At 37.6% G+C, this 576,716-nt stretch overlaps 2 protein-coding genes, 1 non-coding gene and 1 pseudogene across 7 annotated transcripts; 2 read left to right on the top strand and 2 right to left on the bottom strand.

The window, feature by feature from the left end:
• Positions 1-279,348: 279,348 nt before the first annotated feature.
• LOC144333309 (uncharacterized) lies at positions 279,349-542,994 on the bottom strand. Of its 4 annotated transcripts, none has more exons than XR_013401866.1 (2): positions 542,253-542,375; positions 279,349-279,669 (listed from the first exon to the last, which is right to left on the bottom strand). XR_013401866.1 is itself a non-coding variant. In XM_077956552.1 (2 exons), exons 1-2 carry the CDS (start codon positions 542,587-542,589, stop codon positions 279,631-279,633), a joined length of 321 nt encoding a protein of 106 aa, XP_077812678.1. In that variant the 5' UTR covers positions 542,590-542,994; the 3' UTR covers positions 279,349-279,630. The 4 variants fall into 4 exon arrangements, 2 of the variants coding, with proteins under 2 accessions (XP_077812678.1, XP_077812677.1); XM_077956552.1 differs by having other exon boundaries at positions 542,308-542,994; XR_013401867.1 differs by lacking the exon at positions 279,349-279,669 and adding an exon at positions 471,094-471,306 and having other exon boundaries at positions 542,308-542,994.
• LOC693898 (L-lactate dehydrogenase A chain pseudogene) lies at positions 308,540-309,681 on the bottom strand (annotated as a pseudogene).
• On the top strand, positions 519,111-519,217 carry LOC114671564 (U6 spliceosomal RNA). Its single transcript, XR_003721604.1, has one exon. It is a non-coding gene; the product is annotated as a U6 spliceosomal RNA (small nuclear RNA).
• Positions 542,402-560,422, top strand: MMADHC (metabolism of cobalamin associated D). 2 transcript variants are annotated; one of them, XM_015110081.3, is made up of 8 exons: positions 542,402-542,479; positions 542,992-543,052; positions 547,808-547,952; positions 550,445-550,662; positions 553,581-553,686; positions 554,275-554,405; positions 558,687-558,773; positions 559,714-560,422. In XM_015110081.3, the coding sequence occupies exons 2-8, from the start codon at positions 543,044-543,046 to the stop codon at positions 559,906-559,908; spliced, it is 891 nt and encodes a 296-aa protein (XP_014965567.1). In that variant the 5' UTR covers positions 542,402-542,479; positions 542,992-543,043; the 3' UTR covers positions 559,909-560,422.
• Positions 560,423-576,716: the final 16,294 nt, after the last annotated feature.

Raw genomic sequence — 576,716 nt, 5'->3', positions numbered from 1 at the left:
TCTTGTATGATAACTATTTATATTGCTTTCTGTAAATTGCCACTTCACATTCTTTTGCCATTTTTTCTACTAGGTTGTAAGTCATTTTTCTTTTGGGTGATTTGAATAAGCTGTCTCTAAAAAAATCTATATATATGGCAAAGATGTTTGTCCCTGATCTTTTGATAATGTTCATGTTTTGGTAGGTTTATAAATTTTCTGTTAAGGGGGGAAAAAAAACCCTTAACTATATAACTATGTACTTTCCAAGGAGTATTTTTATTTTCCTCCTTAAAGTTATGTCTCACTATGAAGGTAGAGATTCTTCTTTCATTCAAAGAAAAGCTCAGTATTCTTTTATCAGAGAGAAGGGAAGAAGAGAGAGCCATTTCCGCTCTCTACGTGCAGGCTGCCCAGGTAAATAGCTTGGCCAAGAGTGTTTGGCTGTCTCCTTGTGGTTGGATGAAGCATTTTTAATTTTTTTATTTTTCCCTGCTTCCCAATTAATTTGGGGCAAAAGAAACCTGAAATAAGCACTAAGAGAAATATTGTTCTTGTGTTGCTTTCAGATTTAGAATGTATTCCGTAGATAACATTAAACAGACTTTAAAATTCTAGATTCTAAACTTTTGACACCATTTATATTGTATATGTGTTTAAAACACAAGTAACTCTATGAGTTTTCCCCATTTAAGCCAGCTTTAGTTTGGGGCATTTTTGTTTAGATGACACTTTTATCTTTTCTACTTTAAGAAGCTGTAAGTTGCAGAGAGAAGTTAATCTTAGAAACTCTTTAATTAAAAAAAAAAAAACTATTAAGATTTCCAGACTTTATTTGCTTCCTCTTGGCCATAGTTGTGATATAAGACCATGCCAAAATTTTTTTAGATATTGAAAGAACTTTAGAGACAACCGAAGTGAGATTTTTAATAGGGTCATTGCCGGAAGTGAAGATTATTGTTTTTCACAAGAGAGCAGAGAAATCTTTTGAGACCCAAGATTGCTTTCCAGCTGGCCATCTCCTAGGCATTCACATGCCTAGGCTTGCTGGGAAGTCCTCAGGGCTCTGGCAGTGCTTCCAATCTTTTCTCACAAGGTGTCTTGCTGTTGGACTCCTGAGTCATGAGGCACCAACAGTTTGACCAGGCTCTCTACCCAGCTTGGAGCCTAGTGAGCAGCTTTACTCCTCCTCCTCTTAGGATGGAGGAGTCAATCTGCAATTACAACTTTCCAGGGGCCTGCAAAATCTGCAGTTTGCCTATGGTGAGCAGTCAATTGACCCACCTTAGAGAAAAGTTAGGCTTGGTGGTTTCACTCTTCCTCTTATAAACCCTCAGAACTAAGCAAAAGAAACAAAGCAGGCAACCTGTCATAGGATCTGGCTATTTTATATGAGCTCTGGGGTGACTTAGAAATGGTTGTGATTTTCGTAGCCGTTAGCGTCTTCAAAAGAGCTGGCTCGGCATAATTTCCAGGGAAGCAAAATGTTCCTTTGGATTTTTCCCATTTTTCCTTCTGATTTATACCCTATGGTTTCCTATGTCCCCGGTTTCCCTCTGACTGGATAAAGTCTCTAATCAGATGTGCTTTCCATGCTCAGAAGTGTTCTACAGTCAAAAATCACCTTCCTCCTTCTTTTTCCTTCAGAAAACAACATGAGCAAGGATAGCTTGGAGGTTAGAAGCAAGATGACGTTGCCCGGGTCAGATCTCTTTCACTGTCTCAGTTATAATTTTTCAGTGGTGGTTTCACTCATCCATAGAAATTGTGGGAGATAATATATGATTATTGCTGTTTCAAGTTATTACCTTTTGGGAAGATTTGTTATGGCACAATTTAGAGATCAATCATTTCACAAATATATTTGTGAGTCATATTTAGGAGTCATGCAACTGAATGATATAAGATTCTGACCATCCCCAGATGGCTCCTGGGGATTAACATCACCAATGTAAAACCTAAGAACAGTACTTGAGATATTTTGCAGACTCTGCACTTGATGGATCAACTGGCATCATCCAGATCGATAAAATGGTTCATTTGATCTTGTGGCCCTCACCCAGGAACTGACCCAGCACAAGAAGAAGACAGCTTCAACTCCCTATAATTTCATGTCTGACCTAGTCAATCAGCACTCCTGACTCACTGCCCCACCCCACTCCCATCAAATTATCCTTAAAAATCCTGAACCTCAAATGTTTGGGGAGACTGATTTGAGTAGTAATAGAACTTGGGTCTCCCACACAGCCAGCTCTGTGTGAATTACTTTCTCTATTGCAATTCCCATGTCTTGGTAAATTGGCTGTCCCTAGGCAGCAGGCAAGGTGAACCCCTTGAGCAGTTACATTAGGGTGTGGCTTGACCTATGACTGGTTTTGACTAAGTCTCTTGTGAGGTTGAAGTCATGAAATTGAAACCACCGTTGCATAAATTTTATTAGTGATAAAATTATGGTAGTAAGGGAGAGCTGATCTAGCCAATCCCCATCCTGCCTTTAGCCTTCAATCTGCCCTTAATTATTCTTAGGCTTAAGTCAAACTAATCTTGGGAGACACTTAGTTTCTAGTTTAAATGATGATAGCCCTTCCCCAAAACTCAACTGCCTTTGCAAAGCTAATGAAAGAGCACTAGGCTAGGAGGATAGAGGAGACTGAATTCTACTAAGGTGTAGACATAAAGAATTGCCAGCCATTATTCCTCGGGTCACAAGATATGCAAGTTCCCCAATTACTCCTGCAGATAACATCACTATTGTAGAACCTAAGATTGGCCTTCTGAGACAACCTTTTCAGGTGCTTTGCATGTCTGACTACTGATGACTCTACCTGGACCAGCCAACCATCCCTGTGGTCCCACCCAGAAGTGACCCAGCACATAGGAGAAACATTTCCCACACCCCTATAACTGCAGCCCCAACCAATCAGCAAGCACCCATTGCCTAGCAACCTCCATCTCTTCCCCCAAAATACCTTTGAAAAAATCCCTAGCCTCTGAGCCTTTGAAGAGACTGATTTGAGTAATAATAAAATTCTAGTCTCCCATCATCTGGCTCTATGTGTATTAAACTCTTTCTCTATTGTGATTCCCCTGCCTTGATAAATAGGGTCTACCCAGGCAGTGGACAAAAAGAACCCATTGGATGGTTACAGTATCAGCTAATGTTTACCAGGGACTTTTGGCTAGAACATCCACTTATGGCCTCTCCATGTGTCCTGGGCTTCCTCATAACATGGTGGCTAAAGGGCAGTATTGAGAGAGAGAGAAAGAGATAGGTAGAATATGTCCTGCTTTTAATGACTTCGTTTTGAAGTCATGCAGCACCACTTCTATGTCATTATATTGACCAAAGGATTTACAAAGATCCCCTCAAGCTCAAGACGAAGAAACAAAGACCCCATATCTTGATGGAGGAATGCTAACATCACATCGTAAGAAAAGCATGTGGAATGGAATATAAATACGTACGGATGTGACCACTTTTAGATAAAGCAATCTGCCACAGGGTATGACTCCAGTCGCAGCATGCACACAAGAACACACACATACAAATCTTCCCCCAAGCCCTGACAATAGTGGGATTGAGGCTAACTAGGGCTCAGGAGTTTAGATTTCAATTAGCAAAGAAATATGGGGGTTCTTCTGAAAGGTTCACCTATAGGGATGAGAATTGCTTTGTGCAACCTCTTGCAAAGCATTCTTTGAATTGCAGTCTGACACTCATTTGAAGGGTGTTTAAAGAAAAAGAAGTCTAGGAGTCAAAATTGAAAGTGCAAATTGCAAATGCTTCCCTTCTAGAGTGATAGGGCTATAAATACCGAGGCTGTTTCTGTTAAACAACAAATGGAAATGCTCCAGAATCAATGAGAGGTGTTAGCACCAGGGAAAAACAGCATCTTAAATCCTTACGTTAACAATTAAATCAGACACTTTTGACACTTTCTCAGAGACACTCCTGGCAGTACTTTATTCTTCATGGCATGATTCAGAAACTCACAGCAGGTGACAAGCATATTTTGGAGGATCATCAGTTCAGCTTTCCCAGCACTCTTCCCAAACATAATTCAATATATTATATTCGAGCCAGTTTCAGGTTTTTTTGAAAAAAGGTGATGAGTAAAGGTAAGTAGGCTTCCAGAAATGTGCTCCATGGCCTTAAGAAGCTAATGGCTGCAGAGAGAGAATTGACCTTCTCAATAAGAGTTGAATATTAGAATATTAACACACTCAGAAAAAGAAAGTGATTTATTCATAAGATCCCAAGGACCCTGTGTTACAGTCCCTATGAATCATGAGTAATCTTGTGTTCTGGGAGAGCGTGAAGACTTAGAGATTACTCACCCTACTATACATGGTCCTTATTCAATAAAATTGAAAGTATTTTTCTTGTGATCATTATAACTGAGCTATTTTTATAAGACATCTAGCTGCTAAAGGAATAATAAAATAGAAACAATAACACTTTAGAATTTTAAGAATCTTATTTTTCTATAGTGTTCTAAATGCTTTGAGTCTGTCCAATTAAAAGTCCTAGCTTGACTGAGACTCTTGCCATAATTGAAACATGAGGCAGGTTGCTGGGATATTAACACTAGGAACAGCCACTCTTCATAGCTTCTAGAAGCCTCGCTGCCAGTTACTGAACCGAGCAGCTGATAATGCGGCTGCCACAAAGGCAGAGGCTATGTGACAGAGCTCTAAGGAGCTGGCGGTAGAGTCAGACAGAGCAACATTTGAATCCTGACTTACCTATTAGCTGTGTGACTTTGGTGGGTTCCTAGTCCTGTCTGAATCTCAGTTTTAACATTCCCAAAATGGGGATGATAGTACCTGCCACATGTGTTTGGGACCTAGCAGTGTTAGCTCAAAGTAAGTAAGTGGCCTGAGACAGTGTTACTGGCAGTCTCTGGTCCTCTCTGCCTTTCCATCTGCAGTTGCCCAGAAAGAGTCCAAAGACCTAAAGTGAGGGCTAGAGCAAATTACAGAAGTCCTAAAACTAACTTCACCAGGAATCTGAGGGCATTGCCCAAGGAAATATAGACCATGAGTAAACACTGGTCAGCATGCAAATAAACTTAACAATCAGCACACCCTTCATGCAACTGCCTTTGTTCCAATCAGCAGATGACAAGCACCCAGGCTTGTCTCTGGAATTTTGGGAAGACAAGAGCAAATCTATTGCGCATGACTGTGCATTCTTGTGCTCACTTCTGGACAGGGTTACGAATGTGCTTTCAGCAGTGCATTTGTCAGAAAGCTTGATGGGCTTTCGTGTGACCCCAAGGGAGGGGAAGGTGAGATTTTAGATCTAAGTAGTTCTTTGTCCATCTAGATGAGAGGAAGGAAAAGACAAATCCCAGACCCACATACACTGTTCTCCACACTCTCCTCTTTGCTATCTTTGCTGTCTGGCTATAACTTGAACTTGTTTGAGGAAGGGAATGGCAAGACCAGAATACTGGGAACTCTCTGTGTCTGTAGTAATTGTCTGGGAGTAGAGAGTAACAATCTCAATCCTAAATCTTATCTCTTGATCTCTGTGCTCTCTGCAGCCATTACAATGAAAGTCTCCAATCTCCCATTTTCTGCCCTTAGGATAAAAGACGTCTTTGGTGTTTGAACAACTCCCAGGATCCCTGGCTTCTCTTTGTTTTTGATACCCATAGTCTTCTTGCTTTCATGCTGCTTCAAAAGGTTTTTTGTTTTGTTTTGTTTTTAAATTATCCACAATTTTAGTTGACTTTATCAAGAGGTTCGTTAAAAGTGTTCAAAATGAGCACTTCATTTGCATTAATTTATATGTATGATCTGTATTAATTTATATGGTTTCCAAACTAAATACACTCCATCATGATGCAAACATTTAGACATCTTGAAGAATGCAACTCTTGAGCAGAATCCAGCTACTACTGACTCACAAAGCACCTGTCTCCTGTTTCCCAGCTGTCCCATGTCCTTTGTGTTACTGACCTCCTTCATTTGGCATCTTTTCTCAGACTGGAAAAGAATGAGATTATTTTCATACTTCTTTCCACAGGAATCAGCTACAAATACCTAATGCGAGTTGTCTGGAAAAGTTCTAAGAAAGCAACTCTCTAATCAGATGACCTCTGAATGACTCACAATGTCATGAATTAATGCAATAGAATGGTGAACATCAAAGTGAAACAGAGCTTAGGAATGTTGCATCCTCTTTTGGTCCTCTTGAACAATGCTTTCCTTTTGGGCCACCCAACTTTTCCACGTGTTAAGTATTATGATCACATATATCAGTAAGATTGTGAAGCGCCACTCTTAGTTCCTTGTGCAAATGCTAATTCTACAGCCTTATGGCCACATTTCCAATAGAGTTTCTGAACACTTATTGTTTTTTCAATATCTCATCAGCCCTAAATCTAGATGGGCTTAATTTTCTAGAATGTATTATATTACAACTGCCTCTTGCATAAGCCAGAATTTGTTGAACATAATGTTTAAGAACACAGACTTGGACCCCAGACCTATATTGAAATGAAGACCTATCATTTAAGAGCTGTGTCATCTTGAGTGAAACATACTTTCCTTATATGTAAAATGGGAATAGTTATGGTACAACTCATCAGATTTTGAGGTTAAGAAGGTAATGCCTATAAAATGCTTAACTCATGACCTATACATACTACGTGTTCAAAGGATGAAGAATGTTTCTATTATGAATCATTTTTCTTTCTATGATATTGCTATAACAATGCATATAATGTTTGCCAATGCTTTTATCCTGACTATTCTTTATCATCCCTGAGTACAGAGTAATTTTTTTGTGTTTCTTGTGGGATTTAGAGCAGTTTCAGAAACTAGGAGGGCAGCTTCAGGTGGGCAGAGAATTTTGTCTGCTTTGTTCTCTTCTACAATTTACATTCCACTGCAGTGCCTTACATAGAGCAGATAATAAATATATCTGCTGAACTAATGAATGAATGAATTATATGTGGTCAAAAAATATAAATGGACTATGACATTAGACATAAAATAACAGAAAATCAAGGATGATGGTCTTACTTCGTGTGATCAAACTCCATTTCAAAAATAAATGTATCATATTTTGGGAATTTTACATAACAAAATATTAATTTAATCTAACAATTACCACTTTTACAATTTAAAGTACCAAGTGAATACAATGTTTAAATAAAATATTTTCTTGTAGCAATCGATATTCATTCACTTCTTCTTAGAATTATGCTTTGCAATGTTCATTTGTAAGAAATTTCTAAAGTGTGGTTTTGATGTTGATCTATATAATAGCAAGCATTTATGATATTCTGAAATAGACAAATGATTGTGAACGGAAACTTTTTGATATTCTGACAATATGAAATGTTAGTTCCAGATTGAGACAATAGGGACGCATTTTACAATTTGATTTCTACTTATGTTTCTGTATTTTTTGCGTCATGTAAGAGTACGTTTTACAGGACTAAAAATTGTCATTTTCTATTACAAACTAGATTCATTATTGGTAAAATTCTTCAATCATAAAATCTGACATCATTTAAACTTTTAAAGCTAGGGCAGGAAGCATCATGACATGAGTCAGTTACAGTTAGATAAGCAATCATCCTATGGGGAATATGAGCAAAAAATAGCCATAAAATGACATAATGGGCCATAGATGCATCGCATTTCCTCTCTGTGTGGGGAACCACCAACGGAAGTCTTTAATACAATGAAAAATAGAATTTTGTTTTTAATTCATGAAAACAGTAAGTGATAGGGCTTAAGCATGAGAAAATACACTGGAAAATCTTGGTTTACTTTTTCTATGATTCCACTGTTAAGGGCTGAAAAATTGAAAGACATTCTAGAGAGTTTTTAAACGTTGTGAAAATGTGACTGAGAAGAGAGAGTGTTTACTGAGCATGCATTGCTTGTCAGGCAGCACAGCCTGGCACCTGCCTACTTCTTACCTACCTACTCTTCCTAGGATCCAAATATCTGCCAGGAAATTTATTGTAAGAGCCTGAGGGCAGGGGCCTAGTTTTATTGTGCATTGTACTCCCACACGTAGCCTAGTACATAATTTGTAAAAACACTCTTGTACTAAATATTTGCGTATCTCTAGAATGTTAGCTTCTGATTGAGACAGCAAAGACACTGCCGCTGCCGGAGTTCCTCCAAGTTCATTGAACAAAAAGAGAGAATAAGATTGTCTGAGGTATGGTCACCTTTGTTTTTTACTAGAAAATGAGGCAAGTAAGGATGTGAACAAACTTTCATAAATTACTTCTTGCCTTCTTGTGAAACATGAAATAAGCGCATGAGAATAATGATTAGAGGAAAACGTCTTATTGAGCTAACTGTTTCATCATCTGCAAATCACAGTAGCTAACATTTATTAAGAGCTTACTTATTTAACAAGCATTGTCAGTGGTTTAACAAGAATTAACTCATTTAATCCTCAAGATAACCTCATGAGAAAGGTCCATTATTATTTCTATTTTACATACCAGGAAATGAAGGCACAGAGACTTGCCATGGTTTTCCCACAGCTAGAAAATTAGGAAGAGGTTGAGCCTGGATTCGTTCCGCAGCAGTCTCTCACTCCAGCCAGATCGCCGGCTCTTCCTACATGGTACTAGCTTTTTGTGTAGCCACTAATATTAACTTGTTCATCTTTCTCCCACAAATAAACTGAATCTGGAATTTTTTTTTTATTTTTTATTTATTTATTTATTTATTTTTGCTGCTTTTAGTTTAGTTCTAATTCTTAGAACATTAACAGTTATTTAGAATGTAGAACGTAGATGTTGATTACCTCTGTAATCTGTAACTCAATTATCACTTTACCATTGCAAACCCTGGTCCATGCCTCCTTCTATTCTAAGCGCTGAATAGCTACATTATTTTTGCCTCCTTCCCTAAAAGAGTCTGGACTGAATTTTTAAGGCGTGCTCACAACATAAGTACACGTCAAGAAATAACTGTCACGTGGGCTGTATGGTGCCATATGGCTGTTGCATCTTTTCCCGTTGCATTTGGGCCCTCCAGGCTTTCTGTATTTTCTATCAGTGGTTTCTGGTTTGCTCCCCTGGGTGTCTTGCTTAGCACTAGTGCCTACTAAATCAAACTTGCTTTTGACAGACAATTTGTATAATTTATTGGGATGTAGGAGTCTCAAAAATGTTTTTGTATCTCCAGTGACTTGGTGTAAACTGGCTGGTGATGGTCCAGAAAATTATCCTCCCAGCCCCGCAGAAATTACTGTGTGACTCCCGCCATGATTAACTTGGAGGCAGCTTAAATGTTGTGTTTGACTTTCAATGCAGTTTGCTGTCAACCCATTCTGAAATAATTATAATGAACCTTCAAATTGGACGTGTACTCTATTCAGTGGGTGGCAGATCTGCTTCTAAACATATTTCTTCATGGAGCAGATTCCTAGTAGGGTTTATATTTCTTAACTATTGTTTATAGTAAACATCACCCCATAACAGTTGCATTTGCATGTCAGTAGCAAAGGTTCTGTGTGTGCGTGCGTGTGTGTGTGTATATGAGAATGGGTAGAACACAAGTGTACATATCTACTTTTATTTTTGTTTTCATTGTATCATCCGAGATTCATTTGTCTCAAAATAAAAAAGGATCAAGGAGGCAGAGTAATATATAATGAAGACACTAAGTGATTTAGTCAATTTCAGAGAAAATGGTTATCTAATGTATTTATAAGAATAAAAAATATGGTAATTTTGTTTTGATTACCTGGATAATTGCAATTCCTCTTGTTATAACTCCAAGTCCAGGAAAAAGAGTGTGACTTTGGGAGATGTGGGTGCAGATATATTGTCACTGATTGCTAACTAGTATATACTAAATTAACAAAGTCAACATGTGTAACTTACCATACCCTTTAGGTATTAAAATGCTTGATTGGAATCTTCCTTTTTGATTACTTTTTCCAAAAGTCTGGCAGGCATAGATGCCTGTATTTTGTCTAATCACTTCAAAAGCATCCACATAAGCAGTTGTATAGCAGTTCTGTGAAAGATTTTGAACAATAATAAAATCTAGGCCAATCATGATTTTTAGGAAATAATTTTGATGGATATTTTCTCTGCTGCCAGAACTTCAGAAATATTCCACAGAGTGAATGCCCAATAGTGCTTCTGGTTACCATCAGACCTTTGGAATTTCAATAGAAACGAAAGACGGTCTGTGTAAAAACTTCTTAAGATTTTATGAGCCTGTTTAACTTCCTACAATTTGTTTTTTCAGAAGATGTGTTTATTATTTCCTATCTGATTTCCCTCAGAATGGAGCAGTAAATTCTGAAAATGAGAAAGGTCCATGATATTTATCCCCAGGTCGCTCCTCTCAGTCCCAGATGCATAAACACAGCTGACCAAGTGGCATGTCTACTTGGGTGACACTCAGGGACCTCAGTGCCCACACACCAAAATGGGTCACTTGATTCCTTGCCCTCACCTCCTCCCTTAGGCTTTCCCAACTGAGAAAAAGGCACTGATACCCACACGGTTGACAAGCCAGAAAGTTTATTTAAACATTTTTATTCCTGTGTTGTATAGCCTACAGAGCAAAAAGAGCATAAGGCACACGTATCTGATGCGTACAGTTCAACCTTCTACTTATGAATACGCCATGTAACTACCAATTGGATCACTTCCAAGATGCCAGAAGGTTCTCTTGTGACCCTCTGGGAGTCATTGATTTCTTGCTTTCCACTCTTGCTATTCTTCCATAATTTATCCCAAGCCTTTTCACTTTTCTTCATTTTCTCTGCTTTCACCATGATTACCTTTCACCTGGACCACTCCAATAATGATCTCCCCACTTTTACTTTCACGAATTCATTATCTCTACAGAGTCGTTTTTTTAAAAAACTACAACACTGATCATTTCATCCCCTTCATCCTTAATCTTGCCTTTACACTTAAAATAAGAGGGCAATGCAGTGCATTATTAGGGCTTACAATGAATGCCTTTAAAAAGTGGTCCCTGGCCACCCTCCAATCTCATCTCCGCTCTCTGCATCACTGCTTCCACGTGTCTGAGTTTGTTGTCGGCTGGTTTTGGTTGTTGTTGCTGCTGCTTCTTTGAGCTCCCATGTAAAATGCCCTTAAGGCCTTTTGCACACAGCGTTTCTTTGATATGAATGTTTTTCATCTTCTTTTTCTCTCCTCCCACCCCACAGTCGTGCCCATACTTATATATTGTCTTCACTTGGCTAGTTCCTTCTCATCCTTCTTTCTCAGTGTAAACATCACCTCTCCATAAAGTGTTTTCTTGCCCCCAACCTAAAAGACAGTTTTCAATGACTCTCAGAAAGTCATGTCCTTTTTCTTTACGGCACTGAGCACAGTTTGCAATTTTTATATTTAAGGGTTGCTTCCAGTTGTGTATCACCTACCGTCTGCCAACTGAGGTCCTTAGGGAGGAACCAAAGATGTTATTTCCATTCCTGTGTCCTTAACAACTAGCACTGCACCCAGTCTACAAGAAGTACTTAGTAAATAATTACTGAATGAATAAATAAGTGAATGGCTGTGTGCTTGTCTCTGAGAAGAGTGCAAACAGGAAAAACTGAGCAGAAACAGAGGATGATGTAGACAGTGCTTTTGATAAAAGGTTTACCATGAGAAACATTTTTTTTTTTTCCTCAACTGCATGTATTTCAGAAATGGACCCTGGAAGATGTCCGTTTTCCTGAGCCCAGCATTACTCTGAGACAAGCATGTCCTCCTAGGATATCCCTGGAGAAGAATTCAGCTGTCATAAGTCAGTTTCTCTCCTGGTTAACTCACGTGTCCATTAATCACCACAGTCCACCTCATTCCATTGGGTTGGGGCACCACCTGGGGCAAGATGCTTGCAGACACCTCTCTTGTTTTTTTCTGTAATTCCTATAGACTTGGCAGATGACCTGACTCCTGGAACGTGGTACAAGCTAAAAGCAGGGGATGGGGTGGAGTGAGGAGACTTAAAAGAGAGATGGTAGGAAATCTTTTGGGGGAAGAATATTCAGTTGGATTCTCTGTGAGTAGTGAATTTTTAATTTTGTTTTGTTTTCTTTTTTTTTGCATTGCAGTTCACCTCAGATCATCTCAAGCCATAGTAAAATGTCGTTGAAAACCATAACCTGGTGTTTGTTGTACTTTGGAAATTTCAAAGTGGATACTGGTTCAATGTTTGGTGCCTAGCCATATAAGGCAGAATGGCAGCAACCCAGGGCAGAGTTATGATGTGGAAAGAGGTATCCAACAAAGATGTTCAGAGCAGCAGATCACAACAAGAGCTGACAAATCGCTACAGGATGGATTTGTCTAACATGTCAGCATTCCTTAGGATTTACAGAAATACAAGGGAGAGAGAGCTGACTTCCCATGGCTGTACAAGATAGGACACATTCCATGTCAGTTGGTATTAACAAGATGAGTGATCCCTGAAGCCTAGAAAACTTGGGGACATTTGGGTTACCCTCCTTAAGTCACATGGCTTAAAATTCTCTCCTTTAGAAATTGCTACCTCAACGTATACTACAACTCAGAAAAAATCTACTATATTTGGGGCTTTAAATCTTTTTTAAAAAAGTAAAAACACTGGGTTGAATTAACTGGGCCATCCATCTGGTACATTTTGGATTGAATCAGCACAATTTTCTTTCTCAAAACTCCTAAAGTGATCAGCCAACTTAGGAAATGGGAAATTTAATGGACGTGCAAGGAGGTAGTGTAGAGAAAGGTCATTTTTGCCCCTGGTGGCCTGTCAGAGTGTATATGGGAGTGACCGAGTTAGGCTTTTAGGAATCCTAGTTACAAAAGGAAACAATGCTTAGGGTGTGGAGCAGTGAGAGAAGACTGGAGTATGAGAAGTGAGACACTGTCAAAGGGATATTCCGCTGACTTGTAGTTTTGCTTCTGCTATATTCAATCATCTTTAAATGAGTCAGCAATGTAATTGGATGCAGTTGCTAAAATAGCCAAATAAAATAATCAGCCCTGTCCATTTGAATATTTTGGTGGGGTGAGAGAGAAAGAGAGAACATTTGTAATAGGTAGCTTTACTCCCCACACCACTGCTCAACCAATTTCACTCAAATTCTGAATAATAAAGATGGGATTGTTTTACTGGCTTCGTGGGATAATTGGCTCAAGCTATCTGTGTATTTCATGGAATATTATGCCTTGATCTAAGAGCAAATACTTCAAATATTTATTTTCAAGTAGAGATGTGTGTCATTCCTGGTTGAAACATGAATGCAGCAAAAACAGGCCGTAACTCTATATTCATGATTTAGGATAGAGGCTGACATTCATCGGGGACTTACTTTGTGCCAAGCCCTGTGCTAAGAACTCTGTCTGTATATTCCATGTCATCCCAGCAAGAATCCTTTGAGATTGATACCACAATGATCCCCTATTCCGCATATGAGGAAAGAGATGCTCCAAGAAGTTCCCTAACCTACCCAAGTCCTCACTGCTAGGAAGGAGTCAGAGCAGAAGCTGGGCAGCTCTGTTTGAGTCCAGAACCCATGATCTGCCCACTATGCCATACTACTGCAGCCAATCAGTAGCAGCAGCCATCACTGCTTTATTTCCTATTGATGCAGAGTAAAATGAATGAAAGCACAATAGGGTCTCTAGTGTTGGAAATACTAGTCAAGAGATTTGTAGTTCATTCACATATTGTCAACCCCAATTTTGGTATCCAATTATAGCAGAGGTGTGGAACAGTGGCTGAAACCAGGAGTCAGCATCCATGGTGCTGGCCTTGGCTCCTGCTATGAGTCCTTGGAAAAATCATTTAGGCTACCTGGATCCAAGTCTGCGATATGAAGGGGTTAAATGGTCTTCTAAGTAATAAAGCTTTTCCAGCTCTAACATTCCAAGAGTCTAAAAGTCATGAGAATATGAATCTTCCCCCACCCTCCCAGCAAATGGGATTAATTTTCAACATGTTCTGTGGCACACTCTAATGTTACCTGCCCAATGACATAAACCAAGATCAATGTAGGTCTTGTAAATGGACTTTGGCCAAAGGAAAAGAAAATCGTACCAGCTGGTCACTTGGCAGCAGACGAAAATTTGCAAAAAGGTGGGCAAGAAAACATTTTGCTACCATTGCTCCAGCATGTTTTCGTGCAATGTATTTTCTCTCACAGATTGTCTCAGCCTCCAAGATTTCTAGATGGAATTTTCATCATGGCTGGTTACAGCTCTTCCAGTGGCCTGTCTTCTGGACTTAGCAATTCCCTCAAGTAGGAAAGTTTGTTAAGAAGTGGAAGAGTGATTTGCACATATATGTGTTTGTTTTTCACAAATACTTTTATAAATGCTGAGATATACGGTTTGATGCTCTCCTAAATTGGGTTGCCTGATGAAACACAGGGTTGAAATTAAATTTAAATGTCAGGTAAATTAGGAATTACACGGGCTATCCTTATATTAAAAAATTATTCCCTATCTGAATTTTTATTTGATAAATATGGCAGCCTTACTCATGGAAGAAATAATATTTTATTTAGCTTTTTGAGTGGGATTTAGGTCAAAGGTTTCATAAGCTGGAACACTGACAGTTTGGACTTGCATCTATTACTTTGCCCGTTTCAGTGCTCTAGTGTTAAACATCAGCCATGCTATCGATGTGCTTTCAGTGGGTGTGTTTGTGTTTACATTTCTGAGGTTACAAGTTTCTTCTTTTTAAAGGAACACACACACATACATGCGCGCGTGCACACACACCATGAAACTCATTCATAAAATCAAAGAGATCTTATGCATTGATATGAGGATTTCTAAAGAATGTAGCATATTTTGGCTGACATCTGAGACTGTGTTCTTTGAACTAATTGGGAAATATTGCATGCTGGCAGGCTTTAATCGAGAAATATGTTTTCTCTTAAGGGTGATTTGTTTAATTGGCTGTAGAAATGCTTTCTCTCTGCTTCAGAAAACTTTTTGCCCATTTGCTAATGGTTCAGCTTCCCCACCCTTCCACCACTCCAAAGCTGATGTTACACAGGGTTCACTGAACTCTGTTCGGAATTCTGTCGTTAAGCCGCACAAGGTTTCAGACCTGAATCAACTTGAAACAAGGCATTTCACCTTTCTGCTTGCAATGACCTCCTTTAGACAAGGTGTTGGAAGAGATGATCTCTGAAATTCCTTAGTCTACCATTTCTGATACAAAGCAGGGAAAGGCCTGGGAAATGGGAGGAGGATAAATCAAATAAGTACAAAATAGGGTGTTAGTTACAGTTTTATTTCAAAGCTCTCCCAGCCTAGGCCCTTTGGCTACAGTGAGACTAGGTTTCCCCAAAAATCTGTATTTAAAAAAAAACAACTTCTGTCTGTTTCTTAAATGCCTTCTAGATTCCAAAGAATTTAACATTTTGCTATAAAAACATAAAATTCAGCTATAATATTAGAGACTTCAAAAATTTTGTCTGTATCGTCCTAAACGTCAAGGTTTTGAATGCATCTTAATGTGTGAGGAAAATTTTCAGGTTGATGCTTGGCAAAGGAAAGGTGAAAACCTGGAGGTCACACACATGAACAGAGAAGCTGGTTCAGGTGACTGTTTTAATGTGGAGAGCCAGACAATTGGCTAGGTCCGGAAGCCAAGTGAGTCATACTGACTCATACTTTCATACCACTGCAAGGACAATGCCTATGGAAGGACTGCGTGATCTGTTCTCAGACTAGATTCATTTCTAGTTTCATAACCTTCATTGCCCTTAATACGGCAGACAGGACACTGATGTCATCGGCAGGATGCTGCAGAAAACAGGTGAAAATAAACATTGATGCCCTTCCTCCGCCAAACAGTCAAACCCTGAAGAAAAGAGAAGGTGCGAGCCTCATTATTTCCTTTCAAAGGGTAAAAATCAAGGTTACTTTTTGCAAACATTCATTTTGGTGAGAAAATTGGTTTGATTTCTAACTCAGAGACTCATGTTTGATGTTACTGCAAAATAGTTAAAGGTATAGAATACCTCCTAGAAAGAAAGATTCCACACTGCTACCCATACGGGAATGATTTCTAACTCATGTTTCATCTAAAAACTCGGCTTTTTATTATTATTTATTTATGGACTAAAAAGTGCGTGGCTGAACTATCCATTTAGGATGTAAACCTTTATCACAATAACTGTTCTTCCACCTAGTGAAATCTCAAATATTCCTTTTTTTGGAAAAGTGCAGGCCGGGCACGGTGGCTCACACCTGTAATCCCAGCTCTTTGGGAGGCCGAGGAGGGCAGATCATGAGGTCAGGAGCTAGAGACCAGCCTGACCAACATGGTGAAACCCCATCTCTACTAAAAGTACAAAAAAATTAGCCGGGCGTGGTGGCACATGCCTGTAGTCCCAGCTACTCAGGAGGCTGAGGCAGGAGAATCGCTTGAACCTAGCAGGCAGAGGTGGCAGTGAGCTGAGATCGTACCATTGCACTCTAGCCTGGGCGACAGAGCAAAATTCTGTCTCAAAAAAAAAAAGTGTGTAGAGTATATTTGACTCAGTCCTCTCCTGAGGAATGGAGAAAAAACAAAATTCATGGCAAAGGATGCTTCTTGGTAGAGGGGACATGAATTGGACAGATTTACTATTGGGAGAAGTAGCTTTGAGAGGCTAAAATGTCATCCCTACAGGGCCCTGCCAGGTGTTTGAAATCCCTTCTGATTGAGATTTGTCTAATTTTTCATGACCCCTCTCTTCCCTTTTCTTCACTGAAAATAACAGCAAGTTGTTTAAAAGGCATAAAACTTGCCACTTCAGGAGGAAAAAATGTCTCTGGTTCATTCCAATGATCATTTATTAATTACTACATGAGTGGTTTGTTATTGGGATGGTCTTAGTTTAGTCTTCTGTATCTCTGGTAATTTCCTTTAGAGAGTCAAGCTAAAATTTTTAAAAAAGCAAATGGCTGATTTCCAAATAAGTGTGTTCCTATGAACTTTTTCTGTTTCATTAGTGTTCAGAAGATGTATCTAATGTAGTTTTTAAAAATTTAATAAACATACGTTTCTGATATCTGATTTGTGCTGAATTTTTCTCTTTCTTTTAAAGATAATCCCCTATCATATCCCCCACAATTTAAACCGAATCAACCTAAGGAAAAAGAAAAGAAAAAAAAAATAGCATTGCATTTGCCTTATGCATCTTTTCAGGTACTTATGACAGGGGTCAGAACTCGATGAGGAAGCCATGTTTTCTTATCTCTGTCACCAGTTAACTTTGTTTGATGAATGAAATTAGAAACAATGTGAACACAGTTTTTCTAATAGTTCATAAATTCTTGAAGAAACAACGACGATTTCAAAGGATTTTTATTTGAATGTTTTAAGCTGGCATGGTATTGAACTTTTAAAGTATAGACTGGCATATTCTTTATCAGCTAAACCAGTCATGACCATATAATTGTAAAACCCCAAAACATTCAGGATGAACCCAATAGGAAGAAAAACAAAACACAGCAGCATTAAACTTTGTCTTTATTGCATTTATTTATTATTACCAGATACCGTGGTATTTGGTGATACAATTATGAGACTATGCCTAAGGAGAACAATGCAATAACTTGATAAATAAGAGATTATTGAAATTAAGTAAATCTAAAAAGCATTTAAATGATGATATTAATATTTTAAAACAAAAGATAGCCAAACCAGCAAGAGATTTAGAGTTATAAATAGATATCTGTTTTACATGTATCTTTGTCCTGGAAAATAGGGATTATTGCTAAAAAGTTTCTTGGAAAATAAGTATATCAGTCAGATACCAACAAGGTAAAGTGGAAAACCAAACTAGTTACTGACTTGAATAAAGCCATTCTATCTTCTACCTCCAAGAATAAAAACAAAAGCATATAAACATAAGCATAAAAACAAAAGCATATAAATGCAAATACCAAATTTACATCTCAATCATCAAACATTTCCAGAAGACAGACATTTTTGAGGGGTTAGTGTTTATATTTACTTAAATAGGAAAATAAATGGCCTTTGAAATAAAAATGAAGTGTTTTATTTCTTATAAAAAAACATTCTTGTGATGACCAGAAGAAAGCTAGTGACTAAGTTCAACAAAGATTCAAATATTTCATGACACTTCTAGGTCACATTCACACATATTTTCATTTGCTTTTCTACAATAAGTAAATATGGAGTCGGCATGAAAGCCTGATGAGAAACTAGGTTTTCAGCTTTATATTGCTTTACGTACTTTCTTCTCTTGATGAATGAAAATTCCCTTTTGCAATTTACATTGCAAATCTATTAACAGAATACAAACTGCTATACCTACATTATTATTATGTGCTCTCTTTCCTACCCAAGAACTCTAGCTTCCATAAATTTCTCACATTCTTCTGAAGAAAAAGAGTCAGCACTAACTATGAGGGAGAAACGATAATTTTTGTTTTTACCTCATCGACTTGAATAAATTTTCTGAATAAATAATTAGCAAATTAGAAATTCAGTTTGAATGATCATGGTTTCTACCTTAGGGTCATCCTCTGAAACACGCACTACCTGTACTTTATTCTCCCTTTGGTCTCTGTCTCTGTCCTTCATTCTGATAATTTCAGTAATGCACATAATGAAGACGCAATCCTCTCCCTCTCTTCTCATCTTGTTAATTTTCAGACCTTAGAAGTCTGCCATATTGACTTTAGTAAGTCCTAGCTTTGTATGCAGTTTGATCTCATTCTGGCTTCAAGCTATGTTAAACATCCTAGAGACACCCAGTTCTTGTCTCTCTGGAAGCCCTGGGTATAATACAATGCCTCAAGTCTCTTCTCACGTATCCCTGCTTTTCTATTTCTGCCTCCACCCCCCAAAATCAGAGAAATTCTAAACAAGATTAGAATTTTTGAACTAGCATTGGCTTATTCCTACAAATTCCCTTCTTTTCTTTTCTTCAGACGTTAGCATTCTCTGTGTTTATTATGCTCCAGTGTTACGTCCCTCCCAATTTATTTACAACCCATTAAAAGCCAAACATTTGGAAGCAAATCCAGTGTAAATATTGGAAGGATTCCTGGTTCTAATTGAGATATATTGACTTAGTCTTCACATACTCAAAGCATGCATTTTAGCATTTTTCTTTTCATTTACCCTGTGGATTCTATCTTAACTGCACACACACACACACACACACACACACACTCAATTTTAAAAAATAGGTCTGTGCTCAAGCAGGAATTGTCAAAATAAAAGTAGACTAAGGTCTTTGAAGAGAGGCCTTAAGAGCACACTGCTCCCCAGTGTCATTGGTTTCAGAATGGCTTTACTAGACTGAAAAGTAAAGTTTCTTCTTTCCGATTACAAAAGTAATAAATGACTGTGAAGAGGATTTTGAAAATACAAGGGAAACATATCAAGCAAAAGATAATTTTATGTACAATCTCGCCACTAGAGAAAACCACCGTTTACACATTACTATATTTCCCACATATGTTATGGCAATAAAAAAATGTAATCGCTCTAGATAATTTATATCCAGCTTATATTTTTCCTCTTAGTACTTCATAATGAGCATTACATTTACATGCTCTAAAAACATATGTAAACCATGGCATATATGTATTGGCATTCATTTAGCCTTGCTAGGAACTTCAAAAATCTATTCTTCTGCCTAAGAAAATAATTTCTTACGTGTTTGTAGTTCTCAAAGGGCTTTCAGATACTTTAAAAAACTTAGACCCTCAACAGACACGGAAATATATTATTGTCATCTCCATTTCACAGATGAGGAACTGAGTCCTGGAAGATTTGTACCTGGAGGCCAAGATGAGAGGGATCTGGGCCAGGGACCATGGGTATCTGCTTCACCATTGCTGGTGGTGTTAGAGACAGAGGAAAGCTGATGATGACAAAACCTGAGGGTTACAAACTGATCTGAGGACCATGCACAATCTCTCTCTTCATGTTCCCTGCTTCGGTTAACAGTGCCTCCTAGGATCTAAAGTTGAGTGTCCTCTTTAAGAAATCCCCCTTCTTTATGCTAATATTGAATGGCAGGAAAAGTAAGTCTCTCTGGCTCCTGGAAAAATTCTAAACTCTGTGACCTGAAATTAAAGCTGTCTGTGGTCCAGACCCTGCCACCTCTCCTACATCCACCACTGTACACTTGATGCAAGTTTTTCTCCAAGTATGAACTGTATTCCCTTCACAACAGAATCACTTGTGATGATGGTTCATGACAGGTTCTGGGGCTGCATTCAGACCCACTGAAATATAATTTCTGGAGGTGGACATGAGAACCTTCCATTTTAAATAGTTTACAATTCTTAAGTACGAGAAAGGAGCTATGTTCCAGGCAAACTGAACCACTCTCTTTCTTAGTATGCCCATATTCCCCACCCTCTGTGCTTTTCTCAAATGGTTCCTCCCTTCTCCTTCTATATGTTCAACTCTTGCTCATATAGGTTTGGCTGTGTCCCCACTCAAATCTCATCTTGAATTGTAGCTCCCATAGTCCCCACATGTTGTGGGAGGGACCTGGTGGGAGGTAATTGAATTGTGGGGGTGGGTTTTTCCATTGCTGTTCTTGTGATAGCGAATAAGTCTCATGAGATCTGACGGTTTTAAAAAGGACAGTTCTCCTGTACACTCTCTTGCCTGCCACCATGTAAGACATGCCTTTGCTCCTCCTTCGTCTTCTGCCATGATTGTGAGGCCTCCTCAGCCATGTAGAACTGTAAGTTCATTAAAACTCTTTTCCTTTACAAATTACCTCATCTCAGGTATGCCTTTATTAGTAGCATCAAAATGGACTAATATACTCACTCCTCAAAGCCCAGCTGAAATGCCACCTCTATGAACAGCACTACCTCGGTGACACCATCTCTAAATGACATCTCCTTTTTCTGAGCTCCTATGCACTCCCAACTTTTTGAAGGAACCCACATTACTCAGTCTCCTACTGTATTTTAGAAACTGCATTTACTGAGTAACTCTGTCACATATCTTTACATTAGTTACGAAACTTATGGCAACATTTTTTATCTGGAGGAATTATGATGCCTCTACTTGCTTTCAAGAGTCTTAATTTGCACACCTTTGGTCATTCTCTTTGCATACACAGATATTCAGCTGGAACCTGAGTCAAGAGTCTTCATGAAGAAGGAATGGCTCTACATCACTTCTTCTCAAAGACTACTCATGGATGTTTTAAGAAAATCCAGGCCAGTTATCATGGGCAGCAGGGGAAGTGATTCATAAAAGTAAACTGTGCGACTTGAAGTGGAGCTCACAAGTTCAAGTTTATGTAGCAGCGAGGCAGATAATGTAAGTGAATGAAGGAGATTCGGAGCAAGGTGCTAAATAGCTTCAGATATTAGACTTTATATTGGGGCACGGTGGAGGCCATGGTGGTCTAGGGGAGCCTGCCCTGTGCAGAGTCAATAGATTCCAGCTAATCATCACCAGTCACGACTGCAGGCCCAGTGTTGCCAGATACTCTACATTTTTAAGAGAATCCATAAATTGATTTTTATGAGACAGCTCCTGATTTTTTAATATTGACAACTAATTCAAATTGAAAACACCAGGTAGGCAGTGCAGGCCAACACATTTACAGGTAATTTATTTCATGCAGCACAGTGCCATAAACCAGGATTTTACAGCTTTCTCTTTTCCTGAATCACTGTTTGAGTCAGCGCCTTCTATCTTGGGAGTCTGAGGGGAAGGTAGAAATGATTTCAATCCAGTTTTCCTTCCAGTCAAAAAAAAAAAAAAAGTTTGGCAGGCCTTAGATTTGGATATTCCAGAAATTCTGAGGAAGAACTAAGCCAAGTATAGATGCTGTAAATGGGCCCTGACTCCAGGCTCAGAGTCCCTGAGAGGGAGAGATGGGGTACAGTGTTGGGGGGTAGTGGGGATTAGGGTAGAGCAGGCTGCATATGTGACCTAGTAATATCTCACTCTCACGAGGTGTGAGTAATTAAGGAACTGCATGCTGCTTCTACTATCGGAAGCACAGGCTCCTGAGAACCAGTTTGAAGCAGGCTGGGGTAAACTAAGGTGGCTCTGACACTTTCTGATTTCAAGCTGTGGCCTTAGGACCTTGACTATAATTTTTGGCTTTGATGAAAAAAATGTCAGTCGTGGCAGTGACTAGTTAGGGCATTGTTATTTTATAATTTATAAAATTATTATATAATTTGATTGACATACTTACAAACAACATCAGTGTAAGTGATGCGCATTTGCTATTGCATTGGTGACATTTGTGAAAGGAAATGTTTTGTGGGCCTTTTAAGCCCAGGGAATCTCAGGAAAGCAGGGGGAGGAATTGCTTTCAGTTTGTTTGATGTCTGTAATTAGAGGTCATTAGAGGAGTTCCTGTTCTCTTAAGGGTTGTCACCTCTGTTTTCCGTGGCCACATACAGAGGCAGTTATAATTTGCACAAGGTCAGTGAGACCTGTCCCCTAAGTGACAGTGGTAATAAGTGATGTGTGTAGTGAGTGCAGTTAAGTTTGTGTGTGGTGCCATTACTATGGGAGCCCTTCCTTCTACAATATCTGACCTCCTCAGAACACAGCTCACCTACGCTCAAGCGCCCCTTTCAGGTCACTAGGCTCAGCCTCGCACATTGTCTTTCAGGTTAGAAGGGGTCCAGGGCAGCACAGTGCAGTTTTGGCGGGCTCAGGATCTCACAGGAGCCTCGGCACTAAATCTCATACCCGAGTTAAGCAAGCCTCAGCTTCCTTATTCCATTTTTAAACCGTGTGCCCCACATGACATGCCAGGGAAACATGGCACATAGCTAAATTAAGCTGAGTAGCCAACCAAATCCTATGTGCTTTCCTATGCTGAAGAGAGAGGCCCTTTATTGTTCTACCTCATAAACCTGGGACCAGCCCCATGAACCAAGGGGCAGGAACAGGGGAACCTTGACAATTGCCTGGTAGTTGCCGTAACCTGACTTGCATTTTGAGCGCTTGACTCATCCTGACGTTAGTTGAACAACTGTCTGTTTCCTTTGTGGTTGCCTGGACGATTCAGATGCCCATTATTTTTAATAAAATAAAATAAATATACATATTTTAATACAATAAACATAATGATAAATTTACATTTTAATAAAATGCAATTAAATAAAATATTCTTTTTGATAAAATAAAATGTATTAAAAAATCTTATTTTCCATTATATCAGAACTTTTCTGGGAAATTCTTCTGTATCAACTCTGTTCTCTGCAGAGCATCTAGTTAAGTGGCAGCATGAACCCGTTTATTAAGGAGCACCACAGGACAAGGAACCTGTGTCTGGCAGGAGTAACCTCAGTCTGCTCCTCTCACCTTTGAGAGAGAAGACTGGCCAGTTTTGCTTATTTTTTTGGTCTCATAAGCGAACGTGCTGCATATTTCACAGACGGCAGAAAAGAGGAAGCTCATATTCCTCTGGACACTACGAGGCGCCAGGGCTTAGAGTCCACATGTCACTGTGGGTGAGAGGGGCGATTCAAAGCCTCTGTCTTCCTAGTGGTTAACAAATGTCCTCTCTCCCAGGAGAGAGAGTGTGAAACAATAAGGGCGTGTGAGAAATAGCTCTTAGCTGGCCCGGGGAGCTCAAGCCCAGGTGCACATCAAAACGAGTACCACAGACACTTCAATGCCAAGCTTGCTGTTCTGAGACATCCAAATGCCCGGCTGCTGAGGTGAACAGCGGCCAAATGGATTCCAGAAATCTCGTGGGAACAGTATCTGCTGCTGCGGCTTCTCTGTGGCTCATTCGAACCTCTGGTACATAAAGACGATTAGAAAAGATAACTTTTCAACCACCAGGGCAAGATGTTTACAAAGGCCTGGGCTAACCATTCAGGCCACATGTTTTTATTGTGTTCTACTCCACCCCACCCCCACCCCTACAATATCTGTGAGTGTAAAGAGCTCCACCCTTTCACGACATTCCCTCATTCTTTCATCAAATGTTCTGAAGCCCTTCGTATCCCAGCAAAACTGGCATGTGGCTGCTGAAGTCGGCGGCTACTGCAAATTAGTAAATAGTGCTTCAATAGTCGGCCTACGAAGTGTCTGTTCTGACCACACGTTTCAACTACCCAGAGTGACAAGGGTAAACACAACAGACTGGGCATTAAGCCTGGGTTAGTGGTTTTCCATGAAGCCCTACAGAAGAGTGACAGGGCCGCCATAGGGAATTGGGTAGAGAGGCAGAGTTTTGGAACCCCCACGCCCACTTTAATCAGAACAACCCCGCTTAGCGCTTTCAAAATTGTTGCTATGAGTATTGTTTTAATATATATTGGACTTAGGTGTACGTTATCATTGAAAGAAAAAGAAAGCCTAAACAATACCTGAGTATTAAAAAGAAGTTATAACTTCTTTCTGCCACCTTCCAAGTCCCACCTTCTACAATATGGAGACAGCAAAGACACTTTGGAATTAATCATGGTTACTTGGAATTATTTGTAGTTTCTGAGTCATCACCTATATGCTAACTACTAAAAAGTACTATTTTTGGCCCCAATACAATTCTCTCAACACATTCGAGTAGTTACTATATACGAGACACTCTGCTACGTGCTGGGAATAGAAGTAACACACCCGCTTGGTATCAGCTGCCTAGGGACAATTCAACTTCTGTTGCCTTAGATGGTTTAAACCAAACTTAGCATCTTTTTCACCTTTCTTTTTTACTGCTCCAGCTACAGTCATCCAACATACACCAAGTTGGCTTTCCCTATTTATTGAAGTGTCAATTTATATGATCATTTTTCATACTTTGTCTTCTTTTGTTGCATGAATCACTTCTTTCAGATTGACTTCAATTCCTTGTCCTGATATAGTACTTTAATAGTTTATACCTGGATTACAATCCTCAGTAGATGTTTCTTCAGAGAAGACATCCGTGGAATAGCTGTAATGGCATTAAGGTTGAGGGGAGGGGAAGAGTATGCAGCCCTCCTGAAAGACTGCCATTCACTAACTCAGAGTCAGAGGAAAGGAGCCCAACGTCCCCTGAGTGGTAGGAGAGGAGAGTCAAGATCCCCTGTGGGATATGTGGGACCAGGAGACCAACCTCCTCCCGTTCCGTGGTGGTAACCCCTCCAGGGGCCAGGAGGAATTTGATGAGAATTTGGTGTCTCAGCACTGTTCTTGGTAGGAAGTGATCCAGAGAAACAACTATTCTGGCATTTTGACCCAAGTCCTTAATAGTACCCCTCTAGTGCCATCCTTCATCATCTCATCCTTCAAAGCTCTGTTGAAGCTCTATTTCCTCCCCAGAAACGCCCCTGTAATGTTGCCATTTCCTGACTTCTTTCCCACTCGATAACTGCATTTGCCAAGTAGCTTCCCCTTCACACTGCTCTAGCCTTTCATTTCTTTGGCATTTTGTTATAGGTATTCAGTGCAGGCTTTTTACTAATTGCTTAATTGTCTTTCAAGGATATCAGGCAGCAAACAAGGCCTGCCTTTCCTTTTTTTTTCCTTCTGTGCTAGAGATATCCAAGAAATATGAGTTGCTGGATTAATTTGTGCTCAACCCATTAATTTAGGGGGAATAGTGTATAGAGAATCTGGTCTTTGCCATGTATTGACTAAACCCATGTGCATATTCAGAAATACTGAAAAGCTTTTCTATAAGTGAGGGACTAGCCATCAGCAATAAAATCTACTTAAAGATTCTTTGTGATCATGCTCTGATGATTAGAGTTTGCTTAGAAATATTTACTAGTCGTGTGTATGTGTGGGTGTCACTGCTTCTTGAAGAGTTTCTTACAAGAGTAAAAGTCTCAGAATTATTTATGTTGTCTGAGAAGTAACCCAATACATTCATTCCTTTTCTTTCATTTATGTTTAGATATTGCATGCAGCAAACTGAATATGAAACTCCTGTCACTGCAGAAATAATAGAAACATCTTTCCATAGCTTTGACTTTCTTCCAGGGGATGACTGGGACATCACAACAGAGGAACACAGTCATGACCTTTAATGTTCCTCTTTAATGGGGTGGATGGTAGGAGGAATTTCAGGGAATGATATGCCAAGTGACTCCCACTGAGCACTCTGAACTCATGAGTTTTGTAGTCTTTCAAGTTAGATGACTCTATTTTGTTGACTACAAAATAATATATTTATTTATTGCAAAAAAAAGTCCTTTATGAGAAATGTGACTGGGGATTTAATCTGCAGTCTAATGCTGATAGAAGAAAACTTTAATGAGGATTTTGTGGTCCAATTGTTTCTTCCACTACTTCAGAATGTTTTCGGTCACACAGGGTTAAGATAATGGCCATCAGGCCATTTCATTCTTCACATTTCTGGTCACAGATAAATGAGAATACGCTTCCCTGCTGTGCAAACATCCTTTTTATTAATACTGGGTGAACAAGAATGTAAGCACATTTGGCTGCAGAGAAAACTAACAGAATTGGAAATGCAGAGTATTAAAGCTCAGAGTCTAAGATCAGGCTTTCAAAGTATAGGTGAGCAAAAAAAAAAAGTATCACAGAATGAGCAGCAAAGCTGAAATGAAAATGGCTCAGCATAATAAACCTGTAGTGTGACACCAATGGGTTTCACTGGTATATCCAAGGGACCAGCACATGTTTCACTCTTGTAGAAAATAGTTATCAGGCTGGACACAGTGGCTCAATTCTGTAATCCCAGCACTTTGGGAGGCCGAGGTGGGCGGATCAAGAGGTCAGGAGTTCAAGACCAGCCTAACCAATATGGTGAAACCCCATCTCTACTAAAAATACAAAAAATTAGCCAGGCGTGGTGGCGGGTGCCTGCAATCCCAGCTGCTCGGGAGGCTGAGGCAGGAGAATTGCTTGAACCCGGGAGGCAGAGGTTGTGGTGAGCTGAGATCACACCACTGCACTCCAGCCTGGGCAACAGAGCAAGACTCTGTCTCTCCAAAAAAAAAAAAAAAACCTCAGAAATGAGGACAGCTCACACTGTCTCTGAGATACAATAGTTAATGGGTGCTCACACCATTCATCTGATCTGATCTTATAACACTCATTACTTATGCAGATATTTGACAATGAACCCCTAGGTGTCTTGTGACACATATTCTCATATATCATAACTTAGCTCTTAAATCACCGTTTTATTTTATCCTATTCATGGCATATCTTCCCGTATAGAGTCTAAACAATTTAAAGTCAAGGATCTTGCCTGCTTTATTGGTCTGGGGGAAAGAAAAGTCCTTAAACCTTAAACACAGTGCAGCTGCCTTTGAATAAATGCTCTTTGGATTCTAAACTAGTGAGAAAAGACATACATATTTCTACTTCTGTTCATGAGCATAGATGTAGGCTAGATGTGCAAGGTAGTCTCTGCCTATGCATTCTATACCAACCAAATACACGAAACAACCGCCAACCAGTCAGGCAAAGGACCAAGCCTAAGAGAGTTGCTCAAATTTTGAAACAGTTGTCCTTTCCATGTAAAAAAAAAAAAAAAAAAATACATGTAGCTAGCTTCTACATTACTAGGCTAGCCTCCCTGCCCTAAAGATCAGCTTGAACTGAGTGGAAACTAGATTGAATATAGATTCAGTGGTATAAATACTGCACCTGGGCAGAAATGACAACATACAGGTTTCCAAATAGGAGAATTCAGCCCATTTTTCACTTAACGATTCTTCGAAGCTTCAGACATTTCATTTCATCAGTGGGAAATGAGAAGAATTCTATGGATTCATAAAAACATGTAGTTCCTATTAAGTCATATTAACCATGTTCTTTTTGAAAGATAGCTCACGTTGAAACTACAAATGCCCACCTGTAACCACGAATTTCAGTGATAAAATCATTAATGGCCATTGACTTTGTAGGAATAAAGCAATGTGTTCAAAGTAGACCTTATAATTAGGAGAATGTGCTGTAATCAAGGGTCCATATCCAGACAACTGAAGGAAAAAAGGACCATTTGGTGGAGAAAGGGCCTTGACTCTTTTGATTTTGCAGGACTTCAATAATGTTGGCTCAGTTTGACTTCTCAAGGCTGGAATATGACCAATATATTAGCAATGCTGATTGGCTTTGATGAGAGGTTTCTGAAAAGAAATACATGCATAGAAGTAAATGAAAACCTTAAGCAAAATTTGGTTTCATAGGTCAGCTATCTGGATTTGAAAACATAATCCTACCTGATCATTCTCTTTGTTCATTTGTGTTTTCTTTGTTCTCTTTCTCCCTCCTGCTTTCTCTCTCATCTCTTTATTTTATTCTTCCTTTTTGTAATATGCTTCTCTTAGAATAAGATTTTCATCTTCAAATGCTGCATTTTCAAGAAAATGTTGAATTTTTAAAATACAATAAGCTGATTTGCAATCAGTGAATGTACACGGGTGCAGGATAGGCTTTGAATTGTGCTGACATCCCACTGATGTGAATGGGGACATGCAGGAGCCCCGTCTTTGTAGACTTCTGGCAGTACAAGGATAAGTAACAAAATAAAGAAAGACTCTCTATGAGCAGTGTGATCTGCGAAGATGAGACAGAGACCCTGGGATCTGAGTGACTGTGAAATACCCCTAATGAACTCTCTGGCTCCCTTCCCTCTGAGCTCCCTTCCAGAGTAGGGAAGCCTACTCAGCAAGCCATCACGCTTGAAAGTGCGGCAGTTGGAAGAAGAAAGACAAAAGTCTGAGGCTGAAGGGAGATTCTGAATTAGTGATGAGCTGCTGCATCCCACATGCAGAGGCTTCTTTCAATTCCTGGGGAAAGTGTTTTATTAAACACACCACACTCCTTTGCAGTGTCCTTCGTTAACTTTCTTTTTTGCTAATATGGTAGCTGGAAATAAGCAGATTGAGTTTTCTATTTATCTACGAGCTATGTAAACAGCTACTACAGCCCAGTGAGGCAAGCAGCAGGGTGATATTTGAAGAGTCTTGTTATATTTATATTGAATCTGGCAAAACACTCATTGGCCACATTCAGGGGCTGTGGAAGCTACTTACAAAAGATGTGTCCTGGAGGAAATTTGGACCTGGAACACATTCGGTGCAAATTTGATTTTATCTTTTTTATCTTTCCACTATCCACACTTGATTTCCTCCCCCCCTCCCCTTTCTCTGTCTCTCTCTCTCTCTCTCTCTCTCTCTCTCTCTCTCTCTCTCGCCTGTGCTTCTGATTTTATTTTGATTTCTCCCAAGCGGTTCTTATACAAAGATAACATAATTAATTAATTGGATCAGTTCAGAATGAAAATGCTTAAATTGATTATTTAGACGTATGGAACAAAAAGCAAAACAAAACACCAACACAACAACAATCCTGGCATTTCACTGGGTTTTCTCTCTTGATAGTTGTGTCCCATGGTCCTGGGAAACAGCCCTTTTTCAAATGTAAATTTTCAACCTCAGAAATGATTGATCTGGACCCACCTTCCTGGAGCAGCCCATTCAGACAGTCAGGCTCTTGCACATAATAAGCCACCCTCTGGGCAGCAAGAGCAGACCCAGGACTGGGGACCAGGGGTGAATTACCCACTGGAGATAATACAGTAGCTAGTATTCCGCCTGCAGAGATCAAGTGTCTGATGGTGGAGATCTGACAAATATCACAGGGACAATACCGTTTTGTTTTTACAGCACACAGGTATACACACACACATACACACACACGTATGGTAATTTAGAAAATAGATTGTTCTTGATAATTGAATATTCTGCCCAGCGAAATTTGTCCATTCTCAGATTCTCAATAAATTAAATACTATAGAGCTTCAATATCCAATACTACAATGCTATGAAAATAATTTGGTCTCTCTGAGGATTCTATTGTTTATGGAATTTTGTAGCATTTATTAGCTAAGTCCAGGAATAATTAAGGGAAAGGCAAGATGGGGAGTGGGTTAACTCAGATTTCTTTTACTGTTGTAATTTTCTCACCAACGTAATTTTTGCAAAGGGCGTTTCAACTGGTGAAGTTAACATTGATCACTGATTAAGGTAGTGTCTTCCTGATTTCCTCAGCATGAAGTTACTGTTTCCCCTTTTAATACTGTCTTCTTAGTAAGGAAGTCACTAAGTCCAGCTTAAATTTAAGGAGAGAACAATTATGCTCCACATTCTAGAGTTTTTTGTTTTTGAAATATTTTTTGAAATTCTTTTGTAAGGAAGATTTGTCACTTTCTCCCTATTTGTGTATTTATTTATTCAATGACTTATTTATATCAGTATAGATGCATATATGTAAATGCATATATTTTATACTTTGGGTTATAATCTAATACTAACTTATTTTGTTACTCAAATTGTTCTAGCCTTGGCCTTGGGAAAAAATAGTGTTGATGTGTACAATTGCAACAACTCTAAGACTGTCTTTTGTAGCATGGCTCCAATAATTGTAGTAACTGAAGTGAAGTGAAAGCAAATTTTGAGCAAATTTCTATAAGAGAAACTCCTAGAGTGCAGCCAGGATGCTGCACAATAGGTACCACTCAGTGGTGGAGCAGCAGTTTGTGGTGACGGTTACATGCCTTAATGAAGGTAATAAAAAGTAAGATATGCAATGGAGAGCTGATGTTGCATCTGATCACATTGGAAGGAAGCTTTGTACCAACTGATGACAAGTTTGTGTTTTAGACTATACTGCTTTGAAGATGATGCCTACCTAAATGGATGAGAAATATTAACACAAAGAATATATAACATAAATTTCAATTTTACTGTTACTTATTGCAATATATTGAGAATGAAAATTTCTATCATTGGAACAATGAACACACTAACCTGTAACTTACAGTCCTACACGTGAACTACGAACTGTCACATAGTGAGCTAATCAAGTATGAAAATTAGGTCTTGTAAACAACATGGGTACTTGGTTTTTATGAGAGAGGGAAAAAGAAGAAATGGAAATAGTAGCATGGTTTTTGGCAGAAAAAATATTGCATTAAAGAAATGTTACCTGGGGAGATGAAAGTTAGTTACCAAAATCAGCCTAATTTTCATACAAAACGTAACAGAACATTATCATATATACTGGATATACACAATTTTTAGAATTGATTCCTATAAAATATGTTCCTCCACTTCCCTTTATTTCACAGGTCCTTTGTTATTTTGGAACATCTTAATGCAGCCATGTCTGGGAAGGTTCTTAAAATGTTCACACTCAAGAAAAGTATGTGCTCTATTTTTGTGTTTTAGGAAATCAAGAGCTTTCATGACTCAAACATGTTTACCCATGCTATGCCTCTGTCTAAAAAGTTTTCACACACACACACACACACACACTCACTCACTGGCCCCTGTTCATCATTCAGGACTCAGCTCAACCCTCAATTCTCAACAAGTGTTTCCTTGGCTCACTCTTATATTGGTCATCACACTTACTCTCTCTTAAACTCTGTCAAGAAGGAAAACTTTTTTCTCTCCCTCTTATGTTTAGTCCCTGGGGGCATGCAAATTAAAATTTTTGTTAATATTTACATGCATGGCAGTTTACAGAAATTCAAATAAATAGACTTAGAGGCTTATATACCCTTTTAAAAAAGGAAAGAAGGTTTGGACTTCAAGAGACCATAAATTATGCGGAAGTGACTAGGATATATGTGAAGGAACTAATTGAAGGTAAGGGCTATTTTAGTAAGGTCTATTTATGCATACTCGTCTTGGTATTGACTCCCTGTCTTTGATGATAAGAGTATTTCTTCTCTGGGTGATGTCGTGGGAGGAAGGAGGAGTAGTTCAACAATTTATTCTGTGGTTTCAGGCAAATATGGGAGGGCAGAGAACTCTTCCAGCCTCTGTTGATTCTTGATTGCCTTTAGCTCAAAATCATCCTATGCCAAGTGGCATATTTTAGGGTAGCATAGTCTGATCCTCCAATACCCTGTTCTTGACCTTGGTGGCATGTCTCACAATTTTTCAAATTTGTGTAATATTGGTCTCCCCTACTAGACTGCAATCTCACTGAAGGTGAGAGCCTTTTCTACTATTTACTTCTATACACACAACACTGACATAGGTCCTGGCCTCATATATTTATTGAAAAATATATAATTGTGTGAATGAGATAGCACTTAAGCAAAAAATGCTTTTTGATTCGTTAAAATACTTTGGGAGGCCGAGATGGGCAGATCACGAGGTCAGGAGATCGAGACCATCCTAGCTAACACGGTGAAACCTCGTCTCTACTAAAAAAAAATACAAAAAACTAGCCGGGCAAGGTGGCGGGCGCCTGTAGTCCCAGCTACTCGGGAGGCTGAGGCAGGAGAATGGCGTAAACCCGGGAGGCGGAGCTTGCAGTGAGCTGAGATCACGCCACTGCACTCCAGCCTGGGCGAAAGAGCGAGACTCCGTCTCTAAATAAATAAATAAATAAATAAATAAATAAATAAATAATAAATAAATAGCCTCTTTCTTTTATGAGGTTTTAGAACATAATTGACATACTTTGTTGGGAGAAATGCTGATACGCTTTAAATTGTTTATGCCAATAAAACTGCTTATGTAGGAGACTTTAATAAGATGCTTTGTAAATTGTAAGTACTTTTCTATATACAAGTTCAACCTGCCCTAAATTTCTCTAAAGTAGTACCTTCAGTTCTCGAAAAAGGAAACTGAATGAGATGTCAAAAGGTGAAATGGATTAGCTGAACAATAAAATACTTGTGAGAACAGTGAGAAAATGAGCACTGCCTTCTGGTTAGACAGTGAGCAACCTCCAAGGGGCAGCTGGCATCTCACATGACTGATAAGGATGAGGCATCATGAGTGTCATCCCATAGTGTGTAGGTCTGTTGTTTATATTTTCTGGTGTATTGTTTTAGTTTTGCCCCTAAAGTCAGAGACACACTCCACAAGGTCATGCTAACGGTCCCAAGCAGCAAGAATTTTCCTAAATTAGATTTAATCCTCCTTCCTTTCTATGGTCTTAGAGTATGTTATAATGACTGCTATAAGAAATTAGTTTATTACCTTCTAGTAATTTTTTTTTTTTGCTTATATATGAGTTTCACAAACTCATAAGAAATAGTAGTTCTTGCTGTCTTTTAAAGGTATCTAAATTTCATTTCAATCCCCATCTGACCCAGCCAGTGTCAAGTTCTATCTCATTCCCCAGTGAAAAATCCTCCTTGCCTGTTACTGTATAGAAATCCCTGTGTCCTGTCCCTCTGAAGATGTAAAATGGGTTCTCTGGACCCTGGTTACCTCCCTGTGATTAATGTCCTGCCTACTGCTTGAGGTAGAAAGACTCTGCTGTTCCCATGCTGTGGTGAAGCTGGGAGCCTCACCGGGGGCAGCACAAAACCATTTGCTCTGGGATCTGCCACCTCCCTGGGGTGCTGCCAAAGAGAGGGCAAGATTGCCACTCCTCCAGGGAACCCCGCCCCAGGCACACACTTCCTCCCAGCTGTAGGAGTCTCTCTTCCTCTTGTGTCTTGTTTCCTCAGAGAAACACCCTCTCTAACTTCCCCTCTGGGACGCTCAACATCCCTTCCATGAGTTTCGGTCTTAGAAAAGGCAAAAAGAAACATTAACATCTGCTTCTTCTGTTTTCCACCCTGAAAAAGTCCACAAAGCAGAAAAAGGATAAGGAATGACTAAGCTATGTGAAACAGGCGAAGGAAAATTATGAGGAGGACAAACACTCTATTTTTAACATAACATCCTACTATAGCTCTCTCTGCCCTGCTAGACCCGGAGCATCTTGATAGTGGTAAATACATCTTTAAAATTGTTGATATGAAGGTGCCTCGTGTTGTCTTTCGCATAACAGATCCTTCTATGTTGTGGAAAAAAAGGAAGGACAAAAAGAAGGGGTAAAAGAAGGAATGAAGAGAGAGGCAAAAAAGAAAAAAGGTGGGAAAGAAGGTGAGAGAAATATTATACATATCAATGCAATATGCATTGAATATAGAAAATATGCCAATCATGCTGCTAAATACTACTGATAATATAAAAATGCATTAGTTCCCCAGGAGCTTAAAAATCGGAAGAGGAGATGTGTATATAAAAATCTCTAAAACACAACTACTGTGGAGTCATAGTATATACAATACTAGGTATCTACCACATGCACAGTTCCTCTTAGAGACCACCCTGAGGCAGACATACTTTGTCATCGTGATTCCAAACATCTAGCCTGAGATAACTGCATTAGAAGAGGCGTTTGACCCAAAGGCATTTCTTCTGAGATGTAGCCTTTTGTGCAAAGATGAGTTGAGCCAGTCAGTCTCTCTAAAGGATGAAGTGGCTAGCATGGGGAGCTGAGGCTGACAGGACATTACAGCCAGAGACTGGGCAGGTCTCCTGGATCGGGAGGAAACTGCAGTTATGAAAAGCAGAAATTAAGAGGAAGTACAGGTTCCCACATATACCAAAAAGAAACCCCAAAACTGAGCAGATAAAGAATGAAGAAGCATTTCCATAGAGAATGGAGAGAAAAAGAGACATGCCACTGTGTGCATGGTTTTTTGAGAGAGATTTATAGAAACAGAGCAAGCATGTGGCTCAGGATAATGGAGGAACTTGTAGATGGCCTCCGGAGTGGCCTCATCTTGTGACAGTTCCAGCTCTGGCACATATGTATCCTTATTATCAACTCCCTTTCTTAATAAGGTATCAGGTACAAGGCTTTCTGTCCTTTAACTGAAGATACAGGCGAAAACAAGACCCCTGAAGAGAAAAGAGAGTAGAGTCCAGCAGTTCTTGCCCTTCCTCAAAAAAGACGACAGCAACAATCCCTTGCCAAGGGTCCTCACCTCTGGCCAACCCTCAGGGTTACTTGTCCTGGTGCAACTTTAAAATACACTGAGGTCTGGAAATTCTGATGAGTTTAAAAATCAGCAGATCTAAGGTGGAGTCCAAACATTCACTTTTTTTTTTTTTTTTAAACGGGATCAGAGGAATTCTCAGCATAGCCAGAGGTGAGAAGAATGCAGTAGCTATGTCTTTGTATATGAAGCAACTGTGAACGTCTTTAGCCTTTGTGAAAACTCCGTTTTTTGCTCTATTTTGTGAGCCTGGAAAGCTTCAGAGTCTCACTCTTTCTTCCAAGTTAAAAAATATGTCACGATGTCAGTTGTTGTGGTGTTTATCCTGTGATTAGGTATCTGAACAGCCCAACTTAGGAGCCACCATTGTTTTTAATCATCTGCTTTTCTCAGTATTCCATTCTCTCTCTCTCCCTCCCTCCCTCCCTCCCTCCCTTCCTTCCTTCCTTTCTCTCTCTCTTTCTCTCTTTCTTTCTTCCTTTTCTTTCTATTAACTGAATGTCTACTATATTAAAGGAATTGAGCTTGCAGCCTAGCTATTGGGATGAAGACACACCCACATATATACATAATTACAAGCTAAAGTTGTAGGTGACATACGTTATAAGCATAATGTCAACTTCAAGTTAATTATCCGGAAGTTACAAAATAATGTTTGGTAAAATGCCTGATTTCAAGATTGCTTCATCTGTTCACATGGCTCTCAATTTGTAACTTTCCCTTTAAATTCTCTCCTCTTTCCTGAACTGCTGCTTTCTGACCTCAACACCAGTTTGGTGATGTATGGACAATTTTTGCCACTCCCAAATACTTTCCAAATGATTCTGTCATCAAAATATTTACCTCTAGTTAGTGTAAGTTGAATAACAAAGGACAATAATATGCATCAGCATGTGTACCCAGCCCAAAAGACAGGTATATGTAAAAATCACACACTGAGGCGGAAAGACAACCCCAGAAATCAGTAATATAGTCATACTATGTCCTGATTTAATTTGGTAAATATCATCTGGCTACTGGGAAATCATGAGACATGTTGTAGCAACAGAGTAGCATGTCTCCTACAAAAACCCTTTTATTTATTTAATCCAGTTCATTAATAAAGATCTTCTTTTCATTTTCCTGATGTACAAATACTCCAAAACCACGAGCTCACATTTTGACAGCTAATTTTGCAGGATACAATATTTCCTGCTTAACCCAAGAGGAAAAAGAGATGGATGATTGAGATTAATCATTTGTAAAATTATAATTCTGTCACAGATAATAATTTGCAAGAGCTTTCCCTTTTCTGAAATCCCCAGAATGCACTGTAAATTGTCACACTTTGTAACAGAATGTGTAACACATTAGGGGACTCCTAATAAAGCAAGTCTACAAGAAAAACAAACCAATTGCCTTATAATTGGCATATTCTCCCACATGACTATTCTCCTGTGAAGGAACATTGTGCCTTGGGTAAAGAAGGGTTTAAAAATTATTATTCAAGAGGTGGTTATTTCCATCTCTTATTACCATTTGAGCTGTAATGTATGGTATTTCTTTGCCTTGTGTAATTCTGTTAGAATGTACAACTGTGTGCCCAGAAGGTGAACTGATCCCTGTGGACAAATGAGCAAATTCAGAAAATCTTAATTATTTTCCAATTTAAGAAAGACCATCAAAATGGACATCTAAAATTGACTTTTTGAGAATGGCTATATGAGTCCATGATGGACAGGGCTTGCTGTTTTACAAGTAGAACTCTCTGTGAACTTTACCTTATTTTAAAAATCAGTTTTATAGGCACTTATACTGTTTCAACAACAAAAGCAAAGAAACTGTAAGGATTTTATCTAAGGTTGGCAGATAATTCTAAGGTTATATAGGATTTGATGAAGGAAGGTCTATGAGCCTCTATAGTTTCTTGGCCCATGTTTAGCTAAATTGATTAGGGCAGTAAGTATTAAGATCAAGGTTATGAGTTCAATTCCTGTGTGGGTCAGCTAGCTTTGCTACGTCCACATCTGCAGACTATACTCAAATCCAACAGTCTCAGGAATATATCCCAAAGGGGTGCAGTGAAGAGAGAGTTTAAATGAATTAAAATGCTGCCTAATTCTTAAGAAATATTACTCAAAAGGTCTGCTCTCCCAAGAGCTGAACATTCTCACCAACCCCACCGCCACCACTTTAGTTTGAGTCATTATTATTTCCTGCCAAGATTATTGCAATAGCTTCCAGCTCTTCTCCCTGCTACATCCCTTGCCTTCTTCAGACTATTTGCAACAAAGCAGCAGAGTGATCCTGTTAAAATGAAAGTCAGAACATACTACTCTTCTGCCCAAAACTCTCTGATGGCTTCCCAACCAACTCCAAGTAAGAGCCAAAGTCCATACTCTAGGCCATTTGCATTCCTCTTCATCTAGTCTTTCCAGTCTTTCCTGAACCCAATGGCAATCTCTCCTCCCACTCCCTCAGTGACATCTGGCATAAGCTCCACAGTAAACTTCAGCTTTCACAACATCTTAGGAAAAGGCTGTTTATCAGCAGAATTTGCTACATAACCTAGTACCTGAGAAAAGGAGGGCAAAAGACCTGGCTTCCTTCTTGAAATCAGGAGTGAGAGAAAAATGAGGACAAAAACATAAATAGATCCCATTGTTGATGAGCCATAAAAGCTCACAAATATACACAACATAATATTTTAATATTTCATAAATACAAATTATCCCACTATGCATAAACAGAAGTCCCTGATTGCCTCAAAGAAAGAAAGAACTTCCCTAAATCTTTTGTAAGCACACAGCCCAAGGCAGTAGTGTGTGACACAATTTAAAGCAGGAGGTGGTTTAGGAAGTTTTGCTCTGAGCCTCCATAAAGTAGGGTAAAAATACACAAGACCAGAAATAAGGTGCTTAGAAATATTGGAAGAAAATGATAAAAAATTTCTTTGACTATGCATTAGCGAACTTAGTGAGGGCAGTCACCTAAGATAATTTTTTTTAGCAGTTAACTCTCTAAGCGAAAATACAATTGAGAGGTGAAGCTGGCTGAGCTTCTGGGTCCGGTGGAGACTTGGAGAACTTTTCTGTCCGGCTAAAGGATTGTAAACGCACCAATCAGCACTCTGTATCTAGCTAAAGGTTTGTAAATGCACCAATCAGTGCTCCGTGTCTAGCTAAAGGTTTGTAAACACACCAATCAGCACTCTGTAAAGGACCAATCAACACTCTGTAAAATGGACCAATCAGCGCTCTGTAAAATGGACCAATCAGCAGGACATGGGCGAGGCCAAGTAAGGGAATAAAAGCTGGCCACCTGGGACAGCAGCACTAACCCAGTTGGGTCTCTTTCTATGCTGTGGGAGGTGTGTTCTTTAACTCTTCACAATAAATCTTGCTGCTGATTACTCCCTGAGTCTGTGCCACCTTTAAGAGCTGTAATACTCACTGTGAAGGTTTGCAGCTTCACCCCTGAAGTCAGTGAGACCATGAACCCACTGGGAGGATCAAACAACTCTGTAGGTGCCATACTGAAGAGCTGTAACACTCACTGGGAAGGTCTGCGGCTTCACTCCTGAAGTAAGCGAGACCACGAACCCATCGGAAGGAAGAAACTATGGACACATCTGAACATCTGAAGGAACAAATTCCAGACACACCATCTTTAAGAGCTGTAACACTCATCATGAGGGTCGGCAGCTTTATTCTTGAAGTCAGCGAGACTAAGAATCCATCCGAAGGAACCAATTGCGCTAACACAATGATTTACGTTTACAAACTCATATAATCTCACTCGAGCATGTGATGTGCATATGGCATTCATGCATTCACAAAATATTTAATGAGTACCTACTATGAGTGAGGCATGGTTCTAGATGCTGGTTTGTAAACTAATGAACAAAGTAGAGAAGAACCCTGCTTTCATGGGGACTACACTCCAGTGGAAGGGAACTATTAAAGACAGTAAGTCTGTTGTATTCTCTGTTAGAAATTGGCACGTGCTATGGTTTAAACAAAAATGTGGACTTCCACAAGGGACACCAAGGATCCTGGGGGTAAGGTTGGCACTGGACGTGTGTAGCTATATGTTGTCCATATTTCAGAATAGCAAGGAGAACATTATTATCCCCATCCTATACATCTTGGAATTCTTAGCTGTTGGCTAGCAGAGATGTGCCTGCAGCTCAGCATTTTTTGTTGTTTGTTTTGTTTTAAAGATTCTTTAATATTCTTTAGTTTATACCTTACTGATCCCTTAATGAAATAACATCATGTTGACAGGAAGTCCTTTCCCTCTTACTGAATGCCTTACTTTAAAAGCATTTTTGCGTGCCAAGCACTTGGGGCCAAGCCTAACCCCACACACTAGGGTTTGGTTTCTGTGTAGCCAGGAACTATCTACATACCCCCACGCTCCCATGCCTGCAGAAGCGGCAAGCATGGGCGGAGGGCCTCATGTTCTGTTGACACCAGGACATGGTCAGCTCAGTCTTTATGGACACGTGGTTTATATAAGATTTCTTTAAGACAAAAAAATGAAAAATATGATAAATATATGGCAATATTTTATTAAAATGAAACATTTTTCAAAGATGTCCTTGGGATTTCTCACTCACTACCAACATTTCTCGGTAGCAAGTATTGTGACTGTCTCTAGAAAATGTGTATTCAAAGGTTGTTTCCAAGTTTAAATTGGTAAGTAAAAATGAAAAAAATAAAAATGAAAAGAAAGGAAGACCAGCATCTCAGAAATTTTTAATCTTTATGTTGATTTTTTTTTTTTTTTTTTTTTTTTGTGATGGCATTCTCACTCTGTTGCCCAGGCTAGAGTGCAGTGGTGCGATCTCAGCTCACTGCAAGCTCCACCTCCCAGGTTCCCGCCATTCTCCTGCCTCAGTCTCCTGAGCAGGAGTAGCTGGGACTACAGGTGTCTGCCACCACTCCTGGCTAATTTTTTTTTTTTTTTTTTTTTTGTATTTTTAGTAGAGATGGGGTTTCACTGTGTTAGCCAGAATGGTCTCGATCTCCTGACTATGATCTGCCCACCTCAGCCTCCCAAAGTGCTGGGATTACAGGCGTGAGCCACCGCAGTAAGGGAAAACTGCGGGGTGGGGGGTGGGGGGAAAGGCCTGGAGAATGGCTGAGAGTCTTGACTTTCTATAATATACAAAGGCGATTTGTGTTTACCCTGTAAATGACTATTTTCTGTAGCCTTTTTTTTTTTTTTTTTTGCCTATTGCTTTTGGTGTCTCCCCTGTTATAAGAATATGAAATACTCCTGTATCTTTAAAATCAGTGATATTCCTAAACATCTGGATTTCTTGGACATCTGCCTTAGACTACTCACCACTCACGAGAAACAGGAGATCACCATTACCACAAATAACATCTAGCCCTGCTAGGAGTTAACTGATATACTGAGCTATGAAATTCATCCTGGGTTCAAGAGACATGAGCCTGAAGAGAATCAGATGGTGGGTCTAATGGAAACATTAACGAACTCTGCCATTCTTGTCTATATCTTCTTCATTTGGACTGTATGCAAGCCGCCGCGCTTCTAAACTAACAAAAGAGGCTATGCCTACACACGATCAAAACAGCTAGCGGAAAACTGGAAAATCCAATCCGCCACGTGTTTTGCCTGCATAATCTCTTATGGCCAGTTTGACTAATTGTTTTCACTATGTTGAATCTTTTCATTTTAATACCTGCTTTTTTCTCTATAGGATAATGTATATTCACTGCGGAAAATATACACAATTTAGTACAAATGTGTTTTTTTAATCCAGAATTCCCATACTGTTAACATTTTTGTATATCTCTTTCAAGCCTTTAAATAAATGCCATATCTTTCTCTATGTGTATATGTATGTTTGTGTGTTTGTAGTTTTACATATATTCTCTCCATACTATTTTATAACCTATTTCTCTTGGCTAAAAATAAATTATAATTATTTTCCTAGGTTATTAAATATTATTTTCCAGCATGAATTTAATTATTGAATAGCACCATAATTTTGAACAATCACCTGTTGTTGTATAGCTAAACTGCTTCAAATTTTCAAAGCTATAAATACCTAAAATACTGATGAACAATCTTACACGTAAATTTTGTCCATGTCCTTATTTTAATTTTGTCCAGTTCGTGGCTACACAGAAACCAAACCCTAGTGTATGGGGTTAGGCTTGGCCCCAAGTGCTTGGCATGGAAAAATGCTTTTAAAGTAAGGTGTTCAGTATGAGTGAAGGGACTTCCTGTCAACATGATGTTATTTGATTAACTAAGGGGTTATTATACATTTTTATTATAATCCAAATGAATTTTTGCTGGAATTATATTGATAAAATTGACTAGGAATTGGGCTTGACACGAAAGAGCCTAGGTAAATTTGTTTAATAAATACTTGCTTTCTTTTAGTCTCATGGGATAAAAACCAGCAGAATAATACTATTTTAAAATTCAATACTGATGTATTCAGTGAAGTGCTTTTACATACATAAGCTCATTTTGATAGCAAAACTTACATCATCTCTGCGTGCTTGCTGGGAAAAAAGGAAGAGAGCCAACACTTCCTGGCCTGTGCTAGTCTTTGCATATGTTATCTCATTATGGTGGGATTTAAACAGGTGGCTGAGACTTGATTAACGTATTGCTATTACTCAGGGTATTAGATGCATAGTGATCAGCAGCAATTCAGAGACAGGAGTGTTTGAAGCTCTGTCTTCTATTGAATGTAAGTCTAAAAGGAGATCTGCTATTAGACTTCCTGTCTGGGAAGTTAACTGCCTCTAAAGTAGAAGCATCGACATTAGTTGGGTGGATCTTTTTAAAAAATTGTCATTTGTTTCTTTTTTAATTAACATTTTTATTTCTATAATTATTTATTTATGTATTTATTTTAGAGATTTGGTCTCACTATGTTGCCCAGTCATGCTGGAGTACAATGGGCACTCGCAGGTGTAGTCATAGCACGCTGCAGCCTCAAACTCCTGGGTTAAAGTGATCCTCCTACCTCAGCCTCTCGAGTGGCTGTGACCACAGGTGTACACCACCACAGCTGGCTGGTGGGCCTTTTATCAGATTATTACAAAGGCATCAGAATTTGTGTAGATCTTAAAGAAGAAAATTTCTTTGGGTTCTGTACCAGCCACTGTGCATGCCTCAAACCCTTTTGGTCATAACACACGAATCAAGAGGCACTTCTCCAGGTCATTGCCCTCAAGCACATATGGCAGCATGGGGCTTTCTGAAGGTCTCTGGGGTCTATCTGAGCTGGATTTCTAGAACATCATCCATTTGGGCATAGTTACTAGATGTCTCCTGGGTTCTAGCTGAAATCGAGCCCAGAAGGACCCAAGTCCCAAGGACTTCAGTCAATTTTTCTTTTCCTAATTGTTTCTCATAGTTCCATTACTTCTGATGAAGGCTATTATTTCCCAAGGCTGAAGTTACAATGTGACTTCTCCAGATTCTCTCTGGCCTTCTGCACTACACAGAACTTGAAATGTAAGACTTTTCTACTTGGTGGGAAGCAAGTTAGCTTTTAGCATACTTTAGCCTCTTTGCAGAAGTCTAGAGGAAATTGGGTTTGTACTAGCAGTCCTTTGTGGAGAGGACTGCACGTGGAGAACAGCCAAGGATTTCCAATATATGTTCCTATAAAACAAATAATGTGCTTGGACATTATCTGTTGGTGGAGACTAGACTGTATGCAAACACAGTCTGCTATGGAAGACAACAACTGTTTTATTAACTATAGAAGATAATCAGTAAATTGAATCAAATGTCTATATACATTCTAAATCAGTACTAAATACTATAAAAACAGGGTAAAAGAGTGTGTTCAAAATTACCCAAGTTTACGTAATATGTTTCTATGAACATGGCAGAATATTCAATGTTATTCACTAGCATTTTGAGGAGTAAAGATCTCAAAGAAATAGTTTTTTTATGCTTCAGATCGGGATTGTTTGGACTATTGCATGGAGAAAGAAAGGCTCAATATTTTGAGCTTTTTAAGGGCCAAGACATGTGAAGCATGCAAAGTAAGAAAATAACTCAAGTTTCTTTTCAAGTTTCTGCATAAATCTAAATGGCTCATTAGTAATTAAAGTGTACCCTAATTGCTCTGAGGCCATCCAACTGGAATAAACCCTGGCAGCCTTGTTCACTTGCTGTGGGAAAGAATCAGCTCCACCCCAGTGAGAGGGAAATCAAGAAAACCCATGAGGAGGCCTTTGCCTAGTAGCACAATGCGTTCACTCCTTCACATCCACCGACGCAGGCCACCGGGTGATTCAACAAGCCATTCTTGTTCAAAGAAGTGGAGATGTGAAACGGGTACAGATAAGCACAGCCACGATGCATTGTTCAAGTGAATAAAAAGTAAAACATTTCTTTGACTTGTTTCATGGTTTCTAACTTTCAATTTTATGCAGGAAGAACTGGCAATGGCTAGAGAATGAATATAAAAAACTAAAAATGTGCTATTGGATTTATGGAATAATCTCATATACAACATCCCAACTTTGGCAAAGAGTTAAGTTCCGCTGGAAAAGTCATGTTGCCCAATTGCTACCTTTAAAAGTGGCAGTTCACTTACTTTCAAATAACTTTTACAATTGTTATTTATTTATTCATACAAATACTGTTACGTTTGTATGCCTTAACTTGTCAGCACATCTCTGCTTGTATACCAATAGCTACAGTTGTTTTGTTTCACTGGTTTGGTCTGGGAGTCTTAGGATTTTATTGCATTTGCTGTTAAAACCAAAACCAAAACAAAAAAAAAAAATCAAACAAATAAAAATCTTAGTATTGCTTTAAGGGACACTGGCTGACATATAAAACCACTGCTCTGAGTATAATAAAAGACTGCACCATTTTAGCATCAGGTTTAGAAATTACATGTGTGCCATTTTAATTAAACCAATTAATATACTCTTAGTGCCCTTTAGAAGCTATACAACCAGGAAGCCCAAAATCTATTACACTCTCCTAGGAAGGATGATATCATACCTCGAAAGTAGCTTATCGTATATTGATTTGATGTTTACAATCTCCAGGAGTGTTACCCTTTGTTCCAAAAAGCTGAGGCAGATTGGGTCATACTTCAGTTGTGGATAGTATTAATTTGGAACAAATAGAATGAAACAATCTTATCTAACACTATTTAAGAAGTTAATTAAAGAAAGGAAGATCATAGATTTGGAAATTAAGTACACTCAATAACAAGGCAAATATCTCCTAGCGATTAGTGTAATACTTGTAAATGATGGTCACTGAATGGGTGATCTAAATACATTTATGCCTAGGAAATTATACCTTTACTATGATGTATCTGAGTCAAACAGTCCAAAACAAAAATGTGTTAGACTTTTAAGAATACTGTATCAGGGGCCGGGTGTGGTGGCTCACGCCTGTAATCTCACCTCTTGGGAGGCTGAGGTGGGTGGATCACCTGAGGTCAAGAGTTTGAGACCAGCCTGGACAATATGGTAAAACCCTGTCTCTCCTAAAAACACAAAAATTAGCTGAGCATGGTGGCAGGTGCCTGTAATCCCAGCTACTCAGGAGGTCACTGAGGAGCAGAATTGCTTGAACTGAGGAGGTGGAGGTTGCAGTGAGCTGAGATCACACCATTGCACTCCAGCCTGGGTGATAAGAGCAAAATTCTGTTTCAATTAAAAAAAAGAATAATACTATATCCATCTATCCTCAATCAATAAAAATGCTTTATGTGAGTTATATAAAATATAAAATATTCATCAAAATATTTATATCTTGCTCTCTCATGAGGAACGTAAATGTAGATAATTGGTTATACTTCTGTTAAAAAGGAGAGGAAGTCCTCATTTCAGGTCTTATGTAAGAAATAAGAGATAGGATTGGATATCATCATTGACACAGAAAAGGGATATGGGTTATCCGATCCCTAAGGAATTGGGACCAGAGGGACCTGTGTCATATTTATTTAGTGCTTTAACCTTTTTGATATAATTTAAAGAAGGCTTCCAACAGAAAGACGATTGAGACTCCAAAGTGAGAAATATGTGAATAATACTTAATATTATCTAGTGCAGAAACTAAAAGGACTTGAAAAATATCCCTTTTGTCTCATCCTGGAGTTCTGAATGTTTCCCTCAATGCTTAGAAATAATTAATTAACGTAGGGCCTGGCAAAGAGATTAATTAACGTAGATTAATTAATGTAGGGCCTGGCAAAGAGAAGGGAATTTCCCCTGACCTTTAGCCAAGAATGTTCCTCAGACACTTCCCAACAAGCTAGCAAGGTAGGCATTATTTCATCATCATTTTACAAACAAGAAAATTGAGTCTTAGCAAGATCAGACAACTCTTTCAATATCACCCTGACGAAGACAGCAAAGCAGGAGGCCCTGTGTGCTGACTCTATCAAATGCTTTTTCAAATAGAAGAATGGAAATGGCTAGGGAGGTGAAAAATGTGAGCATAAAGAAGGCATTGATTAAGCAAAATAGATGATTTGGAAACTGGAAGAAAAGTGACTCACATGTCACTGCTATAAACCTCAGCCCTTCTGAAGACAGAGAGGAGGCACTGGTCTCATCAGAAGAGGGAAGAGAACTTTTTCAGATTAGAGGTGAAGATCGTGGAGTTGTTTCCCTACCCTTCTGTAAGTTAAGGTGGTGATACTTCCTGAGAATAAGCTTATCTCATGGCAAATTCCTGTCTGTATTGCTGAAATAAATACAAAGTTGCTTAGTTTCCTGAATTTGAACTTGTTTGAGTTCCAAGAGCCAAGTTCTTTCTGACTGTGCAAACTTGCTGTCAGGCTTTGATAAGCCTTTAATCATTGATGCTAACAAAGGTCTGCATATTTTAGGAACCTTTCTTTGGAATCAGCCTTAGGAATATTTGCGGAGCCAGACAACATAATTACTCTCATTATTTTTTAACCAACCACACCTGATTACTGAACAACAACAACAACAAAAATGTTATTAGTCACATTGCAAATCTCTGTACATCCCAGAGTTTCAAATTATGTATATCTAGCAAAAACTTAGGACATCTTCAAAGAACAAATATCTGCCCTGTATGCATATTCAAAATTAAATCCCATAATGTAGGAAGATCATTTCTAAAACGAAAATCCAACAATTAGAGAGCAATGTCAGCATAATTTGAACCGTGGCCTCCAAATTCACTGCTTTAAGTGACTTTGTTCATTTGGATGCTTGGGTCCAGAAACATTTATATAATTTAAGGATTATTCTCATAGTAGACCAAGCACGGCGGCTCACGCCTATAATCTCAGCACTTTGGAAGGCCTAGGCGGGCAGATCGCCTGAAGTCAGGAGTTAGAGACCAGCCTGGCTAACATGGTGAAACCCTGTCTCTACTAAAAATACAAAAATTAGCCGGGCATGGTAATGTGCACCTGTAATCCCAGCTGCTCGGGAGGCTGAGGCATGAGGTGGAGGTTGCAGTGAGCCGAGATTGCTCTGTTGCACTCTAGCCTGGGCAACAGAGTGAGACTCTGTCAAAAAAAAAATTCTTATACTAGAACTTCCTTAGAATGCATTAATGGTTTGATGCGTCATTAATTTCAGTAGTAATAGCAATTTCACACTTTGTGTATTATTAGAGTCCACCACTGCAATTTATTTTATTTTATTTTGAGACAGAGTCTCTACGTATCACCTAGGCCAGTGTGTAGTGGCACAGTTTTAACTCACTGTAACCTCTGCATCCCGAGTTCAAGCAATTGTTCCATCTCAGCCTTCCAAGTAGCTGGAACTATGGTGCATGACACCAGGCCTGGCTAATTTTTTTATTTTTTTTTGAGATGGATTCTTGCTCGGTCACCCAGGCAGGAGTGCAGTGGTGCAATCTCGGCTCACTGCAAGCTCCATCTCCTGGGTTCATGCCATTCTCCTGCCTCAGCCTCCCAAGTAGCTGGGACTACAGGCGCCCACCACCATGCCCGGCTAATTTTTTGTTTTTTTAGTTGAGATGAGTTTCACTGTGTTAGCCAGGATGGTCTCGAACTCCTGACCTCGTGATTCACCCGCATCGGCCTCCCAAAGTGCTGAGATTACAGGCGTGAGCCACCACGCCTGGCCAATTTTTGTATTTTTTGTAGAGACAGGGGCTCACTATGTTGTCCAGGTTGGTCTCCATGCTGGGCTCAGGCGATCTGCACACCTTGGCCTCCCAAAGTGTTGGGATTCCAGGTGTGAGCTACTGCACCCTGCTCACTGTGTTTTTTTTTTTATTTCAAATAGAAGCATGCCTTACAATAAAGGACACACATTATACATGTACAGCAAGAACAATGTTAACATATGCATGTATACTCCTGTGTAATCAATACCAAGATCAAGATATAGAACATTTCAAGCACCTCACAAGCCCCCTATGTTTCTTACCAACCAGTATCTTGGCCACAGGATCACCACTGATCTAACCTCTAATCACAAGAAATTAGTTTACCCTACTTTCAAATTTCATATCAATGGAATCATAGATTGTACTGTTTCGTATCTGACTTCTTTCACTTAACAACACATCAACAAGACTCATATATTTTGTTGTATGTAACGGTGTTCTGTTCCTTATGTTACTTTGAATATTCTGTTCTTAACTATACCTCAATTCATTGACCCATTCTACTGATGATGTATGTTTGCGTTATTTACAGTTTGGGGCTGTTACAATACCTGCATTATTGTATATGCATCTGGGGTGTGTTGCCAGGAGTAGAATTCCTGGGCCATGCATATGTTTAGCTTTCATAAGCTCTACCAAAATGTTTTCTAATGTGTTTGTACCAAATTACGCTTCTGTGTTTCTTAAATGACATAAAAGGTAAGATCATCTGAGTAATTTACTATCCTATATTTATCATTAAAGTATTTCTTTACATGAAATTTTTAATGGAAGCTTTGACTTTGAGATTAAAACAAAATTACTGCCATTTTATTTTCCTCTTTGCTTTCTTGGACTACTTCTAGTCCTTTGGAGTTAGAGAGGCTCCATCTTTGTTCTTGCTATTTTCTCCACAGATACAAGATGATTCCTTTATGGCACTTCACTGTTGGCAATTCGTGTGTCTTGTATGTGCACTGGGGGTGAATTGCTGGCAAGAGTGTGCGCTACGCTCCTCTCTCTCCTACTGCGTGTGTGGATAAGACCCTGACCAGCATCAGAGAGGGAGGGCCATGACTTACCCTATGTGTGAGCAGACATGAGACCCAGGAGGCTTGATGAAGGCGGTGTGATGTCTTCAACAGCATCTCATAAAACTCAGAGATGTGCAGCAACAAACTCAGTTCCAAATTCCATGGTCACCAGTACCTGGGCCTTCACATTGTCACCTCTCCTCAGGATTTCATCATTAAATTTGCCCAGATAATTACCCGTGGATGAGGTCAAAGTTCTGATTCTTAGTCAAGAAAACAAAATGTCACTGGCAGCTCTGCCCAGCTGTATGTTTTAGCGATTCCAGATGTTCAAATCAAAGAAATAACTGGCAACAATGTGCTGTCCAAACAAAAAGGAAATGAAATGTGCAGACTGTTTTCCAAACATTTCAAAGACCCTGGAAATGTAGCCAGCACCAAAATCAATATTTGTATTTTAGTCTCTGCTTAATTTGAACTATTAGAGCCTGCATCAAAGATAAAAGCCATCTGAAGCTGAATTTGTTTTTTTTTCTCCATTATTATTTTTGTCCTTATTACTTTTTTAAAAAAAAACACTTTGGAGGAAGCAGATATTTTATTTAAGTGTTTTATTTTCAAAATAAATATCCTTTTTTTAAAACTGGGAACATATATTGGAAGTTCTGTTCAAAATATATCATCTTATTATTTGTGGTTTAACAGTCTTAATTTTTTTAATGTGATGAACCTAAACCAAAGGCAACTGGTACAAATTTGTACTAATTTGGTACTAATTTCATATATTTGTATGAATGTATATCCTTGAATAACAAAATAAAGCTATAATGCTTAGCAAAATGCTATAAGAGACAAGGTTTTACTTTTTTGACCTCATTAAAAACTAACAGTAAAAAACAATAAGAAGTTATATCATGTGATCATAACAATAGTCCATGTTAATTTATAACTTGGCTCTCCGATTATTTCACCCAACCAGAATGTAAAAGAAAGTGGGAAATTAAGGGGAAATAAGTGGACACTGTGTAGACTAAATAGACATCTCGAAAGTCATAACATGTGCTTTTAAGGATCATTTCAGGATTTCACTCAGAGCTGATTTACTCTTAATTTATGTGTAATCCTAACTAATTTGCTTTAGAATGCATGGTGGAAGAGAAAGACCCTTAGGGGGAGTTAGAAATAGTGCCATAGGAAAGCATGTGAATAGCGGTGAGAAATGATATCTAACAGCAAAAATGTTACAAAAACTATAAAAGCAATAGTAATGAAAATAGCATACCTGCATGGGGCACATCTTGTATCCTGCCTGTTTTTTTGTTTTGTTTTGTTTTGTTTTTTTTGAGACGGAGTCTCGCTCTGTCGCCCAGGCTGGAGTGCAGTGACGCGATCTCGGCTCACTGCAAGCTCCACCTCCTGGGTTCACGCCATTCTCCTGCCTCAGCCTCCCGAGTAGCTGGGACTTGTGGGTGCCCACCACCACGCCCAGCTAATTTTTTTCTTGTTTTGTATTTTTAGTAGAGACAGGGTTTCACCATGTTAGCCAGGATGGTCTGGATCTCCTGACCTCATGATCCGCCCGCCTCGGCCTCCCAAAGTGCTGGAATTATAGGCGTGAGCCACCGCGCCCGGCCGTGCCCTGCCTTTTTACTCTAGTAGTAGGCGTAGTGACTAGCTGCAGGCAGGTATCACCTGAAAGCTCCTTACCTGGGTTGTACTATATGGATCTCTCTTTCTACTCCAAGTCTTCTCTGGTGTTATTACCACATTGGATGCCAAAAGGAGCCTGCTTGGCCATTCTCATATGTGAGCAAATCTGGATTTAACAACATACCTGGAGGCCACCCTTGACCCATGTGGCAGGAGCCAGTGGATATAACATTCCCTGTTCTGTTCCTTGGACAGAAGTTCAAATATTAAACAATATTGAAGTTCATCCTGAGAGGGCCCCTTGCCAAAATCATACCTACTTGCCCACTGTGGGGAGTAGCTTGAGAATGACCCGTGGGCTGCCTTTCTCTACTTCCCAGTTTCATTCTTTTCAGACTTCAACCTTCGTTTTCTAGGATTGCTTCCCAAAATTCACATCTACTACAAAGCTATGGTAATCAAAATAGCATGGTACTGTCACAAAAACAGGCATCTAGACCAATGGGACAGAATAAAGCGCCCGGAAATAAATTCATGCATCTATACGCAACCGATTTTCAACAAAGTTCCCAAGAATATATAATGGGAAAAATAACAGTTTCTTTAATTAATGGTGCTGGGAAAATTGGACCTTCATATACAAAAGAATGAAATTGGACCCTCATCTTATCCCATATACAAAATTCAACTAAAAACGGATTAAAGATTGAAACATAAGAGAAAACATAAGGGGAAAACTTCTTGAACTTGGCCTGGGAAATTTTTTTTTTTTTTTTTTTTTTTTTAGATATAACCCCCAAATCACAGGCAACACAAACAAGAATATATAAATGAGCCTTCATCAAACTAAAACTCTTATGCACAGCAAAAGAAACAATCAACAGAGTGAAGAGACAACTTACAGAATGGGAAAAAAAAATGCAAGTCATACATCTGTTAACAGGTTAATACGAAAAATATATAAGGAACCCAACTTAAGAGCAAGAAAATAAATAACTCAATTAAAAAATGGCAAATAACCTGAAAAGACATTTCTCAGAAGGCATGCAAGCCACCAACAGGTATATATATGAAAAATGCTCACTCTCTCTAGTCAGCAGAAAGCAAGCAAACTATAATCATTAGATATAACCGCACACCTGTTAGCATGGCTACCGGTCTCTTATCTCTTGCTACCAAAGAGATAAGAGATAAGAGTTGGTAAAGATGTGGAGAAACAGGAACTCTCTACAATGTTGGTGGCAATGTAAATTAGTGCAGCCATATGGAAAGCAGTATGAAGCTTCCTCAGAAAATTACAAATAGAACCACCATGTGATCCAGCAATTCCACGACTGGGTGTATATCCAAAGGAAGTGAAATCAGTGTGTCAAGGAGATATCTGCACTCCCATGTTTATTGCAGCACTATTCACAATAGGCAAAATATAGAATTAACATAAGTGTCCATCAACAGATAAATGGATAAAGTAAATGTCGTACCTATCACAATGGAACACTATTCTGCCTTCAAACAATGAAATCTTGCATTTGTGACAATGTGGATGAACCTAGAAGATGTTGAATGAAGTAAATAACCTAGGCACAGAAAGACAAATACTGTATGATCTCACTTACATGTGGGATCTAAAAAAGTGAAACTGCTAAGAACAGAGAGTAAATGGTGGTTACCAGAAACTGGAGAGTGGGTGGCAACTGGCAAGATATTGTCCAGTAGACACTACAGTTCAGTCAGATATGAAGAATGAGTTCAGGAGATCTGTTGTATAACACGATGACTATAATTAATGACAATGTTTTGTATACTGAAAAATTGCTAAGAGAGTAGATTTTCAATGTTCTCACCACAAAATAAAATTGATAAGTACATGAGGTAATAGATATGCTAATTAGCTTGATTTAGCCATTCCACAATGTACACATATTTCCAAAGATCATGTTTGACATCATAAATATGTACAATGTTTATGTCTCAAAAAAAAAAAAGAGAATACCTAGCGTACAAGCCCTTGTTTCAGACTCTGTTTTTCCAGAAAAGCTGTACTAAGACAGTTGATACCTAGAAATGACCCTATAGCACAGCCTCTCAGCATGGGGATTCAACAATCAGGTCACTTGACTTCTAGCCGCAGTACAATTGCCCTGTCACTCAGCTCACAAGATTCAGCACATCTATTGGTATTAGAGGTTTCCATGGTGATGGGATGCCCGCCTCAATAAAAGAATTGTGACAGAAGCAAATAGCAATTTAGAGCAAGGCTGGTCCTTGCGTGACAGAAAACTGCTCATTGTTGGCAAAGGAACTCCTTGCCTATTAGAGACTGGACTTCTGATGATGGGATATCAATTAACTATATAACCTGAGTCTACATGATCCCATCAGATCTCCCAAGTCACAAGGTTAGGCAGACTCCCAGCAATCCGTCGTTTGGTAGAAATGGCACCTATGCACATTGGACCCTGAAAGATCTGGAGGACACAAGTAAGTTGAAGAGCAGGTGATCCTTCTCTTATGCCACTTCCCTGTGTTGTATTACTGCCTCCCTCTCACCTCACACCTCTGGCGTCATAGAGGTTCACAGCACCCAACTAACAGGGGAGGAAAGAAATGTGGGCCTGCAACAGAAAAGGGTCAGTTTTTGTCTAGGTGCTAGCTAGAAATAGCTGGTAGCTGCCTTACAGCCCCACTTAAGAATGGCCCGAAAAGGTGGTGAAGGTAAATCCTCCCTAGGGAAACTCAGTTGCTAATGAGGAGTATGGATTGGGGTGGACAACCAGCAGTCTTTATCAATTCCCCTCTCTGCCTCCCATCCCCAAGTTATTTGATACTGACTAAGGGAAAGGCATTATTCTAAGTAATTTTTATAGTCATCTCTGCAAATTAGGTATCATTCTGATAGGAATTTTTTTTAAAGTGACTAGGATAGGTTATTTTCTTAAGATCACACAGCTGTTAAGGGGGCTGCATGCCATGGACTCTACACCTCATCCTTTTTCTACTGTATTGTATTAATTATCTAGTATTGTAACATATATTACAGTTTCCAAAATGTTAAACTACAATAACATATATTATAGTTTAAGCCAAAAAGATTAAAATGTATTTAACACACCATTTAAGGGCATTAGGAAACATATATTTTACTTTACAAAGATTTTAACCCAATCTAACCCAAGAGGTCAAAATTAAAAGCTTGGTGTTTATAAATATGGGTCCCCTCAAATCAAGAAAAACTCCAACTGTTAGGAGTTTTAATTACTCATGGATTCAAGAGGATATGGATCTAGCAAGAGAGCTAAAAATAACACAGGGAACCTGAGAACACAAAATTAAATTTGGGTTTCATCTTGACCAGTGAGTAGCAAATTATGTTCTGTGGAGCTCCAGGATTATATAATTTTTACCTCAAAGTATATCATTGGGTCACAGGCTGTCTTAACATTTGGGCTTACTTATCTCCTTTAATAGAAATCCCACTTTTCTATTCTAAATGTGGAGATTCTACCTAAATTACAGCTCGAAAACAGATTTACTTCTATGAAAATAAAATTTATAAGGCACAGTTGGAGAACTTCACATATACCATAGGAGTATATCAAAATACTGGGTTCCCCCATGCTTTAGAATAATTCATGAATTAGTACTCTGAAACACCAATGATTTCTAGTCCAACTAGAAGTTATTATTAGTTACCTGGCTAGTAGGATCCCTGCAGTTATATAAGCTACAATATTATAATAATCTTCTTTTCTAGTAATATGAACATAAATTTATCGGGGGCAACTTTATACCTAAGTCGTGACTTGGCTCTGACTTTCTGTGGTTGTGGGAGTGAAAAGAATCAGACAAATAATATTTAAAATTGGCATTAGCAGAGTCCCATCTGCCCTTCTCTGCCTGCAGTAAGAAGTGCTTTGCAGTTACGTCTGTGACATTAGACTCTGCTAGACAGATGGAATTTGATTGGCCCACAGGCCTAAAGCGCTTAGAAAATGTTTCGGCAAGTAGAGATAGGAAGGCCTTTGATGTTGAGGGTGGTTATTTGGATAGAGAAGGTGATACACGGCAGAGTGTGTCTGAGCATCAAAGTGAGAGCTCAGAAGCAGCAAGGGCTGCCTACAAAATGAAGATCATTTTTCTAAGTCACATAGCGGCCTAAAGCATCCATTTGAATGCTGAGTAGCTTGAATAGCCATAAGAGTTGTTAGAAGACAGTCTTTAAGGTCATATTGAGTTACAGCAGACTTTAGGCTTATTTATTCTTTGGAAACATTACAAGAGCCGTAGCTTAACAATAGTGTGAACAAGCAAAGTTTTCAGGTGTTATCAGTGGCAGATTTTTTCCAAGGTCATTTTTCTGCATTTCTTTCCTCTCTTTCTGTTTAGGTTATAGTTTTTCTCTAAACCAGGTGAGCCTCTATTGAGTAATGTATCCTCTAATAAGATCAATTTATCTTGCACTGACTTCTGCAACCATTTATGCTATTTTTAAAAGCTTCCAAAGTTAAAAATTTTCAAGATCTGCTGTGAGCCTCAAGAGATAAATCCTTTCATTAAATAAAATCTTGTCTTGTAAAAAAAAAAAAAAAAAAAGAGAGAATTTCTACCTAAAACACAATATGAGCACACAAATTTTTCAAAATATCCCACCCCTCTTCCTGGATAACTCACCCCTACCCGACAACTGCTGAGGAAAGTGAGCAATGCCAAGTAGGCAGTGTCTGCTCTACGCACCCCAAGCCCTCTGTCCGCATGGTCCTAAGTGTTATGGAGATGGGGTCATCAAGGGTTTGGTGTGGGGAAATCCCAGAAATGAGAAGAAGTTAATTTGGACTACTATGATTTACTTCTAAAACGGGGAAAGTAAATTGCTAAGAGAAAATGTCACGATAGGCAGCATGTGAGAAATCGTTTGAAAGTAAGAAAGGAGAGGGACTAGAGAGTAGCTGTGCCCCTTGAACCTGGCAAGTTAGGGAGGGAGGGGACTGAAGAACGGGAAGAGAGGAAAGTTCAGCCAATGCATGAGGGTCTAGGCTGAAGAAGTTGCCACCTTTCATCTGAACCCTTATCTCCCAGGCCCCATTCCCCATGCTCGTGCTTCTCAAAGGCTGAGGCTTATTATAATGCAGATTCCAATTCCACAGGTCTGGAGTGGGTGGGACCTGGGTGTCTGCATTGCTTACACACTTACACTTGATGCTGCCCTGCTGGAACCAAACTTTAAGTAACAGATTTACACAAGCACTATTATCACACTCCAGAATGTCCTTCCAGAGACAGATGGTGACTACATAATTGTGACATGTTCAAGTTTTGTTAAAACGTACAATAACATACTATATCAATGTTCTCCAGAGAAACCAAATTGATAGGAGATATCTCCCTATATAGAAAGATACTCTCTATATATATATAAAAACTTATTATATACTATTTATATATAAAGTTATATAGATATATAAGTATATATTTATAAATAAATATTATATATATAAAAATGTGTCACCAGGAATGTGCAGAAACAGAAATTCTTACCCGTTGTTACTGGCTGCATAAATCAGCAAGTTTATGTTTAGCATAATTTGTCAATTTCTATGAAAAGTAAAAATTTACATACCCCTTGACCAATATTTTCAGATCTAAGTATTTATACTACAGATATATGGATACATTGTCTTTGCAGTTCAATACTCTTTTCTCAAGAATGCTTACTGCAGCATTTTTGTAAGAGCAACGAAGTGCTAAATATCCAATAAGAGAAAAGAGAGAGAGAGAGAGAAAGAGAGAGATAGGAGATAGCTATCTACATAGAGAGATCTTCTATAGAGTTTCTCTCTCTATATAGATAGACATCTTCTATCCTCAACTCCCTCCACCTCTCCCTCTCTTATTATTATTTCTCTTATTATTGGATATTTAGCGCTTCTTTGCTCTTACAAAAACACGGGTGTGAGCCACCGCGTCCAGCCTGAAACATTTTCAAGTAAGATTAGATTTCTTATTTCTTACAGATTTTATAGATTCAACTGTAAAAAATGTCTGAACTAAGTACTTTTGTTTTCGATGTTCTCCTGACAACTTTTTCATTTTAACTTCATATTTTTACCAGGATATATTTTGGCAATTTGTTCCTTTGAACTTAGGTTTCAAATATTTTTCTACAGAGTGGAGCAAAGTAAAGTTTCTTAGTATCTGTGCCTATTTTCTCTATTCTAATAGAAAATTTTGTACATTCATGTTTTTTTCTTTCTTTGTACACCATACCTTTTTTTTTTAAATTGGGTTAGCCAACCGTTTGCTCTCTCTCTCTCTCTCTTCCCTCCACCTTTTGCTCACTATTCCTCTATCTCTTTCTCTCTGTTCCTCTCGTTTTTGCTCTCATGATGTGTCTCTGTTTTTTCCCTCCAGAAATCAAATCGTGGACTCAATTAATAGTTTTATCCTTTTCTTTCTGTTTTCTAATTTACTTATTTCTACTATTTTATTTTTCTTTCTTCCTTTTTTTTAAACATTTATTTTGTTGTCCTTTTCTCAACTTTAAAACTTTTATGCTTTATTCACTTTTTTATGGAAAAAATGGAAAAATAGTTTTATTTTTGTAGAAAAAGAGGGTTGTAAAAATACGGTATGAAGTAGATTTTCTACAGTGTCCTTTGAGGTTTTTAAGTAAGGATTCAGAATATTTTATTTATTCCTGTTTGATGAACTGCTCTCATTTCAATGTACCACGTAGCAAAATCAGACAGCGTGGGTTGATTAGGGTTTTTAGCATTATTCAAATTGACTCTAAGAAAATTATACTTTCTTCAACACGTATTGATATTTCAAAAAGAATATATAGTTAGGTGATCTCACAAGTCTCCTAACCAAATAGACCTTTCTTTCCAATCATTGCAGGTCACTTGACCCTTACCTCTGGCTGTGGGGTGGTAAGTGTACTTGGTTGGGGATATTAAGAAACTTTAATTCAATTCTTAGGGTATGCAGTAAGAAGTCCTCCTTGCCCTGCTGCCACCTTACAACCCCATTCTAATGTGACATCTCTTGCCATGCTACATTCTTACGTTGTTCCTCAGACCTGCAAGCAGATCATTTTTAATGCCTGGACTCTAGTACTTCTGGTTTTTTTTTTTTTGAGATGGAGTCTCGCTCTGTCACTCAGACTGGAGTACAGTGGCGCAATCTCGGCTCACTGCAACCTCTGCCTCCCGGGTTGAAGCTGTTCTCCTGCCTCAGCCTCCTCATTAGCTGGGACTACACACACGCACCACCACACCCAGCTAATTTTTGTATTTTTAGTAGAGACGGGGTTTCACCATGTTGGCCAGGATGGTCTCGATTTCCTGACCTCGTGATCCGCCTGCCTCAGCCTCTCAAAGTTCTGGGGTTACAGGCATGAGCCACCGTGCCTGGCCACTTCTCTTGATCCCATGTCTACTATCACTCTCCACTGAAGGTCAATCTGCTTTGATCTCCATGGCCTTCTCCAAACTGCCCAGCAGATAAGAGACTTCTGCTCTTAACCCCATCCTGAAAGGCTGGGCCTTGTTATTTATTGACAGATTTTCATATGTTCATTTATGCACATTACTCATTCATCAGGCATGTATAAAGTACCTATTTCGAGTCAAATAGTGTGCTAGAAAGCAGAGATAAAAAAAAAAAAAAAACCCAAAAAACCAAAAAAAAAAAACGAGCAGAATATGGTTCCTTCCTTTTAGTGACATACAATGTAGTGGAAGGTGACCCACTGACATGGACCTGCAATGACTGAATCTAGATTCTTGGGTGCTGAGTTCTTATATGGCATCCTGAAACTTCTTGATGGTTTTGCTAATTGCTTACCTTCGTGGTCACGTGTAGGATATTTCCATGATCTCCTAATTTTACTTTCCCTCTTGTTTAACTTGATCTGTCCCCCCGTTTTTGTTGTTGTTGTTTTTTCAACGCCTGCCTCTTTCCTGTCAGGTCTTGGTTTCTCATACATTGCTCCTTCTGCTGCAGTTCCCCCTATACCTGATTATACCACAGGCCATGTCTAGCCCTTTAACATATTAATTTTGTATGTGTTTTGCTCGTGCAGAAAAACCAGATCAGGAGCAAAGATAGCATATGCATATCTATTATTCATTAAATATATACCAAAGCTGCCCTGAAGTGGTTTTTTTTTTCCTTGCTTTATTTTATTTGAAGCATTGAACTTGAATTTACAATCATGCTTTAAAAAAAAAAAAAAAAAAAGATCAAGAAAGACTTCCAGGAATCAAAAGAGTTATATCCTAAGATACCTGGAAATTTTCCAAATTTGAAATACTGTTAGTAAAGTTAATTTTCCCTAAGAAGAAAAAAAAACAACAATCAGAGAACAAAACTGTGGCACCAAGATGGGAACAAAGGGCACTCAAATATGTATCACAACAAAAATGACAAGTGATCATCCACTGTGCTCCCATGGGTAATTAGCAAGTAGCAGAAACTGTGACAGTGAAATCCAAGGATGCCCAGCGTCTCCTGCACATTAGAATCTCATTGTAATGTGACAAAGTAAGGCCCAGGATGATTTCTAAAGTGGGCCAGTGGTTTAGGTTTATGAGGGATTTACTGTTGTGAATGAACATCAGAAGGAATTTATCCTGCTCTTTCCTCTATAACGTGGTTCCCAGCATGCATCCTAGGGGTGGCATTTGAGTGAGACTCTAGGGTATTATTATAAAGTGGAGAGGAAGTAACACACTAACTGGACTCGCTTTTTAAAACTTCTCAGAGTAAAACCTTGACACAATGCCAGACAGCCAGATGAAAACTGAAGAAAAACAAAAACAATCCTCCAGATGTTTTCCCTAAGTAAATGAATAGTGATTACTGTTCTTATTCTTTCTTTTGGGGATTAACTCACGCAGCGTAAGAGGAAAAGAACCAGATGAAATGTCAGTGTCAACAAAGGCCAAGTTGTCCCTTTAACAGGAAGACAATATGGGTGATATCTGGGTTACCCGGACAGTGTAAAATAATGAATCACCAAAACCTCACCTTAGTAAGTATGGTAAATTACATTTTTAGCCCAAATGTCTTACCTCCCTCTACATCCATACCTTTAACCATTTAACTCATATAACCTTGTATTTCCTCCTACTATAGACAGAGTATATTTCCGATTCTTTTTTGTTGTTGTTGTTGTTTTTGAGACGGAGTCTCGATCTGCCGCCCAGGCTGGAGTGCAGTGGTGCGATCTCGACTCACTGCAACCTCCGCCTCCCAGGTTCACGCCATTCTCCTGCCGAGTAGCTGGGACTACAGGCACCTGCCACAATGCCCGGCTAATTTTTTGTATTTTTGGTAGAGATGGGGTTTCACCATGTTAGCCAGGATGGTCTTGATCTCCTGACCTCTTGATCCGCCCGCCTTGGCCTCCTAAAGCGCTGGGATTACAGGTGAGTCACTGCGCCCGGCCACTTCCCTGATTCTTGACTCAGAGCACACCATGTGACTTGCTTTGGCCAAGCAATGAGACATTAGCAGACATTATTTATGCAGAGGCTTGAAATGTGCTTCAGTAATTGGACTTACCCACTTGCACTTTCACATGGCCATGAGAGGAACTACCAAGGTAGCTGACTGGTCCATGAAAGAAGAAAAACTCATGGAAGAAACCTCGCCCTGACTTGAAGCTTAGAGCCTAGACCAGTCCAGAGCAGTTGGTTTCCAGTCAACTTGCAGATGTGTGAGAGAGAATAAATAATTGTGTTTTAAGCCACTGAGTTTTTGATTGGTTTGTTAAACAGAATTATTGTGGAAATAGTTGACCTCTACTGTAAAGCCAAATCAGATTGGAGTTGAATAGATGTCTGAAAGAATCAACACGAAGAATCAAGTCTCCACAAAGATACAGATCTAAACTTACCTGTCTCTCCAGCTTCACTGCCTAATAAGCTGCATTTAGGTTTTTGAGTCTGTCATAATATCCTACCTCTAGTTTTTGGATATCTCAAGCACTTCCATACATCAAGGTCAAAAAAGCATATACAAAAAGCATATGCTTAAAAAAACGTATCTCTGAAACAACTTACTTCCCATTCCCCTCCATTTATTGAATGTCTTAACATAGCCATTACCTTCTCAGCTAATGGAATACCTTGGTCCTTACAGGGTGCCTCCAGTGGCATTAAGGGGAAACTCAAAATCTTTGGGCCTATAGATCAATAAAAAATATTCTATCAATGACAACACAATTCCCGCAATTTCCTGTAAATTTAAACAGGTTGTAAATGAACATATATACAACAGCAAGTTTCTTGGTAAAAATACTCAGAAATACAATAAAACATTATTTTTTCTAGTAGCATTTTTTTTTTTTTTTTTTTTTTGAGATGGAGTTTCGCTCTTGTTGCCTAGGCTGGAGTGCGATGGCGTGATCTCGGCTCACCGCAACCTCCGTCTCCCAGGTTCAAGCAATTCTCCTGCCTCAGCCTCCCGAGTAGCTGGGATTACAGGCATGTACCACCATGCCCAGCTAATTTTGTATTTTTAGCAGAGACAGAGTTTCTCCATGTTGAGGCTGGTCTTGAACTCCGGACCTTAGGTGATCCGCCTGCCTTGGCCTCCCAAAGTGCTGGGATTACAGGCGTGAGCCACCACACCCGGCCTTCTAGTAGTATTTTTTATTGAAACAAATATTTGTACATGTTAATGGGATACATATGGATACATACATGATATTTTGCTCTATACAGAGACTGTGTGAAGATCAAGTCAGAGTGTTTGGGATGTCCATCACCTTGAGGATTTACCATTTCTTTGTGCTGAGGTCATTTCAAGTCCTTTCTTCCGGCTATTTTGAAATATACAATGTATTGTTAACTATAGTCAACCAGCTCTGCTTTTGAACATTAGAATTTATTCCTTCTAACACTATGTTTGTACCTGTTAACCAACCTCTTTTTATTCCTCCCTGCCTTCCTCTGCCCTCACCCACACATACCCTTCCAGCCTCTGGTGTCTATCATCCTATTCTCTACCTCCATGAAATCAACGTTTTTATCTGTCTCATAAGTGAGAACATGTGATGTTTGTTTTTCTGTCCCTGGCTTATTTCACTTAACAAAATGACCTCCAGTTCCATCTATATTGATGCAAATAATATGATTTCATTTTTTGTTGTGACCAAATAGTATTCTATTGTGTATATATACCTTATTTTCTTTATCCATTCATCCATTGATAGATATTTGTATTGATTCCATATCTGGGCTGTCGTGAATAGTGCTGTGATAAACATGTGAATGCAGGTATTCCTTTGATATACTGATTTCTTTTCCTTTGGATAAATACCCAGTAGTGGAATTGCTGAGTCATATGTTACTTCTACTTTTAGTTTGTTAAAAAATCTCCATACTGTTTTCCATAGTAGCTATACTAATTTACATTCCCACTGACAATGTACAAGAGTTCCCCTTTCTCCACATCCTCAGCAGGATCCGTTATTTATTTTGTCTTTTACATAATAGCCTCTCACAGGACTAAGATAATATCTCATTGTGGTTTTGATTTGCATTTCTCTGATGATTAGTGATGTGAAGAATTTATTCATATATGGCCATTTGTATGTCTTCTTTTGAGGAATGTCTATTCATGTCTTTTACCCACTTCCTTTTTTTTTTTTTTTCTTTTTTTTTTTTGAGACAGAGTCTTGCTCTGTCATCCAGGCTGGAGTGCAATGGTGTGATCTCAGCTCACTGCAACCTCTGCCTCCTGGGTTCATGCTATTCTCATGTCTCAGCCACCCAAGTAGCTAGAATTACAGGTGCTTGCCACTACGCCCAGCTAATTTTTGCATTTTTAGTAGAGATTGGGTTTTGCCATGTTGGTCAGGTTGGTCTCGAACTCCTGACCTCAAGTGATCCATCCGCCTCGGCCTCCCAAAGTGCTGGGATTACAGGCTTTGCCCACTTTTAATGGGATTTTTTTTTTCTGTTGAATTGTTCGAGTTACTTGCATATTCTAGATATTAGTCCCTTGTTGTACGAAAAGTTTATAGGTATTTTCTACTATTCTGTAGGTTGTCTCTTTACTCTGTTGATTTTTTTCTTTGCTGTGAAGAAGCTTTTTAATTTATTATAGCCCCATTTGTCTTTTCCTTATTTTTGTTGCCTGTGCTTTTAAGATCTTAGTCATAAAATCTTTGCCTAGACCAATGTCCTAAAGTGTTTCCCTTATGTTTTCTTCTAATAGTTTTATATATTTGGGTTTTATATTTAAGTCTTTAATCCAAACTGAGTTGATCTTTATGTATGGTGAAAGATAGGGGTCCAACTTTATTTTTCTGCATATGGATGTCCAATTTTCCCAAAACCATTTATTGAAGAGGATGTCATTTCCTCAAGGTATGATCTTACCTCCTTTATTGAAAATCATTTGATTGTAAATACATGGATTTAGATTTATTTCTGGACTCTTTATTCTGTTTCATTGATATCTGGGTCTATTTTTATACCAATACTATGCTGTTTTGGTTACTAGAGACTTAAAATATATTTTGAAGTCAGATAGTGTGATGACTCAAGTTTTGTTTTGTGTTTGATTGCTTTTGTTATTTGGTCTCTGTTTTGGTTATATATAAATTTTAGGATTTTTCTTCTGTGAAAAATGACAGTATTTTGATAGAGATTGCATTGAATTTGTAGATTGCTTTGGGAAGTATGGTCATTTAAATGATATAACTTCTTGTGATCCATGAGCAGAGGATGTTTTTTCATTTATTATATTCTCTTTAATTTCTTTCATCCATGTTTTATCATTTTTCTTACAGATGTCTTTAACCTATTTGGTTAAATTTATTCTTAGGCATTTTATTTTATTTTTTAGCTTCTGATATTATAAATTGAATCGCCATCTTGATTTCTTTTAAAGCCAGTTCATTATTGGTACATAGAAACACTACTGATTTTTTGTATGTTGATTTAGTATCCTGCCATGTTACTGAATGTAAACATTTATTAGAATTAGTAGATATAAAATCATGTCATCTGCAAAGAGGGACAATTTGACTTCTTTTTCTTCAGTTTGAATGCATTTAAAATAATAATAATCTAATCTCCAGGACTTTAAATTGACCAAATTTCTTTTGATGTTCCATAGTGAGTGATAAGAGGCAAATTACTAAAAATTAAATAACTAGAGTTTATTAAAATAGAACATTAATTTCTGAATAAGGCCTGAATTCTCATATTTAAGCTTTCTAGTACTATCCATGTATAGAAAATACTATGAATTACTTTATATATTATATATATTATATATATCTCTTCCTTACACCATATACAAAAATTAACTGAAGATGGATTAAAGACTTAAATGTAAGCCCTAACACCATAAAAACCCTAAAAGAAAACCTAGGAAATACCATTCAGGACATAGGCATGGGCAAAGACTTCATGACTAAAACCCCAAAAGCAATGGCAACAAAAGCCAAAATAGACAAATGGGATCTAATTAAACAAAAGAGTTTCTGCACAGCAAAATAAACTATCATCAGAGTGAACAGGCAACCTACAGAATGGGAGAAAATCTTTGCAATCTACCCATCTGACAAACGGCTAATATCCAGAATCTACAAATAACTTAAACAAATTTACAAAAAACAAACAACCCCACCAAAAAGTGGTCAAAGGATATGAACAGACACTTCTCAAAAGAAGACATTTATGCAGCCAACAGATGTATGAAAAGGCTCATCATCACTGGTCCTTAGAGAAATGCAAATCAAAACCACAATGAGATACCACCTCATGCCAATTAGAATGGCAATCATTAAAAAGTCAGGAAACAACAGATGCTGGAGAGGATGTGGAGAAATAGGAACACTTTTACACTGTTGGTGGGAGTGTAAATTAGTTTAACCATTGTGGAAGACAGTATGGCGATTCCTCAAGGATCTAGAACTAGAAATAGCATTTGACCCAGTGGTTCCATTACTGGGTATAAACAAAGGATTATAAATCATGCTACTACAAAGACACATGCACACATGTGTTTACTGTGGCACTATTTATGATAGCAAAGACATGGAACCAACTCGAATGTCTATCAATCATAGACTGCATTAAAAAAATGTGGCACATATAGACCATGGAATTCTACACAGCCATGAAAAAGGATGAGTTCACCTCCTTTGCAGGGACATGGATGAGGCTGGAAACCATCATTCTAAGCAAACTATCACAAGGACAGAAAAACCAAACACTACATGTTCTCACTCACAGGTGGGAGCTGAACAGTGAGAACACATGGACACAGGGTGGGGAACAGCACATACTGGGGCCTGTTGGGGGATGGGGGGCTGAGGGAGAGATAGCGGTAAAAGAAATACCTAATGTAAATAATAAGTTGATGGGTGCAGGAAATCAACATGGCACATGTATACCTATGTAACAAAACCTGCACATTGTGCACATGTATCCTAGTACTAAAAGTATAATTAAGAAAAAAAGATGTGCTATAAATGTAGAATACATACCAATTTGAAAATTTAGTATGAAAAATCTAAAATACCTGTGATCACATTTTAAGACAATTACATATTTAAATGATAATATTTTGGATAGTTTGGGTTAAATATATTATTAAAATTGAAAAAATATATGAATTATTTAAAAATTCTAAAGCAACACCCAAACATTTAAAGAAGATATGTTTTTGTTATTTAGACTTCACATCCTTAAGCAGAATAATGAGCTATAATTTATAACAATTTTATACAGTTAGTACAAACAAAAGTGAACTTTATATATATATATATATATCTTTATACTAAAAAATTTCTGTAATGTTATTAACTTGCGTTTTGATTGTAGGCTAGTGATGCTGGGTGTGCGTGTGTGTGTGTTTGTGTGTGTGTGTGCACTCATGTGCAAAAATAAGGATTCATATTTGGGGCAAATAAGGATTAGTATCTTATTTTTACCAGAAAATTTGCTGAGCAATTTGCAGACATTATCTCATTTGACTCTTAACTTTGCAAGATATCAAAAAAATAAATTAAAAAAAAAGCTTGTCAATGTATGTAGTAAACATGCTTATTTGGGCATGAGCAGTTTATACACAGCACTCCAAGACAGTGGGTCTCAGTGGTGACTGCATAGTAGAGCCATTTTGGAATTTGCAATAATCTCTCTATCCAGGCCCCACTCCAGGATATTTAAATTGGAAGGTGCCAGAGAAGAATGCAGGCATCAGTATTTTTTAAGCTCCCTGCGTAATTCCAATAAGCAGCTAAGTAAATTTGTGAATCGGTGGATTTATAATACCAATGATAAGTTGAGAAGCTGAACACTCCGTGATGTATCTGTTTGGTCTTAAACAGGGCTGCACTTTTTCTACACTGAGAGAGAAATTAACAACACAGTCGTCATCTGCAACCATGTCAGAGTGAAAAGATCATCTGCTGTGCTTGCTTTAAGTAATTCAGACTTAGACTGTTTCCCTCAGGAGATCACTAACATAAAGATACTTGGACACATGTTTTTATGATATCCTGAGAACAGAACAAATCCTATATCTCTTAAACCCGCTATCCCAGTTAGCATTTGCCCTAAGTAAGCAGAAGAAATGCTAGTCTGTGTTTTATATTATCTATGTATTAGACAGTGGCATAATGTCAAGGCTGAATCACTTTACCAAAGACGATGTGTAGTTTCAGAGTTAGAACAAATACATTTAAAACATTCAGTCACTGCTGCGAGGGTGCTGTTCATCCGCTGAGTCATCTGAACGGCTTCCTTGACCATTCTGGGGATCTAGTACTTTCTATGAACAACTCTGGCTTCTGTGTTGCTCTCAGAAGCAGGCATGGATGACCCTGGCCACAGTGACCCTGGCCTTCCTGCTGCCTGCAACAGTCATCAACGGAGGAAGGGGAAAGGAAAATCCAGAGAACTGGTTGTGGTTAAGTTTATGTGTCAACTTGACTGGGCCACGGGATGCCCAGACATCTTATTGAACATTATTTCTGGCTGTGTCTGTGATAGTGTTTTCAGAAGAGATTGACATTTGAATTGGTAGACCCCCAATTAGTGGACATCATCTCATTCCTTCAGGATTCAAATAGAATAAAAAGGTAGAAGGTGGAAGAAGGGTGAATTTGTTCTCCCTGCTTGAGATGGGACACCAATCTTCTCCTTCCCTTAGACTGCTGGTTCTTAGGCTTTTGGCCTTGGGCTTAGTCTGTATCTCCAGCTTTCCTGGACTTCCTGTTTATGGAAGGCAGATCATGAGATTTCTCAATGTCCGTAACTGAGTGAGTTAATCCTTCATAATAAATCTCTTACAGTATATCTCTATCCTTTAGCATCTATTCTATCTCTCTATCCTTTATCCTCTAATCTTTAGCATTCACTGCACTGCCTTCAGCTGAATGTGTATTTGCTAAGAAATGCCATTACATAAGGTCCCAAAGTCTGAGTTGTGAGGTCATTAGTTTTTAGATCCTGAATAATTTATGACAACTCTAAACAGGTTTTCTGTTTTGTTTTGTTTTTTTCCTTTTTAGTTTGGGGAAAAACTTGTCAACATAGTGATTAAAAACATAGGCTGTATATCTGGACTCTTGAATCCCAGTTTTCTCATTTGTAAAATGAAGGCACTTACATGTGTTTCTTATTTAATTTACAAATAAAAATGGTATGTATTTATGGTGTAAAACATGATGTTTGATATATGTGTACATTGCTAATGGCTAAATTGCACTAATTAACATGCTTTTATCTCACATACTTGTGGTGAGAAAATTTAAAATATATTTTCATAGCAATTTTAAACATGCAATATATTATTATTAACTATAATATCTATGATTTACAAAGATCTCTTGAACTTCTTCTTCCTAGCTAACTAAAATGTGTCCTCTGACCAACATCTCCTCAAGCGTCCACCCAATAACCTCTGGTATCCACTATTCTACTATCTGTTTTAGGAGTGAAACTTTTTTAGATTTCACATACACATAAGATCATGAGATAGTTGTCTTTCACCACCTGGTTTATTTCAATAGGCATAACATCATCCAAGTTCATCCACTTTGTCATAAATGGTACAATTTCATTTGGTTTTAAGGCTGAGTAGTATATCATTCTGTCTATATGCCACATTTTCCTTTTTTTTTTTTTTTTTTTTTTTTTTTTGAGACGGAGTCTCGCTCTGTAGCCCAGGCTGGAGTGCAGTGGCCGGATCTCAGCTCACTGCAAGCTCCGCCTCCCCGGGTTCACGCTATTCTCCAGCCTCAGCCTCCCGAGTAGCTGGGACTACAGGCGCCCGCCACCTCGCCCGGCTATTTTTTGTATTTCTTAGTAGAGACGGGGTTTCACCGTGTTAGCCAGGATGGTCTCGATCTCCTGACCTCGTGATCTGCCCATCTCGGCCTCCCAAAGTGCTGGGATTACAGGCTTGAGCCACCGCGCCCGGCCCACATTTTCATTATTCATTAATCTGTTGATGGATACTTAAGTCGATTCCATATTCTAGCTATAATAAATAATGCTGCAATAAACATAAGAGTACAGATATCTCTTTGATAGGCAGATTTTATTTCCTTCAGCTATATGCCCAGTAGTAAGATTGCTTGATCAAATGGTGGTTTTATTTGTAATCTTTTTGAGGAATGTCCAACTAGTTTCCATAATGACGATTTGAATTTACATTTCGACCAAAGTGTTCAATGGTCTTCTTTTTTCCCATATCTTTGCCAACACTTGTAATCTCTTGTCTTTTTGACAGTAGCCATTTTAACAGGTATAAAGTACCTCATTGTGATTTTGTGATTTTGATCTCATTGTGATTTTGATTTGCATTTCTCTGATAATTAGTGATGTTGAGCACTTTTTCAAATACCTGTGGCCATTTGCATGTATTCTTCTGGGAAAGACTATTCAGGTCTTTGTTCCGATTGTAATCCTGTCACACAGGTAGTGAGCTTAGTACCCAATAGTTTTTCAATCCTTGCCACTCTTCTTCCCTCACCTTCTAGCAGTCCCCAGTGTCTACTGTTGCCATGTTTATGTCCATAAGTAGTAAATGCTTAGTTCCCACTTATAAGTGGTAACGTGGTATTTGGTTTTCTGTTCCTGCATTAATTTGATTAGGATAATAGCCTTCAGTTGCATCCATGTAGCTTCTAAAGACACGATTTCTTTCTTTTTTATGGTTGTATAGTATTTCATAGTGTACATGTACCACATTTTCTTTATTCAATCCACTGTTGATGAACACCTAGGTTGATTGCATATCTTTGCTATTGTGAATAGCATTGTGATGAATATATGAGTGCTTGTGTGTTTTTGGTGGAATAATTTATTTTCTTTTGGATATATACCCAGTAATGGGATTGCTTAGTTAAGTGGTAGTTCTATTTAAGTTCATTGAGAAATCTCCAAACTGCTTTCCACTGTGACTGAACTACTTTACATTCCCACCAGCATTGTATGAGCATCCCCCTTTCCGTGTAGCCTCACCAGCATCTGTTGTTTCTTGACTTTTTTGTAATAGCCATTCTGACTCTTGTGAGATGCTATTTCATTGTGATTTTGATTTGCATTTCTCTGATAATTAGTGATGTTAACCATTTTTTCATGTTTGTTGTATGCTTGTATGTCTTCTTTTGCAAAGGGTCTGCTCATGTACTTTCTCCACTTTTCAATGGGGTTGTTTGTTTTTTCCTTGTTAATTTGTTGAAGTTCCTTATGGATTCTGGATATTAGACCTTTATTGGATGCTTAGTTTGCAAATATTTTCTTCCATTCTGTAGGTTGTCTGTTTACTCTGTTGATAGTTTCTTTTGCTGTGCAGAGGCTCTTTAGTTTAATTTGGTCCCACTTGTCAATTTTTGTTTTTGTTGCAATTGCTTTTGAGAACTTAGTCATAAATTCTTTCCCAAGGCCAATGTCCAGAATGGTGTTTCCTAAGATTTCTTCTATGATTCTTATAGTTTGAGGTCTCATATTTGAATCTTTAATCAATCTTAAATAAAGTTTTGTATATGGTGAAATGTAGGGGTTCAGTTTCATTCTTTTTCACATGACTAGCCAAATATCCCAGAACTATTTTGAATAGAAAATCTTTCCCTCGTTGCTTATTTTTGTCAATTTTGTTAAAAATCAGTTAGTTCTAGGTGTGTGGCTTTATTTCTGGGGTTCTCTATTCTGTTCCATTTATTGATGTCTCTATTTTTGTACTAATACCATGCCAATTTGCTTACTCTAGCTTTGTAATATAGTTTGAAGCTGGGTAGTGGGATGCCTCTGGCTTTGTTTATTTTGCTTAGGACTTCTTTGGCTGTTCGGGCTGTTTTTTGGCTGTTCATGAGTTTTGGAATAGTGTTTCCTAATTCTGTGAAGAATGGCATTGGTAGTTTGGTAGGAATAGCATTAAATCTGTAGATTGCTGTGGGCAGTATGGCCATTTTAATGATGTTGATTCATCTAATCCATGAATATGGAATGTTTTTTCATTTGTTTGTGTCATCTATGATTTCTCTTAGCAATTTTTTGTGGTTCTCCTTATGGAGATCTTTCACTTTCTTGGTTAGATATATTCCTAGGTTTTTGTTTGTTTGTTTGTTTTGTTTTGTTTTGTTTTTGTTTTCATTTTTGTTTTTTTGCAACTATTGCAAATGAAATTGTGTTCTTGATTTGGCTCTCAGCATGAAAGTTATTGCTGTATGGAAATACTACAGATTTTTGAACATCGATTTTGTATCCTGAAACTTTACTGAAGTTGTTTGTAAGTTCCTGGAGCCTTTTGTGAAGTCTTTAGGGGTTTTCTACTATAGAATCATAACATCAATGAACAGAGACAGTTTGACATCTTCTTTTTCTATTTGGATGTCTTTTATTTCTTTCAGTTGCCTGGCTGCTCTCGGTAGAACTTCTGGCACTATGTTGAATAGGAGTGAAAAGAGTAGGCACCCTTGTCTTGTTCTAGTCCTCAAGAGGAATGCTTCTAGGTTCTGCCTGTTCAGTGTGATGTTATCTATGGGTTTGTCATAGATGGCTTTTATTACTTTAAGGTATGTCCCTTCGATGCATAGTTTGTTGAGGGTTTTGATTGTGAAAGGGTGTTGGATTTCATTGAAGGCTTTTCCCATATCTATTTAAATAATCATATGGTTTTTGCTTTTAATTGTGTTTATTTGGTGAATTACATTTGTTGATTTACACACATCCTGAACCAACTGTGTATACAGGAATGAAACCACTTGACTGTAGTGAATTGTTAACTTTTTCATGTGCTGCTGGATTTAGTTTTATAGTATTTTGTTGATTTTTATACCTATGTTCATTGGGATACTTGCCTGTAGTTTTCTTTTTTTATTGTGTCTTTGCCTCGTTTTGGTATCAGGTTGATGCTGACCTTGTAGAATGAGATAGGGAGAGTCAATGATAGCATTAGACAGATCATCAAGGCAGAAAACTAACAAATATATTCAGGACAAAGCTGAAGGACACCTTTGCCAAGTAAAGTGTTCTAATTTGGTAATTTTTTTTTCTTTAGTGCTTCAAATATATTATTTCCTTCTCTCCTGGCCTATGAAATTTATGCTTAGAAATCTACTGCTAACCTTATCAGAACTTGCTTTTATGTGATACACTTTTTCTCTCTTGCTGCTTTCTTGATTTCCTTTTTTTAAAATTTTTGACTGTTTGCTTGTAATATACCTTGGAATAGTCTTGTTTGGATTGAATCTGATTGGATAGTGTTGACCTTTGTGTGCCTGGATATTTATTTATTCTCCAGTGGTTATTTATTTAAATTAGTTATCTGTCACTTTGTCTCTTTCCACCTCATCATTCAAATGTTTGCTCTCTTGATGCTATCCCATGCATTCCTCATACTTTCTTCATTCCTTTTAATTTACTTCTTTATTTTCTCCGACTCTACATCTTCAGATAACCTCAAGCCTGTAGCTTTTGTTATTCTACTTTATCAGTTTAGCTGTTGGTGCCATCTATGGCATTTTAAAATTTGATTTATTGTATTTTCTTATTATTTATTGTATATCTTATTTTGTTCATTACTGTTTTCTTGATTTTGTTTAATTTTCTTTTGTATTTTCTTCAAGTTTGTTGAGCTTCCTTGAAACAATCATTTTGAATTTTTGTCAGGTGGTTCATATATCTTCAGCTCTTTGGAGTCAGCAACTGAGCAATTATTGTGTTCTTTTGTTGGTAATATGCTTCCTTGTTTTTTTTTTTTTTTTGTTTCTTGTTACCTTGTACTGATATCTGAACATTTGATGCAGCAATTATCTTTTCCTGATTTTACAGGTGAGTTTCAGCATGGAAAGACTTTTCTCTGGGAAGAAAAGCAGGGTTGCAAAGATGTTCACTGTGTGGAGGGCAACATCTCTGGCACCAGTCAGAATGCAATTATGTGGTTTCCATGCCATTCTGTCAACTAAAGCCAGTGTTAATAAAGATTTTAAGGAATCTTGGTGGTCATCAATGTAGATGGCCACAGTGATGTTGAGTGTTGTTGGGGTCTTTGATGACAATAGCTTCTAAGTTTCTCCCAATCTCTACCACCAAGGAAATTGTGGTTAAAGGAATCCCCCTAGGGTTTGGATCTCATTTGTGGATCCACTTGCAGTATCAATGGCACTAGTGTTTAATGAGTAGCACTCCTGGGGTAGTCACACGTCCAAGGTCTGAAGCACAAGCATGCCTGGAGAGTTCTAAGGTTCTGAGTTCTGGGATGATGATGGCAATGGTGTCTGGGATACAAGAATCCCAATTTCCTTGTTGGTAATGGAGTGTAAGGCACCTATGCTTATGAGGCAGCCAAGAAGCCATAACAAGAACACAAGTGTGTGCAGAGTTACAGTAGCTTCAGGATCATAGCAGAGGTTAGCTCTCTGTGGCAGCTGAGCTGGTACCTGGGGTGCAAACACGCTTAGAGAAACCTTGGATCTGGGATCCAGAGTGCAAACTAGCTTGATACGGTGTTGGCCCCAGTTTTTTGAGACACAGGAAAGCATAGTACAGCCAGAAAACCCAGGTATAGAGTGTCAGCACTTGTGAGGTGGGCATGGCTTAGGGATCAGGGCATGTGCAGAGTTGGGAGAAGTGGTGGTTCCAGATCTGAAGCATTTCAACAATGGCTGCTGCTTGAGCCAGGGGAAGTACATAGCCATGTCTCTCTTGCTCTCTTTCTCTCTCTCTCTCTCTCTGAGTTTCCCCAGTGAAAATAACTGCCGATTATCTCACTGGCAAAAGATGCTGACATCTTCTGCAAAGCAGGCTACTGGGAACCACAGTGGTGTCTGCCACGTAGCTGATACCAATATCCTCCAGCTATCTTCTTTGTTCCCAGCCATCGCAGCATTTTATATCTCACTGGTGGTCCTTTCTGTGAGAATAATCTCCATTTTTTTGCTCCACTGTGTTGATGTAGATTATTTAATAGACTCTTAAGCCCTCTCAGGACTGTTTTGGTTTATGAATAGTAGTCTATATTTGCTTTTTGTTGGGGGATGAAGGCTGGTATCTCTTACTCCATCTTGGTCGAAGTGTATCTATTTTTTTTTCCATTTTATTTTATTTTATTTTTTATTTTTTATTTTTTTTAAATTTATTTATTATTATTATTATACTTTAAGTTCTAGGGTACATGTGCATAACGTGCAGGTTTGTTACATATGTATACTTGTGCCATGTTGGTGTGCTGCACCCATCAACTCGTCATTTACATCAGGTATAACTCCCAATGCAATCCCTCCCCCCTCCCTCCTCCCCCCTCCCCATGATAGGCCCCGGTGTGTGATGTTCCCCTTCCCGAGTCAAAGTGATCTCATTGTTCAGTTCCCACCTATAAGTGAGAACATGCGGTGTTTGGTTTTCTGTTCTTGTGGTAGTTTGCTGAGAATGATGGTTTCCAGCTGCATCCATGTCCCTACAAAGGACACGAACTCATCCTTTTATATGGCTGCATAGTATTCCATGGTGTATATGTGCCACATTTTCTTAATCCAGTCTGTCACTGATGGACATTTGGGTTGATTCGAAGTCTTTGCTATTGTGAATAGTGCCGCAATAAACATACGTGTGCATGTGTTTTTATAGCAGCATGATTTATAATTCTTTGGGTATATACCCAGTAATGGGATGGCTGGGTCATACGGTACATCTAGTTCTAGATCCTTGAGGAATCGCCATACTGTTTTCCATAATGGTTGAACTAGTTCACAATCCCACCAACAGTGTAAACGTGTTCCTATATCTCCACATCCTCTCCAGCACCTGTTGTTTCCTGACTTTTTAATGATTGCCATTCTAACTGGTGTGAGATGGTATCTCATTGTGGTTTTGATTTGCATTTCTCTGATGGCCAGTGATGATGAGCATTTTTTCATGTGTCTGTTGGCTGTATGAATGTCTTCTTTTGAGAAATGTCTGTTCATATCCTTTGCTCACTTTTTGATGGGTTTGTTTGTTTTTTTCTTGTAAATTTGTTTGAGTTCTTTGTAGGTTCTGGATATTAGCCCTTTGTCAGATGAGTAGATTGCAAAAATTTTCTCCCATTCTGTAGGCTGCCTGTTCACTCTGATGGTAGTTTCTTTTGCTGTGCAGAAGCTCTTTAGTTTAATGAGATCCCATTTGTCAATTTTGGCTTTTGCTGCCGTTGCTTTTGGTGTTTTAGACATGAAGTCTTTGCCCATGCCTATGTCCTGAATGGTACTACCTAGGTTTTCTTCTAGGATTTTTATGGTATTAGGTCTAACATTTAAGTCTCTAATCCATCTTGAATTAATTTTCATATAAGGAGTAAGGAAAGGATCCAGTTTCAGCTTTCTACTTACGGCTAGCCAATTTTCCCAACACCACTGATTAAATAGGGAATCCTTTCCCCATTTCTTGTTTCTCTCAGGTTTGTCAAAGATCAGATGGCTGTAGATGTGTGGTATTATTTCTGAGGACTCTGTTCTGTTCCATTGGTCTGTATCTCTGCTTTGGTACCAGTACCATGCTGTTTTGGTTACTGTAGCCTTGTAGTATAGTTTGAAGTCAGGTAGCGTGATGCCTCCAGCTTTGTTCTTTTTGCTTAGGATTGTCTTGACAATGTGGGGTCTTTTTTGGTTCCATATGAACTTTAAAGCAGTCTTTTCCAATTCTGTGAAGAAAGTCATTGGTAGCTTGATGGGGATGGCATTCAATCTATAAATTACCTTGGGCAGTATGGCCATTTTCATGATATTGATTCTTCCTATCCATGAGCATGGTATGTCCTTCCATTTGTTTGTGTCCTCTTTTATTTCACTGAGCAGTGGTTTGTAGTTCTCCTTGAAGAGGTACTTCACATCCCTTGTAAGTTGGATTCCTAGGTATTTTATTCTCTTTGAAGCAATTGTGAATGGAAGTTCATTCATGATTTGGCTCTCTGTTTGTCTGTTACTGGTGTATAAGAATGCTTGTGATTTTTGCACATTAATTTTGTATCCTGAGACTTTGCTGAAATTGCTTATCAGCTTAAGGAGATTTTGGGCTGAGATGATGGGGTTTTCTAAATATACAATCATGTCATCTGCAAAGAGGGACAATTTGACTTCTTCTTTTCCTAACTGAATACTCTTGATTTCTTTCTCTTGCCTGATTGCCCTAGCCAGAACTTCCAACACTATGTTGAATAGGAGTGGTGAGAGAGGGCATCCCTGTCTTGTGCCAGTTTTCAAAGGGAATTTTTCCAGTTTTTGCCCATTCAGTATGATATTGGCTGTGAGTTTGTCATAAATAGCTCTTATTATTTTGAGGTACATTCCATCAATACCAAATTTATTGAGAGTTTTTAGCATGAAGGGATGTTGAATTTTGTCAAAAGCCTTTTCTGCATCTATTGAGATAATCATGTGGTTCTTGTCTTTGGCTCTGTTTATATGCTGGATTATGTTTATTGATTTGCGAATGTTGAACCAGCCTTGCATCCCAGGGATGAAGCCCACTTGATCGTGGTGGATAAGCTTTTCGATGTGCTGCTGAATCCGGTTTGCCAGTGTTTTATTGAGGATTTTTGCATCGATGTTCATCAGGGATATTGGTCTTAATTTCGCTTTTTTTGTTGTGTCTCTGCCAGGCTTTGGTATCAGGATGATGTTGGCCTCATAAAATGAGTTAGGGAGGATTCCCTTTTTTTCTATTGATTGGAATAGTTTCAGAAGGAATGGTACCAGCTCCTCCTTGTACCTCTGGTAGAATTCAGCTGTGAATCCATCTGGTCCTGGACTTTTTTTGGTTGGTAGGCTATTAATAATTGCCTCAATTTCAGAGCCTGCTATTGGTCTATTCAGGGATTCAACTTCTTCCTGGTTTAGTCTTGGAAGAGTGTAAGTGTCCAGAAAATTATCCATTTCTTCTATATTTTCTAGTTTATTTGCGTAGAGATGTTTATAGTATTCTCTGATGGTAGTTTGTATTTCTGTGGGGTCGGTGGTGATATCCCCTTTATCATTTTTTATTGCGTCTATTTGATTCTTCTCTCTTTTCTTCTTTATTAGTCTTGCTAGCGGGCTGTCAATTTTGTTGATCTTTTCAAAAAACCAACTCCTGGATTCATTGATTTTTTGGAGGGATTTTTGTGTCTCTATCTCCTTCGGTTCTGCTCTGATCTTAGTTATTTCTTGCCTTCTGCTAGCTTTTGAATGTGTTTGCTCTTGCTTCTCTAGTTCTTTTAATTGTGATGTTAGAGTGTCATTTTTAGATCTTTCTAGCTTTCTCTTGTGGGCATTTAGTGCTATAAATTTCCCTCTACACACTGCTTTAAATGTGTCCCAGAGATTCTGGTATATTGTATCTTTGTTCTCATTGGTTTCAAAGAACATCTTTATTTCTGCCTTCATTTCATTATGTACCCAGTAGTCATTCAGGAGCAGGTTGTTCAGGTTCCATGTAGTTGAGCAGTTTTGATTGAGTTTCTTAGTCCTGAGTTTTAGTTTGATTGCACTGTGGTCTGAGAGACAGTTTGTTATACTTTCTGTTCTTGTACATTTGCTGAGGAGTGCTTTACTTCCAATTATGTGGTCGATTTTGGAATAAGTGCGATGTGGTGCCAAGAAGAATGTATATTCTGTTGATTTGGGGTGGAGAGTTCTATAGATGTCTATTAGGTCTGCTTGCTGCAGAGATGAGTTCAATTCCTGGATATCCTTGTTAACTTTCTGTCTCGTTGATCTGTCTAATGTTGACAGTGGAGTGTTGAAGTCTCCCATTATTATTGTATGGGAGTCTAAGTCTCTTTGTAAGTCTCTAAGGACTTGCTTTATGAATCTGGGTGCTCCTGTGTTGGGTGCATATATATTTAGGATAGTTAGCTCTTCCTGTTGAATTGATCCCTTTACCATTATGTAATGGCCTTCTTTGTCTCTTTTGATCTTTGATGGTTTAAAGTCTGTTTTATCAGAGACTAGTATTGCAACCCCTGCTTTTTTTTGTTCTCCATTTGCTTGGTAGATCTTCCTCCATCCCTTTATTTTGAGCCTATGTATGTCTCTGCATGTGAGATGGGTCTCCTGAATACAGCAGACTGATGGGTCTTGACTCTTTATCCAGTTTGCCAGTCTGTGTCTTTTAATTGGAGCATTTAGTGCATTTACATTTAAGGTTAAGATTGTTATGTGTGAACTTGATCCTGCCATTATGATATTAACTGGTTATTTTGCTCGTTAGTTGATGCAGTTTCTTCCTAGCCTCGATGGTCTTTACATTTTGGCATGTTTTTGCAATGGCTGGTACCGGTTGTTCCTTTCCATGTTGAGTGCTTCCTTCAGGGTCTCTTGTAGGCAGGCCTGGTGGTGACAAAATCTCTAAGCATTTGCTTATCTGTAAAGGATTTTATTTCTCCTTCACTTATGAAACTTAGTTTGGCTGGATATGAAATTCTGGGTTTAAAATTCTTTTCTTTAAGAGTGTTGAATATTGGCCCCCACTCTCTTCTGGCTTGTAGAGTTTCTGCCAAGAGATCTGCTGTTAGTCTGATGGGCTTCCCTTTGTGGGTAACCCGACCTTTCTCTCTGGCTGCCCTTAAGATTTTTTCCTTCATTTCAACTTTGGTGAATCTGGCAATTATGTGTCTTGGAGTTGCTCTTCTCGAGGAGTATCTTTGTGGTGTTCTCTGTATTTCCTGAATTTGAATGTTGGCCTGCCCTATTAGGTTGGGGAAGTTCTCCTGGATGATATCCTGAAGAGTGTTTTCCAACTTGGTTCCATTTTCCCCCTCACTTTCAGGCACCCCAATCAGATGTAGATTTGGTCTTTTTACATAATCCCATACTTCTTGCAGGCTTTGTTCATTTCTTTTTCTTCTTTTTTCTTTTGGTTTCTCTTCTCACTTCATTTCGTTCATTTGATCCTCAATCGCTGATACTCTTTCTTCCAGTTGATCGAGTCGGTTACTGAAGCTTGTGCATTTGTCACGTATTTCTCATGTCATGGTTTTCATCTCTGTCATTTCGTTTATGACCTTCTCTGCATTAATTACTCTAGCTATCAATTCTTCCACTCTTTTTTCAAGATTTTTAGTTTCTTTGCCCTGGGTACGTAATTCCTCCTTTAGCTCTAAGCAGTTTGATGGACTGAAGCCTTCTTCTCTCATCTCATCAAAGTCATTCTCCGTCCAGCTTTGATCCATTGCTGGCGATGAGCTGCACTCCTTTGCAGGGGAAGATGCACTTTTATTTTTTGAATTTCCAGCTTTTCTGCCCTGCTTTTTCCCCATCTTTGTGGTTTTATCTGCCTCTGGTCTTTGATGATGGTGACGTACTGATGGGGTTTTGGTGTAGGTGTCCTTCCTGTTTGATAGTTTTCCTTCTAACAGTCAGGACCCTCAGCTGTAGGTCTGTTGGAGATTGCTTGAGGTCCACTCCAGACCCTGTTTGCCTGGGTATCAGCAGCAGAGGCAGCAGAAGATAGAATATTGCTGAACAGTGAGTGTACCTGTCTGATTCTTACTTTGGAAGCTTCCTCTCAGGGGTGTACTCCACCCTGTGAGGTGTGGGGTGTCAGACTGCCCCTAGTGGGGGATGTCTCCCAGTTAGGCTACTCAGGGGTCAGGGACCCACTTGAGCAGGCAGTCTGTCCCTTCTCAGATCTCAACCTCCATGTTGGGAGATCCACTACTCTCTTCAAAGCTGTCAGACAGAGTCGTTTGCATCTGCAGAGGTTTCTGCTGCTTTTTGTTGTTGTTGTTTAGCTGTGCCCTGTCCCCAGAGGTGGAGTCTACAGAGACAGGCAGGTTTCCTTGAGCTGCTGTGAGCTCCACCCAGTTCGAGCTTCCCAGTGGCTTTGTTTACCTACTTAAGCCTCAGCAATGGTGGGTGCCCCTCCCCCAGTCTCGCTGCTGCCTTGTGGTTAGATGGCAGACTGCTGTGCTAGCAATGAGGGAGGCTCCCTCGGCGTGGGACCCTCCCGACCAGGTGTGGGATACAATCTCCTGGTGTGCCTGTTTGCTTAAAGCGCAGTATTGGAGTGGGAGTTACCCGATTTTCCAGGTGTTGTGTGTCTCAGTTCCCCTGTCTAGGAAAAGGGATTCCCTTCCCCCTTGTGCTTCCCAGGTGAGGCGATGCCTCGCCCTGCTTCAGCTCTCGCTGGTCGGGCTGCAGCAGCTGACCAGCACCGATTGTCCGGCACTCCCTAGTGAGATGAACCCAGTACCTCAGTTGAAAATGCAGAAATCACCGGTCTTCTGTGTCGCTCGTGCTGGAAGTTGGAGACTGGAGCTGTTCCTATTCGGCCATCTTGCTCCGATGTGTATCTATTTTTTGACATATGATTTATGTGAGTAAATAGATAAAAAGTGTTTAGATTAATATCTCCACATATTAAGAATATGTAACTGTTAACTCTTATTATTTCTGTATTATTTTATCCATGCAATTGTTTATGTACTTCTTTTGCTAAGTTATTTAGAAGGTTCTACTACGTGTCTGACACTATATTAAACTCTGATAACACAATAGAGAATAAGATTAATAGCATCCGTGAACTCTCGGAAGAAGAGAAAAAAATTGACATAAAAATTATCTAGCATTATGTAAGGTGTTTAGTAGTCACTATAAGTAAAACATACTTTGGAGGCTCAGAGAAGGAGTTCCTGCAATCATTACTTCTCAGGTTCCCATGAGAACAAACTGATCCTTATCTTACAATTCCCTTATATATATGATGATGGACAATGGTTTATTCTTCAGATTGTTCACTTAGAACTTAGTCTGGAACAATAAGGTAGAATTATCTTCTCTTTATTGTGCAAATGATAATGATTCCAGTCATACCCTTTATCTGTTTGGCTTAGGAAAATCACTGGCCTCTTTTTCCATCAGTATTTTCCACTGTAAAATGGAAGCAGTGCCACCTGCCTAGCAAAGTTGTTGCAAGATTGGTAGCTATCATATGTGAAAACCTACAGCTCTTTTTATATTTTCAGCTTCCACCAGTTTGAAGTAATTACCCAGAGTCATCTAACCTGGAACTCACAGTGTCTTTTCTCAGGAAACTGCTACATGGATATTTACAGAGTGAAAAATTCTCAGACCAAGGCCTGCATTGGAAAGGATCTCCTTCTCTCCTCTACTTCCTGTTTTGCTGTCCCTGAGATTATCTTACCTTACTTACACCAGGACCTATAGGTTGAAAATAGTGATGCATGTTTTATTGGTGCTCTGTAACATGAAAGATTGATTCAACCCCTTCTCTGCTGGAGATTTATAGGATGACTAGGGCAATATATGATCTCTCCATTAACATCACTTCATTGTCATGGACTAGTAGGAAAATCAATTTAAGATAGTCTAGAATTATGTTTTAATGTGTGCTACTATTAGATACACAGATCACCATAACTATTTGACTCTTTTATCAAGGCTGAAATGTGAACATTTTTGTCCTTTGTAGTATGTCTATGTATTGATGTCCTTTGCTAGGATGTTATGTATATAATCCAAAGAAAGAGAAAGTTGAACATAGGCCTACCTCAGCATTTACCAAGGTATTTAAAAAGATTGTTTTATTGTTGTCAACTGTAATTGGAAAATTTGTGATTAAATATAAATGAATACTTGTTAAAAATCAACTACAAGATTATACTAATAAAAAAGTGGAGCTTGGTGCTATGGCTCATACCTGTGATATCACCACTTTGGGATGCTAATGCAGGACCATAGCTTGAGCCCAGGAACTTGAGACCAGTCTGGACAACATAGCTAAACCCAGTCTCTACGAAAACATTAAAAACAAAAAAAACCAAGTACAGTGGTGTCCTAGCTACTTGAGAGGCTAAAGCAGGGGAATCCCTTGAGCCCAGGAAATCAATGCTACAGTGAACCATGACTGTGCCTCTGCACGCCAGCCTAGGCAACAGAGTAAACACCATCTCTAATAAATAAATAAATATGTAAAATAAAATAAAATAAAATAATAAAAAGTGAAAAGACAACTCATACAAAGATAAAATACTTGCAAGCCATATATTTGCTGAATGTCTAGTATCTACTACCTATAATATATAAAGAACTCTTATAATTCAGAATAAAAAAGACAACCCAATTTAAAAATGAACAAAGGATTTGAATAAATATTTCTGCAAAGAAGATATACAAATGTCCACTAAGCACATATAAAGGTGCTCAACATCATCAGCCTTCTGGGAAATGCAAATCAAAGCCACAGTTATATACCAATTTATATCTACCAGAATAAATGTGTGTTGGAGAGGATGTGGAGAAATTGGAACCCTCATACATTACTGGTAAGAATGTAAAATGGTACAGCTGCCAGGAAAAAGTTTCCAGTTCTTTAAAAGTTAAACAGTTACTATGTCATCCAAAAATTTCGCTCTTAGGTAGAAACTCAAGAGAACTGAAAATATGTATTCACGCAAAACTTAGACGTTCATAGCAGCATTATTCATAGTAGCCCAAAGGTGGAAACAACCCAAATCTCCATCAAATGATGAATGGCCAAACAAAATGTGATATATCCATGCAATGGAATATTATTCAGCCATAAAAAGGAATATATTATAATACTAATACATGCTACAACATGAATGAATTTCAAAAATATTATGCTATGTGGAAGAAGTTATACATGAAAAGTCACATATTGTATGGTTGTATTTATATGAAATTTCTAGAATAGACAAGTCAATGGAAAGGGAAAGTAGATTAGTATTTTCCATGGGATGGGGGAAAGGGATGAATGGGGAGGGATGGCTAAAGTGTGCAGATTTGTGAGGTGATGAAAATATTCTGAAATTAGATAGTAATGATGGTTACAACCTTGGGAGTATATTAAAATACACTGAATTGTATACTTAATAATGGTATGTTGATAGTATATGAGTTATATCTCAATGTTTAAAAATTTCAGGATCGCTTTAATGAGTTCTTTGGCTAATGTGCATTGTAAATTACTAAGATACAGATACAGAATTTTATAATTTCCATCTTATTTAACAATAAAATATTTTTCATCGGGTAGCTCTATGGGAACTGCTATAAGAAATTATTGCTCTAGTGAATTCACTCCAAATAAATATTCATGTAAGAGCATTCAGTACCTAGAGTAGATGGTTTGGCTTAAATGATTCATCACTGTTGATTCTAGGTCATTGCCATTTCTCCATTTCGTTTTGGCTCTATTGACGGTATTCTTCATTATATATTAAGATTTTGTTGCCTTGCTTTTAGTTGCTCCTGTTGTGAGAAATGTGAATTCAAAAGCCTCTTTTAAAGATAAGGTAATATCCTAAAAGGTGAGCACAAGGTAACTAAGATGATTCTACTTTAATAGGGTATATGGAGCTTTAGATACACAGAGCATTTTTTTATCCAGCTAAGGCTATAATGCACAAAGCATGACATTTTAAGTCCATTAAGTAATTCCAACAAGATTAGTCTTCAGGTTAGGTGCATTTCTCTGTAGACTATTATCACAATGTCATGGAGATATTTATGAAAATGGATCTTATGGGCACATACTGTTACAAACTGTTGTCTATATCACACTAATCAGAACCTCAAGAAAAACCATACATGTTGTAAGTCACACTTACAAACAAGCAATATTGATCCGTGTTCTCTCTTTCTTAGTTATGAAATAAATACATGCACCAAGATTAAACAAATGACAGGTAACTAACACACTGTAAACTCAGATTGCAACATTGTTATCTATGATGGCTTTGCAAAATGCAAAAATGTTGAATGACAAAAACAATAGAAGAAAAAGTGAGGAAAAGCAGCAAAAGAAAATATACAAAAAGGGAGAATGAAAGTTGAGGGGAAGAGGAAACAGCAGCACAACAACAAAAACATCAAAGTTCAGTATTTTTGCTTCATTATATGATGCTATCATGAGCATTAGTTTGATTATGTGAACAACTCAGATATTTGGGGACAAATATAATTTCTAACTGTGTGTTACTCATTATTTTGTCTTCTATTTGCTAGTAGCCATAACTGGTTTTATTTTTAGTAGGTTTGGATTCCAAACATATTGTATAACAGAAAAAAAAAAAAACAACCTTTTTTTTCTAATGGTGTGGAAAGCAAAGCCTGGTATCATATAAACCAGATGTACTCGTTTGGATGGAGTACAAGAAAACCTGTGAAGATTAACAGTAAATCTTTTTTCTGTGCTCACAAACTGTTAAGAAAAAAATGGAATAAAATGTGCTACTACTAAATAAGTAATGTATGCATATCTTGCTGACTACATATGTGTGAATGACCAAGCTAATATATGCTTTTTAGTAAAAAGAGACTTACAGCCAAGGGTATATATCGCATCCCAAAGCATGCCTTCCATTTTCCTCAGAATGTAAATTACTCTTAGATAGAAATTAGCTGGTTCAGGTGGAGCTACCCTGCCCCCACCCCCTCCAGAACATTCCCTAACAGGCGTTATGTAATAATCTAGAAACAAAGAGATTTCTTTTTTCTGATCTCTTGTCATGACTATTAAGTGTCCAGTCAGAAATTAATTTCATGTAGTATGTGTTTTAATGCGTTGTGTTTAATAATGTTCTTCTTGTTATGAGTGTTCAACATTTCATAGCTGTATGTCCTGCTTTCCAACTAGACTCTAATTTCTTTGAGAGCAGAGTCCGTTTTGTATGTCTCCCTACACATCCACAACAACAAAGAAAAATATAATAAACGCTTTAATTCAGAGAGGCTTTTACTCTCAGAGAATGTATAGTAAAATATTGGAGAAGTATTGATGACTCCATTATTTAGTAATCAAATATCCATATAATTCTTACTAGGTGTCAACCACTAATGTGTTAATATATTTGAAAAATAGACTAACTCATATAATCTTTGTATGAATCTAATTAGATAAATTCTATTACTAACATTCTTATTTTACAGAAGAAGAAACTGAGGCACGAAGAAGTATTATTGTTAACAGATAACAAATAACAGATCCCGGATTCAGACCCAGGAAATCTGGCTCTAGAATCTGTACTTGTTTCAACCACTACACTCTGTTTTGTCAGATGGCCATGCCATGATGACTGCGATAGTCTTGGTGACTGTCAGTGTCATGTCATATATACTTTTATCTATGGAATTGATTGTGAGATGTCTTAGATCAGTCTGTTTCTCATTCAATATGGAACATACTTGCAAAAGCGTTTCAAATGATATCTTACCACCTGTCATGACAACTTCTTGCTATATATCCCATTGTTGCTTTGATTCTGCTAAACTATTACAGTGCAACTTACATCAATACTACCTACCTTCTTCTTTTTAAATTATTGTTTAGTCATTGAAGGTAAACACTCTTATTCCTATTTATTTTCCTCTGCCTGGCTACATGTACAGCATTGATGCCATTTGACGGAAAATAGAACACCAGGAACTTCTATCTTGGCATCAGTTTTAGGCCCCATAAAAACAAACCTGCATCAGGCTTTCCCCGTCTCTACATTACAGCCAAGACGGGAAATCATCATCATATCCTCAATCTGCTCCCAGAAGCTTCTCAGCAGCTCCAGCCAAGCTGTCCTGAAATAGGAGTTCACCCTGAGAATCTGCATCTATTTAGAGCAGTCTTTTAAAGTCTCTTCTACGCTAATTGACAAAGGTCCATTGTAAAGACATTTGCACTCGAAGCAGAGGCACAGCATCCTATGTAAATGCTGCCATCTCATTCTCCTAGGCCTGCCCACCAGCCACAGGACATCTTTCTCTGCCTCCGATTGCCAGAGCATCTGTATAATTCAAGTAGATTTGATGCGAGCCACAGAGGAAAGGGGCCAGGGGATGGGAGAGCCATTGTGAAGAAAACCTTTTAGTGTGTACCCCCTGTTGAGGGTGGAAGAGAGAAATGATCAAACAAGTCTCCTCTAAGAGAACATGTAAAGAGCAAAGATTGCTATATTGAAATATCTAAGCAACTCTGAATGCAGCGTGGAGAAACAGAAGACTAGCACAATGCCTCATTTATGCAGGCCAGCCTACTTTGTTTAACAGTGTTACATATGCATTTAAGGTCAACCAGTCATTCTCGCCATCATCCCAAAGCCTATTTGGAGGAATCATAGAATACATGTGAAGCTCTTGCCCAGGCAAACCCTATTTTTGGTAGCCCTTTAAGGCAGTGAGAACACTTTTCAGAAATCTCATGTTGCTGAAAATTCTTAACGACAATTTATCGTCTTAACTTGAAGTCTCTCTGCTGTCTACTATGTGCACAAGACATGAAGTTGAGAATAGACATGACAACACATCCTATTCACTCTACAAACATTTCCTGAGCCCAGACAATGGTTGGTAAGGGAGTAAGTCATAGGCTATGTGGTCAAGAATCATCTGTCACCATCTAGTAAACAAGACAAGAAGCATAAGCATAAGTCACAATGCAGTGTTAAAAATGGTGTCTCTTATAGAAAGATATATTCCCAGAGTATTATGGACAAATAGAGAAAGAGTGTGCATCTAAGTCTTAGAAGAGGTAGGGAGATGAGGGTGAGCTTTATGAAAGAGTCAACGTCTATCAGTTTACTGTTAGCGGATATATATTTATCACGGATTCCCTGCCTGGAGAAATTATGTTACTGATAGTGTGACATGTTTAACATTGAGCCCTTGCTACCTCCTTTGCTTTTCTGATTCTGTGACTGGCAATGCTCTTCTGTTGCCAAATCTCGTTGGAACTATTGCCATCAAAACCTCAGTTATAAAAAGGTTAAAAATGGGCCAACTTCGTGACACCAATTTTCCAATGAGAAATATTCAGGTCACATCTGTTTATCTTCCCCCGTCCTCAATACTTACTTTGCCTGGCTGTCTCACCTTACTTCTGTTTTTATGTTTATTTCTTTTTGTAAAAACTTTTCTTCCTCCTACCTCTCTCTTCTCTCTCTCTCTCTCTCTCTCTCTCTGCCACACCACACACACGCACACACACGTGCATGCACACACACACACACATATATTGCATCTGGGTAATTATATCTAAAGCATTTTCTACTCTTCTTTTGAACAGTTGTTAAACATAAAAAGGTAAGTTAGAAAAAAGAGTAAAGTCAATAGGGTTATTTTAATTTGGAAAAAAAAATAGTTCTGGAGACAGAAATGACAGCTGCATTTGTATTCCAAATCCCAAAAGTTTTTGGCTGCTGTGTTTATAAAAAACCCAAGCTGTGGTTTCCACTGTTGTCCCTGGTGAAATGAAGACATCAACTTGAAACAGAAACTAAGGACACTAGGGCCAGTCCAGGAAACAGAGGAGAGGTATAGTTCATGATCCAAAAAAAGCACTGTTCACAGTAGTAGTCCTTTACGTACATTTCATCCTCACAACTGCCTTATGAGATAAATACTATCATGATCATCTTCATTTTGCAGATGATAAAATGGAGGCATAGAAAGATCAGGACATATGCTTGAGGCCAGGCAGCAAGGAATTGGCAGTGCCAGGACAGATAGGAGCCAGGCAGGCTCTGGGATCTGAGGAGGTGAATACGGCACCCAGTGGTCAGTGTGGCAAGCCATCTAGGGGCACTGATAGAACTTCACACCACAGGTTTTTGTAGGGGACCCCAGAACCTTGGTTCAGGAAGTGAATCTAGATCAGAAATGAGGGGGAAAAAATGTATATTCTGATTTCAGGAGTTTCAAAGAATTCTACCAAGGGCTTTTCTCCTCACTGGGGGCCATTTTTGTTACTTGAATCTACTTTAGTTTGCTTATGCTATTAGATTTCACCTTACTATTAACCTTATTATTATAATGATACTGCTAGGCTTTGACACACACTTCATTGTAAAATCAACTGTATAGCAAGTAGGATGAAAAAAGAGAGAGAAAAAGGACAACCTCTGAAGGTGGAGGAATTTGCTATAATTGCAAACTTAAAAACAGGGATCTTTAATCATCTACATTTTTACAGAAACACCCTAACCTGCTTTGTGAAAATTGGCTTAGCGCTCAGAGAGTCAAAGTAATACTTCTGCATATCACCCCATCTTACAGTTTGTATAAAATTTAAGGAGTTTTTTTATTGTCTTCCTCAAAGTTAGGTGGAGTTATTTCTGAAGATAATTTATTTACTTTCTGGACATTTAGAATAATTAGAAAACTTATGCCTATATTGAATAAACTCTAATAGTGCACTTAGAAGAGCAGCTGGTACATTATAAGACTCAATATGTTCACTTTATTTCTATTATTACTAATTATGTACAGTTTTGATTAGACGACATCATATAAACATACCTTACGTTTTCTAGGGGAAAAAATGGTGTATTTCTTAATCTCTTGATTGTTGACACACTCTTGTATTAACCAGCTTTTATACCATAAGGAAAATTATCTGAACAACACACAGAAAAAAATTGTTTGCTGTTGAGTGACAGATGCTGCAATAAAGTTTCTTCTAATTAACTAATATCAAAATCCACTCATTCATAAACTGTCGTTATCACCAGCAGGACAAATATGTTTCTCAAGCATAATGTTGACAATATGCCAGTCAACAGTACTGGCATAACATGACCTTACCTTGATCAAACAGCCTCTGCTCAATTCAGAGCAGATGGAACTGGAATTGCACCCATCAGGGCCATTGGGATCCCAGACCAGGATCCAGAGCTATAGAATACACAACATCCCTCAGGGTTTTAGAGAAGAAAAGATAATATCTTGCAAAGGAATTTGGCATTCTTCAAAAAAGGAAGCTACTTGGAGAAGAAAAAGAATGACTGGAGTTGACTAGAGTACAATTGCAGGATTACTGCCTGATGATCCCACAGAAATAACCCAGGAATCTGAATTATTTATCACCAGCCCCTCTGTGCCCCAGCACATCCCTACCAGCTTTGTTATGCAATGATAGTTATTGTGTTGGTTGCTAGAGAATCAGACAAACAAGCTTCTATTCTTAAAACTAGTCTGGAAAATATTCATTTCAGTTTAGGGAAGGCCTTTAAATGGCTGTCAGAAATGCGTTTGAAGTGGAACTAAAGGATAAATTGAATAGAGCTTCAATTTTCACAGTTTCCTATCGGGATAGGGAAAACAAAGGAAAACATTGTTTTCTAGAAAACATTATTTCATTGTCATTGTAATGAGCAATTCTGGCCCTTTTTTTTGTTCTGCCTGGGGCCACCGTTTGTCACAGTACATTTTGCATATTAAATAGGAAAAAACTAATCTTACATTAATAACTGTACAAAAGGATATGTTTTTGATAGGAAAGGAGCTTTCATGCTTAGAATTGATCATGCATTGAAAATGGATATTTAACATTTACATCTAAAGCTTTTCTCTTTTAAAAAATCACCTAGTTCCTTATTCTTTTCCCTTACTTCCAAATTGAATTGCAAAGGAATCTATATATACAGGACAGACATGCAGAAGTATAGATCCATTATAACTAGTGGCATTTGAGGAAAGCACACATCACTGTAATAAAACTGAAATGTTGCTGGCAAGATCTCACTAAATATTTACCTTGTTGCCAGAAATGTCGCAATTTAGTGATTATTATTTAGGGCCTTTAATTAATGTATTTATTTTAGCATTTGCTGTTAATTTTTATTTCTATTTATTTTATTTTTTTTTTCAGATGAAATCTTGCTCTGTCACCAGGCTGGAGTGCAGTGGCACAATCTCAGCTCACTACAACGTCTGCCTCCGGGGTTCAAATGATTCTCTTGTCTCAGCATCCCAAATAGCTGGGATTACAGGCACCTGCCACCATGTCTAGCTAATTTTTGTATTTTTAGTAGAGACGAGTTTTATCATGTTGGGCAGGCTGGTCTCGAACTCCTGACCTCGTGATCTGCCCACCTCGGCCTCCCAAAGTGTTGGGATTACAGGAGTGAGCCACTGTGCCCATTCACATTTGCTGTTATTAATAATTATAACAAATGCCATTTATTGGGCACTTACTCTGGGTCAGGCACCAAGATAGACTTTTCACACGTTTAATAATCATGATAGTTGACAAAATAGGTGTTATTAATCCTCACTTAAGAGTTGAGGAAAATAAAGCTCAGAGAGGTTATATAAGCAGCATAAGGCCATAGAGCAAGTTAACTTTGGGGCTAGAATTGACACACCTACCTTGATGTTTGTCTAACTGATGCCACGTCACTGCATCCCTATCTCTTCTGCCCTCCGAAACAGTCTGGCAACGCTGTGCCTTCTGTGAAAATGGAAATGTTCTAAAGCTGCACCAGCCAATGTTGGGTACTCATCGCGTGTGATTATTGAGCATTTGAAATGAGGCTAGCGCAACTGAGGAAACAAAGTTTTACTTTTATTTAATTTTAGTTAATTTAGATGTAAATGGACACACACTTGGCTAGTCAATACTGTATTAGTCAATACTGTATTAGACAATATGACTCTAAAACAAAAAAGAATTAGAAATCAGAGGAAACCTACCACAGTATACTTAACAAAGATGGCACTTGGACTGAATGATTTTTGATGGGTATCATCTTTTATTCTTTTCTGATGAAATTCACTCGTGGTTGGCTGTGAGGCTCAGACCCAAGTGCCTTTCAAGTTTGAAGAGTGAGTGTACTGGAGGGTGCCTGCCCTCCCCTAAGTCTGCAGTAGACCTGGTTTACTTTGCAGCATTCTCCACCAGTACTCACGCTCATTTGTGGAACAATCTTTTCTCCTGTCCACCACAATATTGTATATACATAAAATTAAATATCTTTACTCACACACATCATTGGTTTTCCAAATACTAAGGAAAGACACATCAGAATTCCTTCTCTAAAAAATTATCATGTTTTCTTTGAAGCGTTATTAAATATTATCTACTAATACCAGCTTAACATCAGCATTCAGACTTTAGAACCTCATAATGAGAGTAACACCCATTTCTCAATGTCTGCACTCTGTGTCAAACTTCCATCTCATTTCATTATCACCGCAGTCCTATTAGGTAAATATTAATATACCCCCATTTTACAAATGAGGTACTTGACTGGTTCCCTTCAAGGTCGTCAGCTCTTTCTACCTCTGTACCCTGTCATTAGCTTCTAAACCTGTCATTGCCTCCTACCTATGCTGCATATTCATCTTGTTTATGGGGCACATATATAGTACATAAAAAGTAGCAATTAAATAATATCAATACAAAAGAAGCCTTGTAGGAGGCCCTGGTAGAATCCTAATCATCTCTAGATCAATGTTGGCAGAACAAGAAAAATGTATAAAAGTTAAAACCCAATTGAACTTATTTGGATTATAAATGAAACCTGATTACGGCTACAGATAAACTGCTGAGACCACATCTATAACAATAAAATTAGATTAATGAAAAGATGAGATTTGATTAAACACTTAGGATCATCCATCAAGATTTCGTGCATTAAACTCCATTCTATTAGGTAAGAAAAAAAAAAAACACCAACCTAGTATAAAATTATGCTCTTAATACGCTTCCTTGTAGTACAACTTTTGTTGAACACTCTCAATTAAACCTAAAGGTCCAGAAAAATGCTGTCTCAAAAGACCTACAAGAAAAGAAAGAAAACCAAAACAACATCACACCAAACCACCGTATAGTTCTCAAATTTATCTATCTGAAGCTGGATATTTGAACTTTGCCAGGGGCAAACTTGCATTTGCATTTGGATTGATATCTAAGATTTCCAAGTTCTTTTAAAGAGAAAGATATCAAGAAAATATATCTCCATCTTCAGAATTTCCATGTCTTCATGAGAAAGTTGAGGACAGAAGCAATTAGTTTCTGGGGTTTGTTAAGTACTAGTAGATCTGAAGATGCTTTTCCATAATTGATGTTTTACCTACACAATATTATTTAATGTGAAGTGTGTGTGTTTGTGTGAAAACCTTTTGTTCTAACTGCCGCCCTCCTTCTCCCTAAAAACTGACATGTTTGCAACTATGAACAGGAACTACATTTTAAAAAAATTAACAGGCAAATAGTAAGAGATCATTCTGTCTTGATCATCCTTGCATAATTTTTCCTTATGACATTTTTAAAATGAGTATAAAATTACATTGTTTCTCAGTCTTTTAGATTACATTTCCAAAGTGTAAGACTGCTTCTCTTGATCCTAATTTACTGAATATTGATAGGAAGGCATTTCCAAGTATTACTGTCCTATTTTCTCTCAACACTTGTGACATTGATTTCCCTACATACTAACTAATCTTATTTTTCCCCAAAGACTGGATTTAACTACATGGTTTCAGCTAGTCGTTGCTTTGTACCCTTCTACAAATATAAAGGCTCTGTCTCTAGGAGTGCTCAGCATCTGTCCAGGGAGCTATTGCAAATGAAGATAAATTGACACTGTGCCTTGGGAACTCTGGTCAGAAATGCAATTTTCAAGAAGGTGGTGACTAGCCTCCAAAAGTATTCATATCAATGAAACATGACAGGTGTCACCAGAAACAGAGATCCCAGGCAACAGGAAATTAGAGCTTCTCATGTCCTTACTCATCTGTGGTTTTCTAATTGCAATTGTTGGCATTAATTGATGCTGGTGCCATTTTTGATCATGTGAGGCTGTCTTGAGTGCCTTGCATTTCCAAAGGGCTTGACATTCTGAGAGCCACAGCATGTTTGAGTCAAATTTGCTTTCAATATGCCATGTTCAAGGATCTTCTTCCTGAAGGCCATTAGTGAAATCAGCCTAGAAAATCCATCACCCCTTGAAATTATACATGCCACTGAGGACTCCATTAATGGCCTATCTTTCCTATACCTGTAAGAGTTGCAGGGAGTGTAATAATTTACCAGTATGGCTGTGAAGTTGTGTAATCACACCTATATATTTAATAGCAATTTCTCTCCCAAATGATATTAAAATACTCTTCTTTAGGTATGCTCCAGGGGGCAATTGCATTTAATAAATGTTTTTATTGGCTTGAATGAGAAAAAAGTATTTGGAGTTCAAAATAAGATTTCTTATTTAAGGGCAGAGTAAGTCTATGGTTTTTTTAGATGCAGCATACAAGTTTGTCATAAAGAAAAAAAGGAAGCCCACCTAGCTTTTTCTATTGGTCTCTGATGTGTTTAAGCAAAGGAATTTATCCTCAAATGCACTTGTTTTTCAGGAAACATATAAATGCAGATCTCATGAAATACGCAGCTCCACTAATGATGGGTGACCTCCTATTGGGTCTATTGAAACTTATACAGTTCACAGGACTCAGGGCAGTGGCTTACTTTCTTCTGTCTGAACCAAGAGCTTATGGATTAACATTGTTTCAGCACTGAATGCTGCATAATGCAAATAAAAAGTTGGGGTCCTGGGTTACAATTGTATGTTCTCCTTGCCAGTGGCTCTGCATTTCTGATCTGTTATATCTGCCATTTAAGATAATAAAGAATAACAGCTACATCCATCAGTAGCAGTGAAATTAATTACCAATGTACTTTTACTACCATTATCATCATTATATTATTACCAGCATCATTATATAAAATATTACATATCTTTAACACATTTCATTTAGTTTAATTGGAAATGTAATTAATACAAACATAACATATCTTGTGACACTTTGATTTGAACTCAGCTGAGATTTTAGTTGTGTGAGCAGTCACGTTAACACAAGTTTTAATATATCTTTATGTCAGAATAACTAGGTGTTTTAGCAAATCTGCTCTTTTAGGACTGTACTTGTCCATTCTTGCACTGCTGTAAAGACATACCTGAGACTGGGTCATTTATAAAGAAAAGAGGTTTAATCAGCTGATGGCTCTGCAGGCTGTATGGGCTTCTGCTTCTGGGGAGGCCTTAGGAAACTTACAATCACGGCAGAAGGTGAAGGGGAAACAAGCCCGTCTTACACTACCAGAGAAGGAGGGGGGGTGGGAGCTGCTATACACTTTCAAACAACCAGATCTTGTGAGAATTCTGTCACGAGAACAGCAACGGGGAAGTCCACCCCCATCATTCAATCACTTCCCACTAGGCCCCATCAATAACACTAGGGATTACAATTCAACATGAGATTTGGGTGGGGACAGAGAGCCAAACCACATCAAGGGCAAATTATATATTTCATGAATATATACAGCAACAAAGATTTAGTATATACATAATTTAAAAGAGTACAAATACAGAATACTGTTCTCCTGGAAGAACAGATAGAAACTGTGAATAGATAGTTCAGTAGTGATATGGTTTGACTGTGTCCCCACCCAAATCTTATCTTTAATTGTAGCTCCCATAATTCCCACATGTCGTGGGGGAAACCTGTTGGGAGGTAATCGAATCATGGGAGTGGGTCTTTCCTATGCTTTTCTCATGGTAGTGAGTAAGTCTCATGACATCTGATGGTTTTATAAAGGGGAGTTAGTTCCCTTGCACAAGCTCTCTTGCCTGCCACCATGTAAGATATGACTTTGCTCCTCATTCACCTTTGCCATGATTATGAGGCTTTCACAGCCATGTGGAACTGTGAGTCAATTAAACCTCTTTCTTCATAAATTAGCCACTCTTGGGTATGTCTTTATTAGCAGCATGAGAACAGACTACAACAAGTATGAAGAACCAATTCTCCTAGAAAGAACAATCTGGCTGACATGGTATCAATTACATCTCCTTTATAATTAAATCTATAATTTTTTTGAATACCCTCTAGGTCCCATCCTTCACCACCATGGATGCATTTATGTCTAATATTAGTGATTGTTTCAACAGAATTTCAGCCCTTTTTCCTGATCTCTCTTCCTCCCCAGCAGTAGTTGCTCTTGAGGATTTCCTCCATCCTTTTCTTCCTTGAGGAACTGAGCTGGAACTTGTAAATTCTCTCCAGGAAGAGGTTTCCAAGAGACAATGGAAAAGCTGAGTGGCATATGTGAAAAAAAAAATAGTGACAATTTTACAGGTACCATTGATTAGGGAAATTAGACTCTCAAAACATTAATAAAATTTAGAATAGAGATATTGGGAAAATGTAAAATTGTGTACCTCTCCAAACTCTTTCCATTGTCCCCTCTGCCCTGAGATAAGGCAAAAATACAGCACACGAAAGTAGTTAAGGTATATCTTTGTTTCAAAACTGACCAGGAAGAGAGGAAACTTTCAGGCAGTAAATGCCATCAAAGGAATAACCTCATCACTCAACCCTGTGGAGCCAAATGAGTTTTCAGATGAGGCAGCAAGTGCACACCTGGGTCTACCAGATGTACTTGCCAACCCTTTTCTATCATAATATAGGAAGCCCATACGTTTTGAATGTCCTTGTTTACACAAGATGTCCTTTACTGGCGTTACGTTTTTACATTTTAAAACATATATGCACAAAAGTGAGTTGTAAAAAGGTGAGGTAAAGATAAATAGAAACTCATCTTTTACTGCTGCAACTAGATGTATCATCTGATGCAACTCGGGGACACGTACATCCCACGTACTTTGGAGCGTGGATTCCTAAATGTTTCTATGCCCATGGCACCAACTTTAACTTTGAATAGTTCTTGTTGCGCTATTACTGTTTTAGTCTGTAGGCAATACTAGATGTACAATGATTGCTGGCACCTGATCTTATGATTGTTTGTTTCTTCCAAATGGTTTGGAAGCACAGGCTCAACCATGAATCTTTTACTCTCTCCTAGTGATAACAAGACTCCATAATGTAACTTATATAAGAAACACTGTAGTTCTTCCTCTTGCAGAAAGATATAAAACTAAATGTCTGGGAGTAGAATACAAAGACTCTGACCTTTGCAGTCTGGAAGGAGCCTCTGGTGAGTTATGATAACTCTCAGAGAGCTTCATTTCCCACCCACTACAGGATAGTTACCCTTAGAAATGTCCTTGACAAGACAGGAGTAGCAAAGTCAAAGCAGGTACCAAACTGTATCAATGCATTTTTATTACCATAATCATAATTTTATTATTACCAGCATCATGATATAAAATATTACATATTTTAACACATTTCATTTAGTTTAACCGGAAATGTAATTCATACAAACATGGTATATCTTGTGAGAACTTTGACTCAAACATGCTGTGGCTCTCAGAATGTTGAGCTCTTTGGAAATGCAAGGCACTCAAGACAGCCCCATATGATCAAAAATGGTACCAGCATCAATTAATGCCAACAATTGCAATTAGGAAACCACAGGGTAATGCATGAGGGAACTCAGGTGAGTAAACAGAGGCCTCAATTGACTTTGCCAAGCCTGAGTAAGGGTGAGCACATAAAACACTGTGTGACATACACATGATATTCTGGCTGGCCGAGTCAGTGCAAAGGAAAAATCAAGTTGTGGTGACAGAATCACAACAGTGACAATCTGAGGGGGTGATGACTTGGAAGAGACACAAAGGAATTTTCCCTCTTAATAGAGCTGTTCTATTTATTGATTAGGTTGGTGGTTAGATGGGTATATGAATTTGTCAAAATGTGTTGGACAGTACACTTAAAATACATGCATGTTATTTTATGTAAATTATGCCTCAATGAAAAGTTTAGCCAAAGCAAGCAAACAAAACAGGCAAGTAAAGATGGAAAAAAAAAAATACAAGATACAGGAATTAGGAAGTAAAAGTGGGTGGATCCAGATGAAATTTTTTAGGCATCATTTTGCTGTGGTAAAATTTGTCCTTTGCTCTCATGAACAAATAGCGTCTGGTTTTAGGGCTGAGTGTTCGGCATTTTAAAGAGACTGTGTTAACACAGCAGGAAGACTGTTATTAGGATATTAGTGCTTTTTCAGTATTTTGTGAAATGCTCAATGCTCCAAGATATGTGGGATGTGTGTATCCTTAAGTTGCATAAAATGATGCACCTAGTTGCAGCAGTAAAACTTCAGAGCTTCTATCTTTCTTTATCTTTTATATCATCCTTTTACAACTCACTTTTGTATTATAATTTATATGCTTTTAAATATTTATTATAGGTGTTCTTATTGTAATTGTGAAAATTATTAACTATGAAAAAAACAACTGAAATATGAGTGCAAAAAACAGGTAGCTTTTGTTCTTTCTGTCAAAAACACATCAGTTGCTTTGTTAGAGCCTCTATCCAGGTAAACCACTTAGATGCTGTGTCTGTGTATATCAATAAGAATCAATATGACTCAATGAGAAAAGACAGAAAACTAATTAAAAATGTGTGACATTATTGGGCATTTAACAAAAAGAGAATAAAAATATGAAAAGGTACTCAACCACATTAATTATCAGGGAAATATGAATTCAAACCACAATGCTATACCACTACATATGTATCTGAATGACTAAAATAAAAATGACTGACAATACATAGAGCCAGTGATGGTGGATACAGGGTAGCTAGAACTCTCACGTGCTGTGGAAGTAGAAATTAATGCAACTACTTTTGAAAACGGACAGCATTACTGGTCATGAAAATTATATACTCTGTGATCCAACAATTCAACTTCCAGGTATGTAGCCAAGACAAAGATACCGTGTGTTTACTAGCAGACACATACTGGAATTTATATAGTAGAACTATGATAATAGCAAAAAATTAGAAGCAACCTAAATGTCTATTAGAAGTCAAATGAAATGGTGGGTTAGTTATACAATAGCATAGTTCAGAGCAATAACAATGAGCACATGATGTTGACACCTAACCACCTGGATGAATCTCACAAACAGAAAGTTGAGCAAAAGAAGCAAGACACAAAAGAGTACGTTCAATACAATTTCATTTAAGTAAAGGATCAAAAACAGATTATCTCTGATGACAGAAGTCGGAATATTGATTAAATTGGGGGTGGATGGTAGGAAAGTGACTGGGAGGGGCTTTGGGGATGTTGACAGTGTTTTATTTCTTCATCTAGGTAGCAGTCACAAAGGTGTGTTCACTTGCAGAAAATGTATTCGAAAAATTATACTCACACTTAAATTGAGTATAGTCTATCCACGTATTCAATTAAAAGGCTTACTTAAAAAGAATTACTTTCACATAAGTTTTGTGGAAAACCACCACCAAGAAAAGAACAAGCAGAAAATATGAACATAGATGGTTGCAACACTCAGATTGTTAAGCAAGTATCTGTATCTTCTCACTCCACTTTAAAGCCACTGAAACTGAAAAGTAATGTATTATGAATAAAATTTGTGTATAAAAGGAGGCTATGAAACCAATCCGAACTCAAAGAAAAGGCTATGATGCCACCTCAGAATATTGTCAAATGCATATGCAGGTATATATTTTACATTAATATAAAATAATTAAGTGACTTAAAGCACATATGGCACACATCTATTTATATCTCATGCTTTATAAATATGCATTAGTATTGACCAATTAGCTACCAGACCAAAAGCAGGGTATAAAATCTTTTCTGGTATTGACAAACAGAAACCTATAACCTCTAGCTTCTCAGAAATACTGACTCTCTAGGTTTCTCACCAATTAGACACTAAACACCTTCATAGATTCAATTGTTCTCTTTTAACGAGGGGGAAGTGGATCTTTGCTTTGGCCTGGAAAATGACTAGGTATACTAGTAACTTAAAATTACCAGAGTCTTGGCATCTTCCTTTCCTTCCACATCAAGTTGACATCTGCTAGCTTTCATATTTCTTAAAATGGTAATCTATCTCTTGGAAATTTACCCAGAAAAAAAAGTTAATAATGACCTAAGACTTTATTAATAAGCATGAAGTATGATAGAATTCTCAATAACATATTTTGTAGTGTAGGGATGGAGAGAAGACTTCCGTTCTACCTTATTTGAAGATCCCTTAAAATGAATGATGATACTCAAATTAACAGGAAAAAAAAACATAACAAATGTATTAATGTGAATATGAACATGGAAGTCACTCAAATGTGAGACTCCAAACAGGCCAGATGGTTGGGGCTTAAATACCTTCTTCAAGGAAGAGGGAAATGGTGGGGGGTTGCAGGGTAGGGGGGCACTGTAGGCAATTTTTAGAGGGCTAGTAAATAATTTTTAGAGGGAACGAATGGATCCAGAAGACCAGACAGTGCTTTGTAAATGATTCTCTTTGGAATCGGAATGGGACTTACAAGTTATGCGAAGGTGAGGAGAGGAACTGCATTGTGAACAAAGGTTGTCTTATTATGCAGATAATGTCTCCCAGGCGATCTCTCAGAGCTGCCCTCGGAAGAATAGATGGAAAGTCTGTCTGGGTATGGTGATGACTTTTAGTTTGTTCTCTTTTCTGTAGTTAACCCTCTTCCTGTTTGCCCTGAGAATACTTGCCGGCAGCCCTTGCAGCTGCAGCATTTATCCCGACATAACTTTGCCATGAAATATCTCACTTTTTTTTATTTTTGCATTGCTGTAGTGTATTGACTTAAAACAAAAGACATCATACTATTTATAGTATTCTGTTTTTAGTAGTGGTATTTCCATTTACAAAATATAGTAATTCTCGATTGCTGAAAATGTCAAATCCTAGAAAATGTAGCATGCCCACGTGTGATGTTAACATTGTTCTCCAACAGTTGTTGGCCAAAGATTCAGTCGATGGATCCAATTTTTCTGAAATAGATGATTCTGATGGTTCAGATGATGCTGATGTTAGTTCTGTTTAGAAATAACTCCAAGAACAGTTTTTGTATTTTATTTTCACTTTGAAAATCAGTCAGATTTGCTTCTGCCTCAAAGAGCGTGTTTATGTAAAATTAAATGAGTACTGGCAGCGAGCTGCACTTTGTTTTTCTAAATGAGAAAAGGGTTAATCTTTCCCGGTTATTTAATACGATTCTCAGGGAAAGAGTCTTAAGACAGTTGCTTTCTTTTTTGGGAAGAAATTATCTTGGTCAGGAAATAAAACTCCAGAGAGAATCCCTGTGAATCTCTCTCTGAAAAAGAAAGAGGATTCAGAAAGACAGGGGCTGGTAGACTTTGGTTTTGGGATGAATTTCTGAGTCCTTCCAATTTCTTTCAATTTCAAGTGCTCAGCATACCAGTGCACCATAGCTTGGAGTATCATTCTCTCTATGGCATCCCTGCCTACAGCTCCAATCCCATGTCTACAAAAAGCTTTCTCAGAATGTGAATTTCTGAGGCATATTTTGTGACAATCATCTCTCTCTCATTTCTGCCTCCCCCATTCTCTTAATCTTACCTCTGCAGCTATTCTCTTTTGTGTAATACAAACTGGTGGAAGAGGCTCCTTTCCTAATTTTCCCTAAAACACACTTTAAAAAGTCTGTTCATAACCTTAAACATCCAACTCTTGGCTCTCAGACATTCCCAACTCAGAGTATTTCTCACTGGCAGGTTTTTCTACTAAAGCCTCCGATTCTCCAGCAGTGTGACTTCTCCTACATCTCCCCAAGTTGGCTTCATGTCTATCACTCTGGTATTGCTCCAAAACTACTCACTTCCCAGAGAGAAAAGTTCAACTTTCCATTTCACCACCTCTTCCCCCAAAACTCATTTCAGCATTGTCCAGAGAGCTTTAAGTAAGAAACTGAATTCACCCTTTAATGTGTTCTTAAGCTGACAATTTACTTCCTGAAAGTCTGTTGATAGCTCTGAAAGTTAAACTTCTAATAAAAAAAAAATAGGGATGATATTATCTTTGCAATTGTTCTATAGTGCCTTAGTTCCATCAATTCTCAGGACTCATTTATTTTCACCAGCTGTTCACAAAGTGGTCGGCTGTCTCTGCTGACCTTCCACATCTCCCATCTCCGTTCTCCCTCTTGCCTGTCTCTCTCTCCACCCACTCCCCATCAAGCAAAGGCCTGACATTTTCTTCATTAGTTTAGCTGTTTAGTTGCTTGATCAAAAAGAAATATAATTTGCATATCTTCCAGACAAAGGTTAAAAGTGTCCTGTACCTGGGCTTCTTCCTGTCTGTGCCCCAGGCTTTACCTGACTGCTCTGCTCATAGGGGAAGGCATGAGAGATGGATGCACCACTGCCCAGTTCTAAACTCTGACAGAAAGGAAACTAGCTGTTGAGTGTCTGATAGTAAAGTGATATATCAAAATAAGAGATAATCTAAATTCTAAAAATCCAGATATGAAAATGGACTTTGCCAAGTAGGAAATTCTACTTAATTCAGGCATTTAGATTCAGATTACTCAAAACGGCATTTCATATAATAATCATCTTCAGCATTATTAGCTTATCTGGAGACAGAGTGATTTGGGGATAGCACATTAATGGAATGTCTATGGAAACCCGAAGGGGTTTTACACAGAGGGACATTACATAGAGACCAGAAAGTCTCTGGTCCCAAGAGACTTTCAAATCTTTCAATTATTTTCTCTGAGGTTAAGGCTGTATCACCACTATGAATTCTCTGAGCAGTAAATCTTTGCATCATACTGGTAATTCATCACCTTTTTGGTTCATCTTGGAAGTTCAGAAATCGTTTTCCTTCAGCTTTGTCATCAGTTACAGTTGCAGTTTTGCTGTTTTGCAATTATATGTTATCATCTGTTCATCATGTCACCCCATCTTCTGAACTGACTTCCAAGCCCCATACTGAAAGCCACGTGATGTTTTCTGGTCCACTGGTATGCCTTGTTTATGCCCTCCTACTTCCTAGTTCCTAGTTCCCTTCAAATAAGGCTGAAAGCAGGCAGCTATAGTATCATTGCTCAGAAAACTACCATCACTGATAACCAATCACAATGTTACAAGCCAGATCTCCTAAGCTTCCCCATCTGCCTCACAGCCACACACAAAAAAACCTTGATGCGCAGAAGCAAAGCAATTACTTAAAATGTAACAAGGCACATTCCCAAACTAAAATCATGACTCACTCTGCCCAGGCAATATTGATACTTTATATTTTATATATTTGAACTGAGGTTGCAGTTTATTTTCCAAACGCAAACATGTGTTTAATTAGAACAAAATGTGCATCTCTGTAACACTGAATTTTAAGTACCAAGTTCCAAAGTTTATTGATTGATGATTATTGTGGGGAAACATGAGCTCTTATGCATAAATCTTTTGACAGGAGCTGTCTGTCAAAAATAATGATCCTTTTAAAACTCATGAATAAATAATGATGCAGGTCCACTTTACATAAAAATACATACTCATTTACACTCTGTCCACTGAAATGAAATATGGTGATTTAAAATAATGACTCTGTGATGGGTGAGTAATGAAACATTATTAATTCAATACACATAGTATTTTATACTCATTCTCAAATTACATGCATCTATTTTCAATATTAACACATTAGGCTGTTTTTTAAAGACCTTTAACAAAATGTCTGGTACAGAAAATCCTTTCATGGATGAGATTGTGAATTTTAGTTCTGCCACACTAGGGTCTCATTTTGGTCACAAGCTGGAAAGTAATAACCCGGCTGTCACTGTGGTGATGTTTTATTGTCTGCCTAGACTTAGAGCATCCAGAAGAAACCACCTCCTTTTTCTCCCATAGGAAAAGGTATGAATAGTTGAGAGGGAGAGCCCGAATGCCATTTGCCTTTCTCCATTCTTTCCCATCTGGAATTTGATTCTGTTAATCTGCCTTTTCTCTCTTCTTCTCTACCTTTATCCTGCCCTGATTTTCCATCTGCAAGCTGTGTAAAAGGATCATAATATCTGGGACGTCTCCGAGTGCTTTCACCAGTAACTCAGGAGCAGACGGTTAGGAAATTAGGACAATCATGTTCCACTTTTTCTATTAGGAGATTTAGTTTCACTCTTTGCTGTTGGATTTTTCCGTTATTTCTTCCGGCTTTCCTTTTTTTTCCAGTCATGGTCCAACCTCAGAAGTGGAAATTATGGGAAAGGGGATCTGGTCGGGAATGGGTGTGCTCAAGCTTGGAAACATGGGAAAAGAGACATAACAGCTCAGTTTCATTTTTCTTTATACCTCCAAGCCCCACCATTTACTTTGGAATCCTTAGCTGGTTTTCAAAAGCCTAGGTTTAGGAATTCGAGGAATGCTCACGGCAGTGTCTGCGACCATCTCATAGATGAGGAAATTGAAACACAGTGAAATGATGTGCAGTATACACACCTACACGGGGCACTCCCACAGGGAGGCAGATACACTTTTTGTTAAAAAACACAACGCACATACAAATGGCCTGCTTTCCAAGGCCGGTACTGGTGTCTTCCTAAGCACTGTTCCTTGACGCCACTGTTCTTGTCATACCAAGATAGGTTCCGCTGCCTCAGTCACAAGCCATTTTCCAAAATGGGCAATGCCCATGAGTGAAAAAGAAAAGTCTTCGTTCCATATTTTAAATCAACTTGTTTAAGTAACTCAGTGCTGTGCAGCCTAATTAAAAGTTTTCACATTCAGAAGATAAAGTATTGACTTTTTCCAAATTCAAATCAATCTGGATTTTAAATTTTGTGAAACCCTTGTGATAATTTTAGATCTCCTGTCATGTTTGAGTAGAAAGTCTGGACATTCTGAGGTCACCATGGGAGCTTCAAAGACAAATAGCAAGTGAAATTAATTTTAAATCTTTGGTTAAAGTCAACCACCTCTTAAAATGGATTTGAAAATCTTACCTTAAATGCCTTTCAAATGAATGTTTCATACAGAAGAGTGATTCAAAGTGATTCATAAAAATATACATTTGAAAACTTCATGTTTAAATATGGCTTTCACATAATTACAATGTGTCAACTTAGACATTACACAGACATGGTATGTGGGAAGGGTTAACTTCAACTAGCAAACAATTTTCTTTTTAATAATCTTTCACATGTGGCCTCTGAGCTGAGAATTGGAAATGATATTGTTTCTATATGTGTCCTTTTTCACTTGCTTATATATCTTACGGGGGTGGCTGTTTTTTTAGATATCAGCCAATTGCATGCTAAAGTTACGCTTTTCTACATTTTATGCATGTGATACATGTTTGTTCCTTTTCGAGTTCTAAATTTTTATTTGGAAAAAGGACCTATAGATTTGTATGGGCCTTTGCTAAATTTATTCCCCTAAACTTGAGTTGTTAGATATAGAGAGAACACAATTTTTATTGCATTTTATTATGCAATATAATGCCTATGAAATTAATTTAAGTCAATTAGTAATAACAATTTGTAGTTCATGCTAAGTGCAGCATTACATTAGACCAGATAAAAATAAAGAGCATTATAAAAACTAATCACAGACCTAAAAAACAGCATTGCAGGACATCATGTTGACTAATTTCCCCAAACAGGAAATAGAAACGCTAGGGAAAATGGAACATTATTAATTCAAACATTTTTCTTTAAGAATTTTAGGGATTTCTAAATATGTATGCCATTTTGGGATACTTCTTTTTCATAAATAAATCTGTTTTATTTATAGACACAACTAACTTCTGTTACTGATTTTAGGTTGTCTCCAAAATAATATATTATCAATAGTCACTAAAGAAAAATAACATAACTTTCAGGCCAAGACCAAGGGTTGGGGGCATTCAGCTGGTGAGTGAGCACAGGGATTTAGCTGGCCAACCTCCACGCCTCTAGTGAAGGCGTACTTAATCTCTGATGCAAAGGACCACGGCATTAGTATTCTGGAGTCAATCCACTAATTTTTTTGTTTGTTTTTTCAGCCATTTTTACTTCCACATTGATCATCACACATCTATGCAAAGATGAGAATTATTAAAGTTATCTATTCATAGAGATAGGTTAACCTTCTGAGAATTGGCCAATTAGGTACAATTAATTTTGTGGAGGCATAGAGGAAATAAAAATAAAGTTATTTTTCAAAACAATAACTTATTTATATCTGGACTACACATGAGATAAAGCAGACAAAATTTGACACTGCAGCTACTCATTTTGCATATAATAAATTATTTACTTAGATGCTTAATTTTATTGTTTTTTATATCTTTATTTCTTTGTTGAGTCATATAGTTGAAACATCTTTTAAGATGAAAATGTGTTAAAGTCTTTCTTATGGAGCAAAAACTTTCTAAAAGAGCTAGTGAGAATTGTTTTACTCCAAAGATGAAGACCTGTGGCTTCTTGTATTCCTTGCTTGGTCATTATTTGTGTGACCGTCACATCCTGGGTGTCATTATTTTTTTAAAAAGTTAAAATAATTCAGACACGAAGTAGAACAAGGGTGCATACTGTATTTATATAAAATACAAAGGCAATGCTGTTAGAAGTAGGACAGCAACTATCTTTGGGAGGGTGGGGAATGTGGTGATTGAAAAAGGGTAAGAGAGTTACTGGTTTCTGGAAATAATCTTTCTTTCTTTAATCTGGATGCTGATTGCAATACGCATGGTGTGTTTTTTTTAACGTAGTGAGCTATACACTTTAATTTGATAGTTTTTTGCATGAATATTATATTTCATTAAAAAGTTAGAAAAAAGGAAAGGAGGTTAAAGTAAATTTTTCTAACAGTCCCTTTTTTAAAACCAAATTCTACTATTCTGTGAAAACTGCCTTTTTATAAGAGGATGCCCACCATCGATCAAACATGTTTAAGCAACTCAGGGACATCGTTTTGAGCATTTATGAATAGACCATGCAGTAATAGCTTTCTCATCCTCACTTCTCATTTTCTCCTAATCTGCTGGAGGCTGGAAAAAAGACAAATAATCACATTTATTAATCAAGGGTTTGGTAAGCTTGATTATTTGTTACTGTCAAATTTTGCAGTAAAATCCACTAAATATCTGAATGACTGCATTTGAAAGCTTAAAGTTGCCAGAAACCTGAATTTTAGCTAAATGAGGCTGCTCTGTACCTAGTTTCAAAGACGTTCACCTCAGAAAGGATATCAGATTTCTTTAATAGCCCTCCTTTTGTACAGGGAATTTTTTTTCTTTTTTTCTTTTTTTTGGCAGGATCCTCAGAAGATTTTGCTGTTGCTGATGTGGTCTCTTCTGAATATTTCCAAAGCTTTGCTAAAACAACTTTGTTGCCAACCTAGATCTTCTATTGTGGAGTATTTGTTAACAATATTATGTATTATTTTTAAAGCTTATATCCATTCCGCTACAATTTGTACACATTGATCTTAAGACTTTCAATTACAAAAACAGATTAGGTCTACATCAGTGGTTCTCAATGCTGATTTTGCATTAGAGTCATCTGGTGTGTTTGCTTCGTGCAAACACACAGCTCCAAGTATCATCCTGAGAGTTTCGACAGGTCTGGAGTGGCCTGAGGACGCAGTATTTTTGCATAGCTCCGATAGGGGACATGGCTACACAGTCAGGTTTGAGATATATGACTACATCTTCTCCTCCATGGAAGATGACCATTTTGTTCCCCCTCCTTTCCAAGGCACACAGCTCTGGCTTCTTCAACTGACTGTGGGGTTATTTTACACATCTGTTATTACTCTGGTCACCATCCCTGAACTTAACTTTCTTAATGTGTTGTTTAAATGTGGCTACTGGGTGTGGAACTCAATGCTGCAGATGTGATATGACTAAAGTGGATGGAAACTTTTTTCTCCCTCATTATCTAGATTGTAAGCTTCTATTGCTGCAGTCTAGCAATATGTTTGCTTGTTACATAATCATATTCTACTGTTGTCTTATGGCAAAGGTATGGCTAGTCATAAATCCTAGGGCTTTTTATCTGGATTTTCCGTCCTGCCTTTCTGCCTGAAAGCATTGTCTTCTTCCATCAAGAATCACAGAGTGTTACTTGGGGTTTGGCCCTAGAAATCCAGCAGGAAACATGTCAGACCCCGTCCCTGCCTTACCTGCCTTGGGGTTCAGACAAGCAAAGCCACAGTTATACTTTTAGACTAGTTCTAACCTAGGCTGTTCCAGCATAATGAATGATTTAGGAATACCCCTAACTTGATCCAGAAATGATTTGGGGCTGTGGACAGGATTCTTGAAGGTGTACAGCTGAACTCATCTTGCTCACCTGGAGTGCAGGAATCTTGCCTGTGTTAATGGGGTAGGTTCTGATATTTATATTTAACACCATCTGGAAGGGTTCTGTAAGTTGGAATGTTACAGGTATAGCAATAGGATTTGATGCGAATGACTGGACTTTGGCTATGTAGTGAGATCTATAACCATTTCATTATATGGTCTTATACTCTGCAGTCAGGATTTCAGAGTGGTGGAGGTAACCACTTCTCTTCTGGTTTCTCTGAATCCTCTTTCGTTTGCTTCCTTTCCCCCATGACTGTAATGAGGTGTCTGGGATGTGATTCAGCATATATGACTGTTCTCAGTGAGCTGTTATTCATGCAGCTGCTTAAAGAACCATTCTGCAGTGCTGAGCCGTGCTTTCCTCCCAAGCTCGGGTTGTCTGTTTGGTCAGATAGTGGGAAGAAGTGTGGGCTGCTGCTGCTGCTTTTTCTTTTTAGGTTTTGAAGACCGTGTTTTGTCTGTTTCCTTTGCTGACCCTGTCTGTTGTATGTGCTCCTGCATTTGGGTGGGTTTTAAAAATTCCTTTTGGATGCCAAGAGCCATTGTTCAATGGCATCCCAAAGCTAGGCCAACTCATGGAGCTCTGACTGACATTCTCACGGGGACCTTGTGAAACATTTCTTGGCAGCGGGAGCCCTGGGGCCTCTCTGCCTAACCCCCTGACAGCCAGTGTTTGGTATGCTCTGCGTATATTATCCCTGATACATTTCCTTTTGTTGATTGGGGGCTAGAATTAAAAGTCCATCAAGACCATTTTAAATCTCAGTTCTGTCATCTGTCTCAGCTATAAACGATCTGAAAATTTCATAGTCGTGGCTCCTTCAATATCATATAAATCCTGAATCAAAACACTGACAGATTCAAATTAACACAGAAAATTGAGAAACTTTCAGACACCTCTAAGTGACTATCAGTACACTAAGTAGTTCTGTTTTGTAGTGACCATTCAGCTAGTCCGTATGTTTTGATTGTTGTTTTTAGCATCTTATATTGTAAAATATAAAATATATAAAAAGGTGCCCCAAACAAAAACAAACAGCTTCATAAATTTTCACAAATAAACTGTATAGTTTCTACCCTCCTCGGGAAATAGAAACTCTTCTTCTGACAGAACTTAGTCATTACTCTTCTTCCTCTCACACCAGATTTTTATGCATGTCACTGTTTTTGCTTTATAGTTTTAACCCTTAGGTACAAGAGTTTAATTTTGCTTGTTTTTTGAAATCTATGTAGATGAAATCATTATCATGTCTTCTTACTACTCCTGGTGGTCTCTTCTGGAAAACAGAAGTTCTTTATTTTCATATAGTTTAATTTATCATTCTTTCTTACATGCCCCTCTTACGTAAGGAACATTCTTTCTCTACCCAGATCATGAAGATCATCTCCTATTTTTTCTTTTAGAAACTTTACCTAGCTTCGTTTTTCACTCACAACTTTCCAATGAATCTGAATTATCTTTTGCATGGTGTAATGTAGGGGACCAAGATTCATTTTATCACTACGGAGAACCAGTATCCCCAGAACTGTCTATTGGGAAGTTCTGCTTTCTCAGTGCTTTGTATTTGCCCTTTGTTGTTAATGAAGCATCCGTGTATGAGGGTATTGCTTTTGATTTCTCTGGTCTGTTATACTAGTCTACTTATCTTTGTACTAAGATTACAGTGTCATAGTTACTACAACTTTACAGACTCGACACTTGAGACAACAAAACTCCCCACCTTTGTCTTCTTCTTCAAGAGCAACTTGCCTACCCTTGATCATCTGCATCGACATACACATTTTAGAATCAGTTTTTCAAAACAACAGTGTTTAAAAAAAATACAAATATGCAAACAAAATTATGTTGGAATTTTATTTAGTATTGTGTCGAATCAACATAGGTGCATTAATATCTTTAAAATATTGAGTCTTTCAAACCATGAATGTGGCATATCACTTTATTTAGAACATCTTTGATTTCTCTTATTAATATTTTATGGTTTTCCATGTTGGAAGTTGCACACAGGTTGTTAAATTTATTTCAAGATATTTGCACACTCTTTTGGGGGTGCAAGTAATATATTTTTCTAACTTTTGTTTCTTTCTTGTATATAGAAATGCAATTGATTTTTGCAGCACTACCCTTTCATCTGGAAGCCTTGCAGAATTCAATTCTGAATTCTAATATTTTTTTGCAGATTTTTTTGGGAAAATATGTTCTAATTTTTTTATTTTTAACTCATAATTAATTGACTTTTCTTGATTAACTGACTGGGACTTGCAGTACAATGTTGAATAGAAGTAGTAATAGCAAGAAACGTTGGATTGTTCTCAATCTCAAAAAAAAAAATCCTCCAACATTTTCACGGTAGGTATAGTAAACATTTTTACTATAGCCTTGTAGTATCGTTTGAAGTCAAGTAATGTGATGCTTCTGGCTTTGTTCTATTTGCTTAGGATTGCTTTTATTATTCAGGTTCTTTTGTGGTTCCATATGAATATTGGAATAGTTTTTAATTCTGTGAAAAAATGACATTGGTAATTTGATAGGAATTGTTTTGAATCTATAGATTGCTATAGGTGATATGAACATTTTAATGATATGAAATCTTCTAATTCATTAACATGGAATGTTTTTCCATATGTTTGTGTCATTTATGACTTATTTCAGTTGTGTTTTGTAGTCCTTTCTGTAGGTGATTAGATGTAGGTGATTCCATCTAATCATCTCCCTGATTAGATATATTCCTAGGTACATGTAGCTGTTGTAAATGGGACTGCATTCTTCATTTGATTCTTGGTCTAAACATTTGTGCATAGCAATGCTACTAATTCTTGTATATTTATTTTGTGTTCTAAAACTTTCCTGAAGTTGTTTATCGGGTCTAGGAGTCTTTTGGTGGGTTTCAAGGTATAGAATCATATCATCAGTGAACACAGATAATTAGGCTTTCTCCTCCTATTTCGATGCCTTTTATTTCTCTCTTTTGCCTGCTTACTCTGGGTGGGACTGCCAGTACTATGTTGAATAGGAGTGGTGAGAGTAGATATTCTTGTCTTGTTCCAATTCTTAGAGGGGATGCTTCCAACTTTTGCCCATTCGGCATGATGTTGGCTAAGGGTCTGTCATAGAGGGCTTTTACTATTTTGAGGTATATTCTTTCAATGCCTAGGTTTTTTTTTTTTTTTTTTTTTTTTTTTTTTTTTTTTTTTTTTTTTAATCATGAAGGGCTACTAGATTTTCTAGAGTTTTTTTTCACGTCTCTTAAGATGATCATATGGCTTTTGTTTATCATTCTGTTTGCGTAGTGAATCACATTTATTGATCTGTGTAAATTGAGCCATTCTAGCTTCCCAGGAATAAAGCCCACTTGATTGTGATGAATTATCTTTTTGATGTGCTGCTGGATTTGGTCAGCTAGTATTTTGTTGAGGATTTTTGGGTCTATGTTCATCAGACATATTGGCCTGTTGTTTTGTTTTCTTGCCTCCTTGCCAGATTTTCATATCAGGATGATACCGGTTTTGTAGACTGCCTTAGGGAGGAATCCTTCTTCCGTGACTTTTTGGAATAGTTTCAGTAGGACTGATAACCAACTCTTTTTGTATGTATAGGAGAATTTGGCTGTTTATTCATCTTGTCCACTGATATTTTTGTTTGTAGATTTTTTTATTAGTGATTTGGTTTTGTAACTCGTTATTGGTCAGTTCAGAGTTTCAATTTCTTCCCTGGTTTAATCTTGGGAGGTTGTATGTTTCCAGGAATTCATCCATTTACTCTAGACTTTCTAGTTTGGGCACATAGAGATGTTTATAGTAGTCTCTAGAGGTTTTTGGGTTTTTTTTTTTTACGTTTCTGTGGGATCAGTTGTAATGTCACCTCTGTCATTTCTGAGTGTGCTTCTTTGGATTTTTTTTTTTTTATTTCTTAATCTAGCTAGGAGCCTACCAAGCTTGTTTATTCTTTCAAATAACCAACTTTTTGTTTCATTGATAGTTTGTATGGTTTTTTTTTTTTTTTGGTCTCAATTTCATTTACTTTTGCCCTGATTTTAGTTATTTCTTTTCTTCGGCTAGGTTTGGGTTTAGTTTGTTCTTGTTTTTCTAGTTTCTTTAGGTGCAATGTTAGGTTGTTAATTTGAGATCTTTATGTCATCTTGATGTAGATTTTTGGGGCTCTAAACTGTCCTCTTAACATTGTTTCTGCTGCTTTCAGAGGTTTGATATGTTGTGGTTCTAATTTAATTAGTTTCCAAGAATTTTTTAAATTTTTGCCTTAATTTTATTATTTTCCCAGTTATTAAGGAGGAATTTGTTTAGTTTCCGTGATTTGCATGGTTTTGAGTTTTGCTTAGTATTGATTTCTATTTCTATTTCTATTCCACTATGGTTTGCAAAGGTGCTTAGGATGATTTTGATTTCTTTGAATTTATTGAGACTTGTTTTTTTAATCAAACATGTAGCCAATCTTAGAGTATGTTCCATGTGCAGAGGAGAATAATGCATATTCTGTGGTTGATGGGTGGAGTATTCTGTAGATTTCTATTAGGTCCAATTGGTCAAGTGTCCAATTTAATTCTAGAATTTCTTTGTTAGTTTTCTGTCTTGATGATCTGTCTAATGCTGTCAGTGGGGTGTTGAAGACCCCCACCAATATTGTGTGGCTGTCTAAGTTTTTTCCTAGTTCGTAAGAAATTGTTTTATGAATCTGGGTGTTTCAAAGTTGGATGTGCATATATTTAGGATAGTTAAATATTTTTGTTGAATTGAACCCTTTTTCATCATGTCATGCCCTTTTGGTCCTTTTTTGTTGTTGTTGAAGTGTATGTTATCCGATATAAGGATAGTGGCTTCTGCTCTTTTTTGTTTTTGTATTTGCATGACAGATTGTTCTCCAACCCTAGGCTCACGATAGGTTTTATTACATGTGAGATAGGTCTACTGAAGTCAGAATGAGGTTGGGTCTTTTTATTTTTTTAATCCGATTTGCCACTCTGTCTTTTAAATGAAGCATTTAGGCTGTTTACTTTCAAGGTTAATATTGATATGTGAGGTTTTGTTCCTGCCATAATGTGGTTAGCTAGTTGCTTCGTAGTCTTGATTGGGTAGTTGCTTTATAGGGTCTTTGGGCTTTGTATATATGTGTGCTTTGTGGTATCACATAGAAAGTATCATTCTTTCCTTTCCATGTTTAGAGCTTCTTTGACTATTTCTTGTGGGTTCAGTATGGTGGTGATGAATTCTCTTAGTGTTTTGTTTGTTTGTTTTGTGATTTTGCCTGGGAAAGACTTTATTTCTCCTTCATTTATGAAGCTCGGTTTGGTGGGATATGAAATTCTTGGCTGGCATTTTGTTCAGAAGGCTCAAAATAGGCCCCCAGACTCTTCTGACCTGTAAGGTTTCTGCTGAGAAGTCCACTGTTAATCTGATAGGATTCCTTTTATAGTTAGTTTGGCCCTTTTCTCTAGCTGATTTTAGGATTTTTCCTTTCACTTTCACCTTGGATAGTCTGATGACTATGTGCCTTTGGGATAATTGTCTCATGTAGTATCTTGCAGGTGTACTCTGAATTTCTTGTATCTGCATGTCAACCTTTCTTTCAACATTGGAAAAATTCTCCTGAATTATGTATGACCTGAAATATGTTCTCCAATTTACTTACTTTTTATTGTTCTCTCTCAGAAATGCCAATAGGCTATAGGTTTGGCTGCTTCACATAATCCCACAGTTTTTGAAGGTTTGTCTTTGTCTGACTGGGTTAATTCAAGAAACTGGTCTTCAAGCTCTAAAATTCTTTCTTCTGCTTGGTCTTGTCTGTTGTTAAGGCTTCCAACTGTATTTGAAATCCCTTTCATGAATTTTTCAATTCCAGAATTTCTGTTTGGCTCTTTCTTAATATAGCTATGTTGTCTTTCATATCTTGGATGTTTCCTCTGGCTTTTTTTTTTTTTTTTGTATTGGATTTCAACTTTCTCTTAGATCTCATTGAGTTTCTTTGCCAACTATATTCTGAATTCTATATCTGTTCATTTCAGACATTTCAATCTGGTTAAGGTCCATTGCTAGGGAGCTAGTGTGATCCTTGTGAGGTGATGAAACACTCTGGCTTTTTGTATTGCTGGAGTTCTTGCACTGATTCTTCCTCATCTGAGGAAGTTGATACTTCTTTTTGTGAATATGCTATCACTTGGATAGGACTTTTTGAGTTTTAAATTCTTTTTCTTCCCTTGAGTTTATGACTGTGGTGTACGTTGTGTATGATTGATTGGCTTTGTTTCTGGGTGCCTTCAGAGTGTCAAGGCTCTGTAGAGGCTCCTTGGTTGCAGATAAGTTTGCGCAGTGGCTTTTTCAGGTACTGCTTGTTGAGGTAATGCATTTTTTTGGGGGGGGGGGGTAGTGTAATTCAGGATGCAGTTCAATAGATGGCCCTTAATGTAACCACCGTCAGGTAGACTCTCAGCATATGCTTGCCCTCAGTGAGGGCAGAGCTGCTAAAAAACGTCAGAAAATACCCTCCTCCAGTGTGCCCTTGCTTTCAGTGGGTGTAGATCCACTGGAGAAGTACAAAAAGTCCCTCCATCCAGCGCATGCTCAATAGTCCCCAGTGGGAATAAACACTGCCATGCCTGCAACAGTGCACTGGGGTGGGGCGCGGGAGGGAAGAGATGACCCCCTCTTCATGTCTGTTCCTGGGCTTTGGGGGCAGCAGTTGGCATCGCATCCATGTTTCTTGTGGCCCAGGGGGGCTTTTGTGGGCTGCAGTCCGCCTCCTTTAGGGGCAGTTCACACTAAGTGTTAGATCTCCAAGGGACACACAGCTCCCAGAGGATCCGCTGCTTCTCTGGGCTTGCCAAAGTCAGAGCGGGTTGCGGTATGCATCTGTGGGTGGCCGGCTGGTTCTATGGCTCAAGAGTAGACGGTTCCCAGGGAGGAGAGTGGCACCAAGGGTACACAGCCAGTATGCTGCCCATTGTTTCAGCCTGTGTGTGACAAGAGTGTGGCATGGCTACACGAGCTGGTCACCCAGTTCTCTGTTCCCGGGAAGATCTCTAATTGCCACCAATAGTGTTGCCCTAGGTTGTAGGCTCCTCACTTAGCAGTTAGCAAGCAGAGTGTCAGAAGGGTGAGAGAAGCAGAGAAGTGTTTCCACCTACCCTTTCTACTGGGCTCTGAGCTTCTCGGGGATCTATCTCAGCAGACTGCTTTTTTTTTTTTTTTTTTTTTTTTTTTCCACTGTTTATCCCAGCATCTTTGCATGGGCTCTCTGGTGGGTCCTGGCTCTCCTCCCTCCGTTTTCCACTCAAACCTTAGCAATTCACTAATAACTTTAATCTTCCTTCTGAAGAACTAGTATACAATGTCCCTCGTCAGTCATCTTGAAGGGGGAAAGAAAGTATAATTGTTTTAAAGCCTGTTTTTGATGACTGTAATATCTGGAGCCCCTGTGGTTGCTCAGTTCTGTTTCTATTTGTTGTTTACTCATCTTGGCTTGTTTTTTAAAAAGTGTTTTGTTACTTTGGTTTGTTGTTAGTCATTGTATTAGCAAAATATTTTGTAGAAATAATTTGAAGCCTAAATGACATTATATTCTACCCTGCTATGTCCCTCTGATTCCATCAATCCAATTTCAGGAATCGAGATGATTAAATACTATGCTGTGGTCTTCAGTACAACCTGTCTACTTGCAATTTACTATAATTCCCAGGATTCTGATGTTTCTGATTCCAACAGTATGCAAAGGACTTTCATCAGGGCTCCCGGTGTAGCCTTGAAATCCAATCCCTTTCTCACTAATGAGATGGCCCTTTTAGGGAGGCATTAAAAGCACCATGAAGTCTTTTACGCTCTCACCTACTACCATTGAAATGAGAAAGTGTACTAAGAGAAAAACAGCTCCAAAATACTCAGTAGTTCTTTATCCTTTTGTTAACTTCCCAGTGTCATCAAAGATATTTTAAAAAATATTTTGTCCAGTTTGATAGCAGTCTTTGGCAGGAGTGCTCATTGAATTACCTACCCTGCTATTATCAGATATAGAAATCTCCCAATTTATATATTTTTCTCTATCCATGGGTACAGCTAGAGGCATTGCCAACTCCTTCCTGAAATCAAGAGACTTATTAATGATTTTCACAATGACAAGTGAATAGTTAGTTTTCATGAAAAGAGAAAATGATTAAATTCACTTGGCTTTATTTTAGTGATTTTATTCAAGTCCCACTGATCACAATGTTATAGAGTGTGTGTGTGTGCAGATATATAGTGAAATGGTGCTCTTTCACAGGTTTTTAAGTCGTTATTCATGTTATTCACACTTAACCAATTGAAGCTCATTTTTCCTTCAAGTGGTGGTTTTGATAACAAAAATATGCCATGTACCAAACGGCCATCAACAAGGATTCTGCATAATTCATAAAATTCACTTTTTCTGTCACCTTTGTAAAGCTTAGTGTTCATATAAGCAGTATTATTAGCTTCTCCTATGAAATTAAACTATAGCAATGTTTTTTAAATGTGTATCTTGGGGAACCATTACTGAGGAGACAGTATGTGGACACATGTGCTACCATGAGTTCCCGCTTTTCACTGCCATGGCAAATTAATGGAGAATACTACTTGTCAATTTACACACCACAGATTATTTTGGGGTGGCTCTGATAAAGAAGTTTAAGCGTCACATGTGATTCATGGGCTATAACAGTGGAGAATGGTGGTAGGGTCAGTTGAGACAGTGGGATAGGACACCTTGGCAATGGGTATTATTTTAAAACTGACATTGTTTAGAATTGTTGTAGCATATGACTTATAAAAGAAAGACTAACTTGTAGTTTGATTTCTTATTGTAATCTTGTTTTAAGCCTTCCACAGATAATACACTCTCTTAATGTCTATCCTCAGAAATTTCTCTTGCCTTGAGATAAGGGGCTCAAATCCAGGCTAAAAGCTTATGAGAGGGTAAACTAAAAATATCTGAAGACTATGGTTGCTATTTTATGATATAATTTTAATGTTTTAAAAACAAACAGTAGAATGCATTAAAGCATAATTAGTAAGTATTTACATATTTTCCTTTAATACTTATGTGAATACATACTCTGATCTAATAAATAAAATCAGAGTAAATGATAAGTCAAGAGGAATATGAATCCTTTCAGATTAATATCTCAGTGGTAAATGCAAAGAACTCTGTCTTAAGATTCAAGTGACCATTTAAAAATCCTTAACCTTTGAGCCTCAATTTCTTCATCTGAAAAAATACTTAAGACTTTTTAACTACTTCCCAAGATGGTTATGAGATTAAGAGATATAGCAAGTGAAAGCATTTTGAACCTTGTAAACCTGTGTACAACATAAGCCCATATTTTATAATAACAATGAGCAAAGATATAATAAAACACTTTTAACGGGACATTTTTACACGTATTAAAATGTTACTAGCAGTTTCTGTAAAAGGATTTAGTTTTACATTATTTCCTCAATCTCAGACTATATCTGTTTCTGAGACTATTCTATTTTTATTATGGAACTAAATTTATACAAACAAAAATCCTGCTGTCTACATTCAGCCCTTTAGAAAATGACCTATTGTCAGGCTGAGGCAGGAGAATTGCTTGAGCCCAGGAGGCGGAGGTTATGGTGAGCTGAGGTCACGCCATTGCACTCCAGCCTGGGCAACAACAAGAGCGAAACTCTGTCTCAAAAGGAAAGGAAAGGAAAAGGAAAAGGAAAGGAAAAATAATCTACTGCCATATATTTGTTTAGTATCCTAGTATATACTTAACAACAACAACAACAAAAATCCTGGTATAGAAAAAACAAGAACACTATCCGTTCCCCCTTTTATTCCTAATTTTATCTAATATATTTTGAGTTATGATACAGATGCAACCATGATTATGCTTCCAAAATTAGTTCAATTTCATTGGCATTCTTATGTGATTGAACTTTAAATTTTTGACATCTTTTATTTCATATTTTCATTTAGAAAATAGCTTCATTTTTCATACTGTATATTAAGTTTTGTTTACATTTATCCATATAAATATTATTTTTATTCACTGTTTCATGATAAAATAATATTTACTAGAAATATTTGATAAGAAAGAGTATAGTAAGTTTAAATTATCTAATCAAAGTAAAAATGAAGAGAAGGTAGATAAAATGCATTGAAGTTTTGTCAATTTCTAAATTTTGAAGCATGTATGATGCTGCCACTATGATATAAAAAGGCATTGTTGATTTCTAATAATACACTATTTCATGGGGTGAAAAAATGGTGTACCAAAAATTTGGAACCAGTCATTTTGAAGAAGACGTACTGAAAACATTTTTTTTGTACCCAAGATTAAAAAAAAAATGATCCTCATAGTTTTAGGTTATCGCTTTTTTGCAACTAAAGATGTGTGTGTGTGTGTGTGTGCGCGTGCACACGCGTGTGTGTGCGCGTGTGTGTGCGCACGTGTGTGTTTCCCCCAAATATAGTCATTGCAATAGCCAAGGCTTTTATGCTTTTAGTTAGGTTCTGGTATTATTTTCTTCAATCATTTCTTCACTAGTTTTCTTCCAACAATATTTCCCCCCCACTCCCTCCTACCCCCGTTTTTAAACCACAGCAACAGATGGATTTTGAGCAATCAAATTTTCTGCTTAATGTCTAGAGTGGCTTCATATTATGGAACAGAATTTGTTCAATATCTACAGTGTTTGGCAAAGTTTTTGTCCGACACATTTAGGAAAACTTGTTCAATACTTGGAATCACAGAATTCTTTTAGATCTCTACACTCTTGGTTAACTTATCAAATAGAGTGTTAACATGTTTTAGTTTAGTAGGGAACCAAACTTTTGTTAAAATTAACTCTAAGGGGCACTCTTACTGAAGTGGTTTATATCCGATCCCATATAGAGGTCCCTCATATGAGCAGATGACATAGAGGAGTCTGGCATTTCAAGTAACCACTAATAGTTATTAATATAAAGGAGAGAGAATTCACCTCATATTTTTAAACTTTACACTTTGGATTCAATGGGACAAGATGGAATCATTTTTTCCCATTGGAATCAAAGCCAAATCATTGAGATCAGTGTCATGGATTTCAGTTTGCCACTTACATATTCTATATTTTGAATATACAATAATTCTATAAGCATCTATTTTCCCATCTCTAAACCAAGGTTAAATTAGTTGGACACTCAATTCTTTCTTTGGGAAAAGCAACAAAATATTGGAGAAGGTGTAAAGGCCTAGACTTTCCCCCTCGTTCGTGTACAGTACTCTCTCTTAGTTGGCTGTATAAACCAGCAATCTAAAGGGCTTTTGATGACATAAATGGCTGAAAGCCACATGGTTGTGGAGTCAAATATGCCCTTAGGAGAGACATTTGACTTCTTTCATTTAAGAGAAATGGAGTACATTGAAAAGAAATATGCTAAACAAGAATTTTGAACATTAAGCACTGGCACAAATTCAAAATATTTAAGAATTGGAGATGAAGGCATTTCCTTTGAAATGTTCTCTAGAACTGTTTCTACTTTAACAACAATACTGTGCAATATTAAATGATGTTTAAGTTTAACTGCTATAAAGAATTTTATTTTTGTAAAGAAAGTTGTTTTACTTCTCTCTTCTATTTCAAAACCAAACATCTTGAAAGTGCTACATATCCTTACTGTCACTACTCCTGCACCCCCCACAGCTCAACTTCCTGCCATAGGGATTTTATTAAAACCACTTCACTGAGACTGCTATTGCCAAGGTGACCTATTTGTTGCCAAATGCAATCGACATATCTCATTCACAGTTTTATTTGACTTCTCTGCAGCACTAATGCTCTCTCTTGAAATGCCCTAATCTCTTAGCTTTCTTGGTACCACCTTCTATGCATTTTCAGATTTTTCTTCCATTTTTCTGACCTTTTCAGTCTCTTTTTTTGGGTTCCTCTTCTCCCTCCATCCCTCAATAGTCTGTTCAGAGCTGCTGCTTTCTCTCACCAAACACCATTTGTATAACTCCATCTAAGGCTCTATGTGAATTGTTCCCAATTATACAGCTTTTCACAGATTTGCCACATAATTTGAGATTCTTATATCTAGCAGTCATCTAGATCGTTTCACTTGGATCTCCCACCAACACTTGGATTGTAACATTGCCACAACAGAACTCATCCGATTTTTGCTCAATCTGGGTCATCTTTCTGTGAGCCAACCAGGAACTTGGGGTTCATATTCATCACAGCTGCTTATTCACCAAGGGAATTAGTAATTCTGTATATTTGCTATACGTATCTAAGTAACCATTTAGTCCTTTTTGTCATCGTTGCCATCATTGCCTCCATTATCTCTCATTTGAATTGCTGTAATTGTTTCCTGTTTTGCCTACCATTGTTCTATTCTCTCTACACTAGTCATTGTGATATTTCAAAAATGCAAACATAATTGTATTAATTTTATTTTCAAAGCCCTTTTGGTGCTTTCCAGTTGCTCTTAGGATAATCTCCAATTTCACAGATAAGTTGAATAAGTCTCTGCGTGATCTGTTTGGACTCTACCTTGCTTTCTAGCCTCATCTCTCATCACTTTCTCCTCTTCTTGCCCTGCAATTCATAATACTGAATACTTTTCCTTTTCTGGGACACTCCTGCTCCCTTTGGGCCCTGTACCTTTAACAAAAGGACTTTTCTTCCTAGAACTACCATTTCATTCCCCAGCCTCTCATGTTTGGCTGACTCTTATGTAAAGACTTCATGTCTCAAATCAGCAGCATTTGGGGAAGTCTTCCCTAATATTCCACCTGCCGAGCCGGAGTAAAGTGCCCTGCTATGTACTTGCACAGATCTTTACTTTCCCTAAATAGCCCTCATTATTCTTTCTATCTCTCCCAAGGGTACCTAATCTCCACAAAAACAGAGACAATGTAGATTTTGTATAGCCTGGTATCTCACCCTTAGCAAGATGCCTGACACATAGTAGGTTTTCAGCAACTATGTTTTGTTTTGTTTTCATATCATTTCATTTGTTCCATTTTTATTTGTTGCATCCCACATAGACTATGTTTTTGCATAAAACATGATAGAAGCTTCAGTGATTACTAGGGGTCATTGACCCTAAATTATAAGATCAGTTTGTTAGAGTCGTGAAAACAATATTTGAATACTGAAACATAGGAACATGGATACAATGGTTTTCTGTTAATGGATAGGGGCCATTCAGCCTGGGCAAGGCCTAAATTGAGGTCATATAAAACATGTGCAAACTGTGATTTTATATAATGATGGTGATGATGATAATGATGGCCGTACTAAAATAAATGTCATTCTAGCACTAAAGACCAGACATAGGTTATTATTTTCAACCTGGCAATCAGCAACACTCATAACATATTATTTTCAGAATATAGTATCAATAGCATGAGGGTCATTATCCTAATCAAATCATAAATATTCAGAGGCATTTTAAACATCTAGTTTGTGGCTTCCTTAAGCACGTTCAACTCACAGTTTCCCTCTCTGCTTCTTGTTTAGTAGCTAGGAGCTAAGAAGAGCAGGAGAAATGAAAGGAAATGAAATTCGTGTCTTCTAATTTTGCTTACGGTAATTCTATTTTCAAAAAGATGAGGGTGAGGTGGGCAGGAATAAGATAATCAATAAATGAGTTTGAGAGACTCTTTTTGGAATTCAATTATGTTCTTCCTGTCCCCCAGAAGGACAATTAATCATGAATAAGTTATAAGTTAGATTTGCCTTTGTGTACAGGCAACCCTGACTCACAAACCAAATATACATATATCACTTGAGGGTTTTTCTGAAGAAATCCAGTGCCCTCTCTGAGAATAAAATATAAATTATTGCTCCCTGTCACATTCTTTTGTACAATGGAGATTTGTAAGCACCTTATAGCATGCACTGCCCGAGGATTGTGCTTTTACGAACAGCAAATGTGAAAGAAAATACACAGTGAAAAACAGGCAAGTTCATGCCAGAACTGAGCATAACCCAGTTTTCCCAGGATGCCTGCAAAGGGAGTAATCTATTTATTCTATGATATTAGCAGATTTGCTCATTGAAAGCAAACTCATTTGACTTAATATGTGCATGGAAATCTTGATGAGATTGACCTGAGCCTCACTTGCTTGAAATCAGAACCAAGTCCTCACCTTGTATCTGTTGTCTAATGATAATGCATAGATATTTCAATGAAACTCATGCTATAGGCAAACCATTGTGATATTAGCTAAGAACACTTCAAGCTATGTTTTTTCCTTGGAAATTAGTGTTAAAATATTCATACGCAACCTCTTAGAGAAGCCATTTGGTGTTTATGCCCTCTTCTCACCAAACTATCTTTATCTTGACCTTGTAAGAACATGAGCCAAAAATTAAAAACAAATGCAGTCCTAAAAATGTTTTAGAACTTGGTTCCCAGTTTTTCATTTCTGTGACTTAGAACTGAATATAGATGAAGTTTTGAATTCTGAATTTCTGAAAAAGTCAACAAATTAGTTTTTATTTTAAAGCACCAATGAAATGTGTATAGAAGGATGTATATCATTATTCAAAAGCAACTTTTAATCTTGATTCTTACGGGGGACATGTTTAAGGCTCTTCTCAACCCTATTCACATGCTAATCTCTATAAGTTACAGAGGTTGCAGTGTGTGTGAGTTTTTGCTTCTTTGTGTGATGGTTTTTGTTTTGTTTTGTTTTTTTGTTTTTTGAGACAGAGTCTTGTTCTGTCACCAGGCTGGAATGCAATGGCACGATCTTGGCTCACTTCCATCTCCGCCTCCCGGGTTCAACCGATTCTCCCGCCTCAGCCTCCTGAGTAGCTGGGATTACAGGCATGCACCACCATGCCCAGGTAATTTTTGTATTTTTAGTAGAGATGGGGTTTCACCATGTTGGCCAGTATGGAATCGATCTCTTGACCTCATGATCTGCCCGCCTCCCAAAGTGCTGGGATTACAGGCATGAGCCACCATGCCTGGCCATATGATTGTTTTTAAGTGTAATAAATGATGGGCTGCTGCATTCCACATCTCTGGGGTGGCATGACTTGGGAAGGGGAGGTTCTATCTTTGGGTGTAGTCATTACTGCCCCATTTTGAAACAACTTTTGTTCCTTTCTTATCCCAAAGTGCCTCTGTGCTGAGTTCTAACTTTTTGTGAACTTTCAAAAGACCTCTGATTACATTTATGATTGAGTCAAAATACAAGAATGAAAATTGATTTCTTAGAAGTAGCATTAAATAATACAGTTTAGTTCTCTTCCCTTCATAATACTATCAACATCTAATTTCAATTTATTATAATAACAAAAATATATCTTAATATATATTCTGGGTAGAAAAGTCATCTCTCATAGACAAATGCTATTCCATGTCTGTATTTTTATGTTGGAATTCTTACTTTTTTAGCTACTCTCAGTGTTAATAGGATATTAAGAGGATTTCAGAAAAGCTGATATTTTGAAGCAATAGTTTAGTTCAAATGTGGCACCAAATATTTATTTTCTTAGTTTATCAAAGCTAGTCATCTTATTGATTAACTAACTCATTTCAGGCCGTTTAAATATTTATTTTTAAAATGTTCCTCGTACTAGGGAATAGTGTGTGCCTCCCATACATGGGATAGGTAACTGGGGCACAGAGTGAAGAGTAAGGCTTTCTATAGAAATTTTGTGCTTCTGCTACTTGAACCATGTATATATGACCTTCTTAAAAGAAACATTACATGTTTTTAAAAAATGCAACACATTTTTCTTGATATAAATTATGCATATGTTCTGATGGTCAAAACTACTTTCCAAGTGGAGGAGGCCATTGACAATACAAAATTGTGAAGAATTCAGATTCATTTTCATTTTCTCAAAAGCCTATAAATAAAGTAGATCATAGAAGTAGTTTTTGTGATATCAAAAGTAAAGTTGTTTGGATCAGATTAAAATGTGTGGTTTGATAGGGAGAGGAAAATTACTCTATAATCTTGAGCCCAGAATCTTAGGAAGTTGTGGGGATTATCAAACATAATCCACAAAGTAGAGATAAAAGGATGGAGGTGCTCCTCCAGGACACATTCCAGAGAATTTCCAGGGTGCTCCTTGGCCTGCAGGTCTCCTACACATGGTCTGCATTAGCGATTGAGGGCCTGGAAGCCATAAAGAATAGTAACATATACAGGAAATGGTTGTAAAGAGATAAGCAAAAATGTCTTAACAAAAGAAAAATCAAATGCCCCTATTCATTATAATCATTTGGGGAAGGAAAAGGGAGAAGAAAAATGGAAACTGGCTCCTATAGATGAGACGCTTTCCATATGGGGACTGAATATTCATTTTCATGCTTTAGTTGACATGATTAGGGATGTTTGTCTACTCCTGGACCCCTTGTTAGATAATTATCATTTACAAGTTTGTATGAGGAGTACATGTGTGTGGCCTCTTCTATCTGGATTGCAGGCTTTTGGAAAGGAGGTACAATGACTTTTGTTTGGTAGGCACGGGGTTAAGAGTATGCACTTAAGATCAAATCCTTGCTTCACCACATGCAAGGTGTATATTTAGGGCAAGGTAAATAACCTCTCAGACCATCAGTTTCCTCTTCTGTAAAATTAGATAATGACACTATGTGCCCCAGAGAGTAATTTTGAGGATTAAATAAGTTAATATTTTTAAAGCAGTTAGAACAGTGATTGGCACATAGTAAAGTGCTGGATCAATGTTCGATAAAGAAAAATACATGTAAGTAATATAGTAGAAGTTGGCTTAAGTAAACTCCGCTCAATTAATTAATGTCCTATTGGCTCTAAAAAGCATTAGTCAATGCATTAAGACCCTAAATACTCATGGTTATTAGGCCATTCTTTTGTTTACCACTGCTCTCACCAGTAGAATTATTTGCCTGTCGAGACTTCGTTATGTTTATTCCCTATATATGACAGTTACTTTTGTTTTGTTATTACGTAACTGAATCTTATAAGTAAGCCTATTAAATATGTACTCAAAAGACAGTTGTTTGTATGAGAACTAGGTCAAAGGCTTTGGAGAACCTTGATAAAGATAAGTTGTTGCTGTTGTTGTTGTTGTTTTTAAATGCCTTGGATTAGGTATTACTGGAGCAATGAACAGATTGAGGAAAAACCAGAAATTATTTTCCAGATGTCTGTAAATTCTGGCCCCACTGAATAGAAACTGGAATTGGAAATTGTGGACAATGTACTGTAGAGGTGGCTTGTATAAGAAAGACAACATAGAATTCTAAGGGAATGATTCATACTCAATAGCAAGGCTTGGTTTTGTAGCAAAAGTTTGGCAAAATAATAGACTTTTATATTTTTAAGCTAAAGGAAAACATATTTAATCATTATGAATTTTTTAAATGGCTATTTGAATAAATAAAAATTTTAATACCAGGTAAGAGGGTTTCTGTCATACTAAAGACTACTTGAAATAGATTTGGAATGAATACCTGCCTTAGGTTTGAATCCAGGCTCTGCCACTTTACTTGCTATGGGACCCTGGGAAAATAGCTTATTTAACTTCTCTAGTAGTCAGGTTTTCTATACCAAAAATAAGGTATTGATAATACCTATGAGGTCATTAGGAAGATGCAATGCATCAAAAGAAAGCACTCAGCACAATGCCTGGCATAGTAAATATTGCTACTGTTGAAACTATGCTTTTCTGAATTTCATTCATTACCTAATTTAGTATCTTATGCATACTCTTATATATGTTCATAATGTTTAGGTAATGATAATGATTAAATTATTCAACAGATAATTATTGGGTATACTATTTGTCAAACACTAATATATAGTAGGAACAGAGTCATGAATTAAGACATAATTTTCTGCCCCCTTTGAGAAGCTTTTGCATTATCCAGAAGTTAGATTAGAAATCACAATGAACCTAATCATTATTGATCTTGTCTTGTGGCCAAACACTAAATATATATGTATATAGTGTATAAATATATATATATATATATAAAATGCAGTATTAATAATGATGGATAAGGATCTAACTGTTAGAGTTGCAGGTTTCAAGAAATGTTCACTCATCCTGTCACTCAACATACATTTATTTATCAGGAAAATAGAGTCAAGGTAGGCAATAACAGCATGCAAAGTAATAACTATACAAAAATAAAATATAAGCGAGCATCAAAAAGGGAGAGAAATGACAGCAAATTCATGTGGACATGCAACATATTTCTAAACACTTCTAAAATACTTTACCCATGTATAAATCTAAAGAGCCTGCCCATAAAACCACACATGATGTCAAGAAGGATAAGCTTCTACAAGTTGATGGAAGTATGTGCTGTGGATATGAGCATGGATGTCAAGAACAAGACTGAAGTCCTAACAACACCTTATTAGCTGTTTGACACTGAGAAAATTATAAATCTATTAAAATAGTAAGCTGCCTAGAACAGTGCCTGGCAGGGTAATGCCTCAGAAGGTGGCTGTTATTATGACAGGTAAGAATTAACACTACACTCAAGTTGCATGGAAAGTGCCAAAATGCATCTTCTAGACCACAGGCAGCACAAACACTTCTTGAGAACCCTTGCCTCGACTTTCATGGAGTTGGTGGCTTGGCTCTGTGCTATGCTTCTAGGTTGACTCACTGAGACAGCTGTTTGGTTTGTTTAATCTGGTCTACATTTTAATCAAAGAATGTCTGTATGGTGTATGGTTCAAGAAGTTAAACTCACTTAAAGACATTAATCCTGTATTTCCAAAGAAAGTCTTTTGCTGTTTTTGTTGTTTACATATTGTTTATTTGGTTTTGTTCAATTCTGAGGATGTGGGGTGACTCCTGATACTGGATTGCAGATTATTTTAAACTTATGTCTGTCACTCCACAAAACCTTAAAAAAAATGTTACATAGACCTTCCATAACATAGCCAACTCCTCTGATCACCTCCTAGATAATAATCTAGAATATTCGATCATTGCTGAGAATTTTTGAGCTAAATTTTTTTCTCTGTGGATTAGCTATATATGCCAACACCAACTCTAGATACCTTGTTCTACCAACAAAGTCCATGTCTAATAAATATTTGTTAATTGATTTATTTTGCTGAGTGATTGCACTGTGAGGCCTCATGCAGTATCCTTATGCACAGCTGTGTAAACTCTATTGAATAAAACTAAAGCTTGCCACATTCCAGGAGTAATAAGGAACAAGTAAGCCAAGGACCTTGTCTCTAACATGTCATCCACCAAACAGTCGTAACATCTTACTAACATAAAAGAAGCTTCAGGAGAATATGAGCAATATGACAAAAAAGCGAAATCACTCAAAGTATTAAAAGAAATGGAATAGTAAAGTATCAAAAAGTATGCGTCTATTAATAAGGGGAGGAGAGAAAGAGCAAGAGAGATCATTTTCAAAATGTAAGTTAGAATTAAACGCAATTTCATAAAGTCCCCGTGGTTTCAGCTCCACCAGTGTAAAATTTCAAATCAACGTGCTAGGAGGCTGATGCACTTAAATTAGATCCCTAGATATGCTTCTGATTTAACAAGCGACCTTACTCCTTTAGACAGACACACTGGGAGAAGGAGGAATTGCTCTGCAGCGGCTAGTGTATGACAATTTTAACTATCTCCTATGTCCTTTAGGGAGAAGGAGGAATTGCTCTGCAGCAGCTAAAGTATGACAACTTTAACTGTATGTTCTCTGATCTGTACAACACAATAATAACTGGAGGAAAACTAAAAATCACATCTTATCATATTAATCTCTGGACAGACTTGTTCCATGAAACAATTTTGGAAAAATTAGCTTGCATGTTAGAGTTCTCAGAAAATCATCTGGTTTTCTTTTCTGATGTGGAGATGATTAGTTCTATAGAAAAATGGGTTGACTGGTTTTCTCACTTTCTTTCAATCCTAAGCATTTCCCAATTTAGGTCTAAACTCGTTCTTTGTACTTATGTAACAGACAGAAGCAGAAATGACATTATATATGCTCTTTCTTGTCTAAGCCCAAATAAGTAAGATGAAGTGACAGAAAAAGTAAGACACCTAAACTCTTTCTTGGGCTTGCTAAAATGCTATTTCCTGCAAATGATTTTGCATGGGGTTCCCAAAATGTTACTTCTCTGTCCCATTTTCTAGCTCTTTGCTTCCTTCAATTACTGCCCAGCCAAAGCCTTCCAACTTTGTCTCTTACCCAGAGGGAGAAAGGAATTGACCTGCAAAGGAAAGGTAAAGAGGAAGAGATGGAAAAGAGGGAAGTGGTTCTGAATGCCATATTTTCACAGGAGCTGTCCAGAGCAAGAAAGTAGGTCTTGCTATCATCAATGATAAAAGAAACCCCATTCACTGTGACTGTCAAGAGGCTTTGGCCTTGCTTTACAGAAATCACATTCTGGATGATTTTACAAAGCTTGAAATGTGGCACTGAGGAGGAGTACACCTTTGAGTTCAGAAGGAACTCCTCCTCCTCCCCTCTTGAGCTTAACTCAGCACAAAGGGAAAAGCTGATATTCTGGATTTCAGTTCTCACTCTGTTCCACTCTCACCTTACATGTACTTCATTCACAGTGAACTGGACTTGCATGTCCTGAGGGAAGCACAGAGGGTGTTTAGTTTTGGGTTTTGCTTTTGTTTCTACTTAGTCTATTACTACTTCCCTGTTCCTCAGCCCATATAGAAGCAGATCTGAGAACCAGGATTTTAGTTGAGCCATTCAAAGACTTGAGCGGAACAATATTTTAGCTGCAAAGCTTAGACTGAAAAGTTTGCACTTATTTTTATTATTATCATTTTTTTTTGGTACGTGGTGAATGAAGTGAATACACAGCTGAAGTGAAAAAGATTCTTCCTTCAAACACACAAAAACACACATACACATGCACATACAAGTGGAGTATCTGTCTCAGCTCCCTTATGCCTTATTTCCTTATTTCCTTTCTTTTTTTCTTTTTTTTTTTTTTTTTTGAGACGGAGTCTCGCTCTGCCGCCCAGGCTGGAGTGCAGTGGCCGGATCTCAGCTCACTGCAAGCTCCGCCTCCCGGGTTCACGCCATTCTCCTGCCTCAGCCTCCCGAGTAGTTGGGACTACAGGCGCCCGCCACCGCGCCCGGCTAGTTTTTTGTATTTTTTAGTAGAGACGGGGTTTCACCGTGTTAGCCAGGATGGTCTCAATCTCCTGACCTCGTGATCCGCCCGTCTCGGCCTCCCAAAGTGCTGGGATTACAGGCTTGAGCCACCGCGCCCGGCCTCCTTATTTCCCTTCTAAATTCCTGATTTTGTGTATGGCATGCTCCCATTTTTAATCTTGCATCACTTTTTTGACTCCTGAGTGTGCTTGATGAACTAGGCTTTCTACCCACCATCCAGCTGACAGTTCTCACATGCTGGAGCTAAAGGGACTGTTTTCTGGAGAATAAAGTAGAAATATGCTAAGGAGTCCTTTAGAAATGCCCATATGTGCCTTTAATATCCTGAGGATAGCTAATTAATTATAACGGGATAATTTAAGCAATAAAATATTAAAGTTTTTAGCGTGTATTATATTATTTCAAAACATAGAGAAAGATGGCTCTGTCAACATAAGAAGTCTGGAACACATCATGTATTTCTGTCCCTTCCAGTGAGAAATTTGTAGAGAGGTCATTAGAAAAAGAAACAAGATACTCTCACAGTGATTCATTAATTTATTCACCACACAAAGATTCTTTTAACAACTTCCTTCTTTTACTTATATGTAAGGCAGCATGCTAGTTAAGACCAGGACTAAGGTGAGTAGTGTAAGACATTCACCACAGTGCAAAGTTGAAGGGGACACCAAAAAACTCAGTAATCAAGATAAATAATATTTCAATGCAATATTTGAAAAATAATGCAAAAGAATCCATGATTAACAAAATATCAAAATTGTACCTAAAAACAGGATATGGCAAGGCCAGAATTGAAGTGACACAAATGAGATGAATTCATGCAGGCACAGAGTCAGATCCTGTCTTCACCCAAAACATGAATATTTTGTTCAACATGAATTTATTTCATTAACTTTTATTTTTGGAAATATTGCATCAAAATATTCTTTTAGCTTGATTTCTGAAATTTTGGTGCCTCTTCAATTTTGCTCTCAAAGTAAATACCTCAATGACTTCATTCTTGTATGGTGTCCCCTCTTAACCACCTCTTCCTAAAGTCTGCACCCCAGGATCAATGGTAACAAGTGAGCTTCCCGACTGTAACGGGCTGCTGGTTACTGGGAATGTAACAGTGAAGAGGATTCACATCGTCTGATTTTCATTCTTTTTTTTTTTTTTTTTTTTTTTTTTTTTTTTTTTTTGAGACGGAGTCTCGCTCTGTCGCCGGTCTGGAGTGCAGTGGCCGGACCTCAGCTCACTGCAAGCTCCGCCTCCCGGGTTCCCGCCATTCTCCTGCCTCAGCCTCCCGAGTAGCTGGGACCACAGGCGCCCGCCACCTCGCCCGGCTAGTTTTTTGTATTTTTAGTAGAGACGGGGTTTCACCGTATTAGCCAGGATGGTCTCGATCTCCTGACCTCGTGATCCGCCCGTCTCGGCCTCCCAAAGTGCTGGGATTACAGGCTTGAGCCACCGCGCCCGGCCGATTTTCATTCTTAACAGCATTTTTTTTCTGAATTCTTTAGGCGATATCCAATTGTAACAAAAGATTATTTCTATAGTAAAGCAACTCCTCTGTCCTCAGTTGTAGAGGAAAGTTCTGATTCTCATGTATGGTCTTATTATAGCCTTAAATATATTCATTATCCTTCACAACATGTATCTTCATTTTGAGTTAGAAAAATCTTTGCCATACTCAGAGCTTCTCTCTAGTTCTTATACAAAGGACATTAGGAAACCTTGTTTACAAACTTGTATCTTCATACACTAAACATATGCTTTCAAATGGGCAACCTGCAGTGGCCAGGAGCAGAATGATGCTGATTGGTGTTCACTGCACACTCTGCATTTGGTATTTGTCCCTCTAGAGCTCCCACGCCTCTCCAACAGAGTTTGCTCTGGGTAAGTCAAGAACCACATAAACTCTAACAAAGAATAATGTACTAATTTGAAAATACAGCTTTAAGGAGCTCTGCTACTACAAGTTGGGCGGTATTGAATTGCCACCTAATCCTGCTTGGCCTTGGTTATTACTGCGCAAAATGAAGGTATTATAATAAGTAAGTGCACAGGAACTGTCCAACTTTACCATTCTGCTTGTAATATGGGATCTTGCAGGTGTTTCACTATTTATGGAACAAATTTTACAGAAGTCTGACTAATCATACTTGGGAAAAAGTCTTGTAAAGTCTGGGCTATTAACTAAGCACATTATGTTTAAATAAGAGTTTTGCCTAGCAAATGAAGGCTGCTGCTATTTTAAAAACTACTACCTTGATGTCAAAGAAAACTCAACCAAGCCAGATAAGTGTGTTGATCGAGACATATATTGAACCTCAGTGCCTCTCCTTCAATTTAAAAGGATAGAAAAACAAACCTGGAAAATGCTCCATTACTAAATAGAGCCTTTGCCTTTCCTCTTTTTTTCAAATTGTTTTTGGTAATACTATCAACTTAATAAAACGTACTGTTAGAATTTCTCCTATTTCTAGCACTTGTGATCCTATGATTCTGCAAAGGGTAATGGAACTTCAAAAGTAAAAAGTCACTGAATTTTAAGTCATTTAATTTGAGACTTAACTTCTTGCTAATTTATTTTCGTCAAAAGTAAAACCATCTGGGTGCGCACTAGGATGAATTAGGTACTTGTGACTATTTGAATGCAGGCTTTTGTAAATAAGGAACTCTTCTCAAGTGGTGAGTGACTTTTGCTTGCATACATATTATGCAAACCCATTATCAAGGCTCCATTATTTGTCTCAGAAGAGAGCATTTTCCCTTTCCTTATAAGTAAAACAATGATACATATGGCACCATATTAAAACTTAAATAAAGTGGTAGCCAGTGGAGTATGATCTCTAGAAGTACTCATTTGGAAGTAGGAGATCCAGACGCTTCATAGTCAGCACCAGGAGCAATGACTCCAGGGACCTGGTGTACTTCTCAGGGTACAGTGGTCCCTGTGTGTTTACTCTAATCTTTCCTTACTTAACTCAAGCTCTCCCAGTCCTGTGAAGGGAAGGCTGTCAACGAGCAGAGAAAGGACCAGTAGTCATGCACAAGAAAATCCTTACATTCCTGCGCAGAGCGTGATTTCTCTTCCACCTGGGTTATGTGGCTGTCTGCAGAGGGAAACAAATACAAGTACAGGTACAGCAATGTCTAAAATGGGTTATTCTTTTAAATGTTCATAGGAACTCTTAAAAACACTGTTGGTTTTGCATTACAGTTTAAAGGCAAGGTGGCAATCGATAAAAATCTGTCACATTAAATGCTGGAAAGTAGAAGATATGCTTGGTAATTTCCTGGAATTTACTTTTGTAAAAATGGTTCCAAGGAATGAACCTTCCCTAAGCTGATCTCCTTCCTCTGTTGTTGGTGAAAGAATATTCAGTTAGCAAAGATCATCCTAATTTGGCATAAACAAGGTCACTGGCTTGCCTATTGCCTGAAACCTACAAGCGGGTGGAACTTTGCTAATTTTAGTTGCATACAGTGATGCTACTGTGTGAGGTATAAGACGATTCTCCCCTTCTCCTTTCCCTTAGTACTTTAATGGAAATAGCAACATCTTCTAAGGAAAGGTTTGATTTTTTAAAATCTACTATTCAGACAACAAAAATAGAAACCATGCTATTAAAAAAAATCAATGACTAAAAAGTACTAGAACAACCAGCGTATCTACCACCTGAATTGTCTGTCTTTGAGAGCTCTGCTGAAGCTCATGTTCTGGGCTATTTTAATCAAAGGCCGACCACCTTTCCAAAGTCTAAGAATACAAGGTGATTAGAAGGCTTCTCATTTGACAAAGACAATTTAAGTATGAAGGAACTTTCAAGCTATTCACACGCCGTCTCCTCTTCTTATGATTTGTATCAAACACTGTAATGTGGTTTGGATGTTTGTACTCTCCAAATCTCAGTTTGAAATTTGATGGCCCATTGTTGGAGGTGAGGCCTACTGGAAGGTGTTTAGGTGATGGCAGGGGGATCCCTCATGAATGGCTTGGTGTTCTTCCCATGATAATGAGCTCACAAAAGATATGGTTGTTAAAAAAGTCTGGAAACTACCCCCTCTTTCTTGCTTTCTCTCTCACCACGTGATATGCCGGCTCTCCTTCCCTTCCACAACAACTAAAAGCTTCCTGAGGTTTTGGCAGAATCAGATGCTGGCACCATACTTCTTGTACAGTCTGTGGAACCATGAGCCAAAATAAGACTCTGATTTACAAATTACCCAGCCTCAGGTATCTCTTCATAGTGGTGCAAAATGGAGTAAAACACATCAATGTAATTTCCTCAGATGAAAAGAGTAGAATCTGATTTGGAAGGCACTTTGTATTGTGAGATTTTGGCCAAATAAGTATATTCAAATCTGTGCTATCATCCATCAAATGGGTATAATAATTTACCACAGGGTTATTTTGAGTAGAAAGCATCAAATAAAAGTTGATAATCATCTCTTATCTTTAATTTTTTCATTTGTACTGATACTGTAGTTTAAAGATATATCATATCATCTCAAAGAAAAGCAAGAAATATAATCTTAGTGAGCCTATCAGTCATGGTCTAGTCAGGAAAACAGAAATGTTCTGAATATTTCACACAGAGGTGATTTTCATACATGGAATTGGCTGCAAAGATTTTCATTGTGTAAAGGGGAAAAAAAGCACTATCTAAAGTCCAGAAATATGCATTTGCTATTGACAGTTGCCATCAATGCCACTGGAGCTTATGGTCACCTGCCATCCCCACTCCTCCTCCTGCTATTCCCAGATCTGCTGACTGCTGGAGATCATAGTCACCCTCAGTCACCTGTAATTGTTGACTATTACTCCTACTGTTGGCCAGAAGTAGAAAGACGTTCTCTTTCTTTGTCCTGGCAGTCCCACTGAAATACTTCCTACTGGAAACATTTAATAGGAACTAATTAGAAAGAGAGTTTTTAGGAATGCAATTTCAGGCTTCCAGCCCCCTCAGTACAGAATAGGGGACAAAAAGAGAGGAAGTAATGGCTGAGCACCAGCAGGCATTACCTAGAAGAATAAATAATCATGTTAGTTACGACTCTAGCACCAGGAAGCTGGCAATAATTCTGTTTCAAAGGGATAGACTGTGTTTATTTTCCCTCTCTTGCAAAAATCCCATGGAAATGTCGCAAAAGATATAATGGAGTTGAAAATGAGAACAAAATCTGTGATGGTTAATTTTATGTGTCAAGTTGACTGGGCCGCAGGGTGCCCAGATATTTGACTAGATGTTATTCTGGGTGTGTCTTTTAGGGTGTTTTTGGATGAGATTAACATTTGAATTAGAACACAGGGCACAGCAATTGCCCTCCCTCATGTGAGTGGACCTCATTCAATCTGTGGAAGGTCTAAATACAACAAAAGGCTGAATAAGAGAGAACTGGCTCCTTCTGCCTGAACATCTTTGGGCTGTGACATGGGTCTTCCTTTGCCTTAGGCCTCAGACTTGGACTGGGACTGGAACTTATACCATCAGCTCTCCTGGGTTTCCAACTTGTTGACTGCAGTTCTTAAAATGCCACATACTCTATAATCACATGAGTCAATTCCATATATTTTATATATATATACATCTTCTTGGTTCTGTTTATCTGGAGAACCCAAACTAATACTCATACAGGATTCATCCATAGATTGGAAATGTTGGTAAGGTCCTAGAATAAATAATGTACATAGATCCATATTAATGAATCGACTCTACAGAGAAGATTGTACTTCAAGGTTGCTCACAAGTCAGTCACACTGGGAAGGACAGTTATCTTCACTTAGAAGGACTCAGCAGGTTCAGCTGATCCCAAAGCCAGAAAGCAGGAAGAGGCTATAATCAGGACAATCACTAATGGCATGTCTGTGGAATTGCTTGAATAAATTATTCTTCCTCATCTTCTGTATGAAAGAAAGTAAAATGCTGTTCAAGAAAGGCATGGGCTAAATATGAAGTTAAGTAAAATTTCACATGACTTTACACCAATCATGGAGTATACAGCAGGAAACTTTATTTAACTTTAAGTTTGGAACCTTGTTATTCAAGTGAAAAGCTGAATAACACCAATGATATTTATTTTCTTATGAGTATAATCACACTATTTGGTTCTTACAATGCAAACATGTTGTAAATACTACTCACTGGTTTTCAACTAACTTAAAGTAGAAAACTTTATTACAGTTGCAGAGAAGAATACATGAAATAAATTTTTGGCCATGAAAAAGCAAAGGCACAACCAATCAAGGTTGAGACGGAGATATGGAAAAAGAGAAGTAGGAGTAAATGCTTGTGTATTTATTTTCTCATCTAAGACAGTGTGAAGGCAATAGAGTCTGTCTAAAATTGATGGGTTAAGAAACATATATTTATGTGTGTTTAACAATTGTAATGTTAACCATCAGAAGAACTAAAAGTAAAAAGCATGAGAGAATGAAAGGGGAGACTGAAATAGGGCTAGATTCCTGATCTTTCATATTTGGAAGTAAATAAAGTCTGAGGTTGACAAATTAATAAATTGAGTTACGAATACGTAATTTAGTGTTGTGAATCTAACCACAGAAAACAAAATCTGAAGTCGTTATCCTTTGTAAGGCTGTGGTTGGTAGAAGAAGATTTTTAATTTTTTTTAAAAATTAAATCTTAATACTCTTACTGTTTGTTTTTCTTTTAATCCTGTGCACCTACTATAATTTTGGAATATAAATAAATAAAAAATAAATAAATAAATGGAAACTTCCCTGCCAGTGGAGGAGGTATAGGGCGGGGTCTACATAGAAGCAGCCTCCTTTGACCTAGCTCAGTATTAATTACAGTGATTTTAGGAATGCAGAGCAACCACAAATGTAAATTAACAATATAAGTAAATGGTACTGTCTGATGAAATGGAACCAACAGCATAGATGCTACTAGGTACACTGTCCTAACCACTCATTTGGGAGTGATATCTTTCCTAGGGTATTAGGGGTTACAACAGCAAAGAGACTTCACGTGGTTTGACCGTTTTCTCAGTATTCAATTATAATATTTATATTCAAAAGAATTATTGGAAAGACAAACATGAAAATTTCTCAATAGGAAATACTCCTCAGCTTCTTGCAGCAAAGCATCACTATCAATCAATCAAGTAAATAATCAATCAAACAAATACATTATGCCTGACAAGGCTATATGGTCGAGGCTATATGGCTAAATGGTTTTACATTAAGGAATAAATCAAATTGGTAGTGCTTTTTCCCATTTATAGTTGAGCATGCAACATAAGGGGAACATTCCCTTGTGTAACTCTCCATAAAAACGGTATTTGAAATGAAGTCTCAGCTTCTGCACTATGAGAATCAGTCCTTCATGCTCTGGCATTTGGGTCTTGTCTCTGCCAATCCCCAGGGTCTCGCAATAGCTCAATTTTCTAAGGCATTCACTTCTTTAATGTGAAGAAAAGTGTGAGCAGAATTGTCATGAGATCAGGGTCAAAATGTCAGGGCTCCAATGACAAGTCAATGTATTGTTCTTGATCATCGTCCTGTTCCCATTGCCTTTGTTTCCTTTAGTTAAACCTTAGCTCAGCAAGTTCTTTAACAGTTTATAGTTTATCTAGATCATTCATAATCAGTTGCAAAAATATTTTCAGTCCCTTCTTTAAGATAAAAGCCCATTACCTCCAGCTTCACCAAACTACTTTTCACTAGACGCACAGTGACCTTACTGTTTAGCTTTCCAACAAGATTCAGAGACCAGAACTCCCATTTCAAGTGGGTCTTGCCTGAAATTCTCACACAAGTATCCAAACCCATTAACAAAACTAACATGGTTAGAAAATCCTTGGAAATTCGTATGCTCTTTTGAAAAACGAAACAGTACATTTTTAACCTTTAAAAATAAAACAGACCAAAACCATAGCCTGTGCTAACCTATAAGCAAAATAATTGAATTGCCTGTGTGTGGAGAATTTCTAACTTCTGAGATACTTCATGTTCCCACATGGTCAAGATTAATATCAGTCCATTCGGATTGACTCCCCCTGTCCCCACGGGTGGAAGTGGGCTTGTAAACGTGTTGGATGAAGAAATTTCCCAGTGTATCACAGTTACCAAGCCAGCTGTGCAGTCATTTTTACCCAGCTACAGTAGAAATATTACAGATTTCCAGCAGGCTTAACCATTACATGTATCTTGTGAGCTCTGGGATCTGGGCCAGATTATAGAAAACATGATGAGTTTGCTGGGCAGTGGGTAAGGATGCTCTCATGTATCTTAGAAAACTTCTTATTTTGAAACTTACCAGTTCCAATTCCTTGTCAGCACAAACAAAAACCCTTGGCCTTTGTTGTTTATCAGAACGTACACAGCAGCAATAATCAACTGCAAAGCTTAGAGAATTGGGGGTTTGGTTTTCCATTTAATTTAATTAGATTTTCTGGTTGACTTGGTATTAAACAATCAAAGAAACAAAAGCACTTTCTTTATTCAAACTTTTGGAAAGTGGAGAAAAGAAACTAATTTACTGACTATTGTCTCAATTATTGTGGTGGATTTAAAAAATATTATTTATCTTTACTGTGTGTCTGTATTATTTTCATTTTTACAGAGGAAAAAACAGCCACAGAAGGATAAAGTAAGTTGCTCTAAACCACTATGTTAGTGTTCAGAAAATATAAAATTAAAACTCAAGTCAGTCTGCCTACAACAAACCATGTCCACCTAATATTTTTACAGGAAATTCTATTTGCTTGTATGTGTAGATTTAAAATAACTAACATATTTAAATTTTTCTCAAATCAGTATTTTTGAGCATCTGTTGAGTGCTAATCTCTGGGCTCACTGTAAAAGACAGAAAGGTGAATTTAATGGCTTCCAGAAACATTCAGCAGAATAGTTGTTACTTAGTCGTAAATGTTTAGAATACAGAGTGTTTATTTCTATGCAATAGTTGTTTTCATGGTACTATAGGGACGAAGTAGCAAGAGTATTACTACTAACTGCAAGTGAGAAGATGGCATGAAAACAAGCTTCAGGAAGGCCTTTTAGTTGAGTTTATCAGTGAGAAAGTTATCCCCCCCATTGAAAAGAATACATGCTTTGGTAAAGAGGGGTGGATGTGCATGGCGTATTTGAGATGCTACAATTGGTTTAGCACCATTAGAACAAATAGACAATTTAGAACACCAATGGAAAGTGAATCTAGGAAGGAAAAGACAGAGCCATAGCACATATGCAATATTGAGTCATCTGATTTGTACTGTGGAGGTGATAAACACGGTGAAAGAAAGTGGAAAGACATCAGATTTGCACTTAAAAATGAGCTCCTTAAAACAGAGGGGGATAATTTAAAGTTACGTAGGAAAATGCTAAAAATAAATCGGTGGAGGATTCCAGGTCTGAGAGGGGGGAGGCCTCTGGCTTAAATGTGGACTTTGCACATCTTCAGAGTCATCTGCAGAAGCCTCAGTTATAGATATGGAAGCCTCAGTTATCTTTGGAAAATGCTATACAGATGTAGAAGACAGATGATATTGGATTATCTCTGGGCCAACTCTTTTGAAAGTTAAATTTAAAAACAAAATCTGTCACTGATTTAAGTACCTGATATTTGCTTTTCTAATAAATGAGGAATGTGGACAAACTAACAGTGTTTTCATTAATAAAGGTTTTGCTATATTTCAAAGGAATCAGTTGCTATTATTTCTCCGGATCCTGTCAGTCAAATCCCCTGCTCTTTATCTGCAAAGTGTCCAGAGCAGGAGGAGGGTGAGTGGCTACAACAGACTTTCTGGCCAGAAGCCCATAGAAACTTACCACAACTTGATATTTATGTTTCTTAGAAGACATCTGTATTTATTTAAGACAGGCGAATCTTATATTCTGATTCATAATACATTCATTTAAAAAATTACAAAGTATTATTATGAATTCCTTAATTTTTCTCCCAAATCCTCACACACATCTGAAATATCAGGAAAATGCATCATGTTTTTCAGGTGAATTCTTGTTCATTTTCTGGCCTAACTCCAAGCACACTTTGCTTAACTCCAAGCACACTTTGCTTGGAGCCTCCAATACTGTTCTATTTTGTTAGCCAAAGGGAGTAATTTGGGAAATTACCAAATGGGTGGTCGTTTGTTATGTTAACAGTATAACAGAGGTTCTTTTTCTGATACTTTCTTATTCACAAAAATCACGGGTTATTAAAAGTAAAAATCAGATTCCCAGGATTCATCCACAGAGACTATTTTAATTTAACATGTTCATGGAATTGACATTAAAAACAATAAACATGAGTGATTCTGCTGGTGTTCTGTGGTGCCCACACTGAGAAAGTCCCAGGAAAACTCTAGACTATGGGCAATTCCACATGATTCACAATTCCTATTTTCTTCTACTACATTGTCTAACACACTAACTCTGAAGCTGCCTAGACCCTGCATCTCTGCAACATTTGATGTAACACAAATGGAAACACCTCCAGGTAAAGCAGCCAGAATTTTCATATTTTCTGGACTGTGAATATTAATGCACTCAGATTACAACCACTAGCCAGTGGAACTGTGTGTATTATAAAAACAAATTATACTAAATGCAAGAATATTTTAAAAACATATAAAAGTATACAATAAAATAGTGCTAAAATGAAAAAAGGCAAAGACAATAAAAGGAGCAATCTAAAAATAATTTTTTTCTGAGATAACTCTGAAAATATGGTAAGCTGAGCCTTTCAGACTTCCAGAATTATTTCAATCATTTAAGGATTGTTAAGGAAACTAATAGCTATTAAACACCCACTGTCTATCAGGTAGACTCAGTAATGAGGTATGAATGAATAATTTCTCATTTTTTTTCCAAAGAGGAGACAAAGGCTTCTTGAGGTAAGTTAAATACAAAGTTAAATGAAACCTATTGGAACTCTTCCAAACTTATTAGACTTTCTCCAGAAACACTGAAACCTGCTTGTAATGCTGACGTTGGCAACATTTACTTCCTTTGGGGCTGTCTATTCACATCTCCTAGCCACAGTGTGGAACTCTAGAACAAAGTCACCTCACCCTTATATGTCAAAGGTGAGAAGGAAGATACCGGAAGGCAGCCATTTTTCACTGGATATGCTAGCAGGGCCTCAGAAGAGACGGAGATCATGCCGCTCTCCCAACTCACTTTCCATGGACTAAACTAGGGTGGGCACCCCATCCTGCACCTCTCTGTGCCATCTCACCCCCAGGCCCAGTGTTTTCACTCTGCTTCAAGAGCCAGAGGTACTAACACATCACTTCAGCCCAAGTGTGCCAGAGAAATACCACTAGTTCTAGGGAAGAACACCAAGTTATTGGGATCCCAACCCATGTTCAAAATGAAAGTAGAGAATTAATTAAGTATGTATTTTCATGCAAGAGTCTCAATTCCAATTTAGTATTCCAATGGGCTGCAATGGAAATAAAAGCGAAGACCTTTTAAATGTCTTCCCTTTGCATCAGTAAACAGATTTGGGCATGAAAGCCTTCAAGAGAACATTTAGTTTAGTGCTGCCCTGGCTTTCTGAGCATTGTACTAAGTCCTGTGGAAAGAAAAATCTTAAGACTAGTAGCCAGAGGCTGCATCCTCTAAAGAACTTTCAATTTAAGTGGTTTTATTATGAGCTACCTTCTCAGCCCCAAAGATATTTGTACAAATTTACTAAAATGGCAAGCTGAGAAATGCCAAAGTAATGCCTGATTGATCATGCCCAAACGTGGTTGCTTCCTGCCTTGGAAGTAAAATCTTGCTATTACATGATTAAGAAGCCTTGCAGTTCAGGGACATACTTGGGTTTTAAGTCCTGCAAGTCATGCACCTTTTTCATAAAACTGACAAGTCAGAGCTGCGTTGCTCAGTACGTTTCTTGGGCCCTCTTGCTGCTAGCTGGAAAATGTTTGATGTTGAAGTCACATCCATTTCTCTTATCCCAGAGAAGAGATGTGATAGCTATTCTCTAAATGGCTAGTCTCAGTCCTCTCGTCTTATAACAACAACTGTCTGTCAATTGGGTATGAGAAGTCTTCAGGGAAATGAGGAACTGGATCTTTCACACTAGCATTTTTCAGTTCTTCAGAATCAATTACAATTTGAACCTGAAAGTATAGTTTTCTCAGTTTCTGATATGCTTTGCTGGGTTTTGCTGAGCTAAGTGGAAGCATTTCAGTCCTGGAATGTCAGTGAAACCTACCAGTTGCTTACTCTAATATAAGGAGGAACTTTCAGTAAATACAACAAGGATTTCACACAACTCTAAGGCATGCAACCCTTAACCCAGAGACCTTCAGAGATTCAGTAGCAGTATACCACACATGGGGCCAGGAGACCCAGGTTTTAGGTCTAGCAAGCTGACCATGGGCAAGCCAGTGTCCACCCTTATAAAATAAAGGTGAGAACTAAACCACATCAAATGTATTTTTCTACTAAAATTTCCAAGATTCTGGTGAAGACGTGTATGTTGAAAAGAAAACAGGCTCAAAACAAACAAAAAATAATAATACTTTGCATGCAAACTTACTGCTTCATTGATTCCTCTCAATAGTTTTATGAAGCAGATTTCAATGCTCCCATTTTACAATGAGAAAATAGAGATTTGGAGATGCTGAAGAGGCAGCCCAGAACCATATTTAATAGGTAACAGAGCAGAGGTTCAAACCCATATCTGTCTTACTCTGCAGCCCACTGCACTTTGTGGCCTCCTGCCTGGCTCACAAAAAAGTTGTGAGGCTCTGTGCACATTCCTCCCTTGGGCCTTAAACCTCTTTTATCTCTACCCTGAAGGAACCCAAAAAGCCTTACCTCAAGCATATCAAGTGTGAAGAGGGTCTGTGAGGAAGCAAAGGAGAAAGTGTTTAGTCCTTACTTTCCCTCACTCCCCTCCTCTATTTTCAGAACAGCTCAACTGTTAGATATTTAATATTGCCCTTCATACTAAGTTTTTTTAATACGATCAATGCTTTAAATAGGGAGAAAAGGAGGGAGATGGGGAGAATAAAGAAAGGAACAATTAAGGAAAGTGGAAGGAATAAAATAAATTGAAAACCACTGTGTGACTTTGTTATATCCTCTCCTAGGGTTTTGAGAGCTCTAGCACTCTTTAATGGGGCAAATCTAGAAGAGATGGCACATTTGTAAACCATTTTATAAATTACTTAATGCATCAGGTTGCATCCGTCAACTTTCATGATGCGATTTCCAAATCTCAGTAGCTTACAGTAACTAATGTTGTTTACTTCTTACTGATATTACTTGTTCGGCACAGATTTGGCAATGGTTACGCACAACACTGTTTTCGTCCTGGGACCCAAACTGAAGAAGGAACTCCTATCTGGGACATACAGTATTATGCCGGAAAAATAAATAAAATCAATGACAGATCCATGAGATGCTGTTTAAATCTTCTGGGTAGCAGTGACTTGTGTTAATTCCACTTCATTTCATTGAACATAAGAAGTCACATGGCCAGGCTTAATAGGCAAGGATGAGGAGAAATTATCTTTGTACATAAAGTGGCAACAAATAATTAGGAAGGATCATGTTCTTTACACGACTTACCCATTCTACTCTTTGGTCACAAATTTTTGTTTCTGTTTCTTCCTTAAATAAAATTTGCTCTCCCTCTTTCCAGGGAAGAAATTCCAAAATCCTATCCAACCCAATTATAGCATCAGTTCAATGTCCAAAATGTTACAATGTTATCTATATCAGGGACAGATGGGGGTTCTTTTGATCCAGAGACCTATGAGTTTCAAACAAAAATTGAATAATAGCTACCTATCTTCCCCATCACACTTGCACAACAGTTAAATAAGGGACAAAATAACCAAAATAAATTGTCTCACTGAAAAAGAGGAAAATGTGAGGCTCACAGCAGTCACTGTCTACAGCAATTCTGAAATTTTTCAGTAATTTTGGCTAAGCTTTGCAAGGGCCTTCTTCCTGGGTATGCTGCCTGGGAGTCACTTGCTAGACCATTTATCCATGGGTTCTTAACTCCACACTGAGAGGGCCTTCCTTTCCCATGATCATTCTTGGCCGCATACGAAGACAGCATTGGAAATGTGCCTTTTTGAAAGCTGTGTAACTTCCTCGACCTGCTTCCTGCTATTGAAGATTGGGAGAGAAAAGTTGTTTAAATCTCAAACAATTAGAGTGGGGTTTTGTTTGTTTGTTTGTTTGTTTTTGAGACAGGGTCTCACTCTGTCGCCCAGGCTGGAGTGCAGTGGCATGATGACCTCAGCTCACTGCAACCTCTGTTTTCCACGTTCAAGCGATTCTCCTGCATCAGCCCCCCAAGAAGCTGGGATTACAGGCACACACCACCACACCTGGCTAATTTTTGTATTTGTGGTAGAGACAGGGTTTCACCATGTTGGTCAGGGTGGGCTCAAACTCCTGGCCTCAAGTGATCCACTCGCCTTGGCCTCCCAAAGTGCTGGGATTACAGACATGAGTCACCGTGCCTGGCCCAATTACAATCTCTTCTAATGTGGGCCAGTGGCTCTTTTGATGATACAAATTTCTCTAAAACTTAAGTTTTAGAGATTTCTCTAAAACTTAAGTTTTAGAGAAATTTAATTTCAGCCAGTATCATGTACAGACAGCCACACCTATACATCTTTTTGAGACGTGTCTCTCTCATAAGACTTAGATAGAGCAAATAACTGGGGGCAATGATACAATGTGCTATGCAGAATAAGACAGAAGGCTCCAGAAGTCATATGGGGATTCAGATACTATTGTCTTTTTGTGGGTCTACATGAAGTTTAGAATAATTCTGAAACCCGGTATATCTACATGGTCAAAGTTAGATTCTGCCAGTGTTGTGGAGTGGTTCTTCTTAGGTTGTTTGTCCCTTTCTCTGCTAACACATTAAGCCACTTCTTTTCTGTTCTCTTTTCAGAGACTTTGATTCAAACGTTCTTAATGAGAGAGCAGCTGGCTAGACAAGAATATCTCCCTTGTTCAAAGTTTATTGAGCCAGCGGTAGACACCTGAACTGAGGAGTTAATCAAATTTCCTTCTGAGAATGTGGTGTGAACTCAGACTCTAGTTTAGGGGTTTGAACAAGGAGGGCATCCCTTGGGTTATGTTATCCTGGGCTTAGAGGCGCCAACAGTTCTGGAAAGAGAGAGAAAAATGTAATGAAAAACATATACTGTTGGAAGCAGGGAAATCTGTCTGCCCTTAAGGTCTGTAATATATTCCTATCCAGAAAATTCTTCCTTTTCTTGAGCTCTTTTATGTGTGTTTCTATAACTTGCAATGAAACGATACTTTAGACAACCTTTTAAACTTAAATTCAGTTTTCTTCAACAAATTCTTTGTAAATTTCTATGTACAAGATATTAAGAGTCCTAAAAGCATAAAAAGATGAATAAGACACAACAGGACTCATGGTATTTAAAAATTTATTAGAGAGATAAGTGTAAAAATTTCCACATGAAGATGTACATGATGTACATAAAATACTGTGGCAATTCAAAGGATACTGTGATCATATCTTAAAGGATCAGGAATTTTTTATGAAAAAAGATGTCATGGCAATTGAAATAAAGTTCTAGGACAGGCAAAATTTGAGAGGAAGAGATGACAGAAACCTTCAATTGAAGTATTAAATAAATGGCTGGACTAAGGAAACTTAGAATGCGTTATGGAACAGCATGGAGTATTATTTGGAGTATAGAAAACATTGGAAAGAGGAGTCAAATACTTAGCAAGGTAGTTTGGGACATTGTTAGAAAGGATTGTGGTTGCAAATATGTATCTACTTAACTAGGTAGAAAAACTATAGACAGAAAAATTAATAGTTATTGAAGGCAGTCATAACGTCTTGAGCCAGGCAGTCTCAGTGTTAATGGGGAGTGTGTCGCTGGAAAGAAAGTACAGTCAAAAGAAGATGGAGAGCCATGCAGTGGATTGGATATGAACACATAGGAGAAGGGGGATTCAAAGAGGAAAACAGCTTTCAATTCCACCAAAGGAAATGAGGACAAGACGGAGGTGTTGGAGGGAAAGGGAGTTTAGTTTGTATTTTGCTGAATTAAACATGTCAATGAGACACCTGGTGGAGACAGATACTTGGTAGGTCATTAGATGTAAGAGGATCCCAGCACTTCAGTGCAGGAGAGTGCTCAGAAATCATTTTGTATGCCTCCCTCATTTTATAAACAAGAAAACTGAAGTCTTAGCTCTTTGCCCCATATGGCAAAGCTTATAAAGATAATCCAGAAAATCTGCCGATAGATATTTAAGCAAAGATAACTCGGGGTTGACTGATACAAATATCCAGACTCAGCAAGATTTTGTCCATCAGTGTGGGAAGTGTGTAAATGCTGGCCACTGGCAACATGGCATGCCTGCTGTGTGCTAAGTACCACACTAAACACTGTGCAACGCTTCAAAAGACAGGAACAATGCAGACACCATGTGCCTGGGGAAGTGCCGTGCTCTAATTGGGAGGGCAGTCCAGTGCCATGTGAACAGACCTCACTGAGGGATTCCTTACTAGTGTGCAAACAGAGACCTGGAGCTCTTGGGATTAATCAAGGAAGAATCACTCTAAGTATTCTACAATCCAAAATCAGACAAAAGGAGAAATTGTATTAATCTTAATATCAAAATCAAGATTTATAATTTTGTAAATTAAATTCTACCAATGATTTTATTGTCAGAAGTGGAAAGTGACTTGCTTTCTTTATTCAGCATGGTTAGATTCTATTTTCTGAACTTACATTCAGGGAAGCTGGTGGTATTAAATATGTTCTGGGAATAACTACAAATATTCAAATATTCAATTTGAAATTGGTACAATAAGTATCATATATTATCTGTCTATCTTTAGGTTTTAGGGGCTGCTACACTATTTCAATAAGAAATTGGTTTCCTAAAGCAGAAGTAGAAAAAAAGAGCATTTACTAGAATTAAATTTTATTAATGTCTATGCATATGTTATTTTAAAATAACAAAGCTTAAATATATTTATTTGAAATATTTGGTTGTGATGTATAATTGGTTTAGATATATACACATTTATTTTTGAAAATCTTAAATTGCAAATGGAAAATATTTTGAGTGGTGCAGTAGTAGAAGCATCTGCGGAAGATTTGGGGCAGTTTCTAGAATAACATTCAGTCTTTTCATCTAGTCTCCTCTGACCCTCATCACATCTGAAAGGAATCAAGAAGACAAGCTAGATAAAACCAAAAATTAAAATTCTCATCAGTGACCGTGTAGGCACTCTTCCTGCCTTTTGATGTTTATTTCAACCTATTTACATGCAAATGAAGAGGGCTCTGTCCACTTTGGAACTTCTGCTTTGACAGCTGGGATTTTGCCTTCTTCATCAGGCAGTGTATCTTTATTCCCAGGGTTTGCACAACTAAATGGAGCTTGCCTCTTCTCAAGTCAGCCTCTCAAAGAGCGACAACCAAGGGCATGAGGAAAAATACCTCACACATCACTGTACTTAGGGGACTGTGGGAAGCCACGTTTTTCTCAGGGGACAAAGCTTTTCAGGGCACCCATATTTTAAGAGACACACAGATGGTGCCACTTAAGACGTGAATAGGGCATTCTTCATCGTTCTACAATGTATTTCTTTCAGAAGCAGTATTTCCAATCCTGTAGATTATCAGAATGTCAAATATGTTTGGGCCAGAAACACCTACACAAGCTCTCACACAGAAAGAAGAGCACACAAGCACAGCTCCTTGATCAAACATATTCTAAAGCACGTTTTTTTGTTGTTGTTGTTGTTGTTTTTTACTGATACCAATGACTTATTTTTCCACATTGAAAAAAAAAAAAACCTATTCTTACAAAGACCAGGGTCAAAATATAGAGGTAGCCCTGCTAAATAGAAAATCTACACTATGAAACATCTTTATCTTCTTTGCAGAAAGATTTGCAGCTACAGAATAACATGCAACATGCTCCAAGGTCACCTGAAGGGAAAGCAGAGAGAATGATTTTTTTTTTTTTTTTTACCAGTACAAAGAAATCACCATGACATATGTCCAAAAAGCAGTCCGTTCTGTTTGCTAAGAGGTAACAAAGAGTGTGGCAGTTGGATTTTGGCTGGAGAACACTGACACGGCTCTCCTGTCTCTCTGTTAGTTGGTAACTTCATTATTGATGAGTGGCTCACAAATTCTGCAGTATTAATAATATGAAAACATGTTTTGCAAATGACTTAGTAATACAAAATAAAAACTGGTTTTGAAGCCAATGACCCAGAAGTAAAATTCTTCTTAGACATGTACCTGTTGTGCAAATTTGGGTAGTTTATTACACCTGGGAACCTCCAATTCCTTGTTAAAATATAAACTAGACCTGTCAAACAAACAGCACACAGCAAATTCAGTAACAGGGGTCAGAAATCACTTTGCGTAAGGGAAGGAAGCTCACAGACTAGAGTCTGGAGACCCATATTTGGAAACAGAAAGAAAGCAAGAAAGATGGGGTCTGAGAACACACATCAAACCAAGATATTACATGGTTGGAGGACTGTCAGGGTCACCACTGCTCCTGCACACTGGACATGAAATGCTGCCACCAAAATAATGTTCCACCCCTCCTGCTCCTCTGGGAGTGCTTAGTCCTGAAGCCATATTCCTGGCAGAGGCATCAGATTGGTCAAATTTAGACCACATGCTTCAGGCATGTAAATTCTAGAAGAACTCTTACCAGCTCTTCACAGCTATCTCAAAGGGAGGCCTAGGCCAGCCTTCCAACAAGAGCCACAGAAGGAGGAAATCTGAAAGATAAGTTCAGATGGCCAAGCCCTTAGCCCCACTCCAAACAAACCACTACATCATTTTCCTAAGACTGCTTTAAGAATAAAAATTAGAAAATGCATCCAAATTTCATAAATTGCTGATCCCAACTTGCTTTGATATGAAGGAAAGAAAACAAGTATTTATTCAATGCTGTCTAGCTGTTAAGAATAATTATACTTAGGAAACCAGTTGAAGGAAATATATATACATATATCATATACAAATAGATAATATATATTATACATACATACATGTATATTATACATTCAGTAAGGCCAAAGATCAGCAAAGGCCAAAGACCACCACATTGACTTTTGAAAAAAACATCATGTAATGAGGGTCAGCATGAGAGAAGGCAATCAGAAAGTACCCACTTTAGAATCTTATCGTGAGACATTCATTGATTATAACCTCAGTAGAGATGACAGGTAATTTCTAATATATTGGAAAGTGTATTGCTTTTCTTAAACTTATACCTGCTCCGTCTTATAAAAAAATTTCAAAGGCTATGTGCCACTCTTATTTTTAACTTTTTATTTTGGAATATCAACCTTAAGAAGTGTTGAAAGAGTGTTCCCAAGAATGTTGTATGCCTTCACCTGAATTCACCAGTTATTACTATTTTAGTATTTGTCTATTCATCTATCATTAACTATCCATCTATTATCTATCTATATCAATCTATCTACCTTCCTGAACTATTTTAGAGTAAGTTCTATGTATTATGAGAATTTTTAAGAGTATTTCAACAAATATTTCCTAAATCAAGTACCTTTTATAATATAATCACAGTATAATTATCAAATACAGGAAATTTGACATCGATAAAAATGCCATTATTTAATATCCCATCCATATTCAAATTTTGCAGATTATCTCTATAGTGCCCTTTATAGCTATTTTTCTTTTCTTGAATTTCAGATCCAATCAAAGATAATACATCATACTTAATTATTCAGTCTGTCTCCTTTTATCAGGAAAAGTTCCTGTCTTTCTTTCTCTTCTATGTACATTTTTTAGTTGGGGGGATGGGGTCTCACTCTGTCACCCAGGCTGGAATGCAGTGGTGTGATCATGGCTCAATGTAGCCTTGACCTCCGGGGCCCATGCAATCCTCTCACCTCAGCCTCCCAAATAGCTGAAACAATAAGAATGGGCCATCATGCTGAGAAACGGCCTCTCTGTGTTGCCTAGGTTGGTCTCTAACTCCTGGGGCCGAGTGAGTCTCCCATTTCAGGCTCCCAAAGTGCTGGGATTACAGGCATAAGCCACTGCGCCCGGCCAATACTAATTTTTTGAGAACATACTGTGTCAGTTGGATTCATCTGATCCTTCTCATGCTTAGACTCAGTTTGTAGATTTTTGGCAGGGATTTAAGTGGTGTTTTGTCCCCAACACATCACATTGCAAGGCACGTGGACTGAGTTTGTCCCATGATTGATGATGGGTTAGGTAAATTGGAATCTCCCAGGTTTTCTGCAGATTGATCCCAACTTGCTTTGATATGAAGGAAAGAAAACAAGTATTTATTAAATGCTGTCTAGCTGTTAAGAATAATTATACTTAGGAAACAAGTTGAAGGAAATACATATACATATATCATATACAAATAGATAATATGTATTACACATACATATAATTCAGTAAGGCCAAAGACCAACAAAGGCCAAAGACCACCCCATTGAATTTTGAAAAAACATCATGTAATGAGGGTCAGTAGGAGAGAAGGTTTGGGAATCACCACACTACTGCTTTCCACAATGGTTGAACTAATTCACTCTCCCACCAACAGTGTGTAAGCATTCCCTTTTCCCTGTAACCTCACCAGCATCTGTTTTTTTTTTTTTTTTTTTTTTTTTGACTTTTTAATAACAGCCATTCTGACTGGTGTGAGATGGTATCTCATTGTAGTTTTCATTTTTTACTTTTTGCTCTCATGAATAGATATTCTGCCGGGAGATACTTTGAGAGTATGCAAACCCTCTGTTCCCCATCGAAATTTCACCTACTAGTTTTGGCACCATTGATGAGTCTTGGCTGAATCAGTTGTTACTATAATGTGTAGGAAACATTGATTTTTCTTTTGTGTTCTTAATTTTATTTTTTAAGTTCATGGTACATGTGCAGGTTTGTTATATAGGTAAACAATTGTCATGGGTGCTTTTTGTACAGATTATTCTAGCACCTAGGTATTCAGGCTAGTACCCATTAGTTATTTTTTTCTGATCCTTTTCCTCCACTCTGAGGTAGGCCCCAATATCTGTTGTTCCCCTCTATGTATCCATGGATTCTTATCATTTAGCTCCCACTAATAAGTGAGAACATGCGGTATTTGGTTTTCTGTTCCTTTGTTACTTTCCTAAGGATAATGGCCTCCAGCTCTATCCATGCTCCTGTAAAGGAAAGGATCTCATTCTTTTTTATGGCTACATTGTATTCCATGGTTTATATTTACCACATTTTTTCTTATCCAGTCTACCACTGAAGGGCATTTAGACTGATTCCATGTCTTCACTAATGTGAATAGTGCTGCAATGAATATTTGCTTGCATGTGTCTTATGGTAGAATAATTTATATTCCTCTGGGTATACACCCAGTAATGCGATTGCTGAGTCAAATGGTAGTTTTGTTTTTAGTTCTTTGGGGAATCACCACACTGCTTTCCTCAATGGTTGAACTAATTTACTCTCCCACCAACAGTGTATAAGCATTGCCTTTTCTCTGTAACCTCACCAGCATCTGTTTTCTTTTGACTTTTTAATAATAGCCATTCTGACTGGTGTGAGATAGTATCTCATTGTAGTTTTAATTTACATTTATCTAATAATCAATGATGCTGAGTTTTTTTTCATTTGCTTGTTGACTGCAAGTATGTCTTCTTTTGAAAAGTGTCTGTTTATGTCTTTTGCCCACTTTTTATGAGGTTATTTGCTTTTTTCTTTTACATTTGTTTAAGTTCTTTATAGATGCTGGATATTAGACCTTTGTCAAATGCATAGTTTGCAAACATTTTTTTCTGTTCTAAAGGTTATCTGTTTATTCTGTTGATAGTTTCTCTTGTTGTGTAGAAGCTCTTTAGTTTAACCAGATCCCATGTGTCAATTTTTGCTTTTGTTGCAATTCCTTTTGGTGTCTTTGACATGAAATCTTTGCCAGTTCCTATATCCAAAATGGTATTGCATAGGTTGTCTTCTAGGGTTTTTATAGTTCTGGGTTTTACACTTAAGTCTTTAATCCATCTTGTGTTAATTTTTGTATATGGTGTAAGGAAGGGGTATCCAGTTTCAGCCTTCTGCATATGGCTAGCCAGTTTTACTAATCAGGATCATTTATTGAATAGGGAGTCCTTTCTCCATTGCTTGTATTTGTCAGCTTTGTTGAAGTTGTAGGTGTGCAGTCTTATTTCTGGGCTCTCTATTCTGCTCCAGTAGTCTATGTGTCTGTTTTTGTACCAGCACCATACTGCTCTGGTTACTGTAGCCCTGTAGCATAATTTGAAGTCAGGTAGTTTGAGACCTCCAGCTTTGTTCTTTTTGCTTAGGATTGCCTTGGCTATTTAGGCTGTTTTTTGTTCCATATGAATTTTAAAATAGTTTTCCTAGTTCTGTGAAGAATGTCATTTGCAGTTTTGATAGGAAGAGCATTAAATCTATAAACTGCTTTGGGCAGTATGGCTATTTTAATGATATTGATTCCTCTCCGTGAGCATGAAATGTTTTTCTATTTCTTTAGAAACACTGATTTTTTTTCTACCTCCATTATTCTTTTCATATTTATTATGTGGTGTTCTCCCACAGGGAAGAACTTTCTCTCCCTCCTTTCATGTACTTGTGTATAGGTATATGTGTTCACTCTGTGGGTCCACACATTCTTATTTTATTCAATGGGTTATAATCCCTTACTGTCATTATGAGGAAAGATTTTTACATACTATATTTTATGTAATATAATTGTTTCTTGAAATATAATAACAAAATTAGTTGTGGAGACATTGCCATGTTTTAAATTAATTGTATAAGACAGATTAGGATGTGCTCAAGGGATAATAATAATGAACAAGACTACGCAGGATGATAGGAGTATCTACCTGCCTGGATGCCTTTCCCAGGAGAAGGAGGCTTTGCACATTGGGCTGCCATATGCTGGCTACAAATACAGTTCTAAGCAGCATTTTAATGTGTTTAAGAAGGCAAAGATCAAAAATTCCACATTTTAATGTGAGTTACACCATACTTAATAGCTCCAGATGTGATATAGAGGAGTCTAAGCATGGAAATGCAGAAATAGTAGTTCATGTACACTGCTAGATGAGGAGATGACACACTCCTTAAGCCAAGAGTCTTCAGCTGCTGGTTGGAACACCTCTGACACCTCATGGTGCCATTCGCACAGCAGATCTATAGAACGCTCTTGGTCACCAGAGAAATGACGGCAAGTGGAAAGGTAACAATCCAAAGAAAAGACAAATGCAAGTAAAGCAAAAGATGAGAGGCATCTCACAACAGCCAAGGATATAAAAGAAAGGGGAGCAACTGAAGAAGATAAATTACTGTAAAAAATTAGCAAATGGAGAAAAGAATGAAGCACCAACTAAACAATGCTGGAATTGATGCTAATAGAAGTCAAGAAGTGAATTCAAAATAATCCACTGGGACAATCAGAGAGAGACAACCAGCCATTACCTCCTGTTTGGAGTCTTGAGGAAGGGTAGGCATGGCAAGAGTCAGATCAGTGGCTGAGATGCCAACGTGATGGAAGAGCAGCAAAGGAAGTGCCAGTGGCCTGCCAGCGAGTGCTGAGTGATTCCAGAACATACAGTATCTGGGCAGACTGGAAGATTAAAAAAAAAAAAACAAAACTGTATTCAAATATAATATACATACAGGAAAGTGCTCAGTGAATTTGCACACTTGAAATCAGTACCCAAATCAAGAAACAGAATATTACCAGCAACCCAGAAGCCTTCTTGTGCCCCCTTTCTAACACTACGCCCTTACTCACTAAGAGGAACTTCCTAGGGCATGGGAAATGTTGCCTTTACTTCAAATTATTTTATGGAAGTAATCCTACAGTACACTGTTTTTTGTGTCTGCCTTCTTCTGTCCAACATTATATTTGTGAACTTCATCCATGCTGCTAATGGATATGTAGTTTCTTTATTCTCAGTGATGCGTAGGTTTCTATTGTGTGAATCTGCCACAATTTACTTATCCATTCTACTGTTGATAGGCATTTGGGTAATTTTCAGTTTAAAGTATTATGAATAAAGCTGCCACAAACATGTTTTTTTGGTGAATATACGTGTGCGTTTCTGCTTAGCATATACCTAAAAGTGGAATTATTAAGTCAAAGGTATGCTTTATTAGATACTGACAGACAGGTTTTCAAAACAATTGTGCAAAGTTATACTCCTATCAGACGTATGTACTTTCAGAACACAAGGGTTAACAACAATAGCTATCCATGAATTAAGTTGCTTTCCTAGAAGTGAAAAAAATGGCATTGGGGGCAACATTAATGTGCATGGGTTATAATGAAAACACTTACAAGCAAACACAAGAATATGCTGTAAGAAGGCAAAGATAAAAAATTCTTAACTCACAAGAAGAATTTCCTTGAATTCACTAATTTTTTAAATGCTCATGTTTGTACCTCCATAAAGCCTAGTGTAGAAAATTGATTCAAAAAAATGTTTCTGTGTTGTTTGTAAAATGCTGTTTTAAAAAGGCTATGATTTATATCGAATAATTTAAATTTCTAGTAAATACACAAACAGAGAAAGAGAGAGATAGAGAGGGAGAAAAGCTGTGGCTTAAAACAGTTAAGCAACTGTTTATGATTTAGAGAAGTAAAAACTGTGACGTCGACTCTATCATCAAAACTCTGCAATTCAGTAATGTCATATTTGGCACATTATTTGCTGGAGGAATTAATTACTAGATTCGGATTAAATGAATTTGATCCATTTGTATCATGTGATATTAAAGTAGTAATTAATTCTGAGGAATCAACAAATTTTACAAAAGGAATATCCAGATTTTGTTTTTTCTTTCTAGCCTCCTAGTGGGAAATACAGAGACTGTCTTTCAAACTATATTCAATGACCACCTACTCTGTGCCCAAATCCATACTGAGTGTTCTGATTACCAGAATGAGATAAGATACTTAGCAAACCCTGAAGAGTAACACATAAACCAACTGTTTTACAACAGTGAACATAAACCATAATCACAAGAAAGGCCACATAAAAGTGCGAGAGTGAAAAATAAACAAGTAATCAAGCAAAATGGGAACGTAGAGAACTCAGCATTGAGACAGTAAGTGCAAGGAAGTTCTAGGAAGGTGGGACCCCAGTGGGTGGCATATTTAGGAAAGAACTCACAGAGGAAGTAGACCTGGAATTAGGGTTTGAAGGGACCATGGAATGTGGGCACATAGAAGCTGGGGATAACATTTTAGTTCAAGTGATAATGTGACCAAAAGCCAAAAGGGAGGTAGAGATGCATGTGGCTACTCAAAGAATGGTGGGTAATAGTTCTTTGATGGACAGGATGGTTGAGGCCAGTCATAGGCTGCAATTGTATAATCAAAGCTAGGGAATGATGACAGGCTTGGAATGTGTGGCATTTTCATTATTGTTAGGGTTTATGGCTCAGGCAAGCCCAGGTTTCTATGAGCATGAGAAATGTGGTAGTGTTGCAGGCACACCCATGGTTTCCACCTTTGAAAACTGATCTTCAAAATGTGAAAGTTAATCCCAGCTGCTGGAAGGCTGCCATCGGGGTTGAAACACTTAGATGTATCACATGACAGACACCCAGTCAGCCACCTCCAGATCACACACAGCTCCAGAAATTGATGTAATATTGAGGGCAGGATGTGCACACTAATAAGCAAGAGCTGTAGATGGAAATATGGAAAGAGCGATGCAGTTGGGAACATTCTTCATTTGGGAGGTGAGGCCAAGGATGGCCATAATAACCTCTCAGCGCCCCAAGGGGTGTCATGAATATTTGGAGGAAGAGCCACCCCAAGTAGGTGGGTGGCTGAGTGAGTGGGCGAAAACAATGGAGTATATAAAAGTCTAGTGGGTGTAGAGATTCATCACCTGGGCAAAGTATCATTATTCACTTTGAAAAGAAATTTCTTGAGCGTTTAACAGAAGAACCATTTCAAAATGTCACCTTACCAAAAGACTCTACCACTTACAATTAAAATAAAAACACACAATATCCTTAATTTGCATATACTACTTGAAGCGATGTTCTGAATTGCTGGAATTTAATGTCCTTGCATTGGTTGGGTGAAGCAATGTTTCTCTATACTTTAATTAATGTCCTGTGCTATAAACACCATAGACAGACCATGTTTCTTTAGGGAAAAGCTTTGGTGTGTGTTGGTGGGGAGGGTGTTTTAGCATGTAAATGAGAAGAGGAACATTAACCACAGGATATTTACTCTACAGAATGAACACATGAAAGCAGACAAAATACACCTTCCATAGACTGTTTTCATTAAGATATTTAGTTTTAGTTTAAGTTTAGTGAGTTTTTCCCTTTATTTCGTTTTTCTTTTTTAGTGGCTGCTTAACAACAGTACATGAATCATAACTTGCAGAAAGTTAAAATTTCTCTTTTATTTGGGCAAAGTATTTTAAAATTCCTTTGTGGAGTTTAAGTCTTAATATTGCCAAGTATAACCAAAACTTTCCCAGAATTCTGTAGTCTGTGGCTTAAAATAGGTACCTATTGATATGAATGTTCCAGTGCTGCTGGCACCTCAGTCCCAAGTGTATAATGTAGGCTGGCCTTAGAGCCCTCTCCTTCCCAAATCCCCTGGTGCTCTGCCCCAAGCACAGATCTCTCACAAGGCCACAGGGACTGTAGATGCTGGCTTTCTCATGGGTTTAGGACACGCTATTCCAAAATATGGCAACTCAGCTTTTGAGGAAATAGCAGAAGCAGGAAGGCCACTCTCACCTCTCTTTCATCCTTTTTCTTCCCTAAAGCAGGTCATAAGACCCTCAATGGAGGGTGTCCTCCCTATACCCAGAGGAAAGGGGCATGCTTATCCTGAAGACAGAGGAGAATCTATACAAACAGGCCTTGCTATGATGCCCTTAGCTTTTTCCCATACCCTTCTGTCTAATCATATTTCTCTATGACTGTCCACTGTTCATCAAACCTTCTGTTTCCCTGTGTCTTTGTGTCTTCATCTCTGAAGGCTCCCATGTCACAGAAAGCTTCTATTAAGTAAATCTATATGCTTCTCACTTGTCAATCTTTTCTTTTGGGAGTTTCAGCTATGACCTTAAGATTGAAAGAAAAGACATTTTTTTTTTCTCCCCTACATGCTTCAAGCTCAGTTGAGTGGACACTTCACAGCTGCCAACAACTCTACGAAAAACAGCTTTTCTGCCTGCCTGCCATCTCCTTGGGCTACCGAGGCTTGCAAAACCCTCAAGGTTCCAAATGCACTGGGTTCTCTTGAACTTTCACAATGCTGAAGATAAAATGAAAGAAAGCCATTTTCCCCAATTCTGGACTTCAAGTTAGCACAGTTAACCCAAGTTTTATAAAGGCTTTTGTGAAAAAATCCTCTTGGCCTCTACCTGCAGAAAGCTCGTGAATTAGTCTAGGTGATCTAAGGAGACAGAGACAAATACAAACCTCTGTACTTCCTGTTTCCCCTCCAGGGAACTGCCCTCAAAACTTACTCTTCCCAAGTTCTCAATAGCACCATCTCTTCACAATGCACATCAACTCATGCAGAAGATGTACAGATCATTAGTTTTGCAGGCACAGCCAGATTTTCTTTCCCAGTTAAGTATTAGCCAAAATGTCCCTGCTACTTGAGAATGCATATATCCTAGGCACTAAGCCTTAACTATTTTCAAAGTGTGCATATAATTTATAACAAAGTAGAAGCAAATGTACTTGCATTCTATAACATTTCCTACCTTGGGATGTTGCACATGTCATTTATTCTGAGAAAAGAAGCCCAGTCAAGAACCTGACAATGAACCTTTACAAGGTCTAGAATGTCAGCTCTGAGAATCTGTCCTCTGAACAGCCTTCAGCATGACCCAGGAAACCTGGCTCTCATGGCTAGTCATGGATGATCATCTGCTATCTTGGACCAGATCCCTCGTTGATCTTTTCAATGTAGTTAGATTAGGTATTTTTATATTCCTTCCAGTGCTAAAATCCTATTATTCTATTAATCAAGAAGCTTTTTATAAAGCTTTTCAAAAAAACAAATAAAAATAAAGCTTTTCCAAAAAAAATTTTTTTGTTGTTGTTGTTGATACTGCAGAGGAACCAAAATGCTTGCATTGGAAGGGGTTAACAAAAAGAGTCACACAAAGATAAAGCATCAATAAACAGAAACCTTGCCAGCATAAAGCTAGAGAAATGGCCTTGGTATCTAAGGGACAATCACTTCTTTAAACATAAGCTCCAAGGTCCTGCCAGAAATTCAGTATCCACATTTTTGTGGTCTCATTTCTCATAGATTATTATCTTTGGATGCTCTTCTGGTGGGTGGTCCCTTGTGCATAATGGAGACTGTTGATTCTGCAATAAGGCTTAACTTAAAATAATTATGAGTTTGGAATTTTCTAGTACTTATGGCGGATTTCCTTTTCTAAGAACCTCCCTGTTTTACTTAACCTACAAAAGGAAGTTTGGAGTTCTGCTGGTAAATCAGCTTGCTTTTTCTGGGAAATTCCTAGTTTGCCATTTAAAATTGGCCATTTGCTTTAAAGTAAATTATCAAAGCAATGGGACACTTACCTGTATCTTGTTCTCTTAGTTTCAAATGACAGACAAGTTATGGATCTTCTCTGAGGATGCCGGTTCATCTTGGTTGTGATTACCATGAGAGGGATTTTATATACTGACCTAACTGAACTACGCTACAGTCTTTTAAAAGTTAAGGTTGGTCAAGTTTGGCTGCCGAACAAAGTCACAATGACCTTCTTTTTAATCTTACGTGTACTTTTAAGGTATTAGATAACTGATTAGATATATGATATTAGATAACTTAAGGTATTAGATAACTGATTAGATATTACATATGAATTAGATAACTGATTAGGTATTAGATATAAATAAGAGGTATTAGATATGAATGAGAGATATTAGATATGATATTAGATATGAATGAGATATTAGATATAAATTAAATAACTGATTAGGTGTTAGGTATGAATGACAGGTGGCTGCCCCACTCTAAAAGAGAGGGTTGCAAATTACAACCTATGGCTCAAATTGAGTCTGTGGCCTGTTTTTGATAATAAAGTTTTCTTTGAACACAACCATACTCATTTGTTTACATATTATATGTGGCTAATTTCATACTACAATGGCACAGTTGAGTAGCTAGTTGCAAAGGACAGAGACTATATGTCTTGTAAAGCCTAACATATTTACTATGTGTCCCTTTACAGAAAAAGTTTGAAGAGCACTACTCTAAAATAATCCCATATGGGGACTGCCAAAAAGCCAAAGGCTGAAGTTTTAAGAACTCTGACTTCTGAACAACATTTGATTGTGTTTGCTGTATTTAGAATAGTGTTGTCCAAGCTGAGTTTCCTAGAATGCTTGCTAGTTCTGCAGAATGTCACTAGATCTAACAGAAGAGAAGGGGAATTACAGTCAAATAAGTTTGGCAAATTCTGGAATAAGCCAAGTGAAACAGATTTAGTCTTTGTAGCCCTTTTCAGGTCACTAATACAAATGACAATTCTACAAAAGAGAATTAGATACAGAATTTCGTAAGTCACTTCATCTTAGAAAACTTTCCTTTTCATGAGACCTTATAGAGTTAATGTTCAAGGAACATACTGTGGGAAAAATGATTTGTTTAGAGTACCAAAATCTGATCATACATTAGATTACCAAATGTGTGTGTCTTCAAGAATGCTTAACTTCAACAATAAGCTGGTTAACACGAGAAAGGTGATTATCACAGATTTATTTTTACATAAAATTTGAAACTTTCAGTAGCAGTTAGCACCTCACTGAGAGTGCATTAGGGACAAAGTTACAGTGACATCGCTATGAAGACAGAGCAGACTCGAACTCCATACACGAGACTTCACCTCAATGCAGAGAAATTCTCAAGCCCTTTCTTCACCCCCTAAATTTTAGAAAAGCAGAAAGTTAGTGTTCAAATCACAGCCCCCAGTGAATGTTGCTTACTTCTGACCTGAGTGCTTAGTATATGAAGGTTTTTTGGGCGTCAAAAGGTCTAGGAAAGCCTTATGTGTCCTCTGGGGAAAGTTGCAAGGAACAATAGAAAAGTTCCTGAATATCGGGAAATGTTTTCCCAAGATCAAGAGATGTATTGGTATGTGGGAAAGATTCCAAAGCAACTCTGTTGGCTGAAACATTTCAAATTTGACGGCTAGCTGCCAGTGCCAGTTTTGTTGAAGGGCAATTTCAGTGCAGTGGCACACAATGACCTAGGCTGCCTGAGTCACTTAGAACCAGTTAAATTGCGATGATGTTTCCAAAGGCAGAGTTTATTTTGCCAGCACACATATTTTTGAAATTCCTATTGACATTGTCACCTATTTGCCTAACTAAGAAAGTTATTGATAATAAGCCAGGTATGTGTTTCCTCAATCCAAGAAGGACTTAGAAACCAAAGCAATGATTCCCCAGTTCAAAGACTCAAAGATTTGTCAGCTCTAGTGAATGACTTCCACCTTAAAGAATACTAGGAATATGCCTGCGTGCCTATAGAATGACTGCTCTTTCACTGGGTGATGTTTTTGCAGCCATATAGAATAGTAACCTTTGCTTAGTATGGGGGAAGCAGCTGATGGGGATCAGGGTATGCCACCCCAGAATATGTCACTTTGGCATAAGAATTATTTTTGTGATATTTGTTGATTAGTAAATTTATTTAGTAAATATTTACTGAGGGCGGATGTCTGGGAATGCCAGAGGGATACAATGTCAAACAATGCCCTGGGAGAGGCTACCATTTGAGCAAAATCTGCAGGAGGCAAGAAAAAGAGCACTGAGACTGTCTAGGGGAAGAGTGATTCAGGCAACCGGACCAGCAAGGACAAAGAGCCTGAAGTGAGAGCATGATCAACATATTTGATCCTGAATGAGGAGGCTGGCGTTAGTGGAGGTGAGCAGGTAGACAAGTGTGGGTAAAGAAATGAGTGAGGCAATCAGTTCTGTTCAATGCTGCTGTCCATCTGTCCTCAGGCTCCATTTTCTTTGGCCACCTCTCTTGTCAGTACAGGTGAGCAACCTTCCACTCTTCTAAGCTACCTTGCCTATATGCTGGCAGTAGAGTTCATGTTTCACCTTCTCACATGTATCTATGCTTTTTTTTTTTTTCTAACCATGTTGAATGTTTAAAATAAATTGAATGATCATAGTAAAAAGACAAAAATATAGTAAAATACTCAACAGAGGGCACATTGGAGCAAATAGACCTGGGTGCAGTTTCTAGATTCACAACTTCCTAGATGGGTCATTTGGGCCAAATTATCCAAGTTGTCTGAGCTCATTTCCTCATCCAATGTCGAAATCAGGCAATATGCATAGTGCTTATCACAGGCCTTGGCACATAGTAGTGCTCAATAAATTTAGATTTCCTAAAAGAGTCAGGCAGGCTAAAGTTCTAGAATCATTTCCCAACCCACACCACAACCACAACTTTACCAACCTCACTCCAATTGCTGATAATGCATACCGGTTCTACTTTGTGGTACTCTGCACAGGATGTGTGTTTACAAAGAGACAATTTGCATCACTCATGGTAGCACAGAAGTGCCTTGGCTAATGGAAACCCTTCATTATTCCAAAAGCAACTTATAGCCATATTTCTCTGATTTCATCATTCCTTCCCTACTCTGAACTCAATCAAAATCTTTGAAATCTTTGAAATTTATGATGGCAATTATTTACAAGTATTTATTATTTGAAGAATTTTGAGATTGATTTTCCTGACAAATGTTCAAATTGTGTGAGTAATGCTGCACGTATAGAGCTTGCTGTACTGGAAACTGCACACAGGTTCTATGCGGAATCGTTCGTAAGCATTTGCAACAGGGCTGGTGGACATAGCCTCCATATAAAATGGACTGAGAGATAAATTGGACAAGTAGTGTTCTATGCAGATATTCTCCATTCTCCAGCAGTTGACTAAATCCTGCTATGTGGTCCTGCTTCATCGGTTAACCCATGCATGGCTTCTACTTTAGTCTTCCACCTCCAGTGTCATTTCTAAGTAATTTGTTCACCTCCTAGTTTGTTTTATAGATGATTAAAGTTCTAGTGTTGGTCCGGGGAAGCTACTCCGAAGGGACTGATATATTTAAAATCGGCCAGGATTATGATTGAGGTCATTTAATACAATGAGAATTTTGATCTGGTTTTAGCTTTGAACTTGAGAATGTCAGATACCAAAACTATAAGCTGCTTAGGAACAGGCTAGATGAGAAAACATACTACTTACTTCTCAGATGCTTTCTGTGAATATTAAATCTCAGACCTTGACACTGTGTGCAGCCTTCATGTTGGAAATTATAATTAGAAAATATCACCATAAGGGGCCTTTGCTGAGTTATTTATACATTTGTGTCCTTTGGAATTATTGGCTTTGGCCTTCTCTGTGGAGGTAGCTGGGCTTAGCCTTTAAACTGTGCAGGGGCTCTGGGCACGGGGGTGCATACCCAGGACACTCGGGTCTATAAGCTGAAGTATCCTCACCTTCACGCCCTGGTATTCTACTCCTCACAATGGATTGCTTCCCACTTCCTTCAAGAGAGCATTGGGTATCAAGTCAGGCTTGTTCTCTTAACACTTGTATTGCCTTAAAAATCTTCTTCAAAAATGCATTTTATTCTTAGGCATTCACACAGAAGTACATCGCACCCTCTGACTCGTAATTAGAATTCTTCCTAAAGACCCTGAGATTTCTGTGACTATATTCGTTTGCTCTACTGCTGCAGCAAAATACCATGGACGGGGTGGCTTAAACAACAGAAGTTTATGTTCTCACACTTTTAGAGCCTAGAAGTCCAAGCCCATTCTGAGGTCTCCCTCCTTGGCTTGCAGATGGCCGCCTTCTTGCTGTGCCCTCACACTGCGTTTCTTGGTGCATGTGTTTCTAGTGTCTCTTTTTCTTTTCCTAATCTCCTTTTCTTATAAGGGCACAAGTCAGATTGCTTGGGGGCCCACTTTAAGAGCCTCTTTTTAACTTAATTATCTCTTTAAACGTCCTGTTTCTAAATATAGTCTGTTACGTACATTCTAAGGTACTTCACAGTAAGGACTTTGAGGGGATACAATTAATTCCATAACAGTGACATTTTCACGTCATCAGCTTTATTAGTTGCTACCTGCAACTTGAAAAGGTACATTTTTTTTAAAATGGGTGGCAAAAAAAAAAAAGGAGAAAAAGAAGAAAAATTGATAGCTTGTTGCACATTTATTATTGTAATTATTTACAAATATTTATTATTTTTAAAATTCTGAGATTGATTTTCCTGGCAAATGTTCACATTTTCTGAGTACTGTCTCACATATAAAGCTTGCTGTATTGGAAGCCACATGCAGGTTCTACAGAGAATCATTTGAATTCCCCTACCAGTCTCAAACACTTCCAGAACTCAGGAAGAAATTCTGGTTGCAACTGGCAGTATTTTGAGATGTCTGCTCCGATTTACTGTTTACTATTAACTGAAATGATGTTTTTTGTTTGGTAGGTTTGTTCTTAAAAGCACATTAACTTCCAGACCTAACCTTTCATCTTTGGCTGGTTTCTCTTTATAATTGGCCTGGACAAAAGAGTAAGCACAGGAAATCAAGAATTAAATCTGTTAAACTCAGAAAAATCGGTGAATCCTTGGACACTTAAGGATCATCGAAAATACATGAAGAAACCAGTTTGCCAAATAGATGACTGATTGAGACGGTCTCGTTTGCTTAACTGATTACTTTTCTTGTTTGTTTCTGGAAAAGGTTTCCCAAGTCTATTTTTCTATAAAGTACTTTACACTGAATTCTTTTGCACAGGTATTTCATCAGGCTTGCCTAACCTCGTTTACATATTCAGTCATCCATCTACAAATCTTCCAATTATTATTTCTGAATTCTAAAAATGATGGATTTGATTTGGAGTATTGCCACAGATATTGGAGGGAGCTTCTGAAAAGATGGAAGAGGCCGGGCGCGGTGGCTCACGCCTGTAATCCCAGCACTTTGGCAGGTGGAGGCGGATGGATCACCAGATCAGTAGATCAAGACTATCCTGGCTAACATGTTGAAACCCCATCTCTACTAAAAATACAAAAAATTAGCCGGGCGTGGTGGTGGGCACCTGTAGTCCCAGCTACTCTGGAGGCTGAGGCAGGAGAATGGTGGGAACCCGGGAGGCGGAGCTTGCCGTGAGCTGAGATTGTGCCGCTGCGCTCCAGCCTGGGTGACAGAGGGAGACTCCGTCTCAAAAAAAAAAAAAAAAAAAAAAAAAAAAAAAGATGGAAGAGTGTCAGAAGTTAGGAATAAACTACAAATTGTAAGAATATTGTCCACATATCGTTTTAACGTTTATTCTTAGTTTTAAAATAAATTTTATTAGAATCTGAATTTGAATTTGGAGTGAAATTCAGCTTAATATTTTAAATGTAAGAAGTGAATTACTTTGAAATAATCTCAGTCCATAGTTTTCAGAGTCTAGGGAGATATTGCTTTTTTAGAAGTTATAACCAATGTAAGGCATTTGAATTTTTATTAAAAAGATAATATATTTTTGTTAAATTGAAGCACTACAGGATGGTACAAAGTAATAAGTAATTATTCTCTTGTTCTTGCCTCTTTTCTAACCACAACTCCAACTTAAATGCTCTCAATATCTCCAGAGGAAAACACTGGTAATGGTTTGCTGTCTACCCCTGCAGATATGTCCTATGCATTTACACAGATATCTTTTTAGGCAGATGTAAACATACTCTGCATATAATTCTATGAATTGATCTTTTATCATCTCATCATTATTTTCAATATATATTCCTGTCATTATATGCAGATATACCTTATTTTAAACACTATGTAATGTTTATTAAATACATATGTTATCAATTTAACTAACCTCTTAGTGATGGGCATTATTAGTTTATATTTTTTTACTCACAAATAATACTCCAGTTAGGACACTTTTATATGTGTATAGACATATATATATACACATACATATAGTCATATATAGAGAGTCATATATTATATATACATATATATAGAGAGAGGGAGTCGTGCTTCGCTTACCATCAAAGACGTGTTCTGGGAAATGTGTCATTAGAAGATTTTGTCATTGTGTGAACATCACAGAGTGTACTTACACAAACCTACCTTATGTAGCCTACTACACACCAAGGCTATATGGCATAGCCTATTGCTACTAGACTACAAACCTGTATAGCATGCTATTCTATTGAAAACTATAGGCAATTATAACATAATGGTAACTATTTGTGTGTTTAAACATATAGTATAAATAGTATGAATATAGTATCAAAAGATAAAAAAATGGTATGTCTGTGCAGGATACTTACCATGAAAGGAGCTTGCAGAGCTGGAAGTTCCTCTGGGTGAGTCAGTGGATAAATGGTGAGTGAATATGAAGGCCTAGGACATTACTGTACACTACTATAGACTTTATGAACACTGTACTATTAGGTTACAGTAAATTTATTCAAAAAATTATTTCTTCAAAAATAAATTAACCTTAGCTTACTGTAACATTTTTACTGTATAAATTTTTAAAGTTTTTTTTCAAGGTTTTTGATGTTTTTATAAGAACACTTCAGTTAAAACAATCACATTGTACATCTGTACAAAAGTATTTTCTTTGTATTCTTATTCTGTAAGTTTTTTCTATTTTTAAATTTTTAATTTTTTAAAACTGTGTTGTTAAAAACTATGATACACACATTAGTCTAGACCTACACAGGGTCAGGATCACCAATCTCCTTGTCTTTCACCTCCACATTTTGTCCCATTGGAAAATCCGCAGGGGATATAACATGCATGAAGCTGTCATCTCCTTTTTTCCTTTTCATTTTTTTGTTGTATTATTTTTTTGCTAACGTTGTTTCTTTTTTTTTTTTTTTAATTATACTTTAAGTTCTGGGATACATGTGCAGAACATGCAGGTTTGTTACATAGGTATACACGTGTCATGGTGGCTTGCTGTACAAATCAACCCATCACCTACATTAGGTATTTCTCCTAATGCTATCCCTTCAGTAGCTTCCAGTTCCCCAGAAGGCCCTGGTGTGTGATGTTCCCTTCCCTATATCCATGTGTTCTCATAAATCAACTCCCACTTTTGAGTGAGAACATGTGGTGTTTGGTTTTCTGTTCCTGTGTTCGTTTGCTGAGAATGATGGCTTCCAGCTTCATCCATGTCCCTGAAAAGGACATGAACTCATCCTTTTTATGGCTGCATAGTATTCCTTGGTGTGTATGTGCCACATTTTGTTTATCCAGGCTATCATTGATGGGTATTTGGGTTGGTTCCAAGTCTTTGCTATTGTGAACAGTGCTGCAATAAACATACATGTGCATATGTCTTTATAGTAGAATGATTTATAATCCTTTGGGTATATACCCAGTAATGGGATTGCTGGGTGTAATGGTATTTCTGGTTCTAGATCCTTGAGGAATTGTCACACTGCCTTCCACAATGGTTGAACTAATTCACATTCCCACCAACAGTGGAAAAGTGTTCCTATTTCTCCACATCCTCTCCAGCACCTGTTGTTTCCTTTTTTTTTTTTTTTTTTTTTTTGAGACAGAGTCTCACTTTGTCACCCAGGCTGGAGTGCAGTGGCACGATCTTGGCTCACTGCAAGCTCCTCCTCCCTGGTTCACACCATTCTCTTGCCTCAGCCTCCCGAGTAGCTGGGACTACAGGGGCCTGCCACCATGTCCAGCTAATTTTTTTAGTAGAGACGGGGTTTCACCATGTCAGCCAGGATGGTCTCGATCTCCTGACCTTGCGATCCGCCCACCTCAGCCCCCCAAAGTGTTGGGATTACAGGGGTGAGCCACTGCACCTGGCCTGTTTCCTGACTTTTTAATAATCACCATTCTAACTGGTATGAGATGGTATCTTATTGTGGTTTTGATTTGTATTTCCCTAATGACCAGAGATGATGAGCTTTTCTTCATAAGTTTGTTGGCAGCATAAATGTCTTCTGTGTAGAAGTGTCTGTTCATATCCTTTGCCTATTTTTTGATGGGATTATTTACTTTTTTGTTGTAAATTTGTTTAAGTTGTTTGTAGACCTTAGATATTAGCCCTTTGTTAGATGGACAGATCGTAAAAATTTTCTCCCATTCTGTAGATTTCCTGTTCACTCTGATGATAGTTTCTTTTGCTGTGCAGAAGCTCTTTAGTTTAATTAGATCCCATTTGTCAATTTTGGCTTTTGTTGCCATTGCTTTTGGTGTTTAGTCATGAAGTCTTTCCCCATGCCTATGTCCTGAATGGTATTGCCTAGGTTTTCTTCTAGGGTTTTTATGGTTTTAGGTTTAAGTCTTTAATCCATCTTGAGTTAGTTTTTGTTTAAGATGTAAGGAAGGATTCCAGTTTCGGTTTTCTGCATATAGGTGGCCAGTTTTCCCAAGACCATTTATTAAATAGGGAATCCTTTCCCCATTGCTTGTTTTCGTCCGGTTTGTCAATGAGCAGATGGTTGTTGATGTGTGATGTTATTTCTGAGGCCTTCATTCTATTTCATTGGTCAATACATCTGTTTTGGTGCCAGTACCATGCTGTTTTGGTTACTGTAGCTTTGTAGTATAGTTTGAAGTCAGGTAGTGTGATGCCTCAGGCTTTTTTAATTTGCTTAGGCTTGTCTTGGCTATACAGGCTCTTTTTTGGTTCTATATGAAATTTTAAGTAGTTTTTTCTAATTCTGTGAAGAAAGTCAATGGTAGCTTGATGGGAATAGCATTGAATCTATAAATTACTTTGGGAAGTATGGCCACTTTCACGATATTGATTCTTCCTATCCATGAGCATGGAATGTCTTTCCATTTGGTTGTGCCCTCTCTTATTTCCTTGAGCAGTGGTTTGTGGCTCTCCTTGAAGAAGTCCTTCACATCCATTGTAAGTTATATTCCTAGGTATTTTATTCTCTTTGTAGCAATTGTGAATGAGAGTTAACTCATGATTTGGCTCCCTGTTTGTCTATTATTGGTGTGTAGGAATGCTTATGATTTTTGCACATTGATTTTGTATCCTCAGACTTTGCTGAAGTTGCTCATCAGCTTAAGGAGATTTGGGGCTGAGACGATGGGGTTTTCTAAATATACAATCATGTCTTCTGCAAACAGAGACAATTTGACTTCCTCTCTTCCTGTTTGAATACCCTTTATTTCTTTCTCTTGCCTGATTGCCCTGGCCAGAACTTCCAATACGATGTTGAATAGGAGTAGTGAGAGAGGATATCCTTGTCTTGTGCCGGTTTTCAAAGGGAATGCTTCCAGCTTTTGCCCATTCAGTATATTGACTGTGGGTTTGTCATAAATAGCTCTTATTATTTTGAGATACATTCCATCAATATCTAGTTTATTGAGAGTTTTTAGCATGAATGGGTGTTGAATTTTATCAAAGGCCTTTTCTGTATCTATTGAGATAATCATGTGGTTTTTGTCGTTGGTTCTGTTTACGTGATAAATTGCATTTATTTATTTGCATATATCGAACCAGCCTTGCATCTCAGTGATGAAGCGGGCTTGATCTTGGTGGATAAACTTTTTGATGTGCTGCAGGATTCTATTTGCCAATATTTTATTGAGGATTTTTGCATTGACTTTCATTAGGGATATTGACCTGAAGTTTTCTTTTTTTTGTTATGTCTCTGCCAAGTTTTGGTATCAGAATGATGCTGGCTTCAGAAAATGAGTTAGAAAGGAATCCCTCTTTTTTGTTTGTTTGTTTGAAATAGTTTCAGAAAGAGTGGTACCAGCTCCTCTTTCTACCTCTGGTAGCATTTGGCTGTGAATTCTTCTGGTCCTGAGCTGTTGTTGGTTGGCAGGCTATTAATTACTGCCTCAATTTTAGAACTTGTTATTGGCCTATTCAGGGATTCAACTTCTTCCTGTTTTAGTCTTGAGAGGGTGAATGTATTCAGGAATTTATTCATTTCTTCTAGATTTTCTAGTTTATTTGTGTAGAGGTGTTTATAGTATTCTCTGATGGTAGTATTTCTGTGGGATCAGTGGTGATATCTACTTTATTATTTTTCATTCTGTCTATTTGATTCTTTTCTCTTTTCTTCTTTATTAGTCTGGCTAGTAGTTTATCTATTTCGTTAATCTTTTCAAAAAACCAGGTCCTGGATTCACTGATTTTTTGAAGTGTTTTTCGTGTCTCTATCTCCTTCAGTTCTGCTCTTATCTTAGTTATTTCTCATCTTCTGCTAGCTTTTGAATTTGTTTTTTCTTGCTTTCTAGTTCTTTTAATTGTGATATTAGGGTGTCCATTTTAGATCTTTCCTGCTTTCTCCTGTGGGGCATTTAGTGCTATAAATTTCCCACTAAACACTGCTGTAGCTGTGTCCCAGAGATTCTGATATATCATGTCTTTGTTCTCATTGGTTTCAAAAAACTTCTGTATTTCTGCCTTAATTTCATTGTTTATGCAGTAGCCTATCAGGAACAGGTTGTTCAATTTCCATGTACTTGTGCAGTTTTGAGTGAGTTTCTTAATCCTGAGTTCTAATTTGATTGCACTGTGGTCTGAGAGATTGTTATGATTTCCATTCTTTTTCATTTGCTGAGGAATATTTTACTTCCAATTATGTGGTCAATTTTAGAATAAGTGTGATGTGGCACTGAGAAGAATGTATATTCTATTAATTTGGGGTGGAGAGTTCTGTAGATGTCTACTGGGGCTTGTTCCAAAGCTGAGTTCAAGTCCTGAATACCCTTGTTAATTTTCCCATTTGTTGATCTGTCTAATACTAACAGTGGGGTGTTAAAGTATCCCACCATTATTGTGTGGGAGTCCAAATCTCTTTGCAGGTCTCTAAGAACTTGCTTTATGAATCTGGGTGCTCCTGTATTGGGTGCATATATATTTAGAATAGTTAGCTCTTCTTGTTGCATTGATCCCTTTACCACTGTGTAATGCCCTTTTTTGTCTTTTTTGATCTTTGTTGGTTTAAAGTCGTTTTATCAGAGACTACGATTGCAACCCCTGCTTTTTTCTCCTTTCCATTTGCGTGGTAAATATTCCTCCAACCTTTTATTTTGAGCCTATGTGTGTCCTTGCATGTGAGGTGGGTCTCCTGAATACAGCACACTGCTGGATCTTGACTTTTTATTCTATTTGCCTGTCTGTGTCTTTTAATTGGGGCATTTAGCCCATTTATATTTAAGGTTAATATTGTTATGTGTGAATTTGATCCTGTCATTATGATCCTTGCTGGTTATTTTGCCTGATAGTTGATGCAGTTTCTTCATAGTGTTGATTGTCTTTACAATTTGGTATGTTTTTGCAGTGGCTGGTACCGGTTTTTCCTTTCCATGTTTAATGCTTCCTTTAGCAGCTCTTGTAAGGCAAGCCTGGTGGTGACAAAATCTCTGAGCATTTGCTTGTCTGTAAAGGATTTTACTTCTCCTTCTCTTAGGAGGCTTAGTTTGGCTGGATATGAAATTCTGAGTTGAAAATTCTTTTCTTTAAGAATGTTGAATATTGGCTCTCACTCTCTTCTGGCTTGGAGGGTTTCTGCAGAAAGATCTGCTGTTAGTCTGATGGGCTTCCATTTTGGGGTAACCCGACCTTTGTCTCTAGCTGCCCTTAACATTTTTTCCTTCATTTCAACCTTGGTGAATCTGATGATTATGTGTCTTGGGGTTGCTCTTCTCGAGGAGTACTTTGTGGTGTTCTCTGTATTTCCCGAATTTGAATGTTGGCCTGCCTTACTAGGTTGGGGAAGTTCTCCTAGAAAATATCCTGAAGAGCATTTTCCAACTTCGTTCCATTCTCCCCGACACTTTCAGGTACGCCAGTCAAACGTAGTTTTGGTCTTTTTACATAGTCCATATTGGAGGCTTTGTTCATTCATTTTCATGCTTTTTTCTCTAATCTTCTCTTCACACTTTATTTCATTAAGTTGATCTTCAATCTCTGATATCCTTTCTTCCACTTGATCTATCCAGCTATTGATACTTGTGTATGCTTCACCAAGTTCTTGTGCTGTGTTTTTCAGCTTCATTAGGTCATGTATGTTCTTCTCTAAACTGGCTATTCTAGTTAGCAGTTCCTGTAACCTTTTACCAAGGTTCTTAGCTTCCTTGCATTGGGTTAGAACATGCTCCTTTAGCTTGGAGGAGTTTGTTATTACCCACCTTCTGAAACCTACCTCTGTCAATTCATCAGACTCATTCTCTGTCCAGTTTTGTTCCCTTGCTGATGAGTATTTTTGATCCTCTGGAGGAGAAGAGGTGTCTGGTTTTTGGAATTTTCAGCCTTTTTGCCCTGGTTTTTCCTCATCTTTGTGAATTTGGTCTTTGATGTTGTGACAAAAGACCTTTGGTCTTTAATGTTGGTGATCTTCAGATGGGGTTTCTGTGTGGACACCCTTTTTGTTGATGTTGATGCTATTCTTTTCTGTTTGTTAACTTTCCTTCTAACGGTCAGGCCCCTCTGCTGCAGGTCTGCTGGAATTTGCTGGAGGTCCACTCCAGACCCTGTTTGCCTGGGTATTACCAGTGAAGGCTGCAGAATAGCAAAGATTGCTGCTTCTTCTTTCCTCTGGAATAGAGGGAGGCACCCACCAGAGGGTGCACCAGAGGGGCACCCACCAGATGCCAGCCAGAGCTCTCCTTTAGGAAGAGTCTGTTGACCACTGCTGGGAGGTGTCTCCCAGTCAGGAGGCATGGGGGTCAGGCACCCACTTGAGGAGGTAGTCTGTTCGTTAGCAGAACTTGAGCACTGTGCTGGGAGATCCACTGCTGTCTTCAGAGCTGGCAGGCAGGAATGTTTAAGTCTGCTGAAGCTGTGCCTACAGTTGCCCCTTCCCCTAGGTGCACTGTCCAAGGGAGAGGGGAGTTTTATGTATAAGCTCCTGCCTGGGGCAGGTGCCTTGCTTTCAGAGTAGCCCTGCCCAAAGAGGAGGAATCTAGAGAGGCAGTCTGAAGCTGTCATCTCTTATCATAGTAATGCCTTCTTCTGGAATACCTTCAGAAGGACCTGTCTGCGGCTATTTTACAGTTAACATTATTTTATAAGTAGAATGTGTACACTTTAAAATAATGATGAAATGTGTAGTGTATTAAATACATAAAGCATTCACATAGTTGTTTATTATTATTATCAAGTATTATGTACCATTCATAATTTTATGAGCTATCATTTTATACTCCTGGCAGCAAAGTAGGTTTGTTTACACCAACATCACCACAAAGAGACGAGTAATGTGCTGTACTTGGGTATTACAATGGCTCAGTGTCACTAGGCAATAGGAATTTTTCAGCTCCATCATAATCTCATGAGACCATCATCTTATATGTGACCAATAATTGACCAAAACATTGTTATGCAGCTCATAACTATTTATAGATACAGATATCAATAATAAAGCTATCAATTCATCTATCTATCTATCATCTATCTATCTATTTGCAAGCTTATGTACTTGATACATTGGTGGCTGTGTAATTGCTTATAATTTTGAATTTTTGAAACAAGTTCCAAATTGTCCTTTACATACCCCTATATGCCTACTATAATGGCTAAATTTTTTTTTTTTTAATCAACTGGCAATACTAATGGCTGATGAAGATGTATAGCAACAGAAACTAATTTATTGCTGGCGAGAATGCCAAATGGTATAGTCACTTTGGAAGACAAACTGGCATTTTCTTACAAAGCTAAACATGATCTCACCATTTGATACAATTGTTCTATTAGGCATTTATCCAGTTAATTTATATCAATAAAAAATCCATATGTGAATGTTTATAGAGTCTTTATTTATAAAGGAGTATTATAGTAGGTGACTAGATACATAAATTCTGTCACGAAACATAAAAAGAAATGAGCTATCAATTAACTGTGTCACAAAAGATAAAAATAAATGAGCTATCAGGCCACAAAAAGGCACGGTTGAATCTTAATATATATTACTAAATAGGAAAGGTTACATACTATATAATTCCAGTTACATGGAATCCTGAAAAAGTCAAACTTCTAAAGAATACAAAATACAAAAAGAAACAAAGAATGTAAAATAATTTTAAATAATTTATGATATGTAGAGAATTTTCTATCAAGGAAGTGGAGCATATCTCCCAACTCATTAAGAGGGGGTTGCACATAGTAACTTCTTTCCAAAGGGTACAGTATGAAACTAGGGAGAAAAAGAGTGATTTTACAATCTGACAGGTCAGAAACCTGACAGTTCAACATCAACAGTAATGTTATGTTGATAGTGTGTCTCCTCGAAGTGATGTGTTGGAAATGTCCCTTTACCTCTGTGGTCCTCCTCCTAACACCAGTCTAATGATGGGACAAAAATCAAACAAATCCCCTCTGAGAAACATCGTATAATATATACCTGACTGGAACTGTTCAAAACTCTTACACTCATCAAAAACAAGGCAAGTCTGAGAAACTCACACCCAAGAGGAGCATAAGGAGACGTCATAACTAAATGTCATGTATCCTAGGTGGGATTCCGGAACAGGAAAAGTGCATTAGGTAAAGCTACGTTGTTGGCAAGTTGGAATATTTTGTCAATTCATGAATTCACTATTTTGAATATTGAACCCTCAGTAAAGACATTTTCAGGAAACTGATTTTCAGCAAAACAGCCATTGGGTATATTGATCAGCTATAATTCTGGAACTTCTGCTTTTCCCTGAGTTTTATAATTGATATCATAGTGGAAAGCTATTTTTTATTCATCAATATCAAAGACTTAATGGCATTTGACACTTGAGAATGTTAGAAATAAATGCAATAATTGAAAAACCCATGGCATATTGTGACTTAGATTTGAAGATGTATCCAAGTTTTCAAGAAGCATTGTTTTCAATATTATAGAATTTGACTGTAAAATCCATATTCTCTTAACATTTATGAATTCGAAATTTTTTAAACTCTAAATTTGAACTGCATATGAACCAATGTTTTCAAGAGCTGATTTGAACCTAACAACAATTCTATCGTAGAGCAATGACTGTGAATTATCCTTAGGTTAAATATAATAAAACTGTCTTTAGTGAATGTAAATAAATTGCCCAGCTCGCTCTTATTGTCAGTAGCAGCAGTGGAATTTCAACCTGGGTCCGAACGCTAGCTCTCTGGAGAATTTCTCATGATTCCTATGCCCTTGTATTATTTATTATTCTAAATAATATTATTACAGTAAAGCATTTTTTGTAATTTATTTTAAACAAGACTTTGAAATGTTTGCCTTTTGTGAAAGTATCATACATACAGAAGTTCTATAAAATTTATGTAGATTAAGTAATAATTTTTAAAAAGCTTATATGATTGCCTAACAGAACTTTAAAAAAAAATAAGATTGCATTTAACCTAACCAAAAACCTGTTTGAGTTAATTATTTCGTATTTCTCTTTACATTTTTACCACTTGTTAAGTATTACTATTTTCCAAGTTTATATGAATGGATTCGTATTGTATGTATTCTTCTATGACTTGTTTTTTAGGAAAAAAACTTTTGAGATTTATCCATGTTAATGTATATAACGTAGGTCATTGCTTTTCAGCAATGTGTAGTTTTCTTTGAAATGAATATACCATTATTTTCATTTGTCTGTTTTCATCGTAAATGTATTTTGCAGTTGTTGTCAGTTTGGGATTAAAAATTTTTCTGTGGTTACTTGCTTGTTTATCTATCATGAACTGTGAAAATTTTTGTACATGTGATGGAGTATACACATGCAAGAGATTTTTAGAAGTTCTCAAGTGACATTTGAAGAATATGCTCAGAGCTTTCACTACAGACCATAGAAATCAATGATAGCATTTATAAATGTGACTAAACAAGTTCTTATATAAGGTCCATATGAATAAGTACTAGATGAGAGAATTGTAACAACCCTGTAACAGAAGATGCACTATTGTTCAAGCAAGTCCCTCGCTTGATTTTTCTGCATTCATCAATGACACGGGGTGTACAGCTAAGAAAGAATTTCATTTTGCCAGAGAGATAGTGTGTGTGCATATCTTTCTTTACTAGCATTTTGGCTTCTTCATCTCTTCTTTAAGAAGACTCTACTGTGTTTTCTTGTAATTTTTTATGTCAATATTTTGAGTCATTTAGAATAAAACCTACGTTTAAAATTTTGCTTGCAATAGCAAGAATATGAGTGACAATCTTCTTTCCCACTAGCAAAAATGTATTTTCGGTAAATTTTTAAAATTGAACCATAGGGAGCTATTCTGTCAAGGTCATTAAAAATTGAAGCTTGTGGCTATTTCTGTCATGGAAGAGTAATAGCCACTATAAACTTATCCCACTTGAGAAATGAGTAATTCTTTATTTCATTACATTCCCAACCAGAATCTCTGATCCATCAGTAATTACTCACATATTTTTTGGTTCATATAATTTCTATAACTGAAAGAAAAGATCCAAATATATATTTTATTTGCAGAATTATTTTCTACCAAGATAGGTTTTGGTGTAGTAATATTCTAGCACCAATAGTACTTTTCAACAGATTGGTCTCTGAAATATGAATACACATGAAATGGCCTCAAATAAAATAATATGGCAAAGCCATGACAGTTGGCCCTCTGCATATTATCAAAATACCAGGCTTTTGCTATGAGATATTCAAGGACAGTGTAAATCCTATATAGTAGAAAAGAAAATGATTCACTACCATAAATATACATAATCTGTAATACTTCTTCATAAAGATATGTGAATATTTATGCATCCTGATGAATTTTCAGGAGTACGAACATGGCCAGAAGAGTATCTGAATAATTTAGTGGAGCAACATTTTGTTTACCTTTTTGTCCAGAGAAAAGTAGTTTATAACATGTAAATAATGCATGCCATTTTATGGGATTTTTGTAGTGATTCTTATATTTAGGAAACTGAGATCTGATTCTGTACTTCAAAGATCTTAAAATGAGGTGGGAAGATGAGTCATGTACATGCAAACCGCATATTAAAACATGACAAATAACAAAACTAATAAATCAGATGCATCTTTCTGATTTGGTTTTTTGAAAAACTTGAAATACAGAAAATGCACTCCGACTTGACACATCCAGAATCCTCATCATTGTAGATTTCTTGCTCTCATAATACATTTGTATTTCCAAATCACCAAGTGAGAAGATAGACTAATTTGCCAGAGTATAGTTATGATTCCATTCTCCAGAGAACTCCTCAACCAGGGTGCAAACTACTTGTTGCCACTGATAATTCTTCCTTCCCTTCATCAGGAGTAACCCCTGGACATAGGATAGGACTTAAAAGACTTAAAGAAGGATCTTTAGGGAGATCAAAGACTAGGGCTTCACACAGAGAAATAGGAACGTTATCAGAACCCACTGGAGTAAATGTTTGCCTATGATTAAACTATACCACTCATTTTTGAAGGAAGATAAATAATAAGCATTACTTCCTTTGAACATATCCAATCTAAAGGAGTCAGGTTGTGTGGTGGAATGAGAACTGTATTACGAGTCAAAAGGCAAACTTTGTAGACCTTGAATTTTACTCACTACTGGCTCTCTTAGTTGCCTTGTCAATTACATTGAAATTAAAATGTGTACCCAGGTTGGTAGTTTTGAATGTTAAGGAAAGATTTGTGGATATAAATGTCTTATATATTACTAGTGGAAAACAAAATGTAGATGTAATAACTATGGTACATTCAATTAATCTACTCTTTATACAGTTTTAAAAATAATGTTAACAAAGTGTTTGTTATAACATGAGATATGCTTGCAATATAGCATATTAAGAGAGAGTATTATACAAATCCAGATATATGCCATAAATAGACCGTGAATACATGAAGAGTATTGAAACAGCATGCATTGAAACAAAAACAAAAACATACCCTGGAGACTGATGCTCCCAAAGTGTTAGTAGAAATTGCTTTTGCGTGATGAGGCTATCAATGATCTTTTTTCTTCCACATTTCTCTGTTTTCCAAATGCTCTATACCAAAGAAAAGTTTCAATATTTTTCCAATGAAAGAAGAAATACTGTCATTTTGGTTATATACTTTATTTCTCCAGCAAACTTGTTTCTTAAGGGAAAGAGTTGTGCAATTTAGTCCTTTGAATCATAATGTATCAATATGCCTAAATTAAGTGTCCAATACAAATTTTTTCAACTGGCAGATGATTGATAGGTTTTTCCCTGTCAGTACTTTCTAGAACATCGAAAAGGGAAAAATATGACTCAATCTGTTTTGTTTCTAATTCACATCCAAAAGCTTCCATACATCTACCAAGTTATAAGGGTAAAAATCTAGGCTGTCGTAAACTGTTTTGAAAGGAATTTTTTTTAAAAAGGAAGAGTCAGTTTGTTAAAGCTATGTGAATAATGCAGCATGTGCAAAATTTGGCATCAGCTCATATTCTGATAGCGCCAGACACCAAGAGAAAGGTCTTTCTGGTCTTTTCCTCACTCTAAGGAAGAAATATCATCTTCTTTTACTGCAGAATTAAAAAGATGAGGTGAAAAAGAATTGGTTGGGTATTTCTACTGAAATGTCTGTTCCAACACCACAGTTGATAGTAGTACATAGTCTGAGAGCCTTCAATACTTCAGTCCCATCTGTTAAAATGGCACAGTGCCTAAATGCCAGATGGTGTACTGGCTTCACAGGGACAGAGGCGCCAGAAAGAGGGCTTTAGAAGACATTTTTAATACCACCCTCTTGGGCCTCCTGCCTTGGTAACAACTCACCCATGTTGGCGACCCTGTCACATTTCACATTGCTTCCATAACATCTAGAAATAAGAGGTTCCAAACGCTTACTAAGTCACTTCCTTGAGCTGCCTACTGGTTTCTGATCTTTTAAAAGTTGAAAAAGAATACCAAAGTGGAAAAAAGGAAGGCCGAGAGAGGCCAACATTTAAAGTTTCCAACACCCACAGCTTGTATCTGAGGGTGATTAGGATTATATAACGTGTTTAACCCTATTATGTGAGTGTCAAATGTGTAGACACTGGTTGAGAAATTTACCTATTTTCAATGAGAAGAGAGGCACCCTGTTACATGGAAGAACCAGTTTATACGGTCCACTCCACCTAAAGACAAAAAGTGCTCTAGCTATCAAAAAATAAAACACTTTTTCTCATTTAGTTAATGAAAAATGATAATTCCAAAATACATTTACTAATAGCTTAACTATTTCTCAAAACTGTCATGCTAGATAAATAACAAAGAGCATAGACTTTCTAGAAATATAATTTTCAAAAAAAAAATCAAACACAAAGTTATACAAATATAGAATGAAGATGTACCACCTATTTGTTAATTCACTTAATTATGTTATCAATAGAATGGCAAACCTGGTTCAAAGAATATTTCAGGAACTAGTTATTTGGACATTTAAAACATGAACATGTTGTCGAGGTAAAATTCAAAGCTTGTTCAGGTTCATCGGGCCAATAACACCACAAACTTTGGGCTGGACTTTTTATGGGAAAAAATTCTCCAGGTTAATATGTAGCTTCAGAAATTCTGGGTTTTAATCAAGCAGCAAATAGCAAAGTCGAACACAGGTACATTCTCCAAGGGAATTAATAATCTCAGATGAGCCTATTAACAAAATGCTCCAGAGAGTCATTGAACAACAATGCTGTACTCTCTTTTGTCTTGTCTCCAAGTCTTGACTACTTTTTCTTGACTGCATCAGAATAGAATCATGTGTCTGTGTATGTGTGTGTGTGTGTGTGTGTGTGTGTGTGTGTGTGTAAGGGGGTTGATTTGGCAAATCCCAGGAATTTTATTTAACTATAATAGTGATAAGATGGGTTCCCACTCCCACTCCCCTGGGTTTAAATTTTCTTCCTAGCAAATAATTTCTTTTTGTGGAACTCTTTTCCCATGTCATCCACATTCACCAAGAAGGTCAATGTTATTTCCTGATTTTTTAAAAAAGTAATCCTTTTCCCATGCCATCCACACTCAGCAAGAAGCTCAGTGTTATTTCCTGATTAAAAAAATAATAATAATCATTTACCCTAGGATCTTAACGACATTCTTGTCTCAAATGTTTAGCTATTCTTATCACACATTATTCCAAGCTAATTTAAACATTTTCTTATGTAATTAGTAAAGAAATACAACACTTAAACATAAAATAAAATAGAAATTTGCTAATTGCATTCAGTGCACACATTGGCCTTTCTCTGTCAACTACTCTTCTCACTATCTCACTCTAAGATCAAGTGGGGTTTGGAAGAGATCTTAACCGTGTGGCTGTTACACAAGTCTCAGGCCTAAATAAATCTGCCCTCTGCATTCCTGAATATCTATATATGTGCATGTGTGTGTGTGCACACACACATATACACAAATATGTATATATATTCATGTACATACACATACATATAAACATACATATACATACACATGTAAATATGTATACATGGATATGTATATGGACCAGGCATGGTGGCTCATGCCTGTAATCCCAGCACTTTGGAAGACCAACGCAGGCAGATCACTTGAGGCCAACAGCTTGATACCAGCCTGGCCAACATGGCAAAAACCCATCTCTACTAAAAATACAAAAATATTAGCCAGATGTGGTGGTACACACCTATAATCCCAGCTACTTGGGAGGCTGAGACAGGAGAATCACTTGAAGCCAGGAGGTGGAGGCTGCAATGAGCCAAGATCACGCCACTGCACTCCATCCTGAGCAACAGAGCAAGACTCTATCTAAAAATAAGAAAACAAAAAAAGATATGCATATGTATGTAGGCATGTACTTAATTAGAGGGCATAGTAGTAATACATGATTTTGGGTTTTCATGTTTATTTGAATTTAATAATTCATTTATTTCATCAGGCAGTATTTCCCCAGTCAAGTGATATTCTTTCTATGCTAGACATTGGGCTAGGTGATAGCAATATAACTGAAAATAAATGTATACACAAAGCCTCCCTTCATGGAGCTTAACATCTTGTGAGAAAGACATTTAAAAAATTGTATATCTATTATATATCTCATCAATTTATCTATATCTACTATATATCTCATTTATCTGTATGTAACATGAAAAAGAAATACAAGGTTGTGAGAATGCAAACCATGGAAAACAAACTACTCAGAACATAAAAAGTTTTTTCTGAGGCAGTGACAAGAAATCTAAACAATGAAGAAAATGTAAGTTTTCTTCAGGATCTCATGGGTCATGTATGAAGCAACATTGGAAATAATTGGATACGGTTGTTATATCAGAAAGCAAAAAGCTCTGTCTTCCATTGTGTTCAAGATGACAGTGATTCATGTGTATCTTCACTTTCTGTTTTGAGTGATGAAAAACCCTTCAAACTTGTTTAAGAAACATGAAATATCTTGCTTTATATAATGGAAAAGTGCTTTCAGATATGGTTCATTCCAGGGTTCAAATAATTTATCTTTCTCTTAATTATCAAGCATTGCCTCCTTGGTATTGAATCCATTATCCAACCCCACATTGTTGAAAGACAGTAGCTTATAGTCCAGGGACAATATTCTTCCAGGTTTAAATCCTGCAAAAATGTCCCATAACCATTATGAATTCTTAGATTCAAATGCGACCAGCTGAGGTCACTTATGAATCCCTGAGAAAATGTTACAAAATACAAGAAAAAAAAAAACATAGGGGCCAAGATGGCCAACTAGAAGCAGTGACGATCAGAGGCTCCCATCGAAAAGATCCAAAACACCATGCAAATCCTGCACCAGAAACTGAGGTATCCAGGTTCTGTCGTTAGGACTGACTAGGCAGCTGGCATGACCCATGGAGAGGAAGGAAGAGCAGTGTGGTGCGGTGGCTCACCTGAGAGCCACAGGCGGTAGGGGAGCCCCCATTCCCAGTCACAGGAGGTGGTGAGTGAGAGCACTACCCAGTCTGGGAAACAGTGCTTTTTCCATGAAACTGTGCAACCCACAGATTGGAAGATCCCACTCAGGAGCCCACAACACCAGGGTCTTCAGTTCCAATCACAGAGCCATGCAGATTCTCAACATTCACTTGGCTAGAATTCGCCTAAGCTTGCTAAGTTCCCAGGGAGAGGGGCAGCCATCAACACTACTGTGGCTGCCTGTGGTCTAAGGCATCTGAGCTTCTTGGGGGAGGGATGGCAGCCAACATTGGCTGCAGGGTCTCCCTGCAGGAACTCCAACTCCAGCCAGGGGCTCAGGGACAGAATGCTGATCTCCCTGTGCCTGAGGCCACAGAGGGAGGGGTGGCCATAGTCTCCATGGACCAGCAGACTTAGTCTTTCTTGCTGCTAGCTCTGAGGAATTGGATAAAGAGTCAAGACCCATCAGTGTGCTGTATTCAAGAGAGCCATCTCATGTGCAAAGACACACATAGACTCAAAATAAAAGGATGGAGGAAAGTTTACCAAGCAAATGGAAAGGAGAAAAAAGCAAGGGTTGCAATCCTAGTCTCTGACAAAACAGACTTTAAACCAACAGTGATCAGAAAAGACAAAGTAGGAATTACATAATGATAAAGGGGTCAATTCAACAGGAAGAGCTAACTATATATAGCTAACTATATAACTATATAAAACCTAAATGCATATGCACCCAACACAGCAGCATCCAGATTCATAAAACAAGTTCTTAGAGACCCAAAACAGAGACTTAAAGATTCCCACACAATAATAGTGGGAGACTTTAACATCCCACTATCAATGTTAGATAGTTCAACAAGACAGAACATTTAACAAGGATATTTAGGATGTGAACCCAGCTCTGGATCAAATGAACCTAATAGATATCTACAGAACTCTATACCCCAATATAACAGAATATACATTCTTCTCAGTGTCACATGGCACTTACTCTGAAATTGATCACATAATTGGAAGTAAAATGCTCCTCAGCAAATGAAACAGAATGTAAATAATAACAAACAGCCCCTCAGACCACAGTACAATCAAATTAGAACTCAACATTAAGAAACTCACTAAAAACTGCACAATTACATGGAAATTGAACAACCTGCTCCTGAAGACTCCTGGGTAAATAATGAAATTAAGGCAGAAATCAAGAAGTTATTTGAAACCAATGAAAACAAAGAGACAGCATACCAGAATCTCTGAAATGCAGATAAAACAATGGTTAGAGGGAAATTATAGCACTAAATGCCCACAGGAGAAAGCAGGAAAGATCTCATATCGACACATTAGCATCACAATTAAAAGAACTAGAGAAGCAAGAATAAACAAATCCAAAAGCTAGCAGAAGACAAGAAATAACTAAGATCAGAGTGGAACTGAAGGAGATAGACACATGAAAAAACCCTTCAAAAAAATCATTGAATCCAGGAGCTGGTTTTTTGGAAAAATTAAGGAAATAGATAGACAGCCAGCTATACTAATAAAGAAGAAAAGAGAGAAGAATCAAATAGACACAAGAAAACATGATCAAGGGGATATCACCACTGACTCCGGAGAAATGCAAACTAACAGGGAATACCATAAACATCTCTATGCAAAAAAAAAAAAAAAAAAAAAACCCTAGAAAATCTACAAGAAATGTGTAAATTCCTGTGCAGATAAACTCTCCCAAGACTAACCTAGGAAAAAGTAAAATCCATTAATAGACCAATAACAAATTCTGAACTTGAGGCAGTAATTAATAGCCTGCCAACCAAAAAACACCCAGGACCAGACAGATGCACCACTGAATTCTACCAGACGTACGAAGAGGAGCTGGTACCATGCCTTCTGAAATTATTCCAAACAATTGAAAAGGAGGGATTCCTTCCTAATATATTTTATGAGGCCAGCATCATCCTGATACCAAAACCTGGCAAACACACAACAACAAAAGAAAACTTCAGGCCAATATTCCTCGTGAATATTGATGTGAAAATCCTCAATAAAATACTGGCAAACCAAAATACAGCAGCACATCAAAAAAGCACATCTACCATGATCAAGCTGGCTTCATCTGTGGGATGCAAGGCTGGTTCAACATATGTAAATCAATAAACATAATCCATTGCATAAACAGAGCCATTATGATAAAGACCACGTGATTTTCTCAATAGATGCAAAAAAGGTCTTCGATAAAATTCAACATCCCTTCATGCTACAAACTCTCAATAAACTAGGTATTGATGGAACATATCTTAAAATAATAAGAGCTATCTATGAGAAATCCACAGCCAATATCATACTGAATGTGCAAAGCTGGAAGCATTCCCTTTGAAAACTGGCACAAGACAAGGATGCCCTCTCTCAGTGCTCCTATTCAACATCATATTGGAAGTTCTGGTCAGGGCAATCAGGCAAGGGAAAGAAATAACGGATATTCGAATAGGAAGAGAGGAAGTCAAATTGTCTCTGTTTGCATATGACATGATTCTATATTTAGAAAACACCATTGTCTCAGCCCAAAAACTCCTTAAGCTGATAAGCAACTTCAGCAAAGTCTCAGGATACAAAATTAATGTGCAAAAATCACAAGTATTCCTATACACCAACAATAGACAAGCAGAGAGCCAAATCATGAGTGAACTCCCATTCACATGTGCTACAAAGAGAGTAAAATACCTAGGAATACAACTTACAAGGGAAGTGAAGGACCTCTTCAAGGAGAACTACAAACCACTGTTCAAGGAAATAAGAGAGGACACCAACAAATGGTAAAATATTCCATCCTGGTGGATCAGAGGAATCAATATCATGAAAATGGCCATATTGCCAAAGTACTTTATAGATTCAATCCTGTCAAACTACCATTGATATTCTTTACAGAATTAGAAAAGAACTACTTTAAAATTTATATGGAACAAAAAAAGAGCCCACATAGCCAAGACAATCCTAAGCAAAAAGAACAAAGCTGGAGGCATCATGCTACCTGACTTCAAGCTATACTACAAGGCTACAGTAACCAAAACAGCATGGTACTGATACCAAAACAGCATGGTACTGATGCCAAAACAGACATATAGACCAATGGGAGAGAACAGAGATCTCAGAAATAAGACGACACATCTACAACCATCTGATCTTCAACAAACCTGACAAAAACAACCAATGTGGAAAGTATTTGCTATTTATAAATGGTGCTGGGAAAATTGGCTAGCCATATGCAGAAAACTGAAACTGGACCCCTTCCTTAGATCTTATACAAATCTTATACAGATCTTATACAAAAATTAACTCAAGACAGATTAAAGATTACATTTAGGCAATTACATTTAGGACATAGGCATGGGCAAAGATTTTATGATGAAATCACCAAAATCAATGGCAACAAAAGGCAAAATTGACAAATGGGATCTAATTAAACTAAAAAGCTTCTGCACAGCAAAAGAAATTATCATCAGGGTGAATAAGAAACCTACAGAATGGGAGAAAATTTTTGTAATTGTATTAGTCATGGTTCGCCAGAGGATCAGAACTAATGGAATAGTTACATATATAAAGGGGAGTTTATTAAGTATTATCTTACACGATCACAAGGTCCCACAATATGCCATCTGCAGGTTGAGGAGCAAGGAGAGTCAGTCCAAGTTCCAAAACTGAAGAACTTGGAGCCCAATGTTCGAGGTCAGGAAGCATCCAGCACACAAGAAAGATGTAAGCTGGGAGAGTAGACCAGTCTCTCTTTTCACATTTTTCTGCCTGTTTATATTCTAGCCACACTGGCAGCTGATTAGATTGTACCCACACAGATTAAGGGTGGGTTAGCCTTTCCCAGCCCACTGACTCAATGTTAATCTCCTTTGGCAACACCCTCACAGACACACCCAGGATCAATACTTTGTATCATTCAATCCAATCAATTGACACTCAGTATTAGCCATCACAGCAATCTACCTATCTGACAAGTTCTAATATCCAGAATTTACAAGGAACTTAAAACAAATTTATGAGAAAAAAACAAACAACCCCATCAAAAAGTGGGCAAAGGATATGAATAGACACTTCTCAAAAGAAGAAATTTATGTGGCCAACAAACATATGAAAAAAAAATTCAACATCACTAATCATCAGAGCAATGCAAATCAAAGCCACAGTGAGATGCCATCTTATGCCAGTGAGAATGTCTATTATTAAAAAGTCAAGAAACAACAGATGCTGGCGAAGCTGTGGAGGAATAGGAACGCTTTTACATTGTTGATTAGAATGTAAATTAGTTCAACCATTGTGGAAGACAGTGTGGCAATTCCTCAAGGATCTAGAACCAGAAATACCATTTGACCCAGCAATCCCATTACTGGGTATATACCCAAAGGAATATAAATTATCCTGCTATAAAGATACATGCACATGTATGTTTATTGCAGCACTATTCACAATAGTAAAGACACGGAACCAACCCAAATACTCATGAATGATAGACTGGATAAAGAAAATGTGGTACATATACACCACTGAATACTATACAGCCATAAAAAGGAATGAGATCATGTCCTTTGCAGGAACATGGGTGATGCTGGAAGCTATCATCCTCAGCAAACTAACACAGGAAAAGAAAACCAAACACTGCATGTTCTTACTCATAAGTGGGAGCCGAACCAAAAGAACACATGGACAAAGGAAGGGGAACAACACACACTGGGACCTATAGATGGGGGGTTGAGGTGGGAGGTGGGGACGTGGGGAAAGAAAGCATCAGGACAGATAGTTAATGCCTGTGGGGCTTACAACCTAGGTGATGGGTGGATAGGAGCAGCAAACCATCATGGCACATGTATACCTAGGTAACAAATTCTGCACGTGTATCCCAGAACTTAAAAAAAGAAAAAAAATAAATGGAATGGAATACGCCAGTTAATCAATTCAATAGAAGTGTCCGTTGTACCTGAAAAAAAAAAGAAAAGAAAAAACAAATCTGTGCTCGACCACACGTCTATCACACTGTTACTCTTTTTGACTACATATTCTTCGATCACTTCTTCATATGACAATTTTGTAATATTTTCTATAAAGAAAATAGAAAAATTAATGTTTTCTCAGCATAATTGATGCTTTTTATTATTGGTAGATTAGAAAGGTATCTTTCGGTTAGTTATATAATTTATTCATAATGTTATGGCTTTTTTAGGATGGTTATCAAATACATGAAAACCTCTATCAAATTTCTTTTATATGTAAGTTTAAAAATTTGAAAGAATTTTTATCAGATCCATTTGTGTTTTGATATCTTTTAAATTTGCATCTTCTCTGCCACCCACATAGTGCCAGTACCACAAGACATTTTCACATGCTAGTTCAACCTCTGACAGTCTGCCATTTTTGTGTCACGACTTTTAGTGATTGAACAGATCACATGGCAAGAGTGTTCATGGAAACACTTTTTATGCCAGGATGCTTTACAGTAACATAACTATTCATGGATGGAACAGTTAATCACATAAATATATCCCACTAAAAGCAAAGTAAATTATCTTAGCTTGCCTCAGCCATTTGGAGTAGCAGGAGTAGATATTAGGAAGGACAAAAGATTTCTTGTGTGAGTATGTCTCAGGTGAGGTCTTTGCAGTACTGGTAAACATGATTCTGACAGCAAGAATGAGGGTGCTTCTCATTTGGGCTCATAGGATTCTGGGCAATCTGAGATTTCAAGACCCTCCAGCTTGTCCATCTAAATGTCTTCCTCTCAGGACCAAAAGTCTTGTTCTTTTCCTTGCAAGAGATGTCTTTTATATACGTGACATTTGAGATCATGCACTGATTCTTCTTTGCAGCTTCTCCACCCATCTAATTAAATCACAGACATGCAGACTTTTTGGCGCAATCTGCCACATAGTGGTAGGAGATGAGGGTTTTCCTTACCATAGAAGGCCTCTGGTTTTAAGGTATATCTTGAGTTAAAAATTTACTAAACTGAGTTTATTATTTTCATTTTTCAAGTCTTCCAAACTAGAAAATAAAAATCAGCAATTCCATAATTTTATAATTACTGTCAGCTCCATTTCACCCAAGTGCCACAGCTCCAATGCAATTCCATGCTTTTCCTTCCACCAGGATCTCAGTGCAGCCCAACTCGGGTGAGATTCTTTGTCACTGTGATGCTACTGTGGGCTAGGAATGATGTCTGTCTACCTCAGTCATCATCAGCAATTTGTCCTTATTACCAGTTCCAAAATCCTATCCTGATAGCTTTCTGAAGTTGCTCTTGGTATCTCTATTTTCATCTGGGTTTCCCTGAAAGCATAGCTTGATATGCAGATATTTTAATAGAAAAGTAATCACAGAAGGCAAGAGTGAGAGAAAGGGAGAGTAAAAAAGAAAAGAACAGTGAGCAAATTGCATTGAATACCACTACAAGTGACTAGTGCTAATACCAATTAGACCCCTTGGGGAGTATAAGGAAATGAGTCTCTGAACTGTCCTCTTTAGAGGAGAAAGGGTAACACACTTTTTGGATTCCATCTTCCATTGGTCAAGGATGACTTTTGGGTGTTAACACTTCATTGCACATGCCTGACTGTTAGATGAATTCCCACAGGTATCCCTCATCACTCTGTTGAAGAAGCCCTGGGGCAGAAAGCAATAAGTAGATACATCGTGTAGGCCCAAGAGAAGTTTTGTCAGGTTACACCTGCGCAAGATGCATCCAAGCAGGTGCAGAACTGGTTAGGGAAGCAATGGCTGGAGAAAAAGGAGGCTTGAGAGGATTTGAAGAATATGCAAACCCCATTTTATTTTGTGAGATAAAATACTTATCCTGGAGTTAAAAGGATTACCAATTTTCAAATATGAAAAGGTATGTAATATGCAAGTGTGTTTATATTTAAATATATGTCATATTTAAAAATACCTTTTATCTGTACAGAGCAGTATTACAGAAATAAGGTGTTCTTCCCCATCTCTCTGATATACTTCTGAATTATTGCTTCTAGTCACAGGTGAGAAAGTAAGGCCTTCACTGAGTGGGTCTACCTGACTCAGTATCATCTAAAATAAATAAGAAACAAGCAATATGTTTCAAGGAAAAAAAAAATGGAATCTAGTTGGCTGTTCCCATGTCTATATTTCTATGGGTCTTCTTATAGCAGTATTTTCTTGTAAATTTCCAGTTATCTAAACCATGCTAGATTGAAATATTCATACAATAACTCTAAGCACTTCTCTTTGTGTGTCTTTTCTAAATCTTCTAAATTTAAAATAAAAGAAAATATAATCATCCCCACTGAGTTAGATTTTTCTTAGACCTAAATGGACAATAAATTCCTAGTTGGAGAACATGATTTCCTGCCCTTGACTTCCTTCTCAGCTGTTATAATCATTTGTAAAACAGATTAAGAAATGTCTTTGACATTCTCCTGTGGCTTTGAAATTGCTATGTAGCTATTCACCCTCTGCACAGAAATTGAATGAATGAATTGCTAGCATTTGAGAAAAGAAGAAATCCCCATATGGAAAAAAACAACTGGAAAATAGTTGAAAAGAACTGCAGACTGTAATCTAGTTAGTAAATAATAATGCAAACCGTGGTGCAATGTAACTGAAAAAAAGAACAAATAGGTTGGCCTGATGAGATTTCATAAAATTTTTGGCATTGAACAGCTGGGAAAATTTCCTTGCCTATTCACATGAGCTAAAACGTTTCTTATTAAGAAAAGGGTAGAAAAAATGAAAACTTTCTGCAAAGAGTTCTAATGGGTGTATTTATTATGCAATTTTTTGCTTTGCCCATTGTAAAAGCACAATTTTAGGACACCAGGGTATTGGGTACATTACTTAATTTACCTTAGTACATTTTTATGTGCAAAGTAGGAAACTGAGCAGTTCTTAAAAACCATATGTATTTCTCTCAACTTATTTAGGAATTAATGTAAGTTGATACATTTCTTCTTTTAAAAAAAAAAATCTTCATTGCACAATACATGTTAATTTGAAAAATTGAGGAAAACAAATGAGAAAAACGTTCAGTTTGCCTATAACCTTAACACCTAGAGAGAACAATCCAACATTTTTATAATCTCCAAATGAAGAAACGTGCACACACACACCCACACACACATAAAATCCCAAAATAGATCATATTGTAGCTACTGTTCTATACATTACTTATTTGCTTCCAAAATCCTTTAGCATCAGCAAATGCTATACATTTTATATATATTTGTATATGTATATACAGTATACATTGTCATATATTCATATGTATGCATATGTACATGTACATGTGCCTATATACTCTGTGTTTGAATTTAAAAGTAAAATCCAGGGATCTACGCTAACATTTCTGAGAAAATAATGACCTTGCTGGGTTTTGTTTTTCTTTTTTGGCTCTTTTGTTTTGTTTTGCTTTGTTCTTTTGAGACAGTCTTGCTCTGTCGCCCAGGCTTCAGTACAGTGGCACAATCAAAGCTCACATTAGCCTCAGCCTCCTTAGCTCAAGTGATCCTTCCACCTCAGCCTCCTGAGTAGCTGGAAGTACAACTGCGTGACACCACACCTGGCTTTTTTTTTTTTTTTTCTGTAGAGACTGGGTCTTACTATGTTGCCCAGGGTGGTCTCAAACTCCTGGACTCAAGTGATCTTCTCACCTTGGCCTCCCAAATTGCTGAGATTATGGGCATGGGTCACCACACCCAGCCTTGTGACCTTGCTTTTGAAGTAAAAATGTTTCAGTCTCATTTGCAAGCTTCCCTATAGGGCACTATTGACCGTGAAGATGGACTCTGAGCAAAGTAGCATGTGTCAATCCTGAGCAAAGGCAATGAAAAGACTATATATGATTCTTCAGTCTCTTCTCATGCCATAATAACTGAGGAGGCTGCATGTTCACAGCTCAGCTATGAGCAGATGCAGCTTCTGCCACCCTAGGTACTTTATCTATGGATAACACCCATGTTTACCTGCAGAGATGTATTCTGTGGGGGAAAAAACTGACTTTGTTTTGCTAAGCTCCTGACATTCAAATATTGCTTAATACTGCAGCACAAACTAATATATCTTGATAGATACAACAACCGTCCTTAAACCATATCTTTTCTACATTTCAATTTTAATATACTCTTGATGGACTGGATATTATCATCTTTTTTTTTCAAGAGAGCCTCATGGTAATTTTATTCCCTGACCTCAGCCATCCTTGGGAATGTCTTTCTGTTGCCTTTATAAATTTAACTGAGTACAAATTTACTGGGTCATGGTTTTTCTCATAATTTTTAGACATTAATATCTGTCTTCTGTTAGAAAGTATAGCTGTGGAGAAGTCTGAGAGCAACCTACATTTCTTCCATGTGTGCTATGGTTTGAATGTTTGTCCCCTACAAAACTCATGTGGAAATGTAATTGCCATTGCAACAGTACTTAGAAGTGGTACCTTTAGGAGATGATTAGGCCATGAGGGCTCTGCCTGGATTATTCCATTATTGTGGGAGTGGGTCCATTATCATGAAACTGGGTTCACCCCCTCTTGCTCTTTCCTTGCTCTTCTGTCATGTGATGCCTTCCGCCATATGATGATGCAGCAAGAAGGCCCATGCAAGATGCCAGCACCTGATCTTGGACTTCCCAGTCTCCCAAACTATAAGAAAATAAATGTGTTTTCCTTATAAATTACCCCATTTCAGGTATTCTGTAATAGCAGTACTAAACAGATTAAGACAGAAATGAATGCTAGAGAAGTGGGATATGGCCATAACATATACATAAAAATATGGAAGCAGCTTTGGAACTGGGTAAAGCATAGAGGCTAGAAGAATTTGGAGGAGCAGGACATTGATATCTGTCTTCTGGTAGAAAGCATGGCTGTGGAGAAGTCTGAGGGCAGCCTCAAAAGCCTAGATTGCCATTAATGGAGCTTTAAGAGTGATTCTGGTCAGGGCTCAGGAGAAGGGGAGAGATATAGGGAAAGTCTGAAACTAGCCAAGTGACAGCTTGATAAACAGATTAGTATAGACAGAAGATAAGCCAGGTGCCATTCATAAAGACAAGAGGAGAAAGATCCCAAAGGCATTTCAGATATGTTTGAAGCTGCCTTCCCATCACAGGACCAGAATGCTAGGACACTGAGAGCAGAAAAGTTTCCAGAGGAGGGCTAAGGGTGTCTGCGGGACCACAGCATTCTCCGCCCTGTGATGACCCAAGTCTCTATTCCTTGTGTTCTGAAACAGCAACCCTTGGCCTTCCCAGCTGTGGCTCAAGCAAGTCCAAATGCAGTTCTGGCCTTTGTTCCAGGAGGTGCAAGCCATAAACCTTGGCAGTGTCCATGTGGCACTACTAAATCTGCAGGCACAGGGTGTGTGAAAGCTATGGTAGCATGGTTGCCTCCACTTAGATTTTGAAAGCTGCAACAGAGACTTGCCAGTGGGGTGCAGCTGCTGCAGAGAGTATCCACTAGGGCCTAGTAGGGCTGTGGGAGTTGAGCCACTACTGAGATCCTAGAACTGTAGCAACATCAGCATACAATGCCAGTCTGGGAGAGTTGCAGGCAAGAGAGACTCCAACCTGTGAGAGTTGCTGCATGGGCTGAGCCCAGAAAAGTCACAGAGGTGGAGCTACCTGAGGACATAGGGGCCCAACCCTTGCCCCAGTGTGCCCAGTCAGGACATAGAGTCACAGGACATTATTCTCAAGCATTAGAATTTAGTGTCGTTCAACCTATTGGGGTTAGGACTTATTTGGGACCAGTTATCCTTTCTTCTTTACTGTTTCTCCTTTATGAAATAGATATATCTATCCTATGCGTATCTCACCATTATATTTTGGAAGGAGATAATTTGTTTTGATTTCACAGGCTCACACCTGGAGAGGAATTTGCCTTTGGATGAATCAAGCCTTAAGTTTCATTCACATCTAATTTAGATGAGACTCTGGATTTGGGACACTTGAGTTGATGCTCTCATGAGTTAAGACTTTTAGAGCTATTGAGATGGAATGAATGTATTTTGCATGTGAAAAGGAGATGAGTTTTGGGAGGCTAAAGGAGAATGATATGATCTGTATGTCTGTCCTCTCCAAAACTCATGTTGAAGTTTAATTGCTAATGTAACAGTATAGGGAAGAGGGACTGTGAAGAGGTGATTAGTCCACAAAGTCTCCAGCCTCTGGGTGGGATTAATGCCGCTGTAAAGGGGTGAGTTTTGCCCCTTTGCTCTCTTTGGCTTTTTTTTCTCCCCCACATGTAATGATGCAGGAAGAAACTCTTCTTAGATGCTGATTCCTTGATCTTGCACTTCCCAGCATCCAGAACTATGAGAACTATGTTCATTATAAATTATCCAGTCTCAGGCATTCTGTTATGGCAGCCCGCTAGTCTGTTTTGTGCTATTTTCTTTATATGTTTGGGTTCTTATACAACATCAAAAATTTTTAAAAAACAAAAAAACAAAAAACCAAAAAAAACCTTTAAGCTCAGCAATTTCAATGCTCTGAGTTGTTTTTAAATGGAAGTCTTGGCCCTTCAGATTTCAAAACTCTTCTCTGTCTTTATTTCAAGAAAGTATTTTTTTATACCACAACTTGGATTATTTGTTTCTGTTTTGTTTTTATTGTCATTTTAATATTTACTTTGTCCCTTATAAATATTTACCATCTTTGCAATATCACTTTTGTTTGATTTATCTTTAATCTATTCACCATGTCCATGGCATTTTCAATCAGGTTTATTGTATTTTTATTATTTCACATATGTCTTTAAAATCTGTACTATTTTAATTTTTTCATTCTGTGTGCTTCCATTATATTCTTCCATTTCTTTTCTAAGTTCTCCCAGTTCAGTTTTCTGATTTTCTCTTTTGTACAATCTTTTCCTAGACATTATCATGTGATCTTTAAGCTCTCTTTTAAAAAGCAATCATGTTGGGTATAGTTTGTTTGAAAACAGTGGAAATTGTTTTGTTGAACGCTTCCTTGTCTTTGGGAAACTCTTATATTCTTCTTGTAATGTGTGTTTGCATTGCCTTTTATTTAAGTTTTTTCCTTTCTTCTTTTTTTAAAAAATTGATTCATTTTCTGTGCTTTGTTTAAACAAAGAAGGTATGATTTAGCAATAAAGATGGTTTATAAATAAGACTTCTTCTGCAGCTACTACTCTTCTCTTGCTATCATACGAATGAACTGGGTTTTGACTGAGATATCTTGTTCTTCAATGGTTCATTCTTGGTTGAAAATTTTGTCATCCTATTCTATGCTTTTGTTTACTGTAACTTCTTTCACAAAAGCATGTAGACTTTAAAAACATATGTTACTTCTTTGTGTTCTTACCAAAGTTTGTTTCTATATGATCACTGATGCACAGATATTGTATGATTTATGATTTAAGGTTGGGACATTTTCTTGTTTCATTGAAGATCCAATGATTGTTTTTAAATTTCTTTTCTATTTGTTTATAGGTTAAGAAGAAGAGATGTGGAAGAGATGGCTATTCACCTATCCATTTCTTCTTTTTTCTGGGATAGCAGTTAGATAATATTTTTCATATTCATTTGAATTTAGGTGTAACTGAGTTGTCTTCATCTATTTGGGTTGCTGCAACAAAAACACCTTGAACTAGGTAGCTTATGAACAACAGAAATGTATTTCTCACAGTTCTGGAGGCTGGAACGTCCAAGATCAAGGAACTGGCAGATCTCATGTCTGATGAGGGTCCACGTCCTCACGTATGGCACCTTCTTGCTGTGTCCTCACATGGTGAAAGGGGTGACAGTTCTGTCTACAGTTTCTTTTGTCAGAATATTATTCCCACCCATGAAGGCTTTGCCCTCATGACCAGTTTACCTCCCCAAAGTTCTACCTCCTAACACCATTATCTTGGAAGTTGGGATTTCAACATATAAATTTGCGGGAGGGGTGGGGGATACAAGTATTCAGTTCATAGCATGAGTTACAGACAGTAAGATATAAAAGAAAGTGAGGGTTACCACTGACAGGCCTGGCCTAGAAAACTCTCTCCCACATTATCAGCTTCCATGTTCTTTTCTATTCTGTAGCAGTGCAGGAAGCTGTGTTTTGAAGATAATGAAGTCACGAGACAGAAGGACACTTGGTCCCTGTATCAATACTTGTAGAGAAGCTGTGGACCAATCAGGAATATCCATTTTGTTTCTGTGACTTTTCAGTGCCATTTTGCTCTCCAGTGCAACAATTTTTATTTGTATTTTTTCATGCATACCATTAGTGTTTATTGGGAAAGAGAACTAATCAATTTTACTTCATTTTCATAAAGTCTGTGACTATACAACCTTTTTTTGAATTTTATCCCCACAATATTGGAAATGTAATTTACAAAATTATTTTTATTTCTTGAAACTAATTTCAGCATAGGAAAAGAGGCCAGATTTTGCTTTGCCAAATGTCTTTCCTAAAGGCATGTGTAGTAAGCTCAACAGTGGCTCCAAAGATATCCAGTCCTTATCTCTGGAACCTATCATTGTTACCTTGGAAAAAGTATCTTTGCAGATGTAATTAGAGTTAAGGACCTTGAGATTGGGAGATTGTTTTGAATTATTTGGCTGGGCCCTAAATGCTATCACATGTGTCCTTATAAGAGAGAGACAGGGGAAGATTAGGCATACAGAGGAGGAGGCAATGTGACCATGAAGACAGAGATTAGAATGATGTAGCCACAAACAGAAGATTACCAGAAACCACCAGAAGCTGGAAGGGGCAAGGAACAGGTGCTCCCTTAGGGCCTCCAGAGGGAGCATGGAGCTGCCGACATCTTGATTTTGGCTAGTGAAACAGATTTAAGAATTCTGACCTCCAGAACTGTAAGAGAATAAATTACTGTTGTTTTAAGCCACCAAGTTTTGTGGTAATACATTATAGAAGCCATAAGAAACTAATACAACTTGCTTTCATTTAAAATGAGAAAATCATGAACTTTCATAATTAATAACGAATTTGCTTGCATAGAAATATTCAAAGAAATTCTGTTGGGGTATTACATTAAACTAAAAAAGAAAGTTATGTTCTATTTTTCCACTGGGAAGCTGAGGCAAGAACTTTCTTTGGAAGACATGAGCAAATTAATTTGTTTCAAGGGTTTAAAACGCATCATCACCGTCTGTGATCTGGCTTCAATGCAACACAACTATCTACTCTACTGTGCACCTAATTCATGGATGGGTCAAGACATGGGAATTAATTCTATTTACAATGTTAACAGAATTATTATTATTATATTACATATAATATAATAATTATAGATGTCCATTATATTATGTCCATTATGCATTCCATTTTATGAAATATTATAATGAAATAATATGTCCATTATTATGTCCATTATGTAATCCATTTTCAACTTTTTAGCACAAACCTATGTCAATAAATTTACCTATGTCATTTTTAAATTGAAGTTCTCTATTCTTGCCAAATGTACCAACTTGAATATAAGTTTTCTTACAGTTTTGAGATCAACAACTTCAGAAATATCCTTTATATGTGAACTTAATAATTTTGCAAGGACAACATTAAACCTTTTCAAAATTTTTAACACAAAGAAAGCATTTTCTAGAATTTTGCCTATCATAGCCTAATGTCCAAATGTATTTTTCATACTAAATTTTTTTTACCAAGGTTATAGATGTGGCTAACTCAGTGATATTTTTTATATGTGTTTTCAACAGTTGCAATGGAAAATACCCCAAATTATTCACGTTTTCTTCTTTAATTTTTCTAAACCATAGATTAAACATTCTAATCAGTAGAATTATAATTATATTTATAAATGTAAATGCCTGTTCTTGTTTGGAAAACATGCCTTTCTGCATTCAATACATTTTAAAAAATAAACATAACATTGTGAGAAACTTTTAATTTGGGGGCAATTTTATTACCCAAAACATTTTAGAAATAAACCTTCTAGCATATTACAATGTGAATATCAATTTTTAGCTAAATGTTTTTTTAGCTTATTAAATTTTTCGTTTGCTTTTTTTCTGTATTTTCTACCTAGTCTCTTTATGATTTGTTTTATAAAGATGTCTGAGCACATGCTCTTTAGGCACAGATAGTTTTTGCTTGCATAGGATCCATGAAGGACCATTCTTCACATCCACAGAAGAAAACATCCATTATCATTTATTTCTTAAGTAAGCAGCTCCTCACTCTGTCTTTCATCCCCCTCTCCTCTCTTTTGATGGAAATTTGAGTCCAAAATAAGATAAAAATATTTTATTTTCTATTTAGCACTAGCTTAAGAAAAAACTCACAAATATAATAACAAAATACAACTCAAACATAGTGTCAAGGAGTGGGGAGTCAGTGACAAATTGGAGAGAAAATGTTCTAGCTAAAGAGGGGGGCCTCAGCCAATGGTTACAGGTGGGATCTGAGATATAGTGTTGTCAGAGCTCTTACTTCCAAAAAAGCTAGAATATGAGATTTCTAAGAAATTGGTTTTCACATGTTGGCAACTGAATGAAAACACCTATAATCAGGGGTCGGGGAGGAAACTGATGAGAGAAGCAGGAAGAAATATATAAAATAGGAGTAGATAAAAATAGGCCAAAAAAATCATTAAAATAATAATGTCACTTCAAAGTTTAAGTAATTATTTAGATACAGTAAAGGACACTACTGTGATAACAGAAAATCTGAACACTGACCAGAAATTGTTCTGAAAATTTTTCCAGGAATGTAGAATACAAAGACAGGTGCAGGATGTGATTATAGAAAAGATGATGGATTTGGAGGATAGAGATGATAGGAGTCTGACTTTGGTTTCTGGGTCTTGATCATGGTTTCTAATATTGAAACAAGTGCAACAAAAAAAGATAATTGAAAAGAAATGATAATCAAAGGCTCACTGATGCAGGTATTGCCAGAATGGATCAGCCATATCCCAGGCACAGTTGATAGAAATATATTTACATCTAGATGAAAGCATAAACTACATCAAAGAAAAAGTTCTAGAGGTAACCAGATGGGAGAGGAAGGAAGAAAAGAAAGAGGAAGGGAAAAGAAAGAGGAAGGGGAATGAGGAGAGAAAACATGCTATAATGGTGATAAAATGAGGTAACATATATTTCTCTTCTAAAAAACTAAGCACAGAAACAAATTCAAGATAAAAATGTGCAAATTTTAAAAATATGCTACAAATCTATTACACTTAATCAAATGTGTGCATTCAGATGACAGAAAAAAATGTTTATCTTTATCTGTGCAAGGATACAGAAATTCTACTCTGAATTTTACTTGGGAAAAAAACTTACAGAAGACGTATTTTTGATGTGATGAATTACAAATAATGTCATTAATAGTTTTTAAATAATAACTATTTTACTTACTTAAAATGTCTTCTCGGCTGGGCATGAGCCACCATGCCCAGCCGAGAAGACATTTTAAGTAAGTATATAGTAAGTAAGTAAGTAAGTATATAGGCTCATGCCTATAATCTCCCAAGGATGCCAAGACGGGAGGATCACGAAGTCAGGAGTTCAAGACCAGCCTGGCCAACATAGTGAAACCCCGTCTCTACTAAAAATACAAAAATTAGCAGGGCATAGTGGTGCACACCTGTAGTCCCAGCTACTTAGGAGGCTGAGGCAGGAGAATCGCTTGAACCTGGGAGGCAGAGGTTGTGGTGAGCCGAGATCGTGCCACTGCACTCCAGCCTGGACAACAGAGTGAGACTCTGCCTCAGAGAAAAAAAAAAAAAAAAAAAATCTTCTCATGCACTCCAAAACGTAAGACTATAAATACAATTATTAGTTTTATTAAATGATTACTTTGTGCCAAATCTATATTTGCATTTCAACTAGAGAATCTCTAATGCTTACAACCCTGAAAATCAAGGTTAGCATCTCGATTTAATATGAATATCAAGAATAAAAAAGTCATAGCATAAAACAGTTGGCAATCGGCATTCATACCAGCTAAAAACTGAGATGATAAAATCATTGTTGTAATTTAAATCCGAAAAGATTACTAAAGCTAAAAAATGCTGCTCAAGGAGAGGATGTGGAATGTAACAAGGAATAGTGGTTTAAAGCAAAGTCCAAATTATATTAAAACTACTGGGAGCTTGTACTGTAAGAAGAATAATGATATGTTAAATTTATCACCTTATAGTTTTCCTTCATTTAATAGGAAAATCCTTATTTAAAAATTCACAATTAATTAAAAGTATAACATATAATGCTCAAATTGCTGAATCGCTAGCAAATAAAATGATCCATATGGCAAAAGACAAAACAAAATGACAATATAAACAAATAAAGAAATATAAACAAAATTAGGAAAACATGGCAAAAGTAAAACTAAGTATATCATGTTAATAAATACAGAAAGCTTGAACTCCTCCATAAAAGTGAAAGATTATGTAATATCTTTAAAAATATTTAATCTATACCTGAGCTATATCTAAAAAATAAAATAAAGTAAAATATAAAGCAAATAGGAAAATATTTATTAGACAAATATAAGTATAGTCACAGTATTAAGTTCAAGGTTTAATATTACATAAAAATAATATTTTCAAATACCACATAACGTCATAAACTTTTGTGCAAACATGTCAGAGCATCTAAACACATGAGGCAAAAACTGGAACTATAAGAAAAATTGATAGCAGTGTAATTTTATAAGAAATGTAATGCTTTTATGCCTGGGAAGTCTATCATAGTGGTTACAGTCTTCTAAAAGTAAAGCAATCAGGGAGAAGGTATTTAGAAATAGTCCAGAAAAAGAAGGAGAATTTTCTGAAGATTGAAAATTAATTGTGGAAGAAGTTAATGGGCAAATTAATCATATGCATATATTGATATAAGGTCTTGGTAAAAGATAAGAAGAGATTCTAAATTACTAGGGATCATTCCATAAGGAAATGGTAAGCTCTGATGGCTGTTATCTCAACTCATATATCTAACAGTGGAGGTTGCAGAGCAGAAGGGAGGCTGATAGATCTTAGAACTCTAATCAGTAAATTACTAAGAAGCCGAGAGGAAACCTTGAGAAGACTGAGAGTAAACTCCTAGTGGAGTAGGAGCATTGGCATAGCTGGGGAACTGTGGCCTGAATTCCAGCAGGGGGTGGCAAGAGAAGAGTATTCTAATTGCATTCATTTCTTTACCCAGGCTAGGCCCATGCTACTGCCTTGAAATCCAAAGTCCTAGATTATTTTCCATCTATTTGGTACCGGACAAGAAAGCAATAGCAGCAGATGAGGATAAGAGAGAACACAAGGAAGTGCCACGTGTGAGCTTAAATTGGAAGCCTTATGCAAAGAGTCCCGATTGCCTAGCTGGCCTCTGAACAGCGCAACCCATTGACTGTTACAAGCAGCTGCCCCAGAAGAGCAGGGCTGAAGTCCTGGAAAGAGTTCTGGTGACTAGACTGGTTGGGGGGTGCAGGGGAACTGAGAGTGGAGGTAGATGGATGAACAGGGAATGGCAGAACTCAGATTACAAAATTATAGGTCTTGAGGTGCACACCTCTCATGCACATCTAGGGCATTTTTAAGAGCACAAAGCAAAACCTAAACTTTTGCTCTTTTTCTTTTCCTTCTCCAAAGCAATATTAGCACTCAACACACTTATGAAGCCAGAGCACAACAGGCAAAAAAAAAGCCACACTATAAATAAACAACTTATACTGGAAAACCAACTCTCGGAATGCACAGAACAGATATTCAAAACAGCATGCTATTCTCAGAGAAATAGGAAGAGATATTGGAAACATGATGAAATAGCAAGCAATTACAGAGAGGATCCAGTTGGAGATATTAGGATGAAATCTATTGTTATTGAAATAGAGAACGCAATGGATGGGTACAAGAGAAGAATGTAAACCACTGAAAATGATTTAAACTGTAGGCTCAAGTTGAAGAACTCTCAGAATGAATCAACAAGGGATAAAAATAAGGAAAAGCAGGAAACAAATGTTAAAGACACACACATATATTATGTATATATGTTTACACATATGTATATATGTTTATATATGTGTGTATATTTTATATACCTATATAAAACACATATGTATATATTTATTTAAAGTGTATATATGTTTAAAAACATACTTATTACAGAGTGAGAGACAGAAAGAGTGAGAAATTAGAAGTAGTAGCATCAGCATTATTTAATATAAGTCTTACAAAAAGGAGGGAAGAGTTGAAAAAATAATTAACCAGAATTTCCTAGAATTAAAGATATATCAGACTTCTGGCTGAAGAAATTCATACAGGGCCAAACAGGATAAATTAGGAAAAAATTATATAAAATTAAAAATATTAAAACTTCAGCTAAGCACATTGTACTGTGGCTTGAAAACATAAAAGAGAATATTCCAAAATTTTCTGAAGAGAAAAAGGGAATCACCTAAAAATGAACAAGAGTATGACTTTTCAACAGCAACACTGGATGCATAAAGACAGTGGAGTAATGTCTCCGATAAACCCATTACAATTATTTAAACGTTTTTTAATCTCTCATGAAACAAAGTAAAAAAACTGTTATTATTTTGAGACACGTTCTGGCTCTGTCACCCAGGCTAGAATGCAATGGTTGGATCTCAGCTCACTGCAACCTCTGCCTCAAGGCTCAAGTGATCCTCTCATCTCAGCCTCCCAAGTAGCTGGCATTACAGGTGCAGACCAGCACACCCAGCTAAGTTTTATACTTTTTGTAGAGACAGGGTTTTGCCATGTTGCCCAGACTGGTCTCAAACTCCTGATCTCAAGGAGTCCTCCCGCCTCAGCCTTCCAAAGTGCTGGGATTACAGGCATGATCCACTGTGCCCAGTCAAAATATAGTATTTAAATTACTTTTTTATTTCATTTTATTTCTTCAGTACTCTAGCCATCTCATTATTTCCTCCTCTTGGGGGTGATTCCAATAGTCTCCTGCTTCTCTTGGCGTCCACTATATCATGAGCCATTAATATATTTTCCACATAGTAGCTTAAATGTTATTCTCAACCCCCAAATCTGAACTTGTTATGTTTTAATAAAAACACATTGTTCTTAGGAAAATAACTAGAATCCAAACATGGCTGAGGGTCCTACCTGGCTGAGTCAAGCATCTCTGAACCCTGGATGGACTTGGGAATCTCTGGGGCACTTTATACTAGTGCACAAGTCCTGCCCTAGAGGTCCGCCTTGACTGGGTCTGCGTGGCCTGCACTACCCAGGTGACTTCCAAGGCAACCCTGTTGCAGAAGTCCTGATCTTGTCCCTGTGGCCCCTTCAGCTCAAGTCTTCCCTGTTTTCTTTCACTCTCAGCGCTACTGACAGATCTCCTGTGCCTCCAACCTGTCAGGCTCCTTCTCGTTCCAAGACTTTGCACAGGATTTTCCTCCGTCCTGGAACACTCCCCAGACGCTTTCACTAGGGTCATCCTGCTCTGCCTTCAGAGTCAGCTCACTCTTCACTTTTTCAAGGAACCCCTGGCCCACCTTCCTAAGTCTCTCCCACATGTCAACTTAGGGCAACAGATGTATCTTAATAGCCCTTATGATATTTGTGACAGTTTAATTATTGGTATGATTCTTCCATAAGACTCTTTCTTTTATACATTGTGTGCTCCATGGGATTAAGGAATATTTTGTTTTTTCTTACTCAGTATTGCATGGTTTTCAACTAATGCAGTGTTGCCTAATTTGCCGAATGAATGAATAATTAACACCTAAAGACCTAAAACCAGCAAACATTTTAAAGTCACATATGCCTTAGTTGCAAGTCATGTATACATTTATTATACATATACATGATTGTAAATGTGTGGTGAAGCTAGTGGATAGATGAACTAATGAATGATATGAGGCTATATTCTGAACAGCAAAAATATTTCAACGCTATTGAAAAATTGTAAAATGACTTTTCCATGTTTGTTTAAAAAATACATATAAACCCTCCTTTCTTTTTTCCAGAGAGCAGTCATGATTACAAACCTAGCGATCTGTGAACTCAAAAATCTAGAAACGTATCTATTACGAAAAATGCTTTCATCTTATTGAGACCCTTCTTTTGTTTTATCCTACTGTGATTTTCCAAGAATTGCTTTGATATAAAATGTCATTTCAAGATTATTTATAAAAGAGAGTAAAAATGCTAATACCTTTGTAAAAGATGAGTTAAATGAACAGCCTATTCATGAAGTGCTTTGAAGGATGATAAATAAGAAATAATGCAAGTTATCAAAATGAATCATTAACTTCTCCAAATCCAGGGGATTAAAATTGAACAAAAAATTCACAATTCAATCATCATCTCACTTTGAAAATTAAAGGTAATTGGCAGCCTGTTTAAATTGCATCTGTCTTAGATTGCAAGTGTTGTTAATGACAGGGAAAGCAGAAGGGTAATGAGTAGAGGATCAACTTGAGCAACCAATAGAAAAATAATATTTAATGAAGCACATTTTACGAAGAAAACTGAGGAGCACAGAGCTATACTGTTGTGTGAAAACTAAACCCTAAAATACCACTGCATCTTCTATTTTGAAACAAGTTCTTCAGAAATTTTCATCACATATGAAACTAGAGATTTGTTTGCAAAGGCAGAATACTTGTGCTATAAAGAGCTAATAGTCATGGAGCCAAAGAATGCACAATAATCTATAAATGCATTTACCCATATGGAAAATTGTGATGTGCTTGATTGTGTTTAGTTTTAATGAAAAAGAATTACTGAATATATTCATTACTACACCATCTGCTTTTCACTTAATAACATATTTTCCAATTATTAATGAACATACATAATTTTAACACAAATGGGACTGTATAAAATATTTTTATAAAGTCTTTTCTTTTTTTGCCTGTATCTCTTTTCATCTTGTCCCCCTCCTCCTTTCCACCCAGGGTTATCAGGCATGACTGTGCAAATTGCGAATTGCAAACATCAGATCACATTGAGATCTATGCATTAGTTATCTATTGCTGCATAAGAATATTTCCACAAACTTGGAGGCCCAAATACAAATTAATTATCTCACAGTTCCTGTGGGTCAGGAGCCTGGGCATGGCGTAGCTGAATACTCTGCTTTAGGGTCTCACAAGCCTGCAATCAAGGTGGAACACCCAGGGCTGCAGTATCATCTGGAGCTTGAATGGGGAATTAGCCACTTCCCTGCTTTCATGGTTGCTGGCAGCATTACGTTCCTTGTGACTGTAGAACTGGGAGCTTTTAGTTTCCCAGGCCATTCCCAGCTCTCAGAGGCCGTTCCCAGCTCTCAGAGGTCACCTGCAGTTCCTCACCATGTGGGGTTCCCCAACAGGGCTGCTTTCCTCCTCACACTCAGTAAGGGCGAGAGAAATGGCAGAGAAACGGGCACTTCAACCTTAGGTAACGCAGTCACACACATTTCATCACCTTTGCTGTTTTCTACTGGTTAGAAGTAAATCACAGGTTCTACCCACACAGAAGAGGAAGGAATAGCAATCACTAAAAAGCAGGGATCATGATGGCCACCTAAAAATCTGTCCACCACAGTCTGTTGAAGTGAAGGCCTTGGAATTACACTGATCCGAATTTCATTCAATTCTCTTATTTTTTTTTTTTTTCAAGTTGTGTGCTGATCCCAGGGGCTTATTATGAGAGTTCTGGTTTTTTGCTATTGTTTTATTGTTGTTTGTGTGGCACTTTGACTACTTAGGTGAGTTATTACTGTTTGTGTAATAACTGGGGCTCACATTGTCAGGTTGGGTCTCTGAGTTATCTTAAATGTTGACATTACACTGGGTTTTGCTTCTAGGGACTGGTGTACAGAATTAGCCAATATAATAATCCCTTGTTTAGACAACAAGAGGCAATCTTTGTCATCCTTGCCTTGTTTGTTTGCTTGTTTATGCGTTTGTTTGCAGGTTTGAGAATTGAGAGGGCTTGGTCCCTTGTTCAGTGTTTACTGTACAATTTCCAGTCCCATCTGTTACAGTTAAATGGATTGATGGCCTTCTCTCTGAGGAGCCATTAGAAGCCTGCCGTGTGCTGTGTTTAGCGTGGACTTTCTGACACTGGATGTCAGGTCCCCATTGAATCCAGAACTGAGACAGTCCTTCATGAGCTTTCTCCAAGGAGCTGCTAAAAAAGTCCAGGTCTTTGTTCCTGGACTTCAATCTCCATCAGCCTGCTGACTCCAACAACTGCTTGGCTGAGAAGAGTAAATTATTCACAGTTGGGAAATGATAGGTTCCTAGTTTTTACCTTCACAGAATGACCTGTACTCAGTTTTCAGTCTTTGAGTTATCTCTTTCTTTCATCAGCTCTACTGCCCCTGAGTCCTAAGACTATCCTGCTTAACATCCTAAATGACCTACAGCTATCTGCCTGGCATTCTGAGTTATGGGGCTGAGGGATGTTTGATAAGTGTTTCAAATACAGACATCCAAATCATCCAATTTTCCACAGCATTTCTCACCCCATGTCCCCATACCTTTTGCTTCCCATCACCTCTCTGTATTCCATATGAACAGCTGACTCTCGTATCATTTCTTTCCCCTCTGCACACCATTTAAGCTTTGGCTTCCTGTGAATGTGTCTTGTTTAATCAACTATAATTTCTCCATCACCTTTCAGTTTTTTCAAAGATGTATTGAAACTTCCACACCACTGATGTCTTCTCCCACCTTCTCTTTGCATTTGTAGAGTTATAACATTTGTGTTCCTCAATATTTTATTATGTCCTTGCATTTAATTCTCTTTAAGTGGAAATCTCCCTCATTTAAAAGAAATTATGTTTAAGACCTCAGATTTTCATGCAGAAATGTGAATGCTATTCTTGAGTTTGTTGCAATGTTGAACCAATCCTTGGCTCTAAATTTATTCTAGTAAGTAAATAAAATCAAGGAGGAAAGCTGCATCAAATAGTTTGCTAAAAATTGGAAGAACATATGTAATATGAAGAATGAACATATAGAACATGAAAAATTTTTCCATAAGGAAAAACTAATACTTTAATCTTAAAAGAGTGAACATGGAATTTTGTTTAAATAAGGTTTGCATACCTTCATAATGATAATAAATCGTTAATGGAAGCTATTGTACTATACTAAACTTTCAGAACCTTTTAGAGGTTCACATGGGGAAGACAACCATTATCATATTTGTGGTGAAAATAAACTCCCCTATCCCAAACACTTGAAAGAGTTCTAGGTAAATTTGAAAGTTGTCAGCCTATTTGAATCTAGAAGAGTTTAAAAATCTAGGAAACATAAGTTATATTTAATTGATGGGATGGGGAAAGGGGACAATATTTCCTTACAGAGGTTGTGTTGCAAGTCATGAAAGTGACTTAATTGGATTAGGCGTCAGAGTTGTAAAAAAAAGAAAAGATTGTGTTTGTGTATGTGTGTGAGAGAGAGAGAGATTGAGATGGAGGTGAGGAGATGGGGGTGAGGCAATGAATAAAGAAATGCTTCTTAAGGATCTTGAGATCCTCTTATGGATCTTTCAAATATAAATATTAAGAGTACACAGAATTAGGTTAATGAGAGTGAGAAGGATTAGGTAATTAGCATATTAGAAAAAGGTATCAATATAAAAATCAAAAGAGAATGAGATGGATCTGGTCTAAGATGGTGACAAGTTCTTATTCTAAATATAAGAGAATAAGAAGATGAGGATGTTAACCAAGGACCAAGCTGTCAAGATGTGTGTGGTAGACGGTGCACTGCTATCAGCCATGTTAGGAAGGATAGTGGAAGAGTTTCAAAGTGGATAAGGCAGGAAGCAGAGAGGGGTTTAGGGATCCTAGGGCAGAGAAGAAAAAAAAAAACAAGAAAGTTTCCCTTTTCAAGGATCTGGAAGCTGAGGGTGAGATGTACTAGATTAGGGAGAAATAGTCTGCGGGAGGGGAACAAAGGATAGTACAGACTGGGAGCTATTAGAATAAACCAATTACTGCTTGAAATCTATGCCATCTTAATTGCATCGAGTGAGATTGTGACTCTTCTCAGCTGATAGGTGTTCCCACGAGCCCTGGCTTCTGTACCTTTGCAGGTGCTATCTGTGCTGTACTGCCCAGGGCACAGTGGGAGGCCAGTGGTTACAGCAGCATAGCATGGGAACAAAACAACATCTGTCAAGTGTTCCTGATGGCGTGAGTCTCTGTGTGCTGGTGCAGAGAAATCATCATCTAAGCAACAAAGATTTGGGATCCTTTCTATGCATTTCTTTTTCTATTAGTTTCTAATTTTATTTTAGATTCAGGGGTACATATGCAGGTTTGCTAGCTGGTATATTGTGTGATGCTGAGGTTTGGGGCATGATTCATCCCATCACCCAGGTACTGAGCATAGTACCCAATAGTTAGCTTTTAAATCCTTGCCTCCCTCCCTCCATTCCCCTTCTTGCAGTCCCCAGTGTCTGTAGTTGCCATTTTTATGTCCATGAGTACCCATTGCTTAGCTCGCATTTGTAAGTGAGAACATGCAGTATTTCGTTTTCTGTTCCTGTGTTAATTCACTTAGGATAACGGCTTCCAGCTGTATCCATGTTAGAGCATTTCTTAAAAGTGATTTTATTTTGTCCAAAAGCTTCTTTTACCAAAGTTATGATGTGATAGCCTCAAGAAAATAGTAATAAATAGAAAAAAATCTCTTAGAGTACTTATGTAACATGACATTGAAATTAAGACTTTCTTTTTAAATTTTATTTTTAATGGAAAAGTAATGATTGTACATATTTATGGGGTATATAGTGGTTTTTGATCCATATAATGTATAGTGATCAAATCAGAGTAACTGGTACATCCAACATCTCAAAGTTTTGTCATTTCTTTGTGCTGGGCAAATTCAATATTCTCCTTCCAGCTATTTGAAACTATATATTATTACTAATATTGTCATCCTACAGTGGTATGGAACACTATAATCTATTCCTCCTACCTAGCTGTAATTTGGTATCATTTAACAAATCTCTCCCTATCTTTCCTTTCCCTCTACCCTTCCCAGCCTCTAGTATCCTTTGTTCTACTTTTTGATTCTATGAAATCAACATTTTTTGGCTTCCATATATGAGTGAGAACTTGCAGTGCTTAATTTTCTGTTTCTGGCTTAATTCACTTAACATAATGTCCTATCTGCACCCCATGTTTACTGTAGCACTATTCACAATAACCAAGATATGGAAGAAAGCAAAGTGTCCTAAAACAAATAAATCAATAGCGAAAATGAGATATATATATGCACAGTGGAATACTATTCAGCCATAAAGAAGAATGATATCCTGTCATTCCTGTCATTCATGGCAACATGATGGAACTGAAGGAAATTAAGACTTTAAAACAAATTTTATTCTATTTATAAGACTCTTAGATTTTAAAATTTTAAAAACATGTAAATAATATAGTTCAACTTTACTTGTGAACAGAGGAATATAATTCTTAAAATAGAACAAAGAGATGGTCAGTCTTCATGCCATAATGTACTTTGAATTATAACAGCTAAGATACTATGGGAATGTGGGAAATATTACAATATGTTGTGATTGAATATGTCTGCTCAGCTGTCCATATTTGATTAGATGATGCCTTTGCTTTGGTATATTCTCAATCACTGAATAGTATGCTGTTAGGGAGCATTTTCTCCCAGTCTTAGTCATAATTCCCTATTAAATTGGGAGAGATCAAACAGTCACATATTAGTGGAGTAGCTTGGCTTTCTTTAATACACGTTTCATGTTGTATCCTTTGTATATGTTTTAGCAATTTTTAAAATATATATTAAAAAGTTTCTTTAAAAATAAAATGTCCTAGCAGATGTAAAATAAGCAAACAGAATCAATGGAAGTAAATCTTCCTCATTTCTATCTACATTAAGGAGACATTGACCTACCCAAAAGGCCCAACAGACACAAGGGCCAATCTGGAAGAGCCTTCAAAGGCCAAAATTGGAACAATTTTTGTAAAAAAAATTAAAATAATAATATTATAAACCAAAGAATAAAATAAATATATATAAATCTATAGTGATTTAAATTATTAAATAAATTGACAAATAAATAATTGACAGATAAGAGATAGCCCTTCCTTACCAAATATTTCTAATTAATATATAAAAAGGAACAAGTAGACATAGAAAATCATCCTTAGTATGCCATAGTAATAATTCCTGAAAAAAAAAAAATCCACCAATAAATGGTAAAATTGGTGGGTAAAAGTTTTGAAAGAGCAAGATATTTGCATATTCTCAAAACATTCCCTCCAAAACACTTACTAATTTCAAAGGGAAATATAGTCAGTTTGCAATGGAAAAAACTGTCAGATAAGCCCTTATTCAAGTAATCAAGGTTAACATCACCAATAAGAAGATATCCTGGCAACATGCACCCCTCTAATATGATGAAGTCGAAGGCCACATGACTTTTGAGTATTTTTCTTTAAAGTGCATAACTCAAACTAATCTTGAGAAAATAGCATGAAAACAACATTAAGAGGCATTCTATTAAAATATGTGGCCAGCACTCTTCGAAAGGTCAAGGTCATGAAAGACAAAGAAAGATTAGAATTGTCATAGATTGGAGGAGGCCAAGGATATATGATAAAGAAATGCTATGTGGGATCCTGGCACAGAAATAAAACAGCCATTAGTGGAAAAGCTTGTAAAATACAAATGAAGTCTATAGTTTATTTCATAGTAATGTGCTAGAGTTAATTTCTTAGCTTTGATAACTCTACTACGGTTATGTAAGATGTTAACATTTAAGGAAGCTGGATAAAAGGGATACAGGACATCTCTATTATTTTTGCTGCTCTATTATAGATCTAATACTATTACAAAATTAAAAGCAAGCAAACTATTCCCAAACTTTATAGCAAAAGGTTTTTGTATAGTCTGTAAGGGATCTTGCTATTCATATATTTTAAAAGTTCTCATTCAAATTCGATCCAATACATGCCCTGATTATCAAGAGAAACTATTGAAATATCAGTTCACTAGAATATAAGCTCCGTGAAAGCAGTACTTTTTTTCTTCTGTTTTATTGATTGTTAATGCTCTAAATGCCTAGAAGAGTACTTTGGACTTAATAAATACACATCTAATAGATGAATTAGAAAAATGAGCGAAATCCAAGACACTGGCATGGAATGGAAGGTTCTGGGTTCACTCAGCCTCTCAGTGCCTAAGCAGCTGAGCCAGGTTGATTGTCTGATGGGCAAGCCTCCAAATCACCATAGGAATGACCACAGGGGTGACGAGCTGAAAGGGCAGAGTTACATGATTCCAGCACCAAGCAAAGGATCTCCAGCTGCTGTGACACTCCTCTCACTTTGAAAAGAGGTGATGTGACACACCCTAGTCTGGCAGCTGGCAGTAATGATGGCTACACACAGCTTGTTGGCTGGGTAGCAGATGGGGAAATTTGCTTGGCAAAGGACTTTTTAAACGAGTTATTCTGTAATTGATGCATTTTGCTGGGCTTTTACAGTGTAGCAGAAGTGATCTCAGGTTCTGTAAATGTAAATTTTAAAGTCTACCAGCATTTAGGGATTTATTCCAGTGAGTTTACCAAAATTTCCAACCATAGTGCCTGCTATCAATGTCAACTGCCAATAACGAGAAATGGCCACTCTATGTTTTTTAATAACACATCTCAACTGAAGAATTGTGCCAGTCATGGCAAATCATATCACACTCAGATACATACATGCATATTGCATAGGAAATATTGTGCTCAATAACTCAAAGGCTAGGTTATCTAATATATAAGAATGACAATACTATTTTCTCTTATGGGCAAAAATGTAGGATCCTCCCCCAAGGAGAAAGGACTCAGAAGGGAGCATCCCTTGTGCCTTGACATTTCCTAGATCTTGCCTTTTGCAACATTACTATTTCTCTCCTTACCAAAAAGTATCCTCAGATCAGGTTAATTAGTTATATCACAAATAGTTACATAATCCCCTTTCTTTGAAGCAAAAACAACTATTTTTTAAACCTGAATAGCTTTCCGCCTGTATCAGACAAGAGTAATGTAAACAAGCCATTTTCAAAACGACTGAAAAGCTGTTGATGCCATGACTTGCTTTTGCACATTATAAAGGAAACAGATTTTTCTTTTCTATCCTTTACATGATATGCAATTGTCAAACAAAATGGTAGAATGACTATGAAATAAATATTCCAATAAATTAAACAAAACTGGTGTCTCACATGCAGGCTTTGAAGGTGAATGCTATGTCGAATGGGAAAAATAAATCCAGACTACACTGAGGACATAACATCTAAAGTATATTTAGAAAGTAAACATTCATGAATGAAAACTAAGCAATCTTTTCTTATACTTAGGTCAAAAACCAGCATTAAACAAAATAGTATAAAAAAAGCATGTGCTATTTATTGGTGCTCATTCCTCCTGAAAAAGATTGGTGCAGTCTCAAACCTGATTTCAAATTTAGGTGTTTTGGGGGTTTTTTTCTTTTTTTTTTTTGGCCCAAAAGCTACTGGATGGAGGAAATGGTAACAATAATTTTAAAAAATAGTGTTTTGTTTTGTTTTGTTTTGTTTTTCTTTTTAGATGGAGCTTCGCTCTTGTTGTCCAGGCTGGAGTGCAATGGTGCAATCTCGGCTCACTGCAACCTCCGCCTCCTGGGTTCAAACAATTCTCCTGCCTCAGCCTCCCGAGTAGCTACGATTACAGGTGTGCACAACCATGCCCGGCTAATTTTTGTATTTTTAGTAGAGACAGGATTTCACCATGTTGGCCAGACTGGCTTCGAACTTCTGACCTCAGGTGATCCACCCATCTTGGCCTCCCAAAGTGCTGGGATTACAGGCGTGAGCCGCCGCACCTGACCCGCAGATTTTTCATTATTGGAATTTTCAAATCATTGTTAAAAATTGAGTATAAAAATATAAAACCCATTGCCAAGTTGAAAATAATTATAGCAATTAACATACTGCGTTTCTCATATGTGCTCAGTAGCGTACAAAACATTTTATATGGACAATTTTATTTAATTTTCATATGAATGCTAAGAGGCAGATGCTAAGAGTATCTACATTTTAGAGGTAGGGAAATTGAGGTTAAGTAAATGTTCCAGGTCAAACAACTAGGATGTAGTGGGGCTTGGATTTGAACTGGTCAGTCTAATTTCACAATGCTCTCTTAAACCACTGCAGTTTGTTCCCTCTCATGGGATTACAAATTTCCTAGTGAAACCTAAGACTTAAAATTCCCTTAACAGAAAAAGTCATCTGAGGAGCAGAGCTGAGCAAAGCAATACGGAGCAGAGCTCAGCACTTGCCTGCTTCCTCACACCACAGGACTGTGGGCTTTTCTTCTTTCTGGGAATGGTGTCTAATATAATGAACTCTTTATGTAAATAGAGACGCAATTATTATTCTCATTTTTAGAAATCCATGAAGTAGGTGAAATTGAATTACCTGTTTCCCACTGAGGACAGTAACTTGGAGATACTGTGACATTCAGGCCATGTGGGCTAGGGGTAGGGAAAGCTAATGTCTTTCTACGACTGCATTCATTGATCATAAGCATGAGACCGGAGAAAAGATTAAGCTTCTCATAGAAGTGCAAGCTCTGTTTGCCACTCATTCTCGTAAGTGGAGAATAGAACTTGCACTTCTGTTTTTCCTGGTCTTGATTCCTTGGAGCATCTCTGTGTTTACCTGGTTACATTTCAGCCAAGATTTATTTTAGTCCTTCTCCTCTTTTGGAGCTTTTGAGGCAGTTTCATATATATGCCTCGTAGAAACTTCCTAGCCATCTGAAGAGGTAATTCATAGAGATGGCCATATTCTGGTCATTTGGGAAGCCTGGCACACAGAGGACAGAAACCCTGTCAAAGTGGGGTGCTAAGTCCACCTGAGAGTGAGTGTAACCACTGGTTACATACAAAAGGATGGCCTATGAAGATTACAGTAACTTGAAATACACTATCATGTTAAGCATAATACAATTATTGTGTTCTTTTTAATTATTTAGGGCATTGTTCTGTAACATGTAATCCTGTATGCAAGTTCATGTTCTTTTACAATGTATAGTGCTGAACATGTACACACATACACATACCATATAGGCTCATAGCAACGTTTACTAAAGCCTTTGTAGAAACAAATAATATATTACTGACATCTTTTATCAACTAGATATTGGAAACAGGTTGTATAGATTGGATATCAGATATACTAGATATTTCCCTCGTCTAGATAACATATTATCAAAATATTTATCCTTTTTAAAAGAACATGGTTAATAGAATCAGTGCCGGTATGTTTAGTGTTATGAAATGCAAATGGAAGTTATAACTTATCCAGAAGGAAACAGTCTGTAAATAGTGCTTTTTATCTGAGTTGTCTTTTTGGGGTGCTAGAACTCTAACTCTGCTAATCAGGGAGACTTCGCCCTGATCACACTGGACGGGATCTAAGCAAGACCTCTAAGAAATTTTTCACATAAAAATCTTCATGACAATGATCAAGTGTTTTTTGAGAGTGACTCAACCCAAGTTTTGCACTGAGAGCAGTTTGTATTTTCCATGGACTACACAGAGACACATAGGTACCTCAGACAGACTAATGCCCTGGTACAACTTCAAGTAGATATTTTAAAAATATTTGTTCAACATCTTCCTTCAATATGAAGGAAGATTAGAGAAAGAAAACCACTGGTGATACCTTCTCTGTGATTCCTGCAATTTATCTCTAGCCCTGAATTCACATACTCATTTGCAAAACTAGAAAACAGCATTTTTATAACATTTATTGTTACTCAGGTATGCTCATGGGATGACTCATCTATACACAAAAACTCCATAGGGCTCATTTAAGAATGTCTGCCATTAGGTGGAACACAATGGCTCACATCTGTAATCCCAGCACTTTGGGAGGCCAAGGAGGGCGGATCGCTTGAGTCCAGGGGTTCAAGACCAGCCTGGGCAACATGGCTAGACCTCATCTCTACAAAAACATTTTTAAAAATTAGCCAGGAGTAGTGGCATGTGGTTGTAGTCCCAGCTAGTTGGGAGGCTGAAGTAGGAGGATTGTCTGAGCCTGAAAGTTCTAGATTGCAGTGAGCCATGGCTACATCACTGCACTCCAGTCTGGGGGACAGAATAATACTCTGTCTCAGAAAAAAACAAAACAAAACAAAAAACACGAAAAACAAACAAACAACAACAACAAACTGCAACTAGATATCCTTCTAGAATTGAATTACAGTTTCAGAAATCTCCCTCACATACAAATGCCTGATCTCCTTCCCCAGTGAGACCCGACTAGCTCTTTATTTTATTATTCATCAACTTAGTCACAATCACCATGACTAAAAATCTTATTCAATACATTGGAATGAATCTTTGCTTGCTCCTCGGTGGGTAAGGGATGGACTTTGTATGAAAACCTCCATACCTCATGTTCCCTTGTTTCCCTTGTTGATCCTCTTCTGTGAGTCCTCTACTGTCTGTAGTTTTTCATTTTGTGACAAGTCTTTGTTACCACGTTTTTGGTCCCTGGTGATAATATTTACCCAATCCTTAATCTTTGCCTCTGCCTGTGCTCAAAACTCACTGTGAGTGCTCTTTTTGAAGGCTTCATTTCTTCCTATCATTCTTATACAAAATATTTTTGTAATTTTCCTGTCGATTTTTGAGAAAGTTTTTGTTATTTGATTTGACCCTGCAGATCTACCAGCTTGTAAACCGGTTTTTTGTTTTCTTGCTATTCAGTTGTATAAATTCCTTATATATTTTGGATATTAACCTCATTAAATTTTGGTAAATTTTGGTTCTTCTTACAAGTGACATTCTCTCTGTCCTCTGTGTAGTTGATGAAATGGATATTTTGAAACCCTTTCTTTTCTTTGTTGAGGTCAAACTGAAAAAGATTTCTCCCATTGTTCTGTACCACGATGTTTCCTGTGTGTCATTAATAAGCATCATTATGTCCTGCTAGCTAGTTAAGAGCACCATGATGTTACCATATAATTACATTATACCCAGTATTGTTTTTGCTACACATTACCGCATACCTCTAAGAGACTTTCTTCAGCTAAATTTCTGTAAACACAATGACAAAAGCCTTCAACTGAGAGGAAGATCCAGATTTTTTTACCTTATTTTGAATCTGTAATAACAACAGATACTTCTGAAACAGAGAAATCATGGCTTTTTTCACTTCCTCATATCAGATTTTCTTTGCTATATTCCATGCTCTTGTAAATTTTTTGGCTATTAGAGAAGTACATCGGTAACTAATCTGTATGCAAAGCGTTTAAAGACAAGTGATTGATTCCCTAAGCAGTAAAAGTATAACTCTGAGTTAGAGTCCCTGCAGACCATCTCTTTGAAAGTTTAGGAAAGTTGGATTTGACCAAGCTTTAGCTCACAGCCCCTACTGGAGAGTTCTGATGGTTTGCAGATCCCAGCTGAACCCTGGGAAGGGGCTTTTGGTCACTTAAGCTCATTCCTGAAGCTTCTCTTCCTTGTGCAGAAGAGCTCAGCAAAAGCAGTAGGTCATGTAAACTAACATGTTCTGAAGACTTCAATGCTACTAAGCTGGGAACTGTTATGGAATGAGAAGGAAAAGAAGAAAGCAGAAGGGTTCATTTACTGAGTTCTCTGTGTGTTAGATCCGAATAAAGTCTTTAATAATCACAGAAAACTTCTCCTCAGTTCCATTTTCATTAAAATAAATTGATTTAAACCAAACTGATATAATCTTTCCTCCCCCCACTTTATTAAGGTAAAACTGACAAAGGTTGAACATACCTATGGTGTACAACATGTTTTGATATACATATACATTGTTAAATGATTCCCACAATCAAATTAATATATCCATCACTCCACAGTTACCTTTTGTGTGTGTGGTGAAAATATTTAAAATGTTTGCTCTTAGGAAATTTCAAGTATATAATACATGACCAACTATAGTCACTATGCCATATGATAGGTCTCCAGATCCTATTCCTATTAAAACTGAAAGTTTGTAGCATTCGACCAGCAACTATTTCCCCTGGTCTGTTTCCCCTAGCAACCACTATTCTACTGTCTGTTTCTCTAAGTTTGACTATTTTAGATTTCACATAAGTGAGATAAAGCAGTATTTGTCTTTCTGTGCCTGGCTTACTTCATTTAACACAATATCCTCCAGGTTCATGCATGTGACACATTGGTATGCAGATCTCTGAGACAGTAATTTTATATCCTTTGGATATCCACCCAGAAGTGAGATTTCTGGGTCATACGGTATTTCTTTTTAAATTATTTTGAGGGAATTCCAAACCATTTTTCATTATGGCTGCACCAATTTAAATTCCCACCAACAAAGAGTTCCCTTTTCTCCACATCCTTGCAATAATTATTTATCTTTTGACTTTTTGATAACAGTCATCCTAATAGGTGTGAGATGATACTTCACTGAGGTTTTGAGTTACATTTCCCTAATGACTAGTGATGTTAGTCGCCTTTTCATATATCAGGCCATGTGTATGGCTTCTTTGGAAAACTGTTCATACAGGTCCTTTGAACATTTTAAAATCAGGTTATTTGTTGTTCTTCTTGTTGTTTATTGCTATTGAATTATATACAGTCCTTATATATTTTGGATATTAACCTCTCAACCAATGTATAATTTGCAAATATTTTCTTTCTTTCTGTAGGTTTGTTTTTTACTTTGTTGATTGTTTCCTTCGAGATACAGAAACATTTTAGTTTGATGCAGTTCCACTCGTTTATTTTTGTTTTTGTTGCCTGTGCTTTAAATGTCATATCCCCAAAAATCTTTGCCAAACCAATGTCATAGAGCTTTTTCTCTATATTTTCTTACAGGAGTTTTATAGTTTAAGGTACTATGTTTAAGTCTTTCATCAATTTTGAGCTGACTATTGTGTATAGAAGATGAGGATCAAATTTATTTACTTATTTATTTATTTATTTATTTGCATATGGACATCTAGTTTTTCCACCAACATTTTTGAAGAGACCATACATTTTTCATTGTGCATTCTCAGACCTTTTGTCAAAAATTAGTTGACTATATAGGTGAGGACTTATTTCTGAGCTTTCTATTCTGTTGCATTGGTCTGTGTGTTTTTATGTCTGTATCATACTATTTTGATTACTATAGCTTTTTAATATAATTTGGATCAGGAAGTATAATGTTTCTAGCATTGTTCTTGCTCAAGATTGCTTTAGATATTCAGGGTCTTTTGTGGTTCCATGCAAATTTTAATATGTTTAAAATATTTTTGTGAAAACTGTCATTTGAATTTTGATATTGATTGTATTGAATCTGTAGACCACTTTTGGTAGTATGAATATTTTGATAAAATTAATTCTTTTAATCCATAAATATGGAAAACATTTTCATTTATTCATGTCTTCTTCAATTGCTTTCATCAATGTTTACTGTTTTCAGTGTACAGATCATTCACCTCATTGGTTAAATTTATTCCAAAGAATTTTATTCTTTTTGAAGCTATTGTAAATGGAATTGTTTTCTTAATTTCTTGTTTTTATAGTTTTTGCTTGTATATAAAAATGCTACTGATCTTTGTATGTTAACTTTTTATCCTACAAGTTTACTGAATTCATTTGTTAGTTCTAACAGTTTTTTTGGTGAAGAGTATATCATAGCAAACATAGATGATTTACCTTTCTACAATATGATGTGGATGTCTTTTATCTATTGTATTTATTTATTTTGCCTAGTGGCCATTTTTGTCTTGCCCCTTGACCTTAAAGAAAACACTTTTAGCTTTTTGCCATTTGATAATGATGTTAGCTGTGGGCTTTCCATTATGACCTTTATTGTGTTGAGATACATTCCTTCTGTAACTAATTTTTTGAGAGATGTATCATAGAAGAATATTGAATTTTTTCAAATGCTTTCTCTGCATTTATTAATAATTTTTAAACTTTATTCTGGTAATGTGGTATATTACATCTATTATCATCTGGGTATCGACGTGTATTTTTCTTTTTTTTTTTTTTTCAGTGTTCTTGTCTGGCTTTGATAGCAGAGTAATGCTGGACTCATTAAATGAATTTGGAAGTTTTACCTCGCCCTCAATTTTTTGGAAGAATTTGAGAAGAATTGATATCAATTCTTCAAATATTTGGTGGAATGCAACAGAGAAGCCATCAGGGCTTTTCTTTGTTGGGAGATTTTGATTATTGATTCAATATTCTTACTTATGATTGATCTGTTCTGATTTTCTGTTTTTTCATAATTTAGTCTTGCTAGGTTAAATATTTCTTGGAGTTATTCATTTATTTTAGTGTATCCAATTTGTTGGCATAAAATGTTCAGTCTCTCATCCTTTTATTTCTGTGGTAGCAGTTATAATGTCTCCTGTTTCATTCCTAGTTTTATTTATTTGAGTCTTCCCTTTCTTTCCAGTCTAGCTGAAGATTTGTTGATTTTGTTTACCTTTGCAAAAAAACTGGTCTTGGTTTTTAAATTTTTTCTATTGTTCTACTAGTCTCTATTTCATTTATTTCTGCTCTGATTTTTGTTATCTTCTCCCTGCTAATGTGGGACTTAGTTTGTTCTTTTCCAACTTTCTTGAGGTGTAAAATTAGGATGAATGTTTATTTGAGATTCTTTTTTTTTCTTCGTGTAAGTATTAATTACTATAAACTTCCCACTTAGAACTGCTTTTCTGCCTCTCGCCAGTTTTAATATGTTATATTTCCACCCCAGTTTTTCTCAAAATTTAAAAAAATTTCCCATTTGATTTCTTTTATTATTATTATTATTATTATTATTATTATACTTTAAGTTCTAGGGTACCTGTGCGCAATGTGCAGGTTTGTTACATATGTATACTTGTGCCATGGTGCTGTGCTGCACCCATTAACTCATCATTTACATTAGGTATATCTCCTAATGCTACCCCTCCCCCCTCCCCACAATAGGCCCCAGTGTGTGATGTTTCCTTCCTATGTCTAAGCGATCTCATTGTTCAATTCCCACCTATAAGTGAGAACATGCAGTGTTTGGTTTTCTGTTCTTGCAATAGTTTGCTGAGAATGATGGTTTCCAGCTGCATCCATGTCCCTACAAAGGACGTGGACTCATCCTTTTCTGTGGCTGCATGGTATTCCATGGTGTATATGTGCCACATTTTCTTAATCCAGTCTGTCACTGATGGACATTTGGGTTGATTCCAAGTCTTTGCTATTGTGAATAGTGCTGCAATAAACATACATGTGCATGTGTCTTTATAGCAGCATGACTTATAATCCTTTGGGTATATCCCCAGTAATGAGATGGCTGGATCAAATGGTATTTCTAGTTCTAGATCCTTGAGGAATCGCCACACTGTTTTCCACAATGGTTGAACTAGTCTACAGTCCCACCAACAGTGTAAAAGTGTTCCTATTTCTCCACATCCTCTCCAGTACCTGTTGTTTCCTGATTTTTTAACGATTGCCATTCTAACTGATGTGAGATGGTATCTCATTGTGGTTTTGATTTGCATTTCTCTGATGGCCAGTGATGATGAGCATTTTTTCATGTGTCTGTTGGCTGTATGAATGTCTTCTTTTGAGAAATGTCTGTTCGTATCCTTTGCCCACTTTTTGATGAGGTTGTTTTTTTCTTGTAAATTTGTTTGAATTCTTTTAGGTTCTGGATATTAGCCCTTTGTCAGATGAGTAGATTGCAAAAATTTTCTCCCATTCTGTAGGTTGTCTGTTCACTCTGATGGTAGTTTCTTTTGCTGTGCAGAAGCTCTTTAGTTTAATTAAATCCCACTTGTCAATTTTGGCTTTTGTTGCTGTTGCTTTTGGTGTTTTAGACATGAAGTCCTTGCCCAGGCCTATGTCCTGAATGGTATTACCTAGGTTTTCTTCCAGGGTTTTTATGGTTTTAGGTCTAACATTTAAGTCTCTAATCCATCTTGAATTAATTTTCGTATAAGGAGTAAGGAAAGGATCCAGTTTCAGCTTTCTACTTATGGCTAGCCAATTTTCCCAGCACCATTTATTAAATAGGGAATCCTTTCCCCATTTCTTGTTTTTGTCAGGTTTGCCAAAGATCAGATGGCTGTAGATGTGTGGTATTATTTTTGAGGGCTCTGTTCTGTTCCATTGGTCTATATCTCTGTTTTGGTACTAGTACCATGCTGTTTTGGTTACTGTAGCCTTGTAGTATAGTTTGAAGTCAGGTAGCGTGATGCCTCCAGCTTTGTTCTTTTTGCTTAGGATTGTCTTGACAATGTGGGGTCTTTTTTGGTTCCATATGAACTTTAAAGCAGTCTTTTCCAATTCTGTGAAGAAAGTCATTGGTAGCTTAATGTGGATGGCATTGAATCTATAAATTACCTTGGGCAGTATGGCCATTTTCACAATATTGATTCTTCCTATCCATGAGCATGGTATGTTCTTCCATTTGTTTGTATCCTCTTTTATTTCACTGAGCAATGGTTTGTAGTTCTCCTTGAAGAAGTCCTTTACATCCCTTGTAAGTTGGATTCCTAGGTATTTTATTCTCTTTGATGCTATTGTGAATGGGAGTTCATTCATGATTTGACTCTCTGTTTGTCTGTTACTGGTGTATAAGAATGCTTGTGATTTTTGCACATTGATTTTGTATCCTGAGACTTTGCTGAAGTTGCTTATCAGCTTAAGGAGATTTGGGGCTGAGACAATGGGGTTTTCTAAATATACAATCGTGTCATCTGCAAACAAGGACAATTTGACTTCTTCTTTTCCTATCTGAATACCCTTTATTTCTTTCTCTTGCCCGATTGCCCTAGCCAGAACTTCCAACACTATGTTGAATAGGAGTGGTGAGAGAGGGTATCCCTGTCTTGTGCCAGTTTTCAAAGGGAATGCTTTCAGTTTTTGCCCATTCAGTATGATATTGGCTGTGAGGTTGTCATAAATAGCTCTTATTATTTTGTGATACAGTCCATCAATACCGAATTTATTGAGAGTTTTTTAACATGAAGGGCATTGAATTTTGTCAAAGGCCTTTTCTGATTTCTTCTTAGGTCCTTTGGTTGTTCAGAAGCATATTATCTAATATCTACATATTTGTAAATTTTCCAGTTTTCCTTAAGCTATCGATTTCTAGTTTTATATAATTGTGGTCAAAAACAGTATTTCATATGATTTCAATCTTCTTAAATTTAATACTTGTGTGATGGCTTAACATATGATCTATTCTGAAAAAAACATTTTATGTACTCTTGAGAATAATGTATATTCTGTTGCTGTTGGATAGAATCTTCTAAATAACTTTGTTAGATCTATTTCATCTAAAGTATAGTTCCAGTCCAATATTTCCTTATTAGTTTTCTGTCTGGATAGTCTATCTATCACTGAAAGTGGAGAATTGAAGCCCCCTACTATTTTGTATTGCTGTTTATCCCTTCAGATCTTTTAATAATTGTCTTATTCATTTAGTTACTCAAATGTTAGATACATACATACTTAAATTGTTCTATCCTCATGATAAATGTACTCCTTTATAATTATATGATAGCCTTATTTGTCTTTTGTGACAGTTTTGAACTCAAAATCTTTTTGTCTGATACTTATATTCCTACCCCTGATTTATTTTGGTTTTCATTTTCATAGAATTTTTTTCTAGCCTTTTACTGTCATTCTATATGTGGTCTTAAAGTTCAAGTGAGTCTCTTACTGGAAACATATAGTTGAGTGTTGTCTTATTCTTTTCCATGCAGCCACTCCAAGTCTTTAGATGAGAGAAGTTAATCAATATACATTTAATGTAATGATTGAAAGATAAGGACTTAGTATTTTCATTTTATTTAGTGTTTTCTGGCTGTATTGTAAATCCTCTGTTCCTTTTATCTTCTTTTGCTGTCTTACTTTGTATTTTGATAATTTTCTGTAGTAGTATGCATGGATTCCTTTCTCTTTATCTTTTGTGCCTCTATATGTTTTTGCTTTGTGGTTACAGTGAGGCTTACAGAAACTATCATATGGTTATAACAGTCTATTTTAATCTAAAAACTTTTTAATCTCATCCCCAAACTACACTTTTAATCCTCCTCTTCCACATATTTTATTTTTTGATGTCACAATTTACATCTTTTTATATTGTGTATTCAGCAAATTATTGCAGCTAATGGTTATTTTGGATGCTTTTTGCTTTTAATCTTTATACTAGAGTTACAAGTATGTTTTTTGTTTTTTATTGTGGTATATATAAAATTCCAATTTTAATAATTATTGACTATTCAATTCAGTGGCATCAAATGCATTAACAATGTTGCAAAACCATCACCACCACTATTCATTTTCAAAACATTTTCATCATCCCAAACAAAATTTACATACCACTGTTACAGTATTAGAGTGCTCCAAATTTGACTACATACCTATCTTTACTAGTGAGTTTTATACTTCATATATTTTCATGGTACTAATTAACATTCTTTTATTTCAGCCTGAATAATACCCTGTAGCATTTCTTATAAGGCAGGTCCAATAATGGTGAACCCCTTGGCATTTATTATTTGTCTGGGAATGTCTTTATCTCCTTTATTTCTGAAGGACAGTTTGTCAGATAAAGTATTTTTGACTGACAATTTGTTAACTTCTAACACTTTGAATATATTGTCTCACTTTCCTATACTGCCAAATTTCTGCTAAAAAAAATATGTTGCTAACCCAATGAAGTTTTCATTGTATGTTATAAGCCACCTTCCTTTCTTTGCCTTTGATTTTGGACACTTTGATTATAATATATCCCATCAAGGCTTCTTGAAAGTTGAATCTATTTAGAGACTTTTAAGCTTCATATACCTGGATGTCAGTATCTTTCCCCAGATTTGGGAAGTTTTAATCCATTATTTCTTTAAATAAGTTTTCTGCCCCTTTATCTATTCCTTATCCTTCTGGAATACTCATAATGCAAAAGTTAGCTTTGCTGATGGTGTATCATATGTCCAATAATCTTTCTTCATCCTTTTTCATTCTCTTTTCTATTTTCTCCTCTGATGAAATACAAGTGACTTATCTTCAAGTTCACAGATTCTTTCTTCTATTTGATCAAATCAGCTGTTGATTTCTATTGCATTTTTTGCATTAATCCATTGCATTCTTAAGCTCAAAAATTTCTGATCTTTTCAATAATTTATATCTTTTTATTAAACCTTTTACTTTCTATGTTTTTTTTCAAATTATTTTGTTGAGATGTCTATTGATGTTTTCATCTAGCTCACTGAGTTTCCCTAAAACAATTATTTCGAACTTTTGGTCAGGCAGTTTCTTGATCTCCACCTCTGTGGGATTAATTACTTAAATATTATTTTGCCTCTTAGATGGTATCATGTTCCATTGATTTTTCATGTTCCTTAAAGTCTTACATTGCTATATTCATGTTTGAAGAAGCAGTCATCTCCTTCAGTTTTTACTGACTGGATTCAGGAAAGAAACATCTTCACCAATTAGCCCAGCTAGGGATTCTGAGACTAGATCAGATCTTTTCTATGAGTGTACCTGCTCCATACCTCTTCTTCCCTCTTGGGGATTAATGCTTTAGATTCTCTGTCTTGTTTAGGTCACACAAAGCCAAGCCAGGTGTTGACAGCCTCCTGTTTGCTTTCCCCGGTGGTGCCATGAAATTCTTAAGTTTGTGAGGCTTTTTCCAATCCCATAGAGATGAGTTGGGTGTCTATAAAAGATACTTGCACTCACTGTTCATGAGAACACACTCAGGGAATAATTGTTCCTTGTTCATTGTTCTAGCTTTACAAGACATAAATGTAATTTCAGGGAAATTACACTTGAGGAACCAACCCGGGTGCAGGGGAAGTGAGACATAAAATATCTGGAGTGCCTGTGGGCCAGTTGGAGGGTCCACAGGTGAGGTGCCCCAAGTGACTTGTGAGTGAGCTTCCTGATGGAGTTGGTGGAGCAGTTAGGGTTTGTGTCCTGTCTGTCCTGTTCCCAGCATCTCCTAATTCACGCTCAGTTTTCTGGATGAGAGAAAAAAAAATGGGCCTCTTGGGGAGTGTTCCATACGTATGGGGAAGCTGGGTACTCACTCACGATGCTCTCACTTCCCCCTGTCAGAGAAATTGTAGGTCAAAGAGTTCTCTCTTGGCACTCAGCAAGCCACCTTGGGGGACATGTAATGCAGGTAAAGTGAAAATGTTCTTTTTACCCTCTTCAATGTATCTATTCTTTGATGTTTTGCTCCAACAGTGTTCTGGAATTTCTCTACTGGACTCCTGGAATCCCACGATGGCACTCTATGTGTGAGTAGTTGTCCAGATTGATACTTCTGCAGAGGGATGACAGTAATAAGTTCCCATATCATCATCCTGTTGAAGTCATTTCCTAGACATCCTCCTTACTGAAAATACCCTCTTTAGAACTCATTCAGTATACTTTTAACCACTGCATAAATATTGTCCAGCAAAACTATTATCTCAAACTTTGCTATACTAAATTAATACATTTCTATATAATTTATGTACTAATTTCAATTTCAATTTCACTGTCAATCTTATGTTATTGCTTCAATCCTAAATTAACGAAGCAAGTTAGAGCTGGAAAATGTCAGATCATCTGAGGGCATCATTCTTTGCTAAGGTCATATAAAATGAAAGAGTACTCTTGTCATAATTCAACAATCCATCTCTTTTTATAGAGTCATAACATGTTAGAGCTGGAAGGTTTGTAAAATATCATCAAATCCAGATTTATAGGTAAAAAACTAAACAAACAAGAAACTGAGGTCCAGAGAGGTAAAGCGATCCATCCAACCTTTTGTAGCCCATTGTTTCTTGTTCATTGTTTCTAGTTTTACATGATCTAAATGTAACTTTAATTCATTTGACTGCTACATTATCCCATTCTCCATAGGTGAGTTTAAGAACTTCCCGCCTTTCAAATGCCCCTTCTAGAATCAAGAAGTACTCAAGTTGCTTCAGTTACTCTTCTTAACATTTGTGGATATCATTTACTCAGAACTTGCCATTTGCTAATCATTGTGTTAATAGTTTCACATGTATTATTGCATTTAATCAATATACAGATTAAAAATTGAGGCTTTGAAAGGTTAATTACTTGCCCAAGATAGCATAATCGTTAGAGTGGAAAGGTAGAATTCAGAGTCTTGGGAATTGTGCTCTTAGCCACTGGGCTACACTGCCTCACTCTCTGGGTTTGAATGGCTTTGCTGTGCTGACCTGGAATAGGAGCTTTCGAATTGACCTTTTCGCTCATAGCTCCACCCTCTTCCAGTACCCTTGTTTTATTAATGAGATTCCTGCTAAAAGTCTCTGAGCCAGAATTTCTCTAGAGATCCACATTGTAGGACTCATTGTCTCTTTTCATGCCATTCTGAATTCCTTGCTAGACAATCTGTCTCATTTCCTACCAAGAATTCTGACTTGGCAGCTTTGTTTTTTCTGCCTTCCCAGGCTCTATAGCCTGGAGGCTGGCACACTGATGCTCTGAGCAGGGCCCAGGCAGGGCCGCTGACTGGGCATGTTGACCTATCGATAATTCAGGACATGAAGGTAGTGCTGTTGGAAGTGGACCTCAAGATGGACAGGAGCCAGGTCATCAGTACTGTGCATGCCATGCTAAGGAGTTTGGATGGGATCCTCAAGCTGATGGAGAACAACTGAATCTACAGTTGGAAAGGTAGAGTTCAGAGTCTTGTAGCAGGAGAGTGACATGCCTGAGTTTGTGGGATTATCAAAAGAGATCTCTTTAGAAGTGTGGAGAATATTTGGAGGAAGATGAGGCAGAATGATCTCTCTCCTCCACTTTGCCTCCTTGAGTCTTTCACATTCCTTAGAATACAACTCAAGTACATTTTCTGGACTGAAATCCTCTCTAGCACAGGGGCTGTGGTGATCTCTTTGCTCTGAACTCCTCAAGCATTAAGGGCCCGTATGACTAATTTCTGAATTAACAATATGCTGCAATGTGACAACCCTTGCATTATTTTATCATCTGGCACATAAGGTGATATTTATAGGTAATAAATGTTTGTATAATATAAATGCGTGTAGTACAAGGCATATTTTTGACAATAATACTTGTATAATATAAGCATTTTTGAAAAATAAATACTTGCAAAATTCATCACTTTTATAAATACATAATTTTATATTTATATTTGTATAACCATAATCAAGATAGAGAATATTTCCAACATCTCAAAAAGTTATCTCATGCTTCCTTGCAACAATTCTCTCCTCACCCTTGACTCAAGGCAACAATTTTACTCTAAAATGTTGTCTTTTCAACAATGTCATATAAATGGAATCATATATCATGAAATCTTTTGGTTCTGGCTTCTTTGATTCATCCTAATGCTTGTGAGATTCATTTGTGTTATTTTGTCAACTAAAATTTCTTTGCATTACTGAGTAATATTTTATGGTATAAATAAACTATATTTTTAATCCATTAACCAAGTGAACATTTGGGTTCCTTCTGGTTTTTTCTATTACAAATAAAGTAGCTATGAACACTTGCATATAGGTCTTTGTATAGATATATGTTTCCACTTCTCTTGGGTAAATACATAGAAGTGACATTTCTGGATTGGATGGTATACATATTTTTAACTTTATTTGAAACTGCCAGACTGTTTTCCATGTTGTTATACTATTTTACAACCCCATCAGCAAAGTATAAAAGTTCCAGTTTCTCTGGATTCTTTTCAGCACTTGGTAACGTGAATCTTTAACTTTAGTCAGTCTAGTGGATGTAAAGTGGTAATTCAATTTAGCTTTAATTTGCATTTTATTCACGACTAATAACATTAACAACTTTTCAAGTGGTTATTCACATTCTTATACCTGCTTCTATGAAGCTAAATCTTTTGCACATTTTTGTTTTGTTTTGTTTTTATTTTACTTTAAGTTCTGGGATACATGTGTAGAATGTGCAGGTCTGTTCCATAGGTATACATGTGCCAGGGTGGTTTGCTGCATCTATCAATGCATCATCTAGGTTTTAAGCCCCACATGGATTAGGTATTTGTCCTAATGCTCTCCCTCCCCTTGCCTCCCACCCGCTGACAGGCCCTGGTGTGTGATTTTCCCCTCCCTGTGTCCATGTGTTGTCAATGTTCAACTCCCACTTATGAGAACATGCAGTGTTTGGTTTTCTGTTCTGGTGTTAGTTTGCTGACAATGATAGCTTCTAGCTTCATCCATGTGCATGCAAAGGACATGAACTCATTCTTTTTAATGGCTGCATAGTATTCCATGGTGTATATGTGCCACGGTTCTTTACCCAGTCTATCATTGGTGGGCATTTGGGTTGGTTCCATGTCTTTGCTATTGTAAATAGTGCTGCAATAAACATATGTGTGTATATGTCTTTATAGTAGAATAATTTATAATCCTTTGGGTATATGCCCACTAATAGAATTGCTGGGTCAAATGGTATTTCTGGTTGTAGAACCTTGAGGAATTGCCACACTGTCTTCTTCAATGGTTGAACTAATTTATGCTCCCACCAACAGTCTAAAAGCATTTCTATTTCTCCAGTGCCTCACCAGCATCTGTTGTTTCCTGACTTTTTAATAATCGGCATTCTCACTGGCATGTGATGGTATCTCATCATCAAAATCATTAGTTTTGATTTGTGTTTCTCTAATGACCAGAGATGATGAGCTTTTTTCATGTTTTTTGGCCACATAAATGTCTTCTTTTGAGAAGTGTCTGTTCCTATCCTTTGCCCACTTTTTGATGGGCTTGGTTTTTTCTTGTAAATTTGTTGAAGTTCCTTGTAGATTCTGGATATTAGAACTTTGTCAGATGGATAGATTGCAAAAATTTTCTCCCATTCTGTAGGTTGTGTGTTCACTCTGATGATAGTTTCTTTTGCTGTGCAGAAGATCTTTAGTTTGATTCGATCCCATTTTTCAGTTTTGGTTTTTGTTGCCATTGCTTTTGGTGTTTTAGTCATGAAGCCTTTGCCCATGCCTATGTCCTGAATGGTTTTGCCTAGGTTTTCTTCTAGGGTTTTTATGTCTTACATTTAAGTCTTTCATCTGTCTTGATTTAATTTTTGTATAAGGTGTAAGGAAGGGGTCCAGTTTCTGTTTTCTGTATATGGCTAGCCAGTTTTCCCAACACCATTTATTAAATAGGGAATCCTTTCCCCATTTCTTGTTTTCATCAGGTTTGTCAAAGAGCAGATGGTTGTAGATGTGTGGCATTATTTCTGAGGGCTCTGTTCTGTTTCATTGGTCTATATATCTGTTTTGGTACTGGTACCATGCTGTTTTGGTTACTGTAGCCTTGTAGTATAGTTTGAAGTCAGGTAGCATGATGCCTCCAGCTTTGTTCTTTTCACTTAGATTGTCTTGGCTATACGGGTTCTTTTTTGGTCCCATATGAAATTTAAAGTAGTTTTTTCTAATTCTGTGAAGATAGTCACTGGGAGCGTGATTGGAATAGTATTGAATCTATAAATTACTTTAGGCAGTATGGCCATTTTTACAATGTTAATTCTTCCTATCCATGAGTATGGAATGTTTTTCCATTTGTTTGTGTCTTCTCTCATTTCTTTGAGCAGTGGTTTATAGTTCTCCTTGAAGAGGTCCTTCATGTCCCTTGTAAGTTGTATTTCTAGGTATTTTATTCTCTTTGTAGCATATGTGAATGGGACTTCACTCATGACTTTGGCTCTATGCTTGTCTATTGTTGGTGTAGAGGAATGCTTGTGATATTTGCACATTAATTTTGTATCCTGAGATTTTGCTGATGTTGCTTATCAGCTCAAGGAGTTTTTGGACTGAGACAATGGTGTTTTCTAAATATAGAATCATGTCGTCTTCAAACAGAGACAATTTGGCTGTCTGTCTTCCTATTTGAATGTGCTTTATTTCTTTCTCTTGCCTGATTGCCCTGACCAGAACTTCTAATACTATGTTGAATAGGAGTGGTGAGACAGGGCATCCTTGTCTTATGCTGGTTTTCAAAAGGAATGCTTCCAGCCTTTGCCCATTCAGTATGATATTGGCTATGGGTTTGTCATAAACAGCTCTTATTATTTTGAGATATGTTCCATCAATACTTAGTTTATTGAGAGTTTGTAGCATGAAGGGATGTTGAATTTTATCAAAGGCCTTTTCTGCATATATTGAGATAATCATGTAGTTTTTATCATTGATTCTATTTATGTGATGGATTATGTTTATTGATTTGCATATGTTGAACCAGCCTTGTATTACAGGGATGAAGCAGACTTGATCATGATGGTGGATAAGCTTTTTGATGTGCCACTGGATTCAATTTGCCAGTATTTTATTGAGTATTTTTGCATCGGTGTTAATCAAGGATATTGGCTGAAATTTTCTGTTTTTGTTGTGTCTCTCCAAGGTTTTGGCATCAGGATGATGCTGGCCTCATAAAATGAGTTAGGGAGGATTCCTTCTTTTTCTATTGTTTGAAAAAGTTTCAGAAGGAATAGTACAGCTCCTCTTTGTACCTCTGGTAGAATTCAGCTGTGAATCCGTCTAGTCCTGGGCGTTTTTTTTTTTTTTTTTTGGTTGATAGGCTGTTCTATTAATTATTGCCTAATTTCAGAACTTGTTATTGGTATATTCAGGGATTTGACTTCCTCCTGGTTTAGTCTTTGCAGGGTGTATGTGTCCAGGAATTTATCCATTTCTCCTAGATTTTCTAGTTTATTTACGTAGAAGTGTTTATAGTATTCTCTGATGGTAGTTCGTGTTTCTGTGGGATCAGTGGTGATATTCCCTTTATCATTTTTATTGTATCTATTTGATTCTTCTCTCTTCTTCTTTTGCACATTTTTAATCACATTATCTTCTTGAGTGGTAAATTTCTAAGGAAAGTTTTCCTGCACGATATACATATTACTGTGTGTTTGCTAATATTTTCTGCAATTCTAGTGGTTTGCCTTTTCAACTTTCCTTACAGTGTCTTTCAAGAGCTGAAGTTTGAATTTTGATGAAGTCCAAGTTATCTTTTTTCTTTAGTAGTCTTTTTTCTTTAGCATTTCTTGCTAAGGAATGTTTGCCTAACCAAGGTCACAAAATTTTTTGTGTGTATTTTCTTTAGGGAATTTTATTGTTTTAATTCTTATATGGTGGTCTCATTCATTTTGAGTTTATTTTTATATATGATACCAGGTAAGAAGGGAGGTCTTAATTTTCCAAACAAATGTCCAATTATTCCAGCACCATTTATTGAAAGACTATTCTTTTCCCTATTGAATCACCCTGAAGCTTCTCGGTCTATTTTTAGACTCATTATTCTGTTACATTGATCTACATACCTCTCCTACTGCCAATAGTTCCTCATATATTTATCTTGCACTTAATTCCTATACACTTTTTAATTTTCTTAAATTCTAGGTCTTTTATTTTATTATTATTATTATTATTATTATTTGAGACAGGGTGTCACTTCATTGCCCAGTTGGAGTGCAATGGCGCGATCACAGCTCACTGCAATTTCAACCTCCCAGGCTCCTGTTATCCTCCCACCTCAGCTTCCCAAGTAGCTGGGACTACAGGCATGTGTTACCGTGCCTGGCTAATTTTTTGTATATTTTATAGAGACAGTGTTTTGTCATGTTGCCCAGGCTGGTCTCAAACTCCTGTGTTCAAGTGATCTGCCCACCTTGGCCTCTCAAAATTAAAACAATACGGTTTTGTGCAGAAAAGAGATAATATAGCAGACCTGAAATGGCTATCCTTAGAAAAACCTGCTTGCAAGCTTCGCCCTCGACTGGCATCTGGAGACTTGGATTTCAGAAACTGCCACCACTCCTAGCTGAGAAGAGTGGCTTACTGCACCCAAACTGTGCAAGCAGTGTGGTTAATACTGAACACCTGATTTTCTTCTGGGAATCAGGGATTTTGGAATGTGCTAAGCAGGGGGCGCCTACCTGACTTACCTCCGATGAAAACCCTGGGCACTGTGTCCTGAATGATTTTCCCTGGTAGGCATATAAGGCACATTGTCCCAATTTATCACTGGAGAAATTAAACACATCCTGGGTGACTGCACTAGAGAGGACTCATGGAAGATTATGTCTGATTGCCTCTTGACTTTGCCCCACCCACCTTTTGCTTTTGTAAATTTTACTTTGTATCCTTTCACTGTAATAAATCATAGCAGTGAATATGACTGTATACTGTGTTCTGTGAGTTCTCTTAGCAAATCACCAAAACTGGGAGTGGTTTGGGGAACCCCCATCATAGTGTCTACCTTATCTCCCTGTCTAAATTGTGAACATTTTCTAGGATAGCGACCGTGGTGTAATTGTCTTTAAATCTACTCATACTGCCTTGTACATGGCAGATATCTAATTGAGGTTTGTAGTCTGAGACAAAAGACCTAGAGAGATACAAACAAGAGAGTTTCGCCAGGCCCTCATGTAGATAGAAAACTTAATTCTAGTGAAGCATGTCTGTGACCCATAGAGGAAACTATTAAACCATTACTGCTTTACAATGATCTGGAAAAAATGTTTGTATTTTCTTTGTATACAGAGTACCTTTTCCCAGCAGTTGGAGGCTAAAAGCAGCAGTAAGTCAAGCTTCTGCCTCACCCTATCATGGTCTCTCAAAAGTAGTTACCGGTCATGGGGCCATCAATTCATAAAAGTCCGTGTCCAAGGATTCCTGCCTGAAGGTTTGGAAATGTGCCCATCATGCAGGAAGCTAATATATTTTGAAAATAAATGGGGACTGCTCTCTCCCTAAGCTCATTCCAAGTTTCTTCCACTTCAACTGATTAATGCATGGGCTCACCCACAGTAATTCCAGCCTAAGAGGTAGGGTTTCTAACAGTTGGTGCAAAGACCAGGATAGGCATTTTGCCCAGTTTGCAAAACCATAACAGTCCTGACTAACAGTCTTAAAATGGTCATGTCCTGGTTAAGACAAAGTCAGTTCACTTAGAGAAGATATTTCATTTTTATCTTATCTTTAGCTTGTTTAACAACATTTCTGATAATGATGCACAAATCAGGGAAAGACAAAATAAAAACATCCTGTTTATTGCAAAGCTAATGGAAACATGTACCAATTAGGAGATAAACAATTCACTCTATATTTGGAACTTATCAGATATTAGTAATCATTTGTTAAGAATTATATATGTGTCAGGAAAATATAAAATATTATCTCCTCCCTTTCCTCTTTCCTTTTTCTATCTCTATTGGCTTGTACAGAAAATTCAGTTCATCTAAACCCATTAAAACAGCCCTGTGTTGTGATCTAGAAACCTGTGAGTTTCTCATAAATCATTATAAACTCTGTCTTCCAAACAAAGAAACTGTATTTGCTACAAATAAACAAATCCCAGAAGATTAGAATCAGTGTATAATTCAGAAAAGCTGAACAAGGTTACATTACATTTTAAGCAAAGGAGAAATTTTTTTCAAACTTACACATTTCACAGACCTAGAAAATTTAAAAAAAAATTTGTTCTGACTTAAAGCTTCGCAGTTATCATTGTATCTATGATGTAAAAAAAAGTATTTTAAAACTTACGGAATTTACAAGATAAATTTTTTTCTAATGACATCTCAATTCAATGAGTATGAAGAAGCTTCTTATTTGAGTATATATTAATTTTAAAATGCCAATTTTAAAATCGACTCAAAAACAAATTTTTAAGTTAAATGCAAGCAGACTTTGCATTCCAAATCTGCTGCACCAACTGGCATAGAGCTTAGTTTAAAAACCAGTTTTGTGTTTGAGTAGTAGTTGTACTCTGGGTTTTCCTGGAAGCACTGTTTATTATCTCCCTTATATTCCAAATAACTACAGATGTTATTCACATTTAAATTAGCAAATATTTGCTATCCTGTAGGATTTCATAAATTGCCTGATTTTTTAAAAGAAATCTGCTCATTAGGAAAGCACGGTTGCATTAAGGATAATTGAAATTAAGCTAATTCTTTAATTATTTGTATCTAAAAATTAATATCAGTTCTTACAGATATAGAGAATTGACTCTAAGCCACAGAACATTTCTAAATAAATGTTGGCCAATATTGGTTGCACACAAAATTTCTTTTCTCATGAGGCATGAGGAATTTCCTTTCAATACGTACATAGCAATCAATGTCCGAGAAATGCATACGATTGAAACTACATTTTAAAAAGCCATGTTACTTTCAGCCTTCCCTTTATTAAATTCTTTCATCACACAGTTAAGGCATAACTTTGAAAAATTCAATCATTAAAAATACTGTGTGCAGTATTATTTAAGATAACCAAGTAGTTATCCTAAAAACTACTGAATTTATTCCATTAGTGTCAGCTTTCTGATCTCTGCAAACTATTCAGCTGTAATTCCATTGTACAGAGGATTTCTGAGTTGTAAAATGCTAAGAGTCTTTCTTATTTTGTTAAAATAAATAATACGATAATCACCTTGTCTAAGCACTTAAAATTTTCAATATGCCATTTTTGAACCCATGTTTAAAGCGCTCTACTTTCACAGTCGTGGACTGTGTAAATGAGAAACAGAAGGTCTCCGCAGAATTTCTCAGCATCCAGTGTCTCTGAGCTCAGGACTCCAGCCAAATTAGGTCAAACGCCACTAGACGCTAGCAAGGCTATGTACTAATGGCCCTGCAGAGGGGATTAAAATTCCAGCAGGAAATAAGTTGTATTTATTTTGGTTTTAAAGATTTTCCCTCCTCTGTTTCACGTGAATTCGCATTTCACGTGAATAAGCCGCATTACACAGGAGCCCACTGCAGACAAAGAAATTATTATCTTGTGGTGAATTGTTCTCTACCTTAGCAAGTGTGGAGAAAAAAATTGACTGAAGAGAAGGATAATGGTGCTGTTAATAAAGATGAAGCAAAACAGTGTTTCTGCATAATTGAGTGGCAGCTTCTTCATTGGGAAATTCAGAATTGATCTCAAAGTAAAACTGTTTTGTTTTGTTTTGTTTTGTTTTCTAGACTGGAGCATGCATGCTAGGGTATAAGATATTCAAACAAGATTCTGTTGACTAGTGGTGATCATTGGTGCCACTGTGGTTTTTAACCAAGTTAGCAATATGATATTTTATTAACTAGCATTGGGTTATAAGTTGATGAATTTTTTGCTTTATCAAAATAGAAGTAGTTTATTTTTTCTGATTAAAGCAACCTATGCATCCTGTAAAAAATGTAATTTAAACAAACAAAAACAAAAGAAATACATTGTCTATAAGCCCATTACCAAAAAATTAGCATTATAACAGAAGCACTAAATTTTTTCATTTTTCTGTGCATGGGCACACATTTTAGATAAAAAAGGACAATATTATACATATGACTTTGTAATATAATATTTTTTCATTTATTGCAGTAAGACCTTTATATATCTATATATCTATATCGATCATAGTTGTTAAACTTGTACAAACATACCATAATTTATCCAATATCCCAATAATGCGCATTTAGGTTGTTTCCAATTTTTATTTAATAACTAAACAATGCTACAGTGAATACCCTTGTATAATTAGCTTTATACGTTAGTCCTATTGGTTCTTCTCTTTTTTTTGTTTTTTGTTTTTTGTTTTTTGAGACGGAGTCTGCCTCTGTTGCCCAGGCTGGAGTGCAGTGGTGCAATCTCAACTCACTGCAACCTCCGCCTCCTGAGTTCAAGCAATTCTCCCACCTCAGCCTCCCTAGTAGCTGGGATTACAGGTGCATGCCACCATGTCCAGCTAATATATGTTTTGTTTTATTATTAGTATTTTTTAATTGGAGACCAGTTTTCACTATGTTGGCCAGGCTGGTGTTGAGCTCCTGACTTCAGGTAATCTACTTGCCTCGGCTTCCCAAAGTGCTGGGACTACAGGCATGATCCACAGTGCCCAGCCCCTATTGTTTCTTTAGAAGAATTCCTAGAGGTGAAATTTTCAGGTCAAATTGTATGCAGATTTTCAAGACTTTCGATAAGTGTTATTAAATTATCTTTCAGGAAAGTTGCAACAATTTTTCTTCCTGCTGGTGGTTTGTGAGTGTTTATTCTTCTGTTTCCTCTCCCTAGATGGGTATGTCATTAGTTTTTCCTCATTTTTTAAGTCAACGCCAATTTATAGGAAAAATTGAAATGTCATTTTTGCTTTAATTTGCATTTCTTTTATTATTATTGAGAGTGGCTATCAGTTTATATGTTATATCTTCTCTTGTTGATTATTCATGACTTTTGTTTATTTTTCCCTTTGAGTTCTTTATTCTCTTATTAATTTGCAAGAGCATTTATTTATATTTTTATTTTTTTTACTTTTTAAAATTTTTTTTTTACTTTTTGAAACGGAGTCTCGCTCTGTTGCCCAGGCTGGAGTGCAGTGGCACGATCCCCACTCACTGCAAGCTCTGCCTCCCGGGTTCACGCCATTCTCCTGCCTCAGCCTCCCATGTAGCTTGGACTACAGGCACCCGCAGCCGCGCCCAGCTAATTTTTTGTATTTTTAGTAGAGACGGGGTTTCACAGTGTTAGCCAGGATGGTCTCGATCTCCTGACCTCGTGATCCGCCCATCTCGGCCTCCCAAAGTGCTGGGATTACAGGCGTGAGCCACCGCACACGGCCACATTTATTTATTGATGATAGTTCTTTGTATGTCATCTATATCACAACAATTGTTCCTAGTATATCCTTCATTTTTTACCTTGACTTCTTTTAAATGCTACTTTGTAAGCTGCTTCTAAATCATTTCTGAATGAGGGGATAGGTTGGTAGACAGACACAAGGATGCAGAATTTTTAAATTGCAGAAGAGTAATTTGAATCCAGGTCTTTTTGCAACATCCACACTTTTACACTCTATTCTCCCCAAATTTTGATTGTCTCGAATTTGGCCTACGGAATATGGAAACAGTATTTGAAAACATGACCGTCTTACTCTCTAAGGACTATATATTATTCTCCATCATACTTTTCTAGAGTTCTGGATTATAATAAATAATGTAATATCTCTGCACATTCCATAAGATCAAAACTAAATGGGCTGAAGCTGAGCTACTTGCATCATCATGCCACGGCAGTCTCCTTTCTGTGCATAGCAGCCCTGAGTCCTGTAATAATAGCTGTGGGAAGATGCAGTTTTCAACTTCAGGGATCTCTTCATTCATCTAACATATTTGTGGATCTACCTACCTGCCCAGTCTTAGTTTTCACAGAGACAGAAAGTAATCCTTGGAACTCAGCAATTGCTCCTGTTCTCATTCGTTCCACAAATGTTTCCATAAAAACTTCTGTGTGGTGACAGCAACTAACAATTACTATATGTCTGATGTTCTTATATGTACTTTGTATTTATCATTCATCTAATCCTCACTCTAAGCAGCAGGTGCTCTTAGGATTCTCTTTTACGGATGAGGCACAGAGGTTAAGTAACTTGCTCAAGCTTGCAGTTTATAAATAGAGGAGATGAAAGGGACACAGGCTGTCCGGTTCCAGAGCCTGTGCTGTTTACCACTCGCCTGGGCTGCCTCACAGCATGCTGGACCTGCCCAACAGGAAGTGCTGGGTGTCAAGTTGAACGCATAGATATACAGGGCCTCACCATATGGTGGGGGGTGGGACACACAAACGCTAAGCAAATGCCAAGCAAATGCCCATACTGACTGCAGATAAATAATCCACATGGCCTGGGTTTTGGAAGTCACAGCTTTTAGAAAATATCTTCTAGAGAAGAGATTCCAAGGAAAATGAATGGAGAAATGTGGGCTTTATAATCAAACAGTTTTTTAATGCTGAAAATACGATACCTGAAAATAACACTTAAAAGTGTGACTCGGCTGGGCGCGGTGGCTCACGCCTATAATCCCAGCACTTGGGAGGCCGAGGCGGGTGGATCATGAGGTCAAGAGATCGAGACCATCCTGGCCAACATGGTGAAACCCAATCTCTACTAAAAATACAAAAATTAGCTTGGCATGGTGGCACGTGCCTGTAGTCCCAGCTACTCGGGAGGCTGAGGCAGGAGAATCGCTTGAACCCAGGAGGCGGAGGTTGCGGTGAGCTGAGATCGCGCCACTGCACTCCAGCCTGGGTGATGGAGCGAGACTCTGTCTCAAGAAAAAAAAAAAAAATTGTGACTTGTGTTTCCAAGTCTTCAGCCTCCTGGGGTTGCAATTTGCTTGAATGTCCAAAAGAAAGTGGTTCAAGCCCATTCCCACGCGCTATGGGAAGGTCAGTGTGTCAACACGCTTTCAGAATTTCTGAGGAGCTTGTATACTCCTGACTCATTCCAAATTTCTCTTCCTGGCTTATCTTCTATAACTGCTGTCCTTATTTCAGTTTCCTCTGACTTTCCATTGAGTTCTCTTAAAGAACCCCTACACAAATCTAGTGTATATAATAATCATTTACAGAGGGTTTAATATAACTGAGGAGTAAGAAAGGACACTCAAATTTTAGACATCACAGTGCTAATATTCCACAGTCACCACAGCCTGAAATTTCGCACTGGCCATCTGTCTCCTTGGGTTCCAACTTCTGTCATAGTGCGGGCTTTCTAGTCTTTTCCGAGACCCTTTTCATGTCTCTCAGCCGTAACATGTGCTCATAAGCAAGCCCCTTCTTGCAATCAAAGTCCCACTCTCTAAGTGTAGACAGCCTCAGCCACATGTCAAGAACAACAATCTCAATTAGTTCACAGTAAAGAACAACTGCTAATATTGTCATTAGTCCAACAAGTATTTTCGTTTAAAAAATTAAATACTTTCAAACAAATTTCAGTATGATCAAATTTTAAATTGGAGCACAAAGTTAAAAATTTTCAAAAGTGCTGAAGGAGATGTTTTTCACAAAAGGGAGAAGAAGAGAGAAGAATAGAGACAAGGAGGCTTGAATGACTGGGATTTGTCCTTGGAATAAAGTTGGAAAATGTGTCCTAAAGCACCCAGTTTCATATTTATTTTTGCTTGTTTGTTTTATAATGGTTCTCTTAGAGAAATTCTTTAGATTAGTAGAGAAGGATGTTTCAGAATGTGTTTCTTGCTTAGATGTTTTAGAAGCATGTCTGTTGCCTAAAGTATACCTATCAATGGCAAAAGCTAGAATATTTTTACATAATTATTTCAGTTTTCCCTCTGCTTTCCTATATTTATGGTACACAACATACCAGAATACAGTGTAAGTGTGATGAGATAAAATTTTTTAAAAAGGGGTCCTAGATTATTAATCAGGAATTTTACTTTTGCTCTGCATGTGCCCCTAATCCAGAGGCTACAAAGTAAGGGAGATAGCACTACATGGTGGCTAAAATTCCTTTTGGCCCTGAAAGTCACCTAAGACTTGATCAGTCTCTTAACAGCACAAACCATGGCCAAAGTGAGCTGACTGATCCCCCACTTTAAAATGGACTTACTCATTTCCCTCGTGGGAATGGTGTCTGCTGAGCTCCACCCCGGGATAGGCCTCGGCCAAAGGGAAATACATCCTAATTCTAACAACTGGCCAGTGCAGGGGTGGAAAGCTTGGCCCCGTGCCTCACTTCAGGACTACCCTAAAGCCCAAACCCAGATCCTAGGGATCAAGCTTTTGTTGCAACCATATTTCAGTTTCGCTTCTGTGGAATTCTGCTTCCTTCACTTCCTCATGAGCATCATGGCTGAGGGTGTGCCAATAAACCTCCTGAAACAATGAGTGTGATTCTCCTCTTTGGAGTCTGCTTCCCAGGGAACCACTATGAAGGCTGGCACCAGGAGTGGCTCAAGGAAGCAAACCCTAAAATTAGACTTTTAAGGTGAATCCAGTTCTGACTGAGCAAGGAGGACCCCATTACTGGGACATTTTAAGTGTTGATAGTCAGTCCATGGCATACTGTAGCAGTGCGATTGCTGCAACTTTCACTGGTGTTGGGATGCAACGCCTTCGAAAGAGAATGTGCTGGTGGGTGCAGTATCAGAGATATGAAGAGGTTTAAGGAAAGTAATAATTATGAGGACACATTTGTCCTTTAATTACTGAACAATCTGAACACTTTTGTAGAATGCCATCTATACATCAGAAAGACACAAATACAGGCTGTTCATGATTAATCACCAATTTAAAGCAAAGTGTGAAAAATCAAAGGGCCTTTTGGCAACATATAAAGACTCTGACCTCCAGAAGGGCATAACAAGCTGAGCCTTTGGCTCAGGGCTCAGTTAAGTGTGGTGGAGCACTGGGAAGGTTGCATTCTCATTTCCACTCAGTCTGCTGGCCAAAGAAGGGGCAGGAAGAGCCAGGGCCCTGAGACTGCAAAAGGAATGTCTGATTCATGCACTTAAGAGCTTTGAAATCCCAGAGTCTCCTCACCCTTTTGGACATATAGAAGTGGTTTGAGTTTTCCCTTTCAAAGGTGAGCGCTTCCCCTGTGACTGAAAACAATACAGAGCCTCAGCCTTGCAAGACAACACAGCCCTACTGCTCCTACCCCCCTGGGATCAACCCACCTCTTTTCTCCCTGCTGCCAGACCAGTAACTTGCATCATGTCACAATATAACCAAGCTAGAGAAATGTTGGACACACTAAGGGAGAAAAGGAATGATACGTTGAAGGAGCTGCAGGACCTAGCCAGTGTGTACTAGTAGGAACTAGAAGAATATCCATGGAACTGGATCCTGAAGGTGTTGGGTCAATGTGGGGGAAAGGTGCATGATCTCGAACCTCAGTCCAACAGTCCTTGAAATGTCTGAGTATTGCTATCCCCCAGTGAATGGTTATCCAAATCACCATTTGGATATTTGTTGAATGAAGGAGATTTTATCATTAGGAGAAAAGTTTTCTCTACTACAGGTTTTAACACCCTAGCAAGGACAGCAAGGACCTCAGAAAATTACAATAACATGCTGCTGGAATATAGCTCCTAGAAGTTTGGAGGAAGGGATGGCTCACACTAAGTAAAGTAGAAATTTCAGAATAGCTGTGTAGATGGTAGAACAAACGATCAAATTACTCAGAGAAATGGGCATGATTACTCAGAGAAATGGGCATGATATTGAAGGCATGAAAAACCAATCAGCTGGATACATTCCTGCAGAGGACCTGGAGGACGTACTGTTTACCAAAGGGATGAGCAATGTTTTTGTAAGCAGAATGCCAGCATCGTGGAGAGGTTTACTGGTGTCTGGTAGTAGGATATTCTGTTACAAAACTGGGCTTCAAAACAGCAGTATGGATTACAGCAGGAGTTTACAAACTTTGCTGCACCTGGGCATCATTAAAAATGATTGATGCCTGGTTTCCATCCAAATATTGTGGTTTAATTGGGATAGGTTGCAAACTGGGCATCGGGATTTTTAAAAAATTTACCAAGTGATTCTAATATTGGCAGAGTTTGCGAACCATTGGATTATAGTATACAGACTAACAGAGGCTAAGTGCCATTGCTTAGCCATCAGACAAAATGAATGCAATTATAATAAAGATATTAGAATAGCATTCAAGGGGGGCTGAACTAAAGAGAGTTATGGATATATTTAGTACAAGGCTTTCCTGGGGCAAGATGCATGGACAATCAACAAAGGTACTAATGGAAAACTCAAAAGAAATCAAGTGTATTAAAGAAGATATTGAGAGCAGCCAGCCCAATAAAAAGTCCTAATTCGTACTTCAGTCTCTGAACCCGAACCAGTGTTCAGACCCAGAACACATTGACTGAAAGAGCAGCAGATTCCTTAAGTAGAAGGACCCTGAATCACCATAACATCTCCAGTCTTTCCTCAAGAGACCTGTGGCTATTTATTCAGATAAGTAATCACTGGGACCTACGGCTATTTATTTGGATAACCATTCACTGGGGGATAGCAATACTCAGACATTTCAAGGACTGTTGGACTGAGGTTCGAGATCATTTTAATTGAACTGGATGAGCAAGAAGCGACAAGTATAGTAAAGACTTTCATATGACATGTACGATGCAGAAAATAGAAAATAGACTCTCCAAAGACTCAGAGTCTCAATAATCAGTTAAGATTTTGAAGGTCAAGCAGTCTGGGTCATGCCAGGAAATCCACTCCATATTAAGGACAAAGTATTTCATCCCATGCCCCCCACCATGAAGAAGAAAACACAATATCTGGTAGGCCACTTTGAGTTTTGAAGGCAACATATCCTATGCTTGAGAATCCTCCACCCACCCACTAAGCTGCATGAAAGACTGCAAGCTCTATGTGGAATGCAGAGCAGGAAGGGGAGCTGGAGCAGATCTTTGCATGACAATAGGCTTTACTCCTCCAGATTAAAAGAAACGATGTGGGGATAATGGCAAATGTCAAGTATGTTCAATCTAATGATATACTTAGTGATTTATCTGGGATTGGCATACGCATGGCCAGAGGGGACAAATAAGCCAGTAAGCTGTACTGGCAGTACCCAGACTCCCATGACATCTGCCTCCAAGTCATCTACTTCAGCTCATACCTGTGACTGAATGGAGGATCCCTTATTACAAACCAATAGAAGGAGAAAAAATGCTAAGCTTGGTTAATAAATGTGTTGGTTCAGTACATTGGGTGCAAAGTGAGAAAGAACTGTACAGGAGTGGCCCTGACTAGCAACAGTGAGAGAAAGTCTTCCCATTGACCTAGCTCTGGGTGAGGCAACTGATCATTTAGTTTGGAAAGACAAGTAACCTATGAACGGATTGGGGCATATATGGGCAGTTCTCTGAATGACCTGGCTGGTTGGCAGAGCTTCTCTCTTAGTCTGCTTGGGTTGCCATCACAAAATACCACAAACTAGGTGGTTTAAACAAAAGAAATGTATTTTCTCACAGTTCTGGAAGGGTCTAAGATCAAGGTGCCGGCAGGGATGATTTCTCCTGAGACCTCTTTCCTGGGCTGGCGGATAACCTCCCTCTTGCTGCTCATCACATGGTTGTGCCTTTGTGCATGCACATCCCTGGTATTTCTGTGTGTCCTAATTTCTTCTTACAAGGACTCTAGTTGGATTGAAGTAGAGCCCACCCTAATAGCCTTGTTTTGCCTCAATCAACTCTTAAAGGCCCTATCTTCAAATACAGTCCCACTCATAGGTACTAAGGGCTGGGACTTCAACATATAAATTTGGGGGAATGCAATTCAGCCTGTAACGTCTTCTAAGGCCCTATAAGTAACAAGACTGAAAGATCAGGGACAAGAAGGTCTGGGGTCTGGGAAACAGTCATGTGGATGGACCTTTGCAAATGAGCACCAATTGTAAAGAATTTTGTTTTGCATTCACACACCCAGGAAATAGCTTTAGAAGGGTTATCAAACAATCATCTAGAAACATTGTTTTAGGTGGTTGATTTTCGCCAACCTCTGTCATTGCTGCTCTAGGGCTGGCACATGGATGAATGACTGCAGTAACCATGGTAAGGGATGGAAGCCATATATAGTGATATAGCATAGACTCTACTGGCTTAGCTACTGCTGCCACTGAATGCTCAACCTGCTAACCACAGAGATCTATGCAGAGTTCCTGATATGGCTACATTTTTCAAGGAGAGGAACCAGCCACTTAGTGACAAGTTGATTACATTAAGAACCTTTTACTCTGGAAAGATTAGCCACTTATCTGGATTCAACACATATTCTAGGTATCAATTTGCACTTCCCATCATTCAGTACCACGCTCTGAGGATTTACAGAGTGTTAACTTCACTAACATGAAATCTTGTCTAACAACACATGTAACCAAGGAATCTACTACACAGCAAAGAGGCAGGCAGATGCCCACAGGATCTAAAATTTTCATCACATACAGCACCATCTGGAAGCCATAGGCCTGGCAGAGCAAAAGAATGGCTTTTTGAAGGCACAACTGAGCTATCACCTTGGAGAAGAAATTGTGACAACTGGCTGCCTTTCTACGGGACCCTAAGCCAATGGCTATTGTATGGTACATGTCCCCAGTGGGTAGAAAACATGAGCCATGAAACAAGTGGTGAAAGTGAGTGTGGCCTCGCTTATCATTACTTCCAGTGACCACTTGGGAAATGTGTCCTCTCCGTACTCGCTGCTCTGGGCTCTATGGGTTTTCAGGGGAAAGCTTCTGCAGGGCACACAGAAAGAGTCTCATTAAACTTCCTAGCTGTCTCCTAGTCACAGAGGGGACCTGGTGCCAAAAGACCAGCAGGCAAGAAAGGAAGTTACCTGCAGTGATAACAAACCTTGATCATCAGAAGGAGATAGCGCTGTTGTTCATGAGGAAACAGATCTATTTTTGTTATCACAGTTTCCTTTAGTAGATACTATGGTCATTTATTGTTACTTCTCTGCCCTACTTTGTGATTAAATGGACAAATGCAATAGCTATAGCCTAAGAAGGGCCTGGGGATCAAGGGCACAGGTCCTTCATAGATGACACTCTGGGGCATCCCACCAGATAAGCCACCTGGACAGAGGAGGTGCTGCCTAAGAAGTGGCAAAGAAATCTAAAATGAGCAGTAATGTTGAGTATCAGTTGTGGTCATAGGAACACTGACTGTTAGACGCACTCTATTTTGCCCCCTGAACTTCTTTTTCTACTATGCGATCAGTTGGAGTGAGATTATTAAAGCAAGTGGATCCCAGCAGCACAGGAGGAACTGTGGTGGATGTCAAGGGGCCCTATCCACATTTCCTCTCTAAAGTCTGGGGAGCTCATTTGCCTGACAGGTGGGGGTGCTGCCCTGAGGGCTCATAGCTTGAATCTCTCCCCAAAACTGAAAGAAAGCTTCCTTGCTCAATTGTATGCCCCTCACTGGGGGCAGCTTACACCATGTCAGCACCACTTTGAAGGGCTATCTCATTCCAAGCCTCCTTGAGGGTTCAGCTTGAAGCCTTTATGCAACTGCATCACAGTTCAACTGCCCAGTGCTACTGCCCCTGCCTCCTCCCAGGTGCTGCTGCTAAGCACACCCTTCTGTCGGCTTTCTGCATGCCTGTTGCCATCAGAGAGCCTGCTTTCTGAGGAATCTAAGAAGGGCATACACTCACTTGGAGGAGAGAGGTTAAGATAACAACCTGGAAAAAAAAAAAAAAAATCCATGGATCAAATTGAGTTTAACAAGAAGAAGAAGAGGCCTCCAAACCTCATCTCAGTCATGGCTTCTATATAAAACATCATCCAAAGCTTCTTTTCTACCATCACATTTTTTTAAGGTTTTCTTGGGTCTTGGGGCTTGAGTTACCCCAGGAGTTAAATTTAGACCCAGCCTTCTATGGGTTTGAGTATGCTAACGTCCTTTCTTACTGTGAGACATAGAGGGGAACTACATGTGTGTATGTGTGTGTGTGTATATACATGTATATATGAATGTGTGTGTGTATATATATATATATGCATTAAATTATTTTGAGTTTTAAGTTCAGGGGTATATGTGCAGTTTTGTTACATAGGTAAACTTGTGTTGTGGGGGTTTGTTGTACAGATTATTTTGTCACCCAGGTATTAAGTCTAGTACTCATTAGTTAGTTATTTTTCCTGATCTTCTGCCTCCTCCCACCCTCCAACCTCCCACAGGCCCCAGTGTGTGTTGTTCCCCTCTATGTGTCCATGTGTTCTCATCATTTAGCTCCCACTTATATGTGAGAACATGTGGCATTTGGTTTTCTGTTCCTGTGTTAGTCGGCTAAGGATAATGGCCTCCAGCTCCATCCATGTTCCTGCAAAGGACACGATCTCGCTTATTACATGTATTTTAAATTTAATCTCACCTACGGTAATAAGCCCACCCAGTTGTACTCGGTAAGAAATCACTATTATATTTATCAGAGTTGAGTATCAGTTGAATTCTGTACATAAAGGATTGTTTCATGAAAAAAAATTCAAAGACAGAATTAAACCACACAGGTTAAAACATATCCATTGTGTATTCCAGTGGATTTCTCCACCACGTCTCATTAATATCCCTATAATCGCTGTGCCTGTGGAGAGTCTCTAAACTTCTATTTGCCCAAGAGTAATTCTGAAAGGTTGAGTGTGAAGTAAATATTCCTTTTTGAGGTAGTGAGAGGCACAGTTCAAAGAGGAGAGAGACTGAAAAGAGGATTGTTCGCTTGAGGATAGGAAGGTAAGGGGATAAAAGGGAATGGCTTGAAAGGCTCTTTCAGGGAGCATGACTTCATGCAACCAAGAGAAAAAGGAGGTTAAATGGTCAAGGTGCAGTGCACAGGTTCCATCACACCCCACTGCGAAGCCAGGTATTTCTAACATATAATTACTCTTGAATTCTATTTTCTGAGAGCCACAGCTTGAGGAGGCATGGAAGTGGAAAAGTCATCAATGGTCTGTAACCAGATCACTTGGAACTTAAATAACTACAAACTGTTTAGATAACTGCTCCTCAGCCCTGCCAATCCACACGTTCTTGGGCACCCTGGATTCAGCTGCATGTCTTGCCCTAGGAAATGACCTTTCCCCAGCCTAAAAAGCAAGGGTCAAACAGCTCTCAGGGTGTTACCGTCCACTCCACCTGCTCCATGTTTCTTCTCCCACTGCCCTCACTGGAAATGCATAAGAAGGAAGGAGACTGGATCCCTATTCCCTCTAGAACCTCCATACCACCCCTTTGTGCTGAATGGGAAATGGGGAAGTGTTTGGTTGGTGCTTGTGAGCCATTACACCAAACCTGCACCACTGGGATGTTTCACACACAGTGTTTCCTAGTTAGGGTAGCCGCAGTAACCACAGAACACGATTGATGAACCATAACCAAGCAGTTTTTCACATTCAAACAGCTGCAAGCTCTCTACAAGATTGCATTTCATCAATCACTTTCTAAGCATGAGCTGCTTCAGCCACCGAGTCAGGTGCTAGATATGTAAAGAAAAAGGAAGCACAGCACCTGCCTTCAAGGGTTTGGGTTTGGTGGAGGCAAAGAAGTGCTGGGAAAGGAACAGGAGGAACAGAATTACATGGTGTTTAGGGACTGAGGCTCTGGTGAGGCAGAGCTGGCTTGAAACCCTGCTCCCCACTGACTGGCTACAGAACATTTTTAAAGGTCCTTAACTGTTTGGGTCCTCAATTTCTTCATCTGTAAAATGGGAGTGATGATCTCAGAGTTTTTTTGTTTTTTTGTTTGTTGTTTGTTTTTAAGGAAATAAAAAGGGCAAGGAAAAAGAGCGTAGCACCATGCTTGGCATATAGAAAATACCCAATCAATGTCAGCTACTCTTATAATAATTATTCAGGATGAGAGTAAACAAGTACTAAGACACTGGCAAAACATTCTAGTCCGATGTACTGAAATGCACAACGCCAGTCATCTGAGTTAAAACCATGGAATGCTGTCATTACTCACTCATTCTCTGTATTCTGACGTCTCATATTTATATATTATCACTCCCATCACTTGTCGAGATCCCAGCAAGTGCAAAGCAGCAGAGGATAAGGAAAGCTCTCCCCTCCCCTTGCCCTACACCCACTGTGGACAGCAATAAGCTGCAGGTGGATTCCCAAGAACCCATGGGAGAGGGACAAGGCGAAGATCCAACACAGGAGGGGACAGCAGGGGCCTCACCTTGGCCTATTTTGTTTATTCTAATCTATAAACTGGATTTGTATTATAAGGAAAATAAGCAAATATGCTACCTTCTAAAATGAGAACGTATTTTAATAGTGACCTTCCTTGTATATGCTGTTTTAACTTAAAGTAAAAACAACTTGTTAATAGTTTGGGTTAAGATTTGTGACTGGGTGCGGTGGCCCACGCCTGTAATCCCAGCAATTTGGGAGGCCAAGGTGGGTGAATCACAAGGTCAGGAGATCGAGACCATCCTGGCTAACACAGTGAAACCGCGCCTCTACTAAAAATATAAAAAAATTAGCCGGGCGTGGTGGCGAGCACCTGTAGTCCCAGCTACTTGGGAGGCTGAGGCAGGAGAATGGCGTGAACCCGGGAGGCGGAGCTTGCAGTGAGCTGAGATCGCACCACTGCACTCCAGCCTGGGCTACAGAGCAAGACTCTGTCTAAAAAAGAAAAAAGAGAGAGATTGTAGGAGACCTTCTTCCAACACTGTTAAAATCACACTAAATAGCCATTGCCTCTTTTACCTATGCCTTGTACTTGTTCACAGCCCCAAATACTTCCAAATTACCACATATGAAGACATTATCAAGTACATTACTTTTTTGAAAAATTTGAAGACTGCCAGAGATAATATTATGAGGTACTTCAGCAAATGCAGTTCTGATATCTCAGAGGTTAACCAGTCAGTGAGTATGTTTTAGTAGTTCATAGGCTATGTGATGCTTATCTTGGACATTATCATTTGAAAAAAAAATGCATTGTAACAGAAGAAACAGTTCAAGCTACATGATCTACTCCATCTGGAATCAAATACTCTACAGGATAATTTTCCCCTGAAAAATTCAGGTGTTTAGGAGTGTTTTATTTAAATTCAACTCTGCCTTTATAATTAAAATTATCATTGTCTGGCCGGGCGCGGTGGCTCACACCTGTAATCCCAGAACTTTGGGAGGCCAAGGTGGGCGGATCACCTGAGGTCAGGCGTTCGAGACCAGCCTGGCTAACATGGTGAAATCCTGTCTCTACTAAAAATACAAGAATTAGTCCGGCATGGTGGCAGGTGCCTATAGTCCCAGCTACTCGGGAGGCTGAGACAGGAGAATTGTCTGAACCCAGGAGGTGGAGGTTGCAGTGAACCGAGATTGTGCCACTGCACTCCAGCCTGGGTGACAAAGTGAGACTCCATCTCAAAAGAAAAAAAAAAAAAAATTTGTCTTAACAAAACCAGTTTTGTTGTTGTTTGTTTGTTTAGGCTTCAGAGCATTTGTTGGCAAATGATTATCTGGTTTAGCAATTGTTTCAGACAGTTCAAGATGTATGCCTTGGGAAAGAGCCCCACGTCCAGACCATAACCTTTAAGAGACGAGAGGAATAATCTGAACCTGTAACAGCACTGACTGCTGCGTTCCTGAGCATAAATATTCCTGTCTTCAGCTGGCATTTAGCATTATAAAAGAAGAATGATGTCCTCTATTACAGCTAGGAAAGAATCATCAATTCAGTTTACAGGAAGATTTTCTAGGTCTTTGTGTCAATCATTTCATAAAATTATTGACTAAAAGAAATAGAAAAAGAGTGAAATGGCATAAATAATAGAAAAACATTGAAAACCTGCATACAGTCAAGTGTTTTTGAGCTTATGGATGCAGATCTCAATTCAAATTTAACCTTCAAGCACAAATGTCAGGGAATGTGCCATCACTTGACTGAACATCCAAGGACAATCAATTTCATTCCATCTACTTAGCACACAATTAAACACCCATTATACAAAATACCAAAATCTAGGATTCAGATATTGCTTTATCTTTTTACTTGAATATTAAATTATCTGAATATTAAAAAGAGTACGCCTTGTAAATATGCAGCTTGAAGACTTATCACATAGTGAACATGCAAAGTCGATTCCATCAGAAACAGAACATTATCAGCCCCCAGAAGCCTCTTCTGTGTCCCCTCTAAGTAATTCCTTCTCTCTTCAGAGGTAATAGTGTCTTATTTCTAATGCCATAGATTATTTTTGTCTCTCTGGGAACTTTCTATAAATCAAGTCATACAGTATATGTGATTGTGTGCTTGACTTCTATTGTTCACCAGTGTAGCTATGAAAATCATCTGTTTTTGTACATACATAGTTCATTTATTTTCATTGCTGAAAAATATTCTACTTTATAAACACACAAAAATCTTTAGTCACTCCTTCATTGGTGGACATTTGGACTGTTTTCAGCTTGGGGATACTACACAAATAGTCTTGCCCTGATATTCTTGTGCACGTCTTCAGAGGACGTGTGCAAGCGTTTCTGTAGAAGATATACCTAAACGGAAAAGTGCGGGTTCATGGATGAGCACATTCAACATCGTGAGCAGACAATGACAAATGATCTTCTCAAGTTAAGTATACAAATTACACTCTCTCCAGCAGTTCACGGGCATTCCCATGCTCCACCTCTTCACCAATGCCTGCCAAGGGGAGTTTGGTTCATTCATTTCATCATTCTGGTGGTCATGTAGTTGTAACTCCCAGAGATTTAAGTTTGTGTTTCCCTGATGACTAAAGAAGTTGGGGGAGTTTTCCACATATTTGTTGACCTTTTGAATATCCTTCTAATAATAGTCCAGTTTCTCTCCCGTTTTTCTATTGGGTTATCTACCTTCTTATTGATTTAAAGGAATGCTGAAGAAGAGTCCTTTTTTAGATTACATATGTTACGAATATTCTCTCCCTCTCTTTGACTTACTTTTTCACTCCTTAGTGGAGTCGTTTGATAAAGAGAGGTTCTTAATTTTAATATATTGACAAAATGTCAGTCCTTCCCTTGATGGTCATTATATTTATATTCTTTTTTATCCCAATAACACAAACATATTATCCTAAGTAACTTTTTAAAGTCTGCATTGTTTTTACCTTTCTCAGTTAGAGTAAATAGAACTAATGTTTGAAACATTAGTTTCAAACTAGTGTTATGAAACAATGGTTAAATTTTATTTTTTCATTTGAATATCCAAATATCACTGAAAATGCTTTCCTTTCTTCATTGCTCTGCTGAACTATTTTGTCATAAACCAAGTATTCATGCACACTTGGGTGAGTTCTCATCCTCTCTATTCTGTTCCTCTGGGTCTTTGTCTATTCTCACACTAATAGGATATTTGTTTAATTATTGTATCTTCGTCTGCTTATCTGTTTTCAAGTTCTGATTTTTTATTATCTTCTTCGACATTATCTTTGCTATTCTTGGTTCTTTGTTTTCCATATAAATTTTAGAATCCGTTTACTCATTTTCATTAAATAAGTCTGCTTAGATTTGTAGGGGGTTCATTAATTTCATAGATAGATTTGGGAGAGAATTCTCAAAATTTGACATAACTCTTCATTGACTGAGGTCATCTTTAATTACCTGTGATAATGTCTAAAATATTTATATAAAGACCATGAAACTGTTACAGTTAACGCAATTATATCTAAGTTATTTTATATGGATTTAACCCTAGCTGTTTAGATCATTTAATTTAGATTTACTCCTAACAAATTATGGAATTATAGTATTTTTAAAGTTTTATTTTTGTTTTTGGCATGTATAAATACAATTTTTTAATAGATTGACTTGCATCTGGCCCTACATTAACGTTATGTATTAATTATATTAATTTATCTATATATTTCTTTGGACTTTCTGCATGAACAATCATGCAGAAAATAATATGTAAACTATTATCCATAAAATATCTACTACCTAATTTAATGGAAACTAAAGTTGCTTATGCCCAAAACCTCGGAGACATTCTTGACTCCTTTTATTTTTTACTTATATCCCAGATTCACGTTATTTTAAAAACCCTACCAGTTCTCCCTTGAAAATAGGTCCAGAATTATCCCACTTTTTATCACTTTCACTGAGGCACCATCATCTCTTACTGGATTTGTTACAATAGCCCTCTAACTGGTCTTTCCCCTTCCACGTGTGACTTCTCTTCAACCAACAAGCAACAGAGCCTCCTCAGTGATCTGCTAATTAAAACAAAAAATCTCACTTGCAAAAAGTAAGATTGTGTTACTCTTCTGCCCCAAATTTGCCATTCTTTCCATCTCACTCAGTAAAAGCCAAAGTTGTTAGAGCAGCAGTCCAGGAAACCTGACTTGATCTGGGTCCTTATTACTTCTCCTACCTCAGCTTCTCTCTCCTCTGCTCATTGCCCAGCCTTCCTGACTTGGCTGCTATTTTTTAGACAAGCAGCAAACCCTCCTGCCACGGGATACTTGCACTTTTTACTTTCCCTGCCAGGAATATTTTCTCATTTTCTCCAAATATTTTCTCAGAGAGCCTTTCCCTGACCTGTTTAAGGTGTAAACTGTCCTTGGATCATCGGCTCTTTCTATCTCCTATTTTTCCTTAATATTTTCCCAGCAATATAACTCACTAGCATATTTTATAGTCTATTGGTTGTCTCTCTCTACTAGAATGAAATATCCCTAGACTGTGATTTTTGTCTCATTTTTTTTCTTTGCTGTAACTTCAGTGTCTTATGCAGTGCTGTGAACATATCTGGTACTCTCTAAATATTTATGTAATGAATTAATAAGACATGTACTTTTAAAAATGCAAAATAATTCAAGTATTAGTTCCAGCTGGATTTATCAGGGAAGGCTTCTGAAAGTAGGTGGGATTTGAACTTGGTAATTAATTGAAAAATATTTATTAAGCATTAAATATATACCAGAGACTATGACAGTCAATGACAATAATGGAAAAAAAAAAAGTCTAGTTTCTAATTTCCAGCAAACAAGCTTGCCTTCCTCTCCAACATATGTAGTCTCTAAGCCTCTTCCTTTACGTTAAAGAGATTTAGAAGAACAATTTTGGAAAGTCATGTGGCTTTCTTCGTTTACCATTGGAAGCTTAATGCCACTAACATTGAACTTATTTTGTATTTTTCCTGTATCTTTCCTCACTCTTCAAATTAGACTGTTAAAGAATACATTTTAAAAAAAATTACTGTTGAGTTTTTAAAAGAACTCTAAATACTATGCATTAAGTCAACTGCAAAACATCACTTCTCGGCCTTTTGGCTAAGATCAAGTGAAGTCAACTGAAAACAAATAAATTACAGGACAGCAACAAACATCAGATTTCAATGGATTTGTGTGGGACTAGTGTTCTAAGCATGGAAAGAAAGGTAAATAATCCTGCCTAACATTTACTATTCTGTACACAAACTTACTCATGGGGCAAAGAGGTTAGGAGTTATAACAACATAATTTGTTTCCTTATTCTTTCAATTTCAATAGAAAAGATGTATAGCATAACATAATTTGCAATTTAAAAGTCACAATAATATTTAATGGTTGTTCAAACAATGTGGATATTAAGAGTTGATCAGATTAGAGATTCATGATGTTGGAGAAAGATGTTATAGACCTTAGCAAAACTTGAGTTATCTACTCTTTGTATTACCAACTAACCATTCTTAGATCAATATTTTGACTTTTTCAATTGTGATAATATCTAAAAAATACGTTAGCATTTTTGCTTCTTTTGAGATGGTAACTTGTTAAATTCGTTGTGCTTTATAATTTACAAAGAAACTTTTCATGCATTAGCTCCGCTAATGTATCAATCACTCTCTGAGGTTGGCATGAGTGTCCTCATTCTACAGAAGGGAAAAATGAGTCTTACAGGAGTTAACTGAGTTTTTGGAGGGCAACAGCAACACATGTAAAAGCTGTGAGTTGAAATGAGGCCTGCTGGCAGTAAGACTGCATGTTTCTTTTTATTCTGCCCCATGGGACAGTTAAAATCCATGGAAGGTTTTAAGTTAAATACTATGATGCAAGAAATTATCTCAGGATGTTGAGACTAGAGTTTTGGCATTGATAAAAATGACATTTTTGGTGGTTAAAAAAAAAAAAAAAAAAAACCACAGTTGTTAAATGTATGAACAAAGGAAGCGTTACTATTCTTCACCGTATCTTCATGTCTCACTTTTCCTCTTGTAATTTTGTTACCTTTGAGGATTGGTGTAATTATACGTTTTTAAAATTAATGTCAGTTTTTGAATTTTACAAATCTGTTATTTTATTATAACATAAAATTAGGGGGTCACAAAACCTTATAAAGTAGCCTAAGCATGTTTAAGCATTTTCTTTATTATTATCTTGTTTTTTTCCCCAATTGAATAGACTGCTAGTTATCATAATAAAAAATAAATGATATCAATTGCTATACATGGAGTTCTTCCTGGTGAGAATTAATCATTTATTTATTTATTTATTTATTTATTTATTTATTTGAGATAGAGTTTCGCTCTTGTCACCTAGGGGCTGAAGTACAAAGGTGTGATCTCGGCTCACTGCAACTTCCGCCTCCTGGGTTCAAGAGATTCTCTTGCTTCAGCCTCCTGAGTAGCTGGGATTACAGCCATGCACCATCACACCCAGCTAATTTTGTATTTTTAGTAGAGATGGGGTTTAACCATGTTAGCCAGGTTGGTCTTGAACTCCTGACCTCAGGTGATCCATCTGCCTTGGCCTCCCAAAGTGCTGGGATTACAGGCGTGAGCCATTGCACCTGTCCCATTTATCTTTTGCATAAATGGAAGCTCAGGAAATTATGTTGGCTGAAATCACTATGCTTTCATAAAAGCCTACAGAGAACTTAAGGAACTGTTGAAAGGTAACTTGAACCCCATATTTAGGGATGGAGAAGCTTGGGTAACATACTTGTTTCTAGGATAAGGGAATTAAGCCACATACAGGGCAAATCATAACCAACATCTACATATATACATTTGACTTAATTTTCTCTATATATTATATGAAAGCATGAAAGTAGATTTTTTTCAATTCAATTTATCAGGGAAATTTCCAAATTTGCGAAATTTTGGAAATTATTGCCATTGGCAACACTATTGTTTTAAGGACCCTTTAATTGGTATTTCAAAAGACTAGCTGTATGTAACCTGTGATTAAAATCACTGAATTTCTTCTTTATGTTTCTAGACCACTGCCAAAAACAACAATGACTAAATTTAATAAGCAACATGTCAGACTTGCATCAATTGTTAGAACAAGTTGAGACCCCAAAAAATATGACTTGTCATAGAACAGATTATATCATATTGTACTGCCTTTTATCCATTTAAGAAATCAAAATTTTAAAGAGAAGATCAATAGTTCTTTTTACATCATGTGTCTATATATTCCTTTTCCCAATACAGATGGGATGAGAATTACTATATCTGTATTACTGTATCTATATACTTTAGAGACAAGGTTAAATTGATGAGTCATAGAAAGAAAAAATCACAGCTTTCTTAAGGGGCCTTAAAATTCACTTATCTCATTTATCAATCTGATAATAAATAAATCTCTCCCACAACCTTTTTTCTTTTTTCTTTTTTTTTTTTTTTTTTTTTTGAGACAGGGTCTCACTCTGTCACCCAGGCTGGAGAGCTGTGGTGCAAACACAGCTCACTGTAGCCTTGACCTCCCAATGCTCAAATGATCCTCTCACTTCAGCCTCCCAAGTAGCTGGGACTACAGATGTGTGCAACCATGCCCAGCTAATTTTTGTATTTTTTATAGAGACAGAGTCTCATCATGTTGCCCAGGCTGGTCTTGAGCTCAAGCCATCCACCCTCCTTGGCCTCCCAAAGTCTGGGCATTACACGCATGAACCACCACGCCTGGCTCCCACATCCTTCTAATGATTTGATCAATGTGTGAACACCTCCACTGACGGAGAATCAGTGAGTAGAGGCACCTAATTGTCAGGGATCCACTGAGGATGGAAGGGAAGAGAGTTCCAGAACAAATGATAAGCATGTGGAAAGGAGGCAAGACTTCCAAGTGAGAGGCAGCATGGAGAGCAGTTCAAGAATCTAAACAATGCAAGTGTGAGTGGAACACAGCATGGCGGAGAGTGGGTTCAGCTGAGTTTGCAGAGGTGAACGAGGCCTGGCTATGCATAGACTTGACAGAAAGTCATGACAATAATATTGGCTTTCTCTTAAGAGCAATGTGAAGCCTTAAAAGAAGTGAAATCATGCTGTGGCATGATCAGCTTTGCATTATTTTAAAACTGACCTTTTAAGTCATTCTGGAGGACAGATTAGAGTGAAGTGAGATGATTTAAAGAATCCCATCAGGAACAAATTGTGGAAGTCCAAGAGATAGGGCGGTAACTTGCCCTGCAGTAATGGTGTGGAGGTGGGAAGAAAATGATGGGATCGAGAGGAAAAAGGGAATATCGCCCTCCTCCCTGACCACATTCCAGGCATGTGCATCGTGGTCCTCCCAAATACAGCCACTAGCTGGTGTGTAATTCCCATGTAAGTCCAGCATCATTTTTCATGGTTATTAGCTATATGCAGGATTTGTTGGTTCGGGTTCATACCCCATGTTCCATGCTGTGCTCAGCTGATTTCCTAAGAGGTCAGGGAAGAACAGCTTGTGGTGTGTCACAACATGTGCATGTTGCCTCCTCCTGGAGCTGGCACATGATAGGCAGTGGGAGGAATGCTGAGTGCCAGCAGGCCACAGGTGCAGAATGAAAGACTCACCCACTCCCTGTGGGCCCTGGGTTTAAAAGCTTTAAACACCTGCCAAATCCGTAGACTTAACCAGCCCAGCCTAGCTCAGCAGCCCTTCCTCCCACCTGCCGGAAGAACTATTACCATCAATAAACAAACAGACTCAATCAATCAAAACTTCCCATAAACAGTCCCATGAAATGCACCATGTCCTTAGAAAGAATGCATTAACCTTTTTAAATTCAGTACCCATAGCTCAACAAAAAGCCCATTGTGATTGTCCTCTGAATAAATGATAATAAGGAGGATGGCAGGCATTGTCTCATGTTAGAGGAACACGAGAGTCTTTAGGCAAGAGAACAAGAGTATGATAACAAATGTTTTGTACATTATGTTTACTACTTGGTGTAATTTACTTATTGTTCTAAATGTGACTAGCAAACTGCAACCTGCAAGCTAAATGCAGTCTATCACTTGTTTTTGTTAAGTTTTACTGGAACACAGTCATGCCCGTTTGTTTATATGTTGCCTATGACTGCTTTCGTTTCATGCCACAACAGCAGGGTTAAGTGGATGCAACAGAGACTGTATGACCCACAAAGTTTCAAATATTTATTGTCTGTCCCTTAAAAGAAAAAGTGGCTGGGTGCTATGGTTCATACACTTTGGAAGGCTGAGGTCGGAGGGTCACTAGAGCCAGCAGATTGAGGCTGCAGTGAGCCATGATCATGTCACTGCACTCCAGCCTGGGCAACAAAGCAAGACCCTGCCTCAAAAAAAGAGAAAAGGAAAAAAATATACCAACTCTGGTCTACCACTGAACAACTTGGTTTAAGAGAGCAGTAGACTTCTTTTAGCAACTTTTACACTGAGTTCTTGATGTTCATGTGTATAGTTACTACTCATATAGAAACTTTTGATTCCAAATTCTATTTGACTCTAATAAGGGATGAAAATAAAATTGTTGAGAATAAATGGAAAGGAAATTGTTGTTTCTTTTTGAAGTAAAAAATGAGGCCAAATGTGGCTTTTAGAGCAGCTATTTTTGTGTGTTTGAACAGCATAAGCTTTCATTTTAAAAAAAAAAAAAAAGAGTTATTAAATTAAGCCTCTGAAATAATAATGATCTGAGGAGAAAATTGCTTTTGAAGAACTCAAAAAAGGCTTTTTTAAAACCAATATTTGATAAAGAAAAGCCCTCAAATGTTCAAGGTCCATCCCACTGCCCTGAGTTCCCCCAAATTCACAGCCCTCTAATAGAAAATATGTTAAATAGTAAGAGGCTCATAGTAGAATGTGCTATGTAAGTGACTTTATAAAATCTGTCTACTTTAACATGAAAAACTCAGCTGCAATCAGCCTACTGCCTTAGGCATACTATAAATCCATTCCTACACAACTGTCCTGCAAAAACAGTCATACTGCTTAGGTTCCTTACTCAGAAACTGACAACTCAACTGCTTGGTTCTTTGACCAGTAAACACCTTGAACCAAGTTAAATCAAATAAATGTCTTCAGTGTTGGAGCACAGTAAATTGTGAATTTGATTTGTTTTCTAACATGATCTATCTGGTTTGAGAGAAGAGCTTGCTTGGGACAGTAGAATCTAAGACTGACAGGTGCCTTCGAGTGTTATGATTTAACGATGGCCACACAGCTAGTATTTAACAGAGCTCGTGAGAGAATCCAGAATTCCTATTTTTGACTAAAACACTGGCAGACATTAAAAGGTCTTACAAGACAAAAATGGGGCATAGCAGGGCACAACTCTCACCCAACTGTTGGTAGAAGTGTGAACTGGCACATCACTTTTAACAATCTGGAATTATCTTGTAGGTTAAATATGTGCATAGACCATGACTCAAAGTTTACTCCTAGATATATTCTAAAGAAACTCCCACAGAAACGCTTGGAGTCATAACCTACATTGTAACAGGAAAAAAAAGACACAAATATTTATCAACAGGAACAGGTGGATAGTGATACATTCATGCAATAGGATGCTCTTTAGCAGAGACATTGAAAGAACTGTAGTCTGTAAGAATAACAAAAACAAAATGTCAAATTTAAAAAAGCAAATCCTACAGGAATACACATGTGATATTAACATTACGTGATATTATGTGTGTTGGCTAATTTTATGTGCCAACTTAACTAAGCTATAGTAGCCAGTTTTTGGTCATACATCAGACTAGATATTCCTATGAAGGTATGTTTTAGATGTGATTAGTATTTAAATCCATACATTCCAAGCAATGTAGATTACCCTCCAGAATACAGGTGGACCTCATCTAGTCAATTGAGGGTCTTAAGGGAAAAGGCAGATCACCTGAGAAAGGAGGAATCCTGCCTCCAGACTGACTTTGGACTCAACATTAACTCTTTCTTGGGTTTTCAGGTGGTGGCCTGCTCTGCAGTGTTCACATTTCCCAGGCTTCACATTGTGTGCCAATTCCTTAAAATAAATCATATCTATACCTACCTATGTACCTACCTACCTACATGGTTTTATCCGATGCTTAAATTCTATACTGACCACAGTGAGGATTCCCAACTGATAGGTCTTGTAATTAAAAAAGAAAAAAAAAAAAAACCATGGTTTTTGGATTAAGACAAAGTGGGATTGAACTTCCATCCCAGCTACCCCTAAAATCTGTATGTTTTGAAATTAATGACTCTGTGGATCTTTGATTTTTCCTTTACAAAGTACAGATTATAATAGAGTTTTGAGGACTAGATCATATAATGAATGAATGTGGCCAAAATACTAAAAAATACGAATTTACTTTTTCTGTTAGGTGCTCTGAGGTCTTATTTAGCAGATGATAAACAAAATAATAAGCTAAAAGTCCCAAAGGCCTGCTTTAACTTAAACCTAGTATTCCTACAGAACACACTTCTTGCTATATCCTTCAAGAATGAGGTACTATTTTTCATCCATCAAATTAACAAAATTGAGAAAGACTGAAAACCTCCAGTGGCGGCAATGCTAAAAGGAAGAGGGCACCCTCATCCTTTGCTGGTGGAAGTGTGGATTCCTACAAACTTCTGGGAAAATAATAGGACTCTATCCACACACAAAACCAAAAGCAGTATTACATAAGTATATACATTGAAGGATATGTGTTATAGTAATATTTGTAGTAGCAAACAACTGCAAATAACCTCAATTTATTTTCAATTGTCAATTCGTAGAATGTTTTAAATAAATGAGAGTGCATATACATAGTATGCAATAATCGGCATCTACCAATAAGCATGAGTATAATTACATCTATTTGTTGGACTGGATGGTCATGCCATATTTTTTAGTGCTAAAAGCAAATTGCAGAGTAACCTGTTTAGCTGGATGTTATTTTTGTTTTTGCACACATGCACACAGAGAAAAAACACGTTTGCATATAATTGAATAAACCTGAAATATATATAAATAAAGATACAAATTGTAACATTAGTTAGCTGAAGGTAGAACAAGGGGACTTAAGAATATTAACTTTTCATTTATATATTTGTACTGTTTAAAAATTAATCATTCGTTATTGTGGTGAAGTAAAACAAATCCATTTAACAAGATTTCACTGGGTATCTAAGACCTTTAACTGTACAGTTAATCACTAATTATGTACACAGGCTTTGAGTATAATACTTCAATAGTCGACCTTAAATATGTAGTTGGTATCCAGACTCTTAAGTGGGTCTACCAACCTTTGTTCTTTACCTGAGCCCAAAGGTAAATTTTTTGTTTTAAATTCCTCCAAAACTTTTTATTTCATCTATCAATAGCACAATAAACAGCTGACAAGAAAAAGAAAAATCTGTTTATATTTTTGCCTACTGTTGAGTACCTAGTTTTAGCTTTGTTTCTCTTGATATTCACCAAGAAAATATACACGTGCTTTTAAAAAATTAAGCAAAATACAGAATAATGTTTCAATTCCAAGATATTTACACTTTTTGCTTGTTTCTCTTCATTTTTAAGGGAGTATGTCAAATTTCCATCTCTCTTATTTATGCTTAACTTGTGTGTCACTTTATTTTGACAAAGTACTGTAATTATCCTTAAAGAAACTATTTCTACAATGTACAAGATTAGCCTAAATGCTATTAAATGACAATATTTAATGGTTACGAGAGGTGACAATGTGTTAGCAGCCCTCACTGTCAGCGCCTCCTCGGCCTCAGCGTCCCCTCTGGTGGCACTTAAGCAGCCCTTCAGCCCGCCATTGCACTGTGGGAGCGCCTTTCTGGGCTGGCGGAGGCCAGAGACGGCTCCCTCTGCCTTTGGCGAGGTGTGGAGGGAGAGGCGGGAACCAGGGCCAACCGCGGCGCTCACAGGCCAGCGCCAGTTCAGGCGGGAGCACGCTCGGCGGGCCCCGCACTCGGAGAGGCCCGCCAGCGCCACCAGCGCCGCCAGCCCGTGGCAGTGAGTGGCTGAGCACCCGGGCCAGCAGCTGCAGAGGTTGAGCCCGGTCCCTCAGCACTGCCAGCTCGCATGCACTGCTCTTGAACTCTTGCCGGGCCTCAGCCGCCTCCACACCGGGCAGGGCTTGGGACCTGCAGCCCACCATGCCTGAACCCCTACGGTGGGCTCCTGCGCAGCCGGAGCCTCCCCTACAAGCACCGCTCCGTGCTCCAGGGCGCTGGATTCCATCAACCACCCAGGGGCTGAGGAGTGCAGGCGCATGGCGAGGGACTGGCAGGCAGATTGGCCTGTGGCCCCGGTGCCGGATACACTGGGTGAAACCAGCTGAGCTAAGTCTGGTGGGGACTCGGAGAACTTTTATGTCTAGCTAAGGGATTGTAAAGGCACGAATCAGTACTCTGTATCCAGCTAACCTAGTGGGGACTTGGAGAATTTCTATGTCTAGCTAGAGGATTGTAAATACACCAATCAGCACTCTGTGTCTAGCTCCGGGATTGTAAACACACCAATCAGCACTCTGTCAAAATGGACTAATCAGCTCTCTGTAAAATGGACCAATCAGCAGGATGTGGGTGGGGTCAGATAACGGAATAAAAGCAGGCCTCCAGAAACAGCAGTGGCAACCTGCTTGGGTCCCCTTCCTCACTGTGGAAGCATTGTTCTTTTGTTCTTTACAATAAATCTTGCTGCTGCTCATTGTTTGGGTCCTGGGTCCATGCTATGTTTTAGAGCTGTCACACTCATTGCAAAGGTCTGCAGCTTCACTCCTGAAGCCAGCAATACCACGAACCCACCAGGAAGAACGAACGACTCCAGATGTGCTGTCTTTAAGAGCTGCAACACTCACCATGAAGGTGTGCAGCTTCACTCCTGACAGCGAAACCACAAACCCCCCAGAAGGAGGAAGCTTCAGACACATCTGAAAGTCTGAAAGAACAAACTCCAGACACACTATCTTTAAAAACTGTAACACTCACTGCGAGGGTCCACAGCTTCATTCTTGAAGTCAGTGAGACCAAGAACCCACCAATTCTGGACACAGTTACACACAAGTAACTACTACTACTGAGCAATCCTTTCTATGACAAATACTTGGAGTTAATTTCAAAAAGTAGAAGTGAATTCATGTCGATTCATTCACATTCTCTCACTAATTTGCATTTTAGATTTAAAATCAACATTTAGCAAAATAAGATGTACACCCAACCATTTTTGATACTCACATACTTTTATGGCTCTTTGTTTTTGAATCCTATGACTTGGACAAAAAGCTGAGATATGTGGATGTTTCCTCTAATTTTATATATACCGTTGTGTCTTAAGAAGAATACCCCATTGTCATGATTTCTGTTATTATTGGCAAATGTCCCTCTCTTTAGGCTCCTTCTCCATACCAGGTGCAGATTTCATTTGTGACTCTACCTCTATGACCTACTCTGAGCCAGTTGTGGCTACTTATTTAAAGCAACAGTAATTTCACATATTCATGTTTCTCTTCAGCTCTAGAATTTGGCCATTGTGAGTTGTCAAAGAGGTCAAACTACAAACTGCCATGGTCTGAGTTCAGAACAGAAGTTCTTCTCATAAGGGTGAGTTCAATTCACCATGCTCTTCGGGGCCGCACAACATAGACAAGCAATGCTTCAGACAATTACAGCTCAGGCAGACCTTCCACTTTCTTAAATTAATAGTTCCAATTTCTCTATGTTTATCAAATTGCATTGCTAATTTCCCTTTTTCCTCCAAAGAAGGAACTCTGTTTCCAATCTAGAGACAATAGAAGCCATCTGTATTAGTTTGCTGGGCTATCATTACAAAGTATCACAGACTGGCTGGCTTAGACAATAGGAATTTATTTTCTCACAGTTGTGGAGGCTAGAAGTTTGAGATCAAGGTGTTCACATGTTCAGTTTCTTCTGAGATCTTTCTCCTTTTCTTGCAGATGGCTGCCATCTCCCTGTGTTCTTCTGGTGTTCCTCTGTGTGTGTTTGTGTCCTGATTTTCTCTTCTTATAAGGATATCAGTCAGCATTAGGCTCCAACTATATCACTTCATTTTACCCTAATTACGTTTTAAAATACCCTATCTCCAAATACAATGACATTTTGTGGTACTGAGAGTAAAGACTTCAGCATACACATTTTGGGGTTGGGGGGGTTTCTGTATTAGTCTGTTTTCACACTGCTATAAAGATATACCTGGGACTGGGTAATTTATAAAGAAAACAGGTTTAGTTGACTCAGTTCCCCATGGCTGGGGAGGCCTCAGGAAACTTATGGCAGAAGGGGAAGCAGTTTCATCTTACATGGGGGTAGGCAGGAGAGGGTGTGAGCATGTGAAGGAGGAACTGTCGAACACTTATAAAACCATCAGCTCTCCTGAGAACTCGCTCTCTATCATGAGAACAGCATGGGGAAACTGCCCCCATGATCCTATCACCTCCCACTTCCTCCCTCGACATGTGGGGATTATGGGGATTACAATTCAAGATGAGATTTGGGTGGGGATACAGCCAAACCACACCCAGGTCATAATTCAGTCTATAACTCACTTTCCACCTGCAAACCTACGCATGCACCACGTTCTCTCCTCCTCCCTCCAATTAGCTTATAACCAATTCTTCTAACTGGATCCTAAGTCCTCCCTCATTATCAGGAGATTTGCACTAGTAATTATTGCTTCTCTTCCTATGAAATCAGTCCTAAATAAAAGTAGTATTTCTCAAATATCTTTCATCTAAAAAAATAAAATAAAGCAACACATTTATCACGCCCCTGTTTCCCACACCTGTCCAAGCTGGACTCAGGTCATATATCATCAGAAAAGTGACCCCAAACATAAATACAAAGTTTGATAACTCAAACAGGTACCCACCAGCTAGGTGAGGAACCAGAGCACTGCTAGCTCGCCACAAACCCCTCACCCTGTTGTGACCTCTTGCAATCATTATTTCCTTGCTTCTCCTTAAGGGAGATCACTCTCCTGACTCAGAACACTATGGTTTAGATTTGCCTGTTTGTATAACTTGATCATATGCATTATTTTATTACTATTTCTCAACATCATACTTTAAAAGTTCATCCATGTTAGTGCAGCGATTCATTCATTTCCATTTCTTATCATTTTTCATGGTATGGATAAATTCAATGAGTTTTAACAAAAATAAGTTGCCATGTAACTACCACCAGACAAAAGACATAGAACATTTCCAACACCCCAGAATGTTTTCTCATGTTCCTTTGTAGTCAATCCTCTCCCCAACCTACAGACCCAGAAAACCATTGATCTGCTGTCACTACAATTTTACCCTTTCTAGAATTTTACAGAGATGGAATCGTACAGTATATAGTCATTTTTTCTGTCTTATTTCACCCAGCATGATGCTTTTGGAGTTTGTCCATGTTGCTGTAGGCATTGGTAGTTTGTTCCTTTTTATCACTAAACTATATCTCATTGCAGGAATGTACTACCATCTGTGTATCCATTGGCCAGTTGGACATTATTCACTGTAGTTTTCATTTGCATTTCCTTATTACTGATGGGATTATCAATCATTTATCTATGTTCTATTGTCTGTCCAATATTCTTACTCCTTGTCCTATTACAGACTTTCTTATTCATTTGCTTTCTTGATTCTCTCAATTGTATGCCTGTTTTCTATTTTGGTAATTTCTTTTCCCATTCTTTTCTACATTTTACTTTATTTGCATTCAATTTGCTGTTCTATTTCTATAGTTCTACTCCAAACATTTGAGGGTGCTACAGATTTAAAATTTATGCATCATAAATAGCTGTTTATCTATTGACTAACATATAGCAACTGAATTATTATATTTTCTAAAGGATATTTTAAAATATTTATAAAACCATAAAACTGTGGTTTTTATATGACTGAAATTTAGCAAAATACAAAGATGCCTAAGTTTATCATCACACATGACCTGGACATTCTGTTTTGGACCAATAATTTTTGGAATAGAAATAAAATTAATTCATCCCTCATACTTCATTTATAAGTATGATACATACTATCATACTTCATTTATAAGTAGGATACATTTTTTCATAAAAAATTTGCCTTTTCAGCAAAATTATTATAATAATATAATTAAAAATTTTATAAAATTAGTTGTCTATTGACAAATTTAAAGAAATATTATGGGTCTTAGATGATTTTAATATCAATTTGGAGAAATTTTGCTCTGCTGAGACTATAGCAAATAGAACAACCAATTGTCAAATTTATCTAAGGATTTTATATATAATGTTCAAGCATTATAATGAAGTTATATTTAATAGATTATAATTGGAAATCATTACAAAATATTTTAATTTCTTAATGTAAATTGTTATCACACACATTGCAATTTTCCCTATCTCTTAAAACTTTCTAGATCCAAATAGTAGTGTAAATAATCAGCTTCCCCTTTCCTAGGTTATACACAAAAATTAACTTAAAATAAATCATAAACCTCAATGTAAAAGTTAAAACAATAAAGCACATAGAAAATATGAGTAAATTTTTGTGACCTTGGGTTAGGCAAAGACTTCGTACTTGTGGCACCCAAAGCACAAGCAATAATGAATTATTGATAAACTGGCCTTCAGCAAAGTGAAGACTTTTGTGCTTCAAAGGATACCATCAAGAAAGTGAAACAATAATCACAAAATGGAAGAAAATATTTGCAAATCATATGTGTGCTAAGGGACTAGTATCTAGACTATATAAAGAACTTTTACAATTCAATAACAGAAAGACAAATAGCTCAATTTTTAAAGTAGACAAAGGCTCTGAATAAACATTTCTCCAAAAAAGATGGACAATAATCACATGAAAAGATGCTCAGCATCATTAGCCATTAGGAAAACACAAATCAAAACTACAGTGAGATACCACATTATACCTACTAGCTTGTCTATAATCACAAAGGCAGAAAAATAACAATTGTTGGCAAAAATAAGAAGAAATTGGAACCCTCATATACTGCCAGTGAAAACATAAAATAGTGCAGCCACTTTGGAAAACAGTCTTGCATTTCCTAAAAGTTTAACATAGAGATGCCAATGACCCAGCAATTCTATTCCTATGATATACCCAAGAGAAATAAAAGAATATGTCCTCATAAAAATTTGTATATGATTGTTCATAGAAGCACTGTTCATAACAGCCAAAAAGTGAAAACAACTCAAATGTCTATCAATTTATGAATGGATAAATTAAATGTCATTTATCTGTGCAAGAAAATATTATCCAGCAATAAAAATGAAGCACTAATACATTTCAAGGCTAAAACTTGAAAACAATATGCTAAGTGAAAGAATCAGTCTCAAGCTTTATGTATGTTTCATGTGCAGTATGGGGGAAGGGCACTCCCCCAGGCTCTAAGCTTCAAAGATTCTTGTGGTCATTTTGGCCTTGTAAATCTATTGAAATCTTTGCTCAGTATTTCAACTCCACAGAGGTTTTGTTTTTCCAGAATCATCAGATGTTTCTATGGAGTTTTCCTTCTTCTCCAAGATGTTGGCCCCTTAATTTATTACAGCCTTGTCATCATTCCAATTATTTTAGTCAGATTTTTTTTTCTACTTTTGTACAGCTTTTACGAGCAGTGGGAGGATTTGTCTAAACTGCCCTGAAGGCTGGGTGGGCTGACTCATGCCTGTAATCCCATCACTTTGGGAAGCCAAGGCAGGAGTATTGCCAGATCCCAGCAATTCAAGACCAGCCTGACCAACACAGTAAGACCCCCATCTCTACAAAGAATAAAAAAATAAACAATTAGTTGGATGTGGTGCTGCATGCCTGTAGCCCTAGCTACTTGGGAGGCTGAGGCAGGAGGACCATTTGTGCACAGGAGTCCAAGGTTGCAACAAGCCATGACCATGTTACTGCACTCCAGCCTAGGTAACAGAGGGAAACCCTCTCTTTATAAGAAAAATAATTAATTAATTAATTGTTTATCCTGACCACCATTACTGAAAGCCTCTCCTGTGGCATGATCTTTTTTTTAAAAAAAAAAAAAGATGAATTTGATTATTTTTGTTATGTCATCAACCTGCTTTCACTGTCCTTAGGATTACTTTAAAAACCTTCCATCTGGTTTATAGTGCCCAGACTGTTTTGTCCCCTGCTCCCAACACAGGCTATCACACATGCCCTTCCTTACCTGCTACCTTTTAGTGATCCTGGCCTTTTTCCAGGTTCCCCTGGGTGACATATCTCCTCTCAACTCAGAACCTGACCTTGAACCTCTTCAACTTTTCCAACCATTTTGTCAAAATTCTGCTCATTGGTCAAGTGCTACCCAGAGCCCTAAGGCTCATTTTTCATAAATGTCTCATTGCAGATTAAGACATAAACCAGAAATTGTGTTTTTAATTTATAAATTTCAGGCTAGTCTCATCCTGTATCACATATTCCCGTGGCTCCTGGGAGCTAAAACATGTGTTTACAGCTTCTTAGGGCAGTAATCTCCGCACAGTGGCTCCCAGAGTTTGAAGTTGGGGTGGTGGTAAACCACTGATGGTGTTCATCTAGGGTGTCAAACATGTGCAGCAAGCATTTATCATTTTTTTGATTATGCAACATTCATTTCCCTTTCTGGTGGTACCAGAGTTAGAGTTTCCTTTGGAGAAATGACCTCTCTCCCATTGCACACATTCTTGTGGAACTGCAGCTCAAGCACCCTTCTATCACCACTCAAGGAATGGACACATGCTCTAAGCCCATTAGGCTTCCTGCTCTGAATCTTTCAGTCTCCCCCAGACAGCTGCAAACTGTGTGGGGAGGGCTGGAGCGTGGAGTTGGTTCACCACGTAACGACCTAGGAAATGACTCATAGTGATCAGTTCATGTCACCTACTTCATTTCCTCCTAATATTGGTTTTTATTGCTTGCAGCTAAATAAATCAAACAGCAACCGTAGTATTTATTAGCATTCATTCACAAAATAAGAATACCCATAAATTTACAATTTTCCTTTCAACTATCAGATAGAACCACTTTTATTATGACATAACTTTAAAACTCTCCCTATACTTGTTAATCTCCCTTTCCAACAACAATAAAAATAAGGCTTCAAGCTTAGAACTTTGAGTAAACAAAATCGTTTACTGCTAGAATTCAATGAAATTGATTGTATTATATTTCCTTTTACACTGATTTCTATTTATGACTAGTGCTGTTGGTTTTCCATTTATGGTGTGTCATATAAAATGTTTAAAAAGAAACATAACTTAAAAATATTTTAAAAATTGAACAGTTGGAGGCTGATATGGGAACAATCAAGAACACATGAGAATGACTGAATCTTGGAAAATGCTGCGTAAGCAAAGGGATCTGGGCAGTGGCCAGTTTAGTGGTTAGTCTAACCCACTCTTCATCATACTCCCACGACCAAATCTTCCTTCTTTTCCAATATCCCTTAAAAAAAAAATCACAACCTCTTTTATTAAACCTTGTTCCCTACTATCTTAAATGTATTTTCTGATTATCTTCTTTGGAGTTCTCAGGTTGACTTTGTCTAAGTCCTAAGTATATCAAAGTCCAATTTTGTGTAACAGAGCAGATTCTGCTGTGGTGTGGTTAAAACCGAAAGTCATCAAAAAAGCAAAGATTTCTAAGGCAGTTTATTTTTAATGCATAAATTAGTCAGAGTAAAAAATGATTTAAAATGTTTTTGTGTGCATAAGACCACGTTGCCATGCTAGATGAATCCAATCAGCCAGAAATTGCTCAGCTTACAACCAGGTCATGGTGAAGCCCTCAAGCTTACTTCAAGACAGGCACTGGACTTTGAATCCAAGGGAGCTTTTGAAATCCAAGTGGCTGTAGGCTCCATCTTTCCTAGTTCCAGAAAGCTTTTCCTAAGGTGGTTGTTCTTTAAGCCCCTTGTATACAATTTCCCTACATTCCTTCTACTCTCTCCCTACTTTTTGGTGTATTTTTGTTGGCTCTTGCCTTCCTGCAGTCTTTCTGTTTTTCATTTGCGGTGATGAAATCAATAATTAGACTATAATGTGAATCCAAATGAAAAATGCCTTCTTAAAATTAAAAGAATAAAACCAATACTTTGTTTTCATTTATATTCTTTCGCAGACTTTAGTTGTTATTTATCAGTAAAATTTTATCAGAATATTCAATACTGATAATGCTGCCAATCTTATTTTCAAAGTTGAGGCTTTTCATGTGGGCTGTGGTTGGCACTGCACTTAGCCTGATTTGGATTCTATTTAATCTCTTTGGCTTCAACTGACATTGACAGGCAAAGAAAACCAGCAATCAGCCTGCCATGAATTTGCCGTGGGACTACATACTGTTGCAGAAACTACCATATACTTTTGCTGAGGAAAGACAAATTCACAGCAGACAGACTGCAGCAGCCTGGCCCCCATGAGGCATGAGGACAGAATAAGGAAGGTGCCAAAGAGACGGTACGTATACTTTTCCTGAGATATCCCTTTCATCACGGCAAAGGCCACTGCATTGCCATCAGTATGGAAAGGAAGGCAGCATGACAGGGTAAAAGTAGCACTTTGAAGAAATGATGAAGACTAGGTTTGAGACCAATCTTTGCTGTAGAATAGTTGTGTGCTTTTGGGTAAGCCACGCAGCCTTCCTGAGCCTCAGTTTCCTTTTCTGCAAATAGGAGTAAAAATTATTGCTATGAAAATTCAGAGAACAACTGTGAAGGTCAAACATAAAAATGTGTACGAGTACTGTCTTATGAAATATAAATGAATATAAAATGGTCTGATTAATCATTATCTTAAATTTATTAATAATAGGAGTAAACACTTTGCCTTTGAGTCGGGCAGGCAACTATTAGCATTCAAACAGTGTAAGCATGAAAATAAATTTAAATGGTATCTAAATCTCAGAGGAACTTTTTGTGCTTTCATTTTCAAATAAGCTTTCTTCATGATGGATCATTATTGAAGAGTGTCGCAGCAAGGGAAAAAAGTTATCCATGGGAGAGGTTGAAATGGAATAAGCTGATTTTAACATGCAAAATGGCTATTTCTATTTCTACATATGGTTATGAAGACTCTGTATTCCCTTCTCTAGCCACCCACTGTATATTCTTCTTCCCAGAGAGATCCATTTACTTTCCGTGTTTTAATAATACTGCCTGTTTTCTGAGGAGTTTTATGATGCTGGGAGAGTGATGTACAAAATCAATTGAGATATTTATGAAATCTAGACATGGCTACTAATAAAATGAGATAATAAATAGGCAACCTTAGAAAAATAGGATATATACTAATCAGATAAGAAAACAAAACAAAACAACACCAAGTGTATATAATAAGTTGGTGAGAGTGCCCGCAGTAGTCATGAGATGAACTACAAAAATGTACTACCATTTTTAAAAAGTTACTTAAATTAAGTTGATGTTAAAGTAAACTTTTGCAATGTGGGGTGTGTGTGTGTGTGTGTGTGTGTGTGTGTGTGTGTGTGTGTGTGTGAATGCAATGGTTCTATTCCATCATTAATGAGGTATAAATTTTTATTTTGTCTTTATCTCAGTTGTAGTGATATTCTGGTTTGGGTGATTCTAGCACACTAAGAAAATACTCAAAAAACAGACCTCCCAAACCATGTGATAGTTCATAAACAGTATTGGCTTCAATCTACTTTGTTTGATATTAATATTTTTATAACACCTTTCATTGGTTACCAGTTCTATCATTTTTTATTCAAACTTCCTATATCCTAATGCTTTAAAAACATATCTTATAAACAGAATTTGGCCTTTAAAAACAAAAATCTAATCCGGTAATCTTTGTCTTATAATTGGAGCATTTACTCCATTTACATGTAATATAATTACTAATACATTTGTGGAAAATGTTTTTATTTTAAAATAACAATAGATTCACAGAAAAATACAAAGATAGTACAGAAAGAGCTCCTGTACTCTTCACTCAATTTGTATCTTATATAATTGTAGTCTAATACCAAAATCAAAGATTTGACATTGGCACAATGTGTGTCATAGTATATAACTTCCACATATGTGTATATTTGTGTAACCACTGCTACAACCAAAATAAAAAACTATTCCATCATCACAAAGATTTCCCTCATGCTACCCCTTCATAATCTCACCCCACCATCCCTAACCCATGACAACCACTAATCTGTTTTCCATCTTTATAATTTTGTCATTCTGAGATTGAAGTGAAATTATACAGTATACAATCTTCTAAGATTGGTTTTCTTCTATCAGCATTTTTTGTTGTTTTCAGTTTGGTGTATTACAAACAAAATTGCTATGAACAATCATGTAAAGTAGTTTGTGGACATATATTTTCATTTATCTGGGATAAATGCCCAACAGTGCAATTGCTGGTTTGAATAGTAAATGTATGCTTAATTTTTTACAAACTGCCAAACTTTTTCAGAGTAGCTTTACCAGATTACATTTCCATGTGTAAGAAATTTTATTTCTCTGTATACTAGCCAACATTTGATATTGTTACTATTTTTAAAGTTTTTATTCATGGTGGCAAGAACATTTAATGTAAGCTCTACCATCTTAACACCTTTTTAAGTGGACAATATAGTGTTGTTTTCTATAATGTTGTACAATAGATCTCTAGAACTTATTCAGGTTTCATAATTAAAGCTTTATGCCCATTGATTAGCAATTTCACACTGTGCTCATCACCCAGGCCTTGGTAATCATCCTTCTACACACTGATTCTATGAGTTTCATTATTTTAGGTATCTCATAGAAGTAGAATTATCCAGTATTTGTCCTTCTGTGACTGGCTTATTATGTTTAGCAAAATGTCGACAAGGTTCATTTATGTTGTCACATTGAAGGATTTCTTTCTATTTTAAGACTGAATATTATTCCATTGTATGTATATATCACATTTTTCTTTAGTCATTCATCCATCAATGAATATTTAGGTGGTTTCTAATCTTGGCTATTTTGAATACTGCTTCAGTGAACATTGGAGTGCTAATATCTCTTTGAAATTCTGATTTCATTCCTTCAGATAAATAACCAGAACTCGGATTGCTGGATCATATGGTAGCACTATATTTAACACTTTGAGGAACTTCCATACTGTTTTCCATAGTGCCTCACTATTTTGCATTTCCAGTAAAAGTGTACAAGTGTTCCAATTTCTCCACATTCTCACCATATATTTTTTTCTAATGGTCATCCTAACAGGTATGAAATGCTACTTTTAGTTTTGATTTGCATTTCCCTGATTATTAGTGATGTTGAGAATCTTTTCATATATTTGATGGCCATTAGTATGTCTTTTTTATTTTATTTTATTTTATTTTATTTTATTTTTTAGAAGAAGTTTCACTCTGTTGCCCAGGCTAGAGTGCAGTGGCGCAGTCTTGGCTCACTGCAACTTCTGCCTCTGGATTCAAGAGATTCTCCTGCCTCAGCCTCAAGAGTAGCTGGAAATACAGGTACATGCCACCATACCCAGCTAATTTTTGTATTTTTAGTAGAGACAGGGTTTTGTCATATTGGCCAGGCTGGTCTCGAACTCCTAAACTTGTGATCTGCCCACCTTGGCCTCTCAAAGTGGTAGGATTATAGGCATGAGCTACCATGCCCAGCCATATGTCTTTTTTGGAGAAATTTCTATTTCAGCTTTTAGCCCATTTAAAAAATGGCGTTATTAGCATTTTACTACTGTTTTTTAATTTAGCAATACTAATAGGTATACAATAATGTACCATTTGCTCTTAATGTTCATTTTCCTAAAGGATAGTCATGTTGAACATCTATTCATGTGCTTACTTGACACTTTTATATCTTCCATGGTGAAATATCCCTTTATATATTTTTCTCATTTTCTAATTGGATTGTTTATTGCCATACTGTTGAGTCTGGACAATTCTACACATATGTGATTTGAATATATTTTCTCCTAGTCTGTCCTTGTCCTTTCATCTTCTTCACCATAGTCTTTTGCACAGCAGAAGTTTTTAGTTTTGATGAAGAACAATTTATGAATACTTTCCTTTCATAGATCTTGCATTTCATGTCATGTCTAAGAACTTGTCACCAAGCCATGAGTCCTGAAGAGCTTATCCTGTGGTATCTTCTATAAGCTTTATAGTTTTACACTTAAAATTATGCTCCATTTTGAGTTAATTTTTCCTAAGGTTTAGATTCCTTTTGTGGAGGCAGGGTTGTAGAGGTTAGCAGGGAGGGGAGACAGCTATGGATATCCAATTTTTCCAGTAACATTTATTGACAAAATTATCCTTCATCCTTTAAATTGCTTTTGCACTCGTATCAAAAATCAGTTGGCTGCACTTGTGTGGAGCTGTTTGTGGGTTCTCTATTCTGTGCCACTGACCTATGTCTATCCTTTTGCAAATGCTACACAGTCTTGTTACCTACAGCTATCTAATAATTCTTCAAATTGGGTAGAATGATACCTCCCACTTTTCTCTTTCTGAGAAGTGTTTTAGCTATTCAACTTAACCTTTCCAGGTAAAATTTAAATCTACTATACTATTCATTTCTTACTATTTATCCCACACGTTCTATTATCGTTCTGTTTGGATTTGGGTTTTTCTTTTTTCTCTTTATATTATTTTGTACTACTTTCTTACCTCCTTCATTAGGTTGAAAGTTAGATGCAACTTTACTCTTCTTTTAGTGCTTACCCCAGAGCTTAAGAAGGCTAAATTCACTGGTATTTTGACTTATTGCCTAGTCAATGTAAAAATCTTTTTTTAATTATACTTTAAGTTCTGGGGTACATGTGCAGAACGTGCAGTTTTTTTACATAGGTATACAATGTGCCATGGTGGTTTGCTGCACTCATCAACTCATTATCTACATTAGGTATTTCTCCTGAAGCTATTCCTCCCCTAACCCCCCAACCCCCTACAGGCCCCGATGTGTATGTTCATTGTTCCACTCCCACTTATGAGTGAGAACATTCAGTGTCTGGTTTTCTGTTCCTGTGTTAGTTTGCTGAGAATGATGGTTTCCAGCTTCATCCATGTCCCTGCAAAGGACACGAACTCATACTTTTTTATGGCTGGATAGTATTCCATGGTTCATATATGCCACATTTTCTTAATCCAATGGGCATTTGGGTTGGTTCCAAGTCTTTACTATTGTGAACAGTGCCACAATAAACATACGTGAGTATGTGTCTTCATAGTAGAATGACTTATAATCCTTTGGGTATATACCCAGTAATGGGATGGCTGAGTCAAATGGTAGTTCTGGTTCTAGATCCTTGAGGAATCACCACACTGCCTTCCACAATGGTTGAACTAATTTACACTCCCACCAACATTGTAAAAGCATTCCTATTTCTCTACATCCTCTCCAGCATCTGTTGTTTCCTGACTTTTTAATAATCACCATTCTAACTGGGATGAGATGGTATCTCATTGTGGTTTTGATCTGCATTTCTCCAATGACCAGTGTTGATGAGATTTCTTTCATATGTTTGTTGGCTACATAAATGTCTTCTTTTGAGAACTGTCTATTCATTTCCTTCACCCACTTTTTGATGGGTTTTTTTTTTCTTGTAAATTTGTTTAAGTGGTTTGTAGATTCTGGATATTAGCCCTTTTTCAGACAGATAGATTACAAAGATTTTCTCCCATTCTGTAGGTTGCCTGTTCACTCTGATGATAGTTTCTTTTGCTATGCAGAAGCTCTTTAGTTTAATCAGATCCCATTTGTCATTTTTGGCTTTTGTTGTCATTGCTTTTAGTCTTTTAGTCATGAAGTCTTTGCCCATGCCTATGTCCTGAATGGTATTGCCTAGGTTTTCTTTGAGGGTTTTTATGGTTTTAGGTTTTATGTTTAAGTCTTTAGTCCATCTTGAGTTAATTTTTATATAAGGTATAAGGAAGTGGTCCAGTTTCAGTTTTCTGCATATGACTAGCCAGTTTTCCCAGTACCATTTATTAAATAGGGAATCCTTTCCCCATTGCTTGTTTTTGTCAGGTTTGTCAAAGATCCGATGGTTGTAGATGTGTGGTGTTATTTCTAAGGCCTGTGTTCTGTTCCATTGGTCTATATATCTGTTTTGGTAGCAGTACCATGCTCTTTTGGTTACTGTAGCCTTGTAGTATAGTTTGAAGTCAGGTAGCGTGATGCCTCCAGTTTTGTTCTTTTTGCTTAGGATTGTCTTGGCTATGCGGGCTCTTTTTTGGTTCCAGATGAAATTTAAAGTAGTTTTTTCCAATTCTGTGAAGAATGTCAGTGGTAGCTTGATAAGGATAGCATTGAATTTATGAATTACTTTGAGCAGTATGGCCATTTTCATGGTATTAATTCTTTCTATCCATGAGCATGAAATATTTGTCCATTTGTTTGTATCCTCTCTTATTTCCTTGAGCAGTGGTGTGTAGCTCTCCTTGAAGAGGTCCTTCACATCCCTTGTAAGCTGTATTCCTAGGGATTTTATTCTCTTTGAAGCAGTTCTGAATGGGAGTTCACTCATGATTTGGCTGTTTGTCTGTTATTGGTGTATAGGAATGCTTGTGATTTTTGCACATTGATTTTGTTTCCTGAGACTTTGCTGAAGTTGCTTATCAGCTTAAGGAGATTTTTGGGCTGAGATGATGGGGTTTTCTAACTATACAATCATGTCATATGCAAACAGAGACAATTTGACTTCCTCTCTTCCTATTTGAATATCCGTTATTGCTTTCTCTTGCCTGATTGCTCTGGCCAGAATTTCCAATACTATGTTGAATAGGAGTGGTGAGAGAGGGCATCCTTGTCTTGCACTGGTTTTCAAAGGGAATGCTTCCAGTTTTTGCCCATTCAGTATGATATTGGCTGTGGGTTTGTCATATATGGCTCTTATTATTTTGAGATGTGTTCCATCAATATCTTGTTTATTGAGAGTTTTTAGCATGCAGGGCTATTGAACTTTGTCAAAAGCCTTTTCTGCATCTGTAAAAATCTTAATGTATATTATTTCTATTTGATTTCTCCCAACTTAGATGTTGTATTATTCCATTCTTTCACTGCTATAAAGATACTACCTGAGTCTGGGTAATTTATAAACAAAAGAGGTTTAATTGACTCACAGTTCTGCATGGCTGGGGAGGCCTCAGGAAACTTACAATCATGATGAAAGGCAAAAGGGGAAGCAGGCACCTCTTCACAAGGCAGCTGGAGAAACAAAGAGAAAAGCTCAGGGGAACTGTCGTGTATAAAACCATCAGATCTCATGAAAACTCCCTCACTATCACAATAACAGCATAGGGGAAACTGCCCTCATGATCCAATTGCCTCCCATCAGGTCTCTTTCTCAACAACTGGGGATTACAATTCAAAAAAGGCTTTGGGTGGGGACACAAAACCTAACCATATCATATGACATGGTTTCATTTATTTTTAAATCTGTCACGTATAAATATTAAATGATAGACTTTATTATTATTTTGTATAGAGAGTATTAATTTATTGAATGATATATTTGCCATTTTTGTTGCTCTTGGAAGCACCTCTGAGCTTCCAGATGGAGTCATTTTTCTTCTGCTTAAAGTATACTCTTTAATATTTATTTCATTGTGGGCCTGCTGATGAAGAAGCACCTTAATGTTTTCACTTTACCTTCTTTTCTTAAGCATCATTCCCACTAATTATCAGTTTATGGGTTGAGAGTTATTTTCTTTCAACACTTTAAAGGTATAATTCCTCTTGGCTGCATTGTTTAGGTAGATCAGCTCTTAGTCTTGTTGTTCCTTTACGTTTACTTTGTCTTTTTAGCACCAACAATAACAACAATCCTGCTCTAGACAATTTACATTTTTTTCTTTGCCTTTTTATTCAATACTTTTATAATTACTTATCTAGATATGCCTTCTTTTTATTTATGGTACATTGGGTTTTCAGGGTTTGTGGATGAGGCTTGGTATCTTTCATCAACTTTTTGACAATTCTTAGCCATTCTTTTTATAAGTATTTATTTTCTCATTTTCTCTCTCTTTTTCTTCTAAGATTTCAATTACAAATATTTTACTTTCTCATTGTGTACTCTGTTATTCTCTTTTCTCTATATTCTGTTCCTTTAGTCTCTCTATTCATTCTGAATATTTTCTCCTGACCTGTATTTCATTTTACCAATTCTTTCTGTAGGTGCATCTAATCTGCTACTAAACTCATGTATTGAGTTCCTAATTTGGATTACTGTATTTTTAAAATTTAAAACTTCACTATTGTTTCCTTGTAAAGTTTTTTATTTTTTACTTTTGCCATAATTCTGCATATTGTCTCTTTTTTCCTTGAGCAATAGAAAGCATAGTTATGCTAAGGTCTGTATCTGATAAAACCAATGTCTGGAAACCTGAAGATATACTTATATTGTTCTGTGTTCCAGTTAGTTCCCATTCATGTTATCTTGTCTCTTTGTATTCGTGTCTCTTCCCTTGCCTCATATTTCCATGAATGTTTTATTATCAACCAGAAATTGTATTTGTAATATTGTTTGTGAAAGTAAACTCAGGAGTAATATGGTGTTATCATCCATAAGGGAGTATTTTTATTTATTTCTGCCACATGCCTGTGAGCACGTGCAAATTAAAATCATCTCAATTTAAGTATAGGAATTAAGAGAATTCTAAGATAAGCTGCAGTTTCTGTGAGAATCTGTTTACTTTTAGTTTATCCTTTCTCCTAGGGTGCAGCCCTTCAGGGATTTCAAACCTGAAGAAAGCAAGGACTACCTGGATTTGCCCCTCAACAGAACTTGGACTCCAACTTCTGTACTCTTAGCCCCTTAAATCTATCAATCACTTCAGCCTCCTACTTGCCCATCTGAATCAGCAAAGGTGGTGCTAAAAAGTGGCCTTTATTCACCACCTTCTGTTGTCTTCCTTCTCTCTCTCTCTCTCTCTTTTTTTTTTTTTTTTGAGATGGATTTTCACTCTTGTTGCCCAGGCTGGAGTGCAATGGCATGATCTTGACTCACCGCAACCTCCGCCTCCCAGGTTCAAGCCATTCTCCTGCCTCAGTCTTCCGAGTAGCTGGGATTACAGGCATGCGCCACCACACCAGGCTAATTTTGTATTTTTAGTAGAGATGGGGTTTCTCCATGTTGGTCAGGCTGGTCTCAAACTCCCAACCTCAGGTGATCCACCCGCCTTGGCCTCCCAAAATGCTGGGATTACAAGCGTGAGTCAACACGCCTGGCCATCCTCCTCCATTTTTAACCTCCTTACCTAGTAGGCTCATTGTCTATCTCACTCCTAGAACTTCTAAGACGCTGACATTTTTCTCCCTTTACCAACTATAATTCACTTCTATCTTAATGCTGCTAATGAATATTTAAAGAGTCTCAACTTCCCTTGCCTCATATTTCCATAGCGGACTTTCTATGCTTTCCTCTGACCTCTGTTCCCAATCTTTTCCATACTTCCTTGTGGAAGAATGAGTTGATGTGATGTGAGTTTTAAGGAAGGCTTTGTGGGCTTTGATCTCTTATAGGGATGGGCTATGTGTACAGAGGGGGCACTGTGTCCTGCTCTCAACCATGTGGATTGCCCCCATTCCTGCAAGAGGAATGCCTATAGTTCTGAGTACTAGACTGAATCCATTATGGAAAGTACAGAAAATATTAGATGTCCACTTTGCTACGTATTAAATTGTATTTTCTGATGCAATCTTTATTAATAATGAAAGTAATTTTATATTCTTCTTTTATTTGGCTTCTGTCTTATTTTTCCAAACTCAGGAGAAAAAAAAGGATGTTATTTATCGATTTCAGTACCCATTCATCAAAAACTTTACTCTTATTATTGCATATTTTATGTAAGAAGCTTTTCATCCTCCTGTTCTTGGGTGTCATCATCCTAAGGTCATGCCTACAGCTTGGAGAAATAATAGTGATGCATCCAGTTAAATACATTTTTCTTCCCCATTCCATACTCCATTTATAGGCTGGGATTAATGACATGTTTAGAGTCAAAGTAAACTGAAGACATAACCTTGATGTCACAAGTGGAAACAAAGACTTGTTACAGGTCAAGATCTGAAGAAATTTTTCCAGCAACACAGAGATGTAACATCATGGATTAGAGCAAAACAACTGAACAACCTGTATATTCTAACCACAGCTATGATATCAAAGTTTACCTTCTCTATAAAAAGTAACTGATATGGTTTGTAATTATGTCCCCTCCCAAATCTCATGTGGAATAATAATCCCAATTGTTGGAGGGGGGACCTGGTGGGAGGTGATTGGATCACAGGGCTGGACTTTCCCCTTGTTTTACCCATGGCAGTGAGTGAGTCCTCCTGAGATCTGGTTGTTGCAAAATGTGTAGCACCTCCCCTTTCTCTCTATTCTTCCTGCTCCAGTCAGGTAGGACATGCTGGCTTCCATTTTGCCTTCTGCTATGATTGTTAGTTTCCTGAGGCCTCCCCAGCCACACTTCCTGTACAGCCTGTGGAACTGTTTGTGAATTAAACCTCCTTTCTTCGTAAATTACCTAATACCAGGTAGTTCTTTATAGCAATGTGAGAATGGACTAATACAGTAACCAAATTATTAAGTGCCGCTTACCTTTTTATACTTTGTGCATTTTAAAAATAAAATACTACAGAACCACCAGTTAAGACCTGATGTCATCTAAGCCAAGAGAAAAACTTTCCCTAATCCAGCTAGAACAAAGGAGCCTGAACAGTATGAACAAAAGTATGGCCTTGGTCTCCAAACCCACAAACTGTGTTTGTATATACATAACCACAGATAAGACTCCTTTTATCTTGAAATATTTCCATGAGCTTTCATTTTTCTTTTTTCTTTTTTTCTGAGAACTTCTCATTATTTGCAGCTATTTCTAGGCCACAGCAGCACTCCAGTAGAGTGTTTTGGCAACAGACCCTGTTGTGGTCAGCAGCTCCTCTGCAGCTGGGATTTCTTAAAAGAAGTGAGTAGCATTTGCCTTGTAGTGCTCCAGCAACAAAACAAGGAACACTTCCATGGGAATCAGATAATCACAGAGCCTTCCCTCTCTCTCCCCTTCCCTTCCCTCATGTGATTAAAGAGATCAGAGCCACTGGTGCACATTTCAGTAAGCATGCCACTCACAGAGGCTAATGTAGGAACATAGTCCTAACTACCAGGCCCTGAAACACATTGTGGAGAACTCCATCAACTAAAGTGATGGTGGGACTCATAACCTTGATGTCACGAGGGGAAAGAAAGACTTGTTACAGGTCAAGATTGTATCACTCTAAAGTAGAGACATGCTTCAGGTGGATATATACAGGTTTGTGCATTTGGTGTGGAGTGATTCAGCCAAAGAATTTACCCCAAAACAACAAGGTTATACATTGAACATCTAGGTTTGTTTTAACTATAGCAAACAACACAAAGTAAAACCAAACAACAACAAAATACCAAACACACAGTATTTTCTGGCTAAGCAGAAATTCATGGGCAAAAGTCAAAGACAAAGAGACTTACAAAGTATAAGTCAAAACCAACATCTTAAAATGTGCAAGTCCTGTTTGGCTCATCCAACTTGAACAAAGCCACTGTCTGATATCAATCTAAATATCTAGAACATGTTTTGATACTTATAAAAACGGGATGATGAAAATATACCACTGACTAAAATTGAACCTAATATACCAAGATGTTACCATTTTCTAATAACCTTCAAACAACAAAACAACCAAAGAAATGTCATTGAGTCACCATAACTTTAAATAAGGATCATTTTAGAATCATTGGGATGGAAACAACTGTGAAAAATACCCTTTGAAATCTTATAAACAGCCCTCACTGAAGCCTGAAAGATCAGTTGTGGACTTTTTGTTTCTTAAAAAAGTAATATTTTATTAATAATATTTTTATGTGATCCTAAAACACTTTCTCAATGTTGACTCCTCTCTGCAAACATCTGCTTTCACTTTGCAGAACTAGTCACATTCCCATCACTAGTGCTCACCCATGAGGGGCAGACACTTTACTTTTGATGAGCGACAGTTTCAACACCCACATTAGGCAAAAGGGCATTTCTCATGAGAAAAACAGGCTGCTTGTTTGACAAAGGGCTATTTGTGAGGTCACCTTTTGTTTAATGATCCCATCGCAAGGCAGATGTTGGAGAGGGAAGTTTGAGAATCCTTCTAAACCAGATGCACTTTGGGTTACTTCCTCTGCTTGATTCCAACACAGCTGAACAGAATAAAACAAAAGAGGAAATGGGGACACCCAAACTGAACATTATGACTGCCTTCAGCAATAGTCTTTAGAAACCCTCTCAGGATCCTCTGACAGCACAGAGGTGTGTCATCTTCTTATAGAATTTTGCTCCAGAAGCAGGATTTATACAATTTCTAAATGCAATTAATGGGGAAACACAGCTAGCATACATAGCAATAACTCAGGCAAAAAGGCAACACTCAAGCAAAATTCTTCCTGGAATTAAAATCCTATTATTAAGTCAACCAACTTTTCTTTTAACTAACTAAACAACAGCAAGACATGGTAAGCTTTGACTCAGAGAAAGTTTCTGGGTTGACTCTCAGAAGCTTCGTGTTTCAATTCCAGTTCTGTAAGACTTTGGGTGATCTTTCTAAATTTACTTCATTCCTCTTAATCCTAGTATTATCATGCATTTAATGAAGAGCATTTTACTTGATGACACTTATTAATAAGTTTCTGGACATTTGTGTCCAGTGTCATATGAATAAATGAAATACATTCATATTTAACTATTTTTACTCATTCCTTACCAATAGTCCCTCTTTCTTCAGTAATCCTTACCTCGGTTTAAAATGCCGCCAACTGCCCTCTTTCCATAGCCAGAAATCTGGTAGTCATCTCCTTTTCTATTTTTGGTAATACAATGCTTCCTTAAGTGGTTCTGTATAGTTTCTATATTTTATAAACACACACACACACACACACACACACACACACACACACACATATATATTGCAGAAACCTAGACCTATAAGTTTAGTACCTGAATCTCTTGCTGATTCATGCATTTCTATCAATCTTGTCAGTCAGATATTTAGCTCAGATCTGTCCTCTTATCCAAGCTTTGCCAAGAGCCTCCTAGCTACTCTTCTGGCATCATGTTACACCCTACAATCCAGCTCTTCAAAGTCACCTGACTTCTTTTTAAAAGGTGCTTACTATATATACATCTCTCTCTTGCTCAACATTCTTCAGTTATTCCCTAGTGGACACAGAATAAAGTCTAGCTCTTTAGCATGTTACTCGGGCTCCTTCAGTGCCAGTCCTCACGAATTCCTCACCCATCCTGCAGAAGCTCCCAGTTTTCAATATTCTCCTAAATGCTGTGGAACCTCTGTCTATGCAGTATTCTAAAGATGAGGAAAATTAGTCCCTTAAGACTCAGCTTAAGCTTTGCCCCTTGTGCCTTTACTGTTAGTTTGCCCCTCTGTTCTTAAAAGTTTATTCCTGGCATTGCTCTTAAGGGAAGGAAGTTTGGAAGGGCCAAGAGTCCTAAATGTTAGACCTTTCTCTCTGAACACTAACAACATTAAACTCCATTCAAGAAGGAGAAAAAGAAGCCATCATCTAGAAACAATGTTGATAACCACAGTTCCTTAACTTGGGCTTGTTAAAAGACTTTACCTCCATGAGTATACTGAAACACATATTTAGTTTGTCTCCTATTATCAAGAAAGAAATATTAAAACTTCATTGTTGAGGATCACTCTGAATATGACAGTGCTCAAGACGATCAGGTCTTGAGATCTAGAAATTAGTATAAGTACTGAGCACTAGGGGAAAAAAATTATACTCTTCAAACTACATCCCTGGGAGTGTTAGTGATGTCATAATTCATGTCAGGGGAGCCATGGGGAACATTCCTGAGGATCTAGAAACTCTAGGATGGATACTTATAAAAGATAAGGGAAGTATAGCGCATAGGTTGCTGTGAGGTGGAGAGAAAGTTGCTTACTTTTCCTGAGCCTCAACTTTCTGAAAATATAGAAACACATTTAGATGATGAGTTATGAAGTGAAGGAGAGGATGACTCAGCAGCAATGTGCCAGTTCCATAGTGATTTCTCCACCAAGCTGGAGAAGGATTTGTAGCAATGGTTCCAGCACTAACTGTGCACATCTATAGGATGAAGGTAAGTAGGGCGGCTATACTTCTAGTTATCTAGTTTGCTTAGGACAGTTCTAGGTTATGCCTGTTGTTTTAATAGATGTTTTAAAAATTCCCATTTATATTTTTTAATGTCCAAATTTAGATAATAAGTTATATAACTGTAGTATGAATTTTTATTTTTTCTCTGAAAATTAGTAGAAATTATGTATGCTTCTGGCTTTTGGTAAATGTGTTGACTATGGAGAAGGGCAGGAGTTGGACTAGACAATGTTTCCTCCTTTTAAATCTCCCTTAAAAACATGTTTCTTCATTATGATTCTCAATCTTTTAGCATAATTTAAAAATTCATGTAGCCCTTTAAAAATAACTTTCAGGTAATATTTACTTGGACCTAAATGTTCAGATTTCAGTGAGATCCTATTGAATTAAATTTACAGGTTGCAGTGGGGAAAGGCTACCAGCAATCCTTTTTGCCTATCCCTCAGGGGACTTAGGAAGGACAGAGAAGAGACAAAAATCAATGTAACACTTAAACAACACTGCAATCGTGCTATAGCCATCTCAGTGTGATATCATAAGTAGCCAGCGTTCTTTTTTCCACCAAAGAATATCATTCTTATTAAACTCCCCCAATGAAAGCGTCCTTGCTAAGGGAATTCCACAAAATACATACATAATTTTACCATCTGCAGAGGTGATAGCACTTCGTTAGGAAAGCCAAGAATATTAGAAGATGTTTTCAAAGCAGCACCTCAGGTAAGAGACCCCCTCCCCACCTTTGTTGCTACTAATGGTTCTGCAACTCATTTTATGCTCATTGCATCACAGAATTTCCCCTAGAGAATATGGAATTCAAATTGGATGAACAGATGTTCACAAATTAAAGTACTCTATGTGTATACCTGCAGCAATCATGGAAGGGTAGGTGGAGAGGAGACAGGATAAAAGAAGAAACAGACAAGACATTTGGAAACTACCGAATTCTTGTTTTTCTTTTCTCTGATCACTTCTTATCTCTATGAACTGCTCTCCTCCTTTCTGCCATCTTGTTGCCCATCATCACATTATTTTTCCCACAACCTCTCAGTTTCCATTGACAGAGAGTTGTTCTCTCTGAGCAGTCACAATTGAGTAGTGGGAGACATGTGTTTTTAGATGCCAAAAGGCAACCTCTGTCTTTCTCCCTTTCTTTGCAATCATAGAATTGGGTTTTAGTAGTTTGACTGGGAAACATAGCTTGCAAATAACTGAATTTGCATTTTTAGGCTGTAATTCAGCAGGCAGAGAAATTAGCTCTATCCTGGACAGGAGGGTTTATACAACGCTGGTCTCTAGTTGCTTCTCCTTTGCAGTTTATTCTCTCTACAGATCAGAGTCTTTGACTCAGGCTTGTTAGTTGAGGATCATTCAGGTTCACCTTCACTCAATCCTAAATCCCAATCATTTTTTCCCAATCAAAATGTACTCCCTCTACTCCTGCATCCCACCAAGCATCTAATTTCCTCTAGGAAACAGTCCAAGCCGTTTGTGCTAATGTGCCTGACAAGGACATACATTTAGAGCTCATTATTTCATGTTTCTAAAAAGCTTTCCTTCATAGAAATTAATCCTTCCTAAGTGAAAAATATTGCCAAGATCTCATTGAGCATTGCCTTTGAGGATTTTCTTTGTCTGTGTATTAGAATAGATGTCAGTGGCTCATGAAAAACAGCCACAGCTCACCAATAAACATTTTAATGAATATACTTACTTCTTCCCATCCTCCTGCTCCAGTTGAATTTTTAAAAAATGCATCCGAGTTTTACTAAACAATGATGATTTGTAATTTTTACCGTGGGGCTTAGAGAGGAATTATAAAACCCCATCATTCTTCACATCGCATTATTTTACTCATTAAACGATGTTTTAAAATCTCCCAGATTTATTTTTTCTACTCAGGTTACAATAAATCAGTGTTCATCTCTAGAGGGCCATTCCTCATCTGCCTTATCTGTTTTTGAGAACCTCGATGGTAGATTTGCCTGTGTGACCACATGAGGTAAGGTCAATCAAGCTCATCTTGTCAAACTTGTCATAACCCTGGGATTTCACATAACAGAACTTCCGCTCCTGCATTCTTAGCAATGCCACACAACAGGGGGATTTTAGAATTCAATATGCAAGCCTATATTCTCTGCAGTGAGTAGTGTTTCAACAAAATTTCCAGCATCTTGAAATTGTGTAACATAGAAAATAAACAGAAGAAGAAAATAATGTCTCATTTCACCTATCTCCATGTAGAAAATTCATAGCAAAAAAAAAAGAAAAAAAAATTTTTAACCATGGTAGGGGCTTAAGGGCAGGGGGATGATCTGAGCATAAAAATCACATTTGCTTCAGCCATCCAGAAAGCATCTTTGTTTACCATTGTCGTGTTGTGAAGGAAACACTGGCTACTTAGGACATCACGATGAGATGGCTGTCACAGCACGGTTGCACTGTTGTTTAAATGTTACACTGATTCTTGTCTCTTCTTTGTCCTTCCTAAGTCCCCCAAGGGACAGGCATAAAGGATCACTGGTAGCCAAAGAGTGTAAAAGAGAGAAACTAGACAGTAGTCTATCTTTAGCTACATTCGGATTATTATCTTATTTTTAGACCAATCATGGCAAATGTGCTTTGCGGTTCATAGTGGCAGTATTCACACATCTATGCCCTAACCTCCTCACCTGCCACCTCTTTCCCAAAACTCTCAAACAGAAATGGTAGATTTTGGTTTCATCAGAAGACAACAAGGAAGTATCCTGAACCTATGCCTGGAGCGTCTCAGGTCTTTAGGACATAGCCTTGCACTCAGCTGTGTTAACATGAACTTGTTTCTTTCCATTTCCAACCAGCCCTGACTCCCTGTGACCACGGAAACCCATCAATAATAGAATGTGACCCTCCCCATATATATTACTGTCCCCTGCCAGCTTCCCTACAGTGTTTCCTGAGAAAAACTTTCTGCCCACCACCCTGAAAATGTAGGAAGGATTTCAGTCAGCTGTTAGAAAGAAGTACACAAGTACGTGAGTGCAGTAAAATCCAATGGTCTGTGCATGAGGATGAGGGTCAGGAAGAGAAGCAGCAAGGAAATGCTGGTAGGCTATGGTACAAGGTTCTGCAAAGGAGGGACTCTACAACTGCATGCTTTCTGCACATAGCCTTTAATGCCTTGAGATTGTTTTGGAATTTCTGGCACATTTTGAGAAGAAAACTGCCTACGTCTCTACTTGGCTCTCTGAGAAAAAAATGAGTATGTACTAGAGGGACTATACGTTGTAGGCTTGGAAACAGGCTGGCACACTGAATAATTGCAGGCTACCCTAGGTGTTCAGAAAGGGAAGCAGAGCTGTACTGTCTGCTACCTGCATGTGTAATGAACTTCATAGCTTGCTGTGGTGGCGGGGAGATCATGCAGAGTGTTCAGCCTCAGACGGAGCCTGGGAACAAGGTCCAGGGGAGAAGTATCTGCAAAAACAGAAGGAAAATGAGTTACATTGTTTCAGATAGACAGGTGAAACGGGCTTTGAGATCTATTGCATAGCGCGGTGACTATAGTCAAGAAGAATGTCTCGTATATAGTATTTCAAAATAATAACAGGATAAATTTTAAATGTCTCCCCATAAAAAAGGACAAGTAAATGAGGTGCTAGATATGTTAATTAGCTTGATTTAATCATCCCACATTGTATGTAGACATCGAAATATCACATTACATCTCATAAATTTATGCAATTATGATTTGACAAGCAAAAACAAGACCAGATAGTCCCGATGTTCTTTAAATTGTCTCCGGGTATTAAAAGCCAAGAAAAACTGTTCAATATTTTTATAAGGCAGGTATAACTTTGATATTTATGCCTAATAAAGATGGTAGCAAAAATTTTAAGATGTGATAGGAAGTTTAAGGAGAAAAAGTTGACAGGACAAGCATTTTAAAGATAAAATACTACTTCTGAGAGGCACATGATGTTTTAGCAAAGCATCATGCACAGTAGGCAATGTATTTACAACGGTGCCAATGCTTCATGAGTGGTAGCATCTGACTACATGATTCATGAAAGCACAAAAGTTGCTGGATGTGGGGTGTCTGTTCCACAAGCCCTTCAGTAGGGCAAACCCTGCACAAATTCCACCTCCATCTTTCCTCACTGGGTTCCTCCTGGCCAGCCTGGACATTCTGAATTGTCCTCTTGCTGTTCACATACTTCACACTATTGTCACATCCACCCATCCTGCCATTTCTGGATACCCTCCCCCGTGTCTAATTTTTACTGCGTCTCCTTCTGCATTTAACTCCCCAAGGTCTCAGACCCATGAAATAAAACTCTTGTCTGTTGCAAGGTGATTGGAAGAGGAATGCAACATAGGCCATATTTGGGGTAGCTGAGATCATTTTCAACACTCAATTCAAAAAGTAGCTCACTATTTGCCAAACCTCCTCAATAGCTAACCCTGCACTGAGCGCATAGCATTCAGGCCCTCAGGACAATACAAGGGAGAACTGTATTTGAAACTATTGACTTAAGGGAAAATCTAGAACGATCATTCGTTTCTCCTCCTAGGGAGGAATCAATTTTTTCAAGTAGTCCACCACGTGTGGGCATAAACATGATTATCTGTCGCTCATATAAATACTTCATTTAATACATATATTCTATGTTTTTAAGACCCAACACATTTATGTGAAATAGAAAATGTGAATACATATATTCTTGTTATTTCAAATTCACGTATTTTGAAAACGCATAGAAAATAAACCTATGGAATTTTTTAAGTCATTAAGATTTTGAAAAAAGGTGAAAGTAAGCCCCTATTTTTGTATGTTATTGTTTTCTACAGAAGGAGAAAAAAATGTTTATATTTTGGAAGAACGGTGCTTTATTAAGAATTATATTTTCAATGAAAATAGAAATATGTGAATAATCACATTAAGACTAAACAATGCTGCCATAAAGAAATATTGTTAAGTACTAACTGATGCCTTTAAAAGAAGATCCAAAAATTGTTACTAAGTTTAATTACATTCACATATACAATTACATATATGTACATTCACATGTACAATTACATATACGTTTTAATATTTTATATTGCATTTGTTTATCAACTCTGATTTTTCAGGTGAGCAGTTCTTAGCTATCTTTAATTTTGTTCCAAAACAATTGATTTTTTAAAATTCAAATACAGGACTTTGTATTTTTTATATTAAATTATATCTTATAAAAATGTTGCATTATTCATGTTAACCTAATGTTACAGATGCTGAGAACCTGAGGACTTTCAGATTTTTATTTTTTGAAAGTCAGAAGATTAATTACCATTTTCAGAAAGAAGATTAAGTAAAATGGAGAAAGCTTGCTAACTCCCTGGATAAGCAGTAATAGGTTGATTAATGAAGGATAATAAGAATCTACCTTGTAGCTCCAAGAATCCTTTTGAATAAAATTTTTTGTATCTTTTAGTTTGATGTACAAGGAAATCCCATTACACTCATTACCCAGATTCTACAAGTATTTACATTTTGCCTAATTTCTTTTTTTCTATTTGTGTATGTATATGTACATTTTTTTTCTGAACCATTTGATAGTAACCTGGAGACAATATGTTTCTTTAACCCTAAAAATTTTAGGGTGATTTTCTTAAGAGCAAGGACATTCTCTTACAGAACGCCTGCAAAGTTATCACAATCAAGAAATTTAACTTTGATACCTGAAGATTATGTACCGAATGCTTGTGTCCCCCACACAGATTCATAGGTTGAAGTCCTAACCCTCAATGTGATGGTGTTTGGACATGGGGCCTTTGGGAGGTTATTAGGCTTAGATGAGATTATGAGGATGAGGCCCTCGTCCAATGAGATTGGTGAACCAGGACTCTCTGTCTCTTGCTCTTGCTCTCTCTTTCTCTCTCCTTGTGTGTGTGTGTGTGTGTGTGTGCGCGCCTGTGCATACAGAGAAGAGGTCATGTGAGCACACAGCAAGATGGTGGCTGTCTGTAACCCAAAGGCAGAGCCCTCATCAGAAAACAACCATGTGACACTCTAATCTTAGACTTATAGCCTCCAGAATTGTGAAAAAAAAATTTCTGTTGTTTAAACGACCTAGAATATGGTATCTGGTTCTGCAGCCCACAGATACTAAGATACCAATCCACAATTCATATGCAAACTTTTTCAGTTGTTCCAATAATGTTCTTTACAGTCATTTTTTTCCTTAAGTTGAGAATCCAACCGAGGAACATATATTTTATTTAGTTGTCAAATCTCTTTAATTTCCTTACATCTGGAAGCTTTCCTCTGTCTTTTAATCCTTCATGACCTTGACAATTTTGAAGGGTACTTGTCAATTACTTCATAGAATGCTTCTTGCTTTAGGTTTGGTTGATGTTTCCTCATGATTAAATTCAGGTGATTGACTTTGGCAAGACTTCTGTGGAAGTGATGGCTTGTCCTTCTCTTGATCATATCTGGAAATATTTAATGTTCATGGGCCCAGTAGTAATGAAACTTGCTTTGGTATACAGCACTTTTTCCACTGAAAAGCTTTTTTGTCGTTGTAATTAATAAAGAATTTGTTTGGGATACTTTAAGCCTATGCAAATATAACAGTTCTTGTCAAAATTTTATCCACCAGTTTTAGCATCCACCATTTCTTCTACATTAATTGGTTGGCACTCTACTGTCAAGAAAAGCAGCTTTCACTTATGTGTCTGCGTGTTTTGAAAATTAATATAAGAATGGACTCATGAATTCTTATTTTATATAATGGATTGTAATTATTACAATTATTATTGTTGTTGTTATATTCTGATGCTGAAGTAGTTCTCAAATCTGTCCAGTGGAAGTCTCTTCAAGCTGGTTCCTATGTTCTTTTGACATGGGTCTGTCATTCCTTGGACATCTTACTTTCTGTCACAAAATATTCCAGACTTATCTTGCTCTTTCCTTCCCAAATTCCACAAGCAGCCATCTCTCCAAGAAGCCCTAGATCTGATTCCTTTTAGTGGAGATTATGATTACAGATCAAGATCATCTGGGTTCTAGGTGTATGCTTTGCTATAGGTATAGCATTGTTTCAAGGTCTCTAGGCAGACAGAGGTAGGCTACTTGTGCGCGCACACACACACACAGACACCACACATATACGTATATACACACAAACATATAATTAGTTTTATCTATATTTTTCAGAAGCTGAGAGTTAATCTATTTTCTTTCTTCCTTTTCTTTGTTTTTCTTTCCTCTTCTGGCCACCATCTTCTCCTTCTCTTTTTCCATTCTTTCTTCCTTTAATTTTCATTTTTCCTCCATGTCTACTCATAGTCTCCTTACTTATAGTCAAGAGAAAAGGGTCTCTGAATTTTCTGGATACAAAAATCATGTACCTCTCTCTGGCACTGAACCAAAAATGGGATAGATAGGAGAGGGGCTGCAGACTGAAAGTGTCCCGGGAAGAGATATAGACCTATCAGCCCTCAGCAGCATGCTATGACCTAACAAGCCCCTTGTTCTCTAGCCATCAATAAAGGCCAGCTTAAAATATACCTTTGAGTGTTATTTCTGGCAACTATCCTTTGTAGTACATCTCAGTCTGGTCAAAATTCTGTACAGATAAATGAGAGGAATCAGAGCTTAATATTTAAAACATCCTAGGTCTAAGCCTCTAAACACTTAAACATCATCTTAAAAATAAATGCATAAAAATGAAAAACTTCACAATTAAAAAATTATACTAAACACTTTAACTTTTAAAAAGATACTTGAATAAAAGATTTATAGGCTAGAGAAGTACTGCAAAAGAAAATATTTGGAGATTCATAATTTGACACAAATTGTTTCTCTACCTTAACTTCTGAAAGATCTAATTAAGGAAGGTGTTTTTCTTTTCTTTTTTATGAAATAATATGTCCTGACAAACTGCATGAATATAAAATATATATGTTTGGTATAAGTGTAGGACTCACAAATTAACCTTTCTGGTACAAATGCAGAGTTTGTTAAACAAAATCTTCCCAATCCAGTACTTTTTCAAGAATATGCTCATAAAAAAATTTGGGAATAGGTTGAATTATCTGTCACATTCTTAACCTTATGGCTTTTAACCAATCATGGACTCAGAATTTTATAGTTGGAAGAAACCTTCCAAATTACACATTCCCATCTTCTTCTGACTTCACTTGTAAAGGAATTACTTATTTCGATAATTTTTTTTTTTTTTTTTTTTTTTTTTTTTTTTTTTTTTTTTTTTTGAGGCAGAGTCTCGCTCTGTCGCCCAGGCTGGAGTGCAGTGGCGCGATCTCGGCTCACTGCAAGCTCCGCCTCCCGGGTTCCCGCCATTCTCCTGCCTCAGCCTCCCGATTATTTCGATAATTTTAAAAGGCAGAGACTACTGAGAATTTTACATCACTTTTAATCAAATTCTCTTAGTGCCTATCATATGGTTATACATAAATTAGCTTCCAAATATTCCAGTCAAACATCCCTTTAGTTTATGTATTGAATTCTTACCATGTACCAGGAATTGTGTGGGTGCTGTGCATGCAGCACTCTGGCTAGTGTGTGGGAAGTCGATGGTAGAGGATTGTGGACAGAAGAAGGAAGACCAGTTAGGAGGTGCCTGCAATCATAGCGTAGGAAAGAGATCATTATGATACAGAATAGCAGAACAGGCAAACTGATGAGTTAGCTGGATTTAGATATATGTTATAGAACTCACAGAACAGGCTAATGGAGAGGACATGAAATATGTGAAAAAGAAAGAGGTTACAGATGGAGATTGTAGGATTGTATTTGTTTTTTAGCCTGAAGTCTAAAGCTTGTCTTTATATCAGGATGGGAAACACTAAGGGAGAGTAAGTTTGGGGTGGAAAAGAAATTAAGTGAGTTTTGTGGGCATGGTACTTTTGAGATGGTATTTGATTTCCAAGTGGAGATGTGTAAGTATTCCAAGTGGATAACTTATGTGGGGTTCACTGGAAAGATCAGGACTGGAGAAATCATCAGCTTATAAATAGGATTTTATAGCCTCAGACTAGGACCCAAAGGCATATTTTTAACTGGCATTTATCTAAGGCTCACTGTGTATTAGCAACTGTTCTGAGTGCCTACATGCATTGATTCATTCAGCTCTCCCAGCAGTCCAACTCAGTCAGGTAGATACCTTTATTATTATTGCTATTTGCAAATAAATAAACTAAGGGCAAAGAGAGACTACATAATGTACTCCAGATTGCATTGCTAGTAAATGCCAAAGCAGAATGTGAACCCTAGCAATCTGAGTTTACAGCCCTGCTCCTAACCATCATGTTGCTCCTATTTATGTAACATGACCCTGCCCAAAAGAAACTTGTGATGTAGTTGAACAAATGAAAGTAACACACATGAAAAACACAAAGATAAGTTAGGTACTAAAATGTCATGGTGTTGACTGTGAGTCAAAGAAGTTTGGAATGGGTTTGAACTTCTTAGATAATAGCACATAGCAATAATTAGCTACTTCATTGTGATTCACTTACACACTGGAGATCTGAAATAATTTAACAGATTCCATAAATATCCAATTTATAGCCACAAATTAGCTTAGTCATGGGTATTATCATGCTCATAATAGCTAATCATTTAGATATTGTGCACAACTTGCCCTACTACCAGCACTTTTGTAAAACCTCACTGTCATTTAAGTCTTTCTTAATCAACCTTCATCAAGTAGCAGTAAAGAGTGCTACTAAAAGGCTCATTAACACTTTTTCTTCTAAACAGACAATTATAGTCTATATTCACTTCATTCTATATTATAAGCAAAAACTTAGGAACTTCATGGGAATTCCAATTCAACAGAAACTTATTGAGGACGAAATCGAGAGTGGAAATGCACTAAACCTTGTGAGATTGTTAAAGCCTTGGCTCCAAGATTTTGCCAGCTCTATGCCAAATTATGCTCAATAATCTTTCTCTTTCGAAAGTAAAGCCAGGATCTCTAACTTACTGACAAGGAGATACTGCTACTTTTCTTACGACAAGATGACTTCTAGACCCCTACTTTAAAAGTATTGCTTTTGCTGACATCAGTGCTGAAAATTTGTGTTGTGAGAAAAAACTCCCTAGAAATGCTTTTCCAGCTCCAAGAATCACTGGAACTGAGCAGTGTCTCCAGCAGCAATGAGTGTTTGGTGCTTTAGTTTGGTGTTGAACATGGCCCATGGGCCAAATCCAGCCCATCATCTGTTTCTGTATGATCATAAGAATGGTTTTTCCATTTTTAAGTGGTTGAAAAAATAAATAGTATTTCATTACATATGAAAATTTTATGAAATTCACATTTTAGTGTTCATAAATAAAGCTTTTTTGGAACACGCCCATTCACTCATATATTTCGCATGGCTATTTTTACACTCTGCAATGGTAGAGATGATAATTCTTGACAAAGACCATATTTCTGGTCCTTTACTGGAAGATTTCTCTAATTTATGCTCTATATTTTGAAAACAAGGCTCTGGGCATAACCAATTTTGGAATATAAAATATCTGTTTATTTTTGTACTTCTTAAAAATCATAGTCCTATATAGCAGAACTAATTCAAAAGTAAGAGGGCCATATTTATCAATGAGTGAGAAAATAGAACTACATTCAAGCAAACCAATCATTCATTACTAAAAAATAAATTTGATCACAGTCTCTGTAGAAAGTCAAATCGGATTTACTATTTGGTTGCTTTTTAATGACCTTCCATTTTTTCTTTAAGAGAGTTTATTGCTAAATGTTGTCACATGGGGAATTCCAGAACTCTGTACACATGCATCGGTTTTGGCCATTTTCTATTGAAGAAAGTAGAGGAAGACTTTTTGATCTGAAAAAACGATCCCTTGAATTTGACAAAAGCAAGAAAATTATTTCACAATTACATATGGCTTTGATTAGTCATAGTTCTTTAAACTCAACAATGTCTTGTCATTCCTACAACTTGCTAAGTTGGCAAACTAGGTATATTTATCATTGGTTTGAAGTAAGGAAACTGAGGCCTAAACCATCATTGCACTATAATGAAAAAAGAAAAAGAAAAAAAGCGTAGGGCTTAGAGTCAAAACCCTGGGCCCCCATCCCACTCAACTCCCCAGGAACTGTGTGTCCCTTATCTAAAAATGGAAGTGAGAACCTTGACTAACTTTCTTCACTGAGATGTTGTAAAGATCAAATGAGATGAATATGAGCATGCTCCACAAACTCCATAAAACACTTTATTAAAAGGAAAAAGAGACCTCTCTAGATTCCTCCTCTATGGGCAGGGAATCTCTGAAAGAAAGACAGCAGCCCCAGTCAGAGGCTTATAGATAAAACTCCCATCGCCCTGGGACAGAGCACCTGGGGGAAGGGCAGCTGTGGGCACAGCTTCAGCAGACTTAAATGTTCCTGCCTGCTGGCTCTGAAGACAGCAGCAGATCTCCCAGTACAGCATTCTAGCTCTGCTAAGGGACAGACTGCCTCCTCAGGTGGGTCACTGACCCCCGTGCCTCTGGACTGGGAGACACCTCCCAGCAGGGGTCAGCAGATATCTCATATAGGAGGGCTCTGCCTGGCATCTGGTGGGTGCCCCTCTGGGACAAAGCTTCCAGAGGAAGAAACAGGCAGCAATCTTTGTTGTTCAGCAGCCTCCACTGGTGATACCCATGCAAGCAGGGTCTGGAGAGGACTTCCAGCTAACTCCAGCAGACCCGCAGCAGAGGGGCCTGTTAGAAGAAAAACTAACAAAGAGAAAGGAATAGCATTAACATCAACAAAAAGGACATCACAGAAACCCCATCCAAAGGTCACCACCAACAAAGACCAAAGGTAGATAAATCCATGAAGATGAGGAAAAACCAGCGCAAAAAGGCTGAAAATTCCAAAACCCAGAAACCTCTTCTCCTCCAAAAGATCACAACTCCTCGCCAGCAAGGGAACAAAACTGGATGGAGAATGAGTTTGATGAACTGACAGAAGTAGGCTTCAGAAAGTGGGTAATAACAAACTGCTCTGAGCTAAAGGAGCATGTTCTAACCCAGTGCAAGGAAACTAAGAATCTTGAAACACATTAGAGGAATTGCTAATTAGAATAACCAGTTTAGAGAAGAGCATAAATAACCTGATGGAGCTGAAAAACACAGCACAAGAACTTCATGAAGCATACACAAGTCATCAGATTCATCAAGGTTGAAATGAAGGAAGTATGTTAAGGGCAGCCAGAGAAAAAGATTGGGTTATCCACAAAGGGGAGCCCTTCAGGCTAACAGCAGATCTTTCTGCAGAAACCCTAGAAGCCAGAAGAGAGTAGGGGCCAATATTCAACATCCTTAAAGAAAAGAATTTTCAACCCAGAATTTCATATCCTGCCAAACTAAGCGTCATAAGTGGAAGGAGAAATAAAGTCCTTTACAAACAAGCAAATGCTGACAGATTTTATCACCACCAAGCCTAACTTACAAGAGCTCCTGAAGGAAGCACTAAATATAGAAAGGAAAAACTAGTACCAGCCACTGCAAAAACATACCAAATTGTAAAGACCATCAACACTATGTAGAAACTGCATCGATTAATGGACAAAATAACCAGCTAGAATCATAATGACAGGATCAAATTCACACATAACAATATCAACCTTAAATGTAAACAGACTAAATGCCCCAATTAAAAGACACAGATGGGAGAATTGGATAAACAGTTAAGATCCATCAGTGTGCTGTATTCAGGAGACCCATCTCATGTGCAAAGATGCACATAGGTTCAAAATAAAGGGATGGAGGAATATTTACCAAGCAAACAGAAAGCAAATAAAGCAGGGGTTGCAATCCCAGTCTCTGATAAAACAGACTTGAGACCAGGCATGGTGGCTCACGCCTATAATCCCAGCACTTTGGGCGGCCAAGGCAGGCAGATCACAACGTCAAGAGCTAGAGACCATTCTGGCCAACATTGTGAAACCCTGTCTCTACTAAAAGTACAAAAATTAGCTGGGCATAGTGGCATGCACCTTTAGTGCCAGCTACTCGGGAGGCTGAGGTAAGAGAATCGCTTGAATGTGGGATGCGAAGGTTGTAGTAAGCCGAGATCATACCACTGCACTCCAGCCTGGCAACAGAGTGAGACTCTGTCTCAAGAAAAAAAAAAAAAGATTTTAAACCAACAGAGATCAAAAATGACAAAGAAGGGCATTATATAGTGGTAAAGGGATCAATGCAACAAGAAGAGCTAACTAGCCTAAATATATATGCATCCAATACAGGAGCATCCAGATTCATAAAGCAAGCTCTTAGAGACCTACAAAGAGACTTAGACTCCCACAGAATAATAGTGGGAGACATTAACACCCCACTGTCAATATTAGACCAATCAATGGGACAGAAAATTAACAAGGATGTTCAGGATTTGAACTCAGCTCTGGACCAGCAGACCTAATAGTTATCTATAGGACTCTCTACCCCAAATCAACAGGACATACATTCTTCTCAGTGCCACATTGCACTTATTCTAAAATTGACCACATAATTGGAAGTAAAACACTCCTCAGCAAATGAAAAAGACAGAAATCATAACAGTCTCTCAGACCACAGGGTAATCAAATTAGAACTCAGAATTAAGAAACACTCAAAACTGCACAAGTACATGGAAACTGAACAACCTGCTCCTGAATGACTACTGAGTAAATAACGAAATGAAGGTAGAAACAAAAAGGTTCTTTGAAACTAATAAGAACAAAGACACAACATACCAGAATCTCTGGGACACAGCTAAAGCAGTGTTTAGAGGGAAATTTATAGCACTAAATGCCCACAGGAGAAAGCAGGAAAGATCTAAAATTGACACCCTAATATTACAATTACAAGAAGTAGAGAAGCAAGAGCAAACAAATTCAAAAGCGACCAGAAGATAAGAAACAACTAAGATCAGGGCAGAAATGAAGGAGATAGAGACACAAAAAACTCTTCAAAGAATCAGTGAATCCAGGAGCTGGTTTTTTTGAAAAGATTAACAAAATAGATAGACCACTAGCCGGACTAAAAAAGGAAAAAAGAGAGAAGAATCAAATAGACACAATAAAAATAAAGAGTATAACACCACTGATCCTACAGAAATACAAACTACCATTAGAGAATACTATAAACACCTCTACACAAATAAACTAGAAAATCTAGAAGAAATTGATAAATTCCTGGACACACACACCCTCCCAAGACGAAACCAGGAAGAAGTCAAATCCCTGAATAGACCAATAACAAGTTCTGAAATTGAGGCAGTAATTAATAGGCTACCAACCAAGCAAAGCCTAGGACCAGGCAGATTCACAGTCAAATTCTACCAGACGTACAAAGAGGAGTTGGTACTATTCCTTCTGAAACTATTCAAAACAATAAAAAAAGAGGGACTCCTCCCTAACTCATTTTATGAGACCAGCATCATCCTGATACCAAAACCTGGCAGAGACACAACAAAAAAAGAAAATTTCAGGCCAATGTCCCTGATTAACATCAATGCAAAAATCCTCAATAAAATACTGGCAAACCCAATCCAGCAGCATATCAAAAAGATTATCCACCACAATCAAGTCCGCTTCATCCCTGGGATGCAAGGCTGGTTCGACATATGCAAATCAATAAACATAATCCATCACATAAACAGAACAAATGACAAAAAAACACATGATTATCTCAACAGATGCAGAAAAGGCCTTCGATAAAATTCAACACCCTTCATGCTACAAACTCTCAAGACACTAGGTGTTGATGGAACGTATCTCAAAATAAGAGCTATTTATGACAAACCCACTGCCAATATCATACTGAATGGGCAAAAGCTGGAAGCACTTCCTTTGAAAACCAGCACAAGACAAGGATGCCCTCTCTCACCACTTCTATTCAACATAGCATTGGAAGTTCTGGCCAGGGCAATCAGGCAAGAGAATGAAATTAAGTCTATTCAAATAGGAAGAGAGGAAGTCAAATTGTCTCTGTTTACAGATGACTTGATTGTATATTTAGAAAACCCCATCATCTCAGCCCAGAATTTCCTTAAGCTGATAAGCAACTTCAGCAGTCTCAGAATTCAAAATCAATGTGCAAAAATCACCAGCATTCCTGTACACCAATAATAGACAAACAGAGAGTGAAATCAGGAGTGAACTCCAATTCACAGTTGCTAAAAACAGAATAAAATACCTAGGAATTCAACTTATGAGGGATGTGAAGGACATCTTCAAGGAGAACTACAAACCACTCCTCAAGGAAATGAGAGAGGACACAAACAAATGGAAAAACATTTCATGCTCATGGATAGGAAGAATCAATATTGTGAAAATGGCCATACTGCCCAAAGTAATTTATATATTCAATGCTATCCCCATCAAGCTACCATCGACTTTCTTCGCAGAATTAGAAAAAACTACTTTAAATTATAGATTAAACCAAAAAAGAGCCTGTATAGCCAAGACAATCCTAAGCCAAAAGAACAAAGCTGGAGGCATCATGGGCTACCTGACTTCAAACTATGCTACAAGGCTACAGTAACCAAAACAGCATGGTACTGCTACCAAAACAGATCCAAAACAGATATATAGACCAATGGAACAGAACAGAGGCCTCAGAAATAATGGCACACATCTATAAACATCTGATCTTTGACAAACCTGACAAAAAAAAGCAATGAGGAAAGGATTCACTATTTAATAAATGGTGTTGGGAAAACTGGCTAGCCATATGCAGAAAACTGAAACTGGACCCCCTCCTTACACCTTATACAAAAATTAACTCAAGATGGATTAAGGACTTAAATGTATGACCTAAAAACCCTAAAAGAAAACCTAGGCAATACAATTCAGGACACAGGCATGGGCAAAGACTTCATAAATAAAACACCAAAAGCAATTGCAACAAAAACCAAAATTGACAAATGGGATCTAATTAAATTAAAGAGCTTCTGCACAGCAAAGGAAGCTATCATCAGGGTGAACAGGCAATCTACAGAATGGGAGAAAAAATTTGGAATCTATTCATCTGACAAAGGGCTAATATCTACAATCTACAAAGAACTTAAAGAAATTTACAAGAAAAAAAACAAACAACTTCTTCAATAAGTGGGTGAAGGATATGAACAGACACTTCTTAAAAGAAGACATTTATGCGGTCAACAAGTATATGAAAAAAGCCCATCATCACTGATCATTAGAGAAATGCAAATCAAAAACAAAATGAGATACCATCGCATGCCAGTTAGAATGGCCATCAGTAGAAAGCCAGGAAACAACAGATGCTGGAGAGGATGTGGAGAAATATGAACACTTTTACACTGTTGGTCGGAGTGTAAATTAGTTCACCCATAGTGGAAGACAGTGTGGTGATTCCTCAAGGATCTAGAACCAGAAATATCATTTGACCCAGCAATGCCATTACTGGGTACATACCCAAAGGATTATAAATTATTCTACTATAAAGACATATGCACACATATGTTTATTGTAGCACTATTCACAGTAGCGAAGACTTGGAACCAACCCAAATGCCCATCAATGATAGACTGCATATGGAAAATGTGGCATGTATACACCATGGAATACTATGCAGCTGTAAAAAAGGACGAGTTCATATCCTTTGCAGGTACATGGATGAAGCTGGAAACCATCATTCTCAGCAAACCAACACAGGAACAGAAAACCAAACACTGAATGTTCTCACTCGTAAGTGGGAGTTGAACAGTGAGAGCACATGGACACAGCAAGGGGAACATCACACACTGGGGCCTGTTGTGGGGTGGGGGACTAGTGGAGGGATAGTGTTAAGAGAAATATCTAGTGTAGATGATGGGTTGAAGGGTGCAGCAAACCACCATGGCACATGTATAGCTATGTAATGAATCTGCACATTCTGCCCATGTATCCCAGAACTTAAAGTATAATATAAAAAGCAATAATAAAAATAAATACATAAAAATTAACCCAAACAGAAAAGAAAGATAAAAACATAAGACAAGTGTATTGCTTAGATCAAGTTACTCTTGGATAGCTAGCAGGGTTCACCTGCCCTCTAGTCATATATTCATTCCATTAACCGAGGCTAGCAGAGGTGAAAATGAGAACTATTTGCCATGGAGGCTCATGCCTTTGGCTATCAAATGTTTTAAGCTCAGTTAGGATGAATTTCACACCAGAAGGACCTGTGATTCACAATTGCGTTGCTCTCATCTATTTCCTCTAGTACGTAGACAGACAAAAACTGTACACTCACTGTAACAAAACGCCATCCATTTAAGATTTTCTTTTATAGCATGGCTGCTAATATTGTGAGTGTCAATGCACCAGTGTTCCAGATGTCACCCAATTGATGTATTTTTAAATAAATTGCAAATTTATTCTACTGAATAATATAATTGATAAAACCACCATATCTTTGGACTTCAATAAAGTGTTTGTCTGATAGTGTTGTTCTTCATTACATGCCTGAATGCACTCATTAAGCTCAGAGTGAACAATAAGCATAAAGAAGCACAAAGATGGTGATACTGAACCAGCAGGAAGCATGCATTTCAAGCACCCCAGGATCTGGCAGGTCTGTTCCTTCAGAAGGAGAGTGTTCCAAGCACTGCATCTACATTTCATATTCAAGACATGATTTAGCTTTTTGCTTTTTAGTGAGAAATGAAAGCTGCATATCCTTGGTTATCAACATAAAACTGAGATGGGAAGATTTTTTAATTGAGAATTGTCTCTTTTTCAAGTTATTGACACTTTTGACTACATTACTTAAAACTCTAAGCTTATTTTCAATCTCATTTTTCTATGCCTTTGCCTTAAAATAGCACCATATTCCTAAGGAACTTCTGAAGCATTTTCATTCTCTCCTTGCTGTCTGATAGCAAAGGATGCACCCAGCCAGTGTGACAAAGGCTCTGCACAAGTTCTATCAGCTTCATTCTGGTCACAGAGACAGTTCCTGTGCCTGATTTGGCTATTATAGTGGATTCAAGCAAGAGTTTATCTTTCAGGGTTCTCAGGGTTTAAACAAACAAACATTCACTAAGCCATTCGCCAAATGTGTACAGAGTCTAGAATATCCTGTGTTCAGGGGATTAAAGTGGGGATATTATTTTGGGGATAGAGATAAAATTCCTGTTCCTGTGGTGCTCATATTGGTGTAGATGGGAGTGGGGAGACAAGCAACAAACAGAGTATCTAGCATAATAGGTTTCTTCGTAATATCCTACGGTAAAATATGGTATTGTCAAATGCCAGGGAGAAAATATTACAGGATAAGAAAGCAAAGTGGTAGATCGAGTTAGCAATACCCTATATAGAGTCCTCTGCTCAACTTTAATAATGTTCCCCAGCACTTCTTGTTCTCTTTTTCCACAAACACAGGAGGGTTAGATTACTCACACTTTAAAAATTGGATGTTACAATATGACTTACTTTGGCCAATGAAATATGAATAGAAATGATGTGTCACTGTCAGGCTAAGGAATTTAGGAGCCAGTGTGCAGTTCTCTAAGGTGTTTCCCCATGCTGTGTCAAAGCTTTCAGTCCCATAGTGATGTTACCATTTCTGGTTTCTAGTCCAGCAGGAAAGGATCTTGAAAGTCATTCCTCCTGTCCATTCAGCAAGAAGAAAGCTGACCAAACTAAAAATCGACAACTATTTTTAGATCCTTCAGAAAACTGAGGTCACAAGGCAAACACCTGTCCCCAGAACTTGAGAGACAGATGATATAGAGAACTACAACTTACAGAAGGTGTAGAAATCTCCATGTGAACCAGTACTGGGGTAGGGAAACCTGAATGGTAATTGATGGAATTGCTGGAGGCACAATGTAAGCAACTTTTAGAGTTAAAAACTCCAGCAAAGCTCAGTCTTAGGGGCACTCCACACTTCAGGGAATTTTACCTACAAGACTCACCAGGTTTTCACACTGAATATCTAAGAAAAATCCTCTGGTGCTTCCTGCAGAGGAAGAAGAGAGTAGCTATTTTGAAATATACTGAGAGCCTTCTGCTCTTATTAACAAGGCATGCCCTCAGGAGAACATCTTTTAGCAGGGCCTAACTGACTAAGGTTTTACCAGAATCTAACTGACCTGGAAAAATGGAAATACCCAACCCCAGACCCCTTTATCTTTCCCACATCCACTAAAAGGAAGGGAGACTGGGAAGCACTTGCACAGGCACGGGCTCACTAAAGGACTGAGACCAAAGCATAGAGTTAGAGAATGCTTCCTCTCTCCACATACCTCACCATCATATCAATAGGGCTCCCATATAACACAAGGGAATACAATGGAAAGAGCTGCATGCTTCTGACCTCATTTTAGAAGTTTCTAAGGAAACGCAAAGGCAACAGGGGAGAGAAAATGAGAACAAAGAAAATTTGAGCCTCCGACACTTACAGCTACAGCCAACAGTAAATACAATCTACCTCTTAACTAGATAAACCTTTCACTAAAAGAGAGTTAACCTCAGTGTCTTTTAGTCAGCGCATCATGTTTAGCTTACAACAAAAAAATCACAAGACTTGCTAAAACAGTTTGAAGAGACGGAACAAGCATCAGAACAGATGCAGACATGCCAGGGATGTAGGAATATCAGACTAGGGATTTAAAACTTTGATTTATATGCTGAGGGCCATAAGGGAAAAAAGTGTACAACCTGCAAGAACATATGGGCAATAAAAGCAGAGAGATGGGAACTCTAAGAAAAAATGTAAAGTAAATGCTAGAGATCAAAAACACTATAATAAATGAAAACGTCTTTTATAAGCTCATCAATGGACTGGATATGTCCAAGGAAAGAATCATAGGCAGGAAGAAAGTGTCAAAAGAAACTTCTAAAACTAAAATACAATAAGAGAAAAGAATAGATAAAGATGGAACAGAATATCCAAGAATTGTTAAACTATTACAAAATGTGTAATATACGCATAATGGGAATATGAGAAAGAGGATAGAGAGAACAGAAGAAAAAATCTAGGCAATAATGACTAAGAATTTTCCCAAACAAATGAGAGAGACAGAATCAAAGATCCAGAAAACTCAGAGAACACCAAGCAGGAGAATACACACACACAAACATGCACACACGCACACACACCTGCATCTGTGTGTGTGTGTGTGTGTGTGTGTAGTCACATAGCTAGGCATATCATATTCAAACTACAGAAAATCAAAGACAAAGAAAAAATCTTGAGAGAAGCCGAAGAGAAAAACATCCTATCTATACAGGGTGAAGGGCAATAATCATAATGGACTTGTTTTCAGAAACCACACAGGTATTAAGCAAGAAGAGACTGGAGTAGAATATTTAAAGTGTTGGAGAAAGTCTCTAGAATTCTGTATTTTATCAAATTATCATTCAAAAGTGAAGGAGAAATGAGGACTTTCTCAGACAAACAAAAATTGAGGAAATTTTTCACCAGTAGACCTACTTTCCAATGAATATAAAACAGAAATTTTTCAGAAAGAAGGAAAAAATATGTCAGAAACTCAGATCTACATAAAAAAGGAAGCACATTAGAGAAGTAATAAAGGTACAGTAAAATTTCTTATTTAACAAAAAAGCTTGTTTAAAATAATATCTACCATATATTCAGTAATTATAGCTTATAGACAAATGAATAGCAGTAATATTACAGTGGGAGGAAGAATTTGAGAATATTTTGCTATAAAGTACCTGTACTGTCCACGCATTGTTATTTAAAAGCAGACTTGTATTAGTTATAAGTGGATACTACAAACTCAAGGAAAATTACTAAAGAAAGTTAAAAAAAATGATAAAACTGATAGGCTGAGAAAATCATATATTAAAAGCAGAGGAGGCAGAAGAAGATACAAGACAAATATAAAAAAGGAAAAGAAACACAGAACAAAGTCATAAATAGACAACAGTAACAAACATGGTGGATATTAATTCAATTATACCAATAATTGCTTTAAATGTCAGTGATCTAAATATAACAATTAAAAGAAACTGTCAGAGTGGACTTAAAAAGGAAAAAAAAAACTATTTTTTGTCTATAAGAAATCCATTTTCAATATAAAGACACAAATAGATTAAATGTAATGGGATCCAAGAGAGTAAAGTGATAGAGAAATATATCCTATGCTAACATTAATAAAAAAAATCCATTACAAGATGGGAAGCCTCCGTCAGCCCGGGACCCTTGTGCCTGTGATGAGGAAAGCCATCTTGTTGATCTATACTAAACATATAGGAAAAAGGAATAACAAACTTTTAAATAACTTTTGTTGTTTTAAGTCATTGAGATTTAGGGATTATTTATTGGCACAGCAGAACTCCTGCCTATCCTGACTAGACAAGTTAGCTTATTCTTACTAATCTGAATGATGTGTGATAGGAAGCCATGTGGATGCCCTGACGCAGGGGGGCTCCAGGAATAGGAAACAATAAGAACAGAGGCCCTTAGGCAAGAGCACACCACAGTGTTCCAAGAGCTGTGAAAGCAGTGTGGCTAAAGCAGTGTGAACCATGGACAGAATAGAAGATGATGACAAAGAGAAGGCCAGAACCCAGAATAAAATCCAAAATCCTTACTAAAGCCATGCATATATTCTTCTGTTAGAGACAGAAAGTATATTATTTTTCTACGTAACAAATTACTACAAACATAAAAGCTTAAACCAACACAAATTGATTATCTTACAGTTCCTATGGGTCAGGAATCTAGCATGACATTGCAAGGTTCTCTGCTCAGAATCTGGCCAGGCTACAAGCCAGGCGTTGGCAGTGACTATGCTCTCATCTGAGGCTTGGGGTGCTCTTCCATCTTATTCAGGTCATTTGTAGAATTCATTTCCCTGTGGTTGTAGGCCTGAGGTCTCTGTCTTTTGGTTGGATGTCAGCCAAGGATCACTCACAGCTCCTAGAGGCTGCTCTCAAACCTTTGCCAACTGTCTCCTCCTCCCCTCCTTCCATCAACATGACTGCTTTCTTCCAGGACAGCAGGGGAACATCTTGCTGACAACAAATCTCTCTGACCTCCAGGAAGACCTGGATCCCTCTGAAGGGCTCATTCGATTAGCTCAGGCCTGCTCAGGATAATGTCCCTTTTAATTAGCTGAAGGCAAGGTTTGAATTGGGACCTTAATTACATTTACAAAATCCATTTTGTGATATACTGTAACAATCTTGAGTGAAATCCCATCATATTTGCAAGTCCTGTTAACGTTCAAGAGGTTATTCTTCCAAACAATTACACAAGATGTTTTACATGAGGGTATGGAAATCTGAGGGCCATCTTTGAATTCTGCATACCACAGGACATCATTTGATGATTCAGAGCAGCAAAGAACATGGTCTGAATTCATTTATGCTTTAAATTAATCCCCCTGGCTGCTGGGTGATGAATAGGCTGTAATGTGACCTGGGTATAAACAAGGAGACTAACAGGAGGTGATTAAAATTGTCAGGAAAGAGATGATAGTAGCTTAAGCTAGGGCTTAGCAAATGAGATGATAGCATGGATTAAAGCCAAATATTTATATGGATTATAGTTTTCAGTATATACCAATCAAATAATAAATATTATATGCTCTAGTTTAAAAAATAATGTCAAATAAGCAGCTTTATTTTCATTTACATGTATAATCCTCAAAAAATGTTAAAATGCAATGAACAATTCTTAGCCCATTGGGCTATGACTATCTCTATCATCAAAGTATCTAAAGACTGAGGGGCTAAAACTTAGAGATTGGGCACCTCCATTTGCCTAGTTTATTTTGACTAACACAAAGCTTAATGTATGCCGTGAGTCATATGGAATCAGGTTTTCTTTCTTCTTTCTAGTGGAATCAGGTTTTCTTTCTCCTTTATAATGGGAATCATGAAGCCATTTTCAAACTTTTTAATAGGCAACATGGTGGAAAAGTATGATCTTACAATGGTTTTGAAATAAAATGGTAATATTACTAGTTACTCAAATGAGAAAACTCCTTCCCCCATGTCCTCTTTTCCCAATAAAATATCATGGAGGTGGAAAGACCAGGAAGTCTAATGCCAAGGATGCTGGACAGCTCTCCAGGTGGCAGGGACCCAATCCAGTTCTCCTCCCTTTTTCTCGTGTAGTTCTCAAGAATAACTGCAGTATGTGCAAGAATGCAAAATCCTGAGATAAGGAGGAAATTGGCTGGAACAGTCTGGGCTCTGTTCCAGTTCCCTACTACCCCCAACCCTGAAACAGGATGTCCTTCAATGCTTTAGCCCAGCATGTCATATTACCCAGGATGGGCTGCTTTTTGGGGTCCACCAGCTGTGATGCAACTGGGACACATGCTGTAAAAACTCCATCTACCCCAGGCAGCTTTCCTGAGGTTTCTGGGATTAGTTGGCAATGAATACTAGAATTCTGTTGTCTCTTGCTGCCCATCTATATACAATAAACCCACTTCAATCAACTTGCTGTGTGTGTGGGTATTGGGCCTCACCAGACTCAGACAAGTTGGTAACCAATGCACAGTGAACCTGCTTCATAAATATGCCTACATATATCAGTAGAGCAAACACACTGATAAATCCTACAGTAAAAATTTCTGTTCATTTAGCTCATGATTGCCCAAATATTTGACAATGATTTTTTTTACTTTACATCTATTAAAATTCCACATATCATGAAAGATTTCCCCAAATTTTTTTGTTGGGCATTTTTATTTCATGTGCCATCATTTTACTTATTTAGGCAGTGTAGACAATTTGGCTAGAGCTAAAAAAATAACTGGAAAGGTTTCTGGAGTAGAGAAAGTTATTCAATTCAGAACAGTTAGCAGAGAACTTAGCTATTGAAGGGCAAGAAAATGGAGCCCAACAAAGGTAGAAATAGGCAAAAATACATCTATCCAGAACAAAAGGAATATTTGCCTTGAGAAAATGCTCTCATAACTGGAAATTAGCCTTCTCTTTTTGCTGGCTAACTATTGTACTTTAAAGTCTTCTCTTTTGGATTATTGGAATAATTATGGCTACTGCATCCTTATGATGAGGAAATGGCTCCTGGAAAATTAAAGATGAAGAGTTAGCAAGCTGCATGATCCTATCTAATTAAAGCCTGTCTTCTGATTAAACACATTTTCCAGCAGTAGGAGGATCTCTGGCTAGTTGCCTGATAGGAAAGTGCTGTTCTAAAGCATGAGTCACATAACCAAATGTTCTCAACAGCACCATCAATCCTATATTGATTCATAATATTTATTTTTATAGAAACAGGAACCCAAAATTAAATGGAACACTTTTCCTCATGTACAGGATGCCTCCTAAAAATATGCTATTCTCTTTTCTTGTAGAATGTATTGGTGATCTTTGTCACAGCTGAGCATCAAATTATGAATCTAAGCTTTAACCATTTTTCCATGACTCATCTTTTTTTTGCCATTACAAGAATGACTTTGTCCTCATTGCTCCCTTCTAAGACAATACCATGCAGCTTGAATTTTTAAACTTTTAAATCCTGAAAATTATTGTGTTTCAGTTTTAGCTTGTCCTACTGCTGCAATCAAATGAAGTTAAAATGGCATATACTTATCAGTAGCTTTGACATCAAGCTATCATTTGGCTATCAAACATTCATAGCACTGTGCTCTTCTACTCATTGCCTATTTATCCACATACAAGGCACAAAGATTCAAACTCTCTTGATAACAAACATTCTGAAATAATTTATTCTCCACCACTAGCTTTGTTTCCATTATAACCTTCCCTTTCCCAAGGTGAATGTGAGCTGGTCCCAAGTCAGGGCCAGCCATTGCTCCCCTCATCCTCCTGTAGAAACATTCTGCTAACATATCTTAATTATATAGTGTCCTAAGTCCAGTGTAGCTCATCCAAGTGCTGGCTACATTTTCCTTACTGCAATTCACACTACCTGCATAGTTTACCAAAGAGTTCATAAAAGAATTGAATCCCAAAGCTATTATTTCTCCTTTCTGATTGCAAGATAAATTACAATGTTAGTTCCACAGCATTTTCCATTTAAGAAAGGGAAACTAGGCCTTTAACCCACTCTCCTGAGGGCCCAACTTTGTGCCCAGCTTGATCCTGCTGGGCTATTGCCTGAAAACGAAGTGGACATATATATGTGCATTTGTGCAAGAGGGAGAGAGTTCTTAATGCTGTGGAGAACTATGGTTTCTCACTTACTAGGAACATGGACTTGTTCTCATGTTCCTTTGTAATTACACATGTAAAATTCTCATGCTTCTCTGTTTTTTTCTCCTCTAGCAATTATAGTCTGAGAAGAAACTTTTCAGTTATATAAAAATCACCACCTGCTTTAGTTATTTCTGTAGTTGTGACGGAGAATCTCATCATCAGTGCAAGGTAATGAGATTGAACTGGACTAGGTACGTTGCATAAGCCCACACCCTAGTATATTAGTCCATTCTCACGCTGCTATAAGGACATCGTTAGACTGGGTAATTTATACAGGAAAGAGGTTTCATTGACTCACAGTTCCGCAGGCCTCAGGAAATGTACAGTCATGGCAGAAGGGGAAGCAAACGCATCCTTCTTCACAAAGTGGCAGGGGAGAGAAGAATGAGTACTCAGCAAAAGGGGAAGACGCTTATAAAACCATCAGATCTTGTGAAAACGAACTCACTATCACAAGAACAGGATGGGGAAAACTGCTCCCATGATTCAGTTATCTCCACCTGGTCCCTCCCAGGACACGTGGGGATTTTGGAAACTACAATTCAAGATGAGATTTAGGTGGGGACACAGCCAAACCACATAGTCTGCTTCTCTATGCTGCCTTTTGTTTTCTTTATTTTACAAGTTAATATTCTGCCTTTTAGAAAGAGAAATAAAATAAAACAGCACAGCTTTCATAACATCTAAACCTACGCATACATTGTGATTCTGAACAAAGGCGTGTAGGTTGACAGACTTAGAGTTTACTTCAGGTCCATTATCTGTTGTTCAGCTACATAGGCAAGGGCCCTTGCTAACTATATATCCAAATTGTATTGTTTCTTTTAGATAAGAATATCAATCAGCTAAGTGATTTGCCTAAAATTCCACAGAGGAATAAGGACAAAGCAGGGTTGTAAAGCAATTTCCAATAGTTTATTTAATATTCATGTATCTGATCAATCTCCCACCAGGAGCCAATGAAGTACCTACCTGAGAGCAAGTAAAGAATCAAATATAGAAAATGAGCATATTAATTCAGAAAAATGGCTATAGTTATTTATCTATTATGTTGGCTATTTACCGTTTGTCTATAGATATGGTTGGGTATGCCATACTATATTGTAAGTTTTTGATCCGTTAAGAGACAAAGTCCCTCAGACAAAAACATGGCATGGCCTTGTTAGATCCCAGGGAACTTAGCAAAAACTCCCATTCTTCCCCATGGTGATTCTCTGGTATTAGTAAATTGAATTTTTATAGCATACTTCACAGGTTGCTTTACAACAGTTCACTAAGCAACGACACAGGTAATAAAGATGGAACCAACGGTCAAATCACAAGTGATAACAAGATGCTGTATCCTTTCAAAGCAAATGTGTGGGGTTTTTAACATATTTTTCAGTCATCGTTCTTGTTTTAATGTCCTGGATTCAAACACATCATCTTGACAATTCCTCAAACCTTGTTCAAGTAGCAGATAATCCTACTGAACAGCAAATATTTTGTTTTCTGCATTTGATGTTCTAGTCTAATGAAATGTGACATATTATTCTGGTGATGTCAAGTCTGTGGAATACAGGGTGGTATTTTTCTATTTAATGGCAAATGAAATAGCATTAATGTGATGGTTTATTTGCAACATTTTTCTCTGAGCAAGATTCCTTACTTGCTTACTCAGGGTGATAAGGTTGTTTTTTAAAGACATTACATCAGAATTATAAGCAATAAGAAATAAGCTTCAGGAAGGCACCAGAGTGGGTGCTGTGCAGAAGAGAGACATTAACAAGAGCTTCATGCGGAGAAAATGACATCAACTCTTCCCACCTCCTCATATTTACAGCTTTTGTCATGTAATGTGCAGTACTCACCTTGCATGAGTGGGCTTTTACCACATGACTTGCTTTGGCCAATGCAATACAAATAAAGGCTTGAAATGAGATTACACATCTGCATTTGCCCTCTTGTCCTCCATTATTGCCAAGACAAAATTTGCATTGACTAGCCTTCTGGTCTCAGGAGGAAGACCAAAGTCACATGGAACAGTGTCAGCTCACAGATACACGAGTGAGCTGTTGAACAGCAACATTTAGGTGGGCCCAGCCAGCAGTCAGCTGACCCCACAAACGTGTGAGAAAGCCCAGCCAGGATCAGCACAGGTGCCTAGGTTATTCCTGCTGATTCCAGAAACATGAATGAGAGTGCCTTTTTGGTATATCACTGAAGATTTGTGGTTATTCAGGACATAGTATAATTGTGGCAACAGTTGAATGATCTACCTGTGGCTCTCTTTGTCCCTCTCTGATATGGTGTGGCAGTGTCCCCAACCAAATCTCATCTTGAATTGTAGATCCCATAACTCCCACGTGTTGTGGGAGAGACTCATTTTGGAGATAACTGAATCATGGGGGTGGCTTTCCCCATACTGTTCTTGTGGTAGTCATCGAGATCTGATGGTTTTATAAGGGGTTTCCCCTTTTGCTTGGCTCACATTCTCTCTTGCCTGCCACCATGTAAGATGTGCCTTTCACCTTCTGCCATGATTATGAGGCCTCCTCAGCCACATGAGTCCATTAACCCTCTCTTTCTTTATAAATTGCCCAGTCTCAGGTATGTTTTTATTAGCAGCTTGAGAACTAATACACTCCCCAACCCATTGGCAAGGCATAATCTGGGTGCCACTCTCAGAGATCTTACAATGAAACATGAAAGAGGACTGTTATTCAGTAGTGGCTATGTTTACATAAGAAAAACAAAGCATGGTCTATGTCTTCAAGATATTTATATTTGTGTTGATAAAGAAAATCTACATACTGGCAACAAAAGATAATTTTGATCAGTGTATCTTGACTAGTGGCTTATATTGGCTTCGCTGAAGAACCCTATCAAAATGTGCATGTTTTGGTGCCAGGCAGGACTCACTGACTCTAAAAATCGTAGGGGTTTGACCTAGGGATATACATTGTAGAAAAGCAACCCAAGGAATTCTAATGTCCTTGCCTGGTTAACAACCAATGGTAAAGGCTAAATAAAGCAAACAGGATATTGGTGCAGAAGTGCAAATGACTGAAGGAGAAACATGGTTAGCAGAGTCCAGAGCTGTCTGTCCTGAAAGGCTTAGACAGGTGGGATCTGCACAGTCCTTGAAGAATAATAGGATTTAAATAATAGAAAGAGAGGTGGGGAACCAGGCAGAGAGAATATCATACACTCTAGCATGTGGATTGTAATTAATATGGCATGACTTGAACAGAGATCAACTTATTTATGAATGTATTTATTTATTCTGTAAGCATTTCTTTATTATTTACTATGTGTCAAACATTAGTCTGAGTTTAATAAATGTTAACTATCATAACAAAACTGTGAGATAAGCAGCAGTATCAGTCTCACTCCGTAGAACAAGCTGACCAGAGTGGAGGAACTCCTATACACTCTATTGATGTATCTCACTCAGAATTTTGTATTGGATAGAAAAACTTTTAACGCCAAGAAATATTTTTCTTTGCAAAGAAGTCTACAGACTTCAATGTTGCAGTCCACTGCCTCGAAACTAGATCTTACTATTATTATTAGTTTGTTCGAGTGTATATGACTTACAAAAAGAGATGGAAAAAAGCTAAGAAAGAGAGAGAATAAAACCATTTTAAATATCACTGTGGTTGGAATTTTTCTTACTATAATTCTAGTTAAAATAGTTTGATTTCAATAAACAAGATCACTCTTCCTAGAAAATGTATTCATGCTTTACTCCATTTATAAAGGCATGAAGGCACCGACTTCTCTTAATAAGTGAAAAAAATCGGGAATTCTGTCTGGACAGGAAGCACTTCTAAGCAAGGTAATTATCTAAGGAAAGAACTGTTCAATGTGTTTCCAAAGCTCCACACTGAATTTGATGAAATCCAACCAAGGCTTAATTTTAATCATTCAAACTTCATAAAAACTCAGTATATCATATTTTATAGGATAAATCTTTTCTTATTAAACTAATAAGAGGTATATTTTTCCTAAAAATAAGTACTGAAAGTCATTCTAATTTTATGTTTTTCATTCTGGAAATCTCTAGTCAGGTTACATTATATTAAGAAGGTAACAAATCCAGACTTGTTTCATATATATTTCTTTATTTTTCAGAATACTTTCTAACTCCTTTAGGTCTATCTAATTGAGTCCTATCTAGAAGTAAAGATCTAAGAATCATCAAATTACAAACTTATATTAGTGGATATAACATATGTTTGTAGTGCTAGAATGACCATCTCTGAAGATCAGTTGGATTCTAAGTAGAATTATATTTAGACTGCTTAAACAAATACCTCTGTAACTTTTCTTCTAACATCTTCAGAAGAAAAAAAAAATGAACACAGTTTCCACAGAAATACATTCTCTGAGTTTTATGTTCAGCTAAGAGATGCTGTATTAGAAAGTAGGTGAATAAAACCTATTGTTTACCTGTTAATAATTTGAGACTACAAGATTGTTGTAATCTAATCAAAGGAATCAAGCTAATCAAGGAATACAGTGCTTGTTTTTTTATTAGCAATTATCAGTTTATTTTCTCTGGGGGATACCATGAATATGAATAAAAGATTATTTGTCTTGATTGCTTGACCCATATCTTTGTCTTTGTCCTGTTTGCTTACAGAACCATTGCTTAGTCTTCCTCTGCTCTGTTCTGTGTCACGTCACAGTCGACCCCAGCAAGACTCTGTGTGTGCTAGTTTCTTGCCAGACTTTGTCAAAAGGAGGTACTGGAAATGGATTAGGGAGTTAGGGAAGGGGATAGTGGGAAGACGGGAGAAATCAGGATATTTTCCTCTCTCCATTCCCAAGAAGAAATTCTGGCAACCTGCATTGCTTCAGATTCTACTAGACAGGTTTGCCAGATGGCTTTGGCACCTGGATTCTGGTAAACCATCCCCTCCGTGCATTTTCACCCTTCAGACCTAGGCATGGTAGCTACTTCCTGCTGCTGCAAATTCTTGGGTTTCCTCTGTTCTTTGTTTGGCTTTCTAGTTCTTTTTTCACCTGTGTTACTAATTGCCTGGAAAAAGGCCCTCTCTTTGAAATACCTAGAGTACTGTGTGTTTTCCTGACTAGACTCTGACTGCTGCTACAAATAAATAACCTCTTCCCCAAAGGGATTTGCAGCAGCTTACAATAAAGGCAAGGACCATTCTACCAAAAAAAATTGATATATATTTAAGTCAAGAGGTAAATAAGGTGACTGAAAAACAGACATATACAACGTTTGAAATTTGCAAATTAAATGGGTTTTGTTTGTAAGGGGCATTTTTAACTCTGAATCTGACTAGTTAATAAAAATAAATTTTTAAACTCTTAAATTTAATTTAAATAATTAAATTTTTAACTCTGAATCTGAATATTTAATGAAAATAATTGAAATACATTTGTCAGAACAATATGAGATGAAAATATGTTGGTGGAGGTAGAGGCTGTAGGACAGTCAGAGAAGCAGATCATTTAGCACTAGGCTAAGATTTGGGCCAGGCCAATGTCTGCCTGGACTAAAGGCTATCATATGAGTATCCACCATATACATAGGACAAATGCAAGTCACATACACATGCACTCCCATAGGCATTCCCAGGTTTATAAACAATTTCATTTCTGCCTCTTCAAGAAATACATCATAATGCATAATGTATAGCAATTAGTGATATTATATGGATAGCCTTGAATTCTTCTAATTTGTCTTAAAGATTAAATATTCACAACTTTCGATATTTCATTTTAGTAATTAGTAGCATCAGAGGTAACAAGTAATCGAAGACTCATTTATGTAGTATAACAGAGAATATCTGGCTTACTCTAGTTGTGGGCACCATATAATTGTTATAGTTGTTATCTCACTTTGAACTCATAGATGTAACCTGTGTGTTTTTTAAACAGCATCATAAAAATAAACTAGAAGTACAATAATTATATGCTAATAGCCATGGTCACATGTGTTTTCAAGAGTAATAACATCTGGAAATTAATGACCAATAATGCTAAAATGCTCTGCAAACTATCAAAACTTAGCCTTTCTTTTGAGACCTAAACAAATGAATTGTGTCAACTATTTGACTAATAAGTTTTAGATTAGTAAGAATATCCACAATGAGTAGATACAAAATGCCTGATTGTATCTCCACAAAAGGGATAATATAATATTTAAAGAACAGGCTGATATACTTTTGTATAATCATGAGTATCTAGTAAATTCTAAATTTCACTGGGTCAGGAAAGAAATCCAATTAGTACTGCAAGTGAGTAGCAACCTTAAGTTAAATCTTTTGTAAGTAAGTTAACATTATTGCATTCAAGACTAACGTTAGGCAAAGTCTGCCACCTGTCTCAGAAAGGCTTTATGTTATCACAAATTTGCAAAAATGAAGAACATGCAGGAATCAACAAGAGTATATCCCAAGCAATACAAAAATATCATGATTGCATGATCTGCTGAAGTTATCCAAATACTTTCCTTTTGAAATATAAAGTATAACATTAAAAAAACACATTTTCCCATAACGTATTACTTCATTAAAGTGAAAGTTTCATGAAAGTAGAAATATGTTTATCTTGGTCAATTTTCTCACTGTTTCTGCCCCTTGCAAGGTGCTCAATAAATATTTGTTGCATGAAATAAATACATGAATTAGTTAATGCCATTTTTTTTCACTGTTCAAGGTTTATTGGGGGTTTTAGTTGGGATAACACTTGGATAGTTGGTTGCATTGTTTATATGTGGATCTTTTTATGTTATATGGTAATGTACACTACTGATATATACAGTTCACAAAATAAGATCCTTTGGAACAATTATGCACAAGACATACGATATTGGATTTATACACTGGATCCCAGGATGTGACTGACTGGGAAAAAATGTTGGACTAGGCATGTTCAGTGAAGGAGCCAGGAAATTATATAACACACAGTAAACATCCACCTGGCTCAAGGGGCAAATGCAGCATGTACAGAATCGGCAGTGGTGCATCAAAACTATTTCACACTAACCAGTTTAGGCACAAGATTAACACCATCTAGCATCAGGATATAGCTGTGGATTTTACAAACCATTCCTATTTCTAACTTCAGGAGTTAATGTTTTTCCTGGTCCATCTTAAAATATTACTGCTTTAATCACAGATCAGATAAAAAGGACAACATGCACAACCTCCAACTAGAATCCTGTTGTAGCTAGACAGTGAAATGGTATGACATCAGAAGACTTTAAAATTGCAGCTCTTTTTGGATCCCCCAAAGTATATCTGCACTCTTCTTCAAACGGGCCTCTTCCTCAGGAGTCAGAGTCACCTTCACAAGGTCTGAGATTCCATTCTGTCCCAAAATGCAAAGAACACTAAGGAAGACATCACCCTTTATTCCATAGAGACCCTTAATCATGGTGGAAACTGGGTGCACCCGCCTAAGATTCTTCATTATACTCTCTGCCAAATCTGCTACAGAGAGTCCAGTGGCCCAGGATGTGCAGCCTTTGAGTTTGATCACCTCATAAGCACTCTCAACTACCTGCTTGTGAACCTCTTTCCACTGTTCCTTTATCAGTCCCTAAATCTGGGTGCAAAGTCTTCAGGGAGACACCAGCAACATTCATTCCACTCCATACAGGCACACTGGAATCTCCATGTTCCCCAAGGACCCACCCATGACAGCTTAATGGGTGAACTCCCAGCCTTTTCCCCATCAGGTAACGGAATCTGGCTGAATCCAGATTGCAACCACTTGCAATAACACGGTTTTTGGGAAAACCACTTATCTTCCAAGCCACGTAGGTCAAGATATCCACTGGATTTGAAACAATAAGCAACTTGCAGTTTTGGCTATATTTTATAACATTAGGAACAATGAATTTAAAGATGTTCACGTTACGCTGGACCAAATTAAGACGGCTTTCTCCCTCTTGTTGACGTGCCCCAGCCGTGATAATGACCAGCTTGGAGTTTGCAGTTACACTATAGTCTTTGCCAGAGACAATCTTTGGTGTTCTAAGGAAAAGGATGCCATGTTGGAGATCCATCATCTCTCCCTTCAATTTGTCTTCGATGACATCAACAAGAGCAAGTTCATCTGCCAAGTCCTTCGTTAAGACACTGATGGCACAGGCCATGCCAATAGCACCAACCCCAACAACTGTAATCTTATTCTGGGGGGTCTGTTCTTCCTTTAGAAGATTATGAATCAGCTGATCCTTGAGAGTTGCCATATTGGACTTGGAACAAAAAGGAATCGGGAATGCACGTCAGGCGGTCATCGGCGACACGCGGCAATGAGATCCAGAATCGGCGGCAGCGGCTGCAGCACCGTTAATGCCGTTCTTATTTTAATTGTAATGTCTCAGGTGTTAAGTGACTATATAAATGGCTGATTTGTTAAGAGTATCATTTTAAATTAGTATATATTATAAAATATCAAGTCCAGCTTCAGCAGAGACCATTATGAGGGCTGAGTCACCTGCACAAAGTCTCTCTCGTTTTGAGAATGATTTTCCAACCTTCTAGCATATCCAATGTGGATAGACCTTCCACTTATGAAAGACAGTGTTTTTCATTTGCTGGATCTCAGGAGTTATATCTTTTCAGACTTCTCAAAATTTTACTCCTCTTACCATGAGGAGCTTACAGATGCCAATATTTAAAAGGAAAGTGTAATAATTTCCGTGGGTGGATGTCCCTTTTGGCAATTTACAATAGAGACCAAGAATCCATGTGGTTTGGCTAACCAAACTTTCCTGGAAACAGTCATCAGACATAACAGAAAACTGACCTTGTTTCTGCCAATTTCATTCCTTTCCAGGAATAAACTCAAAAGTAGCCCTTAAGCAAAAGATCCCCAGTGACATACCCTAACAATTAATCTAATTCTCTTTCCATAAAAAAGTGGAAAATGCCAGCCCCATAACCTTTAAGAGACTGAACACATTATCAGAGTCATTAAAACTTAACAGTTTTTGAAACAAGGCCAAATCCTAAACTTCTGCACTTTTTGTTCCCACTGTAACAGTCACCTGACTCCTATTCAAATATTTGGTAAGGACTACAAACAAATCCTGTTGGTTTTTCTTACTAATTGTTCTAAGTAAGCACCCATGTAATAGCAGCAAAATATATCGAAAAATAACACATATAACAGACACCAATGCATGGAATTTCAAAGCATTGGAATGTGTCTAATCCAAGCATTTGCATGCTGTCCATCTTTCATCTGCTGCAAAAATGAATCCTTTGGTTAGAAGTGACTGTAACAGAACAAATATCATTTGAGACTCTGCCAGCACTACAAACAACTACCAATTCTATAATGTAGTCTTCTTCCTCCTTTATCTCCTTCCACAAAAGAAACTAAGGCAGCAAGCAGGATACATCCAGCTGAGCTCCCTGGGAGGAGACCTCTCTTCTATAATCAAACTCAACAGAAACAGGCCCTTGCTTCTGGGACATCAAACATGAAGAGGCTCCTGTTCTGCAGAAAATAAATAAGCAGATATCAAAGATTTGTAGAAATTTTGATTAAGACACTTTCTCAGTCTTTCCACATAGCAGACACTGCACTACTGACATGTGCTGTAGCTAGAATTGAGCCTGTGGACTTTTATCTTTGCCTTTGAATTCTGTTATATTGACATTAATTTGGACACTTAATAAAAAATTAAAATAGGGATCCTTGCATGAACCTAATCTTTGACTCAGAAACCTCATTTATATAATATTATTATTTTTTTCTGTCACCTCTTTCCTCAAGAATGAGGCTCAAATTCCTTGCAGAAATTGAGAAATCAATAATGCCTAATCAATAATTATTTTACTCTGGTGAAATAGCAAGGCAATGTTTCCTTGCCCAAGGACATCATAGCACATAGTACCATAATGAAAAGAATGTCTAGTAAAAAAAGAAAAAAGAAAGAAAAAAATACAATTTGCCTTATTCTTTCAACTATTCATTTAAGTTTCAAGAGTCAATCAGTGAGTAACCAAACCTGAAAGTTATGCAGAAGAATTCAAATGATTAACATTAGACCTATCAGGGCACACTTCCAGCCAGAGCCTCTTGGATAAGAGTACCATAAAAAGTTAAAACTTTTCATGGAATATAAAAGCCTATATAGAAACTGAAGAACTTGAGTAATATAATTTCATTCCATTTATTAATTTCTCTAATTTCCACTTTGTTTTGCTGGGGTTGATTTTGCTGCCAGATTCTTTTGTCTCTTTCTTATGGTTGTCATCTTCACTCCCATGGCTCTGTACCCATGTAACATAGCAAGCAGATCTTTGAGGAAGAAATTATACCATGCTTCTGAAAGCCCAAAGACACATTTCAGTGTACAGGCATGTTGACCAACAGAAGTTCCCATCCTGAAAATTTTAGTCTTGATTACCTAACTATTCCTAAAAAGTATGCTCATAATTTTCCCCCCAAACTCATCCATTTACCTGCCATAGTCACAATCTACTTGGTCTACAGATCTAGTATCAACTAGAAGATAGAGCAATTATGATAAGGAAAAGACCCAAGTGATTACTACATGCTCATAGCATCTTAGTAGCCTCACTATTAACAAGTGTTAAACAAAAGCCACCATCTTAGTGTTTTACCATGACTCACACTATGAAAACTACAACTTCATTCAAGACTGTCCTCATAATCATGTTTTAGGTGACACTGATTACATGGTCTTTGATTTGATCCATGTTAAATGCCAATGTTGTATTCCTTAATTAATCTGAAGATAACTAACATGATGGATTCAATAACATACCCTGTAGACACAGAAATGCTCATTTCGCTCTTAGTAGGCACGATGGATATCCCTAAGACCTAAAGCATGATGACATTTCTCATATACTGAATTGGACGTTGTCGAGTGAAGCAACCTAACCCAGCTGAATCCATTTGCTGTATGTAAAGATCTTCCTACATAGCATGTGAATGCTGATTTTCCCCTTGGAAAACTCCTTAGAAATTTCAAAAGATTGAGTGGTTCAAGAGTCCTCCCTCTAGCCAATGCCTGGTTTTATCTGGTCAGCCAACCTTTCACTGACACAAGAGTGGTCACCAATAAATCTCAGATTGTAATTATCCACCGGCACTTCATAAGCCCTGTATACTCCTTTTATATCATCAGATCTCTTTGAGGTTTCATGAGGGTCCATGTTTAATTTAGATAAAAGATTTCTCTCTGTAGGTTTTTGAAATATGCTCGGGAGAAGGATGAGTTCATTTACTCCTAGAGCCATTCTTCACTCACTTCTTTGTTTTTCAAGTGGCATTTAAACAGTCTTTTGAGCTCTAAAGTCAAGGGCAAAAAAGCAACTTCACTTACCTCTGTGACTATAATTCAGAATCTGACACTTTTGGGTGCCTACAAGTATAGAATAGTGAGTCCTGGTATCAGTCAGAGCCAACAATAACAACACAAATCACTCACTCAAACTAAAAGGACCCAAAGTATAAATTCAAAGCAAATTGACTGGGTTGTAAGCAAAGGAAAACTTCTCATAAAGAAGAAAATCAACGTTCAGCCAATACTAATAGCATGCCAATAGTTAATAAGTATGGGAGGTGTTCAAGGACATTTCAAGACTGGTTGAATGCTAAGGCAGAATTCTTTTTCAATATGTGCCATTTTCTAATAAAAGACACTTTTCTATACCTTGACACTGAATCAAAAGTTGTTTCCTAGTAGCTAACTCAGCCTTTGGGTCTACACTTAAACATCACTTTCTTAAAGAAGCCTTCCCTTACCCTCCAACCTATATTAGAGCCTGTGTAATATGTTGCCATATAATCTTTATTTCTGCATCATGCTTACTACAATTACAATTATTTATCCAATCATCTGCCTAATTCTTATTCCCTCTGCTGGATGTAATGCTTCACTAGGCAGGAACAATGTCTCTCTTGTTTCCTGACACATAGAAAGCTGCCAATGTTTATTTATTGTATAATCAGTATTTGGAGACCGAATTTCAAGATTGATGTATCTAAAAACTTAAGAGTATTAGACCTTTATCAGACTTTAAATCCAAACTGGTCCAACTTCAATTCCAATGCAAGAATCCTCTCTTAAAGTGCTTAATTGAGGATAATCTGGTTGTTCCTTGAACACTTCCAATGAAGGATCAGTAATTTGTGAGACATGATATTCTATCATTCACTACTTATTAGAAAATACTTCTGTTGAATGCCTCCTATAACTTCTATCCATGTACCAGTTCCAATCTCAGAAACAATCTAGAAGGAATACATTCCTTTTCCTACATTAAGAGTACTTAAAATACGGCAAGATAGCCATAACGTGCGGTAGTAAGCCCTCTCTTCCTCCAGGCCAAAAGCCTTGGTCCTTTCACCTATTCCTTATACAGTCTGGTTTGGTTCTCCTCAGTCATTGTTTCTCAATCAGCTTGTGTCCGCATATGACATCCAAATCCCACAGCACTCCAAATGTGGTATGATGCAGGCAAAGTAGAGTGAAACCATTATCATCCTTGATCTGGACCCATAATTTTTTAGTGTAGCTTACCTCTGCATTGTTAGTGATGTCCTACTAAACCTATAAAAAATTGAATCCTATTGGGCTAGGCACATGCCTATAAAAGCTATGATAGCTCCTGGAAATCTATGACTTTTCTTTGCTGTATGTAAGTAACTATATTTAATTCCTATTGACTCAAAATATATGTGTGACATAGTATATGTGTAAGTGTCTTAAACAGGGCCTATGTCATAACAAAATACAGGATTTTTTTTTCCCTCTTCTTTTCCTTCTGATTTTTATTTGCCTTCAAAGCTTTTCCAAATAAAACCAGTTTTATTTTTTGTTTGTTTGTTTTAGAGATGAGATATTGTTCTGTCTCCCAGGCTGGAGTGCAGTGGTGCAATCATAGCTCTCTGTAGGCTCAAAAGACCCTCCCACAGCCTCCCAAGTAGCTGACACTACAGGAGCACATCATGACACTTGGCTGATTTTTACATTTTCTTTTTAGAGACAAGGTCTCACTTTGTTGTTGCCCAGGCTGGTCATGAATTCCTGGCCTCAAGAAATCCTCCTGCCTCAGCTTCTCAAAGTTCTGGGATTACAGGCTTGAGTCGCCATGATCAGCCCCAAACTAGGTCTTTCTATGATGTTTGATGATCGCTTCAGATGGTGGAAGTCAAAAGAATTGCCCTGGTCTGCAAAGTGTCACAATGTCAGTCTGCAAATTGTCACAATGTCATTCTTATTTTGGTAGTGGTATATTTTCCAGGCTCTTAAAACAGTGTCCAAGAAGGATGCAATAGGTCGGGTGTGATGGAGAGAGCCAGACCCTGTCTCAAAAAACAAAAACAACAACAACAAAATGAGGAGGAGGAGGAGGAGGCGGCGGCAATGCATCAACCTCTGGATCATAAGTGTCTATGGCTATTACCACAATAGCCTTGTGGTGCCTCTCTGCTCCCAACAGGGATCTGTCATATAAGCCTGTCAGAGCTCCCCTCAAAAGCTTTAGGGCTGTGAACACAAAGAAGAAACCTGCCTTGTCTATGGCTCACCTCATGTTTCTAATAAGCTTGCAAATTATACTATGAATTGTTCCAGATAGCTATAAAATGTCCATGTGTCCACACTTGGAGCTACTCTGATGCTTTATTTTACTGGGTTTATATGGCTTAATTGGTTTCTTTTCTCCTTTTCTATAAAAAAAGAACATGTAATACTTCCGTCTATTTGTTCATGTATATTATATATTGTATGTTATATATTATATACATTATTTTAATGTATATAAAATAATAAATGTCAAATACCTTTACAGGTAACAAAAGAAAAAAGTTGACTTCTGCTCCACCCCTCTCTTATCCCAAGTCCTGATTAGTACAACCCATCATTTTCTTTGTTGGAGTTGTTTTTTTCTGGCATTCACTTTGTGTTAGTCCATTTGCATTGCTATAAAGGAATATCTGAGACTGGGTAATTTATAAAGAAAAGAGGTTTATTTTGGCACATGGTTCTGCAGGCTGTACAGGAAACATAGTGCTGGTATCTGCTCCTGGTGAGGGCCTCAGGAAGCTTCTAATCATGGAGGAGGGTGAAGGGGGAGCAGATGTAACACATGCTGAGATAGGGAGTGAAAGAGAGAAGGGAACGGTCCCAAGCTCTTCTAAATGAACAGATCTTGCATGAACTAACTGAGCAAGAACTCACTCATCACCGAGGGGATGGCACTAAGCCACTGATGAGGTATATACTCCCATGATCCAGTATCACCCACTAGACCCCACCTTTAACATTGGGGATCACATCTCATCATGAGATTTGGAGGGGACACATATCCAAACCACGTTATGTCTCTTCTTTACAAACAAAATATGTACCTATATCTTGATTTTTCAGTTTTTTTTAATATTGTCTAAGGCCTTTCAATAACGCAAGAGGAGGATTTGATTCTGTTACGCAAACTTTCACTTTTATCTCTCCCTCTCTCTGACCTTCTCAACATTTTTTCAATCTAGTTATATCATCATTTTATCAAATTAGTATTTAATTTATAATCAGTTCTATAAATACTTTTTTTCTTGAGATGGAGTCTTGCTCTGTTGCCAAGGCTGGAGTGCAGTGGCACGATCTCGGCCCACTGCAACCTCCACCTCCCAGGTTCAAGCAACTCTCTGCCTCAGCCTCCCAGGTAGCTGGGATTATAGGCACCCACCACCATGCCCGCTAATTTTTGTATTTTTAGTAGTGACAAGGTTTCACCATCTTGGCCAGGCTGGTCTTGAACTCCTGACCTCGTGATCCACCCACCTCGGCCTCCTAGAGTTCTGGGATTACAGGTGTGAGCCACCACGCCCGGTCATTTCTATAAATATTTTATAGCTCATACAGACAACATACTATGTATGTATTTCCTTTGTTATAAACTTTTTTTTTTTTTTTTGAGACGGTCTTGCTCTGTCACCCAGGCTGGAGTGCAGTGGCTTGATATTGGCTCACTATCACCTCTACCTCCTGGATTCAAGTGATTCTTCTGCCTCAGCCTCCCAAGTAGTTGGGATTGCAAGCATGTGCCATCACACCCAGCTAATTTTTTTGTATTTTTGGTAGAGATGGGGTTTCACCACGTTGGCCAGGCTGGTCTTGACCTCCTGACCTCAAGTGATTTGCCCACCACAGCCTCCCAAGGTGCTGAGATTACAGGCATGAGCCACCCCACCTGGCCAACATTTTATTTGTCTTAGAGTTAGTAATTGCATCTTTTTTTTTTTTTTTTAATTTCATTTTGCTTTAAAGTAACACTAGTTCATTCACAAATTTTCAAACAGAACTTTAAAAGTATACCTTAACTATGAGAGTCGCACAAATTAGGTAAGCTTTCTTTTTAAAAAAATAATTATTTAAATTGACAAATAAAAAATTATATATATTCATAGTGTACAACATGATGTTTTGAAATATGTATACAGTGTGGAATGGCTAAATCAAGCTAGTTAACAGATAAGCTTTCAATACCTACTAGAATATTCTCCCTTGTTCCAATTTGGACTTGCTAAAACATTATTTTCCTCAGATTTTCTTTCATCATTATTCTGGAAATTCTCTTCCTCTTCCTTCTGTTTGGCCCGTGTGTTTCAGATCCCATGTTTCGCTCAGATCCCATGTTTCACTCTTTCTTGGTTTATTTCACTTTGTTGCTAGCACATCTTTCAATGGTGTCCTGGCAAAGGTTGCATGCTAAGTACATTTCTGAGATGTTGAATGACTGAAAAGTTTTCATTTCTGTCACTTTTTTTTTTTTTTTTTTGAGACTGAGTCTTGCTGTGTCACTTAGGCTGGAGTGCAGTAGCGTGATCTCAGCTCACTGCAACCTCCGCCTCTCGGGTTCAAGTGATTCTCCTGCCTCAGCCTCCCGAGTAGCTGGGTCTACAGGCGCGCGTTACCACACCCAGCTAATTTTTGTATTTTTAGTAGAGATGGGGTTTCACCATGTTGGCCAGGATGGTCTGGATCTCTCAGCCTCGTGATCTGCCCACCTTGGCCTCCCCAAGTGCTGGGATTACAGGTGTGAGCCACCGCACCTGGCCTCTGCCATTACCCTTTATTGATAATTTATCTGAATATGGCATTCCAGGTTGAAAATTATTTCCCCTCAAGATTTTTAAACATTGCTCTACTGTTTTCTAGGTTTCAATATTTCTGTTGAAAAGCTAACGCTATTCATACTTGAATTGATATAATTCTCTCCTCCACCTCTTTTTTCTTCTTCTCTTTCTCTGTTTATTTCTCTCTCTCCCCTCCTCTTTCCTTCACTGTTTCTCAGAACTTTAAAGATTTATTTTCTTCTTCCTTGATGTTTTGACATTTCATGATCCATTTCTCTAATATTGGTTTTTTTCATGGATTTTTTGTTTCTTCCTAAACTCCTGGTAAACTCTTTCAGTCTAAAAACTTGTGTTCATCAATTGTAGGAAATATATTACTGCTTCGAAAACTTTTCTCCTTTGATTTTTTGGTTTCTTTTTTGGAATTCGTATTATTCAGTTTTTGTATCTTTATGAAAAATATTATTTTCCTAAGTTTTCCTCCAAATTTTTTATTTTTTGTCTTTTGATTCTTCTTCTGGGAAGATTACCTCAAATACATATATTCTAAACTTCTAATTGATTTGAAGGTTTCGCTTAGCCTGCATGTAGTATGCAAGAGATCTATCTTGCTCAGGAATGCTCTCTTGTTAAAAGATCCTGTTCTTGTTTCGAATGCAGTATCTTATCTTACTGATAACTTCAAGGTTGTCTTGAAGTTTTAAGTTTTTTAAGTTTTATTCTTTTATGAACTTTGTTTCCTCTGAGTCCTCCTTTTCCACTTTTAAATTTTGGAGTTTGTCTTTCATATTAGAGGCTTCAAGTGTCTGGTTTTCCCTGGCCAGCAATCTATATTTAAGAATGCAGTCCTTAAAAAAAAAAAAAAAAAAGAATCGAAAACTCTGCTTGGGTAACAAAAGTTGTGGATTGATAGGTCTCTCCATGAGTGATAAGGTAGGGACCATGCTATTTCACTTGAGGAGTCCCATTGACAGTTTTTATAAGCTTTTTTATTTGATCCAATCTTCTGAGGCAAGGATAGGAACCCTCCTGCTAAATTATGCTGCCATCAGCATCCTGATAGTGAAAAAGGAAAATGGGACTCTCCAGACAGAATACAGGCTTTTATTCAGTCTTCTTTCAAATTCAGGGTGACACCTTGCCCTTAGCTTTGTCTGCTGTCCCTACAATAAAAGCCTCCCTGTACTGACTTTGCAAAAAAGAAAGAGGAACTTCTTTTTCTCTGCTAGGGTGGGACTTAGAATTCTACCTAGTTGTGAAAGCTTGGGGAAATAATCTGAGAGTCTAGTTCCTCCTTATATAGAACTTTCCACCAGTCTTCTGGATTTTGGCTTCAGTGTCTAAGCTCAGTTTAGAAGTATCTAAAATATCCTAAGACTTTGGGAATTATGTAACATGAATTGGTGGACTTGTTTTTAACATACCTCCAAAGAAATTCTTCTTTCTTAGGTGTAATTCATCAAATATTGCTTATCTATTTATTATTTTCCAAATGAAAATATTTGAATGTAAGTGTATGCCATACAAAATTAAGACATACTTATCTAAAAAATTAATTGTTTATCTGAAATTCAAATCTAACTGGGTGTCCTAAATTGTTTTCAGTGACCCAAATATGAGGGAAAGCAGGGTAAAGAAATGTTAGGAATGCTGATATTCTCATCTTACAATGTGGAGAATCAAGAGATGGTGTCTGGATTTGATAGAACAAGGAATTGATATTTTAAATATAATATTTAAATCAGGTAATAAAGTTATTAATCCAGAGTTTTTTTTAGAAATAGAACAGGATGTGAAAAGTGCTTTGAATAATATCTTCAGCTATTATAGCAGAAAGTCACTAACTTTCCGTTAGCATCTAAAGTTTAGAAACAAGAAAAGCAGCCCGAAATCATGGCAACCATCAGGAAAACTTAATGGAGAAACAATGGAATAATAATTGTTTCTGGGCACCAAAAAGTTGGTTGAAATGACATACAGAGAAGAAGACTGTGGATTTTTCATGCTACCCTTGCTGCATATTTTGCTTTTTAAAATATGCTATTAACTTAGATTAAAAATTTTACATTTGCTTTTTAAAAATGTCTTGACTGAATAATTTTACTTCTAGTACACTGTTGTGAAAGGAAAATATTGTGGACTCCCGAAATCACTAAGGAAAACGCAAGCTGGAAACTTCTTAGGGCAAATCTGCCTCCTGTTCTATTCAAAGTCACCCCTCTGCTCACCGAGATAGATGCATATCTGATTTACCTCCCTTGGAAAGGCTAATCAGAAACTCAAAAGAATGTAGTAACCGCTTGTGTATCACCTGTCTGTGACCTGGAAGCTCCCTCCCCTCGTCTGGTCTTCCTACCTTTCCTTCAACTTGTCCCACCTTTCCAGACCCCAGGAACGTACTTCTTACATATGTTGATTCATGTCTCCTGTCTCCCTAAAATGTATAAAACCAAGCTGTGCCCTGACCACCTTGGGCACATGTCGTCAAAACTTCCTGAGGCTGTGTCACGGGTGGGTCCTCAACCTTGGCAAAATAAACTTTCTAAATTAATTGAGACCTGGTTCAGATTTTCTGAGTTCACAGTATTTATTGTTATAAAGTGTCAGAAGAATCGTGCCCATAATAAGTGTATATAACCTCGGCTTATGAATACTTTCATATATATCTTAAATTTTGAAATGTAAGAGTCAGAATAGCTTAAGTTGCATGGAGAAGTGTCTACTGGAAAAATTGGATTTCTCTTTTTACTAGTAAGAAGAGACTTTTTCCTAGGGAAAATGTTGCATATGAGAGCAAAACTCCCAACAAGTGATAATAATCTTACTTTCATGAAAGAGCAGTCAAAAAAACACATTCATTTGTCTACTTCCAAAGCTTGTTACACTTACTGTCAGATATCTGAGCAATATTCCTATTTTCATTAATGATTAAATAAGTGATTGTTTCATTAGTCTTAATCTTAGGGTTTACGATAATCTAGGTTTCATGAATAAGCATACTAATTTGTCTGATTAATTTCCTTCCAGGAGTAATTTCAGTTAATAAGAGTGATAAAGGCAATACACAGAAAACCTAAAATTCCTGTAATTACTAACTAAAGTTATGAATATAAAATTATGCAATTTCCAAAATGGAAAGGATGAAAAATAATGGAGTTGCACACATCTGATAAATATGCATAATATTAAACAAACTTAATATGTAATATATGGTCAATGAATCTACTTCAAGTAACACTGGTTGACCTCACACACACAAAACTGCTGATGTAGCCTTTGTGTTCAATAATGTAAGGTCTCTGATTGCATTTTCCTGGTAATAAAGCAAATAAAATTACTGCATGCCCACTACATATGATGATTTTATAAGTAACTGGTGCTTCCTAAAAGCAAAAACATTTGCTTTGTGGACATTCAAATCTATGATGGAAGGCATATATATATCTATAAAATATTGAAACCCATTTCCACAAAGCACACATAAAATTCAACCTCTTTACCTCAGAGCCACACGTTGAATACTTGCTCTTCTCCATTGTATTTACAAAGATACACCTCAATGAAAAGAAGGAAATGATAGCAATGCTGTGGCTCCAACAAAAGTCAGAATTTGCATGAATTATTTATGCCTAAAGGTTGATCCTACTTAGGATTCATAATATACTTCACCTTATTTTACAACAGAAAGAGAAATTATGGCTCAATTTACTAAAATAATTATAATCATAATCACATCTGCTCTTGAAGACTGTCAAACAGCTCCGTAGTGTAGCACATACATTCCCTCCACTAGATTCCCTCTTTTATGAGTTAATTAAACAATTTCACAGCATTATTTGTACAACTATTCTGTATGGCATATTGTTTGTGCAGAACATTCCCTTTAATAGCTCTATTCTTCAAACAGATGTTCACTTAAATTTTTTTCTCACAGATTTTATTTACAAAACAATCAGTGAATTTATCTGACTATACTGTCACCTTTCTTTGGACTTAAAGCAGCTCTACCTCTACATTAGGAAAATCCTATTGTGCCTTTTTAATTTTGGAGGGAAAAAAAATAAACACCTTAGCAAATGTCTATGGTTAGTGGGCAAGTTTGCCAGAGCAAATTGCCCCCAAATGATGGCTACTCAATGTTACTTTGGTACTACAGTACAAAGTCATTAAGAACTTCTCTTAAAAGCATAGAAAAATAAAAATGCATGATGACACATGTCTCCACTCTATTCCTTTTGTTTTTATAAATTTTGTCTTATACTTCCAAGCATTGGACTCACTATAAACCAGAGTAAAATGACAGATTAAAGGGAATGAAATGGATGCAAGATCACTTTTTATTTATCAAAAGGCAACTGAATTAATCATATCCCAAGACATATTTTCCTGGGAAAGTGACATTGAACATTGTTATGAATTGGCTTATCTTACCAAAACATTTGAAAGGAAGAAGATACCATCTACCATATATTTTGAGGTGGAAGTTTCTCTCCCTGCATGATTCCAATGAAATTTTACAGGGTTTGAGTCCCTGACCAGGTTTGTTTTGTGCAATTCACTCAACATTTTTATCTCTTTATTATCTCCATCTTAGAGAGGTGCAAGGAGTCAACCGCATTCACGAGTGTGGATGTTGCATCTCCAGTGAAGAAGGACCATTCTGTTTTCCTTTCGTGAATAATTTTACTGCAGTGAGCTCAGAATTGCCCTCTTTTACTCTCATTTACATATATAGTGCTGCAGAAATAAATTTTGCCCTTGCTTTTGAACTATAAAGTAATAAATTATGAACATCTATCTAATACTTTGAAAGTTTAATCTGCATTCAGTTAGAGGTAAGTATAGTGTTGAGAAAAATGAAGAGCCCATATGTTTTCAGACATTTGTTTTTCTTTCTTTTCTTAACCAGAATCTGGTGGTTCTATTAGAATAAGAAAACTTGAAAACTTTAAGCATTAGTAAATATTTAAATTATACTTACAAAAGGAGCACCTTACAGTTTTTAGGTAAAAAATGTACAAAATATTAATTACTTTCAAGTTTTAGAACAACTGCCCCATGGTTTCCTAGCTTCCTCAGTTAATACAGAGGAAATTAAATGATAAATCTTTAATTTTTTTTAACTTAGACTTTCTAAAATTTCTGAACAGGAATGGTCTCTAGGAACATGATTTTAGAACAAGCTTATGAAATGCCATCTTGGGAAAAAGGATTTCTCAGATGAGTAACATCCTTGCATGTATTGGGAGGGCATTTCTCACTGTCATGTGAATAGTGTGCAACTGGCAGGGAGTGATGGTGGAATGGAACATGTATGACAGCCAGCCAGAAGCAGAACACCATAGTCATTTTAAAGGGAGCCCATGTAGGTACTGTTTAGAATGGCAGCAATTTGAAAACCACCTAAAATGTCTTAGTGAAAGTGGTTTTTAAAATGGCTTATAATATATCTAATAATACATATAATACTCTTTGGATATTGAAAATGATAATATAGTCATGTGCTGCATCACATTTTGGTTAACAATGGTGGTCCCATAAGATTACAAACCTGTACTTTGACTGCACCTTTTCTATGTTTAGACAGAGTTAGATACACAAACACTTGCCATTGTGTTACAACTGCCTACAGTAATCAGTACAGTAACATGCTGTACAGGTTTGTAGACTAGGAGCAACACACTATATCATCTGGCCTAGGTGTGTAGTGGGCTCTACCCTCTAGGTTTGTTAATATACTCTTTGATGTTCATGCAATGACAAACTTGCTTAATGATGTATTTCTCAGAACATATTGCTACCATCAAGCAATGCATGACTATGTATTTTTACTTATTAGCACTAAATAATGATTACTTTAGTGATTTCATAATGATTAGTGATCTCATAATGATCACTAAAGATAATAATATATTCAATTTCCTCAACAGATCATTTAGACTATGATCATTGAGACTGTATCACTTTTGGTAAGTATTGTTTTTTGTAAAATTTTTCCGCTTCATCAACACAGTAGATGACTAAAGTTTTTCAATATTGTCTTTTTAAATGTTGTTAGTATTCATATTAATAACCACTTTTTAATTTCTGAAATTGCTAATTTTTTCTCTCTTTTCTCCTGGTCAGTTTTGTTAAGGATTTATCAATTATATTAGCCTTTTCAATAACTCTAATTTGGCTGTCGATTTTCTGTTTCATATTAGTTTTCTATTTCATTGGTTTCTCAAATTTTATTTGATTGTTATAAAAACACTACTTCATTGATTTCTTATTTTTAGAATTTCCTTTTTTCTATTTCCTTTGGCTTTACTTTGCTTTTCTTGTGTTCCTAACATAGAAGTTTACAGAATTCATTTCCGGCCTTCCATTTACTCGGTAACTTTCTGTTAAGAAATATCGCTTATGTTTTTATATGATTTGCATCTGTATTGGAAATTATTTAGTTAATGAATTTTAAACACAAAGATAACAACAATATTAACATTAGGTTCCTAATAGCTGACACTTCATCAAACTATACAACAAATATTTATTGTCTGTCACAGGCCAAGAGCTGGGGACACAGTGGTTAATAAGACACAGGCCTATCCTCATGAAGCTTGTACTAATGGGGGACAAAGGATAATAATCACATAAGCAAAAAAATACATACATGAGATGATGCTACACATGCAAATGTTTATTGATTATCTACTCCTTGACAACCAGTGTTAAACGGTTGTGACTTTTGTTTAAAATTAGGAAGTGCCAGAAGAATCCTGAAATAAAGCTGCACACCTACAGCCATCTGATCTTAGACAGTCATCCAGAATAAGAATGGGAAAAAGACTCCCTATTCAATAAATGGTGCTGGGATACCTGGCTAGCCATATGCAGAATGAAACTGGACACCTATTTTCACCATATAAAAAAAATTAACTCAAGATGGATTAAAGATTTAAACATAAGTCCTCAAACTATAAGGCTCTTAGGAGAAAACCTGGGAAACACCACTTTGGACAACGGCTTTGGAAGTCCTCAAAAACAATTGCAACAAAATCAATAACTGACAAGTAGGATCCAATTAAACTAAAGCACTTCTGCAGGGGAAAAAAAACCAAACAAACAAACAAAACTTATTGGCCAGGCCCAGTGGCTCAGGCCTGTAATCCCAGCACTTTGGGAGGCCGAGTCAGGCAGATCACCAGGTCAGCAGATTGAGACCACCCTGGCTAACACGGTGAAGCCCTGTCTCTACTAAAAATACAAAAAAAAAATTAGCCGGCATGGTGGCGGGCGCCTGTAGCCCCAGCTACTCGGGAGGCTGAGGCAGGAAAATGGTGTGAACCCGGGAGGTAAAGCTTTCAGTGAGCAGAGATCTCGCCACTGCACTCCAGCCTGGGCAACAGAGCGAGACTCCATCTCAAAAAACAAAAACCAAAAAAAACAAAAAAAACCCTACCAACAGAGTGAACAGACAGTCAACAGACAACCTACAGAACAGAAGAAAGTATTTGCAAACTACACATCTGACAAAGGCCTAATATCTAGAATCTATAAGGAATGTAAACAATTGGACAAGCAAAAATCAAATAACCCCATTTAAAAAAACGGACAAAAGACATGAACAGATGCTTCTCAAAAGACATAAAAGAAGCTAACAACATGAAAAAATGCTCAACATCACTAATCATCAGAGAAATGCAAATCAAAACCACAACAAGATACCATCTCAAACCAAGCAGAATGGGTTATCATTAAAAAGTCAAAAAATTACAGATGCTGGTGAGGCAGCAGAGAAAAGGGAATGCTTATACGTTGTTGTTGGGAATGTAAATTAGTTTAGCCACTGTGAAAAGCAGTTTGGAAATTTCTCAAAGAAATTGAAACAGAACTATCATTCAAGTCAGTAATTCATTACTGGGTATGTATCCAAAAGAAAACGTATCGCTTCACCATAAAAGACACATGCACTTATATGTTCATCACAGCACTATTCACAAAAACATGGAATCAACCTAAGTGCCCATTGACAGTGGATTAGATGAAGAAAATGTGGTACATATACACTGCGGAATACTACACAGCCATAAAAAAGAATAAAATAATGTCCTTAGCAGCAACCTGGATGCAGCTGGAGGCCATTATCCTAAGTGAATTAATGCAGGAACAGAAAACCAAATATCACATACTCTCACTACTAATAGGGAGCTACACACTGGGTACTAATGGACATAAAGATGGCAACAATGGAAACTGGGGACTATTAGGGGTGAGAGACATGGGAGAAAGGGTTGAAAAACTCACCGTTGGTTACTATGCTCAGCACCTAGGTGATGGCATCATTTGTGCCCCAAAACTCCATATCATGCAATATACTCATGTAAAAACTTGCATGGCAAAAATATATATATATAACTATGCTAGAAGATAGGCATTATTATCTACATTTTACAAAGGAAACAGCTAAGACTCATTAAGACCAGGTAATGAAGTTTATAAGCAAGGGACAGGTAGAGTCTCCAAATATCATATTCTTTCCACTTCATCACTTCTTTCCGAAAACCATGTATTTGCTTAAGGGCTCCTCCCTACATCCTATTATTTTCTATGATTCAAAGATAGTTATAAGCAGCAGGCAACAGCAGATATTTCCAATGAACACTGTAATAATCGAATTGGTCTTTTGGTAGTGGGACTAACATTCAAGGTTTGATTTGTGGAATCAAAATGGTGGAATGGAAAAACCGGAGGACATTCGGTTATTTTATTTACTTCTATTATTTATAGATTGGTCACAAGCAGGATGGGAGGCAAATGTTTAAATGATTAGTGTAAAGCTATAAGAACAAAACAAATCACATGCCTCAGAGAGCAACTATATTTTTACAGAAGACTCACATTAAATAAACGAGCATTTCTCTCCACCTTAAAATTAAAAATATTGTTGTCAAACATCTTTTCCTCCTTTCCTAAATGGTTACTTGTTTCAAGCTCCTTTTTATGCATATCCCAGCTCTTCCCTACCGAAAGCTCCACAAATAAACAAAAGACACTGTAGAGGCTCTATCTCCAAACAAGCTCCTAGCAGGAATTTCAAACTGCTCTGTTGTTTGTTTCCCTTTGCTTCGCTGCTGCAAGCAGACAGCAGACAGTCGGCCCAGCTTTGCCTGCAGCAGAAGAGATTGAACAAAGAAATCCCAGGGTCCAAACTGTTCAAAAGACTTTCTGCAAACACTTCAGGGCCAGTGAATTTTCAAAACCTGTGCCTTTTGCTTTAATATTAAGAAGGGTCAGGATGAACACCCAACTGGATGCTGGAGGGTTGACAGAATGACAATGACTGAAGACAGAGGAGGATTCCTATAGCCTCTTGAGAGGGTCCGAAATGCAGGTGGGGGTGCACAGGTCAGCCATGAGGAATATTTGTGAATAGAAAGAAAAAATATGGTATTTCTTTGTCATACACAAAGTCCCCTCTTTCAGATTTCTATTCCATAGGTAACTAACCTAATTCAACATTTATCACCCATGGCTGCAACCTAGCTTCCTCTCTGATCGGTTTAGTCTATAGGGTGAATGCCGCTTAAAAACCATCAAGGTGACAGAAGAACTGTGCCTAATTAACACTCTCCTAATACTTCAGCAAATAACAAGCCTGCTGTGGGGGAAAAATGCATTCACACTTCCTTATCAAATTAGGGCCAAAAATGCTCCTAATTAGCTAAAATCAATTAATGTGACAGCAAAATGAATGTATTTATACTGTCAGCTAAAGGTATAGCCAGACAAGTGGGAAATACATAAAGAAGCTGCTGGAGTTTCTTCAAGCAGTTATGAAGGGGCTGATGCTTTGAGAATTTTATCAATGGCACCCAGAATCTGATGGAGATTTACCTTGGAGGCAGCCTCTGTCCTGTACTTGCAGACACCCTCGGGTGTTGTAGAACTTGGATGATTCTAATTGTGATTATTCATTAAAACATGTAGTTAGTTGGTCAACAGTCATCATGTAGATCTTGGTGCTTATTTGCAAACACATATATAAATGCATTTATATATACACAAATAAAATAGGTGCCTTAGACTACTTACTAGTAAGCTGTTTATGAATTACATTAGTTATATATTCTATAAAGCAGTCACAGCTAGTCACTATTTAGCAAACTTTTTTGCCAGGATTATACTCAGTTCAAAATGTGTTGAAGAAAAGTAATATTTGCTAAATAACTCAGGCTGGGGGTCTTGGCATTACCTCATTTTGATTCTTCTCCCCTTCTGGTCTTTTGATTCCAATGCTGAACATATTAGTTAGCTTGAAAGAACTTGTTATTAACAACACAATAAATTGTTAACAAAAATGCTCATATTACCATATGGGGTTAAATGTGATCTAAAATAGGCTTTATAGAAAGCCTAACAAAAATGCTCATATTATGATATTGGGTTAAATGTGATCTAAAATAACAATCATACTTACCATGACATCCTTCCATTCTGGACCAAGTATTTTTTTAATGGATATTTGGGCAGGTTTTACCACAAAGGTTAGCACCTTCCTTAATTATAGCTGATTCTCACTGAAATCATCATCAAAGATTTCATTTGCACTCTGCAGAGTCAGTGGACACAACGGGTGTCAGCTCTTCCCTGTTTGTGAATGGTGTTATCATCTTGGTACATTTGTTTACTTAATGAAGTGTCTGGAGGCCTCTACTGGTGTTTAGGAAAATATCAACTGAGACAGAACAATAATCGTAGAAAGATCCTAAGCAGGCAAACCTCCTTTACATATGAACTTTATTCCAAAATTTCAGTTCTCCATTCCTTGTCACTCTTTCATGACCGTAAACATTGGTAAGCTGATTATTATTTCCCAGTGTCACCTTTTCTAAGTATGCCGTACACCCACAGGATACCCTGTTTTCTCTGCTGTGGCAAATGCCACCCAGTCCCGCCCATCATAGCTGCACTAAATTGTCAGCCTGAAGATTATTTTTCCACCCTCTGTCAGTTGATATCACGTCTGAACTCCCCATTCTCCAGGGATTAGGGCAGCTTTTCCATCAAACCAGCTGTTTGCTTTGCTTTGCTTTATTTATTTATTTTTTTCCTCTAGTAATGGCAAAACAGCTTTCCTATGAATTAACAGTGCCCATATCAGATGGGAAAAACATAGGCTTCTGTCTCTTATCTGTTGTATTTCCAGTCTGGTACAACCGACAATCATAAAACACAGTGAGATGCTGCCAAGAGGAGAGATGGGTGGGAGACAATAAAATCTGGAGCAAAAAGACATAAACGTGATTATAAAATTATTTCCAAAGCGTACAAGAAGGGAAAAGGTGATTAGAATTGTGACCTTCCAATGCATCATACTTTTAGTAACTTTTCTCAAATACCAATAATAGGTCATTTCTTTCCATAATCAACTGTTTATGAAATTTATTATAATGTTTACAATATATAACTCTAGTATTCCTCCACCACTGGAAGAAGAGGGCAAAGAAAAGAGACCTATAGAGTTAAGTAACACACCCAGCAAGCTAAATTAATATATACTCATCAATGTAATCCAAAATTCAACACAAGCGCACTCTTGAAACACAAGCAAGGGAGATAATTCCTGTTGGTTAAATTGTGACATGCCTTAGGTCTACTTCTCTAATAGCAGGTCCTGAGGCTAGGATTCTTAGGCAGGATTTTGTTTGTTTGTTTGTTTGTTTGTTTGTTTTTAAGAAAATGCTCTTGAGGGGAACACAGGGAGTTAAAGAAGTAAGATGTAAAAGCTAAGCTAAGCAGGGAATTGATTTCTGGTGCACCTAGCCTCAGCCTGCTTCCATAATTGTACCAGGCTGCTATCTCCCTCCTGGAGGCAAGGCAGTAGGTATTTACCAGTCAAGAAACAACTCTTTGATACCCCTCAGCCTCCTTTGAATTAGATGGCTCCAGTTGTCCAAAGGATTTCGTGTGAGGTATTAGCAGCAGCAACAACAGCAGCCTTCAAAGGAAGCCCCAGGGTCTGAGAGAGACGTCAACAGAGTACACTAAACTATAAGATTCTTTTATGGCATTTATTAAGAACCAGTGTTCAATCTATATCAAACAAATTTTGTGACTGCCTGGGAAACTTAAAGGCTAATGAGAACCTTTAGGCCATTTGAGACATGTGTAGACATAAAAGGTTGTAACTTTCTTGACGATCTTGCCAATCCTATTTACAATCCCATTTTTCTACAAGATTTTGGGTAACAAAATCAATTGTCTAATGATTTAAAAATGACGGTACAGTTTTCTTTCAATAAAGAAGAAAGGCTGGGCATAGTGGCTCAAGACTGTAATTCCAGTACTTTGAGAGGCTGAGGCGTGTGGATCACTTGAGGTCAGGAGTTCGAGACCAGCCTGGTCAACATGGTGAAACCCTGTCTCCACTAAAAATACAAAAAGAAAAAAAAAAAAAAGTTAGCCACACGTGGTGGTGCATGCCTGTAATCCCAGCTACTTGGGAGGCTGAGGCATGAGAATCACTTGAGCCTGGGAGGTGGAGATTGCAGTGAGCAGAGATCGTGCCACTGCACTCCAGCCTAGGCAACAGAGCAAGATTCTGTCTCAAAAATAAACAAATAAATAACACAAAAGCTTTAAGTATAAGAAATACAAAACTATCTATTAATATGAGCCATGCAGGTATACTTTTTGACAAGAAAGAGATTTTCAAGTTATAAATGATATTTGGGGGTAGCTTTTACTATTTTGTAAGGGTTTCAGACTATTCTAATTCCATTTTAATTTTACTACCTATTCATGTAAAAAATAAGGTATTGGCTATTTATGAAATTTTAAAGCTGATGGAATTTTAATTAGGTAGAAAAGGAAAGCTGAGATTTCACTTACATCTCTCAAGTTCTGCTAAGGAGATCTGCTGTAACTCATGCAAGTAGCAAAATGGCACTCACTAACTTTATAGTCAATTATGTATCTGCCATAATTGAACATTTGTTATTTTAGGTAATGTCACAAAGGATTTCTGAATATGTCTTCACAGTCTCTTAAATGTTAAAGCATGATCCCCACCCTCAACTAAATGTTCTTCTGAATGGGCACTAGACCATCCTGGCTGTTGCTCAAGAAAAGATCATAGGCTATAGAATCAAGTACAGCTGGGATTTCAGATATGCTCTGCTGTCTTTGAGCTGTGTGATTTTGGATCTGTCACTTTCATCTCTCTCAGGTTGTAGAAAGCCTAGATAATATAATCTACCATCCAGAGTTACGGTCAATATTAAAGAAGATAAATATTTTATAATGATAGTACATATAATGACTCATCTTCTCGAATACCATGAAAAGACAGAAAATACATTTTCTAAAGACTTAAAAATTATTTGAAAACAGAGTTTAATGAGAAAGCCCAAACTCTGGAATTACTCTTAAAAAGCAGAAAGCTTTCAGGGATCTGTTACCTTGAAAATTCAGTCTGTGGGAACAAGTTCCCTCACTCAAAGCCAATGAATGGAAGGAATTGGAAAGGCCTTAAGGAAAACTTCCTTCTCTCTGTGTTTCTATTGAAATACCTGAGAAGATCTACAGAGATGCAAAATTTCAATAACAGCTTATTTTGTGGTAATGTTCTCATTTAAGTTATCCTGTACTGTCACATAACCTTGCATAAGAGCATTTTAAACCTCATGAAATATCTGACACATTTCAAAGCATAGAATGGAGATGGAAAACATAGTTATTGGGAAATGGAAACATTTCAAATAAGATTGTTTCTGGAAAGAGTAGCCCTGAAATTATCATCATTAAAACTACCAGAATTTTTAAAATTGCATTAATCTTTTCATGAGCAAAGAAAAACAATTAAAAATGTTGAAGATTCATTTTCTACTTATCAAAGTAGAAAATGTTCAAAGATTCATTTTCTACTTATCAGGTAATGTTATACCTAGTTTTTATTTTTAAAATAAAAATTGAATTTCTAACGATTGCCTGATTTAAATATAAAATGTAAGGCGTTGCCACATTTAAGGATAAAGGGAATTGCACCATTTGGAACTAGTACAAGGAAAGTATACACCAGTATCTCCTTGTGGTGACAGAGTCAGGGTCAAAGAATCGTATTTGCATTCTTTTGTTCTGCAAACCCCATATTTCTTCTAATTATAAGGACTCATTTATTTTCTTCCTCCATCCTCCTTAGAAATACCAAACATTAAATAACTATCCTTTGTAAAAAGTTTTCACTTGTCTAAAGATGCAAACTGATTACCACCACTTTGCATACTTGACTCACGATAGTTTGGTAAAGTTAAACCAGAAAAAACAGGAACAAGTTTAAAAGTGTTCCATGTTTGCATACTTCATAGCCACTAAAGTGTTTCAGAATGGAAAATAACTTTAAAAAATGATTTGGTAATGGTAGTTAGAGTTCCTACAAAAACTAGTTTTTTATTTAGATGAACTACTTAAATATATATCCTTAAAGATTTGATCAGAGATTATGGCTGTAACATTTAATTACCTTCACTTTAGGGTCACCATAAATCAAAAGATTGTAATTCAAGTGTATACTAATTTATTCTTGACCTTGGAGTTAATTACTAACCATCAGATTCTTTCATTACTGTTGGCAAGGGAGGAATATATCAAAAGAAGACCTGCTGAAACAAAAAATATACATAAAGTTTATGGGCACCAAGAAGATCTAGAAAAGTTAGCAAATGTTTTACTAAGTTACATGTTTATGAAAACCCTGATACCAATACCAAACATAGAATTACAAGAACAAATGAACTCTAGACCAATATCCCTAATGAAAATGCAGCCAAAATTCTAAATGAAATTTTAGCAAGTTGAATCCAACAAATACAAAAAGTATAATTGTAACTGAGTTTTGCACCAGAAATAAAAGGCTAGTTTAACATTCAAAAATTAATAAAAGTACTTCAGCACATTAAAAAACTAAGAAAAATTATATAATCATCTCCATAGATGTAGAACAAAAAGGTTGACAAAATTCAACATACAGGTATTTTTTTAATGCCTGATTAAAGAAAAAAAACAAAAACAAAAAACTCACAACAAAGAATGAATAGAAGGAACTTCCTCAACCTGATGGTGTTTATAAAAAATCAACAGGCCGGGTGTGGTGGCTCACGCCTGTAATCCCAGCACTTTGGGAGGCCGAGGCAGGCGGATCACGAGGTCAGGAGATCAAGACCATCCTGGCTAACAGGGTGAAACCCTGTCTCTACTAAAAATACAAAAAATTAGCCAGGCGTGGTGGCAGGTGCCTTTAGTCCCAGCTACTCGGGAGGCTGAGGCAGGAGCTTGGCATGAACCCGGGAGGCAGAGCGTGCAGTGAGCCGAGATCACGCCACTGCCCTCCAGCCTAGATGACAGGGTGACACTCCATCTCAAAAAAAAAAAAAAAAATCAACAGGTAGCATATTTTTTAGTGGTGAGACTATGATCCAGCAAGGAAAAAAAAAATGAAAACTGGAATCTCTTAAACTTGAAAACTTTGACTCTTCAAAAGATACTGTTGGTGACTTTGAGTTCTGACCAAGATGAATTAGCCCATTCCTCCCAAGTCCTCCATCTTACCGTTGAATCACATAACGAATAATTATAGACTCTGAAAGGTGGAAAGAAGAAAGCAGAATGTCTGGGAATCCTGAGACTTAAGGAATCACAGGGAGATGAGTTCCCTGGGTCTTCATACTACCTCCCATACATCCCAGAAAAAAACACTGCAGAAGCCTCCAACCCAGAACTGCTAACAGGCACAAACCCAGACAAAAAGGTCCAGAAGAAGGTGATACTCACACTCAAAACATCAAGTAAAGAGTGACCTAACAGAACAAAGAAACTTTTTGACAATATCCACTCCATTCAAACCAAATACCAATAAAAAAGCCAACTTTCAACACACACACACACACACGTGCACACACACACACACACTTCCATGTTGGGCTAAGAAAGCAGTTTATCTTCTCTCCATTTGCTCATCACTTCACTCCCTCAGCTCCTTGCACAGTGAAATCAGACACTCGTTCTCCAATCTCCCGACGCAGTGGTGCTGGCAGGGCCAAGCCGAGAGCTGTTCTTCCTAGAGCAGGCAAAGCCCTGACTCTCCTGCCATGTTAGTGGTGTCAAGGCCAATTGGGGAGTTGATCTTTCCTCTCCTGCCCAGCAAAAACGGGAAGTGCTCTGATTGCCCCATCCAGGGAGCATCAGTGGGATCTAGAATTGAGCTGAGCCTCCATTCCCACCTGGCAACAAAGAGACTTAATTAGGTGGTGGGTCATAATTAGAGGTGGGTCTCATCACCCCTCTGCTGTACACCTCCAACCCCTGTACCTGTGGGACCCGAAAGGGAGACCAGCTTCTCACCTCCACCTGACATCAAGTGGTGGAAACAAGTGGTGGAAGGTGGCACAGATCTGCCCTTTCCTGCCCCTTTTTCCTTTCCCTGGTGTCAGCAAAACTCAGCAGGAGCTGATTTTACTCTCTCTCGGGGGCAAAACTTGGTCTGAGCCAATGCCCCCTTGCACTGGCAAGCTATCACGGGGAACAAGGGAGGAGCTAAAGTTGTACCCCACTCATTTGTGACAGAGCAGTGTGAATCAGTGCCCCACATTTGCACAGTGGGAAGCTGAAGATGCGTGCCAACTCAACCCTTGTGACATATCTCTACAGAACAGAATCCAGAGTTTCAAAATACAACATCCAACATGTCCAGGATACCCAAATGTTATTCATCACACCAAGAATCAGGGAAATCACAACTGGAATGAGAAAGAGAGTCAACAGATGCCAACATTGAAAGGGATGAGATGTTGGGATTATCTGACAAGGATTTTAAAGGCATAAAAATGCCTTGAAATGCATTTAGAAATTCTCCTCAAATAGAAAACAAGAAAATCACAACACCAAAAAAAATAGGAGTTATAAAAAATAACCAAGTGAAAATTATGTCTCTATAAAATATAACAACCAAAATTAAAAAGAAAATCACTGGATGGGCTCAATAGTAGAATGGAGATAACAGAGAATAGAATCAGTGAACTTGAGGTCAGATCAACAGAATTAACCCAACCTGAATAACAGTCACAAAATAGACTGAAAAAGCTTAACAAGTTCTCAGGTACTTATGAGATAATAACAAAAGCCAATATTTACATCATTGGAGTTCCAGAAGGAAAAAAGAGAGTGAGCAAAACTGAAATTAAAAAAGTATTCAAAGATAATAATGGCTGAAACGTCTCAATTTTGAAAAGATATAAATTTAAAGATTTCAGAGGCTGAAAAAAAAACTCAAGGTAAACAAACACAGAGAATATGTATTCTGAGACATATCATAATTAAACTTCTGAAAATTAAAGACAAAACAATTTTTAAATGACATATTACTTATAGAGGAGCACCAATTTGAATAACAGCAATTTCTCATCTAAAGCCAAAAGGCCAGAAGAAAGTGGCACCACATTTTTCACGCTCTGAAAGAACAGAACTGTCAGTCATGAATTTTGTATCTGCCAAAAAATATCCTCCAGGAGTAAAAGGGAATTAAAGACATTTTTAGGCAGAAGAAAACTAAATGAATTTGTCACTAGTAAATCTACCCATAAAGAATGACTAAGGAAATTTCTTTAAACAGAAATGAAATAATTTGAAGAAATGAAATGAAGAAACCTTCAAACGTCAGAAAAGAAATAATGACTTTGCAATGGGTAAAATCAGAGGTATAAATAAAATAAATATGATATGTTCTCCTTACGAATTTCTTGATGACTGAAGAAAAAATTTTAACATTTGATGGCATGCTCAATGAATGTAGAGAAAATTCTTAAGACAGTTGTATTTTAAAAGTGGTAAAGTAAAGGAAATTAAAGTAATAATTCTACACTTTACTTGAAGTGGTAAAACATTGATAACAGCTGACTGTGACAAGCAAAACATGTATTGTAATAGCTAGAGCAACCACAAAAAAAAAAAACTGTACAAAGTGGTATACTTAAAAACACTATAAATGAAAATGGGATCCAAAAAAATTCATATAACTCCCAGGAAGGTAATAAAAGAGAAACCAAGGAACAGGAGACAGAAGAAACAAGTCGAAGAAAAATAATAGAGTGACAAATTTAAATATCAATTTAAATTATATATTTATCAAAATGAGTTCATTTCATTATGTGTAAATTTAAAACATATTAGTTTAAAAGTAGATGGACAAGCCACAAACTTGAAGAATATATTTGCAATATCTTGATATGCCTGTATGTGTATTTGACAAAGCTTCACATTCATTGTATTCAGACTACAAAGCAGTCCTACAATTCGATTTTTAAAACTAAGAAAAAAAAGAAAAGCAATAAAAATGGATCAAAGACTTGAACAGACACTTCATAAACAAGGATATACAAATAGCTAAATAGCATGTAAAAAGGTGTTCAACCTCATTACTCATCAGGAAAAGAAAACTAAAATCCCAATAAGATTAAAAAGACTGATAGCACTCCAGGAGCAGCAAGCACCCTTACCACCTGGATCTTGGTTTTCAATGCCATTTCCCATTAAAAGAAATGAGGGCTTATTAGAGAAATGGCTGATTCGAGGACTGAGGCAGGAAATATGCAAAAATGAGTCTGGAGCATCTTATAATGCTGGAAAGTAAGAAATGGCTGAAAAAACAAACAAACAAATATGGAGGCAGGTCAAAGGGACAGAAGTGCCAACTGAATGAGCTCCCAATGGTCCAAAGCTGTAAGAACTGAAGCAACAAAATAAAGTAGAATTGGATTATCACTCAAAGCATAAAGTAAATATTTACGAGTTGATACTGATATAAATGAATGAATGAATAATTGAAAGAAAAGAGATCATCTCCCATGCAGATGAATTATTAACACAAATTGTTTATGTCCATCTTCCACTCTCAAGGAGGTAAAGCATAGCTCTCTACACCTAAATGTGGGCACTGCAAAATGACTTTCTTTTGACAGCTTGGAAAGGGGTCAGCACTAGGCTATTGGAAAGAAGAACTTTACAGTGGAGAAACCTGACAAACACTACCTTGGCCAAGCAGTCAATTTAACATCAACTGTGATAAGTCAGGTTGATAATACATACCCTTGATATGACGTGAAGACATAGGCATTTCATCTCTGTGGTCTCCCTCTCCAAAACCTGTAACCTCAGTATAATCATGAGAAAAACAGCAGAAAATTCCCAGGCAGAATACATTTAACAAAATATCTAAGCAGTATTCCTCAAAACTGACGAGGTCATCGAAAACAAAGGCCGTGGATTGGTGACCACCGACTGAAAGTCTTGCATAGGTGATGGATTTAGCCAAGCGGCTAATTATGGACTAGAGCTCCAGGCAGAGGGAACTGGCAGACCAAGATCCCGGGGAGAGACAAACATACCTGTGAGGTCTGGGAACATCAAGGAGGGTAGGCTAGCCAGAGCAGAAACTGGAGAGCGTGGCCCTTGGTCAGGGAGCTGTCCATAAACTGTTCTATGAAAAGCTTAGTCCTGACATTGGGGGTAAGCATTTGGAAACTTCTATGACAGTATGACAGAGTAGTTTTAGGTCTGTTGAATCAAATGACACAAAATTGGGGCATGCATATTTTATATCTATTTCCTGTGTTTTAAATTTTATTTTTGGGTAACTCATTTTTTATAACATTTTATAAAAGTTTTGGTTCATGATGATTCAGAGCGTTTTTTTTTCTTTTCAGTTTTCTTAATGATCTTTCACCACAGATAGTCTTATGGTACCTGAAGGTCTTATTACGAGGCAGATTCTTATTCAGGTCTGGAGTAGAGTCTGGGATTCTGCCTTTCTAATGAGCTCCCAGGTAAAGCTTATGCTTCTAGTCCATGGAGTAGCAAATCTAAGAATCACTGTAGGGCTGGGCTGAGAAGAGAGAGCAGGGAAGCTTAGAGAGAGGCAGGGAGGCTAGTTAGAAAGTGATGGTAAATATGCAGGCAACTGCAGGCAATGCTTCAGATTACAGTGGCAACAGTGATGGTGGTAAGAAGTGGCCAAATTGTAGGTTTTTACATGAAAAGTAGAGCTAAACAATTTCTAGATGTATTGGGTGTGGGGTAATGAGTAAAAGAGATCAGTCAAAGATGATGCTAGGATTTTGGGGCATAACCAAATGAAAGGATTGAGTCCCGTAGCTCATGAGTAGAGAAGCTGACCCTGACAACAGAGCCTGAGCAGGTGACCATCTCATCCCAGCCATTTTCTGTGAGTGCTCCAAAATGCTGGGAAATGCCCATAAGACAGATTGATCTTTTAGATCTCTCTATATATAGAAACACACACGGTAAAGCCATGATACGTAGAACTCTAATCTGTTTCCTCGAATCAACAATAATGGCAGTACTGGCAACAAGAAAACTTGAAAATCACTACAACTGAGAATATAAGGACAAAACAACACCACAATCAGATAAGTTACTATAACCTGTTAACTTCATCTGCTGAGTCATCAAAGCAAATGGATCAAATAATCCAGGCCTGAACTACCTGGCAATCTCTCAGGAATTTTGATCCATAGAACTCCTTAAGAGTTTTTTATGAGCGAGAGAGATGGTTAATAGCGTTAACAGTAAGATATACAAATGAATCAATGCTGTGTTGAAGCCTTATTATGAATAGCAAGGTCTAATTAAATGATATGTGTTGTGTCTGGTGTTTGTGTGTGGGTTTTTTAGGGGTGGGGTGTGTGTGTGGTTTGTGAGTTGCTAGGAAAAATAATGGCTAGAATGTTATACCCCATATTGTTAACAAAGATCACTTCTGGGAAAGGAAAAGAAGTTGACAGAGAAAGAGGGAGGGATGATATGATGGTATGATATACCTTCTGAGATATGCCTCTGATTTATTTGAATTATTTTATAACATTACATTTTAAATTTTGGAGCACTATAAAGACAGAGATTATGTGTGCAGTCCTTTCTACCATCTTACCTCTACTTAAGAAAAATGGAACACAGCCTTCTCAGGAAATCTAAACTTTTCCTAAAACATTTTGCTTATGAGTATACAGAAGGAATTTCCTTGAGCTATACACCGCTATACAGATTAAGCAAGCAAAACCCATGCAAACACCTACAACTTTATCTCTAGCAAACATCAGTCCCCAAAATAAGAATATGTAAAGGCAAGTGGAACATGAGAAGGCTAAAATAGCACCAAGATTTCTTCATGCAGTGAAAATAGCACATGCTCAAGAAGGAAATTGAATGCATTCATGAACAATCATGAAGTCATCCTCTTGTAATATTTTTACTTACACTAAACCACCCCTTCATTCTAATAAAGCTTGAATTCTATCACCAATATTCTCCCTTCATATCTAATTTTTAAAAGTTTACTAACATCACCTCTCTCTCTCCATATTTACCTCCAAGTACATGTATGTCTCACATTCTGCTCTGTGGATTCAGTGAAAGTCTTTCCTTTGCTAAGATCAAAGCACTACAAACTAAGTAGTTTGATCTCTGTATGTATCTGACTGCAAACTGTGTGTATAATCCTGTACTTTATAAATATAATGATCTTATAACAGACCTGCTGAGCGTAAGTGGCCAGCTTAATGCACACAGCCTGTGAATCTTCATATTAATTACTTTTGCTCCCAAACTCTGTGTAGTGGAAAGAACTAGATGGGGGTTGAAATCATGGTTCTATGACTTATAAGGAGGACGTTGACAACTACTTAACCTCTTTGAGTGTCAGTTTTCTTATCTATATAAAGTGAGGATTAAAGTATTTACTTCACAAAGTTGTCTTTGTGGCTTAATGAGATATAAGAGCTTGTAAAACTACTTACTCAGTGCCAAGCACATAATAAGCCCACAATAAATGCTGATTTTAAAATATTATTCAGAAAGGAAATATATATGAGATATCAGAACACATTTTAAAAACTGCCAATAAAACCAAGACTGGCCTTCCATGTGGAAATAGTAGAGATGGCACCTACTTTGCTAAAGTGGAATGTGAGAAAGATGTTAGCCTGCCTCTTGGCCTCCTTAAGAAATGTTCCCTTTAACTTATTTCAATGTGTCACCTAGTAAAGGTAATCTATTAAGTAGGTAACATACAAACAGGAGTTAGATTTTCCTCCATAGTGAATCCGTCTCTAAACGCTATAACCTAGCTGAACTAAGACCTGTGGCAGACAATTAGCAGAGGGAAGCACTGCACATTGCAGGTGAAGGTGGGAAGCATGCTGAAGCCAGAGGGAAGAGAAACAAGAAAGGAAATATCAACTCACTTTTCAGTCTCACGCAAGGGCCACCTGCACCTATGTGGTAATGCCCGTAAGTATGCATGTAGGGAAATTCTATAAGCAAAAAGGCCTGTTTTGGATTTGAAGGTATCCAAGTCCTGGTTGTCATCCCTACAAAGTTTGAGTGAATGGACTTGGCAAAGTATGCATTCAGGTGAAGGTACAGGCAGGTGTGCTGTGCTTACAGCTATCCTAGAAATTGGACTGGGTTTGCCAAACTTCAGGTTGCAAGTTGGAACTCCCTGGTTTTGCATAACCTTGATTTAAAATGATGATGATAGGTCTGTTTCTGCAGCAGAAAGGAAAAAACAATGGTAAGAGAGAATAAACTCTCTTAAAGGAGGGATTAACTCTTTTCTTGAACTAGCTTCCTTGAAAAACAGCAGCAGGGAATAGTGTAAATGGGATCCAAATAGTTGTACCATGAATGCACACTATTTTTTTCCTTATGGTTTCTCACCTCAGATTGTCCTTGAGGTAATTTTCATATCATGATGCTCACTTTTCTGATGTAGAAAATCAAAGCATATAAAGACATAACTATAACTTTGTTTACCGTCAATTCAGTAGCAAGCATTATAACAACTGTCATATATGAAGCATTGATCCTCTATTGCAGGATTTTACATGAATATCAATGAAAATAAAATAGAGATAATGCCGCCCATCTAATAAGGTTGTCATGAAATGTCAATTGATAATGTATGGAAGAGCTCATGGTGCAGTCCCTAACAGATGTTGTGTGTTGAATAAATGTTGGCTTTCTTTCTAAAACATTTTGTAAGTTATGTTTTTTTTATGGCTACAGTCTGGACCTGTGTAACAGTTTAGATGGATCATCTCATTCACTAAGGATCAAATGAAGCTGAGGTTTCACGTATTTGCAGGAGAGTAATAGGTGAATGTTCTGTAGTAGTTGAGGAAGAGAAAGAAATGGGACTATCTGCTGTCAATACAGAAAAGTCTGTGTTACAGGTCAAGTGCATGAAGACTTCCATTCTTTCAAAGAACTATGACTTCCCTTAGAATACTTGCTACTCGTTAATAGGTAGATGGATGATTCCAAGTTAGTGTAACACAGAGACATATGTTAGATTTATTTCACTTGTAGAAAACAGAAAAAGGTACAATAAAAAGGAAAACATTTGGCATCTGCTTCCAGCCAAAACAGATAAAAGGAACCAGATTTACGTGTCAGCCCTAAACAAAGCAAGCAACAAAAGAAACAGTAAAATATATGAAACAATGCTTTTCCCAGACAGCACAAAATAATCATTCTCAAGAGAAGGGAGACATAAGAAGTCAGTCCTATGATTACCCTCTTACAGCCTGAAAAGTTTCCAGGCTACAGTGCAGGTAGGGGAGTCCCAAATAGTCTCCCTAAGTTGAGATAACATGGGAGTCCAAAGAGACAGTTGAGATGACATGGGAGTCCAAAGAGACAAGGCACTGTGATTTACAAGGCAAGGTACTGAAGAAGAAAAAGCTGGCCAGGCGCGGTGGTCCACACCTGTAATCCCAGCACTTTGGGAGGCTGAGTCGGGTGGATCACCTGAGGTCAGGAGTTTTACCAGCCTGACCAATATGGTGAAACCCTGTCTCTACTAAAAATACAAAAATAAAAAATAAAAAAATTAGCCGGGCTTGGTGATGGGCATCTCTAGTCCCAGCTACTTGGGAGGTTGAGACAGGTGAATCACTTGAACCCAGGAGATGGAAGTTACAGTGAGCCGAGATCGCCTGGCCTACAGATGGGACTCCATCAAAGAAAGAGAAAGAAGAGAAGGGAAGGGAGGGGAGGGGAAGGGAGGGGAGAGGGGAGAGGAGGGGAGGAGAGGGAAGGGAGGGGAGGGGAGGGGAGGGGAGGGGAGGGAAGGGAAGGGAAGAAGGAAGGAAGGAAGGGAAGAAGGAAGGAAGGAAGGAAGGAAGGAAGGAAGGAAGGAAGGAAGGAAGGAAGGAAAAAGAGAGAGAGAAGAGAGAGAGGAGAGAGGGAAGAGAAGAGAAGAGAAGAGAAGAGAAGAGAAGAGAAGAGAAGAGAAGAGAAGAGAAGAGAAGAGAAAGAGCTACACAGAGAGATAGCTCCCCATACCAGGAGAGGTTCTCCCCTGGGCCTTGAACTAAGTGTTGATCATTGTATTTATGTAAGGAAATAATCCATGGCCAGGGAAAGAACCACTCAATAGGAGAAAAGGAAAAAATCTTTGAAACTCACACATAAATAGGAATTGTTTGTATTCCAGTATTGTATTCCCACCAGTCAATGAGAATCAGAAAATCTCATAATTCAGGGATTTGCCTCAGTAGTAGTCTAAGCAAAGCTAGATTAAAGACTACTTTGGTCCTGCATCACGAAGCTTAAAGGCAAGCTTCAAAAGGATCAAATAACTAACAGCTTATCTTATCTGTGCCCCAGAGCAAAGTTCAAGAACATGTATAGGAATACAGAAATTTCTAGTTCCTCAAAAGGAAAAATGTATAATGTATTACATCCCATTAAAAATTACCATGCATGCAATGAAGCAGGCAAATACTACACATAATAAAGAGAAAAATCAATCAATTGAAATTGACCAAGAAGTGACACGGATGATTGAATTAGTAGTTACAGGATGTTAAAACATTCATTTATTATAATTGTATTCTATATGTTTGAGGAGGCAAAGGACTTCTTCCCCCTAGACAACTAAGATGCTTGAAAGAGTTCTTTATACTTGTCATCCTTGCTTTCTCTCCTCCTGCTTCTCTCAAACCCACTCCAATCAGTTTACATAACCTCTATGCTGTCATGCCCTTGGTCTGTCCTCCATCTTCATTCTCTTTGACCCATGAGCAGCAGTTGACACATTAGTTCATTCCTTTATTTCTTGAAATTCTTCACTTGCCTTCTAGGACACCACTCGCTCAGGTTTTCTCCTATTTTCTTGGCTACTGTTCTTCTGACCTTTTTGCTTGTTTCTCTTCATCTTCCTGGCCTTTAAATTTTGGAATATTCCATGGTTTAGTTTTCAGGTCTTTTTTCTTCCCTATCTATATTCATTCCTTAGATGATCTTATCTGGTCTCAGTACTAAATACCATCCACAAAACTCCCAAATGTACATCTCCATCTCCAGCCTAGATATCTTTCTAAATTCCTGAATTCTCTAATTAAATGTCTAATAGATATTCCAAACTTCACAAGTTGAAAGCACTTGATTTTTCTGACTTAGCTTTGCCCAACTTTTCTTCCTATAGGCTTTCCCATGTCAATACATGTCATATGTCTTCTCAGCCACAAGTCTCAGTTATCCTTGAGTTTTTTCTTTTACAACTCACATCTGCTCCACCAGGAAATCTTGATGCTTCCACTTTCAAAGAATATTGAGAATTCAATCACTTTCAACCACCTCCACTGTCCCCTCCCCAATATATAGCATATGGATTACTGTCATTATTTCCAAAGTGGTCTTTCTCCTTACACTTTTGCTTATTTCCAGCCTGTTTACCATCCAGCAGCCAGAAAAAGTATTTACAAATTCAAGTCATAGCTCATCACTGCTCCACTCAAAGCCCTCCAACACTGTTTATTTCATTGACAGTAAAATCTCACTGGCTTTACAATGGCTGAAAAAGTCCTGCTCAATCTCAGAGCACGAGTTCCACCCAACCCAACCTGCCTCAGCTTCCAACACTTTATTCCTTCCTCTGTCTGCTCCAGTCTCGCTGGCCTCCTCACTGGTCCTTAGACATACCAACACACCCCCACCGTTGCACCTTCTGTTCCCTCAGCTTGGAATCATCCTTCACTGGTAAATCTACACCATTTCCCTACGTCCTTCAAGTCTCTGCTCAAATATCTTTTTATCAGAGAAGCCTTTCCTAATCACCCTGTAGGAGCAGGACATCCTATCTTCTTTTTCCCTAGATTATCAGCTAAATGAATGAATGAATACTCATCTTCTAATGCAATTATCTCTTTAGAGTAGACATATGGGAGTGGGATCACTGACTCCAAGGATATAAATATTAAAGATATATTTGACACATTTGACCAATTTATATTCCTATAACAGAGTACAAAACAATGCCATTGCCCCAACCCTCACCAAAAGCAGTCTTGTCAATTGCTTTTATTTTTAATGAACTGATAGGCAAAATATTTTTTATTCAATTTTTATTTTTTATTCAAATTTTGGGATTAGTTGCATGTTTTATGTATATTTTATCAAGAATTTGTACACCCATCATTTATGTTCATACCTAGATTATGTTCTTTGTTCACTTTTATATTATGAATATTTCTTTTTTTGACTTGTTCAGTGTATTAAATATGTTTAAATTGTAAAAGGAAGAAAAAAGTGAAAAGAAAACTTCAGATTACAGGACATGGAAGGTATTTTTCAAAAACAGACAAAAATTGAACTTCTAGGGATTAAAAAATATATATATATTATATATAGAGAGAGAGAGACACACACACACACATATTTTGTTTCTAAAACATTGTGCATTTAGGTGACAGGGCATAAATAGTGAACTGAAGACCAAATTAATGTCGCTTTCTGGCCCGATAAGTGTACATTTCCATTTTGCCTTTTCTACAACCTGCTTAGAGCCCACCTTGTATTATAGAACACTGAGGAAATCGCTTAACTTCTCCAACTGTACTTTCTTCACTCATGAAATGGTGGCAACACTAACCTGAAGAAATGTTGAGAGAATTAGAAAAAGTCTGCACAAGTCATGGGTCAGTAGTCCTAACAAAGATGCCTGTTTGGTGCTGCCTTTGCTGTCCACCACTGCAGGTGCTAAGGAAGCATCTCTCCCACCAGCTTACGCCCACCTGAGCACCAGAACTCCCAGTGGGCTGGGGACAGAAGTTTCCCATTCTCAGTGTCTTAATTTCAGTATCCAAGGACTTCTTCTCGGCTGGTCCCAAGATGTCTAGTAGGCTTCTGAATTAGGTTATCTCACAACCCTGAGTAATACATTACTAAATCAAGTATTTAAATTATAAGCAAAAAGAAATAAAACATGGAAACTACAAGGAAACAAAACCTGTCCCTTAGTATATTTTGAAAGACACCTAAAACTATTTTCAATGTAGTATTTTACATTTTTTATTGTGGATTATAAAGCATTTACAGGAAATACCACAAAATTAAATGTATCATTCAATACATTTTTGTAAAGTAAACATGAATGTAGCCACCACCCTGGTCAAAGAAACAGCTGGATGCTGAATGCTGGGTGCTGGGTGCTGGGTGCTGGGTACTGGTGCTAGTGCTGTAGGAGCTTATAGGCACCACAGGAACTTCCCCACATAGCCCCCAGGTCTATCTTCCTCCTCTACAAAAGTAATCACTATCCTGAATTCTGGCATTATAAGTTAGTTTTGCCTGTTTTTGAGTGTTATGTAAATAGAATCTATAGTAGATGTTCCTCTAAAATTGACATTTTTCTCTCAATATTGTGTTCATGAAATATATGCATGTTACAGTATGTAGCTATAGTTTTTAATTTTTATTTCTGTATAACATTTATTTGTGTCAATATTCCATAAATAAATAAACTAATAGTTTATTGATCCAGGACACTGTTGATTGATATTTGAGTTATTTCTAGTTTGGGGGATTTTAAAGTAATGTTACTATAAACCCTCACGTATCCAACTCTTGGTGTTTCTTTTGTATAACAATCTGACAATAAAGTTTATTGTTCATGGTATATATGTATTATCTATTCTTAGTAGATAATATCAAACAGCCGTTTTCTAGGTGGGTGTGCTAATATTCACTCCCACTCGCAACCAGTTCCAGGAACTCTACACTCTTGCCAACATTTGGTATTGCTGATATCTTGATTTTTATCTACTCTAATACATATGCAGTGGTACATCATTTGCTATTAATTCACATTTTTCTTAAGACTAATAAGGTTTTCTGGGCATATTGGCCATTTCCTAACCTTGCTGGCCATTTATACATCTTTTATGAAATGTCTGTTCAAGTCGCTCCAATTTTTTCACTGTTATCTATGTTTTGCTTACCAATTTGTACTCATTCTATATATATTCAGGACACAAAAGCCCCTTATCAGATATACTTGTGGGAAATATCTTTTCTCCTTTCAGAACTTACATTTTCCTGTATTTTTTGATAAATAAATAATTTTAATTGAGATAAATTAATAAGTATTTCCTCTGTGGTTATCTTTCTCTACTGAAGAGAATAAAACACTTTTTCCTATTATCTTCTGGAAGCATAATTTGTTTCTTACAATTAAGTTTACTATCTTTCTGAAATTAATGTTCATGTATGTTGTATGGTATGTGGTAAAGATCAAATTTATATTTTCTATATGATATTCAATTTACTCAACACCATTTAAAGAAATTCTGTACTGCTCTGCACTAGCGAATTTGTCATGAATTAAGTGTCCATTTGTGTTTCAGTCTGTTTCTGAGCTCTCAATTTTATTCTACTAGCCTATTTACCAGTACTTGAATAAATACCACATTAGCCTGAAATTGTATACTAATTCTTAATATCTTCATGAGAAAGTCCTTCTGTCTTGTTTTTCACTATATAAGTCTGTCAGCTAATTTTAGTTCTAGATGTATGTATTTCCAATTATATATGACAATTAGCATGTTGAGTGACATACAACGTATATACAAACATAAAAATTATTGAGGTATTTTATGGGAATACATACAAACTATAGATCATTTTGAGAAGAAATGACATCTTTACAATATCAAGTCTTTACAATGACATATCGATTTATTTATTTAGGTCTTCTCTAATTTCTATGAATAATGCTTTACAGTTGTCTTAGAAGCAATCTTGTACATCATTAACTCAATTTATTTCTAGATAAACTGTATTTTAAATTTCATTGTGGAAAAAATACAACATAAGCAACACCATTCTGAACACAGGAACTGGCAAACAGTTCATGACAAAGATGACAAAAGCAATCACAACAAAGGCAAAAATTGACAAATGGGATCTAAATAAACTAATGAGCTTCTGCACAGCAAAAGAAACTATCAACAGACTAAACATCAACCTACAGAATGGGAGACAATTTTTGCAACTATGCATCTGACAAAGGTCTACTATCTAGCATCTATAAGGAACTTAAACAAATCTACAAGAAAAAAAGACAACCCCATTAAAAAGTGGGCAAAGACCACAGACAGACACTTTTCAATAGGTGACATACATGTAGCCAACAAACATATGAAAAAAAGCTCAATATCTCCGATCATTAGAGAAATACAAATCAAACCACAATGAGATACCATCTCACACTAGTCAGAATGGCTATTATTTAAATATCAAAAAATTACATGCTGACAAGGTTATGGAGAAAAAGAACGCTTATACACTTTTGATGGGAGTAAAAATTAGTTCAACCATTGTGGAAAGCGCTGTGGTGATTCCTCAAAGAGCTAAAAAGAGAACTACCATTCAACCCAACAATCCCATTATTGGGTACATACACAAAGGAATATAAATTATTCTACCATAAAGACAAATGCCCACGTATATTCATTGCAGCACTATTCAAAATAGCAAAGACATGGAATCAGTCTATATGCCGGACAATGGCAGACTGATTAAAGAAAATGCAGCATATATACACCATGGAATACTGTGCAGCTATAAAAAATAATGAGATTGTGTCCTTTGTGGGAACATGGATGGAGCTAGAGGCCATTATCCTCAGCAAACTAATGCAGGAACAGAAAACCAAATACCACATGTTCTCACTTATAAATGGGGGCTAAATGATGAGAATACGTGGACACACAGAGGGCAGCAACAGACACTGGGGTCTAGTTGACGGTGCAGGGTGGGAGAAGGCAGAAGATCAGAAAAAATAACTATTGGGTACGAGGATTAGTACCTCGGTGATGAAATAATCTGTACAACAAACCCCCATGACACAAGTTTACCTCTGTAAAAAACCTGCACATGTACCCCTAAACCTAAAATAAAAGTTTTAAAAAATGAAAAGTCAAAAAAATTTAAAAAATAAAACTTATTTATCCCAAAAGAGAGAAATGTAATTAAATTTTTATATTTAACAAATATTCAGCAAGTAGCTAAACTCACTAATTCTAATAACTTGTTTGTAATTTAAAGATTATTTTTGTATGAAAATCATGTCATCTGAGAATAATGGTAGTTTTATTTCTAATTTTCCCAACCTTATATATTTTCCTATTTTTGTAAATTTATTTATTGCATAAGATCTCCCATATATAGTTGAATTGTAAGGGTGATAGTAGCCATCTTTGCCTAATTTCTGATAACAAAGGGAAAACTTTTAACTACATCATTTAGTATTATATTTACAATAGGTTTTATTCAGACCCTGTTTATCAGATTAAAGATGAGATCTTCTGACCTCAATTTGCCAAACCGTTTTTTTTTTTTTTTTGTCATAAATGAATGATTTATCAGAAATCTTTTGCATGTTTTATGGTAACATTATTTTTCTTCTCTACTCTGTTAATGTGGTAGTTTATATTGGCTACTTTTCAAAAGGTAAAGAACTCAACTTGTTGGATTATCTGTTTTCATAGTTGCTAGATCTTGTTTACTAATGTTTTGTTTAGGATTTTTTCATCTACATTCAGAAGTGAGATTGTGCTGTAATTTTTCTTCCTTTTATTATTGCCAGATTTGAGTGTCAAAGATACATTCATAAAACAGGTTGTGAAATGTTTCTTTTTCATTATTCTTAGACATGTTTGTGCAAGCCTTTTTATATCTTGTTTTAAATTTTTAATAAAATTAAGTGGTGAAACCCTCTTGGCCTAGCATTTTATATGTGGAAAAAGGTTTCAGTTTTTAATTAAAGATTCAAGGTACTTAATAGTTATAGGATTTACACATATTTTCTCTTTCTTTCCTGTCACTCTTAGTAAATTATGATTTTCTAGGAATATATACATCATCTCTATATTTTCTATGGATTCAAATGTAGTTGTTCTTGACGGTTTCTTATTTTTAGTATATACAGAGTATATAGTAATGTTCAGTTTTCATTCCTGATATTGGTGATTTGTGTTTTTTTCTAGAATTTTCGTGACTTCTTTCCTAATTGTTTTCTAAACATGATTTTGATCACTGTTATCAATGTTATTAATCTTTCAATGAGTTTTATTTTTATGTATAGTATATATTATAAAATTTATCTTTGTAAATTTTCTTTAATGAATGTTTGCTTCTAAACTAATTTCTGCCCTTTATTATTGTCTTCCTTTTTTTTTTTTTTTTTTTGAGACAGAGTCTTGCTGTGTCATCCAGGCTAGAGTACAGTGGCATGATCTCAGCTCACTGCAGACTCCGCCTCCCAGGTTCAAGCAATTCTCCTGCCTCAGCCTCCAGAGTAGCTGGGATTACAGGCACCTGCCACTGCACCCAGCCAATTTTTGTATTTTTTAGTAGAGACGGGGTTTCACCATCTTGGCCAGGCTGGTCTCAAACTCCTGATCTCATGATCCACCCACCTTGGCCTCCCAAAGTGCTGGGATTACAGGCATGAGCCACCGTGCCCGGCCTATTTCCTTATTTTCTAACTTTCAGCAATACATACTTAGCTTGTTGATTTTCAGTCTTTACTTTTCAAATATATCCATTTAATGCTTAAATTTCTCTTCAAATATTCCTTATCTGCAATCTCATAATATTTAGATAAGTTCTTTCACTGTCACTTGATTCAAAATATTCATAATTTTCATTTGGAATCTTTCTTTGATCCATGGGTTAAGCAATCCATTTTTTAACTGCTTGATTTCTTAACTATTGAGAGCAGTGTCTAAAAATACATCTCTATGATGATATGTTAGGCTATTTTTCCTTTTATACTGTCAACTTTTTCATATATTTGAGGCTACATTTTTTTAAATGTATAATAGTTACATTTTCTTAGTGAGTTCCTTTTATCACCATTTATCATGACATTCTTTATCTCTGGAAATGCTTTAGTCTATATAGTCTGTTCATTGTCAGACAATAACACCAGTTTTTGCTTCATGGACATTTTTTGGTATTAATTTTTTAAAATGATTTTGCCTGTATTTTAAGTATTCTTATATTTTTGAGGCATTTCTTACAAACAGCACATATATAGGGTTGCTTTTGTTTTATCCAACTAAACTCTATATTTTAATTATAGAATTGGGCCCATTTACCTGTGATATAATTACTAATATAATAGAGACTAAATCTACTATAATTTACCATGATTTCCATTTTTCCCCACCAGTTTTTGTAATGTAACATTTTCATCTCTTTTCTTCCCTTCATCTAGATTGATCTTTTTCACTCCCCCTTCCCCTCCCCTTCACCAATAAAAGGCTTCCTTTACTGTATTTTAGTAGTGAACAAAGAGATTATAATCTGCTACTTACTAGAATGTGATGGTAGCTGTTTCCTAAGCAAGGCAAGGTTAATAAAACTCTTTGTTGCCATTTACCCACCTCCCAACAATCTGCTTTAATTTTATATATATTTTAAATCACCAAGACATTATCATTTCACATAGTCAATACTCAGATAGTGTTTTATACAGACAATTGTCATTTAGATTTGTCCTCACATTGAACAAACTTTTGTTCTTTATTTCTTCTATCATTTTTAAACTTCGGTCTGGGATATTTCTCCTACCAGAAATATAAGTTTTAATATTTCCTTTGGTTCTTTAGTGTGAATGTTTCCTTTTTATATATCATTGATAAATTCTCTTACTCTTGTTTGACTGAAATATATATATTTCACCTTTATCCATAAAAACATTTTGTATATGCATAAACATCTAAGATGTCGTGAATTTTCTTTCTGCAATGTAAAGATGCTTCCTTGTATTTTGGCTTCCATAGGTTCTGGTGAGGAGTGTGTTCTGAGTGAAAGTCTTTTGACCGTAATCGGTCTCTTTTCTTTTTCCTGGTTTCTTGAAGTTACACTCTGAGGTACCTAGATGTAGCTTTCTTACCACTTTCACTCCTTATATAAGTGTTCCTCTGTTTGAATCCTCAAGAAGCAGACACTGTGGCACAGACGAATGTGGCATTACTTTATTTGAGAAGTGCAAACCCAGGGTAGTATAGGTGTGGAAAATGGGAAATGAGACAGAAAATATGCAAGGAATGTCATAAAATGTGTTACTATACTATTACATCAAGCTGCCAAGAAACATGGTAGCTGCTCAGTAGCTGAGTTTACTTTCTGGCATACATAACGTCTTAATAAGGGGTGCAAAAGGGAACCACACCTAGGAATATTCCATGGAAGAAAGAACAGAGCTAACTCTCTATGACTAGGTAACTGTGTTACCTTATCCCTTGATAGCCATTCAAGAAACCAGACAATGCTTGGGAATATAATGTATACAGCTTGAAACTAAGGATTCATGTATGTCATTAATCTAGAACATTCTCAGGCATTACTTCTTCAAATGTTGCTTTTGCCTTATTCTGCCTCTTTTTCTAGGATACCAGTTACATGCATGTGAGACCGTCTTACCATATCCTCTACATGTCAGTCCTTCTCTTCCATTTTCCCATTTTTTTTGCTTATCTGGGTTTCATTCTAGATATTTTACTCTAGTCTAACTTCTAGTTGCTACATTTTTTAAAAAGTTCAGTTGTATCTGCTTTTAATCCCATACATTGAGTTCTAAATTTCAGATATTAGGTTTTCCAATTTTATAACTTCTCTTGGAAGTTTTAGAGTTACTAGGCCTCTCCCAAAATCCTCAGTGTGTTCTTTTATCTTCTTAAATACTTTAAGCATAGCTATTTTAAGTGTTATGTCTAATTGCTATATTAATTGGAGGCCAATGGGTCTTTTTCTATTGTGTTATTTTCTTATCTTTTCTTTTACTGTTTCATTACTTTACATGACTTGTAGTTTTAATTGAGGATTGTGTATTGCATATATTACCTTTTTGTAAGAAGAATTTGCCTCTAGCAGATACCTATGAGCACATTCAATCTGAAATAAACAATTTTCAAGGAGGAGAAGGCTAGAAATGGTCCTCTAAAAATATAGCGGCAGAAGTAAACTTTGTTTTTTCTTTATATAGATTCTTGTTATGTTTCCCAGGCTGATCTCATTCCTGGACTTAAGTGATCCTCCTGCTTCAGCCTCCAGAGCATCTGGGATTACAGGTGTGAGTCACCATCTCCTATATACCTTATTCTGCATACATTATTTCTTGTAATTAAATGGTATTTTTTTAAGTAGTTTTATCCTCTTATTCAAGAGGAGAAACCAGAAGATCAAAGTGCCAATAATTTAATTAAAAATATGCCTCTAGTATGCAGCAGAGAAGAAATTCAAATCCTGCTCTGTGATGCCAAATATTCTACTCATGCCTCCTCACTACAAGACTCTGCTAACCCTCTCTACACATAATTGAACCAGATCCCGTTGTAGCTACAAAAGTAGTCAGGATTGTCTGAAATTTAGTTAGAAACTCTTCTAAATTGCCTATGTACAATAGTCAGCAATCTGCAAGGAAAATCTGTAAGATAAATAAAACCTGGCGACTGAGTTTTTAAAAAGAAACCACCAACCCAAAACTCTGACATAAGGAAAACAAAATCAAAGGCTGACTGACCAAACCTTTACTCTGGGACTGATTTGTTTAATGTGTCAGAGTAAAGCCCCATCCAGTCAACTGTCCCCTGATGAGTACTCTTGGAAACTCAATTCCTTGTATGCTTTGGGCAGCTTTATGCCAGCTTGAACTCTTTAGCCAGACATTCTCCTCTAGATCCAGGTCCTCATAGTTAAAATTACAGGGGAATTTACAGCACCACATTCCTCCTCTCATGTGGTGGGAGGAAAGGGAAAAGAGTTTCACCATCCCTTTTTAAACAATGATTTAAACTCTTTCAAGACTTTGTGCTTTTTATTGAACCATTTATGGAAAATTTTGAAGAGGTTCAGTGAATTCCATTGAAATGGAACTTAAATTAAAAGGAATTTCTTCCTCCTGGAGTTCCATGGTATTTATTCGACTCTCACATCAATTAGGCTATGAGTCACTCTTTTTAAGAGGCAGTTTGGTTAGGTATCTTATTTGGCCTTAATTTAATAAAACGGAAGCTGTCGAGCTCAGTAATTATGACCTTGCTGGGAGACACTTCTGCTTTGAATGCTTTGACTCTTTCGCAAGCACAGCTGAAGGTCTGAATGCTGCCATAACTATTTGTCTTTACTCTCAGAGTTTGTATTATTGAAGGTTTGCATAGCTTCCAAGAACATCACTGTATTTGAGACTTAGATATTGAGTATAAAGGCATTTCAGTGTAATATTTGTAATAGAAACTTTCTAAAAAAAAAAAAAAAAAAAGAATTCAAGTGATTGTAAAAGCTCAAAGGAACTGAGTAAAGGAAAAGTTCAAATTTGAGAAAAGGTTGGAATTTCACCATAATCTGAAGGGCAATAAAGAACCCATTGAACATGATTCTTAGAATCAAACCATTTCTCACGTGGAGGCTGAGCACACATATTTCATGGGCTAAGGTAAAAGCAGGGAAGGTTGAAAATGTTTGTCTCTGTCATAGCTGCTTCTTTTTGGCTCTCCTCCCAGCAGCTTCAGTGCTGAGGCTACTGGCAAAGGAAACACCAGGGGATCGGTGAGTAAGAACTTGTCAAAGCAACAAAGTCTGAAGATGGAATGGAGGAAGAGGAGAAAATCTTCCACACACAAAAAAAATATTAAAATCTCATCTTCAAGGAAATACTGAATCCACATAGCACTCCCCTCCCCTCCCCTCTCAGCCATGGTATTACTCACCATCTCACAGAGGAAAAAGAGAAATATAAAATAAAAAGTGGAAACAACCATTAAAAATACTTAGCCACTCCCATGTGTCCTGGGAAACTGAGAACACAGTAACTACCAAACAAATTACATGATGTCACATGCCAGATACTTAAAGGATAACATCACCCCATCTTTAGAAACAGAAAAAAATAACAAAAGCAACAAAGCCATAACTACATCATGTATATCTTTCTCCTCTCATATGTCTATGAAGTATTTCATACAAATATAGAATGTATGTAAACGCCAATGAGAAAAAAAATGCAATAGCAAAAGAATTTGTATACAAATGTTCGTGTCAGCTTTACTCATAATAGCCCCATACTAGAAACAACCCCCAAGTCCATCAATAGGTAAATGGATAAACAAATTATAGGACATACACACAAGGAAATATATACAGCTAATAAATAAATAAAATGAGGGAGTATGCAAACCACTGATACATGCAAAGACGTGGATGTATTTTAAAATTAGTGTACTGAGTGAAGTAAGCCAGACAAAAAGATTACAAAAGAAATATCATTTACATGAAATTTTAGGAAGAAAACCATCTTTAAGAGAGAAAGCAGATCAGTGGCTGGTTGGGGAGAGAGGGTAGCTACTATTCATTACAAAAGCACATGAGATAATTTTGGGAAAGCTGATAGAGATGTCATACATATGATTATGGCAGTGGTTATAAGAGTATAAACATTTGTCAAAACTCAATTTCACGTTTAAGAGAGGTGTATTCAATTGCATGAAAATTAAACATACTTCAATAAAGTGTATATTTAATGTGATGCATGCAGGAAGGAAAAAAAACAAGCCTAAAACTTGGATATTCTCTTTAGAGCCTATGCCTATACCAACAAGTATAGGTAAAAATATAAATATAGTCAGAATATTGGTTTTATAAAGCCACTGGGATGTTGCTTTATGTGGAGTTTTTTATACAAAAGAAAGAGGAGACTCCCTTCTCTTCACCAGGCTCCAGATGGGCAAATAGCTTTTTTGTAAGGCAGGGAATAAAAGATAACGGAACTTCCAGAGATAGTTTTCAGGCAGAGACTGTCCTTCATTTTCTACTCAAGATATTATTAAGCAATAATTAGATGTTACACACATTAGTTTCTCAGCCTTCTCTTGGGACACGCCTTTGCTCAAACTGTTGAGAATATTTGGAAGCACTGAAACCGGCCCCACCTCCCATCTAACATGTGTAGACAAAAACACATGCATTCATAGTCAGCTCTGTGGACACTGTAGCCACACTTTCCCCATGAGATTATCTGTTTCTTTTGTTAGCAAAAACAAATAAACAAAAACAAAATAGTTGACAGTTATGATGTTAAATTACATAAATTTCTTTTTCAATGTGGACATTGAAAGGCAAGTTGCTCCTATTCTCTAATGAAAATACAACAAAGGAGCGAGCATACAAAATTTAGCTTCACCTAATACAAAATATAAAGGCTGTAGAAAGGTTTTTTCTTTCATTCTTTTTCCCCACCAAGTTAAAACTTAAATAAATTATCTGATAGGCCTAGAACAGCCTAGGCTTTGCTGTAACATTAAACTCTGTGTAGTCAGAGTTAAATAGTAAGTAATAATGTTCTACCAACTTAATATCCACTATTTGTTTCTAATATGCATAACAACCATAAGAGAGAGGTTCTGTTACTAACACCATTTTACATATGTAGAAACTGGGATATTGAGAGTGAGGTAAACTTATCTGCAGTTGTACAGCTAGCAGTAGGTATACCTAAACACAAATGTAAATAGTCTGTCCTTAGTTTACACAGTTTTACCCACCACACTACAGTGCATTGTCATTTAATAAGTGAACAGGCTTTGACCTGCCATCAACAGGTGTCTCCCTTGCCTGCCATATGTCTTAATTTGTTTGTCTTTGCAGAATTATGGGCTACCTTGACTCAAAGTGCCAGGCATGGTACTAATATGTGAGTCTCCAGGAAAGTGGGTTCAATATCAATGAAAATTTTCAGAAACCAATCTGTACGGGCTATTTTTCTTTTACCTGAAATTTAGGAGATCCCAAAGAAAGGTATATTCTAAGCAAGAGAGTCATTTTTTCCTTTGTTCTTATAATAAATACAAAATAAAAAGCATCACATAGTATGCTAAATGCAACACTTCTCATATTTTAATTATTGTAACATTTAATTAAATATGGTAAGCCTCATTTTAGATGAAAAATGGGTTTTGACGGACTAAATAAGTTATTGAAGGTCAAGCATCTACTAAGTGTTAGAATTCAGAATCAAAACAAGTTTTGTCTGTTTCCAAAGTCTGCATCACTAATCACTAATCTGTAGAGATTTAACAACATAAGGTGATTCGCTTTTCAGCCAACTATGACTGACCCTATATGGGGATAACTCTAGGAGAAACTTAGGAGATGGGGAAGAGCACTAAATGGCTGAATCTGGCATCGATTGCTGCTTTTTTCCTACCTCAGAGAATAATCTTAAAGTTTTCTGTTTGAATGAGTCCTGTATGACTAATATTTTTAAGTGCTAGCTTAATTACCTATTGCAGAACTTTTGCTACCTGAAAATCTAAAACAAATACCTGAAAAGCATGTAATTCATATTTGAGAATACCCTGCTGAAAAGGTTCTTATAAACATGGTATGAGGTGATATGCCGTATCTTTCTACCCTCCATATGTTCTCCATTATCACTTATAGGATCCTGGAGCTCTGTTGTAAATATTAAATGAAAAGAATAATTTTATTTGGCTTCAAGTACTGAATCCAAGAAGGTTTTTATTATTAGGTTGCCTTATTTCTTTCATTATTTCTGATGTATATCAATAAAGTTTCTATAATAATTTATATAGCATTATATGCTTATACAGTAGGGGTAAGAAAACAAAGACTTTAGAGAATCCTAATGACTCATGGACTTAAAATAAAAAGATGGTATTCATTTTAACATAAAATAGAAGGATTTGATCCTAGTAAAGTTTTGTCTTTCAAATAGCTAAGATCGTTGACAACTTTTTGAAAACGTTTTCTTTAGCTTTCCATAACAACATTAGAAAAAAGCTTTTTTTATTTTCAATTTTTAGAAATCTATGTTCTAAATATTCAAGATCTAAAGTGATAACAAGTTTTGGGGGATAAATAAAACGAGCGATCTACAGAGCAACCTAGCACACCAACAGCCACAAGCAACAGAGTCTCAAGAAAAACCTGCTCCTCCTAGCCAAGTGATCGGGACAGGGGCAGCCTAACAATACAGCAAATGTTTAGACAGTAAACACTCTACTCAAACCAAACACCACAGGAAAACCTGAATTTCAACGCATCCCTACAAACACAGACTAATTGGTGAGCATAGACTTCTACCCGCACACAACCATAACTAAGTGTCCCTCCAATCCCCACCAGAGTGGTGCCCAAGGAGGCCAAGGGGTAAGCAGAAACTTCTATTTCTACCCCTGGTAGCAAGCCCTTTTCCAGTTGTGGCGTCAGTAGAGACCACAGAAGGGCAAAGGGTGATTGTGTAATTCCACTCTCACCCATCCATAATGAAGTGTCCTCCCAATGGGGTTGGTATCAGAGGAGGCCTATTGGAGAATCAGAAATTTCACCATCTCCCAGATATGATAAAGCTAACCTCCCCATACCCTCAACCCACCAGTGTCAGTGGAAGCTAGAAAGAAGCAGTAATAAAGCACTTTTTCCCTTCCCAGGCAGCGTGGTATCAGTGAAGACTTAATGGAGAGCCAGAACTTCAAACTCTGCCTAACAATAATGAGGAATCTCTCTCCAACTGAGCTGTCACAAGAGGTTGAAGAGGGAACCTGGACTCTACTACCATTTGTCAGTAATGATGTAACACCTTCCTTTAAAGGACGCCAGCTAAAACAAAATATTTAACTAAGATCCATGGTCTCATAACGAAATATCCAAAATGTGCCAGTAAAATAAAAATATCACTTTGATGTCATAACAAGAACCAGACAAATTGCAACTTAAATAAGAAAAGATAGTCAATAATTCACCAAGATGACATAGATGCTGAAAATCTCTGACAAGGATTTTAAAGCAGTCATTATAAAAATGTTTTATTAAGTAATTTACAAGCATGTTTGAAACAAATGAAAAAGTATTTCCTTTGCAAAAAAAAAAAAAAAAAAAAAAGAAATGAAGAACCAACAACCAAATTAAAAAATAATAACAACCTCACGGGATAGATTCAACAGCAGAATGGAGAGGACAGAGGAAAGAATCAACGAACTTAATATAAAACAATAGAAACTGCTCAATCTGAAGGACAGAGAGAAATAGACCTTTAAAAAAACCTAAATAATCAGATACCCAGAAACCTATAGGACCATAAGAAATATCAAATATATGTATTATAAGAGTAGCAAAAGTGGAGGAGAAAGAGGGTGTGACTAAAAGATATTTGAAGAAACACTGGATATCCATTGGCACAAACATGAATCTTAACCTAAATGACAACCTTATACAAAAATAAACTCAAAATGGATTATAGATTTAAATGGAAATTATAAAACTACAAACTTTTAGAATATAATGTAGGAGAAAATCTGTATGACCTTTAGCAGGGAGTTTTTAGACATGTTATCAACAGCAAAATTTATTTTTTAAAAATCAATTGATTAGATTTCATCAAAGCTAAAAGTTTTACTCTAGAAAGACCCTGTTAAGAGTATGAAAACACAAACTAAAGACTAAGAGAAAATATCTCACAAGACCTGTATCTAGAGCATATAAAGAACTCTAACGAAACTTGAAAATTAAGAAAACATAAAATTTTAAAATGGACAAAAGATACGATGAGATATTTCTTCAAAGAAGTTGTACAGATGTCAAATAAGCACATGAAAAGATACTCAACATCACTAACCATCAAGGAAATGCAAATTAAAACCAAAATGAATTATCATTATGTATTTATTAGAACATTTAAAATTTATTTAAAAAAACAGTGACAATACCAACTTTTGGCAAGTATGTGAAGACATTAGATCTTTTTTTTTTTTTTTTTTTTTTTTTTTTTTGAGATGGAGTCTCGCTCTGTGGTCCAGGCTGGAGTGCAATGGCACGATCTCAGCTCACTGCAAGCTCTGCCTCCCGGGTTCATGCCATTCTCCTGACTCAGCCTCCTGAGTAGCTGGGACTACAGGCGCCCGCCACCTCGCCCGGCTAATTTTTTGTATTTTTAGTAGAGACGGAGTTTCACCGTGCTAACCAGGATGGTCTCAAACTCCTGACCTCGTGATCCGCCTGCCTCGGCCTCCCAAAGTGCTGGGATTACAGGTGTGAGCCACCGCGCCTGGCCGACACTAGATCTCTTATACATTGCTGGTGGGAAGGTAAAATGGTAAACTACTCAAAAAAATATGTTAGCAGTTTCTTCAAAACTAAACATATACTTAATATCTAACCTAGCAATTTCACAACGGGGCATTCATTCCAGAGAAATAAAAACATATGTCCACACAAAAATCTGTACACAAATGTTCCTATCAGCTTTATTTGTAATAGTAAAAACCTAGAAACAATCAAAATATCCTTCGATAGGTGAATGGCTAAACAAAGTATAGTCATATTATAAAATGCTATGCAGCAATACAAAGGACATAATTTACAACATGGATGAACCTTGAGGGAATTATGCTAAGTAAAATAAGTCAGTCACAAAAACACAAATATTGTATAATGCCACTTACGTGAGGTTTTTAAAGCAGTCAGATTTATAGAAACACAAAGTAGAATGGTGGTTACCAGAGGCTGGTGGCAGAGAGCGGGAGAGGGGAGTTTTGTTTAATGGGTATAGAGTTTTAGATTTGCGGCCGGGAGCAGTGGTTCACGCCTGTAATTCCAGCACTTTGGGAGGACGAGGCAGGCGGATCACGAGATCAGGAGATCGAGACCATCCTGGCTAACACGGTGAAACTCCGTCTCTACTAAAAATACAAAAAATTAGCCGGGCGTGGTGGCGGGCGCCTGCAGTCCCAGCTACTCAGGAGGCTGAGGCAGGAGAATTGCTTGAACAGGGAGGCAGAGCTTGCAGTGAGCCGAGATGGTGCCACTGCACTCCAGCCTGGGGGACAGGGCAAGACTCCATCTCAAAAAGTAATAATAAAATAAATAAAAATTAAAAATAGATTTGCAAGATAAAAAGTTTAGAGATCTCTTTCACAGCAATGTTAACGTTTGTAACACTACTGAACTGTACACTTAAAAATATATACTTAATCCTGGCTGACACGGTGAAACCCCGTCTCTACTAAAAAATACAGAAAACTAGCCGGGTGAGGTGGCGGGCGCCTGTAGTCCCAGCTACTCGGGAGGCTGAGGCAGGAGAATGGCGTGAACCCGGGAGGCGGAGCTTGCAGTGAGCTGAGATCCGGCCACTGCACTCCAGCCTGGGCGGCAGAGCGAGAGTCCGTCTCAAAAAAAAAAAAAAAAAAGAAAAGAAAAAGAAAAAAAAAGAAAAATGTATACTTAAAAAAAGTTGCAAGGAGGATTCAATATACACAAATCAATAAACAAAATAAATCATAGCAAGAGAATCAAGGACAAAAACCATATGATCATTTCAATAGATGCTGAAAAGCATTCAATAAAATTCAACATCCCTTTCACAATAAAAACTCTCAACAGACTGGGTACAGAAGGAACATACCACAACACGATAAAGGCTACATATGACAAGCCCACAATTAATATCATATTGCATAAGGAAAAATTGAAAACCTTTCTGCTAAGATCTGAAACAAGACAACGATGCCCATTTTTACCACTTTTATTCAACATAGTTCTGAAAGTCCTAGCCAGAACAATTAAGCAAGAGAAAGAAAGAAAGGGCATCTAACTTGGAAAAGTAGAAGTCAAATTATTCCTGTTTGTAGACTACGTGATTTTATATTTAGAAAGGCCTAAAGACCTCACCAATAAAAACTCTTAGAACAGAAACAAACATTTAATAAAGTTGTAGGATACAAAATCAACATATAAAAATCAGTAGCATTTCTATACATTAACTGCAATCTATCTGAAAAAGAAATCAAGAATGCAATACCATTTATAGTAGCTACAGAAATAAAATAAAATACCTAGAAATAAATTTTACCAAAGAAACGAAAGATCTCCACATGGAAAACCATATATCATTGATGAAAGAAATTGAAGAAGACACAAAAATGGGAAGAAATTTCATGATCATTGATTGCAAGAATTAATATTCTTAAAATGTAGGCCAGGCACAGTGGCTCATTCCTGTAACCCCAGCACTTTGGGAGGCCGAGGTGGGCAAATCACCTGAGGTCCGGAGTTCGAGACTAGCCTGACCAACATGGAGAAACCCTGTCTACTAAAAATACAAAATTGGCTGGGCATGGTGGCACATGCCTGTAATCCCAGCTACTCAGGAGGCTGAGGCAGGAGAATTGCTTGAACCTGGGAGGTGGAGGTTGCAGTGAGCCAAGATTACACCACTGCACTCAAGCCTGGGCAACAAGAGCAAAACTCGCCTGGGGGAAAAAAAAAAAAAAAAAGATGTCTATACTACCCATTCAATCCCATCCCTATCAAAATACCAATGACATTCTTCACAGAAATAAAAAAACAATTTTAAATTTATATGGAACCCACAAAAAACTTCAAATAGCTAAAGCAATTTTCAGCCAAAAAACCCAGGCTGAAGGCATCCCACTACCTGACTTCAAAATATACTACAAAGCTAAAGTAACAGAAACAGCTTGGTACTGGCATAAAAACAGAAACATAGACCAATGGAACACAACAGAGAACCGAGAAATAAATCCTATAATCCAGAAATTAATAAATATAAATAAAACTAGAGCTCCATCTTTTACCACAAACAAAATCAAAAATGGATTAAAGATTTAAATGTAAGTCTTTAATGTAAAGGAAACTTTGAAACTATTAGAAGTAAAACACTGAAGAAGTGCTACAAAGACACATGCACACATATATCTATTGTGGCACTGTTCACAATAGCAAAGACTTGGAACCAACCTAAATGCCCATCAATGATAGACTGGATAAAGAAAATGTGGCACATATACACCATGGAATACTATGCAGCCATAAAAAAGGATGAGTTCATGTCCTTTGCAGGGACATGGATGATGCTGGAAACAATCATTCTCAGCAAACTAACACAGGAACAGAAAACCAAACACCACATATTCTCACTCATAAGTGGGAGTTGAACAAATAGAACACATGGATATAGGGAGGGGAACATCACACACTGGGGCTTGTCAGGGGGTGAGGGGCTAGGGGAGGGATAGCATTAGGAGAAAGACCTAATGTAGGTGATGGGTTGATGGGTGCAGCAAACTACCATGGCATGTGTATACCTATGTAACAGACCTGCACATTCTGCATGTGTATCCCGAACTTAAAGCATAATAATAATAATAATAATAATAATTTTTTAAAAATCATTGATCTGGGCCAAGACTTTTTTGTATAAAACCTTGAAAGCACAAGCAACAAGAGCAAAACAGACAAACGGGATTACAACAAGCAAAAAAGCTTCTGCACAGAAAAGGAAACAATTAACAAAGAGACAACGAACAGAATGGGAGAAAATATTTGAAACTATCCATCTGACAAAGAATAAATAATCAGAATACATAAGGAACTCAAACAACTCCATAAAAAAAAAGCAATAAGCCAACTAAGAATGTACAGAATAAACATTTTGAATGTCTGAATAGACATTTCTCAAAAGAATACATACAAATGGTAAACAGATTTGTAAAAAAAAAAGTTCAACATCGCTAATCATCAAGGAAAGGCAAATCCAAACCACAATGAGAAGTCATACCACCCCACTCAGAATGGCTAATATCAAAAAGATAAAATATAACAAATGCTGTCAAGGAAGGTGAGAAAGGGGAACTTTTATATGCTGTTAATGAGAATGTAAAGTAGTACAGCCATTATGAAAAATAGTAGGAAGGTTCCTCAAAAAACTAAAAATAGAACTGCCAGATAGAACAATCCCACTGCTGGGTATATGTCCAGCAAAAAAGGAAATCAGTATATTGAAGAGATATCTGCATTTCTATGTTTATTGGAGCACTATTGACAATAGTCAAATATAAAATCAACCTAGGTGTCCATCAACAGATGAATGGATTAAGAAAAAATGGTGTATATATATATATACACAATAGAATATTATTCAGCCATAAAAAAAGAAACCCTGTCATTTGCAGCAACATGAATGAAATTAGAAGTCATTATGTTAAGTGAAATAACCCACTTATTGTAATACAAGTTTCACATGTTCTCACTCATATGTGGGAGCTGAAAAAGTGAATCTCATGGAGATAGAGAGTAAAGTGGTGGTTATTGGAGGCTAGGAAAATTAGGGAGGAAGGGATAAAAGAAGTTATTTTGTTTTGTTTTTTTCTTGAGACAGAGTCTCTGTCACCCAGGCTGGACTGCAGTGATGCGATCTCTGCTCACTACAGCCTCTGCCTCCCAGGTTCAAGTGATTCTCCTTTCTCAGCCTCCCAAGTAGCTGGGATTACAGGCACACGCCACCACACCCAGCTAAGTTTTGTATTTTTAGTAGAGATGGGGTTTCACGGTGTTGGCCAGGCTGGTCTCGAACTCCTGACCTCAAGTGATCCACCCGCCTCAGCCTCCCAAAGTGCTGGGATTACAGGGTGAGCCACCGTGCCCAACCAAAGAAATTGTTTCATGAATACACAAACACAGTTAGAAGGAATATATTCTAGTATTTGATAATAGAGTAGAAAAATTATAATTAACAATATTATATATTTCCAAATAGCTGGAAGAATTGTAACATTCTCAATATAAAGAAAAGATAAATGTTTGGGATGATGGATATCCCAGTTGCCCTGATTTGATCATTATACTTTATATACATCTATCAAAATATTACATGTATCCTCAAAATATGTAAAACTGATATATCAATTTAAGAATACAAAAATAAGGTTAAGATGGTACATTTTATTGTGTTTTCACAGTTAAAAAAAAAGTCATGGTAGGAGGAGTTGTGGGAGGCAAGAACTACTGATACGTGCAGCAAATTGAATAAATCTCAATGGCATTATGCTGAGTGAAGAAACCATCCTTAAATAGTCACATATTGTATGATTCTATTTATATAACATTTTCACAATTTAAAACTAGTAAAAGTGGAAAAGAGATTAGTACTTGCTAGGGATTAGGAATTGTGTGTGGGAATGAATTGTAACTATAAAGGGGTAACATGAGGGACATCTTTGTCATGATTGACTAGTTCTGTATCTTGATTGCATTGGTGGTTCTGTGACTCTCTACACATGTGATAAATGGCATAATACTATACACATACACAGTCCCAACACCATTTTTCCAGATTTGATATTGTACTATAGATATTGTATTAGTTTTCTATTGCTTTGGCAAGAAATTCCATAGATTTACAGGTCTTAACCAGCTCAAATGCATTATCTCAGAATTTTGTAGGTCAGAAGTCTGGGCATAGAGTGGCTCAACTGACTATTTGCTCCTGGTTTCACAGAGCCAAAATTTAGGTGACAGCAGGGTTGCATTTCTTTCAGGAGGTTCTGGGGTTGAATCTGCTTCCTAACTCATGTGGGTTTTGGTAGACTCCCAGTTCCATGTGGTTGTAGGACTAATGTCTTTGTTCCTTTGTTGGTTGTTGGCCAGGCTCATTCTTAGTTTCAGAAGGTTGCTTGCATTTCTTGGTTCATGACCTCCTTTCTCTATCTTAGCTAGCAATAGCAAGTCAAGTCCTTTTCATATTTAAACCTTAGACCTCTCCCTCTGCTTCATCTGTCCTCTGATTTTCTCTTCTACCGTATCTCTGCTCTCAAGAGCTTGAGTGATTAGATTATGTCCACCTGGACAATCCAGGATTTTTTTTTCTATTTTAAGGTCCATAACTTTTATGACATTTGCATAGTTCTTTTACAGTAGTAACTAGTGTTTGACTGAATAATCAGAGAATGGGAATCCTGCGGAGACTGAGAATTCTGCCTATCACAATTGTGCAAAATATAACCATTGGAGGACATTGAATAAAGATTACATGAAACCCCTCCGTACCATTTTTGCAACTCCTTGTAAATGTGTAATTATTTCAAAATAACAAGCTTTTAAAAATGCATGGAAGAAAAAATAAAAACAGTATAAACAAATATATTTTCTATCAAAATTATTTTGTACTACCAGAAGACCCACAATGAAAGAAAGACTAAGGAATATCCTCCAAATAAAGGAAAAACTATTTCAGTGGACACATGGAATTGGAGGAAACAAAGAACAAAGGGGTAAATATATCAAGAAAATCTAAGTTAATATTACTTTTATCATATAATTAAAATAAATAATTGGGTTTAAAAACATATATATAATTGAAATGCATATGAAAGATAGCATAAGAAGGAGGAAGGAATTAAATGGAGTTCAAGAGTTTTAATGTCTTTGCACTGTCAGGAAGTTTTAAAAGTATTAAATTACAGATGACTCTAATAAGGCCTAAAGATGTGTATTATTTCCAGTGCAGTTACTAAAGAAACAATGAAAAAAGATGTAATTAACAAGCCAACAGAAAAAAACTGGAAAAAGAAAATACTGCATTTACTGAAAAGATAAATAGAAAAGACTAAATATCAGATGCGACAAAGAGAAAACTCAAAATATACCAACAAATATATTAAATATAAACAGAACAATATTCTAATAAAAAGATGAGGACCATAAGAATGAAGAAGAGAAAACTATATGCTGCTTAGAAGAGACACATTTAAATATAAGAAATCAAATTTAAAATAAAAGAATGGGCCAGGTGTGGTGGCTCACACCTGTAATCCCAGGGAGACCAAGGCAGGAGGATCACTTGAGGTCAGGAGTTCAGGACCAGCCTGCCCAACTCAGCGAAATCCCATCTCTACTAAAAATACAATAATTAGTCAGGCACAGTGGCAGGCGCCTGTAATCCCAGCTACTTGGAAGACTGAGGCAGGAAAATCACTTGCTTGAACTGGGGAGGCAGAGGTTGCATGAGCCAAGATCATGCCACTGCACTCCAGCCTGGGTGAAAAACTGAGACTGTCTCAAAAAAAAAAAAAAAAAAAAAAAAAGGAAAGGAATGGAAATGAAAATGAAATAGATAAAATTACCTTCTCACAAAATAAGAAACCCTAATATAGCTATGTTAAAATCGTTTTTTAAAAAAGAGGTTATACTGCCCTGGATGCTGGGTCAGAGGGAAAAAAAAAGAAGAAGAAAAAGAGGTTTAAAAAGTGGATAAAGAGTAACATTTCATTTTATGGTGATGAAAGTGCCAACATTCTCAGGAGACAACTTTTTTTTTTTTTAGGTTGTGAATATTTTTTTCTGTTTCTTTTTTTATATGTATACTTTAAGTTCTGGGATACATGTGCAGAAAGTGCAGGTTTGCTACAGAGGTATACACGTGCCATGGTGGTTTGCCGCACCCATCAACCCACCACCTACATTAGTTATTTCTCCTAACACTATCCCTCCCCAACCCCCCCACTCCCCGATAGGTCCCAGTGTATGATGTTCTCCTCCCTGTGTCCATGTGTTCTCTTTGTTCAACTCCTACTTATGAGTGAGAATATGTGGTGTTTGGTTTTCTGTTCCTGTGTTAATTTGTGAGACTGATGGTCTCCAGCTTCACCCATGTCCCTGCAAAGGACATGAACTCATCCCTTTTCGTGGCTGCATAGTATTCCATGGTGTATATGTGCCATATTTTCTTAATCCAGTCTATCATTGATGGGCATTTAAGTTGGTTCCAAGTCTTTGCCATTGTGAATAGTGCCACAATAAACATATGTGAGTATGTGTCTTCAGAGTAGAATGATTTACCATCCTTTGGGTATATACCCAGTAATGGGATTGCTGGGTCAAATGGTATTTCTGGTTCTAGATCCTTTAGGAATTGTCACACTGTTTTCCACAATGGTTGAACTTATTTACACTCCCACCAACAGTGTAAAAGCATTCCTATTTCTCCACATCCACTCCAGCATCTGTTGTTTCCTGACTTTTTAATGATGGCCATTCTAACTGGCATGAGATGGCATCTCATTGTGATTTTGATTTGCATTTCTCTAATGACCAGTGATGATGAACTTTTTTTCATATGTTTGTTGGCTGCATAAATGTCTTCTTTTGAAAAGTGTCTGTTCATATACTTTGCCCACTTTTTGATGGGGTTGTTTTTGTCTTGTAAATTTGTTTAAGTTCCTTGTAGATTCTAGATATTAGCTTGTCAGATGGATAGATTGCAAAAATTTTCTCCCATTCTGCAGGTTGCCTATCACTCTGATGATGTTTCTTTTGCTATGCAGAAGCTCTTTAGTTTAATTAGATCCCATTTGTCAATTTTGGTTTTGTTGCCATTGCTTTTGGTGTTTTAGTCATGAAGTCTTTGCCCATGCCTGTGTTCTGAATTGTATTGCCTAGGTTTTCTTCTAGGGTGTTTATGGTTTTAGGTCTTACATTTAAGTCTTTAATTCATCTTGAGTTAATTTGTGTATAAGATGTAAGGAAGGGGTCCAGTTTCAGTCTTCTGCATATGGCTAGCCAGTTTTCCCAACACCATTTATATAGGGAATCCTTTCCCCATTGCTTGTTTTCATCAGGTTTGTCAAAGATGAGATGGTTGTAGATGTGTGGCATTACTTCTGAGGCCTCTGTGCTATTCCGTTTGGTCTATATATATTTTTTGGTACCAGTACCATGCTGTTTTGGTTACTGTAGCCTTGTCGTATAGCTTGAAGTCAGGTAGAGTGATACCTCCAGCTTTGTTCTTCTTGCCCAGGATTGTCTTTGCTATGCAGGCTCTTTTTTGGTTGCATATGAAATTTAAAGTAGTTTTTTCTAATTATGCGAAGGAAGTTACTGGTAGCTCGATGGGAATAGCTTGAACCTATAAATTACTTTGGGAAGTATGGCCATTTTCACAATATTGATTATTTCTACCCATGAGCGTGGAATGTTTTTCCATTTGTTTGTGTCCTCTCTTATTTACTTGAGCAGTGGTTTGTAGTTCTCCTTGAAGAGGTCAATAATTCTCAATGCAATTATTCTCAATATGCACTCATAGCACCATAACAAAAAGCATTAAGTAAAAATGGACAAAATTAACAGGAAAATTTGACATAGCCACACTATCGTTCAAGGCTTTAGTAATTGTTGATACAAAAGTAACTGATTTTAAAACCCTATAATACATCAAAAAGGATGTAAAATATTTGAATGACACGATTAACAAATTCAATCTAATTTACATGTGTATATATAAAAAACAGTACACACATTTGAAAATATGCAGTTTATGCACATCAAACATTCACAAAAATGGAAATTTGTGCATATAGACCATACTGCTATTCTTAAGAAACCATATAAAGAATATTCTCTTACCACAGAGGAATTAAAGCTGAGATCAGTAAAAATGGTAACTAGAAAATAGCCAAATATGTGAAAACTAAGCAACACATTTCTAAAGAACCCATGGGTCAAAGAAAAAAACTAAAGTGGAAATTTAAAAATATTTTTGAAGTAAAAATAACTAAAATACAGCATATCAAAATATGCAGGGTATAGTAAAATCTTGTGCTTAAAGAAAAATTTATAGCTTTATATACATTTATTAGGAAAAAATGTAGGGCTAAAGATTCAATTACATTTCTCAAGAAGTTAGAAATAGCTGAGCAAATGTTATTCTGTTCTTTTGCAAGTATTTCAAATCCCTGAATTTTGAAACAGCAGCCTTCTAAATTCACCTATGTTTTCAAGAGATGTTGTTGTTGTTGAGTTTAGAATGATGGGTTCTTCCTGTAGGAATTCACCATTAGTCAGTTAATTGGGTTTAATCAAAACATCCAATTCGTATTTGAAATTTTTGCTGCATATTGTAAAACCACTGCAGCATCTGTGTCTTCAAGGAGATTTAATGTGGATAATTTTTATAGGTTGAAATGCTATCATAAATATTAATAAATGCCTTTAAAGCTCTGAGAAATCTGCTGATAAAAAGAGCAATATAAATGCAAAAGTTTGGTTTTTCTAACCATTTACAATATTCAGAATAAAAGAAGAGAAAAACTGAATTATGAACTGAACAACAAAATTGGACTGTTTACTTCTCTATTTTAAAAACAACTTGGACTCAGAGGAATAAAAGATAAGGGTTGGTATAAAATTGATTTCTCAATTCATGTATGGGAGTTCTAAAAATAAGCTAACTGGCTGAAGAGAAACATAGGAAGCTCTTAAAACAAGCAACTAATACTCCTCAAACTTGATCATGAGAAAGTAGATAACAAATATGGCCCAAACTCTGGTGATAGCATTGCTTATTGTTCATTCACCAATTCATTCATTGAACATTTATTAATTCAACAGATCTCCATTCAGTGTCTATTCTTTGTCAAGCATTGTGCTATTGCTGAGATGCAGCCATGAACAAACCAATTATTTTGTTTCCTCCTGGTGTTTATAGTCCAGTAGAAGACAGCATTTAAATAGTCATATAAATAGATACGTAAGCACAAACTGAGATTCAGTCTTAACAGACAGAGTTGTAGGTCAGGCATGGTGGCTCATGCCTGTAATCCCAGCACTTTGAGAGGCCAAGGTGGATCACCTGAGGTTGGGAGTTCAAGACCAGCCTGACCAATATACAGAAACACCATCTCTACTAAAAATACAAAAAATTAGCCAGGCGTGGTGGTGCATGCCTGTAATCCCAGCTACTCAGGAGGCTGAGGCAGGAGAATCACTTGAACCTGGGAGGTGGAGGTTGCGGTGAGCCCAGATCATGCCATTGCACTCCAGCCAGGGCAACAAGAGCGAAACTCCATCTCAAAAAAAAAAAAAACAAAGAAAAAAAAAAAAGACAGACGTGTAGGTGTTTTGTGATCATATATATATCATATATATATGATATATGATATATATATGATCATATATATATATATATAAATCTCAAATATATATATATGGGATTTACTCTAGGGAATCAGGGAAAGCTTTCCCTAGCAAGTCTTATGTGTGCTGTGAGCTGCAGCTCATGATAAAGACCAACCAATTAGGTGAAGGTGAGAACTGGAGGGGAAGAACGTTCTAGCACAAGTTAAGGCTTTCCAGTAGGTGTGGGAGGGATCACTGGGGGACAGAATCAAAGTCAATGTGGCTGAACAAGGAGCTGGAGTGGGGAATGTGCAGATAACAAGATGAAGTTTAAAGGTCAGCAGAAACCAGATCACAAGCATCCAAAGCCTCATAGGCCATGTTAACAGTTTTGAATTTCTCCCTGGGAAAGGGTTGTAGCAAGGAAGTGACATGGCTAATTCAGCATTTTTAAGAGTATCACTTTGCCTGCCATAAGTCGTGCAAACTGGATTCAGGAGACAAGTTATGATCTTCTTGTATCAGCATAAGTGAGAAGATGAGAACCTTGGAACAAGGTTCAGAGGACAACGCAGCCTTCTGGAAGCCAAAACCCACTCCAATCTGAGCATACTTCTCTTTTCCAAATCTACTTTCAATGATTACCACTCTGATAGGCAAATATTCTATCATCTACCCAAATTATTCCTAGTCTTCCTTCTACCTTTGTTCCTGTTGCTCCTTTCTTCACAAATGCCATCTTCTTCATTTACCTATACCACAACCATTTTATACAACCAAGCTCAAGTTCCATTTCCCCACTTCTTTAGATCATTCCCACCCATAGCCACATCGTTCCTTCTCTACATTGACCATATGCTAGTACTTTCTTTTCCTCTTACTGATGAAATTATAAGCTACTTAGGGAAGGAAATGTGGCTTACATTTCTCTGAATTCCCCTATAAGACCAAGAACAAGGTTGGGATTAAGTGCAAAACACCCTTTAAACCTAATCAAATTTCACTGCAATGAAAAATGCCTAGTATATGGATGATAATTTGGAAAAATACTATGTTCCAAGGTGTACTAAAAACAAAAAAGGTACTATATCAATATGAAGGGTATTAGAGAAGAATATTTTATAATAGGTAAAAATCCAAGGCGTGTGCAGCTGGCTCCCTTAATTTCTAGATTACTCTGTGAGCTTGCCTTTTAGTAGTTAAACATGTCCTTTCTGCCTTTTGTTTAATCCTGCTCATACCAAAATGCAACAGCAGCACCCATGAACTTGGTCCTTAGTGGGAATTCCATTGGAACATCTTCCAAAGCAGGAGGAAAGCAGGTCTTGTTCCACACATGCCAGAGTATATTTCCACTGTGGCCCTACTATCACTGTTCTTCATCTCTTGCTCTTATAAAACTCTGACAGCAGAGCAAGAAAGAGTTTGAGAAGGTCTTATGAGGACATACATTACCAAGAGTGCACCTCCATATTCACTCTCTATATGAGCCCCATAAATCTTCAATAAAGCAACAATATGCTTGATATGCTTGAATTTTTTTGTGGAAGCTGGTGAAGAGGCTCAATTTTGTAGGGCCTTAAAAAGGGTCAGATCATGTGTGCCCAAGATACAGTTCCAGGCTTCCCTGATACCAGCTAATGTACATTGAACATGTCAGGTGAAAGGCAGTTATTTAAACCTGTTAGCTCTCCTAATCTTTATAACAACCCTGTGAAATAACTTGAGTTGCTAGAAACAACATGCCTGAGGCTCAGAGAACGGAGGCAACTCACTCAAATCCAAAAAACCTAATCATGGGGCCAGGACTCTGCCCAAGGTTTGTCCGATTACTGAATTGGAACCTGAATTTCAATTTTAGAGCTCCCCAACCAGTGACCATGCATTGACTCTCAATGTACTCAGAGCGTCTAAGCAGGGCCTTGCATGGCTGAGCTCCTCTGACATTTCCAGACCAGGCTTTGCTTACAGTGTAAACATTCTCTTCTTTCTTGTTAGTGTCACCAACCTGAGGCATCTCTGTTGTACCTCAGTTGCCTCAGGAACTCCCATGGTTGCTCAGTGTTCTCCTAGGTAAGTAGAAATTTTCCAGCCTGGCATTCAGTAACCCCAACAACATTAGGGAGGTGAAGAGCATTGGATTTCAAAATCAGGTTTCTGCATCTCAGAGATCAGAGTTCGATTCTGGTTTCCCCACGTGACAGACGTGTGATCTTGAGCAACTTAGTTAACCTTTTGGTGCCACTGATTTATAGTTGTATCTAACTCATAGGGGTTTCTTGATTATTAAACGAGATAGAATACATGCAAGCACTTTACACAATTCCTGGCACAGAGTAAAATGCCAAAACCTTTGCTGCCCCTGCTATTATTTTGTCCTATAGACCTACCCCTCTTTAAACAAGCTGGGCAGTTTGCTGGTTATGTATCATGGCTTGTGCTTCTTCATTGTCATAGATTGTATTTGAGGGCAAATAATTTATTTGGGAAGTGATCCCAGGAAGCATCCATCAGGAAAACATAGAAATGAGGCAGAAAAGGGAAAAGAACCAATATAAAGTTAATGAATATTAGCCAGTCTGGGTAACTGAGGTGCAGCCCCACTGAGTATCTTCAGGACATTGGAATAAAGCACACCTTGGAGTTGTCCCACCTGAGGGACAAGGAAGCCACTGTTTGTCACTGATTGGGATTGCATTCAGGGGCATCAACTCCCTGATCCCAACAATCTCACCCTGCATGCCCACTGAGCACACCTCTATAGCCAGAAAAGGCTATCTGGTAGAGTTGCCATGCTTGCAGCAAGAAGCAACAGGTCTATAGGATGGTAGGAAAACCTTGAGTATCTCCCACACCCACTTCTATGTGTTTGTTGTTGCACTTATTTCGACTTGCAATTCCCTCTTTTCTATCTTTTAAAAAGCCTACTCAGGCCAGGCATGGTGGTTCATGCCTGTAATCCCAGCACTTTGGGAGGCCGAGGAGGGCGGATCACCTGAGGTCAGGAGTTCAAGACCAGCCTGGCCAATATGGTGAAACCCTATCTCTACTAAAACTACAATTAGCTGGGTGTGGTGGTAGGTGCCTATAATCCCAGCTACTTGAGAGGCTGAGGCAGGACAACTGTTTGAATCCGGGAGGCGGAGGTTGCAGTGAGCTAAGATCACGCCACTGCACTCCAGCCTGGGCAACAGAATGAGACTCCATTCAAAAAAAAAAAAAAAGTTTACATAGACATTCTCCCCCTCTCTATGAAGACCTTCCTTATTGCCCCTGTAATGTGGTCTTTTTCATGTTGGAAGTTCTGTGCATCACATGTTATAGTCTTTCTTGGATTATGTTTACTTATATGTTGATTTCAACAATTGACCCTTGAGATGAGGGGTCCTCACTTCCCTTTCTTTTCCAGAGCCAAACACAGTACTTTGCCCATAGTAAGTGCTCAATAAATATTTGTTAAATTAAACTGTGTTTCACACTAAAAATGATTAAACATAAAATGTACTTATCTTCTCCACTATGCAAGTTTTATACTTTTACCTCCTGGGAAATGTTTGCTGGGACATCTCTTTGCCTTCTTTAATGAATTTTGATCTTACATCATGTTTAAATGCCTTGGAGTTCCAAAAGACAAAGATATCCTTATGTAATTTAATGGCAATCAGTAGGCTCCATTTTTTCTTATCAATATACAGAAAGCTGGTGGTCACAGCAGGTAACTGATGAGACTAATCTGACAATGTTCTAATAATTCTCTGCCTGATTGCACCCAGCCCAAGAGCCTGAATAATCACAGAAGCGGCAAGTGATTTGATCAGGACTAGAATAGATCATCGATTGTCCTCAAGTGAACTGGGTGTTTGTACAGGATGGGGTTAGCATGATACCTCAAGGAAGCCCTTCAGGCAGAAATCAATGTTGAGAATTCAAAGTGTTATAGGAAAGGCCAGAGGAAGCTTCTATGAGGTGCAACCGTAGGAGTACTTGGTATAGCAGAAAAAGAATTGAAGCAATGAGCTATCATACTGTTAACTGGGATGCTAGGCAAAAGCATTCAAAAAGATTTGAGGATTTTAGTGGATGACTCGGTCCTTTGATTGATTTGACCTCCATGGTTCTTTTTAGTTTTCTAGATACTTTGAACTATTTCTAACTCGACGTTAACAAGACAGAAAAGGAAAATCATGTTTCTATTGTGGTGTCAAGAAATAAACAGATGGCAAGACCTTAGCAGATTAAAAGGTACTTCATATTTTTGACAATGAAATAAAATGACAATGAAATAAAAATGCTGCATACATATTAAAACTTTATATTTATTTTGATAGGACTTTTATATAAATAGCATTTACACAATTAGGTAGTTCTACTTTGTGGGTAGACTCTCTCCAAAGTTTGGTATACATGCCTCCCTGACTCCAGGCCTTGCCTTCATGCTTTGATTCTTTGGAGTCCATATTGCTCTCTTAGTTTGAAAAGTTTTAGTAGTCAAGATTCTCCTCTTTCCTATACATTTTGCTAACTGGCTTCTGATATTTAGAGAAGGAGCAGCCAAATAGAAGAAAGGCAAAGGGGCACAGGAATGTTTATGTTTGATTCGTACTGTTGTGTTTATCCAGCATCAGAGCTTTTAAAATGCAGTAGGTGTTGAAAACCAACTCTCTCCTATGAATTTAACTTATGGTTTCTTATGTAGAACCCATATGAAGAACCTGATGTTCTTCCACCTGCTATATCTTTGCTGAAGACAAATGATATGTTTGAAAACTATTAAGCCTATAAATGTAAATTTCCCAATCGTGTTTGATAGCACAAAATATTATATTAAGGAAAACGTTTTCCATCAAGTAATGTACATGCCATGCAGAATGTTCTTTTCGAGAGTAAAGTTAGGCAAAGGCAGGTCACCTAGGGCCCCAAACACCAGGGTGAGGAGTATTTTATTGCAAGAGGGAAGGAAGGATTTGGACGATTTCCAGCAAGAGGCCTCATAATCTGATTTACACTTTTAAAAGCTCCCTATTGGCTGTTAGATGGGGGACAGGATCATAGAAGGACAAAACGGCAGACAGAAATGTAGTCTTCATAAAAGATGATAGCTATTCAGACATGGCTGCTGCCACCGAGGGCCTGGCAATGAATCCCTGCAGGTCCAAAGCTAAAGACATTGTCAGGTCATGAAGTGCATCTCTCACTAAAATCGCCAGGAGTGGTCCTCACTCAGGCATGTTTCCTGGTTTTCTCTTATCTTCCCTGTTTTGTGCCTTCACAGGGCACATTCTTGCCCATCTCCACACACCAACCACTACTCCCTCCCTAGTTGGGATCACCTTGGTCTCCCCTCTCTCTTCAGCAGTGCTAATGTTGGCTACTCAGAAGACAAAAACTTTGGGTATAAAGTCTGCAAACACTGTGCACATCAAGTGTCAGGCATCCTTTAACCCAGGAGAAATAGCCTATAGCTTTAGTGGTGGTTACTACTATTTGGTACCAGCCCCAGGGTTCAAATCATAGGTCCTCTAACTTATTAACTGTGATGTTGAGCAAATTACTAAAATTCTCTGTGCTTCAATTTTCTCCCATGTGAAATAGGAATACTGGTAGTATTTATCTCACACGATTGTTACAAAGATTAAATGGGTTATCATTTACAAAGTGCTTAGAACTGTACTTAACACATAGTAAATGTTACTTGAATGACCGCTGTGGTCGTCATTAGCTACCATTTAGAGCTGTGTGAGGAATAGATAAATAACGCCTGTAAGGCACGTATCATGGGGGCACACACATAGACAGTAAGTGCCCAATTAATGCTAAGCTATTATTACTTTGCTCAAATATGACACGTGTGTCAGAAATGACCGCTGTTTATTTATTTATTTATTTATTTTTTGCCTCTCTTGCTGTTTCTAATTTCTTTTTCAGCCCCTATGAGGTCACCTATGTCTGTACTTGTGTCTGTGATGAGTATATTTAACCTCAGGGCCAAGACAGAAGATATTGGAAGAGAAGCAGAAGCCGCTGGCTCATTTCCCAGTTTTTCTGTTTTAATGGAAAAAATAAAAGCATTTCCTGTCAGAACTAGGTACTACATTTTTGAGACTCCAGCTGAGTTTGAATAGTTCATTAATTTTGGCACTCTTACATGAAATGAAAGCAGTTTTGGAAAGTATGCCTCTATCTGGGTTAATTAGTATACGAGAACATTGGGACTTTAACACTTTTTTTTTTTTTTTTTGCTTCAGCAATTCTTGTAATTATTTTGCTTAGGTTCATGCTGTATATAAACATATAAAAACAGCTTTATGTATCCATCCTGTGATAAAAGATAACTGGAATATTCATGGTGTTGAACGGACATTTTGGGGAAGGGGAAGTATACAGACTGTATTACAGAGAAATTTGAAAGAAACAGAAGAGATGGAGGTTGGGGAAAAAAGATGAAGCTGTCTGAGTAAGAAAGGATGTCTTAAAGAATGAACAACAGCAAAAGGAAGCACCATGAACAGCCTGTTCCATTTTGATGTCTGACTACACATACCCCAGCTTCATTCATATCATCTTAATGTTCGTGTCGTTACTGACATCCCTGACTTCTGTAACTTCTGAATGCCTCTTAAGGAATCTCTCCAACTATTTGAGTTTTTTGCAGATATTTAAAAGTATCTGGCTTTAAGGTTATGTTACATGACAGCAAACAAATGCTTAGTCATGCCATGAGTAGTATAAATGCTGGTGCTGCCTGCAGCATACATCAGTTCCAAGTGGATTATTTTTCCCTCTTTGTTTCCACCAATTTGTTACAACACAACTGGCACTCGATGCCCAGATTGAAGGGTATATCATACCCTCTCTTTGGCTCTAGAAAAATTACAGAACCCTCTTTCCTGCTGACATCCTCATAGGTTTAATATTTCAGTTTAAACTTCAGGGTAATGTGTAGATGCATTCTTGTCAGTTGTCTAGTGCTGGCTGTGTAAAAGCATGAGATGGACAAGAGGAGGGTTGGAAAGTACCTACAAAAGGCAAACTTTTAAAAAACTATGTAAGTTAATTTAGTCAGAAGTATTTTCCTTATTTCAGGTAATTAATTATCTAGGCTGTCTGGCTAGATGGGGAATTAAGTATTTAGCCATGAAATGTGGATCAGATACTTCACACAATTATTTTATCCATTCTTTCCTAAAACATTATAAAGTAATTATCATTATCCTTTTGCAGACAGGAAAACTGAGGTTAAGAGAAGTGAAATAAATAGCCCAAGGGCATGCTGTATGTTAGTACATTTATGAAATTTAGGAAATTAATATTCATGGAAGATGAGTCTAAATCATCTGAGATTATATTTTGTACCCTTCTTCCTATATGCATGTGATCACCAGAGCCAGTCCTGGCCCCAGGCTGCAGGGAGATGGAACATATGTGTTTTAATTAGTATTACTCAGGCCCTTAGAATGTATCACAGAGAAAATGGCATCACAGATGCTCCAGTGTGTCATACACTCTGGTTATTTAAGGTTGTGTAATAGAATCCTACTCCAACAGGAGTTTGGATGCATATGGCAAAACAAATCCCAGAATTCCTTGTCAGTTCAGTTCAGGTTGGAAGAATTCTCCCGCAGGACCCTGGCAATGGGCACTCTGCCCTGTCTGAGGAATCCTCGAGGATCCTGAAATGGGCTGCCCTCGATCCAGTGTATCACCATGTCTCCCTAACTCTAACCACCCCAGGAGGTAAAAGAGCTTTAACCTCTCTATTACACACACACACACACACACACACACACACACACACACACACACACTCCTTTCCTTCGACTCTTAAGAGTTCTTTCCTTCCTAATAGACACTCTCAAGAGACTACAGAAAAGTTGGAACTGGGCCGGGCGCGGTGGCTCAAGCCTGTAATCCCAGCACTTTGGGAGGCCGAGGCGGGCGGATCACAAGGTCAGGAGATCGAGACCACAGTGAAACCCCGTCTCTACTAAAAATACAAAAAATTAGCCGGGCGCGGTGGCGGGCGCCTGTAGTCCCAGCTACTCAGGAGGCTGAGGCAGGAGAATGGCGGGAACCCGGGAGGCGGAGCTTGCAGTGAGCCGAGATCGCGCCACTGCACTCCAGCCTGGGCAACAGCGTGAGACTCCGTCTCAAAAAAAAAAGAAAAGTTGGAACTGTTCCACATCCATAGAAATATGTAGAAACATGTGTGGTTATCCCAGTGACTGGTGGGCTCTTCTGGCATTCCCAACCAAAGATGCTAACTGCCCTACAATGTGTGGGGCCATCTGCATAAATACAAAATGTCCCTCCCCAATATCACTGAATCCATGAAGTCTTCCTCCATCCCTTCTTTTTTTCACTTACTTCTCAATACTCCCTCTCACACCAATTTATTCCATCAGATGCCCTGTGGGAGAAGAGAGGAAGTGGATTAACATATCACCCCTAAAAGACAATCTACTGTTCTGGGTTGTGATCTCTTCTGATCCAGGTTCTCCCAATTTCTTGGCTCACAGTATTCAGTCAACCTGCTGAATACTCTATTGGCAGCTACTCAGAAGGCCACTGCTTGAAAATTTCAGCCCTTGGGGTTGATTTTTGCTGCCAAAAATGGCAGTTGTTGAAGTCTGCTACATATTACTGGGTCATCCATAAGGGTTTTTTTTTTTCCAATATGGAAAACATTTGTTCTGCCAAAGTCATGCCTACCCCCAGCATGGGAGTTGACAGGATTCCATTTGCTTCTAGCAGGGGAAGAACTGACCTCTATAAATTACATTCTTTAATAATGGCTTTGCCCAGAGAAATCTGGCATTACCCCAGGTCTTTCTCCAGATTCATATAAGCTAAATGAGGTGAAGATTTTGACCTGAGCACCTGGGTGGATGTTATGCTCCATATTAAGATGTGAAAAACTGCCAGGAAAAAAAACTGTCTAGAGAGAGAGAGGAACATCAGGGGTTCAGCTTTGGCCTTGTTAAGTTTGAGATGCCTCTTACACATCTAAATGGATTTGTCCATATGACAGTTGATGATAGGAGTTAAGATTCCAAGGAGTGACCAGGGTTAGAAATGTACATTTGGGACAGGTAAATAGTTCTAAGTCCTCGGCCCGGTAGAGACAACTGCTATGGTTTGAATGTGTTCTCTCTAAAATTCTTGTCGAAACTCAATTCCCATTGTTGTGGTATTAAGGGGTGGCACCTTTTGGGAAGTGATTAAGTTGGGAGGGCTCAGCTCTCATAATTGAATTAGTGCCTTTTAAAAAGGCTGGGAAGAATCAGCTTAAGAAAAAGCTTAAGCCCTTTTGCCATTTGTCCTTTCATCACGTGAGGGCACAACATTCATCACCTCCAGTGGATGCAGCAACAAGGCACCATCTGGAAAGCAGGGAACGGGGTCCTTGCCAGACACCAAACCTGACAGCACCTTGATCTTGGACTTCCCAACCTCCAAAACTGGAGAAAATAAATTTCTATTCTTTGTAAATGCCCTAGTCTCAGGTATTTTGTGATAGCAGCAGAAATGGATTAAGATAATAAAGAGAAAGAGAGTATAAATTTAGGAAAGAAAGTCATCTTGGATTAGATAGCTCTAGCATTTAGAATTGCTGAATATAAAATCATCAGTAGGTTCTGAGTCTGGTGAATGGTACTAACAGGCAGATTGTCTAGTTATGATGCTGACACTAATGGTTGGAGTGTCAATTTTATTAATCCTATTGTTTTTCCTCAACCATAAAATAAAGAGTGAGATATATATGGTTACTTTAAGATGGTAAGATTATAGATGATTTTTCATTTCTTTCTTGTCCTTTTTTATATTGTTCAAATTCTCTACAGTGGACACATGACAATGTTATGAAACAAATACAATAAACATTTTAAATCTTAATAGCCTATATATTGTTTACAGTGCATCTCAACCATCATAAGAGCATGCACACCCCATCACATTATGATGTGAACATACACTGTAAAGGTGAACATCTTTTTTGTGATATTCAATGAATTATGTCTATAGGCATTTAAGTGGTTCTAAAAGTCTAGAATAATGATGCTTTGGCAAAAATCATAAGGCCAAGATGTCAATGTGGCACAGTGTGGCATTTTGGACATAATAGAAGCATATTTATCAAATAAACGAAAGGTCACAGTTAAAAGTCACCCTATAAGAGCCTATTCGTTAGCTTGAGAAGTGATTTATAAGCATGTTCCTTATGTTTCTGTATACTTTCCAACTCTCCAAATGTGTAGGGATAGCAAAAATGCAATCAGGGAAATAATTCTTGGCCACAACTCACATTCCAAAGGAAAGAATAACAACAACAAAATACCCAAGCAAAACCATCAAACCACATCCTGGTAAAAACCTTTAATGTGCTGCTAGGGCATCATCTGGTCCCCATCATTACCAGCTGTGACTTGCATACCCGGGAAAGGCCAGACTTCAGCAACAGGAACTAAAATCAAAGGCCCATGATATAGCTTTGAAGTTGAATATGTGTAGCAGCATTTTTAACTAAGGTGGTGACTACAGAATTAGAAGAAGGGATGGACAGGGCCAGTATAAGACAAAGTTGCCAGGCACTATTTATAAAAATATGAGGAATCTTTGCAAATCAAGATAGGATAGTAACTTCCAGGTCTATCACAATTAATCTTCCATTTTTACATTCAGTCAATGTGAATTAAAAGTCTACTTTGAGCAGAGTATATATGGGTGCTTGGACAGATGAGATAATAAGACTGAAGCACTTTACATAAAATGGAGGAGAACGCTAGGCACAGTTGCTTATGCCTATAATCCCAACACCTTGGGGAAGCCAAGGCAGAAAGATCACTTGAGCCCAAGAGTTCAAGACCAGCTTGGGCAACATAGTAAGACCTCAACTTTACAAAAAAAAAAAAAAAAAAAAAAAGTTTAATTAGCTGAGCATGGTGGTGTGTGCCTGTAATGCCAGCTACTCAGGAGACTGAGGTGGGAGGATTGCTGGAGCCTGGAAAATAGAGGTTTCAGTGAGCTGAGATTGCACCACTGCACTCCAGTCTGGGTGACAGGGCAAGACTAAATAAATAAATAAAATGGAGGAGAAATTAGTAAATAATCTGAAAGTAACATAAGCAAACATAATCTTAATATCAAGTTATCACAGCTAGAGTACATAATTCCTAGAACACTTATTAAAAGTTCTGCTGTAAGAAACTTATCTTGATTAACTTATTTGATCACACATTTCCCTGCCTAGGAATCACTGTTCTATGGAATGTGCTCTAGGCCTACAATAAAAGCAACATTTTTCTAAATTCTTTGTTCGTGAAACCCTTTACCCAGAGCATTTCAAAAGAGTTGCATTTCAAAAAAAAACACACTTGCTAAAAATCCTTCCAGTAAAGATTAGGCTCATCTAGGATTAATTAGGAAACAGCTTTGGAGAAGGTGGAGCAGAGTTTGGAAAGAGAGAGGTAAATAATTTGGTGGATAAGTGAGTGGAAGGCATGTTAGGCTGAAGGATCATGCCACGGCTTGGAGGTTGAACTCGTTTGGCATGGATGAGAACAATTGACATTCACAGAAGAAACACGAATTCCAAAGTAGGCTTGGTTCAGGGAGCTTTCTCTAAGAATACTGCAGCAGTCCTAGCATATTGGGTAACTAGAAAAGTCAACCAGCACTTTGAATCATAAGTACTAAGAGGTCAATGAGAAGAGAGCAGGTAAATCTTGAAGAATCCATTATCCTTATAGATAACACATCACAGAAGAGAATTCTTAAATTGGTTTTTTAAAATGTTGTCCTGAATAATTCAAGAGTTGCCACAAATTTTTAATGACCTCAATATTTCAAAGCTAGCATATTTTTAATTCATTTTTATTCATTTGTCTAAGTTTTACTTCTCCCTTGTAAAGCTGTATGCTTTACTATGAGACAAATTAACAGTACCATTTAATGCATTTTTTCCTTCTAGAATCCAGAATTATCACCCATAAGGCAGAAACTCTGCCAATTATAATCCTATCCTCAAAAGACATCATCAAAACGCTGATTCATACTGACTAAACAAGCTGCATATTAATTACTCATTTCAATGTCAGCATGTTCATTATATATTGCTCTTTCCAGGGGAAGGAAAGATAAGGAGATGCTAATGCTTCTAGGGCATTTCATTAAAATGCACAACGCTCAAAAAATAAGTTGCTTTTGCCCTTTAACTGAATTATGAAGAACAAACTTATGAAAATTATAGTGGAACTGAAGGCTTTACCATTGAAAGACAACAGCACATTTTTTGTCACTTTTCACACATGTTTTCAGTGGCTCAAATCTATTTGAGTTATGCAATGGTCTCCCCAGTCCATACTACTACATCCTATGCCTCTTGTTCCTCACTGTAAGCCCTGTCTCACCAGAATGTCATGTGCTGGTAATGCCTGGGGTGACAAAGAGAATTGGACATAGTAGAAATTCATCTTGGACTGTGTTCAACTGCTGGTCCAATTACAAAGACTGTTATCAGAGTCGGGTGGGAAGCCTGAGTACATTATGGTAAACCTTCTCAGAGCTGCTCCTGCCCCAGCCTCCCGGACACATGTATAAGCCCAAGAGAGGGAGATAGAGCTGTAATTGCTAATCAAAATAATTATGTTTAGTAAATTGTGTAGTCCTTCTGTTCCAATTACCCTACCAGAACATGAGGCAAAGGGAAGAGAATCTAGCTCTCTTTCATTTCCTACCTCATCCCACTCCCCTGACACAAACCCCAGGCAGGTTGGTTATGATGTCAGCTCAGGTCTTCCTTGATGGTGAATCAATCTTAGCTGCCAACGGTGCTGAGCAGAGAAACAGGAAAGACTGAAATGGCCAGTGGGGGAGCAAGGAGCAGGTGGGTCCAAAACCAGGAAAGCAGATACAGAGCAGTGTCAGGGGGACAGAGCTTACAGAAGAGCAATAAGAGGATCAAACTGAGCAGGGCTGCTGGGTGCCTCCAGAGTGAAACTGCTTGCAAGGACATTTGAGGCACCCTTTAGAGGGCCCCAGAAATGCTGGTGGGTGGTCTGGCAGGGGACCCAAAAGTCCTTTACCAACAAGTAGGAAAGGCTAGCAAAACTAGCGGAATTTGAGCTGTTCTTATTAATGTGACCTTATGTGGTCCTAGCTGATGAGTCCTAGGAGAAATGTGTGGTATATATGAATCTGGGGAGAGCTCCCCTTTCTCTAATATAAAACAGATGTCTGTAAACTAACATTGTAGGAGAATAAATTTGAGGATTCCAAATGACTAATGAAATATACCAAGTTACTTTTTTTTTTTTTTTTTAATATTTCAAGCTTAAGTACAAAGCATGGGGTGTGAGCTAATCATGGTAGGCAAGAAAGACGGAAAAAAGGTAGAGAGAGAGAGAGAGAAGTAGTTCATGGTTCAATAAACACCTACTGTGCTCTTGGCTGTTTGTTGGATTTTTTGTTCATGGCCATTGTTTTAGCTGATCTTCAAAAGGAAAAAAAACTGAGTCAAGCATTATTATCATCATCTTACAAGGAAGAGATGAGTTTCAGAGATAGGAAGCAACTTGTAAGGAAGACCACACGGTTTCTAAGCATTGGAGGTAAAATTTGAATCAAGGTCTATGTGATATCAAAGCCTATGCCTGTACCCCTAAGCATGAGCAAGACAACACTCTGGGGTGCAGAAAGAAAACATTAAAATTTCTATTTAGATTTGTTATTTTTGACCTTTGCTTACCAGTAAGATCATTTTAATCCAATCCAGGGAGTGACATACCACATCCGGTTCACAAACTATCCTGAATTAAGAGGGGTTGACAGAAGGATGGCAGCATCCTCCTCATTCATTGGTCAGCTTTTAGTGTATTATGATGTGCTGTAGTTTATGTGGCCCAGTAGAGTCTCTTATATTGAGTTTTTAACTAATATACCTCAGAGAATAGACTAATGGCTCCAAAACATCCCTCTAAAGAAGCAAGAGATTGATGTAAACGCTAATGGTGTATACACATGTGAAGAGTGTGAGCGTGATCTCTTTGACAGTCACAAAAACAGAGAAACAATGATGACACAATAGACTCTGACTCAAAGTCAGGCAAAAAAATTCTTTTAATTATCAAGCCTATTTGAGGTATGGGTTGGTATTCATTATTTAAACATTGCCTTTGCCTGTGTTACATATTTGCATGCACTGTGCTTTTGGAGGTTTTTTTTTTTTTTCAGTAATGAATATTATTGAAACCAAGTATATCCACTTGGAAGCCAATCCATGAAACACTGTTTCAAATTTTAAACAAATAATTTCAAATACAATGAACTATTTGGAATAAATTTAATATTAATAAAGTTTAGTACTAGTAAGTTTAGTATTTTATGCAGAACAAAATGATTAGTCATCAACAAATATAAAGTTTTAAAATATTATATATTTCATCTTTGTTCTGTTTTGAAACTTTTCTCTTTTGGAATAAAATAGACATAATATATTAATTCAATGGGATATATATGAAATTCATAAAAATAAATTTATTTCTATTAAGAATATATGTTCAAAAAATCTGATAGAGTGTGTTATCAAAAAAATTGCTGGCTGCTCCACCACACATCAGAGTGTAGTGAATATGGTGTGGCATATTAAAAGTTATTGATAAGTATTTTTAAGCAAATAAATAGAAGAAAAAATACTACATAGGCATGAGGTATACCTCATAGAGTGAGAGATGTTTGGAAAACAAAGAGTAGGGGAGACAGCCTTAACTTAATTTTAATAAGAAGGTTGAAGTCATCGGAGGGTGACCATACATCACTGTTAGCCTTGGCTTATGTCTGCTCTTCTACATCCCCCCAACGTCCCTTTCACCTTCAAAGTGATCTGGTTTAAATGATAAACTTTACAATCATTCTAATTATACAGAAATTTAAAAAAATTTTAACTTCTTCACGTGACTTTCTCTCACTCTTTCTTTTTACCCTGACCAAGAAAGAAAAAAAAAAAAAAAGTATCTTTTTTCATGGCCAGTCCTTTCATCTGTACACAATATCCTTTAAGCTATGACAAATTTATGTTACAGTTTTTCTTCCTTGCAAAATCCATCTCTCTCCCTCTCCTTAGGATCCTTCTTCCCGTGCCTATGAATGTATCCAGGTCTTGCAAAATCTAAAATTAGAATTCAGAAAGATTTATTTTGAGATGCACGTCTCCCTTTGAACACTTTTCCCCCTTTTATTTTATTTGGAAAACTTTCTAAAGGAAAGTCCTTACTTGCTACATTTTCTTCCTTCTGTACTCAACACTGTATTGTAATTGCTGTCTTGGAGTTTCCCACTCACAATGCCACATCAAACACCCTGTTCTTTAGCTTATTCCACAGAAAGTTATTGAGAACTTATTGGAGTACTATGCAGGAATCCCACCCCTTTAACAAAAGAATGGTCCTTCTCTACTTTCAGGACAGTCAGAGAGAGTGTGAAGGCAGGAAGCTACCACCTGCCTACTTAGCCAGATAGACTGAATTGATTGGTCTTCAAATGGTCACAACCACTCCATCCCTCTCTGCAAAGGCATTTTCTTAACCTCTCTCCCCCTGCATCCTTACCTCTCTGAATACTTGAAATTATTGACCAGCTTCACCATCTTAAAAGTTTCTATTATTTTGGTCTATTCTAGGACACTGCAGAATGTAGTATAAGTAATATGTAATTTGGAGTCCTAAGGATCTGGATCTGAATTCTAGTTCTGCCCCTCACTATTGCTTGCTGAATCCATCCAAGTCATTAATCTCTCTGAGTTTCAGTTTCATAGTCTATCAAATGAAATTATGATGCCTAAATCACAGGCTGTTTGCCGCTAATCTTACTAAGACTATTTTCACATGAACATTGGCTAATTTTTTGTTATTATACTTAAAGTTTTCAACTGCCTTAACAGCACAACTAACTGGACTGATAGTGCTTTAATCCACATTAACTTTAGAATCAAAAGCATCTTGATTCTATTGGTCACTTTTGATCCAGTGTTTACTCTTAATATACTTGAGTCCAGGCTTTAGGGCAATGACACTGTTTTTATGAGAATGAAACCAGCCCAACTGTCCCACAGAAATAATATTTACAGGTTTTTAACAAACATAGAAATTGACCCTCCATATTAAAACTTGACACTTATATTTGTCTTAACTGAGTTTCTTCCTCAGGAAACCAACCCTTAGGCAAGGGACTGAAACTCACTAGATCACCACATCCAAACAGATGCCAGACACCTCGTTTAGCATGCTTGCTTCCTGACTTCTTCCTAATTCCTGTTTTCCTCTTTCCCCAGTATATAATCACCCCAATTTTGGTCACTCGGGGAGACAGATTTGAGAATGACCTCTCATTCTCCTTGGCTGCAGCACCCAATTAAAGCCTTCTTCCCTGGCAATACTCATTGACTCCATGATCGGCATGCTGGGTAGTGAGCAGCAAGACACAGACGTTGGAGGTACAACAACAAGAATTCAAGACAATTAAATGTACTGAGACACTTTCTATATTGTGCCCAAGAGCTGACTTATTTTCCTATCATTTATGTTGAACATTTTGTTCTAATTCCATTTATATAATGTGTAAATAAAAGGAAGAAAAGTATGAAATAATGTAGGGTTAAGAGTATAACAGAAACATTTTGGAGCCACCACCAAATGCCTGAGGAAATGGGGAGGGGATTTCTAAAGAGCCTTTAGAAAGGAACTATGGGAATCAGAGTCTAGACATCTGCCAAGTCCAGAATACACTGGCGCCCTTCACAGAAGTCAGTATGTACTAGTAAAAGCATTATTCTCTATTCTTTCTCACCTTTACCCAATTTCAAACTCTGTGGGAATATGGGGCAGTGGAAAGACTAGAACTACTAGTTTTTAAAAAGTAGCTAAACATAACCACCCTTCCCCAACCATAGACTTTCCACCTGAAACACAACCAAACTGGAGAGAAAGACAAGATGCCTCAACTAACAATCAAGTTGGGAGTGTTAATTATATGTGACTGGACATTATACATACTTATCCCAGGCTATGTTTTATGTCTTGTTCATAAGACATTTTGCTACTAAGAGTGACCAGAAAAGTCAAGGGACTGCCTAAGTGTTCATCCAGAGGCCGGGGCTGCCTCAGGAAGAAAAAAAGAAAAAAAAAAAAAAGGAAAATATAGTTAGTGGGAGGCAGAAATAAAACTGTGTAACTGATTTAGTTACTTTCTAATATAGTCCTCTGCTCTGCTGTTCCTAGCCCTTTCAAGTATCTCCCCTCTCATTAAGACACTTGTCCTTAGCTATGCCCAAAACTGCAGGTGCACCCTTCAAATTCAAAGCTAACAGGATATACGTTTAAGCTTAAGAAGCCCATTGAGAGAGACACAGGAAACTGGAAAGGTGGAAAAGTGCATTGCGTGGAGCCTCCAGGAGCAGGATGCTAGGTTTTCATTTTGACAGTCAACGCCATGAACCAGGGCATAAAAAAAGGAACTGCAGTCTGCTGTGTTGACTGGAATTTGAAGTAAACATGAGGAAGAATAATGGGAAGTAGAGTTAAGACAGGAATTCTAGGAGCAGGCACAAAGACAAAGGATATTAGTTTGACTTCATGGACTTTTACTACCAAGAGTCTCCATGTTCACATCACTTTCCAACATCCCTCAGCACATAGCCCAACTAGTCCTGCCATTGCCAAGCACACATGTTGACTTGCTGCATTTAAATTACTTAGATAAAAGAACCCTTTTGAAAGTTATGCCCTGAGAAGTTAAAATTTTATCTCAACTTGGTTCTTTATAGAGCACAAGAAATTGTTACCGAAAACTTTCCATCCTCTGATAGAAAGGTCAGGCAAATATAGATAGAAGGGAAGTTAGACTCAGTCTGAGAAAGTGACTGTAAGCAGTGATTTATGAGCAGAATTCCTAGGGTGGGGGTAAGGGCAACAGCCTCAACACTGTAGACAAAGGAAACAATGCTTTATAATCTACTGAAAAAATGATAAGTCAAATTACAGAAAACATACAACTGCACAGATAAAAGCACATTCCCCCAGGGCAGGAAATGTAAAGCATTTAAAATGAGAAAATTTCCCCAGGCCCACTCCCTTTATTTATCTTTGTTTCTCTCCTTTTTCTCTCTTCATTTCTCATTTCCTGTATTACTGACATTTTAAAATAAATCTACAGGAGTTATGTCAGAATTTTACATATATATGAACTAGTTTGAATATCGAAAAGTTGCATTTTTCTCTAAATAGTGATACAAATTTAACATTTGCCATCTAGAAATAAACAAGAAACCATAATCCATAAAGCTTTAATTAACTGAAATACAGAGAGCATGATATGATAATACATTTAGTGTTGTGGCTAAGAATAAATCATTATTATTTTAATGGTTGTTTCTGAAAAACTTCCACTTTTCCATACTTTTCTATTTAATGGGAAGCTCTATTTTCCTCCTCATTAAATCTACTGTGCTTAATGGGTTTAAAATTCAATGTATATCGATCAACGACTGCTTCCTTAAATCATCTTCCTACACTGATTTTGCAAGTTTTCATATTTACAGCATAGGTAATACGAAATAGTCATGCAATGGTTTATAGTTTTTAAAACATTAGAATACATTTCAAATATAAGGCCCCTTAGGCTACTCTGTATAGCCATTCTTAAATGCCCTTATTTTGATTACTTTTCCTATGTTTTGACTAAAATATTCTTTCATTTAAAAGAATTCAGTCTAGTTTGATTACTTTCATAGTGATCGTATTTTAAAAATTTACCCTCAAATGTTGAGCATTTCTATTTGGCAGACGCTATACTAACAGCTTTACATGAAATAAGTCATGGAATTCTTACAACCACTTTACAAGATTAGTATATTTGTATATTTGCATATAAGGTAACCCTCAGAATAACCCCATAAGATTCTCACATGTACTATCCCACACATTCCCATGAAAAAGACTAAAATATAAAGTGGTGGAGAGTCCTGGGACAGGGCCCAAGAGGGCACAGCTGCCCCACTGAGATGCTCAGCAGCTCTGCATGAAACTGCCTGTACAAAATTATGACAGTGAGAGTAAATCTAACATAGTGGACTCCATCTTGCTTCTGACCTCTGAGCTGCCTTTGCTCATTCCTGGGCATAGACCAAGCTAACCATGGGAGGAATTTAGCTTATACTTTAACTTTGAAGCAAGTATGATAGTAGTCCCTCCTTAAAACTAACTCTATTCCCCACTCCAACCCCCCGCCACCGTTTGAGGGCTGAAATTGACTTTGAAACTGACTTGGTAAGACTAATGAAAGGTCACAAGATGAGGATTTTGGGAAGAGCCTGAGTTCTGCTAAAATGTAAACAAAGTTTCTGTAATCCTTTACTGCTCAGGGGTCATGTGGCCAGAGGTCACAAGATCTGTGGCTTCCCCAATTGCTACTGCAGAAAACATCACTATTGTAGAACCTAAGACTGACTTTTTATGAGATGTTTTTCAAACCGACCCTACCCAGACTCGTGACTCATGACTCAACTGGTCCTGGGCCCCCACCCAGAGGCAGACTCAATGTATGAGAAACGTTTTCCACACCCCTATGACTCCATTCCCCACCCAATCAGCAGCACCCCTTCTCTAGCATCCTGCCCACCAAATTGTCCATAAAAACTAACCTCCAAACCTTCAGGGAGACTGATTTGAGTTAAAACTCTGTTTACCATGTGACCTGCCTTGCATTAATTAAACTCTTTCTTTACTTACCTTTGGTTTTATCATTGAAACGGGCAGAAATAACCCATTAGGTGATTTACATGTGCAGCCTGGTTCTGTCAGGTGGGCTGTGTAGTCACAGCAGCTAGGGTGGTATCTAGATTGCCCCCACACTTAGGCATTGAGGTGCAAAAGACAGGCTAACTCACTTAATAGAAATATGACTCATCCTGCCTGATGTTAAACCAAACATTTGTGTCTCTTCACTGAGGACCATTCAAGAGTAGTTTCTTTCCTTTGCATCCTAGTATCCCAGAGTGCAAGCTGACTCCTTTCATTATTGGTCATTCCTCAACATTTAATTGGAAGGAAACATTACTGAGCTTAAGTGTTATGCTTAATGCAGTAAGCATGACCCCTTCTTGATATGCAAAAACTTACACTTTGTCTTATCAACTGTTATGGGTTGAATTGTGCACCCCTCTCAAAGAAAAGTTTCTTGTAGCCGTAACCCCCAGTACCTCAGAATGTGACTTTACTTGGAAAGAGGATCTTTATAGAGGTAACCAGTTAGTATGGGGTCATTAGGATGGGTCCTGATCCAATATAACTGGTGTCTTTGTAAAAAGGAGAAAATTAAACACAGAGACAAACACAGAGGAAGATAACAGGAAGACACACAGCGAGAACACCGCATGAAAATGGAAGATTGGAGTGAGGTACCCACAAGCCAGGGAATGCCAGAGATTACTGGTAAACCCCCAGAAGCTGGGAAGAGGCAAGGAAGAATTTCCCCTACAGATTTTAGAGGGAGTATGGCCTGCTAGTATCTTGATTGGGGACTTCTTGCTTCTAGAATTGGGAGACAGTAAGTTTCTGACGTTTTAAACACCCAGTTTGTGCTACTTCATTAGGACAGCCCTAGAAAACGAATACATTAACCAAGCCTCCTTCAGGTTTTCTTTTTTTCCCCTTCATTATTATGTTGAGTTTGACTGGCTGCAGCTGAATGGCTGTTCTGACATTCTCTTTTGGCAAATTATCTTTTCTTGGCTTCAAAGAGGGAATTTAATCTTAGTTCATTGCTGCTACAAATGAAGCTGTAAGAAAAGAGTTTCACTGTTAAAGGAAGTCCCCATTTTGTGTTTCAAGACCTAAAGAAGTTTAGTGATAAGATCCACAGAGCTCTGGCTCATACAATGCCTTGGCATTACAGCTTTAGTGCAAAAGGCAATTCTTCCTCCCTCTCCCTCAAAATGAATGAGAGTTTAAATGACAAAAGACATTGTTTGGATGACAGCTCAGCCTCTGCCAATACCATCTTGCATCTGCAAATCTGCTTGTCACTGACTACATGCAGAGGAGAGCAAAGGATATCTCTATGCTTCAGAGATACTTCTAGCAGCAGTAAGATCCATCTCCACATTGTAACCCATATGCCTGCAGGCATGACAGTGTTCCCAGCTACCCACAAGTCTATGTGAATTAAAAATGTGGAGCCCTATTCCCGTCTTTTCTAATAATATAGGTGAAATGTGACTCTCTGGGATAGAGGACAAAACCAATCTTACAGCCTTTAATTATAGTGAGACTTTTAAAAAATTTCTAATTATTTCATTATTTTCAGGGGCCAAAATATTTATTGAGACCACTTTATCACAGAATACTTCCAAACCATTCATCTGGTCATCTATTATTTTCAACAGCAGATACTAATATAGAAAATAGAAAGCTATGCTTCACTGAGAGCTTGCTATGCTCTCTATGCATACTATTCTAGGTGCTCTACCTTATCACATTGACTCCTCATAACGACTATATAGGGTGCATGCTACTATTACCCTACCTTACAGCTAGGAAGACTGAGCAATGGTCACCTGCCCAATGTTCCTCACCCAATTTTGCAGAGTCAATACTTGAAACCAAATCTCTGACTTCAGAGCCAGCTCAGCTATCCTGCCTCTGTTGAGTACTCTTAGGTGTCATACATTGTTCTAAGAACAAGGGAGAACAAGATTTGTTTTTAATGACTATATTCCTTGTGGTCAAGGAACTTACAGTTTAGGAAGGAGAAACAATAAATAACCATCTCATTATAAATAAATCTATTAATTCCAGAAACATAGCTGTTATTACACTGCCATACCTCATCATATCAAACTCTCTTAATACATGATGCCAAGGACTCTCCCTCTATAGAATGTATTTAAAACAAGGATCTTCAGAGGAAATAATCTAAATGGATAACAGAAAATGAGATAATTAAAGTATATACATATGCTGACTTGAAACCCAAATTGAAATAATCTAGAAGACCAGCCAAACTGCCCTCTCTTGATAAACTTAGTGAGCAGTCATAGATAGTCTGGCAAAGATGGCCTTCCCATTCTCTCCTGGCCAAAAGCTTCCGGAGGAGAACTTGTCTCTCCTCTCTTTGAGGCAGATTCCAAATATCTTTCAGGAGTCCCCTTACTGTAATCATGTACGAAAGCTTCTGCTATCGTCCAGAACAGCATGCATTCCCAACATTCAAGCTTCATTCAAATCCTTGCTTGTTCTTGGCCTGATTTCTTGAAGCTCCCTAAGATTACTAAGTGCTGCCTTATCCAATTATCAGTCCTATACAGCCTCGTGACATTTTGTAGCTGAGACAGACCTTAGAGATCATTTCCTTGAACCTGTTCATTACTCCGTCACCCCTCAGCATTTATGCAATTACTTTGCTCTGTTTAATTTGTATTTATACAGTTGTTGCTTTGGTAGAATAGTTAGGAACGTTTCCTCTATATATTTTCCCTCAACTAGATTACAGGATCCTCAAGGACAGGGAGTGTGTAAGTACACATTATCTTTGTTTTTGCTACTTTTTGCATTGGTTTGCGGATAACGGGTGCTCAGTGAAAGTTGTTGAATGGACAATCCACAAAATAAAAAGTAGAATAGAAAGTATGTTTATGTATCTTTTTTTTCTTCATTTAATTGAGCAAGACCACCTACTCCACAGTTTTTCGAAACTAATTCAAGTAGGATTTAAAATCAGTTTTGGATTTGGGTTATCTTATACAGTGTTTATGATATCTATGCACTTTAAACATCTGTCCTTATGTTGCTTTGAACTTTTTGGTTATCAACAGAAACTCCTTCATAATTAAATAAGAAAAAAACATAATAGAATTACTATGAGGTCCCAAAAACAGGGCCTCTGATACCATCAGAAAGGCCTGCCACCTCTCCTCTCTGCCCGCTTTACACACAGACTTTATTCATTTCTAGCTCTATAGTTCTCTCTCCTTCAGAGAGCCATATGAGTAGAAAATAAGGTGGCCAACAGACACCTAGTTTACACGTCGCAAGAAATACAGTGAATCTCTTGATCCCAATTCCAAATTTCCTAAGTAAGGGAATGTGATAGACCTAGCTTGAGTCTTCTGACAACCCCTAGACTGTGACCAGAGGCTCATGTAAAATATTGGTTATTTTCATTCTAAAGAGGAGAGAAACTGATGAAAATAATTTCCCAGGGGAAAAAGAAAATCAGATCTAGACAGAAAAAAAAAAAATCAATGGGAATCTAGTATAATATCTATGACTATACATACTCAGTTCTCTACATTTTGATTCAGAGACTAAAGCCCCAACAATTTATTTCCTGCACAAAGAAGTGTTCAAATGTTAGCTGTTACCATTGCTTATGAAAAGAAACTATTTAGTAAACATATGCAGGTCATTACAGTCTTAATGAACAATCAGGTTTTTTTGTTTTGTTTTGTTTTTTTTAGACTTTTGCCCTCCAACATTTTATTTCGGGGTGGAAATGTCTGCAAATCCTAACCCTAATTAGCTTTTCCTTTTTAAACTAGTTGATTGCCCAATGAGTAATTTAATTCTCTTCTAGAACCCTAAAGATAAAGTCTAATCCTGGGAAAATCACTAAATTCACCAGAGAATTAGATAATATCATCAGTGTAGATGCAGCCAGAGAGCAAGATTCACAGATTGCTATCAGAGGGTAACATAGAGAAAAAGCCATTGTTATATTTTCAAAGCCACGTGAGCAAAGAGTTTTATAAAGGCCCCATGAAAATATCCTAATGACAAATGCCAGGTGAATTCTAAGGACTTGTCAAGCTCACCTCACATATATTAGCATAATACATTCCACAAGAAACACAAAGATAAACGGACAAGAAGCGAGAAATATTCTTTGTGAGACCAGGAAAATACACACATGGGGGAAGTAGCTAAATGAAACTGAATGAGTGTTCTGCAGCAAGATACTCACTGTGAACAGCCTGACCTAAACCTTGGGATACCAAATTTTGCTTCCGGCAGAGACTTATATCTGCCCATTCATTATCTGGAGCAGGGGCTGCCTGACGGTGGGACCCTCAAAGCATGTATAATACAAAGAGACTTACTTCCCTCAGGCTTCCAGATTGTCAGGCAAGGCCACCCAGGGCATGATGGCATTAAAATCCAAATAGTCACTGAACAATATAATGCTTAATAATGTGATCCAGTCCAGGCGAGTCAAGGTCTCATTATACAGGCCCTCAGGGCTGAGAAGAAGCAGGAGAACAAAGACGGAAATGTGTGTTGTCATGGCGTCCCTGCTGCATCCCCTTGTTTCACAGGAGTGGAACAGAGTCTCTTTGAACCAATTTGGCGGTAAACATCTTCTAGTTAACTTTCACAGGACTCAGATCAAGAGTGGATGCTCCTGCATCTCACACTGGTTATATAAACTCTAACTCTCCAGTTTTCCCATGTGGTCTTTTCCCAGTCCTAGGTTGGAGTTGGCTTATTCATTGCAGCTGAGGGGGAAGAGTAATTTTACCATGAAGTATATACCATTTTGATGTGTGGAATTTTTAAGAAAGAGAAGGAAGTATAGGAGCAGAGCCATGACCTTAATGTGAGATTAGGGCCCTTCGTACCAGATAAGCACGATTTCCAAATTCTAGGATAACCTTTGGCAAATCTCTAAATTAACTGAGGGCTTCGTTTCTTCATCTTATGCAAGATAGAATTGATTAAAAGACAAACCACGATTTTATTGATCATCAGGAAAGAAAAAATAGTCATTTAGAATTGCAATATGCATTAATTATAAAATGCATTCTGATTGCAGAGATGTTTAAAGTATGAAAAAAAAAGTACATCTTAGAATCAATGATAAATGGTATAATTGAGAGGTAGGGGCTTAGCAAAACAGATATTTCTGAAAGTGATCCTGTCTGGTTGCTCGCCCTTTTTAAGAAATGACTATTTTTATTGTTGACTTCTTTTTGCAGTTGTACTTAAGCATTGAAAATAACTGCAGAAAAGAGAGGAGTAGGGCTTTTAAAGAAAATGCACTTCTAGTAGCTGCAGACTGACTCTGAATCAATTAGGTATTGGAAAGTTAAATTATTTGCCTGTTCCAAACAAAACCCAGTGATAGGAATTTGCAGGTCAGCTTTCACTCCCTGCTCACCAACTCTCTCTCAAAGCGTTTGTCTTCATTGGACCAGAATCTTCTTTCTTGCAGCTGATTGATTAGTTCTCTTCCCTCCTTCTTTCTTCCATTGTCCCTTTTTCCTCTTTTCTTCCATCTATCAATATTTAGTAAGCACCCACTCTGTGCCACATCCTGTGCTAAGTGCTGCGAAGGCAGCAGTGAATAAAATGGACACAGAATGAGCCACTCTCAAGAAACATACCCGTCTAGAGTAGGAGATAGTCATGGGGGAAAGCAATTGCAATGCAACATAATAGGCGTACATACACAGACTAGCCTTAGAAAATCCGGAAGGCTTCCCTAGGAGGTGACACCAAAACCAAGACCTGAAGCACACCCAAGAGAGTGCCAAATTTTACAGTAAATTCCCTCACACCAGATAACTGAGTGCATTTGTGAACACAATTTTCTGGTTAACTGCAATAACTTGAGTATCTGACCTACACATTTTCTATTTCCTCCCATAATCTGACCTTATTTGCACTTCTCTCTAGATTACCTTTCGCAATCTCCAATCAGTAACCGTGCTGCTATCCCACAGACTTATCCCCTCATGCTCTGCACCTTTGCTCAGCTCCTTCAGTTGCCTTTTCTCCATGCCCTCCACCTTGTTAAGTCTGACTTACAGTGTGCCCATTATGCATGTCAGCAGAGTTTGTTCAGGAGAGAACTGAGATGCAGAAAAGTTTAGCAACTAGTCTGAGGTGACAAACAAAATTCAAACTTGGCCAGTTTGTTCCAAAAGTCCCTTCTTTTTCTGCTACACCACACTGGCTCCTTGTAGTTGGAGTCCTTCTTTATTTCAAAACACCAAGCTCAGGTCTTACTGTCCTCATGAGGCTTCCATCTGATAGTTGCAGCCCGTACAGATCTTACTTGCTCTAATTTTTCTGTTATTTATTCCCTGAACTTTGATATAGACAATGACGCTCACCAGTTGTTTTACAACAAGCATATGGGTTTCTTCAACTCAACTGTAGAAAATTTGTGTCCAGGAATTGCACCTTATATTGGAGCTGGGGTTTGGGATTACCAATGCATGACAGACCACAGGCTTTTTTCTTCATAGATTAGGATACTAGCTATTTGAGTGAACCCCTTAGCTGAGTTCCAGGTAAGGGACATTTTTGGTGATTATGGGCCATAAAAATCTCAGAGACACCAACCAGACCAGTCTTGCTCTTAACTTGGCTGTTCTTGCAGGCAGTGCCATGAACTTAGTGAGCATTCACTGGTAATGGGAAATGAACAAAAGTTAAGGACTTAAAAGGTTTTCTGAGCTCTCTGCTCCCTCCCTGAGCAAACACACCAGAAGAGTATCCCTCTTTGAATGCAAATCAAATGCCATTGTGGCTTTGAAATTACATTTTTTTTCCATTGAAATTTCTCAAGACATTAATTCTCAAGTGGATCAGTGCTGACATGTATTATTGAGTTTTGTTCTTCTTAGTATCTAAGCCACTCCCAGCACATTCTCGAGGCATTTAGAGAAGTGCATTCACCCAACCAGGCTGCCAATGGATCGTTTAGTGCATTATTACGTAACTTATTACCACACAGTCACAAAAGCACAGAGAGGAATTTGATTCCTTATCATTATTTGCATAACACACACAGCACTTTTCCACTAAAGAGCTCTAAACTCTATGCAGAGAATATCTAACAAGTCATGCTAACTTCTAGGCATCTAGAATTATATAATCAAAAACAAGGGAAGCAGGAGAACAGGAAAGGTAAAGAGTAGGATAGGGGAAGATCTGACACAGAACCAAAAAAAAAGCAAATAAAAGCAAAATCAAGCCCCAAAATGAATAAGTGTGCTCTGGCTATTTGGGAGGGATGGTACTAAACAGACTGCATAACAAACCACTTAAAGGGTTCTACTTGTGTCTAAGTCCTCTAGGCCAGAGGTCAGTTTATTTAACTGAATAAAGAACTATTTGGTCTAGGAAGTAGAGTGCAAAGTGTTTCCACTTTGTTATGAATGCGTTAAAAGTTGAAGACAGAATGAGCGTAAGGAAATCTTCATGTGGAGCCTAAGTAAAGTCTATTATCTAATAACATCTATAGGAATCATCCAGAGTAAAGAGCATAAAGCCCTGAAATTCTATTCTTTCTTATCTGGAGAATAAGGAGTACCCAGACTAACCGTCCACATCCTCAGTCACCCAAAAATTTTACTTTAGAGATATCAGCCTCTGTCAGTTTTCACCAGGATAGGCTTTTCTCTAGAATGTTTCCTTATTTTCAACCTTATTTTCAACATTTTAATTGCTATTTCACATGTAAGACAAACACACACACACACACACACACACACACACACACACACAGACTTTGCATTGGACCAAGTTTAGATGTTGGACATTTCTCATTTATCACATTTTAATATACATTCTGGATGTGTTTCAAATGCTATTTCAACTTCCAATATCCCCACATCACTAATTGTGGCTATGTAAGGCTGCATCAGTTCATAAAGGTCTCTTTAATCACATGCAATTCTGATTACCAAGATGTACTCTTTCCAAGAAAATGCCAAGAGAAAAGAGACAACTTGAAGAGATTTGGCAAGACTTGTCTGGTCATTTGCAAGAGATAAATGTTTCCTTTACCTCATTAATTCACATCTTTTGGCATAGAAAATACGTATTATCCTTGCCGTTATCACCAGCCTCAAAAAAAACTTGGAAATTTTGTGAAAAAGCTTAATGGCTCATGCTATAAATGGCAAATTCTCCCAGCTGGCATCTGCAACTTGCTAGAGCCATTCATGGACTATTGCCTTCCAGATGAAAATTAAGCTGGAAGATAAAATGGGAAAAGCATCACAAAGTGCCTTGTAATCTCTAGATATATTTGGGAACAGCTTAATTTCCATTTGTCTAGGCTTTCAGATGTTTACCATTAAACTTTCACTTGACAACAGGAAACCAGTCTTGTGTGATAAATAGTAGACATTTTTCTCTCAAAAGATAATATGCATAGTGTCCACTCTTAGCCATCCATGTATCCTTTCATTGTAGAATATATGTAGAATATTTGGTGTGCTCTTCATGTTTTGGAAGATATAAAGAAAAATAAGTTCATATTGATGTCTCCAAGGAGCTCGTGGTTCTGTTTCTTTTTCTTTGGAAAGAGACAACATATACAGAAGAAATATGATTATGATCAAAGACAAGTAAGTTGCAAAAGTTATAATAACAAAGATGTACCTACCCACTCAACCTTTTTTAACCTATATTGATAGTTTAGAATTATATATCATCCCTTGGTTCATGAACTCAACTAACAAAGGTAGATTTACTTATCCACTTGTTAAATTTACCATTTTTCATCTCAGTTTATTGAAATGGAGATGAGGGAGAACAATTCATAGAACCATAAGTTGTCAGTTTTGTCTATAGCATAAGGAATACGTAGAGTCTGTCCAGATTGTAGAGAAGTCTTAAAAGCAAGGCTCTGACTGGGTTCAATTCAGTAGGCAAAAATTGCTACTGTGAGTTTCTAAACAGAACCAATATTTGAAGGAAAATTCATCATTAATAAATATATCCACATATGTTAATTATGAGCAGGTGACCTGGGAATTAGAGCAACCAGGTAGGAAGGTGCTGCTGTATTCTTGATAAGCAGTGAAGAAGGACTGAAGTAAAGTAGTAATAGGGAGAAAAGAGTGAGTTTAGTTTTGATCATGTTGAGTTTGAAGTTGAGTCCACAGGTCATCTTTCGGGTGAAGCTCTGTTGCAGACAATCAGAAATGCAGGTCTAAGAGAGGTCATTACTGTGACATAGAATCTGGAGGCATTTTCCAAAAAGTGGTTTGTTAATTCATGTGAATAGATATGATCACTTAGAGAAAGACTATGGCTAGGGGAGAAACAAGAAGGACCAAAAAGAGAAGAAAGAGCTTCCCCATTTAGGAAGAAGAAAGAGGACCAAAGGGCAAATGTTAATAGTCACCAGAAGACCCAGAGGAGGACAAGGAATGTGCAGCATCACCAAATCCACCTGAAAATTCAAGGTGTGGGTGGTCATTGTGCATCACATGGCAGAGACAGTAATGACGTCAGAACTAGGATGAGGTCATTTGAGTTGCAGACCATGAGATATCGGTAACCAAGAGGGGAGTTTGAGCAGAATGTTGAGGTTGGGAGCCAAATCCCAGGGAGTGTGTGAGTGCTAAGGAGATGAAGACAGCAGATGCAGACTAAGATGTTTGTTACCAAAAGAAAACAAGAGAAGTGGTGTCTGGGGCAAGGAGTCCAGAGAAACACGTTTCTTTGATGTTTGTTCACTTATTTTTTTGTTTTAGTTAATGAGAACATGTCCATATTTGTCAGGTAAAAAGAAGAGTCCCATAGTTCTAGAGATACTTTTATTGACATAAAATGTAAAGGGAATAAGCAGGAGAGCAAGATCTCAGGAGAAGCAGAAAGGCATGGAGATTAAGGAGGCTAATAAGGAAGTAGAGTAATGCCCCTTTTCTAGGGACTAGAAGACAAGAGCAAAAAATGGGTGAAGATGATGGGAAATACTAGAGAGAAGAAAGTCCCTCACTCATAATGGTAGAGAAGGCTCAATTCACCTCTAGAGTCAGAGGTTGATGCCCAGGCTCAGAGAGCTCACAGAGCTTTGAGATGATTTAGAATCAAGACTCAGCAGAATGTGAGAAGGAGTGTAAAAGAGACGGCAAAGCACTGTGCAGCAGCACAGAAGGCCCAATGACAGACCATGTATTTAACACACTTTCATTTAAGCTCTGGGATTTGCTTTGTGACTTAACTCTGTGGATTGTCAGCAGCCTGCAAACAAAAGAGAATAAAAACCCCCAAACTGACAAGGCAGAGCTATTAGCTTCTGTGTGCTGCTGTTTCCCAGTGTCCTTTTTAGCTGGTGGGAATAGCGGATGGTCAACGGGTCAGGGAAATCAAAAGTGATAGCAACAGTGTTGCTGAAATTCTTAGCCTTGAACTACCTCTGGATAAGGAGGTGAATGAGGTCCAACACACAGGACCTGATGGCCAAACACCGTTTCTGAATAATGGTAAGGGGAAGAGGTAGGTGCACATACGGTCAAGTCTCTGCACTTCATCCATTCTAGAAATACGGGGTTACCGGCACGAGAGAAATTTTTCATTTCTTATGGGGTAGACCGGCCTTTGATATTTGAACTCATCTGGGGAGCATTCCTCCATCTCACCTAAGACAGCTCAAGAGGACTGATGTGGCCTCCTGAGGTGTCCAGGAAGAAGCTTCCTCATTAAACACTGATTTTTGCTACTCTAAGACAGCTCAGGCACAAACACTAACTGTGTTGTTATTTAAGAGGCAAAGCTCCCTAGGACACTGGGAACCAGCATTCATATACCCAGTGAGAAGGATTTTTTGACCCTACAGGAAACTTATTTTGTTCTCTTTGTATGTCTGATTTGCAGCATTTTCTACAATATCCCTTGATTTGCAGCATTTTCTACAATATCTCTTTAAGTATGAGGGCTGTGATACATACTCCAATTAGATAAATCTTCCACCAATTAAAAAAAAAAAATCTTGTTTCATTAGTTTTGAGTTTGTTCTGTTGCCAATAATGTTTTGTTTTTCAGCTGAATAAACAATAAATCTAGGAGGCTATTTAGATGTGTAATGTTCCTGAAAGAAGCTTTTTAGGACATAGAAGACAAAGTTGCTTACTCCAACATTAGAAAGATAATGTAGCTGAGTGGAATTAACCCATTTAGGGATGCATTTCTTCCCAAGGGAAGCTGCAAAGTTATTCCTCACAAAGAGACTTCACTGCACCCACACAATTAAACACTGGGGATCAGATAACATGTGACTGAACAGCCTTCAGATAAATCCAATTACCACTTAAATTACCAAAGAAATGTGCTTTTTAGGGCAAATAACCTAAACACAATGACTTTTTTTGTGTAGAAAAAGTTATTGCATGTAAAAAATGCTGTATGAAAGGATGAAATTAGCCCAGTTTTCTCTCCCTCCCCACCCATTCTCTCTCTACCATATGGAGCAGACTGTTGGTAGGAATCTTTTCTGGGGAAAAGAGTATGGCTGCCTTCCAAACGCAGTCCTCGGGGCATGGCATGGATCAAAGGCTACAGCAGAAATTGTGCAAACAACACAGGAGTCAGTGGGGTCCAGTCTCCTGCTCTGCAGGCATGAATGTTGACTGATCCTCAGGCCAGATGAAGCAGTTACAGCCCAGAACCTGCCGATGGCAGTTTTCTGATTGTAAGAATTTTGGAGAAAGAAAATTACCCAAAAGTATTTCAAAAGAAAAACCAGCAGTATATTACCGTGCCTGAAGGGAGACTGACCACATGACAGAGGTCTAATGATAAGGACTTTCCCTGTCTGCCTGGCCCACCGTTGGTCCCCAGTAATCACTGTTTGGTCCAACTTCACACCTTGGTTTGTGCTGTTCTGTTTATCAAGGAGGGCCCTCTTCCCCAACTTTGGCTGCCTTCCCTGCCCACTTGCAATGCTCATTTCAGAGCTCAACATTTCCAAAGTACCTCCCTGGACAACTCCTCTCTGTTCTCTCTTCCCCTCTGGAACCTCCATATCATTCATTGTCAGCCACTCATGTGTCCCATGTTTATTCCACAAAGCACTGTAACATCATTTCAAAGTGTGTATCTTGACTGCTTAATTGCATGATAGTTGTATCACAGACTTTGTCCCCATCCATTCAGATGCGGAATACTACTTTTAAAGTCACTAACTAGAGAATGGAAAATCTTCTGCGTTAAGACCCATGCTTATATACAGGCCCACGGTGTAATAAGTGCCCTCCTTGATATGTGGATGAATCAATTCAACCTCAAACCCTGTGTGGTATAAAAAGGTACAGTAGAAGAGCCATGGAGAAACATGAGCCACTGCTCTCTTGCAAAGATTTGCATGTGGTTGCCCTAAAACTGAAGTCAGCTTTGTATGTAGCAGGACTTGGAAGGGTAGATGTTTGCTGGAGGTCCCCATGAGGTCAGAAACAGAAGCCTGAGGATATATTGAGACATTCTTTGAACAAGATTCACACTGGCCAAATGTTTGTTTTGTCTCAGCCTCATGTAGAATTGGCTGGACCACAACCCCATGTTCCTGCCTTGATTCCCAGAGGTATGGTGACCAGGCTTGTCACTGCCCTGATGAATCTATGAGAAATAGAATATAGAAGTGTGGCACAGAAAAGATTTTTACTAGAAAGGGTAAATTCTTGATGTGGCATAAACTGCAGCTAACTCTTTGTTCTGGGCTTTTCTTACATGTCAGATTCCTCTGTGTTGACTACTGAGTCCTGAGTATGTCTTCACAACTAAGGGGGCTGTCCACTCACTCATATCCTCATTCACACATACTCCCTTTGCACTATCTGTAGGTTTGATCTAGCAAACAGAAGCAAAAATGACCTTAACCAAGAGTTGGGTATCATCCACAATAATCTTTGAAACTGGATTCGTGGTTCTCAGCCAGCACAAGGTGACATACCTACTCTGGAGACCAAGTAAGTTCACTTGCTCCGACCCTCCATGGTCTTTAGCCTTGATCTGGGAAATTTGGTGTTGTGTTTCCAGTCACCAGGTACTGCCCACTGACCCAGGGAAACTCAAACCCAGAGAAGACAGGACATCAGAATAGATAATAACAGATTTTATTATAGGACCCAAAGTCCTTCACATGAGGGCTTCCGTGTGTTTGGAGAGTCTCTAAAAAGTCCTAACAGAGTGAAACCACCAAACCTCTTACAAAATAGAAATCTTTTCAAAACTGGGGGAAATATTTCTTTCATCTCAGTTTATGGAAAGGCATCAAATACAAGAAAGCAACTTTCTCTTTAGGTATGCCCTCTTAGATTTTATTTTTAATGAAACATTTGGCTTCAAAACATACTTTCAAAGTCTAATGCCCCATAATGGCAATTACTATTTTAAAAAGCAAAGCTTTTATCCTCCAAAACCTAAAACCTTCAGACCTCGCATGGCATTAGCCAGCTCTTCAAAGTATACTAAAATAAATCTTAAGAGCTTCTTATGTTTTATTTTGAATTGTATGTTGACTTGGAAACAGCAGAGAATTTTTGCCCCTCTCCTGTCTCCTGAGGAATGGTTCTCAAGAGCAAAAAGTTCTCCATATGCAAGAACAAAAAAAGGAAAAACAGTACTCCATACCCCATAAGATTTGCAATTCAACCTACTTCTTTTCTGATGGGAATTCTTTGGTTCCGTCTTCCTCATGCAACCCCTAAAATGCCTAGCTGTCAGACAATGCCACTTTTGGCCTGTGCTCTGGAAGGCTCCATTCTGGCCCTCCTCCAGCCTGACCACTCCTCACAGAGCAAGAGAATATTACGACGTCTTTGGGTAGATGCCCACTCCACCCTTCCAGACTACTCTTTAGGCACTTTGAACTCCAGAATTTCATGCCCAATAGCTCAAGCCATTTTTCTTTCTTTCTTTTCTTTCTTTTCTTTCTTTCCTTCCTTCTTTCCTTCCTTCCTTCCTTCCTTCCTTCCTTCCTTCCTTCCTTCCTTCCTTCCTTTCTTTTTTGAGACAGAGTTTCACTCTTGTCACCCAGGCTGGAGTGCAATGGCATGATCTTGGCTCACTGCAACCTCCACCTCCCGAGTTCAAGTGATTCTCCTGCCTCAGCCTCCTGAGTAGCTGGGATTACAGGAGCCCAGCACCACACCCAGCTACTTTTTGTACTTTTAGTAGAGATGGGGTTTCACCATGTTGGCCAGGATGATCTCGAACTCCTGACCTCATGTGACCGACCCTCCCGGGCCTCCCAAAGTGCTGGGATTACAGGCTTGAGCCACCGCGCCCAGTCCTCAAGTCACTTCTGTGGCAGCATGATGCAGTCCTGTCTTGCGGGTCATCAAGGAGATATGCTCCATTAGAAGAATCAGTCTTGAAGAATGCCAGCAATTTTTAAGAGATGAAAAATTATTTTTAAATCATCTCTGCTCATTGTCATAGAGTTAATGGTATTTTAATACTTGGGAGGATCTTGGGGACCATTCACTTCATCTCATCATTTTATGGTCTAGCTCTGTGAGTAAGAGCAGAGGCCTGGCCTCAGGTGGAGTCAGCTATAACTGTTACAGGTCCACAGCTTCTTTTCTGAAACCTTTGTGGCAAGATACATTTTGAAGTTCAGAATTGGGGGCACATTAGGAAGCTATTATAATAGAGTACATACAACATATTAAAAAAACCACGCCTCCAGTGGGGTCTGGAGCCATACCCCATAATCAAACTCGGTAATATCTCCGCAAGAAACACATTATTATTCACATTTTTGTGGCTGAAATGTGTCCTCTCAAAATTCCTATGTTGAAGTGCTAACCCCTACTACCTAGAATGTGGTTGGTTTTACAAACAGTCTTGAAAGAGGTGAGTCAAAATGAGAATATTATCATGGGCCCTAATTCAACATGACTACTGTCCTTATAAGAAGATGAAATTGGGGAACAGACAGGCAAGAGGGAAGACCAAGTAAAAACACAGGGAGAGGATGCCCATCTCCAAGCCAAGGAGAGACCTCAGAAGAAACCAACCCTTTCAACACGTTGATCTCAGACTTCCAGCCTCCAGAAATGTGAGAAAATGAAGTTCTACTGTTTCAGCCTCCCAGTCCGTGATGCTTTGTTATGGCAGCTCCAGCAAACTAATGCACACACTAAGATGTTAAATAGCCTCATGTCGATTCAGGTCGGGTTCTATCCCCAAACATGTTATGAAAAAACTGTGTTAGCAGAGAACAAAGTGTTGGCCTGTACTGTCTGTGGATCATGGACAAATTACTTAACCCTGCCAAGAGCCTGGAATCACAAACCTTTTCCAAGAGCACACAGTAACCTGTGAGTCCCTTTCATCCTCCCAAAGCTCTGTTACAGCCTGGCTGCCCAAGTTTCTAGTTGCTCTATAAACAGGCTTCAGATGAATACAAAGTCGGCCAATGAAATAATTGCTGTTATACAAGGTCGCTTTGCAAGGAAATCCTGAATTAGCCTCCCACCAGATCCTCTAAGTTGGCTGAATGCTTCCGATTCTTTGAATGCTATAGCCTTATGACTCCTTCCATTGTAGCACCATTGAGGTAACTGACATTCTCCTGCCTCGCTGCCCTACCAACATTTTTGTTTGATTTCTACAGCGAATCAAAAAGGTGGGAAGGGCGGAATCACCTCCGAGGTTCTGTCAGGTAAAAGCCACATATGTGTCTATCTAAGGGAAAACTAAAGCATTTGTAAATAGTTTTATTTAACAACCAGCTGTCTTTACCACACTTTTCCAAATCTTTGATCAGGGCAGGCAGCCAGTAGCAAAATTTGACAGTTTATTATTCAGTAGTGAAAAAGCAGCTCCATTTCTAAGCCATTTTACAGTAAGTGACATTTTTAGTTCCAAAATCCTTTCTTTGGCACCCACTGGCTTTGTTTCTTAAGTTTCTTGTGTTTTTCCTAAACTGAATGATCAGCCCCTTCATGAACTTCTACTTTGCATGTTCTTCACTAAGTGACAGAAAACCTTACTTTCAAAGACCAGCCTATTTCCTATTACACACTCATATGACAAAAAGCAATACAAATAGTGACAGTGATGATAATGATGACAGAAGCTAGCACTTATGCTTCCTCAGACCAGACATTCTTACATATGTCACTTAATAATCAGCAGTCTGTTGTTGTTATCAAGCTCTTTTCATGGATGAGAATGCAGGGGTAAAGTATGTTGTCTAAGGTCACATGCTAACAAATGGGAGAAGTGGAACTTGAACCCAAGCAGCCTGGCTGCAGAGTTCAGTCCAGGCTGTTACTCAACTACCCTGAACTCATTCAGCTGTTCACCATTTCCAGAGGCTAAACATGGATAATCACAATCCCAATGAGGAATATTACTCTCAGTGCAGGCAGACCTTTCAAATGTCCTATTTTGTTCTTACAGTAAACCGTGTTTATAATGTGGTTATTGCAAAGAGCACTGGGTCCCAAAATTTAAAACACCAAAGGTCTGGTTTCACTGTCGTGACCTTGGAAAATCACTTATATACCTAAAAAAAGTTAAAGTCAGAAAACTCAGGGGCATGGTTGTGGAGTGAACATAGACCCCTGCATCAGAGATCTGTTACAGTACATAAGCTCCATGCAAATCACCTAAGATCTATGTGGCAGAGGAAAAAATCTGCGTGCCGCCTACCCCCCAAATATATGCCCACAATCCTCATCACTGGGACCTGTGGATGTGACCTTGTGTGGAAAAAGGGTCTTTGCAGACGCAATGAAGGATCTCAAGATGAGGAAATCCTTCTAGGTTATCTGAGTAGGCCATAAATCTAAAAACAAGTGTACCTATAACACACAAGGAGAGACCCACAGACAAGAGGAGGAAGCAATGTGACCATGGAGGAGGAGGCTGGAGTGCGACACAAGCCAAGGAAGGCTGACAGCTACCAGAAACTGGAAGAAGCAAAGTATGCAATCTCCCTTGGAGCCTCTGGAGGGAGACCAGGCCTGCCAACACTCTAACTTCAGACTTCTGGGCTCCCAAACCGTGAGAGAATTCCTGTTATGTCAAGTCACCTGGTTTGTGGTAAATTGTTACAGCAGCCACAGCAAACTCATATAACGGGCATTGTAAAAAATGACCTGACCATCAAAGGGTTGGCAGGGGCCACATGCAGTTTACTCTAACATCCACATAAGTATGAATATACCAATTTTACAAGAAAGAAAATGAAGTCTTAGAGAATGTATCCCTTCAGTTTACTTCAGAAAGGGAACATGAAAATCAAATTAGATAATACAAAACAGCTCTTTGAAAATTGTGAAATGTTGCCATAAAAGCTAAGATGATCACGATGATGATTACAATCATGATGATGATTTTTATGATACAGGATGGGGAAAGCATGCTTTCATGGATCAAATATTAGAGGCAATAGACAGAAAAATTACTAAACAATTATTTCTAGTTTCCAAAAAATACAATACAGTACAAATAATAATAAAATATAATTAAATCTTTTTGATGATTCAGAAGAGTGAGTCAGTTCCTCAGTTTGCATTATGATTGTTAATTATTATTGCCTTGGCAAAGCAATTTAAAGAGCTTTTCTCTTTTTAAAAAAATTTTAATTTCTATTTTTATTCTTTAAGTTCCAGGGCACGTGTGCAAGATGTGCATGTTTGTTACATAGGTAAACATGTGCCATGGTGGTTTGCTGAACCTAACAACCTATCACCTAGATGTTAAGCCCAGTATGCATTAGCTCTTTTCCCTAATGTTCTTCTCCCTTGCCCTTCCCCGACAGGCCTCGGTGAGTGTTGTTCCCCTCCCTGTGTCCATGTGTTCTTATTGTTCAGCTCCCATTTAAAAGTGAGAACATGTGGTGTTTCATTTTCTGTTCTTGCATTTGTTTGCTGAGGATGATGGCTTCCAGCTCCATCCACGTTCCTGCAAAGGACATGATCTCATTCCTTTTTATGGCTGCATAGTATTCCATGGTATATATATAGCACATTTTCTTTATCCAGTCTATCGTTGATGGGCATTTGGGTTGATTCCATGTCTTTGCTATTGTGAATAGTGATGCAATGAACATTCACATACATGTACCTTTGTAATAGAATGATTTATATTCTTTTGGGTATATACCCAATAATGGGATTGCTGGGTCAAATGGTAATTCTGGTTCTAACTCTTTGAGAAATTGTCACACTGGTTGAACTAATTTACATTCCCACCAACAGTGTAAAAGTGTTCTTATTTCTCTGTAATCTCACCAGCATCTGTTGTTTCTTGAGGTTTTTTTGTTTTGTTTTGTTTTGTTTTTTAGCTGAAGTCTTGCTCTTGTCACCCAGGCTGGAGTGCAATGGCATGATCTTGGCTCACTGCAACCTCCGCCTCCCAGGTTCAAGTGATTCTCCTGCCTCAGCCTCCTAAGTAGCTGAGATTACAGGCACCTGCCACCACGCCAGGCTAATTTTTGTATTTTTAGTAGAGACAGGGTTTACACCATGTTGGCCATGCTGTTCTCGAACTGCTGACCTCAGGCGATCCGCCTGCCTCAGCCTCCCAAAGTGCTGGGATTACAGGCGTGAGCCACCCCGCCCGGCTTTCTTGACATTTTAATAATCACCATTCTGACTGGCCTGAGATAGTATCTCATTGCGGTTTTGATTTGCATTTCTCTAACGATCAGTGATGTTGAGCTTTTTTTCATATGTTTGTTGGTCACATGTATGTCATTTTTTGAGAAGTATCTGTTCATATTCTTTGCCCACTTTTTAATGGGGTTGTTTCTTTTCTTGTAAATTTGCTTAAGTTCCTTGTAGATTCTGGATATTATTAGACCTTAGATGGATAGATAGCAAAAATTTTCTCTCATTCTGTAGGTTGTCTATTTGCTCTGATGACACTTTTGTTTGCTCTGCAGAAGCTTAAAGAGCTTTTCATTAGGACTTGAAACTATTTATGGAGTGCCTCCAATGTGTCAAAAGTATAGAACCACCACATCCGTAAGCATTACCTGACACAAAACAACTTTCAGTTTTCTTTTAATGCTCTCAATATGTGGTCAAAAAAAGGACAGAACCCAAATGTGCAATGCTGTTTCTGACAGCATTGGTATTCTTCCCTAATCTAACTGAAGAGTCCACTTTTCAAGCGTCATTAAATACAAAATTATAACAGTTCTTGGGAAGATGTTATTCCAGCACTTTATCCAACATAACACAGTCAAGAAGGAGTGAAGTCCACTCTTCTGAAACTTCCTTTAACCATTTAGACCTTTTTTTTTTTTTTTTTTTTGAGATGGAGTCTTGCTGTGTCTCCCAGGCTGGAGTGCAGTGGCACAGTTTCAGTTCACTGTAACCTCTGCTCCTGGGTTCAAGCCATTCTCCTGCCTCAACCTCCTGAGTAGTTGGGATTATAGGCATGCACCATCACACCCGGCTAATTTTTGTATTTTTAGTAGAGATGTTTCACCATGTTGGTCAGGCTGGTCTTCAACTCCCAATCTCATGATCTGCCCACCACAGCCTCCCAAAGTGCTGGGATTCACAGGCATGAGCCATCATGCCCAGCCTAGACCTTCTTAAACATTCTCACTCTAATCAGTGTTGAACAGCCATGCCATGAGTTCAGCTGTGCCCCAGTCTCCAGCACACTAGCCCCTCTCATATTTGAGTTTGTCACCTGTCAGTAGGACATAGCACAAGCTTGAAGGGAAAGGTAAAATGAAGACCATTGGTGAAACTAAAAGGAAAGTCACACCTAAAAAGATTGCTTGGAAAAGCACAGTGAAACAGAAAGTAAAGGACCTTTTCTAATTCTCATTGTCAAACTAGAAGACGGGCAAAACAAAGTAGTAATGGGAACTTTGGTGCTCATTTGTAACTACTGCGTCTTGTCATTACATTTCTGGACTTTTGTTCCTATCACTGTACTTGTCATATTGCTTATGACAATGGTTTGGTCTTCTCCATTAGATTGAGATTTCCTTGAAGGTAGTCTTATTTGTGTCTTCATTTTTACCAGAAGGTATGCTTTCTGTAAATATTTCTTTATTGAGTGAGTGAGTGAATGAATGAATGAATTAATTAATTAATGAAGTGAGTGCTATGTAAAAGCACTGAAGAAGGGCACCTAACAATAACTCAGCTAATAAGGGCAATAGGCAGAGGTGATGTTGCCTGAACTAAAGCTCAAAGGTTAATAATAATAGTAACTAATTGAGAATTTATTTCTTAGGCATGACTCTAAGTATTTTGTATTTATGATCTCAATCTTCATTACAACTTATGAGATAGGCACAATTATTATCTCTTTCTACAGAAGAGGCGGTGAAGACAAAGAGATGTTGAGTGAATTATGCATTCCAAAACAGCTGGTCTGGCTTCAGCTTCTGCCCCTTTAACCACTGGGTTACATTCTCAGAGCCAACAGTTTCTGAGCATGTGATATGCCAGCTCCTATTCAATGTGTTCCAAGTATATGTATTACCTAATTTAATTCTCACAACAATAGAAGTTGGGGTGATATCCCAGTTAAGGGACATCATTAAGCAAAGACACGGAAATTGCAAAGGTGTAGGAATGCTACCAAGTACTGAGAGTTACAAGCCATGTGGTGTTCTGAATGTGAAAGTCCAAGACAGGAAAAAAGCTGTTTGCAAAAAACATGAAAAGGTCAGGAAAAAGGTCATCCACAAGGCTAGATGATGTCCTAGAGAGATACACAAAAGGAACTTGGACTGTGTCCTGTCCACAGTGGGGAATGACAGAAGGGTAGGAGGGTGAAATGGCTAGACTTGCAGTGGTGAAGAAGAGAATCAATGAGGAAATTACTGTGGCACCCAATTAAGAAATGATAAAGACTGCTACTACAACAATCATAACAGCAGACAGATGGGAGGCAGCATGGCCAGTCTGGTAACTGATTGGATGGAAAGGGAAGGGTTGAGAATAAATCCCCAGCTATTATCTTGGAGAATGGGTGGTTGATGGTGGAGTCACCAGCTACAGTGAGCTTCCCAGTAGGAGGCCAGGAGAGCCAGCACAGGTGTCAAATGAATGTGAGTGAATACGTGAGTGAATGAATTTTCATTTCTGTTTGTATAAAATTACTAAGCAGTAAGTCAGGAAGTTCCATAGATGTGGTTTATTTGGATCTTGACAAACTTTCAAAGCCTCTAAGTCAGACCGTATCTGAAGATTCTCACAGAGTTCTAGGGAATACTCACTAACGAAGCCCATTCAGAAGAGGATGACTAGGATGCTGAAGGACGATACGAAGATCATATAACTGTGCGTACTTAAGACAGAGCATGCAAAACATAAGGAAGACAAAAGGGCCATCTTCAAAATAGAGGCGGGGGCCATTCTCGATTTCTCTGGCACATGTCGCTCTGTCCTTCTCATTCATAGGCAAAATACCAGACTCACTAGTAATATATTACAACCCAGACTGAGCCATATTTCCTGGAAGGTAACAACACTGTAGTGTTAAGGGTTACTGCTCATATAGGGCTTGTCATTCCTCATGCCTGCCTGCCATCAAAACTGAAAGTTCCTCATAAGCAGATGCAAGAAAACCAGCTCTGGCTTCTTTCTCTGCATTCCGTGATGGCTTTCCAGCAGCATCCTGCCCTAAGCAGTAAAACAACCAGCACCATCGTGCCCTCCAGCACTGCTGCCACAGTTCTCCTTCCTTGCTCAAGTTCTGCCATTCTCTCCTCCTCTCTCTTTTGTTCACTACTTGTAAGATTTGGATTTGGGGCTTGGGAGAGGGTGAGGTCTCCTTATGCCTTTGGGCCAAATTACTAGAACTTTCCAATAGTGTTTTGGCAAGAAGCAAAGCTAATAATAAAGCAGCTCACTGTTCTATTTTCTTATATTTATCTCCTGAAGACTTCACAGGGAGGAGAGCTGACTGGTCCAGTCCAAGGCTGGACTGGGGTATTCCTGAAATCCCGAGGCCAAAGTCTATCCAATGACACCTCAATCCTGGCATTGTTTCCAACACAAATACCTCAATGACACTTCTATAAAAGAGAAAGAAAACAGACAATGAAGCTTTAGCAGACAGAGTGAGAATATTTGAGTGGATATAGGGGGGCAAAATTTACTCATTGTGAGGCAAAACTTTCTACAAATCACAACTTTTATTGTAAAAAATAATCACTCCAAATATGGCTTCCAGCCATCAGAAATGTTACCATGGATGTTGAAGAGCAAGGATTGAGTTAGAGGCATAAGCATCAGACTCAGTTTTGCCAATAATTAGCTTCATGAATCACATCATATCCCTGCTTTTTGGTGCTTGACGACCACAAAGAAACCTTTGGTTCTGCATTCTGCAGTGCATCTAAGATTTGCCTGACACAGGACGCAGTCAGGGACTTTTAACTAAAAGGGGCATATTTTGTTCATTTTTCTAAAAATTATCCTCCTAAATAATCCTTCCTTCAAACACTGTCCCCTTGCTCACTTTTCCTTTTTAATTTTCTTTTTCTTTGCTTGTTTGTTTCTGGAAGCTAAAGACCTAGAGATGCCTTTGGCCCTCCAACATCCACATTCCAAACAAATGTAAGAATAAATAGCCGTTAAGGAGTATTTCCTGTAGTTTCCTCTGAGCAGGGGTAATACATCTAGTTTAAATGGTTTTAATTTTGTTTCTGTCATTCATATATGTTTTAATCCAGGAATGAACATAAACTGGTGGACATTTTCTTTTCCCTATGTGACTACAAATCAAGATATATGTTTTTTTATAGGTTGTAATGTTATGCATAGGAAATATTTACAGTATTCTTTTCATTGAATTCTAAACTCTCATTTCCAGAATTTTTAATGTCATATGCTTCTTCAGAAGACAGGAATAAACAACCTTGTAATACATGATGGTTCAATACAGTTGAAAGGGCTCTAGGCTATTTATAGCAATTAGGCCATAAAGAGGGAAACAGGCCATATGTGCATTTATTATGTCAGTAAAATATAACATATGGAAATAAATTCTGACAAAGATGGTGGAAATATTTGGGTGTCATGTTTTATTATGCACAACTAGAGTTAATGAATAGAATTTGCCGCAGTGCCTTCCTTTTGTACCTGGGAGAGTCAAATTGTCATAATAAATATTAGCATGGCTAACAGTGGCTGACATCTTAGGGACAGAGATACATTTGTCCTTGTCTCACCTTCCTTAGTCTCCCATTCCTTCATGATAATTCTCAAGGGATGCAGAGCATCACATCTCACTCAAACTTTGGTATGCAGTCTGAGATACCAAAAAAAGCTTCCAAGGGTCTCCCCTAAGTCAACAGAAGCAAACCCGATTCCTGGGGACTGGGTGTCCAGCTATTATGTCAGCAGCAACAACACCACTTATTTGCAGCTACTGATTCACCTGGCAGAGTAGTGCCCAAGCACTATGGCCCTATACAGTGACAGGAGCTTTGCTTCTCCTGTGCGCATAGCATCATGCCAGGTATTATGAAAAAAGAAAGAGAGGGCTTCCAAAGAATTGGAAGATGTGGACCATGAGAGAGTTAAAATGCGATTGAGAGGCAGAACATGCACACATGAAATAATTATAGGATAACCAAAAATTGTGTTATTTATAATCTCTCACTGAATTGTAAGGAGAGGATGCTGAGAACCATTGAGTGCAATAAAATCTTTACTCTTATAATAATGGCCTTTGACAAATGTAGCATTAAGTAGCGGGTAGGAATAGTTAAAGGAGAACGGTAGTGCTTTGTGAGAGGGGGAGATGGGAAAGCAGTAGGACAGATGCAGGAAGACAGGCTAGAGCCAGCAAGGCTGGGTGCATCAGGAAGGAGCACTTGAGGAGAAGGGACCTTAGGGTAAGAGAGACAGGAAATAAGACAAAGAGGATGGGCTGGTGGGACTGAAGGAATCTCTTTGACTGTGCAATGTAAAACCCACCTCTTTCTCTGCTATGTGACTATTGGTATAATTTTCATTTCTCAAAAATGCTTGGAGGAGTAGGTTTTCTTTGGAGGAATTACAAAGACTTTGCTAATCATATAGATTTGTTCTCTAGTCTACAATGACTTATAAGAAAGCAATAAGTTAACAAATGCTGAAATTCCACCTGCCCATTCAAATTACAACCCAATCCAATAATATACAGCTTACACTAGGTTCTCTTTCCTCTGAGTAACTGTATTGTTTCATTTATACCTTTATTGTGGTTCTCATCTCTACTACCTGGGCACACAGGTGTGTTTAATCTTTCATTCTAAGCTGTACATTTATTGAAGACATAATGTGTCTGAGGCATCTTAGTAACTTCACCTTCACTAATATAGGGCTTGAATGTAGTAAATATTTGCTGAATGACCAAGTAAACTTATGAATATTGAAGTAATATACTGTACATGACCTACATAAATACTGAAGGAACTTTGGGTACGTACGTGAACAGGCTGGAAAAGCATTTAGGCAGAAGTAACTTTTGAGCTGGTTCATAAATAAAATGGCGGCCTCAGATCAGTGTGGCACATGGCCAGTGTTCTAGGAAAGAAAAATGGTCTTGCTGGAAACAGCACTGAGTACCATGATATAAGAATGTAGCTCTGTATTTATATTTAAAAAACTCTACTCTTCTATCATGCACAGAAAAAGAACTGCACTGTACTCTTGGTTGAAACAGGATACTGTGTGATGAGGATAGGGAATACAAATGTCACTACTTTGTAATAAGAAACAATTTTACACACATACATATGTAATATTTTTGGGACAGAAGTAAAACATATACTGAAAAAATGGGTCACAAACATTATGCATTATTCATTTCTCATGGATTTTTCTTTACTCCATGAGTAGCTGGGGGCATTTAAAACAGCAAAATCGAGACCTACGCAGGGTAAACAAATTATTTCCTGGATCAGACCAGTTCATTAGAAAGCCACTCATCTGTACAGTCAACAAATACTTATTGAATCTCCAAAGCATATAAGGCACTGTGCTAAGCCATTTGGGAAATGCAGACAAGCATAAGACAAGAAGATCTCTGTCCTCACAGAAATTACAGTTTATTTGGAAGATCAGAATTGTATGCAGATATAACAAATAAAAAGTTTCTGTAATGTCTGTTACATGTGAATCCAAGCAAACCATTTAGAAAGGATTCAGAAAAGGGTCTAATAATTATTCTGTTTAAGCACTTCATGGAAGAGGCAGCATTTGGTTTAGGATTTGAAGGAGGGTAGAGATTTCAAAGGGGCACTCCAGATCAGTAGCAAACTTTAGTAAAAATATACAGGAGTGCAGAAGCTTTTTAGCTTAGTGTAATCCCGTTTGTTTATTTTTGCTTTTGTTGCCTGGGTTTTTGAGGTCCTATCCAAAAAATCCTTGCCCAAACCAATGAAGTATTACCCCTGTGTTTTCTTCTAGTGTTTTTATAGTTTATGATCTTACATTTAAGTCTTTCATCCATTTTGAGTTGATTTTTGTGTAAGGAGAGAGATAAGGGTCTAGTTTCATTCTTCTGCATGTGGATATACAGTTTTCTCAGCACCATTTATTAAAGACTTGTCTTTTCCCCAGTGTGTATTCTTGGTACCTTTGTCAAAAGTTGATTGGCTGTAAATGCATGGATTTCAAGACTCTCTATTCTATGATCTATGTTTCTATTCTTTTGCCAACACCAGATTGTTTTGGTTACCCTAGCTTTATAGTATATTTTGAAGTCCGGAAGTGTAATGCCTGATGCCTTTAGCTTTTCTCATTCTGCTAAAGATTACTTTAGTTATTTGGAGTCTGTTGTGTGCCACACAAATATTAGAATTGTTTGTTCTATTTCTGTGAAGAATGTCATTGGTGTTTTGGTAGGGATTAGGAAACAATCAACAAAGCAAAGAGAACCTACAGAATGAGAGGAAAGTATTTGTAAACTATGCATCTGACAAGGGATTAATACCCAGGGTATGTAAGGAACTCAATAGCAAATACATAAGTAAAGAAATAATCCAATTAAAAATAGGCAAAATATCTGAATAGTCATTTATTAAAAGAAGACATACAGTCAGCAGGTATATAACAAAATGCTCAACATCACTAATCATCAGGGAAATTCAAATCAAAACCACAATGAGATGTTACCTCTCCTCAGTAAAAATGTTTGTTATCAAAAAGGCAAAAAACATATACAAATGCTGGCGAAGATGAAGAGAAAAGGGAGTTTTTATACACTGTTGGTAGGAATGTAAAGTAGTACAGTTATTATGGAAGACAGTACGGAGATTAAAATCGAACTACCATATAACCTAGCAATTCTACTCCTGGGCATTTATCCAAAAGAACTGAAATAAGTTAAGTCAAAAAGATAACTGCACTCCCATTTATTGTAGCATTATGAATAATAGCCAAGAGATATAATCAATCTAAGTGTCTACTAACAGATGAATGAATAAAGAAAATGTATAGATACACACACAATGAAATACTATTCTGCTATAAATAGAAGAAAATCTTGTCATTTGCAGCAACATGGATGAACCTGGAGGATATAATGTAAATGAAATAAACCAGGTCCAGAAAGACAAATGTGCATGATCTCCCTCATATGTGAAATCTAATAAAGTTGATCTCATAGAAGTAGTGAATAGAGTAGTGGTTACCAGAGGCTGGGAAGGGAAGGGAGGAGGGGAAGATGGATAGAGACTGGCCAATGAGTACAAAGTTACAGTTAAATAGGAAGAATGAATTCGGGTATTCTATTGCACAGTAGGGTGGCTATAGCTAATAACAATATATTGCATATTTCAATATAGCTAGGAAGGAGGATCTTGAAAGCTATCACCACAAAGAAATGATAAAGATTTAAGGTGACTGACATGCCACCTACCCCGATTTAATCATTATACGATGTATACATATATTGAAACCTCACGCCGTATCCCATAAACATGTACAATTATGTGTTAGTTATAACCAAAAAAAAAAAAAGCAAAATAATTTAAAAGATTAAAAACAAAAATACGCAGTGGCATATAGTTTTTTGTTTGTTTGTTTGTTTTTCCTGATGCACCAACTATTCCAAATTCCAGATTCACTGAAATGGAAGGTAAAAATGAAAACCAGAAAACAAAACAGAAAAAGAACAGTGGTTTTGGTCTAGATTGCATAAGGGATTTCTCTGCTAGTCTCAAGGCCTGTTTAATGCACAAAATTTTTCCAACAGCTCAGGCAGTAATAGAGATTTTCCCATGACTAGAATTTACCTGCGTTATTGAAAACAGCTGTTTGGTTTCTCTTGGGTAACTTCCCAATCTATTACCTTGCAGTAAGGATTGTTTTCAGTTTTAAAAAAATCCAAAACCACACAAAATTAGGTATTATGATATATTCCTTGAAGATTTTGATATTATCTTTTAGATATTTAAAAGCAATGAAATTCCATTTAGCTACATCAAGTTAATTTATTCTGAAAATAGCATAATCCTATAGCATTTACAGCAGCAAAAACAGAACCTCTGAAGTTGATAAATGAAGTCTAGAGTATCAGCCATAATTTACATCTGCAGGTTGTAACTACAGTAATGAAGCCCTTTAGGATTATTAAAATGCATTTTGTATAGTGTATTTACTACTTGGCATTTCTTATTTATGGTTCACAGAAAGATGAAGCTAAGTGAAATAAAACACAAACTAAACTTTTGCTAGAATAATGAGGTTCTATTCCCTGTCTTAGTCAAATACATTTTTATTAGGTTTTAAGTGGTTGTGTTGGTTTGATTCTTGGGAGCAATGCTTTTCACTTTACCTATCTTGGACACTTCTTAAACAAACTAATTTAGCATAAAGAAAACATTGTATGTAGACCTTGGAGTCAAACTAAGTTATTTAAAACACCTGATGGGAGAAGTTTTATTTGCTATGAAATCACAAACAGCAAATGATTTCAAGCTTTTCTGATAGAATTATTATTGACTATGCTAGGGCTAGTTGGCTTATTGGTCTGGCATTGTCTCAATAATTAAGAACTCCCCTCACTTAAGTCAGAATGATGCCTCAGAGAAAAGACACATGATCCTTCCAGCCAAGTCACTAAATCATTACCATTTCCCTCCTACAAAGGATAGCAGAATCCCCATTATAATTTTTCTACTCTGAGAAAAATTTTCTCCCTGAAAGTAGAAAGATATACAGGATGTGCCCTCTTTAAGTGCTTCATCTACTGATGACATGGCCTTGAGGAAAACAAAAGTATGATTATCCATGCACAACCTCTGACTAAATCATTTCCTCTCTAACATGTTTCCTCAAGCCTCACCACCTTGGAATGGAAGAGAAACAAGGGAAAGTTTTATTCAGCTCATTTAGTTATTTCTCTTACTGATAAGACCTCAGAATGTGCAAAACTTCCCCACCTCCATGTCAATTCCTGGCTCTTGCAGAAAATTCCTTGGAATGCTTGCTTGGAAAAGTCATGTCCCTCATGGCATGGTTGCTCCGATGCTTTGTGGTCCGGGTGGCTTCCCTGTGCCATCGTCACATTCACAGAAGTGGAACGCACTCTGGAGTCTGTCTGTCAAGACCCTCACTCCAGTGCTGTGACCACGGGCATAATTTTAAACTTTTCTGTGCCTCAGGTTTCCCGTCTGATAAATGGGTACAAATATAACAACTACTTCAAATGCTTGTCATGATAGTTACATAAGATCACTTATATGGAGCTGTAATAAATGTGAGTTGTTAATCTCATTGTCTTATATGGTCCCTACTTCCCATGCAGGCACTAGCCCAAGCTAAGTCAGGGAGAATTCCACTTACTTGACACAATAACTCTACTCAAAATTTTCCTTCCCTAGTGGTCACCAGCTTTGGATCCAACTTGTGTTTCATGAATTCCCCCATCTTTCGTTTTTCCAACAGGAGGGTAAATTCTTTCTGTTTCCTAAAAGAACCCTGACACACCGTCCTGCCAACTCGAGGCCTGCTTACTTGGCTCAAGCTCCCACACTGCAAGTCCCCATCATGCTGCACGGAAACCATCCCTACTTCGGGAAAGAATTCTGAGCAATGAAGTGTCCAGTCCGAGAATGGGCCTCACAAAGGTGGCAGAGCACTGCAAGTGGCTCAGTGCGTGCATTCTCCAGGCAGGTGGTGGCTGGCTACTGCCACTTACCAGCAGGAATCTTGAGCAAGTTACTTAACCTCCCTGAGCCTCAGTTTCTCCATCTCCAAATATGGAAAGTGATGACAGTTATACCAGTCTCATAGGGTTGTCATGACTACAAGAGAGGTTAATAGGTTTATGTGCTTACAACAGTACCCAGCAAGTCTTTTTAGAGCTCAATATAAAATGTTAGCTCTGATTCACTGTTGTCTTCGTCATAAAACACAATTCCAAATACATAAACTTAGAAGTTAGGACAGGGTTTGAATCCCAGGAATCCCGCTTCTCAACTCTGTCATCTTAGGTGATGAAGATGATGATAACTATCATTTATTGACTTATCAGACACTTTACGTATATTATGTATACATTTCATGTATATTATCTAATTTGTATTTCACAACCATCCTATAATTTATTGTTAATACACTCATTCTATAGATGAGGCAACTAAGATTTAGAAGTGTTTGCAATCATCAAATGGTACAGAGTGGGCGGGTGACAAAATTAGGATTCTTCCCCTGTGTCCTTAACCACTAGAGCAAACTACTTCCACACATTACATATTATCAAACTTGTCAGGTTAGGAGAATCAAAAAGAACCCAAGTGGTCAAGAAAGGTAGCTATTATAATTAAAATGCAAACCATACTGCACTTCATGAGACGCCTACTATTGAGAAGTCACTGTTGTGAGCATGAGCAGCACAGAATTAAAAATGTTAAAGCATACCGCAGGAGTCAAGGAGGGAACATTCGTACCACGGTCAGTTCTTTATAGACTGCACTAGGCCAGGCCTAAAGTGCCTCGGGCTCCACGTGCTAATCAAAAGATCTTAAGGACAGATAAGCTCATACCCCTAAAAAAAAAAAAAAAAAAAAAAAAAAAAAAAAAAAGGTGCATCCACGGGCCCTATAAACATGGTACAAAATGTCTTTTTCACACTCTGGATTGTTTGCTGACACCACTCTGTGGAAAGTGGAACGCAGACTCTATGCTCTAGGAGATACTTCCCTTCCCCGGAACACACTCCTGCGCTACATATTTCCTTTGCCCCGTTTCAACACTGCTAAACAGGCTTTAGTGGCCCTAAGATGTGAGGAGGCAACATAAGGGGGCTTCATGGTGGGCTGAGCGGCGATGAAGCAAAATTCTGGGCAAAACATGTCCTGCGTGAGGAATGAATGCTCTATCGTTCTGAAATTTCTTGCCTGAGGGGAACTAATGAAATAACTCTAGTTCTGCTCTTTCACACAAGAGTAGTTCCATGGTTCCAATGGGCATTTATGAGCAACAATTTAGTTTTGCTGCAAGGGTGTGGACCATAAATAAATGGGATTTTTGAGGCCTTAGAAAAGTAGGAAAGTGGAAAGAAAATCAAACAGTCAATGGAAAATGAGAAAGGGAAGAGAGAGGGTGGAGACAAGACTGGCAAGAGAGAACAGTGTTAAAGGGAAGCTTGCCTAAACTCTGCCTGTGACTTGACAATCGCATCTCCCTGTAAAAACTGTAGTAATATTTGCATACCTGCCATGATTTTTGGTATGAGCTTTTTATTTTAAGAAGAATGGGGCACAGGGAGAGTTTTGTGACCAACCTCAATTCAGCCGACTGGCTGCCCAAGGCTACAAGGGGGCTCAGCAGTTTTGAGTTGCTGAAAGTCCCCTGGCTGAATGCTTCCATAAAAAGAGAGAAAGAGACTTTCAAGGTATTCCCAACATTGTGAATTGATCTGCACAGCCAGTAGATTCTTTCTAGTGGATATCTTATTCCAGGTTACCATATGGTACAAACAAAGCAAGGCTCAGACCAAATTCAGCAATCCTTCCAAACAGTTATTACCAAATGGCTACAGAAACCATTGTAAAACCTGTCATTGGAAGATTGATCTTGTCCCAACTCTGTACCCATTAGACTCTTAAGAGTGGGCTTTGCTTCATGAAAGAGCCACTCCAGACTAGTAAGGCAATACCACAGAAACAGGATTCAACTAAGCGTCTATTTTCATCGGGTGCATCAGGTTTGGATCAGGAATTCTCAACAGTGGAAGGCACAGAGAAGAACTGGAGAACCCAAGCGCCTCTAAGTCTGCATTGAGGGTAAATGTGCCAGAGGGCTCTCATATATCTCACAGTATACCTATCCACATATCTACTACAGTATCTGTTTATCTGTTTCACCAATGGAATAGAATTTCTACATTATTATATTAATTGAAAACACTCTAATGTGAATTGAGATAGTGGTAGTTGAAGGCTTGTAACCAAGGCCTTCAGAAAGTGAAATTCTGGCTACAGTTTTTCACATGCTAACTAAGCATCCCTCTGGTGTGTACTCTGAATTATAATATTTTAAATGTTAACTAAGCATGGATTAAAACCAATTTACACTCATTCACACATGGTATCCATGCTATCATCTATGCTGAAGTATCTTAAAGATAAATTACAGCTACTCTAATAATCCATTGCCTTCGGTTCTACAACTGTCAAGTAGTCCAAGCTGGGATGGGAGTTTGGGATTGACCTAAAGCATACATTACTACGATTGCAAGAAGCTTAGAGTCCAGTGAGAAAAATGGACCTGTACACAGAGAAAATGAATGAGAGAAAGAAGTCTCAAATTTGCAAAGAGTAAAATTGATAATTGTGTTGCTTTAAAATTGCACCCTACTTTTTCAGTGAATAAGACAGTTGACTCTTCATCTACAGAAGAAAAATATCTGATTCTTCTTCACATGATTTCCTAAGGTAAATTCCAGATGACTGGCAACAGGCATGAAAACCTCAAATGCACAAGTTCCTTAATCCAGCATTTTCCCTTTTAGATGTTTGCTTTAATTACATAATTGCATACACGAACTATATCCATGCACAAAAGAGGCACAAGGATGCTTCACCACATCAGTATATTAGCAACAAATAGGAAAAAGCTGAAAGACATCAATAGGGAATTGACTAAACCAATTAGAGTAATTCACAGCTAAGCATCCATCAGACATATTGATGTACCTCACTGTTGTCATGGAAATAAGACCACAATACGTGGAGTTTTTATTCAGGTCAGTGGAGAATAAAACAATATAATTTTGATCATCCGAATATAAAATTGTAAGCATGTGTGCAAATGTTACCAGTGATTTTCTCTGAATGATGGGATTCACAATGATTTTTTTTTTTTTTTTTAGACAGAGTCTCGCTGTGCTGCCCAGGTGGGAATGCAGTGCATGATCTTGGCTCACTGCAGTCTCCGCCTCCTGGGTTCAAGAGATTCTCTTGCCTCAGCCTCCCAAGTAGGTAGGATTACAGGTATATACCATCACACCTGGCTAATTTTTGGAATTTTAGTAGAGATTTGTTTTTGCCATGTTGGCCAGGCAGGTCTCGAACTCTTGGACGCAAGTAATCTACCCGCCTCAGCCTCACAAAGTGCTGGGATTACAGGCGTGTGCCATTGCGCCTGGCCTGGTATTCACAATTTATTTTGCCTTCCTTTGTGGACTTTTGTAAATTGTTTGAATGTTTATGATGAGTATCTATATTTCCACAAGTCATTAAGCTACTAAATAATCCGTATTACAGCATGACTGATGATATGGCTTATATTTAGGGCTTATACTCTTTTAAACATAAATCAGCTTGTGTCACTCACCTGCTCCAGATATTGTAATGGCCTCCAGCTGAATTTGCAATAAAACCCAAATCTTTAATATGGTCTAGACTATGACTGTCTTTGCAGATTTAGCCTTTGTCATTCAACCCCCGAGCCCCCTCTAATTCACTATGCTTCAGCCACTCCTGCCTGGCTGCCTCTGTATCCCTTCAGCCTTTTAAACTTGCTTTCCATCCCAGAGTAATAGCACTTGATGTTTCCTCCAGTGAGAAGACATTCTGCCTGCTCTTCATCCACCCAAGGCTTCCTTATAATCCAACATCAAATGCAATGTCAGTTCCTCAAACAGGCCTTCCCTGACTCACAATCCAAATTAAGTCTCTATTATACTCTCTCCTAAAACTGATCACTTTTCCACCTCATCTTCTATCACCAGATGTGACTATGTATTGGCTAATGTGTTTCTTTACAGTCAGATGTCCCCCTGGACCATTAGCTCTGGGTTGGGGGTGGCCACCACAACCCAGGACCTGCTCAGGGTCTGCCACTGAGTAGAAATTCAATATATCTCTGCTGAGTAAATGAATAGAAACCAAACAGGGCCAATGAAGAGGTGATATTACATTTTAAAACAAAACAAAACAAAACAACATCTAGCATCTTTGGAGAACTTTATAATACTTTTACCACCTTTGTTTCACACATTCCTAATAAAATTCTGTGCAGTAAGTCATCATTATCTATGCTTTATGGAAAGTTTTATTCAATTGAAAAGAAATAAAAATAAGTATATTTTCTAAAATATGTAAATAATAAAAATGTTGATGCAATTCTCAAAACCAGGCCTTCAGCTCTAAAGCCAGAGACTACCGCACTGCTTCCTTCAACGGGCTGGCTGAAAATGGACGCCTTTCTGAGTCTGAGGAAACTCGGTGCCTGATGGAGGGGCAGGTTTCATGTGCAGACTCACTTTCAGGGTTTATGACAGAGGTTCCTTGGTCCACTTTAGGAGCCTCCATGACCTTTCTGACTAGATTTTCCGTTGACTAAACCAGCAAGCAGAAAACCTAAATATTGAGCAATTTGAGAAAAAGCTCTATAGTTTATTGTAAAAGCTTTTAACTTACATACAAAAGTTTATAATTCAAAAGACTTGGCCATCCACCTGGCAGCCAATGGATATCAATAAATATAAAATCCAGCACTTTGGGAGGCCGAGACGGGTGGATCACGAGGTCAGGAGATCGAGACCATCCTGGCTAACACGGTGAAACCCCGTCTCTACTAAAAAATACAAAAAAACTAGCCGGGCGAGGTAGTGGGCGCCTGTAGTCCCAGCTACTTGGGAGGCTGAGGCCGGAGAATGGCGTGAACCCGGGAGGCAGAGCTTGCAGTGAGCTGAGATCCGGCCACTGCACTCCAGCCTGGGCGACAGAGCGAGACTCCATCTCAAAAAAAAAAAAAAAAAAAAAAAAAAAAAAAAAAAAAAATTAAATTTTCCACTTTTGGGCTTTAGCTACCAGAAATCACACACACATACCCACAAACACACATTACATACACACACACATCATAGATCAGATTTTTGTTTATGTAATATCTTCTATAGGCCCACAAATAACACATCTAGTAGGAATAGTGATAGCAAACAATTTTTCAAAATCATCTAAGTAACAAAATTTTTTAACAAATCTTAAAATAATATAACATGTGCTTCAAAAAAAAAAAAAAAAAAGAAAACATTAAAGAAACCAGAGAGGACTTAATTATGCTAAATAAAAAGTTAAGAAAACAAAACACAAAAAACAAACCCTGCATTTGCCTTCTCCATTTTTCCCCCTTTAATGTCCCAATTGGTGATGATGATAATAATCTATAATCTGAGCAAAAATCACAACTTTAGGGCCCCAGTAATACTGGACATAGATTTTAATAGTCTTGTTTAAGCAAAAACAGCAACCATATTTATACCAAGTAAAATTTAGTCTCTTCGCACTCAGAAAGATTTTATTCTGAATTTTACTTTAGATTTTAGAAAGGCTATTCTTCACAAAAAGAAAATAAAAAATCCCTTGCAACAAAAAAAATTCCAATGGAAAACGTTTATCATTTAATTTTTGACAGAAGTAGCTGCAAGTTGCCAACCTTTATATTATTCCAGTATGAAGCCATTTACCACGTGATTGATTTTCCCAAAATACCTAAGAAACATCTAAGGAATTTAAATTTTTTATTGGAAACATCTTTTAAACATCCCAGGTACTGGAATTCCCATTTCCCTCACTTAAATATATTGTGTGTGTCTGTGCGTGTGTATGTCCCCATATAGGTAATAAAAGTAAGTTGCAACTCTAGAAGCTACAGAAAAAAAGTTATTTCTCTGGAGATGAGATGTAGCCCAAAAATGTTTCCATTAATACCAGACATAGTCTTATCACCTTTAATATTCCACAGATAATCTATCTCATTCCTTACAGATGGGCATCTTTTCATAAATGATAATTCCCATATATCAAAGAGACAAAACTCATGATGAAATGTTAATAGTTAAGCTATAGTTTCATTCATTTCTGGCTTTTCTGAAAAAGGGGAGGTCACCACCATCTTAAGGTCACTTTTGCAGAGGGCTTCTTTTTTCTAAGGTTTGCTTATTTTGCTTGAACTCAGTGTCAGCTGAGAACGTCAGCAAAGTTTGAGGTCACTGAATTCTTAGTATTTAATTTTTTTTTATTCTATGGTGATTCCAATTGTACACAGCAAGGATCAAAGGCTCTTGGGATTATTATTGTAAATTTAGTTTCTCATTTGGTCCCAGAGAGAAGATTCTCTAGCAATCTTCGTAGATTCCAATTTTGCCTCCAGGCTGCTGGGACCTCAAGAGAGAGTCGATTAATTTTGAATTCAACATTACAGATGCTTCCACCCACATCCCAAGCCCCTTCACCCTGGGGAGCCTGGACACAGTCAGGAAGAGTCTGCAAGAAAAGGCAATCTTTCCCTTATTATATAGTTACCTGGGGATGTCTCCTCATATCCGGGTACCTCCAAAAATAAAAGGCACCAGGCACCTGAACTGCTAGCCCATTCCCAAACTTGTATACCTAACTGGACTAATACAACCTTCCCTGTTCTAATAGTGAAATCAGACAGTAGAGTTATGGGCTGTGGAAAAATGTCCTTGAATCCCTTCTCACACTGGGGTATTCCTTGAGCAAACCTCACCTAAAGCAGTTGTGGCGGATTGTGTCTGGGGCAGATGCAGTCATGTGAGGCTTCTTAGCACCTGTGCTAGGGTAGGAGGCTGACTGGCCCGTTCCCAGATAGGCTTTGTTCTGCCAGAATCACCAGTAGGCTGTCCCAGCAGTTTGAGTTATTCACCTCTTAAGGTTGTTTTGTGCAAGAAGAGGCCCAAGTTACAGAATAGAACATTTTTTATATGTTCACAGTAAGAGTTATAAAGGGAATAGAGTAAAAGGATTTTCATTTAAAAATACTTATCAAAGGGTATAAAATGACACAATTGGCTCAAACTCAACTCCAAGTAAAGACAACCCTCCATTTCCACTAATAATCCCTACGGAATGACAATCATCTACTACATACTCTGAAAATGATTGAGTCTGGAGAAATGGAAGAAATGGCAATAGAGAAATATAAAATTAATTAAATAACTGAGAAATTATGATGAGAAGTGACAAAGATATTTAAAGGGAAATCAAGAGAACATTCTTCATGTGGCATTGTACTACCCAGAACTACCACAAAAGCGCATCTGGATAGTTTGAAATTATACATTAATTAGCATATGTCTCTGCCATTAAACTGTTAGCTTGATGAATTCAGGAACTATGACCATCTGGCTCACACTGGAGCAGTGCCTAGCACAGTGGCACACAGCAGACACTCAGTAAATATTTGATGAATAAATAAATGAATGAACCTATTGTACAAAGAGACTTCATATTCATAACAATAGGCACTGTAAAATCTAAATATTAACTATATCTTACATTGTCTTTAATGTCAAGTTCCTTTCACTCCTTTATATTTATTTGAAAATTACTGCATATCGTGGCAGAGGGTATTTTCTTCTGGTCCTGCTGTCAGACTATATTCCTACCTCTTTTGAAATTAGAGAAAATCATTGAACTGAGTTCCAGGCCATGCAATGTAAGTAGAAGTGAAGTGCATCATATCCAGGGCACAGCAGTTAAGAATGAATATGCCTTCTCCACATTCCATCACTCTCCCTATATGTGCAGCTGAATGCAGAAGATGACAAGCCCCTAGAAAATGGTGGACACACAAAGGAATGAGCCTGGGTCCTTGAGTGACCACATGAAGCAAAGCTCTACACTGATTCATATAGAACTATGAAACAAAAGAAAAATAAACTTCTTGTATGTTAAGCCACTTAAACATTGGGGCTATTTGTTATAGCCATTAGCCTATATTAACTTAATGCTTGTGGATTTGGAAGAAAAAGCTATTGTGGACTAAGTTTCCACATTCTCTCAAATATTATAAAAAACACATTTAATGTACTTAAATGTTAAATATAAAAGCAGAGAATATTAGTAATCTTAGAAATGATGAAACCCAAGTATCTCCACTTTCCCCTACTCCAACCTCATTTGACTTTCACAGATCAAGTAAAGGGAATGAAATATGTGGGAAAATGGAAGACTGAATTACATGGCAACCTCAAATTTTCCCGTGGTGGATTTTATACTATTGGGTTCTCTAATTATTAGGTTCTTCTAAGGCAAAATAGAATTCCTTTGCCTGAAAGTTTCTATCACACTACTTCACTCATACACCTTCCTTTACCTCTATATTTAGCTACGGAAATAATTATTTTTTCTTTCAGAGTTTATCCCATAACAGCAGATATTTAATCAGCCCAAGTTGAATTTATGGCTCATGTGTCACTCTCAAATTCTAAGCACCAAGCAAAATGATTAAATTGGTTCCTTGAAATTGTGCTTACTCCAAAACCTTCCTTAATTTCCTCAGAGCTGGCCATGAAATTACATCTCCATGGACTAAGCGAGCCAAGAAATAAAAATTCTATAGTTACATAACTTCAGAGATGAAATAAGAATTACTCTAACGTTGCACAAATTATTACTTATTTTCTGTTTTCCCATTATTATAGGTTGATGATGTAAGAAAGACAATTAACGTAAGCCCAGATTTTGCAAACTGGGCTTGCAAACTTTACAAAATGCAAAAGACTTAGTTGGCTCAGGCAGTGACACATTCAATGTTCCCTTAGCCTCTTGGCACTAGTCTCCTTAAAAGACCTTTCTCTCCTTCCCTACAGAAAACCAAATCCATAGTTGAGAAGTTACAAGCATCACAAAGCCTCACGTAATGAATTTTCTCCCATACACAATATATTGAGGGAATAAAAAGGGAAAAATAGAGTTTTATGTGAAGTACCAGAAAGTCAAAGAAATTCCTAGAGTGTGGAAACTCCTTCACTCTTCAAATGTAGTTGCTTATTTGTTTGAATTTGGTTTTGTTTTGGTTTTTTTCCCCTAAAAACTGAACAGAGACCTAGCTAGTCAGCCAGTGCTTATGTTATTCATATCACATAGACTGTGAGGGAGAAAATGTTTTTCTCCTACAGTAAAGCTCTGTGCATGCTGGTATCTGAGGGGCTTACAGGAGTTACCCAGTGAAGAGCTGCCCTGAGTCCCTGCCCACCATGCCAGCACCCATGTTGGTCACATCCCATAGCCAGAACTACTCCATGACTTCTACAGCTTCCTGGACCCAACCTGTTCCAAGGAAGGGGGCCTTGGGCAGCTCCAGCTCCACATTCCACTTGCCTGTTCACAGCATGGCAATTCCCTTGTTTAAAATACATGATCTAAAGAGATGCTCATGACATGTTAAAGTGAACAACACATATGACAAGACAATTTCTACAATATGACCCTATATTTGGAAAGCAGATATATTAGTCTGCTAGGGTTACCTTAACAAGGTACCACAAATGGAGTGGTTTAACAAGAGAAATGCATTGTCTCATTGTTCTGGAGGCTATAAATCCAAGACCAAGGTGTTAGCAGGGTTTGTTCCTTCTCACGACTGTGAAAGAGGATCTGTTCCATGCCTCTTGCCTGGCTTCCGGAGGTCCACTGGCAAGCTTGGCATTCCTTGGTTTACGGAAGTATCACCCTTATCTCTGCCTTCACCTTCACAGAGCTCTCTCCCTGAGTGTACATCTCTGTGTCCTAATTTCCTCTTTATATAATGATACAATCACATTGAATTAGCACCCAGCCTGGTGACCTCATCTTAACTAATTACATTTACAACTCTACTTCCAAATAAGTTTACATTCTGTGGTACTGAAGGCTAAGACATCAACATGTGAATTTTGGAAGGATATAACACAATCTACTACAGTAAATGAAAAAAGAAAAAGGTCTTTGTATTTGTATACAGTTATATTTACATAGAGAAAGAGGTAGAAGTATACACAGGATGCACAAACTGTTAACTTTCATTTCATGGGCATGTGATTAGCTAAGGTTGAGGAGTACTTATTACATATTTGATTACACATTTGGCATTGCATTAATTGTTATAATGAATAGCTATTAAGTGTAATGAAAAACTTATAATGAAAACTTAATAAAATAATATATTCCTGGAAAGCAGAACATTTCCTAAATTATTGAATTTCTTCTCTTCTTCTCAATCCATTTCTGTTTAACTTAAAATAATGACTATTTTCAAGAGCCTAAAATGCAGAAGCCATACACTAATGAAAATGGAAAAAAAAAGGAAGGTAACAATACCAGTTGGAGGAAAAGTAGAAACAAAAGCTAAATATAACAGATATGGAAATGATATATGTAATCACAGATTAGGTAAGTATGAAAATTATTGGTTTGAAGGGAAAGGAAAGGAAAAGTTGAAATAAAGAAAAGGCATTCGTGCATGAAAAGAGAAGTCAGCTATGAAGACTGTTGCATGGAAACAAAGATCTGTCAAAATGTTGAATGCTCTGGGGATAAAAAATGAAATAGAAAATGAGCACTCCAAGATGAAATAGTAAAAGGTCTCATCGTAAAGTGCTTCCCTTAATGTGAAAAGATCAGTGTGAAGGCAGAGTAATGCCCCTTCCCCAAAGATGTTCATGCCCCAGTGGACATCTTCCATGGCAAAGGGACTTGTGGCTGTAACTAATACAAACTTTGGAATGGAGAGACTATCTTGGATTATTTGGATGGATCCAGTCCAAACTCATCAGTCCTCAAAAGCAGAGAACTTTTCTAGGCTGAGTTAGAAGGCAAGACAGAAGAGAGAGAGATTGGAAGCAAAAGAATTCAACTCATGGTGCTGGCTTTGAAGATGAAGGAAGGGATGTAAGAGCCAAGGAATGCGGGTGTTTCCTCAAAGCTGAGAAAGGCCATCAGCTGACAGCACACAAGGACAAAGGGATTTTCTTTCTACAACCACAAGAAAATGAATGCTGCCAATGACCCAAATAACTGGGAAACAGATCCTTCTCTAGAATCTCCATAAAGGAACACAGGCTCTATCAACCCCATGATCACAGCTTTCTGAGACCCGTACTCTATTTATTTTTCACTTTTTTATTTTTTGAGACGGAGTCTTGCTCTATCACCCAGGCTGGAGTGCAGTGGCATGTTCTCAGCTCATGACAACCTCTACCTCCCGGGTTCCAAGTGATTCTCCTGCCTCAGCCTCCAGAGTAGCTGGGATTACAGGCATGCACCACCACACCCTGCTAATTTTTGTATTTTGAATTGAGATGAAGTTTTGCTATGTTGGCCAGGCTGGTCTCGAACTTCTGACCTCAAGTGATCCACCTGCCTCAGCTTCCCAAAGTGCTGGGATTACAGGCGTGAGCCGCCACACCTGGCCTGAGACCCATATTCTAATCTACAGAAATATAAGATGACAAATTTGTGTTGTTTAAGGCCATAAAGTTTATGGTAACTTGTAACTTAGCAGCAATAGCAAGCTGATACAATAGTATTGTAGAACCTATTATAAATATTTAGATGATACCCTCTGAGTGACCGCTATGTTCAAAGCACTGTGCTAAGCAATTATGTACTGCATTCCATTTAGTCCTTGCCATAGTGTCTCCTCTGTAGATTGTGTAATCCAGTGTCTCTATTTAAATATGATTGAATTAAGCCTAGAAAAACAAAATAACCTGTTACACAGCTCATATCACATAGTTCTTTGAAATCACAGGTTTGGATCTGGCACTATCAGTGGAGCAATCCAGGAGAAAACAAGTGGTATTTTTCACTACGTCACTACTACTGCTACTTTCACTACTTCACTACTAAGTGGGGATAGATTGCTCTGTCATATTTCCATCTCTGCACGGTGCCGAGGGCTGGTTTTCAGGGAGTGACTTCTTAGAGTCAGTAGTGTGTACAGGGAACAAAGAAGACCTGGTCCTCATCAAGATTGAGTCTGCCCCTGAAAACCTAGAGGGTAGGCTTCTCACAGAAGGTGAACCACTACCAAAAGGAAAGCCAATGTCAAAGCAGGACTGGAATAACCCAGGTCAAATGGCACCTCCTTCTTGAAGTGGTTCCCCATCCTCTTTTCAGAGGCTCCTTCCTCTGAATTCATGCAGCATTTTTTCCTCTGCATCTTATGGTGCGTACTGCCTGCTAGCTTGTTATAGTTGCTTGTGCACGTACTTAAGCTCTGAGTAGGGTTGCCATTTACTGAAAAATTGTCATGTGCCAGACACTCAGCTAAATGCTTTGCCTGCATTATCTCATGGAATCCCTATAAACAACTGTGTGATGGGTGTTATAATTATTGATAATTTTGCATAAAAAGAGTCTAAAGTCAAATGGATCTCTTGACTTACCTGAGACCTCACAATCAGTGGCAGAGCCAGTATTCAAAACTCCCTGTCTGTCTCCCAAACCTGTGCTCTTAATTTAAAATTAAACTCTTCAAGAATAAAAAGGAGACTCCTATATTTGTGTCTGGCTTATTCAATGCATTCCCAGGGCATAGCGAAATGTCAATAAATATATGCAGACTGGAATAAGAGGCCATGAGTAGGAAAAGTTTCAGGAAAAAAAAAAGCACCTGACTAGTAAAGAACAGTACCTAGTTAACATCTGGCTCATGGTCTCTCCCAAATACTAATGAGGAATAACTAGAGGTAAATATTCCTGTACTTGACATACTGTTTCCTGGGAATTGCATTTGTATCTTTATATCAATATATTTTGATTTTTATTGTTTTACCACCAATTAACCAGTCCAAAGGGCAAAACTGGCACATGAAAGTGCTGTAAATTAGTAAACTGGACAGAAAAAGTATGAAACTGCATACCTAGTGACCACTCTCCTCTTATCACCCCATAGCTCCATCTGCGAAGCCTAGGAATCGCTGCAGTACAATTACAGGGAGGCCAGATTCTCTTTGACCTTTAGCTGTGGCTGTAACCGCTTTGGCTGAGTGTGCATCCTGAAATGCTAGATGCTAATGCTTGCAGGTCAAGTCATCATTGAACCCACAAGGTATTTTGCTCTAACTACACTTGTTCAACATCTTTACTTCTTGCTAGATTATAAATTCCATGAAAGGAACAACAATGTTGATTTGGTTTATGACTCTATCCTCAGTTCTTGGCTCATAATAAAGGCTCAATAACTGTTTATTGAATGAATTCATGAATGAATGAGTATCTCTAGACCAGTGTCAAATGAATTAATTAACTTCAAGAAAACAGACTAGTGATTATATTTGTAGGTTTCTGATTTGATTTTAACTATGGAATATATAATTTATCTCTAGTAATATTTGCATCCGTTTCGGCAAAAAAAAAAAAAAAGACAGAAAAAAAAGATGAAGAAAACCCAACTAAATATGTTTAAAACATCAGGAAATTTGTTGTCTGATGTAACAAGAAGCTGGGAGGCAGAGTGGTTGTGGGGTTGGTTATTCTGTTTCTGCAGTGACATCCTCAAGTTAGCCATATTTTGCTTGTCCACTCTGCTATCTTCAACATGCTGTCTTGGCTCTCTACTTCCTCCTCATAATTACAGGATAGATTCAGAAGATCCAGCATCTTCTCCTCACCCTAATTTAACTAGAGATAGCTAAGCAGCTAAACTTTCTCCTGAGACTATTTTAAAGATCAAAACATCTTTCTCCCAAGCCTCTGCAACAGATATGTACTCATTGTCCAGGACAATATCACGTGCACTATTTCCAAACTGAACAATGGCAAGGTGGATGGGCTTATCATGACAGGGTTAGATTTATCAAAATTCCCTCCTTGGGGATGTGGAAGGGGCTAGACTCTCCTGGTGACATGCCCATCTGATTGCTGAACCAAATTTACTTACTGTGAAAAGAAGTAAAAGAAATGGCTGTTGAATAAACCACTATGAAAAGTTTTAGCTCTATACAGCCACTTTTCTGCATGAACATCTGCTAAGTGTCAGATGACTCCCCCAAACCTTCTCTCGCTATTCTGAAGTTTATTTGCCACATGTTTATGACAGATACATTCTTTTTCTGGCATAAATGTTGTCATCAATAGAACTAAGAAAAAATAATTCCACTACTACAGACCCCTCCCCCTTTTGAAATAAATCAGATTCCAGTTCTGCCTGAGTTCCATATTCCTGGCCATTTAAGATCATATCCTAGATTCTAATCCTACATTATTTTGATGGGTAAAAATAACCCTGAACTTACAAAAAAGAAAACACACACACACACACACACACACACACACACACACACACACACAAAATAATACCAGGGTGGCCCAGTAAGCTTGTATTTCTGGAAATTTATTAAAATCTAAATTACCTTCTCATAGTGAAGATGGGGGAAGGATAAACAGAGGGAATGTCATATGGCCTGCCTCTTGCTACTGGTAGAAATAGCATTGTCCTTTACCCAGGCTATTCCTCTTGAAAATTCATACTTGCCCTTTATTTCTGAGATCTGATCAGTTCATCTTTGATTAGATTCTATGTCACCAGCTAACTGCACACTTCGAAGAACCTGAACCAAAGTTTGAAGACTGCCCTTCTCATTTAGCAGCAGGTACAGCAATAATAGCAGCTAAAAACATTGATTGCGAATAACGCCTCAAAGACATCCAATAGCACTCTCGCCTCTTCAGCTCTAATCGAGTCTGCATTTCCTCATGTGTTTTCGGGCTTCATGGTTCATGATGAGTTTTAACACAAGAGAAAAGAAAACAAGATGATTGCTATGACACGCTTTGGGCCACCAATCCAGAAAAAAAGAGTAGCTTGAGAAATCTGTGACAAAAATAAAACAAAATAATCATGAAAGTTTAAGAATCTCAACAGGGACACAGCAAAAACCGTGTGTATTCAGACTCTCATAGGACATATTAAATTTGGCTGCCTGTTGCAAAGAAGTCTGTGGATAGGCAAACATTCTGTCAGTCCTAATTACCTCACTGGGCCTGTTTTTGTTACTTCAGGCTCTCTGCCGTCTGGCATGGGCGCCCTGCATCAGCCAAGATCCTAGCCAGCTGAAGAAGATTGAGAGGCAGGCCTTGCATCCACGCCTGTGAACTGTCACTCTGTGTCTCTTTAGACTTGTGATGGGGTATGCCTTTCCAATAGGCTGTCAGTTTGATTCCTGACTTGCCAAAGCAGCTGTGTGCACTGAGATCTTTAAAAAAATCATAGAGGGAGACCTGATCTAGTCCAGCAAACGATGACAAAAAACAGTCATTGCTTAAGAAAGACAGACAGAAAGAAAAGTATAGCAACCATTAAGTGACAAAATTAATTAACTCATTTTGTGACCAATAACTGTGAAGCAAAAAAAGAATAAAAAAAAGCAGTCATCATCCAAACCCACAAATTAACACTGTAAATGATCCATGCAGAAATGAACTTGAAATGAATACTACTGGCTCAGTTAATGTGTTGAAAAAGCACATTGAGTTGGTAGAGTCCTTTGGCTTCCACTACATTCAACTCTGTTGGGGAAAAAAAATGCTATAATTGGTACCAACACATCCTGTGAACTGCAAAGCCAAGAATGTTTTGTTGTCCATGACATTTTCCCCAGGGTTAATACCTTTCTTACTTCAATTAGAGAGACATTTAAAAGATCAATTCAAGGATTAGCACCAAAGCATATTTTTCTTTACTGTTTTAATGTCAGGGATGGAGAACAAAGAGTTTACTTCACTGTAACTATAAAGCATTTCAAAACACAGAGAAAAAGGAAAAATTCCCTTCTTTGGTCATAGCAGTGATGAAAGTGTGGTCACAAACTCATTATCACTTGATATCACCATGGCTTTCAGATTTTTTTGATTTTTTATTTTTTTAATTTTTTGTGGGTACATAGTAGGTGTACATATTTATGGGGTACATGAGATGTTTTGATACAGGCATGCGATGCACAATTATCACATCACAGAAAATGGAGTATCCATATCCTCAAGCATTTACAAACAATCCAATTACACTCTTTGTTATTTTAAAATGTACGATTAAATTATTATTCCCATAGTCATTCTGGTATGCTATCAAATATTGGTCTTATTATTTCTATCTTTTGTACCCATTAATCATCCCCACCACCATCTCTTACTACCCTTCCTAGCCTCTGGTAACCATCCTTCTACACTGTGTCTCCATGAGTTCAATTTTTTTTTGATTTGTAGATCTTAGAAATAAGTGAGAACATACTATGTTTGTCTTTCTGTGCCTGGATTAGTTCTCTTAACATAATGACCTCCAGTTATATTCATGTTGTTGCAAATGACTGGATCTCATTCTTTTTCATGGCTAAGTAGTACTCCATTGTGTATACGTACCATATTTTCTTTATTCAGACATCTGTTGATGGACACTTAGGTTGTTTCCAAATCTTGGCTATTGTGAATAGTGCTGCAACAAACATGGGAGTACAGATACCTCTTTGATACACTTTTCTTTGGGGTATATACCAGTAGTGGAATTGCTGGATATGACAGCTCTATTGGTTTTTTGAGGAAGCTTCAAACTGTTCTCCATTGTAATTGTACTAGTTTATATTCTCACCAACAGTGCACAAGTGTTCCTGTTTCTCCACATCCTCATCAGCATTTGTTATTTATTGTCTTTTGGATATAAGCCATTTTAACTTACATGGTGAGATTATATCTCATTATAGTTTTGATTGTATTTATCTGATAATCAATAATGTTGAGTACATTTTCATATGAGTGTTTCCCATTTGTATGTCTTCTTTTGAAAAATGTCTATTCACATCTTTTGCCTATTTTTAAATCTGCTTTGTGTTTTTAGTCCACTTACCAAAGAAATTATTCTTGTAGTCTCCTCCCTCAAAGTGGAAATAAATACTCCCAGTCTTCAATCCTAAATAATTCTCCATCTTACAACATGGGATAGTCTGAAAATGCATACAGAGAAACATCCTTCTTTGAAAAGAAATGGACAACTGGGTGTGGTGACTTGTGCCTGTAATCCCAGCACTTTAGGAGGCCGAGATGGGTGGATCACCTGAGATCAGGAGTTTGAGACCAGCCTGGCCAACATGGTGAAACTCCATCTCTACTAAAAATACAAAAATTAGCCAGGCATGGTTGCACGTGATTGTAATCCCAGCTACTTGAGAGGCTGAGGCAGGAGAATCGCTTGAACCTGGGAGGTGGAGGTTGCAATGAGCCGAGATCATGCTACTGCATAACAGCCTGGGTGACAGAGTGAGACTCCATCTCAAAAAAAAAAAAAGAAAGAAAGAAATGAACAGGAATATATGCAGTATGTCTGGGATGCTAGCTCCGTAGTCTTGTTTCAGCTTCTTGTAATGGCTATCATTATAACTATTTGCACCCTTGCTGGTGGCTTTGGCTAATTATACTTAACCTCTCTCTGGGTCAGTTTCCTCATCTATAAAATGAGGATAAAAAATAATACCTACATAAAAGGATTGTTCTGAATATTAAATGAGTTAATATTTGTAAACCACTTATAACACAGCCTTGTACCTAGCAAGCTCTATATAAGTATTAATCTAATGACATATACTATCTTAATCTTTTATTTCTTTAATCAACATCTATTTCCTGTTGTAAATGATTTTAAAAACTCCTATTACTCTATTTCCTTGCAGTTGCCTTTTTTCTTTTTGATCTTGGTTGTTATTACATTCCTTATACCTTGAAATAATTCATTTTTGTAGTATTATATAACATTTTTATATCTACCACTTTATCAGGTTTAAACAACTTACACTGGTTTATGATGCAAAAAAAAAAAAAAAAAACACTGAGTATCTTTAGGATAAATTCAGATAATTTTCAAAACATGAGCTCACTGTTAGGTGAAATTGAGACAATACTATATTTATCACCTGGTATTCAAATGGAACCACCGTGGCATATTGGGTCCTTCAGGGAATAGTGTTACCTCAGAGCTGGTATCCAACAATCTCTTTTTTTTTTTTTTTTATTAATTTATTTATTTATTATTATTATACTTTAAGTTGTAGGGTACATGTGCATAACGTGCAGGTTTGTTACATATGTATACTTGTACCATGTTGGTGTGCTGCACCCATCAACTCGTCATTTACATCAGGTATAACTCCCAATGCAATCCCTCCCCCCTCCCCCCTCCCCATGATAGGCCCTGGTGTGTGATGTTCCCCTTCCTGAGTCCAAGTGATCTCATTGTTCAGTGCCCACCTATGAGTGAGAACATGCGGTGTTTGGTTTTCTGTTCTTGTGATAGTTTGCTAAGAATGATGGTTTCCAGCTGCATCCATGTCCCTACAAAGGACACAAACTCATCCTTTTTGATGGCTGCATAGTATTCCATGGTGTATATGTGCCACATTTTCTTAATCCAATCTGTCACTGATGGACATCTGGGTTGGTTCCAAGTCTTTGCTATTGTGAATAGTGCTGCAATAAACATACGTGTGCATGTGTCTTTATAGCAGCATAATTTATAATCCTTTGGGTATATACCCAGTAATGGGATGGCTGGGTCATATGGTACATCTAGTTCTAGACCCTTGAGGAATCGCCATACTGTTTTCCATAACGGTTGAACTAGTTTACAATCCCACCAACAGTGTAAAAGTGTTCCTATTGCTCCACATCCTCTCCAGCACCTGTTGTTTCCTGACTTTTTGATGATCGCCATTCTAACTGGTGTGAGATGGTATCTCATTGTGGTTTTGATTTGCATTTCTCTGATGGCCAGTGATGATGAGCATTTTTTCATGTGTCTGTTGGCTGTATGAATGTCTTCTTTTGAGAAATGTCTGTTCATATCCTTTGCCCACTTTTTGATGGGGTTGTTTGTTTTTTTCTTGTAAATTTGTTTGAGTTCTTTGTAGATATTAGCCCTTTGTCAGATGAGTAGATTGCAAAAATTTTCTCCCATTCTGTAGGCTGCCTGTTCATTCTGATGGTAGTTTCTTTTGCTGTGCAGAAGCTCTTTAGTTTAATTAGATCCCATTTGTCAATTTTGGCTTTTGCTGCTGTTGCTTTTGGTGTTTTAGACATGAAGTCTTTGCCCATGCCTATGTCCTGAATGGTACTACCTAGGTTTTCCTCTAGGATTTTTATGGTATTAGGTCTAACATTTAAGTCTCTAATCCATCTTGAATTAATTTTCGTATAAGGAGTAAGGAAAGGATCCAGTTTCAGCTTTCTACTTATGGCTAGCCAATTTTCCCAGCACCATTTATTAAATAGGGAATCCTTTCCCCATTTCTTGTTTCTCTCAGGTTTGTCAAAGATCAGATGGCTGTAGATGTGTGGTATTATTTCTGAGGACTCTGTTCTGTTCCATTGGTCTATATCTCTGTTTTGGTACCAGTACCATGCTGTTTTGGTTACTGTAGCCTTGTAGTATAGTTTGAAGTCAGGTAGCGTGATGCCTCCAGCTTTGTTCTTTTGACTTAGGATTGTCTTGGCAATGTGGGCTCTTTTTTGGTTCCATATGAACTTTAAAGCAGTCTTTTCCAATTCTGTGAAGAAAGTCATTGGTAGCTTGATGGGGATGGCATTCAATCTATAAATTACCTTGGGCAGTATGGCCATTTTCACGATATTGATTCTTCCTATCCATGAGCATGGTATGTTCTTCCATTTGTTTGTGTCCTCTTTGATTTCACTGAGCAGTGGTTTGTATTTCTCCTTGAAGAGGTCCTTTACATCCCTTGTCAGTTGGATTCCTAGGTATTTTATTCTCTTTGAAGCAATTGTGAATGGAAGTTCATTCCTGATTTGGCTCTCTGTTTGTCTGTTACTGGTGTATAAGAATGCTTGTGATTTTTGCACATTAATTTTGTATCCTGAGACTTTGCTGAAGTTGCTTATCAGATTAAGGAGATTTTGGGCTGAGACAATGGGGTTTTCTAAATATACAATCATGTCATCTGCAAAGAGGGACAATTTGATTTCTTCTTTTCCTAACTGAATACCCTTGATTTCTTTCTCTTGCCTGATTGCCCTAGCCAGAACTTCCAACACTATGTTGAATAGGAGTGGTGAGAGAGGGCATCCCTGTCTTGTGCCAGTTTTCAAAGGGAATTTTTCCAGTTTTTGCCCATTCAGTATGATATTGGCTGTGGGTTTGTCATAAATAGCTGTTATTATTTTGAGGTACGTTCCATCAATACCGAATTTATTGAGCGTTTTTAGCATGAAGGGCTGTTGAATTTTGTCAAAAGCCTTTTCTGCATCTATTGAGATAATCATGTGGTTCTTGTCTTTGGTTCTGTTTCTATGCTGGATTATGTTTATTGATTTGCGAATGTTGAACCAGCCTTGCATCCCAGGGATGAAGCCCACTTGATCATGGTGGATAAGCTTTTTGATGTGTTGCTGAATCCGGTTTGCCAGTATTTTATTGAGGATTTTTGCATCGATGTTCATCAGGGATATTGGTCTAAAATTCTCTTTTTTTGTTGTGTCTCTGCCAGGCTTTGGTATCAGGATGATGTTGGCCTCATAAAATGAGTTAGGGAGGATTCCCTCTTTTTCTATTGATTGGAATAGTTTCAGAAGGAATGGTACCAACTCCTCCTTGTATCTCTGGTAGAATTCAGCTGTGAATCCATCTGGTCCTGGACTTTTTTTGGTTGGTAGGCTATTAATTATTGCCTCAATTTCAGAGCCTGCTATTGGTCTATTCAGGGATTCAACTTCTTCCTGGTTTAGTCTTGGAAGAGTGTAAGTGTCCAGGAAATTATCCATTTCTTCTAGATTTTCCAGTTTTTATTTGCGTAGAGGTGTTTATAGTATTCTCTGATGGTAGTTTGTATTTCTGTGGGGTCGGTGGTGATATCCCCTTTATCATTTTTAATTGCGTCGATTTGATTCTTCTCTCTTTTCTTCTTTATTAGTCTTGCTAGTGGTCTGTCAATTTTGTTGATCTTTTCAAAAAACCACCTCCTGGATTCATTGATTTTTTGGAGGGTTTTTTGTGTCTCTATCTCCTTCAGTTCTGCTCTGATCTTAGTTATTTCTTGCCTTCTGCTAGCTTTCGAATGTGTTTGCTCTTGCTTCTCTAGTTCTTTTAATTGCAATGTTAGAGTGTCAATTTTAGATCTTTCCTGCTTTCTCTTGTGGGCATTTAGCGCTATAAATTTCCCTCTACACACTGCTTTAAATGTGTCCCAGAGATTCTGGTATATTGTATCTTTGTTCTCATTGGTTTCAAAGAACATCTTTATTTCTGCCTTCATTTCGTTATGTACCCAGTAGTCATTCAGGAGCAGGTTGTTGTTTCCAGGTAGTTGAGCGGTTTTGATTGAGTTTCTTAGTCCTGAGTTCTAGTTTGATTGCACTGTGGTCTGAGAGACAGTTTGTCATAATTTCTGTTCTTGTACATTTGCTGAGGAGTGCTTTACTTCCAATTATGTGGTCGATTTTGGAGTAAGTACGATGTGGTGCTGAGAAGAATGTATATTCTGTTGATTTGGGGTGGAGAGTTCTATAGATGTCAATTAGGTCTGCTTGCTGCAGAGATGAGTTCAATTCCTGGATATCCTTGTTAACTTTCTGCCTCGTTGATCTGTCTAATGTTGACAGTGGAGTGTTGAAGTCTCCCATTATTATTGTATGGGAGTCTAAGTCTCTTTGTAAGTCTCTAAGGACTTGCTTGATGAATCTGGGTGCTCCTGTATTGGGTGCATATATATTTAGGATAGTTAGCTCTTCCTGTTGAATTGATCCCTTTACCATTATGTAATGGCCTTCTTTGTCTCTTTTGATCTTTGATGGTTTAAAGTCTGTTTTATCAGAGACTAGGATTGCAACCCCCGCTTTTTTTTGTTCTCCATTTGCTTGGTAAATCTTCCTCCATCCCTTTATTTTGAGCCTATGTATGTCTCTGCGTGTGAGATGGGTCTCCTGAATACAGCAGACTGATGGGTCTTGACTCTTTATCCAGTTTGCCAGTCTGTGTCTTTTAATTGGAGCATTTAGTCCATTTACATTTAAGGTTAAGATTGTTATGTGTAAACTTGATCCTGCCATTATGATATTAACTGGTTATTTTGCTCGTTAGTTGATGCAGTTTCTTCCTAGCCTCGATGGTCTTTACATTTTGGCATGTTTTTGCAATGGCTGGTACCGGTTGTTCCTTTCCATGTTGAGTGCTTCCTTCAGGGTCTCTTGTAAGGCAGGCCTAGTGGTGACAAAATCTCTAAGCATTTGCTTATCTATAAAGGATTTTATTTCTCCTTCACTTATGAAACTTAGTTTGGCTGGATATGAAATTCTGGGTTTAAAATTCTTTTCTTTAAGAATGTTGAATATTGGCCCCCACTCTCTTCTGGCTTGGAGAGTTTCTGCTGAGAAATCTGCTGTTAGTCTGATGGGCTTCCCTTTGTGGGTAACCCGACCTTTCTCTCTGGCTGCCCTTAACATTTTTTCCTTCATTTCAACTTTGGTGAATCTGGCAATTATGTGTCTTGGAGTTGCTCTTCTCGAGGAGTATCTTTGTGGCGTTCTCCGTATTTCCTGGATTTGAATGTTGGCCTGCCCTACTAGGTTGGGGAAGTTCTCCTGGATGATATCCTGAAGAGTATTTTCCAACTTGGTTCCATTTTCCCCCTCACTTTCAGGCACCCCAATCAGACGTAGATTTGGTCTTTTGACATAATCCCATACTTCTTGCAGGTTTGTTCATTTCTTTTTCTTCTTTTTTCTTTTGGTTTCTCTTCTCGCTTCATTTCATTCATTTGATCCTCAATCGCTGATACTCTTTCTTCCAGTTGATCGAGTCGGTTACTGAAGCTTGTGCATTTGTCACGTATTTCTCGTGTCATGGTTTTCATCTCTTTCATTTCGTTTATGACCTTCTCTGCATTAATTACTCTAGCCATCAATTCTTCCACTTTTTTTTCAAGATTTTTAGTTTCTTTGCGCTGGGTACGTAATTCCTCCTTTAGCTCTGAGAAGTTTGATGGACTGAAGCCTTCTTCTCTCATCTCATCAAAGTCATTCTCCGTCCAGCTTTGATCCATTGCTGGCGATGAGCTGCGCTCCTTTGCCGGGGGAGATGCGCTCTTATTTTTTGAATTTCCAGCTTTTCTGCCCTGCTTTTTCCCCATCTTTGTGGTTTTATCTGCCTCTGGTCTTTGATGATGGTGATGTACTGATGGGGTTTTGGTGTAGGTGTCCTTCCTATTTGATAGTTTTCCTTCTAACAGTCAGGACCCTCAGCTGTAGGTCTGTTGGAGATTGCTTGAGGTCCACTCCAGACCCTGTTTGCCTGGGTATCAGCAGCAGAGGCTGCAGAAGATAGAATATTTCTGAACAGCGAGTGTACCTGTCTGATTCTTGCTTTGGAAGCTTCCTCTCAGGGGTGTACTCCACCCTGTGAGGTGTGGGGTGTCAGACTGCCCCTAGTGGGGGATGTCTCCCAGTTAGGCTACTCAGGGGTCAGGGACCCAATTGAGCAGGGAGTCTGTCCCTTCTCAGATCTCAACCTCCGTGTTGGGAGATCCACTGCTCTCTTCAAAGCTGTCAGACAGAGTCGTTTGCATCTGCAGAGGCTTCTGCTGCGTTTGTTATTTTTTACTGTGCCCTGTCCCCAGAGTTGGAGTCTACAGAGACAGGCAGGTTTCCTTGAGCTGCTGTGAGCTCCATCCAGTTCCAGCCTCCCAGCGGCTTTGTTTACCTACTTAGGCCTCAGCAATGGTGGGCGCCCCTCCCCCAGCCTCACTGCTGCCTTGCTGGTAGATCACAGACTGCTGTGCTAGCAATGAGGGAGGCTCCGTGGGTGTGGGACCCTCCCGGCCAGGTGTGGGATATGATCTCCTGGTGTGCCTGTTTGCTTAAAGCACAGTATTGGGGTGGGAGTTACCCGATTTTCCAGGTGTTGTGTGTCTCATTTCCCCTGGCTAGGAAAAGGGATTCCCTTCCCCCTTGTGCTTCCCAGGTGAGGCAATGCCTCGCCCTGCTTCAGCTCTCGCTGGTCGGGCTGCAGCAGCTGACCAGCACCGATCGTCTGGCACTCCCCAGTGAGATGAACCCAGTACCTCAGTTGAAAATGCAGAAATCACCGGTCTTCTGTGTCGCTCGCGCTGGGAGTTGGAGACTGGAGCTGTTCCTATTCGGCCATCTTGCTCCGCCCCCCCCAACAATCTCTTAATAATATGGGTGTCTCTATTATCTTATTCATATTTACCTAATGTATATGTTATGTATACGTCATAATATGCATTATGTTAAAGACAAGAGTTTTCTTAGGGAGAAGGCTAAAGGTGAGGGAAGGGTTTATGGTGTCTACTTGGTCTAGGTATCTATGGCTGTGTAACAAACAATTCCAAAATTTAGAGGCTTAAAAGAGCCAAATAAATTATTCTCTATTTCTGTAGTTGGAATGGGCACCAGTGGGTAAGGTCTTTCTTAGAGTCTCTCATGCATAACAGTCACATAGAGCTTGGACTGGACTCAACTGAAAGCTTAACTGGGTTGGACATTCAACATGGCTTTCTATTTACAGGCCTGGCACCACCATGCTCCCTGACCTTTCTTGACTTTTCATAGCATGGTGGTCTGAGAGTAGTCACATTTCTTATACCGTTGTTGGCTTTCAAGAGGTAAGAAACAGGTCGATGAAGGACTATACCTAGAACTGGCCGAGGGACACTTTCACTTTATTCTGTTGGTCACAGAGTCCACCTAGATGAAAGGGGCCAAAAATAAGCTCCATTTACTAATGGGGGAGTGGGCCCTTGATGGGGAGGTCAGATTGCAGAATAACACATGGGTTGGGAGCCATTGGAGGGCAGCCATTTCTGGGAAATGCAGTCTGCAACACTATTTATGATGTTCATAGCATCAAGTCTCTCCTCCGTTCTAGGGGCTCTGGGTTTGTGAACTTACTCAAGAATGTGAATGACTATGAAGAAGGCTACAACTCTTTTGGGGGATAAAGTAGAGCCTTAACCTGCCATGTGTGAATTGTTTTTCATCATACAATTCGTTCTTAATGAGTTGCCATATCTAAGAATAATAAAATAGACAATCTTTTGACAAGACTGATTAAAAGTAAAAGGGAAAAGGCACATCAATGTCAGGAAGAAAAAGTGGAGTACAGTCACAGATAGATTAATGATTCTTAAAATTTGTAAAAGAAGTACTGTGAAAACTTTTCTGCCAATAAATTAGAAAACTCAGACAAAAATAGAAAAATAACTAGGAAATTGTAACTTACTATTGATGACTTGATAATAATTAGAAAAACTTAATAGCCTTATAACCACTTAACAAACAGACCAATAATTGAAAATTTCCACTGGCAGGCACCTCCCCCCGCCCCCCGCCCAGATCTTGCCCCAGTAGTTTGACAGGCAAGTTCTACCAAAATCTCAGGAACTATTTCAAAAGAATAGAAAAAAATTAAGTCTCCAACTCATTCCATAAAGCTAAAAGCTTTCATATCAATAATGTATAAGATAATTCAAGAAATAATTATAGACAAACCTCAGTTTTGAATATGGATATAAAAAATCTGAATAGAATATTAGAAAATAATACCAGCACTGCCAAAAAATAAAATATCATGACTAAATATGTGGTGCCACAGAAATACATAGATTGTTAAACTTTAGACATTATGCTATGTGATGCTCCACATTCGCAGGTTAAAAAAGAAAAGCAATGTAATTTCTCTTAATGGTGAAGAAAAGCATTAAATAAGATTTAACAAATTTCTTAGCAAAATAGTACTAGAGAAAGCATTCTCAATCTGATAAGGGGTACTCATTGCATATGTACAACAAATACAGACGCTTAACAATGCACACTTAATAACAACCCATGTGCTATTCTGCAATCTGACCTCCCCATCAAGGACCCACTCCCCCATCAGTAAAGGGAGTTTATTTTTGGTGTCTTTCATCTGGGTAGACTCTGTGACCAAGAGAATATAGTGAAAGTGTCCCCAGGCCAGTTGTAGGTATAGTCCTTCATTGCCCTCTTTCTCTGCTCTTGAAAGCCAACTACCATGTACATTTTTACCATGCACACTTACAAAGTACTCTTTTTTTAATCATGAAATAGACAAGTATTCTCTCTGTCACCATTTCTCCTCCATATTGAACCGGGTGTCCTTGCCTATGCAGTGAGAAAAAAAAAAAAAGAAATGAAATATGTAAAGAATGAAAGGAAGAAAATGGTTATTCAACTGTTACAGAAAATATAACTATCAGCAGAGAAGAAAAAATACAGATAATTAGAATTTATAAGAAAGTTTAGAATAGCAATGAGAGCTGTAATATTCATATATATTTTTCCATATCACACAGAATATAAAATGTGAATTATTTATAACTCAGTAATTCAACTTCTATGTAACCACTCTAGGGAAACTCCCACCAACAGGCACGAGGAAATACATAAAGGACATTTAAAGTTCTGTCTGCCAATAGGAGAACAAATAAACTATGACATTCATATACTGGAATACTATACAACAGTTAAATTGAATGAATGAGAGTCATACATATCATTATGGATAAATAAAAGAATAAGTGGGAAAAAAACAGAAAGTGGTACAACCCTATGTAATTTAATTACCCTCTCTGTACTCCGTTTTCTTGTCTATAAAATGATGATAATAATAGCACCCACTTTCTGAGGGTAATATGTGTAATATTCTTTAGAACACTGCCTGAAAGACAGCAGGTACTTAATGTGTTCACCATCAAAATCACAATGTTGAAGGCGGTGATAATAACATTTACTTTTCAAACATGAAAACAGTACTATATATTGTTTATAGATAATACACAGTAAAATCACAAAACAGAAATTTCACAACAGTTAATTCCAGAAAAAGGAGGGAGGAAAAAGAAGCAGAGTATTTATATCTGTAATCTACTTGTGTGTGAATAAGAAAGGTCAGAAGTAAATATAGCAAAAAGTTAACATATTTAAATCTAGACTGTAGATGTGTATGGCTTTCTTATATTGTTTTCTATTTCTATTTATCTAAAATATCTCATCACCAAAAAAATTCAAAGGGAAGGACCTGAACTAGATATTAATAGTAATATATCAGGGCTGTTGGATGGTGAGTATCCTTTGTTGTCTTGAATAGAGTTTTCTAAATTTTCAAAGTTTTCTACAATGAGAAATGTATTTATTCTGTAATTAGATTAAAAATAGTTTTCAAAGCAAAGATAAAATCCTTTTACTATTGAAGCCTTCAGAGGTCTGCTTTATCTAAATTAATATTCATTTAGATGTCTTCTAATCCAAACAAAATCTCTCTATATTGAAAATCACATAATTTTAAGAGTACAACATTTATTACATCAAAATTTATATTTACAAATTATGTCTCCCTTTTTGCCTATAGTTATAATTCACGAATAACTTACTGGCGTTTGTCACTATCTTTATATAGTAAAATATCATTCCCTGTAAATTTCATATTGCTGGTATAACGGTGGAGGGGTTACAGATGATCTGTGGATATATTTCTCAGAAAGCCCATGGAATGATACCACCAGAGATCTCCTCTAATCTCTCTATTTGGTGTTTCACATCTACTCTGAAAACAGAACTGATCTGCAGAGACCTTGTAATTTACTTTTTACCATGATTACAATTCCCAATCTAACCAGCAGCAGTTTAAATTGAACTCTGATCCAAATGATCAATAGCCATGTGCAACCCTTTAGACATGCGAATATTAAATCGTTTTTGGATAAGGGCTGTCCAAATTAAAAGCATATAATTATCATCTATTAACATATATTGAAGCAAATGACACGTAAATGCAAAATGTCTCTCACAGAACCTATCAGAATCTCAATGACTATAATGTTAAGGTTAGACTTTATATTTTACATATGGATTAGTAGTGTATTATGATTTATGTCCTTAAGTATTTATTATTAATCATGTTACTCTAATGCCACAAAATGGGTAAATTTGTGAATAAAATACATTTAATCTCCTATTCCACCCTTTCTTTTTTTACTTCCCTAATATAAACATTTCCTTGCCTACTACCTACTTGCAAGTAGTAGCCATGATCAATGAATAAAAGGATAATTAAACTCAGTTTAATAAGAAAATAATTTCAAATAGCTAGCTTACTTTTCATGCTTTCCCTATAAAGCCTATACAGTAATAAAAGCATAACATTGTATATAAAGAGTAGAACTTAAAGATGAGTCTTGTCTCCTATCTCTAGTGTCTAAAATAGCAGTGAAGTTTCCAAACATCCCCTGGTAACTCCTTCTGATATTTAATAGTGCAGAAAAAAATAGAGAAATTTTTTCTTTGGGAAAACTTAAATCTCTGGTGTGCTAACATAAACCTAGACAAATCACCTTTTTATGGGATATTTCCCAGTCTCCCTAGCAGTTGGTTGAGGGCCGTGTGACTACACCCAGACCAGCACAATGTAAGAAAGATGATGCAACCCACTTCCAGATCTGTCCTTCAAGGTAGCTCATGAAACCTTCCAGGCATCTCCTCATAGCTGTGGTAAGGCCACATATTCTAAATGCCAGAGGTATAAGATGAAGAAGTGTCACCCAACTGCATTGGACTTTGCATGAGCCAAAAATAAACTTGTATTGTAGTAAGCCTCTGCGGTGTGCTTGTGACTACATTATAGTCTAGTCCATCTAGTTTCAGACACTTACTACAGGTCTTTTTAAGCTGTGAACATTGTGATTGTTAACTTTAGGTGTCCACTGGACTGGATTAAAGGATACCTAGAGAGCTGGTAAGGTGTTATTTCTGGATATGTCTGTGAAGGTGTTTCCCAAGGAGACTGGTGTTACAAGTTGGCAGACTGAATGGGGAAGATCCCTCACCAGTGCGGGTGAGCACCATTCAATCGGCTAGGGGCCCAGATAGAACAAAAAGGCAAAGGAAAAGCAAATTCACTCTTTCTCCTGACACTGGGGGCACCCTCCTTCTCCTGACCTTGGACATCAAATCTCCAGGCTGTCTGGCTTTTGGATTCTGGGACTTGTACCAGCAGTCACCCTCTACACCAGGTTCTCAGGCCTTCATCCTTGGACTGAGTTATGCTATTGGCTTCTTGGGGTCTGAGTCCTTTGGACTTCGACTGAACCATACTATGGGCATCCCAGGGTATCTAGCTTGCAGACAGTCTGTCGCAGGACGTCTCATACTCACTTGAGCAAGTTCCCCTAATAAATCCCCTCTCGTGTGTGTGTGTGTGTGTGTGTGCACGCACATCTATATGCACACACATATATATTTCCTATTGGTTCTGTCTCTCCGGACAACCCTAATACAACCATAATGAGAAAAAATTTCCAACATGCACTCCCACTTCCACCCCCTTCCAGGCCCCTCCCTGTGCCAGCCTAGTCCCTTCTTCTCATTCAACAGCAGTGTATTTCAGGATTCGCGTTGTGTCTTTATGGTCCCTAGATCATTTTTCTCTCTCCACACTTACACATATTTAGCCTTTAGTCCTTCCTCACTTGCACTTGCATCTTTGTTTTCTCAGGGTTCTAAATTTCAGCTGTCAAACCTTGTTATCTTTTTCAGGCCAGAAATGAAGTTGGGCAAGCCATTCTTAGATATGTGTGCATCTCCACGTGTGCTAGGGATAATTCCCTCGTTCCCCGACATCCTGGGGATGCAGAAGCCATGTTGTGAGAGGCAGTGTTATGTCTGTTTTTCACCTAGGCAGGACTTGGTCAGAGAAGTTAGGTTTGCTACTTCAACAGATTCCAGTCTTGTTGAGAAGAGAGGTGTGAAGCTCTCTTTGTCTGTTCTCAAGGATCAGGGAAGAGGGTGAGATTATCTAAAGTCACTACCTTTGCCCTGGTACTTCTATGATTCTTTCCCTGGTGAAGGTGTTTCCTATAAAGCCTACCAAAAAAATAAAGGGAAATCTAAATAACTTCCCCCTTCCAGGTCCCATGTTAGTGCTTCGCCTTTCTGAAATATTGTTTAACAAGATTTCTCTATTTTCTTTGCACGAGGACTCTTTTCACTGCCCTTCTTCTGAGTGATGTTTGATAAGATTTTCCCCATTTTCTCTGTATTAGGGCTCCATATTTTCTTTTTTATCTTTTCACACAGGAACACACCTGCCATGTAGAACTAGAGTCTTTCAAGCAAGATAAAGATTTGCCTGACTTTCCTACCTCAATTAATCAATATGGTTATGCCACAGACTTACCTTTTAACCTTGGTGTTTCCATAGTGCAATAGTAAAACATGATTTGTGAGACTGCTTTGTTTCATATATAGTTAAGAACATCCCCCTGTCTGTGTGCTTTGATAAAGTGTCAGAGCGCAAGGCAACACAGGAAGGAAAGGAGGCTTTTATTGTCTTCATCAGAAATGGCTTTGTAAATCTAAGACTGGAACAGGTATATGGGCAAAGCTGGGAGACTGAAATTAACTGCTGGACTCTGTTTGCAAAGAAAAGCCCCTGTTGGAGAATTCTCAGAAGGGTGGAATCATTTGATCTGAATTTCATCTAGGAATAGATTTTCTTTTGCTGGTATCAATACCCTCTGCCTTATCACTGAAGCTTATCTCTAAGAGAAACAAGAAGGGTTTGCTCCACGGTATCCCAAAACCACAAATGCCACTTTGCTTTCTGTTTTAGCTTGTCTCCCAGATGAGGAATCTACAGAACGCAGAGATGTAGAAGTATCTCAGAATATGAGCAAGTCATTCTGTACTGAATCCATTTCATGTCAGACAACCCTACCACTGTGTGTCTGTGAGGTCGTGACAGAAAGATCTGCCCACCAGACTACAGTGTACATGTTTGTCTTATAAAAGGATTGTAGAATGTCTTTTTGAGTATGTCATCCATCTCTTTTGTTTTAAGGAAGAGGAAACTGAGCCCTAGAAAATGACATGTTTTGACTCAGATTCCACAGATATTTAGTGGTAGACTCAGATCTTAGAAACCAGTTTTCTGAAACGAGTGTAGTTTCTACTCCAATGCCAAGCTGTCACACTAGTTCTTAAGGGTATATTTAATTTTGTGATGTTTGCAAACATACTACTTCCTCATAGGCCAATCATAAAACTCCCTGGTGATGTTATATATTTCCTTGTGGGCATGCTTGGCAGTACTGTTTTAACCTGGGCATCTAGATGTACTATCTTAAATCAAAAGAAAATTCATATTATAGCTCTGCCACTTACCAGCTGGGCAATCTTTAGTAAGTTACTTAACCACTCTGTATCTTAACATTATCTTCTGCAAAATAAAATAACTACCTCATGAGGCTGTTTGGAGGGTTGAAAGAATTAATGCATAAAAAACACTTAAAACAGTGTTTGGCACATAAGAATTGCATGATTCTATATGCCATATAAATGTTAGCTAATATTCTTCCTTCCATTTCTTTCTCACTGTCTTCAAGGAATCTGAGGTATCATCCTATAATATGATATTTTGTTTCTTCATAAATCCTGAGTGTTTTCTAATCCTTTACCCTCTTACAGTGTACATATTGTAGTGTTTCTCTAGTTCATTTGAATGTTCTCATTGGGAGTAATTGGAAGAGCTGCCTTTTTTCATATATGAAAAACAAAAACAAATCACTGTCTACCATCTCACTCACATTCTGATTCTTTTTGAGTGGATATCAAAGAGTGAATCTATCTCACTTCCAAGACATGGTGACAAAGGTTGTTGAACAAATTTCACTTTGCTGTCAACTTTTAAATTATGTGAAACTCCACTGAATGCCAAGATCAAGTGCCTTGTGATCAGTGCATAATGTGGATTTTGTGACGTTCCCAATGGCAACTCAATCATTAAAGTTTCCTTGTAATAACACAGCAGTACCTTTCTCCTGAACCAGATTTGACCAATCATTAAAATGTATCTGGTTTAGCCAAGGAAGGCTCTCAGATAATGTGAGAGGCCAGGCTATAATCACAGATTTGAGCAGATTCTCTCCATTTCCTTACATTTAGTTAAATAAAACTTGCTATTTTAAGGAAGTCTCTTTAAACAGTACATGCTTCTTAATAAATACAATTCTGTTTATTCAAGTAAAAATTAATTTTTGATATGAAATTTTAAAATTTATGTTGGTTTAAATAATACAGAGGGACAGTTAAATCCAGTAGAAAACCATGTGGAGCCAAACATAGCTTGGTCTTGCTGAGTTTCCAAATCGAGGATAGTTGTTTAAGGAATTAACAGACCCTAAAGGTTATTATCTTCTTAGTGCTATTTGGATTCCATCAGTCCAGGCTAGAACATAAAAATCAGGACATGCCAGGCTTAGATGTCATAACCTTCTCCACTCCTCTGTTTTGAGATTGAGATTCTTCCTAGAAAAGTGTTGCCCTCAAATAGTCAAGACAAGGTTACCCCAGCAGATGAGTTCTGAGGACAATGAGCTCGAGGTTTAAAAACAAAATTCAAGCATGTTCTTAATAAGGCTGTTAATCCATGGTTTTCTGCCACGTAGTGCCTCAAATGCCTCTTTGGGGGGTTATTCTATTTTAGAAGGATGGCAGATATAAATATTTCATTATTTTGAGATTATGTCTTTGACCTAAGGAAGTTTACATTTTGTTTAGATAGTAGTCTGAGAAATGTGATTGTTTTATAGAATGGATAGACATAGGAATGTAAAGAAAAGCAATAAAGTTACTTTTTTGTCTAATGGAGTTCTCAAAGATTAAAAGGAATGATAATCGTTAGTGTGGGAGTGTGAAACTGGGCATTCTCATACATTACTAGAGGGAGTATTCATTCTTAAAAGGAAAGGAATTTGGCAATATATATTTAAAGCCAGAGAAGTGTGTAAACAACAATACATAATTTCCACTTCTAGGGAATTATCCTAAGGAGATAATTGGTCGAGGGTATAAATATATATATACACACACATACATACATACACATACATATGCAAGAGTATATAGTTTACAAAAGCAAAAAATTAAAAACAGTACAAGTGTCCAATAATAAAAGTTATTTTAATCAAATGCTTCTATATAATGGAATGTTATGTAGTCAATAGAAATAATTATCCAGATGCATATGTGCCAACTTGGAAAGATATTTTTGAATGATTAACTGATAAAGGCACATTATAAACCTAATTATAATATGATAGTGTTATAAGAGGAAAAAAATTTATATGGATAGCTATGAATTGTAGGAAATACAATATAATGTTGCCTGTGATTGAGTATTTGGTATTCATGAAATTTATGGTTATTTATACTTCCTAATATCTGAAATCAATATGTATTACTTGAGTATGCATTTTTAAACAATAAAAATAATGGAAATTAATGGCATTATGAGATATAATGATGGCATCATATTTGTTTTAATGTACTAGAATAAAAATATTGTTTCATTCCATTTGATTTGGTATGCCATGATTTTTAACTCTTTAAAAAATTCTCCAAAGAGATAGAGACTCGAAAAACCCTTGAAAAAAATCAATGAATTCAGGAACTGCTTTTTTGAAAACATCAGCAAAGTAAATAGACTGCTAGTCAGACTAATAAAGAAGAGAGAAGAATCAAATAGATGCAATGAAAAATGATATAGAGGATACCACCACTGATCCCACAGAAATACAAACTACCATCAGAGAATGCTATACGTACCTCTATACAAATAAACTAGAAAATCTAGAAGAAATGGATAAATTCCTGGACACACACACCGTCCCAAGTCTAAACCAGGAAGAAGTCGAATCCCTGAATAAACCAATAACAAGTTCTGAAATTGTGGCAGTAATTAACAGCCTACCAACCAAAAATAGTCAAGGACCGGCAGATTCACAGCTGAATTCTACCAAAGGTACAAAGAGGAGCCGGTACCATTCCTTCTAAAACTATTCCAAACAATAGAAAAAGAGGGAATCCTCCCTAACTCAGTTTATGAGCCAGCATCATCCTGACACCAAAACCTGCCAGAGACACAACAAAAAAAGAAATTTCAGGCCAATATCCCTGATGAACATCAATGTGAAAATCCTTAATAAAATACTGGCAAACTGAATCCAGCAGCACATCAAAAAATTTATCCACCACAATCAAGTCCTCTTCATCTCTGGGGTGCAAGGCTGGTTCAACATATGCAAATCAATAAATGTAATCCATCACATAAACAGAACCAATGACAAAAATCACATGATTATCTCAATAGATGCAGAAAAGGTCTCTGATAAAATCCAACACCCCTTCATGCTAAAAACTCTCAATAAACTAGGTATCAATGGAACATATCTCAAAATAATAAAAGCTATTTATGACAAACCCACAGCCAATATCATACTGAATGGGAAAAAACTGGAAGCATTCCCTTTGAAAACCGGCACAAGACAAGGATGCCCTCTCTCCCGACTCCTACTCAACAGAGAGGAAGTCAAATTGTCTCTATTTGCAGATTACATGATTGTATATTTAGAAAACCCCATTGTCTCAGCCCAAAATCTCCTTAAGCTGATAAGCAACTTCAGCAGTCTCAGAATACAAAATCAATGTGCAAAAATCACAAGCATTCCTATACACCAATAACAGACAAACAGCCAAATCATCAGTGAACTGCCATTCACATTTGCTACAAAGAGAATAAAAACCTAGGAATCCAACTTACAAGGGATGTGAAAGACCTCTTCAAGGAGAACTACAAACCACTGCTCAAGGACACAAACAAATGAAAAGACATTCCATGCTCATGGATCAGAAGAATCAATATCGTGAAAATGGCTATACTGCCCAAAGTAATTTATAGGTTCAGTGCTATCCCCATCAAGTTACCACTGACTTTCTGCACAGAATTGGAAAAAAACTACTTTAAACTTCATATGGAACCAAAAAAGAGCCTGTACAGCAAAGACAATCCTTGGCAAGAACATAGCTCGAAGCATCACGCTACCTGACTTCAAACTATAATACAAGGCTACAGTAACCAAAACAGCATAGTACTGGTACCAAAACAGATATATAGACCAATGGAACAGAACAGAGACCTCAGAAATAACACCGCACATCTCCAACCATCTGATCTTTGACAAACCTGACACAAAAACAAGCAATAGGGAAAAGATTCCCTATTTAATAAACGGTGTTGGGAAAACTGGCTAGCCATATGCAGAAAACTGAAACTAGACCACTTCCTTACACCTTATACAAAAGTCAACTCAAGATGAATCAAAGACTTAAATGTAAGAACTAGGACCATAAAGATCCTAGAAGAAAACCTAGGCAATACCAATCAGGACACTGGCATGGGCAAAGACTTCATGTCTAAAACACCAAAAGCAATGGAAACAAAAGCCAAAATTGACAAATGGGATCTAATTAAACTAAAGAGTTTCTGCACAGCTAAAGAAACTATCATCAGAAAGAACAGGCAACCTAAATAATGGTAGAAAATTTTTGCAATCTATCCATCTGACAAGGGGCTACAAAGAACTTAAATTTACAAGAAAAAAGCAACCCATCAAAAAGTGGGCAAAGGATATGAATAGACACTTCTCAAAAGAAGACATTTATGCAGCCAAAAAAATATGAAAAAAAGTTCATCATCTCGGGTCATTAGAGAAATGCAAATCAAAACCACAATAAGATACCATTCTCATGCCAGTTAAAATGGTGATCATTAAAAAGTCAGGAAACAACAGATGCTGGAGAGGATGTGGAGAAACAGGAATGCTTTCACACTGTTGGTGGGAGTGTAAATTAGTTCAACCATTGGGGAAGACAGTGTGGCAATTCCTCAAGGATCTAGAACCAGAAATACCCTTTGATCCAGCAATGCCATTACTGGGCATATACCCAAAGGATTATAAATCATTATCCTATAAAGAAACATGCACACTTATGTTTATTGTGGCACTGTTCACAGTAGCAAAGACCTGGAACCAACTCAAATGTCCATCAATAATAGACTGGATAAAGAAAATGTGGCACATATACACTATGGAATACTATGCAGCCATAAAAATGGATGAGTTCATGTCCTTTGCAGGGACATGGATGAAGCTGGAAACCATCATTCTCAGCAAACTAACACAACAGAAAACCAAACACCACATGTTCTCACTCATAAGTGGTAGTTGAACAATGCGAACACATGGACACAGGGAGGGGAACATCACACACTGGGGCCTGTTGCGGGTGGGAGGCTAGGGGAGGGATAACATCAGGAGAAATACCTAATGTAGGTGACAAGTTGATGCGTGCAGCAAACCACCATGGTACATTTATACCTAACAAAACTGCACTTTCTTCACATGTACCCCAGAATTTAAAGTATAAAAAAAAATCCAAAGATATTGAAGAAGGTTGAACTGCAGAGAACAGGAAAGGGGGAGATAAAGAAAACAGAAGAGGGAGTGATTGAACTTAATGCAGCCGCATGTTGGAGGCTTGGCATTGCAAGGTCAAAATTAAACTCCTCGCTTTTATTCTTGAGTTGGCTTAACCTTGTTGAAATCACTTTACTCTCTTGGGTTTCAAGATTTTTATCCATAAATTTAGAATCATAATAATACTCACAGGATGACCACGAGGATTACATGAGAAGCATGAGTCAAAGTGCCTTTCTCATAGAGGGTGTGCAACACTGGCCAACAGTGAGCATGTAATATGTGCTAGACACTGAGTTACATGTTTTCCATACATTATCACAAACCTGTCACATAGGCATCTTATCTCCATTTTGTAGATGAGAATATCAAGTTGTAGAAAATTTCATTAACTTGCCCAAAGCCAGAGGGCTGGAAACAGCCAGATGGGGACTGACATGAAAGTACCAAAAAGGATATTCCTTATGAGATAGTGACAAACCAATCCTTCCAACCCTCCCACTTTCTTCACCACCACCCCGTCCAGAAAAGAAAGTGGCTGATCAATTGAACTGAAATTGTATTCTGAAAAATGCTGGGTTGTTTGAATTATCTGTGAAACCCACTGCACTCTATAAGCTAGTTTTGAAAAACATGCAGGTCCAAAGGAAAAAAATGGGTGAAAGATAGTATGTGCTATTTCCAGTGTATTCTTGTACAGCTTTACCTTTCTGAAGTTACTGTGTGTGTGTGTGTGTGCGTGTGTGCGTGTGTGCGTGTGTGTGTGTGCGCGCGCAAGCGCATCCACTGTTGCAAATTTAATCTGATCCTCATACCGGCATACCTACTATATTTCCCTATAAATACTAACTCTTTAGACACACAAACACTATAACTTATTGGGGTTTTTGTGTGCTTTCTCTTTCAATTCAGCCTGTGCTATATTACGGTAGAATACTATTTATTCCAAATCTGCTCTGAAATAATGATATTTCTAGATAAAGAAATTTGAACTCCAAAAGTACATAAAAGATTTCATTCAGACCCAAAATATTCTGTATGTAGCCTATCAAATTTCCTTCCATTATAAATCATGTGTAAATACATATATGCATAATCATAATTTAGTATTTCAAAGGAGCCATTATACATCAGACAAATGACCAAGAACAATTACAACTAGCATGTTACCAGGAAATACAGCTGTAGCATGACTTCAACATTCCATTAGGATCACAGCCACTGCACCATCATTGTAAGACTCAATCAGGGCAACATGGTCCTATCAAACAGTTCTTCACAGCCCACAAACCCCACCATCACATCAACCACAGGAATGTGTGTTATTACCAAGGAGATCGGTTAAAATCTTTTTAGGACACTCTCCAGTTAGGTTGCTTCTGATTTCTCCTAGAGAAATGTGTACCATTTTTACTCTGCTTCTTTGCTTATACTCTTTATGCTGACTATAAACTCTGTCTTGGTCTATTCAAGCTGCCATAACAAAATACCTTAGATTGCAGAATTTATAAACAACAGAAATTTATTTCTCATAGTTTTGGAGGCTGCAAAGTCCAAAATCAAGGACCAGCAGATTCAGTGCCTGGCGAGGGCCTGTTACTCTTAATGGCACCTTCTATGTGTGTGCACAAACAGGATGCTTCAAGTCTCTTTTAAAAGGGGTACTAATCCCATTAGGTAACCTAATCACCTCCTAAAAGTCCCACCTCTTAATACTATCACATTGGGGGTTAAGTTTCAACATATTAATTTGGGGGAACGTAAACATTGAAAACATAGCAAACTTCACCCTACAGTCCCTTATGATTCCTGCATGTAAAGCTATACTCATCCTTTTCCAAATAGCACTTTTTCCCCCCCATGGAGACTGGGCTGTTGTCTTATGACTCAGATTTCTTCCTCCTGTGTACCCATGCAGCTTTTATCTCCTAATGTGACTTACTGTATTCTACTTACCCTCTAAGTCCAAAATTCCTTAGCTGGAAATTTTTATACTTTATATAAGTAATAACATAGCATAAACCATATATTACACAGCACCACAGACAGTGCAGTAGGTGACATATGACCCAATTAATAAGATGTATGTGTAGAAGTATGTGATATTAACTCCTTATCAGCTATATGGTTTATAAATATTTTCCCCCAATCTGCAGGCTTCCTTTTGATTTTGTTAGTTTTTCCTTTGCTGTACAGATGCTTTTCAGTTTGATGGATTCCCACTTGTTTTTTATTTTTATTTAGCTTTTGGTGTGATATCCCAAAAAATCATTGCTACAGCCAATATCGATAAGCTTTTCTCCTGTCATCTTGTAGGAGTTTTGCAGTTTCAGGTCTTACATTTAGGTCTTTAATCCATTTGAGTTAATTTTGTCTTGGAAGATAAAGGACCAGTTTCATTACTTTGCATGTGAATATCCACTTTTCCCAACTCACAACTCAAGAGCAAAAACCAAAACAAAATAACCTGATTTTGATATGGTCAAAGGATATGAGTAGACATTTTTTCCAAAGAAGATACACAAATAGCCAACAGGTATATGAAAAGGTACTCAACATCACTAATATCAGGGAAATGGAAATAAAAATGACAAGGAGTTATCGCCTCTTGCCTGTGAAGATGAGTCCAAAAGATACGAGCTAACAAAGTTGGCAAAGGTGTGGGGGAAAGGGAACCCTTGTACACTGTTGGGGGAAATGCAAATTGGTACTGCCACTATGGAAAACAGTATGGAACTTCATCAAAAAATTAAAAACAGAACTACCATATGACCCACTAATTCCTCTGGTGGGTATATATTCAAAGGAAATAAAATTAGCACCTGATTGAGATATCTGTGTTCTCATGTTCGTTGCAATATTATTCCCAATAGCCAAGGTATGGAATCAACCTGTGTCCATCAACAGGTGAATGGATAAAGAAATTGCAGTACATATACACAATGGGGCACAATTCAACATTAGCAAAGAAGGAGATGCTGCCATTTGTGAAAATATGGATGAACCTGGAGGGCATTATGCTAAGTAAAATAAGCCAGACACAGAAAGAAAAACATTTCATTATTGTATATGGAATCTAAAATAAGTTGAAGTCATAGAAGCAGAGTAGAATGGTGGTTACCAGTAGTGGAACAGAAGTGGGGATAGTGAGATATACCAAAGAATACAAACTTGTACTTAGAGAGATATATCTAGAGATATTATATACAGCATGGGGATTAAAATATCATACTGTATATTGAAAATTTGCTAAGAGAGTAGATTTTAAGTGCTTTTACCATGAAAACACAAAGAAAACGGTAACTATATGATGTGATACATATGTTAATTTGCTTGGCTGTAACAATTATTTAAGTGTATGTATTATCAAAACGTCTTATTGTATACCTTAAATATATATAATAAAAAATGAAATTTGAAGAAAGTACATGAAAAGTTGCATTTTCACCTCATGGAAGAAAGGAATCCTTGCACAAATAATCAAAGAGAGTACACTTCTTTATCTCAAACTAAACTCTCTTACGCTAGGAGGAAAGATTTCAGAGAAATCTACTTCATTATGAGCAGAGACCTGGTGTGCAAAGACTCTAGTTTCTTCCATACTAATCACTTGAGAAGAGATTTTCTAAATTGAGGATCAAGGGGCTATGAAATCCCTTAGATCACACAACTGTATACAACAAAATAAACATGAGGCAAAGAGCTCCATAAATACCTAGATTAAGTCTTGCAACCAACTGGCAAATCACTAATAACAAGCCCTTTGTTCCTTTTGCAAGCGGTCAAAAATAATGAATAATTGAAACTGTGCCAAGTCGACTAACGGCAAGTTCACGTGAGATCATTTAAAACAGGAGAAAATGATGCTTGAAAAGGTCCCTGATGAGATTTTGCTTTTTCCTAAGAGACTCTAGATAGCATTCTGCAGCAGCATTTTAAAAACCACTTTCCAAAATTGGGCACCTTCATTATCATGCATTACATTTGCACTCTCCACTTAGGGTGCTTTGAAAAAGAATGGCACCCCAGTTGTGTTTTTTACATTAAATACACTTTCTCTCACATTTGCTGTCTGTCTGTGAAAGACATTTTATTTCATAGCTATTACATTTCTTTGTCTCTATTTTACTGAATGTGTCGTTTTCAAATTAGGCAGATATGGCCACTTTTAGTGGTGGTGGTAGAGAAACTGAGAGGCTGACTGTATGACCCACTTCACTAACCATCTCAACTAGCACCAAAGTAAATAAATAGACACAGAGGCTTTGGTTTGGGTTATTTCCATACAGGGCAAAACAGAGACACTGAACACTAAAGCCTGATGTTGTTTATTTACATTGTTTTTGCTTTAAATGAGAGTGAGATTATACTGCAAACAATAGATTACTTTTGCCAGAGTTGAAATGAGTTGAAGTTATTCTATAAGTCCACGGATAAAATGCCACCTCTAGACAGGAAACAGTGATGCCTAAGTGTTAACTTAAGAGAGCCTAGAACTATACAGGAATGGATGTATATGCACTACATTGAAACGAAGCATAACTGTAACTAAAACATTTAATTCTTAGGAATGTGAGGTTATTTTGGAGTTTATCCTGGGCCCCCCCCCCCAAAAAAATAGTTCTAGTACATTGACTCATCTAGAGCAAGAATTCACAGAAGGGAGAGAAAAATATTTACAGAAGTGTGTATATATATATAAGTCCATTCAAATATGTTTTATATCTTCAAAATAAACATAAAATGTACTATTATAATGCCACAATTCATATTTATAACTAGTGAATAATGACAATATGTTATTAAACAAATATGTACACAAATGGTTGCATCTGTATTGTTATGCAAACAATTAGAAATTAGTTGGTTTATCCTTTAATGCAGTCTAGAATGTGAGCTACAATGGCATTCCTCACATACTTACATCATCAAGAAAAAAAATCCAATGACAAGGACAACAACAAATGAAAAGCAACAAAACTGGGACTATTAATATACGGAGACAATTAATCTACTTGTGTTAGCAGGCTCTGAGGGAGTTGCTGTGTTCTATAACATAGCACAGCAGTTGATTCATAGTTATTAAGAAAAGTTTAAATTATCCACCCTCTAGAAACACATCTAAGAACTCAAAAGAACATCTAATACAACTTATGGCCAATTCTATGAAATTATTAAAGTAAAACACAGCAAGGGGCCAATTTCACCTGGAAAATCCATTAGTGTAGAATGCCTCATTCTTCAATAATCTGTCATTGCACTTATGTTATTTTACATATTTAAGATAAGTCAGGGGAATTCTGAGAGGTTAAGGAAAATGATTAGTCTAAAATCCTTGAGGAAAATGGGGTTTCAGGTTTCCAAATTAGAAAAGTGAAATCCTAAGAGTCTCCTTGAGGTAGATACGAAGTGGGCACTTAGATGTCATTCACAGGCTTCTGAATGGCTAGAGTCAACCTGATCTTCCCTTCTGGAGACAAGCACCTGGGAGAGTGCTGATGCATGAGCCCTTCATCCTTGGTCCAGAGTTGGAGACAGGTGATTCCCCTTGTAACCAAGAGACAGCACACTGCTCCCCACCAGTGCCACAGTGCTCCAATTATCCTTCCCTGCCACAGAGCACAGACCAGAGGGATCAGGAGGAAGAAAACCAGAGACCCTGGGAGCCTGTGCTGCTTTCTCCACTAGTTATTGTTAGGAAAGAGGCAACGCCAAAGTACATTTACTAATTCATCTGTGAAAATGGGTCTTACACTATTTCTAAGTGGGAAAGAGAAAAAGAAAGGAATTAACAGTTTTCTATCAAGTGTCTACTATAATAACATTTATAGAAATGGTTTTGGCTATTCCCACATACTTTACATGGTGCTTTAAATGCATCATCTAATTTAATTTCTAAAATAATTCTCTTAGGTATTATTGTATGCCTTTGTACATATAAAAAAAAAAATGAAACTTAGAGAGGTTAAGAATTTTTTCCCAAAATCAAAACCACAATGACATATCATCTCATGCTAGTCAGAATGGCTATGACTAAAAAGTCATAAATAAATAAATAAATAATAATAGTGGCAAGGCTGCAGAGAAAAGGGAATGCTCATATACTGTTGGTGGTAATATAACTTAGTTCATCCACTGTGGAAAGTAATTTGGAGATTTCTCAAAGAATATAAAGTGGAACTATCATTCAACTCAGTAATCCCACTATGGGGTATACACCCAAAGGAAAACAAATCATTCTACCAAATAGACACAAGCTTTCATATGTTCATTGCAGCACTATTCACAATAGTAAAGACATGGAATCAACCTAGGTGCCCATCAATGGCGGATTGGATAAGAAAAATGTGGTACATATACACCATGGAATACTACGCAGCCATAAAAAAGAACAAAAGCATGTCCTTTGCAGCAACACAGATGCAGCTAGAGGTCATTATCCTTAGCAAAGTAATGCAGGAACAGAAAACCAAATACTGCATGTGTTCACTTATAAGTGGGAGTTAAATATTGGGTACACATGGACATGAAGATGGAACAATAGACTCTAGGGACTACCACAGCTGGGGGAGAGAGAGGGGACAGGAGCTGAAAAACTATTGTGTATTATTCTCACTACATGAGTGACAAGAACATTCATATCCCAAATTTCAGTGTCACACAATAAACCTGTGTAACAAACCTGTACAAGTAACTCCTAAATCTAAAATGGAAGTTAAAATTATAATTAAAAAAGAATGTTTTCCCAAGATCACTTAGCTAGTAAACTGAAAAACAGGATTCAAACTAGCTCTAACTGCAAAGGCAGTAATGAAGAGATGGCTCAGTAAATGGCAAGTTAAAGATGTGAATCCCCATTTTTCAGTTATCTGTGTTGCTTTCTTTCTTTAACACTTCAATGCCAGCACACTAGTCCCAGTTTCTATGTGGTGGGCCTAGGAGTTTAAGAATGTTAGCATGGAAACAACTCTTACAAAGAAATAATATTTCTTAACCCTTGGCAGAATTGCAGTCCCCACTAAGAATCTGATGCGTATTATGCCACCTTATCCCCTCCAAAAAACATTTGTACATTCAATTCTGGTTATTCATGGTAGTTATGTTCTTTAAAGTCACCATGAACACTAGGACAGATAATATGGAACCTCTGCTCCTAGGGGAAATACAGGGTTAGGTTCCTACGAGCCACTGGTCACATTTTCATCAATGCAGTATATAACCTTGTTTTATGTGTGTTTCTGTTTATAGACACCTTATTTAATATACATTGTTGACTCATTAACATAGAACTCATGGCCAACAGCCCTGTAACTCATACTGGAACAAAGCTTACATGACACACATTTTCTCTATATGATATAGCACAATATTTTTTGTGGTTAGGAACACTGGACAAGACATTAGCACACATTTGGGGTTCACTTCAAACATGGGAATCACTAATAAAAAGTACAAACTTGTGAAAAATGTGTCAGTAAAGGGACTGTGAAAGCACACTTGTGTACAGTACATGAGCTGAAACGAGGGCAGAGCACTGCCTGGTTTAATCTCAGCTGGGAAGGTGTATGTCAGGTAACTCAAATTTTTCACTGCTCCTCACATGTCTATAAAGGCCTGCAAAAGTGCTGTGAGTATTAATTTGGGCATTACCCATAAATTTTGACATGTAGGCAAATTTGCATATACATAATTTGCAAATACTAAGAATCAACTATGTGTACACAAGGCTTCATGTAATTCCAGAGGATATATGAACTTCTCAAGTCCAGCTATCGTCCCTTTTAAAAAGCCTGATCTAGATCAACTCATTTTACAGATAGTTTCCTGAATATTGGGAGAATACTTGAACTCTAAAATAAGCAATAGTTTTGAATAAGAAAGAAAAGGTCAACAAAACTCCTAAATGACCGATAAATACATATTAGTAAAATTGATCTGAAAGAAATTAGGTGGACAAATCAATTTTACTTTCATATGAAAGCTCAGGGGATGCATGATACTTGCTTGGTACTGCATTAACTCTTTAGAATTACAAAATTACCTTCTATAAATTTCTATGTTTTAAATGATACTTTTGTGCTCTAAGACATAAGGTTCATAAATAACATCCGAGAGTAACATTCTTACTTAGGAAACTGAATGAGGTTCTGATTAGTGGTTGATTTTGGTGATATCAGAGTGCAGAAACAACTAAATGTCTTTAACTTTGGTCTCTCAGACAATGCACCATTATACCAGTTAGCTGCACTCTCAATCAGAACAAGTTTGCCATTAAGTTCCAGAAACCTGATCATGAGTGTGTACTGATGAAGGGCAATGTAGAAAGCAAAGATGAAATTATTCACCCCATGGGGCTCCAATCTCAGTAAATAGGAGAATAGAATAGTAGAGTGCAAACATGGAAAAAAAAATATTTCTTTTTAATTTCTCTTGGACCATGTGTCTCTTTTTTTCCCCCATTTCCTCTTCTCTCTAGTCAAGTGTACAAATACACACACACACACACACACACAGAGTTCTTGCAATATTAGGAAACTCTGTGTCACCAACTTTACCTTCCAAATGCCTACCTATCCTTGAGCCCTAGCTACCTCTGTGAAGGCTTTTTTATCCCTTAGCACCGTATCATATCTTCCCACTCTGACCATGTTAGTCTGCACATTATTCAATTTTGTGAATATTTTTGTGCTTGCCTCAAGTCAAATACAGAATGGCAACACCAAACAAGGCAGGGCAAGTACCTCATGCATTGTGATATAGCTCAGAGGCCTAGTCTATCTTATTGCTGTATCTTAACTCCTAGTGAAATGCCAATCATGGCCAAGATAGTTAATAGATATCTTTTGGATGACTGAATGAACAAAAATGAACAAATGGCATTGTATGATTATTCAGAAGACATAAACATGGCCAATTATGAAGACCAAATGTTCAGTCTGGTATGACTTGGCTACATTTACATCATCCTAGGCTTTATTAATCAAATTTCAACTGAGGTGAACCTGAATTCATTCATTCAACTTGTACAGTTAATATTAATTGAACACCTGGTCTGGGCAAGATGCTATGCCAACACTGATACAACACTGAGCAAAACAGGCATCAGGGTCCCTGGTTAAAATGTGATGAAAAATAGGTTTCAATCCATAAATGCCAATAAATTTAGAACCATGCTCTTTGGGATATTCAAGATATAGTTTGATAAAACTGCCAGGAAATAAGTATTATGACATAAACTTATTTCATACTGGATTCCCCTCAAGCGTTATCTGTAAGACACGATGAAATACAGTACATGCCAGAAGGAAAGTGGGAACACTCCACCTGAGAAATCGTCTGTGCCATTCTTTCAGCCTGAGCACTGTTTATCTTGAAAACTTACTGCTCCTGGCCTTGCTCCAAGGCAAGCAATCCAATGAATCATGAGGATTTTCTCTTTGGGATCAGTTTTAAGCAGCAATGGCAAACAGGCTGTCCCAGTAAAAACATGTCTTAAGGAAAGAAAATTCCATATTTTTCTTCTAATAGACAGAAGTCTCATAAATTTTGGAGTTAAGAAATTCCTATTTTCAAGTGGTATTACCCCAGATTTCTTATGAATATAATGTCTGAGTTGAAAAACACAGACCTGCTCTTTAAAACTCAGAAATTATTCTAAATCTAGATTTGGACTTATGCTTAAAACATAATTTGGGGGTGAACAGAGAAAAGGAGCATTAATATTCCCATACTGAAGGAGATTGAGCTAAATCAGGATAAATTATAATTCTGGCTTCACCAGTCTTCTTTCATGAGAATTTTCACAAACCTTCTCTGTCCTGTGTCTTTTCCATGCAAATTGAATTGATCACTTGAGATACATGGTAAGATTCAAATGAATGAGCAGCTATGACCTGGTCTTTAACAAATTAACAAATTAAGTGGACTGAATCTTTTTAAAGCAATGGTATCAGGGGTCACAGATAAAACATTAGGTGGACTTTCTTACAGTAAAATGAGGACTGCACTGTATTACCTACCATTGCTAAACCAAAGTACCAGTCTAAACAATTCCATTTTATGCTAGTGTAAAACTTCTCTTATGCTAAAAATTATATTGTGAAACACAGTATAACAACAATCATTTTTAAAAGTTTGACTCCCTTATATGACATTTTCCTCAACTAGATTAATTACAACATTTTAAGAACAAATTTCTTGGTATCATTTAGATTGTAAAACAGTAAAAATAAATAAATGAAATAACACTATGCTGAGTATTTACTGCTGTCAAATATAATTTATTTACATATTAAAGATCACTATTCTTACATTTGTCACTTGAATCAATGAATCTACAAATACATTTAGTCTGACAGTTCTTTAGAGATAAATATCACTGTTTTTACTCATATTAATAACATGTATTCCACTTACATTATAATATGTAGAGCAGTTGACTCTTGAATAACATGGGTTTAAACTGCACAGATTTACTTACATATAGATTTTATTATGCCTCTGCACTCCGAGACAGCAAGACCAGGCCCTTTTCTTCCTCCTCCTCCTCAGCCTACTGTACATGAAGATAACAAGGATGAAGACCGCTATGATGATCTACTTCCACTTAATAGTAAATACATTTTCTCTTCCTTATGATTTTCTTAACATTTTCTTCTCTCCTGCTTATGTTATTATAAGACTATAGTATGTAATACATATAACATATAAACTGTGTGTTAATCAATGCTTATGTTATTGGTAAGGCTTCCATTCAACAGCAGTCTATTAGTAGTTACTGTTCTTGGGGAGTCAAAAGTTATGCACGGATTTTCCACTGCACTGGGGTTGGTGTCCCTAGAGTTGTTCAAGGGTCAACTGTAGTATGCAGTTGTGGAAAACACTGGGAAAGAACAAATGTATATGACTAAGAAATGGGTAAATTATAAGGTATGACTGACAACTTTTAAGAATTCAAAATACTACTACACATAAAAGAATCATTTCCAAGCTTAAGTGTGAAACATCATAGAAGGTCTAAATTCATCTCAAACACTCAATTTATCTCAAACACTTTCCTAATATCCTAATATTCTCAAATCCCACCTCAGATTAATGAGTTTAACTTAAAGAAAAATAAAAGGCCAGAATGACATTTAAAGCTTTTGATGGAAAGGGAAAGAAAAAAACAGAGTAAAACAAAATGTTCTAAATGAATATAGATGTTGAAATGGTCAAAAGTCAATCAAGAATCACAGGCGAACATGCTTAAATCAGTTGTCATTTATTTCTGTGGAGACAGAACCACAAAATGGATCTGACTTAAATGGATGTTATTTATGAAGATTTTCCAGACTATGAGATTAGCTAAACCCACTCAAAGTGGGGTTACAGAAGGCAGAGCTTTGCTAGAGAAAATTTAAAATTGGGTAATATCTCACTGGTATTAACTAACTTATGTGAATCTCCTTGCAGGGTGTGAAATTGACGAGATGGCCATTCAGGTTTTCCTTTGGCTTGGAAGCATATGGTAACATATGGTAATATTTTGAGATTCCATAGAAAGGCTAGTCATTCACCATCTTCAATAATGGACATACATAGGGATGGGAAACAAATGCATTAAATGTCAGTTCTAAGACCTCCTTGATAGTATCATGAAAATTATTTATTCAGGTTTTCTAGTGATTATCTTTTCTATGATTTTGCTTCTATAAAAAGGGAAAACCTGCTATAAAGATCTGTGGGTTCACTTCCAATATTACATGGCTCAATTTTGGAACACTTAAGATAATTACTACTTTATGTGGTTAAAATATGCTCAAAGAATCTCTTTTTGGTGATGTTTTTAAAAGTCATTCTTAAATCAATGGGACCCTGTTGTCTTGTATTTTTGCCACCATTTCTACTATTATGGCAACTGGTCATCTTTTAATAATAATATTCACTAACTTCTTGCTTGAACTGATCACATTTTAGGGACGGATTATGTGAAAGATTATTGTGCTCACTACCTAATGCTTATTGTTAGTAATATCCAATAATGTTTCAAGTGGCCTCTATAAACCTTGCTCAATTTTTCATCTAACAATTTATTTTGATAAAATACAGAAAACTGTCCCAGTGATACATGTTACTCATTACTTTAATTATTCAACAGAGCAATAACAAATACTCTATGAAGTATAATCTAAATTGAACTAAACACATCAAAATAAACGAATAGTTCATCCTTGATTTTTATTGTTTATTCAATTGCTGCTTAATTAGAAAAATGCTATTATTTAGATTACAGATCCCTATCACTGTAAAATTCCACAAGACTCTACTATAAAACTATTATTAACTTTAGAACCAGTGATTACTTTCCTCAAGCCAACAATAATGAAGACTAAATTAGTATTTCAGCAAAATTGAAAGTTGGGCTGCCCAAGATAAAACTTCAATGGGGGCACCAATAAATATGTAAATGGTTTCCATATTTTCAGCATTTATTTAAATCCTTTCAGAACAACTATTATTTTACTTTGATAGTTATTTGAAAGCAAATAGAAATTCAATTTAGTTATATATAAATTCCAAAGAGAAGAAAATGTTTTAGTCATCACAATTTTGTGCAGACTATCTTAAAATCACGTGAGTCATAGAACCCATCAGAACTTCCAGAAATAGAGCCATAGAAAAGAATAGTATCAAAATAAATTAAATTCACTTTTATACAGCTTGATTCATTAGCTCAGTCATATCAGCATAACTTTTGCCTATTAAACTCAACAAATTAATTTTATTCAGTTCATCCCACAACTTTGTAATACTCAGCTTTTTTAATCTACATATGAGCAATGAGAATTAGTAAGGAACATATTTATTGAGTGCTTAGCAAAATTACAAAGTGTCATCTTAATGACAAGTAACCCCACTAAGAGGGCATCACAATCCCCCATATTCATACACTTATCCATAGTATTATAATCTAAGCCTAACAGATTGAGCTCTTCTTTCTTGAAGTCCAGTGCACATTGTACACAAGCATAAGAAGCTAGTATGGAATAAACCAAGTGAAGGTTAAGACATATATGGAAAAGTCAAATGTAGTCAGCTCCATGTTCAGGAGCCATCTTTATAACGAATGCCACAGGACCGGTCCTTATAACTCTGAAACATGTTGTTCAGCTATAACACATGCTGCTGCACTCCCTGCAAAACCTAAAATTTTGGGCTTCATACGCTTCCATTAAAGTCAACTAGAAGCAGTTGTGAGCTATTGTTATATCTAGGACCAAAATAGCAGCAAAAATCCAACCAAGAATATTTATCCCACCATCATCTAGCTAACATACACATTAACAACATATGAACGACCTGTAATTCTGTATGTAAGAATCAACCCAAGGAATGATCCCCACCTCCAGAAGGCTTAGGTGTCACTGACTGGAAAGAAGCATAATTTCATTATTTCCCTTGTTTAGCTTTTGTTTGTTGTTCCTCTGTCATGGAGGCAGCAAAAACAAATTATTTGGGGGAGCCAGTTTGGCTTCTACAGCAGCTGTACCAGTCACATGCGTCATGATGCATGATGAGATTGCCAAATGTTCATTGTTTAAATATGGCCCAATTTACTAGGGTCCAAGTTATAATTAGGTTTTTTCTTTGAATTTTAAAAGGAAAAAAGTAAAGACACAAACTCCTAATACATGTAATTAAGACTAGCAGCCTTAACCTAGCAGGTTTTTAGAGACACTCTTACTGTCACTCTAAATATAGGTTCCCTGCTGAGAGCATAATTACAGTTTTTGTTGCACTTCATACTGTCTACCTCCTAGAGAGCTAACACTGTTTGTTATTAAAAGAAGACTCTGTCATATCAGTGTTCACCTCTGCATGTAATGTCTCTCCTTGTTGCTGCTTACCTTCTACCTACTCTTTTGGTGTGAAGAGGGGAAAAGGGGCTAATAAAATATAGAGACTTAGTAAATTTTAACAAGTTGCAGTTAATGGGGTGATTTTCCCCTCTCCTTCTACCAAAAGGAGGCCTATCTCCTCAATTTGACACACTTGCATTCTAAATCCATTGCTTGCCTTTTCTTTATTGTGCCTATAAACCAGGCTGGAATGAAAAGCAAACTTACAGAATCCTAACTACCTAAGCTAGGATGGCGGGAAATTCCATTTCAAATTAAACAGCACAGTTTTAATCCATTAAACCTTTCGACTACATTTATATTTAACACAAAGGTGGTGGCCAAATCTTTTCTACTGATTGACAGCAAGTACTTTGAGTAGGGCTTGGGTAGCAAAGTGCATTCAGTTTCCAAAACAATTCTATAAAACCGTAGTCCTTTTTTAAAAGAAAGAACTTGACCTACAGAGAACATTTATCAGAGCTTTGATAACTACATATTTCCAGTCATTTAAATAGAATGGCAGCCAATGGATTTCTTTTTCCCCAGATTTACTATCCTCAGTATTAAAGTCACTATGCAGTCATTGACAGTTTTTCTGAACCTGCTTTGCATATCTCACCAGGCTATGACATCTCATTATGTGTTGTAACCTGCTCTGACAAGTCTGGCTCAAAAAAAGACTGTTTTCTGGGTGGAATTTTTTTTACTATTATTTTTAATCTGTTAAAGCTATATATAATCTATCTGCAAATGAAATACACAGTTGTTCATAAAACTTCAAGATTTTAAAAAAATCATAAATGAAAATCTTGGATCAGGGAGGATTTGTTAACATTGCTTTCTCCAAGGTGCATTCAGATGTAACCATTCATTTGAGAGAAATATAATATTTCCAATGATGATCATGTACAGTTGAAATTGGGTTTTTAATATCCTGAACAAAAACCTAACTATGCTTTTCAACCAGAAAGGTAAATTTCAACAATTTATTATAATTTAGTAATTATATAATTACTAAAATGTAATGTAAATTATGGAAGATCCATAGAATGGAAGAATCAAAATGTAGTTGAAAGGAATGAAATACGTTATAATATACTGATTTTAAAAATACCCAAGAAACAGTGATAAGGGAAAAAGAAAATTACAGAATATATATGCAGCAAAATTTTTTTAAAAAATCATTCAAAAACCAAACTATTTACACATGCACAGGTATATGTTATTTGTTTTTAAAAGCCTGGAAAGATACACACCACATTAATAACTTTGGGATATATTTGGTAGAGTGAAATTGAGAGACCATATTAGTTTCCTATTGCCACTGTTGTAATTTGCCACAAACTTAGTGGCTTTTAAAAAAAAATGAATTTGAAATACTATGCAGCCATAAAGAAGAATGAAATCATGTCCTTTGCAGCAACACAGATGCTGCTGGAGGCCATAATCCTAAACAAACGAAATACTGCATGTTCTCGCAAGTGGAAGCTAAATATTGGGTACACATGGACATAAAGACAAGAAAAATAGATAATGGGGACTACTAGAAGGGGAGAAAGGTAAGGGGGTGAGTGCAGAAAAACTACCTATTGGGTACTATGCTCACTACGTAGGTGGGTTCAATCATATTCCAAACCTGAGAATCACACAATATACTCATGTAACAAAACTACACCCATATGACACCCACTAATTCTAAAATAAAAGTTGAAAATGAAAAATCAAAACAAAACATGAATTGATTATCTTACACTTAGAGGAGAGAAATCCAAAATCAGTTTCACTGAGCTAAAGTCAAGGTGTTGGCAGAGATGGTTCTTTCTGGGGCTCTAAGGGAGAATCTATTTCTTTACCTTTTTCAGCTTCTAGAGGCTACCTGCACTAGATGATTTGCGGCCTCTTTCTTGCTTCACTCCCACCACCTGCTTCAATGGCCACATCTTCCACTGCTGACTTAGATCCTCCTGCCTCTTTTCAGAAGGACACTTGTCATTACTTTGAGCCTGCCTGGATAATCCAAGAGTATTTCTTCATCTCAAAATCTTTAACTCCCTTTATCATGTAAAGTAACATCCACAGGACCCAGGGATTAGGCTATGAACATCTTTAGAGAGGCCATTATTCAGCATACCACAAAGTACTTTAGCTCTCTTGAATAGTGCTTGAGTTGTACAATTGGAATGCATTTATATATTAATAATACAATTCAAAATAGAAAACAAAAAGACTGGGCACCGTGGTTCATGCCTGTAATCCCAGAACTTTGGGAGACCAAGGTGGGCAGATCACCTGAGGTCAGGAGTTCAAGACCAGCCTGGCCAACCTGGTGACACCCCGTCTCTAATGAAAATACAAAAATTAGCCGGGCATGGTTGTGTGTACCTGTAATCCCAGCTACTTGGGAGGCTGAGGCAGGAGAATCACTTGAATCCAGGAGGCAGAAGTTGCAGTGAGCCAAGACTGCGCCACTGCATTCCAGCCTGGGCGACACAGCAAATCTGTTTCAAAAAAAAAAAAGAATTTTATTTCTTTCTCTTTTAAAAATATTTGAGGTAGTCAGAAGATCACAAAAAAAGTGTTACTTTCTACAGAAATTTCATTCTTTTTTTTTCCTGCCCCTTCAAGTTCCTATTCTCTCCACTCCCTCTCCTTACTTCCTGGTTCTGCACCTACATTACAGGATTCTATACCTATATTAAAAGCTTATACCTCATATCTTCCCCTGAAAGTATTATACAATATGAATCGTGGCACAATTGGGCCAAACTTAACTGCACATACATCTCTGCCAACACCTTGACTTTAGCACATAGGATGAAGAATATATCTTAATGCATCAAACAAATGTTATTTGCAACCTTAGTATATGCAAGCAAATGTGCAAAGCACTAGGAATATTGGTATTAAAAGCCCTACCTGTTGGAGAGTTCATAATCTAGTGAAAAAGACCCACATGCAAATAAATCACCACAATGTCATATAATGTGGCATCACAGAAATGTGCACAATAGGCTATAGGAACTTGACAGAAAATATTTCTATCTGAAGTGCCAGGTGATAATGGTGAAAGAGGTGATTCAAAAGAATTCATGGAGGAGGGGTTGTCTGACCTGGGATTTCAAGATAAGGAACGAGTAGGAATGCACACTTGGTAGGAGCCAAGTGTGGTTAGAGGGCTGAGGTAGAGGTAATGGCACAACCCAGCCAGGAACAGCCAGATTCAGGGCAGGGCCAAAGATTGGCTGAATGTCTGCTTTATCTCCATTGACTAAAAGTTAGTCTAAAAAACTACCTAGAGGACACATCATAAAGGGTTACACAAATTCTGCCACAAGGTTTTCACATTACCCCTCAGGTCCAGGAGAATTCTGGAAAGGCTGAAGTCAGGCTGTGACTTCGTCACATAGAATTTCAGCAGACAATCTGACAGCAGTGAGTGAGGTGGATTGAAGGTGGGGAAGACTGGAGGCAGGCTGCCCATAAAGATGGTGTCACAACAATCCAGGTGGGAGATGATGCTGGCCAGACAAAAGACCCCTTTCATGACACTCAGGCCTCAGGTCAAATCTTACTCCTTAGACTTCAGTGAGATCTCTATACCCCGCTTTGTCTCCCTATTCTCCTATCTATTTCCCATCTCTATCACATTGCTAGTGTTACAGTTTTCAGAATAGTCATTACTCTCATAAATTATTCCCTGTGTCTACTTGTCTATTTTCTCCCTCCCCAGTAGGAAAAAAGCTCAACGAGGGAAGGGAGGTTGGCTATCTTGCTTTCTCCTGTAATTCAAGTGCCTAGAACAGTACCTAGCATGCAACTGGCATTCAACAAGTATTTGGTGAATGAATGAATGAGTTATTCAAAGAATAACATGGTGCATTTGATGTTAGCCCATGACAGAGATATCTGTGGGCTCTCACTAGCCCATAGTCATAGAATTATAAAATCAGCTGAGGCACCAATGAGTAATCTATTCAGCAACTTCCTTGTATACAGCAAGGTAGAAGAGTTCTACTGGAAGAGTTTAAGTTAGAATTCTCAGCTGCGGTCCAGTATGTCCCCCAGTTATTCCTAACGGAAAAAATCCCTGTTCCTTTGTCTTCTTTCCATGATTATAAAACTGCAATTTTAAAACTGAAAAATGTTTTTATTTTTGTAAGTTATTGGAGTGCAGGAAGAGCAAGAAGGAACCAGCACAGCTAAATTGCTACATAGCCATATCTGATGCAGACCTGATGATGCATGGCCGATGAGGCTCTGGTGGCCGCTTACAAAATGAACATTGTCATCAGCACCTCGGCCTCAACTCTGAGCATTCTAGGCTTTCTGGGGCCCTTGCTATTATGAGGCATACTACAGGCAAATGTGGTTAGGAGCTACTTTTGAGTAAAGCATGCCAAGGAGCATGAAGAGAAATGAAATGAAGTCAAAATGCACAGAACAAAGAGATTGCAACCCTCCTCCCTCTTTCCCCTTCTGAACTAAACATCTGTGCTATCTAAAAGATTTCTAGTTACATTTATAATGTCCTGTGTTTTAGATAGGATGCACTGTGGTCTAGTGGAATAAGTTATATCCTGTGTATCATGAGGCCATAGAAAGAACTGCCTCTTGTAACTTTCCCAATAATGTTTCTGCCTCCTAAAGAATTTGCTCAAGAGGTAACATAAGCAAGTGGGAGAAAAATGGGCTTTGGAATCAGAAAATCTTGATACTTGAAAAACTGATGATCTTGCACAAGCCAGTAAGTCTTTCTAAACTTCCTTATCTGTAAAATAGAGATGATAACAACAGTGTGTACTAGCTGAGAGAGTGTATTTAAAAGCATCTGGAACCGAGCGGGTACATGATAAATGTTCCTCCTTTCAGGCCCTGGGTGATTCAGCTAACATTAAAAAGCTGCAGCTGAAGTACCTGGACTCACAGAAAGTTAATTTTACTAGGGCAGAAGAGGAGAAGGTAGGAAAAGTCAACGTTCATGAAACTGCCAGTGACCATTCTGCTGCTGCAGTTGCAACTCAAGGCTGGTGCTGGTAAGGAACAGTGGAGTTGGCCTGGCACCAACAACCCTCTCCCAACGGAATCTTTTTAACAAGCTCTCATTGACCTTTTCTACCTTTCCACACCAAATGCTATCCCGAAATAAATTAAAGGGGTCAAATTTCAGGAAAAAAAAATTGATGAGGACAAAATTGTGGATTTCACGGGATCATTAGATACTTTGTGGAGCAGGATTTTTCTTTTTGGGGACACTTTGACATGTCTTCACTCGAAAACAGTGAAAATTTCCCATATGACTATTATAATTTTGTTTACTATATGTTTTTAATTTCACTATTTACTTTTTTGTTAAAACATAATCACAAATTTAACAGGCAAAGAAGTTAGCAATTAGGGAGGTGTGAAAGAAGCTTCTTATAATTGAATATCTGAGCACAAGCATCTCATTTTTGCAAAAATATCTCTACAGAGTAGGCTGATAGGTTTGCCTGACAATTTATTCCATTACCAAGCCAAATTCTCCATCCCAATATAGATACATAAAAGTTAAACATTTGTTTAATCATAGGTGTTTTTGCTAGGTTCGCTCAGTTTATCTTAAGTAAAAGGTGGAGTTATTTTAGAATAAAAAGAGAAAATGAGGGATTGCAAATCTCATAGAATACAAGAAGAATGTGCAGGAGATCACTCAAGATGGTGGGAAAAGTTACAGGGAAAAATGCAAACCTTCTTGGAAGGCTGGGAGGTTTTGCAAAGATCCAGGAGAGAATAAAAGCTGAAGGCAGTTAATTCTATTACCCTGAAGCAGAGGGCAAAAAGTAGGTACAAGGGAATGTAAGGGAGTTTATCTAGATAAGTTTATTTACTTATGTTGTCTGGAAACCGACCTTTGATCATTTGCAAGACTGCTCCCTGCAAGGGGGGATGACAATATTAATTATCCACAGGTTGTGTTGGCTCCAGGCCTTTGTCATTAAATCTGTACTAAATAAATACAAACGGCTCCAGTTTATTAGGGCTGCACTCTCATGGGCAGTGCTAGGCTGTGCAGTCCTCTAGCCGCACTGTCAGGCAAAGTACCTGTGTCTGTGTACTACTTTCATCTGTTGCTTGGCCACAGTCTGCGGGACAGACTCGGCAAGAGAATACTAGCATGAGGCCTCGTAGAAACTGGAGTTCTAGAGCAACAGCATTTCTCAAAATCTTAGCAGGGAAAGTTCATGAAGTTCTTATCTACCATTGAAGGGATTTGGCTGTACCACAAGTGCCCATCTGCTCCATTCTCCAAACCACATACACTGAAGTCCTCACCACAAATGTGCAGGTTTTCTCTGTCTCGTATTCCTGCTCACTGATAGTTTCTGCTTCCTCATAGTCTCAGCTTCTTAAAGACCTGCTTTAACCTTCAGGGCCACTTCACCTCATAACTTCTCTCCATTGGAAAAGTTAAATAACACACTTACTGTCACACGAACAATGAGTGGTAGGGCTAGGATTAGAATCCTGACAGTCAGCCACCAGCCAGTGCCTGACAGACGATTAATACTTGAGTTTGATAGGAACCCAGCAGCTGCTTGTAGTTGGCTTTCTCAATTTTTTAAGACCTCAAATTTCTAGACATTCTTTATTACCTTTATTTATACTGGAGATTTGCAAATTTTCTCCTGAATTCATCTATCTCATAATACAATACTAAACAAAAAAAACTAAAACACAATATACACTATTATTCTGGCATTTCTCAACACTCCAAGTTATAGACTCAGTAGGTTTGATGGGGCCTTATTTGCAGATTATGGAAAAGAACAGATTTTCCAAATGTTTTGAAGCTATGTAATGTGGATCTTCATTTTCCAGGCTTGATATCAATTCCCTCACCATCCCCACTGCTCAAATACATTTTAGTTTAGTTTAGTTTTGGTTTTGTTTTGCAGCACTCCACTTCCAATAACAATTTCAGGCATTAAAATAGTATCAATTGACATAACAAACATGAGCCTAAAAGCATACAATGGCTCAGACATATTAAAAATTTTCTTTATTCTCACAGGAAGTCCAAAATCAGTATTCATTATCAGCAGGAGCCTCTCCTCTAAGCAGAGATTTAGGATCACAGGCTCCTCCCATCTTGTGGCTGCATCATCTTCACCTTTGGCCCAAGCTCATCATGCTCGTCTGCAGATGACCAAGAGGGAATGGGTAAGAATGTTCTATGAGTGAGAATAACTTTGGGAGACAGGTGTCTCTGCTATAGAGCATGACAACTATTAGCCAATTATTCAATCTTATTATTAAAGTAACTACCCAGTCACTTCATTCCCAGTCACCCAACTATAAATTAGCTAAGCCATGATGACATCTTAGGGCTTGCTTTGGGACATTTTTCATCCAGCCCCTGTTGAACAAAAAATGAACGCCATCCTGCTTTCTCTTACAAGCCCAGCCAGATGTATCCCGCTCTTCTAGAAAATCATTTTTGGTGAACACTATCCCATGATGACTCCCCTCCAATTCTGTGTTCCTTTAGTATAAAATGCATCCCACTAGTATGTACTTATTTTTTATACTCTATGGAAGACATTGGCAAGCTTTGTCTTTTTCCATAAAAGGCCAGATAGTAAACATTTTAGGCTTTGTAGGACATACAATCTCTGTTCCAACTACTCAAGTTTGACAAAGCAGCTATAGATAATATGTAAATGAATGAGAATGGTTATGTTCCAATAAAACTTTAGGTGACAAGAGAGACTTGGCCCACAGGCTGTAGTTTCCTGACATCTGCTCTATCAGTAAAAAAGGTAATCTAGGGTTTGTTTGTTGTTGTTGTTTCTGGTGGTGGTGATGGTGGTGTTTTCTTTGGTTTAACCCTTTGCAATGCACAGAGTAAAGTTTATCTCAATAAAAGCACAGATTCTAAGTGTGGGGATGTAGACCCATCTCCCACTCTGGCAACATCCCTGCTTTAAGTCAGGGAAGCAATACTTCTACTTCGTAGTGAAGTGATAGGGAAGCTGTTTCTGTCAGAAAAAGAGAGATAACTGTCAGTGTCACAAAGTTACTCCCTCTAAAACCACATGTACAAAGAAAATCTACATCATTTGGGTTACAACTGCCTGGATCTTCTTCTTAAAGCCTGTTAGCAACAGGATGAAGTTAACATTTAGTTCAATCCAATAACCTTATGATATGTTAAGTGCTTTTAAAAAATAAAGTGTAGTCTCTATAGGTAGAATGCACTCAGTCGATTAGATTCCTAGCCTCCTACCCCAGGTTTCACACCAAGATCGCTATCTAAAGCTTTAGGGCCTTAGGGATAAAGAAGTTCTCATATCCATAGATGTCTTCTATGTCCCCTAGTCTCTTCAGCAATGTTGCTTGTCTTCTCAGTTGCTATTCATCTTGCTGGAATTCACAGATAATGGGAGGCTCTGGTGAAGAGCAGGTCTTTCTCTGCCCAGTGGTTTGGCACCAGCTACTCAGCCTCATCTCTGATTCAGCCTCATCTCAGCTTTCCATGACACTACGCATCCCTCTAAATGTCTCTACAGTTTCCATACAGTTCCATGGCCTGGGTTGTCAGCTCTCAGCTCTGCTGAAGGGTGACTCACTCCTTGTGACTCTGGTTAGTGTGTCTGCTGATATTCAACATACCTGCCTTTCATATCCTCTCCACTCAGGGCCACAAAGGAATCTGGTTTACACAACCACACAATACACAGAAATGCAATGTCTTAGGAAAGCTGTACTCCAGCAGTCCCTCAGCTTATCCATGCTGCCCCACTGAATTTATTGGGTGAGAGAGGAACCTGCTAGGAAGTCGAATCCCAGGATTTCTCCAGTTTGGTTCTAACAGTGGAGAAAAAAAAAATGATCCTGACATCTACTTTCCTCTACCTCTCTGTGACTCACTCCCCTCTCCCTGTCCTTCCATTATATCTGCCTTCTACAATGGGTCTGAAGTTTTTATTGTTGTTCTTGTATCTCTGCCAGGTTTTGGTATCAGGATGATGCTGGTCTCTTAAAATGAGTTAGGGAGGAGTCCTTCCTTTTCAATTGTTTGGAATAGTTTCAGAAGAAAGGGTATCAGCTCCTCCTTGTACCTCTGGTAGAATTCAGCTATAAGTCTGTCTTGTCCTGGGCTTTTTTTGTTGGTAGGCTATTTATTACCACCTCAATTTCAGAACTTGTTATTGATCTATTCAGGGATTCAGCCTCTTCCTGGTTCCATCTTGGGAGGGTGTACGTATCCAGGAATTTATCTATTTCTTCTAGATTTTCTAGTTTATTTGCAGAGGTGTTTATAGTATTCCCTGATGGTTTTTGCATTTCTCTGGGGTCAGTGGTGATAACCCCTTTATTAGTTTCTACTGTGTCTATTTGTTTCTTCTTTCTTATTAGTCTAGCTAGAGGTTTATCTATTTTATTAATTTTTTTTTCAAAGAACCAGCACCTGGATTCATTGATTTTTTGAAGGGTTTTTCCTGTCTCTAGCTCCTTCAGTTCTGCTCTGATCTTGGTTACTTCTTGTCTTCTGCAAGCTTTGGAAAGTTTTTCCATTTATTTGTGTCCTCTCTGATATCCTTCAGCAGTGATTTGTAGTTCTGCTTGAAGAGGTCTTTGGGGTTTGTTTGCTCTTGGTTCTCTCATTCTTTTAGTTGTGATGTCAGGATGTTGATTTGAGATCTTTCTAGCTTTTAGATGTGGGCATTTAGTGCTATAAATTTCTCTCTCAACACTGCTTCAGCTGCATCCCAGAGATTCTGGTACATTGCCTCTCTGTTCTCATCAGTTTTAAAAAACTTCTTGATTTCTGCCATAATTTCATTATTTCGCCAGGAGTCATTTAGGAGCAAGTTGTTCAACTTCCACATAGTTGTGTGGTTTTGAACGAGTTTCTTAATCTCGAATTCTAATTTGATTATGCTGTGGTCTGAGAGACTTATGATTTCACTTCTTTTGCATTTGCTGAGGAGTGATTTACTTCCAATAATGTGATGAATTTTAGGGTAAGTGCTACGTGATGCTGAGAAGAAAGTATATTCTGTTATTTTTGGGTGAAAAGTTCTGTAGATATCTATCAGGTCCACTTGATCCAGAGCTGAGTTCAAGTCCTGAATACATTTGTTAATTTTCTGTCTCGACAAACTAATATTGACAGTGGGTGTTAAAGTCTCCCATTATTATTGTGTGGGAGTCCAAGTCTCTTCACAGGTCTCTAAGAACTTGTTTTATGACTCTGGATGCTCCTGTATTGGATGCATATAAATTTAGGTTAGCTCTTCTTGTTGACTTGATCCCTTTACCATTATGTAATGCCCTTCTTTGTCTTTTTTCATCTTTGTTGGTTTAAAGTCTGTTTTGTCAGAAACTAGGATTGCAAACCCTGCTTTTTTCTGCTTTCCATTTGCTTGGTTAATTTTCCTTTATCTCTTTATATTGAGCCTGTGTGTGTCTCTGCATATGAGACAGGTCTCTGGAATACAGCACACTGGTAGATCTTGACTTTTTATCCAGCTTTCCATTCTGTGTCTTTTAATTGGGGCATTTAGCCCATTTACACTTAAGGCTAATATTGGTATGTGTGAATTTGATCCTGTCATCATGATGCTAGCTCGTTATTTTGTAGACTTGTTTATGTAGTTGCTTCATAGTGCCATTGGTCTGTGTACTTCAATGAGTTTTTCTAGTGGCTAGTAATGATTTTTCTTGTCCATATTTAATGCTTCTTTCAGGAGCTCTTGCAAAGCAGGCCTGGTGGCAATGAATTCCCTCAGCATTTGCTTCTCTGAAAAAGATTTTATTTCTTCTCTGTTTATGAAGCTTAGTTTGGCCAGATATTAAATTCTAGGTCGGAAATTCTTTTGAGTGTTGAGTATTGGCCCCCATTCTCTTCTGGCTTGTAGGGTTTCCACTGAGAGGTCTGCTGCTAGTCTGATGGGCTTCTCTTTATAGGTGACCTGGCCTTTCTCTTAGGCTGCTCTTAACGTTTTCTTTTTTATTTCAACCTTGGAGAATCTGATGATTGTGTGACTTGGAGTTAATCTTCTCATGGAATATCTTACTGGGGTTCTCTAGATTTCCTGAATTTGAATGTTGTCCTGTTTTGCTAAGCTGGGGAAGTTCTCCTGGATGATATCCTGAAGTGTGTTTTCCAGCATGGTTCCATTCTCCCTGTCTCTTTCAGGTACCCCAGTCAGTCGGAGTTTCTGTTTTTTGTTTGTTTTGTTTTCACATAATCCCATAGTTCTTGGAAGTTTTGTTCATTCCTCTTCATTCTTTTTCTCTAACCTTGTCTGCTTGTCTTATTTCAGCAAGATAGTCTTCAAGCTCTGATATCCTTTCTTCTACTTGGTCTATTGACTATTAATACTTGTGTTTGCATTGTGAAGTTCTCATGTTGTGTTTCTCAGCTCCATCATGTCATTTATGTTCTTCTCTAAACTGGTTAACAGTTCCTGTAATGTTTTATCATAGTTCTTAGCTTCTTTGCAATCGGTTAGAACATACCCCTTTAGCACAGCAAAGCTCATTATTACCCATCTTCTGAAGCCTACTTCTGTCAATTCATCCATCTCAGCCTCAGCCCAGTTCTGTGCCCTTGCTGCAGACATATTGCGATCATTTGGACTTTTGGCTATTTGAGTTTTCAGTGTTTTTGCATTGATTCTTTCTCATCTTCACAAGTTTATCTATCTTTGATCTTTGAGGCTGCTGACCTTTGGATAGGTTTTTTGTGGGTTCTTTTTTGTTGATGTTGTTGTTATTGCTTTGTTTTTCTTTTAGCAGTCAGGCCCTTCTTCCACAGGGCCACTGCAGTTTGCTGGGGATCCACTCCAGATCCTACTTGCCTGGGTCCCTCCCACACCTGGAGGTATCTCCAGTGGAGGCAGCAGAACATCAAAGATGGCAGCCTGCTCCTTCCTCTAGGAGCTCTGTACCAGAAGGGCACCAACTTGATGCCAGCCAGAACTATCAATATGAGGTGTCTAGAGACCCCTGTTGGGAGTTCTCACCCAGTCAGGATGAATGAGATCAGGGACCCCCTCAATTAAGTAGTCTGGCTGCCCCTTAGCAGAGCAGGTATGCTGCACCAGAGGGAATCCCCCTCATGTAGGCTCCCCTGACTCTCCATAGACAGCAGGTAAAAAAGACTAAGACTGCTGATCCATTATACTACCACCGCCCTTCCTCCTAGGGGCTCTTCTTAGGGAAAACAGAATTTTGTCCATAAACCCCTGTCTCACAATGCTAAAAATTCCATAGGGAAGCCCCACCCACTGAGGAAGAATGGGTCAGGGTCCCACTTAAAGAAGCAGTCCGGCCACGAATTGTCACAGCCACTGTGCTGCACTGTAGGGAATTGCTCCCAGTCCAAACTGCCCAGTTTCACTGGCACCAGCCGCAGAGGAAAATGGCCAACTGGGGCAGCAGTGATGGCTGCCGCCCCTCCCACTGGAACTAATTCTTCTTAGGCAGTGCCCAGCCTGTTGCGCTGGCCGACAGGGATTCCAAGCCACTGCGTTTTTGCTGGTGGGGTTCCATGAGAGTGGGGCCCACTGAAAGAGGCTGCTTGGCTCCCTGGCTTCAGACCCCTTCCCAAGGGAGTGGATGGATCTCCTGCCTCACGGGAGTTCCCGGAGCCGGGGTATGCAAAAACTCCTGTGTCTCAGTGCCTGCCCACCTGAGCAGCCACCATGAGTCTGCAAAGATCTGTGTTTGGGACCCAAGGCCCTGGTGACGTGGGCTCACGAGGGGACCTCCTGATACACAGGTTGCAAAGATCCTTGGAGAAAGCATGGTTTTCAGGGCAGAGTAGCACAGTCCCTTACCGCCTCCCTTGGCTGGGGGAAGGAACTCCCTTTGTCTCGTGCAGCGTTCAGGTGGAACCTCATACCACCCTCCTTTTGCTTGCTCTCCATGGATAGTGCCAACCACCGAGTCAGGTACAATGAGAGAACATGGGTACCTCAACTGAAGATGCAGAATTCACTTGCAATTTTCATTCTTTTTAGTGGAAGTCACAGACTTGAGCTGTTTCTATTCGGCCATTTTGGCTGCTTCCCCCGTTTTCTCTCCTTTTTCCCCCTCTTTTGGGAGACTGGGTCTTGCTATGTTGCCCAGACTGTAGTACAATGGCTACTCACAGGTATGATTACAGTATACTACAACCCTGAACTCCTGGGCTCAAGCAATCCTCCTGCCTCAGCTTCCCAAGTAGCTGGGACTGTGCCTAATGCTAAAATTTTAAATAACTTCTAATCCTTTAAGACTATTGCTTTGCTAAACACATCAAATACCAGCTCCTCCTGCCCTGCCTGTGGTGTTAAGCTTCCTGCATCCTTCTGAGGAAAAAGGCTGATAGGAAACATGACTTTCTGGATGATGAAGTGATTCATTCAACTTCCAGTCTAAAAACATTAGGTGTTAGAAAACGAAAATCTACATTTCCCAGACTCCCTTGCAGGTAGGTTCTGGATGAGATCTGGCCTCTGTCCATCAAATGTGCTGACACAAAACTTTGGTTCACACTGACCTGCCTGGGGAGAGAGGCAGAGTACAAGGCATTCATTTTTTCAGCAGGAACCTTGGAAAGGAAAGTATGTACTAGAGCTGACAGCTGTAGAAGTAGCTCTGATTCGGTAACTTCTTGATGGTAAATTACCAGAGGTGGTAAGGTTCTGGAGTTGGCAGCTGGCAACTTCCTAATCAAGCAGGGGAAGTAGCTCCCTGGGCAGTCTAGGAACTTTTGAAGTCAAACCTGGAAGCTGCTTCACTCTTCCCCAAAATTCTTTAAGCTGTCTTCACACTCAATAAATCCTTTGTGCTTAAACTAGTTAGATAAAAATTCTATTTTCTGTTGCTAAAAATCCTTATTAGTATAAGCGTGTGTGAATGACAAACGTGGGGCTAATGTCAAATACTTCCATTTAATTTGGAAAATATTGCCCCCTCACGTCTACTTTGTGAGGCCAGTGTGAGCTTAGCGTGCTCTGGGTGGTTGGTGTTTCTCTTCTGGGTGAGATTCGGAAGAAAAGATCATTCTTGTTTGTTCATTTGTTTTGTTTTTGAGACGGAGTCTCACTGTCACCCAGGCTGGAGTGCAGTGGTGCCATCTCGGCTCACTCAAGCTCCACCTCCTGGGTTCACGCCATTATCTTGCTTCAGCCTCTCCAGTAGCTGGGACTACAGGCACCCACCACCACGCCCAGCTAGTTTTATTGGTGGTGGTGGTGTTTTGTGGTTTTTTTTTGTTTGTTTGTTTGTTTTTTGTATTTTCAGTAGAGACAGGGTTTTACTGTGTTAACCAGGATGGTCTCGATCTCCTGACCACGTGATCCACCCGCCTTGGCCTCCCAAAGTGGTGGGATTACAGGTGTGATCCACCACATCTTTAAGTACAGCTAATTTATTTTTTCTGTATTTTTCTTCCACCTGTCTGTATTCAAGTTTTATAGACTTTGCACTTATACTTTTCACATAGGGCCTCCTCACCTCATCATGTTCAGCTTGTTTTGGCTTTTTTTCTGGGGCAGTCACAGGAGTAGGGAGTAAGTCTAAGGGAATGGTTCTTGAGGTCTCCATTCGGAGAGAGAAGTAGAAAGCCCTTCAGTGTCCTCTATCTAGCCACTATCAAAGACTTCTGAATAAAGCTGATATTTTATTTCCATTTGGTTCATTGTGATTTTCCTCTATGATTTAAAATCTGTAGGGTAGAGGGCTGAGGTGATCGTTGTCCACAAACTTCCATCACTCAAAACTGGAAGTCACCTTAGAGAGCGTGTAATGCAACACGTCTTCATGTCAATGAAGACATTGATATCCGAAGTTATAGAGCCAATAAGTGAAAGAGCTCAACCCAAAACTCAAATCTGTAGACTCTGAGGCCATTGTTACTTTTACCACACCAGCTATATATAGGTGAATGAACATATGAGACTAGTTCTAGCAAGTGGATTGAACTGTTCAGTTCTCCATCCAGCCCCCTTTACTTACTTATATATTCTATCTGACCCCTATAAACACTTGGGTTTGTGAGCCTTGATTTAAAAGAATTCTACATAAAATATTCTAGTGAATAAACACTCTTATGGTAAAGCAAATCACTCATTCTTTATATGTACATTTTGTAGATGATACTCCGAAAAGTGGAGCCCACTTTGAGATTTGGAACAATGTAGAAGGGGTCTAAAAATATTTTTAATATAATCTTGTATTTTTAGCTATACCAGTTTATTAAAATATGCTGAGTTTGTCCTTATGGATAGTCCATAACAGAGGATCTCCAGGACTGAAAAACTCTTCCTACTGAACTAGGCCACTAATGCCCCCCACTGGCAGAACCTGCCTGGTCTTCCATCTGGAATTGCACACTAGTTTTGTCATCCCCAAGGGCACTATTCTGACACATCTCATTAATTTTTACAGGGTCTTGACCTGTAAGAATAAATGGTCTATGCTTCAATGTCTAAGTATGCACATAAAGAGAATAGAAGTTTAACTTAAGTGCTATATAGGTAATCTTGGGTCCAAGAAAAAAATGGATGCTGAAAAGATATAAATGTCCTGTGGTGGTTATTTATTAAGCTTCCAACCAAATACAGTGTAGCGAAGATAACCCAAATCTATGTGGAAGAAAAGTATTTAAAAACTACCAAGTATTATTGCTAGTTTCTTATGCAAAATGTCATTATTCTAGCCCTTTTCATGCTGGTGTAGTCCTCATTTATTGTAAGTGGATCCATCTGTGGATAAGAAGCTCAAAGGTAAAGTGGTTAAATAATTCAAAATCCTCTCCCCAGTAAGAACATCAAATCCTAAAAAATTCCAAAATTCAGTATACAATAAGATTAGTTAAACAGCCATGATTAATTTTTCATGAGGAAAAAATATAGCAAAACCACAATTACTTATGTGAATAATGGACACCAAAATTAAAAAAGAAAATCCAGATATATTAATAAACTAGATCCTAGCTCCAAAATATTTTTTTCAAATAACTTTTTTTTTTTTAACAGAACTCTAACAATTAACCAGACCAGTTAGCACTTCACTACTTACTTATACCTTCCAGAATTTTATTTCTGGTAGGATTGATCAAGGAAAAATGTGAAATAATAAAAGCTAACATTTATTAAGTTCTTACTAAATTCCAGTGCCCTTATTATCTAATTTTATAACCATTAAGAGCTATTATTACATTCATTTTACAGAGGATGGGAAAAAAATTAGGGGCAGTTTAAATGAATTGTCCAAGGGCACTCAGATATAGTAAGTGGTGAACATAGTCTGTCTTCTTCAGAGCTCATGCAAGGAACCAGGATTCTTGACTGCCATCCTAGGAAACAACTTCATTCTATGGCATTCCTCTAGAGCAGCTATTTTAAGAAATACTCTGGTTGTTGGATGATTACGGTTTGTGAGAAAAGCCTTAATGACATTTGAGTGATTTTTCACAGATATGTTCCCAATAAGCATGCAAAGTTCTTATTGTGTATCTTCACTGAGAAAGGCATCTAATAAGAGGTCACAGGAGTGGAAATGTTAGGAAAAGAGCTAGATAGGCCTCACTCCTCAAGTGTCCAATATGTTATTCATGAACCTCTAGAGGAACAAAGTAATAAAAAGAAAGTTGGTTTTTTTTCTCATAAAACTTAACTTATTCACTTCTACATTTTACTTGAAAATAATAAATAAATAAGTATCAGTAAACAGAGACACATTGGAGTCCATCTATACTACGTATATTTCCTCTTATAGGTGAAATTGTCATAAGACAGATCATTAGCCATAAAAACATGTTGAACTATAAAACAACTACTGCCACATCAACTGGTACTCAGCAGAATAAATACATGTCCACCAAATCAGTCTTCCTCAGCTTGGGAGGACAGAAAGCCGGAAGTGAAATAAACGAAGTAAAGAACTGATGAGGATTGGACAACCATGTAGCCACTAATCTGGGTAGAAGCACTGACAATGGCCTTGTCAGGGCTGCCAATCTTTCATAAAATTTAAAGCTAATGGCACTTTCAGCCTGAAATCTGCCAAAGTCTAGGAATCTCACCTGACTGAAAAATAACAGTAATTAAATCAGAATCATTTGCTGAAATTCCCTGTTGATTCCTAATACAGAGGTTCTCACCATAAAAAAGAAGGATAAAACAAAGTCAAATAAAGTTTCTAATTCAATTCTGCTTCAAACAATAATTAGCTCATAGGATTAGTCATCAGTTCAAGTATAATTAAGTGTCTACTGTAATGGGAAACGGTGTAGTTTGTTAGAAAGAAAAGAACATGGGCTGGGGAATTAAACCTGCATTCAAATTCTGATGCCACTACTGAGTACATCAATTTATTTCATTAAACTATCTGGGTCTCAGTTTGTATATCTGCAAAATGGTAAGAACTTCATAGGTTTTGTGAAATAGTAAATGAGAAAATGCATACAAAAGATGAAGTTCAGTCCAAGGGACATACTAGATTCCTTGGTAAATAAAAGTTCCTACTATTCACAGAAATACATCTGGGACCCAAGACGTATCAGATGTACGGCATTATGTTAGCAGTATGGGGGTTAATGAATGAATAAGATCTGGTCCTGCCCTTAAGGAGCTTAGAGTCCAGGTTAGGAAACAAAGCTAGCTGGTATGAAAATGTAACTATTAATAATCACAACAATATTTGGAAGGATAAATCAATTGTTGTGGGGTAGAACCATTAAAGAGGATTTATGGTAAAAACACATTGACGGGTCTCAGAGCTGAGGAAAATCAAGGATCTGAGTACTAATACTCAGCCCACATTTTTAAACAAATTTTTAGAGGTAGTGCTGACTCCATCTTCAACACAAAAGACTCAGTGAATAAGAGAACAATGTTCAATGCAACAGAATTCTACAAATGACAATTTCTAAATCTTTGCTACTAAAGCATGGTTCATAGACCAGTTGCATGGTGTTGAAAGGACACAAAGATAGATGTGTACCCGCCCCCCCGCTACACCCTTTTGTTCTGCTCTCTAATCTTTGCACATACCAGAGATTTCATAAGTTCTGTGAGCACCTGTTTTTCTGCACGTACCAGAGATTTTGTTTTGCACATACCAGAGATTTTGTAAGTTCTGAGGCAAGGTCACAAGACGTGTTTAAGTAAGATAAACTCTTGCTGCCATAAACCTGCTCTCCCGCCTCAAAGGTTGAACCGAAATATCAGAAATGGCAGGAACCAATCACAGTTAGCCAAATCGCCTTGTTCAAACACTAGCCAATCATATATCTGATTTGTATAATAACTCTATGCCCACTTTTCTTAGACTATGTAACACTGCTCGGAGCTCAGTGGGGGAGCTCTCCTGCCCGTCTCGTTTCGCGAGCGAGGGAGAGTTCCAGGTTCGAGCCTGTAATAAAGATCCTTGCTGCTTAGCTTTGACTCTGGACTCTGGTGGTCTTCTTCGGGGAATAAACGGTCTGGGCATAACAAATGGGGGCTCGTCCGGGATTTCCCCCAAGCCCACCAGACCCCCAAGTCAATGGATCTTAATCTGTAGGTAAGCCGGCTTTGTCACTGTCTCTGTCTTTGTCTCTGTCTGTCTCCCTGAAATTTCGCGAAATCCGTAATCTGTAATCTGTATTGGTCTGTTTTGTAAGTGGCACGGTCTTGGCAGACGCGCTAAAAGACAGCCACTCGGGACTGGTGGGAGACGTCCCCCAGTGCCCATCTGGGGGCCTCCATCCTTGGTTGCCCCGTCTGACTCAGGTCGGAAGTCCGACACGCGCTCACGAAGGCTCATCGTTTCTCACTGTCTGTCCGTTATTGTTAAGTGTTAAGTGTAAGTCCAAAACGAAACATAAAACCTTTTCTTCCCCTTCCAGGACCGGACCTGTCAGATACTCCCCTCTGCTTCACACTCATTTTCATCCCTCCTTCTCTTTGTAGGAGCAATCCAAAGATGGGCAACAACCAGAGCTCGCCGCTCTCACTCCTTGTTACCAATTTTAAGGATGTGAAGGCTCCGGGGCGTAACTTAAGCGTAGAACTAAAGAAGGGAAAGCTAGTTACTTTCTGCCATTTGGAGTGGCCCTCTTTCAGCGTAGGGTGGCCCTCCGAAGGAACTTTCTGTCTCTCTATTATTACTAAGGTAAAAACTAAGATTTTCCTGCCAGGGCAGTCAGGACATCCTGATCAAATTCCTTATATTCTAGTGTGGCAGGATCTTGTGGAAAACCCACCGCCCTGGGTAACTCCATTCATCCCTGAGCCCTGCAAGGTCCTAGTAACGCGACCTACAAGACAAAGGACTCCCTCTGCTCCCTCGGCCCCTGTGCTGCCAGACAGCCAGGACCCCCTAACGTTAGAACCCACACTTCCCCCACCATATCCGCACCTTATCCCACAGGACCCAGTCCCCCAGGGTGGTGCTTCTGTAGAGGGAAACCGAGAAGCGGAAGCAGCCGAGAGCAAAAGTAACCCGGGGGGGCCGGCCGGCCGAACGCGAGGCCGCGTACAGCGGGACCAAGCTTCCCGACTCCCTGACTCCACCGTAGCCCTGCCTCTCAGAGAAATAGGATCGCTCGATGATACCGGGCTCTCCCGTCTCATGTATTGGCCTTTTTCCACTAGTGATTTATACAATTGGAAGTCCCAAAATGCCAGTTCTCCGATAATCCCAAAGATCTAACCTCGTTGTTAGACAGTGTCATGTTTACTCACCAGCCGACCTGGGATGACTGTCAACAACTCCTCCGAATCCTGTTCACAACGGAGGAGTGGGAAAGAAGCAGCTTCACTGCTGCCAAATCCAGACTTGGATGCCCCATCCCATGAGTGCACTGAGATACTGGCTCAGGTGCATGGGGTGCGGGAGGACCTGCAAGATCGTCCGCTCCCCGACACAGAACTCATCTGGTTCACTGATGGCAGCAGCTACGTCCACCAAGGCCAGCGGTATGCAGGAGCGGCTGTAACGTCAGAGACTGAGGTAATCTGGGCGGAACCCTTGCCTCCAGGGACATCGGCCCAAAGAGCCGAACTGATAGCACTCACACAGGCCCTCACCCTAGGGGCAGAGAAAAAACTGACAGTATACACGGATAGCCGCTATGCTTTCGCTACTGCGCACATACATGGGGCCATCTACAGAGAGAGGGGACTATTAACAGCCGAAGGCAAAGAAATAAAAAACAAGCAAGAGATCCTAGCTCTATTAACTGCTCTGTGGAAACCAAAGAAATTGGCTATCGTACATTGCCCTGGGCACCAGAAACCAACTACGCCAATTGCTCGAGGCAACTTCTTAGCCGACCAAACCGCAAGGAGCATAGCAAAAGCTCCCAGTCAGCTCCTCGTGCTCCAGCTCCCTGATCCGGGCCCGCGAAATTTGCCAAGTTTTCCCGACTATACCGAACAGGATCACGAATGGATGGACACGCTTCCCCTAAAACAGGTTCAAAATGAGTGGTGGACTGATGTAAATGACCAAACCATCCTACCAGAAAAATTAGGACGGCAGGTGTTGGAACATATCCACCGGACAACCCACCTGGGTGCCCGGCGAATGACAGACTTAATCAGGCACGCCAAGTTCAGAATCAGGCGCATAGCTGAACTGGCCAGCGATGTCACAACAAATTGCAAAGCCTGCCAACTGAACAACGCTTGCCCCCAAACCCAGACCGCCGCAGGAATTAGGTGTAGAGGAACTAGGCCTGGTGTTTATTGGGAAATAGACTTTACTGAGATAAAGCCTGGAAAATATGGGTATCAGTACTTACTTGTCTTTGTAGATACTTTTTCAGGATGGACAGAAGCGTTCCCAACTAAGAGAGAAACTGCTCAGGTTGTAGCAAAGAAAATTTTGGAAGAAATCCTCCCCAGGTGTGGCTTTCCCGTCCAAATAGGGTCAGACAATGGACCAGCCTTCGTTGCTAAGGTAAGTCAGGATTTGGCTTCCATTCTTGGGGCAAATTGGAAATTACATTGTGCTTATAGGCCCCAAAGCTCAGGACAGGTAGAAAGGATGAATCGGACTCTAAAGGAGACCTTAACTAAATTGACCATGGAGACTGGCGCTAATTGGGTAGTACTTCTCCCCTACGCTCTGTTCCGGGCCCGAAATACCCCTTACAGACTGGGCCTCACACCATATGAAATCATGTATGGCAGACCCCCACCCCTGGTCCCCAGTCTAAAAGATGACTTACTCAAACCTGAAACTGAAAACGTCTCTGAGCTCTTGTTCTCCTTACAAGCCTTACAGAAAATTCACCAGGAAATTTGGCCCAGACTACGAGAACTGTACGAAGCAAGACCTCCGCCGACGCCCCATCCGTTCCAGCCAGGAGACTGGGTCCTAGTCAAGCGCCACCGGCAAGAAACTCTTCAACCCAGGTGGAAAGGACCACTGCAAGTACTCCTGACTACTCCCACTGCTCTCAAGGTAGAAGGCATCGCTTCGTGGATCCACTACACACACGTCAAACCAGTGGACCCAACATCCGACCTTCTCGGGCCGTCTGGAGCACCGGTTACATGGACTGTAGACAAAGCTAAGAACAATCCCTTAAAGCTAACCCTGCGCCGTCATCCCCATAGCCGTAACCATGTCTAGCTTACCTATGCTTTTATGCCTTATGCATCTGACTCTCCTCGCTACTGCGCCGTCTAATCCCTATGTCTGGAGGTTCTGGCTCTATGAGAACAAAACTCATCCTCGGGAAACCCCCCAGGCGGGTAAACTGCTGGCTAGTGCAGACTGCCCCCCCTCAGGGTGTAATACTATAGTTTACCTCAATTTCACTAGGTTCCAGATTGCCCAACCAGCAATACCCATGATCTGTTTTGAATATGATCAAACTGAATATAATTGTAAAAATTATTGGTGGCACCAGAGTGCAGGTTGCCCATATAGCTACTGTAAGACGCACTCTGTCCGATACTGGAGAGAACAACAAGGGTGGTATTTTTACCAAACTGAGTCTCCCGTCACTTACACTTGGATAATTAGAGACCCATGGGACTCTCAGTGGACAACCCCACAACATGGGGGAGTATATTACTCATCAACTAGTACCTGGCCCAGTAGCCACTTATATCTGTGGAGAAGTCTAGTCCAGATTCAACCCTTAATCCATACACAAATCCACAGGCAAGAAACCAAGCTATCACAAGACTTGCAGCCCTTCTCCTGGCTAACCCTACTACAGGAAGGGCTAGCATTCGCCAACCTCACCGGTTTAGGCGACCTGTCCTCTTGCTTTATGTGTGCAACCCTAGGAAGACCACCATTAACGGCTGTTCCTCTATCCTCCCCTCCCACAAACTATACAGGTTTTAACTCGTCAATAGTCACGATACCCGATGTGGCCCTGTACCGTGACCCATACCAAGAGAAATACCCCTATTGTTATTCGGCATTTAGCAACAGCCTCTGTAACCAATCGGCTACATACCCTAATAGTCCCATATATGCTCGCCCTGGTGTGTTCTTCTGGTGTAATATGACTCTGTTAAAGACTCTGTCCAAAAGCATCTCTGACGGACAGTTGTGTATCCCTGTTACCCTAGTTCCCCGACTGACACTGCTAACCCCGGCAGAGTTCATAGGCTGGGCAGGGACCGCCCCAACTGAAACTGCGCGACATAGACGAGCAGTTTTTCTACCACTAATTGCCGGAATATCCTTAACCACCTCTGTCGTCGCAGCGGGGTTAGCAGGAGGGGCCCTACAACACTCCATGATAGAAAACGACAAGCTGTTACAACAATTCTCTGTTGCTATGGAAGACTCCGCCTATTCCCTAGCCTCCCTTCAGCGGCAGCTCACCTCCCTAGCACAGGTCACCCTTCAAAACCGCAGAGCCTTAGACTTACTCACGGCTGAGAAAGGAGGTACCTGTATGTTCCTCAAAGAAGAATGCTGTTTCTATATAAATGAGTCAGGGTTAGTTGAGGAAAGAGTCCAACGCCTACACAAACTAAGCTTAGAAATGAAAAAGCAACAATTCACTACAGCTGCTAACAATTGGTGGAGCTCTTCAATGTTTTCCCTTCTGGCACCCCTTTTAGGCCCCCTAATGTCTTTACTGCTTCTATTCACTATAGGCCCCTGTGTGGTAAATAAAATTTTACAATTTGTCAGAGAAAGGTTTGATACCATCCAACTAATGGTCCTCCGTAGCCATCACCAGCCTCTCCTGCACCCAGAAAGTGGGGCTATATTATAAGACTCTGGAAATCCAAGATTGGACATCCAGTTACTTATGAGAAGGGGGAAATGAAAGGACACAAAGATAGATGTGTACCCGCCCCCCCGCTACACCCTTTTGTTCTGCTCTCTAATCTTTGCACATACCAGAGATTTCGTAAGTTCTGTGAGCACCTGTTTTTCTGCACGTACCAGAGATTTTGTTTTGCACATACCAGAGATTTTGTAAGTTCTGAGGCAAGGTCACAAGACGTGTTTAAGTAAGATAAACTCTTGCTGCCATAAACCTGCTCTCCCGCCTCAAAGGTTGAACCGAAATATCAGAAATGGCAGGAACCAATCATAGTTAGCCAAATCGCCTTGTTCAAACACTAGCCAATCATATATCTGATTTGTATAATAACTCTATGCCCACTTTTCTTAGACTATGTAACACTGCTCGGAGCTCAGTGGGGGAGCTCTCCTGCCCGTCTCGTTTCGCGAGCGAGGGAGAGTTCCAGGTTCGAACCTGTAATAAAGATCCTTGCTGCTTAGCTTTGACTCTGGACTCTGGTGGTCTTCTTCGGGGAATAAACGGTCTGGGCATAACAGTGTCTCAGAGTTTATTGGCTGTGCAGAATCTCAGATCCTGCCCCAGGCCTATTGACTCAGGTCTATATTTTAACAAGATCCTGGGATGACATATGAACTTACAGTTTAAAAAACCACCCCAACAAAAAGTAGGCAAAGGATGTGAAAAGCCACTTCTCAAAAGAAGACATTTATGCAGCCAACAAATACAATGAAAAAAAGCTCATCATCACTGGTCATTAGAGAAATGCAAATCAAATCCACAGTGAGATAACATCTCATGCCAGTTAGAATGGTGATCATTAAAAAGTCAGGAAACAACAGATGCAGGAGAGGATGTGAAGAAATAGGAATGCTTTTACACTGTTGGTGGGAGTATAAATTAGTTCAGCCATTGTGGAAGACACTGGCAATTCCTCAAGGATCTAGAACCAGAAATACCGTTTGATCCAGCAATTCCATTACTGGGTATATACCCAAAGGATTATAAATAATTCTACACTAAACACATATGCACATATATGTTTATTGCAGCACTATTCACAATAGCAAAGACTTGGAACCAACCCAAATGCCCATCAGTGATAGACTGGATTAAGAAAATGTGGCACATATACACCATAGAATACTATGCAGCCATAAAAAAAGGATGAGTTTGTGTCCTTTGTAGGGACATGGATGCAGCTGGAAACCATCATTCTCGGCAAACTATCACAAGAACAGAAAACCAAATACCACATACTCTCACTCATAGGTGGGAACTGAACAATGAGATCACTTGGACACAGGAAGGCGAACATCACACACCGGGTCCTATTATGCGGAGGGGGAGGGATAGCATTAGGAGATATACCTAATGTAAATGACGAGTTAATGGGTGCAGCACACCAACATGGCACATGTATACATATGTAACAAATCTGCATATTGTGCACATGTACCCTAGAACTTAAAGTATAATTTAAAAAAAAAAATGTGGCACATATACACGATGGGATACTGCACAGCCATAAAAAAGGATGAGTTCATATCCTTTGCAGGGACATGGATGAAGCTGCAAACCATCATTCTCAGCAAACTAACACAGGAACAGAAAACCAAACACTGCATATTCTCACAAGTGCGAATTGAACAATGAGAACACATGGACACAGGGAGGGGAGCATCACACACCAGGGCCTATTGGGTGTGGGGGACTAGGGCAGGGATAGCATTAGGAGAAATACCTAATGTAGATGAGGGGTTGATGGATGCAGCAAATAACCATGGTACGTGTATACCTCTGTAACAAACCTGCACGTTCCGCACATGTATCCCAGATCTTAAAGTGTAATTAAAAAAAGAAAAAATATACCTACCATTGTAAACTATAAGAAAATCTCCAAAACAAGAGACTTGCACATTTTATATTTGACAAACACGCGCATTCTAAGACACTTTTGAAATTATAAATACTGTTCTGCAATATCCTCATTTATAAGACAGAGATAATAATTGCCTGTCAGGCTGTTATGATAATTTAGATAAATAAAGCCTATATACTTTCTAATTCCACAAGGGGTAAACCATGCTCTTATGTCTTTAAGTCCTTCAGCCTTAGCATAGTCTTCCACATTTAGTGCATATTGAATAAACATGTATTAAATAAATGAATTAATAAACAAGTCAAGGAGCTTTAGAATGCTAGCAAGTGCATTTTGAAACAGATGACCAAAGGATCATAGATCATGACTAAAGACCAAGAATGCTGAAACAAGAGAGTATTTTCCAGATTGAAATGTGCAAACTCAGTAATAAAATCTTTTTACTGTTAAATAAAAATGCCAATATAATAGTGAAACTTTAGTTACAAAATATATGTCATAAGAAATTGGATTTACCACTTAAAATAACCTCACTAGCTTTGAGTTAATGATTCAGTGCTAAATGGACTGTGGAGATTCTGCTATTATTTACAACACTAATTTTCTCTCAGCCAACTCAAATTATAGTTTAGTTTATCTAAAGATTCAAATCCAAATATAAAAGCTGCACCTTCAAGAAGCATATAGTCTAATGGGATTAGAGACATATGTGATTAGCAATTAGAGTGAAGAAAATGACTTAGTGGAAGAACGTTCTAAAGCATGATGGCATTATCAAGTAAAGAGCTGCCTCAGGCTGCCTAGGCAAGGAAGGGTAGCTTCAAATAGAAGATATGGAGCTGAGACCTGAAGGATGAGCAATGTATCAGGTGAACTAACTGGGCAGGGTACCACATGGGCAAAAACAGAACACTATGGAATGGAAAGAGGGACAACAGCAGGAATAAAACAGGAGAGGTAGACAGGAACCACATCATGATGGCTTTGAATGCCACCACCAGATGTTACTTGAGCCTATAGAAGACATTAAAAGAATTTGATTAGGTAAGTAAAATCATCACATTTGCATTGGAGATAGGCCAATTTGGCAGCAGTGAAAAAGATGGATTAAGGGCGAGGAGGAGAGAGGGGCAACTGGAATGGGACTAGAGGTTGGCAGATAAGTATGGGAATTAATGCATTAGTAGAGATGGTAGCTTGAGTTTTGTCATTGATGATCAAGATAGAGAAAAGAGGATGAAACAAATTAAGATGTGGACAAAGAAATAGAATTGGAGAATTAAGTGGATATAATGGTTTTCTAATCATCAAGAGAAACTCCAAAGAGTTAAAAATTACACAGGACTAGTGAATTCATTTTCAGTTTAAGTAAGTATGTTCTGTGTCTCATAACAACAACTTTCATAAATTTTAGGATGAAACTGGAAGGTTTAAACTTCAGCATAAGGTGGAATAGCGATGCCATTTACTTAGATAAGGAATATAGCATAACAGGCAGATTCGAATGAGTTAGAAAACAGTTCAGTCAAGGATTTTGGTGTTGAAGTGCCTGTGGTTCCCTTTGTAGTGTCTGGTCTCCCTTTACAATGAGAGTAGATTGGAATCACGGGTCAAATCTTAGTCAAAGTAAATTGAGGCTTCTTTAGCAGGAGTCCATAGAATAAACTCTTAAAAATCTAGGGTACAGATAGTAACGGTTTAATCTCCCTTCCCAGATTTGTGGGAGACCAAGGGGAACAAAGGCTGGTTTAGTCTGAAGTTTGTTTTTTTGTTTGTTTTGAGATGGAGTTTTGCTCTGTCACCCAGGCGTGTGCAATGGCACAATCTTGACTTACTGCAACCTCAGCCTCCCAGGTTCAAGCAATTTTCCTGCCTCAGCCTTCTGAGTAGCTGGGATTACAGGCATGCACCACCACACCCAGCTAATTTCGTATTTTTAGTAGAGACAGGATTTCACCATATTGGCCAGACTGATCTCAAACTCGTGACCTCAGATGATCTGCCTGCCTCGGCCTCCCAAAGTGTTGGGATTACAGGCGTGAGCCAACGCGCCCAGCTGTCTGAAGTTTTAAGGCAGACTTGGAGATGAAACCATGTGGGGCAGGCTTACATGACTAGATGTGTTACAATAGCAAATATATTTGTTCTGGGTCCAAATATGGGTGAATATGATGGAAATTCACAATAGAGGCTAAACATCAACACCAAGGAAGTAGAGATCAAGTAAGAGAAACTCCTGGAAAATACAAACAAGCATCCTGAGTTTTAGAGGCAAATCCCTCCATCTGCCACCCTTCCTGCTTTTGTATTCTTTCACCCAGGTTCTCCAGTGCAGTGATTCTCAGAGCTACTCATTGGAACCACCTGGAAAGCTTTTGAAAAACAGTGATCCTGACCCCACACTCTGAACTTCTAATTTAACTGGTCTTGAGTGGGAAATTACCACCTTAGAATTAGGTTGGTGCAAAAGTAATTATGTTTTTTGCCAGTACATTCCATGGCAATACCATACTAGTAGATTCTCAACCCTGGCTGCACATGAGAAACTTCTGAGACTTCTAAAAAACACCAGGCCTTAGTCCCACCTTCCAGAAATTCATTTAGTCCAAGGTGGGGTCCTGACATCTGGTGTTTTTAAAAGGTCACAGGTGATTTCCAGAGTTCAAAACCACTGCCAAACCTCCCAAACAGAGAGGCTCTCTATTTTCTCCATTTGTTTCAGAACTACTTCTCCAAACCCACTCTTTGTGGGTTTTTTTGTTTGTTTTTTTGTTTTTTAAGGTGGAGTCTTGCTCTGTTGCTCAGCCTGGAGTGCAGTGGCACAATCTCAGCCCACTGCAACCTCTGCCTCCCAGGTTCAAGCAATTCTCCTGCCTCAGACTTCTGAGTAGCTGGGACTACAGGCACGTCCCACCACACCTGGCTAATTTTTTGTATTTTTCAGTAGAAACGGGTTTTCACCATGTTAGCCAGGATGGTCTCGATCTCCTGACCCTGTGATCCACCCACCTCAGCCTCCCAAAGTGCAGGGATTACAGGCGTGAGCCACCGTGCCTGGCCTCAAACCTACTCTTAACTATAACCATGTATTTTACCTAACATAGATTATGGGAGTGTGATATAAGTTCTATCATCTTTTTCTTTTTGTCTGCTATCACTCTGATTTTTGATCAAGAAACATCTCTATCATCACAACCTCACCATCATTCTCACCTGGGTTACTGAAAATAACGATGATAAAACCATCATCTCCTCTTCTCAGTGGACTTTTCTTTCTGATCACAACCATGTGAAGTCTCTCTCACCATAAAAACAAAAACAGAAGACCTTCCAAAACAAAAGGAACTTCCAAGAACCTTGTTAACCCTAGAGGTAACTCTCCATTGATTTCTGCATTAGTCTGTTTTCATGCTGCTGATGAAGATAAACCTGAGACTGGAAAACTTATAAAGAAAAAGAAGTTTAATGGACTTACAGTTCCATATGGCTGAGGAAGCCTCACAATCATGGCAGAAGGCGAAAGACATGTCTTACATCACAGCAGGCAAGAGAGAGAAAGAGAGCCAAGCAAAAGAGGAAGCAGGTGATTATAACACCATCAGATCTTGTGAGACTTATTCACTACCACGAGAATAGCACGGGGAAGACCCACCCTGATGATTCAATTACTTCCCACCTGGTCCCTCCCATGACACGTGGGAATTGTGGAAGCTACAGTGCAAATGAGATTTAGGTGGGGACACAGCCAAACCATATCAATTTCCTACCTTTCAACAACAAACTTCTTGGATAATAAGGTCTTTTGGGGGCCAGGATTGCTGCAGTGATTCCTAATTGTCCCTAATAACTTTGGAAAGTAGAAAAAGCCAAAGAGAAATAACCTGTCGAACAAACTCTAGTCAGGCCCCAGAAGAAGGACCTCATTCCCATTAGAGTCAGAGAGGGAAATCCAGTATTTTTGTACCAAAGGAGAGACTTTCACACATTATATAAGAACAAACATTTCACTGAAAAGATGACAAATTCTTGTAATATTAAATACATATGTAAAAGATGATAGAACAAATTTCAGGCACCTTTATACTACTAATACTGTATTATTTGTTTAAACTTGTAATACAAGTCTGGCACAAAATACATAGTCGTGCACCTCCTAACATTATGAAGGACAGACCTCATATACTATGGTGGATCCCTAATATTAAAATGGAGCTGAAAAATTCATATTGCCTAGTGATGTCATAGCTATCTAGTGTCATAGCACAATGTATCACTCATGTGTTTGTGGTGATGCTGGTATGAACAAATGTACTACTCGTTGTATACATGCATAACACATGCGATTATGTATAGCATGTAATACTTGATAATAAATGACTACATTACTAGTTTATGTATTTACTGCACTATTAATCATTGTTTTACAGTGTACTCCTTCGACTTATATAAAATAGTTAACTGTAAAACAGCGTCAAGCAGGTCCTTCAGGAACTATTCCAGAAGAAGGCATGGTTATCATAGGAGATGACAGTTCCGTGCTTGTTATTGCCCTTGAAGACCACCCGATGGGATAAAATGTGGAGGTGGAAGACAGTGATATTGATGATCCTGACCCTGTGTAGGTCTGGGTTCATTGTGTGTTTGTGTCTTAGGATTTTAACAAAGACCTTTAAAAGTAAAATAAAATAAAAATTTTAAAATAGACAAAAGCTTATAGAATAAGGATATAAAGAAAATATTTCTGTATAGTTATACAATGTGTTCATGCTTTAAACTAAGGGTTTTTACAAAACAGTCAAGAAAAAGAATTAAAAAGTGTATAAAGTAAAAACGTTACAAAAAGCCAAGGTTAATTTACTATGAAAGAAATAAATATATTTTTAATAAGTTTACTGTAGCCTAAGTGTAGCGTTTGTAATGTCTACAGTATTATACAGTAGTGTCCTAGGCTTTCACATTCACTCGCCACTCACTCCCTGACACCCAGAGCAACTTCCAGTCCTGCAAGCTTCACTCATGGTAAGTGCACTGTACAGGTGTACTTTATAAAAAAATCTTTTATGCCATGTTTGTACTGTACTCTACCTTTTCCATGTTTAAATGTGTTTACACACACAAATATTTACCTCCGTGTTATAATTGCCTACAATGTTCAGTACAGTAACATACTCTATAGGTTTGTATTATAGGAGCAATAGGTTGTACCATATAGCCTAGGTGTGTAGTAGGCTGTATAATCTAGTTTTGTGAAGTACACTCTGTGATGTTCAAACAATGAAATCACCTAAGGTTATATATCTCAGAACATATCCCCATTATTAAGTGACACATAACTATATAGATCAAGCTTGTAAATTTGGTTAAACAATAGTTAGGCACAATTTGAGAGAATAATTAAGGTGAAATTCTTGCCCATTTTACAATATGGCTTTAGAATGAATTTGCTGCCAATTTAAGTAACTACATCATATATTTTAGTGGTTTCTGGGGGCAATAAAAGTAGCACACTTATAAATAGCCATATGGATAAAAATGCCTATCATGTTTTTTTCAAGACAAATAGAAGCAATGCCAAGGACTGCAGAAGTCACACACACACACACACACACACACACACACACACACAACTGACAAAAAAACCCCACTCATCTCTCTTGAAAGAGGTAGCAACATCTTTGGTTCACTAGATTTGGAAGTTAAGTTAATTGACTCAAGGGAAGAAAAATACAAGATTGGGAATGCTTTAGTTACATACTCTGCTCTATCTCATGCTAAACTCTAGGGAGAATTTCAGGTGGTACCTGTCTTTTCACAGTCATTGTCACCATCACCCACATAGAATATGTGTACTTCCTGAAAGCAGAGCTCTGACATAGGTCCAAGAGTCTTAAAGATTAAGTACAGCTTTGGCTGGAAAAATGAAGAGTCCAAAAGCAACTCATTCTTAATTACCTTTTATCTTCCCCTTAGAAAGCTGATAGGAAGGCTAAAAAGAACCCATAAAAAGAAAAAAAAAAAAAAGTTTTGGTGGCTCTACCTCAGCCTGAGAAAAGGATTCCTTGAGGCTTATGCATAGTAAATCCAGTTCGCCAGGATAAAGAAGTAGATAGACTTAGCTACACAGCAAGATTTGGGCATTTGCCTGAAGGAGACCTGAACACATTACCCTGAAACCAAATGATTCAAAAGGTCATTTTCAGGACTTAGATATATGAGATCTTATATATCTATATTCTCAAGTAACAATTACCATTATCTCTTGAAGCCCAGCATAATTCCTTGCTATTAATTGCTCAATATCATTTGTTAAAATGAAATTTTGGGGCCTTAGTTTCTTAGTGTGCCATAATTAGTAAAACCTGCTTTTAAAAGTTGCAAAATAATAAATGGAAATGCTCTTTAAAAGAATGAATGCTGAATAAATACAAGCTATTTCTACTATTAACTGGAATATGATACTAAAATAGCCCACCATACGTCCACCAGTCAGTCTGCCTGTCAGTTCACCAGGCTTCATTAGGAGACTAACAGATGGGCAACATATAAAAGCTTATATTTGTAAGAGCTCACGTTTGCCCTTTGGCTCTCTGCCCTCAGGCGTAGAGTGTGGCCCTTAAATCCATCTCCCCAAGAGACTGCAGGAAAGGCTTGTGTGGTCAAACTGGTTCTGCCATTGGTCTCATTCCAACCAAAGCTCATTAGTTTTACTTTTCCCTTCGGATTTGTGGGTTACAGTTTTATTTGTTGCATGATAGAAGCCACTAACTAGCAGCTTGTATGTTTCTTTACACCTTGGCATTGAATCAACAATGGATCCATTGCATTTCCTTTATTAAGATTAAGTGGTGGTTTGCTGTGTGTCCTTAGACTTGGTTGTCATTTTAAGCATTTATTAGTTACTCTAATTATAACCTACTAGCCATTCTATTTCTTTCATTAAGATAAAATAAAAAGGAACTTGTGCTCCAGCTTCAACTTTAAAAACCTAGACCTGCACTGTCCAATATGGTAGCCTCTACATATGGCCATTGAGCATTTGAAATATGACTAATCTGAATTCAGAGATGCTGTAAGCATAAAATACACACCACCAGATTTCAAAAAGTTATTATTAAAAAAGAATATAAAACATCTCTAATTTTTAAAACTGATTGCATGTTGAGATGATAATATTTTGATTATATTGAGTAAAATTAAATATATTCTTAAAATTAATACCAATTGTTTCATTTTATTTTTAATGTGGTGACTGGAAAATTTTAAATTATGAATGTGGCTTGTATTATATTTCTACTGGACAACTTTGATCTAGATGTTCAGAAGTTTTCTGAAGATTTTTATTCTTAATGACTTGGATTAGTCTTGGTTATTTAATTCTAATGTATTCTTTCTTACTGGGTTATTTAAAATTTGTGTATTATCTTACCTCTAGGATTGACTAGAATATAATAGTAAATTAAATAAAACTAACTAATGGCTATTAATCATGTTTAAAAGGCACTGACCTGCCAAGTGCTTTCAAAGCCCTTTAAACACCTGCATTAATGGCTCTGTATCATGCCAAATGATACTGAACCAGAATGCTCTAATGCTGTTCTTGTCTAGAGGTGACCTCCTCAGCTTGGAGCTTCACTGAGCAGAATAGACAGCAAGTTATAGATTATAACACATGCATTGATAGATGTGTTCGGCAAATGTCATAGCACTTTCTTCAAAACTGCATCATGAAATAGAATATAAGACATTTGGAAAGTAGATTTGATGCTAGTACTTGTGATCTATTCTCAAGCTCAGCTTTCATTATGTATGTAATATATGACATATGACCAACCACCTACGTATGTGAGAGGTATTTTTAAAATGAGTGACCACTATAATTGTGATGTACAAACAAAAGAGAAAATTCTCATAAGGAAACTAAGGGAAAAATGGGAGATGAAAAGGCCAAGTATAAAACAACAACAACAACAACAAAATTCAGTTCACCAACCAACCCTCCATGGCCACTTATTCCAGCCACTGCATTGAAAAGTAAGAAGTATTAAAAAACAAAACAAACAAACAAAAAAAAAAACTTTTTAACCATAGAAAAGAACTGTCCTTCTGATCTGGAATATACAGTAAGACCTTTATTAAATATCACTGAGTCCAAAGGACCTACAATCCCAAGATGATCCCATTTGGGCAAAGGAAATGGAAACCTGCAAAAAGACAGACAGCATGCAAGAGAGGGAGTTGATAAAGACCCAAAAAGAGAATAGCTGCATTAGGAAAGTTGTTCTGCATAATTTTCCTACCCTTCCCTAAGGAAGTGTACCTTATAGTTGTGACAGGATATTCAGAAAAGGAGAAACTTATTTTTCTCCAAGACAAGCTTCAAATAAGAAGAAATTTAATAAGAAGAAACCATTCCATGAATTTAATAAAGCAAAGATAGTGTGCCTAGAATAACTTAATCTTAAAGATACCCATGTTAAAAAAACTCACAAAGAAGAAAACGAAGAGGTAAATAAATATTGCTCGACATTTATATACAGAAGCATTTAGAATTACTCAGTTTCAGTTCATCTTTAAGCTTCCCATTTTCCAGATAGACAAACTGAAGCACTGAATTTTGTTGATGCGACCTAAATTATAAATAGCCTGTGTAAAGACCAGAACTAGAAGTAAATTTATCTCCAATTGCTTTTTTTACTAATTTCTCAGGCAATTTCTTCTCGATACATCCTGGATGTAAGACTCGCTATTCCTAGGACCACATGAATACTTTTAAGATACCTAACAAGAAAGAAATACTCTTAACAGAGCCTTTACTGGATACATGGTCCTCAAATCGAGTTCTTTTTTTTTCTTTTGGGACAAGGTATCCCTGTGTTGCCCAGGCTGGAATGCAGTGGCACAATTTTTGTATTTTTTATAGAGAAGTGGTTTCGCCATGTTGCTCAGGCTGAGTTCAACTTTTAAGACATTGTTTTATAAAATCATGCTGAACTCCAGCTCCAAAATGTGACTACTATTAAACAGTTAATGATATATCCTTCAAAACTTTTTATAAGATGGATACAGTCATGTAATTTTTAAAATCAAAGTGAGATTGGGCTAGGCATAATATTCTAAATTTTTCTTTTTTCAATATATTATAGATATTTTCATTTTCAGGCTTTATTATATTTTTAAATCCACATAATTTGCCATTCTAAAAATGTCCCATAGTTTTCTCAACCACCATTGTATCAATGATGATTTGTTTAGGTTATATGCAATTTTTCACTATTACAAATAATACCACAGCAATATTATTTGGTTATATTTTGGAACTTATGTAAGAATTTCCTAAGGATAAATTGCTAAAGGTGAAGTTTCTGAGTCAATGATCATTACATTTTTAGGGCTTTTTACAGATACTTTAAAAATTACCTTCCAAATCACTTGAGTCAATTTACACTCTCATCAGAAATAAATGATAAGGCCTGTTTTCTTATACCCTTACCATCACTGAGTGCTATCAATTATTTTAATAATGCCTGACCAGAGAAGAAGAATATATCTCAACTTTTATTCAATTTGGATTATTTTTAACAAATCAAAGTTGAGGATTTTTCTTTTTAAGTTAATCCTGTATTCTCCACATCCTTGTTTAATTAGTCTTTCCTGATACTATTTGTGAAAAGGAAAATAATAATAATAAAAGTTTTCTGTCTTGAGACTTACAGGTATATTTTAAATACTCATTTGATTCCAGGGATTGGCAAATATAATTCAGTGCTCTTGGGTAGACAATTCATTCTAGCATTTTTTCTAACATCTTTAGTTTAGCTTTCTCTCATACAAAGCAGAAATCAATCTTATTTCATATAAAGTACTGGGATTAGGATACATTTCAGTTTGGCCTGTATTTGGCAAAAATTCAAAACTTTCAGTATTACCCAGTTCAAAATTTCAACTCACTACTAACATGATTTTTCTCTTTGAACAACTTCTGACTTTCATGAACATAGACTTAATTCCAAATAGAGATTCTCTCATAAGTTTATACAAAAATAGGGGAAGTGCTTCGAGACTACTACAGAAATGTACAGTCCTGCTGGGCATCTTAAAGACAAGGTGTGTGAGCTTTAATGAAGCCTTTGAAAGCTTAAAATGCATCAAATTAAAAATCATATGCATTAGAAAAAAATTATTTCAGCAGCTATTCTGTCAACATTCCTGGAAGGAAGTAAAAGGTTTTTATTTAAGATATGAACACAGTCAGAGATAAACACATTTTCTTTGTAGAGACTAGATATCTCACTGTTGGGTATTAATGTTAAGATAAAAGTAAAGCAGATTTGTGCCAGTGGACATGACAGAAAAGTGAACCACAAAGAAAAAAACAATTTTCAAAGTGCAAGTAATTGGACTGTTTACAGAGTATCATGAAATTCTGAGGATTTGAAGACAACTTTAAAGACATAAAGTTCAACCACTTAGCTATCTAATGTTTAAATCTTCTCCACAGTAAATTGGTCAAATGCTCATTCACCCAGTGTTTAAACATATGCTCTGATAGGGAATGAATTACCTAGTGGGGAGCCCGTTTCAGTTCTGGGCAGCCGTGATGATTAGTTAGTCCTTCTTGGTATGTTCTACTAAAGTCTGTTTTCTTAGATTTAATATTTATAGATCCTACTTACACATTGGCATTACATAGGAACTCTTGGCTTGCTAATTCCATACCCTCTCCTAACCTCCATTCCTTTCACCTTCCACAATACGAGCAGAAAAACTAAATCTTCACTTTCCTGGTCTCTGTTTCAGCAAGGGCTTGCCAACATAACCCAGTTCTGGCTAATGAGACATAGGAAAACTTCACATGTGGGTTCTGGGGAAGTTTTTGTCATCCATTCCCTCTTCTTTCTGCCTTGAGTATAAACTTGATTAAGCCAGGATTGCTACTTGCAACCAGGAAGGAGAGTTCTCAAGTCTAAACCCCTAAATGCTCAGAGTCACCTACCTTCAGACTTAGTACTATTTAGAAAAAGTACACCCCATTAATCCTGAGGGATTTTAGTCAGGTTTTCTGATGTTTGCACCTGAAGACAAACCTATTTAACACCTATATCATGTGGTCACACTGAAAAGTCAAATACTTATTCCATTTGTTAACACTTCTCATCTTAATGAAGAGAAAATATTTTACTAAACTGCTACCTGACCCAGGTTGGAGATACTCTCACCTTCAAATGTCAACAACTAGACTTTATCTATAATATTATCACAACTGCAAAACTATCAGAGTAAACACAAAAGAGAGAATTTAGTTAATGAATGTTGGAGACTCCTGAATTCTGATGTAAGAGAATGTAAGCAGTATATTCACTGTTCCCAGTCGATTTCTTCCCTTTCCTATCTTCTCATTCTATTCCTATCTTAACTCACCTTCAATTTCATTATAAATCAAAATTTCTAGACCCTGGCAAAGCCTGATACAACAATTTTAATTTGTTTCCTCTTTCTTTCTTTTTTTTTTCTTTTTCAAGTCTATCAGGATGTCAGTTTTCTACAAATTACTTGCAGCCATAGTTTTAACCCCAAAACAGGGCACTAAATTTCAACTTTTCCAGGATCATCAAATTTGAGCATCAAGTTGCAATATCATTTAAAGATAGTGATCTGCTATACTCCTTGTAGACTAATAGCAAAATGCGCCACCAGAAATACATCTAAAACTTTGACCCATTTTTCTAGCTCTTAATGCATAATAACAGTAATGCTATGCAATAATTTTTATGAATGGTCTTTTCCAAGAATTAAATGATGAAACAGAATAAATCTGAATTTATTCTGCAATTTATATCCAGCTCAATCCTTTTTAAAGAAAAGCTATAATCATACACCTTCAGAATGATGATTTGATCAATTGCATTTCAGAATCAGTAAGTAGGATTGATTATGTATCTCCCATCTACTTCAAAGAAAACTTACAAGGAAGACTGTAGACTAATTAAGAGAATGGACTTTGACACGAGTGAGATCTTTAAATGTGGATTTTGCCCATTATGAGCTGACTGATTTAAGGCAAATTACTTTGGTCCATTCATATTCATCATCAGTAAAAATCGAATAAATATATCTACCTCGTAGGTTTATTATAAACTTAAGTAACATACACACATAGTTAAACACTGTCACTAGCACATAAGTGTTCAATAAATGATAAGCTATTACCATTCCTAAAAATACTGGTACCCTTTTCTACCTCCATCCTGGTTTCACTGAATTCTTTCACTTGATGTGGTCAGCCAACAACCTTGGTGTCTAATGATTTAAAAGCACTGAATAGCTAGCATAAGTATAAATTATTTGGACATTTCTAGAATTTCCTTTTTATCTCGAAACCATTGCCCATCCTTTTGTAGAAACAGAATCTAGGTGAGTCAGCAAGAGGTTTTTTAAAAAGACAGAAACGGCAAGGGAGTAGAGGTAGAGCCCCTAATGTTAGACATGTGCTGGAGTTTGTATTGTTCCAGAGCACCCTGAGACAAGGATTTGAGTGCAAATAGCAATTTTAGGAAATGCTGGGTGTAACGGTAAAGAAGAAAGGAAGGAATACAAAAAAAGGGGTTCCTTACCAGTCCCACTAGTATTGTATGCAACTTGAGTTTAATCTCACTGAGGAAACTCTGAGCCAGGGAACATACCCCTTCGAATTACTGCATCCAAGAGGCAGGGGAGCTGGGGTATTTATATCTCAGGAGTTGTCCTGAGATCATTGTTGAAAGCTGCTCCCAGGGTTTGTTAATTCCCAGGCACTTCTGGCTCACTGATCATGAATCATAGGCAGAGCTGTTTTCTGTGCTTCTGCTGAAAAAGAAATGAGATACTGAGATGAAAATACTGAGAGTTGGAAGTCAGGGAAAAGCCCACTGGATGATGACAGAAAGGAAAAAAGGGGACACTGATGGCATATGCTTCAGGGCACTGAGGACTAAATGAAACCAGAAGAACAGGACCTAAACCAAGTTATGGATTGTGAAAGGGTAAATCCCAGGATAAAAACATTACAGGGTAATATCTCAGGGTAAAAAAAAAATTACAAAATAGTTTTTTTACAGGGTAAAAATTCCCAGGGTAAATCCCAGGGTAAAAAGAATCTGAGCAAGGGAAGTGAAAGGCTGAAATTTTTGTGAAATGAAAAAGCTGGCAGTCCAGAAGAAAGTCAGAATTTTGACTTGGAGGGTGTAGTACACATCTCACACCAAACACTTTCATTTTGGTGTGCCCTAGCAGGAAGCTCATGGTGCTATTGGTCCTCCTCCCATGGCACATGGGCAGCTCTGGGCCTATGGGCTCACCTTTTAATCTGACTGGCTATTGTTGGACATGCAGTACTTCTCAAAGTACATCCATGCATGTTGCCATCCCAGACACACTTTTCAGACACACTTTGGGAGGAGGGGTCCAATTTGGAACACCTACTCAGGCCTAATCTTTCCAAGGAAAATTCAGGTATTTCCAGATGCCACAAGTCCTTTGTACACAGAACTTTGCTCATGAGCATGACATTTTCTGCACTCTCCTGGCTTTCTGCACAGAATTTGTTGAGTGCCGTCCTCCTCTGCAGCAGAGATCCAGAGAGAAACCTGGGGCTATGGGCTGAGGCCCAGAGTCTAGGCTGAAGTAGACTGAAAATTGTGAGAGAACTTGTACCACCTGATCTCTCAGTTCCTGACTCCTTCAGCAAACAATTATTAAGCACCTACTTTTTTCTCATTTATATCTCTAGCAGAGTTATAGGGGCAAGCAGGCCAGGATCCCCAAACGCCTCTAATACACTCTGCCAGTTAGTCCATCTGTGCTAAGGAGGCTAAAGTTGTAGACTAGATTGTCATGATTAGATTGTCTCTTATTTTCTGACGACTGAATGCCAAAATCGGCGTCCATCCTACCCTTGCCCTTCTTCTGACCAGCTCATCCCAGGGGGCACCTCAGTGAAGTCCATCTTTGAGGCTAGAGACAACATGTGCCCCTGGCAGCAGACATCAGTGGGATCCTTGTCAAACACAATGGTAGTCATTGTCATTAGAGGGGCTTGCAGAACATGTTCAAAGAGCAATATTTTTTCTTGTTAGGCTTCTTGCAGTTGCAACTATAATTAGGGAATTTTAAGAATTTAGGACGTTTTCAGACAAAAATTACAGTATTTGGTTTATACAGAACAACTTTTCACTAGGAGTCACGTCATTCATTTTATTGATTTTTTTCATTTTTTATAAGTCCCTGTGGATTTAATGTGTTAGAATAAAGATATCTCTGCAGAAGGCAATTCTCATTTTTAAAAAATGACTGTTGATCAATGTGGAGTTATCCTTACAGATTAATGTAAAAAAGAAACATGTTTAAAACACTATTTGAAATTAACTTGGGGACACTTTGAAAGGAAAAATCAATTAAATAATGTGATTCTAGATCCTTTCATAAAATATATAAACTTTCCATTTTGTATAGTGACATTTTTTTCAGATACCTAGAGATATGAAGGAACATCCTTAGAAACATAACTGAGTCTTTATTTCTTTGGGAGTATCACTACCCTTGAAACAGGATGATAAAGCTGAGAATAGCACCATAAACTCAACTATAAATAACCCACACTAACAAAGGAAAATGCTGGTTGAACGACTTTTTACACATACCAAACAGCAATAATTTACAGATATTTCCCAGTGAAAACATGGAAGCAAAGTAAGAAAGAAAAGAGAAATAAATTAGGATGCTAAATGTTGCCTTCACTGTGTCAGGGAAACTAATGATCATTTAAGAGGGAAAATGATAATCCCTTCTCAGGGCCCTATTTGATGTGAACTGCTGTCTAGGCTTACTCTTGTTAGTTCTTTACGGGAAAGTCAAAGTGGGTAGAAAACAGCAAGTTTTTTTTTTTTTTTTTAAATACCTTTAGGGAGGCTTTTACTTTTCACTTTACCACAGACTCCTCATGCCCTAATATTCATAACTCTACCCTGATTTACACCTTTATTTTTTCAGCCTGGTCTTTGCAGGCATGTGATTTAGGGATTCCTGTCCTATGTTCCCCCACCCCACCAAATTTCTCTATTTGATATCCCAGAATTATGTTCATTCCATAATTCCAATCTCAAATAGCCTCCGTCATTTCCCCTTTCCCTGTCTAAAGTTCATTTCTCCACAAAATCCATTCACGTGACGACCACTTCATGAGGGAGTGTCTGAGCTTATCACATTTGTTATTTATAAGCAGTGGTATGCTGGTAAACGTTTAATAACTGGCTCTCCCTGGAAGGAAGAGGATCCCAGATTTCTGGTGTTTGTCCATTTCTGTGGTGTAAACTCTCTTACCATGGCCAGTTGAAAAGGTGCTCACAATCTGCTGGTAAGAGCTGGTGAAAGCTGGCTCCAGCACACAATTGTTTTTTTAGGAACAAATGGCCCATAGCTTTGTAAGATTGTATCAGGTATTGTACTTTTAAAAGAGGTGTGGAGCAGCACCGAGCAAAAGTAAAAAGAACCAAGTTCTAGACCTCATTCTGTCATTCCATAACTAGTTGATTCTAAGGCCACTGAACCTTTCTGGATCTCAGTTTTCTCATCTATACAATAACAGAAGCACATGAAATAACGTTCTAATGCTAACAGGCCTATAATTCTGTGTCATCCTTCATACAATCATGCAACTACATGCAACTACAACTTCATACATCCTCAACTACAATCTCCTTGAGAGTGGGTTATGCCATAACATACTATATCCTCAACACACCAGGCACAGGCCCTTGTACTTAACAGGTGCCTCCTATATAGCTGTTTTGCTGAATAAATGATTCACCTGGGTAACACTGGCAGTAGCCTGGGCATATGATGGGTTAGTGGTATAGAATAGGGTATGAGATTGCATTAGAACAAGGAGAAAGAATCAAGAGATTAATTTGAAGAATAGTTTTCTCTATGAATAAAGAAAATTTCCAGGTTGGTAATAGGTAAACTGAACGGTGCCATTTGTGTACCATTTCTGCTCCTTCTCTCCCCTGGAGGCGCCAAGACGTCCTCCATTTGACCTCGTCTCCTAGTGGAAACTTCCCTTCCTCACCACCATTTTTTTACATTAGAATTCACGCTAGACTACGTTTTTAGCATTTCTTTGCCATTTGCATTTCTTCCTGTCATATATCACTGTCAGATTTATCTCAGAGTAAACAATATCTTTTTTACCAATACCTTTCTTTTCGTTTTTCTTATAACGCTATTTGCGAGCATAAAAAACTTGAATTTGGGCTGATTGGGGCAATATTAATAATACAGCAAAAGCCAAGAAGACTTCATGTATTGAAGTAAAATTGGACATTCAACAGAATAATAAATAAAATTCTTTCTACTTCAGCTTTTTCTAGGCTCATAAGGCCTAGATATCATATGGCAGTGAGGTAAGAAGAGAGCTCTGTGCAGAACTGCTAAGATTCTTGTAAAACCATTTTTATCAGCATCAATGAACCCTAACCAATTAAAAAAAAAAAGAAAGAAAGAAAGAAAGAAAAAACCTCCAGAGTTGGAAGAACTGGAGAAGAATCCTGCTGAGTTATTGGCAGTATGGCTCCCCCAAGGGAGAAAACCTACTTCTTTGCTTTAAGCCAAGTGAGAGGAACTTCAAGAGGAGGAGACACTTGAAGAGTTTGATAAATATCTCCCAGAGTTTAAAAAAAATGTTAGTGCAGGTATAAGACAGTGTGGCTAGACTGGCCTGAAGGAGCAAGGCAGAGAACAAGGCAGGAATCAAACTTTCTGCAGACCAACTGTGTGCCACACAGGAGGGATCAAACCTGGAGTTCTTGAAAGGACTGCCTGGAAAGTCAAAGCAAATGGCCAGGAATCAAAGACTGTGTCAAAAGTAACAAACTGCATGAGGTGTCACCTATCTTAAAGGAATTATAGTTGCAGTTGAGGCTCCTGGGGCAAAATCACTCCAAAAACACCCCTGTGATAAAGTCAGCTTTGAGCGTCTATGACGGCAAATCCAAATCACATCAGTAAGGTATTTGCTGTCCCCTTAACTCTTCTCCCTCATCCCCCTCCAGTGCTGAAGGCACTAGAAGCCATAGTTAGTGATGGAAGAGGAGATGCCACGTCTCACACACACCCACACACTTTACATTCATATACATACACTCTCATACACACACATTTATACACACATTCACACGCATTCACACACATGCGCGCACACACACACCACACACACACACACCAGGCCACCAATTGTTGGTCAGGCCCTGGCTGGGAAATGGGAGAAAATTTAAAGAGGACAATGGGTTTCTATTATTATACTGAACTGAACTGCTTAAAGCTTTAAAGTAACTGGAAGATTACTAATTGCCAGAAAATAGAGAGTAATTTTTAAAACTCTGAGATCTGCTCAAAATTTCATCCAAGAATCAGGAAAAAAGCTATTCAACCCAATGTGTTAAAGAGACAATGAGAAAAAAAAAAAAGTTGCTTCAGGTTTTGTTTGTTTGTTTTTTTTTTCTAATGAGCTTTTTTATAACTATAATGGTCGCAGACTTAATAGAAAAAGATTGGCCTCCAACCCTTCAAGTCCTTGAATGTTTTCAAAACCACTTTAAAACACCAAAAGGCATTGATTCATCTGCCCCTAATCAAACTGCAAGCACCCACATTTGAGAAAAGCAAAAACTATTTCTTCTTCGATTATGTTGTTCCTCTGTTTGGCCTTATTTATAGTATTAAAACTGTGTGTTTTCTATTGTTTTTCATTGAAAGTGCACTATACTTTTACTCCCCTATTGATTTTTAAGTCAGATAGACCTAGGATCTGAAACACTACTTATAACATTCTTCATAAAGGAAAATGTCTGCAACATTCCAAAATTAATGGTTAGAACTCAACCCATTTGGAGAATAAGCTTCCCTGTAATATGTGCATACTCCAGTGATGACTGTATACGTAAGAGTAAAATAAAACCTTTATTCAACATGATCATCTCTGTATAGAACTTGTTATACTAATTTCAAATCTCTCAAAGGATATAGATGTTTTCCCCAGTAGGTCTGGTCTCAGGGATAAGAGAAATTCATTATTCCGCCTGTATTAATTTGTCATGGTGTGTACAGCCAAGGATCCAGCACAGAAATGGCACAAGCAAAGACTTCCCGGCTGACTGTCTCTTGGGGGTCCAAGACACAGTAAGTTGTCAGGGTTGATAAAGATATGTTCTAAGAAATGTGAACCTGCCCATTATTTTTCTGGGAATAGCAGCCAAAACCAATAACAAAAAAAAAAAAATGACCCAACACCGCCAGGCTTGCGGGCATTCTTTACTACATTTCATGCCAATTATTCCTTCTCACATGAAAAGCAGGCATTAATTTCCAACCCCTGACCTATATTTCACATACCAGAGTTTCAGACCAAAAGAAACACTAGCTATCATAAAAATGCTACGACAGCCTGCCACATGAGGAGGAATCCCTTTAGGCTTCCAGCCAACAAGTTTGGTTTGAGTCTGCCACACTTTTATAGGGTGGAAAGGTGAGGTGGGGGAGAAAGAGAATAATTGTCCTCCCTTCCTTGAGAGGTCTTATCACAATATCTACTACTTTCAGAGAGGTAGTGAAAAAATGATGGAAATCATAACTAATATCTGCTTGTCTTCATGGCATCTAGAGTCCCAGTAGGCTTCGTCCTTAGCTGCTTCTCCTGTTTCAAGCACAAACTAATCATTCCAGTAAAACCTCCAGAAAAGATCTCCTGCATGCCTGAAATATTCCAAAGACATGGGATTGGAACTAGAAAGCACTTCAGACAGAAACGTATGCTGAAGCATGGTTTTTGTGAATGGGAAGTCATGGGCAATGGTTCTTCTAGTGGCTGAACAGGGATTTGAGTATAATGGTTCATTTTTACTAAATGGTTCCCTGGGGGGTCCAAGAAAAAAAAAAAGCAATATCCAAAAGTGCCCAACATCTTCCCAGGGGCAGCTTTTTCAGGGGGAAGAATCTAACTCTGTGAAGACTCACAATGTGTTATACTGAAAAATGGAATGAAAATACATTTCCAGCCTTCTCAAGCAGACTCCAACAGTGAAGAAAAAAACAGAACACAAAACATTCTCAGGTTATAGCCAAGTTCTAGATGGATCTCAAGACCCAGCAGAGAGATTAATTTAATTTTCTAAAATAGCAGAGTAAGTCAAGAAATAGGGGATTTAAATGAAATTATTTTTGCCTGACTACCATATCAAATCCTTAAATAATAAGGCAGCATCTAACTCCATTATTTCAAACTTCAAATATTGTTTCTAGCATAAGAGAAGCATGCAGAAATGGGATGGGAGGCATACTGCATTGTTATTCATAGTAAACCCTCAGCATCTTTTGTACTTCATTCATTCACATATATGTATTGACATACATGTATTAACTATTCCATTCAAAGTTCTGTGCAAGGTGCTGGGGCTGAAATTGGGAACAAGATAGATAAGACTACTGTCTTCACACAGAAGCAGAGAAGAGAGAAAAAATGCATTTTGAACGACAGACAAGCTCTAGCTATGCCAAAGCTCCAGCTAAGCTGATATACTTGGTCAAGGTGTCCGGCCTTTGTGGAGAGAATTTCAATTTGGGTCCTGGCTCTGTCACTAACCTAATGTGTGACCTCAAACAAGTCATGAATACATTCTGGCTCCCAATTTGGAGACAACGGCACCTGTTTTAGGGAGCTGAGACTCAAAGAAGGCAATGAAGTTTTATGAACTGTTGTATAAATAAAGTGTCTTATTACAAATATTAGAAAACACTTATAGCGGCCAAGCATGGTAGCTCACGCCTGTAATCCCAGAACTTTGGGAGGCCGAGGCGGGTGAATCGCCTGGAGGTCATGAGTTTGAGACCAGCCTGGCCAACATGGTGAAACGCCGTCTCTACTAAAAATACAAAAATTAGCTGCACATGGAGGCAGGTGCCTGTAATTCCAGTTACTCGGGAGGCTGAGGCAGGAGAATCGCTTGACCCTGGGAGGCGGAGGTTGCAGCAAGCCGAGATCCCACCATTGTACTCCAGCCTGGGTGACAAGAGCAAGAGTTTGTCTCAAAAAAAAAAAACAAAAAAACAAAAAAAAAATACTTACAGCAAAAAAAACTTAAGAGTTATCATTCTATTTGTTGCCTAATTCAAATCTAACAAAAATATCTGCTGTCAGAGCCAAAAGAGTAGGTTGTGATTGTAACTAATCATTTACACAATACATTATGAAGAACACACAATACTCAGATCTGTACAAAGTCACAAGCTAAAACATAATAACGTTTTACAGTTTTCTTTAAATGGTTCACAAACTACGTAAAAAAAAAAAGAAAGAAAATGCATATTTTCCATTCAATACTCTTCAGAATTAAAGAAAAATAAGAAATACAGAAAAATAGGCTTTTTAAAATAGGCAAATAAAATTTTCTTTAATGAATGGATAGGTTTATTTCAGTTAGTAGTGAATGACTCCAGGGAAAGGAGTTAAGGGAATAGTCCATGAGGTTTCGGTGTGTGTGCGGTTTTTTTTTTCTTCCTTTCAACCCTACCTCTCTACCAAAGGAAAGGAGCCAAGAAGAATGGTGAACTGAAGGTTTCTTTTTATTCTCCCATAATTCAGGTGCATATTTTTTCCAGCTGAAAAGGGGGTAAGTACTTCTTCAGCTATGACTCAGAATGATCAGTTTCCATTTCAGAAAGAATGGTTAAAAACAAATACACACATAGTGGACTTGCAATTGTAGTCACACAGAGAGATTTTTTTCTACATCTAAAACAAATGAATCTAAATATTTTAAGTGGCTTTACCAGTTGGTAGAAAACATGCAAAATATAATTCACAGGTGTGTCTACTGGGTTCCTTTTATGGCAGTGAGCATGTAGGGGTTCCCATTATCAGAAAAAGAGGACAACAGGTTTAAATCCAAACCTACTGCGAAATCAAAAACTGCCATAGTGGGAGCAGTCAATCAAAAAGATTTTCATCGAATGCTTTAGCACTGGAGGCATTGAGAGTGCAGTGCAGCTCATCAAGACAGACTCCCTATCAGCAGATCCTGGCACACATATATGGGAAAGCTGTGACCCTCTGGCAAACAGACAGCTTAACTCCCTCACCTTTGGTGTAGTGGGGTACACCCCAATACCTATAGCAAACTTCCCAGAGGGCAGAATATTAGCTTGGCATGAGATGGCTTATCACCTAGTTATTCTAGGCATGGTGGGGTAGTTACAATCTGTAAACCTTCTAATGTACTTTCATTCCAGGAATGCATAGACAAGGTAGAGAGGACAAGTCTATTAAAAGCTTAAATACTTAACAACTTAGCGGGGTAAAGATTTAATACCAGCGTCTTGCCAGCAGAAGTTAAAGATGGACAGAAAGAGCCACAAAGAAATGACAGGAATCCCCGCTCCCCCCACCACACACACACATACACACACACACACACACACACACACACACATATCAGAATTTTGCCTATTATAGAATGCAATTCTACAAATCCCACAAAAGCTGCAAGGGAGTAAGTTTTCAGTAAATGTCAAAAATTAAAAGCAGTGCTATAAAGGTATTGTAAAAAAAAAAAAGAAAGAAAGAAAGAAAGAAAGAAACTACACAAGGGAAAGAAAGACACTAGGAAGTTGGGTGATGACTGACTCACAAAAATGTCTTATAGAAACATCGGCATGAAGAGAAACTACATCTTAACCAAAACCATCTGATGGCTGAACTCTAGGTGCCTTGTAAACAGGATCTTTGCCTTTATTTTTCTCTCAGCAGCTGACTGCAATTTTGGTGGTTTAAATAAAATCTGGAATTTTTTTCTAAAGATGAAACCTACATGTTTGATATTTAAATTTCTGTAATTTTTCTTTAGCCATATGAGGTTCTGTGATATGAACACAAGTTATACTAAACACACACACACACACACACACACACACACACACACACACAAAACATTGATATATATATTCATATGTCCAGATCTTGGGACAGGGAACATACTTTCTGACGATATAGAGCATAATCTTTCTTAGGGAAAATTTATTGTTTTGATACCTTAATTTTTTCAGTTGGTGTCTCAGCTAGACAACAAAGAAAGTTAAGCCTGATTTAGCTATATTAGATTTTAAATCTGCTGCATTCACCAAAGTTCACCCTGAGCCCAGCAAACTGTTTAATACATTATAGACACCAAGCAAATGTCTGTTAAATGAATTAATATAGTAAGACCAATCAGCAACCTATCATTAAAACTGAAGTTTTACCTTAATTACATAAACTAAAATAATTTCCATTGTAATATTGCTAGTTATGAGCTAATAAAGATCTACTCAGATTTTAAAAATGTGTTTGGATTTCACACTCTTCTACCCAGTAGCAGCCAAGTCTCTGTCAATAATCATATAGTGACATTTCAAGTCCTCATGTCTTAAGCTAACAAATAAAACCAGGGGGCTAAGAAGCAAATTTATGGAGTATTATTTGAAGAATACTTAAATGATTGCCTAAAAGTATTTTTCCTTCACCAATTTACCATTGGTATGATCTGAAGTTGCTACCATCAATCATGTATTGGATGCAAAACATTCAAAGGTTCTGGTAAAAGGCAAATATGCTACAGGTACCATCTGAATTTCCTTAGACCTTAAAAGTGTGGGTTAAAATGAAGTTTTATTTAATGGAATAATTTAAATGTTTCTAGTCTGTATAACCATTTGTGTTTGACAGGCCTTCAGGCCTTCAGCCTTCCCCACCCCACTACTCGCCCTGATCCCTTCAAAAACTTTTTTCCAATATTTCTGAGTCTGAGACAGGCTGCTAAATAATCCCATTCCTGCTGGCTCAGCTTGGCTTAGCCATCATTCCTGCAAGTACCCCAGTTCCTCCTAGGGCTCTCCAGAAATCAAATCTATGCAAGAACTCTGTCACAAGAAAGAAATCTTACTTCCATTTTGCTTTGGAGAGATTTTCAAGCATGATCACTTAGGTCTCAGAACCTACTTTACAGAGTTCTCTATCTCTCTCTCTCTTCTCACCCCTAACCTCCCTTAAAATTTTAGAATTCCTCTGCTCTCCACAGAACTCAGATATGTTCCATTAGGGCAGGGAGACAGCTCTAGGTGCCTGAAACCATGGCACATGCTGGCTCAGGCAAGGCCTGACAAGCAAGGCCCTCTGCTGAGAGCTTATCCAACCTGGCTTCTTCTTCTCCCAGGACATTCCTCAGTATTTGTGCAAACATGCTTCTGGCAAGCACAAGATAAAAATGTGCCAAGTATGCCTGAATTTCAGTCTCAGTTGAGACCGCTTCCACATATGGAAAGATGAAAAGATAAGTATTAGCACAGTATCATCTACAAACATCTTCATGAAAATTAGATTCTGAGATCAGTTGATCCTGCAACAGACAGCAGATCTCTGAATGATAGCACAAATGTAATTTGATGAAAGGGACAAAGGGGAAAGAGACATAAAGGCTAAGAAATTCAGAATCTGGAGGTTGTTCCCAGGGTGATGAGCCCAGGAGCCAGGTGTCTTAAGGGTGAATGGCCAAGGGCACCTGAGGATATTGGGTACATGGGCAGGGGACACTTGGGTACAAGGAGATGAAATGGGAATGAAAAGACACCAGAGATAAACTCAGCTAGGTCTCAGTGTTTCTGAAACTGCCTTGGAAACAAATAATTATCTTTTCCAGTGAAATTCCAGTGAGTTTCTGAAACTCAGTCTTGGAAATAAATAATTATCTTTTCTGGTGAAATTCCATACAAAAGTTTGATTTCACAAATTTGTCATTGATCTTCCCCGTAACTGGCTCTGTTCCGTTGTTAGCCAGTCATAACATCAGTCTATGTGACACCAAACATCCAGCCAATTCAGTCATAATCAAAACTCCAGTTAACCAGCCAGCTGTTGTCTGTACATAATGCCAAGCAATCAACTGGACAAACTTCAAGCCCGGGTTGATGGGAAAGACCAGATGTTTCAGCATTATGTAAATGCTAAGTGCCAATTGAAAACAGGAGTGTTCACTGTCATTTTGCATACAGTCTTAGAATGAGCACTTGCACTTTTCTCATAAGCAGGACGTTAGCCCAACCAAGATCTCAGAGATATGCATACACAAACACAGATACACACACACGCTGAAAATGCTTGGGTGCGTGTAGGTATGTAAGAACATGTCAGAGGTGCAGACGTAGTAAGTTAATTCATACAATCTCAACTTCATAAAATGTACTCAATGTGCCTATCCCTGCCAGTCTGTGCTCTTCCCTGCCTTGCCCTGCTCTGCTCTTCATCTCAGGAAACGACACTTCCAGGCTCTTTTGCCCTCTGGCTTCAGCATATGGGAGGCACAGCTAGAAGATGAAGGCCACAACGAAGGGCATGGCAAGCGAATTTTCTCCCTTCTCTCTCTGTCTCCTTTGATGTCTCCAGAAGCTCCACCTCCTTCCAGGTTATCCTTTCTCTTCCACAGTTCTGGTTCCCATACAAAAGCCCTATCTCTGGCCCCTAAACTCCCTCTCCATCATCTGCAAAATCTATTTCCTGGACTAAATTTCATCTACTGAAAGACCTAGAGTGACTTATTTTTCTGGCTGGACCCTGACTGATACACAGGATAATCTGGCAAAGTAAAGTACCTCTCATCCTGGGGTTTCAAGGGCAGCCTGAGGCCTATTAAAGAGCAGCTGAAGTGCTGAGCCAATGAAGGATGTGACCAGAGCTCTCCTCCTCTTCCTTGCTTCTCCCTATCAAGTCTTCTAACTAGTAAGAAAATAAATAAATAAAAATGATTTAGGCCGGGCACAGTGGCTCACACCTGTAATCCCAGCACTTTGGGAGGTAGAGGCAGGTGGATCACGAGGTCAAAAGATGGAGAACATCCAGGCCAACACGGTGAAACCCTGTCTCTACTAAAAATACAAAAAAATTAGCTGGGCGCGGTGGTGCGCGCCTGTAGTCCCAGTTACTCAGAAGGCTGAGGCAAGAGAATTGCTTGAACCTGGGAGGCGGAGGTTGCAGTGAGCCAAGATCGTGGCACTGCACTCCAGCCTGGCAACAGAGCGAGACTCCCTCTGAAAAAAAAAAAAAAAAAAAATGAGTGCTTGCTTTGACAACACATATTCTATAATTGGAACAATACAGAGAAGATCAGCATGCCCACGTGCAAGAATGACATGCAAATTTGTGAATGCTCTATATATCTTTTTACTATCCATGTATCTTATAAAATCATGTTGTATACCTTAAATATACACAATAGAATTTATTTCTTAAGTGATTTATCAAACACAACTCCTGCTGTTTCCTCCAGTGATTCCTATGAGACAGAACCCCCAAATCAAATGTTCAGAACCCTTTCCAAAATCAGCAAGCAATCCTGTCTTCCAGCCTCCACTCTATATGTCTGCCAATGGACTTACTATAAAATGATCCTATCATTTCTTCTTTTGTGGGCTAGGAGGCAGCAATTTCTTCAGATGGCCCTCTAAACAGTAACTCAGAGTTGATAGCTTTTCAATTTTAAGTCAAACGTCATTTCAACAGTCTTACTTATAAGTTTAACACATTGTTATATCTTTTGAAAACAAGCTTATATCAATTTTGTCAAAAGTTTCATCAGACCACTTTAACAAATTACATTCACACATTCCCTTAGCATTCACACTGATGAGGACAAAAGAAAACAGGAACATCAAGGTAAAGTAGATTTCACTGAATACGGGAGAAATTATTAACATGAAAGAAAGCAAATGGAATGAATTCCTTACACACAGGTTTGGTGAGTACTTAGGTGCAGGCTCTGTGCTGTTTACTTACAATACATGAGTTCAAAAGTGATAGTTCCTGCTTAAGAAAGGAGCTCACACCTGTGAACTGAGAATTACACTTTACAAAAGCATCATTTGTCAGTAACTGATCTGTCTTGTAGAATAGTATGAAATACAGCTAAAAATAAAGGGGACAAAATCATATTCACCTCTAATTCTGGCATATAGTCAACTAGCATTAACATATTGGTGTATATTATTTCAGACTCTTCTCTATGCATGCATGGAATGCATTATATGAACATTTGTATACATTTTTACATAAATTGGAGCATGTTATTCCAATTGTTTTATATTAGCAATATTTTATGAACTTTTTTTCCACATTAACATACATTCTACCTAATCTTTTTTATACTATATCTTACTGTATGGAATGTGTATATTTATCTTATTGCTAGAAATCTAGATAGTGTCCAATGTATTTGGATTATAAATAATATTGAAATGTTATTTGTACAAGTGCAAAACTATATGTGCAAGGTTAGACTGCACCAAGTGCAGAACTATATGTGCAAGGTTACTATATGTGTGAAACTATATGTACATAGTTTTACACTTGTACAAATATTTTATACAAGTTGCTTATAAATAGTTAGAACCCTAGATCTCCTCCCCATTCCTGTTGCTGTGAAATTGACCCATCACCTCTCAGAAAGGAAACTGGGAATTTATTCTCTGACAGATAAAGTCCTTGGACTGGGAATTCACTGGGCATAGTTGAATGTGTGGTACCAGACCTGACACAGGAGGCTTAAGTAACAGCAATCATACTAGAGATGGAATAATGAGGCCCCTAACTTCTTCCCCCACAAAGCTTCCAGAATACTGGCAGCCAGACCTTTACCCTCCTGGAAAGAGAATAGAGGAATATTCACTGCAGAACTTGACCAACCCAAGAAAAAAGACTTCACATATACTGGCATCAGCATTTCATCAAAAAAACCCCACTCAAATCACCCTACAATTGAGCTCACAAGCCCCCCAAATAAGACACCAATATTAGTCAAGAACCAGGAACCAAGGATTACCAGATAGCTGAAGAAATATTGTAACATGGGAGATGTGACCAAAAAGAGAGTAGAGGAGGGAGATTTTTAAAAGGGAAACAAAAGGTTTCTGCGGAGAGAGTCATATCAAAATACCCTCAGAGAAGACCCTCAGAGAAAACAAGAGAAAAACAAAAACAGGATATTACCAAATAGGACTATTCTGAAAGGAAAACAGAGTTCTTGAAACTTAAAAGTGATTACATAATCAGAATTTCATATATTAAGTTAATTCAATGTGGAAAAAGCAGTCTTTTCTATAAATGGTGCTGAGATAACTGGATATCCTCATGTAAAATAATAAAGTTTGATCCCTATTTCACACCATACACAAAAATTAACTAAAAATGGATCAGACACTGAAATGTAAGAGCAAAAACTATAAAACCCTCAGAAGAAAACATAACAGCAAATCTTTATGACCTTAGATAACGGTTTCTTTTAAAAAAATTGACATATCATACTTGCACATCTTTTGAGGATACAGATGGCATTTTGATAGATGCATACAATGTGTAATGATCAAATCAGGGTAATTGGGACATCCATTACCTCAAATATTTATCTCTTGTGTTTGGAACATTTTAATTCTTCTCTTCTAGCTATTTTTTGAAATATACAATAAATTATTGATAGCTATAATTTCCCTACTACTCTACTGATTTTTAGAACTCATTCCTTCTAGCCAACTGTATTTTTGCAGCCATTAACAAACTTCCCTTCATCCTCTTCCTCTTCTTTTCCCAGATCCTGATAACCACCATTCTACTCTCTATCACCATGAGCTCCACTTTTGTAAATCCCAACCTTTGTGTTAGTGTGCCCTGGACATGGGACATGGGACATGGTGTCAAAAGAGATTATTTTTGAGCTTTACAATTTAATGGCTGTGCTGCTGAGTTTCAGAGTTGCTTGAGGCCTGTAGCCCCTCTCTTTTGGCTGATTTCTCCCTTTTGGAACAGGAATGATAACCCAATGCCTGTACCCCCATTGTATCTTGGAAGTAAATAACTTGTTTTGATTGCTCAGGCTCATAAATAGAAGCAAATGAGTCCAGATGAGACTTTGAACCTGGACTTGGAACTTTTGAGTTAATGCTGGAATGAGTTAAGACTCTGGAGAACTATTGGGAAGGTATAATTGTATTTTGCAATTAGAGAAGGACATAAGACTTGGGGGACCAGGAGCAGGATGATATAGTTTGAGTATTTGTGCCCACCTGTATTAGTCCGTTTTCATGCTGCTGATAAAGACATACCTGAGACTAGGAAGAAAAAGAGGTTTAATTGAACCTACAGTTGCACATGGCTAGGGAGACTTCACAATTATGGCGGGAGGTGAAAGGCACATCTTACATAGCAGTGGCAAGAGAAAATGAGAAGAAGCAAAAACTGAAACTCCTGATAAACCCATCAGATCTCATGAGACTTATTAACTATAACAAGAATAGCATCAGAAAGACCGGCCCCCATGATTCAATTACCTCCCCCTGGACCCCTCCCACAACATGTGGGGGGGGGCCTGGTGGGTGGTGACTGGATCATGGGAGTGGATCCCCAAGACTTGGTGCTATCCTCACAATAGTGAGTGAGTTCTCGTAAGATGTGTTCGTTTAAAAGTGTGTGACACCTCACCCCACCCCTCTTGCTCCTGCTTTTGCTATGCGATGTGCCTGCTTCCACTTTGCCTTCTACGGTGAGTAAAAGTCCTTGAGGCCTCCCCACAAGCTGAGCAGGTGCCAGCACCACACTTCCTATACAGCCTGCAGAACCATAAGCCAATTAAACTTCTTTCCTTTATAAATTACCCAGTCTCAGGTATTTCTTTATACCAATGCAAGATTGACCTAATACAGCAATAAAACAAATAACATGATTTTAATATGGGCAAAGGGTCTGAAAAGATATTTTTGTAAAGAAGTCATACAAATGGCCAGTAAGTACATGAAAAAAAATGCTTAGTATCACTAATCATTAGAGAAATGCAAATTAAGACCACAATGAGATATTACCTCATACCTGTTAGAATAGCTTTTATTCAAAAGATGAAAGATAAGTGTTGGCAAGGATGTGCAAAAAGGGAACTCTTACACGTTGCTGGTGAGAATGTAAATTAGCAGAGACATTATAAAGAAAACAGTATGGATGTTCCTCAAAAAAGTAAAACTAGAACTACCATATACTCCAACAACCTCATTTCCTGAGTATATAATCAAAGGAATTGAAATCAACATATTGAAGGGATCTCTGCATTCCCACAGTCATTCCAGCATTACTCACAATAGCCAAGATATGAAATCAACCTCAGTATCTCTTAGTGAATGAATAGGTAAAGAAAACGTAGTATGTGTACATGATGAAATACTATTCAGACTTTTTTTAAAAAAAGGAAATGCTATCATTTGTGACAATAGAAATGAACCTGGAGGACATTATGCTAAGTGAAATAAGTCAGGTACAGACAGACGTGTAGATATGTGGAACCTAAAAAAGTGGAACTCATAGAAGTAGAGAGTAGAATGATGGTTACTACAGATTGGGAGATTGAGAGAAGGAAGGGAATGTGGAGTTGCTGGTCAAAGGGTACAAAGTTTCAGAAAGGCAGGATAAATAAATGTTGAGATCTATTGCACAGCAGGTAACTACAGTCAATAAAAATGTATTGTGTATTTCAAAATAACAGTAAATTTCAACTATCTCACTGTAAAAAACAATAGGTAAGTAAGGTGATGGCTAGGTCAGTTAACTTGATTTAGTCATTTCACATTGAATACATATATAAAAATATTACATCATAGCCCACAAATAGATATAATTACAATTTTTCAAGTAAAAATAACATTTAAAAATAAAAATATATTTTTGAATAAATAAATAGAAGTAGATAATAATGATGATTGTACAACAAACATTGAATTAAACAACTTAAAATGGTGAATTTCACGGTATGTGAATTATAGCTCAATAAAGTTTGTATTTAAAAAATAAAATCACCTACAGGGTTAATAAGAAAAGAGGAGGTGGTCTAGGATTAAATTCTCAGCACATTATTAAATTCTCCATTATCTAGAAATTCAGCAGAGGAAGAGAAGCCAGCAAAAAATACTGAGCATGACCAACCAGTAAAGTAGAAGAAACCACCAGAAGACTGTGGTGTAATTGAGGCTGAAGAAGAAAGTGTGTCAAAAGAGGTATGCAGTGGTCACCGCTGTCAAATGCTGTAGAACAGTTGAGTAAGAGGAGATAATAAATCGACTGCTGAATCTGACAAGTAACGCCAGTAGCAGAAAAATATACTTAATTTGCCTTTATGATCTTTATTAATCTACTTTGTTAATTCAAATTACCAACAAATATTATTGAAAAGCATAGCAAAAAATAATGTTTATAATATTTGTCACCTTTTTAAAATTTGTAATTGGTGGGAATTTCTTAGCCTAAATAGACATTCGTTTCATACCTAAACAAAACAAAGCAAAACCTTAATAGAAGGGCTGCAAGAAAAAATTGAGTACATATTCCAAAAATAAGACAAAAAGTCAAAATACGGAAAACAGGAAAGAAAAAAATAGAACAACAATACAACTCCTATTTGAATAATAGGAGTTCAGAGAAAAATACAAATGGAGAGAAGAAAATCATCAAGGAAAAAATCCATGAAAATTTTATAGAGTTGAAAGACAAAAGTTTCCAGATTGAAAGGATCCAGTCAGTACTAAGCATAATGAAGGAAATTAGGCCTACACCAAATGCCATCACTACGAAATTGTAAAACACGTGGTCGGGGGGAGGGTGAGTAGGAACTAGACAATCCAGTAAGAGTCCAGAGAAGCCAGGCATGGTGACTCACACCTGTAATCCCAGCACTTTGGGAGGCCAAGATGGGAACATTGCTTGAGCCCAGCAGTTTGAGACCAGTTTGGGGCAACAAAGGGAGAGCCCATATCTAAAAAAATTATTAGTAATAATTAAAATAATAAAATGTAAGAGTCCAGAAACAAGTTTAAAGGGAAGGAGTTTCAAACAAAGTTTCAAGAATCACAATGGCAGAGATTTCTCTAATTCCAATCTGAAATCAGAGAACAATAGAAATATGCTTTCAAAATTTTTATGGAAAATTATTTGCAACCTAGAATTCTATATGCAATAAAAATTAAAATCATACGTGAAGGTAGAATATTAGGACCAGTTCAGGATAGGACTACAGCATCTCAGCCTTTCTGATGGAATTTGAAGTGCAATGACCATCTGAGTCATTTCTGTTTCTACACCCTTGAATCCTTTCGAAATTCTTAACTGTCATCTTTCACTGTCCCATAGCTTTCCACTTTTCCCCCTAGCAAAAGGAAAGTCTGCAGAAATTTGAGAGAAAGAGAAGATACAAGCCGAATCAAAGGAAGATTGATTGCTTTCCTGGTATTCTGTAAATCTTGACATTCTATAAAAGGAATGATAGCATCTTAAGGGCTAAAAAGCTTTCCTTATTCATTCATTTTTAATATAAACCTGTAATTGGATCATTTGGTTTTAACAGGTTCTTTGATTTAGAGAACCATACTCATTATAATTGGTATTTATAAATTCATGTCAAAGAGAAATGTATTAAGAATTGTGGTTAAATTTGAAATTGGCCAATATAAGAAATTTTTTCTAATAATCCTGAGATATATTTCTTCATAACAGTTTTTAAATAATTTAACGCTAAGATATTGCAACTGGAAATTTTAACCATTTTAAAAAGATAGTTAAAACTGCCACAAAACAGAAAAATCTTCCGAATATATTATTCCGTGGTACAATGGGAAACCATAGCACAGCTTGAAAAGGCAATGAAATTACATATTATTGCCTGGAAAAGTATTTCTAAGTGCACAATAATAAAGAGTGATTTTATTTGAAAACTCAAAACACCTTAAAAGATCAATAAAAAGAAAATGTTAAAATTATAATTCCTTATAGAGATTGAAGCTACACACATATTCCTGTGTGTACATTTATATCATTTCTGAATATTATTATTCTGCTCATAAGAATGCTGTATTTTTTCTAAGGGAGATTATATACTAAATTCTTCATGGAATCTTTGGGAATTTGTGCCCACGCTAAGGCAATACACCAAAACAGAATTCTAGAAGAAGCTGTTTTCAAACAAAAATGAATTGAAAGGCAATAATATGTTTATCTATTAGGAAGTTAAATATATAATCTTGTAATTTGAAGTGAGAAGATTAAAGTTGCCTTTTCATTTACCTATACCACTACCAAAACCATTAAGGCAGTTGGCTTATGAGTTCTACTTTGGCCTTTCTGGGCAATTGTCTGCCAGAAAGCAATGTAATTACCTCTTTGAACTTTACTGCATCAGAAATAATGAGAACAATACTTTCTAAAATTCTATGACCTTACAGAGTCTTTAGAAGAAAAGACTCTGTATTTCATGATATTGCTTCAACATAGTTGATTCAAAGTTCAAATAGCTTTCTAATACTGCAGCTCTTTGTGATCATTTTATTTATCATCACCTGGGAATTACTGAAGTATTCATATATGCACTGATCTTATCATTAATTTAATGGCTATTCTCTTTTATCATAAACTCTGGAGTATTCTATTAGTCTTTAGGAATAAGAATTCAGGAAGTAAGAAACTGGCTCCATCTCCATGGACACTTTTGTTGCAAGTTAAAATAGAGTTAAATGGAATAGATTTAGCACTATCACCCCATCACATGCTGTAAGCGACTAGAAAAAAATCGGACAACACATAGGAAACAGTGGTTTACAGGCATTTGAAAAGAGGCATTATAAGACTGTGATCCCTGAGAGAAAGAAACCAGATGATGAAATGCTAACCTGTACCATCTTACTTCCTGTAGGCAGTTTCCAGGCAACAGCAGAGTCAGGCAGTGTTTTTAAGCTGAAGAAAGAGAGATTAGAATTCAGGGATATTATGAAAGGTGGAGTTTGTGGGGCATAGCAGCACAGAGGAAGGAGCTGCATGGAAAAGGAACTCTGGAGATCTGCAGTGGGGTCTGGAGGACACTTTGCCTAAGTATTGATCTGTGCATGCATAAGAGGAAACGACTCAAGCCTGGGAAAGAACCACAAGAAAGGTGTAGTCAGAAATATTCCTGGAGCTCACAGCAGGCTAGGAATTGTTCATATTCCTACCAGCCAAGATGAAACAATAACAACCACAACAACATTTTAAAAACCAAAAAACAAATATATAAGGTATCAAGTAGAAGCCTGAAAATGGTATTGCATTCCAAAGCACTATATAATTAAATTGCCAAAAACTAATGATAAAAAGAAAATCTTAAGATCAGTCATAAAAATAAGATACATTGTGACACACTGCAAACAAAGCAATAAAGAGAAGAATGACAGTAGACTTCCATCATAAACTATGCAAGCCAGATGTATTGAGAGGGGGAAATATTGTCTACCTACATTTCTTTATCAAGAAAAATATATTTCCAATGTGAAGAATGAATGAACATTTCTGGAAGAACAAAATAAAGAGAATTCATCACCAAAAGAATTGCATTCCAACAGCGCTAAAGGAAATTCTTTAGGCAGAGCTGAAATAACACCAGGTGGAAAATTAAATCTACACAAAGGATTAAAAAAGCCAGAAATGGTAAATATGTAAGGGAATGTGAAAAAACAATTTTCTCATTTTAAAAAATATCATCAAAACATAATCGACTGTTTAAAGCAAAAATGAGAGCAGTGTAGTATGGGATTCACAGCAAATGTGGAAGTAAAATACATGAGAACAGCAGCCATCAGGATATAGAGATGGAAGCACCCTGTTGTGATGTTCTTATACTATATGTGAAGAGGTATAAGGTAGATTGGGATAAGGTTTTTCTAATAAAAATTATTTGGTTTTTTTTACATCAATATGTGACTTTTTTTAAAAAATTAGGTTTGGGGTACATGTGCAGGTTTTTTTCATAGGCAAATTGCAAGTCACAAGGTTTGGTGTACAGATTATTTCATCATCCAGGTAATAAGCATAATGCCTGATAGGTAGTTTTTGGATCTTCACCCTCCTTCCATTCTCCACCCTCAAATAGACCCTGGTGTCTGTTGTTCCCTTATTTGTGTCCATACCCAATGTTTAGCTCCCACTTATAAGTGAGAATATGCAGTATTTGGTTTGCTGTTTGGGTAACGGCCTCCAGCTTCATTCATGTTGCTGCAAAGGTCAGTATCTTGTACTTTTTTATGGCTGCATAGTATTCAATGGTGTGTATGTACCACATTTTCTTTATCTAGTCTACCACTGATGCACATTTAGATTGATTCCACATCTTTGCTATTGTGAATGGTGCTGTGATGAATATATGCGTGCATGTGTCTTTATGGTAGAATGATTTATGTCCCTTTTAGTATATACCCAATAATGGAACTGCTGGATAAAATCTTAATTCTGTTTTAAGTTCTTTGAGAAATTGCCAAACTGCTTTCTACAATGGCTAAACTAATTTACATTCCCCCCAACTGTGTATATAAGTTTTCCCTTTTCTCCACAATCTCTCCAGCTAGATTGTGATAAATTAAAGTCCTTCGCTCTGCTGAAAGGAAACTCCAGGTGATTTGGCATTTGACTAAAATTATTGGGCCACCATAGGTATGTCTCTGAGAATGTTCTGAGAAGAGATTAGAATTTGAGTCTATGAACTGAGTGGGGAAGATCCCCCCTCAATGTGGGCAAATACCTTCCAATTGGCTGGGGGCCCAGATGGAATAAAAGGGTGGAGAAAGGGCAAAATCTTGCCGTGTCTTCTAGAGTTAGGATACCTTCCTGCTGGTCTTGAATGTTACAACTCCCCTTCTTAGCTTTTGGACTCTGAGAAACACACCAGCAACCCCCAGGCTCCCAGGTTTTTGGCCTTGAACTGAGAGTTATGCTATTGGCATCCTTGGTTCTGCAGCCTCCACACTTCCCAGTGAGCCATGCTACCAGTTGCCCTGGTTCTCTAGCTTGCAGATGCCTGTCATGGGACTTCACAGCCTACATAATCAACTGAGCTAATTCATATATCTCATCAGTTCTGCCTCTCTGGAGAACCATGACTAAATTGATTACTTATCATATGCCAGAAAATGTTCTAAGTAATTTATATATATTAATTCATTTAATTATCATAGTTCCAATTAGATGGGCACTATAATTAAACCCATTCTACAGATATAGTCCTAAGGCACTTGCCCAATGTAGATATGATAAGATGCTTTCAGAAACAGAAGAAGGAGAAAATCAGGACCAGGAGGAGCAATGAGGACTGTATTAGCCTAGAGAAGTTGTCATGGAAGGCATACGACTTGAGCTAGCTCTTGTAAAGGTATATGCTAATGACTACCAGGTTTGTCACACCAAATGTCACAATCTAATATTATCAAAGATCTAGTACTTCAGCAGAGTAGTTTAAATCAATTCCTCAGATCTCTCAACATTTATTAAATACCTATTATGTTTTAGCCTCCGTAATCAAAGAGATAAACAAAAAATGGCTATCTATTGAAAATGTATATATAATGCCCACCATATTACTAGATGTCACTGCGGCACAGCCCCCACTTTTGAAAAGCTTGTAATCTAGTTGGTCGTGTGTGTGGGCATGTGTGTGTATATGTACATGTGAATAAAACTAATTAAAAAGTGACTGAGACTAGGTTATAATCATGAGCTAAACTGAGCAATGCTCTATGATTCAGGAAAGCAGATTACCACGAATTACCCAGATAGCTTCACGGAGGACATGGCTTGGAGCTGAATATTGAAAAAGCAGCTACATTTATATAAGTAAAGGAAGCAGGAAGAATTTACCAGCTGGTGATAACGAGATGAGAAAGACTTAGATAGGGATAAGCATAGTTCGTATGACTAAGAGTGAATAATATTAAAAGCTGAAAATAAAGTCACACATGTAAAGGGGGCAAGTGGGATACCAATTGGACATTAAAATTAACTCAAATCCCAGATTGTTGTTAAGAATATAGGCTTGATAATTTTCATCCTCAAATTCTAACCAAATCATTCTGTTTTACTTATGCAGGAGAAAGGGTAGAAATATAAGAGAGAGTGCAGAGAATACTAAAAATAATAGAAAAAAATGAGGTCTCAAAGATCATCTGATATGTATGTAATTTCCTTGGAATTCAGAAATATCAATAAAATTTAAAACAGAGAATATTACCAAGATCTTATTTTTAAGCCCAAATCTCCTGTAAGCTATTAACAAACAGGCATCACTGATCCCACTAAACATCATCAAACCATATAGAAAATGCGAACTTTATATCAAAGAGCAGCATAAACACTGACATTCCCATGGACTGGTGACGTGCCTGCACTGCTCAAATGACAGGGCACTGGGCCTTCCATGCGTCCAGGGGATATTCCCACTGTAATGTGTCAGCAGATTTGCAAATGTTCTCACTGACAGCAGCGCACAGTCCAGGAATATATCCTTACCCCTGTGCTCAGCTCAGATCGCCTCAATGCAATGTCTCTCTGCCCTGCAGGGTCCCTCTAATGGCTCCAACTGCCAATGAAACACCTTCATCATCTCTGTATCTAAAATTGGATGAAGGTATCAAGTTTGGCTGCCTGATGAGACTAATTAAGTACTTTGCAGAGGTGTGAAGAAGTAATCAGTCCTAGTCGGTGAGAAAAGAAAAAGAAAATATGAAGGAAACCCCCAGAGGTGACTCTAACACAGTTCCTGTCTCAATTGGTGATTCATAAGATCACAGCTGAAAGAACCTTCTACCATAAATCGAGGACCTATGTTAACAGCAGGAAACGAAACATCATCTCACAACTCTTCCTCCACTAAATCAGCACATCCATCCCATATCCTAAAATCGTTACATTGCTGTATACTGACACCTAGTGTCCGGAGTTAGGTGAGCCCAAAGGTGACATTTTTCTTCGAACCAACTGTGGGACGTGGCTCTCTCCCACATCAGGTTTCCTGGTGTGATTCCTCACTCTACTTCAGGGTATCCACGTGAAAGTGTCATTAAGAATTTATTTTAGTGCAGTTAAACTCCCATTTTGTGACCTACCCTCCTCAAGTACTTTGAAACTGCAAAGTGTTCCCCAGGACGACCCTTCTTTCTACTGAGCACACAGCAAACTCCCACCTTTCCTTCTTCCTCCTCTCCTTCAGTATCAGCATGTGGCCTTTCTTTATATAAAGTCTATATATTTTAATACCATTATTTGCTACACCAAAGATAATTGGAAAGAGAAAGCTGTACCAAAAATGCCTCAGAATTGTTCATAATAGCAACATGCAAGTGGCTTTCGCATTATTGCATTTTGGAGATTCACCTCTTCCCTCCTTCTACTCCCACAACCACACAGTGAGACAGAGAAAGAGATGTTAATGAATAACCAGAAGTCAACAGAATAACAGAATGTAACAAAAATCAAAAATAATCCCAAGGAGTAAGTACTTAAGAGACTCTATTTTATTCTAAGCAATCTTTAGAGATAAGCCAGAGCCATTTCTAGACAGGAAGTGTAAAAATTTTTTAAGACGTGCACTTGCAGATAGCAATAATTTCTCTCAAGAGCATTTTTAGATCTACATTACTGTCTTTGAATCAGAGTTTTTCAATACAGGCAAAATAGAAGATGTAAGTAATCAGATGACATTGGTGAGTAGAAGATGCATGAATGTAGATAGCATTTGGTCTTGGAGTTAGATTTTCCAGTTTGCTGTGCAATACATGGGACATAGTCATACTAAAAAATTATTCATTGTCCTCTCGGCCTTAGCACCATTTTCTTAGAAACCTCTGTGCCATGAAAGCCAAGTGGAGGAAGAAGCAAATGTGCAGGTTGAAGCGCAAAGGAAGAAAGATGAGTCAGATGTCCAAGTAAACCACTAGCTTCTTGCACCGTGGCGGCCACAGGAGCAGAAACATGGAATGCTAGACGCTGGGGATGCTGGTACAAGTTGTAGGACTGCATGCTACTGTCCAGAGCTTATCTCATGATCTAGAACTTCATTGCCCTCTGATCGCCAATCACCTCTAAGACCCACGTTGCTCATAACCAAAACTGCCCTTGTTGGTCTTTTGCCCTGGACCTGTGACATTCTGGCCTACTTCTGTGTTTACTTGTGGCCGAGTGTAACAACCATACAACAAATCACCTCTTCCGCTGTCTTAGCTGAAGAATTAAAAAAAAAAAAAATTCATTGTTTACATGAAATCAAACTTTACATCAAACTTACCTAGCTGTCCAGTATTTTATCAGGCAATGCTATTTGGGGTGGGGAAAAAAAAAGACCTAACTAGGAAAAGTAACTAGGCTCCTAGTGAAACCTGAGTCATTTTTATGGAAATGGGTGCTATAGTGGGGTTCCAAAGATCAAATATAAAAGTGAAGGCCCAACACCATAAGCATTCAACTACTAATTTGCATTTATTTAATGCTTCAATTGGTAGAGCATTTCATATTCCTCCTCATGACAACCCTTATGTGGGTATTTTTATGCACACTTAAAGGCTCAGAGATGTTAAGGAATTGTCATTGTAATCTGCATGAAGCTATAAGCAAAAGTCAGAATTCAAATCCAAGTCTGCCAGTGTGGTGCGGTGTCTACAAATACAGAAAAAGTTCCTGTGAATACTGTATAAGACAGACTTTTAATCCCTGAGCTGCACATGAAAATTAAGTATCTGAAAAACCCAGTAACATCATGACATAATGCCAAGAAAATGAAAAGATATTCTCAGAAAGTCACTGACCTGCCTTACATACTTTCAGACTGTAGAGTCCAGTTTGGTTTTAAACCACAAAAGCATTCACTTTATTTCCCCAAGTACAGTAAGACATTATTCTGACATGGACTTAGTCACACGTACCCAAAATCTCTAAATCTCCAACCACTACTCTCTGTAAACTATTTATATGTCTAGAGATCTTTAATAAAATCACAGGATAATTCAAATCTGTTTAACTTAGAGCTCATGTTCCCTAGATCTTTACATTTCAAATTTAGAAAATGTTCTTGTAATAATGCGTTTCACTGTTAACTATCAAGGTCATTTTTAAATTGTAGAGTAGTGACAGCTGGTGTTCACAGTGTATATCACACTTCTCCCCTGAGCTGTTTTTATTTCTTACCTGTGATCTTCAAATTCCAGTGTCCAAAAAAATTCCCTGAGGAGCTTGTTAAAACATAGATTCCTAAGCCCCCACTCTTACGAATCCTGATTCGGTATATCTGGAGCTATGTACACTGCAAGCACCACTGCTACCATCCCTTTTCCCACCTCCTGGCCAATCTTATTCAATAGTCTGGAGCAGGAGTTTTCAAACATTATTGAGCATGAGTCACTAGCAATCTTGTTAAAATGCATATTCCGGCACAGTAGTTTAGGGATAGAGCCAGAGATCTTGCATATCTAACAAGTTCTGGGTTGCTTGATACCCTGATTTTTTAAACCTAGGCATTTCCAGTTCTTACGTAGCTAGATCACCACAGACTACATATTTGTAAAATCCTCTGAGTTTACAAAATGAAACTTACAAGTGCTTCTTGCTCAGTGGCTAAAGAGATTTTGCTTAAGTCTTCTCCTTAACCCTGTTCTCGACTCTGTCCACATGCTTGAGGCCTAAAGGATAGCCATAGTCACCTCAAGAAGTAGCTAGGAACAAAGAAGGCCATTATCCTGGTGGGAGTCCCACTAAAACCTATGCCTGCTTTTCTCTGAACTAAATCATTTCCTGATACAAAGGAGACAGAAAGGCCCAGGTCAGGATCACTCCCTGTGAGTCACAGTCAAACTAAGAACTAAAATATTAAATCAAGGGCTTCTTTTCTATTGTATCTCAGAGGCATGTAACATTCACCCTCCATAACATTTCTCTATACCATTCATGCATTTCACCTAACAACGGATGGCTAGAACATACAGGACAGCCTTGGCTTTTCTGGAAATGGCCAGAGCATATGCCTGTCTTCATACACTAAATATTGAAGAACTCTTGGAGCAACCATGCAGGCAACATTAAAAAAATGTATTCTCAACAATGGAGTTGTATAACCGGGTCTAGTATGTTCACATAATTTTACTTATTTTTTATTACTATTATCTTTTTTTAACGTGTTATTTTCTTATCACCAGGTAATAATGCTATAGAATCTTTTCTTAAAATAACATAGAATATTGTCTCCAAACTTCAAATGTGCTTTTAGATATGCTTAGTTGAGTAGAAAATATTCCCTCTAGTCTCTTGTGGTTTTATAATACTATTGTCTTTACAGAAAGAGCAGACTGCAATCCAATATTCTTTCCAGGTTGAGCATTTAGTGATAACTATATATGCCTTAGTTTGCTTAAGTATGCATCCTTTGTTATTCAGATCCAGTGTTTTCTAAAGTAAAAAGGAGACCATATGTTAATCAGAAAGCAATAATACAGGAAGCTGTAAGAGTGAGATGAGAAAGGAAACCCCAAGGATTACATATTAGTCTCCGAATAATCTCATAATCTGGTACTTTGATCAACCTTTATAGCTCTCTGAAGGCTCCTCTTTACCTCTGAAGGATAAGAACAAACCAAGAGAGTGAAAGGAGGAAAACATGTAGATAAGGGAAAATAGAATAACCACTGAGAGACAGCCATTCACCTCTGTCTCTTCTCCTTAGTCTTGTTGTAGTGGGAAAAAAAAAAAAACAGAAATTTTGGAGCCAGATTAATCCAAGTTTGAATCTCACATCCGTCACTGTGTTGCCATATGGCTTCAGGTAGTTTACTTAGCTTCTTTGAGTCTCAGTCTGTTTATGGAACACAGAAACTACTCCTTCCCTGGCAGAGCTCTTGAGAAGATCGATGTTAGGTAGGTATGGAGCCTGACAATAGAACAACAAAGAAAAGCTGTTATTAATGGTCGCTGCCACCACTTCTTCATCTGTTCAACTTTCAACAATATTTATTGATTACCTCTCTGTGGCTGGAACATAGTGAAGTCTTAAGAACAGTGAACAGATAAAAAAATCTCTGACCTCAAGAGGTTTATGTTTCATCCTTTGAATACCACAGTAATCACAATTTCATCTCTTACTGTTCCACTGAAATTCCTCCAGCAAAGTCACTATTGCCCTATCAAATATGATTATCTCTTTTTGGTCCTTAATAAGATGATTGTGTAGCATCTAATAATGTTGAGCAATTATCTTCATGATGTTTAAAATATGTATTTCTCCTGATTTTTGTCTACCCACTGACTAAAGTTTTTCAGTCTCTGTTGCTAGTTTTCTTCTTCGGTTACTCCTTTAATTGATAGTTCCTAGAGCTCTGACTTTTGCCCTTTTTCTTTTACACTCTCCACTAGCAGCCCTTGATCTTTTCAGAGGCACAGACTCCTTCAAAGACCTAAAGAAGCTCGGCTCCCTCTAAGGGGGAAGAGAACCTACTTATAAATATACAGGAATTTACATGCATTTTCAGGAATTTCACAAATCTTCTTCACTCTCTGCAAAACCCATCATTGTACTCCAGTTGAAGGGATTCCAATGGCTTTAACTCTTTGTTAAAGACTCTCAAATTCTGGCTGGGCACGGTGGCTCACGCATGTAATCCCAGCACTTTGGAAGGCCAAGGTTGGCAGATCACTTGAGGTCAGGAGTTTAAGACAAGCTTGGTCAACATGGTGAAACCAGTCTCTACTAAAGATATAAAAATTAGCCCCAGCATGGTGGCGCATGCCTGTAATCCCAGCTACTCGGGAAGTTGAGGCAGAAGAATCACTTGAACCTGGGAGGCGGCAGTTGCAGTGAGCAGAGATCACTCCAGTGCACTCCAGCCTGGATATCAGAGCCAGACTCTTGTCAAAAACAAACAAACAAAAAAACTCAAAACTTGATCTCTCACATACACAAACCACTTTCTTTTTTTTTTTTTTTTTTTACTTTTTAAATTATATACATTTTTTTTTTATTATACTTTAAGTACTAGGGTACATGTGCACAGCGTGCAGGTTTGTTACATATGTATACATGTGCCATGTTGGTGTGCTGCACCCATTAACTCGTCATTTACATTAGGTATATCTCCTAATGCTATCCCTCCCCCCTCCCCCTACCCAGCGACAGGCCCCAGTGTATAATGTTCCCCTTCCTGTGTCCAGTTGTTCTCATTGTTCAATTTCCACCTATGAGTGAGAACATGCGGTGTTTGGTTTTCTGTTCTTGTGATAGTTTGCTGAGAATGATGGTTTCCAGCTGCATCCATGTACCTACAAAGGACATGGACTCATCCTTTTCTATGGCTGCATAGTATTCCATGGTGTATATGTGCCACATTTACTTAATCCAGTCTGTCATTGATGGACATTTGGGTTGGTTCCAAGTCTTTGCTATTGTGAATAGTGCCAGAATAAACATACGTGTGCATGTGTCTTTATAGCAGCATGATTTATAATCTTTTGGGTATATACCCAGTAATGGGATGGCTGGGTCAAATGGTATTTCTAGTTCTAGATCCTTGAGGAATCGCCACACTGTCTTCCACAATGGTTGAACTAGTCTACAGTCCCACCAACAGTGTAAAAGTGTTCCTATTGCTCCACATCCTCTCCAGCACCTGTTGTTTCCTGACTTTTTAATGATCACCATTCTAACTGGTATGAGATGGTATCTCATTGTGGTTTTGAGTTGCATTTTCCTGATGGCCAGTGATGATAAGCATTTTTTCATGTGTCTGTTGGCTGCATAAATGTCTTCTTTTGAGAAGTGTCTGTTCATATCCTTCGTCCACTTTTTGATGGGGTTGTTTGTTTTTTTCTTGTAAATTTGTTTGAGTTCTTTGTAGGTTCTGGATATTAGCCTTTTGTCAGATGGATAGATTGCAAAAATTTTCTCCCATTCTGTAGGCTGCCTGTTCACTCTGCTGGTAGTTTCCTTTGCTGTGCAGAAGCTCTTTAGTTTAATGAGATCCCATTTGTCAATTTTGGCTTTTGTTGCCATTGCTTTTGGTGTTTTAGACATGAAGTCCTTGCCCATGCCTATGTCCTGAATGGTATCGCATAGATTTTCTTCTAGGGCTTTTATGGTTTTAGGTCTAACATTTAAGTCTCTAATCCATCTTGAATTAATTTTCGTATAAGGTGTAAGGAAAGGATCCAGTTTCAGCTTTCTACATACGGCCAGCCAGTTTTCCCAGCACCATTTATTAAATAGGGAATCCTTTCCCCATTCTTGTTTTTGTCAGGTTTGTCAAAAATCAGATGGTTGTAGATGTGTGGTATTATTTCTGAGGGCTCTGTTCTGTTCCATTGGCCTATATCTCTGTTTTGGTACCAGTACCATGCTGTTTTGGTTACTGTAGCCTTGTAGTATAGTTTGAAGTCAGGTAGCGTGATGCCTCCAGCTTTGTTCTTTTGACCTAGGATTGTCTTGGCAATGCAGGCTCTTTTTTGGTTCCATATGAACTTCAAAGCAGTTTTTTCCAATCCTGTGAGGAAAGTCATTGGTAGCTTAATGGGGATGGCATTGAATCTATAAATTACCTTGGACTGTATGGCCATTTTCATGATATTGATTCTTCCTATCCATGAGCATTGGATGTTCTTCCATTTGCTTGTGTCATCTTTTATTTCATTGAGCAGAACAAACAACTTTCTTGAGCAATAGACCTTTCAAATGACTTATTGGACAAAAACCCACGTGAATGCTCTCAGGCATCTTAAATTAAAATTCAAAATTCAAACTAAGCATATTATTCTCCTTAAATTTGCTTTCTTCCTGGGAGGAAGTATCTTATGAAAAAGGGAATACTAGTTTTAAACCAAACAGAACCAGATTTAAATCCAGCCCCAGAAGCTTCAGTAATATACTTCCTCTTTGTGCTTTCGTTTTTTCATGTATAATATGAAGATAATAATATCTCAATTTTCTGCGTTATTGAGGATTAAAATAGATATTGAAAAAATGCCTATCCACATAGGATATATTCTACAAATATCCACTTTTTACTGGATTCCCAATCTCAGTAAAAGGAACTCCATTTGCCACATATCTCAAATCAAAAATGTAGACGCTGAAGATTCAACTTGTCCTCTTTTTCTCATCAGCAACCCATGGATAGCTATGCCATATTGATTCCTTAACTCTCCCCTTCCCTTAGTTCAGGCTTTTTGTGTTCTTCCTCATGGATACTACAAGAGTCTCCTAACTAGTTGATCCAATTGCAGCCCAACACCCTTCCCATCTATTCTCTGAGCTGTAGCTAGAGGATCTTCCCAAGACACAAATCTAATAATGGCATGACTGCTTAAACCTGCTCACTTACTTCTCATTGCTTCCAGATTATATCTGCTTTAGCATTGCACTGAAGACCAATTATGATCTGGTCCCCATCTACCTCCAACTCAATCCCTTGAACTAGTTGTGGATCTCTCCAACTGCCCACAGTCTTTTGGATTCTATTCCTCTATTCATGTTGCTTCCTTTGCCTGAAATGTTCTCAATCCCCTACATTTCTTCAGGCCACATGATAATGAAGCACACAGGCCCTTAGAAGATTCTAGCATATACTCTTGGACTTCCAGCTCCATAACCATAAGCTAAATAAATTTCTTTATAAATTAGTCAGTCTGTGGGATTATAACAACATAAAATAGACTAAGACAATGACTCAACTAGAAATGTCAGATTCAAGAATCCAATCAGGGCCATATAGTGTTAGTCTATACCTGTACCATTACATACAACATTCTGCCTTTATAAAATAGCATCAGTAGTGGTGGTAGAGGTCTTCAGGCTAGTAACTCCTGGACATAGTTAGTTTGGAAGGATAATCTAGAATTCACTTTTCAAATTTAGAATTTCTTCTCAACTCTAGTTTCCTATCACTAATGTTTGCAAAGTAAAGGTCTCAAATCACCAGCTTCTTTGGCACTTTTCTGCTCTCTTCATCACTGAACAACTTGACACCCACAGACTTTAACTAGGAATCATGAAGTCACAACAGAGAAACAGAGCTGCCACCCCTTCCTTGGTTGTGCCTTATATCTAGCGTTTTCTGTAAGAAAATATGCTGCTCTCCTTCAATTTCACATCTCAGAAATTGAGAGAGAGTCTGATGACTTTAGTAATTGGCCTACTTTTGGAGCAACAAATTCCCAGCATAAAAAAGAATCAATTAAAGAAAAAGACAATTTGAAGTCAAAATGTTTTGACTTCCATCCCACAACTGACCGGCTGTCTCCTACTACATACAGGAAGAGGAAATAAATGTACAACATGAGGATTCTGGGGCAGGGATAATTTCCTAAGATTAAGGTTCTTTGAGTTATCAGATGGTTTCCAAGGAAAGTCCTAGAATTCCTTCTCTGAATATCCTTAACAAAGACATTCCAAGATATTCTCCTTTATCTGTGATTGAGTATTCATTGATTTGAACAGCTGCAGGAGTGTCAGCCTGTGATTTGTAAAGCCTACTCATTCGGACATCACCAATTTGTGGTAACCAGACAGGAGTGGAATGAAGTTTGCTCTATGTTATTAACATAGAACAGCATTTCTTAAATTAACTGTTTATATGATTGTGGGGAAATGCTCAAATAACCTAGCAGAACTATTTTCAAATATCTTATAAAAATACAATTGCCAGCAATTATGCTTCTAGATATCTACTCAACTGATTTGAAACATGTCCACAGAAAAACCTGAACTTAAATACTTAATAGCAGCTTTATTCACAATTGTCAAAAACTGGAAGAATTACAGTGTTCTTTAATAGGTATAAATGATGGTACATCTATACATTAGAATACCATTCAGGGATCAAAAAGGGAGAAATAAAGACCAGGCATAGAGGCTCATACCTGTAATACTAATGCTTTGTGAGGCTGATGTGGGAGGATCCCTTGAGGCCAGAAGTTTGAGGCCCCCTTCTCTATAAAAAAAGTTTTTACAATTAGTGAAGCATGATGGTGTGTGCCTGTAGTCCCAGCTACCTGGGAAGCTGAGGCAGGAGGATTGCTTGAGCCCAGGAATTTGAGGTTACAGTGAGCTATAATCGTGCCACTGGACTGCAGCCTGGGCAACAGAGCTATCAGACCATCTTAAAAAGGAATCCATAAAAAGACAGGAATGAACTGTTATGCCACACAAAAACATGGATGAATCTTAAATGTAGCTATTACTATGTGAAGAAAACAAGTCTGAAAATGCTACATACTGTATTATTCCATTTCTATGTCATTCTGGAAAAGTCAAAATTATAGAGATAGTAAACATATCAGTGGTTGCTAGAGGTATAGGAAGGTGGGAGGGTTTACTAGATGGAACAAAGGGGATCTTTTTAGAACTGTAACTTTTCTGTATGACACTGTTATAATGGTGGATCCATGACACTATGTATGGATTTGTCAAACCCTATAGAAAGAAAATTTAAAGTGAAAAAATGTTTTACATCTATCCCATTACTGACCAGCTGTCTGCTACTAGGTACAGGAAAAGAAAAAAAATAAATGTGCAATATGAGGATTGCACAAAGAGAACTTAAATGGAGGAAGATTTTTTTAAAAATCTTAGGAACTCAAAGAATCCCAGTAGGTAATGCAGATTGTGGCAAAAGATTACAACTGTATTAGGAGCATATAAAATAACTTGACCGAAGCCAGGTAGAGGTAGGATGGAGGGTTGCTGACTTCAGCTGAAAATAAGTGGAGTCTATAAGATTAAAAGCAAAAGAACTATCCATAAGCATTGTACTCTAATCGGTAAATCTGTTTCTCACAGGTATACCTGATAACAATTCAGAAACAACTATACATGTACTCTGAATATGGGTTAACGGTTCTGAATCCATTATACATGTAACCTGTAATTGCACAATTAGGTAAATGGATGGCAGACGATGAGAGCCAAGTGTCTCACACTGGAGTGAGAGGTTACAGACAAGCAAGGGGAGAAGGCTACAATGATCCATGTGGTGCTGGAATTGCACTGAAGATAACAGCTCTAATACTTGAACCTAGAACTCCTGTGTAGCTGTCAAAGATACAGATGGATACATATATAAATACTTACAGATATGCATATTTAGTCAGGTTAGCATATGCACGAACATTTCCTTGCTCTGTCAGCTGAGAGGGTCTAGAGGCAACAATATCCCAAATGTCCAAATCTTTATTTCTAATATCATTTTCCATTAGAAGGACCCTTGGCTCTTTGGGGAAGTAGCTGATTCTAGGATTGGGGCAGGGAATATACAAGATGAGCCTGGAGCATCTTACAGAAATTAAGAAAATGCTCAAGAAAAAAATCCATAAACATAAAAAGAGGAGGGTGTGTCAAAAAGACACAAATGCCAACTAAAGGAAATCTCAATAGCCAAAGCTGGAACCAATATGAACAACAAAATAAAGTAGTATTGGATTATAACCCAAAATGTAAAATCAATATCCATGAGTCCATATTGACATAAATGATTGAATACTTAAAGAAATGCAGGAGTACAGACAAATCTCCCATGCAAAAGAATTCCAAATAATTTATGAAGATACTCTGTCCTCATAAAGGTGGAGTATAACAATTTCCCATTTCTACAGTTGGGCTGCACAGAGTGATGCCCTTCCAAAGAGAGAGTAACTTCACAGTGGAGAAACCTGACAACCCCTACATTAACAAGGTGATAAAGGTTAGCATCAACAGTAATAAGTCATGTTGATAGTATATACCCTTGACATGACGTGATGAGAAGATCACTTTACCTTACCTCTTAACAAAAAAACCTATAACCTCAGTCAATGCCTGAGAAAAATACAGGCAAAACCCAATTGAAGGACATTTGACCAAATGACCGATAAGTCGCTTCAAAATTATTAAGGTTATCAAAAACAAGGAAAGTCTGAGAAACGGTCACAGTCCAGAGAAGCCTGGAGCGACATGGTGACGTATTCCGGACAGGAACCTGGAACGGAAAAGAACACCAGGCCGAAAACTAAGGACAGCTGAAATAAAATATAGGCTTATGGGCTTTAGTCAATTTTTAAAAAACGTATTAGATACATGAAAATGATATACGATTTACAAATCCGTCGCCTAATATTTATTTATTGAGCATATCGAGAGCCTGGCACTGTGGTAGGGATGGGAACACAGAAAGAGGTAAGTGTCCTACGCTCAAAAACAGCGAGTCATGAAAAATAAACAACTATGACAAAAAGAACAGAAGACTGTATCTCCTGGAGGCAGTAAGAAAGGCTTAAGATGGGAAGACTATCAAACGCATCAAGGAGTTCATGAAGGTTAATTGACCGCCTAACGCAGGTTGGGAGCCCTCCTCTCCATCCACCCAAATCACCCTCGCCCCACCTTTTCTCCTCCCATGCGTTTAACCCAGTGACAGGTCGGTTCCACGTAGGCCTACTTTGCGCGTGCGCATCATCGGTTCGGCGATCCTTCGCATCGACGCGCTCAGCAGCAACTTCTTCTGCCTGGTCACCGCCAGCGTAGGCGCTACCACAGCTGCAGTCGCCGCCGCCATTTTAACGGCAGGAAGAGTCTGGTTCTGGGACAGCTGGGGACAGTGGTGGTGCCTGGTACGGACGGTTTCCGCCCACGTTAGCCCCTCCAAACTTGCTCGTGTTAGGGCTACAGCCCTCGGTATTGCCTGTATTTTCACTGGGTCCCTGTCGTTGTCCCCAGCCATCCTGTCCCTCTGTCTTTAGTCTCTTTTCTGCTTCCTCATCCTTCAGCTTAGCCGGAAGCTTTGCCTGGAGCTGTTGTTATGCAGCCCCAACCTCTATTAAAGCAGCCGCTTCGATTCCCGGGACTGAATTGTGGCCGCCCAGCCCCCATTCCCCGCCCCGATCTGGTCCGAGTTTATTTTCCGCGGCTGTAAACCGGAAGGGCTCTGAGCTGCAGTGCCCGCTCCGGGCCGGGGGATCTGTGCCCGGTATGGGGGCGAGTTCTGGCCTCCTTAGGGTACGGGGAGAGCTTGGACTTTGGTCCTGACGTGGTGGAGGACACACCTCCGAAGTGGACGTTACCTCAGTTGTCTGTTGTTGGAGTTTAATCGGTCACTCGTCTGTTTTGTTGTGTTCTTTCCCAGGAATAACTTTACCAAAGGAAAGCTATTTTGCGAACTGCCCTCTCCAGTGGAGATGGCCAATGTGAGTACATTATCTCCTAAGAATCAGCATAGTAAACTAGTTTGGGAATGTTAGGAAATGAAAGAACAGGTTTAATTATGATGGCATTGGGTGGCATAGTGTTAGACAATGTATCAAAAATGTCAGGGGAAGCAAGTGGTGTGAAATTGTGTTATGCTTTGAAGGTGGTAGCATTCTTTTCACTGCAAATACACTTATACAATTTGACTTGTACAGATGTGGAAATTCAAGCACCCTTTCGGTATTTTTAAATACAGCGTTTCAGTAAATATTAGAATCTATGTTTAGGCCCTTTTTTATCTTTTGGGTTAGCTAAACTGAAGGGTGTTTTTTTCTTTTCTTTTCTTTTCTTTTCAACAGTTTCTGTATTGGAAGTGACCTTCCAAATCCTACAAAATAAGAACAGGAGATACTCTCACACACCAAAGATATTTATTGACTGTAACTTTCCAGTGATTAGACACATCCTATCTATAGAATTCATATGTAGCGGTCATAAGACATATATAAAAACAGCTACAATTAAAGTATAAAGTAATAATTTTTTTAGAACGTACACAAAGGTGCAATGCAGATTCAAGGCTTTGTGGAGAGGAGTTTGGGATCACTTCATGAGGGAAACATTTAACTTTTGAAAGGTTTGAAAGATGGGTGAGATTTGTATAGTCTAAAATATGAGCGGGAAGGACAGGAAGGTATATTCATAGAACTCCCCACCCCGCCTACCCCTCTGAAAAATTAAAAAGTCATTGCTCCCTGCTAACCTAAATGTAAGATGTGTGAAAGAGATAAGTGGGAGATAAGGTTGAATTGTGAGGTTGGTACCAAGTAAATGAGAACCTTGAATGCCGAACTCAGTAATTTAGACTTTATTCCTTAAATTGTGATTATTCACTTAGAGCTGTGTACTAGGAAGACTTATATGGCAGCAGTTAGCCAGGATGGTATTTCTGTAATTGAACATGATATATTAAGTCTAAAGTGTGACTGTAGAGACAAGTCATAAGAGTAGATTACTAGTCTTGGCCAAGTTCTACGGTGAATTTTTGCCTGCCCGTAACCTGCACAGAAAAAGAATGCTGTAAAAGAAGTATGTGGCACTTTCAAAGGAGAGAAATTAATTGAAGTAGAATAGAAAGCTATTATTTGACCTGGTTTTATTTTGGTTTAAATGAATAAATTATAATAGTTCAGTAGGGAAGATCCTTTTGTAAGTCTTTTGTTAGAAAGAAGTTCATATTAAAGTAAATTTTAAGTTTCAGTATCCAAATGTACGTTAACAATTTTTGTGCTAATTTATATGGATTGTAAATTCTGGATGGATGTTACTAATGAAATATGCAGATAGGTGTTTCATAACAAGGGGCAAAAATGTTGATGTTTCAGAGTCTAGACAGGTAAATTAAGATGCCTTCATGGGGACTATGACAAAGCCTTGCTGTTAAAAGGGGAGCAGCCTTCCCTTAGCCACAATGATTTGTTGCTAACTAATGCCATTTGGTTATGTGAGTCCAATACTGCCAGGTCTTCTGAGTTTTCAGGAAGAGCCAAATTTCTGGACCTTTTGTGTAAATATTTCAATTACTCAATGTTTGTATTTAATTCAAATATCTTGCAACACTGGGGGCTGCAAAAAATATCTGGATAGATTTGGATGCACTGCATAAACTACCAGTTTTTAGTTTTTGTACAGACTGTATTTTCTCACATGATCAAAAGCAGAACCTAGTCCAAAGGCAGTGCACAAAAGGCACTTTCTTTTTATATACTAATAAGGATTTTAAAGTTAAAACATAATAGCATGTCATCTTCCTAAGTCTAGAAGTTTGAATTTAATCATATATAAAATATGTACTTACCCTCAAACTAGAATGAAGTCTCTGCTGTAATTTTGTCTTGCTTTTTGGCAATTACTTTTTATTATGTTCACCAGCTAAACCAGTCATAAAATCTGTCAGGTGGTCAGAAAATACTCCACTTCCACAATTAGAGATTTGAGGTTTTGTTTTTTTTTTTTGAGATGCAGTTTCACACTTGTTTTCCAGGCTGGAGGGCAATGGCAGGATCTCCACTCACTGCAAGCCTGGCTCCTGGGTTCAGTTGGTTCTCCTGTCTCAGCCTCCCGAGTAGCTGGGATTATAGGCACTCACCACCACGCCTGGCTAATTGTCTTTTTTTGTATTTTTAGTAGAGACAGGGTTTCACCATGTTGGCCAGGCTAGACCTCAGGTAATCCACCCGCCTTTGCCTCCCTAAGTGCTGGGATTACAGGCATGAGCCACTGCACCCGCCCAAGATTTGAGAATCTTACAGGTTAACGGGTAAGATTTGAAACAGATTAGTACTGTCATCAACTGTCCCTTTCAGTAGGCAATTTAGATACTGGTTTATTTTGCCATTAAAATGAAATTTGGTGATTGGATTTTCTTAGGCTAGGAACAAAACTAGTAATTATGTAACTTTTGTTAAAAGTTGTATCACCAAGAAAAGAATGTCAAAATATAATCTAATGGCCTTGATAGACAGGCTGAAATAATAATTAATAATAGGCAATTTTTGAAATAATTTGGATGATCTTCCTTTTGCTTCTGTTTTTTGCTTGTGAAACGATGTGAATGATCGCAGATTGTAGATTAATCATCCTGGAACTAGTCCTAATAACAGTGTATAGAATTGTTATGGAAAGTAAATAAAACAATGTATATGTAAAGCACTTACTATAGAACTTGGACCCATAGTGTCCAACATCAATTGATTATTACTGTTACATGCTCTCAAATATTGTCCCCTTCAGGTAATCTTTTATTTTGCTGCTGCTTATTTTGAGCCCTTGCTGAAAATATTTTTGGAATTTGAAATTTTAGATTCCTTTAGATCTTGGGTGCATTCTCTTAAATATCTTTAGTTGTAAAGGTAAATTTGTAATATATAAACACCCAAAAGTCTGAGTTTGTTTGTAAGTAAAAAGCCAAGTAATTACCATTTTTGTTTCTTTGGGCATGTTGGGTACAGACCCCAAGAGAGGCTGTTTAAATTTTAGGCAGACAGAATTCTTTGGAGACACGTATCACCAAGGAGGTTATATTTATACAGGTCTTAAAAAGTAAGAATTTGCTAGAATTTTCTAGAACGATAAGGAAACAGTATCTTCTAGAAGAAATCTTACGGCAGTATAAAGAATGAAGAGAAATATGGGAAATGTCGGGGAGATATTTTTATGTGATTGAAGAGTAGAGTAAGGGAAGTGAGGGGAAATTTGTAGGAAATTATGTCAGAAAGACAAAAAGACCAGTTAGGATGCACTCTTATACTTAACGGTGAAAAGGTGGAAGGAAAAAATAGGTTGAATTTTAGAATACTGTACTTTGTGAAAGGGAAATAGAATAATTCTCAAGTGTTAGATGGCTGGATTTTTCCAATATCCTAGTAACTAATTTTCACACCACCTCTCTACTGCTCCTCCAGTCCATTTTTTATACCGCCCTTAGTGGTACATTTCTTGAAACAGCCTTTGTTTTTGCCAGTTTACTCTGACTCTTTCCTGCCTACAAATTAAAATTCTGACTATCTTGATGTAACAAGCCCTTTACCATCTGAGTTAAATATACAGTCTTATATAGTTGCCCATAAGTTCAATTTCAAACCTTTTTTTTATTGCATTCTTATACCTACCCTCACTGAATTTGTCACTCTTTGAAATATGTCTCTATTCCTTTGTTCCTGAAAGTCACTGGTTGAAATGCACCTTTTCCCAAGCAAATTTTTATTGTCTTCAAAGCTTAGTATATCCTCCATGAAATTAATTACCTTTTCTCCCAAAGATTTCTTAATAATTATTCAAATCTTTTCATAGCATTTCACAGATGAATTGGTGTTTGTTCTTAATATCTTTTTCACTAAACTGAGAGTTGCCAGTGTGTGTGTGTTTTTTAATACAAATATCCGGATAGTGCATATTTTAGACTTTGTGGGCCATAGAATCTCTCTTGTAACTACTTAACTGTGCCATTGTGGTGGGAAAGTGACCATAGGCAATACATAAATTAGTATGGCTATGTTACAGTAAAACTTTATTTACCAAAACAGTGGGCTGTATTGGGAAATCATTCGCCAATCCCTGCATTAAATTGTTCTGACCCAAGTACTTTGTGAAAAAATTTATGAATGAAAGATATTTACACATTCATCCATTGTAATACGTGATCTCACAGTCTAGTAAGTGAACATACAAGTAGAAAAAAAATGTACCACAAAGAGATGTGCTGAAATGGAGAAAAGCAGACATTGCCGTGAAACCACAATGAAAGGACAGTATGGGAGAGAATTAGTATAATTTATAGCAGTAAAAGAAGAGAGGAAAGTTCGAAAGTGACAGATTTTGGTCCAAAGAGATGTTTTGAGAGTTCTTTATTGAGGATAGAAGAATCTTCTTCGTTGTGCTACCTTTTTAGTGTGTTTAAGTAAGACAACTTTTAGATGTCTATTCTCTCATGTGTGACACTCTTGAATTCTAGCATTTATTGAAAAGTACATAGACTTTTACCCAAACTAACTCATTACTTGTTTTTTTTCAATATTTATTTTTAGTTTTAAAATTACAAATATACATAATGCTTGTCATATAGTAGGTGTTCAGTAAAAGTAGAATGTTGGTTTTTAAAAGAACCTTGCAGTGTGAAGATTTGCCAGAGATTGTCTATGTAAGTATAACATTTATATTCAGAAGAAATAATTTTAATTTTGTGTCATTTTTAGGTGCTTTGTAACAGAGCCAGACTGGTTTCCTATCTCCCAGGATTTTGCTCTTTAGTTAAAAGGGTTGTCAATCCCAGAGCCTTTTCGACTGCAGGATCGTCAGGTTCGGATGAGTCTCATGTGGCCGCTGCACCTCCAGATATATGCAAGTGAAAGTTGTTATTGCTTTACTTATAATTGTTTCAAAACATTTCTAGTTGTATTTCCTCTAATATTTCTTCTTAAGGCTTAATGGATTTTTCTGAAGTTGTGTTTATTCTGTTGAAAATGAATCACAGCTCTGCCTAATTATATTTATGTCAGAAAGCTACAGTATAAAAAAGGAAGAAAGAATAAGTACTGGTTTCTAAAACTTCTTAAACTTTTTCTATCTTCAAACATAGAGTCTTCCCTGAAACAAATCTCCTTTTGGTCCTGTTAAACCATATTATTATTTCTTCCCATTCTTTGCTAAATTTCATAAGTGTACCTTGTACTTTTTATGTGTTAGTGTTTATTTAACTTACCTGCTTTCTACAAAGTCTATTTCTTCTCATCTGTTTGGTACACCGCTACCATGCTAATCATTCTAAAATATTTTAACCACATCACTTTCTTGAAAAACCTGTTACCTTTCATTGCTTTCAGCAGTAGTTCCCAGACTAACGTCAAGCCATGAAGCATTATTCAAGGTTAAAAAGAAAAAGTGGGGGTAGGGGGGATAGTCTCTGTGGTAGGTAAGTTTGAGAAATGCTATATGCCATATTCCTGTCTTGGAGGCTTATAATGCACACTAAAATATTAAAGACTCTTAGAAACTTAACCTAATGTGTCCCAAAGATATTGGACATGGAATCGTTTTTTCGTGGCACACATTACTTACAGTGTAATTTAAGTTCACTTGAGCATTCAGAGCCGTCCATCCTGCTCAAGTTTTCTAACTCTCTGACTACTCCCCAATTTACATCACCTGAAGACTAACCATATATTTATAATAAATGAAAGATTTGCCATTCAAATTATGTAAGGGATTGGTATCTGGAATATATAAAGAATTTGTAATAGATCAATAGGAAAAGACAACCTGAAGGAAAAATCAGAAAACAAAAGGACATGAATAGGCCTTTCCCAGAAAAGAAAACCTAAAATGACCAGTAAACATACGGTCAAATCCACTGCCCAAATCTACTATTAATATGGGACGTGTGTTTTCTGTAAAGAGAACTAGAGATTGTTAGACCTTTAAAAACCATCTTGTTCAAAAATAGCTAACAGGTTTTCTCTTGGGAAGTGACTTGAGTAGTCATTAGTGGCTGTCTGTATAGAGCCTTGTTATTCAACATGATCTGCATCAGTATTATTTAGGAGCTTGTTAGAAATGCAAAATCTTGAGCCCCACTCAAGACCTGTTAAATCAGAATCTGCATTTAAACTAGATCCCAGATGTATCTTAAGTACGTCTTTAGAGTTTGAGAAGCATTGGACTAGAGTTTATGTTGAGAATCTTGAGACATCGTCTGGGTTCAGCAGGAAATGGTTCCATGATTGATGGGCGATGTATGCCCTAAGTGTGGAAGAGGGATATGGTGGCTCATGATCTAGGAATGAGGCAGCCATACTGACATAGCCATTTTCAGTTACTTAGTTCTCTGACAGGATATTTTTAAATATCTATTTTTATTGCTAAGTAATAAGCATAGCAGTTGTCCCTGTTTCTGTAAGCCCGGATCGCTACTCTGGGTAATTTTTAGTTTAATTTTCTACTTTATTCTCTTCTGAATCTTTTTGAATTTTTTGTAAGTTAGTATTGTTTTTAAGTTTTAAGTGAATAAAGTAATGTGGTTTGTTCTGTATTTGCAATCCATGTTAACTCACGTGGCTGGTAAACAGAGCATTAGGTCACGTGATGCATAATTTTTTTCCCATTCATGTTTTGTGCCACCAGATAACAGCAGCAGAATGACCCTCTCCAGACGACCATTACTAAGTTTAGCGTCTTTCATTTTAGATCTTCTCTTTACTTAAAAACATGGGCCTGGCACAGTGGCTCATGACTATAATCCCAACACTTGGGGAGGCTGAGGGAGGAGGAGACCTTGTCTCTACCAAAAATAAACAAAATTAGCTGGGGCATTTTGGTGTGCACCTGTGGTTCCAGCTACTTGCGAGGCTGAGGTGGACCGCAGAGGTCAAGGCTTCAGTGAGCTGCGATCACACCACTGTACTACAGCCTGGATGACAGAGACCTGTCTCAAAAACAAAACAGAACAAAACAATACACAAATATGAGGATGTAAATGTTATTATACATGCTGTTCTTTGACTTAGCTTTTTCTTTTAATGCATTGTATCCTGGATTTCATTCAGTGTCAGTATGTAAAGGTTTATTGTCTTCTTTTTAATGACATTCAAGCATTTCTTAGTATGGATTATTTTATTCAGTCTTTCCCCTAATAACAGACTTGCCTGTAATCTGTCAATCAGTTGCTTTGATTAGTGTTTTGGAAACAATAGGAAACTATCTATATTCACACAGGAAAACAGATTTTAAAGATCTTTTAGATAAAAATATACATAATTTTAAGAAGAACATTCTTTCAGTCTACCAATATACTTGACTATTAAGGAGAAACTGTTCCTTTTGTTGTTTCTCTTCAGGCTCTCGAACAGTGTGGCCTGATGAAACTATGGGACCCTTCGGACCTCAAGATCAGAGGTTCCAGCTTCCTGGGAACATAGGTTTTGATTGTCACCTCAATGGGACTTCTTCACAGAAGAAAAGCCTGGTTCATAAAACTTTGCCTGATGTTCTAGCAGAACCTTTATCAAGTGAAAGACATGAGTTTGTGATGGCACAGTATGTGAATGAATTTCAGGTAAATTGTTGGTAACATTTATTGTGGTTTCCTGATTGTTAATGCTATATTACTCTTGATTATTATAAGCATATTACTTTTGTTGAAAAAGTTAAAAATCAATTCGAATACCTGTGTATACAAAAACAGCATATATAGCTTTGGAAGACTTGGCATTGTCCTCTACAAAGTGTTTGCTATATAATTTTTGTACTGTAGATTATAATATTTTTTAAATATTTCTTCAAAAATATGTTTTTAAGTATAGATATAATGTAATTATATCTATATACTGGAAATTTAGGTTTCCTGTTTTTCACTTTTAATAAATGGCAATTAAATTTGTACATGGATCTGATTCCAACTGGTTCTGTATTCCTCTAGCCATTTAAAAGCTTAAGAAAAATTTGAGATCTCTGAAATTGTTCAGATATAATAATAAAAAGGACCCAGTTTCATAAGTTTATTTTTTCTTAAATAATTTCTTAAAGGTTGGTTTTTTTTTCTTCATTTTTAAACATTTTTAACTTGCATTTGTGATTGTTTAAAGTGGAAAGCTACATGCAATTCAGGGTTCCTGTCAAACCCCTGATGTTTATCATTTTTCATATTTTTGCATAGTTTTAGGCTGAGTTTTTTTTTTTTTTTTTTAATCAAAGCCATATTATAAGCAGCAGCAATTCCTTACTTTTGAGTTATATTAGATGACCTGACACTGAGACACAGTTGACCAGTCCTATGTTTTTATCAGATAATTCCTTCTCAGCCTTCTTGGCTTCTTGTTCTTCCTGTCTGTCAATTAAATTACATTTCCCCTAAGTTTCTGTCCTACAACTTCTCATTTGAATCACCCCTTGGACACTTAATCCGTTGGCTCCTCCACAGTCTATGTTTTTATAATTTCTAATTCAGTATTTCTCTTTCTGACATTTCCAGTTCTATATTTCTATATGCCTACTGAACCATCTTTGTTTGGATGTCTCGCAAGTCCCCAGATTTTGTGTGTTTAATACTGAAGTAATATTTTTTTTTTTTCCCTTAAAAACCTGTTCTAACTCCCGTATAACCAATACTGTTAGTGGAATAACCATCCTCCCCTTTCTCCTAAGATAAAACTTAGAACACCAACCTTCTCTCTCCATCATATCACTATAAATAATATAAAAATCACATCACTTTTTTCCTCTCAAGTTGCTCCTAAAATATTAGTGTCCTTTCAATTCTTTGCCAGAGTTCAAGGCCTGTTTGTCTTACCTGGATTTTTAGAGTCATTATAGCATGACACACAATGAAGATAGAATAAATCTGGGTTCAAAGATTGACTCTGCAGCTTACTTAATTTTGTGACCTCGAGGAAAATACTTAACCTTTCTAAGCTTCTGTTTCTTTTTTGTTGTTGTTGTCGTTTTGTTTGTTTTTTTGTTTCGAGATGAAGTCTCGCTTCATCTCGTTTTGAGATGAAGTCACCAGGCTGGAGTGCAGTGGTGCGATCTTGACTCACTGCAACCTCCGACTCCCTAGTGCAAGTGATTCTCCTGCCTCAGCCTGCTGAGTAGCTGAGATTACAGGCGCGCACCACCACACCCGACTAATTATTGTATTTTTAGTAGAGGTGGGGTTTCACCGTGTTGGCCAGGATGGTCTCGATCGCCAGACCTCGTGATCCGGCTGCCTCGGCCTCCCAAAGTTCTGGGATTACAGGCGTGAGCCATCATGCCTGGCCACTCCTGTTTCTTTATATGTCAAATGAGGATAGTAATAATCTCTAGCCCACAAGATTTTTTTTTTTTTTTTTTTTTTTTTTTTTCCGAGACAGAGGTTTGCTCTGTTGCCCAGGCTGGAGTGCAATGGCACGATCTTGGCTCATTGCAACCTCTGCCTCCCAAGTTCAAGCAGTTCTCATGCCTCACCCTCCCAACGAGCAGGGATTACAGGCATATGCTACCATTCCTGGCTAATTTTTGCATTTGATATTGCTGTTTCTCATTGCCTGTAGACTAAAGTCCAAATTTCTTAATGCTGAATAAATGGCATTTCACAATTTTGATCCCTTATCCTTCCCACCTTATCTGCCACTACTTCCTATTCCCTCTGTACTCCAGCCACAACATACTTGCCATTTTTCTTGAATACAACATTCTGTGTCTTTGCACTTTATTGTCTTTTGCTGCACTGTTTTTCCTCCTGAATTCATAATCTCTATACCATCTATTTTTTACCTGTCAGATACATTAACTTGTAGCTCAAATATCACCATTTCAGTCATTTCCTGATTCTTCCCAGCAAAGTGTTTTTTCCTCATCTGTGCCCCTAGAAGACTTTATTCGTAACTCGATAGCACTTGTCATATTGAATTGCATTTATTTGCTTGTGCTTTTTTTTTTTATTAGGCCTGAAATCGCTGAAAGTAAGGACTGAATTTTTTACCATTGCAGTGCCTTCTCCTGTCATAGTGCCTGATGTATAGTAGGCTCTCAGTAAATTTCAGTTGAATAAAAGCCTCTAAGCTCTTCCTGTAGGAGAGGCTGTATTATTTAGTCATGTATCTTGTAAGTTAGTATCATTATCCCCATTTTACAGATTATAGAAGAAAAGATAATTAAATATATTACCATAAAATAGAAGACGTAACATTATGAGACACATTATGGCATTTTAGTTACTTAGCCAATTTCTGTTCATAGCAAGTTTTAGAATATCAGTATATTTATATAGTCATGATCTGCTGTATTCACATTTTTTGAACTTCCAAATCTTATATTCATTGTAGAGAAAAGTTTGAGTAAATGAAAAAACATCATTACCTCACCTCCCAGATAGATTATAATTATTTGTAAAAACAAACAAAAAGCTTTCTAAGGAAGACAAGTTTATAACAGGCAAGATACCGTTCTATTTGAACTCCAGATTTTGTTGACTTACATCCTTGTTCTCCTTAGGGTAATGATGCACCTGTTGAACAAGAAATTAACAGTGCAGAAACTTACTTTGAAAGTGCCAGAGTAGAGTGTGCAATACAAACATGTCCAGAATTGCTGCGAAAAGGTACGTCATGCTTTATATTTTGAAACACTGTTACTAATTTTTTAATATGTTGAATAATGTCCTCTATAGAAATTGGAATGCTCTATACCTTAATATTATATTTTACTGTATCTGGCTGTAAGTGATTACATGACCAAGATAAAGGCTTTCAAATGTCCTGTGACATCTGACCTCATGCTGCCATTAGATAGGAAGAGTAAAATTTTTATAACTTTTTTCCTAAGGGTAAATTAAAGTCATTTTTACTCCTGGGTGATTATTAGAGTTATAATTTTATGAGTTAATATAATACTGAAAAATCTTAGTAGGCATTTTTGAAAATTATATTAACCCCAAATAATGTGTAATCCTACTTACCCTTCAGGATTGTTGGTAGTAATATTTCAGTTCATCCAACAAAAGCAGAAGTAAACAAAACTAAGTTTAATTTTACCCTTTTCAAAAATAATATACATTTATAAAAATCTAATGCCACAGTAATTTTACTTAATCAGCATTTTTCTAAAGAAGTACTTTTAACCTTCTTTAAAAATTTGTTCTTTAAAAATCAAATTCTTTTCTACCTGGAATATTTATTCTTATTTGTAGATTTTGAATCACTGTTTCCAGAAGTAGCTAATAGCAAACTACTGATTCTGACTGTAACACAGAAAACTAAGAATGATATGACTGTTTGGAGTGAAGAAGTAGAAATTGAAAGAGAAGTGCTCTTAGAAAAGGTAATTCTTTCAATTGCTAATAATTTAATTTTATGGTCACTAAGTAACAGTGAACCAGTGTCTTAAAATGATGACTTTTTAAGGTCATTTAAAGGTCATTTCCACCCTTTATTCATTTTCCTCCAAAGTGTTGTAATGCTAAAGGACTTACCTTTTTTTTGAGAATAAAAGTGCTTTTTTAGTATCCTTAAAAATTTAGATTCTGTTTATTACTTTCCTCAATTTATTTTTTAAAAGTCTTATTTTGGAAAATTTGGAAAATGACAAAAAGGTAAAATTAACTCTTTATCCTTCTCCCCTCAGCCTCCCCCTCCCCCTCCTCCTCCATCTCCCCCTTTATCTCCCCATCTTCCCTTTCTCCTGGGCTTAGAACATGTCAAATAATGAGTGAAAATTATGCCAGCTCTCTCCAAGAGTAAACAGTAACAGTATGCAATACAATAACAGTATAATAATGTTTACCCACGTTTTTTTCTGTGTTTTGCTTTTAACCTAAAGTATGCTTTGACATGTTTCCATACTTACACATAGATATATTTCATTCTTTATAAAATCTGCATAGCATTATATCACATGGGTAAACCATAAACTTTTTAAATTATTTAAGAATTTTAACCAGGTGCAGTGGCTCCCACCTATAATTCCAACACTTTGGGAGGCTGAGGCCAGAGGATTGCTTGAGTCCGGGAGTTTGAGACCAACCTGGGCAATGTTGTGAGACCCTGTCTCTACAAAAAAAAAATTATCCAAGTGTAGTGTTGCGCACCTGTAGTCCTAGCTACTCTGGAGGCTGAGGTGGCAGATCACTGGAGCCTGAGAGGTCGAGCTGTAGTGAACCTTGATGGTGCCACTGCACTTCAGTCTGAGCAACAAAGTGAGACCTCCCATCTCTTATAAAAGAAGTTTCTTAGTCATTTATAAGTTTAAAATCCAACTTTTGCTATTATAGGCAACAAGCAGTGACAATCTTTTTACAAATACTTTTATGCATGCTAATATCTATAGATTCCTAAATAGAGAGTTGCTGAATCAGTGTGTATCTATCTACCTTTTAAATTTTGATAAGACACTTCCAATTTGCCCACCAAAAAGATTGTTCTAGTATATAAACTGTCATGCTAGCTTACCCTGGGTGTTAGCAGTTCTTTCCAACTCAGGTTAGCTAAGGGGTTCAAGTCACTAACTTGAATTTAAAAATCCCGTTAGTGATTTCTATGCAGGATATTAGGAATTATTTTATGTTTTCTTTCAGATTAGATATATGGTTTTTATTTGTAAAAGTATTGTAATTTACATATTCAGCAATATTATAATTTCACATTTAAATGTCATATAGCTGCTAATAGATTTTGTGTGGTTTTTAACAATCACAAGCATATTATATAGTGATTAACAAAAGTTATAGAGAGGCGTAGGATATTTTCTATTTACATATTAAAATAATGCTTAGTAAATATATACTCATCACTATCATTGAAGTGCTAGAATATTATCACATGTATATTGCGTTAGTTTTAATTTTTGGTCAGTTTAAGATTCTGAACCTAATTTGATAGTGACTCCAGTATAGTTCTAAGTTAGTTTCCTATAACCAGTTTCAGGGCTTTGAATGGCAACATGCTTCAACTTGAGAGTTTTAATTTGATAATGACTGAAGCTATTTTATTTTCTGTGAAAAAAGATTTTTTTGATTAAAGATTTCTTCGTGATTATTTTGGAACCACACCTAGCTCTCCAAGTAAATATTAGATATTTTATGGTTTAAATCTATTCTAATTTATTCCAGCAGATGTCAGTGTTGGTGAACAGAAATCCTAAGAAAAATACTTCAGCTTTGTGTTAATTTGAGATTCTTTCAGTTAACCTTTGTAAACATTTGATTGCATTGCATTGTTTTGCTCTCCTTGTAGTTTATGTATGATACATCTGTTCATTAAATTGAAATACATTCTAATGACTGTTTTCTAAGCCATATTCAGTAGTTTTCCTATTTTTAAGAATTGTGAGGATTAATAAAATACAGCAATAAATATTAAATATGGAAGATAACCTAAAGAATACAGTATTATCTTAATGGTTATTGTTAGTTTACAAGAAAGTATTAAGAGAGAAGTTACCTTAGGTCAACTAACTTTTTCTGGAAGGGGTGTTAAAAGACAAATTATCACAAATTTAAAGATCTAATTGGTTTTGATTTGAAATTCTAGAATCAAGCAACGCCTCATTCTGTAAAATAGATTGTTACAAACAGTTAAGCAGAGGAGGCTGGCTTTATACACGGCAAAGAGCTGGAGAAAGCAGCAATAGGAAACGAGAAGCAGATTATTCCTTTCAAAGTTACTTTCCTCATAGGGTTAAAACACAGGTGGCTTTCTTATGCTGGCTCAGGTAAACTAGGCCCATTCTGATTGGTTGCTGTGAATCTTGGTTTTTTTGTTGTTTGTTTGAAAACTAGTCTGTTTCAGAATTCAGTTAGATTAGGCAGTACCTAGCATGAGTGACTCCATTCTGGTTTGGTCTCATCTCCTGCGACCTAGTGCAGGAGGCTAGTCCAAAACAAGGAGCTCCCATAAAATTTGTTTAACAGGGGCCAAATAGTAAATATTTTAGCTTTTATAGGCCTTAGGGTCTCAGCTACCCAGCTCTACCCCTGTGTTGTTAAAGCATCTGTAGACAATATGTAAATGAATTGCCATGGCTGTGTCCACTAAAACTGTTTATCCAAACAGGCACCAGATCAGATTTGGCCCTTGGACAGTAGCTTACTAACCTCTGAATTACAATAAAGTCTTGATTTAAGGCTTGGACTTTTGGAGATCTCAGCTGAAATACCACAATTAGTCAGTAAGGTCTTTTCATTCTGGGTGGGTCGGAAATCCATGTCTCCCAGCACTGCACGACACATGATCTCTAGGCCTCTCGGAATCTTGCCTCATGAGTGCACAGCTCAGCCCTTAGCTAAGAAACTATGGTGAATAGTTCTGCAGCCTAACTCAGGAGCCCATTTTATGTATCTCCTTCATTTCCAGTACCTTGCCTTACAAATCCCAGGTGCCTCAGCTGTCTCGAACTCTTGCTTTCTACCTCCTCAGCTCCAGTGACAACATCATTTTGCTTGGGCTCTAGTTCTTTGCCCTGTGACAGGCAAATGTCCACAGACAGAAAGCTGGAGCAAATATGGGGATTTTTTTCATTTGTTTCCCTTCTCTCAAAGGTCTTGTCTCACCTGTTGTTCAGGGTGTAAAAATAGTTACCTTGTGTATTTTGATCAGTTTTATAGTTTTACAACAGGATTGCGAGTTCAGTACCTGTTAACTCTGTTACGGCCAGAAGTGGAACTGTGCCCTTGATTTTTTTGTTTTGTTTTGTTTTTTGAGACGGAGTCTGTCTGTCGCCCAGGCTGGAGTGCTGTGGCGTGATCTCGGCTCACTGCAACTTCTGCCTCCCGGGTTCAAGCAATTCTTCTGCCTCAGCCTCCTGAGTAGCTGTGTGCCCTTGTTTTTAAACATTCATGATCTCTTCTTTATTTCAACATTGTAATCTGGTCTTAATATTTGTTACTGTCTTTTCACTACTTAGACTTCTGATAAAGCTAATAAAATAGCTTATAAATTAGGATGGTAAGACCACAATTTTTATACATGCACATGGTAGTAGTAATTGTACACTATACAAAAGATAGAGAAGAGTATATAATGAAAAGCAAGTACCTTGTTTAAGTACACCATTTACCAGGTTATATTATTTTTATGTGTTTTTTCAGAATGATTTCATGACTATGTGAGTAGATAGATGTATTTTGAAGGACACACAAACAAGTAAATGTTTTTAAACAACTTTCTTTCAAACAAATGAATGTTTCAGATCTTTTCACTAAGAGCATTTTGTTTTCCTTTACCTATTTCTATTAAAATACCTATTTAGTATTTTACCTGTATCTGTTATCACCGTAATAATAGAAAATAGCAACCATAGTTGATAGTTTATGACAGATTCAGAAGTTAGTAGCATAGAACTGATTAGAAGTAGTTCATAAAGTAAGAAAGAATTCAAAAGAAAATGTGTAGAATTTAGTCTTTTTAAAATAAAGTGTTGTATTTACAATCTTCTGGAATGGTCAAAATAATCTTATGCTTTTATAGTCTAATTTGCTGTTGGTTTTTATTTTTTATTAATCTTGAGTTCTTTTCTGAAACAAGATAGTCACTTAAAATTTTATTTAAAAATAAAACAATCTCTAGTAATGCTATCTTTAAGCATATTATTTGACTTTCAATGCAGTTCATCAACGGTGCTAAGGAAATTTGCTACGCTCTTCGAGCTGAGGGATATTGGGCTGACTTTATTGACCCATCATCTGGTTTGGCAGTGAGTAATTATCATTTGAAAATCAAATTATGTGAAGTAGAGATGATTTTTATTATAAAATTTGTTTTTAACTTTGGTAATAGATTAAGACTTTTTAAAAATCTCACAATTTTACCCAAATAAATACTACTGTGAGTCACTGGAATTCACAACTTTTGAGAGACCTCTATCACTCACAGTTAAGTTTCTCCATCACTTCAATTTTTTTGATTAGAAATGTTTTTACTTTCTGTTCTCACTAGTAGATATTATATATTTGAGTTGCATTGCATAAGTGTGTTTACTTTTTATAACTTGAAAACTATAAATTGGTACAGTCTAGTTTCTGTAAGGAAGAAATAATTATTATTAGAGTATTAATTGATTAAATTATTGATTAGATTAAATTATTAATTGATTAAAATACAGGTGGTAAAAATAAATACTTAGACCAGTAAATTTTTGGAAATTAACATTTATAAGGTTATACTTTGAAGAAATAACTGAACTACCACTGTAGTCACATTTTATATATCTTTCAGTAACAAGTAGTAATCAAATCATTTTCTGAATCTTAAGATAGGAATATATACCATTTCTTCTCAAAGTCAAATAAGATATCGAGAAATGGAAAACTTGCTTGGTCTTTAGTTTCCTTGTCTTGAAAATGATGGTGAACTATAGATAATTGTCTAAGGTTTATTCCATCTTTAAAGGATGTGCAATAGTATGTGTTTGATTCTAGGTAACATGAAATTTGCTAGATCATTTCACATTTCCGGAATGCATAGGAATTGGGGAAAAGGGGTGTTAAGGCAGTTTAAGTGTTGCATGTGACTTTTTACTTACTTAGTTTTTTAAATATTTGGAATATTAAAGTAGATAGGTGTCATGTTTACCTAAAAATTATTACTAAAATGTCTTTCTTACTAATGAAAATACTTCATTTTTATTTCCTTAGTTTTTTGGACCATATACAAACAACACTCTTTTTGAAACTGACGAACGCTACCGACATTTAGGATTCTCTGTTGATGACCTTGGATGCTGTAAAGTGATTCGTCATAGTCTCTGGGGTACCCATGTAGTTGTAGGAAGTATCTTCACTAATGCAACACCAGACAGCCATATTATGAAGAAATTAAGTGGAAATTAGCAGAAATGTCCATTTATTTGCTGTACTATTTGTATGTGATCTTTGGATTGATCTATAAACACTGTCATACTAAAGTTTTTAAAATAGACTTATTTCTAAGTATTTATTTCAGCATTTATGAATTTACAACATTGGCAAGTGATTTGGGACTTTAACATTGCAAATCTTCGTTATTCATATCGTTGAATACACATTGAGCACATCCACATTGTATGGGATGTGGTAATTAGCTTGTAACCAGGGTATGATCTGCTATTGTTATTTCTCCCCGTTTTTGGAAAAAGGCCTCAGTTTTAATTATTTTCTTCCCAAAATAAATCACACATTTGGTTACAATAATGTGTGTTTTCATTACAATATTTTTAAAATACCATCATTATTGATTCTTAAGTTTCTGTATTAATCTTTTTAAAGTTCTTTTTAATAATGCAGTTGAGAATTTTGGATTCATTGTAGACTTTACTTTTTCAAATTTTCTATTATCTTTATTGTCTATTAAAGTGTTGTGGTACCAGTCTGAGTATTACTTTGAAATAATTTATGTTCAGGAAAAGAAGAAGAAGGATAATATATCTTTAAACACACGAGTCTTGTCCTTATCCCTACTAAAAAAGGTAATTCTCTCTTAACTCCTAAGTTGAGACAGATAAATAAAACTATGCCTTAACTGCCAAATCTATTTTCAATTTTAGCAATAGGCAGAAACTGCAGTACTTTACAGAGGTGCCTCATTTGAGATGGGGCTTGTTTTTACAGCATTAGAAACTTCAAAAGAATTATCTTTCATTTTTGAACCTTTTCTAATAGAAATAGGCAGATCTAAGGAGTAAAAGTAACTTCTACAAAATGAATTGAAATAGATTTTTTCTGTCTTTTCATGAAATGCCTGTTTTGAAAAGGACTACATGGAGATAACTTTTTAATCACACCTTGTTTTAAAACCCCTAGCTTAGTTAACATGTCATTTGATAAGAGGTGTTGCTTATGATCTAGAGCTAGAAAGTTTTCATTCATTTTGAAATGATGAAGTGTAGTGATTGCCACAGCATTTAGAATAACATTAAAGTGTATGTATATATATGCACGTCATATATCCTCAATAAATTTTTGTCTATGTAACCAGCACCCAGATCAAAACACAGAATACCTCAGACATACTCATCCTGCTCCCTTCTAAGTACTTAACATGCCCCAGCCCTTGCCCTTTCCATGAGGAACCACTGTCCAGATTTCCTTAGTATAGGTTGGTTTTGCCTCTTTTGATGCTTTATATATAGATATACACACATACACATGTATATGTACACACACTATATATATATTTTATATATATATGAAACTGTATAATGTGTTCAGTATCTGACTGCTTTTACTCAACATTGTGAAATTATTTTCTATTATCATATATGGTATCAAACTTGTTTGCGTAGTTTTTGCTTCCTCATTGCTTCTGAATTGGGACAGCTTTGACCCTCAAGGGAAATTTAGCAATGTCTGGAGACATTTTTTGTTTTCACAATTTGGAGGGATATGGGGGAGTTGTGCTACAGAACTTAGTAGGTAGAGGACAGGGTTAGTGCTGAACATCCCACAGTACAGAGGACAGTTTTACACAATACAGAATTTGGTCAAGTACCTTGTACCACTCGTTATTTCTAATGTGTATTTTGCTTATTCAGCCATTTCCTACCTTGCACCATTCTTTAAGACAAGTTCCCTTGAAATTTCAACATTTGCTTTAACAATTATGAAATGTCACTTACGGATTGAAAATGATGCTTATTCCCTCTAGGTGGCTAACTCGGTGCATTCTGTTGTACTGAGAAAGGGTACATGGTGGTGAGACTCCTTATCAACTTGCTTTTTAACAGGATTTCCAGAAACAAACATCATGATCAGCAGTAACTGTTATAAAAACTTTTTTCTCTGAAGTATTATGGCAAGATTCAGGTTTTAGAAATATAACCCAAGGAACTTTTACTGAATGATAATAATACAAAGTGGTTGACTATTATGTACCACAGGAAAAAAACACCTCAGGTAACTTTGTTCACTTGATCAGGACCTCGTGGACAAGAAAGAATTTGCAAAATTATGTATCTTAAACATAAATTTGCTACCTTTTAAAATAAGACTGAGCCATTGAAATTACTATTAGAGCTATCACTGAAGAAAAGTTTGTTGTTAAATTTATGTTTTCACAAGAACTTAGGAATTTTTGTTCTTGAATGCTGGATTACATAGATGAAAATTTATCAAGCACATAGAAATTAAATGCTGAAAGAGATCTTTCAGATCATGTGATCCACATTCCTCATTTTATAATAGACAAAATGGGAAACAGGAGCATGCATCAGGTCACACAGCTAGTGTTAAGACCCAGCACTGGGACTTGACCATTAGTGCAATAGTTATTTTCCATATTCACTCTTCATGGTCATAATCAAGAAGTCTATTAAGTGTCTGATCAAAAATATCAAAGAGTTGAAGAATTTAAAGTGAAAGAACTTTTGGGTTAACTAATGCTGCCACTTCATAAACTTAGGAATTCATTACATTGAACTCTATCTGTTCCAAATTTCTTTGAAAATTTACTGAAACATGTATCTAAAAATTCAATTATAGAATGCTTGACTTCAAACAATAGTTCTCTAGCTTCAAGTTTAAAATCTTCGTGTCTTTCTTGGGCTTCTGTTACTTGTAATATCAACCTAGTCCTTATTGCTATTACATTTGAACAAAACTCTCTTTTTAGTTCCAACTCTATATTCTCCTTGTGACTCTTGTTGCTCCAAAGCAGGGTTTATCCACTTCTGCACTACTGACGTCTTGAACCAGATCTTTGTTGTGTGGGCTGTCCTAGACATTGTAGGAAGTTTAGCAGCATTCCCTAGTTTCTGCTTACTAGATAACACCAATCCATGGTTATGATAAAAATGTCTTCAGTTATTGCTATATTTCTCCTATGGGACAAAATACTTGCTTATCAGAAATCAAATATAACCAGGTGTTCTGAATTTTATCTGACAACTCTATCACTGGGGTTGAGAACCACTGATTGGAAGTCCTCAACTTTAACTGAACATTTAGATCCCCCTGAGGGCGTTTAATACTGATGATTTGGTCTCACACCCACAGATTGATATCATTAGTCTGATGAGGTTTGGACATAAGTACTTTTTAAGGGCTCCCCAGGTGTTTCAGTGTGCATTGAGGGTTACAACCTCTGGTCTCTTCTAAAACTCAGTAGTAATTGGTGGATTAGCGGCATCTAAGGAAGTAAGAGTAAGATTTGGTCATCCAGTTCATGTATTAAGGAGCTATAGAAAACAAAAGTGAAGGCTCTAATATTTTGCATTAAGAGTGACCTAATCAGGCCTAAATCAGTTCAAGGATTTGAGTTGCACTCTATGAAACCTTTCCTGGCTCTTCCATCCCTCACTGGTCTTTTCCTTCGTTTGTATCTTGGTCTCCACCACACGATTTTGTACACAGTTCCTTTGTATTTTTGTCTTAAATCTTGCCTCCCATACTTGGAAAGTAAGGACCGAATTTCCCACTAAACTTAAACACACCATTGAATATGCAGTAATAACTTTCCTCTTATCCTCTCATTACTGACCAGGATATTTTAAACTTTTTCATAGGGTTTTCATTGCCCTCTCAGAATACATGTAAACTATAAATTACCTAGACTTAAATTAAGGCTTTGAGCATTTTTTGTATTTTGAGACTTTGAGCATTTGACTTCCATTCATTACTGGAAATTATAATCAGTTAAAACCATGTCATTACTATAAAAAGCACATAAAGTCACTTGATTGATGACAAGGGTGACATTGCAGTGCAGTGAGAAAAGAATGATCTTTTCAGTATATATTGCTGGGTCAACTGGATATTCATATAGAAAAAATGTGTTTTTGCTTTTACATGACACATACATGAAAATTACTTCTAAATTGATTCCAAGTCTAAATGTGAAAGGTTAAAGCTAGGGGAAAAATATATATATATTTGTGCTTTGGAGTAAAGATTTGTTTTTAAGAGAACACAACATAATCATACAAAGGGAAAAATAATTAATTGGATCATGTTAAAACTAAACTCTTGGTCGTGCGCCATGTCTCACGCCTGTAATCCCAGCACTTTGGGAGGCCAAGGCGGGCGGATCACCTGAGTCTGGGAATTCAAGACCAGCCCAACCAGCATGGAGAAACCCCGTCTCTACTAAAAATACAAAAAAATTAGCCGGGTGTGGTGGTGCACTCCTGTAATCCCAGCTACTCGGGAGACTGAGTCAGGAGAATCGCTTGAACCTGGGAGGTGGAGGTTGCAGTGAACCGAGATCGTGCCATTGCACTCCGGCCTGGGTAACAATAGCGAAACTGTCTCAAAAACACACACACGTGCACACAAAACAACTAAGAACTCTTAATTCATCAAAAGACATTATGAAAGAGAAGGCAGCTAACAGAGTTAAAGATAAGTACATACCAACAATCCGGCAATATACATATCCAATAAAGAGCTTGTATTCAAAATATATAAAGGCTCCTAAAATCAGTAAGCAAATAACCAGCAGAAAAATAAAGAAACGTTTACAAAGAAAGGTACTCAAATGGTCGATAAACATGGTAAGGTGGAATACTTCATTAATCATCAGAAATGTAAATTAAACCTACAATGCCATACCACTACATCTCTCCCAGAATGAAAAATGAAAAAATAGATAACACCAAGTTATAGTATAGATGTAGAACAACTTAAAATTCTGTTGATGGGAATGTAAAGTGGTATAAATACTTCAGAAAACTGACGGTTCTAAGGCTTAATGCGCCCTAGGACCTGGCAATTTCACTCTGAGGTATAGACCAACCAGAAATGCATATATGTGTGTGTGTGTATATATGTATGTATATATTCACCAAAAGATGTTTACTCATGTAAAAATCTATACCGGTGCTAAATAACCAAACGTAAGAAACTACTCAGATGCACACTAGAACTTTTTTTGTCAATTTATATATCAGTTGTGTCTCATTCACATAATGAGATACTATATAATAATGAGAATAAATGCTTTATGACTAGCAACAAAATGGATGAAAGTAATAATATACCAAAGAAGCCAGACACAGGAGTACGTGCTATGTAATTCTATTAATATGAAATACAAAAACAAAACTATGCTGCTAGAAGTCAGGATAGTGCTTACCCTTCAGAAAGGAAGAATTGACTGGAAGAAAGGACAAAGAGGATTCTAGAATGTTGGTAATGTTTTGCGTTCTGTTTTGTTTTTCTGAATTTGAGTATTGGCCACACGATGAATATAGTTGTGCAAACTTAACGTGCACTTTTTTGTATGTATAGTATACTCCAATAAAGTTTTGAAAAATACAATCAAATCCACTCTTAAAATAGTGGGAGAACCTATTCACAAATAAATGATGCCAGCAAAGGGTCTTTAAACTGAATCCAGTTTTTAAAAAGGAACTAAAATTTATAGGTAAATGAAATTTTGAAGCAAAATTATCTTCTTATTAAATATTTAGAGTTTTAATTATACATTAATGCTTATAGTATATAAAACAAGTTTTCAAAGCATTTTATTTTTCTTACTAATATTGTTATTAGACATATTTTACATTCTTTATAGCATGATCATTTTTGCCAAGAGCTTTAAGAGTTTTCCCAGAACCTCTTAATCCTTGGATAGTTAAATCATGCTTAGGGTTCCTGACATTGAGTCATCCATGTAGATTTCCTCTCTATCAATCTAACATTCTTTCACTGTTTCAGTTATTTCATGAAATGTTGCATCTTGGGCACAGAGTATTCATATGAAATGGCATAGTCGCTAACTTTGTTTCCTTTAAATGAAAATAGGCTAAACTGGTAAGGTTGCAATGCTATAATCTGCTTTGATCTCATTGTTCTATATAAAAATAGAGGCTCTAATTGCTTTAATTTTATGTAGATAGGATTATATTTAAGTTACGACTTCTTATATCTTCTAGTATAAAGATTTTGTGTCATTAAATTGCCACTCTATTTAAAATGAGTGACAATTCAGTAGTACAAAAATAGACATTAAACTTTTTAAACACTGGTTTGTACTCATAGCTTATGTTGTAGCTGTATATGCCATTTTGCTAAAAATTTAATTTTTAGTAGTTTTTAAATAGTTTAATGTCATCCTTGTCACAGACTTCATGAAAAAGTGCCTGCCAGAAAGTCCAATTTTGTTACTGGAAGAATGGTTGAGCACAGTTCCTGTCACATAGATGTTCAGTAACAGATGTGAATTAGATGCTGATTAACTTAATGATTCAGAAGAGTAAATCTAGATTTGTTGAGGTCAAACTGGAGCTGTGTCATGTATCCGCTTTAATCCAAAAACCTGGTGTAGAGATCTTTAATTGAAGTCATGCACCATATAACAACGTTTCTGTCAAGTTTGGACCACAAATATGATAGTAGTCATATTTTTACTGTACCTTTTCTATGTTTAGATACACAAAAACGTATCATTGTGTCACAGTTGCCTATAGTATTCAGTACAGTAACATGCTGTACAGGTTTGTAGCCTAGGAGCAATAGCCTATACCATTAGAACCCAGGCGTATAGTAGCTTATACAATCCAGGTTTGTGTACACTCCTGATATTCACACATTGATGAAGTCTCCTAACTACCCATTTCTCAACGTATCCCTGTAGTTAAGAGATACATGACTGTAGTTTCAGACTGGTTTAGCCTGTTTTACAATTGTAGCACTATTTTATCGGCACAATTGTGATAGTATATTTAATGAAATACACTGTCTCCCAAATACTGAATAGCACATATACTAAAAAAGTTTTTTTAATCTGAAATTCAAATTTATCTTAGTGTCTTCCTTTTTGTATTTGCTGAATCTGGTGACTCTGTGTGAATGACAACATTGCTATCAAATGACAGTTATTTTTAATAGTAAAATTGTAGAGGGACTCAAAAAAAAAAAATGCTAAAGCCAAAAAGGGTACAAGCTTTGAGTACTCTAGAAAATCAGCACTTTCTGGGTTAAACAGTGCCTCCATGGCTCATCATCAGTTTATAATTTCAGGTTGTTGCCTTTGAAGGTTCATGGTTACTGTTCATTCATTGCTATTTTATGTCTCCTGTTTGTTTTAAATTTGTGACTAAGATCCTCAACATTGAAATAAACAATAATTGTATAAGAATTTTATTTTTCACATCCCTTTTTGATTGCAGAAGGACATGAGGTCTATTCCTTGTTTGCTTACAGTGAATGTGACTTCATTTACCCTTGTTTAAAGTTATTTTAAATAAGATGAACTCCATTTTCAGTGTCACACAATTGTGTCAGTGCTGGATCTGTGCCCATTCAAACTGAGTTAAGTCACCAGTGGTCACAGAGAAGACTTTCTTCTGGTACTAAGTAATCAAGCTGAGAAAGAGAAAGGGAAACTATGTTTATAGCAGTGTAACTAAGTTACAGTAACAAGATTTGTCCTGTACAAAGCCTGGATGAGTTAAAATACCTTCTGAGTCAAGTGGTCACTCATGGGAAATAAATTAACTCTCCTGGGACACTGGAGCATGAATTAGTGATCTGAAGAGGCAATTAATCTCAAATGAATGAGCACTTGGCTTCTAGATTGCTCTCTATTTACGTTACAGTTTTTCATGAATCAAATGTAGGTTAACCTACAGTGTAGTTTTATGTAGATTAGCCAAAAGTCCATATTAATTCAAGACAGTATCTCTAAGAAGCAAAAAATATTTTAGCATATTGACAAAAAAAAAAAAAAAAAAAACAACCCTGCAAGTTGGTCATGGAATCTAAAATAGAGATACAACTAAAAATTCTCTCAACAAAGTAGGGGAGTCACAATAAGGCAAAAAACAAGCAGTTTATTCTTTAGGGCTATCAGAACTCGTGGCCTGCTTCTTAAATTAATTCTGGCTTTCATTTTAAAGTGACGTTTATTTTCACAGGCAAGTTAAATACTCTGTAGAAGCCTACTGTGATAACCCCTTTTCTGATACTGCATTATGAAAGATAACTGAAAATCACTGAGATTAACTAATTCCATAAGTTGTATGAAAAAAAATTACAGTCATTTCAAATACTAGATCCCCAGTGTTGTGAGTACTGTTTAGTCTCAACCAGCAGAAAGAGCTATTGTAAGTCCAGGATTGCCTTTAGCTATTAGCTTTTCCAGAATGCCCCTCCATTTCAGAGTGAAAAATAACCTAATGCTACAATGAGCATCCTTTTCATGAGCATATATATGTATTTCTTATACATACACACACCTTATGGACAAACCTTATAACAACAAAAATAGTTATATATTTGAGATATGTTATCTATGTTGCACTAAAATTTACTCACAAATGTGACTATCTCAAATGGATAAGAACCTCTAATTTTGCACTTAGGATTTTGCCAACTTTATTGAACATCCTCTATATTTAAAAAGACAGGCTGCAGTGATACATTTGGCCAATAGGTGGCACCATTTAGTTACCTTGAAATTCCTCACATTTGAGACTTGTAGTTTGGCCAAGAAAAAAAAAAAAGTTACCTTATCAATTCTGCATGTTTGAAATGTAAACTATTAGAAAAGTTCCTGCACATTGATAATTACTTTTTTGTGTGGCTTTTTAGAAACTAGCATTTTTTTCTAGTGCTATTTCCTAGATGCCATTACTTGGGCTATGAAATAGAAAATGAATGCCTGATGCAGTGTCATGTTGTTCCATCATTATACATGTAATTTTTATCATTTTTAAAATTGTGAGTTTCTAGAAAAGTATCAGTCTGTTACAATACAATCTAGTGTCTTGAATCAGAAGAAAGATAAGGGAGCACTCCTAGGCACTTAGGGAAATAAGGAAAGAGGCAGCAAAAAGACCTGGTGTGAGATAGTGAATTTTTTCTCACCAGCAAAGCAGTCAAGAAATCCTGAATTGAGAGCACTGTGTTTAGTCAAAAGATCTGACATGATCTGAGATTTAAAATTAATTTTTAGTTGTTAAACAATTATTTAGTGCCTCCCATTCCTGGAAAAAAAAAAAAAAAAAAAACCGGGACTGTGGCTCTGACATGAAAGCAAAATATGGTTTTACAGAGTCATTAAAAACATACTATGTGAAATGCAGAGAAAATGCATGAAAAAATGAATCAATTCAATTTTGTCATGTTACTATGGAGTATTTAGAACAGACCATGGCAAAATCCAAAGTGTCTTGTGAAAAGTAAAAGAAAACTCAAAATTTATAATTATTTTAATATTAAGAAATTATATTCTAATTATTTGAAAAATAAGTTATGTGGGAATAGACACATTGAACTTCAAGGTCAAGGTAAGTAAGTAACAGAACTTTACACAAATAATAGCCTTGTAGACAAGAAAAATAAAAGAGTATTGATTTGGGAGGTCTTAGAAATTGTGTAGTCCTGCCCTTTATTTTTTGGATGAGAAAACTCAAGCCTTGAAAAGTTTAATGATTTGCCCAAGGTTGCATTAGAATACAGCTTTTCTGGGTCTTAGTCCATTAACTACTTCTTGTCTAATTGGCAATTTCTGATAATTCAGGTAAGTGACTTTAACATTTGATTTTTTATGAAAAAAGATTTTTTAATTACAGTATAGACTTTTATAATTTCATCAATTTGCATTACATGATAATGTATTTGCAATGCAGTGTTAATTAGGAAGCTTCTCCACTCTGAAAAGGGAAACTCATTGTACTCTTTATTTGAGCAGCTCTGCTCCATTTATTATATCAGTGCTTATATAAATGGCAAGAAGTTCTGGCTAGTGGGAGTGCAGAACTAATACAGAAAGGCCTTTTGATATGTTAAAATACTATATTTGCTCATTAATATTTAGGTTTCATAGTTATACACTTATGGGTATAAGAAAGCACCTTTATTACTGAAATTTCTTCATAAACAATAATGGTATGCATTTGAAACTCCCGTTTGGGCTATTAATTTTTTTTATCATGCAAGATTTCCTAGGAATGCATCTGTCACATAGCAGCATAGATACTTGAGATGATGGGGCTATTAATTTGATCTTGAACAATTATGTCAGGCATTCTGTTGTACACAATGCCAACTACTTATTAAAATAGATTACAGCAAGCCCTTTGCTACTTCTATCATTGCCTGCCATCATTATATGGTTTTATGTATGTGTCCCTCCAAAATTCATAGGTGGGAACTTAAACGCCAAGGTGGTAATATTAAGAGGTGGAGCCTTTGGGAGAGTGATTAAGTTATGAGGATTCTGCCTTGTGAATGGGATTAATGCCCTTTTAAGAGGTTTCAGAGAGCGCCTTGACCCTTCTACCCTTCCCTCCCTTTGCCATGTGAGGACACTGTTCATCCCTGCAGAGGGTGCAGCAACAAGGTACCATCTTGGAAGCAGAGAGAGAGCCCTTCCCACACACCCCATCTGCCGGCACCCTGAACAGTGAGAAAGTTCTATTACAGTGGACCCTTGAACAAGAGGGAGATTAGGGGTGCCGACCACCCTAAACCCATGCTGAGTCAAAAATCCACATACAACTTTTGACTCCCCAGAAACTGAACTATTGATAGCCTACTGTCGACTGGAAGCCTTGTTGGCAACATAAGTAGTTAACATATTTTGTATGTTAAATGATTACATTCTGTATTTTTTTTTCCTCAGGCTGCAGTGCAGTGGCACGATCTTGGCTCACTGCAAGCTCCGCCTCCCGGGTTCACGCCATTCTCCTGCCTCAGCCTCCGGATTAGCTGGGACTACAGGCGCCCGCCACCAGGCCCGGCCAAGTTTTTGTATTTTCAGTAGAGATGGGGATTCACCGTGTTAGCCAGGATGGTCTCGATCTCCTGACCTCGTGATCCGCCCGCCTCAGCCTCCCAAAGTGCTGGGAAATAAACTAGAGAGAAGAAAATGTTTTTTTAAAAAAAAAATCATGAAGAAGAGAAAATATATTTACTCTTTATTAAGTGGAAGGGGATCCTCATAAAGGTCTTCATCCTCAGTCTTCATGTTGAGAAGGCTGAGGAGGAGGAGGTAGAGGAGGGATTGTTCCTGCTGTCTCAGGGGTGGCAGAGGCAGAAGGAAATCTGAATATGAGTGGACCTGGGCAGTTCAAACACGTATTGTTCATATTTACCTGTAACTATAAATTACCCAGTTCGTGGTATTCTGTTAAACAAACCCAAACGGACTAACACTGTATAAGAATAATTAAATCATTTAAAATGTTATGATTCACAGAAGTTTTCTCAAACTCTACACCTTTCCTTTGCTTTTTACTTAATCATAGCCAATATACATCCACTCTGAATTAGTAAAGTTTGACGTTTGATGCTGACGTCCTTTATGTCTGCTCCAAGTCGTAGAGCTTATGGCATGTCTAGAGACTCTTGGAGGAGAGGAAATCTGAGCTGGCCCCTGAAAGGCAGGTGGGATTTGAATAGTGAGCAGAGGATATTCCAGGAGCTAGGAATGTGAGACTAACACAAGAGAGTGGACTGGTTTACCTAGAGTTTCCTTGACTGCAAGGACTTGGGAAATGAGGCTAGAAAGACACGTTGGGGCTAGATTGAAGGAATTTTTAGTTCCAGAATAAGGGATTCGCCGATATGCTATAGCATTAAACATTGAAGGTTTTCAAGTAGGAGAATAATTCGATTAAATCAACTTTTGCAAAGATAGCTCTCCTGGTGGTATAGGATATAAATTGTAGGCAAAAAGTAACTGGCAACAAAAAGACTACTATTGTAATGGGGTAACTCAAAGGTAATAGAGGCCTAAATTAGGGTGGTGGCCGTAAGAATGACATAAATATTCCAAAGGAGAAATTAAAGCAGGGACTGACTGCTCCCTAGGTCTTGCTGTCCAATCCCACTTCCAGCAATCCAAACAAAAGACTGCAGTTTTCAACATGGATGATTAAAAGAAGAATAATAATAGCACTGGTAATAATAATAACAGCCAACATTTTCATAGTGCTTATGGTGCCCAGCACTTATCTAAGTGCTTTATACTTAATGCATATAATCTTCATAACAACCCCATGAAATAAGTATTATTATTCCCATTTCATGGATCAGAAACCTGAAGCAGAGAGGGGCCGGATGATGTGTTCAAAGTCGCATGGATATTGAACGGCTGAGCCAGGACTGGAACACAAGCAACTGGGCCCTGGACCCTAATGCCTAGCCTGGTGGTCTCACTACCAAGTACTAGTTTGTAGCATATAGCCCTTTTAAATTTATGTGGTAAAGTTAAAATGGTGGTGAATATCTGCATATACTTAGAGTTGGGAACCTAGAGTTCAGAGAGTACTCAGGATAGAGGATATAAAATTGAATGACATGCATACTTCACTCAACTTGAATGTTTGAAACTCCATTACTGCATTTGATGATAGAATTTAACCCCCTGATTTTCCACAGCTCAGGACAGAGGGTGTGGTAGGGCTGGGATCAGAACAATAAAGATTTTCAGACCCATTGGAAAAAGTTTTGACAGGCTTTGTCATCACAGCTCTCAGTAGCAATGCTCTGCTTATCTTTTGTCCTCTGATGTATGCAAATAATTTGCTATGTCATCATGTACTGTTTTAATTTCCATTTGGTTCTAGGAAATCAAGTCGCTTATAATATTTTCATGCTCATTCTTATGTTCCAATGTTTAACAACTGTTTTAGGATTCTGAAATTTCTCAACATTACAACATGCATGAAATATCATGACTAGTTCAGTTATCCAGATACTCATCCAAAATCAAAGGGCTGTACAGCATTGTTGAGAGACTGAGGTTTGGAAAAAAGCTCCTGAGTTTGGATCTCAGTTGTGCCATTTACAGGTTTCCTGACCTTCAGCAAGTTCCACTTCTGTTAATACCCATCTCATGAGAAGGCTTCAGGTTTAGGAGGGATGACATATGCAAGCCATTTCTTACTATTCCTGTGGAAGAGGTCAGTAAATTTTAACTGTTCTTATTATCTGACCTCTGAATGTGTACAAATTTTGTGGACATCTAAACAGTAAAAATTACCCCCAAATATATTTTCCTAAAATTATAACACAAACCTCTTCAAGAGGACGTGTTTGGCAGAACACTTTAGTATTTAATCTCACCACAACTTTGGAAAAGGAAAAGTAATACCTTCACAAACAATTCATCACGTCCAAAACAAATAAATGGAGCACCCCTACTAGCTGTTCATACACAGATAGTGTGTTAAGTAATCATGGAATTCACTGCTTTAGACTTAATCAGCCATTACATGCCCAGAGATGTTCTTTTGGAAAGTTTTTATTGGCATTTGAAATGGTTTCCTGTTGGCGAAGTGTACAGTACCTCAAAACCCAACAGGCAAACACTGTATCCAACAGAATTCCACCTCAATAGTTTAAAAACTTATATACATGCACTGTGAGAGAATACAGGTCTTCAAAGTATCAGCATTTATAGTGACAGATACTGTGTGTTTAGAAAGCTAAGTTTTTAAGAATCCTACGTTAGTGCAAAATAGTTCCCTCCATAGAGATTTTGCTAGGTCTTTGCAAAGGTCAAACTGTTCACATCTATTGTCATGATTCTATTTACGAGTCAGTAGGAGATTGGAAATTAACCATTTTTTCACATGCATTAACTGTTAAAATTTACAGAAGTACTGTATCTCATTTAATAGTCATAAAAACAGTATGGGATAAGTGATAGTATCTCCAGTTCTTGAGGAGGAAATCGAAACTCGGAAAACAATAAGTAAATGATTTAAGCTCACAACATTTCTAAGTAACGGACTAGGAATCCAAACTCAGGTCTTTTTGATATGAAAGTTCCAATCTTTCATGCCCTACTGCTTCATGAAAACCACTGATCAAGCTTCTCACTTTTGGAAATGACTTTTGGATATTTTATTGAAGGGAGGGGCTGTTGATTATAACGAAGTGATTGGAGCATGATTTAAAGTGATTTTGATAAATGATTTTTTTTAGGTATCCCAAAGTCATAAATGAAAAGCCTTGATAATACAAGTCTTTATATGGCAGGTGGCTCAGAGTATGTTCTGCCATGTTTGAAAATAAAAGTTCAAGAAGCGTTTGAATTCTGGATTTAGAAAAAGCGCACTAGTGTATTTTTAGACTAACAAAATTTAGATGAAATTTAAAATTTTAGTATTGCAATCCCCAGCATGATTCCTGAATAAAGTGTCTATTAGCACCTGCTTTTATGGTTTGGTGAAGCTCAAGAATAGTGTAAATAACTTGAATTCTACTATTTATAAAGTGATTGTATGAATGAATTAGAAAGAAACATCCCAAAAGAAGTCTTAATAGGTATAATGGCTATGGTTGCCCTCAATAAAAAAGTTACAAACATGTATGTGCATATGTCCAAACATACACAGATATGCACAGGTTTTTTAAATTTTTGTTTATTTTATATTATTACAAATTAATATTATTCTGGTACTTAAGAAATACTATGAGTTTTTTAACTGTTATAATTCTGTCTGTTTCTTTATTACATCTTAGTTATTATTCAAACTAGAAATATGAAATTTGGAGGCAGCAACCCTTGTTTTCATTAGCTATTCATTGCTACATTGAAAAAATATCTTTCAGGGGCTCTTAGCCTTTTTTATGCCATGGGCCCCTTTTCAGAATTATGTTTTTAAATGCATAAAATACATATAATTACTAAAAATCCAATTATTTTGAAACACATTTATCAAAAACATTTTTAAAGTTTGTGATATATATACTTTTTATTAATGCATTAAATTACAAAATCGAACAGCATTCTAATGCTGCTATAATTTTGAATTAGTGATGAGAAATGATCTTATGAGATATCTGCAACGGCTGTAATATGATGGGGAAAAATCTGTGTTTTCTATTGGTGACAAGTCACAAGAACTGCTAATAACACTTGATTTGTTGCCTATATTCATAATGGAAAGGAATGCCAAAATAAAAATTTAATTTTCTTTCCAACCAAATTTTATTCTATGCATGGACCCCTGGAAGTCCATGGACCTCTTGTTAAGAAAGTAACTAAGATATCTGTTTTCCACAAGTTTGTATCAGCAATGATTATTTACTATCATTGCATACTTTGGGGCTCCTATTATAATAATCGCTGTCATATTTAAGGTAGACTAAACTACTACATTGGCCTGCACTGATATATATTCTGGCGTCCAATACAATGGAAGTCTTACTTCTCAGTCGTATTACAGGAAGGCAGGTGGCTCTCCTCCAGAAGGTAATTCAGGGACCCAGACTCCTTCCACCTTATATCTATATTAACTCCGAAGTTCTTACCGGTCTACATTCAACTGACAAGAGCGGAAAGAGTGTGGGGAAGAAAAAAAAAGCGGTGGTGGTGATGTGAGCCATTTCTGGGTCAAGCCAACTTAAAAGCCAAGACAAAATTTGGCTGGAAAATTAGCTTTTGCTCCTACAATCATTTTCTTTTAAAGCTCTTATGAGATAGATTTGAGAGAGTGTTTTTCTCATATCATCCCTCACATTCCTAAGACAAACCTTACTTGGTTGTGGCAGACTGGCTGCTTTTCTAAATGGTTGAGCTGGGAAGAACAAACAAAAAACTGAGCAGCCTTTGCTCTGTGAATGGGAGCAGCTAAACTGCAAGCATGCGAGCTGTGTAAAGTGTCCTTCTCTTTGACTCCTCAAAGGTGATCTATCAATTGCTGCTTCCTATTTATCTAACATCCTAAATACCACTTTAATCAGGACTGCCCCTGCCACTGCCTTACTTCAGATGCTCATAAATTCTCTCTTGCACTACTTCTATAATAGCCTATGGATGGAATGTTTTGCCTTCAGTTTTGTCCTCCCTCCCAAGGTCATTTTTCTACCACTATTCTCCAAACTTTTAAAACTTCACACCCCTGTGGGTGAAAACATTGAGCACACACCTCCATGCCTGCACACTGATTTCTTTATAAGTATGTATACTTTCACTATTATATGCATATAATAAGATGTTTATACACATTAAAAATGTTTAAATGGACAGAGTAAAAGATAAATGTGAATAGAAGTTCTAAGATGATCTTCCCCATTCAATGAATTATTTGACACATACATGTATCATCCTGTGTACTGTCAAGATAAAGGATGCTATAAGCATTGGAGGAGTCACTGAAGAATTACAGCTTACCTGAATGTGGGAGAAGCTAGGAAGCCCAGGTGGGTCTGGAAGGGGAGAGTCAGGACTGGAGAAACACTAACAACTTCAGCTTGAAGTAGAAATGCTGACGGAACAGTTGGAGTTTGTAGGTAAGTCTCAGAAGCAGTAGATCTGACCACAAATAAGGACAGTGAAGTGGGAGCTCCCACAGAATTCTCAGAAAACTGCTGTGTGGGACCATCTCTGGGGACCCCAGGACCTTCTGCATATGATGCTTTTTGCTTCACCTCTACCTTCTCAATTTCGCCAAGTTCTTCTCCTCAGAAAACTCTAAAACATTACTCTACTGAGAAGGCAATTCCAAGAAATGTATTTCCCAGCCTCAGAAGATACTGGAGCTGATGGTGCCAGTTGACAACAATCAATCCAATCCAATATACTTTGGGGAACAGCCACTTAAGATTGGAGACTAATACTCTAGTCTGGAATTCAGAGTAGTTTTCTCAAATTGCATCTGATTTTGTCTTTTTCAAAATCTTATAGCTTCCTTTTTCCTCCAGTGGTTTATAACCATTTTGGCCCTGAAAACTTTTGTTTACATACTTATGTAAGAGTATAAGCA

The sequence above is a fragment of the Macaca mulatta genome, chromosome 12 (genome assembly GCF_049350105.2).
Source record: "Macaca mulatta isolate MMU2019108-1 chromosome 12, T2T-MMU8v2.0, whole genome shotgun sequence".
NCBI lineage: Eukaryota > Metazoa > Chordata > Mammalia > Primates > Cercopithecidae > Macaca > Macaca mulatta.
The sequence above is the reverse complement of the archived record's forward strand: the minus strand, read 5'-3'. Positions and strand labels throughout refer to the sequence as shown.

Excerpts from the sequence above, each read along its gene's own strand:
- LOC144333309 (XM_077956551.1), bottom strand. The coding sequence starts at position 542,589 with ATGGCTGGGGACAACGACAGGGACCCAGTGAAAATACAGGCAATACCG. Across the intron at positions 534,780-542,307 it reads CGATGATGCGCACGCGCAAA|GCTCCATACCTACCTAACAT; the intron begins GTAGGCCTACGT and ends TTCTATTGTCAG.
- MMADHC (XM_015110081.3), top strand. Across the intron at positions 550,663-553,580 it reads AGTATGTGAATGAATTTCAG|GGTAATGATGCACCTGTTGA; the intron begins GTAAATTGTTGG and ends TGTTCTCCTTAG. Across the intron at positions 558,774-559,713 it reads ACCCATCATCTGGTTTGGCA|TTTTTTGGACCATATACAAA; the intron begins GTGAGTAATTAT and ends TTATTTCCTTAG.